Raw genomic sequence first — 555,271 nt, forward strand, 5'->3', positions numbered from 1 at the left:
TTGTATACAAAAAAAAACTGTGAGCTGCACAGATAGTGAATCAGGGAGAGAAAATCAGAGGAAAGTGAAAAGCACATAGAGCTAGTCTACTAAACTATATTTGTCAAATACATGTGAGCTTAAATTTCTGTACTTATGTACAAGAGTTGTCTTTGGAGGAAACAAAACTGCAGACTTAGCTAGATGGATACACACAGCCCAGAATTAAACTGCACAGCGACATTTATTGTTCCAGCCTGGAAAAACATCCCTTTTTTAAATTTCACACAGCAAAGCATGTTAAAAACTTCACTCATCAAATAAATGATAATTTAAACAAGAACTTGCTAAAGAAACCTCATCACAACAACGTTTTAGGGCCTGATCACTTTAAGTCCATGGGGCCATTAATGAATATCAACCAAATGTCTCTTTATAATCTGCAAGCCGTTTTTCCTACAACAAGAAGGCGTAACATGTTTCCTTGACTCAGGTGATACATTAGAAAAGAAATCATGATTTGTTTCTTTTGCTGTAACAGGCAGACACTGCATTTCTTGTTGTGATCAGGAAAGATGGAACGACTGCTGCCCTTCTCTTGCTGCTATCAACAGTTTTTCACGCATTATCTCAATGCTTGAATAGTCCGGCAACTTAAGATAGTTCACACAAGTCATTACAGAGGGCAAGAAGTCATCTGGGTTTTCTGTTGATTCAAACGTCTTTCGGACAATTGTCAAAGGTGGATTCAAACTCCGGAATCCTGATTAAGAGAAAGACAAGGAACTTAAGTTTTTAAAAAACATCAACTATCAGAAAACATTCCACTGCTTTGCCGTACAATATTACACACAAGATATTCTTTCTTGCTTGCCAATTGCACATTCAATATACATTAAGTGCAAGGAACCTGCTTTATTTATCATTTAAAAACTCGCTGTATAACATGGAGGCAACAGTTCTTTACGTCTTCTGATTTTTAAAATGGATACCCACAGTGGTTCACGCCCGTAATCCCAGCACTTTGGGAGGCCGAGGTGAGCCAATCGCTTGAGAGTTTCAGACCAGCCTGGGCAACATGGAGAAACCCTATCTCTACAAAAATACAAAAATTAGCCAGACACGGTGCTGTGTTGTGCCTGTAGTCCCGGCTACACAGGAGGCTGAAGCAGGAGGATCTCGCTTGAGCCCGGGAGGCAGAGGTTGCAGTGAGCCAAGATCACGCCACTGCACTTCAGCCTGGGCGACAAGAGTGAGATCCTGTCTCAAAAAACAAAACAAAAACAACAGAATACCAATTTAACTTATATTAGGATTCAATCTGAAAAACCAGATTTTAGAATGCATTCTCATCTAAGTCAACTAAGAGTTTAGAATGTACAAATGGCCTGGAATTTTATCTAACCAGCATTACATGTGCATTAGTAATCCTACTACAATATGTAAGACAATCCCCATGGATTTCCCTGCTAGTGGTCTCAATGTACTATAATGATACTGGAATAACTAAGAGGCACTGCAGGTGAGATAAAGAATCTCCTGCTGATGGTACTGAAGTTTCACACTCACAAACCCACCCATAGGTAGAATAAATGCTAAACATCAACATTGTACCCACCTCCAACAGGCAATCTTGGGCTACCAGTCACAAACTGGAGAAATAACCTCTGCTGCTCATTATCAAAACTACTGAGAATCTCAAACAAAAACTTCACAGCCCGACTATAACAGAAATAAATATACCAAAATTATTTCATCAGGTTAAAATAGAGTTTTAATCACACTGCATCACATCACATGACGTAAAAATTAGATTAGCACTTTTAAATTACACATATATCTCCATTACAATATACTTAAATCAAATTTGTTTCTGTTATGACTAGAATTCAAATGGAATGATTACAGTTGTAGTAAGTAAGACTTGATCTGGTACTGTACAGATATTTCTGCTTTACTATATGTAATAATGGGGAACAAGATTAAATCTGTCTTCCCCAACCCCTAGTATTTTCACAGAAATACTTGAGAAAGAAACCCTTGGGTCTTAATTTCCCATCTTGAGAGAAATAAGGCCAAAACAGAAGTAAGCATCCATTAACAGGTAGACACATTTTAAAATGAACCACTCCAACTTTTGTTGTTTACACATGTGCGCATGTGTGCATACACACACACCCCTCTCCACATTCTTCAGAATCAACAGAAAAACTGGCAGACCCCAGTACTTACCTGTCATGAGTATAACCGTGATCAGGCCTACAGCATTCCATCAGTGTCTTTGCATCCCAAGTGTCTGCTTTACTGCCACAAAGGAGCTGATCCAGCTGTGAGTTTAAATAAGGGTAAAAAGAATTACTAAAGAAACATTTGCTTACCTGAGTGAAAATAAAGGTCTACGTGTACCATACAAGAGTATCAGTCTCAGTACTAAAACCTTCTGCTTGGGACCTCTTTCCAAAAAAAAAAAAAAAAATTTAGAGATTACATCTCCTTTTTAGCTATACACTATTAAGTACCCTGCCCATCTGTAGGGACTTGGTTCCTGAGAAACCCTTCCTCTCAAACCAAAAACACCTGATGACCCTTGATTTCAGTTTTCCTTTCTTCTCATTACTTTAGGTGCCTTAAATGGATAATCTGCTTCTAATCAGGGAGATTTTATAAATCCTGGCTTTCAGAAACACGAAGGTATACAGTAACAGATGCCAAGGGAGAGAACATTGAGCTGGAGAAAGAAGTGGGAGAAGCAAGCTGAACTAGGACACAGTAAATGGGTAGGTCTTTACACTTTGTAGAGAGGCATGTCTACGCTACATGGTTGGTTGTATGGGGACCAACCTAGATATTATAGAATGAATACTAGAAAGCAATAAATGCTTTCATGTCCTTAGAAAATCTATCATCAGTTTCAAATTAAAACCATGCCTTTCTCTGGTTAACTGCTGATTTGTAGAAGACTGCATACTTTGAGAAAATCCAATTTGAGGCCAGTGAAATTTAATATCTATTATATAATGCTCACTGTCTGGTCCTATATATTTAAAGACAAAGCTTTGCTCTGTTGCCCAGGCTGGAGTGTAGTGGCCTAATCACAGCTCACTACCGTCATGATCTCCTGGGCTCAAGTGATCCTCCAACCTCAGCCTTCCAAGTAGCTGAGACTACAGGTGCATACCACCACGCCCAGCTAATTATTTTTTTTTTAATTATTTTAGACAAGGTCTCACTATGTTGCCCAGCCTAATCTCAAATTTCTGAGCTCAAGTGATCTTCCCACCTCCATCTCCCAAAGTGCTGGGATTATAGGATAAGTCACTGTGCCCAGCCTATTTAATTTCCATTACTCTGTGATAGGGGTTATTCCAATTTTACAGATGAAACAGTCCTATCAGATACAGTAACTTGGATAAGGTTATACAGCAAGTGGTGAGGACCATGATTCTATTCCAGGTGACAAGCAGTGCCTACAAGTATCAGGCACACTACATGCTTTAAAAAAGTAGTAAATCGAAGTAGACACAAACATAACTGAGATTAAGATGTTAAGATAATCAAAAATTTACAGATTCAGTCAGTAGTGAACATACACTCTAAAACTAGTATTCAAACAATAAATAAAAAGGTTTCAAAACTGAGGGAAAATGGGCACATTCTAGAGGCTTTCTGTATCTCACTACCAGTGAGTAGTTCTTTTGAGATTTGGCACTTGAAATAAAGATGGTAATAGGGTTTGGCTGTGCCTCTACGCCAAATCTCATCTTGAACTGTAACTCCCACAATTCCCACCTGCTGTGGGAATGACCTGGTGGGAGGTAACTGAATCATGGGGGCAGGTCTTTCCCAGGCTATTCTCCTAATAGTGAATATGTCTCATGAGATCTGATGGTTTTAAAAGGGGAGTTCCCCCGCACAAGCTCTCGTCTTGTCTGCTGCCATGTGAGATGTGCCTTTCACCTTCCACCATGATTGTGAGGCCTCCCCAGCCATGTGGAACTCTAATAAACCTCTTTCTTTTGTAAATTGCCCAATCTCAGGTATGTCTTTATCAGCAGCATGAAAACAGACTAATACAGGTAGCTAAAGAAAACCAAGCACATAAATCCATTTCTTCCATTCTCAGAAGTATTCTCTGCATTTGGCAATTAGATAATTTATAATACTTTCTTAAAACTTCAAGGACTAACTTTGATTGTGAAACAATGTCTCATCGAAATGAAGTTTAGTTAGGGAATAAAGTCAAGCCCCCTCCATGTCTCTCCTTTGCTTCCACAGCAGTACAGAAACATGCAGAACATGCCACACACAGCACAAATCCCCATTCTCCACTGAATGGCATCGAGGGTCTCAGCTGACAAAGATGCTATGCTTACTGTCACGCGTGGAACCCGCTCCCCCAATCTAAGAGGGGACACATATTTAACATTCTTCCTTGCTCAGGAAATTTCCTTGTCTTTCCCAAACATCCATTCCCTGCTATCTAACACCCATTTTTTTGTTTTTGTGCAACAATACGGTCTTTGACTAGGCAGCACAGAAACACTCCATTAAAATTACAGGTATGACCATTTCTTTTAGACATAAGCTACTCACTTCCTCCGGGTAGAAGTACTGAAGATGACTGAGTGGGAAGACTGATTCAAATCCATCTCTGAACGAATCAAACTGCCTAGAAACGCCTTCATTTAGTGCCCAGAATATAACCAGCTGCAAAAAGAAAGTTTTCAAAAAACTGTGACAAGATTTCAAATCTCTTTACTATGTAAGATGTGGCAAAGTACAGTGAAACACCCTTCTGGATCACTTTATAAAGAACAAACAAGGTATTAAGTCTTTAAAATAATCTGCTAGAAAACTACATGAGTAAAACGTCAGGTCGACATCTTATGTGGGGCCCCTACCAATAACAAAATGTAAAAAAAAAATGCCATGTGCATTTATATGTAGTGTTAAAAATCTATTCATGTAGAACCCATGGCATACAGTTTTATTACCTCACTAGATGGGAATCAAATGAGAATTTCCCAAGAGGATAAAATGTTATTGAGAATTAAAGGTAATGTTTGAAGAATCACAATTAGCCACTATTAAGGGTTTTTAATTTTTAATGTAAAATGTTTAGTTCTAAATCCTGTGAAGTTCTTAGAACCCAACCTGTCTGCAGTGTGTGCTTCCTATTAAAAGTAGGCAAAGCCTGGAAATGAAGTCACATGCAATTGAACGGTAAGAAAAAGAAACTCTTATTGGTCCAACATTATCTAGTCATCACTGACTTTGGGCAGCCCAATGGGTAGAGAAACAACATTTTCAGATAAAAATGAAAACATTAGGATTTTGTTGATAGAAAATTATAAGCATTAGTATAAATTATTTTGAGATGACCTTAATCTAAATGTTAACTCATTATTTGCTAGTAAGATGGAAGAATAGCTTTCACAAAGTCAGCAGAAGAAACAGGACGAGAAGACAGTCCTACTGAATATTAAAAGGAATTACTTATGAATCACAGAACTGTTAAGTAACAGGGGATTTTGGTTATTATTATTATTTTTGAGGCAGAGTCTCGCTCTTTCGCCTAGGCTGGAGTGCAGTGGCATGATCCTGACTCACTGCAACCTCCGCCTCCCGGGTTCAAGCTATTCTCCTGCCTCAGCCTCCTGAGTAGCTGGGATTACAGGCATGCGCTACCACGCCTGGCTAATTTTTGTATTTTTAGTAGAGACGGGGTTTCACGATGTTTGTCAGGCTGGTCTTGAACTCCTGACCTCATGATCCGCCCGCCTTGGCCTCCCAAAGTGTTGGGATTACAAGCGTGAGCCACCATGCCTGGCCAGTTATTATTTAACCTATATTCTCTCTCTCTCTCTCTCTCTTTTAAAGCTGATGAAGAAACTGGTGATGAAGTTTTTCAGAGGCTCCATCTAAAGTCACACAGCAAGTTAGTGGAAAGGTCAGTTCAAGGGGTAGATGGCCATTCTGACCTAAATCCAATGCCCTTTCCACCCAATGTCAGGAATAAACCAAAACAAATTTTTCAAACATTGGTAATAAGGATCTACATAGTAGTAATTTAAAATACAATTTGTGTTCAATATAAAATTACTTTTCCTGAATTTAGCAAATATAGTCAAGCATCACAAATTAATACATATATGCTTTTTTTTTTGAAACGAAGTCTCACTCTGTTGCCCAAGCTGGAGTGCAGTAGCACGATATCGGCTCACTGGAACCTCCACCTCCCTGGTTCAAGCGGTTCTCCTGCCTCAGCCTCCTCAGTAACTGGGACTACAGGTGTGTGCCACCACATCTGGCTAATTTTTGTATTTTTAGTAGAGATGGGGTTTCACTATGTTGGCCAGGCTGGTCTTGAACTCCTGACCTTGTGATCTGCCCACCACGGCCGCCCAAAGTGCTGGGATTACGGGAATGAGCCACTGCGTCCAGCCTAATATATATATATGTATGTATTTTTAAGAGAAAGGATCTTACTCTGTCGCCTAGGATGGAGTGCAGTGGTGCAACCTTGACTCACCGTAACTTTGAACTCCAGGGCTCAAGCGCCCTCCCACCCCAGTCTTCCAAGTGGCTGGGACTACAGGCTCATGACACCACACCCAGCTAATTTTTGCATTTTTTTGTAGAGACGAGGCCCCTACTTTGTTGTCCAGGCTGGTCTTGAACTCCTGGCCTCAAGTAATCCTCCTGTCTCTGCCTCGCAAAGTGCTGGGAGGATTACAGGCGTGAGCCACTGCACCTCGCCCGTAAGTTAGTTAATTTGAAAGGTGTCACCAAACATAAAAGTGTGCACTGCACGGTGCCTGAAGTAAATTCTGTCAAGCTAGCTGCCTTGATGGAAATGCAAAAATGCAATTTAGTGAGAACACAAATAATGTCTCTTTTCACTTTTTTTTTTTAAACTAAGAAAATGTGGTGTGATTAGATAGCATTCAAGCCTGAGGAGAAATAATTCAAGGTTATATAAGACAGGAAATATCTGATATGTGCACTCAAGAGCAAAGAGAAGCTAGCGCCTTGTAAAGCAGCCTTCATGCAGTGGTCCTGGGGATGTGGAAGGTCTCAAGCCATAGCGTGCGCAGCCAGAAGCAACATACAATCAGGCAAAGTCCTCCGTCTTCACAACTGGCCTACCCCCCAAAGACACAGTTACATACTCTTAGATACTCCTCTAAATTGTGGATAGTGACTGGTATATCCTTCCCTCCTTTCTTCAGTTCGATATTGGGAAACCCTGGCAGAGTGAAATCCAGTCCTAGATCTTCAACTGAGCAGCCATTCATAGTCAAGGTTTCTAACGCATACTGTAGACTCTCTTTGGTCTAAAAAACACAAATGGGGGAGAAATGGTGTCAAGCAAAATTAACTCATGGTTTTTTGTTTAAAAAAAATAAAAGATATCCTAATAAAATAAAAGATATCCTAATAAAGCTGATGGGTTCCTTTAACTCTTAGCTTTATTTTTTTCCTGGTCATAATCTACATATGAAAGAGTCACTGAGATCACAAAGGAAGTAAGTATAAGAAAAGAGAGCTGAAGTGCTTCTTCATTATGAGATGCTGCTGCTCAATTTAAGCACACGCAAATCAAATTTCACAGTAAGTGCATAATAGGTTGCATATTAGTTCATTTTAAGAATGTGGACCCTAGAACTAGACAAACTTTTCATAAATTCTAGGCTAATCTTGAATCCAATACTGTATAAGTATACAGCGAATACTGATAATACAGTTCGGAAATCGTAAATATAAAAAACGTACTATCTAGTGATAGTGATTAACTTTCTACCCCTGCAAAGCTCAAGTCTACAGAATGAAGCCTGGAGAGGCTTCACTCAACTACTTCAGGTCTCTGATGCATAAGAAGTTTGTATCTATGCAGCAACACTGTGATTAAAAAAAAAAAAAAAGTTCCAAGAAATCCCTAAGAAAAGGCAAGCAATACTTTATAAGACAAACGTTAAAAAGTCTTTATTACTCACATTTTTAAAAATGTCTAAGATTATGAAAGGCCTATGTAAATTTTTTTAAACTTAAGGATCAAAAACCAACATACAAAAATGCAAATTCCATCTAAAAATGAAGACATCAAGTTAGAAGAAAGAAGACAAATGGCTTTCCAAACTGGAAATGCCTCCATGTACGAAATTCCTACATGTACGAAATTCCATGTACGAAACGTAAATTCCATGTACGAAATGCCTCCATGTACAGAAAATTAGTCATTTAAACTAGAAATAGTTAGAACATTCTGATTAATTAATTAGTCATTTTTTAAAGAGCAAACTAAATGCTGTTTAGGATTCTAAATAATTCAGAATATCAAGGAGGTGGCAGATTATTGAAAGTAAATGGTCACAGAATTATGTCCATTTTTACTTCTCTGCAAAAACCCACTTTTAAGCCTTTCTCCATTTTAGGTGTCATTTGAAGACCTCCAAAGGGAGGCATTTTATTTTACATTTGAAGTACTCTTCAGCAGAAAGATTTAAAAAAAAAAAAAAAGAAAAAGAAAGTTCTCCGTTTTCATGTTCCCCCCACTGGTAAGCTCTCAAAACTATCCTCATACTCCCTTTCACAGATCAAGGTGATTACTATTACACTATTGGAAAGTCTTCTCTCATAGCTACCAAGGAAATATCTTATTTCTAAAGATGTGCATTACAAAGTGTTGTTATTAGATAGGAATCTAGAATTTACAATGTCCTAGAGATGTTTAAAAGGAATTTACATTAGTTTCTCTAGATTTTACATATTAAGTCGAGAAACTAATGTAAATTCCCTTTAAACATCTCTAGGACATTGTAAATTCTAGCACATTTTCCATATTTCTTTAGAGAATTTAAGCTACCAAGTAGAATCTGAGCCAGGACAACTTGCCCCATCTGTATATATACTTTATTAAAGAAACAGGATGTGGTTTTTCAGAATGTCACCATTTCTCATGTTCTTGTTCACAGTTGGTTATTATAATAAGTCAATTTCTGGAGTGTGGATTCTGTGCCATTCATTTTATATTTTTAAACTGACAGCATCAGGAATAATAAAGGATAGAACAAATCTCAAAAAAAACAAACAAAAAAACTACTGACAAGAGAACTGTGGCGGCATACTGTATTTGAGACAAGCATATATGATAGAGCTTGCATGGTGTGGAAGCATGCAGACAGCCTGGGTTTGAGTTCCTACTCTGTGTTCTCTAGGTGTGTGACTTTAGGCAGGTTGCTCAATCTGTCTGCCCTGGTTTGCTCACCAGTAAAATAGAGATAACAACAATACCCCAATCTCACATGGTAGTTGTTGGGATTAAATAAATTAACATATATATGGTATCTAAAACAGAGCCTCCTGTTTTACTTGCTTTTTTGTTCCTCCTTTTTTGTTTTGCCATTATTTACCTAAGAGATAATCCTAAACAACACTGTAATAGTTTAAAACTTACCAAGTTGTGAAGGGAAAATCAAAATGGTTCTAAAAATTCTAAAATGACAAATTCTATACAGAAAAGGTGGACCTAGCCTCTCTGAATACCAATTTCTCTTAATAGACTTACTTTTTCAAACAGCACCAAATAATTACAAATTAATATGGGAGATAAAGTGAATCTCCTTACAAATCTTCTAATAAAAAGACACTCTAAAATCCTATCCCTCTACCGTAAGATCCTCTCCAACTCATCAGGAGAGGTGACACTCTCCCTCACTACGGAATCTTAACTTGCTATTCTTACTTAATTTATAAAATGAGAGTTGATTTAATATTGGTCCATGTTACCAGCCCAAACAAGCTTTTTGGCTCTGTGCCACAAAAAAATAGAATCTTGTTTTCTTCTAATACCAGATACAGAACCATTATTAATCTCAGACTGAGTTAATTTATCTATTGTTAATTATACACATTAAAATTATACAGTAATGACATGAAGTTCAAGGTTATCTATAGATGTCACAGAGAAACCTCAAAATTATTACCAAGGAATAGCTGGTGGCACTCACAGTGACCTTTAAAAAAATATCTTCCTGAGATCTCTAGAAACAAGACTGTTCCTAAATTAAGCTACGTTTCTTGAAAATAAATCTGTTCTGAGAATAGTTTTACTGATTCAAATGCTAAAAGATGATATAATATCTGCCTAGATACATAACACTTCCATCTAAAATTTAATTGAAAGGAGTCCTTATTTATGGTTTGATTTAGAATTGTATTTGCTAATCAAGATGTTTATAGCCTGCTGTGAGTATAGGTCATGTGACCCACTGTGAAATCATGTTTTAGTATAATAAAAGAATTAAAATCTTCTAAAATAAAACATTAATATAAAAACTGAGTCAAATACAAACCATTTAACAAAAGCCTCATTTTTCTAAAATAAAGACTTGATCTACTCGACTGTTTCTTCTAAGCCTACCTGGGATTTATCTTGTTCAAGTCTCTTCTTCTGTCTGACAATGTCTTCTAGGTGATAAACTGATCTGGCTACAACTGGGTCGATGTCAAACAAATCGTGTGATGTCAGTGAAGTTTCTTGCCGTAGCATCCACTTATAAAACGGTAAGCCAAGGGGAAGGTCCACCTGAAACGGAATATGCATAATATTTTCACTGTCACACTGAGCTTCCAGCATTACCTCCATCTAAGGCACTTCAGGAGATCATTTAAATATTAATAGGTCAAGTAATCCCCGAGAAAGAGAATTCTGTAGTTAGGAACTATTTCTCCCACTACACAAAATTGATTCTCTTGATTTGGGGCTCTAAATGCAATTCCACTGTAGTCTGTATTATTGAATATCCCAAAGCAAAAAATGTTAAGGGAAAAAACTTACTATATTTAAAATAGAAAACTAAATGGAACTTCTAAAATAACTGATAAACTGCCCACTCTTCAGTTAAAGTGAAATTGTAAACTTGTCAATCTGGCCACAGGTGAAAATGTCTTAAACATACTGATAAAGTGCCTAAAACTTACTATATTTAAAATAGAAAACTAAATGGAACTTCTAAAATAACTGATAAACTGCCCACTCTTCAGTTAAAGTGAAACTGTAAACTTGTCAATCTGGCCACAGGTGAAAATGTCTTAAACATACTGATAAAGTGCCTCCGAAAACGTGAGAAGAGCACGGTGGCTCATGCCTGTAATTCCAGTGCTGTGGGAGGCCAATGTGAGAGGACTGCTTGAGGCGATAAGTTCAACAGAAAAAGAAATGAAGAAATGTCCAGAAACATTCCAACCTCTATGAATACTGATCACTTGGGTTATTTTCACAACAGCACTCTAATGTAAATTTAATGAAGTTTAGTTACATGCAGAAACTTTCCCACTGAATTAAAAAGGTAACGTCAGACTTTAAAAAATAAATAATTAATACCACCTTAACTTGCCTGATTATCTGAACCCTTGCTATCCAAGGAGGGGTCCACGACCTGGCAATTGGGCACGCCCTGGGAGCTGACAGGAAAATTTAGGATCTTGGACAGTAGGACAGTCTTACCCCTGCCCTACTGAATCAGAACTGGCATTTTTAACAAAATCCCCAAGTAATTCGTATGTGTATTAAAGTTTGAGAAGCACTGCTCTAAACTATAGCAGTAAACTACAGGGGACTGAGGTACTTGCACAGAACATTCTACACCAAAACTTCAAAAAGCAAACCATCCTAAACTTACCAATCTGAAATCCATGATAGCCTTGGCCATTAATTTTCCTAAGAAGCGAAACTTCATCTTAACCTTTGCGATATGAGCTGGCTTTGCTGTCCTACCAAAGGGAAGCGCAAACAGGCCCTGGAGGTTTTGAATATACTTGGTCCCTTCTTGGCTCCCTGAAAAACAAGCAATTCACCAAACTTTAGATGATGTTTCCAAAAACAAAACAAAACCTGGTAACTAAGAACATTTAAGAAATTAAGTATTCTCAAAATTGGAGCGCAGATCACTGAATGAAGTCCTCTAGAACTGAACAGGCCTTCCCTATTTGATAAATGAGAAAACAGAGGCTAAAAGAAAGCAAGCACAGCTGTCCATTAGAAATTAAGTATGTTTAATAAACTGTCAGAGTCCATTACCTGATCTGAGTAACACAAACCAACTAACTTACAGATAGGCATTACCTTTTGGATTGCTAAGAGTTACTTCTTCACCTCTCCAAAGACCCAAGTCAGCTCTCTGTAGTTCCTGAGATACAAGCGCATAAAACTCCAGTGTAGGCCCAAGACCTGTACCAACCTACAGAAGAACACAAGTAGAACGATTTCAAATTTTAGGAACTGTGCTTGTTTACTGCCAACCTCTTGGAAACGTGGACACTAACAGCAACTGTTTACCAGGATGCATTAGAGATTATTTTTCAAAATGTCCTGACTGGATTTATTCTTTCAGTCCTGGTCACCTGGAACAAAAACTAGCAACTCTTTATTATTTCCTACCCGCTAAGGCCCCAACATGTCAGTTGAACAATTTCAGGTTGTACTCACAGAAGTGCCACTGTGGCTACATATCTTCCCTTCAGGAACAATATGGCATTGTCTGCATATGGATGTCTTTCCCCTTTTTCTCTTTAGTGAACTGTTACCCCAAACCAGCTCAAATGTCACCCTCTCAAAGGGAAGGCTCCCCCTAACATCTGCTCCCAACAGTTGGTGTGTTCCTTTTTTCTTGGGGCTTATTTTTCAGCTACTTAAATACTTACTACATTACTTTACCACAATTTCAGTATATGCTTGCATATTTCACAGGATGATAACTGTTTTGGTCACCCTGTATCTCTGATAGTACCTGACACACAGTAGCCATTTAATAGAGTTACGTCGAATAAAATACAAATAATGGAAGGTCTGATTCCACACCAGCACAGAAAGGACTAACGGCCTCATACAAGACACCAGTGCTCAACTCCCAGGGTGCACTGGAATCCCCAGAGCTTTATCAACATGCACATACAGGGGTGCCACATCCTGAAGATTCTGATCTGGCAGGTACAGCTTAGAGTCTGGGCACTGGTTATTATTAAACAAGCTCTGAAGGCAACTGTGCAGCCTAAAGTGAAACTCCTCCTCCATGAGACACCTGATGTGGACATGCCTGAAGCAGTGTTCACAGCTTGCTCATTCCTTCATGTTCTGTCAAGGTCCCTCCAGATCAGACCATAAACAAAGATATGCAGGTGTGACAAGTTCATATCATAGGTTATATGCTAAATCTAACTGTAACCCTGTCAAGAAGGCAACATTTATAGATTACTTGTAAACAAAGGGTACTATTTTAGCATTATTACAGTTACTCTTAAAAATTACCCACACTAGCTTAAAAGTTTAGAGGTAGTCCACTAAACGTTTAACTCCTTCAAAACAGAGATCTGCTTGGGCCTAGTGGTGCTTTCCTGATTAACCCCTAATCCTATTAGAATTCCACACCAGTAAATGGTATCACCATTAAACCCAAAATGAATAATCCAACCAAATCCTTAGAGCCGTCCTTGGCCATTCTCTAAACCCGCACAATCCAATCCATCAGTAAATACAATAAGCGCTGCCTTCAAAATGCATTCTAAACTAATTACTGACTTTACCCAGCTGCCATTCTCTGTCATCTGGTCTACTGCTAAAGCCTCCTAGATGGTCTCTGCACTAGCATTCCCGACATCTTATATCCCATTCTCATAGGAGCAAGCATAATCCTTACAAAACACAAGTTCGCGGCATTCCTTTGCTACTTTCCAAAGGTTTTCCATCTCATTCCAAGCACAGCTCCAGTTCTTACCACAGCCCACATGACCCCTCTGCCCACCCTGCTCAGTCTCTTTGACTCCTACTACTCTGCCCTTGTTCTCTATGCTCGAGCCACACTCATCCTCCAACAGGCTAGGAACACTGCTTCTCTGTTCTTGTGCTAGAGATACTCTTCCCCCAGACCGCAATGACTTGCCTCCACTCAAATGTCCTCAGACCACCCTACACGTCCCCATAATGCTTCATCCTCTTATTTTTACTTTTCTTCCACATGGCCTAACACATATGTGTACATGAATGTGTGTGTATGTATTGGCCTCCCCAAACTAAAAGATAAGCTCCATCGTGGTGGTGGGAGTACTTTGTATATTCTGTTCTGCACTGAATCCCAGGCACTGAAGGACTGAGGAACAAGAGAAGCAAAGAAAAACCTGCAGTAACACATGGGATCCACTAGATGGTGCTAGTTAATTCTCCTTTTGGCATAACATTATCCCAGGTTCAACAGAAGTCACAGATCAAATTAGTCTATTTCCTTCATCCAATGCTGTTGTTTCTAAAAGGATTCTTAAAATGTTAAATCACTAAAAGCAATTCCTCTGTGAGCCTCTGCAGAAGGTGGAAGGCCCAGGTCATGTTTGCTTTGCTGATACAACCTGGGGGTGGCCAGCATCCCCACAGAGTAACCTGATCTCTTCAGGGATTATCATTCTACCCAACTACACCACTAAAACGTAGGTACTTGGTTGAGCTTCATTTTTCTTTTTAAAGGAAAGGAAAGCATAAAACCCTAGAAACAGAAAAACAAAGTTTGACAACTTGACTTAAAATGGAATCTTTTTCTCTCAAAACTAACACATACTGGCACTTATTATGTGACAACGTTCTGAGTGCTTCACACATTTCACCTCATTTTATCATTCTAACAACATGAGGAGACAGGTGCACTAATTATGTAAAGGGCTGAGAGGACACTGATGAGTTCATGTTAACTTGCCCAAAATCACACAGCCAGTAAGTGGGCAGGCCAGGCTCCACATTCCCTGCTCCTGATCTTTCACCTTCCCAAAAGGATACTGGGTCACTGGGTCATTTGTAACCCCAATCCTGGGGGTTTGGGTGGCTTGTGAGCCCAAAGACTGGTATAATCCTTCCCTGGCTTACCAATCATCCCAATTCAAATAGGAGCCCACACTGTGACCTGACATTTTCATTGGGATTCTTCTAGAGCTAGTCAGAAATTCTTCCTAAAGGCCGCTAGCTGACATGTACAGCTGAATCTGAATCATAACCTGAAGCCCTATGCATCTCACAAAGCCAGTGCTTGGGAGGTAGGGGTGGAGGTACTTCCCCCTTCCCCAGTGAAGCAGCTCCTGGAATCTTTTCCGAGATCAACAGGTAAGACCCACGAAGGAAGGGCATAAAATCTTGACCTCACATTAGCAATCCAATCCTGCTCCTTAGAACAATCTGTGTGAAGCCATTTTGAGCTTGTTTAGGTTTCATGCAAGATGAAATTTTAACAGAACCATGAGGGATGAGAGAGGAAAAGATATTTCCTGGCAAGAGAAAAATATGCTGAAGAAAGTAGAATGTACGTTTAAAGAGAATAAAAACATACCAAATGGTTAGAGCAAAAGTCCTGCAGTCTTACGAGTAACACATTTGGATGCAACAACATATAAGAATCATGTCCTCTGAGCAACAGCCATGATCAAGCTAGATTCAAAAAATCCGTATCTCTTATGCCAGCAGTCCAGGGCCTCCACTCCATCTGGCCTCCTCCTTTCTATCCCCCTTCTCCCAACACTTCTACAGCGGTACTAACTTCTGCCACTCACCACCAAGCCTGACCCTTTGCTCAGGCCCCATCTCCTACTAGAAAATGGTCTCTCAATCTTCCTGTTCTCTTTCACTAACGTCTAACTCAAGACATCTTGAGGACAGCACTCCTTGTCTGAATGCGTCATTCAGTTGGTACCTGTACCACTACCTTGCCACACTCTTTGGCACCTTTGTCCTGTGTCTCCCTAACTACCCTGTAATCTTTTGAGTGCAGAGACTCTGCCATAACCTGGAACCCTAGCATGCAGTATACTTTCCAGTACACAACAACTTACAATTTTACCTTTGGTGACTGAATACTCTTAGCTTTTTAAAAGTCATCAAGAAGGAGAAAATGCTTAATAAAATGAATGAAAAATCAAAGTCATGATTAAAATTACTTAAATAGGCACAGTTAGTATCACACACTAAACTGCTAAATCTATGATACTTACCATGAGCCAGTTCATGTACCTGAACTCAGTCACAACTTTGAGGTTAAACTATTATTACCTACATTTTACAGATAAGAAAGCTGAGGGGCAGAACCTCCATAAGAGGTTCAGGGAAGCCCCAAAACTCTAAGTTTTGTCTTAAAACAAAAAAAATTAGGTGAAAGAAGAGGGGGGAAGTATCCCAAGAGACTTAAATATACATAAAATACACAGAAAATCATTACTTGAATCTTTTGGTATATGGGCTTGTTTAAAAGTAACTGAAAAGAAAGAAAAGACAAAGACTAGAAGAGAAGTTTTATTTTATTCACAGATGATATAAATGTCTATGACACAAGGCAGCAAGCTATACAACTGGCAGGCCAAACTACAGCTCCAGCCCCAGGGTCTGTTTTTGTACTTTCTGCAAGCTAGGAATAACTTGTATTAATTTTAAGCGATTAAAAATAATTTGAATAGTATTTCACAACATGTGAAAATCACATGAACTTTACATTTCTGTGACTATAAAGGTTCACTGGAACACAGCCATGCTCATTCAGTGTCTATTGCCACTTTCACACTACAAAGGTAGAAGTGAGTAGTTGTGATGGAGACCATGTGACCCACAAAACCTGAAATATTTACTATCTGGTCCTTCACAGAAAGTTTTCCCAAGCCATGGGTCTACAATAATCCTAAGTGATTTATTAAAAAGTTTTAAGTTTATGAAGGTCACAGAAAAGGTTATGATACAAAAATGAACTGTATTTCTAGAAACCAACAAACAACTGAAAATGAAAGAACAGTATCATTTTCAGCTTCATCAAAAAACCACAAAATATTTGGAGGGAAACAAAATATGTGCAAGAAAGACCTCTAGATGTAAATAATGAAAAATTAAAGATTCAGATAAGTGGACACCACGTTCATGGATCAGAAGACACAATGCTGTAAACATGTCAATTCTTTCCAAACTGATCTAAATTGAAAGAAATCCGAATCAAAATCCTGTCAAACTTTTTGTAGACACTGGCAGGCTGATTCTAAAATTCACATGAAATAAAAGTTGAAAATAACCAAACCATCTTTAAAACAACAACAAAAAAACAACAACAACAAAAAAAGAAGGCCAGGCATGGTGGCTCATGCTTGTAATCCCAGCACTTTGGGGAGGCCAAGGTGGGTGGATCACCTGAGGTCGGGAGTTCGAGACCAGCCTGACCAACATGCAGAAACTCTGTCTCTACTAAAAATACAAAATTAGCTGGGCGTGGTGGCACATGCCTGTAATCCCAGCTACTCGGGAGGCTGAGGCAGGAGAATCACTTGAACCCAGGAGGCACAGGTTGCGGTGAGCCGAGATCGTGCCATTGCACTCCAGCCTGGGCAACAAGAGCAAAACTCCGTCTCAAAAAAAAAGAGAGAGAGAAAAGAAAAAAAAAGGAGGACTTATACTACCTGATTATGACTTACTATAAAGCTATGGTGATCAACACAGTATAGAATAATAAAAACAGAACAGAGAATCTAGAAAGAGATCCAGACATCACAATCAACCGGTTTCCCACAAAGGGGTCAAGGTAATTAAACAGGAAAAAGAATGGTCTTTTCAGCAAATAGTGCAAAAAAAATCTGAATAGCTTATGTCTTAAAGAACTTCAAAATGTAATTAATATATATATATATATAAATTAACTTAAAATGAATCACAGATGAAAAGCCAAAACTATAAAAATTCTAGAAAAAAACATATAAGAAAAATCTGAGACCATGGTTTAGAGAAAGATTTCTTAGGATGCAAAAAGCACAAACAAGAAAAAAAAAAAAGATAAACTGGATTTCATCAAAACTGAAAATTTCTGCTCTTCCAAAGACATTTTATAAATAAATGAAAAGATAAGCCACAAACTGTAAGAAAATAACGGCCAAAATTCTTGAATACTTCTCCAAAGAAAATACATGAATGACCAATAAGCAATGAAAAGGTCACATTATCAATCATGAGGGAAATAAAAATTAAAACCACCATAATATGCCACTATACATCCACTAGAATAACTAAAACAGTACCAAGTGTTGTGAGTATGAGAAGCAATTGGAACTCGCATATATACATTACTGGTAGGAATGTAAAATGTGACAGACACTTTGGAAAAGTTTTGTATCTCTTATAAAATAAAAACATATCTCTATCTTACCAAATGACTTAGCAATTTAGTTCTGAGGCATTTACCCAAGAGAAGTAAAAACATGTGTCTCCACAAGGAAATGAATACAAATGTTCATAGCAATGTTACTCAAAATAGTCAAAAACTGGAAACAACCCAAATGTGAATCAACTGGTGATTGTTGAACATATTTTGGTGCACCCATATAATGGAATACTCAATATATAGTTCATATAATGGAACTACTCCATAATAGGAAACAAATTGACACATGCAACATGGATGAATCTCAAAAGCATTATGCTAAGTGAAAGAAGAATGACAAATGGCTACATACTGCATGATTCCATTTATGATATTGTAAAAAAGACAAAATTACAGGGACAGAAAACACATCAATGGTTATCAAGGGCTGAGGATGCGGCAGGGGATAGAATGACTGATTCTGCAAAGTGAAATGGGGGCACTTTTTGTGGTGATCGGAGTATTCTTTATCTTGACGTGAAAGTGGTAACAAACTGCATCTGTCAACCCTTAAAACTACATTTTTGAAGTATGCAGTTATTATTTATATCTCAGTAAACCTGATTGTTTTAGAAAGGCAATTCAAACATTTTGAAAGTTATCAGCTGTTTAAAATATCCTTTCAATTTATCAACTTAAAGACTAACAACACAAATGTGTTCTTACGCCAGGGAAAAAACTGCCTTTTATTTAGTTGCACCTTTGAAAAATGGAGAACTTAGAACAAATCATTCAAGAGAAAAGAGAGCAAAGTCTCCCAACTGTCTTTCAGAATATCATAGTACCAAGAAACTCAAATAACATTTAATCAAGAGCACAAGTCAAGCTAAATAACCATCACCGGACTCCAAGCTCACCTCATTTTCATACTGGATTTCTAACATGGCCCGTGAGCTGCCGAGGTCCTGCATCACAGACTCCGCCTGTTTCAGCAGCTCCTCTCGGTTCACAGTACGCTACAAAGAAAGTACAACTGTCAGGAAACTATGCTCTACCAATATTACACTTTAATAAACAGGTGGCATTTCTTGAAATGCAAAAGAACAAGATCAACTCAATTGTTAACACTTATTTCCTTAAACAGATAACTCAGAAAAGGTTAAGAGGTAGCTGTATTGCTACAAACATCAACAGCACCCTGGCATACACATTAAGGAAATCAGATGCAAGAGTAATTACTAATTTATCTTGTGGCCATGGCAAGTTCAGAAAATTCAAGTTGGGGAAGAAAAAAATCATCTTTGCCAAATATCAGTGCAATTCTCAGGGCTGCAGTTTCATGAAATCTCCCTGGGTACATTTATATTTAGATAGAGAAATAGATATGGAGGTGACAGGTCAAACAGGTGAGCTGGAAACCTATTGGCTCTGATCTGCCAAGATCCTACAAGCATTACTACAAACACCTGCAAATGAGATTTTAAAAGGTCCTGCTAGATTTCTAATTTATGCCAGTATCAGTACTTATGGAATCCTAATAAAGATACGAATAGGATGACTTTTTTTTTTTTAGACGGAGTCTCACTCTGTTGCCAGGCTGGAATGCAGTGGCACAATCTCAGCTCACCGCAACCTCCAACTCCCTGGTTTAAGTGATTCTTTTGCCTCAGCCTCCCGAGTAGCTGGGATTAGAGGCATGTGCCACCACGCCCAGCTAATTTTTTTTTTTGTATTTTTAGTAGAGATGGGGTTTCACCATGTTGGCCAGGATGGTCTCGATCTCCTGACCTCATGATCCGCCCGCCTCGGCCTCCCAAAGTGCTGGGATTACAGGCATGAGCCACCACACCGGGCCCAAGAAGATTTTTTTTAACTACAATGTTTGCTTTATGTTTTGTTTTGCTTTTCAGTATACACTTCACTCCCTGCCATCCATCTAACTCCTTTATTTTATTACTAATGTCTCTTATGAAACTTTTGGAAATAAAGCTTTAGGAAAAGAAACTTGAATTCCTAGCAGAAAAAAACAGGTAAATGAACAGAAAAGACCTAAGTAAAAACAGTGCTGGTGAGAACCGTAGAATCGGTCTCCACTGGAAATGGCTCAGGGCCCCGTGGTTCAGAGCCACAAATGTGGAGCCAAGATTAGAAACACAGATTAAGCTAGCAACACTGGAGCTAACTGGTATAAGAGACTCAAAACATATAAAGGATTTTGTTTCAGGCTCTTCTAATTGGAGTGACTTGTTAAGGGAATGAAATGGATCTGATTAATTCCAACTATTACATAAGGGATCAATTTTTAAAGGCAGGAGATAGTCTGAACTCCTAATTTAGAATGAAAAAAGTTTCAGTGAGAGAAAACAAGATTCTTTCTTGGTCTAAGAGTTACGGCAACTAAAAGAGAAAAGAGAATTGTAGAAATTATTTCAGAAACTGGGGGGTGGGGAGGAGAGAAACTCTTAAATGAAGGATAAGGAAGAATCACAGCCCAGTTCCAAGAGACTGAAAGGAAAATAGGGCTAGCTGACTATGACCAAGGCCTCCAAGACCAACATGCATATTTAGATACACTACATTTCTAGTTTTCCCATTATTTTGAAAAGCTCAGATTATTTAAAGATTTTGGGGAGAAACTTACTTTTTTTCTATCCAATCTAGGTGCAACTCTGCTATCTTGAGAATCAGACTGGTTGATTTCTGGGTTGGTATCAAGTAATCTTTGCATTGCTCGGTCCCGATCAAATGCAGTTACATAAAAAAGCATTTGCCGGGTATCAAAAGGAAAGAAAAATGGGCTGTAAAAAGATGCAATGTAAGTTTATTATCTGGATGAGAATCAGAGACTACTAAAAAAAAAATCCAAACTTATATTAGAAACAACTTTTGATATGATATAGAAAATTGTAAATAAAATCAGTAAAAATTGTTTAGGTCAATTTATTTATTTATTTATTTATTTATTTTGAGATGGAGTCTTGCTCCTGTCGCCCAGGCTGGAGTGCAGTGGTGTGATCTAGGCTCACTGCAACCTCTGCCTCCCGGGCTCTTGCAATTCTCCTGCCTCAGCCTCCCAAGTAGCTGGGATTACAGGCTCCTGACACCACAACCGGCTAATTTTTGTATTTTTAGTAGAGATGGGGGTTTCACCATGATGGCCAGGCTGGTCTTGAACTCCTGACCTCAGGTGATCCATTTGTCTTGGCCTCCCAACGTGCTGGGATTATAGATGTGAGCCACCACGTCCAGCCAGGTCAATTAATTTTTAAGAATTTTCATACTTCTTATATGAAATTTCTAAGTGATCAAGTAATAGTGCATTAAGTAGCCTTTCAATGCAGAATCCGATATTTAATTTTTAAAATCCTACACTTAAGTCGATAGATCATCTTTAATCTACCTGAAGGAAGTATAACATGACTAATGAGAGCTCATCTTTAAAATATGACCACCACCTTCATGAGGCACTTGAATCATCCTGAAACCAGCCCTATCTCCCAGTCCATGTCTGTGGAAAAATTGTCTTCCATGAAACTGGTCCCTGGTGCCAAAAAGAGTTGGGGACTGCCGATTTAAATGTATATGGCCAGTGGCTTACATTTATCACTGCAGTTCTAGAGTCCCTGACCCAAGCAGGCTCAGAGAATCAAGCAACTACACCTTTGAAATCCAATTTTATGATAGCAGATAATTTTGACTATCCTCAGCCAAACTGCTATGTATACTTTCCTATTTCATACATAGACACATACTACCAAGAAGATCCAGCCCCCAAACTTGCCTAGTCTGTTTACATGCTAAAGCCACACAATTAAGCAAGTTGTGATCAACAGTATTAATAAACATTTGACTAGGTCCAGTAAAGACAATGTTTCTGTAACAAAATACATCAAGACCAACCCAGTAACATTTCCAAGGCCACCATTACAGAAGTGATTGTCTTACCAGGTTTTTCCTAGCTCAGTAAGCCATGTTGGGATGTTTCCTGTCATGATTACTAAAGGATCTTGAAGTTGCCTATTTGCTTTTGCTGTTAACTTACTGTTAATAAATTCACTAGTTGGAATAATTTCCTTGCACATTGCATTCTGTAAAATGTTTTAAAAAAAAAAAAAAGTCTACATGTAGTAAAACATTAGGATTATATTCACAATCTCTTCCATTATCCCCAAATCCATGCAAAGTACCCTGAATTCACGTGCTGGTTTCCAACAAACAACACACAGCCTCTCATTACTGTGTCCCAACTAAAACAACAATTCCCACAATAGACTGTTAAGCCCTCAAACGTATGCCTTGCCACTGCTGCACACCCCCGCCCAGCCACTGCTGCTGGCTTAATCATTCAGTGATGTTGCAGCTAATGTTTCATGCAGGGTCAATTCCTTTACTCTTCTCTATGCTATATAAATATCAAAGGCAGCATGCAACTTTCACCCAACTTTTACTTGATATATAAACTTCTGGTTACATGTACCTGAAGAATTTTAACCACAATAAATCCATGTTCAAGTTTCATTTTGTAGCTTAATTTCATAAATTTATTGCTAGAGAAAATTTTACAAATCTGCCAAGGGAATTAATCTAAGACTGTGGCCCAGGAGAAAAAAAAGTGGGGGAGAAGTTTCCACCGATGAGTACATTGTACTTTACTGGGCTAGGATCCCTGCATTGAGCTGAATCACTGTTTCCATTTCTAGTGCAACAGGAAATTTACCAATCACAGACCATGAAAACTTCATAAGTAGGCAACATTACTCACATCATACAAGTAATACCAGTATCGACTGATAGCATGTAAAACTCTTAAAAGAAGGATCACATCTAATGACGGGTCTTCAAATGTTATATTTTCAGGTGGTGTGGGAATGAGGTAAACTTCTAAAGGATTTGATACTGATGGGCACACTCCATCTAAAGGACAAAAGATTAAATAAGTTTTGATCAAAGTTAGAAAGGCTAAGCCAGTGCAGCCAAGGTCCTATCATCGCTAAAAGAGTAACAGAAGTTGTTATAGTCAACGCTTGGAATCCTATTAGTAGGGTATTGATAAGTTTGACAATCTTCCCATTTTATCTTACATATAAAGTGCCTTGGCTTATAAAAATTTCACTTTCCCCTCCCATACACAAATAAACATTATAATGGAGGAAAGCTGACTCCTCCACATTTCTCCTTTATACCAGAAACAATGGCAAACAGTAAAATGGCTGGAGGAATAAAAACAAACTGTTTAAATTTAAGTTCACTGTTATAGAAATTTCCCAGATCTTTCATATCCAGTTTATAACTAGACGAATACCTCAAAATTAAAAATCTGGTAAAAGAGACTTGGTTATTTAATGCAAGGCTTAGGACTGAACAGATTGTGAGGGTTTTCAAGTAGGGTCTGCAAATCCTTTGTTATTACACTGCATTAAGTAAAGGCATCAAAAAAATAAATCTGAGAGATTGAAACAGTTGCCATTTACTTATAGCAAGCAAAATAATAAAAAATCATACCACCATTTCATAAAAGAAAACAGCATGTTTAACACCGAAAACATAACAATCTCAAAACTAAGAGCCTTTTATATTGAACAAACTTAATTTTGTGAAAAAAAAAGTGCTACAGGGCCCTTTTCTGTGGACCAGGGAAACCAACGTGAGAAAATTACTGTGGTGGCGGCAGGGAGAGGGGTGAGGGGGGTCCTCCATGGAACAATAATATTGTCTAACTCTAAGGCATTGTTAGTATCGTATTTTTAAAGGAAGAGGTGGGGGAAGAGAGGAAAACTATAGACAGGAAGGAAGTATTACAGAGGAAAATAAGTCTATTAGAAAGTGACGGTTATATCCGATGGTCATTACATTACCTGGCGTCACTTTTTATAATTACTATAATTGTACTACTGTCATGGGTGACAATAAAAAATTAGGGGCCAAGTGGCCAATTATCACTACCTTCAGTCTCTTGTTTAGTGAACGTGTTCTACCAATGAAATTTGTTTCAACCTTCATAAAAACCTGAACTCTTAATGAACTGGGAATAATTTTTTTCCCAATTTTCCCTCCCAATTTAATTTTGTAGGTACTTAATTTTTCATTTTCTAGATATTAAAGTTGAGGATTAAATGTGATCGAACTGTTTGTAATTTCATTTATTTCTCAATGATATTCAAAGATTTTACTACTAAATCCAAATCACTCTTTGAAAATCATGAAAATGGGAAGATTGCCCAGTTGGTAATCCATTTTCCCCTTTATCTACCATCTTACCATGCCATAACTCATCATGCTTTTTTGCATTTCTAGGGGAAGTTTTCGTTGGAGCTGTTTGGGCTCTTCCTCTTTTACCACCAACACAATCTTTATTACTTTCTTCATCCTCTCTCACAGGTTTATACCTAAAATGACAAGACAGTATATAAACCAAATGTAGATTTTGAAACTGATACAAAGCCGAAATCTAAGCCACAGACACCACAGTTACCAGAAGACCGTTCTGAGATCTATTCTCCTCTCTCTCCCTAGTGTGAATTTGGAGAACTTCTTAGAAGAGATCACCTAGAGACCACCTTCTCAGGAGGGGCTGCCTGAGAAACTCCAAGGGTGGTTCTGGGAAGAATGGCTCTCTTCAAGCATATGCAGCAGACACTCACAGACAATGCAGGAAGCTGCATCTAAATGCCTCTTAAGGACTCAGAGATGCCCAACTTCAGATTAACTAATGGAACATCATCTTATGGCAACATTTTTGTCTTAATTAAAGATCTGAAATAAATCTAGAAAAGCAGATGTAAACCATGATTACTGTCCATGGATATATGTTTTCCGGTAGAATGAATGAGGAGGCTACATATACATATGCACCTTATCAAATATTTGAAATCGTCTTTCAGAACTAAAATGTGTGATTCAGGGCCCCCTATCCTTATGAAAGCCAGCCATTAAGTTAATGTGAATTCTAAAACACAAGAACAGTTTCAAAGTTTATGAAAAACCAAAAGAAAGAATTTTCAGACTTGCCATATTGTATGAGTCTTTGTCCAAATACCAGCTCTGCCTAGAGGATTGCTCTCATCATCTGTGGATTCTCTTTCATCTTCAGCCTGTATACTAAACTGCCGTACTGCCTGATACACGGTCATGTTATATGGCAGCAAATGTTCTCCAATATAAAACTGCAGCCTGTGTCTTACATTTCCTGAATTTAGGAACTGAGCAGCCTGAATAAAGCAAAGCAAAAGCCATTTAAGCCAAAGGCCCTGAACTTTATGTAGTACATTATGACATGGTGGGAATATAGTACCTTACCAGAGACTCATCTATTTCCTCATCTGATCCATCGTCATCACTGTCTTCATCATCTTCTCTTACTCTTCCATACCCTGAAGACCCAAGTAGACTTTTAAACTCATAGCGATTTTAGGTGTAAAAAAAAAAAATCCTGTATACACTGGTCAAACATATTCTTAGAAAACACATATAGGTTGAGTATCCCTTATCTGAAATGCTTGAGCCCAGAAGTGTTTCAGATTTCAAATTTTTTCAGATTTGGAATATTTGCATGTACATAATGAGATACCTTGGGGATGGGATACAAATCTAAACAGGAAACTCATTTATATCTCATATACATGGCATGAAGGTGATTATATACAGTATTTTCAATAATTTTGTGCATGAAACAAAGTGTATGTACATTGAACCATCAGAAAGCAAAGTTGTCAGGTGTGGCGTCTTCCACTTGCGGTGTCACGACAGCAATCAAAGTTTTCAGATTCTGGAGCATTTTGCATTTTAGATTTTCAGGTTAGGGATGTTCAACCTGTATATATTACACTCTGATCTATGAAGCAGAAAGGTCTAAGAAAACTGCCAAACACAAAATGTCATTTCTACTACATTTCACCAAGATAAATTAACTCATCATTCAAGTAAGCAGTCAACCCCTAGTAAGTTCAATGTATGACTATATACTAAGTAGAAAATAAAAGACAGGAATATAAGTTCCTGCTATCTAGGTTTTAACAGAAACAACATTAAACAGAGAAATAATGTATGTATCTCTTAATGTAAATTTCTCCCAAATATACATATAGAACACCCAAAACAAATATATGGAAAGTACCTCTAACTACAAGGTATCTCTCGATGGCTTGTACCAAAGCCAGAGGGTCGATCTTGACAGGTCCACCCTTCCACTGCTTCACATTTGCACAGTCTGGATGTCTTTGTAACTGGCATTTTAATTGATGTGTGTTGAAAAATTTTAAAGCCTGTGATCCTCTGTTGAGAGAAAAGCTCAAGATAATTTGTGAAAAAAAAGTTAGTCTATTATTTTCACATTTAATATACATTAATTCAAATAAAGGCAAGTTAATACAAACTGCATTTTCATAAGACATACTAGTACTAAGCAGTTACTTACCAGTTCTGTAAATGGTAAAGCCAATAATTCAAGTTATTTAGAAAAAATTTTTATACATAAGAAATAAAAGATGGACGTGTATGCATGCATATGAAAACCTTAAGTCAATATTTGATCTCTGTCCCATCATAAATCCATGGGAGCAGAAATACTTCACCCATGAATATTTAATTATTTTTCTGGAACAAAAATTCCTGAACTATTTAAGCACACTCACTTCTGCAATATTTTGCCCATTCCTACTGAATTATATTTTTAAAAAAGCAAAAAAAAAAAAAAAAACCTCTTCATTTCAAAGATTTCAGCTACAAAATTACATTAAAAACTAACCTTTATAATTTACTTTGCTATAATAGTTTTGAACGAAGCGGTTTAATAGCTACTACAGTTGAAACCTGGTCATGATGTTTAATTGCTCATTTCAGAAAAGCTCTGGCAGGAGTCAGATACAAACTTAAACTGTGATTATCTGTATGATTCCACAAAGCAAGCTTGTCCAACCTGCGGCCCACAGGCCACATGCAGCCCAGACGGCTTTGTATATAGGCCAACATAAATTCGTAAACTTTCTTAAAATACAATGAGTGTTTTTTTTTTTTTTAAGCTCATCAACTAACTTTAGTGTTGGTGTATTTTATGTGGCCCAAGACAATTCGTCTTCCAATATGGCCCAGGGAAGCCAAAAGATTGGACCCTCCTGCACATAAAGCATACAAATAGGGAGGTGGAGAAAAATATTCCATTTTATGAATATATACATATGCAAACATATTTTATATAAATCTGGACACAAATAAAAAGCTTCATGATTTTCTCAAGCACAGGTGAAAATGCCCCCTTATTTCATGAACTCCTCCAGGAAATCATAACAATCAAAACTGAATACCACACACTACATTAAATTTCGAAGCAGAAAAGAAATCCTAGTCCATGATGTGATTGCTTTATCACTCAACAATGCATATTGTTTTTAATTCAAACAAAGTTTTTTAAATGTTTTTAAAACATCAAAATGTGGATTTAAAAACCAAACTAGGCTGAGTGTGGTGGCTCAGTAATCCTAGCACTTTGGGAGGTCAAGGAAGGAGGATCACTTGGGCCCAAGAGTTGGAGACCAGCCTGGGCAACAAAGTGAGACCCCGTCTCTACAAAAAATAAAAAAAATGAGTGGAACATGGTGGCACATGCCTGTGGCCCCCAGCTACGTGGCAGGCTGAGGCAGAAAGATCTCTTCAGCCCAGGAGGCCAAGGCTGCAGTGGGCCATGTTCACACTAGTGTAATCTGGCTTGGGCAACAAGGTAAGACTCTGTCCCAAAATCAATCAATCAATAAATAAAAACCAAACAAATTTATTTTCTAGGCTTCCAGTCAAAGTATTCCATGAAACTTGTAACATTCCACAACATAGAACAATTCTTTCCTGTAGCACCTCAAGAGTCCTTAAAACTACATTAAAAATATATACATTTATTAAACTAGTAAAACTTCAAACATTTGACCCCATCAAAATACAAAGTTATAACCACTAATATTACATATAAATCATATTGCTCAAAATGTAAACGTTATTCACAGCTGCAAAAAATTCATCCCTACTGAAGTTAAACACAAAGTTCTTAAGGAAGTTTTGTATGCTGAAGTGTATCAATTTAAGGAAAACTAAGCCTATTACAAGTTACAAATATAATCACTGGATTATATATTTATAAAGCATCCTGTTTAAGGCACATGGTATAATTTTAAAGATAAGAAAGCATTTGATTCATTCTTTAGAGTGCTTAATTTCTTTCATCATTACAGCTGAATGTTTTCTGGGCCTTAAAGACTTTACCAGACATCTTGCCATCTTACCTCAGTGAAATTAAGTACCAAATTCCAGTGGCAAGGGTATAGCCAGGCAATGGTCCTTACCTGCCTCCTGTCCCATTTCCACTAGGGAAATCATGTACTTTGACTGGAAATTGTTCCATCTGGCTGAGGCAGTTGTTCATCTTGTGAACTAATGCCAACAAAGGTGCATTACCCACTGGTTCCACTCTTCCAATGGGCTCTTCTCCAGGAAGCTAAAGTTACAAATAAACAAACAGGTTAAACAAGGCCTTTTCAAAACAAAACTCTCCTCAAAGAGAAGATTTAATAAACAGCTTTATAAAAGAGAATAATTCGTCTATTCATCTTTATCTTTTATGGCAGATTTGGTTTGAACGTTACCACGTCAATTATTTCAATAAAGACAATTGTTTTGTACAGCCCACAATCCTGTATTCACAATCTCTACATCCAAAGGCTCTGAAAACACAAGTAACTTGGTGGCAAAATCTGATTCAAACAGACATAAGGCTATTTACAGTCTTTATCTGATTTTAGTAAGAATATTCATGTTATGCTACAAAAATATTTAATGCATATAATATAGAGTGCTATTCAGAAACTGCTGGGAATTTTAATGTACTACATACTGTAGGACCTTTGAAACCCACCAAACTCCAGGGGTTTCAGAAAATAGATTGCATATAATCTTAAGTATGTTGTAAAACTATACATAATACTGTCACGCTTCTAATGAATCTCCAATAAATACTAACTTTGCTTTAGGTTGACCCACAAGTTAAAATACAAGCAATGCTCAAATGCCTCTGAGCACAGCAAGCGCATGGTGAAATAGTGTTAATACATAGGAGAGCTATGCTAAGCCCTATTACACAGATAATCCAGAGGGAAATGTTCCAAGTGATGCCTTCTCTTTAAGCCACTGTAAAACAAGGAGAATGCTGTCAACAGCATCCACGGACTACCCTCTTGCTCTGGCCCACTTAAGAGTGAAGGAAAGGGAGCCACTCTGTGGCTTTGTAATCCACATTATAAACGGTGACATAAATGGTCATTAAGCGCCCTTGATTGGAACTGTTACAGTTGTATTTTATGTACAAAACAAGAAAATATATCTCCTCTATCCTATTATAGACATCTGTTTCCCTAAAAGGAACTAATACAAACTTCAATACATTTAAAAACAAATATTGCAAGTAAAATACATTCACAGGTGAGAGACTACTATTAATGGCTCATCTTGCAAGCAAAAAAGACTCAAGATACTTCAACCACAGAAATAGTGACATGGGCTTTGTTAAATCCCCATTTCATTGTTTTACTATTTACTTTGATATACAGAAGTTGAAGGATTCCAACTGTGTGAAAACCTAGAAGTTTTCCCTCAATGTCTTGACCAAGACCTGCTGGAAATTATTACTGAGATGAAAATATATGCATTAGTGAACACTGATTCTTAAAAGATACACAGGCATTATTAGATAACTTACTGGAGAAGAAAAAAATACATGAAGAAATCTCTTTAATCTGATCTCTCTGCTCACAGCATCCTTTTCACTTTTAGATGTCAAATAAAGCAACAGCTGCTTCACAAATCCACTATGTTGGATTTCAAATGATGAAACATCTGACTCTGAGACTATGCTACGGATTTCTACAAGGCACTCAGCTCCACCATCCACCTGAAAGAGTTAGGAAAAGTATTTCTATATTGATTTAAGCAGCACTTAAAAAATACACAACTCACATATCCTCAAAAGGAACTGAATATATTCTCAATGCCCTTAAAAAAGAGGGCAGGGGAGTGGTACAGTCTTAGTAAATCCTTGGAAATTATGATTTTAAACAGACACACACACACACACTAAATATTTCATGAGGAAAACCAGGAACCCATAATAACATAAGAAGAAAATCCTCACATTCAACCAATGTAGTTTTCTTTAAAAAAGAGTATTTTTAAAGGATGAGAACAGAAAACTGAAGAATGCGGGGCTATAACACCAGAATGAAAAGATGAATCAAGAATACAAGGTGTGGTTTTAAATTAATATGTTTAAGGTCTCAGCAAAATGAACAATTTCTTGGAAAACATACTACCAAAACTGCTCAAGGTACATCAAAAACATCAAAAATAAATAAATAAAAAAATAAAAATAAAAATAAAAACAAAAACTGAGAACCAGATGAAACATAAAACACTTATTAGTAAACCTCTAGCCTCTCCTGCCACTCTGAGACCCCATGTGGAGAGAGGGGCTAAGGAAGGCCTATCATCTACACCTATAGTTGAGGATGACTTAGAAAACAGATGTGCTTGTGAGGACATTTCTGAAGTTTCTTCATTTGTCAAGAATGATGAGATGTGAAGGAAAGAAAGTCAAAGATGAGGTTTCTAGTACATTTAATACAGACTGATGAATCCTGATAGTCAAGGGGTAAGTAAAAGAAATGCCAGCACCAAGGGTGTATGTAAGGTAAAAGTCGATGTAGGAAGCTAGAGAGTCATGAAGGAAGAGTCGCAGGAGATGCTGGGAAGAGACTGAAAAAGACCAGCAAAATGCACTGGACACAGCACCTGGAGGTTGAGTTGTTCAGTTGCAGCACAAAGTCTCTGAAGGACATTCAATGCAGGGTTGCTTCCATCCATATTCTCAGAACTGAAATAACGTTCTACAAATTTATGTGCCTGCTCCTTAATCCAACCTTTAATTTTTTCTCTACAAGAAACAAAAAGGAGATATTAAAGTCCCAGTGTATGTAGAAAGGATATAACTTCTGATCAAGGCAAATAGCTGCTACATTTAAAATTCGTCCTGGTCTATGCTTACAGATTAAAAAATCCAGATTCCATAACCAAATTAACTTTCACTTTGAAAATGGGCTACGATATACCACCTGGAGAACTGTTTAAAAACTTAAAATACACTACAGGTCATTACATGAATTGTAAACAAAGTGTACTAATTTTTTGGAACCCTGCAATATAACACTTTCCTAAGTGTTCCCTTTACTTCCTAAAGTACATACATATCTGCATTATCCTTAACTTGTGTTTCCTGGAGAGGCGAAGTAAAGATTTACAGACCAGAAACATGCACCTATTAAGGATGTAATAAGCTATGGCAAACAAGACCTGGCTGCTTAAATTACAAATGCTGATGGCTTCAGAAATTCATTCACTTAATTATTTTTATACACTGAAATTAAGAAAAACAACCAACAAAACCAAAGAGAACATGTTTATTTTCTCAATGACATTTGGTCTTTTAAAATTTCTTATCTGCAGAGGGAAGTAATCATGTTGGTATGCTACATGCAGAACCCAAAAATAAAACAAGTCCCAAGGACTTTAAAAAAAAAAAAAAAAAAAAAGGCTCTCCTCTAAAATCCTGAAGTTCCATTGTAATGGGTAGAGAAATTTTATCATAAAAGATGTGAAGAATGTGGACAGAAAATGTCAGCTTTTCCTTGTCTGGAACAAAACTGAGGAAGAGGTTCCCCAAGGAACACAACTTGGTTTCGAACGTATGAGACTTTCAGCTAGGTGTGCTGGAAGGAGTTTCAAAGCACATGACTGGAACTTAGGACAAAGCCAGATGCAGGGTTCATAAACTGAGAAGCTACCTAATTCTTGAACTATGCTTCTAAGAACAAATTAAAGTGCTGTGTCTATGTATCATCTCCACATAATGAATGTACTGGCTGAAATAATGTTAAGTTTTTCTGAAATGGAAATAGAAGCAACATAAAATTGCCCCCACTTCACCTGTTATTGGAGATGGTATCCTTTGAGGCAGCCCTGGCAAGGCCACTACCTCCCGCAGTCCGTGCTGGCTCAATGTTGTTGCTGTTGGACTGTGTACTTAACCTTCCCCATGTTTTTGGATTCAAGCTTGCCAGGAAAGAAGATTTAGGTGACTGAGTAGTGGTGGGGCTTTTAGCTATGAAAAGAAAAAAGAACTACAGTTAAGTCATTTTAGTTTAAGTGATGAAAAACAACTAATTTTTAAGATTCACAGTCTTAACAGATTAATTAACTCAAAGAACTAAGAACACTTAGTCCTCAGGAAACAGGCATACTTCAAGAGCTACTGGCAGTTTTAATAAAGTACATTTCTGCACCTGCTACCACCCTCCCCTTTACCTCCCCATAGTTTCATCAAAGGGGTTACCTTGATTGTCTACTTTGTCATCATCTCTTGGAGGTGAGTACTTTGGCCTTCTTGGCCCTCGTTTTGGCAGTCGTTTTCTCTTTAGAACATCACTTAATCGACTGTCCATGGGAAAATATGAGATAAGTTTAGCAATTACCACTGTTTTATATCTTCACTCACTGAAAAAGCAAACTAAAATGGCAGAAACAGTGAGTAATAAAATACTGTCAGGCCGGGTGCGGTGGCTCAGGCCTGTAATCCCAGCACTTTGGGAGGCCGAGGCGGGCAGATCACGAGGTCAGGAGATTGAGACCATCCTGGCTAACATGGTGAAACCCTGTCTCTACTAAAAATACAAAAATTAGCCGGGCGTGGTAGCGGGCGCCTGTAGTCTCAGCTTCTGAGGAGGCTGAGGCAGGAGAATGGCGTGAATCCGGGAGGCGGAGCTTGCAGTCAGCCGAGATCGCGCCACTGCACTCCAGCCTGGGAGATAGCAAGACTCCATCTCAAAAAAAAAAAAAATACGGTCATAACTAGGTATGCTCTTGTTTAGTGATTATTTAATGCCAATTCTGTGCCAGTCACATTCTAGAGGTGTGCAGACACAGCAAATGATTATTCAGAAAATAACCAGTTGTTTAACTATACTGAACTATGAAACATAAAGCCAAATAAGATGACTGATCAATTTTCTATGTGTTCAACTTTAAATAGTAGTATGTAAGTACATAAAATAAATATGCAATACAAAGAAGCAAAATAAAAATAAATGGGTAATCACCAACCTGAAAAAGAATGTTAAATCCACATACCACACCTTTTCCCTAACCAAAATGGCCATGAGTAAAATATACATGACACATAAGTGTTCACGTTGTCAAAATACTCATCTGCCTCTAATATACTATCCAAAGTAATTTCATAGTGTGACAATGGCAATAACATACTAAATAAATGCATTTAGAAACATTTTAGTGGGTTTTTTAAAACCTATATACAAATCTAGTGAGTAGTGTGAGTACTTTATTCTGAATAAGAATCGTTTGCAAAATTAAACACCTGTAGCCTGTTCTAATGACAATAGAAATAGTTTGTAACAGCAATAAATTTTTAGAATAACAAAGCTAAATAAGATGAAAAGGCTGAAAAATGTTGTGGTTTAGTTGGTCTGTGGCCCAAATAAAACTGGAAAAATCTGAAAAGAAATTGGAAAGTTTCCAACACTTGACATTTCTATGGAATATACTTAATAATGTGCTCAAATGTGCTTGACAATCAGGAAAAATGAACTTTCAAAGGATGAAAAATGTAATTAAACAATTTCCATTTAAAAAAATTAACATGAATTTTTCATTTGCAACCATGCTGTACTATGGAACCACTTAAAACTATTTAAAACCATGTAAAAGTATTTTAGGAAAAAATTTATTTTCTCTTTCTTTGGCATAATCAACTGTTAGACTCTATAATCAATTCCAACTCCTTAAATTAAAATGGCTCAGAAATACTGCATTTGAGCTGGGCATGCTAGCACATGCCTGTAGTCCCAGCTACTTCGGAGGCCAAGGTAGGGAGGGTCACTTGAGCCCGGGAGTTCGAGGTTAGCCTGAGAAACAGAGGAAGACCCCATGCTGTGTCTCTTTAAAGGAAAAAAAAGAAAAGAAAAAGAAAAAAAGGAGAAAGGAAAACATTTTTAAAGGGAAAGAAATACTGCAATTGTCTGAACTGTATGACCCTCTGTAATTTACTGAGTATCTATGATGTCTCAGGCACCACGCCTACATTACAGTAAAACCCTGCAATAACTTATGTTACTGCAGCAGCTAGTGGGTAGGAATGGGGCTGGGAAGGAAGTAAAGGAGAGAGCAAGGCTGGAAAGGAAAATGGCAGACAAAAGCAACTGCAGAATCAGGGAAGTGGAAGAGTCTCCAGAACTCTCCAAGCCCAATCTCCTCAGACTGGTCAAATAACATGGCTACCAGTTAAACTCAGCAGTTTCCTAAAATAATACCCACTGTGCCAGAAGTTCAGTCTGCCACAAGTCTTGAAACTGCCAAAATTCATATTTATGCTAGACTAGAAAACTGCCACCAGGTGGCACCAATTCCCCTCATCCCCTCTCCTACCTGAGTTGGCTGCCTGCACAAGACAATGCTACCCTGCAGATTCTAAGATTAAATTTTTGGATCCCACTTATTATTACTATATTTTAGCACAATCTACTTTTCAGTTTAAAAGGAGCCAAAAGGAGTACTGCAGTGAATACATTCTGAATTTCAGAACTGAATTTGGTTCATCATGTACCACTCATCTAGTAATATTAAGCTTCTAACAGCAAGGAAATAAAAACACTTTTAGAGTGTGATTTGTTTCTAACACAACAAAATGGAAACCAATGGAAGGTTTGGAAACATTCTTAGTAGCATGGTATAACAAAGATTAAAAGCTGATAAATAAATGGGAGTAGAAAATTTAAGAACTCTCATTTTCCCTTATTAAAAGCAAAGTATTTAACTCCCAGTTGCCAACTAAAGATAAATGGGGAATCAGTATTTTTTGGCCTTTATTCTAAGACTTCTAATTTTCAGTATTTTTAACTGTATTAATATCTGGATGTCTCTAAGGTCATATGTATGCAGCAGCACAAAAAACAGTCACAAGATTATGAAATCAGAAACCAGAATTCAAATCCCACAACGTTAGATAAGTAACATAAGTGTGTGACACTGTGCAAGTCACAAATGTCTCTGCACTTTAGTTTCCTTGTATGTCAGTGGGAATAAAACTAATCTCTTATAGTTCCTAAACACAGCCCAATACAGTAGGTTTCCAATAAATGTTTTCTTCCCATTCTCATTAACAAAATACGAATGGAAAAATATAATATATATATGCTAATATGTTACCATTTTACTCCCTATATGATTCTTAGGTACCAAAGCAGCGCTAACAGCAAAGAAATAAAAATCACAACACAATTCTTACTTACCCTTGAGGGCTGAGATCTAAAGAATCATCCCTGCTGTGCTGCAAGCTGGGTGATCCCAAGTCAGCTGCAGCATGAGTGGCAGCTGTGGCTGTCCCACTGCTGACTGAAGTTGTGGATCCCAAGGATCCTGACCCATTCGTACACGCCTTTGGTGGGCTTGTCAACAAAGACTCTGATTCTGCTAAGTGTTTTACTTGATGCATTACACCTTTACAATAACAGAGATAAAAGGGAGTCAGTTTTAATCAGGAATAGAACCTTCTCCCCACCATTACAAAATCCCTAAATACCAACACTGAGATAATACACAAAAAGGCTTAAACATAACTGGCAAACAGGTAAAAGAAATTAGGAGCCAGAGTTTTCAACTTGACTTCAATCAGAAAAAAGTATAAAAACTAAAGGTTAAAGAAAAATACTGATATTGAATGTCTTCTAATCTTCAAAACCAAATTATATAAAACTTAATAGGGTCACAAAGTCCTATTCAGAGTTCAAAATACTCATTATAAAAACAATAATCAATTACAGAAATACAGTGCACACCCTGTGGTGTGACAGCCAGAAGGGATGGAAAAGACCGAGAATCATCAGTTAACTTCAAGTGCTACAAAAAGACAAGATCACATTAACACTGCCACCAAAAAAAAAAAAAAAAAAAAAAACCAGCTACTGAAGGGTGGGAACTATCACATCCTTGAAGGTGTGTAAAGAGAGCTAAACATTAACTTGTGAGGCAGGGGTTCCTATCTGTCCTAGAATCATAGGAGAGTATGTATGAAGGAGTGTGACTAAGAACTATCAAATTGTATACCAATATGTATGTCTGATTATCAGCTAGTATAAACTATATGCAAATATGTGGATATATTTAACGTGAGTGAATGAGCACACGTTCACACTTTTCTGGGGAAGAGTCCACGGCTTCTATCATTCTATCAGACTCTTATTAAAAGACAAGCTGTAATCCCATGCTGAGGCAGTAGGATTGCTTGAGGCAGGGAGTTTGACATCAGCCCAGGCGTGCACCACCACACCCCGCTAATTTTTGTATTTTTAGTAAAGACGGGGTTTCACCATGTTGGCCAGGCTGGTCTCCAACTCTTGACCTCAAGTGATCCACCTGCCTCAGCCTCCCAAAGTGCTAGGATTACAGGCGTGAGCCACCGCGCCCAGCCTAAAAGACACATTCTATGTACACCGAGCTATAAGCTAACAGAGCTATAAATGTCATTTTTAAATTGAAAAGCTATCAGTTTTTGCTCGACAGATTAAAACTTTATTTCTATTGAAGCACTATCTAGACTAAACGACTATTAATTTATACGACATTACCTTCTCTTCTGAAGTAAACACTAAAAATATCAGGTAACTTCTGCATTAAGATTTCTGCCATCTGAAGCGCTCCCACTACTATCTTCAGGTCTTGGCTTGACAGCATGGAAGCAATGTGACTAAAAAAAGAAAGCATTTGTGTATAAAACTCTGCCTGAATCTGATGATTGTTTTTGGCCATACTACTTTAAATTGAGAGCAAAGCATTTTCATTGTGAAACCATTCTATTAATATAAACATTTTTCTTAAATGCTCAAGTTTTATATTTTATAAAAGCTATATGTGAATATAAAGAGACAAAAAAGAGCTCAAGATACTCCAAACAAACTTTTGTGCATGTTTTTTCTATTATTACTTTAGAGGTTTCTGAAATTACTTGCAGAGATTTGAATTTGTAAAATGTTTCTACTATTTTCATTAACACACCTTGAAACAGCATGATTTTTCAGAACATCCTTCAGAAGTTCGGCATCCGCAAAATAAATTATCCTAAGAATTGCTCTAAGGCACTTATGTCTGACCGCAGGTCCTGCTGAGGAACTATACACTTCATAAAGAACACCAAATAATGTCTTAATAAAAGACTTAGCCAGTTCCGGATCCTCTTTCATAAGCTGTGCTCGAGCATCATCCTTCTTTGACTCTGAATATCCACCTATTACATTAAAAAAAAAAAAAAAAAATTATGCAATCCTGAAGTGACAGACTTCAGAAACACAATAAACAATATAAAATACTCAAGCCAATGTAATTCTTGAAATGCTATGAAAACTTTTTCATTATAAAACACATGAACTTCTATGATATGATCAACTAGGATTTACAAAGATGCTAAAGGCAACATGAAGACAGACAAAATTCAGCTGTCTAGAAAACTAGTGACCCATTTGGGCCAGCTGAAAGTAACAATTCATCACCACACTGTACCTCTTTATTTTACTGATATACATTCAATGAAACAAAAGGGAAATCCAATCCTAACCAACTAAACCAGTGGTAAGAAACTGAGTTCTGGAAATGCACGATATTTCACTAAAAGCTGTGTAAAATGGATAAAGAAGGTAATTCTACCACTTTGCTTAGTGACATAAAGTGTAAGGAAAAGATAACTGACAAGCAGTAAATTATATACAAGGGGTTGACAAAGTACGGTCTATAAGCCGAATCCAGTCCACCACCTGTTTTTGTAAGTATAATTTTATTAGAATGCAGCCATGTACATTTGTTTAAATATTGTATATGGCTAATTGAGGGCTACAATGGCAATGGTGATGAGTATAGACTATATATAACCTACAACACTTATATTATTTACTATCTGGCCCTTTATTTTATTTAATTAATTAATTTATTTATTGAGACAGAGTCTCACTCTGTTGCCCAGGCTGGAGTGTGGTGGCAGGATCTCGGCTCACTGCAAGCTCCGCCTCCCGGGTTAACGCCATTCCTCTGCCTCAGCCTCCTGAGTAGCTCCAACTACAGGTGCCTGCCACCACGCTCGGCTAGTTTTTTGTATTTTTAGTAGAGATGGGGTTTCCCTGTGTTAGCCAGGATGGTCTCCATCTCCTGACCTCGTGATCTGCCTGCCTCAGCCTCCCAAAGTGCTGGGATTACAGGCGTGAGCCACCGCGCCCAGCACTATCTGGCCCTTTTCAAAAAAAAAAATTTGCAGACCACTGTTCTTTAAACTAGGGCTGCAAAAGCAATGAACTAAATCCCTGAGGGGACAGATAAATGTCAGAAACCTGGTTTGTTTTTTGTTTTTTTTTTTAATCACGATTATCTGTCCTTAATTAGTTCAGATAATTTTGGCAGGAAGGTATAAAATACAAGGTTGGAAAGAACTCGTCAATGGATCTAAAGGTATAATAGTAGTAACAGGATCAGATAAAAATCTGTATGAGTGAATTCTAACTCAAGTCTCAGGACATCAGGTAAGCAGACAAATTGTGGAAAAGATACCAGTTAATACTGGCTCACTCATCCATTAATGGACATGATTTAAAAAATCAAAAACCAAATTATTGTTATGCAATTGTCTTAAGCTTAAAAAGATACTTAATGAACCAATTATTTATTATGCAAACACGAAATATTGCACAATAGTATAGTGCTATTTTAACTCAGAATGTACTTACTAGTGTTACTATTGGCTAAGGGGTTAGGTTTTCTCTGAATGGCACGTGCTGTTCCCGTGTCCTCATTGATTTGCTGCATAGAATTAAAATCAATAGTATAAACTCGTCCCAGAGTGGACAAGCTTATCTCATCCTCACCGACCTGATGGGCTGCCTGAGAGCAAAGAGAGAGAAACTTTGAATATAAACATTGAGAAATCTATTACCTTAAGACACAGTGGGGACCCTCCAAATATGCTATCTTACATATTTATTTCAACAGGTTTTAGATGGTGAAGTTAACAGAAGATGGAATAATAGTGTAGATATGACAAAACTCATTCATTCAACAAATCATTTTTAATTAGACATAGGTTACATGCCTCAAGCCTTATCAGGGACCCTTAGACATAAATGCAGGTAAAATCTTGATGAAAGATCCCCCTATGTAGCATCACTGACACAAAGAAGACACCATTTGTATTGAGAATGCTTTTAAGACATTGCTTATAAAAAATCAGTTATACATAAATCTTAGTATTCTTAGATTAAAAATGTTATTTACACAATGAATTCTTAGCGACCTACCAAAATCCTCCCTTAAACAAAATGATCCTATAAAATTGTCCTCATTAAACAAAAATAACTTTAAGACTAAAAGGGACACAACTGAAACAGATTAATCGCCAAGGTTGTGTGTGGTATACATATTTAAATTGAGACAGTTCAATCAGCACAGTTTGATTTTGAACAGACTACAGAAGTGACACAATATTCTCATTACAGAATCCAATCTATGGACTCCTAGGCTGAATGGAAGACAAGACTCGCAGCACATATGAGAGAGTAAGCTAATAGTGAAGGTGCAATGATCAGGAAAATGCTAAAAAGAAGACGACTTAGAGTTAGAGACCAGGACCACTATTAGCAGAATTGGCCTGCTTATATACTGCTTATATATAATGCTGCACAGAAGACCAGTCAAAGTCAATTTTCTCATAAAAGCTGGCTCTGAAACTGGATTTATTTTTAAAACTTGATTTTATGATGTAAGTCATTGGTTTAAAATTTTTTCTAAAATTCATTTTTAGAAACGAACTAGAAGGCACCTTTAAAGACTGTCTATTCAAAATGTGTGATGTTCTAAAAAGAATTCAAACATCAAAGGTTGAAATTAGAAAATACATAAATTCTTACAGGTGTCTCATGTATTGAAAATGGTAAATTATGCATGGCATCACAAATAACACAGTGATCAACACCTCTTAAGCTAGAGCAAATATTATGCTCATTTAGTTTTAAAAATATTTCAGCGCAAACAATATATAAGGAAGTAAAAATAAAAATCACATAAAACTGTCACAGAAAATCACTGTCAACATTTTGGTACATTCCTCCCCTTTGTATTATTCACATGTTCACTTATTTTGCTGAATTCCAAAAAGATTCACTTAACATTGTATATTGTGTTTTTCATTCATATTTGATTTTATATCATTAAAATTTGTCCCAATAATATCTGGATAACATACAAGCCTATGTGTATCACAATTTACTTAACTATCTACCCAGAACTAGCTATTTCATTTGTTTCCACGTTTTTGCTCTTAAAAAATATTGAGAGGAAACTATTTGTATGTAAATCTTTGCTCATGGGACATCGCTTTCTGATAGAAGATAGATAAATTTTAGAAACCTACAGCCTAAGTCTTCCAACGTTTCCTTTCAGAAATGAGGAAACTATGGAACAACAAACTTAAATTACTTGCTCCAAGTCAATCAGGTAGTTAGCAGCAGAAGCAGGACTAGAACATGAAGTTTTCTGACCTGAACAGAAATGAGGACCTTGTTCTCAGGAGACAAAATGAGAGAATCTTGAGTTAATTCAAAATCAAGCACATTCAAGTCCACATATCCACCTCCCCACTCCATCCCTACACCCACTCTCCAACAAAATAGACATATTTAAACGGTACGATGAAACTACTACCTCAATGATCCGGCTGTCAATCCTGTTATATGGATGCCAGAGGCCCCGATCATCACGCCACTGCCATATCGCACCATCTGTGTTCTGTGCATTTCCCTTCTTCAACATGGTATCAACTGCAAAAATGCCTTCTTTTGGTAAACATGGCATAAGTTCACTGAAAACAAAAAGTACAATAATTTTAGTAACTTTATGAAATATTAGTAAACGTTAGGTCTCTAAAGAAAAATAATCTCACACAAACCAAAAGTTATATTTAGCCCATTTTTTTTATTTTTTTTTTTATTTTTTGGAGACAGAGTCTCACTCTGTCGCCCAGGCTGGATGGCAGTGGCACAATCTCGGCTCACTGCAACCTCCGCCTCCCGGGTTCAAGCAATTTCTCCTGTCTTGGCCTCCCAAGCAGCTGGGATTACAGGCGCCCGCCACTACGCCCAGGTAATTTTTTGTATTTTTAGTAGAGACGGGTTTTCATCATGTTGGCCAGGCTGGTCTCGAACTCCTGACCTCGTGATTCACCCGCCTCGGCCTCCCAAAGTGATATTTAGCCCAATCTTTACCAAATCAGAGATGTCAGTTCATACAGTTCTTGAGGGCTTCGTGGAACAAGATCAATCTGTTCCTGACAACTTCCATTGGAGGCACCACACAGGAGAAAGTGAAGTGTTTCTGCAATGTCTGTAAAAACCAACAACAAAAAACAAAAGGCTATTAAACTAGTTATACTACCTCATTCAAAGGCAAACATTGCCCAAGGGGGGAAAATAATCAGAATCATTTTCTTATAAAGCAACATAATGCAGAAATTAATGTAAAAAATGTGAAAGTGCTGTAATAAAGGCCTAAAAAAATTTTGTGTAGATTTTAACAATCTCTTTCTGGAGACTTCATTCTTTAGTCCAAACCTAGCTGGGTGCCTAATCACAATTCCTTCTCACCCCTGAGACTTCAGGAACCCTTTATTTCTTTCCTTGAGAAGCATCGTACTTTGCACAAAAATGCATTCAACATACCACAAATCAAATATATTCATGTATTTGTCTTCAATTCAAATATACTGAAAATATGTGGCCCATAGTATAAAACGTTAACAATTAAATGTATCTGAATCTTATTGTATTGTGATCAGGAAAACCACTACCTAAGCAACACTGATTACATGCAAACTTGATACAAGGATCAGGCAAGCATTCTCTACTGTAGGTTTCCATTCCCAGAAGACATCATTTTCTGGAGGACTCTGCATGATAACCACGCAGATGTGCTGACACTGTGAGTGGAGGGAACTCTCAGTCTCTACCATTTAGTCAGTCTAAACCTAAGGAAAGCTGAAACCTAAAGACACGGCTGGGTCTTTGCTGATTGTGCGTGTGTTCCTGTAAATATTATACATATGCAAAATATACATAAACATTTTATTAGAATGTTTTGCCAATAATCAGTAAGTTCTGTTATCAAGAAAAATATTCATTAATGATTTGGGCAGAGAGATGCGGATAGTGAACTGCCTGCCACACAGAATTTCACAATTAGTGATTAAGATTTTTTTTTAATTAGTTTTGCAACTTTATAGAGAAGTTTGAATACATGGTATGCTGCATTATAAGGATTTTATTTTTTTTAGAAGTCAAGGGATGACAACAAAATAGAGACAAATAGAAGAGGTCTACATTTCCTTTTATAGGGTTATTACAGTAAACAACTATGGTGACCTCTATATGATAAACATGTGGTAAACTGCCTGGAGCATGCAAAAGAGGTGAAAATATACTAAAAGAAAAAAAATGTTAAAACAAACAAAAGGCAGGCAGCAATTTCCCAAACTAGTATTTAGGGATGTGCTGTAACAAAACATACATTAACAAGAAATAATCTCTCTTAATGATTCAGGAAATGTTGGGATAAGCAATGTTCAAAGAACTCCTAGAGACTTTAGTAAGTAAAATGAATTGCGGATACTCAAGGAGTTGAGCCTTTCCCAATCTTATTTAGGGAAAGAGCACTTTCTTCAGGACCACTCAAAATAGGGTTGTCTGGAATACCAAGTCTGGAAAAGACTCAATGCTTTACGGAGAATCTTTCCAAGTAGCCACCTCGACATTATTTTTCTACAAAGTTCTGTGCCAATGTGTTAATTCATAAGAAAAGCAACTAAATATAAAACTGAGTTCCCCTAAAACGAAAATATTATACTGCTAAATATACTGTCTCAGACAGTACGAGACCACTCAGACAGAGTGGGACCAAAGACCATTTTATCAGTTAATATCATCACTGACTCCCAAGGTAACATCCATAGAGATTAGAATTATGGCTATGATTAATCCATAGAGATTAGAATTATGGCTATGAAATTACACACAATTAAAGGTATTCTATACAAAAGTGATCAATACTCTACTAGAACTAATCATAACAGCCAGGTGTGATGGCTCACGCCTATAATCCTAGTACTATGGGAGGCCAAGGCAGGAGAAAGGCCTGAGGCCAGGACTTCAAGAACAGCCTAGGCAATACAGTGAGACCTTGCCTCTACAAAAAGTTAAAAAGAAGAAAAACATTATAACGTATAGATGTTGTCTGATGCCCCACCATTCTCTGACATCAACTTAAGTCTAAGGATTGAGAGAGGAATGGTCAACTGCAAGAGCAGTGCAATAAAATTTTATTTCCCACACACCATGTAAAGGTTTAGAAATACCTTTCTAAATTTGAAAGGTTTAATTTGAAAGGTCTAAATTTGAAAAGGTTTAGAAATACCAAATTAGCAAACATCAGAGACATTCATCAGTATAAATACCTTCCTACTTTTTGAGGGAAGACAGCATTCTGGAATCAGAAAAATTGCTAGAAAATCTAACATGGGCAGAAAAAGCAAACTATATAAGCTGAAGACAGCTGGTTATTGGTTAACATAAAACTCAGAATTCTCCTAATCAAGGATGGTTACATGACTAACATTGCATAGATATTAATGACTTTGTATTGTTAGCCCTAGAAACACCAAGGGCAAACATTTAATTTATACTTTAAAAGGAGTATGTTAGAAACATTAACATACTGTCCCAACATACATTTATTACATATTAACACTTTTCTTTACTATCCAGTGCCTGCGGTATTAGTAATCTCTTCCATTTGCTCAGCTTATGTTGACTTTACATATTAATGAAGAACCAACTTTTCCTGCTTAAAGTAGAACAGTAAATTTGCACTTACTTTGTTTCATAAGTTGAACAGCTAAAGTTGGACAGTTGGAACACATCAGAGAAAACATGCGAACCACCATTATAAACATCCCAGAACTTAAAATGGGTGGAGTCACTACCAACAGCTGTTGAACATTTGTAAGCAGATCTTTGGAAGCAACCTGCTGGAGTAAATTCTTCACAAACACAAGAATAAAGGAATTATTACATCAAGATTCAGCAATTCAACAACCTCATAAAAATACTACCAAAGACTAAACACTTACCTCCTCATGCTGGAAGTTGTCCACTAGGCGTGCAAAACAAAGGCAAGTGCTTTCTACTGACTTTTTATCCTAATTTTTTAATAAAGGAAAATAAAATTTATTAGCATAAAGCATTTTCACTGTCATGTATCACTACTTTATCTTCTTCCTAACCCCAGATTCTTCAAGGCAAGCTCAATTAGTAAATGACAGCTTTGAAAATGCAAATGGGCCTAAGCAAGGTACAGTCAGTAACATCACAATTTCAAAACAAACAGGAAACAAACCAACCTCTCTCTTGTATAAAGGCCCCTACTAGATAAAAGCAAATACACAGAAAAGGAAGAACTATTATGCTTATGCAATCTCAATACCTAAACAAATGTTATACTAAAGAAATATATAAATATCCTACTTTCCTTTAAAACCATTACAAGTAGAAATGTTTAAGTGGGTACACACTAAAAAGTTAGAAAAAGGAAAGTTGCAGGAACCAGAGGTTTTTTGACAATGTTAAAAATAGGGCATAGACTTGCAATATTCACTATAAAAACAAATAATTCACTATGAAAAAGTTCCACTATAAAAACAATTTGCCATATTTGTCATAAAAACAGAATGGCATCACTGACAAAACATTTGAAATAAGTGTCATAAAAAGAAGGGAAAGAATGTTTTACTGGCTAGACTAATGTTTTGATAGATCTTGATTTTTCCTAACTTATAAGTGGACTTTTCATATGTAAAAATTAGACTTGTTTCTACAAAAATGAGAATAATTCAGATACTATAAAAGCCTATAGCCTAAACCTTCCCTGACACTACATAAATCTAGAAAGAGTGCTACAAATAGTAACTATTTAACTTCTCTAATTCTTTTATCTTATTTCTAAAGAATATCATATGGAACTGATTATCACATAACAGAGAACACACTTTTAGACTACAGAAAAGATTATCTCAACTATGTTTTTATTTATTTATTATTATTATTATTTTTGAGGCAGAGTTTCGCTCTTGTTACCCAGGCTGGAGTGCAATGGCACGATCTCAGCTCACTGCAAACCTCTGCCTCCCGAGATCAAGCAATCCTCCTGCCTCAGCCTCCTGAGTAGCTGGGATGCGCCACGACGCCCGGCTGATTTTTTATTTTTAGTAGAGATGGGGTTTCACCATGTTGGTCAGGCTGGTCTCTAACTCTCGACCTCAGGTGATCCACCTGCCTTGGCCTCCCAAAGTGCTGGGATTACAGGTGCGAGTCACTGTGCCCCCAGCCAACTATGTTTTTTAAAAATAAACACATAAACAGATTTTTTAAAAATGAATAGGGCTACCTTGTCTTGATCATTTTAGAAGCAAAAGACTCTAGGGTGATTCAATGATCACTACTATTTTACCTTACATAAATCCCTTATTTGGTCAGGTGCCATGGCTTATGCCTGTAATCCCAGCACTTTGGGAGGCTGAGACAGGTGGATCACTTGAGTGCAGGAGTTTGAGACCAGCCTGGCCAACATGGCGAAACTCTGTCTCTACTAAAAACACAAAAATTAGCTGGGCATGGTGGCACGCAACTGTAATCCCAGCTATTCAGGAGGCTGAGGCAGAAGAATCACTTGAACCAGGGAGGCAGAGGCTGCTGTGAGATCACGCCACTGCACTCCAGCCTGGGCAAGAGAGTAAGACTCAGTCTCAAAAACAAAAACAAAACAGAACAAAAAAAAAATTCCTAAATTGTTTAAAAATATTTTTATGAATCTATTTTCCCTGGGGTCTTAGCCACACTTTGTAATGGCAATTTTAAAGCCAGGTTTCTAGAAATATCTTTAGCAATAACAAACAACGCTTTAAAATATGTCTCTGTAGCTAAAAAAAAAATTCAATTTCTCCATAGCCTTGAAGCTGTACTCACAATTTGTCCTCACCATCCCCGGCTCATAAACCCTGCTTTTCACACTGTATCATCAGGTCCATTGATTCTGCCACCTAGATAATCACTTTTGCTCTTCTCCAACCCCAGATAGCCACAAGCTACCTTTTTCATTTCTGTTTGGGACATAGTCTAGTCTCTCTTCTGGTCTTAACCCATATCCTCCTGCTCCCATCTGCCTCCTCCAACGCCTCCCAAGAAAGAGTAATCTTTTCAGAAGGAACTTCTGATCATATCACAGAGTAAACACTCAATGTTTGCTGAAATAACAAAGCCATCCCTTAAAGTCAAAATTGTTAAAGTCATCAAACATATGAATTACTATTCATTTGAATAAATCCACCAAAATTTTATAAAATAACCTAATATGGCACATAACTGGATAAAAATAAAAAATATTAATCAGAACATTTTCGATTATATATGCAGCTAAAGATTTAAAATACTAATTGAAATTGTCATTTAAAAAAAGTGGCTGGGCGCGGTAGCTCACACCTGTAATCCCAGCACTATGTGGGGCTGAGGCGGGTGGATCACCTGAGGTCAGGAGTTCAAGACCAGCCTGGCCAACATAGCAAAACCCCATCTCTACTAAAAATACAAAAATTAGCTGGGCGTGGTGGCACACACCTGTAATCCCAGCTACTCGGGAAGCTGAGGCAGGAGAATCGTTCGAACCCAGTGCGGAGGTGGCAGTGAGCTGAGATCACGCCACTGCACTCTAGCCTGGGTAACAGAGCGAGACTCCCATCTCAAAAAAATAAAATAAAATAAAATATAAAATTAAAAAAATAAGTAATAAGACACTTTATGGCACATAAAATAGACGCATATTTTACCTGATGTGTTAGCCTTTGGGTTAGCAATGGGAGGGAATCTGCCACAAAATGAAATTCATCTGGCGTGATACTCTGGCAGCAATTGGCTGCAATTGCTAATGCATTTCTTTGGGCATTTATGCTGAAGAATTCTAGGTACAGCAAGCAGTCTGCCAAACCACCCTAAAATATAGAAAACTGTTAAGGTAAAGAAAAATCCTTTATCAGCAATAAAAAATAATTTAACTCATAAAAAGTCTAGCACATTACTTTGGAAACAACATTTGTATCTTATAAAAACTGCAATCAAGTAGCTTGTACAAATGTGGATTTTAAAAATTCTACATAAAGTGAAATGTAGTCCTTCAGTAACAATACTTACCGCCTGTAGAATGGCTTTACTGTGTCTCCGTGACAACATCTCCAAGGCAGTCAAGGCCTGTTCTGCCACATCAATACACTGAATAACTTGCAGCTGGGAACACATATATAGTTACCATAAGGTTATCATTTAAGTTCTTTTCCGATAACTTATCTTCTACATACTTTCTCTAATTTACATCCATGTATACTATCTCTAACATGTAACCCACCATAGGATGCAAGTCACTTAGCAGCTTAAGCTACAAAGTATAGCCAAAACAGTTTCCTTCTAACCAGTATGCAGTTCTAAGATAGTGAAAAATATGTTTTACATAATAAACCAAACCCAATTACATAACTTTTAAATCTTCAGATTTAAAATAGATGAGTTGTTTTACACAACAAAATTTTAAAATCAGATTTTAACTTTACACCATACTGCAAGTTTATCAGATAAAGCAAATTTTGTTGTGTGTTAAACAAACAAAAAGGTCCGTAAGACAGACCAAAAACACAATTTACTACAAACCATATGAAAATTTCTATTCCCCACGGATTCAACTTTCTCAGCTACATAATGAGGGTATAAATAGCTATCAACCTCACTGGGATGTCTTCTAGAAATTAGATTATTTTTAATCAAGTACTTTAAAGTTCTTCTCTGAAAGTTATTATATTAATGCGCTAATTATTACTAAAAATTACAAAACTAGAATGATTCTATAAATGATTTATCATCACCTTCAAACTATTGATCTGCTGGACATAAAACATTTCTCGGGAATCTTGGCTAAAAATATACTTTATTTAGAAAATGAAAGCTAAAATTCAAGAGTTTGAAACTTGACTCCCTATGCCTGCTTTTGAACAAACGGGGTAAAAATAGGATCACCTTTTCTAAAAAGACAGGAATAGCATCTACTACAACAGCAGAAGATCGAGGAAGTGCTTCCATCATGTATGTTAAGGCTCGACAAGCATGGTTCATCTAGAAAAGAAGATATTTTAATGAGTAAAAACTCAAAACTTAAATATACACCATTTAAAAAAATACAATACATACTTACAATATCAAAATTGTGCTCCATCTGAAGTAACGTAATCTGTTAAAAAGATAACAAAATATTAGAAGCTATATTCCTTGGGAAAATCCTAGAGGTATTTCTTCCTCTTCTATTTGAACTTCAACTGAAATGGAAGTATTATTCGTAACTTTTACCACACAAAAATAACTTTAAGATAAAACCTAGTAGGCGTACACAGAAATGATTACACTCAGGATGGTTCATCACACACGGTGACTCCGACTTGAGTGTGCTGCTAGATAACCATAACCTCGTGATACAGGTCACAAACAAAGCCTTCTTGTTACTTGCAACCTATCCTTTTGGTAGCTCTAACCCCTTTCAGAAGCCTATTAATATATCCCTGAGGACTTACCAGTGTTAATAAATACTAGATACATAAATAACAGGATCAGCAATGCACTGACATTTGTGGAGTTAACAAATGTCAGCACAGATTCAGGACCATAACTTAAACTCTTGTGAACAAGCTTCTCTAAAACAGATAAGCACCATTTGACTCAGCTTTAAAATGCACAGTAATATAGGATTTAAACACAAGATCACATCAGAAACTAATTATGCACTAATTAAAGCCAAATTAATATAATTACTCCATATATGCATGAATAAGTTTAAATATCTGACTTCATTTTAGTTTTTCTTGTGGAAAAGATCTTAAGCAGATTTCAGCTATGTTTTTCTAATGAAGGAATGCAAAACTGCTGAGGATACACACTCTATCCTCTCGAAGCAGCTGAATCACCAAAGAAATTTCCTCCTTGGGGGTAAGACAGCCATTCACCGTCTTCTGGTTCAATGGAAATTTTTAAATGCACTGAATTTAAGCTTGTTAAGTACCCTTCAATTAAATTTATAACGACAACAACAAACATCAGATATTCTAACACCATACTCACTCAGTACGAATGTCTTCTCAGCTCTGAATTGTGCTGGGTAAAGTATACCTACATACCAGAAGTCCTAAGAACTATTTTTGTTTAAAAGCACACACACAAACACCATAACACATACACACACTCCATTTCAGGACTTAAAAAAAAAACTATCAAATCACTTAATATCAGTCACTTAGAACACTTAGTCTAATTTGAAAGGGGCTGTCATGTTAAAAGAAAACGTACTAAGTTCCCCAATTATTAAATAACCTTGTTATACTGTGTTTGGGAATGACTGATATAAACAGATACCCTTTCACCAAAAATGGCTATTTATGTCACATGACTGTACTGTAATGAAGAGATATACATAAATAATATTGAACTGTGATAAAAGATATATCTGGAGAAGTCATTAATAACAGCCATTATTAATAGTGAGAGCATACTTGTGCAAGTCAATTAGGTACTTAAATCTAATTAACAACCAGCACATTAAGTAAAGTGAATTATGTGTCAACATTTCTGCCTAGACTTAATGGCTTCTTTAACTAATAAAAACTAAATTTTAACTGTAGATAGTATAAGGTAAGCCTAGTTATTTGTTGCTATTTCTTAGTGAACAAACAACAATAACAATGAAACAAATGAAAGTTTGATTCAGGACACAGAAGCCAGCTATTGAACAAATCAGCAATCTGAGAATGGACATTAACATAGGCGCAATCTGAGAATGGACATTAACATAGGCAAAATCTGAAAGTTGAAAGGTTAATAATATTGCTATTATGAAACACTCAGAAAGCAACATGTACAACTTTTACTAGAATGGAAATGATAAAATTTGATAACTGGCTTTCATTATCTGCATCTGGGTGGCAGGTGAAGAAACTGTTCTATCCTTTATCAAACTCTGCCAGAGCTGAGCCATCCAAATAAGAACAAGCAGAATAAGGATTGTCACCTTGTATTTCACAGACTTTTCTTTACTCAGCTCTCTCACCAAAACTCAAGCTATCTCCATAATTTGATAATCTCATCAAATGGGACAATATGATGTACAAACCATAACTTCATTTTCTGTCAGCTTTACTGGATATACAAAAAAGATTTACATAGCATTTAATTGTAATTTCCAAAATAAAACATACCACAAATGTAACATGTTTATGTTTGTCTTTTGGTAGTGTTTGATTTAGACTCAAATTTTAATCTTAAATTATAGCCAATTTCTTTAATTTTGGACAAAGAAAATTATCAATCCACTATTTAAATGCTGTATTGTGCTAAGGTGCCCACATTTGATAATGGCAATTTTTCTTCCTATTGTTTTCATATTTAAAAATTTAAGGAATCAAGCTGTTAATCTATCAATCATATCAAAATATCAACTCACAACTGTGTTGAAAAGGCATTAAAAGATTTTTTAAAGTCATTTATTTCTTTTTCTGAGACAGAGTTTTGCTCCTGTTGCCCAGGCTGGAATGCAGTGGCGCGATCTTGGCTCACTGCAAGAGATGAGAGCGATTCTCTGCCTTCCAGGTTCAAGTGACTGTCCTGCCTCAGCCTCCCGAGTAGCTGGGATCCACAGGCACCTGCCACCATGCCCGGATAATTTTTGTATTTTTAGTAGAGACGGGGTTTCACCATGTTGGCCAGCCTGGTCTCGAACTCCTGACCTCAGATGATCCACCTACCTCGGTCTCCCAAAGTACTGGGATTACAGGCGTGAGACATTGCCTCTGGCCAATATAAAAGCTTTTAAACTGAAAGGATCCACATATATACCATATGGCTTGAGTAGTATTCCCATGTAGACACGTACCAAATATGAAACCTTTCTAGCCCCCTGAAACAACCCAAAGTGAGCTTCCCTGGCCTATTGCTCCGTGGATCACCAGGTTAAAAGAATAAGCATGTGCATTTTACATGGCAGGAGTCAAGGTTACTGATGAGGTGAACAACTTAAAACCAGTCATTTAAGTATCAAGAATTGGGTGACTATTCAACAAAAAAAAGATTTAGAAAATTTGCCAACTCATTAGCAATTGCTCATCATATCTGTAAGCATGAAATAAAAGCACCAAGTCATATACTCCTTTCTTAACTCTATCATGTTTTAGAAATTAATAATGACAATAATCATACATTCAGTACAAAATCAGCAGATTTCAGAGGACAAATGAGGGAAAAACATTACACTTACCAAAGCTGGAACAACACTCTTGACAGGAAACCCTCCCAGTGTCTCCTCATTTCCCATGACCAGTAACTGACACATCTCAATAACTGCCTGAAGCTGTTGACTTTCATCACTGGCTTGCAATCCTTGTAGTAGCTGCTGGGCCTTAGAACCTTTAGAGAAAAAAGTAATTATTATCTTTAAACATTTAAGAAAATTGTTACTAGGTATAAGGTGTGACTTGAAATGTAATTGGTTGCTTATTTTCTTTGCATCCTAATGAAAGACTAGGTCTATACCAGGGTTAAGGCACACTGCTAATACATTGAAGGAAGAATTAAATTAGTTGGATCTACTCTGCCTTAACATGCTTTCACAGTTATGTATTTCTGTCTTCTTAATTGAAAAGTTGACTGGTTTTACAGCAAAAACAAAAAATAATATCCATAAGACCAGTATGAACTAATAGCTTTAACATTATCTGTTTAAGGAAATATAAATTGTGAGCAAAGGCTTGCTGCAATAATAAAAACCTGTTAAACAATGATGCCCATACTTCAAAGGAAACGTTATACACCTCTAAATATCTGTACCAGAATAAATAGAATCCAATTAACAGTGAAAGGGCAAGGAAATAAAAAACAAACACAACAACGTATCTAACAAGAGAATGGAAAGAATATTCTGTAAAAATAAAAACAACACACACACACACACAAATTATAAACCCTTGCATCCTCTTTCATTTCCTGCACAGATGATGGCTATCAGAATGTTTCTACTTTTAAGACTTAATTCCACTACTCCAACAATTGAAAAATGTGAATACTCAACAACCACAGAGAAGTAAGTTGTCATTAAGCTAAACAATACACTCCAAAATAAAGTCTACAGAGGCTGGGTGCAGTGGCTTATGCCTGTAATCCAAGCACTCTGGGAGGTCAAGGCAAGTGGATCACTTGAGGTCAGGAGTTCGAGACCAACCTGGCCAACATGGCGAAACCCCATCTCTGCTAAAAATACAAAAATTAGCCGAGCGCAGTGGTGTGCACCTGTAGTCCCAGATACGCAGGAGGCTGAGGCAGGAGAACTGCTTGAACCTGAGAGGCAGAGGTTGCAGTGAGCCGAGATCATGTCACTGCACTCCAGACTGGGCCACAGACTGAGACTTCATCTCAAAATTAATTAATTAATTTTAAAAAATAAAGTCTACGAATGTGTTTCATTTTTCATGGACACTTTCCTACTTAAAACCACAATTAATTAAATTAACAATTAACCAATCTTATATGATGTTACTTTTAAAGCCCCTTCACTTCTTACGCCTTTTTCAAGTTATTCTTCGCAAATTGGACTTTTCCAGTCCTATATCATTAAGTATTGAAATGTGTAGAAATGGGATATATGTCTGGAAACTGTCAATGAATGCGAAATTCTCAAAAAACTAAACTAACAATTTCAACTGAGCTTCAGTGATATTCCTGGGGGCATACACCTCTCACAGGGGCACATGGCAATCAATGGAAGTTGTTTTATGGTTTAGGATTGTGGCTACTGCATTCCATAGCTATCGCTGCCTACCTACCTTTACCATAATTAAAAATCCATCCAAAAATACACCAGAAGAAGAGTTGGGGGAAATACGATTTAACAATTTTAAACTAAATAATACCAATTCTAGTGAGAACAGGTTTATCACTTCTGTGTTGACATAATGTGGAAGGAAAAACAAAATGATGGAAAAATAGTGAAAACAAATGAATCCTCCACTGATTCCAACTTGACTTTAAAAGGATTAAACAGTTCATATCAAGTATGGCCTAAGAGCACAACCCCCTAAAAGAAAGAACCGACATGTATGTGACTAGATGGAGGTCTTATAACCATTGGGGTTGGCAACTGTAAGGACATGGATCTTATACAGCATAATCAAAATTATCATCAATACCAATAAAACAGGTGGGATGTTCCTAAAAATAACTTACACTAAACTGAAGATGACAACAAAAAGCCAAAACCATAACCAAAACCTGATTTATCCTCTGATCTATGAGGAGAAACCAACTCCTAGAGCAGTGGATTTTGAATTTAGAATCATTTCATACTCTTAAAAACTACTGAGGTACCACAAAGCACTTTTGTTTATGTGGGTTATATTTATTGATAATTTTAAAATATGTTAATTGAAATACAAAAATTTTGAATATTTGCCAGTTAACTCATTATATATTAATAGAAACAATTTTGATTTTAAAAGACCTTATTTTCCAAAACAAGTGGCGTGGTCTCAGCTCACTGCAACCTCTGCCTCCTGGGTTCCAGCAATTCTCCTGCCTCAGCCTCCCAAGTAGCTGGGATTACAGGCAAGGCCAACACACATGGCTAATTTTTCTGTATTTTTAGTAGAGATGGGGTTTCACCATGTTGGCCAGGCTGGTAGTGAACTCCTGACCTCAGGTGATCTGCCCACCTTGGCCTCCCAAACTGCTGGGATTACAAACATGAGCCACCGCGCCCGGCCCAAACAGTGTATTTTCAATCTGAATTTGGTTGCTAATGTAGAACCCATAGATACAGAAAGCTAACTATATTTATTTTTAAAATCCATGAATAAGTGGACCCAGCACAGTTCAAACTCATGTTGTTCAAGAGTCAACTGTATATAGAAAAGATTGGCCTTATTTTGTTCCGAAGAGTATTAAAAAGACATGTCTTGGGAGTAAAGACCTAATTAAATTAACTTTCATTTAGTAAGGGCATCTTAGATAAAAACTGAATTATATTTATTAGGAGTATGTGGCAGTGAAAAACACAATGACTGCTAGTACTGTTTAGTGCCACCGCTTTGATGCTTAAGATCCCACCAGCTTTACCCATTACAGCTTTTGCACCATCAGTTCAAACATCAATGAAGTAGAAAAGGAAAAATCTTGGTAACTATCATTAGTTTTGATCTTATAGAACTCATTTAAGGGTCTCTCTCAGGAACCAAGAGTCCACAGATCACACTTTGAGAACCGTTATCACAGATCCGGGTTTGGCAGGAAAACGTTTTCTCTCAAGGGCGAGATAGTAATTATTTTGGGCTTTACAGGCATATGGTCTCTACTGCAACTACTCAACTCTAGCACTGTAGCTGGAAAGTATCCATAGCAAGTAAGACTAATACAAACAAATGAACATGACTGTATACCAATAAAACATTATGGACACTGAAATTTGATCTGCATTAAATTTTCACATCACAAAATATTCTCTTTTAAAATGTTTTCAGCCACGTAAAATATAAAACCCATTCTTAAGAGCACACAGGTAGTATAAAAACAAGCAGGAGCGTAGTAGTTTGCTAATTTCTGATAGGAATGGAAAGATAAGCCTATAGTGCTTTAGGGAGTCACAGGAGGCTAATGTGTTGAAATCAACTGGCCCACCAGACAGGTATTGAGTTCTGGAACTGTGAAAACTGATAGAGGGGCCAGACACCCTGGCTCACACCTGTAATCCCAGCACTTTGGGAGGCCGAGATGGGCGGATCACCTGAGGTCAGGAGTTTGAGAACAGCCTGGCCAGTATGGTGAAACGCTGTTTCTGCTAAAACTACAAAAATTAGCCGGGCGCGGTGGTGTGCACCTGCAGTCCCAGATACGTGGGAGGCTGAAGCACAAGAATCACTTGAACCTGGGAGGCAGAGGTTGCAGTGAACCAAGTTCACGTCACTGCACTCCAGCATGAGCGACAAGAGCGAGACTCTGTCTCAAAAACAAACAAACAAACAAAACTGATAGAGGGGAGAGTAAGAAGTTTTGATAAGATAGAAGAAAATCTTCTGCAGTCTCATGGTGCTTAGAAGCCGACATCTCAACAGAGAGAGTAGGCGTCAAAGACACACGGCTGGTACCTGAACTCCCAAGATAATCTGCCACATTTTGAGACTGCTCAACTATTCAAATCTGAACTCCGAAGGTATTTGCCACATTTTGAGACTGCTCAACTATTCAAATCTGAGGAGACACAGATTTGCAAAGTTGTCAATCAAAATTCTAGGAGGGCCACGACAAAGAAAACAGGGACTAGCAAGAGGTGAAATGAGTCATACCAAAATTACCAGAGGTGAAATTAGTCATACCAAAATTACAACTCTGGTTAAAACAAGCTCAAGTCCTGATTAAAGTTAGAGTGATAAGCTCTGGACCCTTTATTTTTGGTAGAGAAAAAAGAAAGCTAGCACTAGCAGAAAATATCATTTTGGGCCACTTTAGTTCTTTTATATAAAACGTCTGTCACACAACCAAACAATTACTAGACTTATAAAGAGGCAGGAATATGGGACTGAGAATTAAGTGGGGGAAAAAAAGACAATAAAAGCAGACCAATACTTCTAGAATGAAAAGACAAATATTTTATCAATATAAAGTATTAAAAACACAAGCAAAGATGGACAAAATTAAGAATATACAGATTTTCAACAGATGATTGGCATCTATAAAAAGAGAATCAAAAAACTAGTCAGAACTGAAAAACGTATCTGAAATTAAGAACTCATTGACGGGTTTAACAAAAGATTGAAGACAGCAGAAAAAAGAACTAGTGAATTTAAAAACTGATCAATAGGAAGTTTTCCAACTAGGCAAAGAGAAAAAATTCTGAAAACAAAACCAAAAATAAAACAGAGCCAGAGAGACATGCTGGATGCAGTGCAAAGTTTAAATGTGTATGATCCTGACACTCTCCAAAAGGAAAGGAAGGAGAAAATCTGACGATGAGACAAGAGAAACAATACTAGAAGAAAGAATGACCAAGAATTTTCTAAAACTGAAGATATCAGCTCACATATTCAAAAGTTCAGTAAAGGGAAAGCACATTAAGGGTCAAGGAAACATCACTTAAACCCTATATAGTAAAGCTATTAAAAAATAAGTGGTTTTTACATTTTTTTTGAGACAGGGTCCCATGCTGGATTGCAGTAGCCCAATCTCGGCTAACTGCAACCTCTGCTTCCTAGGCTTGGCCGGGCACGGTGGCTCACGCCTGTGGTCCCAGCATTTTGGGAGGCCGAGGTGGGGTGGATCAGGAGGTCAGGAGATCGAGACCATCCTGGCTAACACCGTGAAACCCCATCTCTACCAAAAATAAAAAAAATTAGCCAGGTGTGGTGGCGGGCACCTGTAGTCCCAGCTACTCGGGAGGTTGACGCAGGAGGACGGGTGAACCCGGGAGGCGGAGCTTGCAGGGAGCTGAGATCGTGCCACTGCACTCCAACCTGGGCGACAGAGGAGACTCTTGTCTCAAAAAAAAAAAAAAGGATCAATAAAAAATAAGTGCAAATAAAGCACATGCCTGTAACCCCAGCAACTTAGAAACTGAAGCGGGAGGATCACTTGAGGCCAAGGGTCTGCGACTAGCCTGGGCAACATGGTGGGATGGCATCTCATTAATTCACTCATAAATTAATAAAGACACATCAAGGATTTCTCAAACACAGAAAGAAATCATTATTAATAGTCTGACACTATGTTAAAAAAAAAAGTTCTTTAGGCTAGAAGGAAACAATCCTTTAAAGAAAAAAGAAACTGCAAGAAACTAAGAGCACTGCAAAGGTTAAGTATGTTGGCAAACATAAAAGAAAATAGATATTCTAAATAACGTTTTATCAAGTTTATAACACATGCATATATAGGTAAAACAAATTAAATACAACAAACATAAAGGAGGGCAGAAGGTAAAAAGTGTTAATAAACTGTTGTAAGGTTCTTGTACTGTTTGAGATATGATAAAGTATTAATTTAAGGTATGCTATAATAAACCAATGAATTTGCATTATACTCTCTAGGGTACCACTAAAAGAAATATACGAAGATATATATAACTAAAAAAAGTTAATATTAGAGAAACAATGAATTTTGGTAAAAATCCAAAAGCTTGATACCATAGTACTGTCATTCACACATGACTGGTGGAAACGCAAAATGGTACAACTCCAAATGGCGGGAGTTTGCAACACCTACAAAAACATCGTATGCATTTACACCCATTTAAGCACCAAACCTGCTTCTAGAAATCTGTCCAAAAGATAACGCTTGAAAAAATACGAAAGCTACATTTCATTGAAGCCTTGCCAATAGAAAAAAAAAAAAACTGAAAATAACTCAAATGTCCAACAGGGGACTATATAAATAAACTATGTATACCCACACAATGGAGTAACGTGGCAGCTTTACAAAGGCCTATCAGTTGAACATGCAACATGCATGTGGCAGCAATGAAGATTGAACACCAAAACATAGTGTCAAAAGCAAGTAAAGTGTATAAAGTTTGCTACTCTTAACTGAGAAAGGCAGTCCCATGGACAATATAGATATTTATGGATTTTTTAAAGTACATAACAAAAGGACAAGCCATAAAATTTAAAAGATTATGTGAGAGGAAGAAGCAGGGAAAATGGAAAGCAAAAGAAGATAAGATTTTTCTAAATATATGTTGTTTGAAGATTTGACTTTTAGAACTATGTAAATATTACATAATTATAAAAGCAAAACATAAATTTTAAAAAGCAGTCCCTAAAAATCAGAAGCAAAATGAAGTAAATGAACCGATCCAACTTGGTGGCATAAACAAAGAGATGGATTTCAAATGACTTTAAAACACATTAATTTTAACACAAAGTAAAAAATATCCCAGGAACAGAAAGAACTATAAAAACACTTTTTAACTTTTTTAATAATAATACTTGCAGCAGCAACTTGAAATCTTGTACTGTGGGATAAAGCAAATGAGTCACTATGTTATAATTATTGGGAATTAGGACACTCACCATTGGAGAAAGGAGACATAACATTAATGAAGTTAAATAAAAACCCTGTAGACCTAAATATGAATTGGTGGTATCAGTGTCAACTTTTAAAAGTCTAGAAATAATGGTCAACCCAGTAGAAATGAATATGCCAGACTGTGGTCTCTAAATATAAATTAAACCAAGGATCTATGGGGAAATGAACAATTTCAGGTATGGGGAGTGTATTAGTCCATTCTCACACTTCTATGAAGAAATATCCAAGACTGGATAATTTATAAAGAAAATAGGTTTAATTGACTCACAGTTTGGCGTGGCTGGGGAGGCCTCAGGAAACTTACCATCAGTGGAAGGCACTTCCTCACAGGGCAGCAGAAAAAAGAATGAGTGCCAACAGGGGAAATGCCAAATGCTTATAAAACCATCAGATCTAGTGAGAACTCACTATCAGGAGAACAGCATGGGGGAAAACACCCCCATGATTCAATTACCTCCCACTGGGTCCCTCCCAGTGGGGATTATGGGGATTGCAATTCAAGATGAGATTCGGGTGGGTACATAGCCAAATCATAGCAGGGAGAAAAAATAAGTCAACTGAGTTTGGCACATCTTGTCATACCAGAAAATAAGAGGCTATCAAAAATTACTAAGGTTATGGCCAAAAGATTCAGAAGCCAAACTCAAAAAGGTCCCATCATCCAATGCTGGGACAATTCAAGTATCAGTGAAAATCACTGAGATGTTTAATACACGTCTCAACCCACTGCTTACAATTACACTTAAAAACAAACATGTTAAAAAGCAAAACAAAAATATAACAATGGCACCTTTGGAGGATATAAAAATCACTCCTTTTATTAACCAGTAAAGAGTGAAAAATAATTTTTCCTATATCAACTATTGTCCTAGGCAATCAAATAGAAGGTGAGAAGAAGACATCCTTTATATATTTCTACTAAATTATTAATACTTTCTTTACTTCTCATAAATGAAAAGTGATTATTAGGTCTAAAATACTACCATTTTGTAACCCCTATTACATAGGTACTTAGTTTCAACAGCTTGTTAAAATACAGACACTATGTACTTCCTAAGAACACACTATGACTTTTCAATAGGCTTTCCTTACCAAGAAAAGAAGATAAAGGCTCAAAACTCAATCTGAAGAGGTCTCTAGATCCAACAACCAGTTTGCAAGGAATACATTTATGATATTGAGACAATGAAGCTTTGACATCTATTGGGTATCTATTATTAAGAAATTACTGTTTTATTTTTTAAGTGTGATAATGTGACTGTGTGTTTTGAGGAGCATTATCTTGAACTACACGATGAAATTTTATAGATTAAAATTAGGTGTCACTTAACAAATGGGATATGTTCTGAGAAATGCTTTCTTGGCCTATTGTGTCGTGTAAATATCATAGAGTATACCTAAACCAAGATGGTACAGCCTACTACACACCTAGGCTGTCTAGTTCAGCCTATTGCTCCTAGGCTAGAAACCTGTACAGCATGTTACTTTACTGAATACTATAGGCAGTTGTAATGAGTATTTGTATATGTTAATATATCTACACATAGAAGAAGTACAGTAAAAATATGATATAAAAGATTAAAAAATGGTACGTCTGTATAGGGCACTTACCATGAATGGAGCTTACCAGGAATGGAAGTTTCTCCAGGTGAGTGAGTGAGTGGTGAGTGAGTGTGAAAGCCTAGACTATATACTACTATCATTTTGTAAACTATATTTACGTATACTAAATTTTTAAGAAATATCTTTCTTAAAGAAATTAACTGGCCGGGCACAGTGGCTCATGCCTGTAATCCTAGCACTTTGGGAGGCTGAGGCGGGCAGATCACAAGGCAGGAGATCGAGAACATCCTGGCTAACACAGTGAAACCCTGTCTCAAATAAAAATACAAAAAATTAGCCAGACGTGGTGGCATGCGCCTGTAGTCCCAGCTACTCGGGAGGCTGAGGCAGGAGAATCGCTCGAACCTGGGAGGAGGAGGTTGCAGTGAGCTGAGACTGCGCCACTGCACTCCAGCCTGGGCGACACAGCAAAACTCCGTCTCAAAAAAATAAAGAAAAAGAAAAAAGAAATTAACTTTAGTTTCCTGTAACTTTTTTACTTCATAAACTTTTGTTAACTTTGACTATTTTGTAGTATTAACTAGCTTAAAACACAAACACGATGAACAGCTGTACAAAAACATTTTCTTTCTTTATATCTGTAGAGTATAAGCTTTTTCCTATTTTGAAAACTTTTTTTTTTTTTTTTTTGGTTATTAAACTGTCTTTAAAACACTCAGACACAAACACAAACATTACCCTAGGCCTGCACGGGGTGAAGATGATCAGTATCATTATGTTCTACCTCCACATCTTATGTCCCCCTGGAAGGTCTTCAGGGGTGATGACAGGCATGAAGCTGTCATCTCCTACGACAACAATGCATTCTTCTGGAATACCTACTACTGAGGTTTACAGTTAACGTTCTTCTTTAGTATGTAGAAGGAGTACATTCTAAATCAAGCTTGTTCAATGCATGGCCCAGGATGGCTTTGAATGCAGCCCAACAAAAATTCGTAAAGTTTCTTAAAATATTGTAAGATTTTTTTTTAAGCTCATCAGCTATCATTAGTGTTATTATAGTTACGGTTACTGTATTTTATGTGTGGCCCAAGACAATTCTTCTTCTTCCAATGTGGCCCAGGGAAGCAAAAAGACTGGACATCCCTGGCTCTAAATGATAAAAGTATGGTTTAAAAATCTGTACTGTATATTAGCTAGACGACAGGCATTTTTCAGCTCCATTATAATCTTGTGGGACTAATGTAGTGTGTGTGATCTGTTGTTGAATGAAACATCATCATGCAGCACATGACTGTATATAATGCCTGGGATTCATTTCAAACTCTTATGGGACGAAGGATGAGAATGAGGCTAGAGATAAAGATTAAATATGAAGTAGGCACTGTTGAAGCTGGGTCATGGGCACAAAGAGGTGTGGCATTGTTTTTGACTCTAGTTCTAGTCTACGGTTTATATTAAGTTCATGTGTAAAGGTTGACGGTAAATACAGGTTTCAGATACTTTAAAATCAATACCCTTAGGGACCCACTCCAACAGTGTTTTTTTTTTTTTTCCTTTCCAGGCTTCTCCCCAGTGATAAATAAAATCAAATTTCTCTTAAAAACAAACAAACAAACAAAAATCTTATCTGATTGTAATGTATAGATCATATTTTGATCCCAATTCAAGGAAACAGGCCAGGTACAGTGGCTCATGCCTGTAATCCCAGCACTTTAGGAGGCCAAGGTGGGCGGATCACCTGAGGTCAGGAGTTCGAGATCAGCCATCCAACACAGTGAAACCCCATCTCTACTAAAAATACAAAAATTAGCCGGGCTTGGTGGCACACACCTGTAATCCCAGCTACTCAGGAGGCTGAGGTGGGAGGATTGGACCCGACAGGCAGAGGTTGCAGTAAGCTGAGATCACGCCACTGCACTCCAGCCTGGATGACAGAGCAAGACTCCATCTCAAAAAATATATATATTAAAAAAAAGTACACATGAGAACCAACATCCTTATATCCAAATATTTAAAGCTATGAAAAATTCAGCTAGCAAACTGTTTAATGTTTTATCCTCTCACCTTGACAAATACATCATTATGACAAACTCAAGTTTCAAATCTATGCAAAACATGCCATCACGTGCCATAATTACCAATGTAATTGTTTGAGATTCTTTATTCTTATTTTGTTCAAACAGAATCAATCTCGCTACAAAATCTGGATAATTCAGCAATGAAAGCTGTATTTAAGGCGTGATTGTGCACAAGCCTTATTTTAAAAAATGGGTTAAAGTTGATGAAAAACTTCTTAATACTTACATCAATAGGTTACAAGTAACAATAGCAGTTGGCTAATTATTGAGGGATTTCAGGGAAGGAACATTTTTACTTACTAGCTCCACTTCCAATTGTTCTATGGAAAAGCTGTGACATCCGAGGACCAAGAGGACCAAATAGGTGAGGGGGAAGACCCCTTGCCTCTAACAAAGCTAGAGAAAAAAGAAGGGCAGAGTGAACAACTAAGATGACTTCATGCAACTGATCTATCTAAAAATTTCAAGTAACTGATTCATCTCGCTTAACTGATTCAGTCAATGTTACTTTGCTTTCTGGACTTTTAAGAGAAGCTACAAACTTTCAAGATCACCCTAATATGTTAAATCAGTGCCAGCAGGAATGTGTAAGTATTTCAAGAAAAATCTAAGGTAAATATTTTGATATTCTGAAGAGCTAATATGTTAAGCACCCTTGCTCTGTTTTCTGTATGACATTATTTCCCAATCAGATATTGGTCATCAGATCCTATAAAACCATATGAAAACAGTATATGATTTTTATTAGTTCCAAAAAGTGAAAACAAAACAAAACAGGCCAGGAATAGTGGCTCACACCTGTAATTCCAGCACTTCGGGAGGCCGAGACGAGAGGATCACCTGAGGTCAGGAGCTTAAGACCAGCCTGGCCAACACGATGAAAGCCCGCCTCTACTAAAAATACAAAAATTAGCCAGGTGCAGTGGCAGGCCCCTGTAATCCTAGCTACTCAGGAGGCTGAAGCAGGAGAATCATTTGAATGCGAGAGGTGGAGTTTGCAGTGAGCTGAGATCGTGCCATTGCACTCCAGCCTGGGCAACCAAGTGAGACTCCGTCTCAAAACAATCAAACAAACAAAAACTATGTGTTCCTGAGAGTCTGAGTCCTAGAGATACTTGTATGTTCCCTCAGGAACTTAAAAGCAATCAAAAATGATTTATAAATAATACATTTATTGTAAGCCTCACACTGAGATCTGTTTAAATCAAATGAGATAAAAATACATACCCAACCATACATAATATTAGGCTGCTTTTGTAAAAGCATTTGTAACATTTAAAAAAACCTACAATTTGTGTATACACTATACATTCATTTTGAAACATGATCAAGAAGATAAAAAACCATGGCCGGACGCCTTATTAAAACCCATTTATGCTGCAGGTTGCAATTTTTTGAATTTTTGCATGAGTGAAAAATCAGACCTTGGCGATGGCCTTGAGCAGTAGGATATAAATAACTCCCACATCCTTCGTGTTCCAATAATGGAACACTAGGCCTAAGTGGGTTAAATGCATTCATAATGCTACTGGATACCAGACAAAAATATATTAAGGTATCCGTTTTTCAAGATTTTTAACTTATTTATTACTGAAACCAGCTACCCATGCAACCACAATTAAAAAATTTTAAACAAAAATAAATACATAAGGCTTCACCTAGTTAAACAGTAAACATGAAGAGGCGGACAGCTCATCTTCCAATTCCAAATCATGAAATTGCTACTAAAAAGTTTTTTTTTTTTTCTTGGAGGTGCAGGTACTGCTAGATTATGGTCAAATGAATTTAACTAAATTAATTTCAACAAAGAATGGTATTAACAGGTAGCTCATGGTAATGGTTTCTTATAGGCTCAATAACTGTTTTTACCTTGCAAACGTCCCATCTCAGAATCATCTGATTCACTCTCCCCAGAGGTGGTCATGCCAACAGCCCCTGCAACAGAACTAGAGGCTTGGGGTGGAGGGGAAAGATGAGGGTTAGGAGGAGCACTTAAACACATTATGTCTGGCTTATCTTAGAAAAACCAAAGTTTTGTGGACTACAATTGAATAAAGGCAATTAAACTTGTCTTGCTACTGTACACTCAGCTGTTCTTCTAGACTTTATCCTGTAGCTTTTAGGAATGAAAGGAGAGCTCAACTATTTTAGTATTAAAAAGGCTGTATTTTTATGCTTGTTTTTCATTTATATGTGGCTTTTGACAAATTTCTTGTGCCTTTGAAACTGTTCTTTAATTAAGATGTCCTGAATCCCTCTTCTGAAAGTCAATAAAGAACATACTGCTATAACAATTGTGATTATTTAACAGATGGCCAATTAGTAACAAAAATAATAAAAAGGCAAAATAGACATTTGGGGGAAATGTTGTATGTAGACGTCTGCCTTCTAAGTCTGCTTTATTCCCGGACTACAGTCTTGATACAATCATTTATCTGTTTTCATTAACTTCAGGGGTGCAAAAAGATATTACAACTAACAGATGACTGCTATGAAGCATGAAAGAGGCTGGGCATGGTGGTTCACTCCTGTGATACCAACACTTTGCGGACCATGGCAGAAGGATCATTTAAGCTCAGGGATTCAAGACCAACCCGGGCAATATAGTGAGACTTGTAGTCCCAGCTACTGAGTTGGGCATGCCTGAGTTGAGAGCACTGCTTGGGCCCAGGAGGTAGAGGCTGCAGTGTGCCATGATTGTGCCACTGCACTCCAGCCTGAGTGGCAGGGCCAGACTCTGTCTCAAAACAAAAACAAAAAGTATGAAAGACAGGGCAACTAAAGTGTCAAAACTAGTGTGAAATGAAGAGTTAAGACTCAGGATACTATTAATCGAAATACTGACCTGACCAACAATGACGAAAAACCAGTCTAAGCTAATGGAGGTAGAGTCTATTATAAATCTGAACAGGAAGTAAAACCATATTCCTGCAAAACTAGCAGTTAATTGTGCCGCTGTGTTGTCTGCTGAGGTCAAAGGTTTTTTTTTGTTTGTTTGTTTGTTTGTTTGTTTTAACACAGATGACTGATCTACATAAGCTCTTCCACAATACCTTAAGCCCTATATACTGCACAGATTGTGACAGAATGCAAGCCAGGAAGAATATTTTTGTCATAATTGTTAAAGAGGCATGTGTGAATAACATATGTGAATTTAAAGAGCTTGTCTGAAGAAAAAGATGCCAAAATACCAGCCACTGACTGTATTTTCATATTACCATTCTCTTCACACACCATTAAGTATTTTCTATGTAACTTCGTTATTGGGATTAAAAAAAAAAATTCTTAGAAAAACTTATGGTTTAGAACAGGGTCAGCAAAATATGGCCCAAAGGCCAAATCCAGTCCACCACATGGTTTTGTAAATAAAAATTTTATTAGAACATAGCTGTACTCATTCATTTACAAGTCTGTGGCTGCTTTCACGCTATAATTACAGAATTGAGTACTTGCAACAGAGACTACATAAAGCATAAAACATTTACTACCTGGCCTTTTACAAAAATGTTGGAAACTCCCCCACCACTCCGAAAGGTTTAGAGCCATAGAGAGACAGATTTATCAGAAATAATGAAGTTGTATAAAGGTTGGGCAAAATCCACACTTCTGGTAAAGAAAAAGGAAATTAACCAATAACTACGCACTATAATGCTACTTACAGGTAGGCAGCATTTATGAAATGCTTACCATACAACACAGGCATTGTCTAAGTTTCCTCATAACTGTACAAAAGGTATTATAATCATCATGCACATAAGGAAACTAAGGTTTTGTGACTTTGAGCATACTTGGCCAAGGTCAGATAGCTAGTTATGGACGAGAGATCTGAACTCAGGAAGTCTGACTTCACAGGTTGTATGACTCAAATATATTCTTTAGCAGTGATTTTTAATTCAAATACAGTTGCTTCTTCACATTATACAGAAATGCTGTTAACGAACACTGTTACTAGGTACAATAATAACTGAAATGGCTCTTAAACTTATCTTAACACTATTCCATCTATGTAGGAAGCAAATACCAAGTTTTAACAAATGAAATGGTGGGTATTTTTAAAACACACTCTGGAGCCCACACATTAAAAAACAAACACACAGAAATCTAACCTGTTAAAGTACTGCTGGGTTTTTAAGTTTATTAATCAGAGAATCTATTTGATTTTACTTTAAAATGTTCTCCAGACCTACAACCATTAAAGGTTTCTACCTAACATTACTTCTTAAACATTTTATTCTAATGATTTTCATAATGAATATTTCAAACTGCACTGCCACAAAGACATCAATTAATCAAAACATAAAACCTATAGAAGAACATAATTAAAAGAGATGCTGAGGTTCTACTCAACCTTTGGGGAGCCACAGAATCTTTTTTATTTTTTGAGACAGGGTCTTGCTGTCTTGCCCAAGCTGAAGTGCAATGGTGCAATTCACAGCTCACTGCAACTTCCGCCTCCAGGGCTCAAGCAATCCTCCCGCCTCCGCCTCCTGAGTAGCTGGTACCACAGGCACATGCCACCAAGCCTGGCTAAGTTTTGTATTTTTTTGTAGAGACACGGTTTCACCATGTTGCCCAGGCTGATCTCAGACTCCTGAACTCAAGTGATCCACCTGCCTCGGCCTCCGAATGTTGGAGTTACAGGTGTGAGCTACTGCCAGAAGTCTGATTATCAGTAGAGGGTAGGGTGCTGGTTTTGACAGAAATTGGAAACTAACTGTGAAGAAAAGGATTCTTTCGCCATACCTCTGATAGCAAGTATTAAGCTTTTGTTCCCTTTTATGAAGTAGTTTAGGTTATCTAAAGTGGGAGTTTAGATATGAGTTATGAGTTATCTAATTTTGTAAAACATATATAAAAACTATTTTTGTATGTTTTACAAAATTAGTTTGCTTTTACCAAAACAAAACAAACAAAACAAAAAAACTACTAGTTTTGTATGTTTTACAAAATTAGAAGACCTAAACCAGCCAAGCCTCTGGCTAATTTAAGTAGCAGTATAGAGATAGCTGTTCTGTAAGGTCACGCAGACACGAAAATGTAATTAATCAACAGGAGTCAGCTACAGTTCTTTCATCAAGGCTTCAAACCTCCTTAAGACATAGGCCAGATTTGTTCCCAGAGTCAAATATAAAAATGTGACTATCAGTAGATAAAATCCAATGCCACATTTTCAACAGATATTTCCCGTTTAGTCTCAGCCTGTCTTCACAGTACCGTGTAAGACAGTTTCCAATACACACAAGTGAAAACACTGGAGAGATACTGTCTAAATCAGAATACAAACATTCTATTATGGAGTGACAAGTTTTTATACTTTAACCAATTGATGCAAAGTTAACAAAATTGGACCACTTTCTTTATGTGATCTAACCCTGATCATTTCTTCTGAAACTATAAACCTACCCAATGCAAAATGAAGCTGACATTATTTTACAAGCATAAAGAAAAATAGTTCATTCCTTACTTTAGTACCCCTAGCATTTGCAAGACTTTATCAACACTATAAAGGTCTGTACAGTTCCGATTATGTCCAAATCTAAGAATGCATAGGAGACCAGGTGCGGAGGCTCACGCCTGTAATCCTAACACTTTGGGAGGCCAAGGTGGGCAGATTACTTGAGGTCAGGAGTTGGACAGCAGCCTGGCCAACATGGTGAAATCCCTTCTGCACTAAAAATACAAAAATTAGCCGGCTGTGGTGGCAGGCGCCTGTAGTCCCAACTACTTAGGAGGCTGAGGCAAGAGAATCACTTGAACCCAGGAGGCAGAGGCTGCAGTGAGCTGAGATTGCAACACAGCACTCCAACCTGGGCAACAGAGAGAAACTTTTCCTCAAAGAAGAAAAAAAAAACGCACAGGAGTCTGCCTCTGACTCGTGGGAAAGTGTGGCAAACACTACACTTTCAACTTCAAAAGCTAGCATTTCTTACATGAAGAGCTAATGTGGTTGGGCTTTTTAAAATAACAACAACATTATTTCCAAATAAATGTTTCCAATGGAGTCTTATATCGACTATACAAGCACTATCCGAAAAGGTTTACTTGTCAAAAGGAGCTCTAAGTCCACAAACCTATACACCATACTAATTTAGGTTTGTATTTTCTTTTACATTCCCATTTTACACATGCAGAAGCTAAAGCACATTATCATGAAGAACTTAACGTAAAGCTGTTAAATAATTAGCTTATTTCCCCATAAATACTTTCATGAGTCAGCAGAGAAATTCCTATAATTCATAAGAGATCTATCCTCCAAAATGTAATGAAGTCAGTCTTCCAATACAAGTGCACAAGCCACATGTATTTTTTATCACCAGCTACAATACACAGCTTGGGAAACAACTGTATCACACTGTAATTTCAAACATAAATGACAATGGAATGCCTGGAAGTGTTTAGAAAGGCAGTCGGATGAGCCTGATTCCTGTATGCTTTTATCCTCTTAGGTAAATAAATAGGGGAACAAAATTTTACACCCCGTTCCCATTCCAGCCTTCAATTATATATTCGTATAAATTATATAAACTCTTGTAACTGCATTAGACAACAATGCTGTTACAAATATGCCTGGCTTTGGGAAGTCACACATCACAGCTTGTAACCCTGAGCAAGCATAAGCAATGTTTGTCTCCGTTTTTCCTCACTTAAAAAATGGTAATAACAGCACTCATACCTCAGCAGGTTGTTTGGAATATTAAATGAGAATATATGTAAAGTGCTTAATACTATGGCTGGACTGCAATGTAGTGTACACTGTATATTAGTTATAATAATTACTGTAGTGAGTCTACATTAATAGCCTGCAGCTCCTTTTCTGTCACCCATTTGGGAATTGCCCCATTTCCACATTCAGGCTTCAAATAAACATTAAAAGACTGGGAAGGAGCATACAACACTGGGACAGACTGTGAGTCACAACCAGTTTTAATGAGTTGCAATGAAATGGACTTTCCAAATATCTACCATTTGAACCTTCAAAAAAACTATTCTAGGAAAACAAATATGGGAAAAAAAAACTCCTCTCCCACCATATAATTTATCATATAAAACTAAGAAAGTGTAGTGCTTAAAAGAAAAAAATGCTAAGCTAGACAAAACAAGAAGACATCAATAGCGGGTAAATCACAACCTTCCTGGCAAACTATGACATATGATCAACCACAGACATTAAAGAAAATGACAACGTATCCTAATAGTAAACAATAGTATCTGAAATATCTTTGTCCAAAAGGAAGTATATGCCTGTATCTAAACCTGTGTGTATCATCTGATTTAAGGGACTCATACATATAAGCCTATAGTGATTGACTTTAACATTTTTTTATCTGTTGTTCATGTCATTGAGAAATGTCAATAGAAACTACATTTTGATATCCATCAGCCAGAATGAATAGTTGAAGTATTAGCCTTGTTTTGGTACAGGTAATGGGTACATATTTAAAGCTGAGAGAAAAGCCTTAATTTTGTGCTTCTAATATATCAAGAATAAAAATGAGAAGCCCATTAACAATATAAATGCTATTCTTAACAGCTAAGGTTCAAACTGAATACTTGTATTTTAGGGCTTACAAAAATTCTAAATAAAAATTTATATATGTGTGAAGCAATTTAAACTACATCCTTACATTTTTACTATGAATTTAAATTCTTTCAATCAATGGGCAGTTATACATACTAGTCAATATATAAAAAGCTTAAACAGAGTTTACTTCTTCCTAAAAGCCTTTTGAATGTAATTAGTGCAAATTTGGATGAGAATTTTAAAATGGCAACCAAATCCAACTAATCAAAATATCAAACTGGTAAAGTAAAACAAAACAGAACAAGAAGTTTATACGATAGTAACACCTAGCATACTTCCCTCCCTCCGCCCATCAAATCTGTAAAAGACAGAAACGCATTTTAAAGCTAAGAAGTACCAATCTACCTGCAGCTCCTTGGGGAGCTTCATCTGTCCGAGCAGCTGAAGAATTTACTGCCTCCTGGTTGCTTTCAGGGTCTGCCATTTTCTCCTGTCGACGAGCTTCAGCTGCTCCTCTTTTGCCCAGGCCAGAGCCTCGCCGACTACAACAGAAAAATGTCATCATGGGCAGCATTACCAGTGAACCAGGAGCAATGTATACACAACACAAAGCTCAAATTCATGGAGCACAAAGCCAGTTTCTTCTTCGTCCTCTTTTTAAATAAAAGTAAGTGCAGAAAATCACCATGTATAACAACCAAGACTTTGTATATTTAAAATTCTTCCAAGTTATATTGCATTTACAATACAAGCTTTTGTGTTACTGTGAGCTGTTGTCATCCTCAGAAACAGAAATGATTTTTAAAACACTTCCAGCTAAACAGAAAAGTGACTCTTCCTGCAGAGAAAATTCAATTCATTTAAAATACAGCATCATTTCCAGGGTAAATAGTGGATTAATATATTAATACTGGCTGGGTGCGGTAGCTCACGCCTGTAATCCCAGCACTTTGGGAGGCTGAGGCAGGTGGATCACCTGAGCTCAGGAGTTCAAGACCAGCCTGACCAATATAATGAAACCCTGTCTCTACTAAAAATACAAAAATTAGCCAGGTGTGGTGGCGGGCGCCTGTAATCCCAGCTACTTGGGAGGCCAAGACAAGAGAATTGCTCGAACCTGGGAGGCAGAGGTTGCAGTGAGCCGAGATCATGCCACTGCACTCCATCTTGGCAGCAACAACAACAAAAAAATTATACAAAAGAACTGCAGATTAACACTGAGAATGCGAGGAAGAGAGGAGGAGGAGATGGGAAAAAAATTCCTAGCCCCTGTGTTCCAGATTACCTAAATCATACAAAAATCACTATCCTAATAATGAATAACTCCATTCTTTAAGTTATGGATTTAATATTATTAATAAATACAGATAACATTTGGGAAAGACATTCATCTAGGACAGAGACACAGAATAAATTATGGAAAAAGAATGACCACTTATTTCTCCTATAGAAAATTACATTTTATTGATGATAAACCTTTTTTTCTCCTTCAATAGCGAAATCAGTAAGCAAACCGGGGAGAAGCAAAAATACTTCCCCCAAAATTATTCAAACTTGATAGCATTTAAACAAAAGCTTCCCAAATTATCTCAAGAAAGGCAGAAACCTGTTACTAAAGACATGTTTTAGACTAAAGTCACACTACAGTAAAGTGAGAGAAGCAGGCACAACTGACCTACAAAGGAAGGCTCTGGCTTACCTGAGAGCACTGGAAGAGTTTATTCTCATTACAGAAAAAGCTTCCCTACATAGAAATCTGCTTAACTAATCTTTCCTTCACAAGGAAACAGCTCATTCCCAACCCATTTTACAAAGCTACAAATTAGTGGGATTCAAATTCACTCATTTAAGATTTAATCTCCACCAGCACACTGGGCTGACCACTTCGGATACATAGGGCTGCTGCCCTCGAGGAGTGCTACTCTAAAGAGAAACAAGGACACCCTTAGTAGGTGACCAAGGCACCTGCTAAGCAGAATCTCAACTAATTCAGAAAAGATTTGCCATGAAGAGCACTTCAAGCAGGTGGCTAGATTAGACGGCCTGCGCACAGCATGATCATGCCTCAGTGGGTAATTTCGCACGCGCAAATTATCATGAGTAGAAGGAGAGAGGGTTGCAGAGAACAGCAGAGCAAGCAAGACAATTACAACACTAGATTACCTGACTTCGCATACGGCTTAAAATTAATTTTCAGACACAATAAATTCAGTTTGCATCTCAGACTAAACCTTGAGTAATTAAGATGCAAAATTTGGCCCAAAATAGGACAAAAACTCTGGAAAACTAAGAAGTTTCTTCAGAAATCCTCAGAAAAGTTGCTATGCAACCTCAAAAGCAAACAGGTGTACTAAATCCAGAAATTTTAAACAATCTAAAAAATTTAAAAGCAGGTGGAAAAGATTTAAGGTGGCAAGGCTATGTTTCTTATTACTTATAGGCACCAACTTCTACTGTTTACTTACGTCACTATTGTAACACTGCCAAGAGTAGATATAAGAACCAAAAGAAGTGGAAAGACCTTTCTGCTAACCTGAGTGGGAAAAAGTAAACTAAAATCATTCCCGCCCCCCCCCACCCCCCCCCATTACTAGTGTTGATGCATTTACTAGAGGGAACAAGCTACAGTCGTGTGCTGCATAATGTTGTTTCTGTCAAGGACGAACCATGTATATGACCGTGGTCCTGCAAGATTATTAATACCCTATTTTTACTGTACCTTTTCTATGTTTAGATATGTTTAGATGCATAAATGCTTGCCATTGTGTTACAACTGTCTACAGTATTCTGTAAGGTAACATGTTTTACAGGTTTGTGGCTAGGAGCAACAGGCTACCACACGGCCTAGATGTGTAGTAAGCTATACTATCTAGGTTTGTTTTAAGTGTTCTCCATGATGTTTGCATGGCAAAATCACCTAATGACACATATCTCAGAACATGTCCTCCTCATTAAAAGTGGCATGACTGGCTGGGCACGGTGGCTCACACCTGTAATCCCAGCACTTTGGGAGGCCGAGGCAGGCGGATCACGAGGTCAGGAGACCGAGACCATCCCGGTTAACATGGTGAAACCCCGTCTCTACTAAAAATACAAAAAAAATTAGCTGGGCGTGGTGGCGGACGCCTGTAGTCCCAGCTACTCAGGAGGCTGAGGCAGGAGAATGGCGTGAACCCGGGAGGCAGAGTTTGCAGTGAGCCGAGATTGTGCCACTGCACTTCAGCCTCGGCGACAGAGTGAGACTCTGTCTCAAAAAAAAAAAAAAAGAAAAGAAAAAAGTGGCATGACTATACAAAGACGGAGAACTCATATATAGCTACTGAATAATTAGCAGCAGAATGGCACCTGACTAACCGACCAAGCCTGAAAAGCTGAGAGGAAGTTGCAGATTTTTACCTTTAGGCTAAGATTCTCAATCAGTTAATAAAGGTATATGAGATATTAACTGTATCACATCAAAGTTGTTTTGAAAATGAGATCTACAGCAACTAGAATCTAGAATTGGAGATGCGAGAGGACACACATAATAACTACGCTTTTTCTTGAGAGAAAGGTGTTATAACATAAAAATTAAGTAAATTTCCCCCTCCATTCATTAAACTTAGCAATTGGTTCTAACACTTTTAGAAACCAATTGGGCAACAGTACAGCCATTAAAACAGGTATCCTTTTTGATTCATTAATCACACTATTGGGAAATTTAACTACCTTTTAAAAACAACCCAAATCTGCACAAAGATGCGCATTAGAAGTGTATTTGGCAGACCAGAACTCTGTAAACAGCCAAAGGTCCTGCTACTGTCAATGGTATTGTGAAAACAGTGTAACAACAAAGGAAAAGTAGAAGATAAAAGTATCGTCAAGAAATAGAATGATTAAAACTTAGTAAAAACATGTAAATAAATATTGCGGAGAAATTCACAAAGATAATACCAGTTATGTTAGAATATGTCTTTACTCAAGTAAAAAAAAATTTAAATAATTTTTTAAAAATCATCGGGCACGGTGGCTCATGCCTGTAATCCCAGCACTGTGAGAGGCTGAGGAGGGTGGATCACTTGAGGTTGGGAGTTGGAGACTAGCCTGGCCAACATGGTGAAACCGCATCTCTACTAAAAATAAAAAAATTAGCTGGGTGGGGTGGCAGGCACCTGTAATCCCAGCTACTAGGGAGGCTAAGGCAGAACCACCTGAGCCCGGGGGGCGCAGCAGGTTGCAGTGAGCCAAGATCGCGCCACTGCACTCCAGCCTGGGTGACAAGAGCAAGACTCCGTCAAAAAACAAAACAAAACAAAACAAAACAAAAAACAACCTATGGAGTTAAGTATTTTGATGAAAGTTGAAACTGAGCAACAGAATACAAATGGACTCACTATAAACGAAAAAAAAAAAAAACAAATTACCTGGTACTAGCACAGGAGCCCGTGGTCTTTTGGCGTGTGCTCCGCCTCAAACTGGGGAGCTCAGCAGGTGGAGACTCACTGCGTTTCTTCGTAGATTTTCTTAAACCTATCCACAGAAAATGGAAAAGTGTAATTTTATAATGAGAAATTATCACTAATTAAAAATTATAAAATTCTTCAGGTCATCGTGTTCAAAACTTGACAAAATATTTTTATAACCTCTCCAGCAGTATTGCTAGCTTTATTTCCACAGCCTATTCATAATGAAAAAGCTAATGGTACTTGGCACTCCAGTTCAGGATCGGTCTTCTCACTTGGGCCCAACCTTGACCCAAGCTATCCCCACAGTGCTGCCTATCTCTCCTCTTTCAAAGTTCTTTTCTCTCCTGCTCCTCTTCTCCACTAACAAAGGTGAGTTTTTTTGTATATACCATTTATTTCAAGAACTTACTAAACGTCATTGAGTTTATCAACTTTGTTATACTGCTCTTATATTGTCTCATTTCAGTTAGTTTATATAAGGCTCATCAATAAGGTATGAGAGAACAAAATGAGTTATACCACCCATCAGAAAGGTACATGCACTAGGACTGAAGGTTATTAGGAAGTCTAATTTATAAAATACTGTATAATTAGGGGGGAGAGTCAATTAAGCACAGTTTACATGTTATTCTGGAAACTAACTAACGCCTTTACAGGTCAATAGGCTCGAAAACGGTGTATCAATTAAGTAAAGTTTATTACTATTTTATGAACAATAAGAAAGCCAAGACAGCATCCACCGTTGCCCAACCCTCCCAGTGTTACCACAAATGACATACTAGGCAGTACAGTCAATCTAAACAAAGACCTCCAGCAATGAAAGGTCTCCAAAGTTACCAATCACATTTCCATGAGAACTCAGTACCATCTTAAACAGCTGTTAACTTTTTCAGAGACTAATTAATTATACCATTGGTCCTGGTCACTTGCTTCTTTTCAGGAAGTTTTAATTTTGCTGATTTCATTGCTTTAAAGGGGAAAAACAATTCTTTACTCCTTTGGGAAAAAGCAGCAGTAAAAGAACTGGGAGAGAAACAGTAAAAAGGATTCTAGACATTTTCTTGATCTTTTAGACTCAAATTAAAACTTCAGTTCATTCAACTTGGGATGGTCTTTACAACAGACTTAAAAGGAGAGTTGCTAAGTGAAAAATCAACTTATTCAAGAATCTGCAAACATGAAACAGAAGCTATGAAGATAAAAATCTATGTTTAGACAGGCATTACCTTTTAGACATCTAAACTATATCTTTTGGGCCTTTTTCAAAATAACTTTCGTGAAAGATTATCTAAACAGGTGAAGCTGACATAAAAGAATCAAAGAATGAAACTTTAATTGGGAAAAGATGATTGGCTTAAGAGTTTCTTAAATTTCAATCTTATTTTTAGGTTGGTTTTCTACATAGCATACTGCCAGAATTACTTGATATAATCATATGCCTGATCTCCTATGCTGTCTTTGTCAGGGCGCACAGTCTGGTCACCTAAGAGACAGGGCATGGAAATAGATCTAGGGAGCTAGTTTGGTAATACGTTCGGCTAATTAGCATCACATTTAATATTTTAAAAATTCATAAATTATTTTAAAATAGTATTTCAGAAAGTATTCAATTTTACACTTGCTTTTCTATCGGATTTGTGTGACTAAGCTAAAGTAGACTTACAAATGTACAGTTTAGAGAGAAAAAAACGCAAATGTACATTATATTAAAACACACCAAAAAATAGTGTTTTTGCTTATAACAAAGCACTTAAAAAACCCCTGTATTCTTGTCATTAGTATTACATAGTACTTCATTCATGAATACTAAAATATCTTTATACATACCATGATACAGTAACAGTAGCACACAATTTTGCATCTATTTAGTGACATTAAAAATAAATTATTCAACTTAATGTACTGTGGGCTACACTGCTGATTTGAAGTGATGACATATTTTTTAATCAAACTTTATTTTACTCTTTCACTATTCATGTCCTAAAATAGACTTCACTGTTTAACTTTCTTTTACACTGTCTTCAACTATAACTTAAATGTGATAATAATATACTTATTGTGAGTGGTTCAAAGAGTTTGACAAATGTATTTACCCATATAACCAGCATCACCATTAAGACACAAACATTTCCATTACTCTAAAAAGGTCCTTCCTGATCCCTTGTAGGTAATTCTCTCTTATTCTTTCTCTTTCTCTCTCTCTCTCTCTCTCTCCCCCCCACCCCTTCCCTCCCTCCCTCCTTCCCTCTCTCCCCACCCCTTTCCCAGGCTCTGTAATGCAGCAAAACTACATTTATCGTTTACCTTTATGACGCCACTCAACAAGAATGTCACTGGTCAGATTAATATACTCTTACCCCAAAGGTTTTGTGTAATGAAGTTAGGTATAAATGTAGATGTACTCTTTTCCTCAAAATTCTTGACATTATTATATTGGTATAAGTATATATGCCCTTGTTCCTATAATCTTTAAACCTCTGGATAAAGACGAAACTGGCAGTTAGTATTCTCTGCCTAAAAATCCTAATTGTTCTGTTCTCCAATACAGACGTGTCTATAAAACAAACAAACAAACAAAAACAGGCTGAGCATGGTGGCTCATGCCTGTAATCCCAGCACTTTGGGAGGCCAAGGCCTGAGGATCATTTGAGTCCTAAGAGTTTGAGACCAGCCTGGGCAACGCAGATCTTGCCCTCACAAGAAAACCAAACCAAAACAACAAACAAAAAACACAGGCTGGATATAGTGGCTCATGCCTGACATCCCAGCAATTTGGGAGGCTGAGGCTGGAGGAATGGGTGAGCCCAGGAGTTTGAGACCAGCATCAACAACACTGTAAGACCCTGTGTCTCCACAAAAAATAAATAAATAAAAATAAATTAGCTGGGCATGGTGATGCATGTCTATAGTCCCAGCTACTTAGGAAGCTGACGCAGGAGGATCCCTTATGCCCAGGAGTCCAAGGCCACAGATCACACTACTGCACTCCAGCCTGGATGACAGAGCGAGACCTTGCGAAAAGAAAAGGAAGAAAAGGAAGGGAAGGGAGAAGAAAGGGAGGAAAATAAAGAAAGAAAAAAAAGAACATGTATTCCTAATTTAAAAAAAAAAACTGATTTATTCAAAGTTCAAGGTTTCAGTCTTTCAAAACAGCGGCAATTTGCAAGGTTTGGCTTTCGAAATGTGATATAATTAAAACTGTATGTATCCAGTTGCAAGCTTTGAATTTTTAAAACAACATTGTAAGAGAATCAGATTGAGGAGTGACAATGACCTTAGATATTTTACTTACTCTTATGTAAGAATAGTTAAGATGCCCTGGGGTACTTCCTACTTACATGATTTACTTTCCTTGTCTACTTGAAATTTTATAAATTTTAAAATGTACTTCTCATTACATTAGACTATTATTTAATGATTCCAACCTCATCATTTTGCAGGAGAAATGAGCTCACGTAATATGTCTGCCTACTTAAAAGGAGTCACCAAAGGTAGGTCACTACCAATACTGGAATGGCTTTTACTCTTAGTTATGTTACGTTACTTAAAAATTAGAAATAGACAACCGAGTAACAAATCTTTGCTGTCCTGTTTTCACGCTATCTTCCATTCTTACATGATCTATGTGAAGGCATGTTAATCTTTCATATGGTAATCTGAGATACACATATCAGACCTATTACACAGTCCCACAATCAAAATATAGTCTCCCCCACCGTGATAAAGTATTTTAGCAATGAAATCAGTAAACTTTCCAGCTTCTTCAAGATTCCTTCTGTTATATAAGTCAAAGCAAACATCAATGTCAATGTATTTGATAAGGCTCTATAAAAATCGGGCAGGGACGAAGAGGTGAGGGAAGCTGATTTAAGATCTTCATTCCATAAGTAATTATTCCATTCAAATAATTACTGTTATCTTCCAACTTACACATGCATTTTAAAGTGACTTTAGATGATCAAGTACACACACCTATTTTTAATGCACAGAAACTCTTTCTCTGAGCGCACTGCTTATTTATTTTTAAAGTTCTCTGGAGAGCTATCTCCTACCTCTTCTCCATGTGGTACCATTGGAAATGTCTTTTCCAACACATTCCTACAATTACACAAGAGGGTCAAACACCAATCCTCACCATCATCACCCTTTTTTCTCCTCCACCAAACTGATTCATTCAAGGACAGATATATAACCCAAGGAAATCAGGGACTTCCTTAAATGTTGATATATAAATGAGTAGATATGATCCTCTTTTATTGTAAAGGGAGAGTCTGAGGGAGGTCACAAGATGTGAGATTGCAAGTGCTGTCTTCATTTGACCTCTGGATCCAGCCAAGCCTGAAGCTAGGCATTCTCTTGGCTTTACCCATCATGTGAACTGATTTGTATTTCCATTTAATTTTGGTTGAATATCCACCATTAATCCCAAAATTTAGACCATAAGTCATTATTAGAATTTTTAGTCTAGAGCAGGTGTTGACAAACAGCAGCCTGTGGAACAAATTTGACTGGCAAACTGAGCCTCTCAAGCTATGAATGGTTTATACATTCCAGAGAGTCATAATAAATGAAGAATATGTGGCAAAGATCGTATGTGGTCAGCAAGGCCTAAAATATTTACTATACGGCCATTTGCAGAAAATGGTTACTGACCCAGACTTTGGGGGGGGGGCGGAACACATAAGAATTCATCCAAATGTCAAAAACTAGTTAAAACTCTCCAAAACAAAAGAAATAAAACCTCTTTATATTTTAAAAGAATATAGTATACAAATCAATATCTTAAGGGTAGATATCAAAAAAATTGCTACAAGTCATTTACATTTATAGGCATATCAGGGGATGACTATGATGATCTTTAAAACACAAATGCCTGGCCGGGTGTAGTGGCTCACATCTGTAAGCCCAGCAGTTCAGAATGCAGAGGCAGGAGGATTCCTGGAGGCCAGGAGTTTGAGACCAGCCTGGGCAACATAGTTTCTACAAAAAATTACGAAGAAAAAAAAAATTAGCTGGGTGCGGTGACACAAGCCTGTAGTCCCAGCTGCTCAGAAAGCTGAGGAAGGAGGATTACTTAAGCAGTGAGCTATGATCACACCACTGCGTTCCAGCCTGGGTGACAGATCGAGACCCTGTCTCTTTTTTTCAAAAAAAAAAAAAAAGGTGGGGGGTAGTTTTTGTCTTGAGATGGAATTTATTCATGGAAAGATGCTGTGGACATCACTGAAATGATAAGAAAGGATTTAAAATATACATAAACTTAGTGATAAAGCAGCAGCAGCAGGGTTGGAAAAAATTGACTCCAATTCTCAAAGAAGTTCTACTATAGATAAAACGCTATCAAACAGCATTGCATGCTATACTGAAATCTTTCGTGGAAGCAAAAGTCAATCAACGCTGCAAACTTTATCGTTTTGAAACTGCCACAATCACACCAACCTTCAGCAACCACCACCCTGATCAGTCAGCGTCTATCAACACTAAGGCAAGATCATCCACCAGCAAAAAGATTATGACTCGCTAAGGCTCAGACGATCATCAGCAATTTTTAGCAATAAAATATTTTTAACTAAGCCATGTACATTGTTTTTTTAGACACAATGCTATTTATTGCATGCTTACTAGATTACAGTATAGTGTAAGTACAACTTTTATGTGCACTGGGAAACAAAAAAATTCATGGAACTCACTTTACTGCCATTTTAATTTTATTGTGGTGGCTGGGAACTGAATGCATTAACATCTCCAAGGTATGCCTGTGTAACTATATTAATGGTTACTTTGGTAAAAATAAATTCAAAAAAAATGAAAAGTAATCTATGAGGTTATAAAAAGGAATCACAGACTTTTATTTTAAAATAACTCAGTAATAATAAGACAGATTTTGCAGATAATGAGCTAAATCCCAAATGCAATTTTTAAAGCAAATTTTTATTTCCTAGTCAATGCACAGCCATTTCATGCACTGATTTGTCAATATGAATTACAAATATTGGAAATGTCCGAAGGTATTCATCTAAGCAGTATTTATAATAAAGAGAAACTAGAAAGGAGCTAGATGCCCAATAATAGGGAATAGTTAAATAAAACAGTATGGTAATTAAAGTTGCAAGAAAACAGTTATTATTTAATGAGGATGTGCGTTGGCACTTCTACACAGCTGGTGGGAATTAAATTCATATATTTCTAAGTGCAGTTTCAAAATATATGTCAATACCTAAAAAGAATATAACCAGTGACTTAACAAGGAAAGAGTGGTGTAAATTACAAAGCTATACTTAATTAGGGTACATCCATATCTAGCCATTACGAATGATGTAATTTATAGTTATTTGGAAGGAAACCAGTCTATTACAAAGTGTTTAGACAAATAATGCACTTTTGTTTCTCCACAACTATTACCTTGCTCTGTCATTCTGAAGATGAAATTTAACGGACATCAAATGTCTATTTCAGAGCCTGGCACATAACAGGCACTCAAAAAGTAATGCCTACTGTCATGTACAGCAAGATCATACTTTTGCATATGCCTAGCGAAGTGTCTCCCTTCTGGGTAAAGACAGAAGATTTAACACATGTGCACTCACTTGTCTCCACATGAAATGCCACTAATATAGCATTAAAACAATCTGAGACATAAATCTACAAGGATGAGAAGAATGGAAGACACTATCATTACAATACAATTTTAGGAGATGAAAACCAGAAATGCCAGGGCTAAACGCACTGGGAAGTCCAGAAAGCTGAAAGTAGAAAGCTGAGATTACCAATTAAACTGACACCAGAGAAACCAAAAAAGGCTCAGGATCTGATGATGCCAGATACCTCTAGGGCAGTGTTGGGATTAAAACTGAAGATTGGCTGATAGGCTGTTTACAAGGCATCAGATCCTCAGATCCTCTCCCACACTTGTACAGCTGGGTAACCAATCCTCTCCTGGTTCCAGCAAAAAACAAGACCTTTATTCTTCAGGAAGTATAGAATATAGAAATTCCTGACTAAAGTACACAGTACAAATAGGTTCACTACACCAAAAATAAGAGGGAGAGAAGGGAATCGAGTACAGACATACTGTCTGACAATATACATTATCCTGCCTCCGTCTGTGGCCTCTTCTCCCACTTGGGCCCCAGAACTCAGGCACTTAGGGCTTCACCTTGAGGCAGAAGTTTGAAATAATCTCTGTGGAATTTTACCAGCTAAAGAAAAAAGATCTAAAAATAATGATAAGAGGAAGTTCACAACAAAATGACCCAACCAGATCACTAAACAATGAATCTCGGTCAAACCTCCCTTATGTACTCAGAGCTTACAAATTAGACTTTTGGTCTCGAGTTACACTTGAGTATGAGAAGACAACCAGGAATTACCAGAATTACCAGAATATGAGGAAAGTTCCTAACATGTAAGACAAAACCAATCCAAAATGCAGGCCCCCCCCCCGCCCCAACACACACACAAATACTTGAGATTACACAGGCAAAGAAAACTCACCATTAATGTCACCAAAAAAGAAATGCAACCATAAACCAAACACAGGATTCTATAAACAAGGAAATGAAAACAAAATCACCTCTTGGAAATAAAACATGGCAAACATGCGGAAAAAAAAGCATTTCAAGAGAAAAGTTGGAAGATGAAGTAGAAATCTACCAGAAATAGAACGAAAAAGGAAAGCAATGTCAAACAGTAAGATCAAGACCATTTAAGAGGACAAGCACTCAAAAGAAAATCAAGAAAGAGAAAAGAAACAAGTACACGGTGACCAACAGTCCCAGTATGCCTAGGACTATCCTGGTTTTAGAGCTGTAAGTCCTGAGTCTTCAGAATGCCCCAGATCCAGAGAAAGCAAAACCAGTTGGTCACCCTATCAAGGAATAAATCGGAACTAGGAATGGTGCCAGTATTGAAAGACAGAATACACTATATAATTCTTGAAAATTCTGAAGGAAAGTAATTCCCAACCCAGAACTCTATATTCACCAATCTGGCAAATAAGTATCAGGGTGGTATAACATTTTCAGACATCTAAATTTTGAAAAAATAAATTGTAAATTATTAAAATCTCATAAATACTTTTCCTTAGAATCAAGAAGAAATATTCCACCAAAACAAGAAACCAAGAAAGATGACACAAAATCTAGAAAAAGGGAAACTAAGAAGACTGAAGAAAATCCCAAGGCTGAAGCAGTATAACCAGGCATAATGAACAACCATCCAGAGGCCTCATTTCTTCAAGAAGATGAAACAAATGCATGCAGACAGCTTGAGAAAAGAGTGTGACAATTAGTAAGGAATGTGGAGTTTGAGTAAGTTCATGGGAAAGTAAGGAAAACAACAACAAAAAGGAATTTAAAATTCAGGATAAGCAAATTTGTGTGAGAAAGGAAATGTTCCTACATGGCTCAGTATAAATAACATTTAGATGTTCATGATACAATAAACCCTACATGCTGATCATCACTGGGAAGACAGGAAGTATGTAACAGTATGTGTTTGGTAGGTGAATGGGGTGGGGTAAGGTTAGAATGCAAAATCTTCATTTTCCATAAGGGGAACACAACAGGGATCAAACACTTGGGGGTGGGGAAGAAGAACCAACAAAGGGACATATAAAAGCACATAATCTAGACACTGAAACATCAAAATAATCAGCTATAGAAAAGGGCAAAGTGGCAGAAAGACTGCTTTAAAAAAAAAAAATAATAGATCTGGCCAGGCATAGTGGCTCATGCCTATAATCCAAGCACTTTGGGAGGCCTAGATAGGAGGATCACTTGAGTCCAGGAGTTTGAGATGAGCCTAGGCAACATAGTGAGACCTCATCTCTACAAAAAAAATCTTTCTAAAAAAATTAGCTGGGTATGGTGGCATGTGCCTGTGGTCCCAGCTACCCGGGGTGCTGAGGTGGGAACACTGAATCTTTTGAGATGAAGGCTGCAGTAAGCTATGATTATCTTCTTGAAGAAGAAGAAAAAAAAGATCTTATATAACTCTTTCACTTTACACTGCACTTAAGTGTTGATAAATATAAAGTGAAAATTTTTGGCATGATACACACCAAAAAAAAAAAAAGAAAAAAAAAAAGAGGTAGCCCTTGGTTAATGAAATTAAAAGTGATTTTGTATTTTTCTTCTTTGTATATTTTGGTACTTTCTGGATTATTTTTAACAAACATATATCAGAATCAGAAGTGTCAAAACCATTCCAGAATACACGTAAGAATATAAAGGGCAATTACTAATGTAAGTTGAGTAAAACATAATTTGGCTAATTTAATCCTTATTTTGACCTTGTATACAAAAAAATATATATGGTCATTTATAATTTCCAAACAATGTAATACAAAGCAAAGCCTTGTTAACAAGAAGTCAATGCTGTATTTACAATTAAATGATCTCTTTTTTAAATTTGGCCACTTCTGTCTAAAGTTTTTTTAAAGCCTCAAAAACACTAGGATTATTTGTTAGTAATTTTTCAAAGCGGTCACATATGGGAACTTCTAAACTTTTAAGTTGCTAAATTACTTTAATAGCTGCCTTGTAATTTAAAAAACTGACACTCAACCCGTTTCCTTTTAAGCTCCCTGCCCAACTCTTCACAGGGCTCACAGATAATCTACCTTTTTCACACAAGTAAAGATGATCCTGAAAGATGCAAGTTGGTGAAACTGAGAGGTGACAGCGTGCTGGCAGTCCTCACAGCCCTCGCTCGCTCTCGGCGCCTCCTCTGCCTGGGCTCCGACTTTGGCGGCACTTGAGGAGCCCTTCAGCCCACCGCTGCACTGTGGGAGCCCCTTTCTGGGCTGGCCAAGGCCAGAGCCCACTCCCTCAGCTTGCAGGGAGGTGTGGAGGGAGAGGCGCGAGTGGGAACCGGGGCTGCACCCGGCGCTTGAGGGCCAGCTGGAGTTCCAGGTGGGCATGGGCTTGGCGGGCCCCACACTCAGAGCAGCCAGCTGGCCCTGCCGGCCCCGGGCAATGAGGGGCTTAGCACCCGGGCCAGCGGCTGCGGAGGGTGTACTGGGTCCCCCAGCAGTGCCAGCCCACCGGCGCTGCGCTCGATTTCTCGCTGGGCCTTAGCTGCCTTCCCGCGGGGCAGGCCTCGGGACTGCAGCCCAACATGCCTGAGCCTTCCCCCGCCTCCTTGGGCTCCTGTGCAGCCCGAGCCTCCCCGATGAGCGCCGCCCCCTGCTCCACTGCGCCCAGTCCCATCGATCACCCAAGGGCTGAGGAGTGCGAGCGCATGGCGCGGGACTGGCAGGCAGCTCCACCTGCAGCTCCGGTGCGGGATCCACTGGGTGAAGCCAGCTAGGCTCCTGAGTCTGGTGGGGATGTGGAGAACCTTTATGTCTAGCTCAGGGATTGTAAATACACCAACTGGCACTCTGTATCTAGCTCAAGGTTTGTAAACACACCAATCAGCACACTGTGTCTAGCTCAGGGTTTGTGAATGCACCAATCGACACTCTGTATCTAGCTACTCTGGTGGGGCCTTGGAGTACCTCTGTGTGGACACTCTGTATCTAGCTAATCTGGTGGGGACATGGAGAACCTTTGTGTCCAGCTCAGGGATTGTAAACGCACCAATCAGCACCCTGTGTCTAGCTCAGGGTTTGTGAATGCACCAGTCGACACTCTGTATCTAACTACTCTGGTGGGGCCTTGGAGAACCTTTATGTCTAGCTCGGGGATTGTAAATACACCAACTGGCACTCTGTATCTAGCTCAAGGTTTGTAAACACACCAATCAGCACCCTGTGTCTAGCTCAGGGTTTGTGAATGCACCAATCGACACTCTGTATCTAGCTACTCTGGTGGGGCCTTGGAGAACCTTTGTGTGGACACTCTGTATCTAGCTAATCTGGTGGGGACCTGGAGAACCTTTGTGTCTAGCTCAGGGATTGTAAACGCACCAATCAGCGCCCTGTCAAAACAGACCACTGGGCTCTATCAATCAGCAGGATGTGGGTGGGGCCAGATAAGAGAATAAAAGCAGGCTGCCCGAGCCAGCAGTGGCAACCCGCTCGGGTCCCCTTCCACACTGTGGAAGCTTTGTTTTTTCGCTCTTTGCAATAAATCTTGCTACTGCTCACTCTTTGGGTCCACACTGCTTTTATGAGCTGTAACACTCACCGCAAAGATCTGCAGCTTCATTCCTGAAGCCAGCGAGCCCACGAGCCCACCGGGAGGAACGAACAACTCCAGATGTGCTGCCTTAAGAGCTGTAACACTCACCGCGAAGGTGTGCAGCTTCACTCCTGAGCCAGCGAGACCACGAACCCACCAGAAGGAAGAAACTCCAAACACATCCGAACATCAGAAGGAACAAACTCCAGACGCGCCACCTTAAGAGCTGTAACACTCACCGCGAGGGTCCGCGGCTTCATTCTTGAAGTCAGTAAGACCAAGAACCCACCAATTCTGGACACAAAACCATGTATCTAACTTAAATTCATCTCTCCGCCTCAACTCATACTTATTTCCTCCCTCTGTGCTAGGGGCGCAAAGCACTATGTCTTCCTAATCTAATCAGAATCTCCTTTCTAGAATTTGGCTTTTGCCTGGTTCTTGTCTAGGTCTGATAAAAACCACAGGCTATATGCAAAGTCACCAGGAGAATATGAAACTCAAGACAAAAGTAAGCTGTTAACCACTGCTATGTTACTAATAACGTGCACATGATGTCCACTTTAAATAATAGAGAGTAAAGTAGATCTTCAATAGAACATCAGCCTGGAAATATAACTTAAGTTTTTCTATAAACAGGTTCCACAATTACTCAGATTTTGATCACCAATTGTTTCTTAGAATTCTATACCATCATCATCTACTCACTTTGAAATTATTGCAGAAATTTTTTTTAATTAGCTTTTATAAGAAGGTGGATTAGCAAAATATATTTTGAAGCCAAACTATTATAAAATTATTTAAAGTATATTAAAAAAAGATTTTTTAAGCCATCTATATCATTACATTACCCTACTGGTTTTATATTTATGCTGTATAAAATTTGCAAAAATGTCTACTTACTTAGGCTAAACAACAGAGACAGCTATAACTTCCTAATGTACATTAAAAATTGTTACATAACACTTTTCTTTCTGGGGTACTCAGGAGACTTTTACCAAGTAACACAGAATGACCTTTGTCTCAGAGCTGTTTTGATGAGATACAGCTGGCAAGCAGCAATGCTTCAGGAAGTCTATCACTAAAGTAGCGGTTTCACTAGATCTTCTGCCAGCCCTAGTGCCTCGCCGGGAACTTGTTCATTGGCCTATCAACAATTGACTAAGCAGCACAATAACAAGGTCTTCCTGTTTAAGCTTCCTCACTAAATGTATTATATCATTTCCTGAGTGTATTCCATGAACCACTACTGGTTCCCATATAATAGCTGGTCAAATTAATTTGCAAATTATTGGGTTAAGAAGTTACTACTGCAAGTCTTCCCACAGCTTTCAATATATTCCTGCTTATCTAGAATCTCCTTGAATAATACTTGAACATGGGCAATGGTTTTTCACAAAGCATCTTAAAAATACTGTTGTTCCTACAATTTTTAAAACATTTCCTTTACTATGAAGCTCTCCTACTGACCAATTATGTCATAGAATAACTCTTTACCTAATGAAACACATCACATTCAAATAGGTTCAATTCTTAAAAACTGGAAGAAAACAAAGGATATCCAAAATAAAATAAAATAACCTACCCAATGTGAAATTTCTCACAATGGCCTACTCTATTTTTAATATAATTTTTAGATTTTTATTCTACTAAGATTTGTATTAATCAGAAGCCCATCTCTCAACTTCCATCCACCCACTGAATCTAATTCTGGCCTCTGGATTAACCTTAAAACAAAAAACCCTGATGCATACAAAAGCCCTTTAAATACATGACCCGGCTGGGCGAGGCGGGTAGATCACCTGAGGTCAGGAGTTCAAGACCAGCCTGGCCAACATGGCAAAACCCCATCTCTACTAAAAATACAAAAATTAGCCAGGTGTGGTGGCACCTGTGAATCCCAGCTACTTGGGAGGCTGAGACACGAGAATCACTTGAACCCAGGAGGGGGAGGATGCAGGGAGCAGAGATCACACCACTGCACTCCAGACTGGGCGACAAGAATAAGACTCCAACTCCAAAAAAATAAATAAATAAAATACATACATAGATACATGACCATAACTCTTAATTCAACATTACATGGTGCATTACAATATGTTGCTGCAGTCTATGGCACTTCATATGTGAAAACAACTTTGAAAATCTTTCATTTATGCTTCACGCTTCACAAGGAGGAATCTTATTATTTTGCAAATAAGATTAGGAATAGGGTTGGTATCATAACTACAGCTGAATGATTTGCCCAACCTCGCCAAACTATGAGGAGATAACAATATTTTTTAAAGCAATGTACATGTATCAATATTGACATTTTTGTTTTCATTTATGTTGATGTATCCATTTATATAGGTTACATGTTTCTTTACATATAAAATTATGCGATTTTATTTGTATATATATTCCTAGTTTTGACTTTCTTGTGTTAATTTAAGGGGTACAAGTGCAGTTTTGTTATATGGATATATTGCTTAGTGGCAAAGTCTGGGCTTTCGGTATTAGCCATCATCCAAATAATGTATATTACAGCCATGAGGTAATTTATCATCCTTCATCTCCTTCCCAGTCTCCAATGATTATTACTCCATACTCTATGTCCACGTGTATACATTATTTAGTTCCAACTTACAAATGACAACATGTAGTATTTGATTTTTAGGAAATAAAAAAACTTTAAATCTGGTGTTCCAAATCTAATGGCTACCTTAAAATTGACCAATGGCCAGGACTTACTGATCCCCCATTCTGAAAATGCTGCTTTGAATATGTTTTCTGCCTTAAGATATTCACTTTCAGTTGTACACCCTAAATTTTGTGATGCCTCCTGTGTACTAAGCACTATGCTAAGTCTTCTAATGTTTTCATTTATTCCTCAAATAGGTATTATGCCCATTTTACAGAGAAAAAGTTACAAACATTCCCCACAGTTACCAACTGAAAAAATGGCAGAACTAAGATTTGAATCCGACATTTTTGGCTCCACTCAAAATATCATTACCTGAAACCCAGAGACAATCATAAAATACCACATTTTGCCCCTATATCCTTAAGAAACATTACCTGCCAATTAATTCTATTGCAAACTATTTTCTGAAATGACACATTTAATCATGCCTAAAATGCACAATGCCTTGTTTTGACTTCAAGAAACCTACCAGACTGAGCTTGCCCTATCTGTTCACCCCTATGCATTCTGTCCTCAAGGCCAATTTCTGGGATCAAATGGCCTGGGGTTTAACTCGGCTTTGTCACTTCTTAGTTCTGTGACCTTAGACAGGTAACTTGACTAATGATCCAAAGGTTCCTAACCTGTAAACTGGGAATAAAAATACTTGCCACACAAACGCTAGGCACAGTGGCTTATGCCTGTAATCTCAGCATTCTGGGAGGCCACCGGGGGGTGGATCAGTTGAGGTCAGGCATTCAAGACCAGCCTGGCCAACATGGTGAAACCCCGTCTCCATACTAAAATCACAAAAAATTAGCCAGGTGTGGTGGCGCGTGCCTATAATCCCAGTTACTTGGGAGGCTGAGATAGGAGAATCACTTGAACCCAGCAGGCAGAGACTGCAGTAAGCTGAGATCCTGCCACTGCATTCCAGCCTGTGCAACACAGGAAGACTCCATCTTAAAACAAACAAAAACAAAAAACAACAACTTGCTACACAAGACCAATGAGGAACAAATAAGATGACTCACGTAAGGTATTCAGAACAACTGTCAGGCACTTAAAAGCACAGTAAATATATGCTACTTTGTTTTGAAATGTTTTCATTTATTTGAAAAACAGCAAATATATAGTGAATGATATGGTATGAATCCTTGGGTCCACATAGTATTCATCTCTAAATTTAATCAATACTATCAATGAAGGACCAAATAACATTTCATTTCCTCTAGAGTCTTAGTATCTCAAAATGGCCCAATTATGTTACAACAGTAAAACACAGAAACTAACATGGGTTTAAAAAAAAAGAAAAGAAAATGCTTCATTCAAGGTCACACGTACTACCCCCATCTTCAAATCCTAACTCTGCCAAGTATGAGGTATATTACTCAGAGAAGTTATTTCATCTCCTTGGAATACATTTTCTTGATAACTATCCTAGGCTGGGCATGGTGGCTCAGGCCTGTAATCCCAGCACTCTGGAAGGCTGAGGTGGGCAGATCACGTGAAGTCGGGAGTTCGAGACCAGCCTGGTCAATATGGCGAAACCCTGTCTCTACTAAAAATACAAAAATTAGCCAAGCATGATGGCATGCGCCTGTAATCCCAGCTACTCGGGAGGCTGAGGCACGAGAATCACCTGAACCTGGGAGGCAGAGGTTGCAGTGAGCCAACTGCGCCACTGCACTCCAGCCTGGGTAATAGAGCAAGACTCTGTCTCAGAGAAAAAAAAAAAAATGTATCCTAAAGCACCATTTTTTTAAAAAGAAAATGTAACTGCATATGTAAAATACCTGGCACTTATTTTATGCTACACAAATGCTGGTTCCATTCTCTTGTTTCAACAGCTTAGGCTACGATGAGAAATCAGAACTGGGATAGTGGCAGTGAAAATGGAAAAGTGATTTAATAGTGACAATAGAACACAGATACTGTGAAAGTGAATGAAATAATGGTGAAATGAGTTTTAAAATACTAAATTAGTTTGTGACTATGTGCTGAGCAGGCTTAATGGAATTATCTGGATTGGTTTTATCAAACCAGCAGCATAATGACACTGCCAAAACTCTTGATGTTTCCTGATTGAAACACCAAGGAAACCCCACTGATTAGCCACTGGTAGAGTTGGGTTTTCTTTTAAAAATCAAGTTAACAGACTATATAAAGAAAAGAAAGCTGATCTCTACAAAGGACCAAGGCCATGATGCTCAAGTACAATCTGCTATTGCCTGGCCCTAGAACCCTCCTACATATAAGAGATGAGTTCTTCAAGTGAGGCAGACTGGAAGGCAGAAGGGGAAGTGAATCCTAAGCAGCTTGCTGTAAACTCAACCTGGCTCACTGGCTGTGACTATTACATAGCAGGACTGACAGACACAAAACACAGGGAGGAAAGGCAGTATAAAAGCTGACATATATAACTCCAATTATCAATAAAGCCTTGGAAGGACAAATAGTTGGTTGTCCTTTTAACTTGGACTTTTCCTTCTCACTTCAAGATACTGATCTAGCCTATCTTAATCCTTTAAACTTAAAATATTTTATACAGATGTTCTGCATATTTAAAATACCAAAACAGAACAAAGTTCAATCTAAAAGTAAAACATGTTACTTCACAATAACCTATCATACAGGTTAAACATAAAATTTTTTATATAGTACCTACTATTAATAGTATTGTCATTTCAGGTAATACGTGTATCAACCAAAAGTAGTTTTAGACTGCAGTGTTAAATTAAACAGAGCTAATAGTTCTGATTCAATTTTAAGTTAGGCTGATTCAATATGAGCTATACTTTGACAAGAATGCTAGTAGACACTATATACAATCTTTTTAAACCAAGAAAACATTATAGCCCTACCCAAATGTAGATCTAAAATCCATCAGAGAAGAAAAGATGCTTAAAAGCAAGCTTCCTAATTAGGTATTATAGAATTAAAATGCTTTTAAAAATTGTAGAGATAAGTGCTTTATTATCCTATTTGTCCTTTATAGGTTTCTGAAATAGAAACAAGGAAAGAAGCCTGGGCACAGTGGCTCACACTTATAATTCCAACACTTTGGGAGGCTGGGACAGGTGGATCACTTGTGGGGTTCAAGACCAGCCTGACCAACATGGAGTTCAAGACCAGCCTGACCAACATGGTAAAACTCCCTCTACTAAAAATATAAAAATTAGCTGGGTGTGGTGGCGTACACTTGTAATCCCAGCTACTCAGGAGGCTGAGACAGGAGAATTGCTTGAACCCAGGAGGTGGAGGTTGCAGTGAGCCAAGATCATACCACTCGCACCACTACTCCATCCTGGGCGACAGAGTGAGACTCTGTCTCAAAAAAAAAAAGAAGGAAGGAAGGAAAGAAAAGAAAGACACTAGCATTCCCCAGATGAGCAGATGGTTCCCTGAAGAAGTCTTTTGGTAAAGAGAGAGGGAGAAGAGTTCCTAGATATCTCCAAAACTGACTCATGAAGGAATGCACATAACGCTATGTTTCTTCCATCTACTTTCTGTTTCTTTGCTTGAATGTATTCTCCAAACACAAATTCTTTCTACTCCACTGTAAACTTTTAGAGAGCAATATTCTTTCTCATTCACTTAGGACACAGAGTAATGTATATAAGAGTAGTGAAACATAAGTAGTATTCATCTTTAGACAAAACTCCTTGAAGACCGTGAGATATTACATATGAATAAGGTTTAATTTATATTGAGGTATATTTATAGTAATAACTTAATTCATTGTATCTACACATCAAGAATATCTCATATAAAAAAAAATATTTGGCCAGGCGTGGTAGCTCACACCTGTAATCCCAACACTTTGGGAGGCCGAGGTGAGCAGATCACTTGAGGTCAAAAGTTTGAGACCAACGTGGCCAACATAGTGAAACCCCATCTCTACTAAAAACACAAAAATTACCCAGGCATGGTGTACACACTTGTAATCCCAGTTACTCTGGAGGCCAAGGCAGGAGGATTGCTTAAGACCAGGAGGCGGAGGTTGCAGTGAGCTGAGACTGCGCCACTGCACTCCAGCCTAGGCAACAGAGTGAGACTCCATCTAAAAAAACATATATATATTTGATCTCGATCATGGCAACTCGTAACTAAAAAGAACTCTTAACTAAATGATAATTTTGTATGTGGTATAGAAGAAAATCCAACTTTATGTCCCATCCTGATATTAGGAAATCAGTGAAGTAGGAGATGCCGCGAGGACCAATAAAGTCACAGACACTAAAATGTGATGGTTTCGTAATAATAGGAAGGCAGTATTCCTTACCTATCTCAACAAAACTAAATGTAGTAGCAGCTACTACATGCTGTTATGTACTTAATTATACAGACAGTAATACATCTAAGATTATCTAAGACTGGGGGAAAAAATCCCTTAATTTTAAAGCATAATTGCTTTTGACAAACCAAGAGAAACTTTAGTTAAAGAAAAAGACCCTTTTGTAAACTTACTTGCTAATTTGGCCTGTAATCCAGAAGGTCCAGGTTTTGATGTCTCTGACTTAGAAGACCCTGGAAGAGACAGTTTTGTTTTAGGAAGGCTAACTTTAGGGCTGAAACGAGCAGCCCAATCAAATTTTGAAGAGCCACCAGTTTTACTCTGTTCCTTTTCCCTGCTGCTTCTTCTGGGGCTGGGACTGGATGCTGAACGGGAACGCCTGGCCTTGTTCTGATCTTTTCCTTGTTTCACTCTGGCACCTGGTGGTACAGTGGAGGAGGCCGAGGCTACAGCAGAAGACGAGGAGGAAGTAGAGGCAGCAGAAGAAGAATCAGTGATGGTGCTACACCCAGCTTTGGCTGAGGTGGCTGATTTTGAAGCCAGCTTGGTAGGTTTTGCAGATCTCTCTTCTGCACCAGTTGATTCAGACCCGGAGCCACTCTTTACACAAGAACTCTCTGTCCTTTTTCTTTTCTGACTCCGTGAACCGCCAGTGGCCCCACTCTTTCTGGTATGAGCCTTGCTTGTTGATGGTGATTGTGCAGATTTCAGTTGTTGCTCCTGGTCTAAATGTCTCTTCTTTGACTTACTATGTGGCTTATTTGTTTCTGAGGGAGATTCAGTATGCTGAAGTGCTTTTGGTTTTTTTGCAGAGCTAGGAGAATTGGTCCTGTTGTAGTCTGGACTAGCACTGCGCTTCACTCCTCGAGAATTGTCTTTCTTAGGCACCTGCCCCGTTTTTTGTCTTTCTGAAGTATTGGCTCTGTCTGGATCCTCTGGTTGTGGAACTATCACAGCAGATGATGAACTGCAGCTTCTAAGAGGTTAGATAAGAAAACAGTTAATATCAGCCTGTCATAATTACAACTGTCATATATAATGCTCTCAAAAAATAAAGTACGAATATGTTCCTACTAAGTCCAGTATTAAATATAGGTTTTCAGAAGGTTCAAATCTGTAAAACGAAATAAAAGAACAAAACAAAAGCAGATTTGACTTTGGATAGTAAAATACCTGATTAAAAGATACGGGTGTTCTTTAGCCCAAAGATTACTGACACTAACACTCCTAATCCTAAAACAAGAATTAAGATTACAAGAAAAACAACACTTAATTGTTCAGAACCAGAGGAAGCCAGAGTATTGATGCCGTATTCACAAGCACAACGGCTTTGTCAAAGCTTAGAAGAAATAAGCATTAACATACGCACTTTCAAAATGAAGGTTAGAGATTTTTATACTGTAGTACTATCAAATCTTCACAGTTAACATTGCCTTCCAAAGTCTCTTACCAATTAGATCTTAAGAATCACTGACCTAAACCTAAACTATGGCTCTGACAATAAAAACTAAAAAAAAGATTAAAAAATAAAAAGAAATAAAAAATGGCCATAATCATTTGTTAAGCAAAGGGGGAATCTTACAGCTCTCCAAACAAAAATATCATTTAATCATTGACAAACTCATTGTCTAGGGTATACTGCACTAATCACTGCAAAGGTGATAAACTGTCAATCCTAAAAGTTACTTAGAGAATAATGAAAATATGTATCATAACGTTTTGGAATAACCTCAAGTTTTAACATTACGCAATGATTTGAATGCAAATAATTCTGCCTTGAAAATGTATAAGCAACATGAAGATTTACCTTTTAGAAAGGTGTCCCCTTGACAGTTCAGAAGTAGTATTAGACTGCACTTTGGGTGCCTTAGAATTAGATTTTCTACTCTCAGGAGGGCTATATCCCTTATGTTTTGCCTGCCCTAAATGTGACCTGTCAGCAGAAAATCAAAACAGAAATCTATCAGGAAACTGAGATGCAAATACAATCCTGAAAGTGAAATATTTTTATATATTTCTTAAAGCTTCCCACAATTCATTGTTGACCCTACCCTTTTTCCAAATATTTATAAATTTTAATTATTATCCTACTAAATCTGGCAAAAAGAAATTGCCTCTTAGAACCACCACCCCCCGCAATACCAAAGAGTTTATTATCACCAGTAGTCATAACTGCACAGCATTGTTATGGTTGCTTAAGCAGTAACACATTTTTCAGCAATTTTAGTGCAGATATTCAAATATGCTACATTTGAACAAAAAGCAAATTTAGACTTTAGATCTAAACACTACTTTTAATACATAATGTGCCTGTAATGGCTTTAAAGGTTTACGGAAAAGACAATTGATGATTCCCACACTGATACTGATTTCCAATTTGTACGTTAAAATTCAGGTAAACACAGCAAATGCAGAGACAGACGAACCAATTCTCAAACTGATTTTACACAGAAAATCATTTCAAGCACTAAACAATAAATAAACCTACATGAAATCAATATAGTGATACTTGCTAAAACTTTAAAGTACTTGTCAACAGAAAGAACACAAAAAAGTCCTGGAGAAATATGGAATTTACCACAAAAGTTCCAAAAAACATTCAAATAATTCCATGATTGATATGGTGCATCATATTTACAATAAATCAAATCCTTATGCCAGCACTGTTCTAAAAGCAAGTTTGAGGAACATGAAAAAACTGTTTTCAGTTAGATTATTTTTTAGACCTTGTGGAACGGTTACATGAGATTTACATTAGCAATAAAAAACAAACATACGTTAACAGATATCCAGAAAACTGCTGCCATTCGGGTGAGATATTAATGTTAACAAATGCAATTTATGTAATTCATAGCTGATATCCACCTTCCACATAAGAGCATATGCTAATGAAAATTTAGAAAAAAGTTTCATTGATACCAAATTTACTTGTTAAAAAAAAAGTTTAAGGCTTTTATTCCAAACACCATCTCAAAAGAACTTACAAATGAGTCACTGAAAATCTCACAAAATAATTCTAACTCAATCTGTAAGGATGCCATAAATTTCTTAAGATATCATACAAGTACAACCATCTGTTCCAAAAGAGGACCTAAGGTTTCTCTTTTCTGTATCACTTCTTCTTCCATCTTTCCAGAATTCATGAAGAGTCTTAAAAGAAGATAAGAAATTAGCTTCTTAAGAAAGGAAATAGTTCCTGGATCCCTCATATCATTTTTATTTTTAAGGTTCTAATCTGAAAGTAATAATATTTTCTAAAGACTTATTAGAATAGATGAATTTCTTTAAAAAAAAAAAAAAACAAAACTCTAGGTGAGCCTTTCAAGTGTTATTAGTCTTCACTTTTAGTAATGAAAGGACACATATACTTCAAGAAGCATATTTTCTAAAGTTGTAGCTAAGCTGAATCTTGTAAGATTTTTTATACATTGTGTTTTTGTTGTTGTTGTTATTTTTTATTTTTTGGTGTTTCAGACAGGGTTTTGCTCTATGACCCAGGCTGGAGTGCAGCGACACTATCTCGGCTCACTGCAACCTCTGCCTCCCAGGATCATGTGATTTTCCTGCCTTGTATATACTGTGATTTAATTTTAATTTTTCCTAGATATTCTCCCATTGCAGACTAAAATTTTGCTTTCACCAATGAGTTTCTTATTAGAGATTTAATTTCTAAGAGTTGCTTTTGTTTTTGTTATATTTCTACTAACAGATCTCAGAGTTCAACTCTTTTTTCTTCAGAAATGAGACTATTTTTCAAATCATTCCATAGTTATTCTAAAAAAGAGGTGTAACGTTCTGTTTTTGGGGTATGGAATTTAACAGCTACAGGAAATATAAATTATGTCATTTAGGTCCTCTACATTCTTATTTTCTTAAAGATTGTTGCAGACTGATGTTTTAATTAAATCACGTTTTCTACTTTATTTCATTTTAAAATTTAAAATATAGCTTGTTGCATTCCTTGATAATTAAACAACTCATTTTGAAAGAAAACTACATACATTCAAAGCTAGACAACTTTGTGAAAAATGAATGCCCAAAACAATTAAAAATTATGATTCATTCCATTTGTCATCAGAAACTGGCCCGTATGAAACTAAAGGTGAGGGCTGGGGCAGCAGCCCTCCTTTTTTTAACTCAAATAAATTGTTCTGTTGACTTTTACACAGCTTACGTTAGATCCACCTAATTCTACTCCTGTGTTATTTCTCATGCCCTTACTAACACCTTCAATGAACTTAAGAACTTAGCAGGTAAACTCTCTATATTATACCACAAAAAAGTAAACAGTATCCAAATCATTTAGAAAACCAAGGCTCACAAAACTGGCTTAAATTCAACAATGCCCAGCAGGGCACGGTGGCTCATGCCTGTAATCCCAGCACTTTGGGAGACAGAGGCAGATGTATCATGAGGTCAGGAGTTCAAGACCAGCCTGGCCAAGATGGTGAAACCCCGTCTCTAATGAAAACTACAAAAATGAGCCGGGCATGGTGGCGCACACCTGTAGTCTCAGCTACTTGGGAGGCTGAGGCAGAAGAATTGCTTGAACCCAGGAGGCAGAGGTTGCAGTGAGCCGCGATCGTGTCACTGTACTCCAGCCTGGGCAACAGGGCAAGACTCCATCTCAACAAAAAAAGAAAGAAAGAAAGAAAAAAAAAATCAACAATGCCCACACTGATCTTACCTAAAAGTATTTTAAAGTGTGATATTCTAAGGACTGTTTTAAAAATATATCTTAAAAATATAAAATATTGATACTTAACTGCCCCTTCTGCCTATCTGTTTAGCCCATGGGACTTAATACATTTTCCATAAAGGAGAGTAAATATTTTCAGCTTCCTGGGCAATACTGTATGTCAAAAAAACAGGTACAGAAAATTCTCAAACAAACGAGCATGGTGGCTATACTTCAATCAAAATTTTATTTACAAAAACAGGCAGTGAGCCAGATTCAGCCCATGCGCTATAGTTTTCAACCCTGGCTAACAAGGAATAGACAACCAGATGGTACCATGAAGTGACAATATGGGGCCTCCCAAAATGGAGCTCTATTTTATTATGTCCACTTATAAATTATTAATGCTCAAAAATGCTGCAAATAAGGATGTCCAATCTGGAATAGCCAATTAGAACATCGCAGTGTTCAGAGGTAAAGGAGCCTTGGACGCCTCCTTTTAGCTCATTTTACCACCTCTCTAATTTAGCAAGCCTTAATGCTTAACTTTAGTTTTTATTAAAAAGCATAATCTTTTTAAAACCTAGTAAAATTTATATCCACTATAAATAAAATTTGTAGAACAGTATAGTAAAATGCATGACAAACTCTTTTAAATAGCACTAGAATGAGGCCATTTAGTAAATTATAGCCCAAAGATTTGGGTGAAAGAGAGAGAGAGTGTGTGTGTCTGTGTGTGTGTGTGTGCACCGTGCACGCATGCGTTCAGGAGCTTCTATAACAACATATGGGTATTCCTGAAAAAAAAAACTCATGTCTCTGCAAAATTACCCCTAAAAATAACCAGGCTGATATGTTAAAAATAAGATAGGGCCCAGAGCACACAAACCTATGTTATTTTGTAATGAGCATCCCAGCAAAATCACATCAATTTTAATAAAAAATTAAATCTCCCAATAAAACTTGCACCAATAAATCCACTTGAGACTTATTTTTGTATTTTCTCCTTTTAAGTGTAACTTTTTAAAGGCATTTTTTAAAAAGCTTCAAAAAATTAAAAATATAATTATTCTTGGGTAGACTTTCCTATTTGTTATCTTCTTTCTTTAGAAACAAAAGAGTAAATGGTTTTGAACTTGCTGAGACTGCTTTTGACAGTACAAAGTATGGTGGTTTTAGAAACCACTGGAATAGCTATTTCTTTCACTAAATTATTTCTGCCAGATTTTCAACTTTTTTTTTTTTGGTGTAATGTCTTCAAATATTACCAAACCTTCCTCTTTAATTGAAAGGTCTTTCCCCATTTTCAGTTTATATATTAACACTGTGGGAAAAACTGCTTATGAACCAACACTACTTCCACGTTATATTGACATCATTTCTCTATTTACCAAGTCTGTATGGGCCAATTCACATTAAAGAAACCAACATTGCAACAGAACAGACTATAATCAACTCTGGGTTATGTACTTTCAAGATCATCGTGAAGCCTCAAACGCCTCTGAGTGTTAACTTTTAGGCACATAGTATTGACTGTACCCTTCCACCTACATTTGTACTGCTATTTAGTCAAATCCTTTACAGTAGTCCACAGAATTAAAAACCATCTCTAGTCCAGAGGAGATCTAAAAGAGACCTAAACTTTGTATCAAGAGCACAATATTGGGCCAGGTGTGGTGGCTCATGCCTGTAATCCCAGCACTTTGGAAAGTTGAAAGCAGGTGGATTGCTTGAGCTCAGGAGTTCAAACAGACCAGCCTGGGCAACATGGTGAAACCCTGTCTCCACAAAAAATACAAAAATTAGCAGGGTGTAGTGGTACACACCTGCATTCCTAGCTACTTGGAAGGCTGGGGTGGGGAAGATCACTTGAGCCTGGCAGGTCAAAGCTGCAGTGAGCTATGGTTGCACCACTGCACTCCAGCCTGGGCAATAGAGTGAGATCCTCTATTAAAAAAAAAAAAAAAGAAAGAAAGAAAAAGAGCAAAATGCTGTCTTAATGTTAGGAAAAATGAGGAAAGTGGCTAGTTACAAGTAGCTAGTTAATTCCTATTATAGGTATTAAACTGCCTGAATGTAATTTTTATGCTAGACATATTCATAGCTTATATGATATTTGACATATTCACAGCTTATATGATATGCATATATATAATATACAGGCACATATTACCACTTATATTTGGTAATATATGCACGTATTACATAATATACATGCATATATTACCAAATATAAATGGATCGTGGGTTTAATTACAACTCTAAATTTGTGTATATGTGTATACAGACACATTTTTATGCTTTTCTACTTTAAATACACAATTATAACATTATAGTCTTGTCTTCCAAAAATTAGATATTTTATTTCAAATGCTGGAAAATCCATGTTTTAAAAGAGCCATTGATTTTCAATAATTAATGGTGGAAAGTTCACTTTAAACCACTTTAAATAAATAACTCACTAATGTTCCCTGTAAAACGCACTGTTTTTCTATTTCTATTACAAAAAGAAACTTGATTCATCTGATCAATGTTCCTATCTTCAGTTACAGTCAAACACTAGCCCAAATGATTCTACAATTTAGAGTAAAGCAGTATTTCTAAACAGCAAAAATACTGCCCCTAGGAAGCATTCTGGAAACACACACTGGGAAGCAGCGGTGCTATTCCCATTTAGCAGGTGTGGATTAGAGGTGAAGATGGGCAACATACAGAACAAAAAGACCCAACGAAGAACTGTCCCATGCCCCATATATTTCAAACAGTCTTGGTAATATACGAAAACCTTATGAAAAGCCCTGACAATGTGGCAGTGACACAGGTGAAAAACGTGCTTGCAATTTCTCAGATTTGTTTTGCACAGTTCTTACATATTAAATTTTCCAGGAATGCAACAACAAGCGATTATACTATTTTTTTGGCAGCTTTACCAAGAGTCAGGCACCGTTTTTAGTGCCTATGATGAAAATGCTGCTTATGGCATTTAAGTCCATTGTTGTAGCTGTCACATTCAGTGACTCCAAATACAGATGCATTGTAATTTTGTGTCACTGTGTCCAAGCATTTACCTATTGAGATGTTATTTTTGTTATCAACTATTTTCCTTTTGTTTATCTTTGTAAAATGCTAAGACATATATCAACATTTCTAAACTGTGTGTAGGCAGGTATTTTATTTCTTCATTTATTTGAAGATATTAAAAGAGCATAATAAAGATATTTATATGATATACATTATAGACAGGGAGCACTGCCTCTGATAGAGTTGAGAACCACTGTACTAAGCTACTCATTTCAAAAGATGTTAGGTTTGCCACCAACAAATACATTATGCAAGTCACAACGGGGCATATAAATATAGGTAACAAATAGTCTAGTCCCTGTCCTCAAAGATGTCAGTCTCATAAAACAAAGTAATCTACCAGGTACTCTTTATAGATGTTTCCAACGAATACCTTTAGCAGGAGAATAAGCTTTATAGGCCACACCATTTAAACCTGGCCCTGAAGGATGAAAAGCTGAGGAAAAAAAGCTTTCCAGTCAAAAGCAGAATACAGGCAAAGGCAGAGGCAGGAAATTTTAAAATCCATACAGTAACTGGCAAATGATATAAATTGCCCTGAACATGGAGATACATCAGAAAATATGGATGAAAGGATGTTCACCACTATGCAATTCATTCATGTAACCAAAAACTACTTGTACCCTGAAAGCTACTGAAATAAAAAAAGTATATATATATATATATATACACACACATAGAGTTTTTTTTTTTTTTTTTTTTTTTTTAAGTATAGGCTATGGTCAGATAAGGAAGGTTTTTTTTCTTTTTCTTTTTTTTTTTTTGAGACAGAGTCTCACTGTGTCACCCAGGCTGAAGTGTAGTGGCATGATCTCAGCTCACTGCAACCTCTGCCTCTTGGGTTCAAGAGATTCTCCTGCCTCAGCCACCTGAGTAGCTAGGACTACAGGTGCCTGCCACCATGCCTGGCTAATTTTTATATTTTTAGTAAAGATGGGATTTCACTATGTTGGCCAGGCTGGTCTCGAACTTCTGACCTCAAATGATCCTCCTGCCTCAGCTTCCCAAGTTGTGGGATTACAGGTATGAGCCACTGTGCCCAGCCAAAATAAATGTCTGAAGACTTTAGAGATAGTATATGAGAAAAAGGGAGGAAAACACCGCTATTAATCTTCTAAAAATGAGCCCTCTGCTTTCTTTTGCTCTCTGTATTACAAGAAAACAGCCTTCCAAATGTGATAAAAAAGCTTGCAGTTAGTATAAGAACCATTTGTATATATATTTTTAAGTGACACTGAACCCTTTTAAGAAGGCATTCCATGACTGGGAAAGCTTTTTAAAAGTGGTTTGGAATATCAGAAGAATGAAAGCAAATCCTCAGTGAGGGATATGAGACAATCTATGGCAGCTGACAATTTCTTTTAGGTTTTCCAGTATGCTTATGATGCGACTTTGACTCAATTCCAAACTTGATTAAAATAAAGCATAGTGCAAAGGAAATTACTAATACAAAATATGTAAGCTATTACTTTGTAGGCCCCACAAAAAATTTAACACGGGTACTATTAAGAATCAAATGTTTCTAACTTCCAACTACAGAAAAGTAGCCTCTGCTTCTCCTTAGACCAAGACAACCATGCCATTGTTGAATACAGCACCATATTATCTTGCCTCCTGATCCCAAGGCCTGATGGGACAGGCTAGTTTCAGCATGACCAATGCAGCAGGCACACATGTCTCCACAGCCAGAACTCCAGGCTGCCTAATTAGAGCAGTAAGATTTACTATTACTGAAAAGAGCAAGTTACAAATTACCCAGCCAATTCTAGTATACTTAATTTCATTCATTCATTCATTTATTTTTTGAGACAGGGTCTCTAGTCCAGGCTGGAGTGCAGTGGTGTAATCTTGGCTTATCTTGGCTTACGGCAGCCTCAACTTCCTGAGCTCAGGTGATCCTCCCACTTCACCCTCCCAAGTAGCTGGGACTACAGACACTTACCACACCTGGCTAATTTACTGTATTTTTAGTAGAGACAGGGTTTTGCCATTTTGCCCAGGCTGGTCTTGAACTCCTGGGCTCAAATGATCTGCCTGCTTCAGCCTCTCAAAGTACTGAGATTACAGGCATGAGACACTGTGCCCAACCAATTCTAGTATAAATACTTTGAAAAAGTGGCTCAAATTCAGTCATAAGAGGCATTATTTTTGCATCACATCATGTCTCCCCATAACATTCTCCTCCTCCCAAACAAGAAGCAGTTTGAACTTGCTTCTGACTGAACAAATGAGAGGACAAAAAAAGAGACAGGAAAGAAAAAAGAATTAAAGAATATAAAACGAAGGCACTCACACTGGTTAAACAGACAAATGAAGAAAACACACAGGACCAGTGGCTAAGTTTCACTAAGTAGGCTTTAGGGAAACAAACTATCATAGAGATGCAACTAAGAATGCAAAATAACATATAAACATCCTATGACAGCTACATCTCAAGAATATTCTGTTTTTCCTTTTTCCAGATGCAAGGTAGGATGGTACTTGTCCAACCACTTGGAAGCACGTACTGCCACGTGACTTGCTTCAGCCAAGGGAATGTGAACAGAAGTGAATCACTGCTGGGGGAAGTTTTGGAGATTCAAGAGTACAGTTCACCATATTCTCTTACTTGACAATACATCAAGGTATCTGAATATCTGAATGTGCAGACATGGAGCAGAGCTTACCGCTGACCTGGACAGACAACTTTTTTAGTGGTTAGATTATAACTACTAATATCTAGGAGATGTTTTTTCCTGTAGTATTATCTAGCCCACCTTGCTACACAGCCCATTTTAACTATGCCCTATTTCAACCCATCCTTACTCCAATCATGTTTTCATCATTTCAGTAAAAAAGAAAGTCACATTTCTGTGCCCAGAAATTCCAAGGAAACAAATATCCTTTTCTAACCCATACTAGTAATTGTTGAACACCTACCACTTACCAGCAAATTAACACAATACACAAAAACATCGAAATAAAACCCAGACTGTGAAAGGAATTAATGAGTCCACATGTCAAAGACAAATATAGTTGACATATACCACACCTGCTTTGCAACTGTTGCTTCAGCCTCAGAGCCCAGATCAATGAGGTCATCTCTAGAAATGTTTCTCATCTGACTCTAATAACAACCTGTATCCCCATTTCCCCTACAGAGCTGGGTTGCTTTCTGGGTTCTTTCCCTGGTAGGAAAAGAAAAACCCTACCCTACCCTCATTTCTATAACTATTATAGAACACGGTGCTTACTAACATGGTGTTCAACAGATGAATGAATACAATCTTATACTGATGTTGTATTAAGGCAGAACTCTAAAATGCCAAAAGAGGCATTATTAAAATAACACATGCATTATCTCCAGAATCAGAACAACAGTGGAATAATCAATCCTAGAAAAGGCTTAAGAGTCAACACAACTTTAAAGAACTACTAAGGAATTTAAACTTGCCAAAACGTTAGCACACACATACTCTTTGCTCTTCTCCGCCTGTCCATCTTCCTCCATAAGGCACATACACAACAGTTGGCAACTTCAGATTCACATCTTCCCATCTTTGCCACCAGAAAGAAAAAAGCTAAATCTTCCAACTTTTCTCATCTTGATCATGTGATCACACCAGGCTTATCACTGTGCTCAGAAAGAGGAAGTACTGTTGATTCCACTAGCTTTCACCAAAGGTTAAGGAATAGCTAACAGGATCAGAGTAAAACTGTATTAGAACAGAGTAACTACCCATCAAAATGCATGGGAAGCCATTCCACAAGACTACTGTTCTAAGGAGAGGTGCCGTGCAGAACAAAAACCATGAAGAACATTATTTATTGCCACCTCCATGAAAATGGTATAATCTTTTTAATAATTCAAAATGAAAGAGGGCTTGATCTAGCTTAAGAAGATGAGAGGCCTAAAAGTTAAGCCTTAAGGCACAGGGAAAGAAATAAACATGGTGTACAAAGAGATGGTGAGATCCGCCTGGATGGACATGACATGGTAGCAAGAAGCAGTAACATAAGGACAGAGGAACAGAGAGGAAGCAGCCAGACAGATACTGAGTCTGTAGTTCCCGGGGATCTCCAAAATGTTACAATGCTTTGGAATCTGTATAAGATTTCTAAGACTGGAAAAGAGTATAAACTACATTGATGTGGAAATTTTTGAATGGATCTTGAAAGACTGGCAGAATTTCAGTAAGATAAGGTCGAGGATACAGAAGGCAAGCCTTTTAAAAGGAAAATGGCACGATCAAAATTACTAAAGAAGGAAATTGCAAGGTATTTTAAGTAGTTAAGCATAGAGTAAAAACTATCAAGTTTTAGTCTCTGAAACCAGTAGATAGGAATTAAGTTTGGCATTTTATTTATTTATTTATTTTTTTGCGGTATACGTCTTTCAAAAATCAAGAAAAGGAAAGTTAAGTTGATTGGTACACTGACAGCTTGTCCTGAGTCCTTCTTGAGTGTGGCTTCATTATTTCACTAGAAAACATCCTAATCCGGCTAGGCACGGTGGCTCACACCTGTAATCCTAGCACTATGGGAGGCTGAGGGGGAGGATCACTTGAGCTCAGCCTGGCCAAGTGGTGGAACCCTGTGTCTACTAAAAATACAAAATTAGGCAGGCATGGTGGTGCACACCTGCAGTCCCAGCTACTCGGGAGGCTGAGGCAGGAGGATCACCTAAGCCTGAGAGACGGAGGTTGCAGTGAGTCAAGGTCACACCACTGCACTTCAGCCTGGGCAACAGAGCAAGACACTGTCAAGAAAAGAAAAGGGAGGGGAGGGCAGGGGAGGGGAGGGGAAAGAAAAGAAGAGAAAAGAAAAGAAAGAAAAGAGAAGAGATCCTAATCCAAACATAAGTATGGTTTCTTCCCAATTTTCTTTGCAATATTAGAAAATTAAAAGACATTAGTAATATGGTTTATATGTTTGTCCCATCCAAATCTCATGTTGAAACATTGGAGATGGGGCCTGGTGGGAGGTGTTTGAATCACCGGGGTGGATGGATCCCTCATGAATGGCTTAATGCCAATGCCCTTGGGGTGAATGAATTCTTGCTCTGAGTTCACTTGAGATCTGGTTGTCTAAAAGTGTGTGCCTGCCCCCACTCCCCACCCCTTGCTCCCACTCTTGTCATGTGATATGCTGGCTTTGCTTTCTGCCGTGATTCTAAGCTCCCTGAGGCCCTCACCAGAAGCAGATGCCAGCGCAACACTTTCTGTACAGCCCGCAGAACCATGAGCCAATTAAACCTCTTTTCTTTATAAATTACCCAGTCTCAGGTATTCCTTTACAGCAATGCTAAAGCCTAATATACCTTGAAATTAGAAAATGTAAAAACAAAATATTAACAAAATCAATAATCCTAGTATAATCAACTAGTAATTATATGCAAATGAAAGTAGTCTTATAGAAGACAATTTTCTAGAAGAGTAAATATTTGAAAACATACTGAACCCAGCAATTCCACTTGCAATAACCTAGCTAGTACTAACTAGTACTAGAGAAGTACTAGTACAAGTTCACAATGACAGTGAGAATGTCCAGGTGTGGCATCATTTGCTATGGCAAAAACCTGAAACCAAATGATGAAAGGAGTGATTACATATATGCATAATTGATATATCCACATAATGGAAAATTATAGAGACATTAAAACTGATAATATAGTTTTAATGGCAGATACTGTAAAAAAAAAAAAAAAAAAAAAAAAAAAAAGAAGCCTATATTAAGGCCAGGTGCAGTGGCTCATGCCTGTAATCCCAGCACTTTGGCAGACCAAGGCAGGAGGACTGCTTCAGGCCAGGAGCTTGAGACCAGTCTGGGCAACATAGCGAGACCCCCAACTCTCTTTTAAAAAAAGAAGAGTCTGGGTGTGGTGGCTCATGTCTGTAATCCCAGCACTTTGGGAGGCCGAGAGGGGCAGATCACTTGAGCTCAGGAATTTGAGACCAGCCTGGCCAACAAAGTGAAACCCTGTCTCTACTAAAAATACAAAAATTAGCCAGCTGTGGTGGCGGGCACCTGTAGTCCCAGCTGCTCAGCAGGCTGAAGCAGGAGAACTGCTTGAACTCGGGAGGCAGAGGTTGCAGTGAGCCGAGATCCCACCACTGCACTCCAGCCTGTGCGACAGAGCAAGACTCTGTCTCCAAAAAAAAAAATAAAAGAAAAAAATGCCTATGATACAGTTAATGAAGATAGCAAGTCACATTACAGTATGTAAAAATAATTCTATCCTTAAAAAGAAAGAAATGAACAAAAATACAAATACAAAGCTGTCAAAAATGTCCTCTTACTCAAAAATCTTCCTGTCTTTTAAGAGTCTGTTAAACTCTACACCTTCTACAAACTCTTAAGTATCCCTATAAACTTACAGGACTTACAAGACTCAAGTCTACTTTCCTAACCAGCGTATGTCATTTATCTTCTAATGGGTAACTCCTGTCTTGCCAACTGTTTTAAAGTTTCTTTGAGACTGACTTATACTTCTCCAAGCCAGCCTTTAAGGACTAGGACTGTAGTTTTTACACAATAAACTGGTAAGTATCAGCTAAACCAAATAAAAAGTCAGTTCTCCTGTACAGTGGTACAAAGGGAGATAAATAACAAATACAAAGAAAAAAATAATAGGAGACTGCATCAAAAATTATTCTCAGCCAGACTCATTCTTTAAACCTACTTTTTCAATGTGACCTCATTACTAGAGAAACAGCAATAAAACAAGAATAAGGGTTTTCTTCTTTATCAAATTAGCAGAAAAATGCAAAATGGAGATAACGTGACTAGAACAATGAGAAAAAGCACTCTTTCCCCTGATGGTGATAATGTGAACAGGAAGTAAAAAATTAATGCACAACAAAGTTATTCATAAAAAAGTCCCTTGGACCAAGCAGTTTCACTTCAGGGAACCTATCCTGAAGAGATACCTGAAATGTGAACATTTCGAGCATAAGCAAAAAAATTTTCCCCTAAACCTACCTAACAATCCAAAAACTGAAAAAAGTTGCCATGGAAAATACTGTATACTCATTCAGTGAATTATGTGGCCACCATTTGTAAATGATTACCAAAAGATCATAATGACATGGGCAATGTTAATGTTAAGGTATTGAGAGAAAAGAGCAGGATACCAAACTGTACACACAGTGTGATCAGCTACATGCCAAAGTGTACAGATAAAAAAAAGTTAACACAGACTTTTCTCTGAATAGTTCTTATTTTCTTTTTGTACTTTTCTGTATCCCAATCCTTTGAAATAGTTTTTTTAAGTGAAAACACAACTCTATTTCTTTCTATATAATTAATGGGGGTTTAAAAAAATCTCTGCTCTAAAAATGTAAAGAAAAATAATAAATAGAAGGCTATATCCTATATTTCTCACAATTGAGTTTTTACTGAGTAATACATAATTATTAAAACTTTGCAGGCAAATTTTTTGATGGGGGTGAGAAGTAGGCAACTGTATACAAGTATTTCCTCTCATCATTCAAAAATTTCAGACAGATTCTAGTCAGATGAAAAAATGGGTCCATAACAAAGCAGAGGAAAAATTTATTCTTAGCATGGAGAAGGCAAAGGAAGAAAAACAGAGTTGGCAGACTTAATTATCTGATTTTAAAATGTTGTAGAAATTAAACCATAAAAAAAAAACAGAAAAAAAATTTGTCCATGTTAGTGAATCAACACCTTTCACATAAAGGGCCCTAATAAAAGAGTAAGTATCTCCAAAATTAGACAAAAGACGCTAACAAACAGCTCAGAAAATAAATGAAAATGTCCATGGAGCAAATTTTTCCACTCTATAGTAAACGAAGAAATGCTAACTTTAAACCAAGGAATTCTTTTTCCCCACAAACTTTTCTTTTTAAAAAGGGTATGCTGTATTGACTAGGATTTGGCAAAATGAGCACTCTCACGAAGTATTAGAAGTATTAAATTGGCCCAAGATTTCTGAAAGACAAAAGTCTTCAAAATATTCATACCCTTAGATTCTGTAAACCCATTTTCAAGAATTCGACTTGATAAAACCAGCTCACATTCAAATATAATAGGCATAAGCAATATTTTTTACAGCAAAAATCTGAGGAAAAAACCTAGAGGCCCAAATTTAAATCATGGGCTTAATATTAAAGAAAATCATGGAGCCACTTTAAATTACCTCATGGAAGAATGTTACAGAATTCCAGAAAATACATCTAGTGATAACATCATCCCTATTATTTGTATGTTGCAAGTATACATATATTGATCTCTGAATGTGGAATTTTGAAAAAAACAAAAACAAGCTACACATATAGAAAAGACTGTAAGAACACAGAATAGAAATATTAACCATGGTTATCTCTGAGTGGTAGGATTAAAATTATTTTCTTTAATTTTCCTGAAGCATCCCAATTTTCTATTCTCAATATGCACTGTTTATATAGTTAAATCAACGTTGAAGACACTACCACTAAAGCAATCTTAAAGTTGCTATAAAATTAAATTCAATCCTACCACTGCCACTTGAGAAAAACAAGAAAAAGCACATGGTATAATAAAAATGCTACTGCATTGCCAAGAGGGAGGTGGTAGCCTACAAATACCTGTGCTAGAACTGGAAAAGGCTAGGTAGTATCCCTGAGAGCAAGTCAACAGAGAAGCAGTGGAAGGGAGTGATTTCCTATAGAAGAAAAACAGAACAGAAAAGAGAGGAACAGGTCAGCTACAATCCAAAAAATTAGAGAGGAAAGGGGCTAAGAAAAATAATAGGAGAGGAATAAGATGTCTAGTTCAACCGTGGACAGTGATGAAGGATGGGTGAAAAGGAGAGCAGAGGTAAAATTAAGAGGGATTAAATATATCCTCAGACTCTACTTTCATTTATCTTAAGAATGAATTTAAACTATTTTTTAAAAGAAACTATCTTGATTTGGGAGAAAGGCACAAGAGGTCACTGGAAGGAGGTTACACAAAGAAGACAGCTTAATGCAGAGGTTTAGAAAAAAACAGAGTGGATCAAAAATGAATCCTAGCACAAATCCTAGGAGAGAAAACTGCTACTTAAATTCAAAACTAAAGTTTATACCCCCTCTTCTAAACACTCCTTCATCATAGGGATCCAGTGGGCTGCAATGAAACACTCTGGCATAATGAAAAGGTTCACTGACTTTACAGTCAAGAGGTCTGGAATCAAGTCCTGACTACACACTAGCTATACAAAGTGGAGCAAGCTTCCACATTTGTAAGAGAGATTACATATTTAATTGCTGAGTTTCAATTGAAAGAATGTGTAATAATTTTTTAAACTTAAAACACTCCATTAATGCTGTTGTGTAACTGCTATTATTATCATTAGTTGAATCACTTTATCACTGTGAATACCTTTATGGGACAAGTCCACCATTTTCAGGGAATGAAGGCTACAATGACAGCATTTTACTTAGGAAAGCTAAACGAGTCACATGAAGAGAATAAATATATAGTTGTAATTGTTCTCTCCCAATTAATCCCAATCCTCTCACTCCCAAAACTCCCTGGAAAGGTTTCTGAGAGTTTAGATAATTGCTAGAATAGTACACTCTATCTATAGGGGTTTCAAAAGTCAATCTGGGTCAGGTGCGGTGGCTCATGCCTGTAATCTCAGCACTTTGGGAGGCTGAAGTAGGTGGATCACCTGAGGTCAGGAGTTCAAGACCAGCCTGGCCGACATAGTGAAACCTCGTCTTTACTAAAAATACAAAAATTAGCCAGGTGTGGTGGCCCGTGCCTGTAATCCCAGCTACTCAGGAGGCTGAGAGGCAGGAGAATTGCTAGAACGCAGGGGGCGGAGGTTGCAGTGAGCCCGGATCATGCCACTGCACTCCAGCCTGTGTGACAAGAGCAAAACTCCATCTCAACAAAACAAAACAAAAATATATCAACCTGGGGGTTGATAAGAAGGCCTTCAAAGTTCCTCCCAGTCTTGACATTTTATTATGAGCAAAAGAATCAAGCCAAGATGGCAAAATGATATTTAGAAGAGCCAGCATCTTCTCATCTCATTTGCATTCTTAAAACTGACAAGATGTTTTGGCTAAAGCTCTAAATTTCTAAGTCCTTATCACACTCTTCACAATTGAGCATATTATTGACTGGCTTAAACTACATGAACTACAACAAGATTTGTCATTCTACAAATCTAATCGAGTTCCATCTCTGTTACAACTCTGAGCTACTTAAACCAACACATCTTAATCGCTAGTATTAACCACTTCCATTTATGTCCCACTACTTTGTTTGTTACTTATATATTTTTTGAGACAGGGTCTTGCTCTGTTGCCCAGGCTGGAATGCAGTGGTGTGCCCAGTCATAGTTCACTGAAACCTTGAACTCCTAGGCTCAAGCAATCCTCTCACCTCAGCCTCCTATGTAGCTAGAAATATCGGTGTGTTCCACTGTGCGCAGCTAATTTATTTTTTGTAGAAACAGAAAATGTCTACATGTGTCTTGTGATGACACATGATGTGTATTGCTATGTTGCCCAGGCTGGTCTCGAACTCCTGGCCACAAGTGATCATTCCACCTCAGCCACCTCAAGTACTGAGATTATAGTCATGAGCCACCATGCTCAGCCTTACTCATTTTTTAAAAATACATGATACTAGGTTGGTGCAAAAGTAATTGTGATGTTTGCCATTTAAAAAAACTGCAAAAATCACAATTACTTTTGCATCAACTTAAATACACAGCTGGGCATACTGGCAGGTGCCTGTCATCTCAACTACTTACAATGCAGTGAGCTATGATTCCATCACTTCACTACTGCCAGGACAACAGACTGAGACTCTGTCTCTAAAAATAAAATAAAAACATAATACAATTTAAAAAATTTTTTAGGCTGGGCACGGTGGCTCATGCCTGTAATCCCAGCACTTTGGGAGGCCAAGGCGGTTGTATCAGGAGTTCAAGACCGGCCTGGCCAAGATGGTGAAACCTTGTCTCTACTAAAAATACAAAAATTAGCCAGGCAAGGTGGCAGGCGTCTGTAATCCCAGCTACTACTTGGGAGGCTGAGGCACGAGAATCACTTGAACCCGGAGGGCAGTGGCTGCATTAAGCAGAGATCACAGCACTGCACTCCGGCCTGAGTGACAGAGTAAGACTCCATCTCAAAAAATAAATTTAAAAAATTTTTTTAATTTACATAACACTGATATATAGAAAAAATGACCATGCTGAAACACTGTGGATTTTAGAAGCAATGCACTGTTGATAGCCCACAATGATTGTCAGTTCACATGCAAGAGTCCCAATGCAACCTGAGGATTAATATGCATAAAACCGCAGTTGTTCTAAAGGTACAAGTTACTTATATGCATATACATATATATATGTACATCTACATGCAGTTTTTTAAAAGACAGAAGAAATGTCAATAGTAACCAATGTCAACAGCACACATTATAAGTGTGGAATTATGTTTTTTTTAGTTTTCTATATATTCAAAATAATCTAAAAGGAACATATAACACTTTTATTACAGGAGGAATAATATTTTAAAATCAGTCACTGAAGTTGAGTGTGGCTGCTCCAAAGAGTAACCTGAATGTAAAAGAGCAAACATTTTCAGAACAGAGCTCTATATACTAAGTATAAGTGATAAGAGCTTAACATGCTAAAATACTGAAATTTACCAATAATCCTATGAAATAGCTATCCCCATTCTGTGGACTAAGAAACTGAGGTTTCCTGAAACTCTTAACAAAAGACACATAGCTATTTAATGGCAGAGGCAGAAATCACACACAAAGGCTGGGCGTGGTGGCTAACACCCATAATCTGAGCACTCTGAGGCCAAGGCCGGTGGATAACTTGAGGTCAGGAGTTCGAGATTAGCCTGACCAACATGGTGAAACACCATCTCTACTAAAAATACAGAAAGTAGCCAGGTGTGATGGTGCGCGCCTGAAATCCCAGCTACTTGGGAGGCTGAGGCAGGAGAATCGCTTGAACCTGGGAGGTGGAGGTTGCAGTGAGCCAAGATCATGCCACTGCACTCCAGCCTGGGCGACAGCAACTGTTTAAAAAAAAAAAAAGAAAAAATAGAAAAAGAAAAACAAATCACACACAAAGCTGCCCTAGTCCAAAGTCCCTATGCTTAACCACTAAATAGTCTGACATCACCGTGATGTGCTTTTATTCTTTACATTTCACATTTAAAAAAAAATTTTTTTTTTTGAGACGGAGTCTCGCTCTGTCTGTCGTCCAGGCTGGAGTGTAGTGGCCTGATCTCAGCTCACTGCAAGCTCCGCCTCCCGGGTTCACGCCATTCTCCTGCCTCAGCCTCCCAAGTAGCTGGTACAGGCGCCCGCCACCACGCCCAGCTAATTTTTTTTGTATTTTTAGTAGAGATGGGGTTTCACCGTGTTAGCCAGGATGGTCTCGATCTCCTGACCTCGTGATCCGCCCACCTTGGCCTCCCAAAGTGCTGGGATTTCAGGCGTCAGCCACAGCGCCCGGCTAAAAAATTTTTACATACTTTACTAGATAATATGCATTCACGGTTATGGCCGCAAACTGCTGTATGAGATAATCCTATTAGAATTCAGCGGCTGAGCGCAGTGACTCACACCTATAATCCCAGCACTTTGGGAGGCCGAGGCGGGTGAATCGCTTGAGGTCAGGAGTTTGAGACCAGCCTTGCCACCATGGCAAAATCTTGTCTCTGTGTCTCAAAAAACATTAGCTGGGCGCGGTGGTGCACACCTGTAATCCCAGCTACTGGGGGGCTGGAGGTGGAAGGATTTTTAAGCCTCAGAAGCAGAGGTTGCAGTGAGCTGAAATAGTGCCACTGTACTCCAGCATGGGTAACAGAGCGATGAGACTCTCAAAAACAAAAAAATTTAACCATTATCTATTACAAGCTAAACATAATCAATGTTAGTCCCAAAATTAGAGAACTAGGCCTTGCAAGAAGAGTTCTGAGTATTTTTTACATGAAGTGACAGTCCTTGGCTAAATCTGACTTGGAGTATTACATTCAAGAAAACGCATCTGATCTGATTTTTCACACTACTTCATATGTAACTACTCCAACTAAAAAGAAACACCAGACCACTAAAAACATAAGACAACTTGTTCACTAACAAAGTCAGAGTGCCTCACTACCCTGTTAATATCTATGTTGTCAAAAGGCATGATGAGGACAAAAGCTCAAAAGCTGAGTACCAAACTCAAGTTCTTAAAACAAATGAGGCTTCTTTTCAATAAAGTATCATTAAGTCAACACATAAGGAAAAAGACCATGAATGGTGAAAGACGTGTTGTAACATTCATTTAACAAAGTGAAGAGAAAGGGCAAACCAAACATGACACACCACATGCTAAATGAGGTATCTGATCATGTCAGTGGCTATGAACTACTTCTTTGAGTCTAGCATATCTGGGGAAAAATTTAGGAACTGCTTTGGATTCCAGTTTGCTTTTAAGTACTTGGCTCACAAATCAGGAAAAATTACCCATATGCAATGAACCATTCCAGTTTTGGACCTCACAAGGAGGCTTAAAAATATTTTTTCTTTTATTCCCAATTCCTTTTCAAATTACCATGAAATACATACCTTCCTCCTATTGAGTCGTCTTGTGGTTGGGCCCCGGCAGTGTTCCTCTGTGAACGTCGCAGTGACCCCCCTGGATTGTTATTAGGCCGGTTGGACATTGGCACCTCTCTCTTGAAGGGACATACCCTTTCTAGACACTACCATTCACTAAAAGAAAAAAAAAAAACAAAATTTATCAGATGTACAAAATACAATATGGAAAAGAAATGAGGGGAACTTATGGTGACGTGGAAATTTTCTGCAAACTATCTGATTTTACAGCCTTCACCCATGCTGCAACGTCTCACTGAACTGTGAAGTCTGACTGATCAATGTGTTAACAAAATGTCAGAGGTATAACATATTCAAGCCATGTGGTCCAGGACTTGATATATAAAATTAACTTAGATTTCGAGGAATAGCCAGAAAATTCTCAAATCAAAGAAAACAGAGAACAGGTAGAAATATGTCTTCGTTTCCACATTCTAGTATTGTGCCGAAACAGGCACTACACCTCAAGTCAAAAGATGATGGCTCAAGTCTTGTGACAGAATAGGTGTTAAAGAAGTTTGCCTTTGTACAAATCATAGCCTCTAAGCCTAGGATTCCTTAGACACAGAATTAACAACGTATGTCATGTCTTCTTCATAGTATTGTTGTGAATAACAAATGAAAAAATAAATACAAACAAAATTGTGGCCGGGTGGAGTGGCTCACACCTGTAATCCCAGCATTTTGGGAGGTTGAGGTGGGTGGATCATCTGAGGTCAGGAGTTCGACAACAGCCTGGTCAATATGGTGAAACCCCGTCTCTATTAAAAATACAAAAATTAGCCAGGTGTGGTGGCGCACACTTGTAAACCTAGTAACTCGGGAGGCTGAGGCAGGAGAATCGCTCAAACCCGGGAGGCAGGGGTTGCAGTCAGCCTAGATCATGCCACTGGATTCCAGCCTGGGCAACAGAGTAAGACTCCACCTCAAAACAAAACAAAATAAACGAAATTGTAAAACTATAGTATCTTAATGAAAAGATGAGGAGAAAACAGCTCAAATAGAGTAAATTGAGCAATGGTCCCAGATATTCTGGATTTTCAACAGCAGCTCTGCTGGCCGTGACCTTCGACAAAATAATCTCTACATTTAATTTACTATTCTTTAAAACCAGTACGTTACCTACCTCAACAGAGTTGTCAGCAACAAGAAACTGCGAAAGTATTTTTATAAGTTTAACAATTTAGCTCAAAACAGTTCTTAACCAAATTGAGCTTTCTATAAGAAATGATTGTGCAGATAAAATATCGACACTCAGAAAATTAGTTTAACTGATAAAACAAGCCAACATAACAATCATAGAATTACGACATGTACAAATAAAATCTTGCACTATTTTCTGTAAGCCTGCAGTCAAATTCGAAGTGGAGTTCTTTCATTACTTCTGTTTACTGGGAAAGAAAATGAACATATGACATTATAGAAACTGGTGCCAAAGAGAATGCAAATTAATCATAATTAAATCTATTACTGTACTGGATTTTGTTTTAGAGATTCCTTATACTGTAACAAGAAAGTAGGTTTTCTTTTGGGTTATATTGTTGATACAATTCAGTAGAAAAAGACTGTTTCTATCACATATGTCCAAATTAATATAATAAACTTTAATTAGAAAGTTCAAATTACTAATTTAAGGATAGTCAGTTTTAGAAAGAAAAAAATAAATACAATTAAACATTAAAAGAGGCAGGCAGAGAGAGAAGAAAAGGTTAAACTTACACGTACTGATATGGAAAGATATGAAACTCTCATTTGTGTGTATGTATACAAAGAAGACTTCTATATAAATTTCTGTATACTGTCCACATGTGAAAAATTCATGGAAAGATGCATGAAACATACTTCGTTAATAATGACTGCCTTTGAGAAAGGACTGGGGGATCCAGAGTTTAGAATGAAAAAAATCATTTTTGTTGTAATTGAGACTGATTGTTTGTCAATTTATAAGGAATTAAACAGGCTGCTCTAGCGTAACAGCTTTAAGCACACAGCTCTCAAGTCAAACTGTCTCTGCCCAAGTTCAATTCCGGACTCTAACACTAACAAGTTGTACATAATCTTGCATATATGAGTGTGTGCACACATACTTCCCTGTGCTTCAATCTATCAAATGAGGATAAAGAACTCACATGGTAGTTGTGAAGATCAAATGATAAATCCAATGTAAACTACTCAATACAGTGCCAATCATATAGCAAGTGCTCAGTACATGTTAAGTATTATTATTACTATAAACATTTATTCAAAAGAATAAAAATACTTGTGGTAAAATAAAATCTAATATATTGGGAGAGGCTTCACCATAAAAATCACTGTCTATATGAGTCTTAATTTTTGGCAAAATACTTTCAAAAGTGAAATGTTTTTAATTAAGGGTAAACATCACAATCACCTGGGAAGCTTTGTCAAAATATGAATGCCTGTCTGCTAACCTCAGATCCTCATTCTTTGGGCACAAAAGTTGGAGACATAGTTTAAAAGAGCTTTCTTGGGTATACTGCAATACACCAAGAAGTTCAGCATATTAAAGAATAAAAGGCCAGTCTTTTTCAAAATTCATCTTAGAAATTTCTCTACTTCAATCATCTCAATGCCATTTCACCTAGACCCAAACAGCAAGGACAGATACAAGAGAATAGGATGATACTGCTGCTCTCACTTTAAAAGGCAAAGAACAGTATTATAAACAAGGTTAGTAGTTGTCACCTGCCCACCTTCTGCTATTAAACGCCTACTGTATGTCATGGAGTGTTAAGTCATTCAAATGAAACTAAGTCACACTAGTTGTTTTGACCTAGAGTCACCTAGGTAACCTTAACAATGCTCCCCAACATCTTCAGTGCTGGTCAACCAGCACCATTATCAGCCAATAGCCTATTTGTGGATAATTCTTGAGATATAAGAGGAAGAATAGCAGGTAAGAACAAAGCTGTTTATCAAATTACTACCTGCTGTTAAACAATAAATTCATCTTTTTTAAAAAGAGGCCAGGCTCTGTAAAACACTGGAACTTTAATTTCCTGAAAGTAAATAAAAGATTAACATATGATGGATACAGGATCTCTCCCTCTGCCAGGTATCAATAAAACCAGGGGGCTGGAAGGGACCCTCGGAGATGATCAAGTTCAACCCCTTACACCTTGAAGACAAATCCAAATGAAGAAAGTTCCAAGTAATCTGTTGAAGAACCAGTCTTCTGAATCCTGGTACTGAGCAGTTCTACACCCTTCATAGGCATCACCACCTCAACTTCAAAAAAAGTTTAATGCCTCTTTGGCTTCAGCTAAGAACCCAGAGGCCAAAAGTTTTCTCTACGCAATGAATTCCAGAATGTTTTCCTTATAGAATATTCTGTACTGACTTGACCAATTACTTAGGTCTACCATATGCTATTACTTAATTTTTAAAACACAAGTGGGAATTACACTATTATACTGCTAAAAGTTATGTTTTCATAGCCGGTAGTGAATATGAACTCGAAGATTCCATCTTAACAGGTTAACTCCTAGTGTGAAACTGGAATTATAAACCCAATTTAATATCCCTATCAAATCCTGAAATACACTAGTCTTTTCTAACCATAGCCATACCTTCATTTCTGTAAAACTAATCAAGATTTTTCACATAAAACCTTTGATATTCAGTCCTAAGGCACTGAAATAAAATAGAGAACATGTATGACTTTAACAGGAAAAACAAAAAGGCTAATTGATGTCTTCAAGGTTGAAAACAAATTCACGACAACTTTGAAAACAAATTCACAACCAACTTATTCACTGTTTAAGTTAAATGACTTTTCAATTTTATGTGAAAAAGTATTTAACTCTACATGCAAATACCACATAGAAAAAAAAGCAACAAAAACAACTGGCTGGGCGCGGTGGCTCACGTGAGGTCATGAGTTCGAGACCAGCCTGGCCAACATGGTGAAACCCCATTTGTACCAAAAATACAAAAATTAGCCAGGTGTGGTAGTGCACACCTGTAATCCCAGCTACTTGGGAGGCTGAGGCAGGAGAATCGCTGGAACTCAGGAGGCAGAGGTTGCAGTGAGCCAAGATTGCACCACTGCACTCCAGCCCGGCTAATAGTGAGTCCATTTCAAAAAAAAAAAAAAAACCCAAAAGCCTATATGTTGTTGTTTTATATTTACATTTAAAAATTCATTCCTAAAATATGTATCAAGAATAGTCCTTAAAGGAAAACTTAAACTAAAAACATTTTGCAATTTTTCCTTTTTTTTTTTTTTTTTTTTTTTTTTGAGACAGAGCCTTGCTCTGTTGCCCTGGCTGGAGTGCAGTGGCACGATCTCGGCTCACTGCAACCTCCGCCTCCTGGGCTCAAGCGATTCTCCTGCCTTGGCCTCCAGAGTAACTGGGATTACAGGTGCCTGCCACCACATCCAGCTAATTTTTGTATTTTTAGTAGAGACGGAGTTTCATCTTGTTGGCCAGGCTGGTCTTGAACTCATGACCTCAAGTGATCCACCAACCTCGGCCTCCCAAAGTGCTGCGATTACAGGCGTGGGCCACTGCCTGCGCCTGGCCGGAAATTAATTTTTCTTCTAAATTCTTAATATCATACACACACAAAGAAAGGCTAAAAAAAAAAACCCAAAACATTTTTTAAAAATTCAATCCTTCCTCTGGTACAGAACTTTTAGAACACCGAAAGAAATCAACTGCAAAAAAAATAAAGCCAGGCACGGTGGTGGATGCCTGTAGTCTCTGCTACTGGGAGGCTAAGGCAAAAGAATCACTTGATCCCAGAAGTTTGAGGCCAGCCCAGGCAACACAGGTACAGAAACCTTGTCTCTGTAAGAAACCTAAAAATTAGCCAGGCAGGATGGTGCACACCTGTGGTCCCAGCAACTCAGAAGGCTGAGGTGGAAGATTACTTAAGCCTGGGAGGACGAGGCTGTGGCAGGCCGTGATAACACTACTGCACTCCAGTCTGGGTAACACAGGGAGACCCTGTGTCAAAAACACAAACAAACAAAAAATACAGCCACATATTGCACTAGTGACATTTTGTTCAACAACTGACCAGAAATACAAAGGTGGTGCCATAAGATTATATAATACCACATATTTACTGTGATTTTTCTATGCTTGGATACGTTTAGACACACAAATATTTACCATTTTGTTACAACTACCTACAGTACTTGGTAGAGGAACAGGTATGTTAGAAACATGTTGCTACGTTTGCAGCAGGTTTGCAGTGTAGGAGCAACAGGCTATACCAGACAGCCTAGGTGTGTAGTAGGCTATACTATCTAGGTTTGTGTAAGTACATTCTACAATCTTCACGCAAAGACAAAACTGCCTAACAATAAATTTCTCAGAAAGTATGCCTATCTTTAAGCAAAGCAATGTCTGCATAGTAAGCTTTTAGAAGTAAATCTCATTTGTACAGTATGTACCCCCTAATTTCTTATGGACTTATTTAGATTTGGTCCTCCAAAAAGGCTTGGTTTAGCTTCAGATCATTAACTTGGAGGTAAATTACAATAATAAACACAATCTGCAAGGTACTTTACTCATTTTGTAAAATTTAAATGTGACAAGTAGTCTCATAAACCACTGCCCATTAGTCCTATTTTACAAATAAAGAAACTGAAACGTTACAAAATTAGTACCCTGAATGAAACAAGTAATGGCATCCAGACCTGCAGACTGCAAGCAAGAACTGACATCTGGAGCTCCAGTTCTGAACTACACACACCAGATAAAGAAGGAAATGACTAGGTCCCAGAACCAAGTGTGGTAAGAGGCAGTATATATTAAACCACTACAATAAAACAAAATAGAAATCACCCTTGTGTATAACAGAAGTCATTCTTGCCTACCTAAAAACAGCAAGGACTTCAAATAAGCCTATCTTTAAAGTGGGAATGAATAACCTTTAAGATTCCCCAAAAGCACTGAGAGGTGCTGAGATTGAGAGGTGCTGAGAAACAATGACAAGACAATCCCTCCTCACAAGGAGCTTACTGCTCTGTATCGCCCACCTAGGCTCAAATTCTGCCTCTGCTGCTTGGTAAGACCTATAAGTACTTACCTTCATCTCAGTTTGTTTCTCCATTTAATTAGAGACAATATTATACTTTGGGATTTAAGTATTAGAGAACTGCATATAAGGCTCTCAGAACCTTACCCGAACATGATAGCTGCCATTTAATGAGTGCTTATTAAGTACAATCTTAAAGAAAAACGGGGGAAATCATCAGGTCCATCATGTGCCAGAAAGGAATTGAAGGGGAAAAAGAACAAAAACTATCTACAAAACCACTGGGACAGTTTATTATTTCACTTTGATTTAGGAAGGAGGCAATACAAAATCAGCAGTTTTGTATGGTATATTCATAAGTCAAATGTCAAACTCTTAAGTAGCCATATGTCAAACCTGAAATAGCTGTATCTGATATAGAACAACACAATGCAGTTTATTAGTTCACGTTTGAATTAAGGGCAACAGAAATTTACTGCCTTTTTTTCCAGTTAATCAGAAAGTTTTATAGAGAAATTAGGAGAGTAAGGGCCATTGAGCGCAAGAGAAAGGGCTACGTTCGGGTCTGTTAGGCATTGAATGCAATTTATGGGCATCAAAACCATTTGAATGTGATAACGAGATATTATACAACATGTAAAAATAGCTTTTTTTTTTTTTTTTTTTTTTGAGACGGGACCTCACTGGACACCCAGGCTGGAGTGCAATGATGCGATCTTGGCTTACTGCAACCTCCGCCTTCCAGGTTCAAGCGATTCTCCTGCCTCACCTCAGCCTCCCGGGTAGCTGGGACTACAGTCGTGCAACACCATGCACGGCTAATTTTTTTATTTTTAGTAGAGATAGGGTTTCACCACATTGTCCAGGCTGGTCTCAAACTCCTGACCTCAAGTGATCCACCCTCCTTGGCCTCCCAAAGTGCTGGGATTACAGGCATGAGCCACCGTGCCCGGCCAAACTAGTATTTTCAAATTGTATTTTTATATAACACTAGAAAACAATATTTAATGGAAAAAATACAAGATTTAAGTTGAATAGTAAAGTATGGGTTATGTGTATTCTGTGCTTAGCATGTACCAGGCAATGTGCTTTAAATCATTTAATTTTCACACCAACTTTACAAAACTGGTAGTGAAAATAACCTTCTTAAAAAGAAACCGTGACACACAGTAAGTTAAAATAACCCTAAGGCTACAAAGCTAATAGGGGACAGGGTCAGCACTCAAATACAAGTTTGACTGAGCAAATAAGGAAAAATAATTATGTATTTACCTTAAAAAAAATCAAAATACTAGAAAGCCATGACATCCCAAGCTTAAAGGATTATGGGGGATAGAAAGAAAATTCTGATCCTTTGTCATTTGGTAAATCAGCTTAGCTGGCCAATCATTAAGTGAATAATTATAAAATATGCTAAATTGATTTGAGAAGCAAGATCAAGTGTACTACTCTAAACAAAGAAGAAAAAGGTGGCTAACTTTGCCTTCACAGGTTGAGGATGACCGGTCACTTCTGCTGATGTTCCTTGAAATGCGAGAGCAGTGAGGAAAGACATGGAGGGATGTGGAGTGGTTCCTTGAGCCTGAAAATAAGCCTAAACTCCATCATGAAGGGCCAGAAACAAAAAGTTTTACATTTAAGACCTACAGATAAGGAGGCAGATCAAGTAGAAAGCTACCAAATAGATCTAAGGATAGATGAGGATCTGTTAACAATGGAAGAAGGCAAAATGAAGACAGGGTCAAGAAACATTTTGATGACAGGATCTAGACAGTGAGAAAGAATAGTCTAAGACTGTGGTTCTCAGACTTCAGACAAATACCCTAAAATGACTCAAATTTCTTACACTGGTGACAAAGGTTAAGAAAAGTTATCTAAAACATATAAAGATGATGACTGTACATCCTTTCAATGTCCTAGGAAATGCTATGTCAGAGGCTTACCTAGGAATTATTTAATTTTCTGCAAGAGCATCATTATTTTAATTTTGCTGTTATTAATCAGGGGTTCAGACATTAAAGTTACATGTTAACCTGTAGATTTAAGTCTGGAGAAATACAGTTTATGTACAGAAGAAAAGACAACCCCAAAGATTGCAATTTGTTGCCTGTAGGTTATCAGTAATCTCATTCTAAAATTCTTTATTAAATTGCCTATAAATATCCAGTTCCCCAAATGCTCTTTAAACTAGCTTTACCACAACAGCTTCCTGTCCTTATTAACTAGTCAAACAGTATCTCTGCTATTTACATTCTATAGTTCTAAAAGTCATCCTTTTAACTTTAGAAAATTATACAAAATCATTGTAGCATCATTATCAAATGATACACATGAGCAGAAAGATTACATTTAGTGTTAATCATATAAAACCTGACTCATCATGTAGGTATCCAGGTAAAGAGTTTCAATAAGCAAATGGAAGTAAAGATTGAGAATTATGTAGGCAACTGGGTATACAGATGAGAGAAATTACACTGACATGCAGGAGGTAGGAGAAACCAAGGTAATCAATAAGATTCTATTTTCTCTATGAAAAACAGACAGCATAAAGAGAGGAACACGCCCAGGATGAAATATTGGGAAATGCTAAAATCTAAGGAAAACATTAAAAAAAAAAAAAAAAAAAAAAAAAAAAAGAATCCAGTCAAGGAAAATCAAGAACTTACCACAAGTATTGGGAAAATAAATCAGGATAGTGGTGTTGGCAGATACCAAGAGGAAGATAGACAGGCAGAGTTTAAAAAACTCAACAATGTCCATCAGATTTAGAAAATGGCGAGAGCAGCCTGGGCAACATGGCTAAACCCCATCTCTACACAAAATACAAAAATTAGCGAGGGCGTGGTAGCGCACCTGTAGTCCCAGCTGCTCAGGAGGCTGAGGGGGAAGGACTGCTTGAGCCCAGGAGGCAGAGGCTGCAGCGAGCCAAGATTGCGCCACTGCTCTCCAGCCTGGGGGACAGAGCTAGACTCTACCTCCAAAAAAAAAAAAAAAGAAAGAAAATGTTGAGAGTTATTTCTAGAAATGGTGGGGAAGGAGAGGGTATAAGGTAAGATAATAAATACCAACTCTCTTCTGGAAGTGCTAGACTTTATAAAGAGACAATAGCCAGGAGGGAAGGGAAGGCAGAGAGACAAAGGCTGTGTTTGCATGGATATATGTAATTTCCCTGTTTGTCATTTTTAAGAAAATAAATTTTGAGCATATGTATTTAGGTAAAGAAAAGAATTACTGAAAGAAAGGGTTGGGAATAAAGGACAGTCTACTAACAGGATCCCACAGGGGGAAAAAAATTAAGAGCATAAGCTGTGGATCAGAAGAGCATATCAATCTCTGAGGCATGAGAGGATGACAACTCCAAGTAAGGAAGTACGTGCCTAACTTGTTGAATCTGTGATTAATAGGTATGAGAAAAGCAAAGAAGAAAGGAGGTAACCCTTCACAAGGAGGTCCAAAATAGACCAAAAGTCTATTTTGTAGAACACTGTAAGATGATCAATTATCCTGAATAGCTATCGCTAAGCTATTTCTAAAATACAGAGCCACTCATTCCCTAATATAAATCCTGTCTTAGCTCAGATGGCTTGTATAATCCTTTAGAATACTAACTGCATTTATGTAACAAAGGATATTCTTCAGGTCTCAAAAGCACATAGACAGCAACTTTTAGTCCACATGCCAAAAATGGTGCACAGACCCAATTTTAACAGGTCTACAATCCTGCTGGCTACCATCATCAGCCAGTGACTGGGGATAGTAGGTCAGCTTATCAATAGCCTTTTTACTTACTTCCTCTTAAAGGTATCAGACTAGATAGTCTCTAAAATCAGATTCAGTTCCAAATTTTTTTAAGACTCCAACCTAATGTTTATTTCAGTTTTTCTTCAATGGGGTACTTTAAAAGTTCTTCCTTATAAAGATATAATAATACCATTTATTAGGGACTCATTAGGTGATTATGAAAAATGAGGAGCTGCTGAGGGAGCAGAGAGAGAATGATTTGTAAATGCTTCTCTCCCTTAAGTGACAGACAGAAACCTCCTGGCTAAGAATCAAAGTTATTCACAGTACAATACAAGGTACCCTGTAGATTACAGCAAAGTGCTCCCTATGGACAAAAACAATTTTATATTTGGTAAATGACCTTTCCAGCATTCAGACACACATAATAAGGCAATACTTTCAAAAATATTCTCTTCAATATATATTCTATTCACTATTGTGAATCTATTCTGCAACCTCCGTCTCCCAGGTTCAAGCAATTCTCCTGCCTCAGCCTCCTCAGCAGCTGGGACTACAGGCACACACCACCATGCCCAGCTAATTTTTGTATTTTTAGTAGAGATGGGGCTTCACCATGTTGGCCAGGCTGGTCTCGAACTCCTGACCTCAGGTGATCTGCCTGCCTCGGCCTCCCAAAGTGCTCGGATTACAGGCGTGAGCCACCACACCCAGCCTACAGAGGTTAACTCTTTAACATAGTTCAGATTAGGACGTCTATTCCTGACTTGCAAGAAAAAATATTTCAACATTGTGATAATCATGGATTTGTGTTACAATCTTTTCCAAACAAGTATGTAGCCTGTCATCAATAGAGCTACAACCTGGGGAACTGTCAAAAACAAAAATTATTAAGATTATAGTTAAGGTAGGGGGAAAGGAAGCATTAAAATGTAACTCAAAGTCGGGGAGAAAATACAGACTGTAACTTTAACACCTGGTGAATAATAGTGTCAAATTTTTGTTTAAGATCACGCATTTCAGAGTAATTATACCTAAATTCATTCAGAATGTCTCGAATATTTTTCAAGTTAAAAAAAATTTTAAATGCCATACTCTATAGTCTAATGCCCCACATTTCTACATTTAGCATTTTTACCAAAAATTAGATGCCAAAGACTGCCTCTATATTGAGCCAGAATATGTACAAAACAGGAGCCAAGAAAAAATTCAGAGCTTTATTTCCCAAACATAAATTTCTGTAATACAGATTCCTGGACCCTATCAGAATGGGGGTATGAGAAAATCAAACCATTCTTAAAATCAGAATAATAGGCTGGGTGCAATGTCTCATACCTGTAATCGCAGCACTATAGGAGGCCAAGGCACAAGAAGGTGGCTTGAGCCCAGGAGTTCAAGACCAGTCTGGGCAATATAAGGAGACCCCATCTCTACAAAATATTTAAAAATTAGCTGGGGCTGCGCGCAGTGGCTGACACCTGTAATGCCAGCACTTTCGGAGGCTGAAACGGTAGGATCACTTGATCTCAGGAGTTTGAGACCAGCCTAGGCAACATGGTGAAACCCCCTCTCTACCAAAAAAAAAAATTTAGCCCGGCGTGGTGGTGCACATCTGTGGCCCCAGCTACTCAGCAAGCTGAGGTGGGAGGACTGCTTGAGTCTGGGAAGTGAAGTCTGCAGTAAGCTGAGATCATGCCACTGTACTCTAACCTGGGCGACAGAGTGAAACCCTGTCTCAAAAATAAAAAATAAAATTAAAATAGCCAGGTGTGGTGACATGCACACGTAGGCCCAGCTACTCCGGACGCTAAGGTGGTGAGGTGGGAGGACTGCTTGAGCCCAGGAAGTCAAGGCTGCAGCAAGCCATGATTGTGCCACTGTGCTTCAACCTGGGTGACAGAGGGAGACCCTGCATCAAAACAAAACAAAACAAAAACACCAAAAGAAATTAAAAAGGAAAAAAAGCAAAATAACAATTTATTTTTCTAGTATCAGCTAGGTTTGACAACTGTGACACAGATTTACATTATTGTTTTGGTATCATTATGTATCATCTTCTATTCCTTTGTAATTTTTACATGACTCTCCCACCTCCCACAATTAAAAATTGCCACTGATATCCTTAGAAACTTCTAGGAATCTAACCTAAAGAAATACTTGCACAAGTAAGCAAGGATGTAATCACGATGCTCACTGCAGTATGTCACTGTGGAAAAATGGAGATGATCCGAATGTTCTCAGCAAAGGAATAGTTAATAAGTATACTGTATCAATACTATGGCATATTTAGAGGTCCTCAAAAGCAAAGGGGTAAATCTGTATATACTGCACTGACATTCATGGACAGAACCTTGTTAATTCATTCCTTCAGCAAATATTTGAAGGCCTATTTGACAGGTGTCAATACTGTTTGCTACAATGGAGCTTACCTCAACTGGAAAGAGAAAATAAACAAACTATATGCACATTGTGGTAAGTCCCACGAAAAGTGAAATAGGAGAAAAATAGGAAGGAGTAGAGGATAATGGGGAGGAGGAAGGAAAAAGCTACTTTGAGTTGAATCATCAGGTAACAGCTCTCTGAAGAGACATTTTAAGCCCAGACTCAAAGCGTAAGAAAGCAGGGGGAAGGAAAGGTATGCATTTGTTTATATATGTGTAGGAAAAAAGTCTGGAAAAATACACCTAAATGTCAACAGTGGAGCAGAGAGAAAAGTAGTAAAAAGTACCTATGTCTTGAGTCTATTCAAACCCTGGCTCTACATTTTAAGTCATGTTATCTTGGAAAAATTTCATAACTAAGCCTGAGTTTTCTCATCTGTCAAAGAAATCATCATGCCTTTCAGAGGTAAAGACACTGTCACTCACCCATTTGAGAATAATGTGACTAAATACAAAAAAAATTAGATCAGGCATGGTGGCTCACACTTGTAATCCCAGCACTTTGGGAGGCCAAAGTGGGCAAACTGCTTGAGCCGAGTTTGAGACCAGCCTGGGCAGCATGGCGAAACCCCTTCTCCACAAAAAATACAAAAATTAGCCGGGCATGGTAGTGCGCATCTCTAGTCCCAGCGACTTTCGGGGCTGAGGTGGGAGGATCGCTTGAGCCCAGGAGATGGAGACTGCAGTGGGCTGAGATCGCACCACTGCACTCCAGCCTGGGTGACAGAGTGAGACCCTGCCTCAAAAAAAAAAAAAAAAAAAAATTAAAAGCCATATTCACATTCAAATCAATAAGACTACAGCTACCACTCGTCTTCAAATGGGCATAAACATAAATTGAACAACATTTGTAAAACAGGCTAGTTACACAAATTGAATTATCTTCCTGAACTTTCCATTTTGATTCTTCTTCTACTTCTCACTACCTTTCCCCTGCATGTAGATTATAAAATTTCTCAAAATACAAAAAAGTTGAGAATTGCTCAATACCTGTAAGTTTCATCTAGCTTCTACAATGAAAAGTTTTACATATGCTTTATTACATATGTATCCATATCCTCATTTACATTCCCCTGTGTCTGCCATCTATCCATCCTTTCTTTCTGATGTATTTCAAAGTAAGCTGCAGGCACCATTATACTTTGTGTATCATAAAACAGTTTTCAAATTTTGCTTCACGTTTTCAGTTAAATTTTCAACAACGAAATGCCCAAGTGTTAAGTGTAAAATTCAATGAGTTGTGACAAACACACACACCTGTGTAACCCAAATCCTTACCAGGATACACAGTCTATCACCCAAGAAACTTTACTCACGCTCCTCCCCAATCAGTCCCTGCACTTCACCTCTCAACTCTGCAACAACTACTATTCTAATTTTTTTTTTTTTTTTTTTACCATTGTCTTGCCTATTCTAGAATTTTATATAAGTGGAAACATATAGTATGTACTCTTTTGTGTAAGGCTTCTTTGACTCAGCATAATAATATCCTGAGATTCATCTATGTTGCTGAGTCTTATCAATATTTTTACCTTCTTATTGCTGAATATTCTACTGTATGAATACGAACATTTTGATTACCCATTTTTCTGTTGATGGACTAAGTTTTGCCTGTTAAGTTTAAAGCTGCTAGATTTTTCTACAAGTCTTTCCATGGATATATGCTTTCATCTCTTTTGAGCAGAATTAACTAAGAGTAGAATCACTAGATCATCATAAGAAAGATTATGATTAACTTCTTTTTTTTTTTTTTTTGGTAGAGAGAGTCTCACTCTGTTACCCAGGCTGGAGTACAGTGGTGCAATCACAGTTCACTGCAACCTTTAATTTCTGGGCTCAAGCAATCCTCCTGCTTCAGCCTCCTGAGTAGCTGTGAGTATAGGTGTGTGCCACCATGCCTGGCTTTTCTTGTGGGGAGATGGAGGTGAGTAGAGACAGGATCTTGCTATGTTACCTGGGCTGGTCCCAAACTCCTGGACTCAAGCAATCCGCCCACCTCAGCCTCTCCAAGTATTGGGATTATAGGAGTGAGCCACCTCACCTGGCCTATAATTAACTTTTAAAGGAACCTCCAGATCTTTTTTTCCAAAGTAACTACTATTTTACACACTTACTAACAAGTATAGAAGTCCCAGTTGCTCCATATCCTCACCAACAGTTGGTGTTGCCAGTCTTTTAAATTTTGGTTATTCTAGGCCAGGTGCGGTGGCTCATGCCTGTAATCCCAGCACTTTGGGAGGCCAAGGCGGGCAGATCACTTGAGGTCAGGAGTTGGAGACCCGCCTGGCCAACATAGGGAAACCCCAAGTCTACTAAAAATACAAGAAGTGACCAGATTGGTGATGCATAACCATAATCCCAGCCACTTCCGGAGGCTGAGGCAAGAGAAGCACTTGAACCCGAGGGGTGGAGACTGCAGTGAGCTGAGATGGCACCACTGCACTCCAGCCTGGGTGACAGAGTGAGACTCCGGCTCAAAGAAATAATTTTTTTTTTTCGTTATTCTGCTGGGTGTGTAGTAGTATCTTATTATTGTTCTAATACGTATTTCCCTAATAACTAATGATGCTGCTTATTTGTGTTTGAAGCTAACCGCATCTCCCGCCGACTTTCCAAGCCCAAAATACTCAAGAATCTAATCTTATCTCAACCTTTTTTTAAAAAGTCTTTATTGTGATCACTTTGGCAGCACATACACTGAAAATGGAACTATACGGAGAAGAATAGCATGGCCCCTGTGTAAGGATTACACAATTTAATATTGTTTTTAAAGGCCTTTATCAACTCTCAACTCATGAAATAAGGGAAAAAAAACTATGGGATACACTTTCATGATGAAGATGACCAGAAATATTCCTGAACCCCATCCCAAACCGACTGCTGGGAAAGTTGCCTTGTTGCTAAAAAAGCAAGCAAGACAGAGGAGACATCAGGAGAGAAGAGAAGGAAGGGGAAAAGAAAATCTATACCTGAGAATTTATACATGCCTGGCCAAGATTTGTAGGCATATTTCGAATCAGGTGAATGATCCAAGAAACTTTAAGCCAAGGAACTTCAAATCTTACTGATCACTTTAACGCAGCGATGCTCAATATTTAGCGTGCCTAAGAATTACCTATGGATCTTGTTAAAATTCACATTCTTGTTAAAATACAGGGATAGAACTTGAGGTGCCATGTTTCCTAAAAGAAACTTCTCTGCCAGTCTGAGAACCATACTTTGGGTAGCAAGCTCTTAGTGCATCTAAATACTTGACAAGAGCAAAGTAAACCTTCAGAGAAAGGCACCTTTAGGCCTCGGAAAATGCTACACACAATCTAAGGACAATGAACAGAATATACATAACACTCAAGTAAACAAGGCACTATGAATAAAAACCTGCAAAAAGACACAAAACATTTCAGATAGGAGAATTATCAGATCGTAAAATGCTCACAATGTGTAGACGCATAAAGGACAAACATGAAAAAGATAAATGAAACAGAAAAACTATTAAATGTTACATAGATTTGGAAAACAACCAAACAGAATTTCTAACATGAAAAATAAAATAATAAAGCTCAGACAGGTCTGGCGGCCTATTAGACAAAGACAGCAAAGTGGAAGACAGAAGGAATTATATAAAATATATCACAGAAAGAACAAAAGATTAAAAATAAGATATGCAGAGAATAAAGTGAGAAATTCACATATAAGTTTAATGAAAATTCCAGAAGTAGAAGGGTGAAGAAATGTGAGAGACGTATCTAAACATCTAGTGGCTGAGAATTTTCTAGAACCAGTAAATGATATGAATCCACAGATGCAAGGGACCTAACTGAGCTCAAACAGGATAAATAAAAGACATCTAAACCCAGACATGTCATAATTCAAAAACAAAATAAACTAGCCACATGTAGAGGTGTGCAGGAGGATCACTTGAGCCCAGAATTTTGAGACTACAGTGACCATGATAGCACCACTTCATACCAGCCTGGGCAACAGAGTGAGACACCATCTCTAAAAAAATAATAATAAAATAATAAAATAAAACAGTCTACACCAAGTGAAATTATCTCCTATGAATGAAGTTTTGGTCAGATTAAAACAGTTTTTCCACCAGCAGAAAGAAAGTGGCAAAAAGTAAAGGTGACAAACAGCTAAATGTAAATGAATATTAACTCTTTATTACACTATAGAGTAAGACTCAAAAACATTTATTCAAATGACAGTATCTTAAAGCCAACAGGAACTTGGTAAATGGAGTTATCATTTTAAGGTCGTTGTATTTTCCACAAGAAGACCTCGTTAAATATACTGTTTTACTTTGTAAAACAGGCAGGCAGAGACTAGAATCATCTCTCTATTAAAAATAATAAACTCAGTCGGGTGTGGTGGCTTACACCTGTAATACCAGCACTTTGGGAGGCTGAGGCAGGTGGATCACCTGAGGTCAGGAGTTCGAGACCAGCCTGGTCAACATGGTGAAACCCCGTTTCTACTAAAAATACAAAAATTAGCCAGGCATGGTCGGGAGGCTGAGGCAGGAGAATCGCTTGAACCTGGGAAGTGAAGGTTGCAGTGAGCTGAGATGGCGCCACTGCACTCCACCCTGGGTGACAGAGCAAGACTCCATCTCAAAAATAATAAAATAATAATAATAAACTATTATGATGGCAACAAATCAGAAAATAAAATGAAGTAAAACTCCATCTCTGTATGTCATTACAAATTTGATAGAAGATGCAAAAAGAATAAATCCTAATGTAAACCAGGGACTCTGGGTAATAACATGTCAATGTAGGTTTACTGACTGTAACAAATGTACCATTTCGGTGGGGGATGTTGATCACAGGAAAAGGCTACGCATGTTGCGGGGTAGAGGAGTGTACAGGAAATCTCTGTACCTTCAGCTGATTTTTGCTATGTGAGCCTAAAACTACTCTTAAAAAGTCTTTTAAGGCATTAAAAGGCATTACTAGAGATAAAAAGAGTACCTCCATAGTGAAAAAGGGTTTTAATCCAGTGACACTGCAATTCTCAATTTATATACACTTCATTTATATACAAGGCCTAATATTACATATTAAAAAACTAAAAAATACCCAAATCCAAAGTGGATTTTGAAACACTTCTCTCAGCAACCAATATAACAAGACAACCAAAAAATAAAAAAGGGGCCAGGTGCAGTGGCTCACGCCTGTAATCCCAGCACTTTGGGAGGCCAAGGCGGGAGGATTATTTGAGGTCAGGAGTTGGAGACCAGTCTGGCCAATGTGGTGAAACCTTATCTCTACTAAAAATACAAAAATTAGCCAGGTGTGGTGGCATGCACCTGTAATCCCAGTTACACCGGAGGCTGAGGCAGGAGAATTGCTTGAACCAGGAGGCAGAGGTTGCAGTGAGTTGAGATCGCGCCACTGCACTCCAGCCTGGGCGACAGAATGAGACTCCGTCTCTAAATAAATAAAGATAATTATCTATTCAAGTTTTAAAAAATCTTCTTGCCTTAAAGTTCTCTATACTTCTGCATAATTACAACTCTAAAGAGCCCCATGGCACTCTGCAAACTTAGACATTTTGTTAGATGCCTCTACAAGTGGGTACTTACATTAGACAACCATGTTTGCCTCCTCTCTCTCCCCACTACATTCCCACAGACTCCTATGAATGCTGCAACATAATACCTAATACCCTTCCAGATAGTCACAACACCTGCCACAAGTTAACTAGGATTCAAGACTCAACAAACAACCTATGATGGACCAATGAGAGTCTCCTCCCAAGACTCTTTGGGTACCTAGATTGTAAAACCTAAGTTTGGCATTATAATGGCTGTATTTAATACTGTCAAATTAGAAAGCAGTCTTTGGAGAGAAAGAGAGAGACAGCAGACACAAAGACAGTAGAGACAATAGGTGATAGTTTCTGAAATACTCGTTTCCCTAAGGCCCAGCTGCCTAATTCCATTCTTAAAGATTTCATTAGACACACATTGATAAGTCAATGTCAAGTAATAGTCTTAGGTAAGCAGGCATTCAATTAATGTTTGAATTTTTTTTAAGTCCCACTTTATTTTTTACACCTCCAAATTGACATTAGTGTAAACTTGACTCATTCAGAGATTTCCCCCAATAACAAAGACAAAATTAAGCCACAGCACACGAAGTAACAGTGTACAAAGACTTCTGACATGTGTCTCTCTCTTTAACCCTAATAACCCCAGAATTATAGCAAGAGAAAGCACTACTCACATTTAACACAAAGAGTAAGACGCAAAGGAAATTCACCTATGCTCAAGCGTCTAAGGATTAGAATTAGAACCCCAGTCGCCTGACTCTCAGGCCAATTTACTTATACACTGACCTTTAAAAGGGTAAATTCATATCAAAACTTTCTATTTGTATTATACTATATACAGGAATTAAAAAATCAACTTTTTAAGTGATAATACACAGTGTAAAGATTCTTCTCTAAAATTTGTATCAGATAGCATTTTAAAAAAATTTTTTTTTAAAGGCAGTGTCCCACTGTCCACCAAGGCTGGAATGCAGTAGCACAATCAAAGCTCACTATAACCTCCAGCTCCTGGGCTCAAGTGGTCATCCCACCTCAGCCTCCCCAGTAGCTAGAATTATAAGTGTGCACCACCACATCCACCTAATTTATTTTTATTTTTTGTAGAGACAGAGGTTGGGAGGTGTCCCACTGTTGCCCAGGCTGGTCTTAAACTCCTGGCTTCAAACACTCCTCCAACCTTGGCCTCCCAAAGCATGAGCCACTGTGCTCAGTATTGCTGAATACACTAAAAGTCACCATCAAGAAATAATACAATGGTATATTTCTTTTCCCGTTCCTTATTGAAGTAAACGAGAAAAACATTAAGAGACCAGTAAAGCAAGAAAAAGAGGGCTAAACAAAACCACAGCCATCAAATTTCTTTCTTTTTTTAATACAGATGAGATTTCCAGGCCTGTCTCGAACTCCCGAGCTCAAGCAATCCACCCACCTTGGCCATGAGCCACGGCACACGGTCTAGCCACCAAATTTCTATATGCAATCACTTTTTCAGCCACAGGGAATAGTAAAATAGTTAAAACTGTAAAAAGAAGTAGAAACAAGAGGTACTGCCACACCTCCAAAGTGTTAGAACAGTTAAGGTTTTCCTCAGGTGGAAAAAAAATGAGGAAAACCAGCAAGAATGAGCTAGAATAAACTAGACCAAGATTCTACCCTGTGCTATCAGCTGGGAAAGACGAGCTAGCCCAGGCCCTCTTCTAAAGACAACTTGAAGTGAGGTGTGCAGATAGCCAGCGGTGATATTCGAATCTTTGGTAGGATGCATGCAAGGTTTAAAAGAATGCTGGGAAGCTCAGACCAACGGAAAGACCAAAATGGAAACAAGTAACTGGAGTAAAAGGTGACAAACTACAACTCTAAGTACTATTAGAGAAGAGCAACCCGAGCCCTAGGGGTGGCAATACACATTCCAAGAAGGGCTGGTACATAAGAACTCACGAAAATGAGGTATTTCCCCAAGAGAGAAGTGGAATGGTCTAGAATGGGAGGCAAAAAGGGAGTTCTAGCGAGACAACTTCAGAAAGGTCTAGGGGCATGAATGAATGAGCAATATATAACTGTGGATAGGTTTCAAAGGAAAGCCTGAAAACATGCAAACAACTGAAACTACGAAACAACCCAAATATACAATTCACACCTATAATCTTCCAAACAAACTGCATACCAAATATATAGGAGGCGCTAACAGGTCTTTTAAAACAAGTTGTTACATATAAAAAGAAAGCGTATGGAAGTTCTGTTGTTTTGTTTGTTTTTAACTGACATGGCTTTATTCAAAACACAGTTGCACAAAATAACTTCAAAGTTTTTAAGGAGAGATTCTTGAGAACTTAACACACTATGTACAGACTGTCATACAAAGGAAGCTCTTAAAAGTCCATCACACATTTCATGTTTGCTTTAGTTGAACTTCTACAACTTAGGAATTAAAAAACAAACAGAAACCTGGTAAATTGTTTCGCAAAAAGTAGAGTCATCACTATACTTGAATTTGGTTCTGAAATGAATCTGGCATCTTCCAGTAACTGTTTCCTATCTAACCTGCTTGAAGTGACACTATCATAACCAACAAACGTATTTTCTAGTTAACGAGATGTTTAAATTCAAATAATTTAATAAGAAATAGTAAATTGAAATTGCCAATGGGGTATTTCTTCCTAAAGAGAAATCCAAATAAGTTTCCATTTGCAGTCCCATACTACAGATGATTAAGATATTTTTCAGTTGGTAAGATTTTTAACTAAGAAGACAGCACATCACAACATTAATTCTAAAATTTACCCTAAAAGTTAATAGAATTTGGCCAGGCGCAGTAGCTCACGCCCGTAATCGCAGCAATTGGGAGGCCAACACGGGTGGATCACTTGAGGTCAGGAGTTGGAGATCACCCAGGCCAATATGGTGAAACCCTGTCTCTACTAAAAATACAAAAATTAGGTGGGCATGGTGACACATACTGTAGTCCCAGCTGCTTTGGAGGCTGCGGCAGGGGAATCGCTTGAACCCCGGAGGCAGAAGTTGCAGTGAGCTGAGATCGCGCCACTGCACTCCAGCCTGGGCGACAGAGCGAGACTCTGTCTTTAAAAAACAAAAAAAAGTACTGCCTACTGTAAATAGGTGAATTGTATGGCATGTGAATTATATCTCAATAAAGCTGCTTGGTTTTTTTTTTTTTTTTTTTGAGACAGAGTCTTGCTCTGTTGGCCATGCTGGAGTGCAGCGATGCAATCTTGGCTCACTGCAACCTCCGTCTCCCGGGCTCAAGCAACTCTCCTGCCTCATCCTCACCAGTAGCTGGGATTACAGGCACGTGCCACAACGCCTGGCTAATTTTTGTATTTTTAGTAGAGATAGGGTTTCACTATGTTGGCCAGGCTGGTCTTGAACTCCTGACCTCAGGTAATCTGCCCGCCTCAGCCTCCCAAAGTGCTGGGATTACAGGCATGAGCCACCACACCCGGCTCAATAAAGCTGTTTTTAAAAATTCTATTTTGTTCAGAAAATGCTTTCTACCTTCAAAAGTATTACATAATAAGGAAAACTTTGGCCAAGCACAGTGGCTCACTTTGGCCAGGCGAGGTGGCTTACGCTTGTAATCCCAGTACTTTGGGAGGCTAAGGTGGGTGGATCACCTGAGGTCAAGAGCTCAAGACCAGCCTGGCCAATATGGTGAAACCCCCTTCTTCTACTAAAAACACAAAAATTAGCCGGGTGTGGTGGTGCACACTTGTAAATCCAGCAACTTGGGAGGCTGAGGCAGGAGAACTGCTTGAACCTGGGAGGCAGAGGTTGCAGTGAGCCTAGATTGCGCCACTGCACTCCAGCCTGGGTGACAGAATGAGACTGTCCGAAAAGAAAAAAAAAAAATGAGAATTGAATTTTATTTTTACTGTTACCCTACTTCAGAACAGCTTTTTAGGAACTGGAAGGTAATAAGACAGTCTTTTCCCTCGAGGAACATATACTCTACCAGGGTCAGCAGACGAATAGCAATTATCAGACAGTTCTGTGAGGAAAACTAAGCAGTGGGAAGAGAAGAAGAAGATAATAAGAAGTAGAGACTACAGACAGAAGATGGTAGCAGACAGGGTTCCCTACCCAAATTCCAACTACCCCACCGTTCTTCCCTGCTAAAAGAATCCAGCTACAACCGCCTTTACCTCCCAGGAAGCAGGCTATTCCCTCGCCCTCAGGGATGAGTCATGATTGGGCTAAAGCCAATTATTTCTTTCAAACTTCAAGATTAGAGGCATGAAATCAATTGAGACCATTGGTTCATAATGAGGATTCTTATACTTGGAAGAAATAATTTCACTAACCTCTAACTGAAATTAAAGCCAGGCATGGTGACTCATGCCTGTAATTCTAGCACTCTGGGGGGCCAAGGCAGGTGGATCACTTGAAGTCAGGAGTTCAAGACCAGCCTGGCCAACATAGTGAAACCCCGCCTCTGCTAAAAATACAAAAAATTAGCTGGGCATAGTGGTCGTGCCTACAGTCCCAGCTACTCGGGAGGCTGAGGCAGAATCACTTAAACCCAGGAGGTGGAGGTAGCAGTGAGCCGAGATCGCGTCACTGCCACTCTACTCCAGTCTGGGCAATGCAGCGAGACTTCGTGCCCGCCCCCCAACAAAAAAAAAAAAAAAAAAAGAATTTTAACATTTCTTTCTCATATGAATAGGCAACAAACCACAGCATTATTGGCGGTACCTTTAAGTTTCTACCAAGAGAAATCACAGATATTATATCACATTACAATTGCTGCAGATACCTCAAACTATCCTTTACACTCAACTACTTTGAGAAGCTGCTAGATCATTACTGACAGTGCTAATAAACACATTACTGATTACATACCAGCTTTCACAGTTTGAGAGCTAGACTTCAACATTTTGAGATCTTTGGTTTTTTGAATCTTATGGGTATTAATTTTGTGAATTTAACAATATTATTCTGAGGTATCCACGAGCTTCAGACTGCTAAAGAATCTATGCTTCAAAAAAGGTTCAGGGCATCTGGACTTAAAAGGTCCTAACCAAAACTTTCAAATGAAACAGAGAAAAGAAAATAGAGCATGCAAAATCATTAAGCACAGCTCGTGCAACTTACTTCAGTTACACAGATATGCCTTCACATACAGTGGTGACACACAGTAGGTCATTCATATTAGACTGCATATCAGAAGAATTTAAAAGCCAATGGTCTAAACCTGGCTGTGTACAAAATACCATTACTGTGTGCGGGTTTTTTTTTTTTCTTCTTTTTTTTTTTTGCCAGAAGTATGATCCAGTTGTCAGTAATAAGATATACAGGGAGACAGGCTAGGTATCCTCTAGGAATACTTTTGCTTTCTAGATAAACAACAATAGGAACACAACAGTATCTTTTCTTCTTCCTGACTCAAATGCAGTGGACACAATGACTCCAAGCCTTGACAGCCATTCAGTAACCGTGAGAACCACTTGCTGCTTAGAATGGCAGAGCAGAAACACACAGAGCCTGGCCCTTGCTGGAACCACTGTGCAAATGAACCATGTCGTGCAAGGAAAAACAAACCGCAATCTGTTTAAGGCCTTGTTGGTCAAGTTTTCTATTTACTTGCAGGTGAAAATGTTCCTATCAGAAAAAGGAATTATTATGGGTAGGGTGACCAAGTAAGGCCATCTGAGCTAAAACCTTACGCATGAAGAAACAGCCATTAAGATCTAGAAGATGACGTTCCACGGAGCAAGAGGAGCAAGTAGAAGGCAAGAAAAGCAGGAGATGATGTCAGAGAGGTGGCCATGTAGGAGCCTGCGAGCCACAACAAGGAGTCTTCTTACTCTTCCCATTGGGTTGCCACAAGCAAAGAGCTGCATCCTGCACAAGGGTAATACAAATGATATTACAAGTATCCCAAGTTAATGCAAGATACTCCAAGGTAATACAAAAGATAAGGGAGGAAAATCTCATTTAAAAACATGGCTTTGGCCAGGCGCGGTGGCTCACACCTGTAATCCCAGCACTTTGGGAGGCCAAAGCAGACAGATCATTTGAGCTCAGGAGTTCAAGACCAGCAACATGGTGAAACCCCATGTTGTCTCTACCAAAAATACAAAACAAAAAAAATTAGCCAGGCATCGTGATGCACGCCTGTAGTCTGAGCTACTCAGGAGGGCTGAGGCAGGAGGATAGTTTGGGCCCAGGAAGTGAAGGCTGCAGTGAACTAAGACGGAGCCACTGCACTCCAGCCTGGGCAACTAGCAAGACCCTGTATCAAAAAAAAAAAAAAATTTAAAAAATTTAACTTTTTAAAAAAGCATGGCTTCACAGATATGAGTACAAAGCTAGCATTTTTAAAAAGGATTATTAACAATAGTTTTTGGCCAGGTGTGGTGGATTACACCTGTAATCCCAGCATGGGTGGCCAAGGAGGATGGATCACCTGAGGTCAGAAGTTCGAAACCAACCCGGTCAACATAGTGAAACCCTGTCTCTACTAAAACTACAAAAATTAGCCAGCTGTCATGGCGTGAGCCTGTAGTCCCAGCTACTTGAAAGGCTGAGGCAGGAGAATCGCTTGAACTCAGGAGGTACAGGCTGCAGTGACCCAAGATTATGCCACTGCACTCCAGCCTGGGCAAGAGTGAGACTCCATCTCCAAAAAAAAAAATTTCAATCTGACAAAGAGGAAAAGATTTTAACAATTATGGTTAAGTAAATATAAAGCACATTAATGAAGAACTAATAATGCAACAGGAAAATGTTCATCATATAATAGCATAAGGAAAAACAACATGATCTGCTATTATTAAAACAGAGGCTAGAAGGAAAGACTACATACAAAAATGTTTATAGTGGTTATATGAGGTGGTAAAATTGGGGGTGGTTCTTAGTTTTCTTTATTCAAATTTTAACAATTGCTCTATACTTTACAATCAGAAATAAATGCCTCAAAAAGCGTAAGTTTTAAAAGGTCATTCACTACATGTTACGTGACACCCTGGATAGGATCCTGGAACAGAAAGACATTAGGTGAAAATTAAGAAAATTCAAATAAAGTATAGGTAATAATAATGTATCAATACTGGGTCATTAGTTGTGTCAAATGTGCCATACTAATGTTAAGATCTTCACAAAGAGAAATTGGATGTGGAGTATAGGAGAACTCTATCTCTGAAGCTTTTTTGTGAATCTGAAACGGACCTAAAATAAAAAGTGTGTTTAGGCCGGGCGCGGTGGCTCATGCCTGTAATCCCAGCACTTCAGGAAGCTGAGGCAGGCAGATCACCTGAGGTCGGGAGTTCGAGACCAGCCTGACCAACATGGAGAAACCCCGTTTCTACTAAAAATACAAAATTAGCTGAGCGTGGTGGCACATGACTATAATCCCAGCTACTAGGGAGGGTGAGGCAGAAGAATCACTTGAACCTGGGAGGCAGAGGTTGCGGTGAGCCAAAATTGCGCCATTGCACTCCAGCCTGGGCAACAAGAGCAAAACTCCGTCTCAAAAAATAAAAAAAGTGTATTTCAAAAGACTCTTCAAGTGGGCAAGTGCAGATAATAGGAGTCATTACTAAGTTATAGCAGGCAAAAAGACAAAGTCGTTTAGGAAGAGAGAAGATATATTTTGAAAGAGTCAAGGGCAAAACGTTATACACAATAATGTATGCCCAGCACACCACAGACCCTCACTTGTAGAATAAGGCCCTCAGTTATTATACTGTCTTCTCTGCAGTCTCTTAAAACAGTTTTCAGACACAAAAGGTTTAAACCATCTTCAAAAACAACAAAAGCGTTATTGATCCCTTCAGGTAACAAAGTGCTGAGAATAACGAATATACTTTTAAAAATACCTTTGAGCTACCAAATTATCACTGTCTTAAAGCCACACTCTGAACTGAAGATACACAAGTCTAGAAAGTAGTTTTGCAACTCAATGCATATTAAAAGCTGGGGGAGGAGGGTGTAGCTCACAGTGCCTAAACACCGAGACGCCCACCAATCAGAGCAAGGAGAGGGACACATGCACTGCACAAAGCAATTAAGTTCTACAAAAGGCAGGCCATTTAGGAGTATCCAATAGCCAGTGAGGGCCTTAAGGCTAAGTATAATAAACCAATGTTCACTAATGATGGCCACAACTCAGGAACAAAACATTACAGTGCATTCAGAACATTCTGAAAAATCAACACCTATATAGTAACTGTTGAAGAACCACATAAAAAACATGTTCATGGCCAGGCACAGTGGCTCACGCCTGTAATCCCAACACTTTGGGAGGCCGAGGTGGGCGGATTACCTGAGGTCAGGAGTTCGAAACCAACCTGGCCAACATGGTGAAACCCTGTCTCTACTAAAAATACAAAAATTAGCTGGGCATGGTGGCACACGCCTGTGATCCCAGCTACTCTGGAGGCTGAGGCAGGAGAAATGCTTGAGCCCCGGAGGTGTAGGTTGCAGCGAGCTGAGATGGTGCCACTGCACTCCAACCTGGCTGACAGAGTGAGACTGTCTCAAAAAAAAAAAAAAAAACATGTTTACGTTTACTGCATCAATCTTTGTTCATCAGGTTTTACATCTATTTCTTAAAAAAAAAAAAAAAAAAAAAAAAAAAGACTTCCATTAATTAAAAAAAAAGAAATTAGGCCGGGCTCAGTGGCTCACACCTGTAATCCCAGCACTTCGAGAGGCCGAGGCAGGTGGATCACGAGGTCAAGAGATCGAGACCAACCTGGCCAACATGGTGAAACCCTGTCTCTACCAAAAATACAAAAATTAGCTGGGCTTGGTGGCAGGCACCTGTAGTCCCAGCTACTCAGGAGGCTGAGGCAGAAGAATTGCTTGAACCTGGGAGGCGGAGGTTGCAGTGAGCTGAGATCACACCACTGCACTCCAACCTGGGCAACACAGTAAGACACCATCTCAAAACAAAAAAAAAAAAGAAAAAAAATAAGAAATTTATCCTCTAGCAATTAAAAAAAGACCTCGAAACTAGGTAAAGAGGAATATGGGATGTTCCTTATACTATTTTTGCAAGATTTTTATAAATCTGAGACTATATCAAAATAAAGACATCAAAAAATGTATGCCATATCACACTGCTAACACTGACCTTATTTATTTGAAACTGTAAGTAGTCAAAGCGACTATAATTAGCAGTGATAAAACACTTGAACCTAAATCAAATTTAGAAACAGCCCCCTATAAAACTTTTCTAAGTGTGTAATCTGGGTCAAGGTTATTTTTCCTTTCAATTTTTAGGTTCCACTTTAATTGTCCATTAAATTTACTCAAAACCTAAATTATAACATCTTAAAAATAAATACACACTGTTGACTGTAACTTTATACATTGCCACCAACTGTGAAAATAAGGCACCATTTAGGAGAACTATTAACATTTACAATAAAACAAATACTATTTGATCAGTTAACTGGGAACCAGGCTCTGTGCTAAGTAAGTTCTTCATTTACTCATTAAAAACTGAAAAGAATCCTAAAAAGTATGTATTTTCTATATTTTACACAGTAACATGCTCAAGGTCAAACAAGGAAAAACTAGAATCCAAGTTCATCTTGCTGCAGAGTCCGTAACACTTGCAATGATCTCATTTCAACTCTAAAATTCTACCACTCAAATAATTCCAAGATAGTATCAGAAAAATCCATCTTCTCAAAACTGTCTTTTCAGATGCAAAGGAAAGGAAAATAAAAACACTGTCTCTCAAAAGGCATGGTTACTGAAAATAGTATTCTTACAATGCTGAGGAAGCTGAGGCAAGAAGATTGCTTGAGGCCAAGAGTTCAAGACCAGCCTGGGCAACGTAGCAAGATTTCATCTCTACAATAAATAAAAAATTAACCAGGCATGGCAGCGCATGTCTGTAGTCTTAGCTACTCCGCAGCTAAGGCGAGAAGACCACTTGAGACCACAAGTTCGAAGCTGCAGTGAGATATGATCACACAATTGCACTCCAAACAACAGAGAGAGACCTTATCTCTAGAAAAAAATAACAAATTAATAATAATAATAGCTTACAAATGCAAGCACTTATCCTATACCAGGCATTGTTTTAAATGTTTTACATATATTAACTAATTTAATCCTCATAACAATCAGGATACAAATGCTATTTTTACTCCCATTTTACAGATGGGAGAACTAGTGTCAAAAAAAAAAAAAAGGTTATTCAACTAGTAATGTTGGAGCCTAGATTTAAACTGAATCTCAGTGTTCGCTCTTACCCACTTCACTAAACTTATTATTTATACATTATCACATTATCCTCCACCAGCAGAGACTGTGCTAACCTATATAAAGTACCATGGGCCCAGCCCTGAGCCAAAGGAAAGATTCAACACAGGTTAGTTGCTAATATTATTCAAGATACCTTTTCTTAATATTCTTATCCCATTCATTTTCCACACCAGTGGACTGACCTAGATCATTAGACTATATTATATACCTTTTAAAGTGATACATCAAAAAGGGAACCAGGAATTTAAATCTGAATTCAAGGTGGGCAAATATATACAGATGCAAATAATGCAACTATTCTGAGAAATATCTTGGTAGTATTTTTACCATATTCTTTATCCCAAACAGTTGGTCATCTTATGAAGCATTTGCGTAACGTCTCACAATTCAGTTTAAGAGATTTTAGGCCGGGTGCAGTGGCTCACGCTTGTAATCCCAGCACTTTGGGAGGCCGAGGCGGGCGGATCACGAGGTCAGGAGATCAAGACCATGGTGAAACCCTGTCTCTACTAAAAACACAAAAAATTAGCCGGGCATGGTGGCAGGCGCCTGTAGTCCCAGCTACTCGGAGAGGCTGAGGCAGGAGAATGGCGTGAACCCGGGAGGCGGAGCTTCCAGTGAGCCGAGATTGCGCCACTGCACTCCAGCCTAGGTGACAGAGGGAGACTCCGTCTCAAAAAAAAAAAGATTTTATGCTGCTGGACATGGTGGCTTACGCCTGTAATCCCAGCACTTTGGAAGGCTATGCGGCCAGACATGATGGCTCATGCCTGTAATCCCAGCACTCTGGGAGGCCGAGGCGGGCAGATCACTTGAGGCCAGGAGTTCAAGACCAACCTGGGCAATATAGTGAGACCCCTCTACAAAAAATTTAAAAAATTAGCCAGTCACAGTGGCACATACCTGTGGTCCCAGCTACTGAGGAGGCTGAGGCAGGAGAATCACCTGAACCTGGGAGGCAGAGGTTGGTTGCACTGAGCTGAGATCACGCCACTGCACTCCAGCCTGGGCGACAGAGTGACACTCTGTCTCAAAAAAAAAAAAAAGAGAGAGATTTTATGTTAGTTTTGTCCAAGTTTACCACTCTCTCTTTAAGACTGTAAACTCCAGGCCAAGGACTACATTTTATATATCTTTATAATCCTAAGTCTTGGCCTAGGGCCTGAAATAAGAAGTGTTCAAAAATACTTATTATACCCTGATAAGGGCCAGGAGTGGTGACTCATGCCTGTAATCTCGGCATTTTGGGAGGCCACAGTGGAAGGATCACTTGAGCCTAGGAGTTTGAGACCAGCCTGGGCAACACAGGGAGACCCTGGCTCCACAAAAAAAAAAAAAAAAAATTAAAATATTAGCTGGATGTGGTGGTGAACACCTGTAGTCCCAGCTAGTCAAGAGGTTAGGGTGAGAAGATCGCTTGAGCCCAGGAGGTTAAGGCTGCAGTGAGCAGTGATTGTGCCACTGGACTTCAGCCTAGGTGACAGCGTTGAGACCTTGTCTTAAAAAAAAAAAAAAAAAAAAAAGCCTAGTACAGTGGCTCATGCCTATAATTCCAGCATTTTAGAAGGCTGAGGCAGGAGGATTGCATGAGGCCAGGAGTTCAGGACCAGCCTGGGCAACCAAGATTCTGTCTTTACCAAAAAAAAAACAAAATAGCCAGGTATGGTGGCGTGAGCCTGTAGTCTCAGCTACTCAGGAGGTGAAGGCAGGAGGATCACAAGATCCAAGGGCTTTCAAGGCTATAGTGAGCCATGATTGTACCATTATGCTCCAGCCTGGGTGACAGAGTGAGACACCCAACTCTAAAAACAAAAAAAAAAATATATACCATTTGCTCATAATTTACATGTATTAATTCTATATCCACTGCTAGAGTAACTTCACTGAGATGCCTTAAATGATTGCTTTTCTAGGTTTGAGAGTATTGCTACATACAATTCAAGCAACACCTTTAAGAGCTAAATGCAGCAGTTGCTGAAACCAAGATAACTTCTTTCCTTGAGCCATGATTCTAATACTAGCCCTTAAAATAGAAACAATTCCAGAATTTTTTTAGAACTGTTGTTAGTCCTTGATTTTACACTCCTTAAAATAACTATAGATAGATTAAGCCATTCCTAACTTTACAACTGTCTGAAGAAATATGGAAAACTTCCCAAATCCTTTACTATTGCATTAAAAATTTAAATAAACTCAGCAGGAATCATGAAAAAGTTCTAAGTTTCTTGAGATACAGTAAACTCTCAGAAGTTAACTCTGTAATTATGAATCACCTTCATTTTCTTTTTTAGTAGTAAGAAACAAAACCGTAACACTATGGCTGAATATCAGTAAACACGTGAGTTAGGTAGTAGACCCATTTTATAGAAGAGAAAGAAATTCTGGTATTCCAGCAAACCTAAGTTTACCAATTCCTTAACTGATTCAAGAAATAAACTGAGTATCAATTAAAACATGTACCACAATGAAGATATAAAATGATGGTGTATTATCTCTTCAGTAATTCCTTTCAGAAGTCCTTAGTTTCTGTAATGACAAGATACCTGGAAAAAATGTCATGGCCTAATATACAGGCAGCTGAAAAGTAATACTAGATAGTTAGAAAAGGCAGCAGCAGATTATCTTACAGCACCACACCAAAGGCTGAAATACCCCAAGTCTTAGTTCATAGCAGCAACTGGAAAGGCAACTTTTCAAAAGGCAGGATGAAGAGTAGAGTAAAAAAGACGAACTCTGCAATTAACAGTCTAGTTTTCTGAAAGGATTTTGAGGCCAGAATGTGAAAATCAACACTAACATTACTAATGACAGTTGAGAAATAATTAGCAGATAGGTCTGATCAAGAAGTTAAGACTACTGAATCTTCTTAAACATCAGCCTACTTGTTGCCATCTACTGGGGGAAGGGCACAAATGCATTCGGACCTGGGGTGGAAGGGTAGAGAGCAGGGTCAAATTCCCTTGAGACTAAGCTTCTTTCCCTAGGTGAGAAGAAATGAAAATACATGCTTCATAAAGGAAAAAATATATGAAGCTGGGTGGCTGTTTTGCAGAAAAATAGGCACTCTTGTGCTACAGCAGTAAAACATATAGACTTCACGAATATTTTTATTCTAAAGTAAGTCCACAAAATGTTGGACAATACAGCCTTCCTTACTCCACAAACAGGTACAATTCTGAGTCATAAATCTGCATAGCTAGCATCTCTGCTTTCTACATAAGAATCAAATTAATCCAAACTGCAATTAGGAAAGTCTGTAAGAACACACTAGAAATAAAAGCTGCTAAAGAAAGCTAAATATCATAGCTATCAGAACACTGAAAAAAAATTTTTTTAGTTTCTCTTCAGCCACCATATAACCTAACTTCTCATTTTTAAAATCCTGTGTACATACTTGTATAAAAGTAATGGTATTTGTTAAAGGATATACAACTATGCTAGATAGGAAGAATATGTTCTCCTGTTCTATTCCACTGCAGGGTGACTATAGTTTAATACATAGTTTCAAATAGCTAGAAGGAAGATATTGAATGTCCCAACACAAAGAAATGATAAATGTCTGTGATGATAGTATGCTAATTACCCTGGTCTGACTACTATACATTGTATGTATTGACAAATTACTAAGTGCCCCATAAATACATACATATTATGTGTCAAAATAAAATTTTAAAAACAAGGGGTAACAACTCTACTATGCAGAGTGCAAAGCAAATATTTTATTAGAATATTTAATTTGATTAAACTACGTAATATTAATTTGTACTTTTTAAAAGTATTTACATATTTATCCCAGAGTCAGTAATGGCTAGGAAAAAAAAAAAAAGAAGTATTTAAATATTTAAGCCACAATTCACTTTTGTTTTAAACATAATTTCACTGTATTGAATGCTAAGCAAAAGTTTCCCTATATAAGACTTACAAATTACTGAGGACAACTCACAAAAAATCATGCATTAGGTATCAAAAAGCATTTTGAATTACAAAAAATCTGAACAAACAACAGTTGAATGTGCTGAGACAAAATGATTGATAGCTTCCACTAAAGGAAGACTTCTGTGTCCAACAGAGGACTGGTGTGAGTCATTTAGACAATAAACCAGCTCCCGCTTATTTAACATTTTAAACAACAGGAAAAAACAAGAAGTTTTACCTTCACTACTTCTATCTCCTCCAAAACTTAACACAAAAACTTTTATATGTAGTACCAGAAAGGGGAAGCACTGTCATAAAAAATAACATCTAAAAGCACTTTTATTTTTTTTTAGTTCATTCATAAATATTTTTGTACACCTTTTTCACATCACCTATTCAGGGATCAACAATCATTCAACATAATCTGTTAAATCTAATTCCGTGATCTCCCATTTAAGAACTTCAATTATCTCAGCCCAATTTCCTGTTATTTCATATATATGGACCCTCTACTCCAGAGAGCCCATTTACCTTAATATTAGATCCTCACCACAATTACACCTTTAAGCTCCCCATTCTTCTATACCTTCCTACAAACAATCAGGGCCAGTTTAAGCCCCTCTCTCTTCATAGTCTTCCTAAGTAACTTCAACCCAGAACTGAACCTCCCCAAACTTCCAAGTACCCACTGCATAAAACTCAATCTTGTACTTAATAACAAATATGCACAATGTTAGATGTTGTGTGCTGTTGTCTAAGTTTGAACTCATCTACAACAAAGTACACTTCAAGATAAGGAATCTCCTTTTATAAATCTCTTCTTTTTCAGCACCCTCTAAGAGGGCAGATCTTGTATGGAACCAGATATGCACTCACATTAGCTGCTGATGAATATTTGTTTTTGTTTTTTGAGACAGGGTCTCACTCTGTGGCCTAGACTGGAGTGCAGTGGCATGATCTTGACCCATTGCAGCCTCAACTTCCTGGGTTCAAGCGATCTCCTGCCTCAGCCTCCCGAGTAGCTGGGGCTACAGGCATGCACCACCACATCAGGCTAATTTTTTTTTTATTTTTAGTAGAGATGATGTCTTGCTGTGTTGCCTAGGTTGGTCCTTAACTCCTGGGCTCAAATCATCCTCCTGCCTCAGCCTCCCTAGGGGTTGGAATTACAGATATGAGCCACAGCACCTGGCTGAATATTTGTAAATGAAGATGCTTCAACAATTTATTTAGTATAGCCACAAATCATGCCCTAATTCATGTTTCTTAATTTACATTCTAATATCAGATTTTCTAAATGCAGAAAATCTACATTTAGAATAGTTACAGAATATTTCTCTATGCTAAATACTATACTCCTATATACAGTTTTAGACAAATAAGCTGTGATGGAGTAAGTTAAATATCAACAATATGAAACATAACAGAACTTGGAAGACAAGGAATAAGTTTCAGGTCCCTTTCATATTCTGCCAAGCACAATTGTGGCACACAGTAAGCACTTGATAAATATGTATTGATAAATAAATCATCATCTACTAATAAACATAATCTCCAAATGCTAAATTTGGGGTAACCAACTAACTAAAATATTCTAGGGCCTTAACAATTCCTTAAGCAGCTGATTTTAATGAGCCTAATTTTGAAAAATTTATATTCTACACTCAGCTGCCAACCCCTGAAAACTGAAAACAAGCAAGTAAATTATGGCAAACGATGCTAATATTATTTCACAACATCGTTTCTTAATGTGTCACACCAAAACACACTACCACATACACCTACCATGTACAATGCATTATGTTGGAAGCCTTGTGCCAGACACTGTGAAGATTAAAGAATGAGATCTCTACCTTGAAGAGGCCAAAAACGCAGTTAAGAAGTTAAAATGTAAACAACTAATTACGTAAGACAGAATGTGAAAGCCATCCTGAAATATGTTACAGAAGGAGAATAGGAGAGTAAGGAGTAAAAATTTTAAAGGAGTCACTAGAAGAAAGTTAAGTGTGTGTATATATAGTTGTAAGAGATACAGGCCAGGCGCAGTGGCTCACACCTGTAATCCCAGCACTTTGGGAGGCCGAGGCGGATGGATTGCCTGAGGTCAGGAGTTCGAGACCAGTCTATAATCCCAGCTACTCAGGAGGCTGAGGCAGGGAATCGCTTGAACCAAGGAGGTGGAGGTGGAGGTGGAGGCTGCAGCAAGCCGAGATCGCACCACTACACTCCAGCCTGGGCGACAAAGCAAAACTCTGCCCCAAAAAATAAAAAAAATAATAAAAATAATAGATACAAGATGTGAGAGGGGTATCAATTCAAGTAGACAAAAAACCAAAGCAAAAATGCTAAAAAGTTGCTGGGTGTGTTCAGAGAGGAAGAAACAGTTCAATCTGATTGCAGCCAAGGATGCAAAACAAACAGAATTACGAAACACTGGGGTCCTAGAAGTTGATAGCATTTGCATGTATTTCCTATTTACAAGGCTACTAGAAGCACTTGGTTTTTGAGAATCAAAAAAAGTAGGGGACCTTCATATGATCTCTATGAACCTGCTCTCTAAGGACACAAAGTAGCTTAAATTACAACTGAAGAGAGAATTTCAAGAGATGGGCTACTGTGAAAACTCACTTTAGGTTTCCAGGGCATCACACATGTTTACCACTATAAAATCTTTAAATTAAGTTCATCTGACCTTAAGAACACAGCACAAGGTACATCTATTTATTCAGAGCACTGCCCACGGGTAGAGTGAGTAGGAGTTTTGAAGTCAGGGTAAAACTCATTGGTTATGACAGCCAACAAGTTGATTAAAATACACACTGAAATGCTGTAACTTCAAGTCTTGAAAGCTTGTTGATGGACACTTAGGCTTATAAATAGCCTTCAAAAATCCATGTATGGGTAGTAACACCATATTTATAGAAATATGTACATGCTCTCTAAAAAGAAACAAACAGAATACACTAGAATGATGTATACTATTATAAACTGGAAACACTAATCATTTAGCACTGCATTAAAACATATTGGCCAGGCACAGTGGTTCATTCTTGTAATACCAGCACTTTGGGAGGCCAAGGCGGGTGTAGCATGTGAGGTCAGGAGTTCAAGACCAGCCTGGCCGACATGGTGAAACCTGTCTCTACCAAAAATACAAAAAATTAGCTGGGTGTGGTGGCAGGCACCTGTATCCCAGCTACTCGGGAGGCTGAGGCAGGAGGATTGCTTGAACCCGGGAGGCGGAGGTTACAAGTGAGCCAAGATTGCGCCATTGCACTCCAACCTGGACAACACAGCGAAACTCAATCTCAAAAAAAAACTTATTTCGGTCCTCAATGTACTTTATCAACTATTATATACACATAATGGTCAATTAAAGAATAACAAAATGGCTTGCCCTAATTCTTTTTAAAATGTATGATTGAAAGTAACTTGCAGTCTCCAAAATACATACTGACTAAAAGTCTCAAAATCATTTTAGCATTAACGATGCAAAATAAGAATCAAAATTTTAAAAATAGGACATTAAGCCATTACAAAATATTTCCACTTACAATATCTTATTTTATTTTCACAAGACTTATTGTATCAACAAACACTTAATTCCTATTATGGGCCAGGTACTGTGCTAGATGCAGAGACAAAAAGGGACACTACTTGGGATTAGTGTCTTTATAAAAGTTAAAAAAAGAAGGGTGGGGGCTAAGGACTTTAAACAATTCATAATCAACTAAGGAATACTATTGTATACTAAAAAAAAAAAAATTTTTTTTGAGACAGGGTCTCACTGTCACCCAGGCTGGAGTGCAGTGGCACAATTATAGCTCACCACAGCTTCCATCTCCCAGGCTCAAGCAATCCTCTCACCTCAGCCTCCCAGGTAGCTGAGACTACAGGCATCTGCCACCATGCCCAGCTCATTTTTTATTTTTAGTAGCGACAAGGTCTCTACTAAGTTGCTCAGGCTAGTCTCAAACTCCTGGGCTCAAGTGATCCTCCTGCCTCAGCCTCCCAAAGTTCTGGAATTACACGCATGAGCCACTGGGTCAAATGTTTCAAGTAGGATACCTATGCATATAACAGAGGTATGTTTGAGTTAAAAGAGTTTTAACGAATGAGGCAATGGTCGACAGTACTGTAAACAAGTGGAGAAAGGGCCTTGTGTTCCAATTCATCTGTGGAGCCTAATCTAAATACAGAATGTCTAGCATATAAATGACAATTGACTATGTTAGGTGGTAATAATCAAATTTTTCAGATTAGGCACTTGAAGCTCACAAAGTACTAAGTTAAATTATTTGCCCAAGATTACAAAGATGGGAAGTGCATAGCCAGGATTGGAACCTAAGTCTTGCCTTCAAATCAGATAATCACTTGAACAGTGCTATTAAGGAAAACACAGAGTAGCAGGTATTTTTCACTCTAGACCATTTGAATGACTTTTTAAATCAAGCATAACCATGATAGCTGGGTGTGGTGGCGACCGTCTGTGATCCCAGTACTTGGGAGGCTGAGGCAGGAGAATCACTTGAACCCGGAAGGTGGAGGTTGCAGTGAGTGGAGATCACGCCACTGCACTCCAGCCTGGGCGACAAGAGTGAGACTCCATCTCAACAAACGAACAAGCGTAACCATGAAACTGACTACTGCCAATAGCTTGTGCACTCTCAAGACAAAGCATGTAAGCCTGAATAATGAGTAAGTTCCTTTTTCTTCTATCCAATCCAGTTTAATGAAATCACTGAAATCACAAGAAACAACCAAAATCTAAAAGGCCTCAGAGAAAAATGACTGAACAGACTTATTTCAGTCTAGGAAACCTGTTTTTGCCAATAACCTAAAACTATCAGTAAGTTAGGATATTAAAGAACTACATTTTTTAAAAACCAAAGACATTAGCGGAGTTAAATTTTACTTAAAAAAAAAAAAAAAGAAAAACCAAGGGACAGGTCTACCATCAGTATACTTATCTATTTATTACAAATAACAGCAAGCATCCATTATGCACAGAGAAACCCAGCAGAGAGGTAGACAACAACTGCTTTGAGGTTATGTCTTCAAGTCTGTAACACAGCTGCTGAAATGATACATAAGTACCAAAAGAAAATACACAAGTAAAGCTTACATTACACTACACGTTAAGAATTACCAAGCACTGGCCGGGCACGGTGGCTCATGCCTGTAATCCCAGCACTTTGGGAGTCCAAGGCGGGTGGATCACGAGGTCAGGAGATCAAGACCATCCTGGCTAACAAGGTGAAATCCCGTCTCTACTAAAAATACAAAAAAAATAGCTGGGCGTGGTGGCAGGCACCTGTAGTCCCAGCTACTCGGGAAGCTGAGGCAAGAGAACGGCATGAATCCGGGAGGCGGAGCCTGCAGTGAGCTGAGATCGCACCACTGCACTCCAGCCTGGGTAACAGAGCGAGACTCTGTCTCAAAAAAAAAAAAAAAAAAATTACCAAGCACTAAAATTATATACAACAATCTAAAAATTATATTTATTCTGTAATATCCACCAGATTTTTACTCTTCTACCCTATCTGGCCTGGACTCCCCTCAGGCTTGGCCTTATTAACTAAAGCTTGGCCTATGAAAAAAGTGGCACAGAATAATCCACTGGCTTAACACTAAAACATGGCAGTGACCATTGATATCCATCCAGGCACTCTAATGGCACATTAGTTAGGGGAGATGTGAAGAGGCCATGATCACTGAACCAACCAAGAGAAAGCATTCTGAAGAATCTGCTGGGGTCAAAGAACCCTTCCAAGCAGGTTGGAGTGCAGTGGCATGATCATAACTATTAACTTCAAATCTCTGGGTTCAAGCAATCCTTCCGCTTCAGCCTCCAAAGTTGCCTAGAACTACTGATGCATGCCACCATGCCCAGCTAATTTTTTTTTTCTTTTTTGTGGAGACAGTCTCACTATGTTGCCTGGGCTACAACTCCCAGCCTCAAGCGATCCTCCCACCTCCCCACCTCCAATGCCACATCACCCAGACCAATCAGGTTTATTAGTATACCTTCACACATACCACATTGATATGAAATAATCCTTGCCCTCAGGAAGCCTACAATCCAATCAGGAAACAAAAGCAACACATGTCAACAAATGCAATACTGTAATGCAGAAACGAAGCAAGTACAGTTAATCAGAAATACAAAGATCACAGGTAGAAACTTGTTTGAGGAAGTGATCTGAAGGGATGAGCTGTAAGTTGTTCTTTACATCTTTTATCTTCTATGTTTTTCTGTACATAGTGGGTGCTTGCTTGATTTAAATGAGGGAAAAGTCCATGTCAAACAGGCAATTGCAAGGAATGATTTCAGTGAAGATAAAAAAACCAAGTAGGTTGCTGTTTTGACTTGAGTCCATCAAATAGCAAACAAAAAAATAAAGGAGCAACTGGTATCACATTTGCTCAAAAAGATCCCTACCTATCCATTTAAAGGGGGGAAAGTTCCCTAGGTTCTGTAAAGAAAACAGTGACCAAGATTCAGAAGCATTATTCCCTAATTGTAATCTCTTACATTAAGTCAATTTCATTAGTCACAAACTCTAATGTTTTAGAACAGGTACTTTGTCAATAAAAAACGTAAACGAATTTGAAGTTTCTTTAAACAGATTAACAAGATTTTTGGTAGAATGTACAGCAAACAAGTATCTGGCATGCTGATACCAAAAAAAGAAGGTAACTTTAAAAAGACAAAAATAAGACCCAAATTCTACTACCAATTAAGCAGCAATTCAAATTATGATGTTCTATAACTTTGTACCTTCAACCTACTTTACCAATTCTCCCCTGCCCCATGGACCACCACCACTAATGAGAAGCTGTATCTTTTAAAAATGACCTCAAAACAGCTAATGTAATTTTCTAAAATTAATTTATTTAGCATGTTGTTTTTTTTCAGTCATTACATCTGTTGGGTCTCACAACCACCCAGTGAGGTAAAATAGAGATTACCCACTCCCATTTGACAGATAAAATAAATGAAGATCAGATAGGTTAAGTGACTAGCTCAAGATCACAAAGCTACTAACTGGTAGTGTGTGAATTTCCAAGCCAGTGATGTTTTCTTTGCCAAGAAGACAACCTTAAAATAAAGCAGGATATTAAAACCTTGTCTAGATAACATAAATACAATAATCTTAAAAGTTACACTGGGGCCGGCGTGGTGGCTCTCCCCTGTAATCCCAGCACTTTGGGTGACCAAAGCGGGCGGATCACCTGAGAGGTCGGGAGTTCGAGACCAGCCTGGCCAACATGGTGAAACTCTGTCTCTACTAAAAACGCAAAAATTAGCCGGGCGTGGTGGCGCGTGCCTGTAATCCCAGCTACTCAGGAGGCTGAGGCAGAAGAATCGCTTGAACCAGGAGGCAGAGGTTGCAGTGAGCCTAGACTGCACCACTGCACTCCAGCCTGGGCAACAAAGCAAGACTCTGCTTTAAAGAAAAAAAAAAAAAGTTACAATGGGAAAGGAATCATACATGGAATCATACATTACTACAAATTTACTTTGCCAGGTGAAAGTACTGATTTTACCGTGATCTACCTAGCATCCCATTTGTTTTTCAAATGTAACTACTTTAGTTTAGCACCTTCTGGAACCTAACTGCCAAAATTGTTCTCAAACTTTTTGAAAGTAAATGGAAAAAAAAAAGAAAAAAAAAGCCTGTTCATAGACACAAACTAAGTAGTATAAATGTCAGCTGAACAGACTTAAAAACCGCTCACACCCCAGAAAAACTGGGGATTGAATGGAAACAATGATAATCTTAATTACAGTTTTCCAATTCTTATGGATATTGGCACATTCATAGAAAGGCAGACATGTACAAAACCCACAAACCCCAATCATATTATGTACTCTTAAGCTTAAAATAAATGAAATAAAAACTCCCTCAATCTCACAAAGATAGTCACAGCAGTTCAACATTTCTGGGGCTGAACACACAGCAAAAGTGTCAAAAGAAAGAATTAGAAATTCTTTATACTTTAAAACTTACACTTAATGTTGATCACTTTGCATGCGGTAAACATGAAAATCAGCCTCAGTAAAATCCTCTACAATTTGTCTCTAAACCTCTGCTAATTCCATTCCTCAACCCCCCCCCGGGGTGTAAATGCGACACACAGGCCTCATATACAGGCCTCTTGCCTTTTTTTCTAACACAACTAGGACCTTTGTTCTGAGCGTCGTTTTACCCCACTCAATAGCTCTTTCAACTTTCTACCCCGTATTTTTTGTTTTGTTTTTAAAGAGGAGACTCTGAGCCTCAACTTGCTAGGTCTTTAAAAAATGAAATGCCAAAAATATCTAATGAGACTCTCGAGAGGAATAGAAAGTTAAACACATCACTAAAGGGCCTACAAAACGGAGTAAAGCCCGGAGATCGGGTGATCTGGCAGCCCAGGCAAGATCGAGGACCGCGACTAGGAAGGGAGACAGCAGGAGAGCAGTTAGACGTCCACTTAGAACGGATTCACTGCGCTATTAACCGTACCCGCTCCCCCCAACCTGCCCAACCTTTACACACAGACACATTCCCTCCTCCAATTAACTGAAGAAGCAATTAAACTATGCCCACCACCAGACTCGATGCTTAGGCTAAACCTCCCCCAAAGTAAAACAGCATTATCAAAAAAACAAACAGATCTGTCTTAAGGGTTTGGAAGCTGCCCCTTCCGTTCTCTCCTCACCACGTAAGGTAACCAATTCCCTTCTGTCCCCCACCAGCAGTTCAAACGTGTGATTTCCCCCCGATTTACATGTGTTTTTATGTTTTTCCGCTTTTTTCCGTCTTGGAAATGAAGGATTTCTTATTCTGAGGAAGGGAGAGACGCCGAGGAAGACAGGATTTGAGGTTTTACTACCTTCGTTATTCGAGCTCCCCTCTAACTTGTTCCTGTACTAGAAACCCACTCACTATGGAGAAGGAAGGAGAGGGGCTGAACTGATGGACAAACGTTGTAATAGGTTTTATGTAATCCACATATAAATAAATTAATCGCCTGACTCGCTCTGAATGCTAATACGATTGGGGTGACAACTGGCCCACGTCCCTCCCCCAAGTCCTAGTTAAACCCACCTACCACCAATTTCCATTCTGATCTATTTAAAAGGATACTCTATTCCTCTCAGTCAAGTTTCTCGGCTTCTTTAGGCCTCCCTGCATGCCCCCCTCGTCATCATCCTCCCTCAGCCTCAACTTCCCACGGCTTAAAAAACTGCCCCGCGCAGACCCCGTCTCCGGGCTCGCCCTCCCTCAACCGTCCCTCGCCGTCTCCCTGGGCAGGAAACCCCTTACTGCGGTCTAAAGTCACTCCGGCCTCTCCCTCCTCTGACCCTCGCTTCCCGCAACTGTTGTCACTGGAGCTGCTCCCTAGTTTCCATTTCCGGGCCGTCCACGGCCCCGGAGCCTCCCCTTTCCCGATTTCCGGGCCCCTAGTCCCATTTCCGGGGAACCCTTGCCGTCTTCACACCCCCCACCTGCACTTCCGGCCCCCCACTTTCTCTCTTCCCAGACACCCTCCAAGCTCCAAAGCCCACTTCCGGCCCCCCTTGGCCCCCGCCGAGCTCCCCAACACCCGCGAGCCTTACCCCGGTTCTGTGAAGGGCCCTCCTCATTGCGGGGAGCTGGAGGAGGGACCCAGCGACCCCTACCTCCCGCCGGGCCCCGGTCCCTCCGGCCGCGGCCGCCCTCGAGCGTCTCTCCCGTCCACCCCCGGCCCGGTCCTTCCGCGGCCCCGCCGCCGCCGGCGCCGGGAGCAGGCCAAGCGGGGGCCGAATCGCGGCGATGACACAACCGGGCTTCCTGGGACTTTCTGTTCCAGCTCCTCCCCCCGCCCCCCCAACCCCTCAGCTGGCCCCCTCCCCCAAGGCTTGCCCCCGCCGCCCGGAGCTGCGCCCCAATTACCTAGTTAGGCCCCAAAGTCTCCGGTCCGGACTCGGTGGCGCGGCAGTAACTTCCACTAGCTCCCCCCACCCCCCCCAGCGGCGGCAGCGGCTGCGGCTCCGGGTTCCTTCAATTATCAGCTGAGCCGCAGCACCGCGCCCGGCGTGCGCCTCCGCCCGTGCTGCCTCCCTCCCCGCCCGCTCTGACACCCTCGGGGAACTACTTTGCCCTCGGGCTGCGGTGACGGGCTCGTCCGCGGGACCGGCCCCGCTGCCTACTGGCGGCCCATCACATCGCCCCTCCCTCCCACGCCGCCCGGCTCGACTCTCTCAGCAGCCTCCGATCTCCGCCCGATCCCTTCGAGGGACCAGGAAGGGGACTGTGGAGATCTGCTTGGTATCCCTCCGCCGGGGTCACCCCCTCCCCTCCGTGGTAGCAGGAACTAATTCCCCTTCGGGTCACCCGGGACCTGGAGCTGGAAATTTCACGGATCAGGGTTCCCTGAGACCCTTGGAAGAGGGGACGATCGCCCCAAGTTAGAAATCCTTCTGCCAGCTCATAAGCGTGGTTCAATTTAAACTAGGGTTTTGGCCCCTTGACCCCAACCAAGCCCCGCCCCTTCCTGGTTGTCTTAGCGACGGCAGTGGCGTCCCAAGATGGCGTCGTGGCTGCCGGAGACTCTCTTTGAAACTGTAGGACAAGGCCCGCCGCCGAGCAAAGACTATTACCAGTTACTGGTCACCCGGTCTCAGGCAAGTGCGAGCCGCGGTTTACCCTCTCTCCTAACTCCCTACCTGGCCCGGTTGGGGCCCGGGACGCAGGCTGTGCTAGGCCGAGAGCAACCGTAGCCCGCCGGAAGCGCCCAGTCCCGGCTCCGCGCCGGGAGATTTCCCTCGTCACCTCGGCCTCCTCGGTCCGGCGGCCCGCGTGTCCCTGCTCTCCCCGAGCCCGGCTAGTCCCTGGCAAGCCTTCTCTGCCTCCCCGCGGTGCCGCGTGCTCCTTTCCCGCCACCCCGGCTTCTTACCCGTAGAGTTTCCTCCGCGCGAAGAGGAAAACGGGCGTCTCCGGCTTGCGTGCGGCCTCACCTCAGCGTGAGAAGGAGGGAAAGAAAGACTCAGCCAAGTGTCCCAAGGAGGAGCCGGCTAGGGAGGGGAAAAGGAGATTGCCTCTTTTCCAGGATAGGAATTAATCATGGAGAATTTTATAAATCTCTTTGTGGCCTTTACGCGTGCCACGGCCACATCAAAACTTAGTTATTTCTAGTAGCAACTGACGATTGGGAGCTCTTACCTTTTGGAGTCCCTTCTATCCCATTGAAAGTGTGCGGGTGGTGGTATAAAAATGTTTCAGCTGCTCTGCGCTTCAGCCCCACCCATAATGACATCTGCTCCACAACAATAAGACCGAGGATTATATTATCTCCAAAGTAACCATCGGCCTATTTTTATGCCTACTTTGGTTATTGAAGGTGGGCTTTTGGATGATTTACTGTGTCCATGAAATTCTTAACTTAAGCGGGGCCTCCATTGGGAAGACGTTTCTAATCCTGGCTGAGCTTACGCCTGTCACTGAGTTATTCATGCACCCTGCCGTTTCAATAGATACTATTGCTATAAAATGAAATTTAGAAGTTTGTATATATTTGTTTTGGTGTGCATATTGATCATTCCCTCAGTTTTTCCAGGAGCCCTTAAACAAAATAGGTAATGAGTTAATTTTTTTATATTTTTAAAAGCATCTTTTAAAATATAAATGTTAATATATATCTTTTAATTTAAGATTTAGAAGTATTACAAATGTAATATCAGCCTGTCCAAAAAAAAATTTTTTAAAAAACAGTACTGCTCCTTGCGGAGCAGGGCTAATTCATAGGCAGTGGGCCCAGAGTCAGCCTCAAATTTTTAATTAAACTGTTTTTAGGGGTTTTTGCACATTTAGTGATGTATGAAATACTGAAAGGCATCCTTTTCTGTACTTTTTTTTTTTTTTTTGAGACGGAGTCTCGCTGTGTCGCCAGGCTGGAGTGCAGTGGCGCGATCTCGGCTCACTGCGACCTCGTTTCACCATGTTGGCCAGGATGGTCTCGATTTCTTGACCTCGTGATCCGCCTGCCTTGGCCTCCCAAAGTGCTGGGATTACAGGCGTGAGCCACCGCGCCTGGCCTTGTACATTTTTTAAACGGATTATTGATTTTTCCATTGGTTTTAAGATTTATTTGTTTGTTTGTTTATTTATCGAGAGGGAGTCTCCCTCTGTTGCCCAGGCTGGAGTGCAGTGGCGCAATCTTAGCTCACTGCAACCACCGCATCTCCTGGGTTCAAGCGATTCTCCTGCCTCAGCCCCCCGAGTAGCTGGGATTACAGGCGTGCGCCACCACGCCCAGCTAATTTTTGTATTTTTAGTAGAGACGGGGTTCGCCATGTCGGCCAGAGTGGTCTCCAACTCCTGACCTCAGGTGATCCAGCTGCCTCGGCCTCCCAAAGTGCTGGGATTATAGACTTCAGCCACCGCGCCTGGCTGGCTTTAAGATTTATGATCCTAACATTTCTTCACCTCCTAACATGAGTGGTCAAAAATATAATCTGTTCTAATCTTACATGATTTTCTATTTTTATCTACCTCAAATAAGTTAGAATGTTTTAATTTTTACAGCCTTTAAAAATTTGTCTTTTTTAGCGTTTTCTTTCCCTTGAAGGTCTGGTATTTTACAAGTATGCTTCATTTCTCTCATTTGTAAGCCTCACTAGGCTGAATATCTTGTTACCTTTTTATTTTAGTAAATTATCCTTAGGAGTGCTCCTGGCATTCGGCTCCTAAAGAATAATTCTGTTGTTGGTATTCTTAAGACTTTGCCCTCAAGTCTAACTTAGGCGCATGCCTTCCTCTAACTACTCTTTTTTTTTTCTTTGAGGCAGAGTCTCGCACTGTCGCCCGGGCTGGAGTGCAGTGGCTCAATCTCGGCTCACTGCAAGCTCCGCCTCCTGGGTTCACACCATTCTCCTACCTCAGCCTCCCAGTAGCTGGGACTACAGGCGCCCGCCACCACGCCCAGCTAATTTTTTGTATTTTTAGTTGAGATGGGGTTTCACCGTGTTAGCCAGGATGGTCTCGATCTCCTGGGATTACAGGCGTGAGCCACCGCGCCTGGCTCTAACTACTCTTTTTTAAGAAATCTTTCCCACCATCCCTTCAGTGTTCTTAATTTTTCTTTTTCTTTCTTTATTTTTATTTTTTATCTTTTTTTTTTTTTGCAAGTGAAAAACTCTCCTTTATCTCAGGTTCTGTCAGTTATATATATATAAAATCCTAAATTCTGATCCATTTTCTTTTTTAAGCATGCTGAATAAATCCACTACACTTCTACCAGTGAGAGTTAATCTCCAAGCTAATTAATTCACCCTCTTTTTAAAGTAAAATTTGTTGTAAAAAATGGCATGCCAAAAAAATATACTTTTCAGTCAACTGCCTTGAGAATATGCTATTTTCTAACCACAAGACAATTTTTCTGAGTCTCAGCACAGGAAACCAAACATCCAGTAAGAGGTGGCCTGACATAAATAAGTACTAAAAGACTAGCATTAAAATGTGTTTTATAAGATAGATTTTTTTCTGGAATGACTTTCTAAAATTATTTCTTGTACATTTCCTCCCCTTTCTCCTGTCTTTATTTTTTTAATGTTGTATATTATCCAAACTATGCCCCAGATTTAGATGAATCCTTCTTTCATGCTGATTCTGTTTTTTAGTCTCTTTTTCACTGCATCTTTTTCGTTGGCCTTAAATCCAAATAACTGCACATTTGACATGGATTTGAGGGCAGATATTTCTCTCATTAGTGTCATACCACCACTGACATAGTCCAGAATGTAAGTGTTATACATAAATATTTCCTTTGTTTATATAGTAACATTTGAAATATTGTATGCTTATACAGGCACTTCTCTTTTACTACTTGATACCATGTTGTTTTGGGTTTTGGGGGGGGGTTTATTCAAATAAATAACTTTCGGATTACAGCTTGGGTTCAGTTTAGTTTCTCAAAGCTGATCTTTATAATGATGATCTCCAGCTTTAGAAAAAATAGTGCGCTGCTTTCTACATCAAAGATTCACTCAAGGGTTGGGCACAGTGGCTCAAACCTATAATCCCAGAATTTTGGGAGGCTCAGGTGGGAGGATTGCTTGAGCTAAGGAGTTTCAGACGAGCCTGGGCAACATAGCAAGACTCCTCTTAAAAAAAAAAAAAAAAAAAAAAAAAGGGGGCGGGGGGCTGAGCGCAGCTCATGCCTGTAATCTCAGCACTTTGGGAGGCCGACACGGGCGGATCACTTGAGGCCACGAGCTCGAGACCAGCCTGGCCAGCATGACAAAACCCCATCTCTACTAAAAATACAAAAAATTAGCTGGGCATGGTGATGCATGCCTGTAGTCCTAGCTACTCGGGAGGCTGAGGCGGGAGAATCGCTTGAACCCTGGAAGCAAAGGTTGCAGTGAGCTGAGATCACACCACTGCCCTCCAGCCTGGGCAACAAAGCAAGACTCAGTCTAAAATAAATACATAAATAAGATTTACTTGGCCAGGTGTGGTGGCTCACACCTGTAATTCCAGCACTTTGGGAGCCTGAGGGGTGGATCACTTGAGGTCAGGAATTCAACACTAGCCTGGCCAACATGGTAAAACCCTGTCTCTACTAAAAATACAAAAATTAGCTGGGCATGGTAGCATGAGCCTGTAATCCCAGCCACTGGGGCAGGAGAATCACTTGAACCCAGGAGACAAAGGTTGCAGTGAGCTGAGATCTCACCACTGGGCAACAGAGTGAGACTCCATCTCAAAAAAAAAAAAAAAAATACTGTTATTCTTACTCTAGTCCTAGTAGTTTACATATATTTTCTTATATTGGATTCTAATTCTTTGAAAACCAGTAGATTAATAAAGTGTTAGGGGTGGAAAGGATCTTCGTTTTTTTTTGTTTTTGCAACAAGAGTCTCACTCTGTCACCCAAGCTGGAGTGCAGTGGGGCGATGTTGGCTCACTGCAACCTCTGCCTTCTGGGTTGAAGTGATTCTCCTGCCTCAGCCTCCCGAGTACCTGGGATTACAGGCACCCGCCACCATGCCCAGCTAATTTTTGTATTTTTAGTAGAGATGGGGTTTCACTGTGTTGGCCAGGCTGATCTTGAACTCCTGGCCTCAAGTGATCTGCCTACCTCGGCCTCCCAAAGTTCTGGGATTACAGGGGTGAGACACCAAACCTGGCCAGGGCTAGAAAGAATCTTGAATATTATTTAGTTCCTACTTTCATGACACATATATATTCTTATTTATAGTGGGGAGAATGTAGCTAGTATTTGATTTGTAAAAACACTTTAATGACTAATCTTTTATATGTTGTATTTTTTTTTAACTCCAAAGGAAGTTCATGACCAATTGGCAAGTTAATGAATGCAGGTGTTTTAAAATCAATGAGTCTAGAAGAAGCAAAAAATCACTTTATACTAAGTGGTCCAGGAGGGTACTGTTACCAGTATTGTACTCTTGAAATGTTGTCTTGTTTGTCCTCTCAAAATGGAAGTGTTGCTTAGGTGGCCAGAACAGTTAACTTAGGTTTAATGTGACAAGTACTGGAAAAGTGTTAGAGAGTAATGGTAGGCTAAGTAGATGGGAACTGGCAGATATGGCCTCTTGCAGCCAATAACCCAGGTGGTTGTCCAAAGAGCACCAATATGTTATAGTTAACTCCAGCAGATGAAAGAAGGAGGAATTGGGCGATAGATTAGTCTTGTTTTATCTCTTTTACTAAATCCTATCCAAAGCTCCAAAAAGATATATGAAGCTAGTGTCATTTGAAAAAAAAAAGAAAAATGAAAAAGCTCACCCCCCTTAAAAAAATGACAGTTATTTTTGAAGTGCATTAGAGTTGTAGCACTAACAGACTGAAAGCACCTGAGGTTGCATGCCAGCCTGTGACAGGAAGCTGTCATCTCAATGACTTCTGACAAAAGAATTAAAACTAGACTTGGTGACGGCTGGGCGAGAGACAACAAAAAATTGAGCTAGTGCCATTTCAAACTGCAGACCAATTTTGAAGATTTAAAATGTAAGTGCAGTCTAATAAAAATGTTAATGCACACACCCTTTCACCCAGCAAATCCATTTCTAGGATTTGGATATCCAAAAATGCTATCACATGTGCACAAGGATATGTGAGCAAGATTATTCACCAAAGTCAATAATTGTAAAAACATTTTTCCATGAGAGGAAATGTGGTTAAACTGTGATTCATTCATGCCATAGAATACTATCCAACTTTTCAAAAACAATGCGGTGGATCTCTGTTTACTCAGTAGACCAAATAAAATCTTTAGCAAGAAAAGCAAGTTGCTGGATTAAACATAGCATATCCTACTTTTTTAAAAAAGTGTTTTAAATAAATGTTAGTGAGGTTTTAAATAATTCTTAAAAGAAAAAGCTGGAATGATGCACTCTTAGAGTTACAGATTTTTACTTTCTGCATTCATATTTCTGGAAGATCTGAATTTTCTACCATGAGCATTTATTTTTATAATCAGAGAAAAGCAATAAAGATTTAAAATGAAAGTGTAAATGGATAACTGTTACTTTGAGGTGGTGTCCTGCCTGTATTCCCCCTATTTGGCCAGCACCACCTTTCACCCACCTCCGTCATTGAATATTGAGGCTGAATATTGAATATTGAATATTGAATAGCTTTGATGGCTGTGTCCCAAACTCCTGCTGTTTTTGTGGAGAGAAAATAATTCTAATTCTACAGTTTTAGAGTGCAGATTAATGATTAATTTTGCAATTTTCCTTGCAAAATTTTAAGGAGGATTTTTGGTGTTTTTGTTTGTTTTAGAGGCAGAATCTCATTCTGTCCCCCAGGCTGGTATGCAGTGGTGCAGTCAGCTCACTGCAGCCTCAAACTCCTGGGCTCAAGCAATCCTTGTGCCTCTGTGTCCCAAAGTGCTGGGATTACAAGCATGAATTTCTGTACCCATCCTTGAGGATTTAGTGTCTAGAAACTTCTGACCTTTTTTTCTTTTCATTTCTTTTTCTTTTCTGAGACAGAGTCTCACTCTGTCACCCAGGCTGGAGTGCAGTGGCATGATCTTGGCTCACTGCCTCCCAAGTAGCTGGGACTAAAGGCATGTACCACCCTGCCCGGCTATTTTTTGTATTTTTATTAGAGATGGGGTTTCACCATGTTTGCCAGACTGGTCTCAAACTCCTGGCCTCAAGTAATCCGCCCGCCTCGACCTCCCAAAGTGCTGGGGTTACAGGCGTGAGCCACTGCACCCGGCCTCTTTTTCTTTTTAATATAAGTAATAATTACTTTTGAGAAACTAAAGGAGCCAGGTATGGTAGCTCACGCCTGTAATCCCAGAACTTTGGGAGCCTGAGGCAGGCGGATCACAAGGTCAGGAGATCAAGACCATCCTGGCCAACATGGTGAAACCCCGTCTCTACTAAAAAAAAAATAGAAAAATTAGCCAAGCGTGGGGGCGGGCGCCTATAGTCCCAGCTACTTGGGAGGCTGAGGCAGGAGAATGGCTTGAACCTGGGAGGCGAAGCTTGCAGTGAGCTGAGATCAGGCCACTGCACTCCAGCCTGGGCAACAGAGCAAGACTCTGTTTCAAAAAAAACAGAAAAAGAAAGACACAGCTGGGCACAGTGGCTCATGCCTGTAATCCCAGCACTTTGAGAGGATGAAGCAGGTGGATCACGAGGTCAGGAGTTCAAGACCAGCCTGGCCAACATTCTACTAAAAATACAAAAAAATTAGCTGGGAATGGTGGCGCACGCCTGTAGTCCCAGCTACACGGGAGGCTGAGGCAGGAGAATTGCTTGAACCTGGGAGGTGGAGGTTGCAGTGAGCAGAGATCACGCCACTGCCCTCCAGCTTGTGCAACAGAGTGAGACTTTGTCTCAAAAAAAGAAAGAATGTTTTTTGCAGACTTCTAAGCTATCATGCCCATTCTGCCCACTGACCACCATCCACAGCCAAAATGTTTCCACACAGAAAGAACTACTGCTGCTCCTTTTAAATTCCAAAAGTCAGTATCATACTTGTGCTTATTTATTTCCACAGCCTGGTCATCATAGCGAGATCCCATCTCTACAAAAAAATCTAAAAATTATCCAGGCGTGGTGGCTCACACAGGTAATCCTAGCACGTTGGGAGACCTAGGCAGAAAGATCACTCGAGGCCAGGAATTCAAGACCAACCTGGCCAACATAGCAAGACCCCTTCTCTATTTTTAAAAATAAATAATTAGCTGGGCATGGTGACATGAGCCTGTAGTCCCAGCTACTCAGGAGGCTGAGGCGGGAGGATCACTTGAACCTAGGTGTTTGAGGCTGCAGTGAGCCATGATCGTGCCAGTGCACTCCACTGAACAGAATGAGACCCTGTATCTTAAAGAAAAACAATTACTTTCCTCATCTCTGTTGTTTGTGTTGATTTACACTCCTCTTTTCAGCTGTCTTTTTGTTTTTCTTTCAAAGTCCTTTATTCTTCCCTCTTCCCTTAAGAGAGATGCTTCAGGCTGGGCACGGTGACTCACGCCTGTAATCCCAGCACTTTGAGAGGTCAAGGCGGGCAGATCACCTGAGGTCAGGAGGTCGAGACCAGCCTGGCCAACATGGTGAAACCCCGTCTCTACTAAAAATACAAAAATTATCTGGGTGTGGTGATGGGTGCCTGTAATCCCAGCTACCGCGGAGGCTGAGGCAGGAGAATCACTTGAACTTGGGAGGCAACAGTTGCAGTGAACCACGATTGCGCCACTGCACTCCAGCCTGGGCGACAGTGAGATGCCATCTCAAAACAAAAACAAAAGAGAGATGCTTTACCCCTTCGCCACTGCACCTGAGAACCCCAGCCCAGCTCAGCTGTGCTGGAGCCCTCCTCAAGTTGTGCTGTGGTTTTCCCTCCTGCTGTCATTTACCCCCTCACTGCTCCTCCTGATGGTAGCAAGTGCAGCAAACATTCCCTTCCCTGCCCTACAGGTTAGGCCAGGTGTTTATAATAATAAACTGCATTATTCTTCTGTTCCTCATGTCTGACACACTTCAGAAAAATGATTCTCAATCATTGTGTCTTGTGACACTCCAGGATGTGCCCAATTTAAGTTGTGAAATCCCTTTTAGTCAGAAATTTTTAATTTCTTTTAATTTTTTTAAGTGGCATATGGCACTTTTCTGAGGAGAGGGATGGCATGATCCAAGTAAGGTGATTAAACTCTTAAAAATAACAGGATTCACTGTTTAGTTAGTCTAGTCAAGTGTCTCCTAAATCCTCATTTCAAAATCACATGACAGCTGGGGATAGTTCCAGTATCACCTTTTCCCAGGTAAATTGTTCACTTGGTACCTGTGAGTGCCTGCTCAATCTGGGCAGTTAATTTGGTCTCACCCTACATTGACACAGATTTGCTTCATAATTATATGGGGCAGTAGAGCACTTAATTGGAAGTCACTGAGTCACGGATCCTTTCGTTCCTCCTGCAGTCTGCAAGCTCTTGACCTGGGGCAAGGCACTTAATTTGTCTGAGCCCTATTTGCCTCATCAGCATAATAAGGTTACTAGTCTAAGAGATCACTAAGCTTTATCCCAGCTCTAAAATGATGTTTCACGACCGGCATGTTGGCTCACACCTGTAATCCCAGCATTTTAGGAGGCCAAGGCAGGCGGATCAAGAGATCAGGGGTTCGAGACCAGCCTGGCCAGCATGGTGAAACCCCGTCTCTACTAAAAATACAAAAATGAGCTGGGTGTGGTAGCGCATGCCTGTAATCCCAGCTACTCTGGAGACTGAGGCAGGAGAATCGCTTGAACCTGGGAGGTGGAAGTCGCAGTGAGCCAAGATCGTGCCATTGCACTCTGGCCTGGGCAACAGAGTGAGACTTCGGTCTCAAAAAAATAAAATAAAATGCTGTTTCACATGAAAGTAGTGTTTTGTTTTGTTTTTGTTTTTTGCTTGTATATATGTATATAATTTTTTTTTTTTTTTTAGACAGGGTCTTGATCTGTCACCTAAGCTGGAGTGCAGTGGTGCAATCATAGCTCACTGCAGCCTCCAACTCCCATGCTCAAGCGATCCACCCACTTTAGCCCCCTGAAAATAGCAGAGACTACAGGCCCGTTCCACCATGCCCAGCTAAGAAAGTAGTGTTTTAGGCTGGGCGCAGTGGTCACACCTGTAATCCCAGCACTTTAGGAGGACAAGGTGGGCGGATCACGAGGTCAGGATTTCGAGACCAGCCTGACCAAAAGGGTGAAACCCCATCTCCACTAAAAATACAAAAATTAGCCAGGGCCCAGCACAGTGGCTTACGCCTGTTATCCTAGCACTTTAGGAGGCTGATGCGGGTGGATCACCTAAGGTCAGGAGTTCGAGACCAGCCTGACCAACATGGAGAAACCCCGTCTCTCCTAAAAGTACAAAATTAGCCTGGTGTAGTGGTGGGTGCCTGTAATCCCAGCTACTCAGAAGGCTGAGGCAGGAGAATCACTTGAACCCCGGAGTTGGAGGTTGCAGTGAGCCAAGGTCACACCATTGCACTCCAGCCTAGGCAACAAGAGTGAAACTTTGTCTCAAAAAAAAAAATTAGCTGGACATGGTGGCGCACCTGTAATCCCAGCTACTCAGGAGGCTGAAGCAGGAGAATCGCTTGAAACTGAGAGATGGAGGTTGCAGTGAGCCGAGATCACACCACTGCACTCCAGCCTGGGCAACACAGCAAGACTCCGTCTCAAAAAAAAAAAAAGAAAAGAAAAGAAAGTGGTGTTTTATACTGGAAAAGCACTGGAGTTTTTTTTTTTTTCTTTTCTTTTCTTACAGAAAAATTGAGTTTGCATAGCTGGGCACGGTGGCTTACGCCTATAATCCCAGCACTTTGGGAGGCCTAGCCGGGTGGATCACGAGGTCTGGAGTTCGAGACCAGCCTGACCAACATGGTGAAACCCCGTCTCTACTAAAAATTAAAAATTAGCCGGGCGTGGTGGCACACGCCTGTAATCCCAGGCGTGTGGTGGCACGCCTGGTGGGCGTGGTGGCACACGCCTGTAATCCCAGCTACTCAGGAGGCTGAGGTAGAAGAATCGCTTGAAACCAAGAGTCGGAGGTTGCAGTGAGCTGAGATTGCGCCATTGCACTCCAGCCTGGGTGGGCGACAGAGCGAGATTCCATCTCAAGAAAAGAAAAAAATTGAGTTTGCATCGAAGATTGTGTATTAGAGGCTGGGCGCGGTGGCTGACGCCTGTAATCCATTTGGGAGGACGAGGCGGGTGGATCACCTGAGGTCAGGAGTTCGAGAGCAGCCTTGCCAACATGGTGAAACCTCTACTAAAAATACAAAAATTAGCCGGGCGTGGCGGTAGAGTCCTATAATTCTAGCTACTCGGGAGACTGAGGCAGGAGAAACACTTGAACCCAGGTGATGGGGCAGAGGTTGCAGTGAGCCGACATCACACCACTTCACTCCAGCCTGAACAAAAGAGCAAAACTCTCTCACATACACACACACCCACACATACAAAGATTGTGTATAAGTAGCTGTGTGACCTGGCATAACCTGCCTGATGTTTCATTCCGTTCTTCTGTAAAGTTAAGTTGTGGCTACTTCACAAATATAGTGAGAACCAGATGTATGTAAAAAGCACTCCAGGCCAGTATTTCTCAGAGAAGCATCATGAGCCGGATGCAGGGGTGCGAGCCTATGGTCCCAGCTATTGAGAAGGCTGAGGCAGAAAGCTTGCGCCCAAGAGTTGAGTACAGCCTATGGAAAATACTGAGACCCCCTCTATGTTGTTATTTTTTTGAGATGGAGTCTTGCTCTGTCGCCCAGGCTGGAATGCAATAGCACCATCTCAGCCCACTGCAACCCACACTTTCTGGGTTCAAACAATTCTCCTGCCTCAGCCTCCATAGTAGCTGGGATTACAGGCGCGCACCACCATGCCCAGCTAATTGTTGTATTTTTAGTAAAGATGGGATTTTGCCATGTTGGCCAGGCTGGTCTCGAACTCCTGAACTCAGGTGATCTGCCCCCTTTGGCCTCCCAAAGTTCTGGGATTACAGGTGTAAGTCACCGTGCCTAGCCCCCCTTTAAAAAAAAAAAAAAAACACAAACATTAAAAAAAGTTTTGTGATTAGAAAAGATCGGAAAATTCTAAGTAAAACAAAATTATGTTTCCTTCTTTTCTCTGAAATTTCTCAGAGCCTTTAAAAAATCCCATTTTGCAGCCAGGTGCGGTGGCTCACGCCTGTAATCCCAGCACTTTGGGAGGCCGAGGCGGGTGGATCACGAGGTCAGATCGAGACCATCCTGGCTAACACGGTGAAACCCCGTCTCTACTAAAAATACAAAAAATTAGCTGGGCATGGTGGTGGGCGCCTGTAGTCCCAGCTACTTGGGAGGCTGAGGCAGGAGAATGACGTGAACCCGGGAGGCGGAGCTTGCAGTGAGCCGAGATCGCACCACTGCACTCCAGCCTGGGCAACAGAGCGAGACTCCGTCTCAAAAAATAAATAATAAATAAAATAAAATCCTATTTTGCATCATGAATCTCCAAGAGACTACTGCAGAGTGGAGCTTTTCCTACGACCACAGAACCCTCTTTTCCCTGAGCATCTTTAGGGACTGTGACTGGAATGCTGTTTGGAAAACCACTCAGCAGTCTGCCTGGTACACAGCAGAAAATGCTGAAGAAATGTTAAATACCGGCACCAAATCAGTCAAATTTTACCCTTTACATGACTGTTTCATTTTCCTTATTTATTTTTACTTTTATTTTGAGACGGAGCTCTGTTGCCCAGGCTGGAGTGCAATGGCGTGATCTTGGCTCGCTGCAACCTCTGCCTCCTGAGTTCAAATGATTCTCATGCCTCAGCCTCCCAAGTAGCTGGGATTACAGGCACATGCAACCATGCCCGGCTAATTTTCGTATTTTTCATAGAGTTGGGGTTTCGCCACATTGGCCAGGCTGGTCTTGAACTCCTGACCACAGCCTCTCAAAGTGCTGGGATTGTAGACATGAGCCACTGCGCTCAGCCTTTCCTTTGGTTTTACAAATAAATGTGCTGCTGAGTTTCTGCAACCATTTTATTCTAACCTCCTCTTTAGAAATATTTTAAACTAATAATCCAAAAGAAAATACCTGCACCCTCAAATGTGTTATATGCCACATTTTAACACCTTAACTTGTGCTTCCAAAATCTGGATGAACATGTTTTGATGCACACCACAGAGGAAAGCATCTGTCATCACTGTGAATATGGTAGAATTTCTTACAAATGTTTTATTGTTTGGGAAAGCTCAGCTCTGACCAACCCCCTGGATTTGTGCCTATACAAAGCAGGTACAATTGGAGCAGAGAGTAAGCCTGAAAATCGTTAAGAGTCTGAGACCTACCAGCTCAGCACAAAATCTTGGAACGTTGACAGTTCACAAAAACACACTGACCACCGTGTGATAATAATATCGAACATTAGCCAGATGTGGTGGTGCATGCCTGTAATCCCAGCTACTTGGGAGGTTGAGGCAGGAGACTCTCTTGAACCTGGGAGGTGGAGGTTGCAGCGAGCCGAGATCGCACCATCACACTCCAGCCTGGGCAACAAGAGCGAAACTCCATCTCAAGTAAATAAATAAAAATAATAATAATAATATCAAGCTAGGGAGAGTGTTAACACAGTAATTTTCAATACTTTTTTCTGAATTTGGTATTTGATAAGGAGATAAGAATTTGGTAGCTATTGTTAATGATTCAACTGAAACAAGTCTGCCTGTCCTTACATTAGTGGATCTTTTGGATCCCTGGAATTGAAGGGTATCCTAAAATCAGCAGCATGAATCATTTTTTAAAAAATGGACTTCAGCTCATTCCGTTACCAAATGTTCAAGTATCATCTGTGTATCAAGTGCTACCATGTGCTGTGCCAAGCACTGAGGATACAGTTGGGAGCAAAAGTATGTAGTCTGCCCTCATGGAGCTTACAGCCTAGTGGGAGATAGAGATACTGATCAGACGGCCAGGTGCAGTGGCTCACCCCTGTAATCCCAGCACTTTGGGAGGCCAAGGCAGGTGGATTATTTGAGGTTAGTGGTTCAAGATCAGCCTGGCCAACATGGCAAAACCCCATCTCTACTAAAAATACAAAAATTAGCTGGGTGTGGTGGCGGACTCTTGTAATCCCAGCTACTTGGGAGGCTGAGGCAGAATGCTTGAACCCGGGAGGCGGAGGTTGCAGTGAACCGAGGTCACGCGCCATTGCACTCCAGCCTGGGCAACAAGAGTGAAACTCCGTCTCAAAAAAAAAAAAACAAAAAAACTAACCCATTCCCTCTCTTCCATTCTCACAGCACCTTCGTATCTCTCCCCATCATGCTTCTATATTGCTGTGGCCAGAGTCACAGTTCTATCCTACAACTTCAATCATTTTATTCTCCTGTGCAAAAATCCTTGGCTAATGAATCCCTATTACCTAGACCAGCAGTTTCCAAACTTTTTAAAACAGAACACTTTTATGAAGAAAAATTCTTTACAGATTTTATCTGTATCTGTTTACAAATATCTATGTAAATTTATGCTTATCTATTAAAGGGGCATTTTATAAAGATAGATTGTTTTATAAGTTCAGATTAATAGTATTTACTTATTATGAAGTTAATGAGAACAAAGGAACTACTGTAATAAAAAGAAAACTTCAAGCTGGGCACGGTGGCTCACACCTGTAATCTCAACACTTTGTGAGGCTGAGGTGGGAGAATTGCTTGAGCCCAGGAGTTCAAGACTAACCTGGGCAACAAAGTGAGACCTTGTCTCTAAAAAAAAAATTTTAAATGAGCCAAGCATGGTGGCTTGCAACTGTGGTCCCAGCTACCTGGAAGGCTGAGGCAAAAGGACTACTTCAGCCCAGAAGGATGAGGCTACAGTGAGTCATGATTGTGCCACTGCACTCCAGCCTGGGTGACAGATCAAGACCTTGTCTCAAAAATAAAAAAGATTTGAAATGAAAACATTAGTGTTACTCAGCATCAATAGTAAATTTCTGCCTTTTATTATAAAATTAAGCCTGATCCATGTAGCTGATCATAAATCTATTCTCCATATTACATCTAACATGAACTTCTAAAATTGCAAATGTAATCTCCATATCTCACCAACTCTAAAATGCCCCTGACTATAGGTCACATCATTATTTTATATATAGCCCAGAAAGAAAACAATGCTAATTAAACTTTGATTTCAGCGATTTTGTAAGAAAAAAAGTGTCTCACAATCATTGGAATATAGTATGCCAACCACCTCACCTCCTTAAAAACCAATAATTTGGCTGGGCGCGATGGCTCATGCTTGTAATCCCAGCACTTTAGGAGGCCGAGGCGGGTGGATCACTTGAGGTCAGGAGTTTGAGACCAGCCTGGCCAGCATGATGAAACCCCATCTCTACTAAGAATATAAAAATTAGCCGGGTGTGGTGGCGGGCACCTGTAATCCCAGCTACTCGGGAAGCTGAGGCAGGAGAATCACTTGAACCCAGGAGGCAGAGGTTGCAGTGAGCAGAGATTGCACCATTGCACTTCAGCCTAGGTGACGAGCAAAACTCCATTTCAAAAAAAATAATAATAATTTTAAAAATAATAAAAACCAATAACTTTTCATCTTCTCAGTATCAGGACAAAGCTCCTGACCGTGTTCTACAAAGCCACCATAGCCTGGCCTCTGCCTGGCCACCCTGGCTCTCCCTGCTTCAGCAGTGTTGGCTTTTTTTCCACTCAGCCAATCTTCCTGATCTCAAGTCAAGCTTCACATCCTCTGAGGAGCCTTTCCTGAGCTTCTTACCAAGGCCACATCCTACCATAACACACTGTAGAACACATGGGTTTCTCTTTTTTTTTAAGCAGGCTCAGAAGGGAAAGGGTGTCTCTTCTTGCTCAGGGGCCATGCTAATCTCTGTATCGCTTCAATTTTTATTATATGTGCTGGTGAAGCGAGCACAGGTCTCTTCTTGATAGCACTTACCATGGCGGACATCTTAGTTTTGCTTATATGTTTATCTGATCAGTATCTTTTGGTTTGTTTGTTTGTTTGTTTTTTAGACAGTCTCACTCTGCCGCCCCAGGCTGGAGTGCAGTGGAGCGATCTTGGCTTGCTGCAACTTCCGCCTTCTAGGTTCATGTGATTCTCCTTCCTCAGCCTCCCGCATAGCTGAGATTACAGGCACCTGCCATCATGCCCGGCTAATTTTTGTATTTTTTGTAGAGATGGGGTTGTAGAGATGGCGTGAGCCACCGTGCCCAACCGGATTGGTTAGATACAACTTTCTTTTTTTTTTTTGAGTTAGGGTTTCACTCTTGTCGCCCAGGCTGGAGTGCAATGGCGCCATCTCGGCTCACCGCACCCTCCGCCTCCTGGGTTCAAGCTATTCTCCTGCCTCAGCCTCCCGAGTAGCTGGGACTACAGGCACCCGCCATCATGTCCGGCTAATTTTTGTGTTTTTTGTATAGATAGGCTTGTAGAGATGGCGTGAGCCACCGCGCCAGACCGGATTGGTTAGATACAACTTTGTTTTTTTTTGTTTTTTTTTTTTTAGGCGGAGTTTCACTCTTGTCGCCCAGGCTGGTGTGCAATGGCGCCATCTCGGCTCACCGCAACCTCCGCCTCCCGAGTAGCTGGGATTACAGGCACCCGCCATCATTCCCCACCATCATGCCGGGCTAATTTTTGTATTTTTTGTATAGATGGGGTTGTAGAGATGGCTGGAGCCACCGCGCCCGGCCAGATGGGTTAGTTTTCTTACCCACGAAAACACCTTTTTTTTTTTTTTTTTCCCGAGGCGGAGTTTCGCTCTTGTCGCCCAGGCTGGAGTGCAATGGCGCCATCTCAGCTCACCGCAACCTCTGCCTCCTGGGTTCAAGCGATTCTCCTGCCTCAGCCTCCCGAGTAGCTGGGATTACAGGCTCCCCGCCATCATGCACCGCCGTCATGCCCGGCTAATTTTTGTATTTTTTGTAGGATAGGGTTGTAGAGATCGCTCGAGCCACCGCGCCCTGCTGGACGGGTTAGTTTTCTTACCCCAAAAAACAAATACACCTTTTTTTTGGTTTGTTTGTTTGTTTGTTTGTTTTTGAGGAGTTTCGCTCTTGTTGCCTAGGCTGGAGTGCAATGGCGCCATCTCGGCTCACCGCAACCTCCGGTTCCCGGGTTCAAGCGATTCTCCTGCCTCAGCCTCCCCAGTATTTGGGATTATAGGCATGAGCCACCGCGCCTGGCCCAACAGATACAACTTTCTACCTCGTAATAATGTTTCAAGGATTATATGAGGTAAGATATACAAATTTTTTGCACATTTTCTTGCCCTATTTTACATTTTTATTATGGTAAGGTCCTTTCGTCCCAAGATGAGTCTTCCTCCTGTCTAAAACTGTATTAAAGTATCTCTTCAGCATTTTTTGAAAAGAACAACCTGGCCAGCATGGTGAAACCCCATTTCTACTAAAAATACACACACACACACACACACACACAAAATTAGCCGGACATGGTGGTGTGCACCTGTAATCCCAGCTATTCGGGAGGCTGAGGCAGGAGAATCGCTTGAGCCCGGGAGGTGGAGATTGGAGTGAGCTGAGATCGCGCCACTGCACTCCAGCCTGGGTGACAGAGCGCAGTTCTGCCTCAAAAAAAGAGAGAAGGAGAAATAAATTGGCATTTGGCTGGAAAAGTCGTTTCCACATTCATACCCTTTAAAGCCTCCGCTCCCCGATTACTGTCTTTCACACGCTGGTTCCCCAAGGCTCCCTCTTCTGAAGATGGCGGCCACCTTGGCCTTTACAGAAGCTCCTCGAGACCGTAAAGGAGCTAAGAACTGCCGGGCGCGGTGGCTCACGCCTGTAATCCCAGCACTTTGGGAGGCCAGGGTGGGCGGATCACCAGAGGTCAGAAGTTTGAGACCAGCCTGATCAACATGGTGAAACCACATCTCTACAAAAACATAACAAAAATCAGCCAGGCGTGGTGACGCAGGCCCGTAGTCCCAGCTACTTGGAGGAGAGGTGGGAGGTTTGCTTAAGCCCAGGAGTCCAGGGTACGGGGTACCGGGATTGCGCCACTGCATTGCAGCCTGCTCCGCTGGAGTGACCCTGTCTCAAAAAATATATATAAAAAAGGGCTAAGAAGCTGTTGGCAACATTTTTAATGCTTTTACATTCTGCCTACTGTGTCAAACTAATTGTTCCCAATTAGTGGAGCTTGTTTAAGCTGTGACTAAAGGATGTTTTTATATAAGTGAAATACTTATTCCTAAATATTACTTTTAAACACGGATTTTGTTTAACCTTGTTTCTTTTTTTAGAGGGTGGCTAGTAACACCAAGACTACTTTATTGAAAGCGTAACTAAGAGCGATTGATGGATACGTAAAGACATAGTAGGCACATCCATGTAATAGTACCGCAGTGAGGAGCATTGAGGAGTAATTATGCCGTAACGCTTAGGTGTGTATCTGATTTATGGAAGATAGGCTGTAGGCCGTATAACCCATGTACATACATGTTAGGGGCTGAGTTATGTCTCCTCCCAAAAAGATACTTGGAAGTCCTAACGCTGAGAACCACAGACTGTGACCTTATTTAGAAACAAGGTCATTGCAGATGAAATTAGTTAAAATGAGATCCTGCTAGAGTAGCATGGGCCCCTAATCCAATACTACTGGTGTCCTTATGTGAAGACAGAGACACAGAAAGCCATGTGATGATGAAGGCAGAGATTGGAGGGATGCAGCAGAAATTACCAAAGATTTTCAGCAAACTAGCAGAAGCTAAGAAGAGACTTCCCCTTCAGAAGGAAGGAGCATGGCCTTAGTAACACGGTGATTTTGGACTTCTGTCCCCAGAATCGTGAGAAATAAATTTGTGTTGTTTTAAGCCACCCCATTTGTGGTCCTTTGTTATGACAGTCCTGAGTGTGTAAAGCTATTTGTGACCCACCTACTCGATTCACCTAAATATGTTAGTGGGAAAATAGAGTTGCCTGGGTGTGTTGGTCGTTTCACACCTGTCCAGGCCTCCACCTGAGATAAATCACCATCTGTTTGGCACAATCCCCCTGGCCTACCGCTTGCCACTGGACCAAAGATAGACACCTGACTCTAGTGCAGTGAATCTACCGACTGACCAGCAGCCACAGGACTTGGGTGGCCTGGTGTGGAAAGAGGAGCCCCTTCTTGAAAATGGGGACTAAGCCGGGCACGGTGGCTCACGCCTGTAATCCCAGCACTTTTGGAGGCCGAGGCGGGCAGATCACGAGGTCAGGAGATCGAGACCATCCTGGCTAACACGGTGAAACCCTGTCTCTACTAAAAATACAAAAAATTAGCCGGGTGTGGTGGCACACGCCTGTAGTCCCAGGTACTCGGGAGGCTGAGGCAGGAGAATTGCTTGAACCCGGGAGGTGGAAGCTGCATTGAGCCAAGATAGTGCCATTGCACTCCAGCCTGGGCAACAGAGCGAGACTCCGTCTCAAAAAAAACAACAACAAAAAAAAGAAAATGGGGACTAAGACACAGAAGAATATAGCTGCAGGGAGTAGCTTCAGGGAACTGAAATAGGTCCAGAGGAAGCTCGAAGTGGCCATTCTGAAGTTTATGCAAACTGCTGGCCAGGAGAGGAGAAAAAAAAAAAAAAACTCAGAGAAGGGACGTGACAGTGGGAAAGGGGAGATAGGAGGGGATTTGTTACTCTCACTCGAGGCTGCAAGTTGCCTCTCCACAGTTAATCTCACCTTTTAGTAGAGAACCCAACTTTTCAGGCCTGGCGTGGTAGCTCACACCTGCAATCCCAGCACTTTGGGAGGCCGAGGCAGGTGGATCACTTGAGGTCATGAGCTCAAGACCAGCTTGGCCAACATGGCGAAACCCTGTCTCTACTAAAATACAAAAATTGGCCTGGCGTGGTGGCGCATGCCTATAATCCCAGCTACTCAGGAGGCCAAAGCAGGAGAATTGCTTGAACCCAGGAGGCGGAGGTTGCAGTGAGCTGAGATTATGCCACTGCACTCCAGCCTGGGTGACAGAGCAAGACTCGGTCTCGAAAGAAAAAAAAAAGAAAAATTTAGGTGGGCTTAATGCTTCCCAGTAAGACTGTGTGTCCTAACCTCCCTGGCAGCTAAGTGTGACCTTGAAGCTAAGTATTAACTAAGGACTTTTAGGAGATTTCTTTAAAGGGAGGTGGAATAAGGCTGGGCCCCTTCATCTGGCTACTTAGAAATAAAATCAAGGGTGAGAGGTAAAGTGGATAATAGGAAGCAGCGTCCTTCCCCCACGCACCACAACCCTGTGCCGGAGCTCCCAAGAGCATATGGCATAGCAGTGCATTCTGCCATTCCGCTGTGTACCACCCTCTGTCCTGTCTTGCCTTTCCCTTTCTCTTCAGTTCTTCTTTCTGTTTCCTTTTATTCTTTTCCTTCTTGTCTTTACCTGCCCTGAATAAAAATGCTGGTTAGGACCTTTGGGTTCCTCATTCCGGTTACCTGTTGGAGTGAGTCTGTATCCTGAGAAATTCATGGAGATCGCCATGATTAGAAGTCGTGGCTGCTGAGCCAAGTGTCATAGACTTGAGGGCTAGCAGCTTCCTGGGGCTCCAGGACCATCAGGTGGGAAGGCCCTGGGGGGTCCAGGGCAGCTCCAGCCTAGCTCCACAGGGGCAGAAGTGTACCAGGGCCTACTTGCAGCTCCGCCCGGGCTAGGCCACTTGTCTCCCACCACGCCTCTGGGTTTACGTGTCCCTTGACTTTTGCTGCCCATACCAAAGGCTCAGTTCAGAGCCTCAAGTTCCATTTCCTCCCACGAGAGGATGTGACGCTCTCATTCAGCCACTCTGCCCTGTTCGGGAGCTTTTTCCCACAGTCAAGCCGGTCTATTGCCCATCTTTGGATCATGTGGTAGGAGCTGATGTTTTTACCACCCGCCTCTGTCCATATTCTTGTGGTTACAGTGCCCCGGTTTTCCACAGGAAAGTCATGCCTCCCTCACCCTCATTTTGTACGGTCCAAATAGTCTCATATGGACCCACCATCCTCAGTGTCCATAATGATGCAGAGATGGGTCCACTCCCCAATCCAAGTCAATGAGATGCTTGAGAAAGGCGCACTTCCTTTATCTCTGAACTTGTGGTTGTAGTGATGTTAACCAGGGTCTAGCAGTCATGATGTCACCACCAGGGACAACCTACCTACAGATGCAGCCAATGTGGAGGGAGAGGAGCCAATAGGTGAAAGAGAGGTGGGGTCTCTGTGGTACTGTTTGAGCCTCCACAGCCAGCTAGGCATTACCGTTAGGTAAGTCAATAGGCCTCTCTTCTTTGCTCAAATCAGGTTGAGAGGGTTTTCCATCACCTGTAACTGAAAATGTCCTAACTGGTCCAGGTCAGATGGCCACCCTGGTCCAATCAGCAGTGGCTGGAGTAGCAGGCCAGATGTCACCTGCAGAACAAAGTGTGCTCAAGTCAGCCCTTGAAATGGGGCTGTGGGACGGGCAGTGTGAAGCTGAGTCTTTCCACTATAAATAAGTGCAAGGCCAAGTTAATAGATGTTTGGAGTTCATAAATCATGGTGGCTGTGGTTATCAAATTAAAAAAAAAAAAATCAAACCAAAACCACCAGTAGCCTCAAAAAGCACATGATTGGAAATGTAAGAGGCTGTCAGGAGCCCTGACCCGTGGGCAACCTTGGTGGAAGTGCTGTGACCGTGTGTGTGTTTGAACCTGGACAAACTGCTGATGTAGACATCTCCCCAGATCCATTCCTCAAAACTCCATGAAGTGATTATGTATTGAATTGCATGCCTAAGACAGAGTAGTGTCTGTTTGCTGAATGAGATTCTTCCCCCCAATATGGTTTGGATTTGTGTCCTTGCCCCCATCTCAGTTCAAATTGTAATCCCAGTGTTGGAGGAGGGGCTTGGTGGGAGGTGATTAGATCTTTGGGGCGGACTTCCCTTTTGCTGTTGTTGTGATAGTGAGTTCTCATGAGATCTGGTTGTTTAAAAGTGTGCAGCACCTCCCCCTTCTCTCTGTCTTCCTCCTCTGGCCACGTAGGACATAGGACGGGGCCAGCTTCCCCTTCACCTTCCATCATGATTGTAAGTTTCCAGAGGCCTCCCCAGCCATTCTTCCTGTACAGCCTGTGGAACTGTGAATCAATTAAAGCCTCTTTTCTTTATAAATTACCCAGTTTCAGGTAGTTCTTTATAGCAATGCAAGAGCAGACTAATAATACACCACCTTTCTCAAAGACTGCCACTTCTATATTCTGTATTTTAGGAGTCAGCACTATTTGAGGAATTGAAATGAAATGAAACCTAAGGTAAAATAAAGCTAGCAAACAAAGGAGAGATTTGTGTAGACAGCCTAGACAAGTTTATAGTCCGCATTAAACACTTGCATTTATTTTATTTTCATTTTATTTATTTATTTATTTATTTATTTCATTTATTTTATTTTCATTTATTTTATTTTCATTTATGACTTTACAGTTATTTAATAAATATTATGGCATTCCACCTAGGAAGATCGTATCACCCCTTTAAACATGAGAAAATCAAATGAATGGCTTAAGGCAAAAAATTCTTTTATTAGTACCCCAAAGTGTAGACTTTGTTATTATTTTAAATTTAGAAAAGTAAATTTTCAATAGTTAGTGGCTAGGAAAACTGTTTTTTTTTTTTTTTTTTTTTTTTAAGACAGAGTCACACTCTGTCTCCCAGGCTGGAGTGCAGTGGTGCGATCTCGGCTCACTGCAAGCTCCGCCTCCCGGGTTCACGCCGTTCTCCTGCCTCAGCCTCCCAAGTAGCTGTGACTACAGGCGCCCGCCACCACGCCCGGCTAATTTTTTTGTATTTTTAGTAGAGACGGGGTTTCACCGTGTTAGCCAGGATGGTCTCAATCTCCTGACCTCGTGATCCACCCACCTCGGACTCCCAAAGTGCTGGGATTACAGGCGTGAGCCACCGCACCCGGCCCCAAAACTGGTATTTTTGTGTGAACTAATAAATAATTTAGTTAGGTTTATTCAGAAAATAAACTTTAAGGATTTAGGGATTTGCAAGCTTCAGTTTGAAATAGGTTTAGACAGCTAAAGATCTTTGGATTTTGTAAAGAGAAAATTAATTGAAGAAAGAATTTAAGGTAGATATGATTTATGACTATTGTGTGTTAGATGTGAAGTGGTAAACAATATGGGCCACAGATTGGGAGCAGAGTGGGGGAAGGAAGACAGCAGTGAGGTAAAGGAGAGTTTGTAAGTCATTCATAGCCAACACTACCCATATAGCATGATAGTTATGAATATACCAAGGCCTTCTAGACCACTCTGAAATGCACTTTGACCCTCTCTTTTAAATCATGAATTTCTGTTTTTTGTTTAAGCTGGAATCTTCCTCTGTCACCCAGGCTGGAGTGCAGTGGCGCAATCAGCTCACTGCAACCTCCATCTCCCAGGTTCAAGCAGTTCTCCTGCCTTTGCCTCCCGAGTAGCTGGGACTACAGGTGCCCGCTACCACGCCTGGCCAATTTTTGTATTTTTGATAGAGACGCATTTCACTATGTTGGCCAGGCTGGTCTCAAACTTCTGACCTCAGGTGATCCACCCATCTTGGCTTCCCACAGTGCTGGGATTATAGGCATGACCCACCACACCTGACCTAAATCATGAATTTCTCTCTCAATTTGTGCAAAATTTAGTGTACCTGGATTTCCTTCTGTGTTCTTCTCTATCCTTAAGATTTTTCAGTTCAGAAATATTCTTGTTTGGGATAGACATTAAAAGATGAAACTGGAAGCCGGGCGTGGTGGCTCATGCCTGTAATCCTAGCACTTTGGGAGGCTGAGGCGAGCAGATCATCTGAGTTCAGGAGTTTGAGACCAGCCTGGCCAACATGGGGAAACCCTGTCTCTATGAAAAATACAAAATTAGCCAGGTATGTTGGCGCATGCCTGTAATCCCAGCTACTTTGGAGGCTGAGGCAGGAGAGTCCCTTGAACCCGGGAGGCAGAGGTTGCGATGAGCTGAGATTGCGCCATTGTACTCCAGCCTGGGTAACGAGAGCGAAACTCCATCTCAAAAAAAAAAAAAGACAAAACTGGTAATTGGGAGGATGAAAAGGAAGTAAAACAGGAGTAAGAACTTTGCATTGCAGCCCTAGGGGTTTGTGGTGGAGGGAAGGAAGCAGAGGCAGGTACCTGAGACCATAGGACTGCACTTCCATGGGACATGTATGATCCAGGTGGATACAAGCCAAGTCTTGATGCACTGCTGTGTTTAAGGTGTGCTGTGAGCTAAGCCTCTGCAGCATAGTTTATGCTCGTCCTACCCCTTTGTGAAAATTATCTTTTGAACTCGCCCATTGTCACCTCTATCATTCATTCAGCCTTTGCTTATGCTACTCCTCCACTTGGAACACGCTTTCCCTAATCTTTGCCTAGTCATTCGTCCTGTTAGATCTGCCTGCATCTCTGCCAAGAATCCCCTTAACTTGGCCTTTTTCAGGGGTGAGTTTGAGGAGAAAGCTTAGGAAATAATAAGCCAAATTTTTGTGTCTTAAACATCCAGGTAACTCTGGATAGTGACAGCCAACAACATGGAGTCATAAAAGCAAAAATGAAAACTTGAATAAGCAACAAGACATTGAAGAAAATATCTCTTGACATGATCAGCAACAGGCAACATCGGTTTCTTAGCATCTCTTAAAGACTGATAGAGGAGAGACAATTTCTTTTCTAGCAAACGAGATGGTGAATGGAAATTAGCCTCTTCTAATGTAAGCTGTATAGACTAAACACTGTAAGAGCCTAATGTTCAGCTTGCACATGGTCATGAATCCAGCTTTTAGTACAATGCCAAGCACAGTGTGAACTCAGTACATATTTGTTGCATTAATAAATATTAGTCGTATTTGCTGTTGGATTAAAAGCAAGTATAGAGGTCAGGCGCTGTGGCTCATGCCTATAATCCTAGCACTTTGGGAGGCTGAGGCTAGTGGATCACCTAAGGTCAGGAGTTCCAGACCAGCTTGGCCAACATGGTGAAACCCCGTCTCTACTAAAAATACAAAAAATTAGCTGGGCGTGGTGGCAGGTGCCTGTAATCTCAGCTACTTGGGAGGCTGAGGCAGGAGAATCACTTGAACCCGGGAGGCGGAGGTTGCAGTGAGCTGAGATCACACCATTGCACTCCAGCCTGGACAACAAGAGCAAAACTCTATCTCAAAAGTAAATAAATAAAAATAAAAAGCAAGTATAGAGTACAAAAATGGCACAAAGCAAGGAAGTAAGGCAGGAAGGGTTTTATGCAGGTTGTGACTGTATGATATGAATCTCAAAAAAATGTTATATTTTACAGAGTAAAGAAGTAGGGAGCTGGAATAATTCTAGGCAGGAAGGATTCATTTTAGCAGTCAGTGAATTGTGATACTATAGTTGGGAAGTACAGTGATGTGCTGAAATGTAGGGCATAGTCAGTGGCTAGTATGAGATGATGCTGAAGAAGAGATGGAGAGGGGTCACTCCTTGGCCTTCTATGCCACCCCAAGGATTTGGGCCATGGGGAAGAAAAAAAAGATCACATCGACACCAGCATCTTAGTAAGCAAACTTTGGCTGCTGTGTAGAAGATTGCTTGGATCAGTTCAAGCTCATGGAGGCAGAGAGCTTTCTTGTTAGATTTTGTCATGATCCTCTAGAGTACCTCGGAGTTGAATGTCAAGTTATATTAAGGAAGTGAAATCAATAGAATTTAGTCATGGAGTTGATGTTTTGTGATGATAGAGGCTAAGAGAGTCTAGAATGACTCAACTAGTGCCACCAAAATAAGGAATACAGGAAGTGGACTAGGTAGGTTTCAAAGGGAAGATGATGAGATCAGTTTTTTATAGCTGAGTATAAACTACCCCTGTGGATTACAGGTGGGTGTGCACAGTAAGCAGCTGCATAATTTAGTAGGATTCAACATCAAGAGTGAAGATACAGATTTTGACTCAGCAGCACTGAAAACCATTTGGATTAGATTACCTAGACAGAGGAGGGATGTCACTAAGGACAGAGCTTCAACATTTAGAAGTCAGGCTGGGTGTGGTGGCTCACACCTTTAATCCCAGCACTTTGGAAGGCCAAGACAGAAGGTTCATTGAGACCAGGAGTTGAAGAGCCGCCTAAGTAACATAACAGACCCTTCTCTACAAAAAATAAAATAAATTATGTTTTTAAAAATAAACATTTAAGAAGTTAAGGCAGAGGAACACTTGTGTCCCCACATTTACATGTTCTTTTTACTTTTGGGGGGAAATGTACATCATTGATATTGGTGTTCTAATCTACACAAGTTATTTGAGGTTGGGTTATTTTTATTTTTCATTGTAAGTAACGAATTGCGTTTAGAGCAGGAACAGTCTGAAAAAACAGTGTTGGTAAAGGCATGGGAAAAGGCCTCCTCTGTGTGATGTCCCAAGGAGTGTAAATTAGTACATCCTTCCTGTGGCAGAAACCATTAGTTGCCCCCAATGTCCATTTTCCCTTTTCCTTAGTAAACAATTATCTGACTTTTAGCCGCACACACGGGCTTTAGAGGAAAAAAAAAAAAAAAGAAGACTTCATTTCTCATCCTCTCTTGCAGCTACAGTTAGCCACATGACTAAATTCTGGCCAAGGGGATGGCAGTGGAAGGGGTGACTATGACTACACAGAAGAGTCTGTGAGAGTTGGACCCTTTTCATCTCTTCCTCCTTCCTGCTTTCTAGAATGCAGATTCTGTGGCTATGACTAAAGCAGCTATCTGGTACCACGCAAAAGCAGCCAAATTCTGAAAGTGACGGAAAACCCAAATGGAAAGGGGCCTGGTTCCCTGGGTTATGGACTGCCTACTGCCTCTTTTTTTTTTTTTTTAAATTTTATTTATTTTTTTGAGACGGAGTCTCGCTCTGTCGCCCAGGCTGGAGTGCAGTGGCTTGATCTCAGCTCACTGCAGCCTTCGCCTCCCGGGTTCAAGCGATTATCCTGCCTCAGCCTCCCGAGTAGCTGGGACTACATGCACCCGCCACCACGCCCAGCTAATTTTTGTATTTTTTAGTAGAGACGGGGTTTCACCATATTGGCCAGGCTGGTCTCAAACTCCTGACTTCGTGATCCGCCCGCCTCAGCCTCCCAAAGTGCTGGGATTACAGGCATGAGCCACTGCGCCCGGCCTCAGGATGCCTCTTTTTTTTATATAAATGCCTGTCTGTATAAGCCACCCTTTTGGACGTTGTCTCATTCAACTGGACCTAGTTCTGTCTGATGTGCTTCCCAAAGACAGCTTAGCAATGTTTTGTCAAGTGTAACATGTGCACATCCTTTATTCTGGCATCCTACCTCAGGGAATTTACCCTAGGGAAGTAATTACACAAATAGGGAGTGGGGAAGAGTAAAATAAAAGTCCTTCAAAGAAAATTGGTTAAGTAAATTAAAATTATGTGAAAAGGAACACTGTGAAGCCGCTAAAAATAATGATGCTATATTTAGACATCACATGAATAAGATGTCTGTGACATAAAGTATAAGAAGAGATTATAGACAAGCATGTTTAGAATTATCCCATTCATGTAAAATGTATACACACACACACACACACACAGATTAATCTATATATGTATATAGATGCTGAGAAATACTTGGTGGATGTCTGTAAGTATAAAAATATTCCAATATTCTTTGCCAGGCGTGGTGGCTCACACCTGTAATCCCAGCACTTTGGGAGGCCGAGGCGAGCGGATCACGAGGTCAGGAGATCGAGACCATCCTGGCTAACACAGTAAAATCCTGACTCTACTAAAAATACCAAAAATTAGCTGGGTGTGGTGGCGGGCGCCTGTAGTCCCAGCTACTCGGGAGGCTGAGGCAGAAGAATGGCATGACCCCAGGAGGCGGAGGTTGCAGTGAGCCGAAATCACGCCATTGCACTCCAGCCTGGGCGACAGAGCAAGACTCTGTCTCAAAAAAAAAAATAAATAAATAAAAATAAAAATAAAAATACAAAAGTTAGCCAGGCGTGGTGGTGTGTGCCTGTAATCCCAGCTACTCAGGAGGCTGAGGCAGGAGAATCACTTGAACCCAGGAGGCAGATGTTGCAGTGAGCTGAGATCACGCCATTGCATTCCAACCTGGGCGACAGAGTGAGACTCCGTCTCAAAAAAAAAAAAAAAAATTCCAATATTTTTCAGTACCTGGAAATGGAATTTTTTTTTTTTATAGTTTCTTCCTGTGCTTTTTTTTTTTTACTATTATTTAAACTATTTATGATCAGCTTTATTATTATAAAAACTATAACATCTTTTTAATTTTTTTAAGTGGTCTCTTTAAAAAACTAGTATCATTAAGAAAATAGGCCAGGCACAGTGGCTCATGCTTGTAATCCCAGCACTTTGGGAGGCCAAGGTGGGAGGATCGCTTGAGCTCAGGAGCTTAAGATCAGCCTGGGAAACATAGCGAGATCTCATTTCTTTCTTTTTTTTTTTTTTTTTTGTGAGATGGAGTTTCACTCTTGTTGCCCAGGCTGGAGTGCAATGGCGCAATCTTGGCTCACCGCAACCTCCGCTCCTGGCTTCAAACGATTCTCCTGCCTCAGCCTCTTGAGTAGCTGGGATTACAGGCATGTGCCACCATGCCCGACTAACTTTATATTTTTAGTAGAGACAGAGTTTCTCCATATTGTTCAGGCTGGTCTTGAACTCCCGACATCAGGTGATCTGCCAACCTCAGCCTCCCAAAGTGCTGGGATTACAGGAGTGAGCCACCGCGCCCAGCCTACTTTTTCTTTAGAAATATACTCACAGGCAGTGGGAAGTCCTTGAAGGAATATGTAATGGGAGACATGCAGTGGCACGATCTTGGCTCACTGCAATCTTCGCTTCCCGGGTTCAAGTGATTCTCCTGCCTCAGCCTCCTGAATAGCTGGTATTACAGGCACACACCACCTTACCCAGCTAATTTTTTTTTTTTTTTTTGTATTTTTAGTAGAGACAGGGTTTCACCATGTTGGCCAGGCTGGTCTCGAACTCCTGAGCTCAAGTAATCCACCCGCCTCGGCCTACCAAAGTGCTGGGATTACAGGCCTGAGCCACCACACCCAGCCCTGTGGTATAGGTTTTCATAGCCAATCTAAGGCAAGTAGTGTGGGACTATAGGGAAGGAGTGGATTAGAGGGAGATTTAGGAGTTGAATTGAGGTTTGGTGACAGATTGAATGAGGGATGAAGACGTACAGGGTCTTCCAGATTTCTGTCTTGGGTGATTGGAATTGGGATATCATTAAAATAAGAACAATAAAGAAATAAGGAAATCTAGCTGAGTGTGGGGTCATGTGCCTGTAGTCTCAGTTACTTGAAGCAGGAGGATCCCTTTAGTATAAAAGAGTTCAAGCCAAGCCTGGGCAACATAGTGAAACCCCATCTCAAAAAAAAAAAAAAGAAAAAAAGAACACTGCTCTGCCTACAGAGTAGCCATTCTTTCTTCTTTTACTTTCTTAATAAACTTACTTTTACTTTACAAACAATAAAAATTAAAAATTAGGAAAACAGAAGAAGAAAAAAAAAGCAAATCTAAATGGTCTTTCTCCTCCTACTAAAATACAAGCTCCATTGGAACAGGGACTTTTAATCATTTTATATACAGCTGTATCCCTAGCACCTAGTAAGAGTGCATGGCACATAGTTGACACTCAATAAATATTTGTTGAATCATTATTTCCCGGTTAAGCCACTAAAAAGATCATTGCTGACTTAAGCAGTAGCAGTGTCCATGAAGCCATGTGGAGCTAGGCTATACTAGGTTGAAAAGTGATTGGAGGTGAGGAATTTGAGACAATACAAAGACAACACTTGAAAAGAACTTGTCTCTGGAGGCTGGGTGCGGTGGCTCACGCCTGTAATCCCAGCACTTTGGGAGGCTGAGGTGGGCGGATCACGAGGTCAGGAGATCGAGACCATCCTGGCTAACACGGTGAAACCCCGTCTCTACTAAAAATACAAAAAAATTAGCTGGGCGTGGTGGCGGGCGCCTGTAGTCCCAGCTACTCAGGAGGCTGAGGCAGGAGAATGACGTGAACCCGGGAGGCGGAGCTTACAGTGAGCCGAGTTCGCGCCCGGGCACTCCAGCCTGGGTGACAGAGCGAGACTCCGTCTCAAAAAAAAACAAAAAAAACAAAAAAACAAAACAAAAAAACTTGTCTCTGGAGAACAAGAGACACATTAGATGGCAGCCAACTGGAAGAAATTTTACATTAACTTGTCTCAGGAAAAATTAATCATAGCATGTAGCTTCAGTGCCTCCAGCAGCCACCCTGAGCTCTAGGACAGGGAGCAGTGAGACCAGGAGCTTGCTTTAAAATCACAGTCCAGGCCGGGCACAGTGGCTCACGCCTGTAATCCCAGCACTTTGGGAGCCCCAGGTGGGTGGATCACGAGGTCAGGGGTTCGAGACCAGCCTGGCCAGCATGGTGAAACCGCGTCTCTACTAAAAATACAAAAATTAGCTGGGCATGGTGGCACATGCCTGTAATCCCAGCTACTCAGGAAGCTGAGGCAGGAGAATCGCTTGAACCCAGGAGGCGGAGGTTGCAGTGAGCTGAGATCACTCCACGGCACTCCAGACTGGGCAACAGAGCAAGACTCCATCTCAAAAATAAATAAATAAATAAAATCACAGCCCAAAGGGAAAAGAGAGAGCTGAGTGCAGGAGAGTGAGGGAGGAACGTGAGGTATGGAGGTAAAGTAAATTCTGTCTAAGGTCAGAAATGTCAAAAGACAACATTACGACAAATTTTATCAGAGATCTAATTAGCTATTATTCGCAATTCATGAGTCAGGGCAGCCTCCTTTCCACAGAACAGAATGAGAGCTCCCACTGAGCAATGGCCGAACAGTGGGTTTTGTAAGATGGAAAACAAGGAAACAGAACAATAGGGAAAAAAATCATATTGGTTAACACAGGTTACTTCAGGCTAATTTTTTTTTTTTTTTTTTGAGGCGGAGTCTTGCTCAGCCGCCCAGGCTGGAGTGCAGTGGGGCAATCTTGGCTCACTGCAACCACTGTCTTCTGGGTTCAAGCGATTCTCCTGTCTCAGCCTTCCAAGTATCTGGGATTACAGGCATGCGCCATTATGTCCCACTAATTATTTTATTTTATTTTATTTTGTTTTTGAGATGGAGTCTCGCTCTGTTGCCCACACTGGAGTGCAGTGTTGTGATCTTGGCTCACTGCAACCTCTGCTTCCCGGGTTCAAGCGATTCTCCTGCCTCAGCCTCCCGAGTAGCTGAGACTACAGGTGTGTGCCACCACACCCGGCTAATTTTTTGTATTTTTAGTAGAGACGGGGTTTCACCGTGTTAGCTAGGATGGTCTCGATTTCCTGACCTCGTTATCCACCCACCTCAGCCTCCCAAAGTGCTAGGATGACAGGCGTGAGCCACCGCGCCCGGCCCAGGCAACTTTTTTTTTTATTCTTTTTTTTCAGACAGAGTTTCGCTTTTGTCGCCCAGGCTGGATTTCAATGTATGATCTCAGCTCACTACAACCTCCGTCTCCTGGGTTCAAGCGATTCTCCTGTCTCAGCCTCCCAAGTAGCTGGGACTACAGGCACGTGCCACCATGCCCGGCTAAGTTTTGTATTTTTAGTAGAGATGGGGTTTCATTGTGTTGGTCAGGCTGGTCTTGAACTCCTGATCTCAGGTGATCTGCCTGCCTTGACCTCCCAAAGAGCTGGGATTACAGGCATGAGCCACCGCGCCCAGCCCAGGCTACTTTTTTGTAAAGCATTAAAGCAGAAAGGACTTCCTTATGATGCTTACTCAGGTAGACTGGAATCTCCTGATTTCAGGGAAAATTGATCTGCTTTGGGATCTGTTTTCTCCCTTAAAGTTTCAGTTGGATGGTGTGGCATTTAGAAGAAGTGATTCCATTTTGGTTGGTCTGCTCTCCTGGGGCCCTAGTGCAGGAGCACAGGCCAAAACAATGGTCTCCCATAATTTTGTTTAACTGAAGTCAGCAAGTGGAAACAAGGAAAGATCTAGATTATATGACTAGTCAAGTGATTGCAAGTGATTTTGCTCAATTCCAATTTAGCTTAAACACAAAGGACCCTGGAATGCTTTGGCCATTTGAGCCTGAGAATGCAACCTCATAAATATTGACACGAAAGCTCTCGCCAAGTTTTGCACTGTGGTCATGGCTATAACTTGGTGAAAACAAATTTTTGCATGAAATGTTTTATTTAAACTTTTTTTCAAGAAAATGTTTTTTTCTCCCTAAGAACATTTCATAAGTTATTTTAATTACTGTATCTAATTTTTTTTAGGCATTGCTTTATTTTAAATTGTATGTTTGAAAGTTTATAACTATCATAACCAGACTGCAGGCCAAACAACTTCAGGTTCGGTGGAGAAGGACATTCCCTTGAATTTTCTCATCTTCTTTTCCCTCTAGTTTCTGCTTGCCTCCCTTAAATCCTCTTCATTCCTTGCCTTAGGGGAGTTTCCCAAGACAACACCTTGAGATGCAAGAGTTTAGGAGTTTTAAATTTCAAAAGCCCAAACATTGGGTAGAGGCTTAAAGTTTAAGACACAGATAATAGAATGGTTAGAATATGCAGAGTCCATCTCTGTATTCTGTAATCAAGCAAACGTCTCAGATTGCAAGAGGGAGAAGATATTCTCAGAGAATGAGGTTAGATACTGCTGTTTCCCATGAGGCATCCTCAGCTTTCAATCAAGTTAGGGAGTGAAGGTCAGTAAACCAGTGGCTGAGCAAACCTCCACCCCGACCTTTCTCACAGGGCTGCAGATGAATGGGAGAGCCAGCCGAGAAATCTGAAGTGCCTCGCATCCCCAGCAGTTTGCTAAAGGAGGTGGTGGCTGGACAGGTTAAGACACCCTCCTAGCCCCCCAGCCTCCTGCAGTACTCAGGGAACCATTAGGCACCTTCTTCTGCAGCCACCAGTGGGGCAGTGTTGCCAAGAGGGTACCAGGAGGAGAATCCTGCAGCCTTGAGTTGTGCAGCTGATAACGAACTACAGATGGGATGGACGGCATCTTACCTGATGCTGGCCAGTAGATCATGACATGGAGAACTCACCACTATTCCTGAGAAACTTGGACTTTGACTCAGCAGAGAGGTGAGGGAGGTGCCAACGTGACCAATATTTGGTTTTAGGAGACATTTTCTCGGGTTGGGATGGAGAGAGATGTTTTTCCCTGTTTACTGTGTTCATTTTGCCATGTGCACGTATTGCCTATTTGAAAAGAAAAAGGCCGGGTGCGGTGGCTCACGCCTGTAATCCCAGCACTTTGGGAGGCTGAGGCGAGTGGATCACCTGAGGTCAGGAGTTCGAGACCAGCCTGGCCAACACGACAAAACCCTACCTCTACTAAAAACACAAAAAATTAGCTGGACCTGGTGGCAGGCGCCCGTAATCCCAGCTACTTGGAAGGCTGAAGCAGGAGAATTGCTTGAACCCGGGAGGCGGAGGTTGCAGTGAGCGGAGATTGCGCCATTGCACTCCAGCCTGGGCGACAGAGCGAGACTCTGTCAAAAAATTAAAAAAAGAAAAGAAAAATAAAATAACATTCAGTTAGAAAAAAAAATTTCTTGGCAGGTGTGGTGGTTCTTTCCTGTAATCTCAGCACCTTGGGAGGCCAAGGTGGGAAGATCGCTTGAGCTCAGGAGTTTGAGACCAGCCTGGGCAATATGGCAAAACCTCATCTCTACCAAAAATTAAAAAAAAAAAAATTGGCCAAGCATAGTGGTACATGCCTGTAGTCCCAGCTACTCAGAGGCTGAGTTGGGAGGATCACTTGAGCCCTGGCTGCAGTAAGCTGAGATCATGCCACTGCACTCCAGCCTGGATGACAGAATGAAATCTTGTCTCAGATAAAAATAAAATAAAAAAAGATTTTTTTTTCAAGAGGGGAAAGAGAGAGGAGGGAAAAAGAGAACAAGAAAAATTTATATCTTGCACATCTTTGTTAGTGAAATGAGAATCCTGTACTACCTTAGTATAACAGTAAAAATTTAAAGTATTGAAAGCCATTTATTCATCTTTTACAAGTCAACATAATTATTTCTTTTTTTTTAAATTTTAAAGATAGAGTCCATTCTGTTGCTTAGGTTGGAGTGCAGTGGCGTGATCACAGCCCACTGCAGCCTTGAACTGCCACCTCAAGGGATACATGTGCCTCAGCCTTCCAAGTAGCTGGGACCATAGGTGCCATCACGCCAGCTAATTTATTATTTTTGTAGAGACGGGGTCTTGCTTTACTGCCCAGGCTGCTCTCGAGCTCCTGGCATCAAGCTCTTTTCCCACATTGGCCTCTCAAAGTACTGGGATTATAGGTGTGAGCTACCACACTCAACCTTATTTAATTGATAACTTTGTTGACTCAATAGGTAAATGAATGATGCAACTATCATTACAAACCCTTTGAATTTTTTTTTTTTTCTTTTGAGATGGAGTCTCACTCTGTCTCCCAGGCTGGAATGCAATAGCCGGATCTCAGCTCACTGCAACCTCCGCCCCCTGGGTTCAAGCAATTCTCCTGCCTCAGCCTCCCTAGTATCTGGGATTACAGGCATGCGCCACCACACCCGGCTAATTTTTGTATTTTTAGTAGAGACGGAGTTTTGCCATGTTGGCTAGGCTGTTCTCAAACTCCTGACCTCAAGTGATCTGCCCGCTTCGGCCTTCCAAACTGCTGGGATTACAGGCATGAGCCACTGCACCCGGCCTATTTTTTTTTTTTTTTTATTTGAGACGGGAGTCTCGCTCTGTCACCCAGGCTGGAGTGCAGTGGCGCAATCTCGGCTCACTGCAAGCTCCCCCTCCCGGATTCACGCCATTCTCCTGCCTCAGCCTCCCAAGTAGCTGGGACTACAGGCACCCGCCATCATGCCTGGCTAATTTTTTGTATTTTTAGTGGAGACGGGGTTTCACTGTGTTAGCCAGGATGGTCTCGATCTCCTGACCTCGTGATCCGCCCGCCTCGGCCTCCCAAAGTGCTGGGATTACAGGCGTGAGCCACCATGCCCAGCCTTTTTTTTTTTTTTTTTTTGAGAGAGTCTCGCTCTATCACCCAGGCTGGAGTACAGTGGCGCCATCTCGGCTCACTGCAACCTCTCTCTCCCGGGTTCAAGCAATTCTCCTGCCTCAGCCTCCCAAGTAGCTGGGACTACAGACATGCACCACCACGCCCGGCAATATTTTTGTATTTTTAGTAGAGACGGGGTTTCACCCTGTTGGTCAGGCTGGTCTTGAACTCCTGACCTCAAATGATCTGCCTTCCTTGGCCTCCCAAAGTGTTGGGATTACAGGTGTGAGCCACTGCGCCCAGCCCGATCACCGTATTTAAAATTGAACCCTCATCCCCTGCCCAGCACTTTTTATCTTTTCCTTGTTTATTTTTCTTCACAGCATTTTTTAGTAACACACTATGAAATATGTTGGCCAGGCATGGTGGCTTATACTTGTAATCCCAGCACTTTGGGAGACTAAGGTAGGCAGATTGTTTGAGCCTGGGCAATATGGCAAAACCCTATCTCTATAAAAAATTAGCTGGGCATGCTGGCACATGCCCGTAGTCCCAGCTACGTGGGAGGCTGAGGTGGTAGGATCACTTGAATCCAGGAGGTCAAGGCTGGCATGAGCCCTGCTTGTGCCACTGCACTCCATCCTGGGCAACAGAGTAAGACCCCGTCTCAGAAAAAAAAAAAAAAGAGAGAGAAATATGTTTACTTGTTTTATGTATTGTCTACCTCCCTTTTCTCTCCCTCGTCAAAGAATGGAATCCCCATGGGAGTCGGGGGTTTTGTCTGTTTTGCCTAAAACAATGCCCTGTGTGTTTGTGGAATGAATGAAATACTATGATTGCTCAAGCATACCATTGGAACTCCTATCAAATTTAAGTACAAACCCATTTAATTCCAAGCATAAATAATTTGTGGATTGGCATCATATGGATTATGAACACCACTCCTTCTCTACATTATCATGGCCAATGAAAAGTTAAGGCTTTCTGTCATTCCTGTAAGGTCACATGTTTAACAGGTTTAACAGGTTTATAGACTGTGGGACAAAATAGACCTGGATTCAGGTCCCACTGAGCAGTGAATGGTTGAGGGCAAGTTCTCCTAAACTTCCTTGCATCTTGCTTTGTTCATCTTTATTCATCCCAGCACCACAATCCTAATTAACCTCTTAGGGTTGTTGTAAAGATTAAATGGGATTTAGTCCAAAGCACTCTGTACATGTCACATGGTAGCCACTCAGTAAAATCTATTCTTACAATGATCATTTTGGGAGCTGTATTAGTTTTCTCAGGCTGCCATAACAAACTGCCACAGACTCGATGACTTAAACAACAGAAATGTATTTTCTCAGAGTTCTGGAAACCAGAAGTCCAAGATTAAGGTGTTGGCAGGTTTGGCTTCTGCCGAGGCCTCTCTCCTTGGCTTTCAGATGGCTGACTTCTTGCTGTGTTCTGCCATGGTCTTTTCTCTGGGCATACACATTGTCGGGGCAGAGGAAACTTTCCCATCACCCTCTGAAGGTTCCGTAATTTGAGTCTATGAAATGAACTGACTGTAAACAGATTAACAATAGAAAAGGGGCATCACAAGAAAGAAAATATCCGCAAAGCAGTGAGATTTAGAAGCTTATATGCTCTCATCACAGGGGAGAGGGAAGGAAGGATGCAGACAGCTTAGGGGAGCATAAATGATTTGAGGGAGAGAAAGAATGGGCCAGAAGAACAGGTGATAACTCGTGACAAAGTCTGTCTGGATATTTGATGTTAACCTTTGGTCTTCTTTCCTGTGGTAAGTCAGTCTCCCTACATGATGGGATTCTTGTGGAGGGGGATGCAGGACAATTGAGTTCTTTCTGAAGGATCTCAAGGCAGATAAGGGAAATTCAGAGAATGCCTCTCACTGCACTTTGGGAGAGAAAAAGGGACAAGAGACAGAAGGGCAGGAAAAGGTCAGAGAGACTCTAGTTCTCCTTTAGTTCAAAGCACTCAGCGCCAAACCTCATAAGGTGGGGTATTGTTTTCTAAGCCCCAACAACACCCCTGGGGTCTCTTCCCCTTATTCTAAGAACCCCAGTCCTATTGAATTAGGATTCTACCCATATGACTTTTTTAATCTCAATATCCTTCTTACAAGTCTTATCTCCAAATACCATCACACTGGGGGTTAGGACTTCAAAGTATGTATTTGGGAGGGACACAGTTCAGTTCCTAACAGGAGCAGAGGAAGATTTCATGAAACTATATCCAATTTTGTTATGTTTAATAATTTTAGAATATTTAATTCCCAGAAACACAAGTGCTTTAGTGAATATTCTTTTCACTGGCAGATAGGCACTGAAAAGGGCATAGATGCAGGCATCCCGCAGCAGGAAGAAAGGAAGCCACACAGTAAAGAGGGAAACGTTACATATGCAGAGAGACTGAAGGAGGCACAGAAATCAAACTATGAAGTAGGCCAGGCACGGTGGCTCATGCCTGTAATCCCAGCACTCTGGGAGGCCAAGGCGGGCAAATAGCCTGAGGTCGGTAGTTTGAGACTAGCCTGGCCAACATGATGAAACCCCATCTCTACTAAAAATACAAAAATTAGCTTGGCGTGGTGGCAGGCGCCTGTAATCCCAGCTACTCAGGAAGCTGAGGCAGGAGAATTGCTTGAACTGGGGATACGGAGGTTGCAGTGAGCCGAGATCGCACCGTTGCACTCCAGCCTGGGCGATAGAGTGTGACTGTCTCCAAAACAATACAAAACAATGAGGTGACCCTTTCTGAGTGATAGGACTCTACCTGAGGATGCATTTGAAGCAAGCAGTAATAGGGAATGAGTCAATAACAAGAAGAAATTAAGAAGCTCTCACTGTTGAGAGAAAGGGACGAGAGAGAGAAAAATTGTGTTTCTGATAGCAAATGTTTGTCTGATGCAAAGTTAACTGTCAGCTTCTCAACCAGCTGGACCTGGCATTTCCCTCATTCCCCACCAGGGGATTAGACACTAAGAGAGTTCCTTCCAGCTGTGCCCTCAAGAAACTTGGGCAAAATTTTTAAAATAAATTTTTTACTACTAGATTACAATTTTGTACCAGAAGTAAAAGTATAGACGCCTTCAAGTTGTAAATAGTAACTTTTTGAAGAAGCAGCTTGTAGGCTTAGAGTCAGGTATATCCCAAGATGAATTTGGTACAGTGGAGCCACAGACACCTGGGGGCTTTGTACCTTCTTAGTCACTTTGCCTGCCCATATCTGGGAAGGTTTTGGAAACAGGATTCCAGGTTGTATTATTTTTTCAGAGGCTTGTTCTGGAAGATAATATTGTACTAATGCAAATTAAAAAAAAATTTTTTTTAAAAAAACCTTCACTTCCATCTGTTTGACCTTTACAATTTTTTTTTTGTTCTTATTGTTTATAGAGGGCCCTTTTTTTTTTTTTTTTTTTTTTTTTGAGTCAGAGTCTCACTCACTCTGTCATCCGGGTTGGAGTGCAGTGGCACAATCTCAGCTCACTGCAACCTCCGCCTCCTGGGTTCAAGCAATTTTCCTGTGTCAGCCTCTTGAGTAGCTGGGACTACAGGCGCCCGCCACCACGCCCAGCTAATTTTTGTATTTTTAGTAGAGACGGGGTTTCACCATATTGGCCAGGCTGATCTCGAACTCCTGACCTTGTGGTCTGCCCACCTTGGCCTCCCAAAGTGCTGGGATTACAGGCGTGAGCCACCACACCCGGCCGAGGGCTCTGAATTTCTTTGAAATTTTTAGCACGCTTATCTGCAGACATCTTGAGTGTTTTGGGGTCAGGCCTCTATAAAGCATGTGTTAGAATTGTTGGTGTGGCATTGACTCACCCCGTCCCTCTGCACTTGGGAGTAGATGTCTCACGGTGTCCCACTGCAAGAGTGGATCTGAGCTTCTTCCCATAAACCTTAGGGAACTATGACTACATTCTCGCCCTGTAGGTAAACAAATTCCAGTAATAAGTTAATGGGAGAGGAAACTAAAAATGTTCCTGGTACTGTGCTAGGCATGTTTACATGTATCATTTCATTTCCATCCTCCCAAAACATTGTGACCAAGGCATTATCATCTCTTTGACACTGAAGAAACAGATGATGAGACTCACCCAAGGTCACCCAGTTAGTAAGTCCTTGAGCCGGAATGTCCCTCTAAGTCCAAAACTGCTTGGATGTTCTCAAAGTGTCCTTCATTCCTTCACACTGTAGAACACAGTGACATTCCATTCACTTAGGTTATCCATCTTGTAGCCTCTTATTGCTTATATGACTTTTTTTTCTGAATCGTAAGTACCCATGTTAGATTTTGCCCTCGTTTTCTTTTTTAAAATAATTTTTAATTTTTAATAAAAAGAGGTGGAATCTTGCTATTTTGCCCAGGCTGGTCTTGAACACCTGGCCTCAAGTGATCCTCCCATGTTGGTCTCCCAAAGTGCTGGGATTACAGGTGTGAGCCACTGAGCACGGCCTCCCTCATTTTCTTTTGGAAAGATTTTGACCATTGGTATTTATACTTTACTTACGTATCCTCCTTCCCTTGTGCAAAATCTTGTGCAAGTTTTGCTTTCAGAAAATCTGCCTAATGTGAGATTGTGTCTGAGGTGTAAACATCCAAGTCTTTATGCATGGTGAGGAGAAAATGACAGCAATCATGAATTCTCCAGTTTGCTTTATTGTAATAGAACATTTTTCTGTAAAGAATATTGATTGCTAAAGTAGGCCGGGCACGGTGGCTCATGCCTGTAATTCCAGCACTTTGGGAGGCCGAGGCGGGTGGATCATGAGGTCAGGAGATGGAGGCCATCCTGGCTAACACGGTGAAACCCCGTCTCTACTAAAAATACAAAAAAATTAGCTGGGCGTGGTGGCGGGCGCCTGTAGTCCCAGCTACTCAGGAGGCTGAGGCTGGAGAATGGCGTGAACCCAGGAGGTGGAGCTTGCAGTGAGCCGAGATCGTCCCACTGCACTCCAGCCTAGGCAACAGAGCTAGGCTCCGTCTCAAAAAAAAAAAAAAAAAAAAAAAGAATACTGCCAAAGTTACATTTCTGGATCTGAAGACCTAGGAGAGGAAGCAAAATGAATAACTACCATCTCTAGTGAATTGTACAGTTAAAATAACAACTTCTAATCAGTCAAGTCTAAAGTTCTAATTTCAAGGTTTCAGCCTGATAATAAGGATGGTGTTAAAAGCATGCATAATGATTCTTAGTGTGGGGGTGCTATCCCTGTTTCCTGTACCCTTTTCTGAAATGAAAGTGATATTATAATTATTATTATTAAAATATTATAGTATTACTTTGGCATTTCTCATATCCATCTAGAATTTATTTATTTATTTTTATTTATTTATTTTTGAGATGGGGTCTCACTCTGTCATCCAGGCTGGAGTGCAGTGGTAAGATCATAGCTCACTGCAGCCTCAACCTCCTGGGCTCAAGTGATCCTTCTACCTCGGCCTCCTGAGGAGCTGGGACTGCATACAGGGACACGCCACCACACCTGGGTAATTTTTTATTTTTGTAGAGGTGGGGTGAGTTGTGTTACCCTGGCTGGTATCAGACTCGTAGGCTCAAACCATCCTGCCACCTTGGCTTCCCAAAGTGCTGGGATTACAGGTGTGAGGCACCATGCCTGGTCTTTTTTTTTTGGGCGGGGGGGTGGTGTTAGGATAGGGTGTCACTGTCGCCCACATAGCAGTGCACTGGTGCTGTCATAGCTCACTGCAGCCTCGAACACCTGAGCTCAAGCAATCCTCTTGACTCAGCCTCATTAGTAGCTGAGACTATAGGCATGTGCCGCCATGCCTGGCTAATTTTTATTTTTACTTTTTAGTTTTTTGTAGAGATGAGGTTGCGCTGCATTGCCCAGGCTGGTCTCAAACTTCTAGCCTCAAGCCACCCCAAAATGTTGAGCCATGACACCCAGCCTAGAATTTATTTTTGAGTGTCGTTGAAGGTAGCAGTTTAAATGTATTCCTTTTAGGCTGGGCACAGTGGCTCATGCCTGTAATCCTAGCACTTTGGGAGGCCAAGGCGGGTGGATCACCTGAGGTCAGGAGTTCAAGACCAGCCTGGCCAACATGATGAAACCCCATCTCTACTAAAAATACAAAAATTAGCTGGGCATGGTGGCAGGCACCTGTAATCCCAGCTACTCAGGAGGCTGAGACAGGATAATTGCTGGAACCTGGGAGGCAGAGGTTGCAGTGAGCCGAGATCACCACCATTGCCCTCCAGCCTGGGATTCAGAGCGAGACTCCATCTCAAAAGTAAATAAATCAATTTATTCCTTTTAGATGGGTGGCTTATCACATTAATACTGTTATTAAGTCAATCATCCTTTCTTCCCAAATTAAAATACTACCTTTTCCATATATACCTGAAGATACTGGTGAACTCTTCCACCAATATATTTGTTTATTATATACAAATACCATGCTATTTATAATAGCCTGAAATTACTTTCTAATATATTGAAAGACACAATTTTTTTCCCAAGATTTTCTTGGCAATTTTCACACAACTATTTTATTTTATTTTATTTATTTTTGAGACGGCATCTCGCTCTGTCGCCAGGCTGGAGTGCAGTGGTGCGATCTCGGCTCACTGCAACCTCCGCCTCCCAGGTTCAGGCGATTCTCCTGCCTCAGTTTCCTGAGTAGCTGGAACTACGGGCGCACGCCACCACGCCCAGCTAATTTTTGTATTTTTAGTAGAGACGGGGTTTCACCATGTCGGCCAGGATGGTCTCGATCTCCTGACCTCGTGATCCTCCCGCCTCGGCCTCCCAAAGTGCTGAGGTTACAGGCATGAGCCACTGTGCCCAGCCACATTTATTTTACTGCATGAATTTAAAATAATTTTGTCCTCTTTCCCCGAAAAAGGTGAATTTTGATTGGCTTTGCATTAGGTTTACATATTCATTTGGGAAGGGGTAGTTTTTTTAAAAAGGAAATTAAAATTTTAATCTTAGACTGACTATAAAATGCCTCTCAATTTGTTCAGGTATTGGCTTTAGGGTCATCAATAAAATTGAATAGTTTTAAAATTAGGTTTTTGGCCAGATATGGTGGCTCACGCCTGTAAACCCAGCACTTTGGGAGGCAGAGCTGGGCCAATCACATGAGGCCAGGAGTTTGAGACCAGCCTGACCAACATGGCGAAACCTCATCTCTACAAAAAACACACAAAAATTAGCTGGGCACAGTGGCATGCGCCTGTAATCCCAGCTACCAGGGAGGCTGAGGCATGAGAATCACTTGAACCTGGGAGGCAGAGGTTGCAGTGAGGCGAGATTGTGCCACTGCACTCCAGCCTGGGTGACAGAGTATCTCAAAAAAAAAAAAAAATTAGGTTTTATACTCCTTATGTTATTTATTTTTAGGTATTTTATTGTTTTGAACTGTTGCATGTAGGGTATATTTCTTCCCATATTCATTTTCTAACTACTTATAAATAATTAGGTAATGAATAAAGTTAATTTTGGTATCTTTTTTTCTTTTTTTTGAGACCAGGATCTTGCTCTGTCATTAAGGCTGGAGTGCAGTGGTGTATTCATAGCTCACTGCAGCCTCAAACTCTTGGACTAAGGCAATCCTCCTACTTCTGCCTCCTAAATAGCTGGCGCTACAGGCATGCACCACCACACCTAGTTAATTGTTATTTTATTTTATTTTATTTTTTATTTTATTTTAGAGATGGAGTTGCACTGTGTTATCCATGCTAGTCTCAAGCTCCTGGCCCCAACTAGTCTTCCTGCCTCAGCCTCCCAAAGTACTGGGATTACAAGCATGAGCCACTTCACTCAGCAGCCTTGGCATTTATTTATTTATTTATGAGACGGAGTTTCACTCTGTTGTCCAGGCTGGAGTGCAGTGGTGCGATCTTGGCTCACTGCAACCTCCGCCTCCTGGGTTCAAGTGATTCTCCTGCCTCAGACTTCCGAGTAGCTGGGATTACAGGCATGCACCACCACATCTGGCTAATTTTGTATTTTTAGTAGAGACAGGGTTTCACCATGTTAGCCAGGCTGGTCTCGAACTCCTGACCTCAGGTGATCCACCCACCTTGGCCTCCCAAAGTGCTGGGTTTACAGGCGTGAGCCACCACGCCCGGCTTCATCATTCTTTTTTAGGGTAGCACATAATTAACAGAGTACTCCTTTGTGATGTTATGTCAAAGTTCATTCATCCTGTCCCCTATTGCTGGATCCAGGTTGCTTTTTTATTTATTTATTTATTTATTTATTTTATTTTTTTTTTTTGAGACGAAGTCTCACCCTATCGCCCTGGCTGGAATGCTGTGGCGTGATCTCGGCTTGCTGCAACCTCCGCCTCCCAGGTTAAAGCGATTCTTCTGCCTCAGCCTCCTGAGTAACTGGGATTACAGGCGCCTGCCACCACACCCAGCTAATTTTTGTATTTTTAGTAGAGGTGGGGTTTCACCATATTGGCCAGGATGATTTAGATTTCCTGACCTCGTGATCCGCCCACCTCGGCCTCCCAAAGTGCTGGGATTACAGGCGTGAGCGACCGTGCCCGGCCCCCCAGGTTGTTTTTTTTAGCTTTTGCCAGTAATACTTCAATGAAGAAACTTATACATGTATCCTTTGTATTTCTTTTTTCTTTTTTTTTTTTCCGAGGCGGAGTCTCGCTCTGTCGCCCAGGCTGGAGTGCAGTGGCGCGATCTCAGCTCACTGGAAGCTCCGCCTCCCGGGTTCACGCCATTCTCCTGCCTCAGCCTCTGGAGTAGCTGGGACTACAGGCGCCCGCCACCACGCCCGGCTAATTTTTTGTATTTTTAGTAGAGACGGGGTTTCACCGTGTTAGCCAGGATGGTCTCGATTTCCTGACCTCATGATCCACCCGCCTCGGCCTCCCAAAGTGCTGGGATTCCAGGCGTGAGCCACCGCGCCCGGCCTATCCTTTGTGTTTCTTCTGTGTGGCACTATTGTCTGTAGTATGTAATCCCGTGAATGGAATTGCTGAGTCACAGGATGAAAGCGTCCATAATTTTATTAGATTATGCCAAATTTCCCTCCATACATTTTGTACCACAGTGGTGAGTTCCTGTTTCCCCAGATCCTTGCAAATGGAGTGTGTTTTTATTCTTTTGGATTTTGCTAGTCTGGATGGATGAGAAATAATATTTCAGTATGATTTTAATATGCTTTACTATTATGAGTGAAATTGAGAATCTTTTTATATGTCTATGAGGCTTGTGAATTTTATTTTCCCTGTGAACTATTTGTTGATATTTTCTCTCTTTGTACAAACTCTTTAGGGAGATTGCCTGTTTGTCTGTAATATTAATTGCAAATGTTTTTCACAGTTTATCATTATTTTATTTTTTACTTTGTTTTGATGATCTTTGTTTTCAAATCACATTTGAGATATGCTTTTAATACAGTAAAAACCACTCTTTTCAGGTTGCATGAATTTAAAAAACGTATAACCACCATCATTATCAAGATATAGACTATTTCCATCAACCTGAAATTGTCCTCATATCTCTTTGTGGTCAGTTTCCTCTTCCATCCCTAATTCTTGGTATCATTGATCTGATTTCTGTTTTTTCTTTGTTAACACGCCGTAAATGGAATGTTATGTATGGAACATAGTGTTTTCTGTCTGGCTTCTTTCACTTATCTTAATGCTTTGAGATTCAACTGTTATTGCATGTATCAGTATTTCTTTTTTTTTTTTTTTTCTGAAACGGAGTCTCGCTCTGTCACCCAGGCTGAGGTGCAGTGGTGCGATCTCGGCTCACCACAACCTCCACCTCCTGGGTTCAAGCGATTCTCCTGCCTCAGCCTCCTGAGTAGCTGGGACTACAGGTGCCTGCCACCACGCTCGGTTATTTTTTGTATTTTTAGTAGAGACACGGTTTCACTGTGTTGGACAGGCTGGTCTTGAACTCCTGACCTCATGATCCTTCCGCCTCGGCCTCCCAAAGTGCCGGGATTACAGGTGTGAGCCACCGCGCCCGGCGCATGTATCAGTATTTCTTTTTATTGTTGAGTAACATTTTGTCATATGGATGTACTTACCTGTTTACCAGTTGATTGTTTTGTTTATTTCCAGTTTGGAGCTATGATGAACTAAGCTGCTTTAAACATTTCTATAAAGGTCTTTGGAGATTTTTCTGTGCAATAAGTTTTTATGTTTATTTAGTAGAATTTATCAGTCTTTCTTTGATTGTTTCTGGATTTTGACACATAGTTTGAAACATGTTAAAGGAATTCACCATTTTTTTCCTTCTAGGACTTATATGGTCTGATTTTTTAATACGCAGACCCTTTCTTTCTTCCTTCCTTTTTTTTTTTTTTTTTTTTTTTTTTTTTTTTTTTTTTTTTTTGTAGAGATGATGGTCTCACTATGTTGCCCAGGCTGGTCTCAAACACCTGGGCCCAAGTTCCCACCTCAGCCTCCCAAAGTGTTGGGGTTACAGGCTGAGCCACTGCACCTCGCCTATATGCTGATCTTTGATCTACTTGTACTTTTTCCTGGCCTGAGGCATGAATGAATTTTCCTTTTTTTTTTTCTTTTTTATTTATTTATTTATTTTTTATATTTATATTCTTTTATTATACTTTAAGTTCTAGGGTGCATGTGCACAAAGTGCAGGTTTGTTACATATGTATACATGTGCCATGTTGGTGTGCTGTACCCATTAACTCATCATTTACATTAGGTATATCTCCTAATGCTATCCCTCCCCCCTCCCCCCACCGCACAACAGGCCCCAGTGTGTGATGTTCCCCTTCCTGTGTCCAAGTGTTCTCACTGTTCAATTCCCACTTATGAGTGAGAACATGCAGTGTTTGGTTTTTTGTCCTTGTGATAGTTTGCTGAGAATGATGGTTTCCAGCTTCATCCATGTCCCTACAAAGGACATGAACTCATCATTTTTTATGGCTGCATAGTATTCCATGGTGTACATGTGCCACATTTTCTTAATCCAGTCTATCATTGTTGGACATTTGGGTTGGTTCCAAGTCTTTGCTATTGTGAATAGTGCTGCAATAAACATACATGTGCATGTGTCTTCATAGCAGGATGACTTATAATCCTTTGGGTATATACCCAGTGATGGGATGGCTGGGTCAAATGGTATATCTAGTTCTAGATCCCTGAGGAATCACCACACTGTCTTCCACAATTGTTGAACTAGTTTACAGTCCCACCAACAGTGTAAAAGTGTTCCTATTTCTCCACATCCTCTCCAGCACCTGTTGTTTCCTGACTTTTTAATGATTGCCATTCTAACTGGTGTAAGATGGTATCTCATTGTGGTTTTGATTTGCATTTCTCTGATGGCCAGTGATGATGAGCATTTTTTCATGTGTCTTTTGGCTGCATAAATGCCTTCTTTTGAGAAGTGTCTCTTCATATCCTTTGCCCACTTGTTGATGGGATTGTTTGTTTTTTTCTTTTAAATTTGTTTGAGTTCTTTGTAGATTCTGGATATTAGCCCTTTGTCAGATGAGCAGATTGCAAAAATTTTCTCCCATTCTGTAGGTTGCCTGTTCACTCTGATGATGGTTTATTTTGCTGTGCAGAAGCTCTTTAGTTTAATTAGATCCCATTTGTCAATTTTGGCTTTTGTTGCCATTGCTTTTGGTGTTTTAGACATGAAGTCCTTGCCCATGCCTAGGTTTTCTTCTAGGGTTTTTATGGTTTTAGGTCTAACATTTAAGTCTTTAATCCATCTTGAATTAATTTTTGTATAAGGTGTAAGGAAGAGATCCAGTTTCAGCTTTCTACATATGGCTAGCCAGTTTTCCCAGCACCATTTGTTAAATAGGGAATCCTGTCCCCATTTCTTGTTTTTGTCAGGTTTGTCAAAGACCAGATGGTTGTAGATGTGTGATATTATTTCTGAGGGCTTTGTTCTGTTCCATTGGTCTATATCTCTGTTTTGGTACCAGTACCATGCTGTTTTGGTTACTGTAGCCTTGTAGTATAGTTTGAAGTCAGGTAGCGTGATGCCTCCAGCTTTGTTCTTTTGGCTTAGGATTGACTTGGCGATGCAGGCTCTTTTTTGGTTCCATATGAACTTTAAAGTAGTTTTTTCCAATTCTGTGAAGAAAGTCATTGGTAGCTTGATGGGGATGGCCTTGAATCTATAAATTACCTTGGGCAGTATGGCCATTTTCACAATATTGATTCTTTCTATCCATGAGCATGGAATGTTCTTCCATTTGTTTGTATCCTCTTTTATTTCCTTGAGCAGTGGTTTGTAGTTCTCCTTGAAGAGGTCCTTCACATTGCTTGTAAGTTGGATTCCTAGGTATTTTATTCTCTTTGAAGCAATTGTGAATGGGAGTTCACTCAGGATTTGGCTCTCTGTTTGTCTGTTATTGGTGTGTAAGAATGCTTGTGATTTTTGCACATTGATTTTGTATCCTGAGACTGCTGAAGTTGCTTATCAGCTTAAGGAGATTTTGGGCTGAGACAGTGGAGTTTTCTAGATATACAATCATGTCATCTGCAAACAGGGACAATTTGACTTCCTCTTTTCCTAATTGAATACCCTTTATTTCTTTCTCCTGCCTAATTGCCCTGGCCAGAACTTCCAACACCATGTTGAATAGGAGTGGTAAGAGAGGGCATCCCTGTCTTGTGCCAGTTTTCAGAGGGAATGCTTCCAGTTTTTGCCCATTCAGTATGATATTGGCTGTGGGTTTGTCATAAATAGCTCTTATTATTTTGAGATACGTCCCATCAATACCTAATTTATTGGGAGTTTTTAGCATGAAGGAGTTGTTGAATTTTGTCAAAGGCCTTTTCTGCATCTATTGAGATAATCATGTGGTTTTTGTCTTTGTTTCTGTTTATATGCTGGATTACATTTATTGATTTGCATATGTTGAACCAGCCTTGCATTCCAGGGATGAAGCCCACTTGATCTTGGTGGATAAGCTTTTTGATGTGCTGCTGGATTTGGTTTGCCAGTATTTTATTGAGGATTTTCACATCGATGTTCATCAAGGATATTGGTCTAAAATTCTCTTTTTTTGTTGTGTCTCTGCCAGGCTTTGGTATCAGGATGATGCTGGCCTTATAAAATGAGTTAGGGAGGATTCCCTCTTTTTCTATTGATTGGAATAGTTTCAGAAGGAATGGTACCAGCTCCTCCGTGTACCTCTGATAGAATTCGGCTGTGAATCCATCTGTTCCTGGACTTTTTTTGGCTGATAAGGTATTAATTATTGCCTCAATTTCAGAGCCTGTTACTGGTCTATTCAGAGATTCAACTTCTTTTTTCAAGTGGCCACCCAGTGGTTCCTAAATCATTTATTCCTAAATCAATATTTTTAATCTGATTTGAGAAGTTCTATTTTATAATTATTTATATTTAATTAATATTAAATATTATAATATTCAATTAAAGTTATGAATTAAAAACATATTTTCCCTTAAACTTTCAACACACAACTTACAAGCCTAGTAAATTCAATTACAAATCAAATAATTTTGTGTTAAAACTCTTATTTTCATTGTACTTTGATTAATGTTTAATTATACATTTGACAAATTAAAATCTCAAACATTTATGCACTGTTCACAAATTTAAACTGTCTTAAACATATAAATTAAAGACATAAAACTTATACATCTAGCAAATTTAATTCTCTTAAATTTTTGTTTTGTTTTGTTTTGTTGAGACAGGATCTTTCTTTGTCACCCAGGCTAGAGTGCTGTTGCAGGAACACCACTCACTGCTGCCTTGACCTTCGGGGTTCAAGCAATCCCCTTGCCTCAGCCCCACTACAGGCTGGGACTACAGGCATGTGCTACCATGCCTCGCTAATTTTTGTATTTTTTGTGGAGATGGTATTTCGCCATGTTGCCCAGGCTGGTCTCAAACTCCTGATCTCAAGCAATCTACCCACCACAGCCTCCCAAAGTGCTGGAATTACAAGCATGAGCCACTATGCCCGGCCAAATTATTATTATTATTATTTTTTGAAATGGAGTCTCACTCTGTTGCCCAGGTTGGAGTGCAGTTGTGCAGTCTCCACTGACTGCAACCTCTGACTCCCAGGTTCAAGTGATTCTTATGCCTCAGCCTCCCGAGTAGTTGGGATTACAGGCATGCACCACCACATCTGACTAATTTTTGTATTTTTAGTAGAGATGGGGCTTCACCATGTTGGCCAGGCTGGTCTCGAACCCCAGACCTCAAGTGGGATCCCGCCACCTCGGCCTCTTAAAGGCATGAGCCACCACACCAGGCCCAAATTATCTTAAATTTATATACCCCTTATAAACTTGAGTAAATTTCTGTTAAGCATTTCAGTCTGTAATCACGAATTGAATATATTTAATTTTCTCAAGCATTACCAAAGCTAAAGATGCATAATTAGAATTCTACCAAGATCAAACAAAGTTTGTTTTTTTTTTTTGAGACAGCGTCACACTCTGTTGCCCAGGCTGGAGTGCAGTGGCACAATCAACAGCTCACTGTAACCTTGACTTCCCAGGCTCAAGCAATCCTCCCACCTCAGCCTCCCTAGTAGCTGGGACTATAGCTGGAGGCCACCACACTCACAAATCAAAAAAAAAAAAAAATTTTCAGACCAGGCACGGTGACTCACACCTGTAATCCCAGCACTTTAGGAGGCTGAAGCGGGTGGATCATGAGGCCAAGAGATTGAGACCATCCTGGCTAACGCAGTGAAACCCCATCTCTACTAAAAATACAAAAAATTAGCCGGGCATGATGGCACATGCCTGTAGTCCCAGCTACTCAGTAGGCTCAGACAGGAGAATCGCTTGAACCCAGGAGGTGGAGGTTGCAGTGAGCCAAGATCAGTCCACCACACTCCAGCCTGGGTGACAGAGACTCTGTCTCAGAAAAATAAAAAATAAAAATAAAATAAAATTGATAAATTGGACTTTGTCAAAATTAAAAACTTTTGCTCTGTGAAGACCCTGCTAAGAGATGGAACAGAATAGGAGAGAATATTTGTAAACCACCTATCTGACAGAGGATTAGTATTTACAATATATAAACAAACAATCTTGTTAGAAAATGGACAAAAGACATTAAGAGGTATTTCACCGAAGAGGATATATGAATGGCAGATAAATGCATGAAAAGATGTTCAACAATTAAAATCACAGTGAGACAGCACTACTCACCTATCAAAATGGCTAAAATAAAAAAGTGACACTACCAAATGCTGATGAGGACCCAGAGAAGCTGGATCATTCATATACTGCTGATAGGAATGTAAAATGCCCATTACCATTTTAAGTGCCAACATTTTGACAGTGGCAAAAAAAACTACATATTCAGCTACCATATGGCCCAGCAGTTGCACTCCTGGGCATTTATCCCAGAGAAATGCAGACTTATATTCATATGAAAACCTACACACAAGTGTTTATAAAAACTTTATTTGGGGCCGGGCACGGTGGCTCGCACCTGTAATATCAACCCTTTGGAATGCTGAGGTGGGAGGACTGTTTGAGCCCAGGAGCTCAAGACCAGCCTGGGCAACATAGTGAGATGCTATCTCTATTTAAAGAAAAAATATATATATTTGTAATAGGCAGAAACTGGAAACAACTCAGAAACCTGAGCATCAAAGTAGCGGTTTGGAGGAAAATCCAGAAGCTAGAGAAGAGTGCACTTTTAACCTAGGCTGTAAGTAGTTATGGAAGGGCATAGCGTGAGCCTGACATGTTTACAGCATTCTCAGAGTCGAAATCAAAAGGAAGCCATCTCTATGTAATTGCAGCGCCAGCTTAAGAGCCCAGCACCTCATTCATTACTGTTACCACCAATGCTCTTGACATCACAGAGGACAATATTCCGTGTGAAACACTGCAGACACTCATTTAGGACATGATTCAGAACACTCAGATCCTGAAGATAGATAACTTTTAGGAGAACTTTTGTGTATTTATTCCACTTGTATTTTCCTTTTTTAGATATATTCACGGGTAATATAGATTTGTCATATTAAAATTAATATAATGTTACTATAACTTGTAAAATGAATGAATTAGTATAATTACTAACAATAATGTTCTAAAATACATGCCTAATGAAGAGTTAAAGAGCTCTTTCAGTAACTCTGAAATAACTGATGAAAAACCATTGTCTTAACTTCCTGGCTCCCCTCATAGTCCAAAATGGCTGCAGCAATTCCAGCAATCACATCAACACACAAAAATTGTCAGTGCCCCAAAAGGAGCTGTGTTTTATTGTGTCTCTTTTTACAAGTGGTAAAATCATGGCCGGGTGAGGTGGCTCATGCCTCTAATCTCAGCACTTTGGTAGGCCGAGGCAGGCAGATCACCTGAGGTCAGGAGTTTGAGACCAGCCTGGCCAACATGGTAAAACCCCGTCTGTACTAAAAATGTAAAAAATTAGCCAGGCGTGGTAGTGTGTGCCTGTGATCCCAGCTACTCGGGAGGCTGAGGCAAGAGAATTGCTTGAACCCGGGAGGTGGAGGTTGCAGTGAGCAGAGATCGCACCACTGAACTCCAGCCTGAGTGACAGAGCAAGACTCCATCTCAAAAAAAAAAAAAAAAAAGAACAAACAAACAAACAAACAAAAGTGATAAAATCTTTCTCAGAGTCCCAGCAGACCTCTGGTATCTCATTGGCTAAAACTTTATCACATGCCTATGCCCATACCAATTGCTGGCAGAGGGAAAAAAAAAATCTACCCAGAAATGACTTAGACCAATCAGGGCTTGCCTCCTAGAGCTACTGATGAGGCCTATACTCTGAGCACAAGCTATGTGCAAAAGAGGATACTGGAGAAAAGGAAGGGCAGGTGGGCAAATGAATGCTGTGTGGCAAACAGCATCTGCCACAGATACCCAATCACATCCACTGTGTTTGAAGATGATTAATTTGACTTTTTTTTTTCTTGAGATAAGGTCTCATTTTTTCACCCATGCTAGAGTGCAGTGGTACAATCATGGCTCACCACGGCCTCAACCTCCTGGGCTCAAGTGATCCTCCCACCTCGGCACAGACACGCACCACCATGCCCAACTAATTTTTTTTGTTTTTAATTTTTTGTAGAGACAGGGCCTCACTGTGTTGACTAGGCTTGTTTTGAACTCCTGGGCCCAAGTGATCCTCCTGCCTTGGCCTTCCAAAGTGCTGGGATTTCAGACATGAGCCACTGCACCTGGCCCAAGTATCCAATTCTTTTTTTTTTTTTTTTTGAGATGAAGTCTGGCTCTTGTCCCCCAGGCTGGAGTGCAATGACGCGATCTTGGCTCACTGCAACCTCTGCCTCCTGGGTTCAAGTGATTCTCCTACCTCAGCCTCCCAAGTAGCTGGGATTATAGGCTCCTGCCACCACGCCCAGCTAATTTTTGTATTTTTAGTAGAGAATGGGTTTCACCATGTTGGACAGGCCTGTCTCAATTGAACTCCTGACCTCAGGTGATCTGCCTGCCTCGGCCTCCCAAAGTGCTGGGATTACAGGCATGAGCCACCGTGCCTGGCCTACCAAGTACCCAATTTTTAACAATTCCTAGTAATTAGGAAAATCAAATACCAGGTACAACTGAAAGCTGAAATAATTATCTTTGAAGATTATGATTAGGAAAATAGATCTCAATGAAGTATATGTATGATTGAATACTATTAGACAGTTGATGAAAAAAATATGGTTCTGACCTCCTGGCTTTTGGGGCTGAATTTATTACTATAAATATGAAGGACTGACCAGTAAGTGACCAGCAAGTGAACAAAGAGAGAGAAGGAGGGAAGACCTGCCCCTATGGAGCATACTCTGTGTCTGGCATCGTGCGGGGCACTTTGGATATTCTCTCATGTCATCCCACCAAAATTCAGTGGGGTGAGTATCATCCCACTGCCTCAGCCTCCCAAAGTGGTTAAAGGTGTGATCCACCACACCCGGCTGGATTCTGATTTTTTATTATCATAATTCAGCTATGACAACCATCCTTATTAAAAAATATTGTGGCCAGGCGTGGTAGCTCACGCCTGTAATTCCAGCACTTTGGGAGGCTGAGGCAGGAGGATCACGAGGTCAGCAGTTCGAGACCAGCCTGGCCAACATGGTGAAACCCTGTCTCTACTAAAAATACAAAAATTAGCCAGGCGTGGTAGCGTGCGCCTGTAATCCCAGCTACTCGAGAGGTTGAGGTAGGAGAACAGCTTGAACCTGGGAGGCGGAGGTTGCAGTGAGCCGAGATCCTGCCACTGCACTCCAGCCTGGAACAGAGCAAGACTCTGTCTCAAAAAAAAAAAAAAAAAAAAAATTGTGTACCTTGTCAATAAATTCCTTAGGAAAAACTCTTGCAAGTTGGATGTCTGGGTCAAAGGGCATGGATACCTGAAAGGCTTATGATAGCTATTGCCAAACCAGTTGACACTCCTCTCAACGATTTTTTTAAAGGGCTTCCATTTTTCCCTGTCCTCACCAATATAAGGTTTTATCACTTAAAAAAATTACCAATTTGAGAAAAAATAAGTGTTAGAAAATATCTTATTATTGTGTTTGCTTTGGCAGCACACATACTAAAACTAGAACTATACAGGGAAGATTAGAATGGCCCCCGCGCAAGGATGACATGGAAATTCATGGAGTGTTCCATATTTTTAAAAAATGTCTTTAAAATTGTAGGCCAGGTGCGGTGGCTCATGCCTGTAATATCACCACTTTGGGAGGCCGAAGCGGGTGGATCATGAGGTCAGGAGTTCAAGACCAACCTTGCCAACATGGTGAAACCCCGTCTCTACTAAAAATACAAAAATTAGCTAGGTGCAGTGGCAGGCGCCCGTAATCCCAGCTACTCAGGAGGCTGAGACAGGAGAATTGCTTGAACCCGGGAGGCAGAGGATGCAGAGAGCCGAGATCGCGCCACTGCACTCCAGCCTAGGGACAGAGCAAGACTCCATCTCAAAAAAAAAGAAAAAGTCTTTAAAATTTTAAATGTGTCTATTAGGCTGGGCACAGTGGCTCATGACTATAATCCCAGCACATTGGGAGGCTGAGGTGGGCAGATCACTTGAGCCCAGGAGTTTGAGACCAGCTTGGGCAACTTGATGAAACCCCATCACTACCAAAAAAAATACAAAAATTGCCGGGTGCGGTGGCTCACGCCTGTAATCCCTGCACTTTGGGAGGCCGAGGCGGGCGGATCACGAGGTCAGGAGATCGAGACCATCCTGGCTAACACGGTGAAACCCTGTCTCTACTAAAAATACAAAATTAGCCGGGTGTGGTGGTGGGCACCTGTAGTCCCAGCTACTTGGGAGGCTGAGGCAGGAGAATGGCGCGAACCCAGGAGGCGGAGCTTGCAGTGAGCCGAGATCGCACCACTGCACTCCAACTGCACTCCAGCCTGGGCGACAGAGCAAGACTCCGTCTCAAAAATAAAAAAATTAGCTTTGGGGTGGTGGCACGCGCCTGTGGTCCCAGCTACTCAGGAGGCTGAGATGAGAGAATCACTTGAGTCCAGGAAGTCGAGGCTGCAGTGAGCTGGGGTCCTACCACTGCACTCCAGCCTGGGTGACAGAACAAGACCCTGTTTCAAAAAAAAAAGGGAGAAGAAAATAGCTATTAATTCTGTTTTAATAAGTACAACACATGGAACATAATTGAATCTTGCAGTTAAGTTGTGATTGTGAACATTAGTTTTCTGTGTACTGCTCTGTAGAGTGGTCTGATGGGTTGTAGTGTGAAGGTTATACATTAAAAAAAAGCGTCAGGCCTCCAAAGGAACTCTGTGTTTATGAGTTAGCAGTGAGGAGACTTGGATTCTGGTCCTAGCTAGCCGTGTTTCCTTAAGTAAGTGTTATATTCTTGGTAATTTACTTTAAATACCTCGGAGGGGCCAGTGGGAAGCTTATCTGTGTGTGCGACTTAACTTGAATGTGTGCCATGGACAGCGTCCCTCCAGTGGCCATTGTGGCAAGCACTGCAAATGTTGCTTTCTAAATCAGTGTCAGAGAGTTCATTAGTTAGTATAAGGAATGTCGAAATAATTTTTCCTTGATGAAATTAATGGTATGCAAGATATGAGGCCAACAGATTGTACAGGCATCTCTCTGCCTTTTTATGAACAAGTTAAGAGACAAGCCCAGCAATGTAACATTTCTGGAGCAGTGCCCTGGGCTCGATCTCCATTTGTTCCGGAATCCCCCACTCAACCAAGGAGTTTGTTGCTTGATCTGGCTGGAAGGATCACTGACTGTCATTATAACATAGGGGCCTTGCCTATTAATATTAAATAATGTTTAATGGAAAAGAAACTTGCAGTGCAGAGAGATTGTCCAGGCCTGTGTTGCTGTAAAATGCATGCCATTTCTACAGCAGTGCTTGATACCCCTCTGTTGTTAATTGAATTGTGTCCCTGCCAAATTCTAATGTTGAAGCTGTATCCCCCAATGTGACTGTATTTCCCATCTTTCTCCTCCTAGCCTTCCTTGAAATGCAGGCATAATTTGGTCTGTTTCTCAAATTGGTGGAAGTTTTGTCATCTTAATTACCTACCCAGCTCTATTACAGGTTTAAAAACATAATATAAGATATGTTTCAAGGGGCTTCTCATCAGGCCCATTAGTTGACACTGCCATGAAATCAACACAGCCTTTAAGTGCAGTCCATAACCATGGAAATGAAGTTTGCTTCAGATAAACCAAAATTCTCAGAGAAGACAAATCTGCTATCAGCAGATCCATTACCAAGAAGTGTCCTGTGTAATGACACTTTTTCATGCATCAAACTAAGCATAATGATGCTTTCCCTATCTCTGGCCATGTAACTGTTGCTCTCTGTGGGAAAATTATCCACTCATCTTGTCTGTCCCTGTAGACGGTGAAGGAAGGAGGAGAGCTGAGCAATTTGTTTGGAATTAGCTCCCCAAATTATGGAGTGTTTATTCTCAGACATCTTCCGGAAACAGATAACCATTTGGCTCCGGGTGATTTTAACATCAGTTGACCTGATGGATTTTTTTTTTTTTTTTTTTGAGACAGGGTCTCTGTCACCCAGGCTGTAGTACAGTGGTGTGATCTCAGCTCACTGCAGCCTCAACCTCACGGGCTCAGGGGATCCTCCCACCTCAGCCTCACAAGTAGTGGGGACTACAGAGCACACCACAATGCCCAGCTCATTTAAAAAAATTTTTTGTAGAGACGGGGTCTCACTATGTTGCCCACGCTGATCTAGAACTCTCAGGCTCAAGCAATCCTCCCACCTCAACCTCCCAAAGTGTTGGGATTACAGACGTGAGCCACTATGCCCAGCCTTTGACCTGATCTATTTTATTTTATTTTTTTTTTTGGTGGGGGGGCAGGCGGAGGATGGAGTTCCACTCTTGTTACCCAGGCTGGAGTGCAGTGGTGCGATCTCGGCTCACTGCAACCTCCGTCTCTAGGGTTGAAGCAATTCTCCTGCCTCGGCCTCCCGAGTAGCTCAAGTGATCCACCCACCTCGGCCTCCCAAAGTGCTGGGATTGCGAGTGTGAGCCACTGCACCTGGCCGACCGGATCGATTTTAAAGGTTCCTTCTAGCACTATGGTTTTGTGATTTTAATCTCTAAGGAAAATGTTCTTTGATGCCCAGAGGTTAATTCTAATTTGATGTGATGCCAGACTGCAAAGTTATAGCTAATGTTGGACACATAGCCTTACGCGAATTTTCAAAACCCCAAACGTAATGTAACTGTTAGTATTGAAATCAATTTAAATTCATATCACTTTGTATTTAATTATAGGTAATCTATAGATGGTGGAAGATCTCTCTAAGGAGTGAGTATCGATCAACAAAACCTGGAGAAGCAAAAGAAACCCATGAAGACTTCCTAGAGAATTCACATCTTCAAGGTAAGGAAGGGAACATATTATATACCCCTGTTAAGTTCTCATTAATTAGTGGTAGATTTTGTTAAAGAAGTTTCAAATATATTTTCACTTGAAATATTGATATGCAGTTATGTACTTACATATACAATGTTAGATTCTTAAAAACCAGAAAACTGTTATTTTTTTCTCTTGGAAAACATATTAGCGTTTGGCCGGGCGTGGTGGCTCACACCTGTAATCCCAACACTTTGAGAGGCCGAGGCGGGTGGATCACAAGGTCAGGAGTTCGAGACCAGCCTGGCCAAGATGGTGAAACCCTGTCTCTACTAAAAATACAAAAATTAGCCGGGCATGTTGGCACACGCCTGTTATCCTAGCTACTCAGGAGGCTGAAGCAGGAGAATCACTTGAACCCAGGAGGCAGAGGTTGCAATGAGCTGAGATCAGACCATTGCACTCCAGCCTGGGCAACAAGAACAAAACTCTGTCTTAAAAAAAAAAAAGATCCTAGGTTAACATGTGGACTCCATTAATGAAGGTAAAATCAAGTAAATATAGTTTTATGCTATAATATTTATGAATTGGGCAGTGGCAAAAAACCAAGTGGTTTGGGCTTTACTGGGAAGGGTTTGAGGGGAAACTTTTATATGGTGTTTTCTGAAGGAAGACAAAATATTTGATTGGTTAGAGTGGAAATTCCCTGGTTAGAGGTTAGTTGGCAGTTTCTGACTGGTAAAGTCTCTAGTTAGAGGTTAGTTGGCGGTTTCTGACTGGGTAAGCAGAAATTTCCTTTTCCTATGCTACTGTATTTAAAAACTATATTTTAAAAACTCCTTTTTAATTAAAAAAAAATTTTGTAGAGCCAGGGTCTCATTATGTTGCTCAGGCTGTTCTTGAACTCCTGGCCTCGAGTGATCCTCCCACCTCAGCCTCCCAAAGTGCTGGATTACAGGCGTGAGCCACTGCCCCTGGCCCAACCATCTGTTCTGAGTTGGGTTTCAGTTTGCTTACATAAGAACTCAGGACACTGGAGACATCTAAGCCCAATTGTTTCCCAATTAATTATTTTAACACTTCTGAATATGAAAAATTCAAACATAAAAAGCAGACAGAATGGTTTTTGTTTTTTTTTTTTTTGAGGCAGAGTTTCACTCTTGTTGCCCATGCTGGAATGCAGTGGCGTGATTTCAGCTCACTGCAACCTCCGCCTCCCAGGTTCAAGTAATTCTTGTGCCTCAGCCTCCTGAGTAGCTGGGATTACAGGTGTACACCACCACGCCAGACTAATTTTGTATTTTCAGTAGAGATGGGGTTTCACCATGTTGGCCAGGCTGATCTCGAACTCCTGACCTCAGGTGATCCACCCGCCTCGGCCTCCCCAAGTGCTGGGATTACAGGCATGAGCTACCATGCCCAGCCAGAATGGTTTTTAACTAACTCCCATGTACTCATGACCCAGCTTCAGCAATACTCAAAATGTGACACAAACCTATAGATGAAACCCACTGTTCCCACTGGATTATTGTGAAGCAAATCCCAATTGTTATGTCATTTAATCTTAATCTACTTTAGAATGTGTCTCTCAAGGGACTCTCTTTGACTAAACTCTTCAATAATTACTCCTTAAAAATAAAAATTTGCCAGGTGCAGTTGTTCATACCTGTAATCCTTGCACTTTGGGAGGCCGTTGTGGAAGGATTAGTTGGGCCCAGGAGTTCAAGACCAGCCTTGGCAACAGAGTGAGACCTGGTCTCCACATAAACAAAATGAAAACAACAACAAAAAAAACATTTTAATTAGCTAGGTGTGATGACATGTGCCTGTAGTCCCAGCTAATCAGGAGGCTGAGGTGGGAGGATTGCTTGAGCCCAGGTGGTTGAGGCTCCAGTGAGCCCTGATCATGCCACTGCAGTCCAGCCTGTGCAACAGAGCAAGAATGTCTCAAAAATAATAATAGCTGGGCACGGTGGCTCACGCCTGTAATCCCAGCACTTTGGAAGGCCAAGGTGGGCAGATCACCTGAAGTCAGGAGTTCAAGACCAGCCTGGCCAAGACGATGAAACCCCGTCTCTACTAAAAATACAAAAAATTAGCTGGGCGTGGTGGTGGTGGGTGCCTGTAATCCTAGCTACTCAGGAGGCTGAGGCAGGATAATTGCTTGAACCCAGGAGGTGGAGGTTGCAGTGAGCCGAGATCACGCCATTGCACTCCAGCCTGGGCGACAAGAGCGAAACTCCATCTCAAAAAAAAAAAATAATAATAATAATAGTAATATTTTAAGACTAGAAGACACCTTAGAGATTCTTATTATAGTTAACAATGTTATTTCTATTAATATCAATAATACTTTCACTCTCATTTTATTGTTATAATATCCTTGTGAAATAAATATTATTGCCATGAGATTCAGAAAGGAGGATCTTACAGCTAAACACTGACATTGCCAGGACTAAGCATTGAAACTCAAAAAAATCAAGCATGATAATCTCATTTAGAAGGCAAACTCTGAGTAGATCTTTGATAATCAACACTCTTTAAAAAATTCCATTATTTAGGCCGAGCGCAGTGGCTCAAGCCTGTAATGCCAGCACTTTGGGAGGCCGAGGTGGGTGGATCACCTGAGGTCAGGAGTTTGAGACCAGCCTGGCCAACATGGTGAAACCCCGTCTCTACTAAAAATATAAAAATTAGCCAGGCGTGGGGGCGGGCACCTGTAATCCCTACTACTTGGGAGGCTGAGGATTGCTTGAACCTGGGAGGTGGAGGTTGAAGTGAGCAGAGATCATGCCACTGCATTCCAACCTGGGCAACAGAGTGAGACTCTGTCTCAAAAAAAAAAAAAAAAAAAAAAAAATCCATTATTTAACAATAATAGTATGCAATAGGCCAGGTGTGGTGGTTCACACTTGTCATTCTAGCACTTTGGGAGGCTGAAGTGGGAGGATTTCTTGAGCCCAGGAGTTTAAGACCAGCCTGGGCAACATGGCAAGACTCCATATAAATATATATAGTGTGTGTGTATATATATATGTATGTGGTAGTTTTGTTTTATGTATGTGTGTGTATATATATATATATATATAAAAATGTGATAGTTTGTTGTTGTTTTTTGTTTTGTTTAGAGAGGGAAGGTTTTGTTTTGTTTCGCTTTCTTAAATAGTTAAAAGTTGGTCTGGGTGCAGTGGCTCATACCTATAATCCCAGCACTTTGGGAGGCAGACGCAGGTGGATCACCAGAGGTCAGGTGTTTGAGACCAGCTTGGCCAACATGGTGAAACCCTGTCTGTACTAAAAGTACAAAAATTAGCCGGGTGTGGTTGTGCAAGCCTGTAATCCCAGCTACTCGGAAAGCTGAGGCAGGAGAGTCACTTGAACCCGGGAGGCGGAGTTAAAAAAAAAAAAAGTCTGCTGGATTGAGTGGTTCACTCTCTTACCATCAGTATGCAATATCATTAACTCCTTTATGGCAAATATTTATAAAATTCATCGTTGGCTTAAGAACAACCATGTTGTCAAATAATGAAAAAGAGAAGAAAATTTAACTGAGATTAGAAGAAAAAAAAAAGAACAATCATATTGGCGGAAGACTATTTACTTTTGATTGAATTTCAATCAGCCCAGGCATGCCTAACTTCTTTAATTGTGGACCACACATGTTTCTATGCAGCTCACTATAAAGTAAACTTCCATGAAACACATTTCATTTTCAAGTTAAGATTCGTTTTTTTTGTTTTTTGTTTTTTTGAGACAGAGTCTTGCTCTGTCGCCTAAGCTGGACGGCAGTGGCACGATCCCAGCTCACTGCAACCTCCACCTCCCAAGTTCAAGCAGTTCTCATGCTGCAGAGCCCCCACCCCCTGCCCCTGAATAGCTGGGACTACAGGCACACACCACCACACCTGGCTAATTTTTGTATTTTTAGTAGAGATGAGGTTTCACCATGTTGGCCAGACTGGTCTCGAACTCCTGGCCTCAAGTGATCTGGCTGCCTCGGCCTCCCAAAGTGCCGGGGATTATAGACATGAGCCACAGCGCCCTGCCTCCATTTTATTTTCTAACCACTGTAGGACCTTCCCCAGAGCTATATGTCTAGTGAATGCTGCATTGTTCCTTGAGACCATGTGGTTTTCTGATTGTCTTCCACAAAAACCTGGAGATGGGGATTTGGGCCAGAGGTTGGAGTCAAAAGCCTTCCACTGCCTTCTGAGTGCTGGCTTACTTGCAGACCTCACCAGTCTCTTGCCTGCTCCAGGCACCTTCCAAGCCCTGCCCTTGATAAGATATTAGGGGGAGGGGTCAAGCTCCTGATAAGATACTGGGGGAGGGGATTCACTTCAGGATAACTACTTGAGGGGTTCTGATACTGGAAGAGAAAGGCAATATAGCGAAGGTTTTATGAGTCTGACAGCAGGCCTGCCTCCCTGCTAGCTCTGTTCCTGCTGGACAGCAGGAGAGTTGAGGGATTCAGCCAAGGCATGTACTAACCAGGCTTTTTAAATGGTAGTTTACAGAGCTGCAGTCTCGGGGCTTGCCAGGTGGTTTCCTGCCAGCAGCAGCACTGTGATACCAAATTAAATCAGCCCGGCAAGTTCAAAGGCTCCTGTGTCTCTAAGGGGAAAACTCCAAACCATGGTGTTGGTAGTCTCTGTACACCCCCTTCTTAGAGAATCCTTCAGGAAGTCCTCTGTCTTTAGAGGAAGGAGGAGGGTTCATGGTAGCACAGACTCAGTAAGCTGGCGTTGAAATCTCTGTCCTGCCACCAGCCCTCTGTGTGATCACAGCTGATTGCTCCTCCCCTCTGTGAGTCAGTTTCCTCATCCTTAACTGGAGATAATGGTTACTCCATGTAGCCATGGTGCGCATTCAGTGGCCTGATACAAAGTCAGGCGCAGTGGCTCACGCCTGTAATCCCAACTACTTGGGAGGCTGAAGTGAGAGGATCACTAGAGGCCGGAAGTTTGAGACCGGCCTGGGTAACATAGTGAGACCCCCCCCCATCTCTAAAAAAAACTTTAACAAAATGAAAAGCAAGACAAAATACCTGATACATGAACAGATTTTTTTTTTTGAGACAGGGTCTCACTCTGCTGCCTAGGCTGGAGTGCAGTAGCACGATCACACTCACTGCAACTTTCACTTGCCAGGCTTAAGCAGATCACTTGAAGCCAGGAGTTCGAGACCAACCTGGCAAACATGGCAAAACCCTGTCTCTAAAAAAAATACAAAAATTGGCTGGGCGTGGTGGTGCCTGCCTGCCCAGTTACTCAGGAGGCTGAGGTGGAAGGATCACCGGAGCCTGGGAGGTCCAGGCTGTAGTGCGCTGTGATTGTGCCACTACACTCCAACCTGGGTGACAGAATGAGACCCTGTCTCAAAAAAAAAAACAAAGAAAAAGGAAAAGAAAAGAAAAAAAAATTCCCAGCATGTCCTTATGGTTTGCTGTTGTATTAGTCTGTTCTCACATTGCTATAAGGAAATACCTGAGAATGGATAATTTATAAAGAAAGGAGGTTTAATTGGTTCATGGTTTTGCAGGCTGTACAGAAAGCATAGCAGCTTGTTTTTGGGGAGGCCCCAAGAAGCTTCCAGTCATGGTGGAAGGCAGAGAGGGAGCAGGTGTCTTACATGGCAGGAGCAGGAGCAAGAGAGTGACAGGGTGAGGTGCCACACACTTGTGTTTGGTTTTTTTTTGTTTGTTTGTTTGTTTTTGAGAGACCTAGCCTCACTCTGTTTCCCAGGCTGGAGTGGAGTGGGGCCATCCTGGCTCACTGCAACGTCCACCTCGCAGGCTCAAGTGATCTTCCCACCTCAGCCTCCTAAGTAGCTGGGACTACAAGCATGTGCCACCATGCCTAGCTAATTTTTTTGTATTTTTTGTAGAGATGGGGTTTCACCCTGTTGTCCAGGCTGCTCTCAAACTCCTGAGCTCAAGCAATCTGCCTGCCTTGACATCCTGTAGTGCTGGGATTACATGCATGGGCCACTGTGCCCAGCCTCCTTCCTCTATCTGCAAAGCCAACAATGGCAGGTCTTGTCTTTCTCACGAGGCATCACTCTCACCTTGCCTCTGTGGTCATGTCTCCTTCTCTGACTATGACTCTTCTGCCTTCGTCTTTCCCTTATAAGGGACTTTGTGATGACATTAGGCTCACCAGATAATCCAGGATTATCTCCCATCTCAAGATCCTTAATTTGGATGGGCACAGTGGCTCACACCAGTAATCCTAGCACTTTGGGAGGCTGAGGTGGGTGGATCACTTGAGGTTAGGAGTTTGAGACCAGCCTGGCCAATATGGTGAAACCTCGTCTCTACTAAAAATACAAAATTTAGCCAGGCATGGTGGTGGGCACCTGTAATCCCAGCTACTTGGGAGGCTGAGGGAGGAGAATCGCTTGAACCTGGGAGGCAGAAGTTGCAGTGACCCGAGACAGAGCAAGAGCTTGTCTCAAAAAAAAAAAAAAAAAGGATCCTTAATTTAATCACATCTGCACAGTTACTTTAGCCATGTGAGGGCCCATATTCACAGGGTCTGGAGGACTTGGACATCTTTGGGGACGGGCATTATTATGTCTACCACGGTGATTTATATTACTAAATTGCAAAATCAAAAACGTTGCTGAATTTTTTTTCCAGATTTGCATTTTTATTTTATTTATTTTTGAGACAGGATCTCACTCTGTTGCCCAGGCTGGAGTGCAGTAGCGCAATCACAGCTCGCTGCAGCCTCCATCTCTTGGGCTCAAACAATCCTCCCACCGGGCGTGGTGGCTCATGCGTGTAATCCCAGCACTTTGGGAAGCCGAGGCAGGTGGATCACCTGTGGCCGGGAGTTCGAGACCAGCCTGACCAACATGGAGAGACCCTGTCACTACTAAAAATACAAAATTAGCCAAGCGTGTTGGCATATGCCTGTAATCTCAGCTACTCGGGAGGCTGAAGCAGGAGAATCGCTTGAACCCAGGAGGCAGAGGTTGCAGTGAGCCAAGATCGTACCATTGCACTCCAGCCTGGGCAACAAGAGCAAAACTCCATCTCAAAAAAAAACAAAAACAAAAACAAGCAAACAAAACAATCCTCCCACCTCAGCCTCCTGAGTAGCTGGGACTGCAGGTGCACACCACCATGCCCAGCCAATTTAAATTTTTTTTTATTTTGTAGTAGAGATGAGGTCTTGCTATGTTGCCCAGGCCGGTCCCAAACTCCTGAGCTCAAGCAATCCTCCCTGCCTTGGCATCCCAAAGTGCTGGGATTACAGGTATGAGCCACCCAGCCTGGCCCAGGTTTGTATTTTTAAGAGTCAAAACTGTCATGTTTGTTATTTTAAACATTACTCTTAACACTACCAAGTATAGAGAACTGTTAGCATGTGAATAAGAGTGTTGCTTAATACAGACTACCTCCATTCAAATCCTGGCCCTAAACCCACTAGGTATGTGACCTTAACCAAATTATTTAATCTTTCTAGGTCTCAGTTCCCTCAACTGCTGATCATGGGAATAATAATGGCATCTATCTCACAGGATCCTTATGAGGATTAATTGAATGAAGTGCTTAGAATTTGCCTGGCACATAATAAGTACTCAAAAAATTCTAGCTGTTGGATTTTTTAATATTTAAAAAGTGAAAATTATTTCTCTCCTCCAGGCTCCATTCCCCAGAGACAACCATTCCAAATAGTTTCATTTGTATTTGAATTCTTACTGTTTGAATTGTATATATGTTTATAAAAATAAAATCAGGCTGAGCGCGGTGGCTTACACCTGTAATCCCAGCACTTTGGGAGACTGAGGTGGGCGGATCATGAGGTCAAGAGATGGAGACCATCCTGGCCAACATGGTGAAACCCTGTCTCTACTAAAAATATAAAAATCAGCTGGGCATGGTGGCGTGCGCCTGTAGTCCCAGTTACTCAGGAGGCTGAAGCAGGAGAATCGCTTGAACCCGGGAGGTGGAGGTTGCAGTGAGCCGAGATCATGCCACTGCACTCCAGCCTGGCAACAGAGCGAGACTACATCTCAAAAAAAAAAAAAAAAAATCAATTTCATCTTTAGGTTTTTAACTTGTTTTTGCTCTTCATATATTATGATTATTTTTCTGTTTGTGTACATAAAGTCCCCTGTTCTTTTACAAGGATGTATGGTATTCTGTGGGTCCAAATACACAATCCTCAATTGATGGGCATTTTCGGTTGGTTTCCAGGTTTTGCTGTTCCCACTGAAGCCTTTAGGTACATGTTGGGACATCTATATCTTCACACTTAACATGAGAATGTCAGTGACATGGATTCCTACAGGTGGAATTGCTATATCCAAAGAGATACACCTTATAAACTTTGATAGATTTTATCTAAGGGGTGCGTTCTTGAAAATCTTGCAAAATTCAAGGTTAAGGTGACCAAGGATGGTCTTTCTGTGAACTGGCTCACATGGCACTGCCATAGGATGCAGCGCAAATGGCATGTGCAACACATTTGACCTTAATAATTATGCCAACTTTATAATTATGCTACTCTTGAAAGAATTTTAAGTTGTGTGATTTACATTATTTTAACATTTGCACCTAAAATGAGACTTCATTAATATTTTGATGTCACAATATTTCAATTTAGAGTAATTTAAAATTTGCGTAAAATACCAGTTACTTTCTTATCCTCACAAATTGCCCTCCAAAAAACTGCTGTGTTAATTGTACTCCATCCAATAGGAGGTAGGTGTTTTCTTACCCCTTTTGCCATCATGCCTTGTTCCATAATCCATTTTCTCTAGGTTTTTTTTTTAGGCTTATACGTCAGCCTTTAACTTGGGCCTTTATTTTCTCATTCCTAACTAACACCTCTTACAGCACTCCTCCCCACCTTGCTGCCCTCTCTGATCAGCTGCCCCTTGTCTTCAGCCTTGATTTCTAGCTTCTGCATACCTTGGGTTGGGTTCTGCAAGTGGAGGGTGAGGTGGGAGAGTGCAGGAGGTAGAAGCGTGGGAGGCTGGCTCTGGGCTGCAGAGCAGAGAAGGCAAATCCAAATAAAATCTTGCATTTTGTCATTTATTATTAACTGATGTTTTAAGATTAAAAATTGAATTACTGTACATAGTAAAACAAAAGTTAAATCAGTTTGAAAAGTTTTAGGTTAAGCACTGTGGCTCATGCCTGTAATCCCAGGACTTTGGGAGGCAAAGGTGGGAGGACAGCCTGAGCCCAGGAGTTCGAGACCAGCCTAGGCAACATAGTGAGACACTGTCTATACAAAAAATAAAAAAAATAGCTGGGCATGGTGGCATATGCCTGTAGTCCCAGCTACTTGGGAGTCTGAGGTGGGAGGATGGCTTGAGCTAGGTGGTCAAAGCTACAGCTAGCCATGATTGCGCCACTATACTCCAGGCTGGGGGACAGAATGAGACCCTGTCTCAAAATAAATAAATAAATACAATAAAAATAAAAGGTTTTAGCATGAAAATAAGTCTCCCTCTGACCCTGTGTTTCTAGTTCCAGTGACAACCATCATTAGGAGTTTCTGTTATATCCTTATAAAAATGGTTTATGCATACATACAAGAATATGTTATATATTAACACAAAAAGGACTGGGCACAGTAGCTCACACCTGTAATCTGAGGACTTTGGGAGGCTGAAGCTGAAGGATCACTTGAGCCCAAGCAGTTCACGACCAACCTGGGCAATGTGATGAAACCTTGTCTGTATAAAAAATGCAAAAATTAACTGGGTGTGGATTCACGTTCACCTGTGGTCCCATCTACTGGGGAGGCTGAAGTGGGAGGATCACTTGTATACAAGAGGTCACGGCTGCTGTGATTGTGCCACTACACTCCAGTATGGGCAACAGAGCGAGACCCTATCTTAAAATAAATAAATAAATAAAATAAAATAAGAATTATTTTTTTTTTTTTGGAGACAGAGTCTCCCGCTGTAGCCCAGGCTGGAGTGCAGTGGTGCCATCTCGGCTCACCACAGCCTCTGCCTCCTGGGTTCAAGCAATTCTCCTGCCTCAGCCTCCCAAGTAGCTGGGACTACAGGCACCCACCACCATGCCCAGCTAATTTTTGTATTTTTAGTAGAGACGAGGTTTCACTATGTTGGCCAGGCTGGTCTCGATCTCCTGACCTCAGGTGATCCACCCACCTCAGCCTCCCAAAATTCTGGGATTATAGGTGTGAGCCACCGCAGCTGGCCAAAAAGAAGAATCTTATGCATTGTATCCTGTAGCTTGCTCTTTAAAAGTTTTCAAATTCAGAAATATTTTAAACCTACAGAAAAGAACATTACAGAGACTCTGGCTAGGCACAGTGGCTCACACCTGTAATCCCAGCACTTTGGGAGGCCAAAGTGGGCAGATCATTTGAGGTCAGGAGTTCAAGACCAGCCTGGCCAACATGGTGAGACCCATCTCTACTAAAAATATAAAAAATTAGCCAGGCATGTTGGTGCACACCTGTAATCCCAGCTACTTGGGAGGCTGAGTCGTTTGAACCCAGGAGACAGAGGCTGCAGTGAGCCGAGATTGTGGCCATTGCACTCCAGCCTGGGCAACAGAGCAAGACTCCATCTCAAAAAAAAAAAAAAAAAAAAGAACATTACAGAGACTCAATACCACTAACAAAAGATGTTAACATTTGTCCTATTTACTTCATTTTATCTAAATTATCACTTTTTTTGTTGTAATCTGTTCATAATATCCTCTTCTTTTGATGTCTATAGGGTCTGTAGTGTGTTCTCTTTTTCATTCCATGATAATGGTGATTTACATTTTCTCTATTTTTTTTCTTAATTAATCTTGCCAGGGGTTTACTTCTTTCATTAATTTTTTCATAGAACTAACTTTTAGCTCTGTTGATTTTGTTTTTGTGAGTTTTTAAAAAGTGATTTCTGTTCTTACCCTTATTTCCTTTCTACTACTTTCCTTAAGTCTGGTTTGTTGTTCTTTTTTAGCTTCTTGAGATGGAAGTATAAATCATTGTTTATTTATTCATTTTATTTTATTTTTTATTTTTGAGATAGGGTTTTGCTCTGTCACCCAGGCTGGAGTGCAGTGGTGTGATCATGGCTCACTACAGCCTCAACCTCCTGGGCTTAAGCAATCCTCCTGCCTCAGCTTCTGGAGTAGCTGGGACTACAGGTGTGCACCACCACACCTGGATAATTTTGAAGAGACAGGGTCTCACTATGGTGCACAGGCTGGTCTTGGGACTTTTCTCTAACTCCTGGCCTCAAGCGATTCCTCCCGTCTTGGCCTCCCAAAGTGCTGGGATTATAGACATGAGCCACTGCACCTTGCCTAAATCATTGTTTAGAGCCATTTTTTCTCCTCTAAATTTTCTTTAACTGCTGCTTTACCTACATTAGACAAGTTTTGATAACTTGCGTCTTTATTCCCATTCATTTTCATTCAGTTAAAACATTTTCTAATTTCCATTTTGATTTCTTCTTTGACCCTTAGATTATTTAGAAATATATTGTTTAATTTATAGGTAGTTGGGGATTTCTTAGTTACTTTTTTTGTTCTTAATTTTTAGCTAAATTACATGTGGTGAGAGAATCTACTCAAAATTGTAACGTATTTTTTTAGATAACCATCTCAAAAGTATAGAAAATTATTTCATATAAATATTTGTAACATCTATTATAAATGAAAACTCCTAGAAAGCTAGTAATAGCTTTGTCCTGGATGTAAACACTTTTGATTTTATTTACTGTTCCAGTGTTTCTTTCTGCAGATATAAACAAATTCATAAATATGTTTATATTCTGCTACCCATTTCTTATACAAATAGCATTCTGCTCCTGCTGTTCAACACTTTACTTTTTCACCAGTATATCCAGGAAATCACTTCATGTCTTTGGAGATATTCTTTGTTTTGTTTTATTTTATTTTTGTTTGTTTGTTTTTTTGTTTTTGAGACTGAGTTTCACTCTAGTTGCCCAGGCTGGAGTGCAGTGGAGCAATCTTGGCTCACTACAAGCTCCGTCTCATGGGTTCAAGAGATTCTCCTGCCTCAGCCTCCTGAGTAGCTGGGATTACAGGCATGCGCCACCACGCCCAGCTAATTTTGTATTTTCTTAGTAGAGATGGGGTTTCTCCATGTTGCTCAGGCTGGTCTCGAACTCCTGACCTCAGGTGATCCACCTGCCTCAGCCTCCCAAAGTGCTGGGATTACAGGCGTGAGCCACTGCGCTGGCCTGTTTTTTCGTTTTTTTGTTTTTTTTTTACTGCATAGTATTTATGTTTTAATAGAGTATATATGCTTTATAGTAAAACATATAATATATACATATCATATATATGCTTTATCTGCATATAATATTTCTTTATATGTAGGCACCAAAATTCTAATGATAAAAATTGGGTTGTTTCCATTCTTGTCATATCACAGATAATGCCAAAATGAATAACTGTGTGCACAGATCATTTCAGTGTGAGATTGCTGAGCCAAAAGATAAATGCTTATTAAGTTATAATTTTGAGTTAATGGTTGCTGGTATATAAAGAAATGATACTGATCTTTTTTCAGTAGGATTTCTTGACTTTTGTATGTTGACATTCAGATCATTTTGTGGTAATGGCAGTTTTTCTTTCTGATCATGATGTATTTTTATTTTTATTTATTTATTTTTTTTGAGATGGAGTTTAGCTCTTGTTGCCTAGGCTAGAATGCAATGGCACGATTTTGGCTCACTGCAACCTCTCCCTGCCAGCTTCAAGTGATTCTCCTGCCTCAGCCTCCTGAGTAGCTGGGATTACAGGCATGTGCCACCGTGCCTGACTAATTTTGTATTTTTAGTACAGACAGGGTTTCTCCATGTTGGTCAGGCTGATCTTGAACTCCCAACCTCAGGTGATCTGCCCGCCTCAGCCTCCCAAAGTGCTGGGATTACAGGCATGAGCCACCACACCCGGCCATGATATATTGTGTTTGTTTGTTTGTTTGTTTGTTTCAGAGTCTTGCTTTGTAGCCTAGGCTGGAGTGCAGTGGTGTGATCTCAGCTCACTGCAACCTCTGTCTCCCAGGTTCAAGCAGTTCTCTGCCTCAGACTCCAGAGTAGCTGGGATTACAGGCACCCACCACCACGCCTGGCTAATTTTTTTTTTTTTTTTTTTTGTATTTTTAGTAGAGACAGGGTTTCACCATCTTGGCCAGGCTGGTCTTGAACTTCTGACCTCGTGAGCCACCCGCCTCAGCCTCCCAAAGTGCTGGGATTACAGGCGTGAGCCACCGCGCCCGGCTCATGATGTATTTTTATATTTTCCTTGTTTTGTTCTTTCTGTGACCTCTAGAACAATGCTGAATAGAGATGGTGATAGTGGGCATTCTGGTCTTATTTCTGACATTAGAGGTTATATACCATCATGATTGGAGGGTGCATTGTAAAGCAAACTCCCTGGGTTCAATCCTAGTTCTGCCACTTTCTCATTGTGTGATCTTGAACAAGCTACTTATCCTTTCTGTTCCTCATTTCCTAATTTCTCTCTCTCTCTTAAGTTCTCTCCATATTCCAGAACTCTTTTTTTCCTCTGTAAGAGGGGAATAATAATAGTACCCATCCAATAGGGTCATTGTGAGGGTTAAATGACTATATATATTATATAATATATATAAGATACATCTTATATAACATATATAATATATATAACACACACACCTTATATATATATACATATTAGAGCAGTACCTGGCAAATATTGAAGATGATACCAACCCATATTTGTACCATTCACTATTATTGTTACTGTTATTGGGTTTTGGTAACTTCTGTATATCAGGTTATCAGGTTAAGGATGTTCCCTTTTATTACTAACTTTCTAGGAGTTTTCATTTATAATAGATGTTAGAAATATTTATATGAAATAATTTTCTATACTTTTGAGATGGTTATCTAAAAAAATATGTTAATGTGGTGAATTCTATAAGATATTTACCAAAGTTATAACATCCTTGGATCATTCCAGGATTAATCCTACTGGTCAAAATTTGCTTACTTTTTTAATATGTTGGTGAACTCAATTTCCTAATGTTTTGTTTAGAATTTTTACCACATATGTTCTTAAGTAAAGTTTAGCATACAGTTTTCCTTTTGCCTACCATCATTGCTGGTTTGCACAACTTCCTAATTTGAGCTGGGGAGTTCTTCTATTTCTATTCTTTGGAACAAATTATATACCATATGGATTGGTATACAATTCTTTGAGAGTTTATAAAGCTAATCTATAAAGCAGTAAATACCTGAAACTTTAGTTAAGGTTTCCTTTTCTTAATTAATCAGTGAATTTGTTTTATTTACTTGGTTTTCTTTCTTTTTGTTCCCCTCCCCCGCCCTGAGATGGGAGTCTCACTCTGTCACCCAGGCTGGAGTGCAGTGGTGCGATCTTGGCTCACTGCAACTTCCACCTCCAAGCAATTCTTCCACCTCAGCCTCCCTAACAGCTGGAACTACAGGCGAGCACCACCATGCCTAGCTAATTTTTGCATTTTTAGTAGAGATGGGATTTCACCATCTTGGCCAGGCTGGTCTAGAACTCATGACCTTAAGTAAATCGGCCCACCTTGGCCTCCCAAAGTGCTGGGATTACAGGCGTGAGCTACTGTGCCTGGCCTAATATCTTTTTTGACTCTTTAATTATTCAGAAATGTGTTTAAAATTTCCAAATGTTTTCCAGGATTATGAACTGAATGTACCCCCCCTCAAATTCATATGTTGAACCCCTGACTCCCAGTATACTATATTTGGACATGGAGGCCTCTAAGGAAGTAATTAAGGTTAAATAAGGTCTTTAAGTTGGGGCCCTAATCTAATAGAATTGGTGTTCTTGTTAGAAGTCGGACCAGAGGCTCACTCCCTGTCTCCTTAAGCTCACAAAGAAGAAGTCATGTGAGCACACAGTGAAATGGCAGCCCTGCACAAGCCAAGAGAAGAAGCTTTAGAATGAAAGCTGCCTTGCTGGTTGAGGGTCCAAAGTCTTCTTTTGTACTGCGTGTGACCCTTTCAGTTCAGGCTGGATGGCAGTGTTTTTACCAATATAATTCTCTTAAAAACATCATGCATTTTCCATAATTCTTATTGAGGTCTACTGCATTAGAGAAAACCACACTTATATATTTCTTTGAGATAAGAGCTTCTCTACCTTGGGTTTCTGCTCTTGACTCTTGAGTGACAACACCATTAAACTTCATGAAAACCCTAAGGTTTGACTGAATGGTTTTTGACAGAGCATCTTGTAGCCACATTTCCCCACCTCCAATTTCTTCTTTATACCATGTTTTTCTTACATTGTCCTAGATTTGATCTTTGCCTGAGAGTCACTTCTTAATTTTAGCATTGTTTGACAGCTGAAGAGGCAGAGAATGTTCAAAAGCAGTAAATCCTGTGTCCTTTTTAAGAGACCCTCCTTTAGCTTGTCTCTTTTCTCTCATCTTTTACTTTAAGCATCAAGAAGAAATCAGGCAGTATGTTCCTGCTCTGCTTGGACATTTCCTTAGCTAAATGGCACAACCCATAAGGTGCATTTTTTTTCTCACTTAATCTTTTTATTTTTTTTTATTTTTTTTGAGATGGAATCTTACTCTGTTGCCCAGGCTGGAGTGAGTGGTGCAATCTTGGCTCACTGCACCCTCTGCCTCCCGGGTTCAAGCAATTATCATGCCTCAGCCTTGTAAGTAACTGGGATTACAGGTGCCCACCTCCATGCCCAGCTGATTTTTGTATTTTCAGTAGAGATGGGGTTTCACCATGTTGACCAGGCTGGTCTTGAACTCCTGACCCCAAGTGATCTGCCTGCCTTGGCCTCCCAAAGTGCTGGGATTACAGGCATGAGTGACCGCACCTGGCCCTCACTTAATCTTTTGTCTTCAAAAATCTCAGAGTCCATTAGGCTTCTACTAATGGTTTCTTCTTGGCTCTTCAGGCTTTCACCAACCCTCTCCTCACACTCATTCACATTTTTATGGACTTTTCAATATCAAAGCCACTCCCACATTTTAGGTTCCGTTGGGGCAGCACATCTCTTGCAGGTACCCAAGTCTTTATCATCTATTGCTGTGTAACCGATTATCCCAAAACATAATGACTTAAAACTATAGTAAATGTTTATTATCTCAAACAGTTCCAGTGGACCAGAAATTTGGGAGCAACTTAACTGAGTGGTTCTGATTAGGAGACTTGCATGGGGTTGGATGTCACCTCAGTCATCTGAAGGCTTGACTGGGGCTGGAGGATCCCATTCAAGATGGCTTATACGCATGGCTGACAAATCACTGGCGGTTGTTGGCAGGAGGTTTCAATTTCTTGTCTCATGGACCTCTCCATAGTGCTGCTAAGTGAGGACTAAACTCTGATTTTTTATCTTGCCCAAATTCCTATCTAAGGGGTCTGGGGAGTCATGCCCTACAAATCATAAAGTCTCATCAGATGAGTTTTATTTAACCCTATATATCATAATTTACTTTCCAACCTGACTCTGGCATAACATTATGAGACAAAGAAGAAAATCAGCATATTTTACCCCAGAACATGTTGATTTGCCATATTTTGAAGTGGCCCTGCAAAGCTGTTCTTTGTGGGGGAAAATTTGTATCTGTAAAGAATCTCTATTAACATAGCTAGATCTTTTTCTTCCAGACCCTCCCAATCCTAACGAGATTAACTAAGATCTGAATAGGGAAACACTGGTCATTTATTGTCTCTAAGGGCAGCCACTATAAAACTTCAAAAGAACTTGTCAGGACATGGCCGTTGGCTTCTCGCAGAGTGAGTGATCCAAGAGCAAAGCAGAAGCCTTTATGATGACCTACCCTTTGAAATCATTTCTGCAATATCCTCTTTGTTAATAGGGCAGCCCTATTCAGGGTGGGATGGAAATATGCAGGGGCATGAGTTTAGGAAAAGAGAGTCACTGAAACTGTCTTGGAGACTGTCTGCCACATAATCCAACAGGCAGGTAGTGATTTTATGTTTCAAAATGGAGTTTGTTTTAATATGCATTTTTTTATTTCAAAAGAAATATATGTTAGTTACATTTAAAAATACCAAAAAAGCAAGAGTATTTTTTCAAAATACTCTAACCACCTTACACTTTCAAACCATCACATTTCATACCTAGCTGTACATGTCCTAAAACTTTTATACTTTATTTATTTATTTATTTATTTTTGGGGGGACGGAGTCTGGCTCTGTCGCTCAGGCTGGAGTGCAGTGGCACGATCTCGGCTCACTGCAACCTCCACCTCCCGGGTTCACGCCATTCTCCCGCCTCAGCCTCCTGAGTAGCTGGGACTACAGGCGCCCACCACCACGCCTGGCTAATTTTTTTGTGTGTGTTTTTAGTAGGGACAGGGATTCACTGTGTTAGCCAGGATGGTCTCGATCTCCTGACCTTGTGATCTGCCCTCCTCGGCCTCCCAAAGTGCTGGGATTACAGGCGTGAGCCACTGCGCCCGGCCAACTTTTACACTTATATACTTTATCAGTGGAGACTTTCTAAAGTATATTTGAGCATGCTTTGAACACGTTTTCTTGTCATTTTAAAGTATTCAAAAATTATCTTCAATTATGTCAAGGGCTTTAAATAAGCACTGCTTTTTCTTCTTATTCTGCTGGTGGGCAGAGGATCTTCACAATACCTACTCTTTAATGCTGAGTTTTTGAAAGGGCTATTCCTCACCCCCCAAGAAGGCCCTTGTACTTTAGAGGGGCTTTGAATGGGAAGCACTTGGAATTTCAGAAGCAACTTAAATTCTTAATGCCTCTATTTTCTATTTCTATATTAATGCCTTAATGTAGGCTACCTGTTTGGGAGAGAAATCTTATATAGCTACTCTTCTAAGCTGGCACAATTGGGCTTTTACATAAACACAGCCCACACCTTACATCCATTCTGAAATCAGAGAGCCCAACTTCTAGGATCACAGTTCTGCCTGCTTCTGCAGGGAGCCTAGTGCCCTTGATAGCTCTGTTCTACTTGCTCCAGAAGGAATGGTTCAGGTTGAATAGGGAAGGTGGTCGCCAAATATTGGATGTTGAATCTAAGAGAGTGCACTCTTTCTCTTCTAAGAGCCGTTTCTGGAAAGACTCGATAGTGGAGCTTTCAGTCAGAAGGAGAGAAGAGAAACTGACAAAGCCCCCAGTTTTGGGGCCCCTGTGATCTACATGCATACCCCACCATCACCCTGTTTTCCTCTCTCTTAAAAGGAGGTAGTCTTGGCTGGGCATGGTGGCTAATGCCTGTAATCCCAGCACTTTGGGAGGCTGAGGCGGGCGGATCACCAAGTCAGGAGTTCCAGACCAGCCTGACCAACATGGTGAAACCCCATCTCTACTAAAAATACAAAAATTAGCCAGGCGTGGTGGTGTGTGACTATAATCTCAGCTACTCAGGAGGCTGAGGCAGGAGAAGTGCTTGAACTTGGGAGGTGGAGGTTGCAGTGAGCCGAAATCGTGCCACTGCACTCTAGCCTGGGCGACAGAGCGAGACTCCGTCTCAAAAAAAATAAAAAATAAATTAAAAAAAAGAGGTAGTCTTTTTTTCCAATATTTAAAAAAATTACACTGGTAATATGGGTTTATTGTACAAAGATCAGAAAATACAGATAGGCAAAAGGAAGAAAATAAAAGTCACCACATTTAACCACTGTTTACATTTAAACATCTGTCCTTCCAAACAAGTTTTCATTTCTTGTTTATTCAGACAACTGGGGGGAAATCCTTTTTTCCTACATCAAACATAGTTAGATAGACCATTGATTGGTTGATTCTTTATGAACTATTTCCTAATTTGGAAATAAGTGAACAAGTACAAAAAATATTAAGCAAAAGTTAAAATACTATGAAGCATCCAGCCTAAGCAACATAGTGAGACCCTGTCTCTACAAAAAATAATTATCATAATTTTTATGAAATATTCATGTTTTTCTCTTTGTCTCTTTATACTTTTTCTCTTCCTTCCTTCCTTCCTTTCTCTCTCTCTCTGTCTTTCTTTCTTTTGTTTTTTTTTTTTTTGACAGAATTTCGCTCTTGTTGCCCAGGCTGGAGTGCAATGGCATGATCTCAGCTTACCGCAACCTCCGCCTCCCGGGTTCAAGCGATTGTCCTGCCTCGGCCTCCCAAGTAGCTGGGATTACAGGCATGTGCCACCACGCCTGGCTAATTTTGTATTTTTATTAGAGACAGGGTTTCTCCATGTTGGTCAGGCTGGTCTCGAACTCCCGACCTCAGGTGATCCGCCTGCCTTGGCCACCCAAAGTGCTGGGATTATAGTGGTGAGCCTCCCCGCCCAGCCCTCTTTCTATTTTTTTTTTTTTTTCCTATCAAATGAAGATAGGGATGAAAGGAGATGGTAAAGAAGGAAGAAAGTTTGGTGTAGATACAATGTATAAAAATAACAGGCTGGGTGTGGTGTCTCATGCCTGGAATCCCAGCACTTTGGGAGGCCGAGGTGGGAGGATTGCTTGAGCCCAGGAGTTCTAGACCAGCCTGGGCAACATAATAAGACTCCATCTCTAAAAAAAAAATTTTAAAAAATAGCCAGGCATGGTGGCACACACCAGTAGTTCCAGCTACTCGGGAGGCTGAAGTGGGAGGATTGCTTGAGCCTGGGAGGTCGAGGCTGCAGTGAGCCATGATTGCACGACTGCACTCCAGCCTGGGCGACCCCATCTAAAAAAATAAAAAATTAAATAAGAGATCAAAAGTCGACTAAAATTAGGAGACAATATGTTTTAGACCAATGGAGAGTAGCAGGGCTGGCAGAAAAGCCACGTGGACCAGCATTTTTTTCCTCCACATAGCTGCCTGCTTAGAGGGGCTGTGAGTACAATGGTAATGCCAAGACCAGTTAAGTTAGTGGTATAGACTGGAGTTTGGTGCTGATGAGATCAAGGGGATGCAGAAATCACTGTGTTAAACAGTGAGTGTCCCTAAAAGATTCTCATCTCAGGGCAGGGACAGAAATTGGAAACAGATGCCTCAAAAATGCATTCGGTTAGTCCCAAAGGCAGCTCGGTGAAAGTAGGAATGACTTAGCATCATCTAACATCACTCCCAGGGGAAAAATGCCCTGAAGCTTGTATTTCACTGATTGTTATTATAATTTTTGTGTGACTGTACATGATAACCATGTTGGTTTGTTGGCTTCTTTGAATTACAGGTCAAACTGCCTTAATATTTGGTGCAAGAATATTAGACTATGTCATCAATTTGTGCAAAGGTAAATTTGACTTCCTTGAACGGCTCTCAGACGATTTGCTCCTGAATATCATTTCTTATCTGGATCTTGAAGATATTGCCAGGCTTTGTCAAACATCACACAGATTTGCAAAGGTAATGGTCAATTATTTTATGTCTATATAGAATTTTCCATGTGCTTTCTAAAAAAATTTTTTAACATAGCAATCATTTGTTGAGTACTAACTTTGTGATGGACACTGTCTTAGGTGCACAAGCAGCAGAGATGAAATGACATTCCTCCTCTCAAAGAACTTACAGTCTTACAGTGGAGATTCATGTAAATGCAAATAATTACAATACAGCGTGATCAGTTCAACAAGGGATGTGTATGCAAGGTACAAAGATAGTGCAAAGTGATTTTCTCTGCCTAGCTTCACAGAGGCAGGTCACTTTATCTGGCTTTTGAGGGTGAAGTTGGTGAAGACAGGTGATCTGGGTTAGGGGGCATTCCAAGTCAAGGAACAACCGAACAGAAGCATGGTGGCATAAGAGAATAGGGCACTTTGGGAGGCCGAGTGGGCAGATCATCTGAAGTCGGGAGTTTGAGACCATCCTGGCCAATATGGGGAAACCCCGTCTCTACTAAAAATACAAAAATTAGCTGGGCATGGTGGCAGGCGCCTGTAGTCTCAGCTATTCAGGAGGCTGAGGCAGGAGAATCACTTGAACTCGGGAGGCAGAGGTTGCAGTGATCCAAGATCACACCACTGCACTCCAGCCTGGGAGACAGAGTGAGATTCTGTCTTCAAAAAAAAAAAAAGAGAGAGAGAATAGGAGAAGGAGGACTACCTGACATCCGTTTCCATATCTTCTAGTAATAGCCTTTGCTGCATTGCCTGTCTCCCAATATGTGTGTTTCGGTGGGCTGTCCATTGCAGTGCCCCATTTTCTTCCTTGCCCAAAGCTGACAAGATGCACTGTCTCACTGCTTCAAATCCTCAGCAGAATGACCGAAGAGCAGGAAGCACAGTTAGTGCTGATTTCAGCCAGTGTCAAGGCTTCAGTGTGACCTTTGTCAGTTGTACTCCCTGGATCCTGGAAGATACCTTGGTCCCTACCCCTTCCGTTGTTCCTTCAATTCTAGAACCCCCAACCCTACCCCACAATCACACACATACTAATTTTCCATTAAATCTCTTTTTGGCTTAAGTTAATCAGAATGGGAATCTGTTGCTTGCAACTGAGGAACCCTGACTAGCTCGGTATTTAGCTGTAATGTATTGGGGCAATGTCCATTTATAAAAGAACATACAACATTTTCCAAGATGATTCAAATCATAATCTTATTATCTAAAAAGCCAACATTTTTCCCAATAATGCAATAAAATGTCTTGATTTTAAAAAATTAATTTTAGTTCAGGCACAGTGGCTCATGCCTGTAATTCCAGCACTTTGGGAGGCTGAGGAGGGAGGATTGGTTGAGCCTAGGAATTTGAGATCAACTTGGGCAAAATAGGGAGATTCCATCTCTACAATACATTTTTAAAAAATTAGCTGAGTGTTATGGCCGGGCGCGGTGGCTCATGCCTGTAATCCCAGCACTTTGGGAGGCCGAGGCGGGCGGATCACCTGAGGTCGGGAGTTTGAGACCAGCCTGACCAGCATGGAGAAACCCCGTCTCTACTAAAAATACAAAATTAGCTGGGCGTGGTGGCACATGCCTGTAATCCCAGCTACTAGGGAGGCTGAGGCAGGAGAATCGCTTGAACCCGGGAGGCGGAGGTTGTGGTGAGCTGAGATCGTGCCTTTGCACTCCAGCCTGGGCAACAAGAGTGAAACTCCGTCTCAGAAAAAAAAAAAATTAGCTGAGTATCATGGCATGCCTCTGTAGTCCCAGTTACTCTGGAGGCTGAATAGGAGGATCACTTGAGCCCAGGAGGTTGAGGTTACAGTGAGTTGTGTTCACACCACTGCACCCCAGCCTGGGCAACAGAGCAAAACCCTGTCTCAAAAAAAATAATTTTAAGTAATATAATTTTTTTTTTTTTTTTTTTTGAGACAGAGTCTTGCTCTGTCGCCCAGGCCAGAGTGCAATGGCATGATCTCAGCTCACTGCAACCTCCACCTCTTGAGCTCAAGTGATTTCTTGTGCCTTAGCTTCCAAGTAACTGGGATTACAGGTGCCCACCATCATGCCCAGCTAATTTTTATATTTTTAGTAGAGACGGGGTTTCCCCACGTTGGCCAGGCTGATCTCAAACTCCTGACCTCAAGTGATCCACCCGCCTTGGCCTCCCAAAGTGCTGAGATTACAGGTGTGAACCACCTTCCTGTCCAAATATATAAATATATATATATATATACACATTTTTTTTAACTTATATTTTGGGTTTGGGCGTACATGTGAAGGTTTGTTATACAGGTAAACTCATGTCGCAGGGTTTTTTTGTACAGATTATTTAATCACCCAGGTTAATTATTAAACCCAGTACCCAATAGTTATGTTTTCTGCTCCTCTCCTTCCTCCCACCCTCCACCTCAAGTAGACACCAGTATCTATTGTTTCCTTCTTTGTATTCGTAAGTTCTCATCATTTAGCTCCCCAAAATATATTTTTTACTTGATTTTCCTCCCTAAAAATGGAAAGCCGAAAACAAGTACTATTGTATATATTTTTGCCATTAAATAAGTATCCTAAAGTTAAAATCTTGTGCTTGGTGCTGATAGGAAGCTGATTTATTAGGGCTGGGCACAGTGGCTCACGCCTGTAATCCCAGCACTTTGGGAGGCCGAGGCGGGTGGATCACCTGAGATCAGGAGTTTGAGACCAGCCTGGCCAACATGGGGAAACCACATCTCAACTAAAAATACAAAAATTAGCTGGGCCTGGTGGCACAGGCCTGTAATCCCAGGTAGTTGGGAGGCTGAGGCAGGATTGCTGCTTGAACTCAGGATGCGGAGATTGCAGTGAGCCAAGATCACACCACTGCACTGCAGCCTGGACAACAGAGTGAGACTGTCTCAAAAAAAAAAAAAAAAAAGAAGAAGAAGAAGCTGATTATTCATACTTTAAATGAAAAGAGAATTCTGCGTAAATAAAATATACTAGTGGGGATCTAGTAAAAGTTTCTGCGCGGTTGCAGGGCCTGGATTTGATAGGAAACAGCAGCAAGTGAGTGGCTTCTGGTAGTTATTTCTCACGCTGAGCGGCTGCCTTCTCTCCAAGTTTTACTCACTTCCACCATTACTTTCACTCTCAGTGTCCTGCTATTATTTCAGTGCAGTCTTGAAAACATTCTCCATAATTTAGCCAGTGCTCTGAAGTAGGGCTTCTCTAGGTTGCTGATTTCAGCCCTGAGCATCTTTACAGAGCAGAATTATTAGAAGATGGAACATGACTCAGGGCTGCTGGTTTTATTCTCCCCACATAACATTAATCACTTTTTTTTTTTTTTTTTTTTTTTTTTTTTTTTGAGTCAGAGTCTCGCTCTGTCACCCAGGCTGGAGTTCAGTGGCGAGATCTCAGCTCACTGCAACCTCCGCCTCCTGGGTTCAAGGGATTCTCCTGCCTCAGCCTCCTGAGTAGCTGGGTGGGACTACAGGTGCTTGCCACCATGCCTGGCTAATTTTTGCTTTTCAGTAGAGACTGGGTTTCACCATGTTGGCCAGGCTGGTCTTGAACTCCTGGCCTCAAGTGATCCACCTACCTCAGCCTCCCAAAGTGTTGGGATTATAGGCGTGAGCCACTGTACCCAGCCAACCACTTTTTTTTCTTATTTGCACACAGGGAAAGAAGGAAAACCACTTATTTCTGTTGTAAATCTAAGTTTTATCTGTTCCATTTACTTGTTACACACTTCATTTATAAGTTATTTTCTTTTTCTTTTTTCTCTTTTTTTCTTTTGAGACAGAGTCTCGCTCTGTTGCCCAGGCTGGAGCACAATGACACCATCTCGGCTCACTGCAACCTCTGCCTCCTGGGTTCAAGCAATTCTCCTGCCTCAGCCTCCCGAGTAGCTGGGATTACAGGCACCCACCACTGCGCCTGGCTAATTTTTGTATTTTTAGTAGACACGGGGTTTTGCCATGTTGGCCAGGCTGGTTTTGGACTCCTGACCTCAGGTGATCCACCTGCCTTGGCCTCCCAAAGTGCTGGGATTACAGGCATGAGCAACCATGCCCAGCCTTATAAGTTATTTTCATTTAACTACTTTATTAATGAAAAAAAAGGCTTCCTTTTCAATTTCCGGGGGACAAGTTTATTACCAAATTATTTGTGTCCAGTCCAGCTCCTTCCTCTTACCTCAGGGAGGGAGCTGCTCCTCTCCTGCTCAAGATCAGTGCTACCTGACACCTGGTTCAGGGCCTACTCCTGGGAATTTCACTTATTTCCTTTCTCTTCTGTTTGTTGTTGTTATTATTATTGTTTTTTTAAGAGACAAAGTCTCACTCCATCACCCAGGCTGGAGTGCAGTGGCATGATCTCTGCCAACTGCGATCTCCACCTCCCAGGTTCAAGCGATTCTCATGCGTCAGCCTCCTGAGTAGCTGGAGTTACAAGTGCAAGCCACCACACCTGGCTAATTTTATTTTATTTTATTTTATTTATTTTTATTTCTGTATTTTTGGTAGAGACAGGGTTTCACCACGTTGGCCAGGCTGGCCTCGAACTCCTGACCTCAAGTGATCAGCCTGCCTCAGCTTCTCAAAGTGCTGGGATTACAGGCATGAGCCACTGCTCGGGCCTATTGTTTGTTTTTTTTTTAACTTTTAATTACCCAGCTTCCCCCATATTGATGTCTTACATAACCATGGTACATTTATAAAAACTGGCAATTAATATTGGTACAACACTATTAACTAAAATACAGATATTATTTGAATTTCATTAGTTTTTTCAATAATGTCCTTTTGCTGTTTTATGTCCAATCTAGCTTACTACACTGCATTTAGTAATTAAATCTTTCTCTGTTTTTTTCCCCCAGTACATTAATTTTTTTTTCCTTTTTGAGACAGGGTCTTACTTTGTTACACAGGCTGGAGTGCAATGGCATGATTTCAGCTCACTGCAACCTCCACCCCCTGGGCTCAAGTGATCCTTCCACCTCAGCCTCCTGGGTAGCTGGGACTACAGGCCTGTGCCACCATACCCGGCTAATTTTTGTATTTTTTGTAGAGATGTGGTTTCGCCATGTTGCGCAGGTTGGTCTTGAATTTTGGGGCTCAAGCAATCCTCCTGCTTCCGCCTCCCAAAGTGTGGGGATTGCAGGCATGCGCCACCATGCCCGGCATTAATTTTTTTCTCAAATCAGTTTCATCCTTCAAAAAACAAAAACTCTTTATCCTTATCCAATCTCTCTTCTTCAAAAATGGTTTGCATAGCAGTTAATGCTCAGCAAACCAGCAGCATCAGTGACTTTATAATCCATGACGAAATGAGAATAATAAGGATGATATAAAGTTTTTGATAAAGCTAAACTTGTTTCATTTAAATGACCGTCTTTCAGTGGATGTTAGGTCTTTCCTATTTTGGGGAGGGTTAAAATGTTCCTTCTTGGCTGGGCACAGTGGCTTATGCCTTTGGGAGGCCCAGGCGGGTGGATCACGAGGTCAGGAGATCAGAACCATCCTGGCCAACATGATGAAACCCCATGTCTACTAAAAATACAAAAAATTAGACAGGTGTGGTGACGTGTGCCTGTAATCCCAGCTACTCAGGAGGTTGAGGCAGGAGAATCGCTTGAACCCGGGAGGCGGAGCTTGCAGTGACCCAAGATTGGGCCACTGCACTTTACCCTGGGCTACAGAGCAAGACTCCGTCTTAAAAAAAAAAAAAAGTTCCTTTTTTTAATGAAGTGGTGGCAATAATACATGATCATTTTAAAAATTGTTCTTTGACAAAATGTGAAAGTCAGCAGCACCCTTATTTTGGTTCTGGTTTACTATCATTTTATTTTGTTCTGCTTTTTAAAAAATTTACTGGTCTTAGGATAACCCAAAATTCTGAGAGGCATTGGTCTAATGTCAGCCTACAGCTCCTCTCTCATTTTCCCCTCTGTCCGTGCCTGCAAAATATCCCTGGCTTGTTCACAGCAACCTTGTGTTTGTTGTATCAGAAGGGCCTGTTTCAGGTGTTCTGCTTCTTTTTTTTTTGACACGGAGTCTTGCTGTGTTGCCCAGGCTGGAGTACAGTGGCTTGATCTCGGCTCACTGCAACCTGCACTTGCCGGGTTCAAGTGATTCTCCTGCCTCAGCCTCCCAAGTAGCTGGGACTACAAGCGTGTGCCACCGCACCCGGCTAATTTTTAGTATTTTTAGTAGAGACAGGGTTTCACCTTGTTGGCCAGGCTAGTCTTGAACTCTTGACCTCATGTAATCGCCTGCCTTGGCTTCCCAAAGTGCTGAGATTACAGGCATGAGCCACTCATACCCAACCAAGTCTTCTGCTTCTTGACTCATCTCTGCTTCCAGGACTCTGGTGGGTTTTCTCCTGGGAACCCCTTCGTTGCTTCATTGGTTGCTTGTCCATGTGAGCTCAGGGTGGCCATTTTACATTGTACTCTGGTCATGCCATTGTCCTGCTCACTGGCCCTTAATGGCTTCCTGTCATTTTCAGAATGAGGTCCACGGTCGTAGCCAGCACAGCCACGGGGCCCTTGCCCTGCCTCCTGCCACCCTCTGCCCAGCCAGGTCAGCTCCTTGCAGCTCTCTGTGTGCTGTGCTCTACTGTGCCTTTTGCCTTTGCTTACTCTGCTCTCTTTTCCAGGAATATTCTCCTCCTGACTCATCCACCACCGGGACCTCCCAAATGCCCCTTGATTGGCTTTTGTACTTGCTTGCCCCACCCCCTTCACTTGTCTCCCTGCCAAGCTCAAGGGCAAGGATTGTGTCACCTAATTTCATATACCCACCTTACCAGAGCATCTAGCCCAGAGTTACCTCTCCGAAAACGGTGGTTGAATGCTTCCGTATCAATTTTGTTTATATTTTTGTAGAAGAAAGTTGACGTCCATTGCAATGGTCAGATTGGAAATGTTTAAAAATTATGTATCCTTGTATATAAACTAAAAAGTTATTGCCCCTCCCAGTCCTGACCCTCATTCCTCTGATTCTCATCTCTTGTGGCAACCATATTAACTGTGTTTTGTATGTCCTTCCAGAGATATTCTACACGTGTAGAGCCATATGTGTGTGGGATGTGCAAGTACATATACCGGTACATACACCCTTCTAAAAAGCATGTGGTAACATATTATATATTGTTCTTCATCTGTTTTTTTCCTACTTCACAACATATTTTAGACACTTTTAAAATATCAGTACCGGCCAGGCATGGTGGCTCACGCCTGTAATCCCATCACTTTGGGAGGCTGAGGCAGGTGGATCACTTGAGGTGAGGAGTTTGAGACCAGTCTGACCAACATGGTGAAACCTCATCTCTACTAAAAATACAAAATTAGCTGGGCATGGTGGCACACACCTGTAATCCCAGCTACTTGGGAGGCTGAGGCAGGAGAATCGCTTGAACCCGGGAGGCAGAGTTTGCAGAGCCGAGATTAAGCCATTGCACTCCAGTCTTGGCAATAAGAGTGGAACTCCATCTCAAAAATAAAATAAAACATCAGTACCCATCAATCTTCCTCCATTTAAAAAATTGCCATAGGATATCAACGCATAGACAGATTATTTATTTATTTATTTATTTATTTTCCTGAGACAGGGTCATCTTGCTGTGTCACTCCGGCAGGAGTGTGGTGGCACAAACACGGCTCACTGCAGCCTTCACCTCCTGGGCTCAAGCAGTCCTCCCACCTCGGCCTCTCAAATGGCTGGGACTACAGGTGCACACCACCACACCTGGCTAATTTTTGTGTTTTTTGTAGAGACTGGGTCTTGCTATCTTGCCTTAGCTGGTCTCAAACTCTTGGGCTCCAGCAATCCTCCTGCCTTGGCCTTCCAAAGTGCTGGGATTACAGGTGTGAGCCGCCACACACAGCGTAGATAATTTATTTAACCAGATTTTTTGTTTCCCCTCTTATTTATAAATGATGCTCTATACTTTATATATAATTTGCATTTCATGTTTATCTGTAGAAAAAAATTGTATAAGTGTAACTGTTTAAAATAATCAAAGAAATGTATTGAAATATGCATGATATAGGTAGTGTACTGGGACTATAATATGCGCCTCCATGCATATGGAAAAAAGGAAATAAGTGTGCACCTTGGGTCACAGACTGTAACATTCCTTCCTTCCTTCCTTCGTTTATTCATTCATTCATTTATTTGAGATGGAGTCTCACTCTGTTACTCAGGTCGGAGTGCAGTGGCACGATCTTCATTCATTGCAGCCTCCGCCTCCCAGATTCCAGTGATTCTCCTGCCTCAGCCTCCTGAGTAGCTGGGATTACGGGTGCCCTCCTCCATACCTGGCTAATTTTTGTATTTTTAGTAGAAATGGGTTTCACCATTTTGGCCAGGCTGATCTTGAACTCCTGACCTCAAGTGATCTGCCTACCTCAGCCTCCCAAAGTACTGAGATTACAGACGTGAGCCACCACGCCCAGCCCATAAGAATATTTATTGAGCACTTATTGTATGTCTAGCATTCCACTAAGTTTTCTAATTACATTTTTTATTTAGTTCTCATAGAAATCTTTAGATGTAGATACTATTATTATCCTTATTCTATTTTATTTTATTTTAGTTTTGTTTTTTGAGACAGAGTCTTGCTCTGTTGCCTAGGCTGGCGCAATCTTGGCTTACTGTAACCTCCGCCTCCTGGGTTCAAGCAATTCTCCTGCCTCAGCCTCCCAAGTAGCTGAGACTCTAGGTACATGCCACCACGCCCAGCTAATTTTCGTATTTTTAGTAGAGGCGGGGTTTCGCCATGTTGGTCAGGCTGGTCTCTTAACTTCTTACCTCAGGTGATCCGCCCACCTCCGCCTCCCAAAGTGCTGGAATTACAGGTGTGAGCCACTGTGCCCGGCCATCCTATTCATAAGGAAGCTAAAAATCAACAAGTCTAACTGATGTGCCCGAGGTCATATGGCCAGGGAGTTTCCCTCAGGCACCTGACTGCTGGACCGACTGATATATGGATACACTTCAGGTCTGTGTGCAGTCAGTACATAATTACTGAGCCCCTGCTGTGGGCCGGACACAGTGGTAGGTTCTGGGGACTTCAAGGTGAAAAGATGCACGTGTCCCTGCCTTTAAGGAGCTTACATTCTTGAGCAGAGCAAAGGAAGAATATGGCTGGAAATGAAGTGGGAGGGGCTGGGGAGTAGCAGGCAGATCTGCAGGCACATGGTCAAGGTGTTGTTTTCATGGAGACTGTTAAAGAGTGCGGTGTGCAGGGTCACCTCTACGAGACAGAAAGGCTCCCACGGCCAGACCTGACTCCGTAGTATCGCTTCTGCCTTAGAAGCATAAAGACACATGCCAAGAACCAGACTGTGTGGGGACACTCTGTGAAAGGGGCCCCAGCCTGGGGAGTCCATGGTGCTATTCCACAGTTGAGGATGGAAGTATCCAGTTATACTTAATGCCACCAGCAATCAGGATCATCCAGCTGTCTGCCTTTGCTCTGATTCTATGTTGACCAAGGCCTGGAGCCTGCAGCTTGGAGCTGTGGATGAGCAACCAGTATACTGGAAAGTAGAGCTCCACACCTGTCAGGGTGGGGCCAGTCTCGGACTGAGGCAAGTTCACCAAGGTGTGCTGCCATTTGGGCACCTGCCTGGGGGCCTAGTGGCTTGCCCCTGATAGCACCAGCCTTGATGCTATCCATTTTCTCCGAAATGCAGCAGAGCAAGTGTGGAGAAACCGCCAATGCAGCTAGATGAGAAGGCTGAGGCCCAGGTCGGGAAAGAGTCGGTCATGACAGGCATATAAAACACATTCATCCTGGTTGTGACTCAGGAATCACCAGGAGAACCACTCAGGAAGAAAAGCACTCCTCTGTCCCTTGTTGGCTGTGGAGAGACAGATTTTTCCCTCATGTCTACAAACCCCCTATGATCATAATTCCCATGTCTGGCCAAGCAGGTGAAGCCTCTGGGGCACAGGTGGAAACACAGATGCCAGGCCCATCCCCTGAGCATCTGGCTTGGTAGATCTGAGGTGGAACCAGCACTTGTGCTCTTGATGTGTTTTCTTGTGTTTACAGCAACCTGATTCTAAGGGTTGGGTCCAACAATTTTCTTTTTTTTTTGGAGAGAGAGTCTCACTCTGTTGCCCAGGCTGGAGTGCAGTGAAGCAATCTTGGCTCACTGCAGTCTCCACCTCCCAGGTTCAAGCGATTCTCCCTCAGCCTCCCAAGTAGCTGGGACTACAGGCGCATGCCACCATACCTGGCTAATTTTTGTATTTTTGGTAGAGACAGAGTTTCACCATGTTGGCCAGGCTGGTCTCGAATTCCTGACGTCAAATAATCCACCCGCTTCAGCCTCCCAAAGTGCTGGGATTACAGGAGCCTGCCACCACCCCTGGCTAATTTTTGTATTTTTAGTAGAAACAGGGTTTCACCATGTCGGCTCTGGCTGGTCTCAAACTCCTGACCTCCGGTGATCTACCCGCCTCGGCCTTGCAAAGTGCTGGGATTACAGGCATGAGCCACTGTGCTCGTCCTGGCCCAAGAATTTGACCAATCGATATTAAGGTTGTACAGATCGAATGTCTCAGGGGACTCTAGAAGGCTGGAAGCTTGCGGGAGGGGATCTCCTAGCATCACTGTGCGCAGGCAGTGTGGTGTGTTTAAATAAGCAGGAGCCTGGAGAGCTGGGTTCTGTTCTGTTCTTAGCTCAGCCGCTCCTCAGCATGAACCTGGAACAGCATCCTTCTCCCTTCTCTTCTCTCAGCCCTGGTTTTCCTATTTGCAAAGGGAGACGTTTTAAATAGATAAGCCCTAAGATTCTCTTCAACTTGACAATTTATGGATGCAAAATTCATGCACCACCACCAGGGGAAGCTAAATCCATGGTTAGCTGGGCTTTGGATCAGAGTAGACAGAACTATAGAACCTTTTGTTTTGCAACCTGGCAACTACTAAGCAAAAGATTATCAGGGTTTGGGAGTCATAGATGGGGTTATTTTGTACACCAACTTATAATATAAAACAAAACTGTAAATATTTTCAGTATAAAATTTGATGAGTCATAAATGTAGTTATACTAGTGGAAATTTTAGCTGTTTTGAGAATTATTTCCTTTCCCCCCAAATCTTGTAGTTTTCTCCCATAATCTCTATTACAAGACACACTGATATCCTGAAATGTACTGTGCTAGTAATGGGATAGTAATCCACATTGGTGCTGGAGTTCAGATCTTTTAAAGGAGGGTCAAATGATCTGCTTTTCATATTAAGACATTTTAAAAGTTTGCCTTTGTTTATGTGTAGAATAGGTTGTAATCTGGGTAGAGGAACTAAACCTTGAAGGACTGTGGAAGGAGAGATAAGATAATGAGTGACCCTTCTAACATCAAAATGTTTTGGGGTCTGTAGATATATGATTCAGTGTTGCTGTTTAGCAATAACCGTTATGTGAATATAACAGCTGTTGCTTTGATGTTTATGCAGAAAGGATCTTAAGCAATGATGCCTTATTGTACTATTCATTTCTATTTGTAATTCATTCTTTTCCCTTATTGGAGTACTCTTAGAAGAGCATGAAGTATGGAAGGAAGGAGTGGTGACTGCTTTCTGTTCAGAAGTGAACGTAGTGGTGTCAGGAGGTAGAGATCACACTTACACATTTCTTCCTCCCCAGGAGGAAGTCAGGACACAGGGGGGCACAGCACAACAGGGCTGGCCAGGGCTGGTGCTGTTTGGGATAGGAGATAGAATGGGCAGGGGGAAGCTGGGTATGGGCCAGGGAGGCTGCCCTGGTGCTCCATTATGAGGGGACAGCAATCATGCCTATGTTTGTGGGAACCCAAGATTTAGCTCCCACTTACAAGTAAGAACATGCGCTGTTTGGTTTCCCATTTCTGTGTTACTTTGCATAGGGTAACAGCCTTCAGCAGCATCCACATTGCTGCAAGGACATGGTTTCATTCTTTTTTTATGGTGTACAATGGCAAAAGTTAACAGAAGAATAGAACATCTTCTACATTCAAAAGTTAAGAGAAGAATAGAACATCTTCTACATTCAAGACCAAGAAGTGCTCACACCTTGCAGGAATTGGAGAAGGTTTGGATCACATCACCGGGGGTAGCATCTTGATGAGTTGAAGTGCTGGCTAAAGACAGAGAGAAGATGGTGTGATGGTAGAGGGAGAAAGTTATAAATACAACTTCTGGCCGGGCACGGTGGCTCACACCTGTAATCCCAGCACTCTGGGAGGCTGAGGCGGGCAGATTACAAGGTCAGGAGTTCAAGACCAGCCTGATCAACATGGTGAAACCCTGTCTCTATAAAAAAAATACAAAAATTAGCCAGGCATGGTGGTGTGCACCTGTAGTACCAGCTACTTGGGAGGCTGAAGCAGCAGAATCACTTGAACCCAGTAGGCGGAGGTTGCAGTGAGCCGAGATTGCACCCCTGCACTCCAGCCTGGGCAACAGAGTGAGACTCCATCTAAAAAATATAAATAGATAGATAAAAAAATTAAATAGATAAGGCCAGGCGCAGTGGCTCACACCTGTAATCCCAGCACTTTGGGAGGCCGAGGCGGGCAGATCACCTGAGGTCGGGAGCTCAAGACCAGCCTGACCAACATGGAGAAATCCCGTCTCTACTAAAAATACAAAATTAGCTCAGTGTGGTGGCGCATGCCTATAATCCCAGCTACTTGGGAGGCTGAGGCAGGAGAATCACTTGAACCCGGGAGGCGGAGATTGCAATGAGCCGAGATTGCGCCATTGCACTCCAGCCTGGGCAACAAGAGCAAAACTCCATCTCAAAAATAAAAATAATAATAATAATAAATAAAAACATACATAGATAAATAGAGATGAATTGGAATTAACTAGAGGCAACAAACTTCACCCAGATGTTGACAGTGACTGGTGGGACTTGGCCGCGTGGGGTGGGGGTGAAGGTGGAGAATAAACACATTTTCCCTTGCATGAGAGAGCGTTGCCTGGTGTTGGTAGGAGCATGTTCTTTCTACTGCCGTCACTGAGAAGTTTAAGTGTGTGCGGAAAGGTATGTCAGTTAGATATATGTGCACTTAGATATTTGTGTCTGGCTCTTTTCCTCAAAGAGGAGCTTTCTCAAGGCAGGACCTGTGTCTGGCACAGGTAGTGTCCCACAGGCAGCAAGAGTTTGATGATGAGTTTGAGTGAGTAAATGGCTTTTACTTAACACGTGTGCTGTAACCCACCTCTGACTTTTCCCACCCACAGCTGTGCATGTCTGATAAACTGTGGGAACAGATAGTCCAGTCGACCTGCGACACCATCACTCCTGACGTGAGGGCCCTGGCGGAGGACACGGGCTGGAGACAGCTGTTCTTCACCAACAAGCTCCAGCTCCAGCGTCAGCTCCGCAAGAGGAAACAAAAATATGGAAACCTGAGAGAAAAGCAACCTTAGGCACACATTTTCCTACCAGCAGGGAGCTGAGGCATGGCTGCATTTCTCTTCAGTGTCCAAATCTCTTCCGTCTCCTTAAGAACTAAGAGGTTTTGTTGATGCATGGAGCCATTTGAAACTCATAGAGGATTTGCACACAAATGCAGCAGAATCTGGCTCCCCAGTGCCTTGCTAGAGGCACCGTCATTCTGAGGTCAAATCATGGCCCGAGGATAAGGGCTGTAAGACAGGGAGCCCCACAGGCCATCATCATCCTTATCCCACACCCATTAGAAAAGAGGCTTCTATTGTATATAAACAAACAATAAATGATTATTAGCAGGTTTTTATTAGACATCTATTTTATCTAGGCATTAGAAAGGGTAATGGGGCTTTTGAATTTTTTCCTGGCATTGTGTCATCTGAGTCCAGCCATGAAGCTGGTGGCTGAGTGTCCCCACCAGAAACCATGAAGGGCGGGTACCACAGGAGGCACTCGGGGTGGGTGCAGTTGCCTTCCCAACTTTGTTCTGCTAAGTCCACATTCAGGGTCCTGTCCTTGTGGGCCCAGGATGCCAGGCTCCATCCCCACATGTAGACAGCTTCCGACCTGGTGCTGGAGCATGACTGGAGAAGTGCAGGCATCCTGCTTGCGGACCTTGCTCAAAGTACAACTTCCCAGGACTACTTCACATTGTTAAATAAACCTATAAACATTTCTTTTTTTTTTTTTTATATTTTTTTTTATTTTCTTTTAGTAGAGGTGGAGTTTTGCCATGTAGGCCAGGCTGGTCTTGAACTCCTGACCTCAAGTGATCTACCCGCTCCGGCTTCCAAAGTGCTGGGATTACAGGCATGAGCCACTACGTCTGGCTAAAACCTATAAACATTTCTTAGAGAAATGCCGTTCCCCAAAGGAATGTGAACAGCTACCACTTTTAACAAGGATATTTAAGAAAACAGACTATGAGTTAACTAAGTAAAAATGTAAATATGGTTTGCATGCTGTTAACATGGCAGAGGGGTAAAAAGAATACAGTCCTAGGGGAGAAAGGTCACTTCACTGAGAAGGCTTACTTAAAAATGTTTTTCTCCCTGCACTTTGATGATTATTAATTACCCCTAGAAAATGAACTCATAGCAGCAAATAATCTAATGACTCCTTTTAGGTTACAGAGCAAAGTAGCTTTCTACTTCCACATCACGTTATAATATAGCCTTATAATTTCTTCTTTCCTGCAACCTTCACTTTCCTACCTAGGAAAACTCACATACCTCCGGTGCCAGAGAAACTGCCCAGGATGCACCAGGGCCCCGTGAACAATACAGAAGTTGTGGACTCTGGCTCTTTGTCCCACCTAAGTCCTTCCAGAAGGGCTCTACAGCATGGCTTAGTGACATTAAAAAAAAAACTGAACCCATGTTAATATCAAACAAGATTTTAATCTTCATTCACACACCCTTAAAACCCAGTCACGGGGCTCCCCAGTGCCAGTTTGAGACCCTCAACCTAGCCCTCTCCTTCTCATTGCTGGAAGTACACACAGTCAGAAGTTTTCTGTGACGGCGAAATCCAGTGCAATCTGCTTCCCGGCAGATGAGGAGCCTGACGTGGTTATGTCTGGATTTAGTCCAAGAACAGAGCAAAGCTTTAATTGTCAAGAGACCCAGGCCTCATTCTCCAACTCAAGAGAGTCTGCTAGGGCAGGTACAGGTGACCAGCAGGCAGCTGAGAGCAAGAAGGCACGTGCTCTGCAGAGCTCTGGCTGTCTTGGCTCTCCCTGAGCTCCCAGACTTCACTCATGACCTAATTTTCAATGACAGAACATAGGTTTTATCGTGAGGATGCAGACACAATCACAATTATGTATGTCAACATAACTTCATAAATATGTAACTGTAGCTTATTTGTAACATCAGTGCAAGATGATTAAAGCTTTATGTGTAGTATTTTATCAACAAACAGATTCTGAAAGGTTATGGACATGCGCAATAGTCGATTCAACGTCAATCAATAAGAACACAAATATGGCAATTTGAAAACACTATGTATATACCTACTCACATATATATTATACTTACAATATATACTTATATGTAGTATATAATAATATTACATATAAAAATGTTATAAAAATAAATGCTAAAGTAAATAAAAAAGTCATTAATATGTTGACTATTGTTAATAGCTAAAATAATACAGATTATTAAATTATTTTAATACTTGCCCTAATAATCTGAGTGCCTTATTACTTGATTACAATTGTTTTCACCAAAATAGAAACAATATCATCAAGTGAACATCCTGTGTGTCCCCAGCATCCTTAGTGGTTGAAACACTTTGTCCCTCCCTCCCCCATCTCATTTTCCATGTGAGGTTCCATGTGACGATCCCATAACACGGTAATAGGCAGCGATGGTCTTGACTTTCTGCTTCTATTAACAGCTTTCACGTGGATGGATAAATCTGCTTTATGTCTTAACATTTCAGAGTGAAATGCCACACAATTTTTTTTTTTTTTTTTTTTTTTGAGGCAGAGTTTCACTCTTTTCACCCAGGCTGGAATGCAATGGTGCAATCTCAGTTCATGGAACCCTCCACCTCCTGGGTTCAAGCAATTCTTCTGCCTCAGTTTCCCGAGTAGCTGGGATTACAGGCATCCACCACCATGCCCCGCTAATTTTTGTATTTTTAGTAAAAACAAGGTTTCACCATGTTGGCCAGGCTGGTCTCGAACTCTTGACCTCAGGTGACCTGCCTGCCTCAGCCTCCCAAAGTGCTGGAATTACAGGCGTGAGCCACGGTGCCCGGCCTTACAGCATTTTATAATCTTGCCGTTTCTCATCTTTTCAATCAAATGTGTTTGTACTCTGTTCTCATTTACCATTGTAATTATACAATACTGAAAATTTCTGATGGTTTATATATTTAGTGTTATAAGAACAACCTATTAACAATAAAAATATGTATTTTTAATTTATAACGAAATAATAAACATTTTACTTAATGTCAAGTTCTACTACTACTTTTTTCCCAAACAGGTTGGCATATATATGCATTAAGCCTCAGCAATAGAGAATCCAAAATGTTTTCATTCTCTTTTTTTTTTTGAGAATCTTGCTCTTGTCACCCAGGCTGGAGTGCAATGCTGCAATCTCGGCTCACTGCAACCTCTGCCTCCTGGGTTCAAGTGATTCTCCTGCCTCAGCCTCCCAAGTAGCTGGGATTACAGACACGTGCCACCATACCGGACTAATTTTTGTATTTTTAATAGAGACAGAGTTTCACCATGTTGGCCAAGCTGGTCTCAAACTCCTGACCTCGTGATCCACCCACCTTGGCCTCCCAAAGTGCTGGGATTACAGGCGTGAGCCACCATGCCCAGCCTAAAATGTTTTCTTTTACTGAGTGGGCACCAGAACTGAGGCTGAGATGATCATGTGGGGAGGGACTGCAAGAAGGGGTAAGGACAATGTACCAGGTACCACTTGTCATTGTTCTGTAAGCTGCTTGTATACATAATGGTTATCAGTCATTATTTATTACCCCAAACTGGCTCCTGAAATATATAATATATAATAATATAATATAAAACAACCTTATAATATAATATAAAACAATATAATATAAAACAACCTTACTAAAAACATAAAACAAGTGCATCACAGTTTTTTGCTCTGAGTTTTAGTATAAATGACCTCTATCTTCAGTTTGTATTAATATACTGTGAGAGCGTATCCAAGCTTTTCAATTGTGAGTAGTTGGTTTCAACTTGAAATGGATGTCTTTGATGTCATGTTAAAAACATCAAGTGATAAAAAATATCTTGAGACAAATGACAATGGAAACATAATATCAAAACCTATGGGATGCAGCAAAATCAATCTAAGAGGGAAGTTTATAGCAATAAATGCCTATATTAAAAAAGAAGAAAGACCCCAGGCCAGGTGCAGTGGCTCATTCCTCTAATCATAGCACTTTGGGGAGGTGAAACGGGAGGATCCTTTGAGCCCAGGAGTTCAAGACCAGCCTGGGCAATATAAGGAGACCCTGTCTCTACAAAAAATAAAAAGATTAGCCCAGCATGGTGGCACATGCCTGTGGTCCCAGCTACTTGGGAGGCTGAGGTAAGAGGATCGCTTGAACCCAGAAGGTCGAAGCTCTAGTGAGCTGTGATCATACCCCTGTGCTCCAGGCTGGGCAACAGAGTAAGACTGTTTAAAAAAAAAAAAAAAAAAAAGGAAAAAGAAATACCCTAAATAAATAGCCTAACGTTACATCTCACAGAGCTAGTAGAAGAACAAACTAAATCCAAAGTTAGCAGAAGGAAGGAAATAAAGATTCAAACAGAAAAAATGAAATAGAGAACAGAAAAACCATAGGAAAAACTCACTAAAACCAAGAGTTAGTTCTTTGAAAAGATAAACAAAATCAGCAAATCCGTAGCTAAACTAAGGAGAAAAGAAGACTCAAATAAAATCAGAGATGAAAGTGGAGCCATTCCAACAGATGCCTCAGAAATAAAAGGAATCATAAGGGACTATTATGAATAATTATATGCCAACAAATTGTACAACCTAGAAGAAATGGATAAGTTCCTAGAAAAGTATACCCCACGAAGACTGAATTGATGAGAAATAGAAAGCTTGAACAGAATAACAAGTGAAGAGATTGAAGAAGTAATTAAAAACCTTCCAGTGAAGAAAATCTCAGGACCAGATGGCTTTCGTGGTTGATTTCTACAAACATACAAAGAAGAATTGTCACCAATACTTCTTAAACACTTCCAAACAATAGAGCTAGAGGGAATACTTCCAAACATATTTTATGAGACCAGCATCATCTTGATACCAAAGCCGGACAAAAATACAAGACAAGAAAAGAAAACTTCAGGCCAGCATCTCTGATGAACATTGATGTGAAAATCCTTCATAAAATATTAGAAAACTGAATTCAACAACACAGAAAGATTGTACATCAAGACAAAGTGAGATTTATTTCTGGCATGCAAAGCAGGTTTGACATACACAAATCAATCAATGTGATACATTATCTTAACAGACTGAAAGAGAAAAGACATAATTATCTTAATTGACAAAGAAAAAGCATTTGACAAAGTTCAGTAACCTTTCCTAATGAAAACTTAATTTATGTGTAGAAGGAAAGTTCCTCAACATAATAAAGGCAGTTTATAAAGACCTCACAGCTAACAACATAACCAATAGGGAAAAACTGAAAACTTTTTCCACTAAGATCCAGTACAAGGCAGGGATGCCCACATTCACCACTTCTATTCACTTCTATTCAACATGGTACTGGAAGTGCTTGCTGGCAAGAGCAATCAGACATGAAAAAGAAATAGCATCCAAGTTGAAAAGGAAAAAGTAAAATTATCTCTATTTGCAGATGGCATGATTCTATAGGTAGAAAACCCCAAAGATTTGACAAAAAACTGTAACTAATAAATGAAGTCAGTAAAGTTGCAGGATACAAAATCAACATACAAAAAAATCAGTAGCATGTCTATACACAAATAGGGACCTAGCTGAAAAAGAAATCAAGAAACCAGTCACATTTATGACAGCATCACAAACTTAAAATATCTGGCTGGGTGCGGTGGCTCACGCCTGTAATCCCAGCACTTTGGGAGGCCAAGGTGGGTGGATCACCTGAGGTCAGGAGTTCAAGACCAGCCTGGCCAACATGGTGAAACCCCATCTCTGCTAAAAATACAAAAAATTAGCCAGGTGTGGTGGCGGGCGCCTGTAATCCCAGCTACTCGGGAGGCTGAGGCAGGAGAATTGCTTGAACCCAGGAAGCGGAGGTTGCAGTGAGTCGAGATTGTACCATTGCACACCAGCCTGGGTGACAGAGCGAGACTGTCTAAAAAAAAAAAAAAGAAAAAGAAAACAAACTTAAAATCTTAAAATATCTGGGAACAAATTTAGTCAAGGACATGAAGGATTGATACACTGAAAGCTATAAAACAATGATGAAAGAAATCAAAGAAGACAGAAATAAATACATATATTCATGGATGGGAAAATTTAATATTGTTCAAATGTCTGTATTACCTAAAGAAATATGCAGATTTAATACAGTCCCTATCAAAATTCCCAAGGACGTTCTTCACAGAAATAGAAAAAAAAAAAAAAAAAAAGCCTGGGTAGTATAGCAAGAAACTCTCTCTACATTTAAAAAAAAAAAAAATTAAAAATTAGCCGGGTGTGGTGGTGCATGCCTGTGGTCCCATCTACCAGGGAAGCTGAGGCAGGAGGATTGCTTGAGCCTAAGAGTTCAAGGTTGCAGTGAGCTATGATCATGCCACTGCACTCCAGCCTGGGAAACAGAGCAAGGTCTTGTCTCTAAATAAAATAATAAAGAAAAAAAGTCCTGAAATTCATATAGAACCACAAAATACTTAGAATAGCCAAAGCAATACTGAGAGAAAATGTTTGAGGCCTCACACTTCCTGATTTAAAATTATATTACAAAGCTATAGTAATCAAAACACTATAGTACTGGCAGAAAAATGGAAACATAGACCAATGGAATAAAATTGAAAGCCCAGAAATAAGTCCAAACACATACGGTCAATTAATTCTCAACAAGGGCACCAAGAGGACAAAATGGGGATAGGATAATGTCTTCAATAAATGGTGCTGGGAAAACTAGATTGCCACTGCAAAAGAATGAAATTTGACCCTTACCTTACACCATACATAAAACTCAACTCAAAATGGATGAAAGACCTAAATGTAAGACCTGAAACCATAAAACTTCTAGGGGAAAACTCCTCCTCCTGGGCTCAGTCCTTGACATAGTCCTTGGCAATGATTTTTTGGATATCATACCAAAAGCCCAGGCTAAAAAAGCAAAAATAAATAAATGGGATGATACCAAACTAAAAAACCTTTGCAGAGCAAAGGAAACAGTCAACAAAATGAAAAGGCAACTTACATACTAGAAAACAATATTTGCAAACCACATATCTAATAAGGAGTTAATATCCAAAGTGTATAAAGAACTCTTACAGCTCAATAACAGAAAAACAAATAACCCTATTAATAAATGGGCAAAAGATCTAAACAGACATTTCTCTAAAGAAGACGTAAAAATGCCCAACAGTGGCTGGGCATAGTGGCTTATGCCTATAATCCCAGCACTTTGGGAGACCAAGGCAGGAGGATCATGTAAAGGCAGGAGTTTGAGACCAGCCTGGGCAATATGGCAAGACCCTGTCTCAACTTTAAATATTTTTTTAAAAAATGGCCAGCAGGTATATAAAAAGGTGCTCAACATCACTAATCATCAGAGAAATGCAAATTAAAACCAGGTCGAGATACCACCTCACACCCATAAAGGTGGCTCTTGTTGAAAAAACAAGTGATAAATAACAAATGTTGGCAGGGGTATGGAGAAAAGGAAACCCTAGTACACTGTTGGTGAGAATGTAGATTGGTACAGCTATTATGGAAAACAGAATGGAGGTTCCTAAAGAAATTTAAAATAGAGCTACCATGTGACCAGCAGTCCGTCTTCTGGGTGTATATCCAAAGGAGATGAATCACCACCTCGCAATGATGTCTGCAATCCCATGTTCATTGCAACATTACTTACAATAAGCACTGTGGAAACAATCTAAATATCCATTGATGAACAAATGGATAAAGTAAATGTGGTAGATGTATACAATGGAATATTATTTGGCCTTAGAAAAGAAAGTGATCCTAGCATTTGCAGCAATACAGATGGACCTGGAGGTTATTATACTAAGTGAAATAAGCCAGAAACAAAGAGAAAAACATTGTCTGATCTCACTTATATGTGAAATATATATCGTTTTTAATTATATATATATAAATATATATTCACATATATCTGTGTGTGTATATATATGTATGTGTGTGTGTATATGTGTGTGTGTGTGTGTGTATATATATAATTTTTTTTCGAGGCAAAGTCTCGCTCTGTCACCCAGGCTGGAGTGCAGTGGCACAATCTCGGTTTACTGCAACCTTTGCCTGCCAAGCTCAAGTGATCCTCCCACCTCAGCCTCCTGTCCTGAGTAGTTGAGACTAGGGCGCCACCATGCTCAGTTAACTTTTTAGTTTTTTGTGGAGATAGGGTCTCACTATATTGCCCAGGCTGGTCTCAAACTCCTGGGCTCAAGTGATCCTCCTACCTCAGCCTCTTAAAGTGCTAGGATTATAGGCATGAGCCACAATGCCTGGCCCTGGAATATATATAAATATAAAAGCACTCATATACACTGAGATAAGAGAATGAAACAGTGGTTACTACAGGCAAAGGCTAGGGAGAGAGGAAATGAGGAAATATAGGTCAAAGCATGTAAAATAGGAAATATATAGGATTAAAAGTTGAGAGATCTGATGTACAACATGAGGACTAATGTTAATAAAATTGCATTGTATTGGGGATTTTTGTGAAATAAGTAGATTTTAGCTGCACTTGTCACCAATAAAAAGGAATTATGTGAGATGATATTGTTAATCAGTTTCACTATAGTAACCATTTTACTGTCTATATGTATCCCATAACATCATGCTATAACTCTCAGATATACACAATAAAATTTATATTTTAAAAAACCAAAAACATCAAGTGAACAAAGTGCCACCACATTGAAGAAAAATGGCACCTGCAGTTAAAATCCTAACAATATGCATTGTCATTTTACAAAATAAAATTAATAGCTTCACGTTTACTTCATTTTAAAATAAGATCATCTGCACTCTGAGGCAGCATTCGTCTGCCCTTGCAACGTGTAACTGTCAGGGTGGGACGCTACAGAGGACTACCTGCATTATATTCCCTCAAAAATGGTTTTCCACTGAGGAAAGTTATTTTCAATTGGGAAGTCCGTTCTGCCCATTCAAAAAGTCTTACAGCCACTGATCCATGGCCACAGACTACATTGGAATAACCTCAGAAATAATAATAATGTTAGCAGATATATAATAATAATAATAATATAAACAGATAGTAAACAATTGAATTCTTAACAGCAATCCTTAAAGGTAAGTGATATTATTTCTGTCATTTCTCTCAGGGGTCCACAAATTATGGCGTGGACCTAATCTGACCAGCCTCCTGATTTTATAAATAAAGCTTTATTGGAACAGTATTTATGTGTTATCTATGGTCGCTTCCATACTACAATGGCAGCATTAGGTAGTAGTCGTGACACAGACTGCATTGCCTGCAAAATCTAATTATTCTGAGAGGACAAGTTAATTTCTTCAAAGTTTCATAAAACTGAGACTCAAATCTCTACCTACTAAGTCTGTGTTCATAATCACAAATGCCACAGCACCTCTCCTTTCAGAGCCAACACCACATCTCACCAATAGAACTTGAAAAGGTGATGGGATTTGTACAGGTCACATTTGAAATTATAAGGAGAAGGCCTTGAGCATACTATGAGACCATTCAAGATTGGTTGCCCAGAGAATATGCCAAACTTTTGATGAACTAAATTATTGCCTGTTTTTAATAAAGTATCTTTTTGTTGTTGTTGTTTTTGAGACAGGATCTCACTCTGTCAGCAGGCTGAAGTGCTCTGGCACAAACACAGCTCACTGCAGCCTCAACCTCAAGGGACCCTCTCACCTCAGCCTCCAGAGAAGCTGGGACCACAGGCACACATCAGTACACCCAAATAACTTTTGCATTTTGTGTAGAGATGAGGTCTTGCCATGTTGCCCAGGCTGGTCTCAAACTCCTGGGCTCAAGTGATCCTCCCACCTCAGCCTCCCAAAGTGTTGGGATTACAGGCATGAGCTACAGCACCTAGCCTAAAGTGTCTTAAGGCATTTAAATAATGAGTAAGGGGTAAGTTCTTCTTTGAGCCCCTCATACACTCTTGTGGAAAACTACCAGGATGAGTAAAGGGGTAAGTAAATACAGCTTACTGGTTCTTTCCCAAACTCAGTCCTCTCTTCCTACCACTTTCCTCTACTTGACCACTTGGACGTCTGCCTCTGTCAAGAAACCCTTACCTCTTTCTATTTCACCTGGCAATTCAAGAGGAGGTGAGATTGGCTCTCACCTTGCTCGCCAGTGCCAAGTGGAGACCCTCAACCCAACTCTCTCCTCACAGTCCAACTGTAGCACCTTCCCTGCATTGCAGTGGTCTCCGCTCTCCACCACAGCTCAATTCCCTTTTCATAGATGACAACTGCTTCCCCTTTCCAGTCTTTGCAATTCAACATCAGCGTTCCCTCCCCTCCTCACTGTTCTCCGAACATTTTGACGCTGGAGACCTTCCCCCATCCACACATACCACGCTCCAGCCTGGCCAACCTGGAATGCTTATCCTTCCACGGCCTGCACATCTGAGCTTTCTAGTGTGGAGCCATGGCTTCTGGAGGGAAGCCTCCTTACCTTCTTGAGGAGTTGCCTCATTTCCAAAACTCACTTCTTCTAAGCTTCCGTGAATCTGTAGATGTGACCGGTTTGCTCTCTGCCCTAACCTGGGCCCCTTACCACCTGTTCATCCAGCAGCTCCTCCTCCCTGACTGTACTTGATTGCCTGCCCTCTCTGAATTCCAGGATTAGTGAAATGCTCAACGCGTGAAACGCTCTTGCCCTGTAACCTGCAGGATGTCCACCCGACGGGCGATTTATGTCCTCTTCCCTATGGTCAGACAGCAGAGCATCGCTGGAGCACATCAGATGTGCTGCCTTGGCCCCCGACTGACCTAGCCTGGCTTCCTTTGGCTTCCACCCATTGCCTTAACAGGCCTTGTATTATCTATTTCCTGGGCTTCTCACAGTGGATCTTCAAGCCTTATCTCCCACTTCGCAGAGATTAAGCTTTTCAGTGTGAATGTCACAGCTTCTCTTCTCTCCTGCGTGAAACCTCCCTGTCCTGGGTCCACCTTATCTTTCCTCTACCTCCAGAGGGAGGAGTTGACTTATTTACAGTGCTCACCTCTCCATTGTTAGGGATTCTGGTCTTTCTCATCTCCTTGTTCTCTATATCTTCCATCTCTCCTCTTCACAGATTCTCTTTCCTTTTCTTTTTTGAATATTTATGTAAATAGAGACAGGGTCTTGCTATGTTGCCCAGGCTGGTCTCGAACTCCTGGTTTCAAGTGATCCTCCTGCCTTGGCCTCCCACACTGGGATTACAGGAATGAGCTACTACTGCACCTGGCACCCTTTTCTTTTCTTAAGAACATAGGAATCGGACAGGCTGTAATCTCAGCACTTTGGGAGGCCGAGGTGGGTGGATCCCTTAAGCCCAGGAGTTTGAGATGAGCCTGAAAAATATAGTGAAAAGTGAGACCTTGTCTCTACACAAAAAAGAATATAGGTCTCTCCTTGAAAGAAGCTTCATTCTAATGACCTTCTCAGTGCCCTGTTATTTCTCTCCTTCTGAGCCACCAAACAGCTATACCAATTACTCTCCCCTCGCTGTTTCCCCCTGTCCTCTACTATTCCCGCAATTCCTTAGCCTCTCTTGGTCATCTTCTGAAGCTACTCTCTTAGCTACTACTGAGAGTTTCTAATCTAGTATCCCTTTCTCAGCTCCCGTTGTTAATTCATTTAAAAATACTGTTTTAGGCAGGGTGCAGTGGCTCACACCTGTAATCCCAGCACTTTGGGAGGCTGAGGTGGGTGGATCATCTGAGGTCAGGAATTCGAGACCAGCCTGACCAATCTGGTGAAACCCTGTCTCTACTAAAAATACAAAAATTAGCCGGGCCTGGTGGCGTGCACCTGTAGTCCCAGCTGCTCCTGACTTCAAGTGATCCGCCCACCTCGGCCTCCCAAAGTGCGGGATTACAGGCATGAGCCACTGCACCTGGCTTAGCTCTACTCTCTTTTATATTGAACACCTTGATCTTTTCAGCTTTCAGATGCATATACGTGTATGTGTATTAGTTATACGTTGTGTCCACATATATGTATATGTCTGTACTTGTGTTTGGATATTGTCTACGTGGTACCAAGTTAACATAACAATAAACGAATAATCAAAAATTAATTAAATAAGCTCAAATATTTTTCAAGTTCATGTGACGAGTAAATCTTTTGGTAAATATGAGTAATTTAATATTGTTGGTTTAATAAAAACAAATGTCTTCTGACTTATCAGCAAAATATGCATGTATTTAATGTTAAGGTGATTGCTTTATGATACGTAGATAACATATGATAATATTAATAGCAAAATGGTTAACAGAAAATTTAAGTTGAGATGATGGCTACAGGCTGAGACAGGAGAATTGCTTGAACCTGGGAGGCGGAGGTTGCAGGGAGCTGAGATCGCGCCACTGCACTCCAGCCTGGGCAACAGAGTGAGATGCCGTCTCGAAAATAAATAAAAACTAATAAATAAACAAATAAAAATACTGTTTATTTATTAGTTACTCTGTGCCAGGCACTGAGCTAAACCCTGGAGACACTTGTGTAACTAGAACACAGCCCTGCCCACAAGCAAGTTCAGTCAGTAAACGTTCCCCATTTTTCCTAATATCCAAGGTTCTTCGCTAGCCAGCTTTACTTCCTACCTCTTTACTCTTTTTCTTCCACCTTTGAAGGATTCTTCTCCTGTTTTCACCTCTGAAAGTCCTGCAGCTGTTCCTTTACTGACCAGCAGAGTAGGTCCTAAAGGGCTGCTGGTGAATCCAAGGCCATCCAAGGAATGCTGCCCTGGAGAGAGCTCGGTGACTCTTCCTCCTTTCACGCACCCTTGGGAAATGCGGCACATTTCCAGAGGACTTTCTCCAGGTGGTGTTTCAGTGTCTGCCTTGTGCCTGGAGGCACTGCGCTCCACGCTTGGGAGTGCTATGGAAGCAGACAAACCAAGTCCTGTTCTCATGGGGCTTCCTTGGTTGGGGGTAGTAGGGGAGGGGGTAAAAGGAATAGGAAGGTGATCGAGTTTGAAACCTCTTCCTTGGAGATTCTGATATGCTCCTCTGAGTAGAGTTTATTCTCAGCACCATCCTGTTGGGTTTTTTTTTTTTTTTTTTTTTTTTTTTTTTGAGATGGAGTCTCACTCTGTCGCCCAGGCTGGAGTACAGTGGTGCGGTCTTGGCTCACTGAAATCTCTGCCACCCAGGTTCAAGCGATTCTCCTGCCTCAGCTTCCCCAGTAGCTGGGACTACAGGCGTCTGCCACTGCGCCTGGCTAATTTTTGTAGTTTTAGTAGAGATGGGGTTTCACTATCTTGGCCAGGCTGGTCTCGAACTCCTTACTTCATGATCCACCCGCCTCAGCCTCCCAAAGTGCTGGGATTACAGGCGTGACAGCCACTGTGCCCGGCCTTTTTTTTTGAGACAGAGTCTCACTCTGTGGCCCAGGCTGAAATGTGGTGGTTCTATTTCAGCTCTCTGCAACCTCCGCCTCCCAGGTTCAAGCGATTCTCTTCCCTCAGCCTCCTGAGTAGCTGGGATTACAGGCACGTGCCACCACTCCCAGCTAATTTTTGTATTTTTAGTAGAGACAGGGTTTCGCCATGTTGGCCAGGCTGGTCTCGAACTCCTGACCTCAGGTGATCCGCCCACCTCGGCCTCCCAAAGTACTAGGATTATAGGCATGAGCCACCATGCCTGGCCACCATCCTGTTCTTTTGATTAATACTTATGAGACTCATGACTTGACGATCAATCCGACCTCCCACTTCGCAGAGATTAAGCTTATCAGCGTGAACTTCTCTTGGCTTATCTGTCAAGGTTTTGTATAAACAACCTTCCCCTACCTGTGCAGCCTGGCCTCATCCCTATTCTTGCTTACTTCAGGCTATTCTTCGAACCTGAGCTCCTCCTGTGCTTTCCGGGTCTGTGTTTTCACCCACGTTGTTCTCCCCTTGCCCCGTCATCATGCCAGCCCCCTAACCAAGTCATGCCCAGCCTCCAGGGCCACTTCACACTGCAGCCATCTCTCCTTCTGATTCTTCTAGCACAAAGTGTGCTGCTGGGATCTTGGGAGTCCTCAAAACCCCTTCAGTGGTCTGTGAGGTCAGAACTATTTTCATAATAATACTAGGACATTATTTACCTTTTTCATTCATTCATTCTTTCTTTTTCTTTTTTTTTTTTTTGAGACAGGATCTCACTCTGTCACCCAGGCTGGAGTGCAGTGGCGCAATCTTGGCGCACTACAACCTCTACCACCCAGGCTCAAGCAATCCTCCCACCTCACCCTCCTAAGTAGCTGGGACCACAGGTACGTGCCACCATGCCTGGCTAATTTTTGTGTTTTAGTAGAGACGGGGTTTCACCATGTTGCCCAGGCTGGTCTCAAGCTCCTGGGCTCAAGCAATCCTCCCGCCTTAGCCTCCCAAAGGGTTGGGATTATAGGGAAGAGCCACCACGCCTGGCCCCTTTTGTATTCATTCTTTCGCAAGTAAGCAGTGGAATTTTCCAGAGGCTATGTGAACTGTGATGTTGTTACTCTGATGACTAGTGGAACATACGCTTGTCTATTTTTGTGTTTTCTAGACTTTTCTAAGGTAGTAGGTTTAGGGTATGAATATTTTGAATTTTCAGAGGCTAACCTAGTTTGTTTTCAGTACTTCTACTGTGCTCTTGCTAGTTATCTTTGTTATACCTGCTATCTTTTTTTTTTTTTTGAGACTGAGTCTCACTGTGTTGCCCAGGCTGGAGTGCAGTGGCACGATCTCAGCTCACTGCAACCTCCACCTCCCGATTTCCAATGATTCTCCTGCCTCAGGCTCCCAAGTAGCTGGAATTACAGGCACGCACCACCACGCCCAGCTAATTTTTGTATTTTTAGTAGAGATGGGGTTTCACCATGTTGGCCAAGCTGGTCTTGAACTTCTGACCTCGTGATCTGCCCGCCTCAGCCTCTCAAAGTGCTGGGATTACAGGCGTGAGCCACCGCGCCCAGCCTATACCTGCTATCTTTTATGCAACCTCATTCTCATCCAGTAAATTGGTATCCTGAGGTTTATCTTTTTTAAAAATGTTACTTATATTAACATGGTAGTTTCAATATTATTATTTTAAAATGAAGAAATATGTAAATGTTTTTTAATTTCTCAGTTTTGATTTTTCTGTTTTTTTGAGACAGAGTCTCACTGTGTCACCCAGGCTGGAGTGCAGTGGTATGATCACAGCTCACTGCAGCCTCAATCTCTCAGCTAAAGTGATCCTTCTACCTCAACCTCCCGAGTAACTAGGACTATAGGTGTGCCCCCACCATGCCTGGCTAATTTTTGTACCTTTTTGTAGAGACATGGTCTCACTCTGTTGCCCTGCCTGATCTCAAATTCCTGGGCTCAAGTGATCCTCCTGCTTCAGCCTCCCAGAGGGCTGGAATTACAGGTGTCATCCACTGAGCCCAGCCCTCAGTTTCAATTTCTAATATGGTGAATATTGGTAGATACAGCCAGCAAAAGCCAAATATCTTTGGCTCCTCATTGGTTTTTAAGAGTATAGAGGAAGGAATAGTAACTGTCAATCACATCCCAACAATTTATGAATACACATTTTACAGTTTTTAAAAACGTAAGTTTTTTTCTTTTCTTTTCTTTTTTAAAGCCTATGGGAAACATGGGCTTTCTAATGGAACTATTTTCCTTTTTCTTCTTCTTCTTCTTTTTTTTTTTTTTGAGATGGAGTTTTGCTCTTGTTGCCCAGGCTGGAGTGCAATGGCACGATCTCGACTCACTGCAACCTCCTTCTCACAGGTTCAAGATATTCTCCTGCCTCAGCCTCCCGAGTAGCTGGGATTACAGGCATGCGCCACCATGCCTGGCTAATTTTGTATTTTTAGTAGAAATGGAGTTTCTCCATGTTGGTTAGGCTGGTCTTGAACTCCCGACCTCAGGCCCGCCTCAGCCTTTCAAAGTGCTGGGATTATAGGCATGAGCCACCACGCCTGGCCATGGAAGCATTTTTCAATGTAGAATAGGACATATTTACTAACATCCAGATATATTTTGTTTCTCTGAAATAAGAAGCCAAAAGCATGTAAGATTAAACTGATATTTAGTACTGAATGTCATAGCATTATATCTTATTCGGAAATGACCTACATATTTAATGAATATTTATCATGTAATTTGCCTTAGCAAAACTCTAAGGATATAGAAACCTTTTATTTTATTTTATTTTTTGAGAAGGAGTCTCACTCTGTCACCCAGGCTGGAGTGCCGTGGTATGATCTCAGCTTACCGCAACCTCTGCTTCCCCAGTTCAAGCAACTCTCCTGCTTCAGCCTCCCAAGTAAGCTGGGATTATAGGCATGTACCACTACACCCGGCCAATTTTTGTATTTTTACTAGAGACGGGTTTTGCCATGTTGGCCAGGCTGGTCTCGAACTCCTGACCTTAAGTGATCTGCCTGCCTTGGCATCCCAAAGTGCTGGGATTACAGCATGAGCCACTGGGCCCAGCCTAGAAACCTCTTAAAGTAAATATATTACAAAACATAATTATTATAAGTCAATTTATAAACTTTTGTCCTATTTACATTTATTTTAATTATTCTTTTTTTTTTTTGAGACGGAGTCACGCTCTGTCACCCAGGCTGGAGTCAGTGGTGCGATCTCGGCTCACTGCAACCTCAGCCTCCTGGGTTCAAGCAATTCTCCTGCCTCAGCCTCCCGAGTAGCTGGGACTACAGGTGCGCACTACCATGCCTGGCTAATTTTTGTAATTTTAGTAGAGATGGGGTTTCACCATATTGGCCAGGCTGGTCTCGAACTCCTGACCTCATGATCTGCCCACCTCAGCCTCCCAAAGTGCTGGGATTACAGGCATGAGCCACCGTGCCCAGCCTTATTCATTCTTAACAACTATGTTTGGAAAAATTTCATGAGCCATTAGACAAATCTAGCCATCATCTCAACTTAAATTTTCTATTAACCATTTTGCTATTAATATTATCATATGTTATCTAAGTGTCATAAAAGCAATCACCTTAACATTAAATACATGCATATTTTGCTGATAAGTCAAAAGACATTTGTTTTTATTAAACCAGCAATATTAAACTACTCATATTTACCAAAAGATTTACTCAAGTCACAAGAACTTGAAAAATATTTGGGCTTATTTATTTAATTTTTGATTACTCATTTATTGTTATGGCAATTTGATACCATGTAGACAATATCCAAACACAAGTATAGACATATGTGTATATGTAGACACAACATATAACTAAAACACATAAACATGTATGCATCTGAAAGTTGAAAAGATCAAGGAGTTCAATATAAAAGAAAGTAGAGCTAGGTCGGGCATGGTAGCTCATGCCTGTAATCCCAGCATTTTGGGAGGCGGAAGCAGGAGGGTCACTTGAGGTCAGGAGTTTGAGACCAGCCTGGCCAACAGGGTGAAACCCCATCTCTACTAAAAATACAAAAATTAGCCTGGCGTGGTGGCATGTGCCTGTAGTACCAGTTACCCAGGAGGCTGAGGCAGGAGAATTGATTGAACCCAGGAGGCAGAGGTTGCACTGAGCCAAGATCATGCCACTGCACTCCAGCCTGGGTGACAGAGTGAGACTGTCTCAAAAAAAAAAAACAACAAAAAAAGAGTAGCGCTTTAGACTGAGAGGAGCCTGTCCACTCACAATTCTTGGGGCTCCGTGAGGAAAAACAGAGGTACCCTACCCAAAAAGGAGGAGTCTGTGATGTCCTTTCTGTGTTCCTGAAGGGTCCTTGGGCTGCTAGAAGTTGTCTTGGTGTCAAAAGTGGCAAGAGGAAGAAGACACAGTAGTAAATGGAAGAACAAGTCCTAGAGTAGCCACTTTCAGAAGATCTTGTTTTCCAAATGGCCAGTAAGGTTTTACATTATCCTTGGCAAAAATCATGTCAATGAGAGGAGAAACAGACGGAGCACATATAGTTAGCAGGAGTTTCAGAAGAGAGAAATTCAGTTGACTGAGAAGCTGTTACAGAGAGAACAGAGGACTCAAATAAATGTATGTATACATATATAGCCTAAATATTGGTTTTAATTAAGTGTACTTTCGACTATACAGCTCTTAAAATATTTTTATCAGGTTTTAGCTGGGTTGATAGCAAACATTCCTGTTTCCTGGTTTTTTCCTTCTGAAATTTACACCAATGGTGGGGCGTATTTGTTTATTAGAGGTCTAGAGGAATCACTATTTAAAGCTGTTTGTGTTTGAAACCCAAGTTTCAAACTGTAACACTAGCACTTGTAGTCTGTGTGTTTCATTTGACAAGTGGTCATTCCTAGTGATAGTTCTTTAATTGTTTCACTGAACTTTTCTACTTCTTATTTTTTTTGAGACAGAGTCTCACTCTGTCGCTCAGGCAGGAGTGCAGTGATGTGATCCCGGCTCCTGAACTGCAACTTTGAACTCCTGGGCTCAGGTAGTTCTCCCACCTCAGTCTCCAAAGTAGCTGGGACTACAGGTGCACACCACAACACCCAGCTAACTTTTTAAACTTTTTTGTAGAGACAGGGTCTTACTATGTTACCTAGGCTGGTCTCAAACTCCTGGGCTCAAGCCTCAGCCTCCCAAAGTGCTGACATTACAGGCGTGAGTCACCACACCCAGCCCTACTTCTTTCATATTATTAATTACACCTTTTTTTGTTTGTTTTTGATATGGAGTCTCACTCTGTCGCCCAGGCTGGAGTGCAGTGGCATGATCTCGGCTCACTGCAGCCTCTGCCTCCTGGGTTCCAGCGATTCCCCTGCCTCAGCCTCCCAGGTAGCTGGGATTACAGGCACATGCCACCACGCCTGGCTAATGGTTGTATTTTTAGTAGACATGGGGTTTCACCATGTTGACCAAGCTGGTCTCGAACTCCTGACTTCAGGTGATCCAGCCGCCTTGGCCTCCCAAAGTGCTGGGATTACAGGCGTGAGCCACCATGCCAGGCTCTAGTTTCATTTAAACACGTCAGGAGTCATTTCCCTTGGCTTTGTTATCACTCTTCCTGCACTGGAGTAGTAGGTTACTTATGCATGCAGGCTGCTTGAGGGCAGGGGTTTTGCATTATCCTGCTTTGCTCCTATAGAAGCCCAGTCCACATTTGTTGATTGGAAAAGGACCGAGTAAAAGATTATACACTGTGAAGTCTTCATAGATAGTAATTGACCAGAATGTTGTATAAAAGGAAATAACGAGAGAGGTTCAGGACAAATATTTGAAATTCATTGGAATATTTTGCCCTTAAATATGTTGAGACCAGGTGTGTGATTTTAATATGCGTAAGAATCTACTGAGAAGCTTATCTAAAAGGAAGATTTACTGGTCCCATTCTCAATTCTCTAGGTTTTAAGTAGACCCAAAAATCTGCATTCAAAATAATTTTGGATACAAGTTTTAAATCGAAAAAGCATTATGTACATAAGGAAAAAAAAAAATCAGACCTACCTTAGTCCCCAGATTTTCTTCCCTGGAGACAACAACTATTAATGTTTTCTTATGTTTCCTTATGTTTCTTCCCAGCAATTTTCAATTCATGTCTAAGCCTATTACATATACGAATGACTTTTTTTTTGTAATGAAAACATATAATTGGGGGCATATTAAACATATTGCTTTATCTTGCCTTTTTTTTTCTTTTTTTCTTGAGACAGAGTCTTGCTCTGTCGCCCAGGCTGGAGTGAAATGGCATGACCCACCTCCTGGGTTCAAACGATTCTTCTGCCTCAGCCTCCTGAGTAGCTGGGATTACAGGTGCCCACCACCATGGCCAGCTAATTTTTGTATTTTTAGTTGAGACGGGGTTTCACCATGTTGCCCAGGCTGGTCTCGAACGCCTCAGCTCAAAGTGATCCATCCGTCTTGGCCTCCCAAAGTGCTGGGACTACAGGCGTGAGCCACCATGCCCAGCCTATCTTGCTTTTTTTTTTTGCACTATAGCTTCAGGCTGTTTCCGAATTCTACATATAGGTCTGCCTTTTTTGTTTAATAATTCTGTAAATTCCGCTGTATTATTATTGAGTCTATACTTTAAAATACTTTATACTGTACTTTAACAGTTATACTCTAATGGTTATCTATTGGTAGACATTTAAATTGTTTCCTGTCTTTTATTTTTTTATTTTTTTATTTTTCTTATTTGAGACGGAGTCTTGCTGTGTCACCAGGCTGGAGGGCAGTGGCGCGATCTCAGCTCACTGCAACCTCCACCTCCCGGATTCAAGCGATTCCCTTGTCTCAGCCTCTCGCGTAGCTGGGACTACAGGCGCATGCCACCATGCCTGGCTAATTTTTTGTATTTTAGTAGAGACAGGGTTTCACCATGTTGGCCAGGATGGTCTCGATCTCCTGACCTTGTGAACCGCCTGCACCCAGCCCAGTCTTTTACATAACAAACCATAAACAAAAAATCCTTTCATATTAGTCTGTGTTCATGTGTAGAAAATGATGTTAGAAATGCAATTGCTGGATTCAAAGATGTGTGCATTTTAAATTTAATACTTAGACTCAGCACTTTTCATAATCATTCTAGGTGATTCTGTCCACGTGGTTTGTAAATATACCTAGAGAAATAGTTTTTCAGGGGAAAGAATGAAACAAATAATTACCACCTGCATTTTAGGAGTATTCTCTTCGAGGCCAACAAAACAGAAATTTTATACAAAAACTCACTGACCATCTTCAAAGAGGACAACATTTATTTAGTTGTATGTAAATAAAAATTACTTGGATACATGAGGGGAAGACGATAAAGCACATGATATAAATATACAATTAACCGTTTATAATATCTTCAAAGAATGGCAAATAACATAAACAGGAAATATTTGCAGTAATTCTTTACAGTATTCTCTTTTACTCTGTTGTCAACATGAATACTGCAAGCAGGTCTTTATTTTTTTTGACAATGGGAACTTCCACTCATTTGGTAGAAGTCACCACTTTCAAAACATAGTGAGTCAACACACAACTGTACAAACTGAACGTGAGCAAGTCTAACTTAGATGTAATTAGAGTCGAGTCATTGGATAAAAAGTTCATATTGATGATACACAACCAGCAGTGCAAGCATCCAAATACATTGGCTATAGCACCATTTAAAATATTTAACACTGCCTCTTGTTAATTTGATGTTGTCAGAAAATGAAAGTAATGAAGCAATTTTTTAAAACATACAACATGTGTTTCAATCTAATCATCCTAATTCTATGGTAAATTACGTAGAGAGAGATAGAGGAGGGAGCATTGCCTCAGCTTTAAGATTATCTTTATCAAAATAGAGAGCTGGATTCTTTTAACAGCAGCCAAAGCTGTAATGATAACACATAGGGTTGTTGTGTTGAACCAAATGGAGTATGACATGCAATCTATTGTCTATAATAATTTACAGGCAATTCCCGAGTCATTGGAGGTAATATCGAGTGTATATATTAACCATGCTTTTGTCTCTCCTTTCCATTAGCTGCCTTTTATTATTTTGGTGGTCCTTTCATTATACAACCCCCCCCCACTAGACATTAGAGCAGGAAATAATGGGAGACGGAACAAAAAGAGAACTTGTCCATTGAATCACTTGTTAACAGCTCAGAAGGGCATGGTTGAGTATAACTGAAACTGCTGGCTAAAATTACGCTTGGGGTGGCATTGTTTGATTCCAATTCCTAGTAGCATTCCTGCGTCTAATTGTCAAGGATCATTGAGAATGGGCTGTATTCACTTTAGGTAAATTTGACCTAAGACACTGGCAATGATATTCAAGGATTTGTGTGTGTGTGATGATCAAATTGTGAGTAGAAATTTAAGTAGTCTTAAACTATCTGTAAACAAGTAAGGCAGCCAGAAATTTCAAATGATCTGGGAAGAATATTCTGCAGTCTGAAAAATGTTTGGCTTAGAAAAATAGACATCTCAGATAAAGAAAGGGCATTATTAGATGTCATGGATCACGGTCATCTTCTATATGAAATCAATCAAGAGAACTATTTTTAAAACTGTGCCACGCTCAGGCAAATGAATGGTCTATATAACAACACGAGAGTCTAGAGATGGGCTATTTGTTATCACTACTCCAATGCCAGGTGTGGCACAGACATCTACACTAAGGGCATTCCATTTATTATCCTCACAAATTGATAGTGTTATATTTTGGATTAGCAACATTCCTTGGAGATGATTTAACTATTAACTTTGTCAGTTAGCAATTAGTTCTATATTATATTTTTTGGGCAGAAGAAACTCAGAAAAAAATATTACAGGCCCCAGATCATGCTTATCATCTAAGAGGCCAATGATATGAATAAAAGTGCTTGAATTGTAGCCCTTGATTTAATGTTGTGCGTACAAATACGGCTTCTGCTAAGGAAATCATTACTGTTATTTCTTTGTTAAGGTTTTGTCTCAAGATTCCATTTATAACTGGATAACACTGAATTAGGATTAATGGCAAATGCCTTCTTTTAGAGGAGGATTTATGAGTCACAATCTCTAGCTCCAGAATTCACTCATAAAAATACAAGCTGTGTTTCTTTAATTGCACTAAATTGTATTACCTGTGGAATTAGAGCTCGCCTTTGTTTGATGCTAGTAGATCAATAGCTCCCGTAATAATTAATTTCTGAAATCTAATCATATTCTTGTGCTTGAAACCCATTTATCTGTAAGCTTTCTGGAAGCACACAGATACTTCAGTTTTGTCTTACAAAGAAGTGGTTGAGTTGAAAAGCTTTTATTCCCTGTTTTTGTTTTTAAAAGCTGTATTTAAAACCCTAGTCCCAGTAGATGACAAGAGAATGGTTTTTATAAGGGCATTTCTACCAATTATTTACTAGGCTGTCTTTGAACAACACTGTCATCTCTAGAATGTATGTAGTCCTTAAGATCTTCCAGCATTACATCTTCCCAGAGAGGCAGTGCTGCTTACAAACGAGGCTGTGACAATGGCATTTACAAATGACAGTGCCAGTTACCGTACAAAATGCTTTCCCACATCCTGTCATAGGTGCCTCACAGCAACCATGCGAGGTAGGCATGAGTATTACAATGAAACCTACACAGAACATTACATGATACTAAACATGTGCACCATCCATGTATTTTCTTCTGGATTGTTCTATCATTCGAATGCACGGCTGAATAAGTAAAAAGAGTATTCCTATCATGTAAAGCAAACCACATATGTAGAAGGAAAAATCATATTTTTGCGTGATGTCATAGATCCACCCTACAAAACAAAAAAGAATATATTCAGTGTCATGGAGTTGATACAACAAAAGTCAAGAACATAAAGCAGGCATTTACTGCTGCTATAAATGTTTCTGAAAGAATTTATATGTCATTTCATACCAATAAAATGTTTCATTTATCCATTTCTTTTCCTTTTTTGTTTTGTTTTTTATATTTTTTGGTTCTCATTTAGCCATTTTTAAGGGTGTGCTGTACACCAGTGTTCCCCGTGCCTAGGGAGGGCTGCATTCGTTAAACCCACTTGGTTGCTTTGGAAGGCATTTGAAGCAATTCCCAGCTGACTCATGGGGAGAACCTTCTGGTTCACTCAAAGGCCCACACAAGGCAGTGAAAAGCAGTGAAAAGCGAATCCGATGATTTTCTTTTTTCACAAGTGCAAACACGAATTTTTCTAAAACCTACAAAAACGATTCTGAAGTTTTTAGTGTGTATCAAAGGAGGCTGGGCAGAAGACATTTGAACTTTCATTTATTCTGAAATATTTGGGGGTACACATCTGTTCTAGAAAGAATCAAAATCTTCAGATGTTATAAAATTCACATTTACAGCCACAAAACTTTAATATTTACATTTATAAAACTCTAAGTTGCCAAAGATACTGCCAAAGATGCTGACTAAATTATGTTATTTTCAAATAATAATTTAATATTATAATCTAACAGCTTAATATAATAATCTTATTAGACATTCTGTAAAATACCACTATATTTCATGAATTCTAAGACAATGATGTGCCATTATTTTATGTATCAGTAAGAAATAAATATCCTTGTCAATTCAAATATGACTCAGTATTTCCTCAGGACTTTGTGAAAGGCATTCTAATTTGAGACATTAAAATATGAGAAAAATGTGTCTTAGAATCTATGAAATATGTTTCCTATATTTCAGTGATTAATTCTAAGAATGGGTCACAAGTCATGGTTTCCACATAGTCAACTACGCAAACTGAGAGGATTGAGCTACACACAAGAGTTTTATTTATGGTAAAAATGTAAATTTTAAACATTCATTTTTTTCCCTTTTAGTAAGTACATTAATTAGCAAAGACTTAAAATATAAATGATTTAGTGGCCGGGCTCAGTGGCTCACACCTGTAATCCCAGCACTTTGGGAGACCAAGGCGGGCAGATCACATGAAGCCAGGAGTTCGAGACCAGCCCGGCCAACATGGCAAAACCCGCGTCTCTACTAAAAAATACAAAAATTGGCTGGGTGTGGTGGTGCATGTCTGTAATCCCAGCTACCCAGGAGGCTGAGGCATGAGAATTGCTTGAACCCAGGAGGCAGAGGTTGCAGTGAGCTGAGATCGTGCCACTGCACTTCAGCCTGGGCAACAGAGCAAGACTCCATCTCAAAAAATAAAATGAAATAAAAAAATAAGATTTTATGATCAAACATAGTATTCCGTGGCCACTTTTCAGAAACATCTTTAAAAAAATCTAATTGGCAAATGAATGCATAAATGCACTTAAACTTCTCCCATCAAGAAACAGCCACACAAAAGCAACCAGGAAAGGTGTAAACCAGTCCCTCCAACTTCCTGGTTGTTATCTGTATCTCTTTGTTTATTGTATCTAGTGTGTGATGAATATGCCTGGATTATCTGTTTACAGCGATCAGTCAAGGCATTCATAAAGAAAAACAAACAATAGCATACAAATTTATAATCTTTTCTTTAAAAAAACAACACGTTAAAAGGTATGAATTCTGGATCTACTTTAAAAGTAAACCAAGTTTTTGAATTTGTTATTTGATGTAAAAAATAGAAAAGAAAAAAAAATCTGACTCTTAGAAGTGGCTCAGTAAAAAGTTCTGTCATCTTTTCTTAATCTATAATTGGAGACAAGGGGGACAAAAAAAGATTAAACGTAATCCAAAAATAATGCTTCAGCTTCAGAATTGAATTGGAAAGGCACATTGACACTGACCTATGAACAAAAATACACCCAACTTCTACTCAGTGTTATCAGTTGGCAACTGTGGACCATTGTGAATTAGGACAAAATGAACAATTCACTTGCGGATAATGCAGAGTGATCTGTATCTACAAAATACATGATGGGAATAACTGTTGTCTACACTTTAAAAAAAATCAGTAAATACAAATGAGGTTCTCATAGTCCACTCATCTCCATATGAAAGCTGACCAGGTCATTTTAATGGCTAAATCCCTGCTTTCCACATGATCAAGTGATTGACAGCAGAAAAGATGGCTGTAAGTAACAAACACCTGAACGGCTTGTTTCAAATGGCTGAAACAAGTCGAACTATTATTGCTGCTTAACGTGAACCTTGGAAATAGGACAAAATCCTACCTGGCTGGAAAATTAAGCTGTATTTCGTTCAGACTATTTATTTACGTTTTGGTGGAAGTGGTTGATTATAAGCTCCAGGCTCTGTGATGTGGCCCCTGCCTACATCTCTCCCCTGCTCATCAGCACAAGCCATGCTGAATTTGTTAGCATCTCAAATACATTTCTCTTGGCTCCTTATCTGAACATGTCCTGTTCCCCCTTCTGGGTGGGACAGTAATAAATACCATCACCCTCAGAGCACCCTAGGATTCCCTTTTCCCCATCCCATCCTTCATCTTTACTCTGCAGAATATAAAAAATGTCTGTTAAGTATATTACATATTGCTACAGTTTTAAATTGAATTCATTATTATTATTATTATTATTGTTATTATTATTTGGGACGGAGTCTCACTCTGTCACCCAGGCTGGAGTGCAGTGGCACAATCTCGGCTCACTGCAGCCTCCACCCTGCCGGGTTGAAGCAATTCTCCTGCCTCAGCCTCCTGAGTAGCTGGGATTACAGGCAGCATGCACCACCACGCCTGGCTAATTTTTGTATTTTTAGTAGAGACAGGGTTTCCCCATGTTGGCAAGGCTGGTCTCAAACTCCTGACTTCAGGTAATCCACCCGCCTCAGCCTCCCAAAGTGCTCGGATTACAGGCGTGAGCCACTGTGCCCGGCCAAATTCATTATTATTATTATTTTTTTTAAAAATGGTCCTCTTTCCTCTAAAAATATAAGCATTTGTAAAAGCACCTCCACATGCCCAAGCTTCAAATGTAACTCATGTCAGTTTTTTTTTAAAAAAGCACACCCAACTTCACTGAACAATTTAACATCGTACAAATTTAGGAGTAGTCCTAAATTTCATGTTAAGTTAATCCCATAGGTTTTCCCCAATCTACCTTTAGGATTTATTTATAAATAACTCTGGATCCTGCCATCTCCCTTTGGTGCCTGTTTTAATATTTCTGCTAGTTTGAATTCAAACCCAGTCGGATGTAAAGCAGGTCAAGAGAGACAGGACTCTACCAGGAGCTTTGACTCTCAGCACAAGTTGACACAACTTTTTCAGAGAGAAGAGAGTTCCTACAAGCTGCCCTCCTCATGCATCCTTCACCACCCCTCCTGGAGGTCTGACCTCAGTTCTTGGATTTGGAATCTGGGATTCTTGGCAACCCTGGATTCTTGGCAACCCTCATCCAAGCACCAAGTCAAACCTACAGCTTCAAAGTAAAATCTGGTTCCCTATTAAAGTGCATTTTCTTTTCATTTGAGTCTGTCAAATAAGTAATAGCTGTTTTTCATATTAATTAAATAAGGGCCCCCAGCTTTTGGTGGAAAACATTGCAAATTATTGTTAAGGTGTTAGATTTTATGTGAATGGAAGAGATGTGTGTGGAAATTGGTCGGTCAAATCTGATGGCTGAGGTTTTGCCATATTATACACTGAAACATCTAGGAAAGTATGTACTACTATTACATAATTTTGTTTTATTTTATTTTATTTTATTTTAATTTTGAGACAGATTCTTGCTCTTGTTGCCCAGGCTAGAGTGCAGTGGCGTGATCTTGGCTCACTGTAACCTCTGTCTCCCGGGTTCAAGCAATTCTACTGCCTCAGCCTCTCAAGTAGCTGGGATTACAGGTGCCTAATTTTTGTATTTTTGTAGAGGTGAGGTTTCACCATGTTGGCCAGGCTGTCTCCAACTCCTGACCTCAGGTGATCCGCCCACCTCGGCCTCTCAAAGTGCTGGGATTACAGGCATGAGCCACTGCACCCAGCCTATGTTACATCTTTAAAGGGATTGAACAAAACGCCCAACAATATTATAAATAAATTAGAACAAAAAGTCCATGCTGCTGAATGACATGGTTGAAGTGTCTGTTCAATATGTCTGATTCTACATTCTTGAAACTGTTTTTTTTTTAAAAGAAGGTAATGTGAACAGTAATTTTCCTTGCAGCAAACCCAGCTAAGTAATAATTTCTAGCGCACCTTGAATTTCTAGCAAGAGTGCAATGTGGTCATTTAGTCACTCATGTTGCCAGTCACTCTGTGCCTACAGTGCACATAAATGGTGGCTTGCATCTTATTGCAATCTTGGCTCCTTGGCCTGGAAAGTCAATAAATGAAACATCATGCAGGTAGCCAATGAATGTTGTTCATCATTCCTTAGTGCATGAATTCAATGGAAGATGAAGAAACCAACAAATGCAAATAAAGAAATTCCCCTTTAGCTTGCTGGCCTAGACAGGCACATCTGAATGTTGATTTTGGGGTTTCCAAGGCAGCATATGATATGCATCATAGAAGGCTCCCAACCATTAATACAACGATTTCTACCATCCATGGTGGATTCCATTCCACTACGGAATCCACCTGTAGGGAGGAACCTTGAAGCAGTCAAGAGATAAGACCTGATGACTGAGGGTTGGATATAACTCCCTGTCCTCTATTTATCATTCCTTTCTCTTCCACTTAAGAAAGCTCACTAGAATGCAGATGAGTGGACAGCACATGACCACAGGGATGGGATAAGGAAACTATCCTGGCAAACTCTGGTGCTTTGACTACCAATGATCGCGAGAATTACTCATGCCATACCTCACAGTTGTGTTGTGATGCTGCCATTGAAATCTGACGGATCAAGACAAAACGACCCGAGCCTGCCCATTAGAAGAAAGTACCCCTAGATCATGCAAAGAACCATCAGTGACAGAGTCCATTTCTGCATACAATGTATCTGAAGGACCTCCAACAAGAGGGTGGAGGAGCCACTACTATGTCCCCATATCTCCAATGGATATTTAACATCTCTAGCAGGCACCATTGGCTGACTAATTCAACTGCCAATCCCAATTCTTTTCTCCTTTTCTTCCTCTAGTACAGAGGCTGGAAAGCAAAATACTCCATTCACAGCTCCCCTTGAAGCTTGAACTAGCTGTGTGATATAGTTCTGGCCAATCAGATGTAAGTGGAATTTTGCTGGGACTGAGCCTTTCCCCACTTCCTTCTCCCTGCTATAAATGATGTAGTGGCTGGAGATACAGCAACCATTGTGTCACCATGAGGCAGTTAGCATGAGGAAAGGGCCAAGAAGATCTCTGAGACATTGCCCCAATATCCTCCAGTCCCTGAACTCTATATTTCTTGTTATGTGACAGAAATCTGGGTAAACTATCATTGTCAGGATGTTGTAATCAAATGCATTCTGACCTGACAGAGAATTTTACATAATGAGATCAGTGAGCAATTTTAGACCTTTCAACTGCCAGTATAGTTTGCTCCATTGCTATAGTCATTTTCACCTAAAAATGCTGCATCTGCATTTCTGTGCACAGGCAGACAACAGGAGCAGCTTGCTCCAGGAGGAGCCCTATATGTAGCCCTGGGGATTCCTAAAGTGACTCTTGGACTTTAAACCTTTAGTCAGCCAACTGCTGGTGTTGTCTGCTGTACAGGCAAAAATCTATGATTTCTTGTACTTCAAATTTCAAGAGGATTTAAAAGCATGTTTGTTGGCGCAAGCTCTCTGCCATTGGGGGTCTTAAGGGAGAGGGTGACTTCATGACTTACAGAAAGACTGGGAAAAAAGGGGGCAGGGAGGGCTTTGTCCTGTACCCATGGGATTCCTTCACCCACTGGGGAGAGCTATTCCTGCCAGAAGATATTAGAATAAAGGGCCTGGAGGGCCCAGACAGGAGGGTGCTTGGGGGTGGCTGGGGAGAGGGGACATCTGAACAGGTGAGGCTCCACTGGGTTAGCTTGAGGCTCTGCACAAAACCTCTAGCAGCTCTGACAATCACCACCAGCCCTGGCTGTCTGTCTGAGGGCCACCACCAGAGAGCACCTTTGTGTTGGCATTCTGCCCCAGCCTCTGCCATGCTATGCAGACTCCTGTCTCCAGTTCTTGGGCAGAAGATAGACCTCGTTATCTTCACACAGTACCTGGTGTCTTGGGGCATGAGTCTATCTGCTCAAACCTGACTTGCCTTTCCACGAAGGCACTGGCCTAGACACAAGATTCCTTGGTACTTACGGCTTCTGGTATGCCCGAATACCAAGTTCTCTGGTTAATTTGCTTCTTGCAAATGAAGGGAATACATGACAGAGAATGTATCCTAGATGTTGCCAACTAGTGGCCTCCGGGCCTGTGGTAGGCAGAATGCTCCTACCCCCCAAAACACCAAAGTCCTAATTTCTGGACCCCGTGAATATGTGACCTAACAGGGCAAAAGGGACATTGCAGGTGTGATTAATTTAGGACCTGGGCTGGGGAGATGATCCTGGATTTCCCAGGTGAGCCCAGTGTAATCATAGGCACCCTTGTAAGTGAAAGGAGGTGGCTGGGCATGGTGGCTCACGCCTGTAATCCCAGCACTTTGAGAGGCTGAGGCAGGAGGGATCACAAGGTCAGGAGTTCGAGACCAGCCTGGCCAATATGGTGAAACCCCGTCTCTACTAAAAATACAAAAAAAAAAAAATTAACCGGGCATGGTGGTGCATGCCTGTAATCCCAGCTACTCAGGAGGCTGAGGCAGGATAATTGCTTGATCCTGGGAGGCGGAGGTTGTGGTGAGCTGAGATCATGCCACTGCACTCCAGCTTGTGTGACAGAGGGAGACTCTGTCTCAAAAAAAAAAAAGCGAAAGGAGGTGGCAGGGAGTCCGAATCACAGAGAAGTGGGAAGGCGTTACACTGCTGGCTTAGAAGATGGAGCAAGAGGGCATGCGCCAAAGAATGAAAGTGGCCTCCAGATGCTGGAAAAGACAAGGAAACAAATTCCCCCCTAAAGCCTCAAGAAGGAATTCAGCTCTGCTGACCTCCAGAACAGTAAGATAATAAGTGTGTGTGTGTGTGTGTGTGTGTGTGTGTGTGTGTGTGTGTGTGTGTGTAGATGGGGTCTCGCTGTATTGCCCAGGCTGGTCTTGAACTCCTGAGCTCAAGTGATCCTCCTGCTTCGGCCTCCCAAAGTACTGGAATTACAGGTATGAGCTACCACTCCTGGCCAATCTGTATTGTTTTAAGCCACCATAAGTTTCTGGCAACTTATTATAGCAACAATAGGAAGCGAATGTAGGGCTGGATCGAGTCCATGGATGTGTTCTGTTACACCTGCCACATGGTGTTTTGGAAATCTGTTAGTGCTACCTAACAGTACAGATTCTTAGCTTCCCTTAGGGGGAAACAACAACAGAAGATCTGGCAACAATTCTCAGTATTTCTTGGTGACAAAAATCAGCTGGAACTGCCCAGAGGCCACCTTCAAATGGGTAAGGAACCTGTCAGTATTCCATCACCCCATCCGCTTTATTTCCTCACTCTACCAGCCTGGCTGCTTTATCATGTGGATAAGATCAAAAGTTCATCTACATTTCATCTATATTCTACATAAAAGAATGGCCTTGGCCAGGTGCGGTGGCTCACGCCTGTAATCCCACCATTTTGGGAGGCTGAGGCGGGTGGATCACTCGAGGTCAGAAGTTCGAGGCCATCCTGGCCAACATGGTGAAACCCCCATCTCTACCAAAAACATTAAAAATTAGCCGGGCATGGTGGTGCACACCTGTAATTCCAGCTAGTTGGGAGGCTAAGGCAGGAGAATCACTTGAACCTGGGAGGCAGAGGTTGCAGTGAACTGAGATCGCACCACTGCACTCCAGCTGGGGCGACAGAGCAAGACTCCGTCTTGAAAAAAAAAAGAAAGAATAGGCTTTAACTTGATAAAATGTATAAATGAGAAAGTAGGGGGCAGGAATGGGAAGATAAAAGGAACATGTACACAAATGGAAACCTCCTTCTTCTTTATCTGGGACTTTATAACATAACACACCATATCTACATGCACTCTGAGCTCTTAAAACCTCAGAGAGTTTACCTGCAAAAGGTGGTCCCAGCAACGCAGAGATGCCGTTAGCACAGATGATGATGCCGTAGGCATTGGCCAGGTGTTCAATGCCAACCAAATCTTCAGTCACTACGGGCATTAGGGAGAAATAACCACTGGAAAACCCTATCAGTGCACAGATGACCGCCAGGCCAGCGTATGTGTGCATCAACGGCAGAATAAAAATACTGAGGACAAGGGTGAAGTTGGCCAACAGGAAGACATTCCAAACACTAATGCAAGGCAAGTCGGCTATGACGCCCAGGATCACTTTTCCAAAGATGTGAACTATTGCTATAATTGACGTCAGAGGGAAAACGTCGTTTTGCTCCGATAAGTTATACAAATTGACGATTTCTGGGAGGTGAATGAAGGGGATGACAAAGCTGCTGTATGCAAACAAAGCCCAGAAAATAAAGGCTACAAACATTCGATTGGTAAATAGAGAGGCTGTCCCAAAGTAGCCCGAATACCAGTCCTCGAAGCCCTTCCTGACTCTCATGGTGAGCCAGCTGACAGTCTTCAGAATCCGGAGGGCACACATGTTCTTCCTGTGCCCGGCCTGATCGGAGCACTCCTGGGCTTGCAGGTCGCAGAGGGTCTCCTCGTTCCCGGGCCCACCATCCTTCTCTTCTGTTCTTCCCTGCTGTCCAGTTGACTTCACAGATTGCGTGGAGTGCGCTGGCAGGACGCTCAGATCTCTCTCTCCTGGGTCGTTTGGGTTTTTACCAGGAGAGAGGGGCCTCATGAGGGCCCCACAAACACACAGGTTTAAGGAAACGGCACCTTGGATCAACATGGCATTCCTCCAGCCGTACTCCGCGCACAGGTACTTCAGCAGCACAGTCATTAGGAACGTACCGAATCCGGTCCCCGTGGTGCTGAGGCCCTGGGCGAGGGCGCGTCTCTTCTGGAAATACCTGCCCACCATGACTACTGCTGGCAGGTAGGCCATCCCGCTGCCCAGGCCTGCGCAGGCCGACAGGGGAAGAAAAGACACAGTGCAACATCAGTGGCCATATCCAGAATTCGCAGCAAAGATCACCTGCATTTCCTTAATTAGCATCTATTTATGCTTTTTATTTCTAACAAAGCAATAACAGTGATTATTTAAAAAGCAGCTCCCAGAGATAAGCCCCAGAAAGACCATCCACCCGAGCAGGTTTTTAGCCCGCCATTTTCCCCAACAGGCTTTGCGGCACAAGTTCCTCCAATAACAAAATGGAGAAGCATTCTCACATCAGAAAAATAGAAGCTCCAGGCAGGCAGGACCATGTATTTTCGCCACTGGTATGCCCAGGACTGCCCAGAACACACAGCATGTGCTTAGCAAGTTGCTGGGAGAATGAATGTCTTCTCTGAGGGCCTCTGCTGTCTTAAGCCTCCCTTGATTGCACTATGTGTCCAGAGACCCCAACCTGGCTCCTTAGTCTCAGCAAAAGGAGTGTTTATTCCCCCACCATAACACAAAAATCCCACTGCTAGCCCTATTCACCGGACTATTACAGGGAAGAGTTTCTAATGTACTCAGGGAAAATATCTGACTTTTTTTTTTTTTTGAGACAGGGACTCACTCTGTTCCCCAGGCTGGAATGCAGTAGTGCAATCACAGCTCATTGCGTCCTCGAACTCCCCAGGCTCAGATGATCCTCCCACCTCTGTCTCCCAAGTAGCTGGGACTATCACCGTGTGTGGCTAATTTTTGTATTTTTTTTGTAGACACGTGGTTTCACCATGTTGCCCAAGCTGGTCTCAAACTCCTGGGCTCACGCGATTCACCTGCTTTGGCCTCTCAAAGTGCTGGGATTACAGGTGTGAGCCACTGCTCCTGGCCAACATCTGACATTTTTAAAGAACCGTTTTCACCAGAGGAATATGTTCTAGTGATCTATTGTACAATATGGTGACTGTACTTAGTAATAATGTATTCTGTATTTTTCAAATTGCTAAATGTAGATTTTAAATGTTCTCATCACAAGTATGTGAGGTGATGGATATGTCAATTAGCCTTCTTCAATCATTCTACAATATATACATGTATCAGAACATTACATTTGACTCCACAAATATTTACCATTGTCAATTACGACTAAAATAGAAATATTAAAAATGTATTACGTATAATGAGGGAAAAAAAGAACTGTTATCAGGTCCTTCAATCAATGGTTTTTAAACTATGCTTCAAAGGTTACAGAAGTGCTTTATGTGTGTATGCGTATAGATATATATTACAAGAAGCAACTTGCGGATTTATATGGACAATAGGTTATTATGTTCACCTTCTCCTCCTATCAAAAGATACATACTTAAGCTTATATGTTTTACATATGTATATATATATAACCATATTTACCTATTAGCTAACATTTACTGAGCACTTTGCTAAGTGCTTTATACAAATTATGTCCTTTAATGGTTTCAACAACCATGTAAACTAAGCTCTCTTCATTATACCCATTTTGCAGATAAGGAAACTGAGGTATAAGTAGGTTAAATAACTTGCCCAAAGTCACACAGATAATAACAATGAAAAAAGAAAAGCCAGAATTCCAAGCTAACTTTTAACTCTTATGCTAATGCATTCATTGTAGCTCTGTACTCAAAAAGAATGTCAAATTGGATTCAGTTTATTTAAAATGCAATTGTACAAGTAATTACTCATCTGTGTGAATCACGCTACCTGTTGATAAAGGAAATTGTGGCTGGGAATATATTTTGCATAATGGATATGCAGATTGTGGTGCCTGGCAGCCAATATTAACCTCTTCACTGGGGAATGACAACTTAACTGTACTCTAGATTTGCTTCTTCGTCTCTACATATATGTGTGGTTTATGCTATTTTATGAATTTGAACAGGGCTGAAAGAGTAAATGATTATAAGGCCAGGCGCTGTGGCTCACACCTGTAATCCCAGCACTTAGGGAGGCCAAGGCAGGAGGATCACCTGAGGTCGGGAGTTCAAGACCAGCCTGACCAACATGGAGAAACCCTGTCTCTACTAAAAATGAGTAATTAGCTGGGCATGGTGGTGCATGCCTGTAATCCCAGCTATTTGGGAGACTGAGGCGGGAGAATTGCTTGAACCCAGGAGGCAGAGGTGGCAGTGAGTCGATATCGTGCCATTACACTCCAGCCTGGGCAACAAGAGCGAAACTCCGTCTCAAAAAAAAAAAAAAAAAGAGCAAATGATTATTAAAGAGTAAATGAACTTTATTGGTTTCCTTAATCTTTGTTTTTTTAATGTTTACTTATCTATTTATGTTTTTTCTTTTCTATTTTCACACAGGAGGCTTTATTATTATTATTATTATTGAGACAGAGTCTTACTCTGTCAACCAGACTGGAGTGCCGTGGCGCAATCTTGGCTCACAGCAACCTCTGCCTCCTGGGTTAAAACTATTCTCATATCTTAGCCTGCTGAGGAGCTGGGATTACAGGCATGTGCCACCGCACTTGGCTATTTTTTTTTTGTATTTTCAGTAGAGACGGGGTTTCACCATGTTGGCCAGGCTGGTCTTGAACTCCTGGCCTCAAGTGATCTGCCCACCTTGGCCTTCCAAAGTGTTGGGATTACAGGCATGAGCTACTGCCCCTGGCCTATTATTTAGCTTATTTCCCACACCACACCGATGTAATTTCCTTAATCTTTGGTCCATTCACCTAAGTCAACGTTACTGCCTTCCTTTTCCTGTTCCTCACTGGAGATAGCATTGGCGTTTAGAACCAGGCATACGGAAATATAATTTGATTCTATTAGGCAGACCAAGTATTGTTGTTAGGCCCACTTAAGGCATATTAAAATGTAATGTTAAAATGTATTTCCAGGAGTGTAGGGAGGGGTTGGGGTAAAGTGGGGTGGAGGAAACAGAACAGAATGTTTTAATGTGTCTCTTTTCTCCACAATTAAATCCACTGCCAAGATGTCTTATAAAACATTTAAAATTGAGCTTAAAAAAAGCCACATGCTTACCAGCTGCGACTCCAAAAGTAATGAAGAGATAATGCACGTTTGCAGCATAGGCACTCAACACCCAGCCCAGGGAGTTGACGAGCCCTCCAATGATCGCAGTCTGGCGGCACCCACAGGTGTTAATGAACAAGCCGATGAAAGGGCCTGCCACAGAGCATTGGAAAAGGAATTGACTAAAGGCGCTTCAGTTTTATTCTTTCTCATAAATCTTCATGTGAAGACAAAGAATAAAATGTTACTAGAGCTGTTAAATGACACAAAAAGCCCCCATTGCTTTATATGCCAAACATTTTTAGCACGCAAGGATGATTTTAAGTAATTTCATCAGCGAGCACAAGGTTCTAGATGTTCAAGAAAGGCAGACCTGAAATAAATAGACATTCATTCTTTCATCTACAAGAAAACCAGTGGTCTAGGAGCTATCTCTAGCCTGTGAATGCATTTTGTCGATCCCATACAAAGTCTAAAAAATGTCTGGAATTAGTTGCCAATGTTTAAAAATTAAAAGGATTCACAAAAAGTCCAGTGGCAACACAGACTACCTTCCCACAGGACCAAAGTTAGTTGGAGCTGTGCAGTGGCTGAGCCCGTTTGACTGGGACCCACTCTTTCCAGTTTGCTGCAGTCTCTATCCTTGCCTCTGGTCTTAAACCTGGCCTCAATTACATTATTTCTTTGGCTTCTTTCCAAATAGAAAAACATTTCAGTTTTTGACTAAAATAGAAATATTAAAAATGTATTACGTATAATGAGGGAAAAAAAGAACTGTTATCAGGTCCTTCAATCAATGGTTTTTAAACTATGCTTCAAGGATACAGAAGTACTTTGTGTGTGTGTGTTTATAGATATATATTACAAGAAGCAACTTGGGGATTTATATGGACAGTAGGTTATTATGTTCACCTTCTCCTCCTATCAAAAGATACACACTTAAGCTTATATGTTATATATATATATATAACCATATTTACCTATTAGCTAACATTTACTGAGCACTTTGCTAAGTGCTTTATACAAATTATGTCATTTAATCATTTCAACAACCATGTAAACTAAGCTCTCTTCATTATACCCATTTTGCAGATAAGGAAACTGAGACCAAAAGGGAGTACAGGAAGGGAGTCTTCAGAACTCCTGGGCTTCAGGCAGAAAACTAATAGCCTGCTTTCATGAGGATACCCCGATTGAAACCAAGCTGAAAAGAACTAGTTGTCATCACTTCATACAGATTCCCATCCCGGCTGGTGTGCACGGTCTCTGACCAGACCTATCAGGCTATGGAGATTTGGGAATCCATTTCCATTGTGTAAGATGTGACAACACTCACAGTGGCACGGTATTTTATGAGATGCATTCTGATTGTTTCCTTTACACTGACTTTCTAGTTTTGTTTTGTTTTCTTGTTTTTGTTTTGATACAGGGTCTCACCCTGTCACCCAAGCTAGTGTTCAGTGGTGTGATCACGGCTCACTGCAGCCTTGACCTCCCTGGGATCAAGCGATCCTCCCATCTCAGCCTCCTGAGTAGCTGGGCCTACAGGCTTGTGCTATCATGTCCTGCTAATTCTGTATTTTTTTATAGAGATAGGGTTTCGCCATGTTGTTCAGGCTGGTCTAGAATTTCTAGGCTCAAAGGATCTGTCTGCCTTGGCCTCCCAAAGTGCTGGGATGACAGGCTTGAGCCACAGCCCCTGGCTGACTTTCTAGTTCTTAATTGTCAACCTTCTTTATTCTACTCCTGATTTTGTGGTAATTTCTGATGTCACTGAAGCTGAATGCTTATCTTGTGATCAATGATTCCTTGTTTAAATAGGAATCCAGATTTATATGAGCTAGTACTCAATATTCAGTAAGATGGCATATTTTAATCATCTTATTTTTGATCATTACAAAGTTATGAAACCTTATATGCAGATGAACTATGATAAAAACTTGTTTAAAGAGCTTCCCTTTTGGCTTAAACTGAAATAAAGTTTCCTTTAAAGTTCTAACTATATTCATGTGCATATCTGGGTACAGTCAGCTAATGAGTTTATTTTGTCTAGTGGTTTTGTGGGTGCCTAATCCTAAAAACTATGAAGGCAAAGACTTATTAATTTAATTAACTCTGTTGCATTACAGGAAATAATTCAGTAAATTAACTCCTTAGAATAGACTTAATATCTTAAACATACTTTATATAAATGTTATTTGTTATTAAATATGCACATTATAGAAATAATATATAAAATAAATGCACTGATAAAAAATCTGATGGAATTACTGGGGTTAACTGAAATTCACATACCATAAGTTAGAGATACTCGTTTGATTTCTTTACACATTTTTATTTTTGTTTTTCTAAACCCATGGTTACTTGACTGCGCCTAGCTTGGATGAGTGGGTAAAAAAGAGAAAAATGCATGACTTGTCAGTTTGCTGTTTGTAGCCCTTTGAAAGGTCAACAGATCACAGTTCAGTAGCACAGTCATATTTTCCACTTCACAGAAAGGGCCCAGAAGCAAATTTTTCTGAGGTGCTTTATGAAACATTACATTAAAAAGGCGTTTGAGAAAAAAAAAAAAGGAGAAAATTCCAAACTCAGTGCAAATATTCATGTCTGGAGGAATTTTATAAATTAAAAAAAAGTATAACTATTTTACTGCTAAAAACATTAACTGAACAGCCAGGCACTGCTATCAACTTAATCAACTCTCGCATGCTGGGGCTTCAGTCATTTATGATTTGCAGATGAGCAAAGCGAGACCCAGAAATGCTGTGACTTCTCCATGTTTATAAAATATATGTACATTGAAAAAAAAAAAAAAACCCAAGCTTTTTGACTCTCAGTTTCCTCCCTCCCTCCCTCCCTTCCTTCCATCTCTTTCTTTCTCTCTCTCTCTCTTTCTTTCTTTTTTGAGACAGTTTCACTCTTGTTGCCCAGGCTGGAGTGCAGTGGTGCCATCTCAGCTCACTGCAACCTCTGCCTCCTGGGTTCAAGCGATTCTCCAGCCTCAGCTTCCTGAGTAACTGGGATTACAGGTGCTCGTCACCATGCCCAGCTAGTTTTTTGTATTTTTAGTAGAGACAAGGTTTCACCACGTTGGCTAGGCTGGTCTCGAACTGCTGACTTCAGGCGATCCACCCGCCTCAGTCTCCAAAAGTGCTGGGATTATGTGAGCCACTGTGCCAGCTCAGTTTCATTTTCTACCCGCTGTTTACTGATGGTCCACTAGCATTGCCAAAATCAAACCACCATTTCAAGAAAATAAAAGAAGTCCCCTCACAATCTAAGGAGAAGGGGGAATCATACAATTGAGATACAATCCTTTTACCATGACTCACACTTTTATAGAGTAATTCAGTGTTTTAGGATGAGATTATTCACATTATCTGACTTTTTCATTTTCAGAAGGAATCTGAATCTTGGACCATTTCCCACTGTAATAAAGTGTCCTGGCCAGGTGTGGTGGTTCACACCTGTAATCTCAGCACTTTGGGAGGCCGAGGTGGGTGGATCATGAGGTCAGGAGTTCAAGACCAGCCTGGACAAGATGGTGAAACCCTGTTTCTACTACAACTACAAAAATTAGCCAGGTGTGGTGGCAGATGCCTGTAATGCCAGCTACTTGGGAGGCTGAGGTAGGAGAATCGCTTGAACCTGGGCAGCAGAGGTTGCAGTGAGCTGAGATCGCGCCACTGCACTCTAGCCTGGGTGACAGAGTGAGACTTCATCTCAAAAAAAAGTGTCCCATTGCTGTGGGGAACACCCTCAGGAAGTTATATTTTATTGACCCATCCTGGCAGCTGACAGGTTGGAAAAAGCGCCGTTGAAGAGAGGAGCAATCACAGGTGAGCCTTGGCCGTGCTCAGGGATGGTTACAGGTGCTTTGAACTCCAGGTCTCTTAGGGTAACCCCTCACCACAGTAAAGAGTTAAGAGCCTCTAAATCAATGAACTGTCTGCCTTAGCTGAACAGTGGTGTTGCTTAGGAGCTTAAAAAAAAATCCTGATATTTGGAGCCCATCCCAGGTGCAGCCTGAGGGGGAAGTTAAAGCTCTCCAGGTGGATCTGATGTGCAATCAAGATGACAATCACTGCTGTAAAGTGATTTAGCAAGTAATTTATCTTGTGTAGCCTGTGGATTCCCCCAACAATAGGGCATCCACCAAGAATGATTCAGAGAGCTAGCATCACAAAGGCTGCTGTAGATACTGTGAAAGGAAAATACAAACTTGGCACCCCAATTCACTCTGCCAAAAGAAAAAAATTAAGCTGAAAGCTGAGTGACGCAAGCAACTGCCTTTCCTTTTATTCCTAAGCAGATAGTCCCAGAGAAAGGGTTATATAGCTCCACAGGTAGCTACTCTATGTTCACCTTATTTTATGTAAAAGTGCTGATTTACTAAGTGTGAGATGAATACAAAATTGATGATTCCCCTATCTGCACCTTTTCTCTTGCAACACATGGATTACTGTACCCTCCCTTTCCCCGCCAGCCCACTTTTCCCCTTTAAATATTGAAGTCTTCAAAATCATCTTTGGAGAAAGGCACAGGTAACAGACTGTTTCTGTGATTCTGTGTTTATTTCTTTCGGGCATGTCCCTACCCTTGGCAAAATTAACTTCCGGATTGATTGAGACCAGTCTCAGATATTTTTTGGTTTACAATACAAATGAGGTGATTACGTTTTATTAAAAGTTGGGACCTTCTGCAGGACAGTGACGAATTCATGCTACTCATGGGGCTGAGGCAGGAGAATCGCTTGAACCCAGGAGGCAGAGGTTGCAGTGAGCCGAGATCGTGCCACTGCACTCCAGCCTGGGTGACAGAGGAAGACTCCGTCTCAAAAAAAAAAAAAAAAAAAAGAAGAAGGAAACGATGCATATTTATTGAATTTGCCATATGCAAACCACTGCCTGAGAGAGGACTTTCAACTACTGTCATATAAATCATGGATTTTTTGGCTGGGCCCAGTGGCTCATGCCTGTAATCCCAGAACTTTGGGAGGCCGAGGCGGGTGGCTCATGAGGTCAGGAGATCGAGACCATCCTGGCTAATACGGTGAAACCCCATCTCTACTAAAAATACAAACAATTAGCCGGGTGTGGTGGTGGGCGCCTATAGTCCCAGCTACTCGGGAGGCTGAGGCAGGAGAATGGCGTGAACCCGGGAGGTGGAGATTGCAGAGAGTTGAGATAACGCCACTGCACTCCAGCCTGGGCGACAGAGCGAGACTCCGTCTCAGAAAAAAAAAGAAGAAAAAAAAACCATGGACCTTTTTAAATTTAAGAGGTAGCCCAAATGATTAGAACGTAAAAACCATTTGTATTATTCATTTCAAGTATGTTTTCAGTTCTCATTTGATGTAAAGGCAGGCAGTGTCACAGGAGACACAATTTTGGAGTCCCATGGACCAGGTTTAAAGCCAGTCCTACACTTACTGGCTGTTCAACTTTCAGTAAGTTACTTAATGTCTCTGAGTGTTGCATATTCTTCCTCTGTAAGATACAGACAATGGTCTGGCCTCCAGTGTTGTAGGATCAAATGAGATCATGTACATTAACATGCATTTGGCATGCAGTACGTGCTAAATAAAGGAGAGCTGTTACTGCGCGTTTCTGGCTTGGAAAGTTTCCCCGAGGTTGCTCAACAAATCTGCAGCCACCCTGTACCAGGAAGCTTGGGATAATGAACAGTAATTTAAGGTAAATAGATAGAATAAAAGACCTTTCATTTATATAACTATGAGACCTGCTGTGTTATGATTTCTGAAACTCAGAGCAAAAAATGTTTATCTGGCAGGCAGCTTTCCCTGTAGAAAGATTAGTCTAAAATATGAAATTCCACAGTGTGGAATTCAGGGACTCTCAAAAAAAATTCTGAACACACAGTTACTTGTCAGTTAAATTAAGTATGACCATCACATTTCACCATGAGTTAGGGGTCCTTATTTTGGGGATCATCTTTAAAACCATATCCAATAATTTCAGAACTAGTTTCTGTGGCTTATTTTCATAGGACTTATGAAACATAATATCTAAGACCAACTTACTGGATGGTTTGGAAAATATTGGGACATTTCATATCCTGGCCTTCTTCTGAGTCTTTTTTTGATGTTACTGCGTGTGTACACTTCCAAGATTAAATCTACTTGTGTTTTGTTTTACCCCTAACAAATATATTTTTAAAAAGGAAAGCTGGATTTTAAGTGTTCTAGAAACACAGTTTTCCTTTACTAACTTATTGACAAAAGTAGAATTACAACTGATGTAAAACTTGAACATGCCCGACACTGAAATAAACCTACCTGCGTGTTTCCTATGACAAACAGTCCTAGTTTAACAAAACAGTGCAGATTTGAAGAAGTCAGTTCAATAATGTTACAGACAAAAATGATTTATCAGTAATTTTCTGACATACATAATGGTGCCTTTATTTAATTTTAAAACTATCCGTATTAATTCCCTTCTGGTAAACATACACACATGCACACACACACATATGCCACACAACTTGAGAAACAACACTTTGTCCTTGTTGTCTATCATTAGGACTACTGTTGTTACTAATATTGGTTTTTGGTTTTTTTTTTTTTTTTTTTTGAGACGGAGTCTCACTCTGTTGCCCAGGTTGGAGTGCAGTGGCACCATCTCGGTTCACTGCAACCTCTGCCTCCCGGGTTCAAGCAGTTCTCCTGCCTCAGCCTCCCGAGTAGCTGGAACTACAGGCATTTGCCACCATGCTTGGCTAATTTTTTGTATTTTTAGTAGAGAAAGGGTTTCACCATGTTGGCCAGGCTGGTCTCAAATTCCTGACTTCAGGTGATCTGCCCGCCTCAGCTTCCCAAAGTGCTGGGATTATAGATGTGAACCACTGTGGCTGGCCTTAATATTGTTTGTATTATCAAAAATAACATTGCTGGTGGAGTGGCTCACACCTGTAATCCCAGCACTTTGAGAGGCTGAGGCAGGAGGATCTCTTAAAGCCAGGAGTTTGAGATCAACCTGGGCAATACAGCAAGGCCCCATCTCTACAAAAAAGTTTTAAAAATTAGCAGGGCGTGGTAGCATATGCCTGTAGTTTTAGCTGCTCAGGAAGCTGAGGTGGGAGGATCGCTTGAGCCCAGGTGTTCAAGGCTGCAGTGAGTTATGATTGTGCTACTGCACTCCACCCTGGGCAAAAGAGTGACACCCTGTTTCTACAAAAAGTAAAAAAAAAAAAAAAAGAGTTGAATGCCAGCCAAGATCAACAAGTCTCTGAATTGCATTCAAGCAATTAATGACTAATTGGGAATCACTGAAAAAGCACAGATTCCAATCAGACACACATTGGCCTGGCATACGCATACTTGCACAAAACCGAAAAAGATTAGAGGCCGTTTATGTTTCCAGTATAAAATATATTATAAATATTTTAAATTCAAACAATTAGATATAAATATATGGCTTTCACCTTTAAGTGAAACAACTGAAAAACATCATAGTGGTGGTTACCTCAGCGCATTGTTAAGGGAGGGAAATAAAATTAAATGAGATAATGTAAGGGAAAGCCCCTAGTATATCATAGATGCTTATTAAATATTAATTGACAGTAAGAGTTATTTCATTTTCAAACTGAAACACATTAGCCATCATAGCATTATATTTATAATAACTTCCCAGGTTTAGTATCTCCAGCTGTATAAGACTTGACTTCATAGATTGCTATGTGGTTAGGTTTAACTAGAAAATACAAGAATAGGGAGTGTATATTCAGGAAAACTTGAATCTATGTTCCCATGTTAAACAATTTTTTAAAAAAAGAAAATGCAGCGATATGCAGTGGCTCAGGCCTGTAATTCCAGGACTTTGGGAGGCTGAGGTGGGCAGATCTCTTGAGGCCAGGAGTTCGAGACCAGCCTGGGCAACAAGGAGAAACCCCGTTTCAAAAGAAAATACAAGAAAATATTGTTATTCCTTTCTGTTAGCTATATATCAGTAAGCTTTCTAGAAACAGTTTAGAAGATTTTTCAATAATGAATAATCAATAATATTTCAAATTGAAAACATCAGAACTCAGGCTGGGCATGGTGGCTCATGCCTGTAATCCCAGCAATTTGGGAGGCCAAGGCAGGTGGATCACTTGAGGTCAGGAGCAGCCTGGCCAACATGGTGAAACCTCATCTTTGCTAAAAATACAAAAAAATTAGCCGGGCGTGGTAGTGGGTGCCTGTAGTCCCAGCTACTAGGGAGGCTGAGGCAGGAAAATAGCTTGAACCTGGATGGCCGAGGTTGCAGTGAGCCCAGATTGTGCCACTGTGCTCCAGCCTGGGAGACAGAGCCAGACGCTGTCTCAAAAAAAAAAAAAAAAAAAAAAAAAAAAAAATCAGAACTCTGAAATGAGATTGTTACTGGACTTTTATAGTGTTTTATCTAAAATTTTTACCTTTAAAAGTATTCATAAATGTTAAATAAGCAGAGATTTATAATGGTAGATAATGAATTATAATGGTTAGGCAAACAGAGTTTGGGGCTAAATGAAGTTTTTTAAATGACAGTTTTTTTGTTTTTTTGTTTTTAAAGCCAGTTAAATTTAGCAGTCAGTGGTTGTATACCAACTTTAGTGACACTAATGTTAATAAGTTCTGATAATCCACTACCACTGGACCAGCCAAAATGATCAATTTTTAAAATACTCCAAATGTTTAAAATATTTAAATTGTTATATCACACAAGAGACAAGAGGACAAATATTGTATAATTTCACTTACATGAGGTACCTAGAATAGTCAAATTCATAGAGACAGAAAGTAGAGTGGTGGTGGCCAGGGGTGAGGGACGATGGGAATGGGGAATTCATGTTTATTGAATACAGTTTCCGTTTGGGAAGATGAAAAAAAGTTCTAAAGATGGATGGTGGTGATGGTTGTGCAAAAATATGAGCTTACTTAATGGGACTCAAAATGCTTAAAATTGTAAAATTATTTGTTTTTTGAAAGGGAGTCTCACTTTGTCTCTCAGGCTGGTGTGCAATGGCACAATCTCAGCTCACTGCAACCTCCACCTCCCAGGTTCAAGCAATTCTCCTGCTTCAGCTTGCCAAGTAGCTGGGATTACAGGCACATGCCACCACAACTGGCTAATTTTTATATTTTTAGTAGAGACACGGTTTTGCCATGTTGGCCAGGCTGATCTCGAACATCCGACCTCAACTGATCCACCCGATTTGGCCTCCCAAAGTGCCGGGGATTACAGGTGTGAGCCACCGTGCCCAGCCTAAAATGGTAAATTTTATGTTCTGCATATTTTATCACAATTGAAAAATAGTAGCTAGTAACATCCAATATTGAATGTTACAACAATATAAAACATCACTTACAGTGGGGAATTGTCATTCGATAACGATTCAGTTTTACAACAGGTCACACATGAACATACCCACTATCAAGGTGATACCCATGCTGAGGGAGCTGACCCACGCAGTCAGGCCACGGCTCTGGTGGAATTCTTCCAGCCATTCCACGTTGAGGACACCCAGGGCCATCTGGGAGCCCATGATGAGGATGTGCACAAAGAAAGAGGAGAGCACCATCATCCAAGCCCATCCGCCATCAATGTTTGGGTGGGGCTTCAGTGTCTTTTTGTCTTTGGGGCCATCTTCAAAATCATACCCAATATCTTCATGACTGGTATACATTTTCCAAGATTTTTCTGAAATACATATAACAAATAATTTCATGGAACATCAAAAGGAAAAATATCTTCATCTTCTTTGTACAGCTCTACCTCCCCATCAGGGTCAAAGTGGCTCCAGTATCACATCTGATCTTCAGGTTAATCTTTGTCACCATAGAGATTTGACTCCTTACTGTTTCCCAGGATCAAGTGCTTTTATGAAACCTGTTTCATCTTATAGCCATCACATATATAGGTATTACAATCTTGGGAATAGACTCAGAGAAGTAAGGTGATTTTCTAAGGCCTATATTTAGTGTGGTCAATTGGGAAACTAGGATTTGACCCCAGTTAGTCCTGACTCCAAAGCCCATACCCTGTCTCCCTTATAGAGATGGATACTGACAGGTGACAAGAAAGATGTTGGAGAAGGAAGATCTGGCTTCAGGCAGCCTTTCAGGGTAGGTTCACCTTGGTGGGGCCCCTAGCAAAGGATCCGGTTCTCAGTTTTTGTGGGTGCAAGTGTTAATTTGTTCAGTGCAGCCAGAGTGGATCAGCCTCAGGGGGTCTGGCTCATACTAACCCAATTCAGGAGAGACTGATAAGGCCAATTGATTACAATGAAAGACATAGCTTTCTAATAATGGTGGTACTTATGTCTCATTATACAAGACACAGACTTTACTCCCCTCCACCCAACCCCATTCCTAGTATTTACATGGGGAACTTAATTAGTTACTAGAAAATTACTTCAAAAATAGGGTATCAGACTAAAGGAGTTTGAATAGATACTGTGGTGACATACAGGTCACCAGGTGAGGTTACCAGGCAGGCAGGGGCTAGATCATGCAGGGCCCTTGTGAGCCACATAAGGAGTTTGTAGTTTATCTTGTACATAATGAACAGCCATTGGCTGAATTTACATCAGGAGGAGACATAATGAGATGGGTTCTTTGCATAGATCTATCTCTCAAGATGTTTGAATGAGAGGAGGGAGGCTAGATGGAGCTAGAGGATGCTAGCTCCTCTTTTGATTGTTTGTTTTCTTGAGACAGGGTCTTGCTCTGTCACCCAGGCTGGAGTGCAGTGGTGTGATCATAGCTCACTGCAGTCTTGAACTCCTGGGCTCAAAGGATCTCCCACTTCAGCCTCCTGAATAACTGGGACTATAGGTACATGCCACCATGCCTGGCTAATTTTCCTATGTATGTATGTATGTATGTATGTATGTATATATGTATGTAGAGACAGGATCTCACTATGTTGCCCAGGCTGGTCTTGAACTCCTGGCTTCAAGCGATCCTCCTGCCTCAGCCTCCTAAAATGCTGGTATTACAGGTGTAAGCCACTGTGCCTGACCTGTTTCATTTTTCATGGTTTTTTTTTTTTGGATGAGAATTAAGTGTGTGTATAAAGACTGAGGATAAGGAGCAGGAGTTAGGGGTAGAGAGAGAGCGATGTTATGATGATAATGACTAATCCTGGAGATGGTGAAACAGATTGGTCTTTATTAGGAAGAGAGACCCATCCTCTGAGTCTGGAGGAAGGAGGGGGTGGATGGACCTATAATGGTAAGTAGTGGGATGAAAAGCCACACCTGATGGTTTAATTTCTTTGGTGAAGCAGGAAGTTAGGTTATCGGCTGAGAATGAGGAGGGCGGAGGTTGTGTAGGAGCCTTAATTCTCGGAATAATGGAAAAGACTGTTGCCTACAACAATTGGAAATGATTGCTGGGCAGTTCCAAAGGTCAAATTGAGCCCTGCAGGGTCCCACTGCCCAGCTATGGCCATGGACCACCAAGGACAGAGCCAGGGAGCACTCTGCCCCGGAGCTTGCAATAAGCTGGAGGACTTCAAAACAACAAACAACTAAGAGTTGGTTTGCTTTCTAAATCATCACTACATGCCAGCAATTCTAGACAATTACACTGAAAAAACGTTTAGTTGGTCTAAGTTCCAATTATGTTGAATTTTACTTATGTATACGTATGCTTCAAATTAGCCGGTTTTAATTTCTCATCCTTTTGTAAACATTGTATTCCACATGGAAGTTATTTCAAGAACTCCTGGTTTTACAGTTGACCCTGGCACCTGTGTAGCCCCAGCTACACACATTAGTTGGGAGAGGAAGCTCCTAAGAGTTCAGAATTGTTGGCAAAACAATACCCACTTGGCAAAATCCATACCCACAACCCCTGTGGCGTTATGTGTCGCCGCCTTTCTCAGAGCACTCTAGGTGAACTGTGCCAGCACAACTATTGTCCAGAAAAAGAACCAGATCTCGAGTCACTTCACTTCTGTCACTCTATGAACTCACTTGGAGATTCTAGTTTACAATTTAAAATAGTGAAACAGTGAAGACTGCAAAGTACAAAACCTTGGTTTGGAAAGTGACATTTTAAATTAATACTTGAAATGTTTTACTCAATTTGAACAATATCTTTTTTTTTTTTTTTTTTTTTTTTGAGACAGAGTGTTGTTCTGTCACCCAGGCTGGAGGGCAGTGGCGTAATTTTGACTCACTGCAACCTCTGCATCCTGGGTTCAAGCAATTCTCATGCTTCAGCCTCCTGAGTAGCTGGGACTACAGGCGTGTGCCACCACACCTGGCTAATTTTTGTATTTTTATTAGAGACAGGGTTTTGCCATGATGGCCAGGCTGGTCTTGAATTCCTGACCTCAAGTGATCCTCCTGCCTTGGCTTTCAAAGTGCTGGGATTACAGGCATGAAGCACTCTGCCCGGCTCAATATCTTTAAAATGGAAATATATTCTTCTTTTAATTATTTTAACACAGAAGAACAATAACATAATGAGTATTACTGACCATTACATGATTATTACTGAAAATCATTTTGTTGCCATGGCAGAGGGTGATGTAAAAAAACTATCCATTCTGGGTGTCAAAGGCACTAAGAAGTCTCGAATCGTAGGGCTTTTCTCAGGAGTGTTCTGATGTGGACGGGTAGGAGAGAGGAGCAGATTGTGGCAAATTGCACAGTGCCTGCAGCTTGTTTCTATCCACATCTGAGTTAAGAATTTTTTGTTTGTTTTTACCTTTTTTTTTTTTTTTTTTTTGAAACAGGGTCTTGCTCTGTCACCCGGGCTGGAGTGCAGTGGCGTAATCATAGCTCACTGCAGCCTTGAACTAGCAGGCTCCAGTGATCCTTCTGCCTCAGCCTCCTGAGTAGCAGGTACTACAGGCATGCGCCACCACAACTGGCTAATTTAAAAATTTCTTGTAGAGATGGACTTTCACCATGCTGCCAGCCTAGTCTCAAGCAATCCTCCTGCTTTGCAATCCCAAAGTGCTGGGATTACTTTATCTTTCTAAAGGCTATGTTTCCCCAAAGCCCTAAAATACTCTGACCACTTAGAGGAAAAGTTTGCTGACCCCTGGACTAGAGCATTGGTTCTGGCTAAGGGTTTACTGGGGGAAAAAATGAGTGTAGGGGAACCAAGGGTACCAGTGGAGGAGCAACTTAGTGGATCTGTCTGGAGCTCATCTTCTTTCTTTCTGTCACACCTTGTTCTCATTATTATTTTTACGTTTTAAATTATTCCATCTCCTCAACAGCTGTCCAGTCCTCAGCCACTACAGCACCTATGTGCAGTGCTGCTCTTGGCCTGGGTCCTTCCTCCTTCACACATCTGGCTACCTCCCATTATCCAGATTGCTGGGAGTGATAAAATGTTTATCTCAGAAGCCAATTTGCAGGCCGGGTGCAGTGGTTCAAGCCTGTAATCCCAGCACTTTGGGAGGCTGAGGTGCGTGGATCACCTGAGGTCAGGAGTTCGAGACCAGCCTAGCCAACATGGTAAACCCTGTCTCTACTAAAAATAGAAAAATTAGTTGGGCATAGTGGTGGGTGCCTAAAATCCCAGCTACTTGGGAGGCTGAGGTAGGAGAATTGCTTGAAGCTGTGGGGGCAAAGGTTGCAGTAGTGAGGTGAGATCACATCACTGCATTCCAGCCTGGGTTAAAGAGTGAAACTCTGTCTCAAAAAAAAAAGCCAATTTCTTCATCCCTTTGAATTATCATTAGGATGGAGTCCCTTCAGCACCTTCTCCCAGCTATTGTGTGTGATTTTCTCTCCTTCCCCTCCTCTCTCCTTCCAGCCTCCTCACCTCTTCGGCTGATCCTTCAAGATTCAGTTAATTTATAATAGTGAAACCCAGAAACAGTGAAAAAAGACCCTGAAAACATCTTTACTATCTAACATCAGAATACTTGTTAAATCAATTGATTGTAGCATAGCTAGACAATGTAGGTCTCTCATCAATAATAAAGTTCACACTTTAGTGTGACCCTGTACATTTTCAAAGAGCCCTAGACAGCTTTATTTTTGACATATGTAATAATCTCTTTGTTATTTCTACAAAGACATGTATCCATAGGAAAAAAGACTGGAGCAAAACAAAGAAAAATGTTGATGGAGATTATTCTTCGAATGATGGTCTTACCAGTAATTTCCCCCTTCTTTCTACTTATCTTAGTGGTGAGAAATTTTCTCAATATGCCAGGTGTGGTGTCTCATGCCTGTAATCCCAGCAGTCTGGGAGGCTGAGGCAGGGGGATTACTTGAGCTCAGGAGTTTAAGACCAGCCTGGACAACAGTGAGACCTCGCCTCCGTAAATAAAAATTAGCCAGGCACATGTGGTGGCGCATACTTGTAGTCCCAGCTACCTGGAGGCAGAGGTGGGAGAACTGCTTGAGCCTGGGAGGTTGAGGCTGCAGTGAGTTGTGATCATGCCACTGCACTCCAGCCTGGGAGACAAAGTGAGACCCTGTCTCAAAAAAAAAAAAGTTCCTTAATAGATACATATTACCTGTATTATAAGAAAACAAAAGCTACCTTTTAAATATTGTCTGGATCAGCCTCTTACCTCCAGGTAAATTAGTGGCTGACTTGTAAAAGAGAAAACAAAGCAAGATGACCTCTACTGGGAAGTCTTCCAGTCTGTCTTGGGTTTCAGGCTTGTGTGTGTGTGTGTGTGTGTGTGTGTCTGTGTATGTGTGTATCTGTCCCCGTCCCAATGTCTGAGCCTGCTTGGGGCTAGAAAGGGATGGGGCAGCCCTTGCTCTCCAAAGCTCACAGCGCAGAGCAGAGCTGCATTGTCAAAGGGCCAGTGGATAAGCCCAGAGAGGGTTCAGAAGGGATGGTTGGTGATTGTCTTCCCTCTGCCTCTGTTGTGTGCAGAATCCTGAGGAGCCAGAAACAGGAGAACCAGGCAGCTTGACACAAGGTGTGAATAGCTCATAAAAATGTCATTTTGCTATCCATGGGAAAATGCTCAGCTATGTTTAATATGATGAAACAACAATACATGGCATTTTCCTGAAGTTCATTTACAACCAAGGAAGGCTTTGAAGTAATACAAATTTAAAAGTTAGAGTTTTTTAGGCCGGGCGTGGTGGCTTATGCCTGTAATCCCAGCACTTTGGGAGGCCAAGGTAGGCGGATCACCTGAGGTAGAGAGTGTGAGACCAGCCTGACCAACATGGAGAAACCCTGTCTCTACTAAAACTACAAAATTAGCCGGGTGTGGTAGCACATGCCTGTAATCCCAGCTACTCAGGAGGCTGAGGCAGGAGAATCGCTTGTACCCGGGAGGCAGAGGTTGCAGTGAGCCAAGATCGCACCATTGCATTCTAGCCTGGGCAACAAGAGTGAAACTCCGTCTCAAAACAAACAAACAACAACAACAACAACAAAAACAAAAGTTATAGTTTTTCAGCCCATGGGTTGAAATATTAAGCACTTTTCTAAATCAATGATAAGAACTTTATATTCTTACTGAATTATTTATGGGTGAAGAGATGTAGGTGCCATCAAACTGCTCTTGATATTTCCAGTTTGTTCATAAATAAGTGACACCGAATAGCATTTAATGGACAAATTTTATTCAAGAGGCACAAGGGTGCATGTAGAATATAGTATCAAATGCAGAGCACTGGTGGCAGGCAGGGATGGGGCAAAAAGTTCTTTTTTTTTGAGATGGAGTCTCACTCCATTGCCCAGGCTGGAGTGCAGTAGCATGATCTCGGCTCATTGCAACCTCTACCTTCCAGGTTTAAGCAATTCTCCTGCCTCAGCCTCCCGAGTAGCTGGGACTTCAGGTGTGCACCACCATGCCAGATAATTTTTGTATTTTTGTAGAGACGGAGTTTCACCATGTTGGTCAGGCTAGTCTTGAACTCCTAACCTCAAGTGATCCACCTGCTTTGGCCTCTCAAAGTGCTGGGATTACAAGCGTGAGCCAGCATGCCTGGCCCAAAAAGTTCTTTTGGATCCTCAGGAGGCCCCTGTAGATCTGCTGAGAAATGGAGTCATTTGTATTTCACACTTAAATCTCTCCAAAAGTAATTACTGTTTTGACTATTCATGGTTAACTTCTAGACCAACTAGTTAATGAAAACAAAAGACAACAGAAAAACAAATGTTTATCCCTCCAACTCCAAGATTGCTTGTAGCATTCATATAATTCTATACATGTATAATTATATATGTATTTATATAAGATATAAGAATAATTTTAGTATTATAATCCTACTCCACACCTGGAGAGAGGGAGAACTTAGAGGGTGTATCTGTACCCCCAGGCTCCATATCTTTGTCCACCATAGGGCCTTCGAGCTCCCTTACATTTTCTACATCCTGACATACATGTAAAATGACGATATGTATGTGGCACACTGAGGCAGTGAATGTGGGGCTTCTGCTAAGGATTAATATGTAAAATGTGGCAGAACACGGTGGCTCATGCCTGTAATCCCAGCACTTTGGGAGGCTGAGGGGGATGGATCACTTGAGGTCAGAAGTCTGAGACCAGCCTGGCCAACATGGTGAAACCTCTTCTCTGCTAAAAATACAAAAATTAGCCAGTGTGGTGGTGCGCACCTATACTCCCAGCTACGCAGGAGGCTGAGGCAGCAGAATTGCTTGAACCTGGGAGACAGAGGTTACAGTGAGCTGAGATGGTGCCACTGCACTCTAGCCTGGATGATAGAACGAGACTACCTCAAGAAAAAAAAAAGTAAAAGGTAACTCACTCTAAGCAAGCTCGCTACTAGAAGCTTGACAAAAAATATTAGGGCTTCGTTATGAAGAGGGTGAAATAAGAAAATGGGAAGATTACGGGAGCAATAGTCAGCCTTCCATTCTCCCCAAATGAGTTCATAGACGATGAAAAAGAAATTGTAAGTGGGGGGTAACATATATAGGCTATGAAACTGGGTCAGCTACATATTTACGTGATAATAGGCAGAAATGAAAATAACAGATCCTTCTAAGGTGTTTCAGATATTAGAACAAAATTAAATTTTCTACAGTAGTGTAGAAAGTTTTATAGGCAAGTCATTTTTTTTTTTTTTGACTATGGCTTTGTCGCCCAGGCTGGAGTGCACTGGTGAGATCTCGGCTCACTGCAACTTCCGCCTCCCGAGTTCAAGCGATTCTCCTGCCTCAGCCTCCCGAGTAGCTGGGACTACAGGTGTGTGCCACTGCATCTTTAGTATCTTTAGTAGAGAAGGGGTTTCGCCATGTTAGCCAGGCTGGTCTCGAACTTCTGACCTCAGATGATCCACCCGCCTCGGCCTCCCAAAATGCTGGGATTACAGGCATGAGCCACTGCGCTGGGCCAAGTCATTCATTTTTAATTTGGCTATTGTTATTATATTGCATGTGGTGAGCTCATCACACATAAGGAAAGCGGGAAGCACGAAGCTAAAATTAAAATTACAGTCTTCCCCAAAGCTACGCAGAGCGTGGTGGTAGCGGCTCTGCATCCCATGCAGGTGAGTGCGGGGTTCACCTTTAACTTCTGCTCTGCAGGCGCTTCCGCGCTCTTCACCTGGTGTGTACAGGGCATTTGGGGCCTTTAGAGGGCGCACTTGCGGCCAGCAGGCTGAAGAAGCTGCCGCGGAGAAGGCTGGGGAGCTGAGCTGAGCTGGTGCAGACAGCACAGGAGAAAAACAGAATCGAAAAATTCACACCGAATTAGGAGGACTCAACACACACATGCTTCGCTCTGGGTCAGGGACTGTGCTTGGTGGCTTCTCCAACGCGATCCAGTCCAATTGGCGTGAATGTCCCCATTTTACAGATGAAGAATCTGAGCCATCAGATTCTCGGGAGCAATGAAGCTTAGAGAGGTTAAACTAGCAGGCTGTGGAAACCAAATCGGAACCCAGGCCTGCAGGATCCCAAGCCTGTTTTACCTCCTCCCACCCCCAACACTCCCTCTCTCCCCTCTCTTCTCTCTCTCTCTCTCTCTCTCTCTCTCACACACACACACACACACACAGCCGCACACGCACGCACACGCAAACAAAGAAGCCAGACAAGGCAAAGGGGAATCTCCCTAATCCCCAATAATGGCCCTCAGTCATCCTTGTTAATGAGCCCGAATCAATTTTTCCTCAGGAAGAAAATGGCTTAATTGGAAAGCAGAGTTCAGCTCCTAAAACATCGTTATGGCCTTGGAAGCGTTTAGCCCCGAAATGGCCGTCCCCGGTCTCTCACCCCATTTCAGCCTCTCGAGGAGTCTCGATCGGAAGCGCTAAAGGGGCCCAGCCTCTGCGCGCACTGGGTGCGGGATCGTGCCCGCGGGGTCCGGCCTCCCGCCCCACCCTTCGAGCTCCCGCCCCGACCCGCGCTTGGTGCTCCCGCTCCCTCGGCACCCCAAGACCACATCCCCACTTCGGGCACCCCGCATCCCTCGGCGCGTTCGGAAGCCAGCAGCCCCGCGGGGAAGCTGGGCCGGCTGCAGCACCACAGCCTGTGCAGAGAGGCATCCGCACCCCCCGAAGTCCCTAGGCGCAGCCTCGGGTTCCCCGCTCTGCGCCTCATCACTGTCCAGTTCGAGTCCCAAACGGGCCTAGAGAGCAGCCGGGCAGCGAGGCTGTGCTCCGGGCAGAGCGCGCTTCTCCAGCCGGACGGGGGTGCCCCGGATGACGCTCGCGGGGGCCCGGCCAGCTTGAGCAGCAAGGCGCGCGTCCCCAAGCTCCGCCTGGCGATCTGCCCTGAACCGCCGGTTACCCTGCCCTCCCGCAGCTCCCAAGCCCCCGCGGCGGCCTTGGCACTACCACCTGCCCCGGCACAGCCTCGCCCTCCACCGCCCGGGCAGCCTTTCCCGAGCCTGCCTTGGGCTGGGGCTGCCCCTTCTCGGGGGTCCCTGGGGTGCAGCGGCCATCGGAAACCTAGGCTCCGATGCCCCCGGCGCTGCTCCATTCCCCAGGCCCGCGGCGCGCGCGGCCTCGGATACTCACCGCCCGAGGCCCGCTGGGCTGCGGCCTCACTCGGCTCCACGCCCGGATCCTCGAACTTGCTGCTCTGCTTGGAGCCCCCTGAGCTGCTGGATGTAGAGATTTGTTGCAATGTCGCCTATCATCCTGGAGATGCGGGTGCCTGCGGCTCAGCTCTCCTCCCGGCTCGGTGCGCTCTGTGAGGGGCTCCCGGGCTCTTCCGCCGCTCGCTGCCAGGCCAGGTGAGCGTTTGGTGGAACTGAAAGCTCGACGCCTCAGTCCAGGTGGCTTTAAAAAGGGTGCGTTTGGAGGTGCCCAAACCTAACCCGGGCTTCCTTCCAATCGGAGCAATTTCAAATCTTCATGCTCGTTCATTCCTATACCGGCTAATTCTGGTTTGGCAGGGGGAAAAAAAAATGCAGTCACCTCACATGCACACTCTTGTGGCCGGTTGAAGTTTATAGCTTTGGTTGAGGTTCCGCTAAGGCGCTGCACATTTATCACTGGAGGAAAGGTCCTGAAACCTAATCCAGGATGCAAGTGAGACTAGCAGTAGCCTCCATTTCTCTGAGATGGGAGAGAAGGGATGAAACAGACCCTCACTGCAATATTTTTGGCCAAAGAGGACTCAAAGTCCCTTATTCTCTCTCTTTTAGAGACACGGGTTTCACTATATTGCCAGGCTGGTCTCGAACACTTGGACTCAAGGGATCCTCTGGCCTTGGCCTCCAAAGTGCTGGGATCACAGGCTGAGCCACCGTGACTGGCCGCCCTCATTCTTGGTTCCACCCTGGGTCCCACCTCTCCCTGCTCTTTCTGCACGTCCATTATCTACCTAGTGGGCACCGGGCACAACTTTCATCTCAATGCCTCCCTACCCCATTCCCAGCAGGGCACACAACACAGTGCTTTGCCTTGGACAGTTTTCTGTATTATTGAAGTGAATGTGTGAGTCGATGAAGCCTGTGCTGTTTTTTCCCACCTGAAGGTTTTGCAGTAATTCTCTACTGCTGTTGTGATAAACTGCCACAGTAATAGCAGAGGAAAACCACACAAATTCACTATTTTTCAGTTCTGGACGTCGGAAGTTTGAAATGGGTCATACTGGGCTAAGATCATGGTGTTGGCACCTTCAAGGCTGTGTTCCTTCTCGTGGCTGTAGGGGAGAGCCACCAGTTTCTGCAGGCCGCCCACATTCCTTGGCTGGTGGCTCTTCCTCCATCTTCAAAGCCAGCACCGCTGCGTCATTTTGTCTTCTTTCCATACTCACATTGCCTTGTCTCCTCTTTTCTGCCCCCACCCCTCTCCACTTTTAAGGACCCTGGGGATTACACTGAGTCTAATGAGATAATCCAGATAATCTCTCTATTTTAAGGTCAGCTGATCAGCAACCTTAATTCCATCTGCAACCTTAATTCCCCTTTTGCCATGTAAGGTAACAAATTCACAGGTTCCAGGGATTAGGATGTGGACATCTTTGGGAGACCATTATTCTGCCTACCACAGATTTCCTTCTTTCTTCCTTTCCTTTTTCTTTTCTTCCTTCTTTTTCGTTTCTTTGAAAAAAAATTCACATGTATTTCACATTGCCTTACTTGGTCACCCAAGCTGGAGTGCGCTGCATGATCATAGCTCACTGCAGCCTCAACCTCCGGGGCTCAGGCGATCCTCCCACCTCAGCCTCCTGAGTAGCTGGGACTACAGGCGCACGCCACCATGCCTGGCTAATTTTTTTGACTTTTTATAGAGACAGAGTCTCATTATGTTGCCCAGGCTGGTCTTGACCTTTTGGACTCAAGTGATCTGGCTGCCTCAGCCTCCCAAAGTGCTGGGATTACAGGCATGAGCCACTGCACCCGGCCTATATTGCTATCTCTTATATCAGCTCTCTCTCTCTCTCTTTTTTTGAAACAGAATCTCACTCTGTCACCCAGGCTAGAGTGCAGTGGCAATCTTGGCTCACTACAACCTCTGCCTCCCAGGTTCAAGCGATTCTCCTTCCTCAGCATCCCGAGTAGCTGGGGTTATAGGAGCGTGCCACCATGCCCAGCTAATCTTATATCAACTCATAATTGAGGCTGGGCACAGTGGCTCATGCCTGTAATCCCAGCACTTTGGGAGGCTAAGGTGGGTGGACCACTTGAGGCTAGGAGTTAAAGACCAGCTTGGCCAGCATGGTGAAACCCCGTCTCTACTAAAAATACAAAAATTAGCTGGGTGTGGTGGCACCTGCCTGTAATTCCAGCTGCTTGGGAGGCTGAGGCACGATATTGCTTGAATCTGGGAGGCAAGAATTGCTTGAACCTGGGAGGTGAGCTGACATCGCGCCACTGCATTCCAGCCTGGGTGACAGAGTGAGACTCTGTCTCAAAAAAAAAAGAAAAAAAATTTTGAGAAAATTGTGAGAAATTGTGGCCAAGTGAGGGCATTTTGATGAGGTGCTAGGCTTCAGTGGTTTACATATCTTACTTTTGCTGATAAGAACACGGGTAACTGGATGGTTAGTGTTCCCTTGGGCGGTGCCTCTCATATCCACTCATTTCAAGCAGGCTTTTGACAGCAAGATTAGGGTTCCTGACAAGCACTTCAATTCCCAATGATCCATTTTGTTTGAAAAGAAGTCTGTAAGATTTTTAAGTCTGTTTTGTTTTTTCTCTGAAAACTTGCCCAGTTATGGAGGTATGATGGATCTCATATGAACTGTGCATATTTAGTGTCCAATTGGATGAGTTTCGGCATATGGAGGTAGGATGGATCTCGTATGCACTATGCATATTTAGTGTACAATTTGATGAGTTACAGCATGTCTATGGAACTACCACCTCAATCAAATGACTCCAAAATTTTCCTTGTGCTGCTTTGTAATCCTCAGCCCACCTCCACACACCCAGGCAGTCTTTAATTGGCTGTCTGAGAAGCTTCTACTCTGGACCATGAAGCCTTTTCTGATCAATTATTTTGTCTTCATAAGTTTCATTGCTCTTACCTGTCTGTTGGTCTCTCAGTGACACAGGTGGATTGAGGACAGGCCCAAAGCAAAGAGGACTGTGACTCATAAGTTGGTATGTCTGGGTTAAATAAATAGAAATCCACTATCAGGCCAGGCGCAGTGGCTCACGCCAGTAATCCCAACACTTAGGGAGGCCGAGGTGGGTGGATCGCCCGAGGTCGGGAGCTTGAAACCAGCCTGGCCAACACGGTGAAACCCCGTCTCTACTAAAAATACAAAAATCAGCAGGGCATAGTGGTGGGTGCCTGTAATCCCAGCTACTCAGGAGGCTGAGGCAGGAGAATTGCTTGAACCCAGGAGACGGAGGTTGCCGTGAGAAAAGATTGCGCCATTGCACTCCAGCCTGGGTGACACAGCGAGACTCTGTCTCAAAAAAAAAAAAAAAAAATCCACCTTCAATTAGAATGTAAAATATAAGCGCTAAACTCTTTTCATGTATCTGAAGTAGAGAAACCTGACATTCTCTCTTGATTTTTAGGCAAATTATATATTTTCTCTCAATAGCAGCCTTTTTTTTTTTTTAAGAATTTTTTTTTTTTTTTTTGAGACAGAGTTTCGTTCTTGTTGCCCAGGCTGGAGTACAATGGCGTGATCTCGGCTCACCACAACCTCCGCCTCCTGGGTTTAATCGATTCTCCTGCCTGAGCCTCCTGAGCAGCTGGATTTACAGGCAAGCGTCGCCACGCCTGGCTAATTTTTTGTATTTTTAGTAGAGATGGGGTTTCTCCGTGTTGGTCAGGTTGGTCTCAAACTCCTGACCTCAGGTGATCCGCCCGCCTCGGCCTCCCAAAGTGCTGGGATTACAGGCGTGAGCCACTACACCCGGCCAGCAATCTTACCTTTAATTGAATTGCATTAGCTAACAACCTTGCCTCTTAAGAATGTAAACTAATTCACATGCTGCCTGTAAAAGCCTCCTCTCTTAGTTCTAATCATGTACTCAATTGATTTCATAATCCCACCTTGGAGTTGGGGTGAAACTAAGAATTTGGACAATCTGTGCCTTAATTTTGGTGGTTTAATGGTGTAGAATAGGCACAGAGTGGGATAGAATTAGCTTTTGTGGAAGTTGCTAGCACAGAACATTGAAGGGGTTAGAGAAATGCCTTAAAGTGTCACCATGACTGCCTCATTGTTGTAGCCAGCCCAGATGTAAAGATGACCCACAACCCACATGGTCACCAAGAATATCCTCTGTCTCTCAGTATGGCCCTCTTCCCCACTCCTCTGAGTTTAATGTGGGAGATCAAACACTAGAATCCAGAACACATGTGCCTGAAATGCAAGTGTGCTCAGAAATCACAGGGCAAGCCACACGCTGCACAGCCAGGCAAAGTTTTATGTAGGAGGAAGGAAATGATTTCTCTTACACATGGCCAGAAATCCAGTGCTGTACCCAAATCTGTGCCACCTCTTGGCTTGGTGGGTCAGTCTGTGCCCACCCAGCATTCTCCCTGTGACTGGATTTATCTTTCCTTAAGTGCAGATGCTTTTACCAAGTGGGGACCTTGGTTACATCTGGTCTTGGCAGGTATCTCCAGTCTTTGCCTGCTGCCAAACCAGCCTCCAGGGATTTCGGACTTCAGCATGGCTTGTGGGGACAGAAGGAGGTTGCAGGGCTGATAGCAGCCTTCAGCAGCCTGGAGTCTCATGAGAACCACCACACTGAGATGACATTGGTCGTGGCTTCTGAGTGCCTCATAAATTTACTTTCAGATTTCAGCAAGGCCTCATTTTTATGCTTTATCCATGAACCATAAACCATATGTGCTAGTAGTTACTTTTCAGCTATTCATTTATTTTTTCATTCAACAAATATTTGCTGAACGTGTATGATGTGATTTTATGAAGTGCTGGGGATACAGCAATGAACAAAACCAACACAAATGCTTTTCTGCACTAAGTATATGTTTCAGTGAGCAAGACAAACAAGTTATATATATGTAATGCATATATGCGTATGTGTATTTATTTCTCTCTCTATATATGTATATATATACATACATATATATACAATTAGTAATAAGCACTAAGAAAAAAATTAGGCAAGGACAGGGAAATTGAAGGGTTATTGCGATGGGAAACTTTAGAAGGGAGAGAAAGCGTCAATAAGACCACGAGAATGACAGGAGGAAGCTCATCCTAGCAGGGAGAGTAGCAGGTGCAAAGGCCACAAGGCAGAGGGAAGTGTCTGTAGATCACCCTAAGGCCTTGAAAATCATAAGAAAAAAAATGGCTTTTATTCAGAGACAGGAAGCCACTGGAGAGTTGAGCAGAGGGGGCCGGGCATGGTGCCTCACGCTTGTAATCCGAGCACTTTGGGAGGCTGAGGTAGGTGGATCACTTGAAGCCAGGAGTTTGAGACCAGCCTGGCCCACATGATGAAACCCCATCTCTACTAAAAATACAAAAATTAGCTGGGCGTGGCCATGCACGCCTGTAATCCCAGCTACTTGGGAGGCTGAGGCATGAGAATCGCTTGAACACAGGAGGTGGAGGTTGTAGTGAACACAAGAGGTGGAGTACAGAGGTGGCACCACTGTACTCCAGCCTGGGCAACAGAGAGAGACTCTATCCATAAAAAAAAAAAAAAGAGTTGAGCAGAGGGGTGACGTGACATGACACTTACCAAGATATATCTGGCTACTAGATTGGAAAGAGGATGCAGGACAACAGAACAGAACAGAAGCAGAAAAATCAGTTAGGAGATGACTACAATAATCCAAGCGAGAGACAATGGCTACTGGGACCATAGAAATGGCAATGAAGGTCGTAAAACGAAATTGGATCTGAATATACTTTGGAGACAGAGTTGTAGGATTTGCTTTCAGATTGAATGTGTGAGAGAAAGAGGAGTCAAGGATGACTCCAAGGTTTTGGCCTAAGTGATTGGAAGAATGGAGCTGACTTTAACAAAGATGGGAAGTCTGCAGGAGGAGCTTGTTTGGGGGAGATATTAGGAGTTCAGATTTGGACCTGTTATTATTTTAATATGGCATACATAGTTACTCTTTTAATAGTTACTATTTTTAATAGTTACATGGGATACATAGTTATGGCTTACATAATTACTATTTTAATGTGGCATACATAGTAGTCACACAATGGAATATTATACAGCAATCAAAAGGATCAACTCCATTAATACACCACATGTTTGAATCTTAGAAATTACATATTAAGTAGAAAAAAGCATAATACTCTTTATGCAAAATTACAAAACTTAAACCAAATATTTTTGGAATGCATCTAGGTACAGTGCAACTATCCAAAAAGGGAAGCAAGGAAAGATGAACATGGGATTTAGGTCAGGGATGACAGGGAGAAGGCATGGGTATGATTAGATGTGCCTTATTATCATGCTGGTTTCGTGGACACTTATTTAATTATTAAAAACAGTTAACTTAGCCAGTCGTGGTGGCTCACCCCTGTAATCCCAGTACTGTGGGAGGCTAAGGCAGGGTGACTGCTTGAGGCCAGGAGTTCAAGACCAGCCTGGGCAACCTCAATAGTGAGGCCCCATCTCTACAAAATAAAAATTCAAAATAACAGCTGGGTGTGGTGGCATGCACCTGTAGTCCCAGCTACTCAGGAGGCCGAGGTGGGAGGATTGCTTAAGCACAGGAGTTTGAGGTTACAGTGAACTATGATGGTGCCACTGCACTCCAGCCTTGGTAACCACGCAAGACCTTCTCTCTAAAATAAATAAATAAATAAATAAAAATAATGAGCTCACTATGACCAACTGGGACTTATCCCAGGAATGCAAGGTTGGTATGTATTTGAAAATCAATTAATGTAATAGATAGTATCAATAGAATAATGGATGAGGTGTGGGCCTATAGTCCTAGCGACTCAGGAGGATGGGGTGGGAGGATTGCTTGAGGCTACAGTGAGCTTTGATCCCACCACTGCACTCTAACCTATGCAAAAGAGCAAGATCTGAAACAACAACAACAACAACAACAAAACAACAAAAAGAAAAACGGCCTGGTGCAGTGGCTCACGCCTGTAATCCCAGCACTTTGGGAGGCCAAGGCAGGTGGATCACTTGAGGTCAGGAGTTCAAGGCCAGCCTGGCCAACATGGTGAAACCTTGTCTCTACTAAAAATACAAAAATTATCCGGGCAGGCGTGGTGGCACGTGCCTGCAGTGCCAGCTACTCAAGAGGCTGAGGCAGGAGAATCACTTCATCCAGGAAGCAGAGGTTGCAGTGAACTGAGATCACACCACTGCACTCCAGCCTGGGCGATAGAGCAAGACTCTTTCTCAAAAATAAATAAATAAATAAATAAAAATTTTAAAAAAGGAAAAAATGAAAATAACATGATCATCTTAATAGATACAGAATAAGTATTTGACAAAATACAACACCCGTTCATGATTAAAAAAACACACACCAGACTAGCAATTGAAGGGTACTTCCTCAATCTGATAAAAGGCATCTACAAAAACTCACAGCTAACATCACACTTGATGGTGAAAGATTGAATGCTTTCCCCTAAAGATCAGGAACAAGATAAGGATATCCACTTTTGCCACTCCTATTCAATGTTGTACCAGAGGTTCTAACCAGGAGAATTAGGCAATAAATAAATAAAAGATTAAAAATTAAAAAAAGAAATAAAGGGCATCCAGAATAGAAAGAAGAAAATAAAATTATCTCTATTTTCAGATATATGATTTATATACAGAAAACATAAGGAATCCACTAACAAAAATAGGACTTAAGAAGTGCATTCAGCAAAGTTGCAGCATACAAGATCGGTGTATGCAAATTAATGATATTTCTATACACTAACAACTCCATTTACAATAACATCCAAAATAATTTTAAAAATCGGGAATATGCTTAAAGGAAGTGCCAAGCTTGTACTCTGAAAATTACAAAGCATTACTGAATGAAAATAAAGACCTAAATACATGAAAAGACATCTCCCTGAACACCAGTGGGCCTTACAGCCCAGGCAGATTCTGTAATCCTGGTTCACCAGGCCAGTCCCCAGCTGGGCCTACTTTGTCTCCTCTGCAAGAAAGGATCAGGAGATATCAATGTATTGCCAAGACCAAATACCAGCATTAGAGAACTTTTAGGACTGTGTAATCAGTGATTATGAAAATAAAGAGCTCTCCTCTTCCTTGTTGCAAAGTAGCAGAGCATTTATGGTGAAAGCCAAGAACGCAGAGTTGAGCTGTTTCCGAGGTCAGCCAGACTGAAAGCCCAGCTCCTCCATCTGTATGTACTTGGCCTGGCATCAGTGCTGGAGTGGGTGTAATACCAGCACCTACATCAAAGGGTTGTTGTGAGGATTAAATAAGACAACACACGGACAGCACTGTGCCTGGCACATCATTAGGGGACTTATTTCTAAAGTAGTGATAAGAGTGTCATCCAAGCCTATTCCACCTCAGAGAGAGAATTGCCTGACACGAGAGCCCTCTTGAGAGGCAGCATATATTAGTCATTAAGAGTATAAAGCCTGGAGCCTCACTGCTGAACTGCAATCCCAGCTTTCACCACTCACCTCTTTATCTGTTAATGAGGTTGCTTAGCATCTCTACATCTCACTGTCATCTTCCGTAAGATGAAAATGTCTCAGCCCATTTGGACTGCTATAACAAAATACCATAAACTGGGTGGCTTATGCACAACAGACATTTATTTCTCGCAGTTCTGGAGGCTGGGAAGTCCATGATCGGAGTGCTGCAGATTTTAGTGTCTGGTGAGGGCCCATTTCCCGGGTCATAGACAAAACCTTCTCACTGTGTCCTCACGTGATAGAAGGGGCAAGGGCACTCTCTGGGGTCTCTTTTATGAGGACACTGATCTCATTCATAAGAGCTATGCCCTCATGACCTAATTACATCCCAAAGGTCCTACCTCCCTAATACCATCACCTTGGGGGTTAAGTTTCAATGTATGAATTTGGGGGGGATACAAACTTTCAGACTGTAGCAGGTTAATAATAATAATGCAATAATAAAATATATAAATATTTTAACAATATTTTATTTTATAAATAAAAAATGTAAATTTTATTATTTTATAAATAATAAATATAAATCTTATTTTATAAATAATAAATATAAATCTTATTATTTTATAATAAATATAAATCTTATTTTATAATAAATATAAATCTTATTATTTTATAAATAATAAATATAAATCTTATTTTATAATAAATATAAATCTTATTAGTTTATAAATAATAAATATAAATCTTATTAGTTTATAAATAATAAATATAAATCTTATTAGTTTATAAATAATAAATATAAATCTTATTAGTTTATAAATAATAAATATAAATCTTATTAGTTTATAAATAATAAATATAAATCTTATTAGTTTATAAATAATAAATATAAATCTTATTAGTTTATAAATAATAAATATAAATCTTATTAGTTTATAAATAATAAATATAAATCTTAGTTTATAAATAATAAATATAAATCTTATTAGTTTATAAATAATAAATATAAATCTTAGTTTATAAATAATAAATATAAATCTTATTAGTTTATAAATAATAAATATAAACCTTATTAGTTTATAAATAATAAATATAAACCTTATTAGTTTATAAATAATAAATATAAACCTTATTAGTTTATAAATAATAAATATAAATCTTATTAGTTTATAAATAATAAATATAAATCTTATTAGTTTATAAATAATAAATATAAATCTTATTAGTTTATAAATAATAAATATAAATCTTATTAGTTTATAAATAATAAATATAAATCTTAGTTTATAAATAATAAATATAAATCTTATTAGTTTATAAATAATAAATATAAATCTTAGTTTATAAATAATAAATATAAATTTTATTTATATTTTATTTTGTAAAATATAAATATATTTTAATAATAATAATAATACCTACCTCTTGAGTTGTTGTGAGGTGTAAATGATTTAAAGTATGTGAAGGCTGGGTACAGTGGCTCACACCTGGAATCCCAGCACTTTGGGAGGCCAAGGCAGGAGGATTGCTTTAGTCCAGAAGTTCGAGACCAGCCTGGGCAACAAAGTGAGATTCCCCGTCTCTATAAAAAAATGAAAAAATTAGCTGGGCATGGTAGCATGTGTCTGTGGGTCTAGCTACAAGGGAGGCTGAGGCAGGAGGATTACCAGAGTCCAGGAGGTTGAGGCTGCAGTGAGCCACTGCATTCCAGCCTGGACAACAGAGTGAGACCCTGTCTCAAAAAAGAGAGTATATGAAGTCCATTGACCTGTACCTCCTGATGAGATATACTGAGAGGAACACAGCAGCCCTTCTGTGAGATTGTTGACAAAAAATACATAAGTCTAATCATGGGGAAACATCAGACAAAGCTGAATTAAGGGACATTCTACAAAATAACTAGCCTATCTTTCCCAAGAAGGTTGGCATCACCAAAGGTAAGCAAAGATTCATGAAGAGTCCAGCTTCAAGGAGACATGAGAGAAATGACAAATAAATTTAACACGTGATCCAGGGTTGCTTTTACCAGTTGTGGTGGGACCACGGGCTAAATCTGATTAAGGTCTTGAGATTAGGTAATAACACTATAAGCCTATTAGTTTTTTAAAATTTTAACAATGACAGTACTGTGGTTATGTAAGAGAATGTCTTTTTTTAAAAAAGGAAATGCTCGCTGAAGTATTTAGGAGTGAAAAACGATTTCTTAAAAGTATGTAAAGTTCTTAGAATGATCCTTGGCACATAGCACCCATGGGTGTTAGCTATTATTTTCTAGCTGAATTTTTGCAGTGCCAAATTCCATTTAGTATCCAACAGTGCTATTGTGACCTTCATCAACAGTGCTGCAGGAAACTGGCTAATCTAACTGCTTTTTCCTTTCCTGTTTCCCAGCGTTTGGTTTCCGATCTTATGCAGTCCCAGAAAATATGTACCCCATAAATATACACATCCACTAAGTACGCACAATTTTTTTAATTAAAAAAGTAAGAAAAAAAAGAAAACATAAAAGAAAATATAGAAAAGCTACAAGGACTTTCCTTTTCTCACACTTAACACCTCTCTATTCCTCTTGGTTCCTTCTGCCCTCCCTACCTTTCTCCACTCCCCTTTTATGGGTCTTAGTTTATTGGTGGAAGCTGAGCCCACCTGTGGCTCCCGGGGCAGGACTGGGTGGATCAGGCTCCTCTGCCTCAGCAGGGAAACCTGCTGCTGAGCATGGAGAGGGCTGCTCAGCAGAGGAGTGGGGCATTTGCAGAGAAGTGGATCTCCCAAAGAAGGCTTTTAAATAGTTTTCTATGGTCTCCTGTCCCTTGTGGGATTGGATAATCAGGTGACACATGGGGGAGGGGTGGTGTCACAAATAAATGCCTACCTAAGCCGTGTGCTGCTTCCCAATTTATTTTGTGACTAACTCCCTAGGGACCAGGATGGCCAGACAAAGGCAAGAGAACTTCGGGTTAGTTAGTTAGGGTTAGTTTTCTCAAAACTCTTGTCATGCATGGATGGCTAAATCTTGAACCCAGTCCTCAGTGACTTTTACCTTGGGATGAAAGGACCAAATTATTGTGTTTGTTGGTGACTTGACAGCTCCTAATAAAACACAGTCATCTGGATTCATTGTAAGGAAGGCCAGCATTGATATGGATGTGTAACTAGCCTGGAGTCTCACACACTTGAGCCACAGTGGGGCCTTCAGGATACTTGCGGTAAAACAAAAATCATAATCAAATGCGGTTCATGGGGTTTTAAACCTCCATGGAAAGAGGTCTGCCAATGGGAAGGATGAAAAAAATGGTTTGATTTGGCCAGGCGCAGTGGCTCACGCCTGTAATCCCAGCACTTTGGGAGGCCGAGGCAGGCGGATCACGAGGTCAGGAGATCAAGGCCATCCTGGCTAACATGGTGAAACCCTGTCTCTACTAAAAAAAAAAAAAAAAAAAAATTAGCTGAGTGTGGTCGCGGGTGCCTGTAGTCCCAGCTACTCGGGAGGCTGAGGCAGGAGAATGGCATGAACCCAGGAGGCGGAGCTTGCAGTGAGCCGAGGTGAGGCCACTGCACTCCAGCCTGGGCGACAAAGCGAGACTCCATCTCAAAAACAAACAAACAAACAAAAAAATGGTTTGATCCTCTCAATACATATAGAGGTGAGAAGACGGAGAAGGACATTGTTCATAGAGGTTATACTGGCTGCAAAAATAGGAGGGTGCGCTTCTTGGGTATCAGGACTGTCAGAATGATTTGAGGCAGTATCTTCTGGAGGGTGAACTGGTAGCACTGGTGATTTTAGACCCACACTGACTAGCAGTAACTAACACTAGGTCTCCTTCAGGCATTTTAAAAGAGTATTGAGCTCCTACAAGGTGCCAGACACCAGGTGTCTAGGTGCTGACACATCAGTAATAAACACGTGCATGTGCAATTCTTTTTCAGTTAATTGAATACTCAAGGAGAAAGTCAGGGTGGAGTCTTTAACACCTCTAATTTATTAAGGGAGAAAGCAGTCTCCAGATTCAGAATCATCAACAAGTAGCCCTACCTAGTTGGAATTTAATAACCATATGTTGTTTTTATGTACTTATTTGTGGTTTCTCTTATTAATTTATTTAACAATAGTTATTGAGGGCCAGGTGAGTCTTGGGTGATGGAGAATACTATATTGGACAAGCTGACAGGAGCTCCTGTTCTCATGGAGTATGCATTCTAAGGGAGAGTGAAACAGGCAATATTTCAGGTGCTAAGTGTTATAAAATAAAACAAAGCAGGGTGAGGGGAGTGAGAAGGAGGTTTCTTTGCTCTTTTACATATTTACAAGTGGTAGACTTGCTTTCTATTTACATAAATGATATGACACTTCTTATCAAAATAAAATTTAAGTTAAACCTGATTTCATTTAACGAAAGTGATAAGTAAGTAATTGTTCCGCAAGATGGTAGGCAAATAACTGACATGTGGCAAGCATTGCTTTAAGGCAATGGTTCCCTGCCTTGGCTACACATTAGAACACCTGGGAGCTTTTGAAAAAATCCAGACGGTCAGGCCAAACTCCAGACCAATTGCATCAGAAGAATTAGCCAAGAAATCCTCATCCCCTAGCCTCACAGGGTGTTTATTTTCTGGAGAAATTAAACCAGAGAGGGTCCAGATTCAGGTATCAGGCAGGGCAGAAGGTGGAGCTGAGGATCCAGAGATCTATGGGGTTGGGTGACATCTGCATACTAAGTGGTGGGACACCGCCACTAAACTTTCACCTCTCTTGTTCCCAGGAGGGCAGCCTGGCTTATTTTCCCAAAAAGGAGACTAGAAGAGTCTTCCCTGGAGAAACTGAATAAGTTCAAAAAGGCTGAATTGAAAATAATGATGTTTGGGGGTACCCAGTGACAAAGTAGGCTTTCCACCTAATAAAAACCAGTAAAATATAAGCATTGGTATACCCTTCCCTGCTCAAGAACACAGAGCTTCTAATTAGCTATAAGATGGAGGTCTAAATCTATGCCCGCTAAGCTAATTGGGTTTTTAAAAGTTGGTTACGGTGGTGGCATTGGAGGGACGGCCCGTGCTTAGAGTGTGGGCACTGACCGATCCCAACCTGAGCAAAGTAGGTTACATAGAGGTGCCAGCCGGCTGGAGGTGCCTCTCCACTGGCCCACCGTTGGTGTGTGCTCACTAAGAAGAGTAACTGACCACGCTTACAATGAGCCTGGCTTGATTCTCACATCTTTATGAATTATTCTCACATCTTTATTGAATTATTTTATTCAACTGTCACAATACCTCCATGAAGGAGAGGCTATTATTTTCTTATTTACAGGTGAGGAAACAGGGGCACAGACGGGTTAAGGAACTTGTCCCACTTCATGAAGCTAGTAAGTGGCTGAGCTGGATTTGAATCAGGCAGTCCAGCTCTGCAGTCCCTGTGTCAACCATGAAATCACGCTGCCTTTAGTTGAGTACACATTTTAAGTGGGGGAAAAATCTCAAGAGACATGTCCCTGGTTCCTGCAGGCTACAGTTGGTTTGAGGAACAGGTGTCCCTGTCTCCCTAACCAGGTGCTTAAAGGCTTCCTTGACCTGACCCAGCTCATGTTTCAAGTGTCCTTTTCTGCTACACCTGTGTTGTCACTGTTCCAGGCTGAGTGGATTGCCCTCAATTTCCAGAAGACATTTATGCTTTGTGTTTCCACGTGCTTTTTCCTTGGCTTGGGATCTCCTTCTACTGTACTTTTTTATTTATCATAATCCTTTTCTTTCTTCTTTCTTTCTTTTTTTTTTTTTTTTTGGTCATGACTCAACTCAAGCTAGCTCCTTCATGGCCACATCTCTTAGATCAATTTTTTTTTTTTTTTTTGAGACAGAGTGTTGCTCTGTTGTCCAGGCTGGAGTGCAGTGGTGTGATCTCGGCTCACTGCAACCTCTACCTCCCAGGTTCAAGTGATTCTCCTGCCTCAGCCTCCTGAGTAGCTGGGATTACAGGTGCCTGCCACCACACCTGGCTAATTTTTCTGTATTTTTAGTAGAGATGGGTTTTTGCGATGTTGGCCAAGCTGATCTTGAACTCCTGTCCTCATGTGATCCACCTGTCTTGTCCTCCCAGTGTTGAGTTTACAGACGTGAGCCACTGTGTCCAGCTCAGGTAAAAATGAACAGGACCTCTTTTATGAACCCATGGGATTTGTCTGGTACTCCGTGGAGCACTTCTGCTGTTTTTGTCTGTCTGTCCAGAGCACATCTTCTTTTCTTCTGCTAACAGCAACCTGGTTTTCCCCATGGTGAGCCATCTCTGGTAAGAGTTGAGCTGCTTTTTTTTTTTTTTTTTTTTTATTGAGACAGAGTCTGGCTCTATCACCCAGGCTGGAGTGCAGTGGAACGATCTTTGCTTACTGCAACCTCTGCCTCCCCAGTTCAAGCAATTCTTCTGTCTCAGCCTCCCGAGTAGTGGGGATTACAGGCATGTGCCACCAAATTCGGCTAATTTTTGTATTTTTAATAGAGATGGGGTTTCACCATGTTGGCCATACTTGTGTCGAACTCCTGACCTCAGGTGATCCACCTGCCTCGGCCTCCCAAGGTGCTAGGATTACAGGCCTGAGCCACTGTGCCCGGCTGGGTTGAGCTGCTTTTACAGGATCCCAGGCCCATCCTGTCAGGGCATTCTTTTTTTCTGACTATAGAAATTGGCTTGGGAATAGACCTATGACCCAAACCAAGCCAATTATACCTCAAATCTCAGCTCTTTGACTGTAACTGTTAGGGAAGAGGCATTGTCTTCTGGGCTTGCCAACCTGATAGAAACTAAGCCTCAAACTGCTGGAGGAAACTTTTACTGATTTATGGGAGCACAGCCCTATCTAAAACTAAAGTCAGTCAAAACAGAACAGAGCCAGAAATTGGAGAGACGAAGAAATCATGGCCTCATTTAAGCTGCTGGGTCCAGTCTTGCTTTCCAGAATCTCTGTCTGTGTTTTTCTGTTACTTGAACCGATATGTGCTCTTCAGCCAGTGTGAGTTGCAGTTCATCCTATGCAAGTGCAAGAATCCTGACTCACACACGGCCCATGTGCCTTGTATTAGGATGATTCGTGGTTCTGAGTTCTAGGGGGAAAGGATACACATGTGATTCTCTTCGCAGCACAGGGCATAGAGTAGGTATCCCGTCATACATGCGGACTTATTGGGCCACTCACACTCACTGCTGTTGGGTGTGTTTGAAGATCCTATGGTGTTCCTAGGAGCCTTGGAGAGCGTTCTCTTGTTTGCTGATCTTGTTCTCTACTTCCTTCTCTGGAAATCAAACTTTCCCTAGTTGCCGATGGCAAAACCAAATTGCTGTGGGAAAACATCTTTTTACTTGTTCAGTCCAGAACCACCGCTCCTCTGTTCCCTAGAAACGCCACGTTGGCAATGAGAAGGGTGTGTTCTTCTCTCGAAGTTTCTCTCAGGGCATTTGAGATTATTGGTAGATAATCTCTATGTTTTGTTTAAATTTAACAGGAAACCCAAAGGTTTGTGAGAGGATGGGATTTGGAGGGAGCCACTTCCTGATCAGGAAAGGAGAAGAAAGGAGAAGTCTTAACATAAAGGACTGAAGTTCAGAACCTCAGGACCGTCTTACACAAGGACAGTCCACAGCAACGTTGTAAAGTAAGTTAAGTGTCTTTGGAGCCCAGTCAGTTCCCAAAGCAGTGGCCCATCTTCTCCCTCCTGAAGTTCCTCTCCAGGTGGTTTCTTGCCCATCAAGCCTCTGAGGTCAGTTGGTCCCCTACTCCCGTCCAGCTGGCTCTCCCACACCCTTTACCTTAGATGACTGAAAATTACATTCCTCATTCTCCATTCAATTTGCCCATCTCCCGAGTCCCCAGTGTCTTAGTGGTGACATTACTGTTGGTCACCCAGCTAGAACAGATGGGCATTTCAGAAGTAAGGGTCAGATAACGTCACACCCCTGTGGCCCACACTGTTGAATCAAGCCCTCCCATTTGAAGCACTCTTTACCCCCACTTCACCCTCCTCCCCCAGCCTCAGCTCCCATCAGTTAGGCCTTGGGCCTCTGCACATCCTGGGCTCCAGTTCTGGGCTCTTCATACATTGGGAAAATAATAGTTAAGGACAATATTCTCAATCCCCTGTGATCTGTCCCAAACTGTCTTCTAGTCTATCTGAGGACAGCAGGACTGATGCCCAGCTGGTATTTCCATTATGGCCATACAGGGTATGAAAATGTTGACACATCACTATCATGACTGGTCAGTAGGTAAATAGCTGCTTCCTGGTTCCTTGCTGCACCTTACCTGCCTCCTGCCAAGGCTGGGTTCATTCTGATTGGTGGGTGATCTTGCCTTACCAGATATGAAATATTTTGAATATCACTCCTGGGATACCTAAAATTGCTGTACAAAATAGCTATAATTCTATGTTGTACATTTATATTTTATTATCTTTTCAGACATTTTTTTTTTGAAGAAAATATAGAGATGGAGTCTCACTATGTTGATCAGGCTGGTCTAAAACTCCTAGGTTCAAGCAATCCTCTTGCCTTGCCTTCCCAAAGTGCTGAGATTACAGGTGTGAGCCACCATGCCTGGTGTATCAGACATTTAGACATTTAAATGTATTGAGTTAAATCATTTGCTGCAATGCTGGGTGTGGTGGCTTACACCTGTAATCCCAGCACTTTGGGAGGCTGAGGTGGGCATATCACCTGAAGTCAGGAGTTCAAGACCAGCTTGGCCAACATGGCGAAACCCTGCCTCTACTAAAAATACCAAAATTAGCCAGGCATGGTGGTGCGTACCTGTGGTCCCAGCTACTCGGGAGGCTGAGGCAGGAGAATCACTTGAACTGGGGAGGTGGAGGTTGCAGTGAGCTGAGATCGAGCCACTGCACTTCAGCCTAGGTGACAGAGCGAGACTCCATCTCAAAAAAAAAAAAAAAAAATTCATTTGGTGCAAATACATAGTTTTTGAGTGTCTGCTATGTGTAAGCCTTCCAGGGTCTACTTGCTAGGCCTAACGAAATGCAGGAGAGAGCTATGCATCCCCACAGGGATGTACTGTACCCCACATGGACGCACTACGCCCCACGAAAGCCCAGATGCTTGCATGCCCCCAGTCTCTCATTTCGTGTGGTGCAGAGAAACAGGAACAGAGAAGACAAAAGGTGAATACCATGATAGAGAGGGCGCCGGACAGATTTCTCGGAGTCTGGTGGATGACTGGAGGCTACGGGAGCTGGACAGCTGCGTGGCAGAGTCTGCCAGGTGACGTCGCAGGGAAGAGGCTGCACAACTTGGGAAGAGCCTCCTAACATCCATGGAATTTGGGAACAAAAATCTCAGGTTTCTGACCAGGGATAATATCTTTGAGGTGAAGGCTCTCTCCTGCCCCCAATTTTTAATTTTCCTTGAAATGCACGTTATCCTTAGATGATTCCTATGCCACTGACTCAGTTTGGTATGGCATAAAATAAAGCTAGTAGATGGAAAGGATTCTTAAAAAGCCAAAGGGAAAAAAATGCTGATGTGCTCAGTTTTTCCTCCTTGTTATTAACCCTTTGAGAGCTGGTTTATTCCTCTGCGGGTCCCCAGGCCCCATCTCAGTGGCCCTTAGAGTGCAGGCTCTCCTCGTTGAATGCACACCCAAGTAAATCTACACAGCGTAAAGATTCCTGCTCTAGGGGTTAGCAGGTTTTGGCTTTCAACTTGCCTTACTACTGGGATGATGAAATTGGTCTTTCCTCTGCTCTTGCTGTGAACATGCATCTGCGTCGTTCATTTCAACACACAGGGTGGCGGAAGCAAATAGCACTCTTCTTGTTTCTGAACTGCAACTGGGGGTGGGGGTGGGGTGGCAGTGGGCAGTGGGGAGATTGGCTGGAATAGAAGCTGGGCAGATAGAGACCATCTCTGTTTTTAAGACATGTACAGCCTGTTAGTCAAGCAGGACCAGAGTTTCCAGCAACTCTTTCTCTTCCTCTGCACACTGACTCTCCCCAGTGGGGGCCCACCTGTGTCCATTCTCATGGGCCTGGATTGCAAACTAATTCCAGGCTAGTGTTCAAATTGTTAAGGGACCATCACTGGGGAGTGTTGGCATTCTAAAAGTTAATTTACCAGTATCCAAGGGTTGAAAGAGATGTTGGAGATTAACTAAACCAGGAGTCACCAAATTGGGCCAAATCCAGCTTGATACCCATTTGGGGGAAATGCAGTTTTAGTAGAATACAGTGTCCACTTATGTATTGTCTAGGGCTGCTTTTGTGCTATAATGGCACGAAGTAGTTGCAATAGAGACCACATGGTGTGCTAAGCTGAAAATAGTTATTATTTTCTCCTTTTCAGACAAACTTTGCCAACACCTCATCCAACCTAACCCTGTTTACCTCCCCATACAAGTGATTGTTCAATTATGGAACACCTGTGATAGCTCATTTCCTAATACTCACCAGTTCTTTAATTCTAGAAGATTCCTTCTCACGTTAAGCTGTATTTGCTTTCTTTTTTTTCCCTACTACTTTATTGGAAAACTAGAGTCAGATAATCCCAAAGAGCTAGCCGGCTAGTCTGTCTTTCTTTCTTTCTTTCTTTTTCTTTCTTTCTTTCTTTCTTTCCTTCTTCTTTTTTCTTTCTCTCTCTCTCTCTCTCTCTGTCTCTCTCTCTCTCCCTCTCTCTCTCTTTCTTTTTTTTGAGATGGGGTCTCACTCTGTTACCCAGGCTGGAGTATAGTGATGTGATCATGTCTCACTGCAGCCTGGACCTCCTCCTAGCTCAAGTCATCTTCCCACCTCAGCCTCCTTAGTAGCTGGGACCACAAACTCATGCCACCATGTCTGGCTAATGTTTGTATTTTTTTTTTTTTTTTTTTGTAGAGACGGGGTATTACCTGTTGCCCAGGATGGTCTCAGACTCCTGGATTCAAGCGATATGCCTGCCTCTGCTTCCCAAAACACTGGGATTACAAGCATGAGCCACCGTACCTGGCCCAAAGATTAGTTATTTCATTTTCTTCTCACCAATGATCTCTTCCACCAATCTGTGAAGATGTTTGTAATTCCACCATTAGATCATTGGCAAGAAGGAAATGAAATAACTACCTTTCAGACCACCTGACATAGGTAGTTGCCTCTTTTCTTCACACTTCAAGGTTTACCCTTGTGTTGAAAATTTGGAGATTCAGCTTTGTTCTAAGCAGAGCCAAATCAACCTTTGAAAGTGGGGTTAACCACACACCAGCATTCTCTTTTTAGCTCTTTGAAAGTGGTCAGCTTATAATATTATCATGATTCACACATACACGGAGTATGGATTTCAGATCTTTCTCCCAGAAAAGGAAAAATACTAAAATAGAAATAATTATGCAAGGGAAGAAAACAGTCTGAGATTTTGTAATTTCAGGGTTTCAGTTAGATACTATTCCATTACTAGTGCTATGTGACAAATCACACCAAAACTTAGCAGCTTAAAATAACCATTTAATTTTGGGCAGTCCCGGTGGCTCATGCCTGTAATTTCAGCAGTTTGAGAGGCCAAGGCAGGAGGATCTCTTGAACCCAAGAGATTGGGACCAGTCTGGGCAACATAGTGAGATCTTGTCTTTACAAAAACAAAAACAAAGTAAGACAGATGTGATGGTGTGCACCTGTAGTCCCAGCTACACAGGAGGCTGAGCTACAGGGATCACTTGAGCCTGAATGTCCAGGCTGCAGTGAGCTGTGAATGAGCCACTGCACTCCAGCCTGGGTGACAGAGTGAAACCCTGCATCAGAAAACAAAACAAACAAACATTTAATTTTGCTTACAGTTTAGTGGATCAGGAACTTGGGAAGGGCTCAGTTGGGCCATTCTGATTCCAGGCTTCTCATGTGGACAGTCAGATGTCAGCTGGGCTCGACCTGCAAGATGGCACACTCTGATGGCTGGCAGCAGATGCTTTTTGTCAGCTGGGTGCTCAGCTGTGATGTTGGCTGGAGTGCCTACACGCGGCCTTTCCAGCATGGCAGCCTCAGTGTCATTGGACTACTTACATGGCAACTCAGGGCTCCAAGTGCGAGTGGTCTGGAGCATGGCAGGTGCATTCCTGATTGGTTGAAGCAGTCACTGGCCCATTCAGATGCAAGGGGAAGGGGACTAGAATCTCACCTTTCAATGTTAGGAATGGCAAAGTCACACTAGAGAAGAGCAGGTGGGGTGGAGATATTGTTGTGACCATCTTTGGAAAATGGGATTTATCACAGGTACTGTCCTGAAATTGTATTTTCTATTTCTTCAGGAGCCATGGCACACCCAAAATATGACCCAACTGAGAGGAACTTTAAAATAAATTTTCTCCACTTTCTATTCATTAGTCCTTCTCTTCTCAATTGCTTCCCACCCTCCATCCATAACAATGGTACAAATGAACTATCCTCATACGCTGGATTGCCTATAATATTAATTTTAGACATCAATGGCAGTGTCATTCAGTCACACTCTACTTTGATACTAAATTTATGACTTTGCACAATCATTTTATCTATTGCAAGCTGCTCAACAGTTTTGTTTTCCTGATGTTTATGTCAGGATTGGTGGACAATAGAGGGTAATTGATCATTTTCTGGAAGGGGTTTTGGAAAATTTCCAGAAGAGTGAGAGGACCCATTCCCCACCTGCCGCAAGAAAGCCACCTGACTCTGGTACTCTACATAGCGTATCTTATGCAGTCTTGCCCCTGAAACATTGCCATAAGCCACACATCTGCCCTTCTTCCCTCTCTCCCTTTTCCTTAGGACTCACAGCTATTCTACTGGTTCTTAGAATTTTTGAATATTAGTTTTCGAGAAAAATTTTTATGCAAAATATATAAACACATGAATCACATTTAAATATTTCCTGTACCAGCAATTCTAGTGCTTGCCAATTTACTTAGGAGAAACAGGTAAGAACCTGTGGGGAAAGAGTGGATTAATTCTTTATAAGTATTGTATTCATCATTTGTATATGACTGTCTTAGTCTGTTTTCTGCTGCTATAACAGAATACCACAGACTGGGTAGTTTATAAAGAAAAGAGATTCAGTTGGCTCATGATTCTTGAGGCTGACTGGGAAGTCCAAGGGTGTGATACTCAGCCATCTGGTGAGAGCCTTCTTGTTGCATCTTCCCATGGTGGAATGTGGAAAGTTACGTAAGTGCTCAGGACAGAGAAAGAGAGGGCCAAACTTATCCTTTTTGTCAGGAGCCCACTTCCATGATAACTAACCCACTCCTGAGACAAAGACATTAATCCATTCATGACAGCAGACCCTCACTCATGACATAATCACCTCTTAAGGACCCCATCTCTTAACACCATCACAATGACAATTAAATTCCAACATGAGTTTTGAAGCAAACATTCAAACCACGGCAATGACTAAGCTGTTTTGTAACTTGATATAATTCAGCTCTGTATAAAAATTAAAGGGAGAGGTTCCCTGCAAAAAATAAAGTTTGCATTTTTTTTTCTTTAGACAGGGTCTCACTTTATCATTCAGGCTGGAGTGCAGTGGCACAGTCACAGCTCACTGCAGCCTTGACCTCCTGGGCTCAAGTTATTCTCCCACTTCAGCCCCCTGAGTAGCTGGGGCTACAAATATGTGTCACCACGCCTGGCTAATTTTTTATTTGAAGACACGGTGTCTCACTATGTTGTCCAGGCTGGTCTTGAACTCCTGGGCTCAAGAGATCCTCCCACTTTGGCCTCCCAAAATGCTGGGATTACAGGCATGAACCACTGTGTCTGGCAGTTTGCAATATTTTATGAAGGCATTAGGAAAATGTGTGTGTGTGTATACTTTATGTACACCTATTCTATGAAGTCACATGACTTAGGAATAATTTCAATCCCCTCACTTTTGGGAACTAACTGTGTATTAGTATATATGCTTGCTCTATTGTCAGCTACTCACCTCTACTTGGTTTTCATCCAGCAGCGCATCTTCCCTTAAAGCCATGTACTAGTACTTGCTGGTGTTCAGACAAACTAGGCAGCAGGTAGAAGATACAGTTTGGGAGTCTGTCATGCCCAATATCTAATTTTTCCATCCTAGAGTTGAAGAGCCATTTTCTTATGCTATAAATGCACCCAAACTTTATTTGCATGAAAATCACTGCAGGTGTTTGTTCAATCACAGATTCCTGAGCCCCGTCTCTGAAGATTCTAATTTAGTAGTCTGAGGTGTGTCCAAGGGATCATTTACCATAAATGATTCTGCTGATCCAAGCTCTCCCAACTTAATGCTGCACTGACTCTCATGTAATCCTTCTCCTCTTATACCAAGCTTCTATTTTCTGCTATGTTATGCCCTAGTTGTATTAAACCATCAGAGAATGAGAGAGAGAGAGAAAAAGAGAGAGAGAAAGGAAAAAAACCAAAGAGAGAGAGAGAAACCAAGATCTGAGGGGCAAAGACATAAACATTCTTCTCTATGGCGTTCATTTAGTTGAGCATAAACCTGATTTCTTAGCCTGAAGGGCATCTGGCCAGGGGTGGAACTGGACCAAAATAAGCAGTTATCAAATGATATGGTTTGGATATTTGTGTCCTCCAAATCTCATGTTGAAATGTAATCCCCAGTGTTCGTTGGAGCTAGAGCCTGGTGGGACGTATTGGATCATGGGGGCAGAGCCTTCATAAATGGCTTAGCATCATCCTCTTGGTGACAGGTGGGTTCTCACTCTAAGTTTTTGTGAGATCTAGTTGTTTAAAAGTGTGTGGCTCCTCCCCACGCTTGCCTCCTCTCTCACCATGTGACATGTTGTCTCCCCATCACCCTCTACCATGATTGGAAGCTCCCTGAGGCTCTCGCCAGAAGCGGATGCTGACACTATGCCTCCTGTACAGCTGAAAGAACCATGAGCCAATTAAACCTCTTTTCTTTATAAATTATCCAGCCTCAGGTATTTCTTTATAGCAATACAAGAACAGCCTAATACGTCAAATGAGCCTTTCTCTTCATTCTCCCTCCAGCCTCTTGTTGAACAGACTTGGAGGTATCTGTGAAATGACCTGGCAGTGAAAACAGCCATTTCAGGGGCACATCCAAAAGGTGGGAGGAGGTAGAGCTCTCTTCCCCCAAGCTCGGGAGGTGAGAAGTTTTTTTCTACTCTTCTGAATTCAAGGGGGAATTAGGTTAATCCTAACAAAAATCTCAGTCGTCTCCAGAGCTATGCTATTCAGACTTCAATGTGTCTATAAATCATCTGGATCTTGTTAAAATGCAGAACATGACTCTGCAGGTCTGGGGTGGGGCTGGAGATTCTGATGTTCTCATAAGCCCCCAGGTGATTTCCATGCTTCTGTTCTTGGACCACACTTTGAAGCAGGAATAAATGCCAGAATCTCATTGGAAGAAAGCACCATGATCACTTCAGGAAGCCATGTCACCAATAGACTGTTTATGGGGTGGAGTGGGTAATTAAATAAGTTATGGAACTGAGATATCTTAAGAAATAAGGCAGGTGAGGGTTGTCAGAGGGCCCAAGATAAGGAGAACAGGCAAAGAGAAGCAGGATGAAATGGAGGAAATAATCTGGGATAGGAGAGGGCTAGCTTGTAAAGAGAGATTTTTACCAGCTCCATTTGAAGGGCTCATGATGGAATGCAGGCACCACTCTCCTGTGGACCCTTCTCCTAGGGGTGGAGATGAAAGATTTAGCAAATAAAAAATAGAGTACCCAGAAATAATAATAACTGTCATAAACTATTATGAACGCCTCTGCACACATACACTAGAAAACAGATGGACAAATTCCTGGACACATACACCCACCAAAACTGAACCAGGAAGGAATTAGTTACCTGAACAGGCCAATAACAAGCTCCAAAATTGAATCCATAATAAATAGCCTACCAACAAAAAAAAACCCAGGACCAGATGGATTTACAACCAAATTCTACCAAGTGTACAGAAAAGAGCTGGTACTATTCCTACAGAAACTATTCAAAAACACTGAGGAGGAGGGACTCCTCCCCAACTCATTCTATGAGGCCAGCATCATCCTGATACCAAATCCTGGCAGATACACAACAACAACAAAAAATAAAACTTCAGGCCAGTATCTTTGATGAACATTGATGCAAAAATCCTCAACAAAATACTTGCAAATTGAATTCAGCAGCACATAAAAAAGCTAATCCACCACAATCAAGTAGGCTTCATCCCTGGGATGCAAGTTTGGTTCAACATACACAAATCAATAAATGTGATACATCACATAAACAGAACTAGAGAGAAAAACCATGATTATCTCAATAGATGCAGAAAAGTTTTTCAATAAAATTAAACATCTCTTTATACTAAAAACTCTCAATAAACTAAGTATTGAAGGGGCATACCTCAGAATAATAAGAGCCATCTATGACAGCCATAGCCAACATCATATGAAATGAAGAAAAGCTGGAAGCGTTCTCCTTGAAAACTGGTACAAGACAAGGATGCCCTTTCTCACCACTCCTCTTCAACAAAGCTTTGGAAGACTTAGAGCAATCAGGCAAGAGAAAGAAATAAAGGGTATTCAGATAGAGAGTTCCCCTTCCTTACATCACATACAAAAATCAACTCAAGATGAATTAAAGACTTAAATGTAAAACTCGAAACTATAAAGTCAAGCTATCTCTGTTTGCAGATTACATGATTCTGTATCTAGAAAATGCCTTAAAATCTCCTGCAGCTGATAAAAAACTTCAGCAAAGTTCAGGATAGAAAATCAGTGTACAAAAATTACTAATGTTCTTATAAGTCAACAACAGCCAAGCCGAGAGTCAAATCAGGAAGGCAATCCCATTCACAATTGCCACAGAAAGAATAAAACACTTAGGAACAGCTAACCAGGGAGGTGAAAGATCTCTACAATGAGAATTACAAAACACTGCTGAAAGAAATCAGAGATGACACAAACAAATGGAAAAACACACCATGCTCATGGAATAGGAAGAATCAATATCATTAAAATGGCCATACTGCCCAAAGCAATGTATAGATTCAATGCTATTCCTATCAAACTACAAATGTCATTCTTTACAGAACTAGAAAAAACTATTTTAAAATTCATATGGAATCCAAAAAGAGCCCAAATAGCCAAGGCAATCTTAAGCAAAAGCAACAAAGCTGGAGGCATCACACTACCTGACTTCAAACTATACTACAGGGCTACATAACCACAACAGCATGATATTGGTACAAAAACAGATACATAGAACAATGGAACAGAATAGAGAAACCAGAAATAAGGCCACACACCTATGACCGTCTGATCTTTGACAAAGCTGACAAGAATAAGCAATGGGGAAAAGAATCCCTATTCAGTAAATGGTTCCAGAGTAACTGGCTAGCCATATGCAGAAGATTGAAACTGGAACCCTTCCTTATACTATATACAAAAATCAAATCAAGATGGATTTAAATGTAAAATCCAAAACTATAAAAACCCTGGATGACAACTTAGGCAATACCATCCTGGATATAGGAACAGGCAAAGATTTCATGATGGAGATGCTCAAAGTAATCAGTATAAAAGCAAAAATTGATGAATGGGAGCTAATTAAACAAGAGATTCTGCACAGCAAAAGAAACTATCAACAGAGTAAACAGACAACCTACAGAATGGGAGAAAATATTTGCAAACTATGCATTTGACAAAGGTCTAATATCCAGCATTTATGAGGAACTTAAATTTACAAGGAAAAAACAAACAACCCCATTAAAAAGTGGGCAAAGGACATAAACAGACACTTTGCAAAAAAAGACATACATGCAGCCAAAAAGCATATGAAATTATTTCATCACTGATCATTAGAGAAATGCAAATCAAAACCACAATGAGATACCATCTCACACCAGTCAGAATGGCTATTATAAAAATCTAAAAAAATAACAGATGCTGGTGAGGTTGTGGAGAAAAGGGAACACTTACTGTTGGTGGGAGTGTAAATTAGTTGTTCAACCACTGTGGAAAGTAGTATGGTGATTCCTCAAAGAACTGAAAGCAGAACTACCATTTGACCCAGCAACCCCATTGCGGGGTATATACCCAGAGGAATATAAATCATTCTACCGTGAAGACACATACACATGAATGTACATTGCAGCACTGTTCACAATAGCAAAGGCCTGGATTCAACCTAAATGCCCATCAATGACAGATTGAACAAAATGTGGTACACATACACCATGGAATACTATGCAGCCATAAAAAAGAGACCATGGCTTTTGTGAGAACATGGATGTAGCTGGAGATCATTATCCTTAGCAAACTAACACAGGAACAGAAAACCAAATACCGCATGTTCTCATTTATATGTGGGAGCTAAATAATGAGAACTTACAGACATGAAGAAGGAAACAACAGACACTAGGGTCTACTTGAGGGTGGAGGGTGGGAGGAGAAATAGGAGCAGAAAAAATAACTATTGGATACTAGGCTTAATACCTGGGTGATGAAATAATCTGTACAACAAATCCCTGTGACATGAGTTTACCTATGTAACAAACCTGCACATGTACCCTTGAACCTAAAATAAAACTTTAAAAAAGAGTGCCCAGTTAAATTTGAGTCTCAGATAAACAGTGAATACTTTTTAGTATAAGTATGCCCCAAATAGTGTACCTTCCTCCCACCTTTTCCCCTGAGTCCCCAAAGTCCAATATATCATTCTTATACCTTTGCGTCCTCATAGTTTAGCTCCCACTTATAAGTGAGAACATATGATATTTGGTTTTCAATTCCTGAGCTACTTCACTTAGAGTAATAATCTCCAATCCATCCAAGTTGCTGCAAATGCCACTATTTTTTTTTATGGCTAAGTAGTATTCCACAGTGCACATATACAACGTTTTCTTTATCCACTCATTGGTTGCTGGGCATTTACTTTGGTTCCATATTTTTGCAATTGCAAATTGTGCTGCTATAAACATGTGTATGCAAGTGTCTTTGCATCTGACAGAGGACTAACATCCAGAATCTACAAGGAACTCAATCAAATCAGCAAGAAAAAAACAAATAACCCATCAAAAAGTGGGCAAAGGACATGAATAGACAATTCTCAAAAGAAGGTATACAAATGGCCAACAAACATATGAAAAAATGCTCAACATCACTAGCTATCAGAGAAATGCAAATTAAAACTATAATGAGATACCACCTTACCCTGCAAGAATGGCCATAATTAAAAAATCAAAAAATAATAGATGCTGGCCTGGATGTGGTAAAAAGGGAACACTTTCACACTGCTGGGGGGAATGTAAACTAGTACACCCACCATGGAAGCAGTTTAGAGGTTCCTTAAAGAACTGAAAGTAGGACTACCATTTGATCTAACAATTCCACCATGGAGTATCTATCCAAAATTTTTAAAAATAAATTTTAGTGTATTTTTTTGTGGGAGGAGATGTATTAGAATAACCTAGTTCATTTTTTAAGAATCAAATTTGTTGAGATATAATTTACATACGGGAAAAAAATCACCTTTTTTTTTCCCTTTTCCAACCTGTATTTTAGATCCGGGGGGGTACATGCACAGGTTTGCTACCTGGGTATATTGCATGTTGCTGAGGTTTGGGTATGAATTATCCTGTCACCCAGGTACTCAGCATAATACCTAACAGTTGTTCAAAACTTGTCCCCTTTCCTCCCTCCCCTGTCTAGTAGTTCCCAGTGTCTATTGTTGTCATCTTTATGTCCTTGAGTGCCCGATGTTTAGCTCCCACTTACAAGTGAGAACGGCCACTTATTTGGTTTTCTGTTCCTGTGTTAATTCACTTGGGATAATGGCCTCCAGCTGTATTCATGTTGCTGCAAAGGACATGATTTCATTTTTTATGGCTGTGTAGTATTCCATGGTGTATGTGTGCCACATTTTCTTTATCCAGTACACTGCTGATGGGCACCTAGGTTGATTCCATAACTTTGCTATTGTGAATAGTGCTGCATGAATTGCAAGTGCGTGTGTCTTTTTGGTAGAATGATTTGTTTTCTTTTGGATACATACCCAGTAATGAGATTGCTTGGGTTGAATGGTAGCTCTACTTTTGGTTCTTTGAGAAGTCTCCAAACTGCTTTCCACAGTGGCTGAACTAATTTACATTCCCTTTAACAATGTAGAAGCATTCCTTTTTCTCTGCGGCCTCAACAATATTTGTTGTTTTTTGATTTTGTAATAATAGCCATTCTGACAGGTGTCAGATGGTATTTCATCGTGGTTTTGATTTGCATTTCTCCAATGATTAGTGATGATCGGCATTTTTCCATGTGTTTGTTGTCCACTTGTTGCCATTTTTTGAGAAGTGTCTGTTCATGTCTTGTGCCCATTTTTTAATGGAATTATTTGTTTTTTGCTTGTTCAATTGTTTAAGTTCCTGTAGATTCGGGATTTGAGACTTTTGTTGGATGCATAGTTTGCAAATATTTTCTCCCAGTCTGTAGGTTGTCTGTTTACTCTGTTGACTATTTCTTTTGGTGTGCAGAAGCTTTTTAGTTTAATTAGATACCACTTGTCAATTTTTGTTTTTTTTTTTTGCAATTGCTTTTGAGGACTTAGTCATAAATTCTTTCCTAAGGCCCATGTCCAGAATGGTGCTCGTAAATATTCTTCTAGGATTCTTATAGTTTGAAGTCTTACATTTAAATCTTTAATCCATCTTGAGTTAGTTATTATAAATGGTGAAAGGTAGGGGTCCAACTTAATTCTTCTGCATATGGCTAGCCCGTATCCCACCACCATTTATTGAATAGGGACTTCTTTTCCCATTGCTTATTTTTGTTGATTTTGTCAAAGATTAGATGGCTGTAGGTGTGTGGCTTTATTTCTGAGTTCTCTTTTCTGTTCCATTGGCCTATCTGTTTATTTGTGTACCAGTACCATATTGTTTTGGTTACTGTAGCCTTATAGTATAGTTTGAAGTGGATTAATGTGATGCTTCTGGCTTTGTACATTTTGCTTAGAATTGCTTTGGTTATATAGGCTATTTTTTTGGTTCCATATGAATTTTAGAATAGTTTTTTCCAATTCTGTGAAAAATAACCTTGGTAGTTTGATAGCATTGAATTTGTAAATTGCTTTGGGCAATAATAAGGCCATTTTAATGATACTGATTCTTGCAATCCATGAGCATGGAATATTTTCCATTTGTTTGTCTCATTTGTGATTTCTTTTAGCAGTGTTTTGTAGCTCTCCTTGTAAAGACCTTTCACTTCCTTGGTTAGATGTATTCCTAGGTATTCTATTTTTTTGTGTGGCTATTGTAATGGGATTGCTTTTTTTTTTTTTTTTTTTTTGGACAGTCTTACTCTGTCACCCAGACTGAAGTACAGTGGCATGATCTCCGCTCATTGCAACCTCTGCCTCTAGGGTTCAAGTGATTCCCATGCCTTGGCCTCCTGAGTAGCTGGAATTACAGGCACACACCACCACACCAGCTAATTTTCATATTTTTAGTAGAGACAGGCTTGTCTCAAACTCCTGACCTCAGGTGATCTGCCCTCCTTGGCCTCGCAAAGTGCTGGGATTACGAGCATGAGCCACTGCGCCCAGCTGGGATTGCATTCTTGATTTGGCTTTTAGCTCAAGCTAATAACGTTCAAACGTTATTGTTGGAAAGAAATGCTACAGATTTTGTACATTGATTTTATATCCTGAAACTCTACTGAAGTCATTTATCAGTTCCAGGAGCTTTTTGGCAGAGTCTTTAGGCTTTTCAATGAATAGAATCCTATCATCTGCAAAGAAAGATAGTTTGAATTCTTCTTTTCATATTTAGATGCTTTTTATTTTTTTCTCATGACTGATGGCTCTAGCAAGGACTTTCAGTGCTGTGTTGAATAGGAGTGGTAAGACTCACCTTTTGAAGCACACAGTTCTCTGAAATTTAACAAATGTTTACAGTTGTGTAACCACTACCGCAGTGAAGATGTAGAACAATTTCCATCCATCCAAAAGAGTTCCCTTGTGCCCTTTTGTACTCAACTATTGCCGTCGCTACTAACACCTGGCAACCACTCATCTGAGTTCTGTCTAGAGTTTTGTTTTTCCAGAATGTCATGTAAATGAAATTATACACTTGATATTCTTTTGTGTCTGGCTTCTTACAGTTGGTATAATGCCTTTGAGATTTACCCATGTTGCATGTGCTGGTGTGGATTACTATAGCATAACTGTTCCTTCTTACTACTGAGTAGTATTCCATTGTATGAATATATCACAAAGATTTGCTTATCCATTCATGGATTAATGGACATTTGGCTTGTTTCTAGTTTTTGACTTTTAGTGAATAATACTGCTGTAAACATTTGTGTACAGGTTTGTGTGTGGACATATATTTTCATTTCTCTTGTGTCAACACCTAGGAATGCAGTGTCCGGGTCATCTGCGGTAAGTGTATATTTAACTTTTTAAGAAGCTGTCAAACTGTTTTCCAAACTAGTTATGTCATATTACATTGCCACCAGAAGTCTATGAACATTCGAGTTGATTCACACTTTGGCTAACATTTTATATTGCCGTTGTCCCTCACAGTTTTAAACATTCTAATAGGCGTGTAGTGAGTGTACTACACGCCTATTATTGTAGTTTGAACTCTTATTGTAGTTTAATTTATATTTAAAAATTAAACTCTTATTGTAGTTTAATTTATATTTTCTTAATGATGTTGAGTGTTTTTTCATGTGCTGATAGCATTTTTTCTAAACTTTTTTTGGTAAAATATTCAAATTTTCTATGCTTTTGAAAATTGGATTGTTTTCTGATCATTGAGTTTTGAGAATTTACTTACATTCTGGTTACCTTTCTTTGATCAGGTCTATGATTTGAAAACATTTCCTCCCACTCTCTGGCTTATTTTTTCATTTTTCTTAATATATTTCAAAGACCAGACAATTTAAAAGATCTGCTTTTTTTTTTTAAAAAAAAAGGAGACATAATTCCCAGAACATAAAATTCATCCCTTCAAAGTGTACTATTTAGTGTTTTTATCTATACACAAAGCAATGCAATCACCATTATCTAATTCCAGAACATTTTTGTCACTCCAAAAATAAATGTCATACCTATGAGCATTTATTATACTCTCATATAATAAATGTCATACTCTCCCCTCTCTCTAGATCCTGGCAACCACTAATTTTCCTTGTATTTCTATAGATTTGCCTGTTCTGGACATCTCATGTAAATAAAATCATATAATATGTGGTCTTTGCTTCTGGTTTCTGTTATAATGTGTTCAATGTTCGTCCTATTGTAGCAGGTATCAGAACCTTATTCCTTTTTATAGCTCAGTAATATTCTATTGCATGGATATATTACATTTTGTTTATTCATTGTTCATTTGAACATTTAGATCATGGCTATTATACATAATGCTGCTATGAACATTTGTGAATAAGTTTGTGTGTTTATTTGTTTTTGAGACCGATTCTTGCTCTGTTGCCCAGGCTGGAATGCAGTGGTGTGATTTCGGCTCACGGCAACCTCTGCCTCCTGGGTTCAAGTGATTCTCCTGCCTCAGCCTCCTGAGTAGCTGGGATTACAGGCATGTGCCACCATGCCTGGCTAATTTTTGTATTTTTAGTAGAGATGGGGTTTCACCATGTTGGCCAGGCTGGTCTCAAACTCCTGACCTCAAGTGATCTGTCCACCTCAGCCTCCCAAAGTGCTGGGATTCCGGGTGTGATCCATGCGCCCAGCTTATGTGCAAGTTTTTATGTGGATATATGTTTTTATTTCTTTTGGCTATATACCTTGGAATAGAGTTGCTGGGTCACATAGTAATTCTTTGCTTAACTTTCTGAGGAACTTCCAGTGCTATTTATTCTCTGTCCTTTTCATACTACCTATCCTAGTGGATGTGAAGTGGTATCTCATTGTGGTTTTAATTTGCATTTCCCTAGTGCTAGTGATTATGAACATCTTTTCATGTCTTCTTAGCCAAATGCATATGTATGTTTTCTTCGGAGAAATGTCTATTCAAATCCTTTGTCCTTTTACAAAGCTGTGTTCTTTATATATATATATATATTTGTTAAGAGATGAGTTCTTGCTGTATTGCCCAGGCTGGAGTGCAGTTTCACAATTTTAGCTCAATGCAGCCTCAAACTCTTGGGTTTAAGTGAATCGTCTGCCTGAGCTTCCAGAGTAGCTGGGACTACAGGTGTGTGCCATCACGCCCAGCTCTTTTTATTGTTAGGTTGTAAGAGTTCAAAAAGCTGAAGTTTTAAATTTTGAAAGAAAGTATACATTTTTTATTCTATGGTTTGAGCTTTTTGTTTGCTATATAAGCAACATTTGCCTAACCCAAGGTTGCAAAGATTTTTCTTTTTTTTTTTTTTGAGAGACAGAGTCTTGCTCTGTCACCCAGGCAGGAGTACAGTGGTGCGATCTCAGCTCACTGCAACCTCTGCCTCCCAGGTTCAAGCCATTCTCCTGCCTCAGCTTCCCAAGTAGCTGGGACTGCAGGTATGCACCACCACACCCAGCTAATTTTTGTATTTTTTAGTAGAGGTGGGGTTTCACTATACGTTGGCTAGGCTGGTCTCGAACTCCTGACCTCAGGTGATCTGCCTGCCTTGGCCTCCCAAAGTGCTGGGATTACAATCATGAGCCACCACACCAGGCCTGTTTTCTTCTAGAAGTGGTTTAGTTGTTGGTTTTACATTTAGGTCTATGATCCATTTAAGTTGAATTTTGTATATGATTCAAGGTACAGGTCAAGATTTATTCTTTTTTTAAAATCAATTTTTTATTTTTTATTTTTGTGGGTACATAGGTGTATATATTTATGGGGGACATGACATCTTTTGATACAAGCATTCAATGTTAATAATCACATCATGGAAAATGGGATTATCCATCTCTTCAAGCATTTATTCTTTGTGCTACAAACAACCCAAGTATACTCTTTTAGTTATTTTAAAACGTACCATTAAATTATTTTGACTATAGTCACCATGTTGTGCTATCAAATATTAGGTATTATTCATGCTTTCTAACTATTTTTTTTGGTGACCATTAACCATCTCCACTTCCCCACCACTCCCCACTCCCCTTCCCAGCCTCTGGTAACCATCTTTCTACTGTCTGTTACCATGAGTTCAATTTTTTTGGATTTTTAGATCCCACAAATAAGTGAGAGTATGCAACGTTTGTCTTTCCTTGCCTGGCTTATTTCACTTAATATAATGACCTGAAGTTCCATCCATGTTGTTGCAATTGACAGAATCTTATTCTTTTTTATGGCCGAGTAGTATTCCATTGTGTGTAAGTACCACATTTTCTGTATCCATTCATCTGTTGATGGACACTTAGGTTGCTTCCAAATCTTGGCTATTGTGAACAGTGCTGCAATAAACATGGGAGTGCAGATACCTCTTCAATATACTGATTTCCTTTCTTTTGGGTATATACCCAGCAGTGGAATTGCTGGATCATATGGTAGCTATATTTTTAGTTTTTTGAGGAACCTCCAAATTGTTCATAGTGGTTGTACTAATTTACATTCCCACCAACAGTGTATGAGGATTTCCTTTTCTCCATATCCTTTCCAGAATTTATTATTGCCTTTTTTGGATATAAGCCTTTTTAAAAAAAAAGTTAATTTAATTTTAGGTTCCGGGATATGTGTGCTGAACATGCAGGTTTGTTACATAGGTAAACAAATGTGTGCCATGGTGGTTTGCTGCACCTATCAACCCATCACCTAGGTATTAAGCTCTGCATGCATTAGGTATTAGTCCTGATGCTCTTCCTCCCTCTGGCCCCTTGACATGCCCCACTGTATGTTGTTCTCCTCCCTGTGTCCATGTGTCCTCATTGTTCAACTCCCACTTATGAGTGAGAATATGTGGTGTTTTGTTTTCTATTCCTGTCTTAGTTTGCTGATAATGATGGCTTCCAGCTTCACCCATATCCCTGCAAAGGATATGATCCCATTCCTTTTTATGGCTGCATAATCTTCCATGGTGTATGTGTACCACATTTTCTTTATCCAGTCTATCATTGATGGGCATTTGCGTTGGTTCCAAGTCTTTGCTATTGTGAATAGTGCTGCAATAAACATATGTGTGCATGTATCTTTATAATAGAATGATTTGTATTCCTTTTGGTATATACCCAGTAATGAGATTGCTGGGTCAAATGGTATTTCTGGTTCTAGATCCTTGAGGAATCGCCACACTGTCTTCCACAGTGGTTGAACTAATTTACAGTCTCACCAACAATGAAAACATTTCTATTTCTCCACAGCGTTGTCAGCATCTGTTGTTTCTTGACTTTTTAACAATCACCATTCTGACTGGCGTGAGATGGCATCTCATTGTGGTTTTTATTTGCATTACTCTAATGATCAGTGATGTCCAGCTTTTCTTCATGTTTGTTGGCCACATGAATGTTTTCTTTTGAGAAGTGTCTGTTCATGTCCTTTGACCATTTTTTGATGGGGTTGTCTTTTTCTTGTAAATTTTTTTAAGTTCCTTGTACATTCTGGATATTAGACCATTGTCAGATGGGTAGATTGTAAAAATGTTCTCCCATTCTGTAGGTTGCCTGTTTGCTCTGATGATAGTTTCTTTCGCTGTGCAGAAGCTCTTTAGTTTAATTAGATCCCATTTGTCAATTTTAGCTTTTGTTGCAATTGCTTTTGGTGATTTCATCACAAAATCTTTGCCCATGCCTATTCACTGAGTAGTATTGCCTAGATTTTTTTCTTGGGTTTTTATGGTTTTGGGTTTTACATTTAAGTCTTTAGTCCATCTTGAGTTAATTTTTGTATAAGGTGTAAGGAAGAGGTCCAGTTTCAGTTTTTTGCATATGGCTAGCCAGTTTTCCCAGCACCATTTATTAAATGAAGAACCTTTTGCCATTGCTTGTTTTTGTCAGGTTTGTCGAAGATCAGATGGTTATTTCTGAGATCTCTGTTTTGTTTCATTGGTCTATGTGTCTGTTTTGGTACCAAGATATAAGCCATTTTAATTGGGGTGAGATGATTCTCATTGTAGTTTTGATTTGCTTTTCTCTAATGATCAGTGATGTTGAGCATTGATTGTCATGTATGTCTTCTTTTGAGAAATGTCTATTCAAATATTTCACCCATTTTCAAATCAGGTTATTAGATTTTTTCCAATAGAGTTGTTTGAGCTCTTTATATATTCTGGTTATTTATCCAAATATTTTCTCCCATTTTGTAGGTTTGTCTTTTCACTTTACAAATATTTTCCCTCATTTTGTGGGCTGTCTTTTCACTTTGTTGATTGTTTTATTTGCTTTGCAGAAGTTTTTAAACTTGATGTGAGCCCATCTGTCCGTTTTTACTTTGGTTGCCTGTGCTTGTGAGGTATTGTTCAAAAATTTTTTCCAAGGCCAATATCCTAGAGATTTTTCCCAAAGTTTTCTTGCAGTAATTTTGTAGTTTGAGGTCTTAGATTTAAGTTCTTAATCCATTTTGATTTGGTTTTTGTACGTGGTGAGAGGTAGGGGTCTAGTTTTATTCTTCTGCATATGGATATCCATTTTTCCCAGCATCATTTATTGAAGAGACTGTTTTTTCTCCAGTGTATGTTCTTGGTGCCTTTGTCAAAAATGAGTTCACTATAGGCATGTGGATTTGTTTCTGGGTTCTCTATTCTGTTCCATTGGTCTATGTGTCTATTTTTATGACAGTATCATGCTGTTCTGGTTACTATAGCTCTGTAGCATAATTTGAAGTCAGGTAATGTTATTCCTCTAATTTTGTTCTTTTTTTAAAAAAAATTTTCTATTTAACACCTCAGTTCTGCAGAGCCTAAGGTGATTTTTTTTATTATTATACTTTAAGTTCTGGGATACATGTGCAGAACGTGCAGGTTTGTTACCTAGGTATACATGTGCCATGGTGGTTTGCTGTACCTATCAACCTATCATCTACATTAGGTATTTCTCCTAATGTTATCTCTCCCCTTACCCTCCACCCGCTGACAGGCCGTGGTGTGTGATGTTCCCCTCCCTGTGTCCATGTGTTCTCATTGTTCAACTCCCACTTATGAGTGAGAACATGTGATGTTCAGTTTTCTGTTCCTGTGGTAGTTTGCTGAGAATGATGGCTTCCAGCTGCATCCATGTCCCTGCAGAGGACATGAACTCACTCTTTTTTATGGCTGCATAGTATTCCATGTTGTATATGTGCCACATTTTCTTTATCCAGTCTATCATTGATGGACATTTGGGTTGGTACCAAGTCTTTGCTATTGTAAATAGTGATTCAATAAACATACATGTGCATGTGTCTTTATAGTAGAATGATTTATAATCCTTTGGCTATATACCCAGTAATGGGACTGCTGGATCAAATGGTATTTCTGGTTCTAGATCCTTGAGAAATTGCCACACTGTCTTCCACAATGGTTGAACTAATTTACACTCCCAACAACAGTGTAAAAGCATTCCTATTTCTCCACATCCTCTCCAGCATCTATTGTTTCCTGACTTTTTAATGATCACCCTTCTAATTGGCGTGAGATGATATCTCATTGTGGTTTTGATTTGCATTTCTCTAATGACCAGTGATGATGAGCTTTCTTTCATATGTTTGTTGTCTGCATAAATGTCTTCTTTTGAGAAGTGTCTGTTCATATCCTTCACCCACTTTTTGGTGGGGTTGTTTGTTTGTTTCTTGTAAATTTGTTTAAGTTCCTTGTAGATTCTGGATATTAGCCCTTTGTCAGATGGACAGATTGCAAAAATTTTCTCCCATTCTCTAGGTTGCCTGTTCACTCTGATGATAGTTTCTTTTGCTGTGCAGAAGCTCTTTAGTTTAATTAGATCCCATTTGTCTATTTTGGCTTTTGTTGCCATTGCTTTTGGTGTTTTAGTCATGAAGTCTTTGCCCATGCCTATGTCCTGAATAGTATGCCTAGATTTTCTTCTAGGTTTTTTTATGGTTTTAGGTCTTACTTTTAAGTCTTTAATGCATCTTGAGTTAATTTTTGGATGAAGTGTAAGGAAGGGGTCCAGTTTCAGTTTTCTGCATATGGCTAGCCAGTTTCCCCAACACCATTTATTAAATAAGGAATCCTTTCCCCATGAAGGTGAAAGGAGTATTATTAAGAGTATTGACTCACATGATCACAGGTGAATTCCCACAATAGGCCATCTACAAGCTGAGGAGCAGGGAAGCCAGTCCAAGTCCCAAAACCTCAAAAGTAGGGAAGCCAACAGTTCAGCCTTTAGTCTGTGGCCAAAGGCCTGAGAGACCCTGGCAAACCACTGATGTTAGTCCAAGAGTCCAAAAGCTGAAGAACTTGGAGTCTGATGTTTGAGGACAGGAAGCATCCAGCATGGGGGAAAGATGAAGGCTTGAAGACTCAGCAAGTCAAGTCTTTCCACACTCTTCTGCCTGGTTTATTCTAGCCACTCTGGCAGCTGATTACACGGTGACCACCCAGACTGAGGGTGGGTGTGCCTCTTCTAGTCCACTGATTCAAATGTTAATCTCCTTTGGCAACATCTTCACAGACACACCTACGAGCAATACTTTGCATCCTTCAATCCAATCAAATTGACACTCAATATTAACTTGTCACATAGGCACTTATAGCTATACATTTCCCTCTTAGTACTGCTTTCATTGTAGCCCATAGGTTTTGGTATGTTGTGCTGCCATTATACTTCATTTAGAAAATTTTTCAATTTTCTTGTTAATTTTATTGACTCACTGGTCATTCAGGAACATATTGCTTAATTTCCATGTGTTTATATGGTTTCAAAAATTCCTCTTGTTGTTCACTTCTTGTTTTATGAGATATTCTTTATCAAGATAAGATGCTTGATATTATTTCCATTTTTTGAATGTTTTAAGACTTGTTTTGTGCCCTAACATCTGTTCTATCCTTGAGAATGATCCATGTACTAAAGAGAAGAATGTGTATTCTGCAGCTGTTGGATAAAATGTTCTGTAAATATCTATTAGGTCCATTTGGTCTACAGTGCAGATTATGTCCAATGTTTCTTTGTTGAGTTTCTGTGTGAAAGATCTGTCCAAAGCTGAAAGTGGGGTGTTGAAGTCTCCAGCTATTACTATATTAAGATCTGTCTGTCTCTTTAGCTCTATATGCTAAAGAGAGCATACAGAGTTCTGTTCATATATTTGCTTTATATAAAGCAATATGTAAATATTTGCTTTATATAAAGCAATATGTAAATATTTGCTTTATATAAAGCAATATGTAAATATTTGCTTTATATGTCTGAGTGCCTCAGTGTTGGGTGCATATATGTTTACAATTGTTATATCCTGTAGCTAGATTGACCCCTTTATCATTACATAATGACCTTTTTTTGTCTCTTCTTACAGTTTTTGTCTTGAAATCTATTTTGTCTGATATAGAGATAGCTGCCCCTGCTCTTTTTTGGTTTCCATTGGCATGGAATATCTTTTTACATACCTTTATTTTCAGTCTATATGTATCTTTATAGGTGAAATGTGTTTCTTGTAGGCAACAGATCAATGGGTCTTGTTTTTTAAATCCATCCACCCACTTATGTCTTTTGATTAGAGAGTTTAGTCCATTTACATTCAATGTTATTATTGATAACTAGGGGCTTACTCCTGCCATTTTGTGATTTGTTTTCTGATTGTTTTGTGGTCTCCTTTTTCTTCTTTCCTTCCTTCCTGTCTTCTTTTTAGTGAAGGTGATTTTCTCTGGTAGTATGATTTAGTTTCTTGTGTTTTGTTTTTTGTGCATCCCTTGCTTGTATACTTTTTCATTTAAGGTTACCATGAGGCTTGCAAATATCATTTTATAACCCATTATTTTAAACAGATGGCAACTTAATACTGATTACATAAAAAACCAACCAAACAAACACACAGAAAGAAAACTAATACAAACTCTACACTTTAATTTCATTTTCCTGCTTTTTAACGTTTTGTTGTTTTTTATGTCTTATTTTACTGTCTATGTCTTGAAAAGTTACTGTAATTATTATTCTTGATTGGGTCATCATTTAGTCTTTCTACTTAAGACAAGAGTAGTTTACACACCACAACTACAATGTTATAATATTCTGTGTTTTTCTATGTCCTTACAATTACCAGTGAGTTTTGTTCCTTCAGATGATTTCTTTTCACTCATTAACATCCTTTTCTGATTGAAGAACTTCCTTTAGCCTTTCTTGTAGGACAGGTTTGGTGGTGATGAAATTCCTCAGCTTTTGTTTGTCTGGGAAGGTCTTTATTTCTCCTTCATGCTTGAAGGATATTTTCATCAGATATAATATTCTAAAATAAAAGTTTTTTTCCCTTCAGCACTTTGAATATGTCATGTCACTCTCTCCTGGCCTGTAAGGTTTCCATTGAAAAGTCTGCTGCCAGATGTATTGGAACTCCATTACATGTTATTTGTTTCTTTTCTTTTGCTGCTTTTAGAATCCTTCCTTTATTCTTGACCTTTGAGAGTTTCATTATTAAATGCCTTGAGGTAATCTTCTTTGAGTTACATCAGCTTGGTGTTGTATAACTTTGTTGTACTTGAATGTTGATTTCTTTCTCTAGGTTTGGGAAATTCTCTGATATCCTTTTGAATAAACTTCCTATCCCTTTCTTCCTCCTCTTTTAAGGCCAAAAACTCTTTTTTTTTTTTTTTGAGGTGGAGTCTTGCTCTGTCACCCAGGCTGGAGTGGAGTGGCACAATCTCAGCTCACTGCAACCTCTGCCTCTCAGGTTCAAGCTATTCTCCTGCCTCAGCCTCCTAAGTAGCTGGGATTATAGGTGTGTGCCACAACACCTGGCTAATTTTTGTATTTTTAGTAGAGATGGGGTTTCACCACATTGGCCAGGCTGGTCTTCAACTCCTGACCTCAAGTGATCCACCTGCTTCGGCCTCTCAAAGTGCTGGGATTGCAGGTGTGAGCCACTATGCCTGGCAGGCAAAAAACTCTTAGATTTGCCCTTTTGAGGCTATTTCCTAGATCTTTTAGGGTGCTTTATTCTTTTTTCTTTTGTCTCCTCTGACTGTGTATTTTCCAATAGTCTGTCTTCAAGTTCAGTAATTCTTCTGCTTGATCACCTCTGCTATAAAAGTCTCTGATGCATTCTTCTATATGCCAATAGCATTTTTCAATTCCAGAATTTCTGCTTGATTCTTTTTAATTATTTTAATCTCTGTTAAATTTATCTGATGGAATTCTGAATCCCTTCTCTTTGTTATCTTCAATTTTTTTTGAGTTTCCTCTAAATAGCTATTTTAAATTCTCTGTCTGAAAGGTCTCATATCTCTTGTTACTCCAGGATTGGTCCCTGGAGCTCTGTTTAGTTCATTTGGTGAGGTCATGTTTTCCTGGATGGTGTTGATGCTGTCAGATGTTCTTTGGTGTCCAGGCATTGAAGATTTAGATACTTATTGTAGCCTTTGCAGTCTGGGCTTGTTTGGGCCCATCCTGCTTAAGGAAGCTTTTCAGGTATTTGAAGGGACTTGGACCCAAAGCCCAATATTGCTGTAGTTTTTACAGACTCATTGAGGTACCACCTTGGTGGTCTTGGATAATTCAGAGAAGAAAGAGAGTCTCTCTCCCTCTTTGCTGAGCAGCCTGGAACTGGGGATGTGGTGATATAAGCACTCCTGTGGCCACCGCCACTGCAACTGTGCTGGGTCAAGCCTGAAGCCAGCCCAGCACTGGATCTTGCCCAAGGCCTGCTGGAACCACTACCTGGCTACCACCTATGTTCATGCAAGGCCATAGGGCTCTATGATCAGCAGGTGGCAAAACCAGCCAGATTTATGTCTTTCCCTTCAGGGCAGTGAGTCCCCCCAGGCCCTAGGCAGGTCCAGAGATATTGTCTGGGAGCCAGGGATTAGAGTCAAAAACCTTAGAAATTTGCTAATATTCTATTTTACTGCAACTAAGCTGGCACTCAAACCACAATACAAAGTCCTTCTCACTCTTTCCTTCCCTTTCCACAGGCAAAGGAGCCGCTCTCTGTGGCCACCACCACCACTGGCCTATGGGAGGTTTTTCCAGGCCATCACCGATGTTCACTTAAAGCACAAGGGCTCTTGAGTCAGCTTATGGTGAGTACTGGCAGGCCTGGGGCTCACCCCTCAGGGCAGTGGGCTCCCCTTTGGCTCAGGGCAGGTCCAGAAATGCTGTCCAAGAGCCTAGGCCTGGACTCAGGGACCCCAAGAGGCTTCTTGTTGCTTGACCCCATTGTGGCCAAGCTGGTACCTAAGGTGCAACACAAACTCCCCTTTACTTTTCCCCCTGCTTTTCTCAAACAGGAGGAAACTTTTGCTGTAGTCACCACAGCTGGGAATGTGCTGGGTCACACACTTGTAGTCAGCACGTCTCAGAGGCCAAGGCCCACAGTGTTACTGGTGATTATCCAGGGCCCAAGGGTTCTTTATTCAGCAGGTAATGAACCCTACCAGGACTGGGTCCTTCTCTTCAAGATAGTGGGCTCCCTTTTGGCAAAATGTGTGTCTAGAAATGTTGTCTGAGAGCTACGGCCTGGAATGGGGAACTCATGACTCTGCCCAGTGCCCTACCATATTGTGGCTGAGCTGGTATCTGAGATGCAAGACAAAGTCACTGTTACGCTTCACAGTGAAAGACTTTTGTTGCTGTGAGCTACACCGCCTGTGGTTGGGAAAGGGGAGGTGCAAGTACTCCTGTGGCTACCCTGGCTAGTATCTTCCTAGGTCACCTGCCACCTTAGTCCTCTCTGGCTCTAAGCCCAGCCCGACACTGGAAGTTACCTAGGAATTGCAGACCTTGTGTTCTAGGCTGCCTTTCAAGTTTACCTAGGACTCCAGAGGACTTTGGCTTGAAGTGGCGAGGCTTGCTGAGAGACTCAGGTGCTGACTGCTGGGATGGGTGATTCCCCTCTGGCTAGGTCTGGTCCAAATGCTCCCTCTGTGCAGACACCGCCTGAGCCCAGCATGGCTTTGTTCTTTGCTGTAACAGGGAAACACTGAGTTCATTGTAAAGTCCCCCAGTTGCCCCACCCTCCCTCCCCAAAGTGCACAGATTGCTGCGGGGATGGGTGAGGGATGGCATTGGCAATTCAAGACTGTCTCTCCAGGCTGGGCACGATGGCCCACGCCTGTAATCCCAGCACTTTGGGAGGCTGAGGTGAGCTCATCACTTGAGGCCATGAGTTAGAGACTAGCCTGGCCAACATGGTGAAACCTCGTCTCTACTAAAAATACAAAAATTAGACGGGCATGGTGGCACATGCCTGTAATCCCAGCTACTCAGGGGGCTGAGGAACAAGAATCCCTTGAACCAGGGAGGCAGAGATTGCAGTGAGCCAAGATTGTGCCACTCACTGTACCTCCAGCCTGGGTGACAGAGTGAGACTTGGTTTCCAAAACAAACAAATGAAAAACCCTGTTTCTTCTGTTCTTTCCAATGACCCTTTCAGCAATATGAAGTTACAACCAAGTACTGTGAGTGCTCACCTAATTTTTGGTTCTTGTGACGGTGTTATTCTATGTGCAGGTATTTGTTAAAGTTAGATGTTCCTTGGGGGGTGGCAAATGGTGTAGGCTTCTATTCTGTTATCTTGCTTGCTCTACTCCCTCAAGGTTCATTCTTTTTGAATATATATATATATATACACACACACATACACACACACACACACATATATATATATATACTTTTGGGATATATAGTCATAGTCAATGGAACCAATAATAGTATGGAGTAAATACATATATATGACTATATACGTATAATACAATTGTTGCCTCACTATTTGTTGAAAAGATTTTCCATTTACTTGACTTTTACTTGACTTTCTATGAATCAAGGAGTATTTTGACTTTCAAGTTTTGTGATTTAAGAATTACATTTAGTAAGGCTATAGGTGCCATACATAGTGAGTCCTCTGATGGATCTGGACAAAATAAATGGAAAATGTTTTGGAAAGGATTCACCATTCTAGTTGCCATTGAGAACATTCGTGATTTATGGGAGGAGGTCAAAATATCAAAATTAATAGGGATTTGGAAAAAGTTGATTCCAACCCTCATGGATGACTTTGAGGGGTTCAGGACTTCAGTGGAGAAAGTAACTGCAGATGTGGTGGAAGTATTGAGAGAAGGAGAATTAGAAGGGGAGCCTGAAGATGTGATGGAATTGCTGCAATCCTGTGATAAAGCTTGAACAGATGAGGAGTTGCAGATAAGCAACTTACAGGTAAGTAAGCAAAGAATATGGTTTCTTAAGCTGGAATCTCCTCCTGGAAAAGATGCTGTGAACACTATTTAAATGACAACAAAGAAGTTCTCACTCATTTGTGGGAGCTAAAAAAATTGAACACATGGAGTTAAAGAGTGGAAAAATAGACAACAGAGATGGGGAAGGGTGAGTGGGGAGGATGGGGAGGATGAAGAGAAGTGGGTTAAAGGGTACAAATAAATGCAGTAAGACAGAAGAAATAAATTCAGTGTTTGATAGCAGAGTAGGATGACTATAGCTAACGAAAATTTATTGTACTCAGGTAATGGACACCTTAAATATCCTGACTTGATAACTATGCATTGTTTACATGTAACAAAATTTCTCATGTACCCCATACATTTAACAAATTAAAAAAAATAAAAAGGCTCTCAAAGAAAAAAAAGAATGTAGAATGTCACATAAACTATATTACACAAATCAGCAAGGTTTGAGACAATTGACTCAAATTTTGAAAGAAGTTTTACTGTGGATAAAATGCAATCAAACGTCATTGCATGTTACTGATAAATATTTTGTGAAAGGAAGAGTGAATCAATATGGCAAACTATATTGTCTTATTTTAAGAAATTGCTACAGCCATTCCAACCTTCAGCAGCCGCCGTCTTGATCAGTCAGCAGCCATCAACATCAAGGCAAGACCCTCCTTCAGCAAAAAAGATTATGACTCACTGAAGGCTCAGATTATCATTAGCATTTTTTAGCAAAGTATTTTTAAATTAAGGTGTGAACATTTTAAAAGACATAATGCTATTGCACACTTAATAGATTATAGCATAGTACAAACATACCTTTTTTTATCAACTGGGGAACCATACAATTAGTGTGACTCACTTTATTATGATATTTGCTTTATTGCTGGGTGGTTTGGAATGAAGCCTGTAATGTCTCTGAGGTATGCCGGTGTACATATATATATGCGTATGTGTATATGTGTGTGTATATGTGTATGTGTGTGTGTACATATATATGTGTGTGTGTATATATATATTATATTTTAAGTTCTAGGATACATGTGCACAACTCGCAGGTTTGTTACATAGGTATACATGTGCCATGTTGGTTTGCTGCACACATCAACTCGTCATTTACATTAGGTATATCTCCTAATGCTATCCCTCCCCTTACCCTCCACTCCCTGACAGGTCCCGTTGTGTGATGTCCCCCACCCTGTGTCCATGTGTTCTCCTTGTTCAACTCCCACCTATGAGTGAGAACATGTGGTGTTTGGTTTTGTGTCCTTGTGATAGTTTGCTTAGAATGATGGTTTCCAGCTTCATCCACGTTCCTGCAAAGGACATGAAGTCACTCTTTCTTATGGCTGCATAGTATTCCATGGTGTATATGTGCCACATCTTCTTAATCCAGTCTATCATTGATGGACATTTGGGTTGGTTCCAAGTCTTTGCTATTGTGAATAGTGCTGCAATAAACATATGTGTGCATGTGTCTTTATAGTAGAATGATTTATCGTCCTTTGGCTATATACCCAGTAATGGGATCACTGGGTCAAATGGTATTTCTAGTTCTAGATCCTTGAGGAATCGCCACACTGTCTTCCACAATGGTTGAACTAATTTACACTCCCAACAATAGTGTAAAAGCATTCCTATTTCTCCACATCCTCTCCAGCATCTGTTGTTTCCTGACTTTTTAATGATTGCCATTCTAAGTGGCATGAGATGGTATCACATCGTGGTTTTGATTCACATTTCTCTAATGACCAGTGATGATGAGCTTTTTTTCACATGTCTATTGGCTGCATAAATGTCTTCTTTTGAGAAGTGTCTGTTCATGTCTTTTGCCCGCTTTTGAAGGGGTTGTTTGTTTTTTTTCTGTAAATTTGTTTAAGTTCTTTGTAGATTCTGGAAATTAGCTCTTTGTCAGATGGATAGATTATAAAAATTTTCTCAGATTCTGTAGGTTGCCTGTTCATTCTAATGATAGTTTCTTTTGCTATGCAGAAGCTCTTTAGTTTAATTAGATCCCATTTGTTTATTTTGGCTTTTGTTGCCATTGCTTTTGGTGTTTTAGTCATGAAGTCATTGCCCATGCCTATGTCCTGAATGGTAGTGCCTAGGTTTTCTTCTAGGGTTTTTATGGTGTTAGGTCTTATATTTAAGTCTTTAATCCATCTTGAGTTAATTTTTGTATAAGGTGTAAGGAAGGGATCCAGTTTCAGCTTTCTGCATATGGCTAGCCAGTTTTCCCGGCACCATTTATTAAATAGGAAATCCTTTCCCCATTTCCTGTTTTTGTCACATTTGTCAAAGATCAGATGGTTGTAGATGTGTAGTGTTATTTCTGAGGCCTCTGTTCTGTTCCATTGGTCTATATATCTTATTTTGTTACCAGTACCATGCTGTTTTGGTTACTGTAGCCTTGTAGTATAGTTTGAAGTCAGGTAACATGATGCCTCCAGCTTTGTTCTGTTTGCTTAGGATTGTCTTGGCTATGCAGGCTATTTTTGGTTCTATATGAACTTTAAAGTAGTTTTTTCCAATTCTGTGAAGAAAGTCAGTGGTAGCTTGATGGGGATAGTATTGAATCTATAAATTACCTTGGGCAGTATGGCCATTTTCACGATATTGATTCTTCCTATCCATAAGCAACGAATGTGCTTCCATTTGCTTGTGTCCTCTTTTATTTTGTTGAGCAGTGGTTTGTAGTTCTCCTTGAAGAGGTCCTTCACATCCCTTGTAAGTTGGATTCCTAGGTATTTTACTCTCTTTGTAGTAATTGTGAATGGGAGTTCATTCATGATTTGGCTCTCTGTTTGTCTATTATTGGTGTATAGGAATGCTTGTGATTTTTGCACATTGATTTTGTATCCTGAGACTTTGCTGAAGTTGCCTATCAGCTTAAGGAGATTTTGGGCTGAGACAATGGGGTTTTCTAAATATACAATCATGTCGTCTGCAAACAGGCACAATTTGACTTCCTCTTTTCCTAATTGAATACTCTTTATTTCTTTCTCTTGCCTGATTGCCCTAGCAGAACTTCCAACACTATGTTGAATAGGAGTGGTGAGAGATGGCATCCTTGTCTTGTGCCAGTTTTCAAAAGGAATGCTTCCAGTGTTTGACTATTCAGCATGATATTGGCTGTGGGTTTGTCATAAACAGATCTTATTATTTTGAGATATGTCCCATCAACACCTAGTTTATTGAGAGTTTTTAGCATGAAGGGCGGTTGAATTTTGATGAAGACCTTTTCTGCATCTATTGAGATAATCATGTGGTTTTTGTCATTGGTTCTATTTATGTGATGGATTACGTTTACTGATTTGCATATGTTGAATGAGCCTTGCATCCCGGGGATGAAACCAACTTGATCATGGTGGATAAGCTTTTTGATGTGCTGCTGGATTCAGTTTGCCAGTATTTTATTGAAGATTTTTGCATTGATGTTCATCAGGGATATTGGCCTAAAATTATCTTTTTTGTTGTTGTTGTTTCTCTGCCAGGCTTTGTTATCAGGATGATGCTGGCCTCATAAAATGAGTTAGGGAGGATTCCCTCTTTTTCTATTGATTGGAATAGTTTCAGAAGGAATGGTACCAGCTCCTCTTTGTACCTCTGGTAGAATTCGGCTGTGAATCCATCTGGTCCTGGACTTTTTTTGGTTAGTAGGCTATTAATTATTGCCTCCATTTCAATTAATTTCTATAATTAATTATTGCCTCAGTTGTTATTGGTCTATTCAGAGATTCAACTTTTTCCTGGTTTAGACTTGGGAGGGTGTATTTTTCCAGGAATTTATGCATTTCTTCTAGATTTTCCAGTTTGTTTGTGTAGAGGTGTTTATAGTACTCTCTGATGGTAGTTTGTATTTCTGTGGGATCGGTGGTGATATCACCTTTATCATTTTTTATTGCATCTATTTGATTCTTCTCTCTTTTCTTCTTTTTTTTTTTTTTCTGAGACGGAGTCTCGCTCTGTCACCCAGGCTGGAGTGCAGTGGCGCAATCTCGGCTCACTGCAAGCTCCGCCTCCCAGGTTCATGCCATTCTCCTGCCTCAGCCTCTGGAGTAGCTGGGACTACAGGCGCCCGCCACCATGCCCGGCTAATTTTTTGTATTTTTAGTAGAGGTGGGGTTTCTCTGTGTTGGCCAGGATGGTCTCGATCTCCTCCTGACTTCATGATCGGCCCACCTCGGCCTCCCAAAGTGCTGGGATTACAGGCATGAGCCACCGCGCCCGGCCACTTTTCTTCTTTATTAGTCTTGCTAGCGTTCTATCAATTTTGTTGATCTTTTCGAAAAACCAGCTCCTGGATTCATTGATATTTTGAAGGGTTTTTTGTGTCTGTATCTCCTTCAGTTCTGCTCTGATCTTAGTTATTTTTTGACTCCTGCTAGCTTTTGAATTTGTTTGCTCTTGCTTCTCTAGTTCTTTTAATTGTGATGTTAGGGTGTCAATTTTAGATCTTTCCTGCTTTCTCTTGTGGGCATTTAGTGCTATAAATTTCCCGCTACACACTGCTTTAAACATGTCCCAGAGATTCTGGTATGTTGTGTCTTTGTTCTCATTGGTTTCAAAGAACATGTTTATTCTGCCTTCATTTCATTATTTACCCAGTAGTCATTCAGGAGCAGGTTGTTCAGTTTCCATGTAGTTGTGCGGTTTTGAGTGAGTTTCTTAATCCTGAGTTCTAATTTGATTGCACTGTGGTCTGAGAGACAGTTTGTTGTGATTTCTGTTCTTTTACATTTGCTGAGGAGTGTTTTACTTCCAATTGTGTGGTCAATTTTAGAATAAGTGCGATGTGGTGCTGAGAAGAATGTATATTCTGTTGATGTGGGGTGTCGGGTTCCATAGATGTGTATTAGGTCTGCTTGATCCAGAGCTGAGTTCAAGTCCTGGATATCCTTGTCAACCTTCTGTCTTGTTGATCTGTCTAATATTGACAGTGGGGTGTTAACTTCTCCCATTATGATTGTGTGGGAGTCTAAGTCTGTTTGTAGGTCTCTAAGACTTGCTTTATGAATCTGGGTGCTCCTCTATTGGGTGCATATATATTTAGTATAGTTAGCTCTTGTTGGATTGATCTCTTTACCATTATGTAGTGGCCTTCTTTGTCTCTTTTGATCTTTGTTGGTTTAAAGAGTCTGTTTTGTCACAGACTAGGATTGCAACCCCTGCTTTTTTTTTTTTTTTTTGCTTTCCATTTGCTTGGTAGATCTTCCTCCATCCCTTTATTTTGAGCCTATGTGCATCTCTGCATGTGAAATGGGTCTCCTGAATACAGCACACTGATGGGTCTTGACTCTTTATCCAATTTGCCAGTTGGTGTCTTTTAATTGGTGTATTTAACCCATTTACATTTAAGGTTAATATTGTTATGTTTGAATTTGATCCTGTCATTATGATATTAGCTAGTTATTTTGCCTGTTAATCGATGCAGTTTCTTCATAGCGTCCATGGTCTTTACAATTTGGCATGTTTTTGCAGTGACTGGTACCGGTTGTTCCTTTCCATGTTTAGTGCTTCCTTCAGGAGCTCTTGTAAGGCAGGCCTGGTGGTGACAAAGTCTCTCAGCATTTGCTTGTCTGTAAAGGATTTTATCTCTCCTTCACTAATGAAGCTTATTATGGCTGGGTATGAGATTCTGGGTTGAAAATTATTTTCTTTAAGAATGTTGAATATTGGCCCCCACTCTCTTCTGGCTTGTAGGGTTTCTGCCGAGAGATCGGCTGTTAGTCTGATGGGCTTCCCTTTGTGGGTAACCCGACCTTTCTCTCTGGCTGCTCTTAACATTTTTTCCTTCATTTCAACCTTGGTGAATCTGACAATTATGTGTCTTGGGGTTTCTCTTCTTGAGGAGTATCTTTGTGGTGTTCTCTGTATTTCTTGAATTTGAATGTTGGCCTGCTTTTCTAGGTTAGGGAAGTTCTCCTGGATAATATCCTGAAGTGTGTTTTCTAACTTGGTTCCATTCTCACTGTCACTTTCTGGTACACCAATCAAACATATATTTGGTCTTTTCACATAGCCCCATATTTCTTGGAGGCTTTGTTCATTTATTTTCACTCTTTTTTCTCTAATCTTGTCTTCTCACTTTGTCTCATTAATTTGATCTTCAATCACTGATATTCTTTCTTCTGCTTGATCAAATCGGCTATTGAAGCTTCTGCATGCATCACGAAGTTCTTGTACTGTATTTTTCATCTCCATCAGGTCATTTAAGGTCTTCTCTACACTGTTTATTCTAGTTAGCCATTCGTCTAACCTTTTTTCAATGTTTTTAGCTTTTTTGCGATGGGTTAAAACGTGCTCCTTTAGCTCAGAGAAGTTTGTTATTACTGACCTTCTGAAGCCTACTTCTGTCAACTCATCAAACTCATTCTCCTTCCAGTTTTGTTCCCTTGCTGGCAAGGAGCTGCAATCCTTTGGAGGAGAAGAAGAGCTCTGGTTTTTGGAATTTTCAGCTTTTCTGCTCTGGTTTCTCCCCATTTTTGTGGTTTTGTCTACTTTTGGTCTTTGATGATGGTGACCCACAGATGGGGTCACCATCTGTGGTGGTGTCCCTTTTGTTGATGTTGATGCTATTTCTTTCTATTTGTTAGTTTTCCTTCTAACAGTTAGGACCCTCAGCTGCAGGTCTGTTGGAGTTTGCTGGAGGTCCACTCCAGACCCTGTTTGCCTGGGTATCACCAGCGGAGGCTGAAGAACAGCAAATATTGCTGCCTGATCCTTCCTCTGGAAGCTTTGTCCCAGACAGGCACCCTCCTGTCTGAGGTGTCTGTTGGCCCCTACTGGGAGGTGTCTCCCAGTCAGGCTACATGGGGTTCAGGGACCCACTTGAGGAGACAGTCTGTCCGTTCTCAGAGCTTGAACGCTGTGCTGAAACAACCATTGCTCTCTTCAGAACTGTCAGACAGGGACATTTAAGTCTGCAGAAGCTGTCTGCTGCCTTTTGTTTTGCTATGCCTTGCCCTCAGGGGTGGAATCTAGAGAGGCAGTAGTCCTTGCTGAGCTATGGTTGGCTCTGCCCAGTTCAAGCTTCCCAGATGTTTTGTTTACACTGTGAGATACTCAAGCCTCAGCAATGGCAGATGCCCCTCACCTCGTCAAGCTGCAGCATCGCAGGTTGATCTCAGACTGCTGCGCTAGCAGTGAGCAAGGCTCTGTGGGTGTGGGACCCACCGAGCCAGGCACAGGAGAGTATCTCCTGGTCTGCCAGTTGCTAAGACCATGGGAAAAGCACATTATTTGGTCAGGAGTGTACCAGTTCTCCAGGTACAGTCTGTCACGGCTTCCCTTAGCTATGAAAGGGAAATCCCCTGAACCTTTGCACTTCCTGGGTGAGGTGATGCCCCGTCCCACTTCAGCTCACTCTCCATGGGCTGCACCCACTGTCCACCCAGTCCCAATGAGATGAATCAGGTACCTCAGTTGGAAATGCAGAAATCATTCGTCTTCTGTGTCATTCTCGCTGGGAGCTGCAGACTGGAGCGGTTCCTATTCGGCCATCTTGGAAGTGACCTCGTACATACATTTCAAAAATATAACTTACTTGCAGCCGGGGATGGTGGCTCACACCTATAATTCCAGCACTTTGGGAGGCTGAGGCAGGTGGATCATGAGGTCAAGAGATCAAGACCATGGTGGCCAACATGGTGAAACCCCATCTCTACTAAAAATACAAAAATTAGCTGGGCGTGATGGTGCCCCCCTGTAGTCCCAGCTACTTGGGAGGCTGAGGCAGGAGAATTGCTTGAACCTGGGAGGCAAAGGTTGCAATGAGCCCAGATTGAGCCACTGCACTCCATCCTGGCGACAGAGTGAGACTCCATCTCAAAAAAATATATATATATGTATATTTTAATAAGTTATATATATAACTATATATATGTATTTCCACCAAAGCCCAGTAATAAGCCCAGAGCTGTCTCTCAAAAGGAGAGTAGTTATCTGTAGAAGATGGCAGGGCCTTGCTCCAAAATCCTAGAGGCCTCCGCTCTAGGCCTCACCTATGGGGGCCTACGAAAGGCTCCAAACAGCATCCCTGTCTGCCACTGACACCTCAAGCACCACTGGATTTGCTGGGTCATATGGCCTAAGTGGCAGAGCAGCTTGCACAGCTCTGTACATATAACTATATATATATAACTCTCTCTCTATATATAACTATATATATAACTATATATAACTATATATAAAACTATATATAACTATATATAACTATATATATAACTATATATAACTATATATAACTGTATATAAAACTATATATATAACTATATATAACTATATATAACTATATATAACTATATATAACTATATATATAACTATATATAACTATATATAACTATATATAACTATATATAACTATATATAACTATATATATAACTATATATGACTATATATATAACTATATGTGACTATATATAACTATATATAACTATATATATAACTATATATATAACTATATATAACTATATATATAACTATATATAACTATATATAACTATATGTATATAACTTAATAAGTTATACATATATAACTTATTTGCATGTTTATAGGTACAGGTCAATAAATACTTAAAATTTGTAAGAACTTTTAAAATATAAGAATTTTTTTGTTACATATGTATTGAAATTGTTTTAAAGATTTTTTCCTTTTATGGGAAAAGCACTATATTGAGATACATATTATATGTTATATCTTAGAACCCAGTAGATACTTCTGCAGCAACTTTCTAGTAACCTTTTAAAAAGAGATAAAATGCACATCTGGAAAGAAACCTATAGATGCTGTGATGGTTAATACTGAGTGTCAACTTGATTGGATTGAAGGATACAAAGTATTGATCCTGGGTGTGTCTGTGAGGGTGTTGCCAAAGGAGACTAACATTTGAGTCAGTGGGCTGGGGAAGGCAGATCCACCCTTCATCTGGTGGGCACAATCTAATCAGCTGCCAGGCAATATAAAGCAGGCAGAAAAACATGAAAAGGAGAGACTGGCCTATCCTCCCAGCCTACATTTATCTCTTGTGCTGGACGCCTCCTGCCCTTGAGCATCGGACTCCAAGTTCTTCAGTTTTGGGACTCGGACAGGCTCTCCTTGTTCCTCAGCTTGCAGACAGCCTATTGTGGAAGCTTGTGATCTTGTAAGTTAATACTTCATAAACTCTTATATATATCCTATCATTTCTTTCCCTCTACAGAACGCTGACTAATACAGATTTTGGTACCAGGAGTGGGGTCATGAACAGGAGAAGGCTCTGCAGCAGGTCCAGGCTGCTGTGCAAGCTGCTCTGCCACTTAGGCCATATGACCCAGCAAATCCAGTGGTGCTTGAGGTGTCAGTGGCAGACAGGGATGCTGTTTGGAGCCTTTGGTAGGCCCCCATAGGTGAGGTCTAGAGCGGAGGCCTCTAGGATTTTGGAGCAAGGCCCTGCCATCTTCTACAGATAACTACTCTCCTTTTGAGAGACAGCTCCAGGCCTATTACTGGGCTTTGGTGGAAACTGAACGTTTGACGATGGATCATCAAGTCACCATGTGACCTGAACTGCCTATCATGAACTGGGTGCTTTCTGACCCATCTAGCCATAAAGTGGGTCATGCACAGCAGCATTTCATCATCAAATGGAAGTGGTATATATGTGATTGGGCTCGAGCAGATCCTGAAGGCAGAAGTAAGTTGCATGAGGAAGTGGCTCAAATGTCCATGGTCTCCACTCCTGCCACCCTGCCTTCTCTCCCCCAGCCTGCACTGATGACCTCATGGAGCGTTCCCTGTGATGGTCAGAGGAAGTGAAGACTAGGGCATGGTTCACAGGTGGCTCTGCACGATATGCAGACACCACCTGAAAGTGGAAAGCTGCAGCACTACAGCTCCTTTCTAGGACATCCATGAAGGACAGGGGTGAAGGGAAATCTTCCCAGTTGGCAGAACTTTGAGCAGTGCACCTGGTTGTGCCCTTTGCATGGAATGAGAAATGGCCAGATGTGCGATTATATACTGATTTGTGCACTGTAGTCAATAGTTTGGCTGGATGGTCAGGGACTTGGAAGAAGCATGATTGGAAAATTGGTGACAGAAATTTTGGGAAGAGGGATGTGGATGGACCTCTTGGAATGGTCAAAACTGTGAAGATATCCCATGCGAGTGCTCTGTGAGTGCTCACCAACGGTGACCTCAGCAGAGGAGGATTTTAATAATCAAGTGGACAGGATGACCTGTTCTGTGGACACCACTCAGCCTCTTTACCCAGCCACCCCTGTCATTGCCCAATGGGCCCATGAACAAAGTGGCCATGGTGGCAGGGATGGAGGTTACGCATGGGCTTAGCAACATGGACTTCCACTCACCAATGCTGACCTGGCTACGGCCACTGCTGTGTGTCCAGTTTGCCAGAAGAAGAGATCAACATTGAGCCCTTGATATGGCACCATTCCTCGGGGGCATCAGCCAGCTACCTGGTGGCAGGTTGATTATATTGGACCTCCTCCATCATGGAAAGGGTAGAGGTTTGTCCTTACTGGAATAGACACTTACTTTGGATATGGGTTTGCCTATCCTGCACACAATGCTTCTGCCAAGACTACTATCCATGGACTCATGGACTGTCTTATCCACCGTCATGGTATTCCACACTGCATTGCCTCTGACCAAGGCACTCACTTTATGGCTAAAGAAGGGCGGCAGTGGGCTCATGCTCATGGAATTCACCTGTCTTACCATGTTCCCCATAATCCTGAAGCAGCTGGGTTGATAGAACGGTGGTATGGCCTTTTGAAGTCACAATTAAAATGCCAACTAGGTGACAATACTTTGCAGGGCTGGGGCAAGGTTCTCCAGAAGGCCGTGTAGGCTCTGAATCAGTGTCCAATATATGGTACTCTTTCTCCCATAGCCAGGATTCATGGGTCCAGGAATCAAGGGGTGGAAGTGGAAGTGACACCACTCACCATCACCCATAGTGATCCACTAGCAAAATTATACTTCCTGTTCTTGTGACATTACGTTCTACTGGCCTAGAGGTCTTAGTTCCAGAGAGAGGAATGCTGCCAGCAGGAGACACAACAACAATTCCATTAAACTGGAAGTTAAGATGGCTACCTGGACACTTTGGGCTCCTCCTACCTTTAAGTCAATAGGCTAAGAAGGGAGTTACAGTGTTAGCTGGGGTGATTGACCTGGACTATCAAGATGAAATCAGTCTACTACTCCACAACAGAGGTAAGGAAGAATATGCATGGAATACAGGAGATCCATTAGGGCATCTCTTAGTATTACTATGCCCTGTGATTAAGGTCAATGGGAAACTACAACAGCCCAATCCAGGAAGGACTACAATTGGCCCAAACCCCTCAGGAATGAAGGTTTGGGTCACTCCACCAGGATAAAAACCACAACCCACTGAGGTGCTTGTTGAAGGTAAAGGGAATACAGAATGGGTAGTAGAAGAATGTAGTCATCAATACCAGCTACGACCACATGACCAGTTGCAGAAATGGGGACTGTAATTGTCATGAGTATTTCCTCCTCCTTTTGTTAAAAACATGTTTGTGCGTGTATACACTTGTACTAAGAAAATTATTTTATTTCCTTTTTTTATCATGTGACAGAAGATTTATTGACATCATATCAGCATTTGTGTGTTGTTAACTGTGTGTAATAGTATTTGGGTTGGGGATTGGTGCATTTCTGGTTGTACAAAGGATAGTTGTATTATGTTAGATGTAATTATGACCTGACCTTATTATTGTCATTATTTGAAGATTATGTATGATCTCAGGAGATGTGTATGGGTTCAAGTTGACAAAGGGTGGACTTGTGATGGTTAATACTGAGTGTCAACTTTATTGGATTAAAGGATACTACATATTGATCCTGGGTGTGTCTGTGAGGGTGTTGCCAAAAGAGATTAACATTTGAGTCAGTGGGCTGGGGAAAGCAGATCCACCCTTCTTCTGGTGGGCACAATCTAATCAGCTGCCAGGGAATATAAAGCAGGCAGAAAAACGTGAAAAGGAGAGACTGGCCTATCCTCCCAGCCTACATCTTTCTCCCATGTTGGATGCCTCCTGCCGTCGAACATTGGACTCCAAGTTCTTCAGTTTTGGGACTTGGATTAGCTCTCCTTGTTCCTCAGCATGCAGACAGCCTATTGTAGGACCTTGTGATTACGGTAATACTTAATAAACTCCCCTTTATATATATATAAACATATATATAAAGGAGAGTTTTATATATATGGAAGTTTTGTATATATACATAAAAATATATATAATATAAATATAAATATAATATATAATATAAATAATATATTTATATAATATAATAAAACATAATTTATATATATTTATATAATATAATAAAATAAATATATGATATAAATATGAAATAAATATGAATTTATATTATATATAAACATATACATTACATATAAATATATAATATAAATAAATATATGTATATATCCTATTAGTTCTGTCCCTCTAGAGAACCCTGACTAATACAGATGCCATTGAATATTGGTCCATAGTAATAAAACACATATTTGCTGTTAATTATATAGTCCCAAGTTCAGCCAGTCCTGTTAGAATTGGAGACTATTCCACTTGTAATTTTTTATACCCTTTTCTCAGTTACACTTTCCTTCCACCTATAGAGACTAGGGCTGTGAAATTTAAGTAAAAGGGGCTATTTTAAAAAATATGGTGTTTAGCCATCTGGGGTAATGTGAGTTATTGAATCGGGGCTACCCCAATTTTTTTTTAAAAAACCTTATTAAAAATGTTAAACAAATCAATGTTCCAATGTTAAAAAGAAAAGTTTATAAATTTCCCCCACACTCCTACAATTCCAGTCCCTGAATTAATTGATATTAACACTTCAATACATAATTTATCTTCTCTTATGCTAGTCTCTCTCTCTGTCTGTGTATGTGTGTAAAATGGGACCGTGTGTTTTTTTTTTGTTTTTTTGTTTTTTTGTTTGTTTGTTTTTTATTTTTTTGAGACGGAGTCTCGCTCTGTCATCCAGGCTGGAGTGCCGTGGCGTGATCTCGGCTCACTGCAAGCTCCACCTCCCGGGTTCATGCAATTCTCCTGCCTCAACCTCCCAAGTAGCTGGGACTACCGGCACCCGTCACCACGCCGGGCTAATTTTTTTTTGTATTTTTAGTAGAGACGGGGTTTCACCGTGTTCGCCAGGATGGTCTCGATCTCCTGACCTCGTGATCCACCCACCTCGGCCTCCCAAACTGCTGGGATTACAGGTGTGAGCCACTGCGCCCGGCTGGGGCCATGTGTTTTTATAAAAATATCTACATGAGTCACTTAGGATGCATTCAGTTACAGGGAATAGAAAACTCAATTTAATTGTCTTCAACAAGCAAATGTATTGGTTCATATAGCTAGAAACTTCAAAAGTTAAGACAAGCTTTGTTGTTAGTTTAATTTGGCAGATCAGAAATTTCTTCAGGCACTGAATTTCTTCTTATATATCTTTTCTGGGATATCTGCTTCATCCCAAAGCTGGTTCCTCAAGTGATGGGAACATGGCTACCAACAGCCTCCAGAAACACCTCTTCTAACCCGAGAAGTGAGTGTCTCCTCCCCAGCCACTGGGCAGAGTCGTAGGCTTCCCTCTGATTGGACCATGTTGATCATGTGCCTTTCCTGGGGCTGTCGACTGTCCTACGTTGATTGGCTTAGATCTGGCTTATGCGCTGGTTCCTGAAATAAACAGTGTGTCAAGAGCAGGATATACTTGCAGTTTAATTTAGCCAAATCTGGACCTATGCTGGAGCTGAGGATGGAGCGAATACCAGCAAAACTGCCTGGATGTTCTCCAATGCTTTGGCGGTGGAACGGACGCTGAGAAGCTCACCCTAATATCCAATTCACCATAGAAAAAAGACAGGAAGGATATACAGCAAAGTGCCCACGACAGTTATTTTCAAGTGGTGATATTATGGGGAATTTTTATTTTCTTTTTTACGCTTATCTGTATTTTACATTTTTGACAACAAGCATATATTACTTGAATAACTTCAAAGAGAAATGAAAGCTATAAATATGAGGAAAAGCTGGTATATAACACTGGCAAGTAATTAGCAGCTTGAGGGATTTAAAGTAGACGTGTTGGCAAACAGGAAACGTGAATTTTCAGAATGGTACCAACGGTGCCTTGCAGAAGCTTCCAACTGCCTTTCTCTTGCTCCTGTTAGGCAATTCCGTCATTTCTACAGACTTAATCTGAGATCTCCGAAGGCTAGTCTGGCTTAAAACTACCAGTTTCAGCGGCTTGCATTTTTCTCTTATATTTGGATGGGGAAGATTTTTCAGTTTTCCCTTAGAGACACTTTCCCTTGTGCGGCATGATAGTGTGTGCCTCTTTGCAGAAGGACCCCTGTATGCAGAAGTAGAGGCGCTGGCCTCAGGCTCCTCCACTTCCTCTTGGACAGAAGACACTGAGCATTTTTTCAGGAAGTGGTCACCCCAGTGGTCCCCGGCTTTCTCAGGCTTCCTGCAGCTCTCTACACAGTGAATCACAGTGAGACACTGGCAGCAGGCACCACGGAAGGGACCCTCAAATCTGAAGGCTCAAGGTCGTGGGAAAACATGAAGTGGAGCATGCCTCTTGTTTCCTCCGATTAGATGCTGAGTGTTGGAAGTTCTTCCTAGGATTCACAAAGAAACTCCTGGTCTTCTTCTACATACTTTTTCCTGGTAAAGACAACTTGTTTCACTGGCAGAAAAGATCCCCACTGTTAAAGTGAGGTAAGGATATCTCATGTCAGGGTAGGCATCTGCATTCTCCCTTTGATTTCTGCTTGAAGCTGATTCTCAGCTCTGCACTTTCAGAAATTTGATTTTATTTGACCCACGCCCTTCTGGAATTTATCATGTTGTGATGGTAAGCAGTAAACTGGCATTTTAGTGTCATGATGAGAGCTATACTTACCGAAAGGATGGATATGCTTTAGGTTGAGCAGTCATGCTCTTTTTCTCTTCTTAGTAGGAAAACACAGTGTGGGGGAGGAAATGAGGCCAGAAGATGGATATTGGATGGTCTTAAGGAAGCATTTTGTTTCTCCTGGTTATGTCTCCACCCTACCAGAATGTAAATTTCACAAGAGTAAGAACCTTGACTGTCTCATTCAGTGTTGTATCCACAGCATCTAGAACAGGCAGAGATACTCAGTGCGTATGTAACGAATGAATGAATCAAAGGCTGCCTAGCTGGATGGATGAATCCTTATTTTTCAAGGGTCAGTGTCCTCTGGGAAGTCTTCTCTAATCTTTTTTATGGAAATTAGATGCCCTCCTCTGAGTGTCTACAAGTGCTGCGATTCTGCAGCTTTTTTTTTTCATTTAATTATAGGCATTTTGGCATTTTGCACAGAGCCTGGCACATAGTATATAGATGTTAAATAAAATAATAATACTGTGGAAGCCTCATAAATATCTCTCAGCATGTGAAAATACTTTAAAGTAGATTAGGATCTTACATTAACAAGAGCTCCTTTGCTTCTTCAGTGTTGGTGATGCATTAGCAAGTTCTTGCTCCTTGATTTTCATGGCTTCTAAGGGAATAACCACTCTTCTATTTTCAGCTGTTATTACAATACCATCTATATTTGTTGAACCCACAAAATGTGCTGAATGATTTTAGCGAATTACATTTCTGGGATCAAATTGGTTGTCTCCCGTTGTTGCATAAAGAGGCACCTTCATCTCATCAGCAAACCATCTGCAAGTCTTAGGGTAGGACATCTGATTTCTAGTGGGACCTCCTTGAAACAGTACATGCCTCTGGGGTTATGTGGCTTCTTACAGCTTTGGTCACACAAACAGAAGCTCCCAATCTGGTCCCTACTCAGTTTTGGCCCCTCTCTTCTATTGTCTATGGTCCTCTGTCCACAGACCACACTCCCTCTGACAGGTATGCTTGCCTGACCAGACCACATTTCCTTGAGGTCCAGGTGGGGATTTGCATGGCACCACTCTGAACACCCTGAAAGAGCAAATAGTTTCACGTGACCCACAGGCTTGGATCATCCAGAAGTAATATTCAATGTTTTAAGACCAGTGATCCAAAGATCAAGACATAGACCAAGTGGCAAACAGATTTAAGATGAGGGCAGCCTAAAGTCTGAAAAAAAGCTAGATACTCAAGTTACATAAAATTGGCAATAACCAGAGAATGGTCATGTGGGCCTGATTCTTTGGCAGAATTTGCCACAGCCAAGGATTTAATATTCTCTGTTAATTTATGTGGGCCTGAGCCCATGGATGTGGATGGCTTAAGTGGCCAAGGAAGTGGTGAAAAAGAAAATAGGAACGTCATAGTTCTATCGGAAAAGTCTTTGATAGAATAGTACTGAAGCAACTCTCACTAGACCAGAGTGACACAGTCTTGGATTTATTGAGCGCACATTATGAGCTTTAGGCATCCCAGTCATTGTTCCCTTATCTAAAGGCCATCCTCCTTTCCCAGGACAGGGAAGGTGCATCTTATACCCATGTTGTCACTTAGACCTGTCCAGTTGTGTGGTTCACTGAGAATCCCTGTAATGACTGGTTATTCATGCTGTGATTGGGTCCTTCTTAACCTGCATCCTGATGGCTTTAAAACCCCAAATGACAAGTCACTGAGCCAAACCCCAAAGTTGGCTAGAATCTAAATTTAGTTAACTGTGCCCTTCAAACACTTGTGTTTCCTTAAATTAGGTTCTTTGTTGGCTGACTCCCTTCTACAGGCATCACTTACAAGTTTGCTTTTGTCAGATTTGCTGTCATTTCCCATCCACAGTGCCAGCCTCTTTGCACAGTTCTGGGTTTCTGGAGAGCCTCTTTACCTGCTTCTGTCTTCCTCAAAATAGCCTTATTAACCTTGTGGTGCCCTTGCTTTTTCCAGGAGGCTTTTCTTGCTAGCATGTGTCTGTACTGACTAGGATTCATCCCAATATTCCTGCTCTGGCTTTTCATGCAAGAGAAGGAAGACTACTTTCCCCAAATCTTCTTGGTAAAAGGAAAAAGGAACTTGATTTTCACTAATCCAAGGTTTGTAGTTTTCATGCATTCCCTCCAATTCAAAAAATAGGAAATTGATATGTTTTTGCCACCTCTCTCATAAGCCATACCAGTGTTCACTCCTGATCCATCCCCAAATCAATGAAATAAATTTTTTGAGGACAGAGGTCCTATCCCATTCATCTCTGCAGGTCCAGTGCTTAGTGTAGTTCCTGACACATGGCAGGTGCAAAATACATGTTTATTGAGTGGAGGAATGGATAAATGAATGAGTGAATGTATAAATGGAGAAATTGAGATGGGGCCATATATTGAAAAATTATAATTGATTATAAGTTATTTGCTCATTCAAAAGTGGTTTAGTGATAATATAGCTGGGGTTTTCAAAGTTAGTAATTTTCTTTGTCACTAATACTTAGAATGTAAGTTCTTTTGAAAAATACAAAATATAGTTACAAATGATGTTTTCAAAAATAGCCCTAATAACAGTAATATAATTTCTACTTGAAAATAAGTTTATTAAATTAAAAGAGAAATATAATGATCATTTAAAAAAAATCACAAGGGTAAGTACTGAGTTAGCTATTTTCCCCCTACATATGATTCAAATTTGTATGCTGATTCTAAAAGGCAAATATAAATGCTAATGAAAGTAACCAGAAACATTAATAACTTGACTTACGTGGACTTTGCTATGGAAAAGTGCAAGTCCATTCAAATAGTAATAGAATTCGCTGTGATAGGTCGGCTTATAACTCTGCCAAAAAAACTTTATAAATATATCAGCTTCCAGTAAGTGAGATAAATCAATTAAACAGCAATTAAGTAAAAGTTCAAGTTAATAATCAATTATATGCTAAGTAAAAGTTCTCAGAGCAGGCAAAATTTAAGTTATTCCATGGATTTTCAGTTTCAGATATTTAAAATCATATAGCTTTCAGATCTGGGGAGGCAACTCTGCATGGTGTGAACAAACACAATATGCATTATGCAAAGACATCTAATAAAAATAGAAGTATCTAGCCAAGCAATGCATATTACAAGCAGATTTCGAAATTGAGGGATTTCTTTTTCATCAGTGAAACAAATCACAGCATGTATAAAAGGTTAGTAAAAATAGCTATGTTTAAATTGTGCTTTGATTTAGGAAAATAGAATTAAGCCTGGAAGAAAGTTCACACTAGTCTCCAATGCTAAGTCAGAGAGAAAATGAAAGAGCTTTGTGGAATCTGCCAAGACTCTTTGTGGATTTCAACTTTGCCAAGATCGTTCCGATAAAGCATCTGGTTTATGGCTAAGGAGAGGCGTGGCCTGCTGAGACAGAAAGGTTGTGTCTTGTTGTGTTAGGATGAGGCTGCTATCTCAACTATGCTGTGAGGGAAAAGCCATTTGACTATGGAGGATAGCCTACCAGCACAACACAAAACTCACCATCTTGGCTGCTCTGTGTTGTGTTACAAGCTCTAATAATCTAAAGGTCCTACATAGGCAAATTAACTTGTAACTAGCTTAATAATTGCAGTAAGGCAACATTAAAATAGCTTCAGCATATTTTAGAAGTAAATGTTAGAAGATGAACTCAATAGAGACAAGCCAATTGACCAAAGACAAAATCCTTTCAGATGTTGGGAAATATTATTGTCAATGAATCATATGCTCAGCCACATATGGCTTGCTGTTTGCTCTTTGTAGTTTATTGACATCAATTGACCTTTGACATCTGGAGAGACAAGGAGAAAAGGAGGAAGACCTTATGTTTACTGTATGCCAGGAAACTGTCACAGGTTTTGGATTGTATAAACTCCATGACATCAGAGACTTGGTGTGTGTTGGTCAACCCCAGCACTTAAATCCATGCTGGGGACACACAGGTAATTGGAATTCACCACTTGATTGAATAAATGTTCATCTGTTGAGCTTGCTACTTTTGTTCCCTGGTTAGTTCTGTGGTTAGTTCCTTGGTTATTTCTGTGCCTGCAGGGAACTCCATCCATCCAAGTAGAATTGACTGACTTTTATTTTAGCCAGTATATTATGATTTCTTATAAGTGCATTATTTAAATTTCTATTAGAATTCATGAAATATGTTATTTTTTACATATGACACCATTATAGTTAATATTGAACAATCTTTTTCTGAAATCTTGGAATGACCCCTATGCTTATTTCTCTTATGTCTGTCTCTCTCTCTCTCTCTCTCTCTCTCTATATATATATATATATATATATAAGTATATGTATATATTCTCTCTATATATATTTTTTGGGAGACAATTTAGTCTGTATATATAGAGAGAATATATCTATATATAGAGTATATATAGTAAATGCTTGAGCATATATATTATATATAATAGCCTATATATACTATATATATAGTAAATGCTTGAGCACATATATGTATATATAAAGGATAGTAAAATATGTCATTAAATTGTATCCTCTGTTCATATAGGTGTTATTATTACTGTAATAAGTTAGAATCACACATACTCATCATTATCAAAATTGTAAAATGAGAAGAGCTTCTCTGCCACTACTTCTTTCCAATACTCCCCTCTTGAATATTTATTTATATTCAAGGTTTGGGAATTTGTTTCACCCTGCCCTGTCCATGAGTAGTGTTCAGTAAAGATGCATGTGCATATTGTTTTTGAAAATATGTTTTTAAACATATTTTAGAAAAGGACGATGTTCTATTAAAGCAAGGTAGTGAGTCTCTAGATGAACGAATCTTATGAGTACTTAAAGAATGCCTGTAGACCAAAATTTTGGTCAGAAAAAAAATGGGAAAGAAAGCTGGAGAATTCGCTTTATGTGAAAAGAGGCAGGTTAAGACTATAAAAGCCACTGCCTGGGAAACCACTGATTAGAAAAATGTGCCATTCTCTGTCTTCAGAAGTCACAGCATATACCTAAAGAGGCTTTGTGATTTCACCCAGTTCTCCGTGTCACACCTCTGAAGTGTCTCCAGAGGATTAACAATCACAGTGAATATTTAGTAAATGCTTGACCTTGATGTTGAGTTCCTGGTGCTCAGTAAACACTGGTTCCCTCCCTTCCTTCCTGCCTGCTTTGAGGAGGAGAAACCCAAAGCCTCATGGACTGAAGTGATTTTTAAAATACCAAATAAGTAAGTCTACAATTAGATCAGAGGAAAAGACGAGTTTGAAGAGAAGGGAGCATATTTACTGTGGGCAAGGAGGAAGTCTGATCATTAGGGTAGATTGTAACAGCCATTTTGGAATGGCCTTCGGCCAGCAGCTGCTGAGCATTTGAACTCATTTCTGCAGTTCTTTCTCAGCTGATGTGTTCTTCCCATCAGTGGTGAGTCAGATCCCGGCCCTGACCTTAGTGGCAGACACTGGCCGACTGACCGTAAGCACCGCCCCTGCCCCAAAGGCCCTCCTCCCTCTCAGAGATCAGAGATCTTTCCTCATTTAGAAATTCCACATGTAGGTTCTGGGGGAGTCTAGCTGGACCCATGGGAAGCCATTCTCAGCCTCCTGGCAATACGATAGTAACTGGTAGATGCTTTTCCCTATATTCGTGTGCTCAGGCTGCCATAACAAAATACGACAGATTGGATGGGCTAAACAACAGAAGTTTATTTTCTCAAAGTTCAAGAGGCCAGAAATCCAAGATCAAGGCTCTGGCAGGGTTGGTTTCCCCTGAGGCTCCTCTACTTGGCTTGCAGACGGCTATCCCCTTGCTCCCTCTCTGCATGGTGTTCTCTCTCAGTGTGTGCATTCCTGGTGTATTTCTCTGTCCTAATCTCCTCTTGTTCTTCTTGTAAGGACACAAGGACACCAGTCATATTGGATTAGGGCCACCCTAATAGCCTCATTTCATCTTAAAGGCCCTATCTCTAAATACAGTCACATTCTGAGGTACTAGAGGTTAGGACCTCCACATTTGAAATTTGGGAGACATGATTTAGTCTATAACAACCACTCAGTTGCTCAGTCTTTTTTCTGTGTTTAAATTCACACACACCAATACGACACTTGGAAAAAAAGCTAAACAAACAACAATAGCAAAAGCAATGGTCTCAGAAATCAGAAGAGCTGGCTTTGAGGCCAGGCTTCGCCATTAACCAACCGCCCTTCACCTCCGTATTCCTGGTCACCTCCTCTCATGAAGCAGGGATGAGACTACCACTCATTTTTCTAGCCTCTGCAGTCTGTTGGGAGGACCGAGTGAGAAGATGTGTGGGGAGCCCTTCACGGCTGTTCAATGTTGACCATCACATATGTGGGGGCTCCTGGTCCAGTGGCTTAGAGAGTGGGCTCTGGAGTTGAACTGCCTGATCCAAATTCCAGAGTCACTGTCATGAGCTGGTTAACCTTGGCTCTGTGATTTCCTTCCTCTGTCCCTCAGTTTTCTTTTCTGAAAAATGGGAATGATGATAGCTGATATGGTTTGGCTGTGTCCCCATCCAAATCTCACCTTGAATGGTAATAATCTCCACCTGTCAAGGGTGACAGGTGTAGATAATTGAATCATGGGAGTGGTTCCCCCATACTGTTCTCGTGGTAGTGAGTAAGTCTTGTGAGATCTGATGGTTTTATAAATGGGAGTTCCCCAGCACAAGCTATCTTGACTGCCACTGTGTAAGACGTGCCTTTCTCCTCCTTTGCCTTCTGCCATGATTGTGAGGCCTCTCCAGCCATGTGGAACTGTGAGTCTGTTAAATCTCTTTTTCTTTATAAATTACCCAGTCTTGGGTATACCTTTATTAGCAATGTGAGAACTGACTAATACAGTAGCGCTGACTTTATAGGCTTGTTGTACAGATTAAAGAAGTCAGCACTCACTAAAGCTGTGTCACAGTAAACAACCCAGCACATATTTTCTATGATTATGTTTGGTATGGGTCATCAACCTCTTGTGCTCCCTTCTAGTCTAGCCCCATCTCTCACATTCAGGGCCCCCTTGGTTTTCTTCTGAAGGGGGGTGTCTTTAGCAATGGTGGTGGCCTTATGGTCCCTCAGAGATGAGAGAAGTGGGAAATTTCCCCAGCCTGGTGCCCCAGCACCTGTGATGAGGCCAAGTGTATTAGTCCATTTTCACAGTGCTGGTAAAGACATACCTGAGACTGGGAAGAAAAAGAGGTTTAATGGACTTACAGACTCACAGTTCCACATGGCTGGGGAGGCCTCACAATCATGGCAGAAGGCAAAAAGGAGCAAGTCACGTCTTACCTGGATGGCAGCAGGCAAAGAGAGAGCTTGTTTAGAGAAACTCCAATTTTTAAAACCGTCAGATCTCATGAGGCTCATTCACTATCACAAGAACAGCGCAGGAAAAACCCATCTCCCATAATTCAATCACCTCCCACCAGGTTCCTCCCATGACATGAGGGAATTGTGGGAGTTACAATTCAAGATGAGATTTGGGTGGGGACACAGCCAAACTATATCATTCTGCCCCTGATCCCTCCCAAATCTCATGTCCTCACATTTCAAAACCAATTATGCTTTCCCAACAGTCCCCAAATTCTTAACTCATTTCAGCATTAACTCAAAAGTCCACAGTCCAACATCTCATCTGAGACAAGGCAAGTCTCTTCTGCTTATGAGCCTGTAAAATCAAAAGCAAGTTATTTACTTCCTAGATACAATGGAGGTACAGGCATTGGGTAAATACAGCTGTTCTAAATGGAAGAAATTGGCCAAAACAAAGGGGCTACAATCCCTATTCAAGTCCGAAATCCAGCAAGTCAGTCAAATCTTAAAGCTCCAAAATGAGCTCCTTTGACTTCATGTCTCACATCCGGGTTATACTGATGCAAGAGTTGGGTTCCCATGGTCTTGGGCAGCTCTGCCCCTGTGGCTTTGTAGGGTACATCCTCCCTCCTGGCTGCTTTCACAGGCTAGTATTAAGTGTCTGTTGCTTTTTCAGGCACACGATGCAAGCTGTTGGTGGATCTACCAATCTGTGGTCTGGAGGACGGTGGCCCTCTTCTCACAGATCCATTAGGCAGTGCCCCAGTAGGGCTCCCCCACCCACATTTCCCTTCTGCACTGCCCTGGCAGAAGTTCTCCATGACACCAAGGTGGCAATTGCCCTCCATGGAAGGAAGCTGTCTCACTCTGCCCAAACTCCCTGACACATCTCTGCTGCTGGCCTGGAGGGGCACAGGACAGAGAGGAAGTCTCTTTCAGAGACATCATGATAGTGGCTCTAGAATTTGGACCAGACAGTTCAACTAGAGAGCCCACTCTCTAAGGCACCAGGCCAGGAGTCCCCACATAAGTGATAGTCGACATCCAATGGCTATGAAGGGCTCCGCACACAGATTCATCAGCCTCCTGGAGAAATGACTCAAGGTGCATGTACTGTTGCAGAGCCACCAGAGCCATCTTTTCATACTGATGTAGAAATAAAGACCAACCAGATGAGAACAAGCAAAGGCTATGTATTCAGAGCTTGGATTTTGGCAGAGACTCAAAGGCAGGCGAGTAAGGAAGCTTCATGATGGAAAAAAGGGAAGGCTTCAGGTGTGCCTTGATTGGAGGCTGTTAACATGGGGAAGCTGAGGGGAGTTAAGTAGAAACAAGACATCCTATGTGATTGGTTAGGGGAGCATATTTAGCTCTCTCTGGCTGGTCCTAAGTTGGAAATTTGGATTTAGGAAAGCTGTCAGTTATTAATCAAGTCCTGGCCCTTGGGGGTGGGTTATTACAGGGGCTATTGTTTGCTTCCTGGATTGTTACTAGAGATAGCAGTCTGACTCCTGCAAGTCTAACTTACATCAGGCTGGCTTCCTAGGTGGTTACTGGAGATAAGGGTTGGTTTCCTGGGCTGGGTGCTGCAGTTGTGATTCAAAGTTCTATTTTTATATGTGGTCTGGTCATATTTGTTTGTATATTCAGTATCTCTTGGAGGGCGGCATGTTGCCTACAGGGCTCTTACAAGGAGATCTCACAGGCTTCATTGTTCGTGTATAAATCTGGGCCAGTCCTTAACACCCATCTGCTTCCTGCAGGACTTTTGCAGAGAATGGCAGTGGCTGCCTTTTATTTTGTCAGGGTACTTGTGGATATAATGTAATTTTTTGCTGAAGTCTCTTGGCTCCAGGTCTTATTTCAAAGCTGAAACCAAAGTAACATTTTGGGCCAGAAGGAAGCAGGTGTTTCCCATTTTAGAATTTCAGAAGAAGAAGGCTCTAAGAATGTGGCTAAGTGGAGTAAACATGTATAGGTGGGAGCTAATTACATAAGTTTGGTTGCCACAAGCTCTTGATCTATGCAAATATGCTTCTGAGAAGAAACGTTAATTTGGAGACTGGGAGATTCTTTCTGCATGTATGATACTGAATAAATTACTAATCTTCCTGAGGTCTTATACATAAATTAAAGGCAATAAAACCTGGCCTCAATGATTTTGCAGATATCCAACCCTCCTGGAGATACCATGTGTACAAAAAGTATTCTGAGCCACTTTCCCTAGTAGTATTGTCTTCACTGTGCAAATTTCTTCTTTGCTGGGCTGCCTGCTCTGCAGACAGAGCTCATTTCAAATGCCACTATGCACAGGTGGGCATCTCATGCTGGCTCTTAACCCGTGGCATGTGCTGCTCCTAATTTTAATTGTGCAAGTCTCTTTACTGCTTACAAAATGGATTTTAACCCTTGGAATAGTATCAAGGTCCTCCAGATCTGGTCCTGGCCTTAGTCTGTCCCTAGTGCTCTAAACAAGTCCGTACTCTCACAAAACCCAGATATATACTCATTGTCTCCTGAACATACCAAGTACGGTTTCACTTTGGCTCTCACAGTTTTCCTTTGCCTGGAATCTGCACGGCTCCTTTCCCCTCCCCAACTCACCCCTGACCCTGCTTTGCTCTGGTTTTTATCCACGAAAGGTCTGATTCAAGCCTCACCTCCTCCAGGATGTCTTCTCTGACTGTATCAGACCACGGTGATCTGATTCCTTTTATTTCCGAACAACTCTCCCATAGCACACCTGGCTTTTTTATTCTTTTGGTAAGTGGGTGAAACTATACATGATGTTTCTGGTTATCTAACTATATCATATTCTGCATCTTCCACTGGACAATAAGCTTCTGTAGGTCAGCAACTTTTTCTTTTTTCCACACAGGGTCTCACTCTGTTGCCCAGGCTGGGGTGCAGTGGTGCAATCATGGTTCACCGTAGCCTCAACTTCCCTATGCTCAGGTGATCCTCCTGCCTCAGCCTTCTCAGTAGCTGGGACCACACGTGTGCACCACTATAGCTGGCTAATTTTTCTATTTTTTGTAGATACAGGGCTTTGCAATTTTTCTCAGACTGGTCTCAAACTCCTGGGCTCAAGTAATCTGCCTGCTTTGGCCTCCCAAAGTGCTGGGATTACAGGTGTGAGCCACTGCGCCCGGGCTCAGTGACTGTTTTACTACCTTATAACCTCACTGCTTAGGATTATGCATTGTATGTTTCAATGCTCAATAAAGGTTCGTTGAGTACAATGATGAAACAATGTGCCATGTTGATTAATGTGTTAAGCATATTAGAAAACTAAAGGAACCAGTCCCTGCTGGTCCCAGCAATAAATAGTTGCCTGAAACCATTTCAGATCCAGAGGGAGGGGGTTTTGGAGACTTAGCCTTTATTATAGTTGCATTTGCGGTAATTCAAGGGGAAAAAAGAATAGCTTTAAAAATTTTATTGTAACAGAAACACAATGACAGCCACTGCATGCCCTATGGAGGGTTTTGGGTCTTGGAACACAGCTAGGCAAAGCCCAACCCATGGCCCTGAGGGTTCTGACAAATGGAATGGGGCAGGTGGTGAGCCCCCATGCAGGTGCAGGGAGTCTTTTTGAGCAGAAATGAAAAATCCAGCAGGGATGCTTCAAAAGATGACTGGGATTCTGGGCAGAATGGGGGTGAGGAGCAAGACCAAATAATGGGGACTATCACCCATCAGCTGGGCCAACCTTGGCAACAGTGAGCCCAGGATTATGTGTTAAGAGGCCCAAGCAGACAGGGAGACCAGCACTATTGTGGACTCTGCCGGCAGCCACCTCCCTGTGTCTGGGGGTCGGCTGGATTTCAGGTCCGGGGAGGGGACATTGCAGGACAAGGCAGGCTCTGTCCTAGAGAGCCAGGGCTTCTATTCAGATCAGCAAGAAAAGGCTCAGGCATGGAGAAATATCATGAGGGTGTTCTGGGGTTGGGGCAGGGGTGATCTTGTTCTCAGGAATAAAGTAAAAGTGCAGATGCTCTGGGCCCAAGTTCAGAGTTGGCTTTGAGGATGTGAGTGAGGATGACTGTAGAAATAGAACGGATGTGGAGCCTGGTGATGCTGCACAGCTCCAAGGACCACAGAAGCAAAGTGACTTCAATATCCAAAGTCACAGTCCTTGTTAGCAGCAAATCTAGGCTTCGAGCCACATTCGTGTGATCCGCCTAGTCCAGGGGCAGAGCATTAGTTCTAACTTACCAGGATTTTCCTACAGTCTTCATTAGGGCTCTCAGTTTCTATGGTGGTGCCAAGATAGTTTCAGGGTGTGCTCTGAGAGTGAGCGATTAAGGGAAAAGGATTTAATGGAAGCAGATTAAGCCTTCTCCTGCTTAATATTGAGAAGTTTTTGTGTTAGATCTTGATCAAAAAGTCTGACCTTAAAAGACATCTGCAGTTCACAGATGATGACTTTGACAATGACAATGACCATTACAATTTCAGTTCCTCTCTGAAGAGCCGGAGAGAAGAGAAAATAAATGCCTGGAGTTCAAAAACAAGACAATGGCACCAAAAATCCATCAGAAAAAAGAAAGTTTTCCTCAAAAAGAGGATAACACAATACCCGGGGGGAAAATTATGCCTTCAATGAGGGATTTCATAAAGAGTTATGACATTTCAGATTCTCGGGAAGTTATAATAGTTGTATCTCCATTGTGATATGCCCCTTAGGAAATCAATATAATTTATTGTGCCTCTTCAGGGCCCGTTTTTTATACTTTGAGGTCTACAGGACAGAGTGAAGGAATAGAAACTCTTTTAAGATAGCTCAAATAATAGATGGGTGTATTATAATTTCAGAATCCAAGGACAGAAATTGCAGGGCATCTCAGTGGAGCTGGAAATTCAGGAGCGAGGCTTGTTTTGTCTTCTTGCAAGGGCCTTTGTGGACACTCAGGGGCCTCATACTCTCACTTCTCTCTGCTTCTCTCCTACCTCCCTCTGTGTCTTTCTTCTGCTCACAACATGACTGGCAGGCTAATTGCATGACATTACTCTCAGACTACATTCTTTGTGTACCTTGGGTTGGGTTTTTGAGAGACATACTCTGACTCAGTGCAGTCTAGTGAATGACTTGCTATGAGTCAGATGCCAATCAACTTTGCTGGGGGAGAAGGTGATGCTGTAGTTGAGGAAGAAGGAGCAAGGCAGCAAAGGCTTACAGGGTGCATCACTTTGGATGGGGTACAGGTGGGAAGGGGGAGGCAACAGTCAGTATCTGCATCATAGACTATCATGGCAACAACAATGATGCTATAATTTGGGTGTTCTCCCAGGCTGCCACACAGTGGCATTGCCGTGCACACTTGAGAAGACTTTATGAAGTTACCATGCACAGCTTGCCATTTTGGTGGTCCCATTCCCTCAGCAACCCTGAGATCCCAGTATCTTCCTAGACATGCAGTCTTCTAGCTTCTTAAGCACAAAAATGATATTCCTACAAATGGAGTCCAGTTGCCTGGTCAAAAGACACTGGCCATGGGAGAACTCAGATAATGCATTTATTTGGCCTTGCATTTGACATTAGCTTCCTTGCAGTGGCTAAGGGTATAGGTGCTGGAGCTGTACTACCAAATCCAAATCCTGGCCCCACTATGCAATAACCATATGGCCTTGAGCAAGTGATTTAGCCTCTCTAAGTCTTCATTTCTCCACTTGTGAAAAGCGCATAATAAAACCACTTGGTGAGAAATAAAACACCCAGGAATAGTGAGAAATATGCTCTGAAAACAGTTTTTGATTCCTAGAAAGTACTCAGTAAATGTCACCCATGATTACTATCATCATTGTGAATCTCTCTTTCATATCCTATGGACCTAAATGAATTGAAAGCTCTAAGTCAATGACTTCCCCACATTCCTCACAGCTCTTGACTTAACTCCCTCCCTAGACCTTTGCATGTACTTAATGTTAACAAGTGCTTGGTGACTAATCAATTGGTTTGATAATGTTGCACTTTGTGCTCTGAATTGGAAAGTCTCTCATAATCAAAGATAGAAAAGGATGCATAAGCAGTAAAACCTTGACCTGAATTTGAGCAATTTTCCAAGTACAAAGAGTATATCTTTCAAACCTTTGTGTGTGTGTGGATGATTTGTGTATATGTCCCTCCCCTGAAATATTAATATAAATAACACCCAGAATGATTTCTCCTGTTTCTTTGATCCGTAACAATACTATCAAAAATTGTCATCTTCTGTACTGAAGAATGTTCAGTCTGTTCCTTGAGACTGAACACAAGACCAGAAAGCTGGAAAACCCACAAGAAGCTTTAACACAGATTCACTCTTTCTTGTTCGTTTCTCCTCGAGGAGCCAAGCTGTTTCCAAAGATCATGAACCTGTCTTCTGAGCACTGCAACATATCAGATTGGCTGAGGCTAGAAGCAACAGTGAAGGCCTCTATGTGGTCACCTTCTCCTTTGCCACAGTCATCACTGTCATCATTATGGCAATAGTATCACAGAATTCAAACCTGCGGGGAGAGGCCTGATACGTCCTCCTTTGCCTGCATCTGCTGTGCATCTCTTCCTACTGTGGCCTGGGGATCGTTTTCCAAGGAATGTGGGCGCTCCTGGCCAACAGCCCCCTGCTGATATGCTGGGTGGTGTTTGGAGCCAAGCTGAGCATTGGAGATGGGATTCTCTTCACATTGGCCTTGATGACTCTCAACACTTAGGTGGCGATTTGCTGGCCACTGATATATCTGTCCTTTGTAGATTCAGTTAAATATAGGATTCTGGCTGGGACCTGAACGACCATTGTACTCAAGAATGTTTGCTTGTTTGTCATAGAGGGCACTAAACCCACTGTGGGTGCAGTTTTAAAATCGGAACCCCTTTGCCCTGTGATCTTGAATAGCACTCCTGCCAGGGCCACTGGCATGGTTTGTATTTTCCTTCTGTCTGTCATTCTTATAAGCTACTCTCTGAAATACCACAAAGGAAAATGGGCTGGCCATTTTAATAGGTCAACTATCAAATCAAGGAAAACAGTCCTTATTCATTTAGTGCAGAGAAGCTTACATATCATACCAACCCTGATATTCATAGGTTTGGGGAAGGTGTGTGGGGTATTTTTCTTTGCTTTAAATCTGGTGGTTTTTGGTGTTTTTGCATTTGCCCAGTGTTTTAATCCTCTGATCTATGGGCTCTGGAATAAAGAGCTGCAAAGCAGATTACACCATTGGATGTGTTGTCAGCTATGGTGTGGTCACACTGTGAACAGCAGAGGGCTAGTTTAGAAAAAAACTCAGCCATTTGAATCAATAACTCTAGTCCTAATGGTCTCATCAGCTAAGGCTGAGGACCTGTCTTTCACTCAACCTAAAACTGGTGCCTTCATTTGATTTTGAAAGCAATATGAGTAAGTCAAAGTTATTTGTTTGGCTTACAAACTTGACTACTATGTACGCTGAATTGGCCTCAGTGAAATCCTTTTAATGTCTTCAACTTTAAACTCAGGCCAGTGTTTTTAGCAGTGTGCGCTACTGTGTTTGAGCAGTTAGGCAGATCTTGGGAATATACTTGTTTTTAGAAACTGAGAAATAGTCCATGGTTAATGTGAAGGGAAGAAGTTTGGCTTTTCCCATTATACTAATTAATGCAGATTATACTAATTAATGCAGATTATAATCCCATTATACTAATTAATGCAGATTCAGCTGCATATAATAAAAATACAGCAACAAAATAACAGTGGCTTCCAAAAGTTAGAGATAGATTTTTTTTTCTTTTTCTTTAAGACAGGGTCTGGTTCTGTCACCTAGACCTGAGTGCAGTGGTGCAATCACAGCTCACTGCAGCCTTGACCTCCCAGCCTCAAGTGATCCTCCAGACTCAGCCCCCCAAGTAGCTGGGCTTACAGGCACATGCCACCACACCTACCTAATTAAAAATAAATTTTTTTTTGTAGGAACAGGGTCTCACTATGATGTCCAGGCTGGTCTCAAACTCTTGGGCTAAAGTGATCCTCCCACCTCAGCCTCCTAAAATGTTGGGATTACAGATATGAGCCACAGTGCCCAGCCATTTTTTTTTCTTATGTAAAACAAACCTGGAGGTACATAATCCAGGCCTATGTGGCAGCTCTGCAGTCAACAAGCTAATTCTCTTCTGTTGTGCCATGATTACTGTGCCACCTCATGACTCAAGATGGCTGTTAGTGTGCCTATCATCACATCCACACTCCAACAGAAAGCAGGAAGGAGCAAAGAAGGGTCTGCACCTTTCTTTTGTAGACACTTCCTAGAAGTTACACAAAATACTTACTTTTTCTTATATCAAACTGGTCAACATTTAGTCACATGGGTATGCCTAGTGGTATGGTTTGGCTCTGTGTCCCCACCCAAATCTCATGTTGAATCATAATTCCCAATGTTTGGGGAGGGACCTGGTGGGAGGTGATTGGATCATGGCGGTGGATTTCCCCCTTGCTGTTTTTGTGATAGTGAACGACTTCTATTGAGATCCGGTTGTTTGAAGGTGTATGGCACTTCCCCCTTCACATTCTCTCTCTCCCGCCACCAGGTAAAGAAGATTCTTGCTTCCTCTTCACGTGTCTGCCATGACTGTAAGTTTCCTGAGGCTTCTGGAACCAGCCATGCTGAACCGTGAGTCAATTAAACCTCTTTACTAATTACCCAATCTCAGGCAGTTCTTTATAGCAGTGTGAGAATGGACTAATACAGAAAGTTGGTGCCAGGAAAGTAGGGCATTGCTATAAAGATACTGGAAAATGTGGAAGCAACTTTAGAACTAGGTAACAGGCAGAGATTGGAACAGTTTGGAGGGCTCAGAAGACAGGAAGATGAGGGAAAGTTTGGAACTTCCTAGAGACTTGTTGAGTGGTTGTGACCAAAATGCTGATAGTGATATGGGCAGTGAAATCCAGGCTGAGTGGTCTCAGATGGAGATGAAGAACTTATTGGGAACTGGAGTAAAGGTCATTCTGGCTGTCCTTTAGCAAAGAGACTCATGGCATTGTGCCCCTGCTCTGAAGATCTGTGGAACTTTGAACTTGAGAGAGATGATTTAGGGCATCTGGCACAAGAAATTTCTAAGCAGCAAAGTGTTCGAGATGCGACCTGGCTATTTCTAAAAGTGTACCCTCATATTTGTGAAGAAGGACATGGTCTGAAATTGGAACTTATATTTAAAAGGGAAGCACAGCATAAAAGTTTGGAAAATTTGCAGCCCGACCATGTGGTAGAAAAGAAAAACTCTTTTTCTGTGGAGGAATTCAAGGCTGCAGAAATTTGCATAAGTAAAGAAGAGCCAAACGTTAATAGCCAAGACAATGGGAAAAATGCCTCCAGGACATTTCTGAGACCTTTGTGGCAGCCCCTCCCATTGCAGTCCTGGAGGCCTATGAGGGAAAAATGGTTTCGTGGGCCAGGCTCAGGGCCATGCTACTCTGTGCAGCCTTGGGACATGATGCCCTGTATCCCAGCTGCTTCAGCTCCAGCCATGGCTAAAGGGGGCCAAAGTATAGCTTGGGCCATGGCTTCAGAGGGTGCAATCTCTAGGTCCTGGTGGCTTCCACGTGGTGTTGGGCCTGCAGGTGTGCCAAAGTCAAGAGGTGAAGTTTGGGAACCTCCACCTAGATTTCAGATGATGTATGGAAATGCCTGAATGTCCAGACATAAGTCTGCTGCAGGGGCAGAGCCCTCACAGAGAACCTCTACTAGGGCAGTGCAGAGGGGAAATGTGGGGTTGGAACCCCCCCACAGAGTCCCCACTGGGGCACTGCCTAGTGGAGCTGTGAAAAGAGAGCCACCATCCTTCAGACCTCAGAATGGCAGATCCACCGACAGCTTGCACTGTGCACCTGGTAAAGCCATAGGCACTCAATGCCACTCTGTGAAAGCAGCTAAGGGGCTGCAGAGCCACAGGGCTAGAAGTTCCTAAGGCCTTGGGAGCCCACCCCTTGCATCATTGTGGCCTGGATGTGAGACATTAAGTTAAAGGAGATTATTTTGGAGCTTTAAGATTGAATGACTGCCCTGCTGGGTTTTGGACTTGCATGGGACCTGTAGCCCCTTTGTTTTGCCCAACTTCTCCTTTTTGGAATGGAAGCATTTACCCAATGCCTGTACCCCCATTGTGTCTTGGAAGTAACTAACTTATTTTTGATTTTACAGGCTCATATGTGGAAGGGACTTGCCTTATCTCAGATAAAACTTTGGAATTGGACTTTTGAGTTAATGCTGGAATTAGTTAAGACTTTGGAGGACTATTAGGAAGGCATGACGGTGTTTTGAAATGTGAGGAGGACATGAGATTTGGGAGGAGCCAGGGGTAGAATTATATGGTTTGGCTCTGTGTCCTCACCCAAATCTCATATGTTGCATTGCAGTCCCCAATGATGGGGGAAGAACCTGGTGGGAGGTGATTGGACCATTGGAGGCAGATTTGCCCCTTGCTGTTCTCATGATAGTGAGTGGATTCTCATGAGATCTGGTTGTTTGAAGGTCTGTGGCACTTCCCCCTTTGCTCTCTCTGTCTTCTGCCAGCATGTGCAGAAGGTGCTTGCTTCCCGTTCGCCCTTCCACCATGAGTGTAAGTTTCCTGAGGCCTCCCAGCCATGCTTCATGTACAGCCTATGGAACTGGGAGTCAATTAAACCTCTTTTCTTCATAAATTACCCAGTCTCAAGTAGTTCTTTATAGCAGTGTGAGAACAGACAATACATCTAACTTACATGGAGAACAGAAATAAATTTTAGCTGGTTAGCTGTGTCCTCAGCCAAAAATTGGGACTCTTAATACTAAGGAAGGAAGAATGGATATCAGGAGGCAAAATTATTTCAAGGATCAGTTTGCTTTCAACCAAGTAAAGTATAAAGAAAGACAGTGGATGGGTTATGATCACCACAAACATATACTCTGCTTTTCAACATGACATACAAATACAGAGTTAACTGTTCAGGATGCCAGAGAACTTTAGTTGTGTTATATTCACAGTTTTCAAAGAGAGTGGCATCAATAAGAACACTGACCTGGTTTGAACACGGAAATCAACTAATAACTTTAAGCAAGTTTGAGGCAGCAGCATGAAATATATTCTTTCACAGAAGTTTATGTGTGGCATTTCTTTAGAGAATGCATCCATTTCTGAATCAGTCAGGATTCAGTTCTAGCAATAAGAATCATCACTCTAGGTATTTTAAGCAGAAAGGACCTAATACAGGAATCAGATGCTAACAAAGTCCCTGGAAAGCCGAAGGAGTGAAATTGGGACCCCACCCCACTTGCCTGATTGATGTCAAGAGCAAACCACTGCAACCAGCATGATCTGGAGGTTAAGCAGCTGCCGCCACCACAGCTCCTCCTGCCCCTTGACACTCATGCCTTTGTGACTTTGCTTGCCAGAAGAAATAGTGAGAGGGAGACGGCCTCCACTCCCTTCCATCTTCCAAATCTTACGTCATTGCTTCTAACTGGTAGAACTTAAGTGGCATCCAGAACTCTAAAAGTAAAGAAGTCTTGGAAATGTAGTTCTGAGTTTCATAGATTTGGCAGTGCTGGAAGTTACCACAAAAGGAGGGTAAAATGAAGATTGAATGAGCCAATCTATAGGATCTGCCTTTACTGCATTTAATTTTACCTACAGGCAACAACAGCAGCAAAAACAACAGATAGCATTTACTGAGCAACAACTGCACCCCCTGACATGATGCAAGCTATTTTATAAACAATATGTCACATCCTTACAACAATTTTATATATAGGTATAATTATTACTGATTCTAAAATGAGAAAAAGCTGAGGCTTAACAGTGGCCTTACATAAACCTAGGAGGTCGGGGCCTTCCCTTTAACATTTGTCTTATACACTACTTGGCCCAAGGTGATAATTTCCTCACTGTTTAGAGTTGGGCCAATTGTGTAGGAGATTCAGGTCTCAATTCTCCACTGTGCTTTGGGTGTGGACACCTGGATCATGGAAGAAAGCCTTTTTCACCCATTGTTTTGATTACATTCTCCTGTCCTCAGGCCTTCCTTGTCTTCAGGCTCTATTGGTTTCTACTACATTTTGACTTCAAGTTTTCTTGCTTCTCTCTAGGTGTTCTAAATCTTGCCCCTCTCCAACCCCAACTTTGAGAAGAAAAAGCATCACTTTTTCTTTTCCAGCGCTCAAGTATCTTTCCAGGGAAGGCATCAGGTCTTAGTACCTTTGTCCCCCAGGGGACCCAACACAGGGCCTGGTGGACTGCAGGTCCTCAGATTAAGAAATGGATTCATCAACCAATAAAACATACCTTTCTACAAACCCCTTCCCCACAAAAGCCAAGCTCTCTATTTTTGTTAACATTTTTTTTTTCCTGAGTCTGCTTGCTAGGGAACTGTTGAAATATTAAGCCATCTAAGAGCAAAGGATATCTTTGTTCCCCAGAAAGTAAAAGAAAAAGTAAAAAAATTTACCAAGCTTAACTTATATATAAGTCCTAGATCTACTATAAGTCATTTAATTTATCCTTAAAACATAGAAAACTATTAAAACTCTATTTTCTGATCTCAAAGGTGACTTCTGCTTGTAACATTAAGTGCTAAGTGGTAGTTTCATACTTTCAAATACAAATTATCATTTTTAAAATTAAAAACATTTTGAATTGGGAATCTAAACAGTGCAAAATTCAAAGGGTTCAAAATGATATTTAGTAAAAAAAAAAAACTTTCCCTCCCCATTTTCCCAGGTCTCCCACTCTTCTCTAAGAGTCAACCAATGTTAACAGTTTTTTTGTGTTTTCCTTAAGAGATGATCTACAAAAGGCAAAGTATTGAGAATTTATCATTTGTAAGATAATTTTGGTTTTGACATCATAGATTTAGATTGGAAAGTTGTTTAAACTGGTATTTAGAGTTATAATTTATGTCACAAATGAGAGTTCATGATATCAGCAGTAATTAATTTCATGATGTGAAAATCCTTTGCACCCCTGGGAACCTTAAACTTGGGCAAGATACAAAAGGGAAGGGAAGAGAGGAAGTGGTAGGTAAAGTTACTTGCAATTGTTGAGAGCTCTTGTAAAATGTTCTTTGCTCATATTGAAATGGTGCAATGATAGTGAGTTTAAAGTCAGATAGTGTGGGAGGTTTGGGCAAATGTTCAGAGAAGATATAGCTTTCATAAAGCTCTAAGAATAAATTGCTTTAAGGATAAAATGTGAATTATCTCAAAATTTCCAAGTTCTTATGAATATTTTATTTACCATAACTGCAACCACATTATTTCTGCATGAAACTATTTCTGGCTTCTATGTAGATATGCTATATAAATACATATTGACTAATTTAAGAATAAACTTGGGCAAAATCTTAAAAGCAAGAATAGAAAAGTAGTAGTTCATAACACTCATCATAAGAAAATGTGGAATGAATTCAGGCCATTGTTTAGAAGAAGTTCAAGACTGTAAAATCTGCCATGCTTAAGGACTTTAAGCTTTTTTTCTCCTCTGAGAAGGTCAAAGTCTGTTTCTGGAACTACCTGCCTGATGGCCATACATAGACATATATATGCAGTGGAGAGAAAACTGCACATTGGTGGAGGTGGGGAGAGGATACCAGAGTGTTCTTGTGAGCCAAGAGGACTTACAGGTAGGGTCTGGCTTTGGGTTGTTGGAAACGACCTGTCCAAAGGGCTTCATGCCAAAGGCGAGGGGCCTCAGCAGAAAGAGGCTGGAGGTTACTATTGGTAGCAGAGGATGAAAATAGAGTGAGAAGCACCTGGCTAAAGACAAGGATTTTCCAAGAGTCCAGAGGAGATAACTTAAACTGAGGATCCCACAATGTGGTATAGAAAAGAAAGAATCACTACTGGGAATCTGCCCTACACAGAAGATGCAAATATCATATTACATCTGCCTTTGTTAAGGGTGGCCTTTCCTGCACCTTTCATCATCTTCCAAGCTCTGTTCCAACCCTGGAGGAGTCACAGGCAACCTGGGAGTAGGGGAAGCTGATAAGAAACCTTAATTCCACCTGCAACTCTAATTCCTTCTTGTAATGCAGCACAACATAGCCATATAACACAGCCATAAGCTTTGTGGGAGTGGGAGATGTTATTCTGCCTATTATATTTACTAAAATGAGATTGTTCTTTGGAGCTGATAATGACCAAAGGACTTTTTATTATTTAGAATAACTAGGCAAAATGCAATTCAAAACCATAATAAGTTATCTCCTCATATCCATTATGACAGCTACCATTAAAACAAAACACAGAAAATAACAAGTGCTGCTGAGGATATGGAGAAATTGAAACACTTGTGGATTGCTGGTGCAGTTGTAAAATAGTGTGACCACTATAGAAAACAGTATGAAGGTTCCTCAAAAAATCAAAAATAAAATTACCATATGATCCAGCAGTCCCACTTCTAGGTATTTATCCAGAAAGAATTGAAAGCAGAGCTTGAAGAGATATTTGCATGTCCATACTCATTGTAGCATCATTCGCAATAGTCAAGAGGTGGAAGCAACCCAAATGTCCATCAACAATAAGGTGTATGTGTGTGTGTGTGGATATATATATATATATAATCTGTGTGTGTATATATATCTATATATCTATAATCTATATATATATCTGTATATATAGATATATATCTGTATATATCTATATATATCTGTGTATATATATATCCTATATATACACCAAATTATGACATAAATTCCTTCCTTTTTAAGGTTAAACAGTATTCCATTGTGTATATATATATGGTGTGTATATATATATATATATATATATGGTGTGTGTATATATATATATGGTGTATATATATATGGTGTATATATATATATGGTGTATATATATATGGTGTATATATATATGGTGTATATATATATATGGTGTGTATATATATATGGTGTATATATATATGGTGTATATATATATAATTTCTCAATGCCTTAAAGAAGAAAGGAATGAATTATTGGTAAATGTCTTGATCTTATTACATATTATAAGATATAGTATAAACAAATTATGAGTTGTATATATATATATACACAATGAAATATTTGTATACACACAGTGGAATGTTGATATATATACACAATAGAATATTGATTATATATCTTATATGTAATACATATAACATAATTGATATATATCTTATATAATATATGTAATTATATATGTATATAATATGTGTAATCTTATATATAAGATATATATCAATATTATAATATGTAATATAGTATGTAATAAGATATGATATGTAACATTATAGTATGTAATATCCATATACACACAATGGAATATTTTTTGACTTTAAAAAAATCCAGAATATTGTTTAACCTTAAAAAGGAAGGAAATTATGTCATAAGCTACAAGATGGATGAGCTTTGAGGACAATAATGCTAAGTGAAATAAGCCAGTCACTAAAAGATGAATACTATATGATTCCATTTATCAGAGGTGTTTAAAGTAGTCAAATTCATAGAAATGGAACATAAAATGGCAACTGCCAGGGCTGAAGAGAGCAGGGAGAATGAATAGTTCTTTAATGGGCACAGAGCTTCAGTTCTCAAGATGGAAAAGTTCTGGAGATTTGTTTCATAGCCATGTAAACGCACTTAACACTACTGAGCTATACACCTAAAAATGGTTAAGATGGTACATTTTATGCTGTGTTTTTTTTCCCACAGTCTTTTAAAAAAGTGACTAGACAAAACTATGGGATCTCATCTAAGATTTCATCCTAGGGAGGTAAAGGTTGGATTCGAAAATGGGGTTTGAATGGGCCCCAGGAAAAAGAATCAAGCTGTTTCTTGCTTGCATTCTAGTATGTCTTGCTATTTCAGTAGAAAGGTTACCAGTTAACTACTAACAAGATCACTATTCATTATTAAGAATCTGTTAATGGCTAATTTGAAAGGAAATTTTATTTCTAGTTGTGATATACAGGTATACATGTTACCTAAAGCTAAGTATAGTATAGATACTATGTGTATATGCATATGTATGTGTATAGAGAAATTTATATTCCTGTCCATATATACAATTATAGGACCATTCTGGGCCAGTTGAATCTAGAATATTTCCATGAGTTAAGGTCAGATGAACCTTAGTTGTAATTATTATACTTACAGTTTATGTAGCACTAACAATTTTTTAAAATTCAGAAACATCAGTCAATCATTTGCCTTGCTTTGGATATGAGGACTTTTTCTGCCCATGTTCTCGCATTATCTCCATATTTACCACCATAGATCTCCTAGTTAAAGGCAAATAACCACAACACAGGCAAAAATAAGAGAGCATGTGACTGAGAGACAGTGATATATTATTTCCGTGGATCCCCAGGTGCTCATTCTTTTTACATTTTAATGTAAAACGTAAAATCTAGATGTGTTTTTCAACAAGACTAAAAAGTGCTGTCCAGCTTCTGTGCCATGGCCTGCACATCTATGACCTCAGACATTATTCCGGGGAGTATCTTAGGGCAAGAGCAATCCCCTGATGTTTCAGTCAACAGCCATTTACAAACCATTAGAGGAAGGAACGTGAGTCCAGGTTTTTGTTTGAAAATTCCTCATTGACACCTTGTTGGAATAAGATCAAGACATTTACCAATAATTAGTCCCTTCTTTAAGCCAATGGGAAACTCGAACTTCCCCCATCTTTTTGAGATTAGGTGAAGCCATGCGTACTACTCATTGTCTATTCCCGTGTAATAAATCACCCCCCAAACCTAGAGGCCTATTATCTCACTGTTTCTGTGGAGCGAGAATTCAGACAGGACACAGACATATGGGAGGTGCCTCATCTGGAAGACTTGAAGGCTGAGGGGCTGGGATCACCTGGAGGCTTGATGGAGGCTGGAGGATGCACTCTGAGGGACTCACTCACACAGCCAGTGGGTTGGTACTGGCCAACTGGTTCCTCTCCACACAGGCTTCTCTTCGTATGGTGCTCTCAAAGGGCTGCTCAAGTGTCCTTGTGACATGATGGCTGGCCTTCACCAGAATGCACCGTCTGAAAGTGGGCCCACACCAGCTGAAGGCATCCTTTTTGCATTCGGCCTCTCGGGTCACATATTTCAATGTCTGCTGTAGTCGTAGTGAGGCACTAGGTCTGGCTCACATGCAAGGGAAGGGGAATTAGTCTCTACCTTTTGAAGATGGGTAGATACATTTTTAAACTACTGGTCCATGTGACTGTTTTGCAAATAGAAAGTGACACCTGCCACTTTTGAAGGAAAGCCTGTAAGAGGTGGTGTGTGATTTTCCACGTTCTTGTCCCCTGTCAATATTGAGGGTGCACGTGTTCACATGGAGGACTAAAGCTGAACTGTTACACGGGGTGGCTGCCCTAGAAAGTAGCCCTGACCCACCAGGGATCTTGTATGAGTGAGAAATAAACCTTTGTTTTAAGCCACTGAGATTTGGGGGTAGTTACTGCAGCATAACTAACTCTATCCTGATGAGTATTCTCCTGAAACCAAATGTGAGAAACAGCTGTCAGTGGCCCAGAGAGAATCCTGGAGACTGCAGTATATCTTTTTAAAAGATACACTTGGCCGGGCGCAGTGGCTCACACCTGTAATCCCAGCACTTTGGGAGGCCGAGGCGGGCGGATCACGTGATGTCAGGAGTTCGAGACCAGCCTGGCCAACATGGCGAAACCCCATCTCTACTAAAAGTACAAAAATTAGCTGGGCGTGGTGGCTCGCAGCTGTAATCCCAGCTACTCAGGAGGCTGAGGCAGGAGAATCGCTTGAACCCAGGAGGCAGAGGTTGCAGTGAGCCGAGATTGCGCTACTGCACTCCAGCCTGGGCAATAAGAACGAGACTCCGTCTCAAAATAAATAAGTAAGTAAGTAAATAAATAAATAAAAGATACACTGCATTACCAATTCTCCCAGTGGCATACTGTCGGGGCTGGCAAACCATGGTCCACAGGTTAAATCCAGCCTACCATTTGTTTTGTATAACCTGCGAGTAAGAATGGTTTTTACATTTTTAAATAGCTGAAAATAGTCAAAAGAAGAATAATAGTTCATGACGTGAAAATTATATAAAATTCAAATTTCTGTGACCATAAAGATTGTTTTTGGAACACACCCACGCCCATTCATTTCAGTATTGTGTATGGCCGGCTTTGCCTCACAGCGGCAGAGTTGAGTGGCTGTCACAGACAGCACATGGCCCGGCAAAGCCTGAATTGTTTACTATCCATCCCTTTGCAGAAAAAGTTTGCCAACTCTTGACCGTAGAAGACAAGAAAGTCTGATAAAATATGAAATTTGATGACTTTGAGTTGAAATGTGATTCAGAAAAGTTGGACGAAACAAATTTAAGGAACACCCTAACCAACTCATTTTCTTTGCATCTCTATTTTAATGTGACCGAAGGTGATATAGGATGAAAATCTGTCTGAATAAGCTTCAATAAATATACAGTGCAACTCCTAAGAAATAAAAAAGCATGGTGGCATAGTTTACTTTGCAACTTACTTTCCTGCCTTACACAATCTATGGTGTCCTAGATGCAATGATATATGGTAGCATAGAAGATAAAAAGTGAAAAAACAGTCCTCTGGAAAAGCCTTTGAAAGCTCATTGTGATTATCAGCCTTTCTGAGTCAGTAGCTCTTTTTCTTTTGACACAGAGTCTCACTCTATTGCCCAGCCTGGAGGGAAGAGATAAGATCACAGCTACTGTAACTTCGAAGTCCTGAGCTCAAGGGATCCTCCTGCTTCAGCTTCCAGATTAGCTGGGACTACAGTTGCAGGTCACCATGCCCAGCTAAGTTTTTCCTTTAGACATGGGGTTGCGGGGAGGAGGAGTGGTCTCATTATTTTGCCCAGGCTGATCTTGAACTCCTGGCCTCAAGTGATCCTCCCGCCTTGGCTTCCCAAAGTGCTGGGATTACAGGTGAGCCAACGCACCTGGCCAGTAGGTCTTTGTTTCATTTATTCTACCCCTAGCAGTCGGCAGAATAAACAACATGGTGAGCTCTGATTTTGTGCACCTGGTCTGATAGCTAATTAGAGCATCAGCATCCTGAAGTCCTCAATCTAGAGTGGTCCTGGATTTTATTCAGCTGTTTAGAGTACCTGGGTGGGGGTTGGGTGCCTGTAATCCCAGCATTTTGGGAGCTGAGGTGGGCGGATCACTTGAGGTCAGGGGTTTGAGACCAGCCTGGCCAACATGGAGAAACCCCGTCTACTAAAAATACAAAAATTAGCCAGGCGTGGTGGCGGGCACTACTCGGGAGGCTGAGGCAGGAGAATCGCTTGAACCTGAAAGGTGGAGGTTGCAGTGAGCTGAAATGGCACCACCACACTCCAGCCTGGGCGACAGAATGAGACTCCATCTGAAATAAATAAATAAAATAAAAATTAAAAATAGAGAACCTGGACGGGATCTGCAGCAGCACTGCCCAGCAGGTGCTTTTCCTGCTTTTTCTGAGAAGGGCTCCTCTCCACCAAGTCAAGAGTGACTGCAGCCAAAAAAGGTCTGGGCTGAGCATGAATTTGTTTTCTGTGGTCTCTGCTGTCAGTACTTCCAAGGATGATAGCCAGAGTGTCCTCACTTCAGAGAATCCAACCATGGCTTTCCAGTAAAATAAACAGAAACAAATGCCCTGAGTCAAGATAGGCTGTGCTCTCCCTTTAAAAACAATTCTCATTTACTTTGGCAATAAAATATTAACCACAGATGAGAGAAAGAAAAGTAGGCAATTAATTCTAAATCATTACACTGGGTTAAAGTGGGGAAGAGCTCATAATGATACACTGATCTCTCCTGGGAACTTCTCCTTTCAAGGGGTCCTCCTCTACAAGATAATTGCGGGAAAAGCCTAGAAAACACATCTGTTACTTTGAAAACTGTGAATAATAATGATCAATTTAGGGGATCATGTGGGCCAGGTGGGACCAAATAGGGGGTTTTATTTTTAGTGGAAGTGGGGATCATCATGTAGTTTTTATAGAAGTCAGATGTATTCAGGTATAATTGACATACGGTAAAATCCACTCTTTTTTTTTTTTTTTTTTTTGAGATGGGGTCTTGCTCTGTGGCCAGGCTGGAGTGCAGTGGCATGATCTCAGCTCACTGCAACTTCCGCTTCCCGGGTTCAAGTGATTCTCCTGCCTCAGCCTCCCAAGTAGCTGGGATTACAAGTGCACACCACCACGCCCGGCTAATTTTTGTATTTTTAGTAGAGATGGGGTTTCACCACGTTGGCCAGGATGGTCTTGATCTCCTGACCTCATGATCCACCTGCCTCGGCCTCCCAAAGTGCTGGGGTTACAGACATAAGCCACCACACCAGGCCAATCCACTCTTTTAAAATGTAGGTTTGTTTTGTTTTGACAAATGTAAAACCACATGACACCAATACAGTCAAGACCCAGGGCAGTCCCATCGTGCCAGAGGTTCCCTCAGTCCCTTTGGCAGTCACTCCTCTTTTGCCATGCCATCCCTGGCAACCACCAATCCATGTTTTGTCCCTGTAGTTTTGCCTCCCTAGAATGTCATATAATGGACATCATATAAATGAAATTATATCATTACCGGCCTGTTGAGTCTGGCTTTTTTCAGTTAGCCTAATGCTCTTGGAGTTCATCCCTGTTGCCGCATGTATCAGTAGCTTGTTATTCTTTATTACTGAGTAATGTTCCATTATATGGATGTGCTACAATTTACTTACCAATTTACTTGCTGATGGGCATGTGAGTTATTTCCAGTTTTTGGCCATTACAAATAAAGCTGCAATGATCATCCATGTACAGGTCTTTGCGTTAAAAAACCTATGTTTTTATCTCAGTGCCTGGGAAGGGGTTGCTGGGCCAAATGATAAACATTAGTGTAATTCTGTAAGAAACTACCAAACTGTTTTCCAATGTGATTGTTCCATTTTGCATGCATGAGATTTCCAGTTGCTCTGCCTCGTTGTCTGCTCTTAGTATTGCCGGTCTTTCTAATTTTAGCCATGCTAATAGATGTGTAACAGTATCTCCTCAGGGGTTTCATTTGCATTTCCCTGATGACTAGTGATGTTGAGCATCTTTTTATGTGTTTAATTTTCCATTTGTATATCTTCTTTGATGAAGTATCTGTTCAAATCATCTTCCCTTCCCACTAAAAAAAAATTGAATATTTTGTCTCTATTGAGTTCTAAGGTTTGTTTTTCTTTCTTTCTTTTTCTTTTTCTTTCTTTTTTTTTTTTTTGAGATGGAGTCTTGCTCTGTTGCCCAGGCTGGAGTACGGTGGCTTGATCTTGGCTCACTGCAACCTCTGCCTTCTGGGTTCAAGTGATTCTCCTGCCTAAGCCTTCTGAGTAGCTGGGATTACAGGTGCCCACCACCATGTCTAGCTACTTTTTGTATTTTTAGTTGAGACAGGGTGTCATCATGTTGGCCAGACTGGTCTTGAACTCCTGACCTCAGGTGATCTGCCCACCTGTGCCTCCCAAAGTGCTGAGATTACAGGCATGAGTCGCCGCACCTGGCTGAGGATTTCTTTATATATTCTGGATTCCAGTCCTTCATGAGATATGTGTTTTTAAATATTGTCCTCATCTTTTCTTGTTTCTTTTTTAACTTTCTTAAAAGTACCTTCCAAAAATCAGAGGTTTTAATTTGATGTTCAGCTTACGCTTTTTTTTTTTTCCTCTTACGGTTTATGTGTTTTATGTTCTATCTAAGAAATCTTTGCCTAACCCAGGGTCTCTATTATTTTTCTACTGCTGCTGTGAAAAACTACCACAAACTTAGTGGCATAAAACAACACAAATTTATGATCTTACAGTTTTGTAGGTCAGAAGTCTGAGCTCCTTGACTGGTTTCTGTACTCTGGGTCTCACCAGGCCAAAGTCAAAGTGTCGGCTGTCTGGGCTCTTACCAAGAGGCTTGGGAAAAATCCACTACAGTGTTCACTCAGGGTGTGGGCAGAACCCAGTTCCTCAAGGTTGTAGGGCTCAGCTGCCAGCTTCATTGCTGGGGTCAACTGGGGTCGCCCTTGGAGTTCTCTCTAATCCTCTCTCTGGGCCTCTCTCTGATCCTTGAAAATGAGGCCCTCACTCTGCTAGCTGGCAATCCTGACTCATAGACTCCTAAAGAACTTCTCATGACTGGAATATCTAATTTTCCCTTCTGCTGCAGCTAGAGAAAGTTCTCTGCTATTAAGGGGTCATGTGATTAGATGGGGCCCACCTGGATAGCCCAGGATACCCTCCCTATTTTAAGATCTGTATCTTTCCTTGCATCTGCAAAGTCTCTTTTGCCAGGTAACATAACATGTTCATAGGTTCCAGGAACTAGGAGGTAGGCATTTTTGGGAAAGCATCCAGCCTACCACCTCCTCAAATATTTTCTCTCCTGTTTCTTCTAGAAGCTTTATAGTTTTACATTTAGGTCTATGATCCATTTTAAATAATTTTTGCATATGGTATCAGATTCTTGGATTATGGTTGAGATTTTTTCTTTCTCCTCTTTTTTTTTTGTGTGTTTGGATATCCAATTTGAGAAACATATGTTGAACAAGTTAGGTTTTCAATTTCTATCATGATGAAGAATTTGTGATTTGTATAGCTTCAGAACCCACAGAACCATGGCTCATGTTTCATCATGATCACAGCTGACTTCACGGACTGATTTCATGAACAGTCCCATCATGTTTTGACACTCACAGAAAATATTTTTCTCTGGGAATTTTTAGGAGTGGGAACGTATGCTTCCCTGTTCTCTGCCTCACCTCTTGCACATACACAGCATTGCAGATGGCACGGAACCCCTGGTTCAGCGGGTTGCGGGTGCTCTGCAACACTGAAGGTGAAAGTAGAAGGAAGCAGCAAAAAAAACCCCTGGTCCCTGATCCTGTTTTGGGGGTTGGGGTAGGCATTTCCTTGGGAGCATTTAAACGACAGCACATCAAGGAGGGACAAAACTCCTTGGCCAGACAGGTAAAGGTCAGAATTTGAAGGCAGGAATGGAAGTAGCAGGTGAATTCTAGGCTGAGGTAATTCAGGTATAGGGGGTTGGATTGGGCACAGACAGGACTGGGATCAGATTGGCAGACAGGGAAGGGCAAAGCTGCAAAGGTGGAACTGCAGACCAGCCACGGCTTGTGCTGCTAGCTGTGCCCACACCCACACCCTGCAGAGAGGGTCTTGGTGACATGGGGCAGAGCCGTCCCCAGCCCTGGAGAGCCAGAGTGCCCCAAAAGTTTCCTTGGAGGAGGACAATGGGACAGGCTCAAGTGACCCACAAGGCACTCAATCCCCAGGGAACTTGCTGGCTCTTGGCACCTGCAGGGGAAACCCAAGGGGCTGTCTCAGGTCCCCAGCCCCTGTTGCTGCCCCCAGCTCTGACCCTGGCTTAGGGGCAGATGCCTCAGGCTGCTGTGCCTGCAGATTTTGCAGAAGGAACAAGACGCTTTAAACTCAGTACACTTAGCCAGTGCAACTCTCTTTCACTAAGGAAAGAAATAGTTAAGAATTCAAGACTCCTCACCTTATCCATTGATCTGTGCCTGCTCTTTGGTTCCAAAGATGGGACAGTCTATGAGCCAAGCCAGAAAATTTCACACTGGCTCCTAGACTCTTAATGGATCCCTTCAGGCACCAATACTGCTGAGAGAGACAAGAGGCGACAGGGCCTGGCCTAGATGTGGGCAAATTCCTATTTGAAGCGGCATGAGCTGTGTTCTGTCTGACTTCCACCTTTTTAGCTTTTTCTTTCGAGGCCATTCTCAGGAACCCCATCCACAGGAGTTTCCCCCAGTCCCCAGCCATAGGCCTCCCTGTGCTGGGACTGAAGTCACCGTTCTCTTTGAGATCACCGTGCCAACCTTATCTGGGGTCACTGATTCTGGCTGGCATGACAGAAGCTGCCACCTGTGCTGTGGCACCTGAAGCCTGGTGGGACCTCAGTTCCAGGGACTCCTGATGAGAAGGGTGGGGAGGGAGAAACCCAGGACACTGCATGTGAAGGGAAGGGTACCCTCCCTGATCCCAACCACAGCCGTGACTCAGCTTTACCGAGTGGCTACTGTGTGCTAGGCACTTTGCCTATGTGGTTGGATCAAATGGCATTTTTTCTTCCCTTCTGAGAAATTAAAATGATTAATTTGGGCACTTCCACTATCTATCTGCAAAAGAAAACTTTACATAATCTGATTCTGGAGGCAGGCATTTCTTTAGCATAATAAAGCCCAAGCCAGGCTTAGTGGTTGTGAAGAAATAGTATTTGTTGAAATAGACCAGGTTAGATAGTTCAACAGAAGAAAGTCAAGTAGAAGGATGATGAATCTCTCCTGGGGATCAGGATGAGGTGTTAGAAGGAAATTAAATTTTCAGGGTAAGGTTTTTTTTTTTTTTGGAGATAGGGTCTCCCTTTTGCCACCCAGGCTGGAGTGCAGTGGGGTGATCTTGGTCCACTGTAGCCTTGACCTCCTGGGCTCAAACAATCCTCCTACCTCAGCCTCCTGAGTAGCTGAGACTACAGGCGTGTGCCACCACACCCAGCAAATTTTTATTTTTATTTTTTTGTAGAAGAGATGGGGGGTCGGGGGGGGGTCTCACTATCTTGCCCAGTCTGGTCTTGAACTCCTGAGCTCAAGCAATCCTCCCTCCTTGGCCTCCCAAAGTGCTGGGATTAGAGGTGTGAGCCACCACGCCTGGCTGGGTATATTTTGATTTTAGGTATTTTAGGACAGAAGCTGAAGCCGAGTGTTCACTCCAACACCCCCTTCCTGAATCCCGAAAAGTCTGGGTGGTGAAAACTTGATCCTTTGAAAGCCCCAGCCCCCCACACCATCTCCCCTCCTCACCTGGACCCTTGACAGTGGCGGTCCCAGGGCTTCTTTCAGGAAGTTCTGTCCCAGGGCGTCCTCCAGCCTCTGGTTCTCAGCTCCAATCCCTGCTGTCTTCCCCGCCTTCCCCATGAAGCACAGAGTCAGGCATTTCTTCCCCGGGCCTGTCCACACTCCTCACTGCTTCCTTGAGAGAACAACGACCCCAGCTCCAGTCCAGGAGGGACTGTGGGCCTAGAGGGGCCGCTGGCTAGGGGCTGAGAGGAGCTCCCGGAGGTGTGGTTGCCGAGACTGGTCTTCTCATGTTCTGTTTTCCTGGGTGTCATTTTCACGGCAGTAAACCTCTTTAGAAAGGGAGGGGGGCATATTTTTCTCAGGGACATTTACAGCAAGGCATCATCCTGCCCACGTCCCACAGCCGCAGGATTTTCTGGCCTGGTCCTGTTCTGGATCTGCCTGATTCTCAAGGCACAGCAGCAGGGGAGGGCGGGCTCCGTACCCTGGTCAAGCTAGGGCAGGCGCTTGCCTTGCCAGCAAAATGTCCCGCTTCCCAGGACAAAGACTCGCTCTGAGGCCGCACTTGAGTCAGGCTCCTCGAAGCTCTCTTCCAACGAGGCCTCGACCCTGGGCTTCTGTGCCTGTCCTCGTTGGGCCTGCATCAGCCAGTTTTAGCAAGTCCCTCCTAAGTCAGTGTGGAGAGAAGCCCCCACCCTTGGCATCTGACCACGCTGGCCTGCCTTCAGCAAGAATCCTAAGCCTGTTTAACCAGAAGCTTTCCTTCCCCCTGGCGCTTTCTCTTAGTAATTTCCTCCATCCCGACCGCCAACCTGCTCCATGGCTATAAATCCCCACTCGTTCTGGTTGAATTAACCACTGAGCCCGTTCTATACGCACTGAGGCCTCTTTCCCCCTTTGCAATAGTTCCTGAACAAAATGTGCCTTTCCTACTTTACCTACTGTCAGGTCCTGGGTTTCTTTAACAGGAGGGCAACCTTCAGTCTGGGTCCGGGTCAGTGGTATAGAAGGGGAAGTGGCACGGTGTGTCTACAGGGGGCAGAGCCCAGTGACGGGAGCCCACAGCAAAGACACCCAGGCTGCATTCGGGAGGACGGTGGCACCGATGAGAGGGGCATAGGCAAGGACACCACGGGGCAGGATGCAGAAGGGAGTCCTGGGGCAGAACCAAAGCGGGAGCCCAGCCTGTCAAACCTCAAGACGTGGCCTGGTGCATGGGGAGTGAGATTCCAACAACCCAATGGGGACCAGGAGGGGAGATGCTGCTCGGAGAAGCTCCGGACCTGCAAGCCAGCCTGCTCCGACTGACTGGGAGCCTACAGGCATTCATTCATTCAGCCATTCATTCTACAGATATGTATTAAGTGCTGATGAGTTTGATAGTAGGGATATACCAACAAACAAAAGAGACAAAAAATTTTGTCCCTGTGGAGCTTACATGATAGTGACAAGAGACAGACACCAAACACAATAAACAAATCATGCTGCATGTTAGAACATGATAAATGGGATATTTTGGGGGAAGAAAGGACACACGTGAGAGGGAGCAGGAGAGCCAGGTGTGGGAGGTTGCAGCATTATGGGTGATTGGAGCAGGCTCCCCCAGGAGCATTATAAAACATTATTTTTAATGAGCAAAAACATTAAAGATGTGAGGGTGAACTGTGGGGACTTCCAGGGGGAGGAAGCTCCAGACCCAGGGGATTGCTGGTGTAAAGGCCTTGAGGCAGGAGTGGCCTGGGTTCCAGGGAGGCCAGTGGGTGCAGCAGACCTACGAGGGAGGGGAGAAGCCCCTCATACAGGCCTCGGAGGGCTCTCACCCTGAAGGCGGAGTAGGCACGATTGGACTGATCTTAACAGGCTGAGTCTGGCTGCCATATTAAGAATAGGCTTTGGGGGTAGGGATCGGGGTTGTGACGTGTGTTGGGTGGGGTAGGAGCAGGCCATGTACCACTGCCATTAAAGCATTTCAACTGGGGACCTGTTAATATTCTTAACCGCTCCCCTGCATTTCACAGCTGCCTGTATCCAAATACAATTGGGGCACCTGGCAGCACACCTCAGGGTGACTTCATGTTCAAATATAATATCAACTGAATATCCAATAAAAAGCTTCAAAAATCATGCCAATATCTTAAGTCTCTCAAGGCGGTGTCAAAGCAGCAGCCAATCCATGACCTACTGAGAGAGGAGAAAGGAAGAAGCCAGTCAGGCAGGCAGTTAGGGTGGGCCCTCAGTTAAATTCTTTCAAACAAAAGAACAGCCAACTTGCACAGAGGGGCTTGCCTAAGACACACCCACAGCCACATAGATAAGAAAAGCTACACAGGTGACTCACCCAGACATGCCTGCAGTGGAAAGTTCTGTCCCCTAACAGATGTACAATAAGAGGAACAAAGCAACGTGGAGTCACTAAGCTAAGGGCCCACATGCACACTTGGAGGATGGGGTGGAGCTAACAGAAATTTGTGTCTCATGCAAATGAGATGCCCAGCCCTCATCAGTTTCTTATAAAAGCCTTTGCATTCAACTGTAAAGATGGCAACCCTCTTCTGGGCCCCCTCTCCACGGCAGAAAGCTTTCTTCTTTTGCTTAGAAAACTTTTGCTCCAATCTCACCCTTTGTGTCCACGCTCCTTAATTCTCTGGGTCATGAGACAAAGAACTCCAGGTAATACCTCACAACGAGAGACTGCTATGTTGTGGTGCATTGGTGAGACTTTAACACTAAAACAGAATACCGTGTGGGTCACCTCCACTCATGCATCTCTCTCTGAAGTTCTCATGACCATGACTCAATATTAATCTCCTCCCTCCATCCACAGGCTTGCTCCTTGTACTCCCAAATCTCATCTGCCCGGCTACTTTTTTATTTAGTTCCCTTCTCAATTTAGTTTTTTCTTCTGCAGTTGGCTTCACGTTCTATTCTTATTACTGTTTCTGAAAGCTGTAATAAATAAACAAACTACAAAACATTACAATTAAACAAACCAAGCAATCAACCAAACAATAAACTCTCGGCTGTCACCTCACAGGACAAGGGAAGCTCTTGTGATTAAGTTGCAGGGTCTACTGCTGCCCACACCAGATACCTTAGTTAGATTTGCTCCTTTGTCAAATGTTTAAGTCAGATAAAGGACCAGTCGTAGGGCAGTGGATCTCAAACCTAATTGTGGCAAAACAAAACAAAACAAACAAACAAAAATCACCTAGAAAACGTGTTCCCCTTCCCCTAGTAGGCTGGCTTCTTCACCCCGTCCTCATCCTCTAGCATCCCTGAGAGGAGGTCACCTGGGACATTCTTGCAAATGGGAGGATCTAGAATCCAGGTCTCTGCCAGCTGCCGGGCATCCCCAGGCGGGCCTCCTGCCAGACTCCAATCTATGAAATGAAAAACTGGGAAGCCTTTTCCAGCCCACGTTACTGAGTGCATCTCAGTTGTTTCATTATGCTAGCTGTGAGGTTTTGCACTTGTGACAAACAACAGAAGGGACCTTTTGTCACAGTAAGGAAATCCTCGCAAGCATGTGCCTAAACGTGACTGTCTGCTGCTTCGTCTTTGCCAGTCTCATCTGGAGAGGACCTGGCGCATGCTCTTGGTTGGTTTTCCTCCATCTGCATGAAACAGGAGACACTGAGAGCATCTTCTTCCCCTTCAAAGCCTTCACTACTTCCTTCTCCTAGTTCCTTGTCCTTGCAGGAGCTTTAATATCTCAATTCCTTTCCGTCTCTGCAGAGGCCCACAGTGCCCTCTGGTGGTTGAATAGCACGCTACACTTTTTTTTGAGGGGTTGGGACGGGGTGGACAGAGTCTCCTGTAGCCCAGGCAGGAGTGCGTTGGTGCAATCTCGGCTCACTGCAAACTCCGTCTTCCGGGTTCAAGCGATTCTCCTGCCTCAGCCTCCTGAGTAGCTGGGACTACAGGTGCCCGCCACCACGCCTGGCTAATTTTTGTATTTTTAGTAGAGACGGGGTTTCACCATGTTGGTCAGGCTGGTCTCAATCACTTGACCTCGCAATCCACTCGCCTCAGCCTCCCAAAGTGCTGGGATTACAGGCCTGAGCCACCACGCCTGGCAGACCACCTATATTACTTTTAACCACAAATGAAATAGATGACTTCTCAGAAAAACATAAAAGCAGAGCTGTCTCAAAAACCCACAGAATATCTGCATATCCTGATAACCATAAAGCAAGCGGATAATGTGGTCAACACCATCTCCCCAGTGAACTCTGGGTCACACACTTTTGGTTAATTTAAAACACTATAAATTATTCCAGAACATATTAAAAGGTAGAAAATTTTGCAAGTTATTTTACCGAGGTAGGATAACCGTAAATCTGACTATGACAGTATGTAAAAACTATAGACCAATCTCATTTATAAATACAAATGTAAAATCCTCTGCAATGGTACATTAAATACCCTCTGCAATGGTATATTAAATCTATAACAAACAAAAATAAACTCCACAGAAATTTAGAAATCAACTTAGTTTGTTTTTCATGGTGGTCTGAGTGTTGAAATTCTGTTAACTTTTATTGTTGTACCTGGGGATTGAGCAAGTGAGAAAATAATACTGTTGGAGAACGGAGACACCAATATAGAACTGAGGAAGACAAGGAAGAAGCCTGTGGGATGGGATGGGAATTAGAGGTGTATAATACGTACAAATCATGTATCAAGGAAAATTTCCTGCCCTGAGATTAGGGGGAACTAGCAACATGTGCTTTACTGGATTTCAGAATTGCTATAAATGAGTGACTGCTGCTTCCTTTTTCCCCGTTTGAATGGAAGTGTCTATAGTGGTTGTTCAGTCCCTGTTTCATCACTGACGGTTGGCAGCAGGGAAGAAACCATTTTTCAGCTCACAGGCCTCTAGTTCAAGAGGAGGTGCACCCAAGGAGCTGCACCCAATGAACCATACCTGAGGAGCCTATTTCTTTTCTTTTCTTTCCTTTTTTTTTTTTTTTGAGGCAGGGTCTCTGTTGTCCAGGCTGGAGTGCAGTGGTGCATTCTTGGCTCACTGCAACCTCTGCCTCCCAGGCTCATCTTCCACCTCAGCCTCCTGAGTAGCTGGGACTACACGTGTGTGCCACCATGCCCAGCTAATTAAAAAGATTTTTTTTTTTTTTTTTGTAGAGATGAAGTTTTGCCATGTTACCCAGGCTGGTCTTGAACTCCTGGACTCAAGCGATCCACCTGCCTCGGCCTCCTAAAGTGCTGGGATTTCAGGTGTGAGCCACTGTGCCCAGCCCCAAGAAGCTTTATCTGATCTGAACCTGATTTAGATAAGGAGGTCCTGTGCTTTGTTCCAATGCTGCAGAGAGTAAGACTTCTGTGGGGAGAGGAGTGTCCTTTGCATATGGGAAAGATGTGCACTACTGTGGCCAGAGCGAGAACTATGGTAGATTGCTTCTAAAGATGGGAGCAGCAATGTTTCTTCCCAAGCAACATTCTCCTTTGAAATGTGACTTTGCCACTCATTGCATCAAGAGGTAGGGTCTATTCTCCCTCCTTCTGAATCTGGCCCTGTGACTTGCTTTCACCAATAGATTTTGGCAGAAGTGACAGTGTGCAAGTATGAATGGGGTCTGCCAGTACCATGTGGAGCAAAGGTAAGCATCCTCATGGATGATGCCTGAATTCTTGACCCACAGAATAGTGAGCAATAAAATGGTTTTTTTTCTTTTTAAGCAGCTAAGCTTTGAGGTCATTTGTTACACAGCAATAGATAGCTAATACACCATCAAAGAGTTCTGGGGTCATTTCAAAACAACTCAGGAAGCAAATTGAGGAGTTTCTCACTAAAAGTGGGGAACTTGCACATGCCTGTAATCCCAGCTACTCGGAGGCTGAGGCAGGAGAATCGCTTGCACCCAGGAGGAGGAGGTTGCGGTGAGCCAAGATGATGCTACTGCACTCCAGCCTGGGTGACAGAGTGAGACTCTGTCTCAAAAAAAAAAAAAAAAAAAAAAAATTGTGGGCAACTCAAGCATCAATAAAGGTATTAACTGCAATGGTTTGTAGCATACTAAGTATATTTAAATATGTGGGTTCAAGATAATTCAATAAAAAAAAATCCCTGGTTACCTTTAGAGGATTTTAGGAAATCAATTCATTATTTTGAACATTGCTAAATAAAAAAAGAAGCATTTATCCTATTTTTTGTACAACCTGTATTTCAAGGTAACCGAATATTGTTAAAGAGAAGCTATTTGCAGAATAATTCTGACCAATAATGATGTAAAAAAAATCTGAATCTCATCATTTTGCAACCCCTGATGTTATCATGGATTTAGGTAGTGCTGAAACCATCAGATGATAGATCCTCAGGCTGATAACACCTGGATCTGCTGCCAAGCTTAACATAAGAAATAATACTAAATTCCCCTGTGGAGCCTGCATGTGCCTAAACAACCCGAAATCAAAACAAACCCCTCGAAACCTGAGTTAAAAGCAAGCTTCTAGATCTAACTTCTAGCTTACAAAAAATGAGAGGAAGAGAGGACTATACCACTAAGAAAATGCAACCAGAAAATTCCAGATTGCAAAAAATGTAATAGGACCAAAACCCTGAGTTCTTCAATAAATACACGACAATTTATAGCTTAAAAGAGACATAGGGACAGGTGAGCCAAACGCAGTGTGTGGAACTTGTTTAGATCCTGATTTGAACAAATCAATTCTAAAAAGACTTATGAGACAGTGGGGAGGATGAGAACTGTGATGGGGTATCTGATGGTATTAAGGAAGTATTCATTTTTTTTTTTTAGTGTAGATATAGCCTTTTAAAGGTAAAAAGAAAGAATAAAGATGGTGGAGGGTGTGATTATCCTATGAAGTGTCTGGGTTTGGGTCCTGAGGGCAGCCAATTACATCCCAGACTCACTGGCAATCAACAGTCCAGGCCAGGGTCCCATCGGCTGAATCCTGAGGTTGGGATGCTTCAGTCTTTACAGAACAGGGTCAAGGAAAAGTCCAGAAACCGCCGCCATTGGCTTCATGAAAACCGAGCACGTCTTTGAGATCTTTTTCAAATTCTGCCTCTAAGTCAAGTCCTACCCGGCCAAAGTCAGAAGCCTGAAAGAGAAAAAAGCAAACAAACACGTTAAAGGATGAAGGATTACAGCCATCAAATCACTCATACATTTTTTTTGTTTTCTGTTTTTGAGTCAGGGTCTTTCCCTGTCACCCAGGCTGTGGTGCAGTGGCATCGTCATAGCTCACTGCAGCCTTGAATTCCTGGGCTCACGTGATACTCCCATCTCAGCCTCCTGAGAAGCTGAAACTACAGGCACATGCCACTATGCCCAGAGTTTTAAAACATTTTTTTCTCTTTCAGAGATCGGGGTGAGGAGGCCTTGCTGTGTTGCTCAGGCTGGTCTCAAACTCCTGGCCTCAGGTGATTCCCTCACCTCGGACTCCCAAAAAGCTGGGATTACAGACGTGAGTCACCATGCCCAGCCTCAGTCTTAATTTTTTAGGAGCCCAGCAGTGAGGCAGAATGGATGGGGAGATGCTGCTACTCAAATGTTGAAAAGCATGAGACTCCACCTGGTTGTTAATTTCTACCTGACAGGTGATTTGGACTGAAGGGTTAGTTTTGATCACGGCAAATCTGAGCATGATGCAAAATAGCTTTAAAAAAATTTTAAATGCATTTCTTGGAAGCCCACTCACTGAGGAAGGATGACCATCTGGTCTCCAGGACTACGGATACGCCAGGCACTGAGTGGCTCTCTGGTCAACCCTTTCTCCCTGCAGCTCCATGAGTGGGTACCAGTTTACAACTTGTGGTTTGTGAACATGCCAACTCCTGGCGTGGAAGAAGGGAAGGACGCTGGGTAGAGATGAAAATCTTCCTTAGGTACCTCCCAAGAAATATCTGTACAAGTGAGGATAAAAATCAGGACAAACCAAAGTTACAAATGTCTGGGATTGCAGGATAGCTCAACTAGCTGTCCCTCCCTAGCAGAGGAGGATGAAACCAACACTGTATCTGAAGGCAATTCCAGATGTTTGAGTCCAATGAGAAATTTGTGTGTAAAAATATGCAAGCATGATTATCCAGGAAGTTTAATTGATTTTATGTTGTTTACTTATTTATTTTCATATTTCTGAGGCAGGAAGAACAACGTAGGCATAAACTGCCTTTCCTTCTAGTTTGAACAAAGAGGCTGGATGCCATTTACTGCTCTCGTTGGGAGCGAGCTGCCGATCTGGGAATGGAGCATGGTTTTTTTCAGCTCCTGTTCCAGAGATCCCTCCCCTGTCCTGCTTGCTATTCTTTTTGCCACTCACTCCTTGCCTCCAGGAATGCCGAGGTGGTTTTTTTTCTGTAATCCTTGTCTCGTTTGAGCTCTCCCCAGGATGAAACTGAGTGTAATCCTTGCAAAATTGTGCTGTCCCGGAAATTAGGGGAAAGTAGAAAAGATGCAAAAAGGAAGCAGGAAATGCCCTTTACCTTGTAAAATGTTTTATGGTTGCGAAAGATCAGGCGCATGTCTCGCACAAACCATGCCACCGTGTACATTTCCGTAATCAGCCTTTCCTTAACCAGGTCCAACCACATTGCTTCCTGAAAGGGCTCACCGTAATCTCGAATCTTGGGGACAAAGCCACCAGAGAGGTGACGTTAGCACAGCTGTCATCACTGGAATGGATCCAGCTTAAATACAATCCAAGCCTTCATTTCCAGGGTCATAATGATAATACCATCTGACCTCTTTAAACCAGCTATTGTTCTAGGCACTAGATAAACTAAATTCTAAGCCAAGTATATGAATATGTAATCTCCACATTTATGGATACCATAAATAATGATGCCCATTTCATAGATGAGGAAACCGAGGGATGGAGAGGTCAAGGAAACCTACCCAAGATGTCTCAGCAAGAAAGTGGTAGAGCTGGGATGGGAACCCACACAGTTTGGCATCTATGACTTTTTTTTTCTTTTGAGATGGAGTCTTGCTTTGTCACCCAGGCTGGAGTGCAGTGGTGTGATCTTGGCTCACTGCAACCTCCACCTCCTGGGTTCAAGCGATTCTCCTGCCTCAGCCTCCTGAGTAGCTGGGATTACAGGTGCCCGCCACCATGCCTGGCTAATTTTGTATTTTTGGTAGAGATGGGGTTTTGCCATGTTGGCCAAGCTGGTCTCAAACTCCTGACTTCAAGTGATCTGCCCGCCTTGGCCTCCCAAAGTGCTGGGATTACAGGCATGAGCCGCTGTGCCCAGCTGGCATCTGTGACTCTTAATCTCTAGTAGGAAAGACATTCTTCCTAAAGAGAAGATGAAACAGATACACAGGAGGAGAAGCAACTTGACCGGTATCCCAGAGCCCATGAGCAGTGGGGTGGAGTTTGAACCAGGTAGTCCCTCTCCAGAGTGTGCAGCAAAATCCCTGCTGCCCTGCTCCACTGCTGCCACGCTGCCCTTCTCTCCTGTTCTCCAGCTTCCTGAGCAAACTGCAGCACCTGCCGGACTCAGCCCCCAAATTTCTCAAAATGCATTTTATGCAAGAGAACCGTAAAATGTGACTTACATTAAATGGGATGCCCGTAAAAAAGGAGCTTTGTGGATGACAGTAGACCTTCAAGAGGAGGAACTCACATTTCTGTAAAATGTGAAGAGGGCTTGAAAGTGAAATGCAGCTTAGAAACAGTGAAGCCAGGCGAGTGTCTAGACGTGCACACGGATGGGGCAGCCAAGCCCAGTCAGCATTCCAGCCGTGCTTACCAAGGCTCACAGGGTGTGTCGGATTTTGTTTAGACTCTGTGTTTGGACATTAAATCATCATCCTCTAAAGGGAGACATTGAAGGCTCCCTTTGGTACATTGCCCTGACCCTGTGCCTGTTTGTGCTTCTCGTGTGAGAAGGGAAAAGTGTAGGTTTGGGGTTCGCATCCAACTCACCAGCTGGTCCTGAGGCTGCATCTGTCTCTCCAGGATCTTAGATACATGATGGCACTGTTGGCTTCCTGAAGACCTCTTCATCCTGCAGAAGGTGCAACTCCACAGCGTCCTGAGAGGTTGGACATAAGGTGAGCAGAGGGCAAAGCCCCTGGAAGTGGCCACCATTCCTGTGGCTGCCACTGTCTTCCCTTAGGAAGGATGGGCTCAGCCATGAGGGTGGGACACCTCCCAGAGTGTCCAAGATCCCCACATGAGGTCTCCAGCATTGGCCCTTCCCTCACATCAGTGGTAGCGGCAGGCGGGCAGCCTAAGGAAGGTGGTGTCACTGTAAGCGTGGGCTCTCTTTTCCCTGTCTGAGCTGCTGGGAGCACAAAGGAACCCTGCCTGCCAGGCTTGAGTGTCAGAATCTGGGCTTTCACCTGCAGGGACCTCAGGCCTCCATCAGCCAGATGAGACTGTGGTGAACTGTGTGACAAGCCTTGCTTCCTGTCTTTCCTCAGCAGGCACAGAACATAAGCTGGCTTTTCCCGTCCCCTACTCCTCTTGGACAGGAGTCCCTGCTGTCCAAGGAATAGCATACTAGGAAAGGGCACCTCCAGGGGCAGAAGCAGTGTGGGGCCAAGAGTCTCACTTGGCAGTCTCAGAGACCCAGAGAGGCCCAGAGTCTCTGGCACCAGACTGCTCGGCGTCACACCCTTGTCCCTGATGCTCACAGGTCCTGCCCTTTCCATCTGGAGGTGAGTGCTGTGTGCCCGAGGCAGGGCTGCATCCCACTCACCTCTTGGCTTCCACAGGGGGGATGTGACAGTCCTCATGGAAGACTCGTGGACAAGTACCGCAGCGGAGAAGTTGTCCCCCTTGACAGCACACCTCACATTCATCCGAGTTTTTCCGCTGCAAGGGCAGATAACGTGGGCACCGCTAGGACCACGGAGACCCACAAATGCTGACCCTGTGGGGTTCTAGAACACATCATTTTTGTGTGTGCCAGAGTGGATATCCAAACCCAATTTTTGGTGGGGGGAGCTGATGCCACCTCCCTGGGGGAAACTGCAAGACAAACGGCACAACAAGCAGAGAGTCTGGGTGGTGACCACTGCCACCAGGACTTTTATTCTCTGGCCGTGGCTTGCTAACGGGTTCTGCTGCGTTTTGAGCTGTGCCGCTGCCTGCTGGCAAGCTTGTGCTTTGAGCTGGGCCACTCTGGGCAGCATTTGCTGAGCCCGCCAAGCCTCTATTAATAGATCTAACTGACCAAAGTAAGAAATGATGATAACTGGCATTTAGGTGCAGGAGTACGGGAACTGCTGTTCCTGGTGCCTTGCCTAACTGCCCCATGGTCGTAACGTAACATGGCCCTAAAATGTTCCACAGTGGACATGGATGCTGTGACCCAGTAAATAACACATTAAAATAATGAAAATTATCTTTGGCACTTACAATCGGCTTTACAAAATGGAACTCTATGGACCTTCTCTGTTAAAATATTTAATACTGATCAATATGAATTAAAACACGGCTTTCAAGGATTGAAACTCATTATGGAAGATCTATTTAGAGAAGGGATGATTATCCCCACTGTTTCTCCATTTAACAGCCCAATTTGGTCTGTTCTTAAGCTTGGAAAGAATGAATGGTGCCTCACGGTGAATTACTACAGCCTGAATCCTGTGACCCCACCTGTAATGGCCCAATGTTGTTGAAATTACTGACTCCATCCACTTAGCAAGTGGTAAATACTCTGCAGGCATAGATTTGACTAATGTGTTCTGTTCAGCACCTATTTCAACAGATCTCAGCTGCAGGTTGCTTTCACTCCCGAAGGGACGCAATAGACCGTTATCTGGCTACCATGGGGTACCTCGACAGTTCTGCCACCATACACAATCTTTGCAGGCAGGATTTGAACTGCATCTGACATTCTCTAGGAGCACAGGTGTAACATCACCCTGAAGACACACTTCTTTCAGCAAATTCATTTGACACACTCAGGACATTACTCACAAAGAACTCATAGAAAAGGATGGGGTTTGTGTTTCCACAGGGATGTGGGATTAAACTAAAACAAAAAAGTATGGGCCACTGCCCCAGGCATAGTACAGGGATCTGCCACCAATTTCTGGCCATTATCTGGTCAGTCGAGGGATGCTCCATCCCTGACACTGTCAAAAAATAATTATTGACCCTCTGAGTACTCACAGTGTTCTAATAAACCTCCCAGCATCCTTTAGGCCTCTTGAGTTTGAGGAAACACATCCCTCATTTATAGATTTTAGGTAAGCCCATTTATGCTGTTAATTGCAAAATAAGCCCGCTTTGAATGGGGCCCCTTCTAACAAAAGGTTCTAGAATCTGCCAAATTGCAATACAGCAGGCATTAGTGCCCTCCTGAGTCTCATTCACTGTGGAAGCTTTGGCAACCTTCTCTCATGCCTCCTGGCATCTCTGGACCACCCATGATGGCCATGGGCTTCTGATACAAAAAAAACAAAACCCCAAAAGCTGTTCTCCTCAGTCTCACACTATATGCTGATAGAGTGGCAACTGCTGGGTGCATCCAAGCCCTTCTGGAGACGGAGGCTCTCACAGGCCAAGCCTGTGGCTCTTTACACCAGCTGCCCATCATGTGTGGGTCATGGAGGCAGCACCCTGCAGGGCAGCCACAAAACACATTTTGGGAGTACCAGCATCGGTCTCTTTGCTGTACACATACATAAGTGAGACTGCAGTGGAGACAGACGGATGTGCTGCCGAGCAGCAGTGACACTGGATGATGGGGCTGAGGGCAAGGCCCGCAGTGGCTTATTCTCAGTCGGGTAAACCTTCATCTTATTCTCCCAACCTGGCCCTGGAAGGTGGGACTGAGAGGCTGGGTCAAGCATGCCTGCCCCTGGCTATTATGTGCTGACATGTGGCATTAGGAGAGTTAGAGGGTATTATCATGTTGGGGCTATTAATTAATGATCTGGATTTTAAAGAGTTTTTTTTTTTTTGGTTGCAAAAGTAACAAATGGTCAGTATAGTAATTCCAACTGTACATAAAGGTATAATACGGAAGGCATATGTCCCTGTGATCTCATCTCAAAATAAGTGCAGTTGATTCTTTTGGCTATTTTTTCACTCATAGACCTACCTACACATTCACATAAGCAACAATGGGCTCTTTCTCCACACGTCACAACTAGCATTAAGTGTCCTGAAGCTCTCCTGACCACAAAACCCTTTGGTGGCTTTCCACTGATTGAATGATAACTCCATACTTATGAATCCATGTATTTAAACATGGATTCTATCTATAGATAGAATCTATCTAAGATATCTATAGATCTTTGATATCTATATCAAAGATCTAATATTCTATAAGAAAAGTTTAAAAAAAACCATTCTGTAGCTGTATCAGTTTATTCTGCAATACTCATAGAACTTGTGTTTGTCCCTAATTTTTTGCTATTATGATGTTACACTGAGCACCCCTGATTCTCAGGGTATTTCAGATCAGCATGGGAAAGATGATTTATATAATAGATGGCATTGGGAGACCAGTGCCTTAAACTTTGAATGAATCCAGCATGGTCAGGCCAGCCTCCAGGGCAAGATGGGGGAGGCAGCATTTTCTCTGCTGGAAGTTCACAACTAACAGGAAGCTCATGAGTGGAACTGATGTCTGGAGAACACATCTAAGCAAGTAGAGGAGGTTGAGGAGGGGGAGTTAGTGCAGCCAATAGATGACTGCCATTTCCAGCTGTAGGGAGGCCATATAGAGACAAAGCTCAGTTCAAAGGTGTCATTCCATCCTGGTGCTACCAATAAGAAGCATGGAGGATTCAGCAATACTCGGCGTGCAATCATGGATGATCCTTTCATATACTGTTCCTGTCTATTTCAATGCCTTTTTTTGCCTTTCATGCTGCGGCATTCTTTTTTTTTTTTTTTTTTGAGACACGGTCTTGCTCTGTTGCCCCAGCTGGAGTGCAGTGGCATGATCTCGCTTCACTGCAACCTCTGCCTCCAGAGCTCAAGTGATCCTCCCACCTCAACCTCCTGAGTAGGTGGGACTACAGGTGCATGCCACCATGCCTGGCTAATTTTAGTATGTTTTGTAAAGAAGGGGTTTTGTCCTGTTGCCCAGGCTGGTCTCAAACTCCTGGGCTCAAGGGATCCACCCACCTTGGTCTCCCAAAGTGCTGGGATTACATCGCTCTGTATAGCAATACAGAGTCTCACTATATCACTCAGGCTGCTCTTGAACTCCTGGGCTCAAGCAATCCTCCTACCTCAGCCTTAGCTGGGACTATAGGTGCACACCACCATTCCTGGTTGATTAAAAAAAATTTGTTAGAGATGGGGTCTTGCTATGTTGCCTAGGCTTAGAGCATTTTATTTCTGACACCTTTGGTTTCTAGCCATCCAAATATCCAGATCTTTTTCTAAAACACATGAACATGATGAGCTTTTTCATTTAATTTTTATTTTAGAGTCATTTGCTTCCCCATCCCAAATTAACTATGAAAATTAATTGTTTTGAAGATGCCATGCCCAAATGTGGAGGTGACTCAGAGCTGGGAAACTCAGAAGCTCTAAGGTGAGCCTCCAGACAGGGAAAGTCTGCAACATGGTGACTGAGAAGGTAGGAGAAATTCACTTGCTATTTAACTCTCTCTTGAGATTTATTCTTGGAGGACAGAGCAAAAGTCCACTCTGAAAGACAGAAGGAGTCAATGAATGAGGTTATTCTGGAGGTTTTTCTTTTGTAGATACTGGCCTTCCCACTTCCTAGTGAATATCTGTACCCAGACATCACACTGGATCTCAAACCCAAGAAGTCAGAAAGAAAAATTAGCTCCCTCCCCCAGTCAGTTTTTCTTCTGGACCTCACTTAGTGATAAAATCACTTTTTCCCCTGTCACTCAAACCCATGACCCTAGTTCTTCTTTCTTACCCTTTCCCTTCCATTCCTTTCTCCTTCCATTTCTCCCTCTCTAGATTAAAATCTTTAGGATTTCATCCTAGTGATAATTTCTTGAGTGTTGCTGAGAGGGGCCTTGTGTTGGGTCGTGCGATCATAGATACTAGTTGTTCTCAGGACAGGAATAGTGTGCTGTGGACGTGCAGCGGAGAGACAGACCACGGACTGGGCGGCCTGGAAATGCTGCAGGGGGGCCAGATGAGCTGGGCCTTGAGTAGGTGTCAGGTAGAGGATGCAGGGGAGTGGTTGCAGGCATCTGTCTTCAGCTAGTTTCTTTTTAGCTTTTTACATCTCTCTTGACCTCAAAGCCCTTTGCCGGCATTTAAAGTTCCTGTACTCCTTTACTTGCATTTAAAGTTCTCCACCATCAGGAACAATCTGTGCTCCTAACTTTGTCACCCACAATTTTTTTTCTATAAACATTTAACTCCTTATAAATCATGCTGTTGAATCCTAACGGGAGCTCTTCACATTTCTGCTCTTAAAGCTCCACTTCTCCTTCAAGGATTTAAACCTGTCACCTATCTGTCCCTTGTCATTATAATACCTTCAGCAGCTCTCCTAGGGTCGTTCCTCCACAACGTATATTCCGTTTCCAGTTCTTTGCGTTTCTTCCTTTTCCTTCAATTTCAAATTCATTTGGTGTTAACCAAGTTCCATCCTCATTCTGAATGCACTTCACTGAGGATCCTGTAAGAAAACGACAGCCCATTCTTGGATCTACCCCCATGCTCTGTGAATTCACCCTGAACCTCTTCATCCTAATTGTGGCCTTCTACATTTCCAGGTCAAGAGAGACTTCCTCTGTGAGGTGGAAGCAGTAGCAGGGGAGTCTGCAGGCCTCTTCTCTTGGACTGAAGCCAGCCTTAAAGCCTGACTGAGTGGTGAGGGGGTGGGACAGAATTTGCATTTGTGTGGTGCCTACATGCAGCAAGGACATGGCTGTCAGTACAGCAGGGCCCATGGGTGACTTCCAGGTGGGAGTGGAGGGTCTGATTGCCAGAAACACCATGATGTGGAAGAGTTTGGAAATTCCTTCCTAAGAAGCGTTTCTTCTGCAGTCTAGCTAGCAGGGTCCATTTCCTGATCAATTACACACAGGGGTATTTTCCTCCCTTCTAGTGAGTTCTTCATCTAGGGATTCCAAAAAGCAGAAGACCAAGGAACTCACCATGTTTCATTTTCTTCTTATATAAAATCCCTTTCGCCTCACCACAGGTCACGGGGAGCTTAGAACAGTGAAAATCCACAGTGTCACTTTCGGGTTTTCCTTAAAGTAGAAGAGAACGGTTTTGTGTTATTCAGTTTTCATTCCATCTTCCTTTTGAATTCTCCCCTCCATGAATTCCAATAATGTACAGGGTATTGGGGAACGTTCTCTGGTTAATTTGCAGGAACTCTTTCATCTCGAGTGACAGATAAGCTATGCATACACAGTGGCCTGCAACAAACCACCACCACCGCCACCAACACTATATCAAAAAAAAACATTTTAGTAGAACATATAGGGCATCTTCAGTGAATGTGTCTTAATTTGCAAGTGAATTGGCTGTCACTGAATAGTCTTCTATTCTATAAGCATCCTGCTGATCTCTCTGTGCTGATGGAAGTTGCCTACCTAAAATGTTTCTTTGCATTCATGTTGCCAGAGGAAAAAAATCTTCATTTATAATCTTATTTCCTGACTCAAATGAAGACTTGGGTGAGTGAGGTGGCTGGCACTGAGGGGATGGTGTCAATCTTAATTATTTGCTGTTTCTTTTCATTTTATTGCTTCCCTGCTTCTTCCTCGATGAATAAAAGAAAACCCTGGAGAGCTTTGAACTGATTTCCCAGTTGCTCATGGAGCGGTCTGGCAACTCAGAACCCCTGGGTAGAAATCCAGAGTTTAGATTCAGGAGAAGCAGTTGCAAGAGGGTTTAAAATAAATCTCAGCAATTCCTGCTGCCTTCCCCTCCAACCTCACTATGGGTGAATTCATTAAAGAGAGACAGCAGGGGCTGTTTCTCTGGGGAGAAATGAAGGGGCTGTCCATGTCTTATGTTGAGTTACAGAGGATGTTACACCTAAAATGAATCTAGGAGAACATCTGGTCCAACTCTCTCCCTTGCCTCAAACAGTTATTGAAAGAGCTAAAGGAAAATAAATGGCAGAACAAGAACATTGATGGAAAGAGGAAGGAACAGTAGCAGTGGTGAAGAAGCCATTCATTTCTCTGGAAAGACACAAGGCAGATAGAGTGAGACTGAGAGAGGAGGGACCCTGAAAAGTGAGGATGTGATCCCTCCAGTAGAACCCTACAGGATGCCTGGCCTCACAGGAGCAGGGGCTGGCAGCAAGGCTAGGCATGGGGGTGGAGGGTGGGGGGTGGGTGGTGGGAATTTAGGGTGGGAAAAACTTTGTTTCAACAGCCAGCCCTCTTGCATGGAGTGGCCAGCTCCACCATGTGTCTCTAGACTCAACTCAGTAAATACGGAACAGCAGATGAGAGCGTGGCCTTGGGAGCCAGACTGGGGGGCGGGGAGGGGTGGGGGTGGGAGGGGCTTGTAATCCTGGCTCTGCAACTTACTAGAAGGATTACCTAAGCGTGCATTACTGTTATCAAATTTGAGTGGGAAATTTGCTGCTGCAGATTCCTAATGTGAGTGAAAGGCAGAGCTCCAGGTGACTCTGGACCACTGTTGCAAACCTTGAGGGAGATTAGCACAGCTCTGGGGACCTTCTACAGTTCTCTGTCTCCACAGAAATGTCTTCTCTAATTCCCTGTGGTGAATATAGCTTTAGGGAACACAAATGTCCCAAACACATTCACAAGCAGATGAGGGAGCAGGGGGTGGCTTTGGGGGCCACGGGTAGCAAGCTGACATGCAGAGTCATGAGGACAAACATCAGTCCCTTCCTTACCCAGTGGAGGCAGGCCATCAAGTGAGGTGGGGCCTTTAGACCCGAGGACTTCCAAAGCCAACTGTCTCATGCCTGAGGGCAGCCTGTTCCTAATAGTGCTGAGTCTGGCTCAGCCTCACCTACTCATCTTACCAACCAGGCCTTGAAGGATGGAACCCTGCAGCCCCAGGAACCCGGTGGGGGATGCTTGGGGCTCTCTAACATCAGCTGGCTTGTTTGTAAGGTGAGCTGCAGCAGCAGTGAATTTAGGTCCCCATTAGGAAGCATGAGCAAACAATGAGGAGCCTGCTGTGAAAAGCAAGCAATTAGAGAACAGAGAGCTCAGGGAAAGGAAAAGCAAGGTGGAGAAAACTAAGAAGAAAAGCTTAATCGAGATGAGGAATAGCGGCATGGTAAAAAACGAATTCATAATCCAGAAGACCAACTCCAGGAATTCCTACAGAACGTGGGGAAGAAGCACAAGGTGGAAATTATGCATGGAAAGACCACAGGCCTGGGGAATTATTTGGGAGCTCTATGATGTATACATGAGGGGTGTGGGGAGGGGATGATGCGGGGTGGAGATGGGGCGGTGGGAGGAAAAGTGATAGTCAAGGAAACAGTAAGAGCAGCAGATGCACTGTGTAATCTATCCACACAACAATATGTAAGAACGCGAAGGCAATGACTGTCCCCATTTTATAGATGAGGGACTTGGGCTCAGATGTGGAAAGAGAATTGCCAGTGGTCACCATATTACATGAGGTGAAGCTAGCACTGGAATTTACTCATGCCAGACCCAGTATCTAGCACTCTTTCCACATCATCAGAAATGCCACGAGACTGCACATCATACAAGCAACAACAGCACAGATACTCTGCATTTAATGAGAAGTTACAGACAGTGCAGAAGGGAGAAGAAACTGATGCTGAGGGACAACTGTCAATGTTTGCCGGGGCTCCTGCCTCCACCAGTGTTTGAGAGTAGGTGTTTTCTGGGTTCATTTACATTTTTAGTGTAAAGGAAAAAGGGCTTGAAATTGGAACACATAGGTTGATTTTAGCTCATTCAAATCTTTTGCCCTTTAATTGAATCTGTAAAATGGGCCGATAACACTCACTTATTATGGTAATTAAATGGCAAAATGTAGATCAAAGTGCTTTGCCAACTGTGAAGTAATGTACACATTTATATGGTTATCAGGACCTCTGCACAAAGTTGTATGGGTTGTGCCCTGAGCAAAGACTCCATCTTTAAGGGGTGCTCTAATTCATATTAGAAACAGAATCCGTTTACTTGCTTAGTACAACAATCTTCCAGCAGAAGGCAGAAAAGGGTTTGGTTTCAAGAATTGGCTCTGACAGATAAGGTAGTGAATTGAGGAAGGGGCACCTTTTTCTAACTCACACACATGCATCAGATAGGCCCAGATACTGGTATTCATACTGATGAAGAAGTACCAGCTGTGTGAGGCATGGGGAGCTGGACATACAGCAACGCACAAGACCCATCCACTTACTGACCTCACGTGACTTTCACGCGGTGAACAGGCTGTGCACAGATCACTCATCACAGTTAAGATAAGTGCCAAGAAGATAAAATGCAGGTCTCCACAAGGGCATGTCAGGGAGACCCACCCCTACCTGCTGGGAGAGAGAATGCTTCCCTGTGGAAGTAACATTTAAGGTGAGGTCTGAGGGCAAAGGTCTAATCTCCAGAATTTACAAGGAACTTAAACAAATTTACAAGAAAAAAACAAACAACATCTTTAAAAAGTAGGCAAAGGACATGAATAGACACTTCTCAAAAGAAGACATTTATGCGGCCAATAAACATATGAAAAAAAGCTCCACATCACTGAGCATTAGAGAACTGCAAATCAAAACCACAATGAGATACCATCTCATGCCAGTCAGAATGGCGATTATTAAAAAGTTAAGAAACAACAGATGGTGGCAAGGCTGTGGAGAAATAGGAACACTTTTATACTGTTGGTGGGAATGTAAATTAGTTTAACCATTGTGAAAGACCTCGTAGCAATTCCTCAAAGACCTAGAACCAGAAATACCATTTGACTCAGCAAGCAATCCCATTACTGGGTATACACCCAAAGGAATATAAATCATTCTATTATAAATATACATGCATGTGTATGTTCACCGCAGCACTATTCACAATAGCAAAGACATGGGCTCAACCTAAATATCCATCAATTATAGACTGGATAAAGAATATGTGGTACATATACACCATGGAATACTATGCAGCCATAAAAAGGAACAAGGTCATGTCCTTTGCAGGGGCATGATTAGAGCTGGAAGCCATTATCCTCAGCAAACTAATGCAGGAACAGAAAACTAAACACCGCATGTTCTCACTTATAAGTGGGAGTTAAACAAAGAGAACACATGGACACAGGGAGGAGAACAGCACACACTGGGGCCTGTCAGGGGAGCAGGAGGGAGAGCACCAGGATAAATAGCTAATGCATGTTGGGCTTAATACCTAGGGAATGGGTTGATAGGTGCAGCAAACCACCATGGCACACATTTACCTATGTAACAAACCTGCACATCCTGTACATGTATCCCGGAACTTAAAATAAATATTTTTTAAAAAGGTGAGGTCTGAGGGTGTATAGCAAAGAAAGGGAGGAGGATAGGGAGATTAGCTTTGGGGTTGGGTGGGTGAGCTGGGAGGCCCATGTGAGGAGGCCCTGAGCAGGAATGAGGTGGGAGCATTCAGTATCTGATGACCTGTGCTGTGAGGAATCAGGCTGGTGTGACCCTAGAGACACGGGTAGGGGTGGTTTATGGGTGTTGGTGACATCCTGTGTCTTGAGCTGCATGCTGGGTATGTGGGTGCTTTTTCTGTGTGTGTGAATCCATCAAGCTGTACTCTTAGGATACATGCCTTTTCTGCAAGCACATGCACCAGTGCTGCTCAGTGCTCCAGCCTATGATGCGACAGGGGCTTGATCAGAATCAATGCACTGCTGTCTCCACTGAGGAATCTTGCTATGAAAACAGTGTGCTTAGCGTCACAGTTGGTTTACAAGCTCCTTATTCTCGTAGACCTGCAACCAACATGCTTGTAGATGGCACCAGTCTGGGGACCCCACTTTGGGTAGCACCTGTTATACTTTGATAATGAATAAAAAGGGCCAGTGTGGCTGGAGCTTGAAAAAGGAAGAGAGGGTGACAAGAAATGATGCTGAAGAAGTGAGGTATAAAAGCAGAAGAAAAATAAATGCAAGAAGAGGAGTGGGAGGGAGAGGGCAGAGATGCAAAGAGGGCCGAGGGTGCAGAGAGGCTGAAGCAAGCCCAGGGTCCCAACCAACACAGGAAAAGGAACGAGAACACTGTCAGGCTGTGCTTGAATAAGGGTTTCCTTTAATTCCCTGAATGGAAGACATAGAAGTTTATTTTAGAATTTGACTTAAAGGTTTAGTGATCATCCTTAATCATTTTTGGGTCTTTGTATAGCTCTGTGTTAAAGAATCCTTCCAAGTATGGAAATGGCCACCATGCACAAGGGGGTGGGTTAGGCTGGCAGCACTCCTGATACACCCAATTCAGCTGGTACCCATGAGGGTGGAGAACAACTTTGGAGGAGAAGGACAAGGACAGTGGAAGAAGGGAGAGAGGAGAAGGAGAGGGCAGGTGGAGCCTTCAGCAGAGGCCAGGGCTCTGGGGAGCCCAATGGCGAGGCGCTGTGGCTTGCTTGCTTACCTCTTTGGTGAATATTTTTCTGAAATCTCCTTTTTGAGCTTGAACAGATATCTTTCTCCTTTCTCTTTTCTAAAAACAGATTTAATAATCACTTATAGCTACAAACATAGATTTATAAGCCTCATAGGTTAACAATCTTAAAGTATTTTTTCCTGTTTTTCTACCAGTTTGGAAAGACAAGTTACACGTGAGTCCTTATGAAAGCACTTCCTTGTAGCATTGACTAAGGAAATACAGCAAGCTCATGTTAATAGGCAGAAAAGCTAAAAATACTACAGAAGCCAAATTTCCACTAATTAATATATGTCAATACATTTACTACAAATACTAGAATAGAGGGATATACAGGAGTCCCCCCTTATCCACACGGCATATGTTTCAAGCCCTCCAGTGGATGCCTGAAACCATGGGTAGTGCCCACCCCTGCAGATACTATGTTTCTTCAATCTGATAACCAAGACAGCTACTAAGTGACTGATGGGTGGGCTGCGTATACAGCAGGACACACTGGTCCAAGGGATGATTCGCATCCCCGAGTGGGATACAGCAGGATGGAGCAAGACTCTTCACGCTACTCAGAACAGCGCATCATTTTTAACTTATAAATTGTTTATTTCTGGAACTTCCCATTTAATATTTTCAAACTGCAGTTGACTTCAGGTAACTGAAATCATGGAACAAAAAACTGCTTATAAAGGGGGGCTACTGAATGGCCTTATAAATATCACATAGGAAGGGCTTTTTAAGGAGGAAGTAATGGGCATAAAGCAGTGGTTAACTTTGGGTGATTTTGCTCTCAGGGGATATCTGGCAATGTTTGGAAATCTTTTTGTTTGTCAGAACTGGAAAGCAGGTGCTACTGGCATCTAATGGGTAGAGGCCGAGATGTTGCTAAACATCCCATGACACACAGGACAGCCTCCGAAGCAAAGAATTATTCAGTCCAAAATGTCAATAATGCCAAGATTGAGAAACTCTGGCATAAACCATACTGCTAAAGGTAAACTGATTTGTCTATCTAACGAAGCAAATGGCTGCACAAGCAAAAGCTTCTTAAGTTCAAAGACAGAAACCAAATCAGAAAAACTGTAATAATTATAACAAAGGGTTAATTTCCCTAATGGATTAAACAAAAAAAAATGGCCAGTCCTATAGAAAAATGGGCAAATTCAAACAGATGACCCTCAAAAAAAAAATTCCAATGTCGAATTTATTTAAAAAACAGGTAAATTGGTAAAGATAGGCTAGGTAATGCTGCGGTAATTCACGATCCTCCCAAATCTCAGTGTTTTATTACAGGTGTCAGCAAACTATGGTCTAAGGGACAAATTGGCCTACTGCCTGTTTATGTAAATAAAGTTTTATTGGAATACAGCCATGCCCATTTGTTTACGTATTTGCCTCTGGCTGCTGTCACGCTACAAAGGCAGAGTCAAGTAGCTGCATCTTCTGGTCCTTTTTGGAAAAAATTTGCCAAGCTCTGGTTTACAATGACAAAGGTTTACTTCTCTCTCATGCCGTTTGTTCATCATAAATTACGTGAGGCTCAGCCTTACATCACTGACACTCATGGCTCCTGCAGACAGAGCAGCCTCTGTCTAGAACATCCCTGGTCTTGGGCAGAGAGAAAGAGGACAAAGGGGCTCTTAAAGCCTTGGCCTGAAAGTGGCTCTCTAACTTGGGTCCACATTTCTTTTGCTAAGTTATCACATGGGCATTCCTGAGTCCACAGGCAGGGCTGTGGACTTCTGAGGAGGTAGGGCACTGGAACACTGGAGAACTGTAATACAAGCTACCACAGCATGTTTGATCTCCTGCCAAGTGAAAAGAAATTCAAAGGGAAACACCGGTGGAATATCACTCTTCACCTTTGGCAGTCATCATAGACACAGCTTCTTATTTCTAGTGTTGGTGAAAGTGGAGGGAAAGGGTGTCTATATGATGTAATGAGAGTATAAACAGACAATTTAGGCAATTTCACAACAAATATGTCCTAATTTAAAAATGCAGACTTGACCAAGCAACTTCACTTCTAGAAATGAAACATTAAAAAACAATCCTGCAAATGTGTCCACTTTGAGGATTGGTGCCACTTCCAAGACTGGGTTGGCCAGAACCAGAAAGGAGTCTCCCATACTCAAGAGAGTAGTGGCGACTCTAATAACAGAAATGAAAACAGCAGACACTGGGGAGTAGTCATGTAAATCCACATGGCAAAGCCAAGGTGAAGTGCACCCCGAGAACACTTCTTCCAAAAACCACTGTCACATCAACAGATCCGTGCTCTGTCTTCATGTCCCTCTTGTCTGTATGTCTCCCTCCTTCTACTGTTGACTTTACATATCTATCTGACCCTGTACTGCTTCAAGAGACCCTCCTACATTGAGCTCTTCAAATAGCAGATTCCATCTTTAGCCTTACCTTTCGATCTGGACTTTCGGGCACATTCAGTTCTTGCTTTTTGGACCCTCATCATGACCTTTGAGTTCCAGGTTGAGTCATCTTTCCTTTGAGTCACCTTATCCTCCATTTGGAGCTTCTCTTGGATGCCATGCCCAGGTGAGGTTGCCCCTGGACCAAATAGACTTGTGAATAGTTTAGTGAGCTCCCTTCTCATGTTCCCAGCCCCTACCCTTTCAGGAGTTATCTTGCCATTTCTCTATAATTCTCTCTTTTCTTGTGTGTATCTTTCTTCTCCCCAAGACTCATAATACTTCCTTCTGTTTCTCTTTTTCAAGTCCTCAATTTGTTTAGTAATTAGAGGTGTATCAATTAGAATGCAAGCTCCACTAGTGCAGGGATTTGTGTCTGTCTTGCTCACTGCTGAGTTCCCAGGACCTAGGACAGATACCTGGCCCACACCTTACACTCCATTGCTGAATGAATGTTAATAGGCACTTAAGTTTTGAATATATTAAATGTATTTTTCTTTTTAATTTGTTTTTATTTCAATAGCTTTTGGGGTACAAGTGGTTTTTGGTTACATGGATGAATTATATAATGGCAAAATCTGAGACTTCAGTGCACTCTTCGTCTGAGTAGTGTACATTGTACCCAATACATAGTTTTTTATTTCCCCTCCTCCCTCCATCCCCTTTCTGAGTCTCCATAATCCATTATATCACTCTGTATGCCTTTGAGTACTAATATCTTAGCTCCCACTTATAAGTGAGAACATACAGTATTTGGTTTTCCATTCCATTACCTCACTTAGAATAATGGCCTCCAGCTCCACTTAAGTTGCTGCAAAAGACATTATTTCATTCTTTTTTATGGCTGAGTAGTACACCATGGTGTATATATACTACATTTTCTTTACACATTCATTGGTCAGTGGGCACTCAAGTTGGTTCCTTATCTTTACAATTGTGAATTATATAGCAATAAACATGTGTGTAGGTATCTTCTTGATATAATGACTTATTTTCCTTTGGGTTGATACCTAGTTGTGGGGTTGCTGGATGGAATGGTAGATCTACTTTTAGTTATTTAAGAAATCTCCATACTGTTTTCCATAGAGGTTGTACTAATTTGCACTCCCACCAGCAGTGTATAAACATTCCCTTTTCACCACGTCCATGTTAACATCTATTTTTTTTTGGCTTCTTACTAATGGCCATTCTTGCAGGAGTAAGGTGGTATCTCATTGTGGTTTTAATCTTCATTTCCCTGATGATTAGTGATGTTGAGCATTTTTTCAGATGTTTCTTGGCCATTTGTATATCTTCTTTTGAAATATGTCTATTTATGTCATTTGCCCACTTTTTATGGGATTTTTTTCTATAATGTTTGAGTTTCTTGTAGATGCTGGACGTTAATTCTTCATTGGATGCATAATTTGCAAATATTTTCTCCCATTCTGTGGGTTGTCTGTTTACTCTGATGTTTATTTCCTTTGCTACGAAGAAGCTTTTCAGTTTAATTAAGTCCCATTTATTTATTTTTGTTTTTGTTGCATTTGCTTTTGGGGTCTCAGTCATGAATTCTTTGGCTAGGCCAATGTCCAGAAGAGTTTTTCCTAGGTTTTCTTATAGAATTTTTCTGGTTTCAGGTCTTAGGTTTAAATTTTTGATCCATCTTGAGTTAATTTTTGCATAAGGTGGAAAATAGGGATCCAGTTTCATTCTTTTACATGTGGCTAGCCAGTTTTCCCAGCACCATTTATTAAATAGGGTGTCATTTCCCCAATTTATGTTTTTGTATGCTTTGTCAAAGACCAGTTGGTTATAAATATTTGGCTTTATTTCTGAGTTCTCTATTCTGTTCCTTTGGTCTATGTATCTACTTTCATAACAGTATCATGCTGTTTTGGTAACTACAGCCTTGTAGTATAATTTTAAGTCTGGTAATGTGATGCCTCCAGATTTGTTCTTTTTGCTTAGGATTGCTTTGGCTTTGCAGGCTCTTTTTTGGTTCCATATGAATTTTAAGATTTTTTTTCTAGTTCTGTGAAAAATGATGTTGGTATTTTGATAAGAATTGCATTCAATCCGTAGATTGCCTTGGGCAGTGTGATCATTTTCATACTGATTCTTCCAATCCATGAGCATGGGATGTGTTTCCATATGTTTGTGTCATCTATGATTTCTTTCAGCAGTGTTTTGTAGTTCTCCCTGTAGAAATCTTTCATCTCCTTGGATAAGTATAGTCCTAGGTATTTCATTTTATTTTGTTGAAGTTGTTTTAAAAGGGATTGAGTTCTTGATTTGATTCTTAGCTTGGTCACTGTAGGTATATAGCAGTGCTAATTTGTGTACATTTGATTTTGTAACCTGAGACTTTACTGGATTCATTTATCAAATCTAGGAGTCTTCTGAAGGAGTCTTCAGGGTTTTCTAGGTGTATGATCACATAATCAGTGAACAGTGATACTTTGATTTCTTTTCCAATTTGGATGTCATTTCTTTCTTTCTCTTTTCTAATTGTTCTGGCTAGGACTTCTAGTACTTTGTTGAATAGAAGTGGTGAAAGCGGGCATCCTTGTCTTGTTCCAATTCTCAGGGGGAATGCATTAGACTTTTTCCCATTTAGTATCACATTGGCTGTGGGTTTGTCATATATGGCTTTTATAACTTTAAGGTAAACCCCTTCTATGCCTAGTTTGTTGAAGATCTTTATCTAAAGGGATGCTGGATTTTATCAGATGTTTTCTCTGCATCTATTGAAATGATCTATGGTTTTTAATTCTGATTTTGTGATGTATCACATTATTGACTTCCATGTGTTAAACTATCCCTAAATCCCTGGGATTAAATCCATTTGATTATGCTGTATTATATTTTTGATGGGCTGTTGGATTAAATCGCACTGTTTGTTATTGTTCTGTTCATGGTTTCTATTTTTTCCCAATTTAATCTAGGAGGGGTGTATGTTTCCAGGAATTTATTCATTTCCTCTAGATTTTTCTAGTTTCTGTGCATAGAGGTGTTCACAGTAGTCTTGTATGATCTTTTGTATTTCTGTGGTATCAGTCGTAATGTTTCCAGTTTCATTTCTAGTTGAGTTTATTTGAAACTTCTCTCTTCTTTTTTTGGTTCTCTGGCTAATGTTCTATCAATTTTGTTTATCTTTTCAAAGAACCAGCTTGTTTAATTGATATTTTTTATTTTTTGTTTGAATTTTATTTCATTCTGCTCTCTTTCTTTTTTTCTGCTAGCTTTGGGTTTCTCTAGTTCCTTGAGGCATGACATTAGGTTGTCAATTTGTGATCTTTCAGACTTTTTGATGTAGGCATTTAGTGCTATGAACTTTCCTCTTAAAAGCACTGCTTTTGCTGTATCCTAGAAGTTTTGATAATTTATGTCACTGTTACCATTCATTTCAAATAATTTTCTAATTTCCATCTTAATTTCAGTGTTAACCCATAAATCATTCAGGAGCAGATTATTTAATTTCCATTTATTTGTTATGGTTTTGAAAGTTCCTTTTGGAGTTGATTTCTAGTTTTATTCCACTGTGGTCTGAGGAGATACTTAATATAATTTCATTTTTTTTCTTCTAAAAAACCCCCCAAAATGGGATACATGTGCAGAACGTGCAGGTTTCTTACATAGGTATACATGTGCCATGGTGGTTTGCTGCACCTATTGACCGATGCTCTAAGTCCCCTCCCCTCACCACACATACCCCAACAGGCCCTGGTGTGTGTTGTTCCCCTCTCTGTGTCCATGTGTTCTCAATGATCAACTCCCACTTATGAGTGAGAACATGCAGTGTTTGGTTTTCTGTTCCTGTGTTACTTTGCTAAGGATGATGGGTTCCAGCTTCATCCGTGTACCTGCAAAGGACATGATCTCATTACTTTTTATGGCTGCATAGTATTCCATGGTGTATATGTACCACATATTCTTTATCCAGTCTATCATTGACGGGCATTTGAGTTGGTTCCACGTCTTTGCTATTGTAAATACTGCTGTGATAAACATACGTGTGCATGTGTCTTTTCAGTAGAATGATTTATATTCCTTTGGGTATATACCCAGTAATGGGATTGCTGTGTCAAATCGTATTTCTGGTTCTAGATCCTTGAGGAATCACCACACTGTCTTCCACAATGGTTGAACTAATTTACACTCCCACCAACAGTGTAAAAGTATTCCTATTTCTCCACAGCCTCACCAGCATCTATTGTTTTCTGACTTCTTAATAATTGTTATTCTGACTGGCATGAGACAGTCTCTCATTGCAGTTTTGATTTGCATTTCTCTGATGATCAGTGATGTTGAACGTTTTTCCATATGTTTGTTGGCCACATAAATTTTTTTTTTTTGAGAAGTGTCAGTTCATATCCTTTGCCCATTTTTTGATGGGGTTGTTTGTTTTTTTCTTGTAAATATGTTTAAGTTCCTTGTAAATTCTGGATATTAAACCTTTGTCAGATGGGTGGATTGCAAAATTTTTCTCCCATTCTGTAGGTTGCCTGTTCACTCTATTTCTAGTTTCTTTTGCTGTACAGTAGCTCTTTAGTTTAATTAATTCCCATTTGTCAATTTTGGCTTTTGTTGCAATAGCTTTTGGCTTTTTTATCATGAAGACTTTGCCCATGCCTATGTCTTGAATGATATTGCTTCCGTTTTCTTCTAGGGTTTTTATGGTTTTGGGTTTTACATTTAAGTCTTTAATCCACCTTGAGTTATTTTTTGTATAAGATGTGAGGAAGGGGTCCAGTTTCAGTTTTCTGCATATGGATAGCCAGTTTTCCTGGCACCATTTGTTAAATGGGTAATCCTTTTGCCATTGCTTGTTTTTGTCAGGTTTGTTGAAGATCAGATGGTTGTAGATGTGTCGTGTTATTTCTGAGGTCTCTGTTCTGCTCCATCGTCTATATGTCCATTTTGGTACTGGTACTGTGCTGTTTTGGTTACTGTAGCCTTGTCGTATTGTTCGAAGTCAGGTAGTGTGATGCATCCAGCTTTGTTCTTTTTACTTAGGATTGTCCTAGCTATATGGGATCCTCTTTGATTCCATATGAAATTTAAAATAGTTTTTTTTTCTAATTCTGTGAAGAATGCAGAGACAATATACCAGAATCTCTGGGACACAGCTGAAGCAGTGTTAAGAGGAAAACTTGTAGTACTAAATGCCCACATCAGGAAGCTAGAAAGATCTCAAATGGACACCCTAATATCACAATTGAAAGAGCTAGAGAGGCAAAAGCAAGCTAATCCAAAAGCTAGCAGAAGACAAGAAATAAGTAAGATCAGAGAAAAAGTGAAGGAGATAGAGACACGAAAAACCCTCCAAAAATCAACGAATCCAGGAGCTGGTTTTTTGAAAAAATTAACAAAATAGATCACTAGCCATATTAATAAAGAAGAGAGAGAAGCATCAAATAGACAGAATAAAAATGGTAAGGGGGAATATCATCACTGATCCCACAGAAATACAAACTACCATCAGAGAATACTATAAACACCTCTACATAAATGAACTAGAAAATCTACAAGAAATGGATAAATTCCTGGACACATACACCCTACCAAGACTAAACCAGGAAGAAGTTGAATCCCTGAATAGACCAATAACAAGCTCTGAAATTGAGGCAGTAATTAATAGCCTACCAACAACAAAATCCCAGGACCAGATGGATTCACAGCTGAATTCTACCAGAAATACAAAGAGGAGCTGGTACCATTACTTCTGAAACTATTCCAAACAATTGAAAAGGAGGGACTCCTCCTTAACTCATTTTATGAAGCCAGCATCATCCTGATACCAAAACTGGGAAGAGACACAACAAAAAAAAGAAAATTTCAGGCCAATATCCTTGTTGAACATCGATACGAAAATCCTCAATAAAATAATGGCAAGACGAATCCAGCAGTACATCAAAAAACTTATCCACCATGATCAAGTCGGTTTCATCTGTGAGATGCAAGGTTGGTTCAACATACACAAATCAATAAGTGTAATCCATCACATAAACAGAACCATGACAAAAACCACCTGATTACCTTGATAGATGCAGAAAAGGCCTTTGATAAAATTCAACATCCCTTCATGTTAAAAACTCTCAATAAACTAGGTATTGATGGAACATATCTCAAAATAATAAGAGCTATTTATGACAAACCCACAGCCAATATCATATAAAATGGGCAAAAGCTGGAAGCATTCCCTTTGAAAACCAGTACAAGACAATGATGCCCTCTCTCATCATTCCTATTCAGCATAGTATTAGAAGTTCTGGCCAGGGCAATCAGGCAAGAGAAAGAAATAAAGGGTATTCAAATAGGAAGAGAGGAAGTCAAGTTGTTTCTGTTTGCAGATGACATGATTTATACTTAGAAAATCCCATCATTTCAGCCCAAAAACTTCTTGAACTGATAAGCAACTTCAGCAAAATCTCAGGATACAAAATCAATGTGCAAAAATCACAAGCATTCCTTTACACCAATGATAGGCAAGCAGAGAGCCAAATCATGATGAACTCCCATTCACAATCACTACAAAGAGAATAAAATACCTAGGAATACAGCTAACAGAGGATGGGAAGGACCTCTTCAAGGAGAATTGCAAACCACTCCTCAAGGAAATAAGAGAGGACACAAATGGAAAAACATTCCATCTTCATGGATAAGAAGAATCAATATCTTGAAAATGGCCATACTGCCCAAAGTAATGTACAGATTCAATGTTATTCCCATCAAACTATAATTTCAATTTATAAAAATTTATTGAGACTTGTCTTGTGGCTATCATGTGATCGGTCTTGGAGAATGTTCCATGTGCTGATGAGAAGAATGTAATCTTCTGTAAATATCTATTAGGTCCATTTGTTCTAGACTGTAGTTTACATCTATTGTTTCTTTGTTGACTTTCTGTCTCAGTGATCTCTCTGGTGCTGATAGTGGAATACTGAAGTTCCCCACTATTATTGTGTTGTTGTCTATCTCTTTTCTTAGGTCTAGTAGTAAATGTCTTATGAATCTGGGAGCTCCAGTGTTAGCTACATATAAATTTAGGATTGTAATATCTTCCTGTTAGATTGATCCTTTTATCATTATATAATGACCGTCTTTGTCTTTTTTTACTGTTGTTGCTTTAAAGTCTGTTTTATCTGATATGAGAAAAGCTACTCCTGTTTGCTTTTGGTTTCCATTTGCATGGAATATCTTTTTCACCTTTATACCTTGAATTTATATGGGTCCTTGTGTGTTAAGTGAGTCTCTTGAAGATAGCAGATACTCAGTTTGTGATTTTGTATCCATTCTGCCAATCTGTATCTTTTAAGTGGAGCATTTAGGCCCATTTATGTTGAGCATTAATATCAAGATGTGAGGTACTGTTTCAGTCATCATGTTAATTGTTACCTACATACTTTGTTTTCTTCATTGTGTTATTGTTTTATAGACTTTGTGAGTTTTATGCTTTGAAGAGTTTGTATTCTGGCACATATCAATCTTTTGTTTCAAGATTTAGAACTCCTTTTGGCATTTCTTATAAAGCTGGTCTGGTAGTGACAAATTCCCTCAGCATTTGTTTGTCTAAAAATGACTTTATTTCTCCTTCATTCATAAAACTTAGTTTTACCAGATACAAAATTCTTGGCTGAGAGTTATTCTGTTTAAGGAGACTAAAGATAAGACTCCTATCCCTTCTAGCTTGTAAGGTTTCTGCTGAGGAAGCATGTATTTTTCATCCTTGCAAATAGTAAAGATTTCCCAGACTATTACATCAATAGGTTTCAGGGGGAGGGCAGATGCTTGCTAGAACTGAGAAGCCACTGCTCAACTGGGGCCATTTTGGCAAGCTTAGACAAAATCTTGAAGCACAGTATTTGCTGGGAGCAAAGAGGAATTTATAAATTCCAAAAATTACCTGTACCTATCAAAATAAAATTTTGGAGGTCCGAATGTCAAGTTTTCCTATAAGTCATTGGTAGTGAACACTCAGCAAATTACAGAGAGTATGTTTCCTCCAGCCTAGGGAGGCAGTGGGGTGGGGAACCAGGAAGAAGAGGCCAGGGAGGGGAAGTGCAAGCAGGCAGATATGACTTTCCTTCCAGGCCAAACCCCAAGATTGAGGGATGCTGGGAACAAGCAGAAAAATTAGAGGGATTTCCAAAGCAGTGAGCCTCGTGTCCTAATTCATGTTTGGGAGCTGGGACAAGATCCCTTCCCAGGCTGGCTCCCATAAAGGTACAGAATCCAAGAGAATCCCCACTAACTGGCATATCTTAGGCACTTTGTAAATAATTTTGAGTAAAAGAATAAAGAAAAAGGGGCCAGGTGCAGTGGCTCACACCTGTATCCCAGAACTTTGGGAGGCTAGGGCAAGAGGATCACTTGAGGCCAGGATTTCAAGACCAGCCTGGACAACATAGCAAGACCTGGTCTCTACAAAAAATTTACAAAATAAATTAAAAAAAGAAAAAGGGAAAAGAAAGGAACAGGGAAAGGGAAGAGGGAGAGAATACAGAGGAGAAAAAGAAAACTGGGATGAAGCAGAGGAACCAGAAAAATGCAGCTTTTTTGTTTCTTATTCTGCAAGTAACACAGTTTGTGCACTGAAGTAGACACATGCATGCAGGCATGAAGGCATGCAAGCAAGCATGGGTTGACTGAGGTAGTTCTGAACACTCTATGACTCCAAATCTATCCAGTTTGGAACTGAAAGTCTGAATCCTGCTTGGGGATTTAGGTTTCTTGTGTCTATTCTTCTGGGCTCTGATCCTAGACAGGAAACAATTCTAATCTCAAAATTGCCTCATGCCTCATGTCCACCTCAACCCCATTCCCTCCCTATAAGAGAAAAGAAGACTAGGTATAAACCAAGTTGGTGTTAGGTTCGCTCTTCCTTTGTGGGGGAGTCTACTGATGGGGTGGCCTAGGGGACAAGGTTGGGGCTGGCTGTGCTCCAGGCACATGTGGCTGAAGAGGAGGTCATGCCAGCTGGTCAGGTGAGGGGCCTGATAAACACCAAGGGAGTAACCACTTCACTTTTCTTTCTTACCTCTTGGTTTTTTTTTCTGTTTTCTTTTTGAACTTGACTGGCCATATTCTTTTCTCCTTTTTTCTAAAAAAGAAAAAAACCCACATCTTTTATGGCTACAAATATTGATCTACAAACCTGCAATGTCAATACTTTTTTAAGTAATTTTTTTCCTGTTTTCCCTGACTTTGAGAAGGCAAGAAAACCATGTGACCTATGTGAAAAAAGTGCTCCATTTTACTTGGAAATTGAATGTGGGGATTGAATAAAGATGGATCAGGAATATACTAGAGAACTAACATTTAATACATGTAATTTAAAAAATTTCTTTGGGACAGAGTCTTATTCTGTTATGCAGGCTGGAGTGCAGTGGCATAATCTCAGCTCACTGCAATCTCCACCTCCTGGGTTCAAGTGATTATCGCACCTCAGCCTCCTGAGTAGCCGGCATAACAGGTATGCACCCCCAGGCTAACTTTTGTATTTTTAGTAGAGACGGGGTTTCACCATGTTGGCCAGGCTGGTCTTGAACTCCTGGCCTCAAGTGATCCGCCTGCCTCAGCCTCCCAAGGTGCTGGGATTACAGGCATGAGCCAGCACGCCTTATTAATTTTAAAATTAATAAGCAGTTTTTCAAGACTAGAAAAAGATTGTTATAAACCATGGATATTAAAAGGTTTCCTAGCCAAAACTCAGGGCCAGAAATTATACAGTTAAGAGATAAACAGATTTGAATGTTTAAAAAATTAAAAATATACAGAAGGAGCAGGACTGAAAAAAAATGTTCACAGTTCAAAAAACACCCGGACACTATTAAAGCAAAAACAAAATTTAAATATACATAGCATATAGAAGGTTAATATCCTTATTAGATAAAGCAAAAGATGAATGGTAATCTAGGAAAATAAGCAAAAAAATAAGTTAAAAATGCTCAAGGAGGAAATGAAGATGACAAATTTATTTAGAAATCATCTCTATATTACTAATAATCAAAGAAACTCATTGTTTGGATGTTAAGGACACCTAAACATTTAAAAAGTTTTATTACATCCAGCATTGAGGATGTAGGAAATGAATACTCATATATTGTTAAAGGGAATATAAATCATTATGTTTTCTGGACAGCAAATTGGTAACACGTATAATTAAGATATAGATTCTAACCAAGTAAGCTTGTGTTTAAGAATCAATTCTAAGGAAATTATTGGACAAGTGTGCAAAGATACAAATACACACAAACCTGATTTCTATTTTCATATAAAAATAAGAAATAAACTGTCCACTAGTAGGTGATTATTTAAACAAATTGCGGTGAATCATACGTAACGTGCCATGTAGTTAAAAAAATAGATAACATTGACACAGAGATGATACACAATGAAAAAAGTGATTTATAGAATAGACTATATAGTATGAATTTATAGAATTTATAGAATAGACTATATATATAGAATAGACTATATATAAGCTATATAAAAAGAAAAATGTATGCATACTTATACAAAAATAAAGTGGGGGAAGCAGATTAAATTGATGTTTAACTTTATGATTTATAATTTTCTTTTTTTTTACATTTTATTATTATTATACTTTAACTTTTAGGGTACACGTGCACAATGTGCAGGTTTGTTACATATGTATACATGTGCCATGTTGGTATGCTGCACCCATTAACTCGTCATTTAGCATTAGGTATATCTCGTAATGCTATCCCTCCCCCCTCTCCCCACCCCACAACAGTCCCCGGAGTGTGATGTTCCCCTTCCTGTGTCCATGTGTTCTCATTGTTCAATTCCCACCTATGAGTGAGACCATGCAGTGTTTGGTTTTTTGTCCTTGTGATAGTTTGCTGAGAATGACGGTTTCCAGTTTCATCCATGTCCCTACAAAGGACATGAACTCATCATTTTTTATGGCTGCGTAGTATTCCATGGTGTCTATGTGCCACATTTTCTTAATCCAGTCTATCCTTGTTGGACATTTGGGTTGGTTCCAAGTCTTTGCTATTGTGAATAGTGCTGCAATAAACATACGTGTGCATGTGTCTTTATAGCAGCATGATTTATAATCCTTTGGGTATATACCCAGTAATGGGATGGCTTGGTCAAACGGTATTTCTAGTTCTAGATCCCTGAGGAATCGCCACACTGACTTCCACAATGGTTGAACTAGTTTACAGTCCCACCAACAGTGTAAAAGTGTTCCTATTTCTCCACATCCTCTCCAGCACCTGTTGTTTCCTGACTTTTCAATGACTGCCATTCTAACTGGTGTAAGATGGTATCTCATTGTGGTTTTGATTTGCATTTCTCTGATGGCCAGTGATGATGAGCATTTTTTCATGTGTTTTTTGGCTGCATAAATGTCTTCTTTTGAGAAGTGTCTGTTCATGTCCTTCGCCCACTTTTTGATGGGGTTGTTTGTTTTTTTCTTGTAAATTACTTTGAGTTCATTGTAGATTCTGGATATTAGCCCTTTGTCAGATGAGTAGATTGCAAACATTTTCTCCCATTCTGTAGGTTGCCTCTTCACTCCGATGGTAGTTTCTTTTGCTGTGCAGAAGCTCTTTAGTTTAATTAGATCCCATTTGTCAGTTTTGGCTTTTGTTGCCATTGCTTTTGGTGTTTTAGACATGAAGTCCTTGCCCATGCCTATGTCCTGAATGGTATTGCTTAGGTTTTCTTCTAGGGTTTTTATGGTTTTAGGTCTAACATGTAAGTCTTTAATCCATCTTGAATTAATTTTTGTATAAGGTGTAAGGAAGGGATCCAGTTTCAGCTTTCTACTTATGGCTAGCCAGTTTTCCCAGCACCATTTATTAAATAGGGAATCCTTTCCCCATATAATTTTCTTTTTCTTTGTTTTGAGACAGGGTCTTACTACATTGTCAAGCTGGTTTCAAACTCCTGGGCTCAGGCAATTCTCCCACGTTGGCCTCCCAAAGTGCTGGGATTACAGGTGTGAGCTACCATGCCTAGCTTGATTTACAATTTTCTACACTGAAGATTTTATCAGGAATATTGTATCACACAGGACAGGGTAGGCTGTGCCACAGTAACAAATGAAACCAAATTTTGGTGGCTTAACATTGAAAAGTGTATTTCTCTATCACATGAAGTTCTCTGTAGGACAATAGGACCCTCTGTAGGACTGGAAGTCCTCTGTAGGGCCCTCCAGGGCTGCTGTCCTCTACATGGTAGGTCATGCTGCTTTGGCCTTCTGGCACCTCCCTCTTCCACACACTTACACAGGCAGGAAAAGAATGTGGAGAGCTGCAACAGGCTCTCACATGCTGTGACCCAGAAGTGACACCCATCTCTCTGGCTTATTTGCCAGAGCTAGTATAGCGGAGCTGCCTCCTGCAAGGGGGATGATAATGGAGCTTTCCCAGTTCTGGGAAGGGGAGAAGAATTGGAACTAGAGGAGGGCAGTCATAATGCCCACCATAAACATGGGCAGGGTGAGCACTGCTAGTTGTTCCTCTTTCTCTGGTCTCCCTTTTTCTTTAGTAATAAAGTCCCTGATTCTGAGCCCCTTATTCTTATAGATTAAAGATTACATTTCCCAGCCTCCTTTGAAGTCAGGTGTGGCCATGCAACCAGTCCTGGCAATAAAATGATAGAAATTTTTTTTTCTTTTTTGAGATGGAGTCTCGCTCTGTTGCCCAGGCTGGAGTGCAGTGGCATGATCTTGGCTCACTGCAACCTCTGCCTCCCGGGTTCAAGCAATTCTCCTGTCTCAGCCTCCTGAGTAGCTGGGATTACAGGTGCACACCACCAGGCCCAGCTAATTTTTTTTGTATTTTTAGCAGAGATGGGGTTTCACCATGTTGGCCAGACTGGTCTTGAACTTCCAACCTGAAGTGATCTACCCACCTTGGCCTCCCAATAGCAAATTATTAATGATAGCAAATTACTATCTGTGACCGGAAGCATTTAGGGTCCTTCAGTGGAGGAGGTGTGCCCTTCTTTGACTTTGCCATTTTCTCTTTAGCTGGAACATAGACATGCTGGCTGGACCTCAATGAAGGGGATGCCACATGCTGAGGATGATGGAGCAACAAGCAAGAATAAGCCCAGGACCCTACAGTGTGTGACACCAGCTCTTGACCACCTACCTCTCTTGCTTTAGCTACTATTATTATTATTATTTTTTAGTGGGGTGAGGTTTGCTGTCACACACAGCAACATAATCCTCTTTTTTTTTTTTTTTTTTTTTGAGACAGAGTCTCACTCTGTCACCTAGGCTGGAGTGTAGTGGTATGATCTTGGCTCACTGCAACCTCTGCCTCCTGGGTTCAAGTGATTCTCCTTCCTCAGCCTCCCATGTAGCTGGGATTACAGGCGCCCACCAGCACGCCTGGCTAGTTTTTGTATTTTTAGTAGAGACAGGGTTTCATCATGCTGGCCAGGCTGGTCTCGAACTCCTGGCCTCAAGTGATCCACCTACCTCAGCCTCCCAAAGTGCTGGGATTATAGGCATGAGCCACTGTGCTGGGCCAGCAACATAATCTTAATGGTGACAGCACACTGCTTTTAGAAAAGTCCAGGAACTTTTCTGTGTTGAAAAAAAGTGAAATCATGATTTTGAAAAGCATAACACTTTTTCTGGCTTGGATGTCTTTTATGGCCTAAAATGGCATAATAACAGTAAGGTAACATCAATCCACACCACAGAGACCAAATAGTTTCTTCTTTATACTTATGCTCTGCCCTGGGAAATTTTTCCCAGAGAGAGTTTATTTCTGTTATCCACAGGATCTTGGAAGTAATGAGAAAGTAATTTTTGAATAAGCAGTTTTCTATTTTGGGCAACAGTGAATTGACAAAGGTTTGACAGTATTCTTTCTGCCCCTTCCTTTCCATGGAGAATAATGGCTCCTGAAAAGAGTTCCTGGGGACCAGGTTGTTAATCCTGTGGCAGCCAGCCCTTACCCAGGGGATCCTGAAAAAAATCCATTAATCCTTTCCATGTCTTAATTTCCTCATCTGCTAAATTGGAATAAGTCATTCAATCTTCTCCAAGGGTGGTTGTGAAAATAAAATAAAATTATCCATGAGAAAAGTTGAAATACTACTAGATAAGCCAGTGCAATATAGGAGAAACTGTTAAAATGATAATTTAGATTTTAAGGTGGTAAAATTTAATCCGTTTTTCCTGACAATAATTAGATATTTGTTGTTTGAAAATCACATTTGCCATGTGAGAGTTCTGGGATTTTTGTGACAATGACCATATCACCAGCAAACAGACGAATATCCAGCTGTTTTTTCCCCTCTAAGGATAGTGGTATCAACTTACTCCAGAAATGTGAATAATGGTAGCGATGGTGAGGGGTGAATTAACATGCACAATTTTAGCAGCACATGCCCACAACTCCACCAGTTGTACATGCTCAGTCATAGTGCTCCATGTGTGTGTTTGTAATGAGTTTTTCGCTTCTCAATTTTCTCAGAAAGGCCACATGAGAAACATGGAGATAGGAATTCTAGGAAAAAGCTTGATCCATGGGTTGGATCAAGCTGTACTTTGGACAAGCTGTACTTTCAGTACAGTACCATGAATATACTTAGGATACTCATTCTCAGTAACGGTGATATTGCTGCCAGTAGTGGAAAAACTCATTCTTGAGTGCTGAGAAAAATCTTATAAAGCGCAGATATACATACATACATATGGACACATTACATAAAATGGACATATATTTGTAGTAGTAAATATGGGAAGGGTCTTGATTAAGAAAAAAAATCCAGAAGGGCTCTCTAGCACAGTGATAATGAAAAAGAAAAGTTAAGAAATATTGCCTTAGTGTAAAACAGCTCTGAATTTAGATTCCTGGTGACTGTACTCTGAGACCAGCGATCTCCAAGTTTTACCTTGTGTGTCCCTTCGTGGTGTGCTAGGCGTCTTCTGGGACCTCTTTCCTTCATTCATTTCTGAAGTGCCATCAATGATCTCTGGAAAATGAAAGATCTTAGTAAATGCCCCTTGGGAAGCTCCATGGAGAATCTCCCAGAGACCCAGGAAGGCCCTTGCACACTCTGAAGTTGAGTCTTGGAGGCTCCAGGTCTTACCCTCCTAAGAATGCATCTACCAAGAGATTTGGTGCTGCTCATGACACTGTGCCTGTCTGCCACTCAGAGGAGGAGCAGACCACAGTTGGTTAGTGGTGGTTACTCTACCAATGGAGACATCCACAGTGGGGTGCAGCCATCTGAACCCCTTGGCCAGAGTCTCTCAAAGTAAGGTCTGTGAGCCCCTAGGGGGTCCGTCAAACCTTTTCAGAAAATTTGCAAGGTCAAAATTGTTTTCATAATATGATGTTATTTGCCTTTTTCACTATTTCAACCTTTGTACAGATTGAGCAAGAGCAATGGCAGATAAAACTGCTGGTGCCTTAAGACACATCAAAGCAGTGTCCCCAAACCTCAGCAGGAATCCCTGCATCCTTTATTGCCACCTACTCACTGTACCAAAAAAAATAAAAATAAAAGCAAGATTCACTTGAGAATGTTCTTGGTGAGCCAGTAAAAATTATTAATTTTATTATTCTACCCTTGAGTACATATCTGACATCTTAATATTCTATGTGAAAAATTGAAGAGCACATATAAAGCACTTCTATTGCATCCTGAAGTACCACAGTGGCCTCAAGAAAACACTTGTGTGATTGAGTTACAAGCTCACTGTATAATTCCAAATGTATATTTTCCAAACAGCTGTACTATTATAAAATCTTGCATTAGTAGAAGGTCCATTCAAAATGCAAGGTGGATTAATGTATTTTATAGTAACAGAGTATGAAGTTAATTGATATGGTTTCAAATTTTACATTACAACTAATATTTAAGAAACTATCACTTGTTGAGTGTTGGTGTAGTATTAAAGGTGAATATCCACAGATATCTCAAGACTGTTAAATTACCTCACCCTTTTAAACTAGATATCTGTGTGAGGCCAGATTTTCTTTCTATCCTTCAATCAAAGCAACATATCACAACTGAATGCAGAAATAGTTATAGGAATCCAGCTGTCTTTTTATAAAGCTCACTCACAATCAAAGAGATTTGCACAAACATAAAATGATGTCACTCTTTTCACTAATTTTTTTTTGTTTTAGAAAATATATTTACTTTTCATAAAATAATGTTATCTATGTTAACAGGCAATTGGTTTATTATTGTTACTTTTACATGAATTAATATTTTAAAATTATTAGTTTTAATTTCTAATCAGGTACATGTAGATAGACATAAACAACATAAACAGAAGCTCTTTAGGGTCCTCAATTATTTTTGAGAGCATAAAGGAGTCCTGAGACCAAAAAATTTGAGAGCTGCTGCCCCAGGCCACAGCTGTCCCTGTGAACATGTCTGTTTCTTCCACAAAACTTTTCAGATGCAACAGATGTTTGCTCTCTTTGTCCCTCTTGTTATCCCATCCTCATTCTCTGTACTTTTTCCTTTTACTATTGACTTTACATATCTACCTAACCCTGTACCTGCTTCAGGAGAGACCCTCCCACATTGAGCCATTCAAATGGCAGATTCCATCATCAGCCTTACCCTCTGATCTGGACTTTCGGACACATTCAGTTCTCGTCTTTTGGGCCCTTGTCACTACCGTGGAGTTCCAAGTTGAGTCATCTTTCTTTTGAGGAACCTGATCCACCCTTTTGAGCTTCTTTTGGATTCCATGTCTAGGTGAGGCTGTCCCTGGACCAAATAATGACTTGTTAATAGTTTAAATTGGGGTCTTCAGTGAGGCTCCTACACTCCCAATCAGTGACTTCCCTTCTCATACCCCTAACTCCCACCCTTTCAGATCTCTGTACCCCTGTACCTCACTTTTCTCCTGCTATTTCTCTATAATTATATCCTTCTTATGTGTACCTTTCTTCGCCTCCCCAAATTACCATCTGCTTTCACTCCTGGTATGACCTGTTGCAATTAACTAGATAAAGCTGGGGAAATCCTAGAGCTTATTTCCTGATTTTCGTTTGTGTCGGCCTGCACCATGAGGTGGCCACACAGTCTCGTCTAGGTGGAGAGGAGGTGTCTTATAAAGCACCTCTCCAGTTTCCCCCACGGCCCGTGTGTGGTACAAGAGATTTCCAATAGTTTCTAGGTGCCTTCAGTGGGCAAAGTGCAAGGTATTAAAAAAACTGAGAGGGAAGGACCCTGCCAAGAAGGCGGCCACCATGAGGGAGAGATGGAAGGTGAGGCTGCGACCCAGAGGAGGTGCAATGCCAGAGGGTGCAGAGGTGAGTTTGCTTCATTGTGGAAAGAGAACACAATTTTCACGGGCTGTTGACTTTAGAAGCTGATCCCACAGGATGACCACTGTCCTGTTGAACAAGAACGTTTCTCTGCAGGTTAGAAAGGACACAGAGTGTGCAGCTATGCCTCCCGCACGCAAGTGCGGTGATATCCGCAGGCCACTTCCGGAGGAAAAGGCATGCGTAAACCCTTAAGAGGCGGCGGAAGCAAAAGCCCGGTGGGACCCAGGGCTGACGGGAAGTTCGAACACGGAAGTTACTGAATATTTATCCAGAAAAGATGGGGCAGCCTGATAGAGCCTAAAACTTGCCTTTCATTGCCAAGTTTAGGGTTTTTTTCTGCATAACTAAAGAAGGGTTTCAGAGATGAGAACACTTACAGAAAATACGAGAGTGTGGTATGTATATTTTCAGCACTACTATATATATTTTTTCTCCTACAATTTTGAAACATCTTTTTATGTATTTTGTTTTTAAAAAAATAAAGCTGATTAATTAAATGTAAAATAATAGGACTCTTAAAAATATCTCTGTTGGGCTGCGGGCAGGGAGGAATGGAGAGTTGTTTAATGGGTACAGGGTTTTAGTTTTACAAGATAAAAGAGTCCTGGAGATGGATGGTGGTGATGGTTGCACAACATTGTGAATGTATTTTAATACCATTGAACTATGCACCTAAAAATGGTTGAGATGATAAATTTTATGTCATGTGTATTTTACCCCAATAAAAAATTGGAAAACTGGAAAAAAGAAAATTAAAAGCACATCATCTGTCACATTTAAAATAAAATGGTTCTTTTAAAAAACCTGAAAAATTTCATTTAAATACAATATGAAGAAAGGCAAATCTGGAAGGGACTGGAGTCTACTCCTTTTGGTAGCTTGGCAGAGAGATGTCAAAAGGTCAGAGTTACCTCAACAGAACTGACCATCTGACACTGACTCCAGAGGTTTCCCCTCTCTAACAAAGTCACTTCTCTGACCAGGGAGTGTTCATAATTGTATAGTTGCATAGACATTCCCTGTCTCCCTAATCCTATAATGTGTAGAGCATTGTGAGAGTGGGCATCTCAGTACCCGGCTGCTGGCCATGGGGTGTGCAGAGTACGTACGTCTCTGGTGCCCATAATGTCTATGACCCCTTTTTATAACACAATAATAAATTCATAAACTATCCTTTGTCAGATCATTATTCAAATTTTGAGTTACAGAAAATATGGTTTCTTTCCTTTGTTTTTCATTAAATATAATCAATAGCTCATTTGTGCCAGGACATTACCATCTAGCCTAGAAGAGACACATTATATAAGTAATTACAATAGAGTATTTGGAATCTTCCAAAAGAGCCAGTGCTGGGTGCTGTAGAAACTGTGGGACCAGCTTGGCTAATTTAGGGGTCAGAGTATGCATTCTTGAGATAGACATAAGCCAACACCACTGATAAAAAGGAGATAACTAAACATTTATGGGGAGTAGTGTAGGTTCAGAATACGAATCCAAAAAGAATAGCACATGCCAAGGATCAAAGGGGAGAGAAATGAAATGGGAAGAAATGAAAGTTCAGAGTAGTTGACTGGAGTTTTGAGTGGAAAGAGATATATTAATAGTTGGAGGGTAAGGCATGGGTTAGACTGGATAGAGCTTTAACAATCACATTAAGGACAGTGAACATTACCCTAAGGGCAATAGGAAGCCATGGACAAGATTTAAGCATGGAAATAAACTAATTAGATTTTAATGTAGAAAAGAAGGGGGTGAACCAATAGACCTTGTCAATATGCTAATAGAGTTCAGTTAGTCACGGATGACTATGGTTTTTGCTTGGCACCTGGGTAGATTAAGTTCCTCATTTCAAGTTAAACAAATTACAAAAGGCTCCCAAGGGCCTGTGAAACCCTACTTAATCTGATTCTTGTCTACTTTTTCACTTTCTACCACCTTCTTTCTTCATCATCGCCAACAACACTGGTCTTTCCTCTCTGCCTCAGGTTCTTTGCACTTCTGAGTCCCTCTGCCTGGACCATCCAATCCAAAGTGACTCCCACCCCAACCTGCAAGTCACTATTGTAATCCTACCCATTATTTTCTTTCATCGTGTCATCAGTACTTGAAATTATCTTGTTTATGTGCTTTCTAGTTTATATTCTTTCTTTCCCCCAGCCAGGATGTAAGCTCCATGAGCTTTCCCCTTTGTTTTTTGCTCACTTTCTTACTTTCTGTCTTTAAAAAAAACCTGTCTTCAGCTTTCAGAATGGGTATATACAGTTAGTGCTCACTGAATATTTGTTGGAATAAATGTCTGAATGGTACTTAGAAGACTAGGTTTTTGGTGAAGAAGGTGAATTTAATTTCAGGCATATTGAGACTGTAGTGTCAATGGGAGACTTGCAAACAAAGATGCCCAGTGTGCAGTTGGCTATGTGTTTCTTGAAGACAAACCTGAGTTGAAGATGTAGAGTTGGAAGCCATCAGTGTAAAGGTGGTAATTGAAGTTGTGAGAGTGATTGACAAAGCTCAGGAGTGTGAGTTGAATAACCTGACTAGTTTACAGTAAACCAAGGAGGCCCATAGAGAACACACACAACACTGTGAGAGGGCATTGACTAATAAGTAGAATGGGGGAGAAAGCAGCTTGTCTCTCCTTCCTGCCCAGGAAGGTCACTTACTTTTCATAGAAGGGAATCATTTCTCTTAAGTATCTTAAAAGGACACCAGCCCTGTGATTTTGGACATGGGATCATACTAAGGGTAAACTAAGTCAGGGAAGAGGAGCTTTAAGCCACTGTCTTAGGCTGCCATCTATTGCTCTGTTTCCCTTTACAGCTAGAGTTGTCTACATATGTTATCACCTCCCATTCATTATCCTCCCCACACAACTGGCTCCTGCCTTCATCACCAAAATTTTTCTTAAATTTTCCAGTGATTCTTTGCGACCAAACTCAAGGCCCTCTTCTCTGAATTTATCTTAGTCTCTCAGTATAGTCAACCATTCCCTCTTGGCTTGCTAACATGTTCTTTCTTGGTGCTCCTCTGTCTTTGCTTGTCTTCACTGTCTCGTTCCCTCAGTCTGCCTTGCTAGATTCCTCTTCCACTGGGATTTCTTAGAGCAGGGCTAGGTCTGTGGTTCTCGTTTCTTCTCCCATAGATCAGAATACCTTTATTTTATTGATAACTCATACATATACATATATCTGGTCCAGACATTATATATTATCTGGTCCAGATTTTTTATATATATATATATCTGATAACTCATATATATATATATATATATATGGACCACACTTTTTCAATGAGTGCCAAATTGCCATATTGTGGGGAATATAACTTCCTGATTTCTCAGTGTTCCTGTAAAAAGCCCTAGCCCCGGAGACACAGAAATATATACAGTATAAATATAGGAAATACTTGCTTTCACTTCCCCAGAAACATTTTCCTCTTCACATACCATGAGAGTTAGAGCTATAGCTATTTTTCTAGTTAATTACTCTGATCTAAAGGGATAATAAAACCTCTCTTATCTCCTGAGATGGCCAAATGGGTTCACCCAGGACTAGCTTCCTAGGTTAAATCCTAAAGTACCAGGAAAACTGGAGTGGTCTTTCCCTAGGTATTTATATATCACAAGGGATAAAGCCCAGAACTTGGAGACATCTTTAGGTTGTAAAAGCCAGCAACACCTGGAGTTTCTCTGGCCTTTGGAAAGATGCATTTAAATTCCAAAGATTAGAATGGGGACCTTTGGAATCAGGATCTTTTCCATTTTATCTCAAAGCAGCAAAGTTTTTTCTTTTCCTTTCAGGAGGAGAGGATGATGGCTATCCCTCTCATGTATCTAAACAGAAAAATCCATCATTCTACATCCCTTATACATGAGTTGTAGTCTATTTCGAATAGAAAGATTCCATTAGCTCTCTTAGCATTGCCTTTGGGTTTGTGTATGGGAGACAGATGCTGCAATGTTGCTCTGGCTGATAAGCTGGTTGTGAATATCAGTAAAGAATTATTTTCCCTGACCCAGATACCTTGTGTTCCTGCAGCACTCGTATATATAGGGAGATACCAATGCAAGTGGAGTAACATCTCAGACCCTTTACAGTTCTTGACAAAACACACATCTATACACAGCTGCATAGATGGCTAGCAGAAACCTCTAAAGGAACAGGTCAATAATTGAACTCTAAGAGTTATCCCCCAATATATTTGCATCTTCCCTCAGTAATGGGCATTAACACTTACTCATTCAAGCCAGAAATGGAAGAGTGGGCCTTGATTTTTCTCTCTTTCTCATCTGTAGCTAATAATATGTCAAATCCTGTCAACAATACCTGCAAAACTGATCTTGAATTGGCACTCTTCTCTGCATCTCCACTGTCAGATCTGAATCCAAGCCACCAAGAACTCTCCTGGCATCTGCCCCAAAATGGCTGCTCTGCCTCCATTCTTTCCCAGCTCCAACTCATTCTTTACACCGTAGCAAAATTGAGCTTACGTTGTGTCACTTCACTGACTAAATCTCTTCAATGGCTTCGCATTGCATTTAGAATAAAATTCAACCCTCCACAGCTTGACCTACAAGCCCTGCATGAGCTGTTTCCAGCCTCCAGCTTCCTCTTGTACTCTCATCTTACCTCTTGGGAGGCTTTTTTTCTTATGTCTCCTTTTTGGAGTTGACCAGATACATCTTTTTCTTTTCTTTCCTAAAAAGAAAGGATAATGTTTTATAGTTACAAACATTGATCTCCCAGTCTTGTATGTCAATGATATTCAGTTTTTACTTTTGGTCTTCAAACCACATTGCTAGAAGTTCATTGGTGACCTTAGGTGATGGTACTTCAGGGAGTAATAGGGGAAGAAGGACTCTAAAATGACAGAGGAAAAGGAGAAACAAAGAAATGGAGACAAGGAGTTTAGGTAGTTCATTTCTAGAAGTTTGGTTGTGAAATGAAGGAGAGAGCTATGGAAGTAGTTGAAGTGAGATGAGAATCAAGAAAAAGCATTTTTTAATGAGCTATGATACATGTAATGCAGATTCTTGTGTGAGAGATACTGCTGTAATGAATACTTGAGAGAGAAGGGATCATGGATACTATAAGATGAGGTGGAAGGATTGTCTTAGAAGAGAAGGAGGGAACTCGGAGAGGAGGGAGACAGATGTAGTTAGGGTTTGTAGGGCTAGCAGCACAAATAAGGGGATTCTCATCTGATATCTCCTTATGGTGCAGGAGGGAAAGTCACTGATTGAGCAAAAAGCAGGAGGTGAGGGGGTCAGAGGTTTGAAAAATAGGGCTTGAGGTTTGAAAGGATTATTGCAGGAAGTAGCATTGTCACACAGTAAGGAGAGATGATTTGTGCTGGAACCATGAATACCAGTGAGTGCACTTTGCCCCGCTGTGGAACTCTCTCCAGCACTGCTGGCTTTCAGATGCAGTGTACAGGAAGTAGGTAAGTAGGGTCTTCCAAGACTTGCCAGAGAGTTCTAGGAAAAGGCAGAGAGGAAAGGCAGGTTTAAGATAATGGCAATAGATTACTGAAATGATGAATCTTGGACTGTGAGTTAGTGTCAATGTTAAAAAGCTGGGAAGCAAAGAAAAGCAGATGATGGCTTGGAAGGAGGAAAGGCCAGTGGACTGGTGATCCAAATGAGGTTGAAGGACAGCTTCAGAGGAAACAACAAATAAATAAGAACAGAAAAATATAGTTTTGATTCTCTTTTTTTTTTTGTTAGAATTGGGCTGAGAAAGAGTGATCAGAGGTTGAATGATAGCTATAGAAGGAGAAAAGCTCAAGGATAGGTATCAAAAAAGGAATTCTGAAATTAACCATTGGGAAATCGAGCCAGGTTTGAATGACTATAGGGTCTATAGCTTGCCTTTGGGTATGGGAGGCCAAGAATTGGTGGAGGAAAAAGTCATGGAAAATGAGAAGATGAAGGATTTGAGGGGACAGAGTATTGGATAACAGAGTTGTCTGTTATCCATGTGTACCCTGAAGGCATCTAGGATGATGCTGGGACTTGAAACGGCAGAAAAACAGCCTTTGAAAGGAATATTGGGGAAATTATTGGATGATATTGACGATGAGTGAGTGAACATTTTAATTGAATGGTTAAGCCTCAAAGGAGAGGATCGGGGAGGAAGGGGCTGGATGGGGTCAGTAGGCAGCAAAGGATGGACATCTAACCTGTCTCTCACCATGAGGTGTGAGTGATGGATGGCAGAGAATGCCTAGCCATGTCTTAAGAGGAAGTGGGTTCCTCTCTGGGGAACCAACTTTCAGTTAAAGAGGGAAGTGCAGTTAACACTCTAAGAAGTTGTGAATATAGGAGATTCATTTTTTCAGAACAGGCAATTCCAATGGCATATTTCAATATCCCCAAATGCCTTCTGGTTTCCTGATAATTTTCATAAAGGCCTTTTTGGAAGATGCAGTGAATGGAAACTGCAGAAACAAACTGTGTGTGGCATCAGGACTGTGGTCACATAGTGGTGCTCTTGACAAGATACAGTCAGAAAAACAGAAAGCAACTCTGAATTCACCCTTCTGACCTCTACAGAAAAAAGGCTTTTCTTACCTTTCTTGTTTGAAGGTGTGCTGGGCACCTCCTGGGGCTCTTCTGGGTCATTTGGTTCTGGAGAATTATCTCTTATCTCTGACAAAAGAAATATAAGTCATTTCAGAGCTCAGATCCAGTGAAGAGAAAGTGCTGAGGGAAGTCAATGGAAGAACTAGAAAAGTAGAAAGTACATGCAGCCCAGGGCTGGGAATCTGCTCGCCCTAAGAATTCCCTGGCTCTGTCTTGATTTTTACCAACTTGTGGTTATTGTTACCTGTGTGACCATCATAGGGAACTAGGGCACAACTGCCCCACAGCAGAGGCTCCGTCTGATCCTTTTAGAGAGATTATCTCACGGATGGAAGAGAAGTGAGTGAAGAAGGTGCAATGAATGGAAATTGCAGGAATAAACTGCTGGGTATCATGATTATAGTCACATAGTTGCTGCTCCCAGCAGCCTTTGCTCAAGGAATGAAGCTGAGAGCGGAAAGTGGTGACATTGAAATCTGATGTCCATGATGAAGGGGAATGTCTTTGCTGTATGAAAAATACATCTTATTGCTTTGACGTCTATGTATAGATATTCTTTAACTGCTCTATCTGTGGTTATTTTACTTGGAGAAATGGTGAAGAAGGCTAAGTGCCTTATATATTTCTGTATACGAGGATTGTTTGAAGAAAGCAGGAGCTAGCCTGTGCTTGCTAGCACCTGTTAACAGCAAAGATATATAAAGCTCTGCTAGTTTTTGCTGCACAAAGAAAGACAGAGAACTTGAAGCCATAACAAATAAAGGCTCATCTCACATGAAGCTGTCACCTTTTTCTTTACACACTGCATTGAGATTGGTTTCAAATGCTGGCCTGCTTAGGAATAGGTGACTGAGGCAGGTGGCAAGCAGTCATTAGACCTTTGGAATAATTTATTACCTTTCAAATTATATTCATAATATCAACTCTTAAACTCCAAATGATATAGAAATGACCAGGGTTGAAAGTGAAAATTCCCCACAGTCAGGTGGGGGCTTGGAAGGAGGACCATCCATGTCTGCTGCACCAATTCACTATTAGGGCCACACAGTGTTTTTGTTCATTTGCTTTGCATTTTGACAGAGCAGTTTTGAGCACTACTTTATTGAAGTGGCCGCAGAAGAGTGGCTCTGTCAAACAGTCCAGGCTGACTCAGTTCCCTGTGCTTTCCCCTGGGGTTCCTGCCACAACCCCTTGTGGCAGGTGAATGTTTCAATTTCAGGCGCTTTGTGGCATTTGGAGTCCAAACCTACAGGTACTGGTGGGGCTCTGTCCATCATCATCCGTGGCCCTATCCAAGTCTACCTTTTCCAGACTTGCCTCCTTTGCCCTCCCCCAGGGACTCTGTATCCGTTCAGAGGTCAGGTCTCTTGCCTGTTCAAGCTCCCAAGTGCTGGGTGAACTGGAAGCTGGGCCAAGATTGCTGTTGAGAGGCAGGAGGAGAGCCCCCTCCCTAGAAGATCCGAATGGCTTTCCCTTTTAGTAAACACAGAAACAAAGGCAAGCTTTTAGGTTCACCAAACCAAGATTACCTGGCATAGAGCCCAAGGGAGAGTGGGGCATCTCTTGAGGGTCTTCTTTATCTTTTATTTGGGGGATCAGGTTGTCACTGGCCACTGAATGGAGGAAGAAAAAGTTTTAGATCTCAGGAACAGCAAGCAGGGACCAGAATGAAGAGGAAAGAGAATGCTCTATTCCAACAAGTAAAAATGACGGGGTAACAGCAACCAAGGCCTGGGGAAGGATGGCATACAGTGGGAAAGTAAGCAACCGTTCACTCTCAATTAGCCACTTGTTCTTCCATTGCTGTTAGCTTCCTGATTATGTTAACCTTATTAGAGGAGTGGATGCAATATTATTTGGATTGAAGAGGACCCCTCTTCTCAGTACTGGAGAGCTCAGAATCCATGATATCATTTTTGACAATGCCCAATATCATACCATTCTTATATTTAATATAATCAAACTCCATTATGATGATGGTTTGGGGAGGACAAGTGATACAATTTTAGAAGCTAAATATCAGGTCTAGCAGACCTTTAAACATTTTACCATCTTTTCTAGTAATTTTGATAACATTATTCTTAGAATCCAAACCATATAAAAATGAAGAATGTTGAAACTCAAAGGCCCCCATAATCAGATGGGGGTGAGGAATCAGCTCAGGGTCACTAGTGTGAGTGTTACGCAGGTTACTTGTCAATTCAGAATGGTGTTTTGGTTGTTGGTTTGTTTTGCATTGCTGCGTCGGTGAATTGGCCACTTCTGTTTCTTTTCCTTTGTCATGCCCAGTTCTTTTTCCCAGGGTTCCCACCATAGCCTCTTGGTTGGCAGATGCATGTTCTCCCTTCACAGCCACCTTGAGCTAAGCTGTACCAGCCCCAGTCAGTATTACCTTGCACAGTGCTAGCGAGGAGGCTGGGCATCTCTTCTGAGTCTTCTTCCTCATTCATTTTGGATGTTAACTTGTCATTGGTCACTGAAGGAGGAAAGGAAATTATTACAGATTACAGGGACTGGATGTCAGGGAGAAGAGTGAATGTTAAAAGTGCCTGGAGCAGATAGAGCATCAAGGCACAAGGGCAGAGGGTTAGAATGTCCCAGGAGTGGGAAGCAGGTGTTCTGGACTCTAGGTCTTACCCACCCCGCTGGCAGTGCTCATAATCCCTCTTGAAAACGGTTGTGTATGGGTAGGTGGGTGCAAGAGAAGAACTAGGACAATAAAAGTCAAGATGCTGGGATTGGAGGCAACATGGCACAGGCACCTTAGTCTGAGGATATACGGGTGTTGGATGGGATCCGTTTCTCACCTGAAGTGCTTCTTCCTTCCTGGATGAGTCCAGGGAGAGGCAGGACAGGGTCAGATGGGCTGGGCGACTCACTCAGGATCTCATCGCTTTGCTGCGAGGATGTTCCAGGCTCACTGACTCTTGGTGCACAGGGTGAACAGCTTGGTTGAGGGGGTTGTGGTGGGGGCAGCGCCAGTGGCGTATGGAGGGAGCTTCCTTCTGCTAGGCCAGTTGGGGCTTCAAGTAGGATTGGTGTGCCTCTGCTCTGCCGTTCATAGGAAGCACCAACTGGGATTGGTGAAGGGACACACATCAGTACCCTGGAGACTCAGAATTACTTGGGGAAGGGGATTTCTTAATACATGCCTTCCAATAGGATGGGGACATGGAGTTATTCATTGTCCCCCAGGTGCAGAGAACTGATTCATTGTCATCATTATCCATTTGTGGCCCCTTTCCATTTTATTTATCTGGTTTGGGCATTGAGTGCTACCATAAGTGCATCTAAGCCCTGATCTAATACCAAAATGGTTTCACACATAAAAGTTGAGTTTGGGTTTGTACCCAGGGATTTAATTTTCTTTAATCTTGCTGTCATATAATTTAGTCAATAATGAACATGCTATAGTTTTAAAAGAGGTCTCTGTTTTAATAAATAAACAGATCATACCTCCCCAAAGCAAATAAGAGAAAATAAAAATTCCTTAGCAGGGTGTATTAGGACATTTATATTCTGGTTTCTGCTCATTTCTGCAGAGTCAGCTTCTGTGCCTTCTATTGTACCCTGTGATCTGGTCACAACCAGCTTTCTCTCCCATCCACAATACCTCAGACCCTTGGCTTTCCGCATGCTATTCCCTTGCATGGCTAGTGCTGGGTTTCTCTTAAGATTCTTCTCCATCATTTATTTCAGAAGTAAATGGTCTCAACCAGTGAATGGAAAAAGGAAAGTCACGTCAAATTTTGGAAAGGGATCCAGAACAAAATCATCAAGTTGAAGATCCTGGAAGATGACTGAAGCTCAGCCAGGTCGGGGCACATCAGTGTGTGGGTCCCCATGGTTCTCAGATGTTCTTAGCATAGCCTTTAAGGCCATGCCTCTCCTAGTATTGCCCAGATGCTGCCAGGACAGTGGGCCCTCTGTAGCTGCCCCTACCTGGAGGTGGACTTGCCACTTTCACTGTCCATTTAGCTCAAGAAATCATCTCTCCCTTTAGGGGGAAGCCTTTTGATGGTGAAGTGTCAGAGAGCAAAGGAGGAACTGTCAACAATGGTGATTCCACTAATGAAAATATCCAATGTGAGCTGGTGGTCCTTTGCTTGTTGTTCTGAGGTAAGTGAACATGTGATTTGGCCACAGTGTTTTACTTCCAACCTAAAATGACTTTACTGCCTGCTCTCTTTCCCTGGCTGCTTTCTTCCCAACTCTGCCACTGTTCTTTTTCCTACTCCTTTATTTATCCAATCTCTTTTCTTTCTCTATGTACTTCATGATCCATTCTTTCTCAGACCCTCTCTTTCTGTGGCTATGTCTGCGATTCACTCCCTTTCTCTGTAGCTACCTTTTTTCCCTTCTCTGGCTTTACAATCTGCCTTCCAGCTGTCCTTGTCTGGACTAGTGGTTAAAATCTTGTGCTCTGGTATTGGGAGACCCAAGTAGGACTCTTGCTCTGCCTCTTAACCAACAAGTAATTTTGGGAAGATTACCTCTGGGCTTTAATTTCTCTGTCAGTCAAATGGGGTTAAAAATGACTTCAAAGGGTTGTTTTAAAGATGACATGAGATAATCAAATAAAGTGTTTGCTATAAGGCACCAAAAAAAGATACTTATTATTATCCATCTATATTCATTTTTCTTCCCCCCTGGCTGTCCTTGTCCTTCCATCAGACCTGATCTCTGTAACTTTGCATTTCTGTCACCTTATGCATTCCCTATAGATTGTCCAGTATGCCAAATTGTATGATTTTTTCCAAATTCATAGAACACGTAAGAAATGTTTATGTCCTCTAGAAATTCATCTTAGAGAGTTGGGATCAGCTTTAGCAAGGGGCTGCTCCTGCAGCTGTACCAATGAGAGAATATGGTCCATTCCTCCCTAGAGAGAAAGCGGGGGATTAACATGCGTATTCCACAGCGCTAGAAGTAAACCCAGACTTTTACCACAGCAACTTTTTAAATGCAAAAAGCATTTGAGAAATCTCGTTACCACGTTTGAAGCTTCTGTAAATCGTCACCAGATTGGGATATTCACGCAGGTTAATTTGACTGAACAATGTCACCAGAAGAGACAGGTTAAAAGTCCTCTCCAGTTGGGTGAGAATGTTGTGCACCACTCTGGATACAGGGATCAAATTTCTACAGGCTTCCAGAGATTCCTTTAAAAATGGAGTGAAGGTTTTTATAAGTGACTGTAAAATTGAATGGGAAGTTATACATTTATGGTTTTCTAAGTTTTAAGAAAGCTACCTTACTCTTTTAAGAAGAAATTTAACATAAAATATATAGTCACATTCTCTAAGGTAGAGCGGTCACAGTTTTACATGCTTATTTTTGAAACTTAACGCATATTTGGATGACTAGCAACAAATATAAATAATTTAGCTTTCTTAAAGTAAGTCTATATTCTGAATCCAACTTTCAGGCACATTTGAGACGAGAGAAATTTGAAGGAAGGAAAGTGGAGTTAAAGGATGCTACTGTGTAATTGATTCTTTAAGGCTCTGGGCAGGATACTTCAGCAATGGTTCTAGTGATGGTCAGAGAGGCAATTCTGCTGGTTGCTTGTTAGCCTCTGCTCAGTCTCTCTCTGTGTCTCTCAAACTTGAGATAGCCTGAATGGATTCCAGCCACAGAGAAGTCACCCTGAGAATTTTCCTTGCTGAGAGGATGGACAAAAGGAGAAATATGGCCAGAGAGAACTGATTGCAAATAATTATTGAACATCTACTAGGCTTGGTCAGCGAGTCTTTGGGTACACAGCACTGAATAAGACCAACACAGAGTTGCCTATATTTGGGGGTCGGGGTAAGCACTGTCAGGTGGAGAAGATGAGCATTAATAAACACAAATAAATACCCATTTACAATTGAGAGTAGTGTTATGGAGGGAAAGCATAGATTGCTATGGAACTGAATAACTAAGGGGTCTTAATGACATGAGTGGGCCAAGGAGATGTCTCTGAGGAGTGCTCTCTGGGCTGTGATCTGAAGAGGGAGTTGGGGCCAACCAGACTAAGACTAAGGGAAGATTATTGGCACTTCCTTGAGTCTAGGGCTCAATAAATGCTTTTAAAAACCAAAATTATATAAAAATAGGTCCACTTTTGTCCACATAGCATATCTCTCAGTGCCTGCCTGTCTCACATCGGAATGCACTGTGAGCAATATAAGCTGTTATAAATTGGGATGATGCCTGTAGTGAGTTGAATGGTGCCCCTCTCAGCCAAGATATATCCATCCAGAATCCGTGAATGTGAACTTATTTGGAAAAAGTGTCTTTGCAGTTGTAATTAAGTTAAGGATCTTGAGATAAAATCATCTTTGATTAGGGTGACCCTAAATCCAGGTGTCCTCAGAAGATTAGGTAGAAGACTCAAAAGAGAGGTGATGTAGAGATGAAAACATATTAGAGTGATGCATCTACAAGGCAAGGAACACCAAGGATTTCCAGCAGCCACCAGAAGCTAGGAGATAGGCAGGGATCAGATTCTCCTCAGGGCCTCTAGAAGGAACCAACCCTGTCAACACCTTGATTTTGGACTTCTGGCCTCCACACCTGAGATAATATATTTCTGTTGTTTTAAGCTACCTGGTTTGTAGTCATTGTTACAGCAGTCCTTATGACACCCTAGAAACCAATATAGCCCCTATGACACCCTCTCTCCTAACCACCCCCACCTTCTGTGATAATGAACATGCCTGGGCTGGGCCTTCCAAACTCTGGAAGCCCTGGTGGTTTGTGGTTTGAGACCTTAATAATCAGGCATACTTGGTGGGGGCTGGGCTGCCACAGAAGGGTTCAACATGACTCACCATGTACATTCTCTTAGTGATGATGGAGTTGTCTAGAAGGCCTTCAAAGAAGGGAAATGGCTTGTGTATGGCATAGGCGATCCCCAGTTTCTGGTGCATGAAGTGCTGAAAAAGAGCCTCTTCCATGGCTCTTGTCATGGTGAACATCCTATGGAAAGAGGCATGATAAAAAATAGAAGCAAAGGCTGGGCGCGGTGGCTCATGCCTGTAATCCCAGCAGTTTGGGAGGCCGAGGTGGGTGGATCACCTGAGGTCAAGATATTGAGACCATCCTTACCAACATGGTGAAACTCTGTCTCTACTAAAAATACAAAAATTAGCTGGGTGTGGTGGTGCACGCCTGTAGTCCAGCTACTTGGGAGGCTGAGGCAGGAGAATCGCTTGAACCCGGGAGGTGGAGGTTGCAGTGAGCCAAGATTGTGCCACTGCATTCCAGCCTGGGTGACAGAGTGAGACTCCATCTCAAAAAAAAAAAAAAAAAAAAAAAAAGGGAAGCAAAAACCTTGAGGAATGTGGGGAGCTTCTCTCTGCATTAAATGGGCAGATCTAAAGGTAAGCATTCTGGTCCCAAAGGCATCCTTAGCAGCCTGCAAAGCAATGTCTGCCTAAAAGGCTCATGAGTATAGGAAACAATGACAATTCCCAGCAACAATGGAGGCTGAGAGTGACTGAAAATATAATGACAGAATCCCAAGGCACTGCAGGTAAACATAAGGAAGGTATTAAAAGTAGCTAATATTTATAGAGTGTTTCCTGTGTGCCAGACTTTGTTCTAAGGGTTTCATATGCAGTAACTTATCTGATCTTCATAAAACCCTTGCGAGGTGGTTCCTATGACTGCACCTGTTTATACTGTTGAGGACACTGAGACATAGAAAGGTTTAATAACTTGCCCCAGGGTTGCACAACTCGAGAGTGGAAGAGCAGGGAGCAAATCCCGATTCCAGGCTTAGAGTCCTAACTATTTGTTCTATGGCCACACTGATCTGGGTTAAACAAGATGACCTGGGCTGCAGCTGAAGCCATTAACTAGCAATGCTCATGCAACAGGGACCACTCTCAAATGGGCAGAGTTCAGCTGGAAACCTGGTAATATTTAGAAACTTTAACGAACCACTCCCAATCTTCAACACAAATGGGCCAAGCATAAATAAAAGCATGAGGGCTGAGAAAGGCATACTTAGTAAAAATGACTTAACTGACTTGTTCACTGCAACCATTTCATATCTCAGACATGTGCCTTTTCCCATGCCCATGCAGCACGTATTAAAGATTGGCCACTTATGGACCATGAGGCGATATCAATAGGTTATAATGGGAAGAAAGTTTACAAATGACATTCTTGACAAATTGTCAAGAAAAGGAAAAGCACTAACAAAACATTCAATCAACTTGAGAGGTTTTGACAAACAGAACAAACATGGATTCCACTTTTCCAACTTCATTTTGTGTTGAACAGAAAACTAAATTGTAATTAACAACTGTTTCCAGGGATTTAATCCCGGTGGCAGATTAAGCACCCTAGTCTCTTTCTCCTCATTCCCCAATTTTTTTAACTTGGCAGAAAAAAATACTCATGAAAAGAATAATCCGCAATAGCATAGGAAAACAAGAAAAGATGCCATTGAGAGTCTGTGGTGGTGAAGAAGTCTTGGAAGATAGAGAACAGATAGGAGAGAAATCTACTATCCACAATATGCACAGGGGAAGGAGATAGTGCAAAGATCAGTGCAAAGTCAGAGAAAGTCAGAGTAAACATATACCAAGAAGAGGAAGGGGTCTTGGAGGCTCCTTTTAGAACAATTCATTATACAGCAGCACTCAGAACAGGAAGTCTGGAGCTTCCTCATTCTTCATCAGTCATGAGTCCCAAAGATGAAAGGGAGGCACAGAGAGGTTTAGTAACTCACCCAAGGTATTCAGTGGCAAAGCAGAGCTTGTCTGACTCTAAAGTCCTGTTTCTTTCTATGCAAGATACTACATCTCATATATGACTGTTCAGATTTTTATTATGTAAAGAGATTTTTCAAACGAAGAAGCAAAAGACAAACATCCAACTAGAAAATAAAAAAGCAAAATACATGAACAGAGAGTGATAAAAGAATAAGCCAAATGTGCAATGAATATACGATAAGCATGTTAACTAGCTAGTAGAAAGCATAAATGAAGGCCAGGCATGGTGGCTCATGCCTGTAATCCCAGCACTTTGGGAGGTCAAGGTGGGCGGATCAACTGAGGTCGGGAGTTCGAGACCAGCCTGGCCAACATGGTGAAACCCTGTCTCTACTGAAAATACAAAAATTAGCTGGGCGTGGTGGTGCACACCTGTAGTCCCAGCTACTCAGGAGGCTGAGGCAGGAGAATTGCTTGAACCTGGGAGGCAGAGGTTGCAGTGATCTGAGATGGTGCCACTGCACTCCAGCCTGGGCGACAGAGCGAGACTCTGTCTCAGAAAACAACAACAACAACAACAAAAACAAACAAAAAAACAAAATGTAAATGAAGACAATTTGATAACATATTTGTCTATCAAACTGGCCAAGATAGAAAATAATAGCAATAATCTCAGACACTGTGAGTGGGAAGGTCAACAGGTCCAAATGTTCTGGAGGCTGATTTAGTAATCAGTGTCAAATGCCCTAAAATATGTGCTCCTTTGAATTTCCACTTCTAATAATTTATTTCAAGGAAAAATCATGTGTTAATAATCATGTGTTTAGAGAATATATATAAAAAGTTCATGATACACTAGAGACGAAATTAAATGTACTCTCATTTTTTTCTTTTCCACCAGCTTCCCAAGTACCTCTAGTCATTTACACAATGGATAACAGATGAGCCGCCTATTGCGGGCAGTGGAGGATCAGAGCTTAGGTGAGGGTAGAGGGCAAATCTCGGCTCCATTCACAATAAAAGGCTGGACTCTGGCGAAAAAAAGAGGTGTCAGTGTTCCCTCCATGTGCCCCCTTTTAACAGTCTCCTAATAAGTACCACATGTCTGAGCTCTGAGAGAGCCTCAGAGTTTAAATAGTTGAACTCCACCGTGCAGCTGCTGCCAGGAAGTTAACTCTTAAGAGCTGCCGTCACCAAGAGCGAAGAATAAAGCAGCAAAGACAGAAACTCACCTGGACTTTGAGTTTGTCGTTCCTGCCCCTTTCCAGGGGCTGGGACAGGGATCACTCCTCGAAGACTGGAAGAGTTACAGGGAGATGCTAGCAGGCAAAACAGGAAGTCTGTGCTTTGACAAACGCAGTAAGGGGCCGGGCTTCGGAGAAAAGAAAAGTGAAAGTTTTCGGAGTTTGCCAAGCAGGAAGCTGAAGGCAGGTCGGTGCCTGCAGCCTCTCTCCACCTCCTCATGGGCCCTTGTGAGGCTCCCAGGACGTCCTGGCAGTTGGGGTTTGGGGGAGGGCGTGTTGCCAGTTGGGATCAGCCCAGAGAGAAGAGGTATGGGAGGAGGAGGCATAGGGGTCCAGCCCCAGCGGCAGTGGGAATTGGGAACTCAGCGTCCAAATGCTTCCCTACCCACATCTGTTTTCTCATGACTTGTCCTCATTCTGTACATTTTAGGTTGATGAAAATGTTCTCAAATTGGATTGTGGTGATGTTTACATAACTGAATAAATTCACTGGAATTTATCCAGTGTGTTATCAAACTCTAACAACACAAAAAAACACAGAGAATGTGCCAGAAATGCCTAGAATTTGTCAGGATAAGATTATTACACGAATAAATTGAAATGAAAGGGAACCTGCACATGAACTGGAATTGTGCAGAGGCAGGCAGACCTCCAGGCAGAAAAATGGCTGAGAGCTGGGCAGGTAGTTGGGAGCCAGGAGTCTGAGGCAGAACTGGGACCTGCTGATTCCAGAGCAGTAACTCAAGGGCTGGCAGGGACACCCCTTCTCATGCCCCTTTTAAAGATCCCTAATGTACATTGACATGTGGGGCCTATGAAAAATCCTAAACTATTGGCCAGGCACAGTGGCTCATGCCTATAATCCCGGCACTTTAGGAGGCCAAGATGGGAGGATTGCTTGAGCCTAGGAGTTTGAGACCAGCCTGGGCAACATTGTGAGACCATCTCTACAAAAAATAAAAAAATAAAAAATTAACTGAGTGTAGTGGCATGCATCTTGTAATCCTAGTTACTGAGGAGGCTGAGGCTGGAGACTTGCTTGAGCCCAGGAGTTCAAGGCTGCGGTGAGCTATGATTGCACCACTGCACTATAGAAATCTGTGTAACTTTGGGCCAGGCTCGGTGGCTCACGCCTGTAATCCCAGCACTTTGGGAGGCTGAGGCGGGCGGATCACGAGGTCAGGAGTTTGAGACCATCCTGGCCAACATGGTGAAACCCCATCTCTACTAAAAATACAAAAATTAGCCAGATGTGGTGGTGGGAACCTGTAATACCAGCTACTTGGGAGGCTGAGGCAGGAGAATTGCTTGAACCCAGGAGGTGGAGGTTGCAGTGAGCTGAGATCGCACCACTGCACTCCAGCCTGGTGACAGAGCAAGACTCCATCTCAAAAAAAAAGAGAACTCTATGTAACTTTGATTAAATCAATAAGTCTCAAATGTATTTGACCCACAAGTTCCCCTACCAGGACATGCACAAACTCCTCAGATAAAAGATGGGAGACATGGATCTAAAGTTTAAGAAGCTTTGAAACCAAGTCTAACCGCACAAGAGCGAGCCCTTCTATGCAGGCACAAACAGCATATCCCACCCTAGTATGTACAGAATAGCAGACCCGGCCTTGCAGGTAATGGCTGTGGGTGAAACAGATGCATGGAAGCCACAGCCAGGAAAAATGCAATGCTAGCAGCTGAGGAGAGGTGCATTGATGTCTCAGCACGCAGTAACATACAGTGCTGTGATGCAGGGGATGGCGGTGGTAAAGGAATTAAGGTTATTTTATGCAAATGTCACATGTCACTTACCTGAAGCCCCTCCCCATCACCTGGAAAGCCACTTCATGGGCATCTGAGGATCCTGGCAGCAAGAACTTCTTCCTTTAGATCTATTCAGAGATATACCAGGCAAATGCAAAACAAACAAACAAAAGTAAAGCAGGAGTGGGAAAATAAAGTCAATGTCAAATCAGGCAAAAATTGTTACATGAAAAAAAGACAGCTGCGAATGAGGATGAAAGATGTTTATTCTAAGCCATATATGCTTGGCTGGGCACAGTGGCTCAGGCCTTTAGCTTAGCTAGCACTTTGGAAGGCTGAGGCAGGCAGATCACTTGAGGCCAGGAATTCAAGACCAGCCTTGCCAACATGGCAAAATCCCGTCTCTACTAAAAACACAAAAAAATTAGCTGGGCGTGGTGGCACATGCCTGTAATCCGAGCTACTCGGGAGGCTGAGGCATGAGAATCGCTTGAATTCAGGAGCTGGAGGTTGCAGTGAGCTGAGACTGCGCCACAGCAGTCCAGCCTGAGCAACAGGGTGAGATGCTGCCTCAAAAAAAAAAAAAAAAAATGCATGCTTGAGAACATGGTAATAATGGGAAAACCTCACCTGTTAATTCACATGCTAGTGATTATGTACTGAGATAAATTATATATAATTCTTTTTAGCTCCATTTTATTGAGGTGTAAAATTTATTCATTGTAATGTACATTTTACCAAATATAATTACTACACCAGTCAAGATGTAGACCATTTCTAGGCTGGGAGAGTCACTTGTGCCAGCATTCTGGGAGGTCAAGGCAGGAGGATCGCTTGAGCCCAGGTGTTTGAGACCAGCCTGTACAGCAGAGCAAGACCTCATCTCTACAAAAACATTTTTTAAAATTAATTGGGCATGTTGGCATACACCTGTGGTCCCCGCTATCAGGGAGACAGAAATGGGAGAATTGCTTGAGCCTGGGAGGTCCAGTCTCTGGTGAGCAGTGACAGAGTGAGACCCTGTCTCAAAAAAAAAAAAAAAAAAAAAAAAAGACACAGACCATTTCTGTTACCCTAGAAAGTTCCCTGTGTCCTTTGCAAACAATCCCCTCCTTAAGGCCAGCACCAGGCAACCACTGATCTGCTTTCTATCACCAGATTAGTTTTGTGTGTATTAAAGTTTTTTTAATCAATGAAAGCACATGGAATGCACTTTTGGTGTATGGCTTTCTTTTCCTCATCATCATGCTTTTGAGATTCATCCCTGTTGTTGTGGGTCAGCAATTTATTCTTCTTTAGCAGGTATGCTAGCCATCAAGATCTTGCTCATCCTGTCTGATCAGCATGATGTCACCAATCAGTCTGACACTCTTTTTTTTTTTTTTTTTTTGAGACAGAGTCATGCTCTGTCGCCAGGCTAGAGTGCTGTGGCACAATCTTGGCTCACTGCAACCTCCGCCTCCCAGGTTCAAGTGATTCTCTTGCCTCAGCCTCCCAACTAGCTGGGACTACAGGCACGCACCACCATACCTGGCTAATTTTTGTATTTTTAGTAGAGATGGGGTTTCACCATGTTGGCCAGGATGGTCTTGATCTCCTGACCTCGTGATCTGCCTGCCTCAGCCTCCCAAAGTGCTGGGGTTACAGGCATGAGCCACCGTGCCCAGCCCAGTCTGACATTCTATGGGATGTCTAGGTGATCCAGATATCTTTCAACTATATTATGACAAAGGGCAAGTGAGTCAATATAACCTGCCTGGACTGCCTACTTTCTTAACCTAGTCCTCTGGCTTTCCCATACGTTCTGTGAGCTACCCAATATAGTTCTAAGAAATTGACTTTTTGCCTGAGTTAGCCAGAGTCGGTTTGGATTACTTTTACTCCCAAATCCTGACTGATAAAAATGTTGAGCACCAGAGGTTGAATTATAGGCAAGAGATATTCAAGGAAATATGATCAATCTGGGATTGGTTATCTGACATAATTGGACATAAAAACAGTGAACATCCCCATTAGCGTTCAGAGTCAGGAATTTGGGAGTCATGGGCAAATAGGGGTAAGTTGGCAAATTAAATTATAGCACTGGATTGTGATCAAGACTCTATACAATTCATTTCCCCAATTCCAGGTGTCAGAGTCTAGCATGCTTAGCAAAATGAAGAGAAATCTTCCAGGTAGAATGAAAGCATTGATTTACCTTTGGGGATTATGACCTACTTGGCCTAAATCTGGTTGGGGGAACAGAGCCAGGAGGCAGGCTGGAGCCTTCTGACTCCACTGGTCACGTGGCAGTAAAGGAAGACATTGGGAACCAGAGATGGTCTGATGGTCCTACATATGCCTGGCCCAGGAATCCCTTACCCAGGAGAGGTTCCGTAGTGAGCATAGGGAAAAACAAGACAGCGGGAAATAGAACTGAAATTCCAGGCTATCCTTACCTGGGCTAATGCATGGTGTTGCAAAGTAGGGCTTTCTAGTAGCAGCAGTACCCCTGAAGTACCAATCTTACCACCAGTCACCTGAGGAACACCAATGGCCTTGTGCTTATAAGCAAAAGAAGCTGGCATATTTTCAAAAATGTCCAGTTCATTGGTGTCCTGGGTCTGCCTGCTGCCTAAGGGCAGAGAGAAGAGAGAGAGGGGATGCTGGAGCAGGCGGTATAGTCTGTACCAGGCCTTGTTGGAACCCCATGGAGACTGGGAGCAGAGGACAGCTGTGTCTAACAGAAGCCCAACATACTATTCCTTCTTGTTTTAAAGAGGGAGGGAGAGGGAGGGAGAGAGAGGGAGACAGAGGAGAGAGAGGACAGAGAGAGAGAGAGAGATACTGGAAAAGGTGTCCTCATCACTGTTCTAGAGTTTGTCTCAACCAGATTGGTGTTTGTTCCTTTGGTAGAAAGAAAGCAGAAGTGTGGAAGGGGTAGAAATTTCTTGCACTCTATATTTTGCAAACTTATATATGCAAATTTCCTTGCATATGTGTAATGAACCAGAAAAAGTAGGATTCAGGAGCACATGTTTTGGAAAAATACTGCTTTGCCTCTGGCTTTTCAATCCTCACTACTGTTCTGTCACTGACCCTGGGTTCCACCCATACCCTGGCTCTCATCAGCCCCCTGTCTTTGACCCATTTTTCTGCCTCGATTTCTAGTCCTGTGGTTTTATTTTTTATATTTGCCCTTTGCTTCCATTTGTTTATCACTCAACTTTATGCTGATAGTGTGTTTTTGTAAATTGTTTCAAATCCTTTACAGAATGCGGGCTGGGTATAAATGAAAAATTGTGTGCAAACATAAATGTAATACAGCTATCCTCCTGTATCATATTGTCCTTGAAGGTCTAGATAATCTCAGCTCCAAACCCTTTCCCCGTCCAATGAGAAGGCTGTCACTCTCCTCAAGATTTCAGTGAAATGGTTGAAGCTCATTTTTTTTCCCAGTCACCCCTGGCTGCTGTTGTAAAGTGCCCACATATTTGAGAAAACTTAGAATGGCACCTCACTTCTCCAATAAAGTGCCCACATATTTGAGAAAACAAGAATTGCACTTGCCTTTGGCTGGAGGAGTTGGGAGAGTTGTCTTCTACCTCTGTCTGCTTTCATGGAGTGCTAAGAGCATCTCCCCCACTTTATAATGCATGCTATTTCAGTTCTCTCTGGCCCCATGTCCAAACACTGGGCCTAACCCATCCAGCCCAGGCTCACTAAGGTGCATGGCCAGCCCTGGAGCCTGACTGAAGATTTGAAATGTCTGGTCTTCACTTGTCCTTCTCAGCCACCTCAGCAAGGGGTAGGGACAAATACAGAGTTTACTTCCTCCTCATGATGCCACCTTACCTCAAAACAACTTTGATCTGCTTGAGTTGAATGACTTTTCCACCCTCTTTCCTTGGCAGGAACAAGTGACCCTGTCTTCCATGGCCTCGTGGGGCTGGCTCTGCTCCTCCTCCCTTGACTGAGAGACGTCATGGAGATTGGGTGGAGGGAGGACTGTAGAGTTGGTGCACCCACGTCAGCTGGTTAGGCAATTTCACTTTTCTTTTCCTCTTTGACTGAGCACCGAGAGGCAGTTGGCAGCTTCACCTCAGAGCTGCAGGAAGGAATGGGGCAGTGAAAATCGAATCGGGTGTGATCCTAGGCCAAGCTCATGGCCCAGCAGGGCCAGCAGGGGCAGATGGCAAGTGGAGACAGCAATCTCAACTTCAGGTGGGTCATCGTCTCCTTTCCCGTCTGTCCTTCATCTCTGGTAGGGTTCCCATTCATACCTGTTATTTAATGTCTACCCAGCTTCACTCTACAGGTATACAGTAGAATTAGGTTACAAATAAATAACGAGGCAATCAGATTTTTTAAATTGCAGGGATTGGCTGTTGGAGAAACTCAAGGATGCCGTGACTCACATCATCTTCCTATTCTCTTACATCTGCAAATGGCTGGACTGGAGCCGTTTGAACATCATGCCCCTTCTGAGGCTTTGCTGTAGGATTGGATGATTCCCCGTGACCTATGAACCCTCTCTTCTCCCCCAGGCCTCCTTTATCCTCACTCCAAAAGACAACTCTGTCTAAAAAAGATCTTTTTAGAAGAATTAAAATCCAAATGCGTGTCTGTTGTCACACTTTCCAGGCTGTGTAGTTGGGGACCGGTTCTGCTCTGAGCCCATCTATGTGGCTCTTAGCCCTAGAATCAATTCAGGATCTCTGAATACTTGGTAGGAGGAAGTGAAAGCAGATGAGACCCAACAAAAAAGGCAAGAAGGTAGAGAGTGAATGCTGCTTCTGCTTTTTTTTATTCTTCTGTTCTGGTATGTTTTACATATCTGGTCAGAGAAGCCTGGAAATCATCTTTAAAAAATATAAGACAATGAGACCAGCCTGACCAACATGGAGAAACCCTGTCTTTACTAAAAATACAAAATTAGCTGGGTGTGGTGGTGTATGCCTGTAATTCCAGCTACTCAGGAGGCTGAGGCAGGATAATCGCTTGAACCAGGGAGGCAGAGGTTTTGGTGAGCCAAGATCACACCATTGCACTCTAGCCTGGGCAACAAGAGTGAAACTCCATCTCAAAAAAAAAAAAAAAAAAAAAAAAAAAAGACAAGTACGTCAATACAGTCATTTCTTCTTATCTGTGGATTCTGTATCCATGGATCTAACCAACCATGAATGCAAAATATTTTCTAAAAATTAAAAACATAAATAACAACAATAAAAAGTAATATAAAAATTTAAAATACAGTATAACTATTTGTATAGCATTACATTGTATTAGGTATTATAAGTCTAGAGATGATTTAAAATATACAGGAGGATGTGCATAGGTTATATGTAAATACTACTCCTTTTATATCAGGGACTTGAGCATCCATGGATTTTGGTACCCGTGGAGGGTTCTGGAACCAATTCCCCCTGGATACCAAGCGATGACTGTACATTCTTGATAAAAATGAAAATGTATGGAATGTAAAAATGTATGGAAACTTGTCTAATTGGGACTCTGTGCCAAGGCTACTTCTGGCACTGGTACAGCCCCAAGAAAGCAAAAGCTGTTGCTATCATCAGCAGTAGTGGTGGCACCAGACTGGTTTTCAGTGCCCAGTGCCACCACTCCCAGATAGGCATCCCTGTCATCTGTCTTTCACTTGCTCTCTATTGAAGGGAAGATGAGCCAGCGGAGCTCAAAGTCCAGCTAGCCCTGGTCACCAAGCAGGAAGAAGACGGCACTGAGAGGTGACAATGGGATAATGCTAACCTCAAAGAATGAGTTAGGAAGTGTTGCCTCTGATCTTATTTTTGGAAGAAATTGGGGAGGATGATGTCATTTCTTCCTTAAATATCTGGTAGGATTAGCTAGTGATACCATCTGGGCCTAGTACTTTCCTTTCTGGAGGGCTGTTAATTATTGATTCAAATTTCTTTAATAGATGTAGGCCTATTCAGACAACCTATCTCTTGTGCAAGTTTTGGTTAGTTTACCTCTTAAAGAATTTGTTCATTTCATCTGTGACCAAATTTGTAGGTGTAGAGTCCATAGTTTTCCTTTATTACCTTTCCATCGTCCATGGAATTCATAGTGATGACCCTTCTTTCATCCTGATAATTTCTGTCTTCTCTATTTTTTTCTTTGTTAGCCTGGCTAGAGGTTTATTAATTAACTCTTTGAAAAGAAAATCAGCTTTTGGTTTCATTAAGTTTCTCGAATGTTTTCCTGTTTCAATTTTTTTAACTTCCACTTTAATTTTAATTTTTTTTCCTGCTTGCATCAGGCTTAAATTGCTCCTTTTTTCCTCTAGTTTCCTCAGATGAAAGCTTAGATTATTGACTTAGATCTTTCTTCTTTTCTATTGTATGCATGTAATACTATACATTTCCTTCTAAGTGCTGCTTTTGTTGCGTCCCATTCATTTTAATAAGTTCTTTTCCTTTTCATTTAGTTCAAAATATTTTTAAATTTCTTTTAGGACTTCTTATTGGACCCTAGAACTGTGTTGGTTAATCTGGAAATATTTTGGAATTTTCCAGCTATTTTTCTGTTACTGATTTCTAGTTTATGGTCTGAGAACAAACTTTTATGATTTCTATTCTTTTAAATTTGTTAAGGTATGTTTTATGGCCCAAAATGAAGTATATCTTGGCAAATATTCTATGTGAGCTTAAAAAGTACATGCATTCTGCTATTGTTAAATGGAGTATCATATAAGTGTTAGTTAGATCAAGTTGATTGCTATTGCTGTTCAGGTCAACTACACCCTTACTGATTTTTCTGCCTGTGTGATATGTCAATTAATAAAAAAGAAGTGTTGAAGCCTTCAACAATAGTAGTGAATTTGTCTATTTCTCTTTATAGTTCTATCAGTTTTTGCTTCATACATTTTGCCATTAGTTTGTTAGTTGCATACACATTAAGGATTGTGTACCTTCTTGGAGAACTGACCCTTTTATCATAATGTAATGTCCGTCTTTAATCCCTGACAATTTTCCTTGTTCTGAAGCTGCTTTGTCTGAAATTGATACAGCTACTATACCTTTTCTTTGATTAGTGTTGGCATGGTATATCTTGCTCCATCCCTTTATGTTTAACCTATCTGTATTTTTATATTTACAATGACTTTCTTTTTTTTTTTTCTTTCTATTATTATTATTATTATTATTATACTTTAGGCTCTATGGTACATGTGCGCAACGTGCAGGTAAGTTAGACAACATATAGTTGGGTGTTTTGTGTTTTTTATGTACTCTGTTGATCTCTTGTCTTTTAATTGGTGTTTCAGGCCATTGGCATTAAAGTGATTATTAATGTAGTTACATTAATACCTACCACATTTCTAAATGTTTCATTGTACCTATCATTTTTATCTTTTCTTCCTTTTTTCCTGCCTTTTCTGGTTTAATTGAGCATTTTATGATTGTATTTTCTCTCCCTTCTTAGCATATCAATTATACTTCCTTTAAAACATTTTTAGTGGTTCCCTGAAGTTTGTAATATATATTTACAGTGAATCATGTCCATTTTAAATTACACTATATCACTTCATGAGTAGAGAGTACACCATGCAACTGAATGTCCCAAATTCTGCCCTCCTGTTCTTTTTAACATTGTGAAATGACTCACAATGTTAAAAAGAACAGGAGGGCTTCCAGTCATTCCATTTATTTATGTCCCATAACCACTCAATATGTTGTTGATACTATTAATTTGAATAAACAGCTTCATTTTAGGTCAACTTGGAGTAGGAAAAATGAAAACATTTTATTATATCTGCATTTATTTCTTCTCTGGTGCTCTTTCTTTCTCTATGTAAATCTGAGTTTCTGGCCCATATCATTTTTCCCTTTGCATGAAGAAATTCTTTTTTTTTTTTTTGAGATGGAGTCTTGCTCTGTTGCCCAGGCTGGAGTGCAGTGGTGCAATCTCGGCTCACTGCACACTCCGCCTCCCGGGTTCACGCCGTTCTCCTGCCTCAGCCTCCTGAGTAGCTGGGACTACAGGCGCCCACCCCCACCCCCGGCTAATTTTTTGTATTTTTAGTAGAGTCTGGATTTCACCGTGTTAGCCAGGATGGTCAAGAAATTCTTTTAACATTTTCACACAGGGTAGGCTTTCTGGCAATGAATTTCCTCAGTTTTTGTTTGTTTGAGAAAATCTTTATTTCTACTTCACTTGGAAGGTTAATTTCACAGGATATAGAAACCTACATAGGCTTTTTTTTTCTTTCATCACTTTAAATAGTTCTTTCCACTTTCTTTGCTTGCATGGTTTTTAATGAGAAATCTGATGTAAAAAAAAATTCATGAAGAAGCATTAGAGGATTAGCAGGACAGAGAGGTCACTCATGGTTCTCTTGTCCCAATCAACTCCTCTTGTCCCTCTTCTCTTTAAGAGCTGAAGTTATTCCCTAGTTGTATTGTTTTATTATCATTATAAGATCTGCCTTCTATAAAACCACCGACCAGACTGATTTAATCTATTGTTGGTCTAGAACTTCACTGTGACCAAATCATATAATTCATAAGAAAAAGATAGATAAGGAAAATACAGGAAAATGACAATGCATCCTCAATACTGGCCATGGTCATAGCCTTCATTATTTTTAATTTCCCTATTGAATCAAATGTTTTACTTTCTTTAGTAGCTGTCTTTTTGCCCTACTTTTGTCCAGATCTCTTCTTCAAGTTTCTCACCCATCCACTTCTTTTCTCTGACCACAATTAATTATTTAAAGCTTATTCATCTTTGCAATAATTTTCATTCTCCTTCGGAGAATATTGTTTCATTTTTTCATGCAAAACATTCTAGTTCTTTCTTGATTTATTTTCGTATCATTATCCACCATTTGCTGCCAGTGAAACAAAAGATGTTTTTGGCAGCAACCATTCATGGGAAAGGGAATAGAAACAAAAGATGATTTGCAAAATGGAGAGAAGGACAATGGTGGTGGTAGTGGTGCTACAAGTTGTGGCAGTGGCCAGGAAATTATAATGATTATATAACTGTAAAACATGTCTAAAGAATTCAAATATAAAAAAAGTATTTAAAGTTGGTAGGTTTTGGGAGCAGCAATAAACAAAAATGTAAAAGACCTTGAGCCAATTGCTTATAATCTATGTAGATCTTATGTAAGATAGACATAGTACTGTAATAGAGGAAGTCTTGTATTAGGTCTGAGATAATTTGGTTTCTAAGCTCACTTACACCCCTCACAGGTTGTATACACTTGAACAAACCATGTTTATCTATGTGGACCTCTATTTCTCTATCTATAAATATGAATATGGAATTGTGTTGATAAATCTCAAATTGAGTTCCCTGAAGTCACAAGAAGTGCTTCAATAAAACAGGTCACTACTTTTTTCTGGGGTTGTGGGGAGGGGCATAGTTCTATGTAAAATTCCATAAACTGTACAACTCTTCAATAAAAGCAGCAATAATCTTTAAAAAAAAAAAAAGAAATCTGATGTAATTTTATCCTTGTTCTTTCACAGGTAAGGGTTTTTTGGTTTTTTTCCCTACCCCCTGGCTTTTTCAATATTTTCTCTGTCTTTCGTATTCTGCAGTTTGAATATAAAATTGTAATTGCCAAACTAGACTCTTCTTGTCCACTGCCCAGAAAAGCCACACATTGAGAATAGTAGGAGTTGCAGGAGAGAGAGAATTTAATAATTGCAGGGACAGCTAAGCGGGGGATGTTTCTCAAATCCATCTCCTCAAGAATTCAGAGACTAGGCTTTTTAAAGGATAGTTAGGCAGACAGGGGGCTGGGGAACAGGGAAATGCTGATTGCTTAAGTTGGGAATGAAATCACAGGGGGTTGAAGCTGTGTTCTTGTGCTGAGTCATTTCCTGGGTAGGGGTCACAGGACCTGGTTACCAATCCTGTGGTATTAGCTGGTCCATTAGAATGCAAGGTCTGAAAAATACCTCAAACCCCAGTCTTAGGTTTTACAATACTGAAGTTATCTATAGCAGCAATTGCGGTGGTTATGAATCATGTGACCTCCAGCTCCATGACTCCTGAACCATAATTCTAATCTTGTAGCCAATTTGTTAGTTTTACAAAAGTGGTTTTGGTCCCAGAGCAAGGAGGAGGTAAGTTTTGGGAAGGGATTGTTATAATCTTTGTTTTAAAGTTAAACTATAAACTAAATTCTTCTCATTGTTAGCTTGGTGTACACCCAGGAATGAGCAAGGACAGCTTGTGGGGTTAGAAGCAAGATGGAGTCGGTTAATTTAGATTTCTCTCACGGTCATAATTTTTGCAAAGGTGGTTTCAATATGTCTAAGTCTAGATCATTTGATATTTATGCAGCTTGGTGTTTGATGAGCTTCCTGAATCTGTGGTTTGTTGTCTGTCATTACTTTTGGAAAATTCTTGGCTATCACTACTTGAATATTTCTTCTGCTCTATTTTCTCTTTCTTCTCCTTCTCATGTTCCAGTTACATATTTGTCACACTTTCTGAAATTATTCCAGCATTGTTGGATATTGTGTTCTGTTTTGTTTTTTCCTTTTTTTTTTTTCCTCTTCGCATTTCTATTTGAGAAGTTTCTTTTGACATATCTTCAATTCACTGATTCTTTCTTTGGCCATGTCCAGGCTACTGATGAACTCATCAAAGGTATTCTTCATTTCTGTTACATTGTTTTTTATTTCTAGCATTTCATTTTTCATTATGTCTTTGAGTTGTCATCTTTCTGCTCACTTAACCATCTGTTCATGCGTATTGTCTGCTTTTTTCTTTAGAGCCCTTAACATATTAATTAACCATAGTTATTTGAAATTTCTGTCTAAAAACTTGAAAATCCATCATATCTGAGTCTGGTTTTGATGATTACTTTGTCTCTTCACACTGTGTTACTTCTTGCCTTTTGGCATGTCTTATAATTTTTTTTTAAGTCGGACATGATAAGTCAGGTAATAGGAACTGAGGCAAATAAGCCTTCAATGTGAGGATTTATATTAATCTGTGTAGGAAATGGGCCATATCTAATGTTTGTTCTAGCTGTAGGTGGCAGAGGTGTCAAATTCCTCTAGCGTTCTTGTTTTTCTTTCCCCTGCTTTCTCTGGGTTTCTCTGAGAACTCCTTTTTAAATAGTCTGTTTCTTGTAGTTCTTCCAGCTGTAATCTGCTCTTATTATACAGGAACCCTGTTGATGGAATGGTAACGTGTCAGAGGGGAAGTGGTCTATAATCTTATGATTACATCTCGATCTTTTAATGGAACTGCACCTTGGACTATTACTTTTATTTATTTATTTATTTATTTATTTTTATTTTTATTTTTTTCAAAGTAAATGTTTTTTTTTTATTATTATTATACTTTAGGTTTTATGGTACATGTGCGCAATGTGCAGGTTAGTTACATATGTATACATGTGCCATGCTGGTGCGCTGCACCCACTAATTCGTCATCTAGCATTAGGTATATCTCTCAATGCTATCCCTCCCCCCTCCCCCCACCCCACAACAGTCCCCGAAGTGTGATGTTCCCCTTCCTGTGTCCACGTGTTCTCATTGTTCAATTCCCACCTATGAGTGAGAATATGCGGTGTTTGGTTTTTTGTTCTTGCGATAGTTTACTGAGAATGATGATTTCCAATTTCATCCATGTCCCTACAAAGGACCTGAACTCATCATTTTTTATGGCTGCATAGTATTCCATGGTGTATATGTGCCACATTTTCTTAATCCAGTCTATCCTTGTTGGACATTTGGGTTGGTTCCAAGTCTTTGCTATTGTGAATAATGCCGCAATAAACATACGTGTGCATGTGTCTTTATAGCAGCATGATTTATAGTCCTTTGGGTATATACCCAGTAATGGGATGGCTGGGTCAAATGGAATTTCTAGTTCTAGATCCCTGAGGAATCGCCACACTGACTTCCACAAGGGTTGAACTAGTTTACAGTTCCACAAACAGTGTAAAAGTGTTCCTATTTCTCCACATCCTCTCCAACACCTGTTGTTTCCTGACTTTTTAATGATTGCCATTCTAACTGGTGTGAGATGGTATCTCATTGTGGTTTTGATTTGCATTTCTCTGATGGCCAGTGATGGTGAGCATTTTTTCATGTGCTATTACTTTTAAAAGAATTTCTCCCTCCACCCTTTTTTTTTAAATTTTTTGAGATGGAGTCTCGCTTTGTTGCCCAGGCTATAGTGCAGTGGCATGGTCTCGGCTCACTGCAACTTCTGCCTCCTAGGTTCAAGTGATTCTCCTTCCTCTGCCTCCTGAGTAGCAGAGATTACAGGTGCCTGCCACCATGCCCAGCTAATTTTCTTTTGTGTTTTTAGTAGAGACAGGGTTTCACTATGTTGGCCAGGCTGGTCTCAAACTCCTGGCTTTGTGATCCACCCGTCTCAGTCTCCCAAAATGCTGGGATTACAGGTGTGAGCCACCGTGCCCAGCCTCACCTCCACCCTTTTTAGAAGTGACAGGATGGCCAGAAGGGGCTAGATTTTGATAGTCACCCTTCCCCTAGAATGGTTAAAGCATTTTCCCTGGAGAGCAGGCCCTTGTCATGGAGAATACTTTGGCTTTTTAAAAACTTTTCTTTTCCCTCTTCTTGCCAGAAGGATAAAGAGATTTTTCTTGGGGTTTCTGGAGGTAAAATCCACAAAAGATTGGGGGCCTGCACTGAGATGATGACCCCCAGGAGTTTCTCATGCTCATGCTCCTCCACACTCAGCCTCCAGCAATTCATCAAACATACCATTGATGATGTGTTCCTCCCAGCCTATGACTTCAGTGCCTTCTGCCTCAGGTAGTTGATCTTGGCTAATTCTCTGGATTTGCCTGTATCGCCAGATTTTGGGGCAGTATGCCTTGTGACTTCAGTTATTTGAGAGATAGAAGAAAAGTTGTTAATTCATAGTTTGTTCAGCCGGGTTTTTGTTGTTGTTGTGAGGATGGGAGCGGTGACTTCCAATGTCTTTGCGTGTTGAAGCTGAAACCAGAGGTCTGGTGAACTTTTACATTTTTGAAGTTTAGACTTTTTTCTTAAGACAAATTTTCTTTCTGTTTTAAATTTTGGTTTTATTATAGTATTATCTTATAGCCAGCGCATGTAACCTGTTCAATTTCTCTTCATTATTATTTATTGAAATTACTTCAGGGCCAAATACATGGTATGATCTTGTGTGTTTAACACAGAGTTATTAAAAAATCAATTTTGCCAGTTTTTAAAACTTACATTTTGTGTATCTTTGTTCTTTTATTTTTATCTACTTGAGAAGCTAAGGATTGGAAGTAAGATGTTTTTTAACAGCCTTGAAAAATTTTCCCATTAGTAATCTTTAATCTTACTTTTTAAATGTGAGTGTTGAGAATTTTACCTTCTTTCTCATTTGTATTTGCTGAATGAAACTTATCCATCTTTTGACTGTTAACATTTTTAATGTTACTTTATCTCTGTTGTGTCTTTTGTAGTTAGATTCTATTTTGACCATTTATAATTTAAGATGGTAACTTAATCTGTTTTAAATATCTTGTTGCCTATGGATTTTTTATTTTTATATTTTATGCCTCTTTATTTTCTATAAGAAAAAGAGCGTGTTTTTCTTTCTCATTATTTTGTAGTTTGTAGCCTCATTTTGACTCTATTTGTTACACTTGAGTTTCTAATTAATTCTTTAATGTATATTTCTGTAACTGAGAGCATCAAATTTATAACTATATCATTTGAATTTTTATTTGAAATAAATTATTTAACTCAATTTTTTACTTGTACTCACTCAGTTTAAAAAACTTTACCAAGATATCGCACCACTGCACTCCAGCCTGGGTGACAGAGTGAGATTCCGTCTCAAAACAAAACAAAACAAAACAAAACAAAAAAACTTTAAAATAGAATCTAAAGTTTAAGATTGAAGTTACTATAATTTTATTATATGCAGTATATATCCTCTCTTTTTAGAACAGTGCTTCTCAGATATTTAGGTTCAGGGTATTTTTATATTTTTAAAAATTATCAAGAACCCCAAAGAATTGGCTTTTGTTTATTGGGTTATATCTGTTGCTAATTACCATATTAGAAATTAAAACTTTGAACACTTAAAATATGTATTTATTCGTTTAGAAATAATAGTAGTGAATTTATTACCCGTGAATATAAATGATGTGTTTTTATGAAAAATAATAAAACTTTTCAAAATAGAAATAAATTAGCCAGAGGATTAGCATTGCTTTACTTTTTTATACATCTTTTAAATATCAGTAGAAGGCAGCTAGGCTCTCCTATCTGCTTCTGCATTAAATCCATTGTGACATCACAGGCCATTTAGCCTCTGAAAAATTTCATTGTATATTCATGAGAGAATGAGAAAGAAAAAGGGAGAATAATATGTTATTATGAGAAGAGTTTTACTTGGTGACACCTGAAAGGGTCTTGCACAATCCTAGGGGGTCTCTAAACCCCACTTTGAGAATTACTGTTCTAAGATAATTTATACATTTGAGACATCAGTATTTTAACTGGTTTTAGTGATGCTTCCAGTTCCTTTACAATAAGGCTTTACTGATACTGATTTCTTGATTCTGTTATTGTAGTACATCATCAAATAATTCATTCCACACAGTGTCGGTAAAAATGGAGTAGGGTGCTCTAGAAGAACAAACAATTCCCAAATCTCAACGGGTCACCAGGCCTCTGCACAGAGGACTCTCATCCTGGACTCTGTCTCTGGCCGAGGAGCAGGCACCCCATCTGAAATGACAGTCACTGTGGTAGAGGAACAGAGAGCATGCCTAACCAGGTGCTGCCTCTGAGCTCTTCTGCCAGAGTGATACCCATTGCTCCAAGGGAGGTACAATCTTACCTTGCCCCAGAAGAAAAGAACATTGAAAAATGTGTGACCAACACAGAAGGTGCATGAGCAAAATATTTTTTGAGTCCTTGTCTATCTAAGTATTGATTCTGCCCTCATAAGTGAATCATTGAATAAGGTATACATTTTTCCATTTTAATTTTTTTGGACCCATTCTCAAGAATTGGATGGGTATACACTTTTTTTTAGTAGTTTCCTCTTACCTCTAGGTTTATAGGCTTGCATCATTGCTTTAGACATTTAGGGTTTCAAATTTACTTATTTTTCCCTTTAGGGCTTTTCCCCATATGTTCTGGGAAATTCTCCCTCCTTTATCTTATAACAATTTTTGTTCACTTTTTAAAAATTTCACAATCATTTTGAATTTCCAAGGTCTGTTTTATTTTCTGGTTGTTTCTTTTCTGCATGGAATTTTTGGTACAATATATTCTCTTTCTGTATGATAATATTTCTTGTTTAGAAATTCTTTTTTGTCCCCTGAAACATCTCTATTTCTGCTAGGGTAATTTTTTGCCTTTTGCTTATCTTGGTTTTACTCCTTAATGTTGTAGGTTTCCACAAATGCTGTGGTCTGTTGTAGTCTGTTCATGTTTACCAGCAAGATGCTGAAAAGTAAACTTGAAACTCCATTTAATGAGATGGGCTTGCAGACTTGTGGGCTTCACTGAGCAAATACCAAATCCCTGAAGGTAAAGGCCTTTTCTCTGAGTCATTTATATTTTTCTTAAGAGGAAACCTCCAGTCTTCTGCCGATTGTGGGTGTTCTGTGTCATAGAGCAAACTGTTTTTAATTTTGCCTTTGGAACAATCTCTCGATTTTCATCTCTGCATCTCCTTCTCAACCACCACTGCATCTCTGGGAGGCTGCAGGACATGCTGGATCCTTTTCTGACCTCAGGAAGCATCATCCACCTTCAATAGCAATGAGTACCCCTCTGACCACTTTTTCTCTTTCATACTTATGTTAAAATTTCTCATCTAATTCCTTTCTCTTCATCATTGTGACTTTAATTCCTTGACTATCATTTTAGGAGATATTCTAGTGAGAGAGGAGAAAAACAGTTGTCATTAATCAACGATTTTAAACCAGAAGCCTTTTTCTTTTTTAAAATAATTCAATGGATAAATGGTGCATGTTTGGAGAATGGGAAATCTTAGTGATCCTCTTTTCTATCCTGATGCATGTTTAAGGAATGGAAAGTCCCAATGACCACTTCCTGGTGGGATAAAACAAATCCTGGAAGTCTTCCTACCGTTTAGAAACACAGATAAATTTGTTAAGGCCTATTAGCAAGGGGAACAATTTAGCAAGTAAGAATCAGAACTACAAACTTTTGTGATTAAAAATTAGTTTCCCAGGCACAGCCTTAATGTCTGAAATCCAAAGGTCTCTAAGTTTAGACAGATCAATGTGTCCTAGTTTTGCATATTCACACAAATCTCCATGTTGGACCAGAGAAAGAGTGATTTTCTTGTGACTATTCTTTTTTCTTTCTTTCTTTCTTTTTTTTTTTTTTTTGAGAGGGAGTCTCGCTCTGTCACCCAGGCTGGAGTGCAGTGGCGCGATCTCGGCTCACTGCAAGCTCCGCCTCCTGGGTTCACGCCATTCTCCTGTCTCAGCCTCTTGAGTAGCTGGGACTACAGGCGCCCGCCACCATGCCCGGCTAATTTTTTGTATTTTTAGTAGAGACAGGGTTTCACCATGTTAGCCAGGATGGTCTCGATCTCCTGACCTTGTGATCCACCTGCCTCGGCTTCCCAAAGTGCTGGGATTACAGGCGTGAGCCACCGCGCCCGGCCTTCTTGTGACTATTCTTAATCAAACCTTACCAGATGAGAGTCTTTGAACCAATTTTATGATGCAGAATGCCACCCTCCCTCTGCAGTTACAGATGGAGGAGGTACATCTCCTTTACATCTCCTGAGATTTCCTCTCTTTGTTGTTAACTAAGAAGACTTGCAGTTCAGTGTTAGGTTCTATAATATCTCAGCCAGATTTTTATTTCTTTCTCTGTAAGTTAAAGTTCTCCAGAGAAACAGAACCAATAGGATGTGTATGTACAGAGAAAGAGATTTGTTATAAGGAATTGGATCTTGCAATTATGAAGGCTGGCAAGTCCAAAATCTGTAGTGTGGGCCTGCTGTTTGGAGACCCAGGAGAGCTGATGGTGCAGCTCCAGTCTGAATGCAGTCTACTAGAGGATTCTTTCTTTCTTGGGGACACTAGTCTTTTGGTTCTATTCAGGCTTTCAATTGGTTGGGCAAGCCCCACCCACATTATGGAAGGCAACCTGCCCTGCTCCAAATTCACCAATTTAAATGTTAATCTTATCCAAAAACACCCTCCAAGTTGGCATATAAAATTAATTACCACAGTATCATGTCAATTCCTATAAAGATTTTGACATCTTTTAATTGCATTTTTTCCCTAAAGAGTTCAGGTGAAGGTCTCTTTATAATAGTTTGATTGGAACAGGGTGAGCCTTTTTACTTCTATGTACAGGTCTTTCTTAAGTTCACTGTTTTCATCTTTTCTACCTTGATTTTTCCCAAAATAAATAAATTCCATTCATTCTTGTCTCCCCGTAAGAATGCCTATTTTATACATGTTGGCTCTCCATTGGCCATGCTTCATGTCTAAAATCTAGCCACCACAAACCTCTTGGAAACTCTGTGTCTACTTCCACATTGTATCTTTGTTTCTTAGGATGGTCGCAGAGGTCCAGAACGTAGAGGGTCAGAACCTGCAGGAGCAGGTTTGCCCTGAGCCCATTTTCAGGTTCTTCAGAGAAAACAAGGTGGAGATTGCAAGTGCAATAACAAGGCCATTTCCTTTCCTTATGGGCCTCCGAGACCGCTCCTTCATCTCTGAGCAGATGTATGAAGTAAGTAAGAATTTCCAAATGATGATAAACCAGGTCCATACTCAATTATGCCAGACTTCAAGATGCAATGAACAGGCTAAAGGGCCTCCTGTGAGTGGGGACCTTCACCATTCTGTAGGTTAGGAGGTGACAGGAGAAGCAGGCATCACAGAAAACCTCCCTTCTTCTGTCGTAAATGTTGGGGGAGGGCCACAGTGAGGGAAGTGAGGCAGGAGAGGGAATGGGAATGCTGTGTGGGTGCAGATCATCCTAGGTACATGTAAACAATCTACTAATGGTAGCCATAATTAAAATAAATAAGTGAGGTAGGCAGCATTTTATTCCAAAGCCTACTTATCTGAAACACCTGAAACTGAGATTTTTTGAAACTCACAGTGAAGTTGTGTCATGTTAGGTTACATTTGGAAGTGGATGCTTGCTACTGTCTCTCCAAATCATTGTTTGATCTTTGGACATTTCTAGAGTCCTAGAATGCAAGTTAATGTTAGCAGTGGATGCCCTTAGGGATACTGAGGACAAGCCTTCTTCTTGTCTTTGTGAATTTTCTGTGCCCTTTGGCCAGGAGTCACAGTATGGGGCTGGTTGATTGGTTTCCTGGAGCGCGTCAGGCCAGGCCAATCCTAGTAGTGGTTATTGTCCACACAACAGAACAGCCTTGTTAAGGCCACTCCTGAAATAACCTGGCCAGGCTCTAAAGCCATACACAACATTCAACTTTGAACCCCCATTTATGATTTAAAATTACTCTCTGCCCTTAAGTGTACAACAATGTCAGAGAGTCAGGTTCAAAAAATTAGAGTGTATTTTTATGGTGGAGGACATTTAAGAAGTCATCCAAATATATGCAAAATTCTAACATTTCACAAGAGAACAGATGTTCTATCTACAACTTAAGAGTCTTTTGTAACCCATAAATCTCTAGCTACATAATTCTCCATTTAATATTTTTAAGCATTTTCAAGAAGCTTTTAGAAACCTGGTCCCAGTGGCAAGAGTGATGTATTGTGTACTCAGTGAACTGGAGAAGACATTTGGCTGGTCACATCTGGAAGCATTGTTCAGCAGGATTAACCTGATGGCCTATCCTGATTTAAACGAGATTTACAGAAGCTTCCAAAATGGTAACTATAGCTCTCAACAGCTTTGGGGGATTCAAGCCCATTTCATTCATTGATTCATTCATTCACTCTTCGTTCATATTTGACAAATGTTTGACGGAGTGACTATTACATGCCAAGCCCAGGGGGAATATAATGATGAAAAAACACACATGTCCCATGTCCTTATGAAGTTTACATATAGTGGGAGTGACAGACGTTAACCAAGTAATCCTGCAAATGGTTGCTCAGCCAGGACTTGATTTTGATGCTGTAAAACATAGGGTTGAAGTCTCCATTTTTTTGAAGGAAGACATGAGTGATGTCTTTTCATAGGAAAGGAGGAAGCCTTCTCTGGTATTTGCAGATATGTTCAAAGATAAAACAATTTTCTTTGTATTAGAAAATTTATCATTCAGTGCAGTCCTGTGTCAACTTGTTTCTCCAAACAAAGACTGGAGAAGTCATGAAGAGAGCCTAACACATACTGGTACACTGAGGAGGAGCTGCATGTGAAAGCTATGAAGACAGAAAAGGGGGTTGGTGGAGGCCTTTCCGAACCATGTGGTTGAATCACAGACTGTGGGAGGGAGGGTGTGAGAGCTGACTCTGGAGAAAGAAGTTGAAGTGGATTCTGGAGGGCTTGACACCCTGTGCTAAGGAATCTGGAGTTTAGTTTTTGGAAAATAAGCAATAAAAGACATTTAAACAGGGGAAAAGTAAAAGAAGTCAGTATGAAGAATGGGATGTGTTGATTTGTGAATACTATATCTTGATTCAAAAAAGAGGTATCTCGTTTTCATATTATAATACATCCAAGTCAGAGAAAGGTCTAGAGGAAGTCAAATACTGTACATGCCTCCTTTGGTATCCACGAGGGATTAGTTTCAGGAATACCCACCACTCTCAGTCCTGGATGCTTAAGTCACTTATATAAAATGGCATAGTATTTGTGTATAACCTATGCACATGCACCGGTATACTTTAAATCATCTCTAGATTACAATGCCTAATACAATGTAAATAGTTGTTAAATTGTATTTTTCATTAGATTATTTTTAATTTTTGTATTGTTATTTTATTTATTTATTTATTGAGACAGAGTTCACTCTGTCGCCCAGGCTGGAGTGCAGTGGTGTGATCTTGGCTACTGCAACCTCCACCTCCTGGGTTCAAGTGATTTTCCTGCTTCAGCCTCCTGAGTATCTGGGATTACAGTCACCCACCACCACACCCGGCTAATTCTTTTGTATTTTTGGTAGGGACGGGGTTTCGCCATGTTGGCAAGGCTGGTCTTGAACCCCCGACCTCAGGTGATCTGCCTGCCTTGGCTTCCCCAAATGCTGGGATTATAGACATGAGCCACCATGTCTGGCCTGTTATTATTTTTAAATTTTGTCCCATATTTTAAATCTGAGGTTGGGTGAATCCACAGATCCCAAGCCAACTATACCTAGGCACAAATTTTGAGTCAATATTTGTATTTTAACCAGGGTGTTCCAGGCTGTGGCAATTAAGGGAATGATGTTACTTCTACTGCCCACATCTCAGGGGCTCTGATTCTGTCTGTGGACTGTGGGGATCCTCCTGGCCCCAGCATCCACATCTCATATGTTAGTATCTGGCACTTCCTGTGTTTGGGTGACAGGTACCTGAGGCTCACGACTGCCCACTGCCTCAGACTATGAGTAGAAATGTGAGAAATGGGCAGAAGTAGAATGAATTGTAAAAAGATTGAAAAAAGAAAAAATAAATCTCTACTTATACTACACAACATCCACAAAAAATAATTCAAGTTGGATCACAAATCTAGAAGTTAAGACCACAAGTATAAAGCTGCTAAAAGAAAACATAAGACAGTGTGTTTGCAAACTGAGAGTAGGCAGTAATTTGCTATACAGGACACAAAAAAACATGGATCATAAAAGAAAAACTTGGTAAGTTAGATGTCACCAAATTAAAAACTATGCATCCAAAGTCACCATTAAGAAAAGGAAAAAACAAGCCATAGACTGGGAGAAAATATTTGCAATACACATATCTAACAAAGGATTGTACTCACAAAATATGAAGAACTCCTATAAATGAATAACAAAAGGACATATCACCAATTCAAAAAATGGACAAACGATTTGAACAGACATTTCAAGACAGGAGATATAAAATGTCCAGCAAGAATATAAAGTGTATGACATTATTAATCATGAGGGAAATGCAAATTAAAGTTATAGTGAGATATCATTCACTCACTAGAATTGCTAAAATTAAAAAGACTGACAATACCAAGTGCTGATGAGAATATGGAACAATTGGACCTCCCATCCCTTGCTGGTAGGAATGTAAAATGATAACGACCACTTTGGGAAAGTGCCTGGCAATTTCCTATAAAGTTAAATCTAACCTATGATCTTCGCAGTTTCACTCCTAGGTATTTACATGAGATAAATGAAAATATGTTCATCCAAAGATTTGTATAAGAATGTTTATGGCAGCCTTATTCATGATAACTAAAATCTGGAACCAACCCAAACGCTCATCAACAGGAGGGTAGATAAACTATGACTAATTTATAGAATATAATACTATTCAGCAATAAAAAGAATGAACTGTTATCACATAGAGCAACATAGATAAATCTCAAAAACATTATGTTGAGCAAAATAAGCAAGTTGTAAGAGTACGTACTGCATGATCCTATTTATATAAGTACAAGTACAGACAATACAGACAAGTACAGTGCCAGAAAGGAAGGAGCCATTGCTGGTGATAGGAACCAGAACGGTGGTGTCTTAAGCACAAAGCAATTTTCTGGGATGGTGGAAATGTTCTGAATCTTGACTGGGATGTTGGTTTCACAATGATTTACACTTAAGATATGTGCATCTCAATGAAAAAAAGGGGAACAAGGCTCTGTTGGACCTCGGGGGTGGGAGATCCTGGGGCTTGGACATCAAGTTCATCTTGAGCACACTGAGGTCTCTCCTCTGGTCACTGTCTGAGTTTGGTAATTTTCACATTGTTTTCCTCAGTATGCTATGAACACTCACCTCTCCAAATGAATAATGTAAACGAGTTAGAAGATAGACCCAGATTACTACCATATGGTAAACAAGGTAACTATCATTTAGCTGATCAATGCCCTTATTAAAGTTTTGCTTCCTTGCCTTCATGGAGGCTAATCTTGTATTTTCTCTCCTATCTTAGCCCTCTGTTATCTCCCAGTCCTCCTCCCCTCACACAGCCATGTACCTGCCCTTATCTGCCAACAGGTGTGAGAGAACCAATGAAAAAGGAGATCTGATCTCTTGAATAGATGGAGTCTCCATTGGTGGAGAATATAAAAAGAGAAAATGGGAAAGGTAGACAGAGAATAATACAGGACAAATTACATAAATGGATTCCATCTTCTAAAGGAACATAAAAATCCTACCCTCCCAGGTTGAGATAAGGGGATTATTTTTAATTAATTTCATAGAACTGTTAAGAGAAACTCAGAAATAACCTAAGCCATATCAGATTCAGGTGAGAGATGTTCTTTACGGAGTTGACCAGTTAGGGGTCCCTAGTACTGTGGTCACAGTCCAAGAGGGGAGTTTTGGATATGGAGAGAGAGGGGAGCCTGAAAGATAGAATTGCGCAGGGAGACAAAACTGAAATAGTGTTGGCAGATAGAAGATCAAAGTGAAATGGGAGAAACAGAAATGGAAAGAGAGGAAGTATAAGACACAGCAGAGAAAAGGTAAACCGAAACATCTGCCAAGGATCAGAGGTAAAAATGGAGAGAGAAGTATATGGAAAAAGAAAGATGAGAGGAAAATAAATATCAAGAAATGGGGAAAGTGGAGAGGTACAGAGGCAACTATGTAGATAAAGAGTTAAGAAAAAAAGGGTGTAAAATCACTTGAGAGTGAAAAGTGGATAAAAGGGAGAGAGAAACAGACTGGGACAGTGTAGGTTTGAGGTAAGAGCACTGGATATCCGTAACTTTACAAGAGTTGTTTCCATTAACCGTAAGTTTTCAAAATGAACTGTTCCCACATCAAAGTGGCACTTGCATCATACTCAGATTTCAATAGGTCTCTCCCAGAATAGTCCAATGATTCCCAAGCACAAATCTCCACTCTAAATTATTTTTAGAGTACATTTATTCATGGACCTGAGGACCTTTACTCAAGGGTCAGATAGACATCTACACTTGAATTTTTTCAAGAACCTTAAACTTGGTACTTTGAGAACTGAAAGCAACATCTTCCTTGCTCAAGTTAGATCTAACTCCTCTGCAGCACTCTTTCTCTCAGAGACAGATCACTATTATCCCATGGTTTTTCAAGTTGGAAACCTAGTCAAGTTATCATGGATGACTCCTCCCTTGCCCTCAAATACATGCCAGTTATGCAGCCAATGTAATCATTTCATCTTCAGGTTGCCCCTGGACTGTCCATCGTTGCATCCCCAAGACCAGGTCTCTGGTCCAGATCTCCATCACTCTCATGATTCTCAGGGCAACATCCTTTGCTCATCTCCTCCCTCTAATCTTGCTTCCATCAAATGTGTTATTTGCACTTCAACTAGATGGGATATTTTAAAATGCACATCAGATTGTATCATTTTCCTGCTTACCTCCTTAATACACTAAGGATTAAATAAATGGGTTTTTAAGTAGCATCCAAAGGCATCCACAATGAGCCACCTGCTTACTTCTCCAGCTTAATCACCTGCCTCCTGAAATATTACTTCAAGGTAGAGTAAAATTTCCCCCAATAATTTCAATTGTTAAATCTCTCTTTCAAACTGAGGCTTTCCCTATGTTTTCTCTATGCTGCCTTATTTAGAATTGTTTTCCTGTCCCACTATCCTCCATTTACCCTTCTCCAATCCAGCTAAATCCTATTTAGAATATACGATCAAAGGGAGGTCTTTCTTTAGAGAAAGCTAGAAAGGCACAATTGGGAGACCAAGGATGGGAGAGAAAGAGCAGTATTAGAGAAAGCAAGAGAAAAATTGGCAGGAGCAGAGAAGAGAGAAATGCATCTAGGAAAGAGAGGCTCCAAGAAACATCCACAGAAAAAAACAGAGGCAGAGGTTGAGGAAATGTACAGAAACAGATGGAAAGACATGAGTGAGAAAATGGGAAAGAGAACAAGGTATAAGGAAAGGAAGACTCCCCCATAGTGGATGAATTATTCTCAGCCTCTGGTGAAGGTTACTGAAAGACTTAATCCTCAGGTCAGGTTATCTGGGGAGAGGAGACCTTTCAGTTTATCAGGTTTTCTTAGTTTTCTCATTATTTATTTTCTTGTTTTGATGCCTTCTTGACCATAAATCAAGACATCTGAGGGATTTCATTCCTTTCTGCAGAGAACAGCAATGCCTGTCATGAAACGGGTGATGTAGCAGTGCCTCAAGAAGCCTTGAGCTCCTCGCCAAGGTGTGAGCCAGGTAAGGAAGGAGTGACTTGCCCTCCCTGACCTGCAGGGTGTCAGGAGGTAGAATTCAGAGCTGGTGTTTCCTGATGCATTTTACTCTGAGTACATGCCACAGGCAAAAGATCCATTTTGTCCTTGGATCCTATAATTCTGCTAAATGTTCCTAAGTGTATGTTATAGTAGAAATACGCTAGAGAAGGATGATGTCTTTCATGTCTACTAATAATAAAAACTTGATTATACTTACCCACCATTTATTTTCTCTAGAGAATAAAAACTATTATTGTTTGTTACTATTATTATTTTGTCCCTTACTATAGAAAGCCTTCAAAAGAGACATGTTCCATCAGACCAACTACTCGAAAAACTAAATGATAATTTTTGCCAAATATTTTCCATTGTGTTACTATCTTACATAGTTGTTGTTCAAAGAATTTTGGCAAACAAGATGTCATTTTATCTCCACAGCTTATGAATTTAGATGGATAAACTTTTGCTTATTTCTATTTTATAGCTAAATAAAGTAGAAGTAGAAGCATAGAAATGTGTAAGGTCTTTTACCAGGTCAAATGAGTCAAGCAAGAACATGACCCACATCCCTGCTGACTCACTGCAGTGATGGTTGTGTGAGTTTGGCAGAAATCAGGGTAGCCAGGGTCATGGATTGGAGTTCACACAGGAGACCCAAGGAGGCCTGCAGGTTCTTAGGGGAGTGGGCCAGGGCCTGGTGCAAGGAGACTCTTATTCAACAAAAGCATATCCGTGGCCAGAGCAGGGAAAAGCAGAGAGAAACAGTAAGATTGGAATCTGCCATGCAGGATGCAAGAAATCCAGAAGAAGAGAACCAGAAAGAAAAATGGAGACATAAGCAGGAAAATGTGATGGAGGGCATTGAAGAGCAACAGAAAAGAAAAAGAGAGGGAATCCCAGGGAGTCAAGGAGATGGACAGTGCTTCATGGCGTAGAAGCAAGAGCGTGTGGTAACCAAAAAATGAGAAGGAGAAAGGAGGTAGCAGAGAGATGACCAGAAGGAAAACAGGCAGAGCAAGGCTGTGGTGGGGCTCAGGCGAGGTCCTTGGAGCAATGGTGTGTTTTTGCAAGGAGAAGCTCACTTAAGTGCTGAACACCAGGATTCAGCAGGAACGTCCTGAGGTCTGTGCTGTCATCACTGTGCCTTGTTTATTTCCAGGTTTCTCTTCAGAGTCTTGTGAGCAATTAGCTCTCCCAAAGGCTGATGGAGGAGACACAGAAGATGCACCCAGCCTACTACCAAGTGGGGGAGGTAATTATGATTTAAATAACCAATAATCTCATTAAATTAGTTGGCCTATCTCTATGCAAGCAACACTTCCTTCTCTCTCCACCACCACCCCTGTAGCACACTTTTGTTCAGCCTGTGGTTGTTTTCCCAGGTGTGTGGGAGGCAAGGGGTAAAGGACGTCTAAGTCCTTTAGTGGAGGGGCTCCTGGGCAGAGAGCTTAAGGGTACAGAGTAATAAAAATTACTCTGATTGGAGGCATCAAATGGTGTTGCCTAAGTGGGCCCAATTTTATCTACATGAGTATTGAATCTAAATCCTACCAGGATGGGGTTTGAGAAAAGAGAGAGAATTTTAAACTTACTTGCCAGGGATTATTTAGGAATAATGAAATACTGTATATAGAAGAGACAAAGTGGAAGTGACAAAGTTAGAAGAATGAATAGGGATATTATGGGGCAAAGAGGTAACAAATATCATGAAGGAAGAGACAGAAATGCGAAGAAATGGTAGAAGTCAGGGAGAGGAAGTCAAGTCAAAGAGATCCTGGAGTTGGTTTATGGTGCAGATGCAGCAATGTGTAAAGACAGGGTTAGAGGGAGAAAAAAGGAGAGAGAGGGAGAGAGGGGGAAAGGGGCCTGACAAGGTGCTAGAAGAAGTGGAGCCACTTTTATTTGGTGCAAAGATACCTTTATTCCAAGGGAGCAGTTCTACACCTGAACATTAGAGCTCAGTATGGATCCAGGTAGGTGTCCAGGTCACTGCCAATTGTCTGTCATGTTCCTCTTTCGCTCTGCAGTGTCCTGTAAACTTGCTATACAAATAGATGAAGAAGAATCAGAAGAAATGCCCAAGTTACTGCCTTATGATACAGAAGGTAATTAGGATTGAAATTAAAGCTTTATTTTTCTGTCAACATACAAAAACACCTACTCTTTCATCTCCCTTCCCATTCCCCCATCTATTCATGTATTCATCCATATATCTATCTATCCATCCATCCATCCATCCATCCATATATTCATCTGTCCATCCATCCATCCAGCCATCCATCAATCCATGCATCCCTCCCCACATACAGACAGAGACAGTCTATGCCCAACTTCTTCCTGCTTTCCTTAAGAGACACAAGTAGCAGAAGAAGGATGAGCTCAGACTGGTTGGGGCTTTCCTGCATATAGGACATAGGGAAAGAGAGAGAGAAAGGAAAATATAGTTTGAATCGTTAAATAAAGAGAGATCTGAGTGATTGCCAGTTTTACCTAAATAGTTGTGGGATCCAAATATTACCATGTTGAGTAACATTTGGGTAATATTACCACATTGGGTTATAAGGAAGGGTAGATAATTTTCAACTTATTTTCTCGAGGTTATGCCAACAGCATGGATATAATGAGTATATTGCAATATAGAAAACTCAGTGAAAGACTGTTGAAATGAACTTCACAAAGGGAAGGGTCCCTGCCCCTTTGTTAATGGCAAAAGATGAGACCTTTGATAGTATGGGAGAAAAATAAGACAGGATATACAGAAAGACTGAAATTTAAATTTTTAGATTTAAATTTTGGATTGAAAAATTAGGAACAGAAAGCTAATTAGAGAGAACAGATAGAGGCATGGAAATGAGCACCATGGAAGAAAGGAGATAAGCTTGATTATTAAATATGGCACAGGACTTAAAAGGTGGAGAAAATACTGTGAGAGGAACAGAGAGAAAAAAAATGCTTGAAGCCAGAGACAGTGGAGGAGAGGCACAAAAGTTATACACAGAGAAAAAAAGAAAGGAGAATAAGTGAAAAGTTAGCAGAGAGTGAAAACTGCTTGCAAGAGATGGGGAACAATATGGGACATTGTAGGGATGGAGGGAAGATTCACTAGACAGAAATAACTTCTGGCCCAAGAATGAGACATGTTAGCAGCGAGTTTTCACATTATGGTGTCCCCCAGCTATCAAAATGACACCTGTAATGTTCTCAGAGGCAGTTGACCTCCCCCTGAGGCTTTCATGTCTCTCCCATCCATAACTTAATGATTTCAAAACACATATGTCCAGATTTATCTTCTAAGTTCATTCATCTGAGTACCTGAATACGTTCATGAAGATATTTGAAAGACCTCTCCATTTGGATGTTTTTCAGGAACCTCAATACAAGACACCTCCAAGAGTACATACCATCTTTCCTGACACAGATCTGACTCCTCTCCCAGTGTTCCCTCTCTCAGGATGAAACACTATTACTCCATTCTTCAAGCAGAAACCTAGGAGCCACCCATGACTCTCCCCACCTTCCTCAACTTAAACACCCCATCAACCATCCAGTAGACTTTTAGTGAGTTCTACATATCTCACCTGTCCATTTCCTTCCACCCCAACACAAAAATTCTGGTAAGATCTCTCTCTTGGACTGGAGCAACAGCCTCTAGACTCACATCTTTCCTCTGATCTTGTACCTCTCACATCCATTCTTTCCAACTCAAACAACTCTTTCAAAAATGGAAGTTGGCTTATCTTACGTTTCTACTTTAAATCAATAACTACTTGAGGTCATAAGAATTAAATCTATTTTTTCCCCCAGGGCTCCAGCTTCATGTCTGCCTCTCCTGCAATTACTTCAAGGTTTATATACAAATTTTCTAGTCATTGTCATTTTCTGATGACTCTTTCTCATCTGAGCTTTCCTAAAGGCTTAGCCCTGTGCTTGGAAAAGTCATCTTGTTTCACTACAATCTCCATCATGCTCACTAATCTTGTGAAATCATATGGAAATTACATACACTCTCAGAGATGCCTTTTTTGATCCCTAGTTCTAGAAAGCAACGGGATGATAGATGCAGCAAGGACATACAGCACAGCACCAGGGAAGAAAGAGGGAGACAAGGAAGGCAGGAATAGTCCTGGAAAAAGAAACCAAGACAAGGAGAAGTACCAAGACAGTCCAGCGGGGAAAGACAGAGGTAGGAACAGAAGAAGCAGAGACATGTGTCAAGCGTGAAAATGAGAGTGCCAACATGGGGTGGGAGACCAGGTGGGCAAGGTTTCTGACAGTCTCTATCAAATTACTGGATTGTACAAGAGCTCCTTTTACCCTCACAAAACCTTTAACATCGATATGCAAACAGCTATATGTCTATCTTACAGACTGGGAAATAAAGCACAGAAATGCAAGCAGGATATTATCACAAAGGCAAAGTAGAAAAGGAAGAGTGGGCACCAGTGTCCTGGATGTGTCACTGGGTGATGGTTGTGCAAAGTCAGCTGGGGGTTCAGGGCTGGGTTACAGGGTCAGAATAGAAAGAAGCCCAAGGAGTTCTGCAGGTTCCTGGAGGATGGACCAGGGATCAATGTAAGGCTTTAAGGAAAAAAAAAATGCTAATGGGAGGGAAGGGGAATCATGGAAACACAGCATGGAAATGGAGCCTGCCTTTTGGAATAGGAGAGGGATCTCGAATAAGAACTAAAGAAATAATAGAAAAGGGATATGGTATGACTGAAAAAGAAAAAAGAAACAGGAGACAAGAGAAGCCAGTTGGAGAGAAGACCAGACAATCCAAGTGCTGCCCAGCTAGGAGGGAACTATGTGGAGGCAGAACTGTGAGGAGGACGCTGAGAATTAGAGAGAAGGAGAAAGAGGAGCTACAACAAGATGGAGAAAAGGCGGAACAAGACAGGGGTGGCTCTCAGCGTTTGCCCATCTTGGATAGCATGAACACACTGAGGTCTGTGTCCAAGTCACCCTCTGTGGTCTGTCAATTTCTTGTTTATCTGCAGAGATCTTTGATCTAAAAACTCCCCAAGTCACTAATGAAGGAGAACCAGAGAAGGGGCTCAGTCTACTACCAGGTGAAGGAGAAGGTAATTATGATTTAAGTTTTTAAATATTTGAGTACATCTTTGTTTTCTAGTTGACATGAAAAAAAGTTTCCCTTTCTCCCATCCTACCCTTCCCTTCTTCACACTTGCATACATACACATGGAATTATGCCAATTTTCTGTTGTGCCTTTTTGAAAACTGTGAGAGAGACAAAGGATCAAGGTGAGCTGAGCCCCTGAGTGGGGACCATATTTCTGCATGGGGAACGTAGGGAGAACGAATATACCAGAGGTAGGCTGGGGTGCCAGAGAAGTGTGCCTGGGTGATGTTATTAAACACACATTAAATCTAAATAACAGCAGATTATGGCAACTGACGCAGAGGAGAATGTTTTCAGCCTACTTCCAGAAGGATCTGGAGCACAGACATGTTTTGTGAAAGACCAAAGGCTTGCAATTGAGGAAAGTCATGCGGGAGACCCTTGGGATGGCGCTGACAAGGGAAGGACCTGTGGTGCTATAGCCCCTGCGTGAACAGAAGGTCTTTTCCAACCTGGAAGAAGATAACTTTGAGAATGAGGAAAATATATAAAATAAGGGACATTTTACCAGCATCTAGGAGCATAAGATAAAACCCAAAGAAACAGAAAAGGAGAAAGTAGAAGACACATAGAAAGGTGATAACCTCAAGGAGAAAAATTAGAGAAAATTGTAAAAACGGTAGCCAATACAATAACAACAGCAATATGGGAAGGAAGCACAGAAGAAATTATGCAGAGAAAGAGACAGATCAAAATAATTAAATAACCCATAAAGAGTGAAAACTGTTGTCCAAGGAAAGGGGCAGGTCGAGGGCCTATGGAGCTGAAGTCAGAGTCACTAGATAGAAGCAGCTCCCAGCAAAGCGCACCTCTATCAATAGTGAGTTTTCCAATCCAGGTCCCCCTAGGTAGAGAGTGGCACGGAAGCATACTCAGAGAGTAAGAGTACTCTTTCCCCTGTCTCATCTGCTCAGGTAGTGGAGTGATTCTCATGTACATGTCTGCGATGCAGACCTGCTTTCCAAGCTCTTCCATCCATGTGCCTGAAGATATTTATCCCAGGACTCTGCCCATTGCAATGTCTTTCAGGAACTAAACACATCCAAAAAGGAAACCAACACCTCCTCCGAACCTAGAAACTCCCCCTTCTCCAGAGTTTGCTCTGTCAGTAAAGGGATGAATGTCCTGTTTGCTCTTCTACTCATCAGACTCTTTTTCTCTGCTTTAGCACAATTGTTATTTGCAAGATGTCAATCAGATCATTTTCTTTTCCCCTTAGACGTGGTGATCTTTGTTGCACAGGATTAGATGAGTTATCCTTCCTGTGGATTTCTGTGGCTTCGACCCTTCATGGGGCCCCAGCCCATATCATCTGTCTCATCTCTATTAATGGCATCAATTGTTTCAGGAGCTGCAATGATCTGATCTTTCTTTTATGTGTGGGCCCTTGAGCCACATTTCCCCTGTACTATGTGTTGTTGCCTTGGCCCACTCTGCTCCTGATCCCTTTCCTTATCTGGTTCATTTCCACCATCCCAGGGATGCCTTTCCTGATGCCCAGTATGAGAAAGGGGGTGACAAAGAAATAAATGAGATGGGGAAAGCCAATAAAGAGCAGAGTCAGGGGTGCAAGAGAAAAAGACAGGAGCAGAGAATGGAGCAGAAACGCATGGAAACAAAGAGAAGCACCTGGAGCCACTGGCAGCAGGAAAGCAGGGCAAAGGCAGAAGAAATGTGCAGAGGAAAGGGGGAGGGGGAGAAGGAGAGAGAATTAGGAGTCCAGGCAGGAAGTGAGCTGATGGATGGTTCTCAGCCTTGGTGACAGCAACTGGAGTGCGTCCACTTACAGGCCAGGTGAACCCACCTACAGAACCCACCTACAGGCCAGAAGGGCCTGGGTGATGGACAGCCCCACCTAGGAGATACTTCGGCTTCCCACATCTTCACTAAGTTTTCTCTTCATAATTTCTTGAGGGATTTCTTTTCTTTCTGCAGAGGGCAGTGATGACTGTTCAGAAATGGGTGATGGAGAAGAGCCCCAGGAAGCCTCTAGCTCCCTAGCAAGACGTGGATCAGGTAAAGAAGGGGAAGATTTCCGGCCCTGGGCTGCAGAGTGTCAGGAGGTTGAATTTGGAGCTTGTGTTTCCTGATTGTCTTTCCTCCAAGTATACTTCACGGTGAAAGAATGCAATTAAATCTGAGATTTTTCACATTTTCTATACATGGATCTTTTGGGAAATGCAGGGAGGAATCTTGATATAGAAGTCTGTGTTTAATGGAATGGGTTTTATTGTTTGAACATATGTGTTTAGATAATCACGTGGTAGTTGGATTATGTCAAGGCAAGGCGATGTGTTCTCTCCTTCATATTCTCATGCCTATTAATACTGAAGCATTAAAATATTTTATTGAATAAGATCTCCTGATACCCTCACAAAACCTTAAGATGGGGGCAGACAAACTGGGTAATCCTATTTTACAGATGAAGAAATAAAGGTCAGAATATGCTAGGAGGAAAAAATGCTCTTTGCCTTTATTTTTCTTCACTATCAATAGCATTACTTGAATTTAAAATTCTATTCTCACTCACTTTTCCTATGGGAATGAAAAAGCTTATCATCCCTCTGCTGGTAGATACTTTTTATCATTTTATTACAAACTTGACAAAGCCTTCAAAGAAATGGTATCCTACCCTCTAATTGACAGAATTCAGATGAACTCTTTATGAGACTAAATGCTATTTTTGACCAATACTCTTCATTATGTTATTGGATCATGCAGTATGTTTTTAGAGGACTCTGATAAGTGTTACATTTTTACCCTCAGAAACCTCAAGATTTAGGCAGGGAAAGTGCTGTTATTGTTGTTTTGAGGAGCCAGAAACACAGAAGTACATGTGACACCAGTGTTTGTTAAGACCCAAGAAGGAGGGAAATGCGGAGACCAGTGTCCTGGATGACTCCTTACAGGCTTTCAGTTCTGTGAGGCGGGCATGGGTTGGGGTGGGGTCCCATAGACTGAGTCCAGTGTGGATGCCCAAAGGGTTTTTAGGAATCCGAGAGACTACCTGGGTTTAATGGAAAGAGACTTTTATTAACAAATAAAGCAAGCTTAAGGAGAGGAGTGGAAAAATTACTGAGAGTTCGAAAGTATGTAAATATAATCTATGATATGAGACAGGAGATATCCAGAAAAATAGAGCCAGAAAAGATAAACAGAAGTAGAATGTGCATAGTGGATGTAGCATATCACTGAAGGAGAAAGAGACAGATAGTCAGGGAGAGATGTTTGGAAGAGAAAGTCCAGAGAGCCAAAGAGAAGGACAGTTGCCTTCATAGAGTAGCATTCTATGAAGGTGTATGAAGATATAAGTGTATACCTTCATGTGCCTTAATAGGCATAGAGTGAGTGGGGCAAGGACATAAAGCACAGGACCAGGGATGCAAGAGGGAAATGAGGGAGGCAGGAGCAGTCCCAGAAAAAGAAACCAAGACAAGGAGAAGTACCAAGAGAGTCCAGCAGCAAGAGACAGAGGTAGAAACAGAAGAAGCAGAGACATGTGTCAAGCGTGAAAATGAGAGTGCCAACATGGGGTGTGAGACCAGGTGGGCAAGGTTTCTGACAGTCTCTATCAGATTACTGGATTGTACAAGAGCTCCTTTTACCCTCACAAAATCTTAAACATCGGTATGCAAACAGCTAAACGTCTATTTTACAGACTGGGAAATAAAGCACAGAAATGCAAGCAGGATATTATTGCTAAGGCAAAGTAGAAAAGGAAGAGTGGGCACCAAGTGTCCTGGATGTGTCACTGGGTGATGGTTGTGCAAAGTCAGCTAGGGGTTCAAGGCCGGGTCACAGGGTCAGAATAGAAAGAAGCCCAATGAGTTCTGCAGGTTCCTGGAGGAGTGGACCAGGGATCAATGTAAGGCATTAAGGAAAAGAAAAATGCTACTGGGAGGGAAGGGGAATCATGGAAACACAGCATGGAAATAGAGCCCTCCCTATGGGTTAGGATGGATCTAGAATAAGAGCTAAATAAATAATAAAAAAGAGATACCATATCACTAAAAAAGAAAAAAGACATAGAAAAGGAGGCAGGAGAGGCCAGTTGGAGAGAAGACCAGACAATCCAAGTGCTGCCCAGCTAGGAAGGAACTGTGTGGAGGCAGAACTGTGAGGAGGACACTGAGAATTAGAGAGAAGGAGAAAGAGGAGCTGCAACAAGATGGAGAAAAGGCAGAACAAGACGGGGGTGGCTCTCAGCATTTGCCCATCTTGGATGGCGTGAATGCATTGAGGTCTGGGTCCAAGTCACCCTCTGCAGTCCGTCAGTTTCTTGTTTCTCTGCAGAGACCTTTCATCTAAAGACTCCCCAAGTCACTAATGAAGGAGAACCAGAGAAGGGGCTCGGTCTACTACCAGATGAAGAAGAAGGTAATTATGATTTAAATTTTTAGATATTTGAGTACATCTTTGTTTTCTAGTTGGCATGGGAAAAAAAGCTTCCCTTTCTCCCATCCTACCCTTCTCTTCTTCACGTTCGCATACACACAGATGGAATTGTGTCAATTTTCTGTTGGGCTTTTTTGTAAATTGTGAGAGACAAAGGATCAAGCTAAGGTGAGCCCCTGAGTGGAGACCATATCCCTGCATGGAGAATGTAGGGAGACATTCTCCCTATGCCAGAGGTAGGCTGGGGGCACCAGAGAAGAAGTGCCTGGGCGATGTTATTAAACACACATGAAACCTAAATATCAGGAGGTTATGGTAATTGAGGCAGGGAGATTGTTTTCAGCCTACTTTCAGAAGTATTAGGAACACAGACATAAGTTTTGTGAATGATTGAATGCTTGCAATTGAGAAAAGTCACGTGGAAGACTCTTGGGATGGAGCTGACAAGCAAAGCGTATGCGGTTTTACAGCCCCTGTGTAAACGGAAGAACTTTTCCAACCTGGGAGAAGAGAACTTTGAGAGTGAGGAAAATATATAACATGGACATTTTACAGGCATCTAAGAGGGTAAGGTAAAACCCAAAGAAACAGAGACAGAAAAGGAGAAAGTGAAAGACAAAGTAGAAAGAGGATAATCTCAATAAGTTAAAGAGGCAGAGAGAAAAGTTAGAGAAAATTATACAAATGGAGGCAAATACAAATGACAACAATGTTGGAAGGAAGCACAGATTAAACGATGCAGAGAAAGACATCAAAATAATTAAAGTACCCATAAAGAGTGCAAACTATGTCAGAGGAAAGGAGCGGGTTGAGGGCCTGTAGAGCTGAAGTCAGAGTTACTAGATAGCAGCAGCATCCAGCAAACGGCACCTCTGTCAATAGTGAGTTTTCTGATTAAGGTCCTTCTAGGTAGAGAGTGGCACAGAAGCATACTCAGAGGGTAAGAATTCTCTCCCCTCAGTCTCATCTGCTCAGATAGTGGAATTATTGTCAAGTATTTAATATCTGTCTGTTAGGCAAGCCTCCCTTCCAAGCTCTTTCATCTGTGTGCCTGAAGACTTTTATCTTGGGACCTTCTTTATTGCAATGTCTTTCAGGAACTGAACACTTCACAGTGGAAACCAGCACCTCCCCTGAACTTAGAAACTCCTCTTTCTCCAGGGTTTGCTGTCTCAGTAAAGGGATGAATGTCCTGTTTGGTCTTCTACTCATCAGACTCATTTTTTCTGCTTTAGCACAATTGTTATTTGCAAGATATCAATCAGATCATCTTCCTTTCCCTTTAGACGTGGTGATCTTTGTTGCACAGGGTTAGATGAGTTATCCTTCCTGTGGATTTCTGTGGCTTCCATCCTTCGTGGGGCCCCAGCCCATATCATCTATTTCATCTCTACTAATGGCATCAATCATTTCAGGAGCTGCAATGATCTGATCTTTCTTTTATGTGTGGGCCCTTGAGCCACATTTCCCCTGTACTATGTGTTGTTGCCTTGGCCCACTCTGCTCCTGTTCCCCTTCCTTATCTGGTTCATTTCCACTATCCCAGGAATGCCTTTCCTGATACCCAGCATGAAAAAGGGGGTGATAAGGAAATAAACAAGATGGGGAAAGCCAGTAAAGAGCAGAGTCAGGTGTGCGAGAGAAAAAGAGGAGCAGAGAAGGGGGGCAGAAACACATGGAAACAAAGAGAAACACCTGGAGCCACTGGCAGCAGGAAAGCAGGGCAGAGGCCTGAGTCTAATGTGGAAAGGGGGAGGGGGAGAAGGAGAGAGAATTAGGAGTCCAGGCAGCAAGTGAGCTGATGGATGGTTCTCAGCCTTGGTGGCAGCAACTGGAGTGTGTACACCTACAGGCAAGGTGAACTCACAGGGCAGACCAGGAGGACCTGGGTGGCAGACAGCCCTACCTGGGAGATACTTCAGCTTTCCACATCTTCACTAAGTTTCCTCTTCATGATTTTTTGTTGGTTGTATACTGACACCTCTGAGGGATTTCCTTCCTTTCTGCAGAGGGCAGTGATGACTGTTCGGAAATGTGTGATGGAGAAGAGCCCCAGGAAGCCTCTAGCTCCCTGGCAAGACGTGGGTCAGGTAAGGAAGGGGGGGATTTCTGGCCCTGGGCTGCAGAGTGTCAGGAGGTTGAATCTGGAGCTCATGTTTCCTGATTGACTTTCCTCTGTGTATACCTCACAGTGAAAGGATCCAATTAATCCTGAGATTTTTCACATTTTCTATACATGGATCTTTTGGGAAATGCAGGGAGGAATCTTTATACGGAAGTCCATGTTTAACAGAATGGGATTTATTGTTTGAACATATGTGTTCAGACAGTCTAGTGGTAGTCGAAATATGCCAAGGCAAGGCAATGTGTTCCCTCTTTCATATTCTCATGCCTTTCAATACTACAGTATTAAAATATTTTACCAGATAAGATCTCCCGACACCCTCACAAAACCTTAAGATGGGGGGCAGGCAAACTGAGTAATCCTATTTTGTAGGTGAGGAAATAAAGGTCAGAAATATGGTAGGAAGAAGCGATGCTCTTTTGCCCTTGTTTTTTCTAGCTATGAATACTATTATTTGAATTCACATAAAATTTCTATTCTCAGGAACACTTTTACACTGTTGGTGGGACTGTAAACTAGTTCAACCATTGTGGAAGTCAGTGTGGCGATTCCTCAGGGATCTAGAACTAGAAATACCATTTGGCCCAGCCATCCCATTACTGGGTATATACCCAAAGGATTATAAATCATGCTGCTATAAAGACACATGCACACGTATGTTTATTGCAGCACTATTCACAACAGCAAAGACTTAGAACCCACCCAAATGTCCAACAACGACAGACTGAATTAAGAAAATGTGGCACATATACACCATGGAATACTATGCAGCCATAAAAAATGATGAGTTCATGTCCTTTGTAGGGACATGGATGAAGCTGGAAACCATCATTCTCAGCAAACTATCGCAAGGACAAAAAACCAAACACTGCATGTTCTCACTCATAGGTGAGAATTGAACAATGAGAACACTTGGACACAGGAAGGGGAACATCACACACCAGGGCCTGTTGTGGGGGTGGGGGAGGGGGGAGGGATAGCATTACGAGGTATACCTAATGTAAATGACGAGTTAATGGGTGCAGCACACCAACACAGCACATGTATACATATGTAGCAAACCTGCACGTTGTGCACATGTACCCTAAAACTTAAAGTATAATAAAAAAAAATTTCTATTCTTACTCCCTCTATGGAAATAAAAAAGGGTATTATTCCTTTACGGTAGATACTTTTTTATGATTTTTTCACAAACTTGACAAAGCCTTCAGTGCAACGGTATTCTACCATCTAATTGGCAGAACTTAGATCAACTATTTATGAGACTAAATGGTATTTTTGACCAGTACTTTCCATTATGTCGTTGGATCATGCAGTGGTTTTTCAGAATACTCTGATAAGTGTTACAATTTTACCCACAAAAACTTCAAGACTTAGATAGGGAAGGTGCTGCTATTGCTGTTTTAAGGAGCCAGAAACACAGAAGTGCATGTGACATGGGTGTTTGATAAGATCCAAGAAAAAAGAAAGAGCAGAGACCAGTGTCCTGGATGACTCCTTACAGGCTTTCAGTTCTATGAGGTGGGCATGGGTTGGAGTGGGGTCCCGTAGTCTGAGTCCAATGTGGATGCCCAAAGGGTTTTTAGGAATCCAAGAGACTCTACCAGGGTTCAATGGAAAGATACTTTTATTTAACAAAGTAAGAAAGATTAGGGAGAGATAAGGAAACATTATCAAGAGTTGGAAAATACTTGAATGTAATCTACGATACGAGATAGGAGATATCCAGAAAAATAGAGCCAGAAAAGAGAAACAGAGAGGCAATATGAAAAGTATATGTAGCACATCACTGAAGGAGGAAGAGACAGTAAGGGAGAGAAGATGTTAAGAAGAGAAAGTCCAGAAAGCCGAAAAGAACCACAGATGCCTTCATAGAGTAATAAAAAGATATCACTAGTAGAAGGGGCTATCACTAAGGCTGGGTGCGGTGGGTCACCCCTGTAATCCCAGCACTTTGGGAGGCCAAGGCAGGTGGATCACTTGAGGTCAGGAGTTCAAGGCCAGCCAGGCCAACATGGCAAAACCCCATCTCCACTAAAAATACAAAAATTAGCTGGTTGTGGTCGAGCACACCTGTAGTCCCAGCTACTCGGGAGGCTGAAACAAGAGAGTTGCTTGAACCCGGGATGTGGAGGTTGCAGTCAGCTGAGATCACATCACTGCACTCCAGCCTTGTGACAGAGCAAGATTCCATCTCAGAAGAAAAAAAGAAAAAACAAGGGGCCACCACTTAATATCAAACAAAAGGCTGAATTTATTGTTCAATTAAGGGACAGTTGCGCTTGTGGGTCAGTTTCTCTGAACAGAGAACGTTTGTGGAAGTGTGTTTGTGGAAGTTGGTGATTGGTGGCCTTCAGAAGTGAGATTTGTTAGTGGTTAGCTGACCTTTAGTGAAAGCAGAGTCACTGGAGTGTGGCTGTTACTGACTGTCTGACTTTCAGAAGCATGGAGAAGTCAATGGTTGGATGGCTTTCAGAGGCCTGTGTACTGGCCAGAAGCTATTGTTGATTAATTGGGATGATTCTGATTGTTATTGACCATATGGCCAGACAATAATGAGTTTTCCTAGAAGTGTAGGAACTTTCAATTATCAGTTTCCCCTTTAGGAAATCTCTCATCTAAAGCTGCAGGAGGCATCATCAAGTATTTTCCCCATCCAAGATGTCTTTTCTGGAAAAGACATCTTGGATGGGAAACAAAATCCTAGGATTCCCCTTCATTGAGTAGGAGTTACAGAGTTGCTAGATTGAGAGTGTTATCCTTGCAAAGGATGACATAAGAAAAAGTAATGATGTTTTACAATAAGTTAATGGAATGGCAGACAACTGTTGAATGTTTTTAATTAGCAACAGAATTGTGCTGCTTGCAATACTATATTTATTCCCTTTTGCCCCAAGAATACTCACCAGCCACCGTTGTGGCTGCAGCATTTATCCCAAGTAAATTTTGCCATGAAATATCTTGCTTTTATTATTATTTTCACATCACTCTAATATATTGACTTTGGAAACAAAAGACATTCTTCTAATTATAGCATTCTGGTTTTAGTAGTGCTATTTCCATTTACAAAATACAGTAATTGTTGATCACTGAAAATGTCAAATCCTGGAAAACGTGGCTTTCCCACATGTGCTGTTAACATTGTTATTGAACAATTGTTGGCCAAAGATTCATTTGATGAATCATATATTTTTAAAATAGATGATTCTGATATTGGTTCTGTTTAGAAATAACTCCAAGAACAGTTTATATATTTTATTTTCACATTGAAAATCAATCATGTTTACTTCAGCCTCAAAGAATGTGTTTATGTAAAATTAAATGAGGGCAGCAAGCTGCACTTTTTTTTTTCTAAACGGGAACAGAGTTAAAGTTGATCCAAGCACAAAATCTCCAGAACCATGGACTAATGCAGTCACCTGCAATTGCTTTGAGGCAACTAGGATGAGATGTGGCTACTAGCAATGGCTCTTTGATGTCTGTCACGTTTTGAAGTGATACCCCTAGAGCATGGCCTGTTTGTTTATTTATTTATTTATTTTTATTTTTCCGTAAGTTATTGGGGTACGGGTGGTATCTGGTTACATGGGTAAGTTCTTTAGTGGTGATTTGTGAGATTTTGGTGCACGCATCACCTAAGCAGTATACGCTGCACTGTATTTGTAGTCTTCTATCCCTCGTACCCCTCCCACTCTTCCCTCCAAGTCCCCAAAGTCCATTGCATCATTCTTACACCTTTGCATCCTCATAGCTTAGCTCCCACATATCAGTGAGAACATACAATGTTTGGTTTTCCTTTCCTGAGTTACTTCACTTAGGATGATAGTCTCCAAGCCGGGCACGGTGGCTCACGCCTGTAATCCCAGCACTTTGTGAGGCTGAGATGGATGGATCACCTGAGGTCAGGAGTTTGAGACCAACCTGGCCAACATGGCAAAACCCTGCCTCCGCTAAAAAAAAAAAAAAAAATACAAAAATTAGCCAGGCATGGTAGTGTGTGCCTGTGATCCCAGCTACTAGCAGGGGCTGAGGCAGGAGAATTGCTTGAACTGGGGAGGCGGAGGTTGTAACGAGCTAAGATCACACCACTGCACTCCAGCTTGGGTGACAGAACGAGACTCCATCTCAAAAAAAAATAGTCTCCAATCACATCCAGGTCACTGCAAATGCTGTTAATTCATTCCTTTTTATGGCTGCGTAGTATTCCATCATATATATATGTGGTATATATATATATATATATATACCACATGCATACATATATATCACAGTTTCTTTAGCCACTCGTTAATTGGTGGGCATTTGGGTTGGTTCCACAATTTTGCAATTGTGAATTGTACTGCTATAAACATGCGTGTGCAAGTATCTTTTTCGAATAATGACTTCTTTTCCTCTGGATAGATACCCAGTAGTGGGATTGCTGGATCAAATGGTAGTTCTATTTTTAGTTCTTTAAGGAATCTCCACACTGTTTTCCATAGCAGCTGTACTAGTTTACATTCCCATCAGCAGTGTAGAAGTGTTCCCTATTCACTGCATCCATGCCAGCGTCTACCGTATTTTGATTTTTTGATTATGGCCCTTCTTACAGGAGTGAGGTGGTATCGCATTGTGGTTTTGATTTGCATTTCCCTGATCATTGGTGATGTTGAGCAATTTTTTCATGTGTTCATTGGCTGTTTGTACATCTTAAGAATTGTCTATTCACGTCCTTAGCCCACTTTTTGATGGGATTGTTTGTTTTTTTCTTACTGATTTGTTTAAGTTCATTGTAGATTCTGGATATTAGCCTTTTGTCAGATGTATAGATTGTGAAGATTTTCTCCCACTCTGTGGGTTGTCTGTTTACTCCGCTGACTGTTCCTTTTGCCATGCAAAAGCTCTTAGGTTTAATTAAGTCCCAGCTATCTTTGTTTTTCTTGCATTTGCTTTTGGGTTCTTGGTCATGAAAGCCTTGCCTAAGCCAATGTTTAGAAGGGTTTTTCTGATGTTATCTTCCAGAATTTTTATAGTTTCAGGCCTTAGATTTAAGTCCTTGATCCATCTTGAGTTGATTTTTGTATAAGGTGAGAGATGAGGATCCAGTTTCATTCTCCTACATGTGGCTTGCCAATTTTCCCAGCACCATTTGTTGAATAGGGTGTCCTTTCCCCACTTTATGGTTTGTTTGCTTTGTCAAAGATCAGTTGGCTGTAAGTATTTGGGCTTACTTCTGGGTTCTCTATTCTGTTTCATTGGTCTATGTCTATTTTTGTACCAGTACCACACTGTTTTGGTGACTATGGCCTTATAGTATAGTTTGAAATCATGTCGTGTGATGCCTCCAGATTTGTTCTTTTTGCTTAGTCTTCCTTTGGTTTTGTGGGATCCTTTTTGTTCCATATGAATTTTAGAGTTTTTTTTCTAATTCTATGAAGAAGATGGTGGTATTTTGATGGGGATTGCATTGAATTTGTGATTGCTTTTGGCAGTATGATCATTTTCACAATATTGATTCTACCCATCCATGAAGCATGGGATGTATTTTCATTTGTTCAGGTTGTCTATGATTTCTTTCAGCAATGTTTTGTAGTTTTCCTTGTAGAGGTCTTTCGACTCCCTGGTTAGGTATATTCCTAAGTTTTTGTTTGTTTGTTTGTTTATTTGCAGCTATTGTAAAAGGGGTTGAGTTCTTGATTTGATTCTCTGCTTAGTCACTATTGGTATATAGAAAAGCTACTGATTTGTGTACGTTAATCTTGTATCCAGAAACTTTGCTGAATTCTTTTATCAGTTCTAGGAGCTTTCTGGGGGAGTCCTTAGGGTTTTCAAGGTAAACAGTCATATCGTCAGCAAACAGTGACAGTTTGACTTCCTGTTTACCAATTTGGATGCTCTTTATTTCTTTCTCTCGTCTGATTGCTCTGGCTAGGACTTCCAGTACTATGTTGAAGAGGAGTGGTGAGAGTGGGCAACCTTGTCTTGTTTCAGTTCTCAGAGGGAAAGCTTTCAACATTTCCCCATTCAGTATTATGTTGGCTATGGGTTTGTCATAGGTGGCTTTTATTACATTAAGGTATGTCTCTTGTATGCTGATTTTGCTGAGCGTTTTAATCATAAAGAGATGCTGGATTTTGTTGAATGCTTTTTCTGCATCTATTGAAATGATCATGTGATTTTTGTTTTTAATTCTGTTTATGTGGTGTATCATATTTATTGACTTGCATATGTTAAGCCATCCCTGCATCCCTGGTATGAAACCTACTTGATCATGGTGGATTATCTTTTTGATATGTTATTGGATTCAGTTGGGAAGTATTTTGTTAAGGATTTTAGCATCTATGTTCATCAAGGATATCAGTCTGTAGTTTACTTTTTTGGTTATGTCCTTTCCTTGTGTTGGTATTAGGGTGATGCTGGCTTCACAGAATGAATTAGAGAGGGTTCCTTCTTTCTCTATCTTGTGGAATAGTGTCAAAAGGATTGGTACCAATTCTTTGACTGTCTGGTAGAATTCTGCTGTGAATCTGTCTGATCCTGAACTTTTTTTTGTTGGTAATGTTTAAATTACCATTTCAGTCTTGCTGCTTGTTATTGGTCTGTTCAAGGTATCTAATTCTTCCTGATTTACACTAGGAGGGTTGTATTTTTCCAGGAATTTATCCATCTTTTCTATGTTTTCTACTTTATGTACATAAAGATATTCATAGTAGCCTTGAATGTTCTTTAGTATTTTACTGGTGTCAGTTGTAGTATTTCCTGTTTCATTTCTTAGTGACGTTATTCAGGTTTTCTCCCCTCTTGCCAATGGTCTATCAATTTTATTTACCTTTTCAAAGAATCAGCTTTTGTTTTGTTTATCTTTTGTATTTTTTTATTTCAATTTCATTTAGTTCTGCTCTGATCTTTGTTATTTCCTTTCTTCTGCTGGGTTTGGGTTTGGTTTTGGTTTGTTCTTTTTTCTCTAGTTCCTTCAGATGTGACCTTAGAGTGTCAGTTTGTGCTCTTTCAGTCTTTTTGATGTAGGTGTTTTGGGCTATGAACTTTACTCTTAGCACCACCTTTGCTGTATCCCAGAGGTTTTAATTGTCATTCAGTTTGAAGAATTATTGTCATTCAGCTTGAATAATTTTTTAATTTCCATCTTGATTTTGTTTTTGACCCAATGCTCATTCAGGAGCAGGTTATTTAATTTTCATGTATTTGCATGGTTTTGGAGGTTCCTTTTGCGGTTGATTTCCAGTTTTATTCTACTGTGGTCTGAGAGAGTGCTTGATAGAATTCCGATTTTCTTAAATTTATTGAGGCTTGTTTTATGGCCTATCATATGGTCTATCTTGGAGAAAGTTCCATGCACTGTTAAATAGAATGTATATTCTGTGGTTATTGGATGAAATGTTCTGTATATATCTGTTAAATCCATTTGTTCCAAGGTATAGTTTAAATCCATTGTTTCATTGTTGACTTTCTTTCTTGATGACCTGTCTAGTGCTGTCAGTGGAGTATTGAAGTTCTCCACTATTACTGTGTTGCTGTCTATCTCATTTCTTAGGTCTATTAGTAATTGTTTTATAAATTTGGGAGCTCCAATGTTAGGTGCATATATGTTTAGAATTGTCGTATTTTCCTGTTGGACAAGGCTTTTTACCGTTATATAATATCCCTCTGTGTCTCTTTTAACTGCTGTTGCCTTAAAGTTTGTTTTGTCTGATATAAGAATAGCTACCCCTGCTTGCTTTTGGTGTCTTTTTGCATGAAATGCCTTTTTCCACCCCTTTACTTTAAGTTTATGCGAGTCCTTATGTGCTAGGTGAGTCTCCTGAAGGCAGCAGATAGTTGGTGAGTTCTTATCAGTTCTGTGGTTCTGTATCTTTTAAGTGGAGCATTTAGGCCATTTACATTCAATGTTAGTATTAAAATGTGAGGTACCATTGCATTCATTGTGCTTTTTGTTGCCTGTGTACTTTGTTTTTGTTTTTACTTTTTAACTTGTATTTTATTTTTGTTTTATAGGTCCTGTGTGATTTATGCTTTAAAGAGGTTCTGTTTTGATGTGTTTCTAGGATTTGTTTCAATATTGAGAGCTCCTTTTAGCAGTTCTTGTAGTGGTGGCTTGGTAATGGCGAATTCTCTCAGCATTTGTTTGTCTGAAAAAGGCTGTATCTTTCTTTCATATACGATGCTTAGTTTTGCTGGATACAAAAGTCTTGTCTGATAATTGTTTTGTTTGAAGAGACTGAAGATAGGGCCCCAGTCCCTTCTAGCTTGTAGGGTTTCTGCCGAGAAATCTGCTGTTAATCTGATAGGTTCTCCTTTGGAGGTTAGCTGGTGCTTCTGTCTCACAGCTCTAAAGATTCTTTCGTTTGTCTTAAATTTGGTTAACCTGATGACAGTGTGCCTAGGCGAAGATCTTTTTATGATGAATTTCCCTGGTGTTCTTTGTGCTTCTTGTATTCGGATGTCTAGGTCTCTAGCAAGGCCAGGGAAGTTTTCTTCGATTATTCCCCCAAATATGTTTTCCAAGTTTTAGAATTCTCTTCTTCCTCAGGAACACCGATTATTCTTAGATTTGGTCATTTAACATAATCCCAGACTTCTTGGAGGCTTTGTTCATATTTTCTTATTATTTTTACTTTATCTTTGTTGGATTGGGTTAATTCAAAGACCTTGTCTTTGAGCTCTGAATTTCTTTCTTCTACTTGTTCAATTCTATTGCTGAGGTTTTCCAGAGCATTTCACATTTCTAAAAGTGTGTCCAAAGTTTCCTGAATTTTTTATTGATTTTCTTTAAGCTATCTATTTCCTTGAATATTTCTTCTTTCACTTCTTGTATCATATTTTGGATTTCCCTGCATTGGGCTTTGCCTTTCTCTGGTCCCTCCCTGATTAGCTTAATAACTAACCTCCTGAATTCTTTTTTGGGTAAATCAGGGATTTCTTCTTGATTCGGATCCATTGCTGGTGAACTAGTGTGATTTTTGGGGTGTGTTAAAGAGCCTTGTTTTGTCATATTACCAGGGTTGGTTTTCTGGTTCCTTCTCATTTGGGTAGCCTCTGTCAGAGGGAAGGTCTAGGGCTGAAGGTTGTTGTTCAGATTCTTTTGTCCCACAGGATGTTCCCTTGATGTACTACTCTCCTCCTTTTTCTATGGATGTGGCTTCCTGTGAGCCAAACTGCAGTGATTGTTGTCTCTCTTCTGGGTCTAGTGACCCAGTGAGCCTTCTAGGCTCCAGGCTGGTACTCGGGGTTGTCTGCACAGAGTCCTGTGATGTGAACCATCTATGGGTCTCTCAGCTGTGGATACCAGTGCCTGTTCTGCTGGAGGTGAAGGGGGTACAATGGACTCCATGGGGTTCCCTAGCTTTAGTGGTTTAATGCTCTATTTTTTTGCTGGTTGGCCTCTTGCCAGGAGGTGGTGCTTTCCAGAGAGCATCAGCTGTGGTATTATGGGGAGGAACCGGTGATGGGTGGGCTCTAGAATTCCTAAGGTTATATGCCCTTTGTCTTCAGCTGCCAGGGTGGATAAGGAAGAGTCATCAGGTGGGGGAGGGGCTAGGCATGTCTGAGCTAAGACTCTCCTTGGACATGTCTTGCTGCAGCTGCTGTGGGGGATGGGGGTGAGATTCCCATGTCACTGGAGTTGTGTACCTAGGAGGATTATGGCTGCCTCTGCTGAGTCATGCAGGTTGTCAGGGAAATGGGGGAAAGCTGGCAGTCACAGGCCTCACCCAGCTCCCATGCAAACCAACGGGCCAGACTCACTCCCACCATGCCCAGCCCCAACAGCCGCCAGACCTTTTCCAGGCTTGAAAACCTGCCCCAGGCTATCTGCCTCCCAGCTGCAAAAGAAAAAGGCTTGTTTCTTCCCCACCTGTGGAGTCTGCACACCGGATTTGCGCCCTCACAAGAGTTCTGTCCAGGAGGGTTCTCACCCTGTTCAAATTGTTATAAAGTTCAGCTAGAGATTTTCTTCTCCCTGTGTAGTTTTACCCCCTGCTCCTCTCCCATTGGGTCCCTGTGGTGCCAGGCAGGAATGGCCTGCTACGGGACCCAGCCAGCTCCCAGGCCCTTTCTGCTGCTTCCCTTACACCTGTATTTCCCTCATCTCTTCAGATTGACTCAGCTCCAGGTAAAGTCGGAAACTTCTCCCACAAACAGACCTTCAGCTTCTCCAGTGGGGGTGTGTGTTCGGGAGAGGAGGGTCTCCTTTTCCCACTTCTGCAGTTGGGGCACTCACAGTTTTAGGGGGGGTCTCCTGGGTCCTGCAGGTGCAGTCTGCTTCCTTCAGAGGGTCATGTTGCCTAGGCTGGTCACGAACCATGGCCTATTTTTTATGTACGTATGAAAGAAAAGGATTATGATAAAGGAGAAAGGGAGACAGGAGACCTGTCTCCTGATAATGTGATAATAGAGGATTCAGTGTAGGTGACTGATGAAGGAGTATTTTAAAATCATAAAGATCTGTTCCATTTCTGTGTTCCATAAGAATGGCCCCAAGATATTTGGGTCAAATGTAGGGAGGCCTCGTATTTCAGAAAAGATTGACCCCCATTGTCTTCAAGACTCAGTTAATCCTAGAAATCCTCTTATATTTCCTTTAGTCATTGGTCTTGGGAAACTTTGGAGACATTGTAACATTTCTTATATAATATTATTTCCTCAGCCAGTAGATTATGGCTGAGAAAATAGCCTAGTTTTTGTTTTGTTTCATTTTGTTTGTTTTACAAACTTGGAGTTTTTCCTTAGAAGTTTTGTGTCCATTTTTGCCCAGCTCAATGAATAGATTAAGAAATGTCTAGCTCTATAGAGTATAATAGAGATGACCTATGCATCAGATCAGAGAAGATGCAGCTACGAGCTTTGTATCCCTTAGGTCATATTTAAAACTTGGGAGAAGATGGTTGTGTTCGTTTTTCATTGCTGCATGACAAATAACCACAAACGTAGTGGCTTACTACAATACCCACTTGTTATCTCACAGTCCTGCCAGCAGAAGTGTGGGTGGGCTCAACTTAGTTCTCTGCTTAGAGTCTCCTTAGGCTGAAATTAAGATGTCAGCCCAGCTGAAGTCTTGTCTGAAGGCTCTGAGAATCTTGCAATCAAGCTCACCCAGGTTGTTGACATAATCCAGTTCCTCGTGGTTGTTGAACCGAGGTCACAGCTTTGTTGCTGGTTGTTGGTCACGGACCGCTCTCAGCTCCTGGAAGCCAATCATATTCCTTAATACGTTGCACATCCATCCTGAAGCCAGCAATCTTGTGTGGAATCCTTCTCACACTTTGAATTTCTGACTTCTTCTGCTGCTGCTGGCTAGAGAAAACTCCCTAATCTTAAAAGGCTCATAAGGTTAAATCAGATCCACTCTTATTAGTCTCTCTTAAGGGCAGCTCTGCCATATCACATAAGGTAATTATGGAAGTAATATCTCATTATGTTCACAGTCCTCAGGATTAGGGAAAGAAATATTTGGGGGCCATCTTAGAATTCTGCCTATCGTCAAGGAAATTCCTAGAAAATAACTGTCCAGATGAGCCACTGATATTCCCAAGCAAATAATATTTATCTTTATCAAATGAGACATTAAACAAAGCTGAACATAAATATATTTAAAACTTTGGCTTTAGGTGAGACTGAAGAGATTATAGTAATCTGGTTAGGAGGTACAGGGAAGTGAGGTATACCTATTTTGTTTATTGCTTGTAGATCTCAAATCATCCGTAGTGTAGGCATACTAATGTTCAGGTCAACTATACATAGATCATGTGTCAGAGAATTTTCCAGGACTTCTAAAATTAGTCCTTCTTCTGAACCTTTAATCTGATAGTTCTATTTGCAGAATAGATCCCTATCTATTACATTTATAGAGGTTTTGTTGAAAACAGTGTTCCTCAGGTAATGGTCTGAAAGTAATAGTTTACTGGTTGAGACGTGGAAACATTCAGTGATTTTTTTATCTTCTTTTATAGACCTACTTGTCAAATGTGTTACTTACTTTGGACATGACAAAACTTCCCCATTGTAAGCCAGAGTCATTTTAGGGAAAATTTTACCAGTTATTAAGAAAAGTACAAGAGTTAGAATCATGATGAAAGTATACAGAGGAAGTGAACATTTTGTTGGGGAGATTAAGGCTTTGGCAAAGACAATCCCGTGACAAACAGCAAAGTGGCCACTATATTTCAGTGTAAGTGAATGGTGTGTTCCACATGAATGAAGCAGAAACTGAAAAGGGGACGTATGATTAATTACATGATTGTAGTTGACTCCAGCTTACATACTAAACAAAATGATTTTCTTTCACAAATTGACAAGACACTAGGTGCCCTCGTGAAGGTTTTGTTGAGGGACCCAAGATAAAATGTGACCAAACATCTTTGCACAGTTTGGCTACTGTCTAATGGACCCACATCCATTAGTTTTAGGGGCTGGCTTGAATTAAGGACTTATCAGACCTTGGCCACAAGCTGTTTGCTTTGGATCACTATTTTCTAACATTCAGAAAGCACAGGAAAATCAGGAACAAACACGCATGAAATAAGACTTTTTTTTTTTTTTTTGATGGGGTTTTGCTATGTTGCCCAGGATAGTCTAGAATTCCTGAGCTCAAGCCATCTGCCTGTGATATGACCTATTACAGGCATGAGCCACCATGCCTGGCAGAGATAAGACTTTTTAAAAATAGACAGAAGAGGCCAGGCGCGGCGGCTCATGCCTATAATCCCAGCACTTTGGGAGGCCGAGATGAGTGGATCACCTGAGGTCAGGAGTTCAAGACCAGCCTGGCCAACATGGAGAAACCCCCTCTCTACTAAAATTATAAAAATTAGCCAGGCATGGTGGCAGGCACCTGTAATCCCAGCTACTTTGGGAGGCTGAGACAGGAGAATCACTTGAATCCGGGAGGCGGAGGTTGCAGTGAGCTGAGATTACACCATTGCACTCCAGCCTGGGCGACAAGAGCAAAACTCTGTCTAAAAAAAAAAAAAAAGACAAAAGAAAGGTAACAGTAGATGAAGTAGTGAATAAATAAGCACATTAATTGAGAAAATGTTTGCTAAGTGGTGTACTTCCAACTGAAAATATCTAATTCTGTCTAATTGTATACCCGTCTTTAAATAAGATAAATTCAGAACTAGGAGCTCAGTGAAACTAGTCAGAGTTCGAGTTGTTGAGAAAGATTCACTTGGCAGTAGGTCAGAAAAATGACCTGAGCTGGACTCAGTGGCCTGAGATTCATGCTTGTGGATCCAAGGGTCCCACAGGACACTCCCCAGCAAGAATCTTCAAGATAATCTTGGCAGGAACTCCAATTTTTGAAGGGCTAGGCTACTACTCATAATCTGAAACTAAAAGCTGATTTATTCCTTGCTAAGCAAGGCACCTGGTGGGAGGAGGCCCTGTGCTTGTAAGACACAGTCTCTATAGAAAAGGAAACTGCAGTTTTATATAGAGTTTTAGGAAGCATATTATGTAGGGACTCCAGACCTTCAGAAACAGGAGTGTTTATGAGTAATTTAGCATTTGGCCATCAATGCAGGCTTTGTGGAGGGGGTGTTGCTGACTGGCTGGGCTTCAGATATGTAGAACTGCCACTAATGGGCTTCCTTTCGGAAATGTGACTAGTGATATAAGTAGTCAATGGCCAACTGGGATGAGTTTAAATAGTTGCTTTTCACTATTGTCAAAGAACAGTAGTATTTTCTGGAATGATAAGAGTTTTCTTGCTTTATTCTCAGGACTACAAGTACAAAAATAAAAGTAGAGAAAAAGAGGATGAGGTGCATAACATGGGGAGAGCATGGCTCTGTTATGTGTCAAATGTGATTATTGGAGCAGGTATGTTTTTTTCCAGAGAACAGTTCATCTTAACTCAGAATATCAGTGTGCAGTATGACAGCACTGGAAACTCTTCTGTGGTCATTGTCTCAGAATCCTTGGACAATCATTTTCTTGTTTCTCATTAGTGTCTAGTGAACTAGAAGATCACCCGATGAATGAAGAAGGAGAATCAGAAGAGCTTGCTTCTAGCCTGCTACATGATGATGTACCAGGTAATTATGACTTAAAAATAGTGAAAACAGAAACAGAGTTCTGATAAAGAGAAAAAGGAGGAGAAAAAAATAGACTTAAAGGAAGAGTCAAATATAAGAAGGAGCAATGAAAGGAGAAGATTTCAGAGGAAAAAGTAAAGAAGGGGGAGCAACAAGGTTGCAGAAAATAGAGTCACTGGGTCAAACTGAAAGTCTTCATGAATCACAATTTTGGCCCAGGAGCAGAGCAATCAGCATATGAAAATGAGAAGTGTTCCTGTGTCATGTGTTTCTCAGAAGAGGTGCCAGGAAGCCCAGAAGCAAGGATGGGAAGTGATCAAGCGTGTGGCACAATGGGTAAGGCTGTCTGAGGGCTGTGGGATGGGGGTGGCTCAGTGGGCCCCACAGACCCCCAGTAGGGTGGAGGTAGGTGCTCCAGTCTGTCCAGAATTCTGTTCTCCGCATTTGCTTGACCTGAGCCTTTGGGGAACTCCAGGGAGGCAAGAGATCATTATAAAGTACTATTTAAGAGGATGGACTCTGTTGATTAGACATAGATGATGTCATAGAAGTATACTCTTTGCAATGGCACTTATCTTGTGTATTGCATTAGTATATTAAGTTATACCCAATCTTCCATGAAGCCCAGGATACCCAAGTGAACTTCTGCTGGTAGATAATAGTGTCACTTTGCTACAACTTAGAAAGGCCACACTCAAAAGACAACTAATCCTGGTACTTAATTGTCAGGAGGAAAGACTGCAGGTCTACTCTTCTTAGCCCAACACGTATTTTTGATAGAAGACCCAGGGCCCATCCTAGACTCCTAGTTCTCAGTTCAGTGGGTTTTTGGTTCCCCTAGAAGAAAGAGAGGAATGATTATCCAAACATCTTTATAAACTCAAGCCTTCTGTAGTATACATTGTCCTAAAATCTATAACTTTTATTTATTAATTTCTGTTTCCTCACCACCACTTGTTATTTTCCAGATACTGTGGATATTGGAAACAACTCCACTTTGGGAAAACCCAAGAGGCAAAGAAGTAAGAATAAATAAGAATTTACTTGCTTTTGGTATTACAAATACGTTTTTAATGCCAGAGTTTTAATTTTGTCATTGTTACTATTTCTGTTATTATTTGTAATACTGTGGTAGACAGAAGGATGACCTCCCTAAGATGTCTACCTCCTAATCCCTGGACCTGTAATCTTCTATCTTACATGACAAAAGGGACTTTACATATACAATTAAGCTAGAGACCTTGAAATGGGGAGATGATCCTGGGTTATGGGGTGGGTGCAGTCTAATCTTGTAGGCCTTAAAGAGTGGAAAACTTTTCCTGGCTGTGGAGAAAGGAAAATGTGACTATGGAAGAATCATCAGAAATATGTAATGTTGCAGGCTTTGAAGATGGAAGAAGGGACCAAGGAATATGGGTGACCTCTAGGAGCTGAAAAGACAAGGAAATAGCTTGTCCTTTCCAGCCCCCAGAAAGGAATTACTTTAGCCAGTGAGACCCATGTCACACTTCTCACTGACATAACTGGAAGAAAATACATTTGTGTTGTTTTAAACCATTAAATTGGTGGTAATTTGTTATGGCAGCAATTAAGAGTAATACAGATTTTGGTACTTAGAAGTAGGGTGTGGCTATTAACATATTCCTGAAAGTGTTGGCATGCCTTTGGGATTGGGCAATGGACAGAGGCTGGAAGAATTTTAGATTATGATAGGAAAAGCCTATATTGCCTTGAGTAGTTCTTAGTATAAACATGGATGCTAAAGACTGTGCTAGTGAGGACTGAGAAGGAAGTGAAGAACATGGGAGAGAAAGCCTATATTGCGTTAGAGAAAACCTGGATCATCATGAGCAGACTGTTAGTAAAAATATGGAGGTTAACTGTGTTACTGGTGAGGGCTCAGAAGGACATAAGAAAGATGTGGAAAGGGCCTCCTTATTATATAGTGGTCTTTCCTGTACTCATGTGAAAAGCAGAACTTTCTGGATCTATAGCTAAGGAGATTTACAAACACAGTGATCATGGTGTGTTGTGGTGTCTTTTGCTAATTATAGTAAAATGCAAGAGGGAACAGGTATATTGAAGGAAGAGCTGCTAAACGAAAAAGAATCAAGTCTTGATGATTTAGAAAATTCTCAGCCTATCCAGGTCAAAAAACATGGTAAAATTAGGAGATTCACTGTCAGGGACGTGGGCTTGGTGGAAACAACCAAGACTTTTTGCCAGTTCCCTGGGAAGTAGTGAAAGGTCAGATTATTCATTCACAAAAAAAGTTATTTGAAGAGATGAAGCATGTGACTCATAAGTCCCTCAACCATCTCAGCAGAAGTCAAGAATAGATGTGTGTCGCTACAAAAAGAATAAAATACCTAGGAATACAGCTAATTAGGGAGGTGAAAGATCTCTACAAGGAGAACTAAAAACCACTGTTCAAAGAAATGACAGATGACACAAACAAATGGAAAAACATTCCATGTTCATGGATAGGAAGAATCAGTATCATTTTAAAATGGTCATACTGCCCAAAGCAATTTATAAATTCGATGCTATTGCCATTAAGCTACCATTGACATTCCTCACATAACTAGAAAATACGATTTTAGAATTCACATGGAACCAAAAAAAAAAAGCCTGAGCAGCAAAGGCAATCCTAAGCAAAAAGAACAAAGCTGGAGACATCATGCTACCCAATTTCAAGCCATACTACAGGGCTACGTTAACTGATATGGTTTGGCTGTGTCCGCACCCAAATCTCATCTTGAATTGTATCTCCCACAATTCCCAAGTATTGTGGGAGGGACCCAGTGGCAGGTAGTTGAATCATGGGGGCCGGTTTTTCCTGTGCTATTCTCATAATAGTGAATATGTCTTCATGAGATCTAATAGTTTTATAAGGGGAGTTTCCCTGCACAAGCTCTCTCTCTTTGCCTGCCATCATCCAAGTAAGACGTGACTTGCTCCTCCTTGTCTTCCACCATGATTGTGAGGCTTCCCCAGCCACATGGAACTGTAAGTCCATTAAACTCTTTTTCCTGTATAAATTACCCAGTCTTGGGTGTGTCTTTATCAACAGTGTGAAATCGGACTAATACAGTAACCAAATCAAGATGGTACTGGTACAAGAACAGACACATAGCCCAGTGGAACAGAAGAGAGAACCCAGAAATAAGACCAAACACCTACAACTAACTGATCTTTGACAAACCTGACAAAAACAAGCAATGGGAAAAGGATTCCTTATTCAGTAAATTGTACTGGGGTAATCAGCTAGCCATATACAGAAAATTGAAACTGGACCTCTTCCTTACACCATATACAAAAATTATCTCAAGACAGATTAAAGAATTAAATGTAAACCCCAAAACTATAAAAACCCTGGAAGATGACCTGGGCAATACCATTCAGGACATAGGCATGGGCAAAGAGTTCATGACAAAGATGCCAAAAGCAATTGCAATAAAGGCAAAAATTGAAAAATGGGATCTAATTAAACTAAAGAGTTTCTGCACAGCAAAAGAAGCTATCATCAGAGTAAACAGACAACTTACAGAATGGGAGAAAATTTTTGCAAACTATGCATCTGACAAAGATCTAACATCCAGCATCGTAAAGTACTTAAACAAATTCACAAGAAAAACAAACAGCCCCGTTAAAAAGTGGGCAAAGGATATCAACAGATAACTGTTCAAGAGAAGACATACATGCAGCCGGCAATCATATGAAAAAAAGCTCAACATCACTGATCATTAGAGAAATGCAAATCAAAACCAAAATGAGATACCATCTCACACCAGTCAGAATGACTATTATTAAAAAGTCTAAAAACAGCAGATACTGACGAGGTTGTGGAGAAAAAGGAATGCTTATACACACTGTTGCTGGGAGTGTAAACTAGTTCAGCTATTGTGGAAGACAGTGTGGCAATTCCTCAAAGACCTAAAGACAGAAATACCATTTGACCCAGCAATCCTATTACTGAGTATATACCCAAAGGAATATAAATCATTCTATTATAAAGACTATGCACATGTATGCTTATCTCAGCACTGTTCACAATAGCAAAGACATGGAATCAACCTAAATGTCCAGCAATGATAGACTGGATAAAGAAAATGTGGTTCATGTACACCATGGAATACTGTGCAGCCATAAAAAAAGAATAAGATCATGTGCTTTGCAGGGACATGGATGGAGTTGGAGACCATTATCCTTAGCAAACTAATGCAGGAACAGAAAACCGAACACCACATGTTCTCACTTATAAGTGGTAACGAAATGATGAGAACACATGAACACATAGAGGAGAACAACACACACTGAAGCCTATCAGAAGGTGAAGGGTTGGAGGAGGGAGAGGATCAGGAAAAGTAACTAATGAGTGTTAGGCTTAATACCTGGTTGATGAAATAATCTGTATAATAAACCCCCATGACACACGTTTACCTTTGTAACAAACCTGCACATATATCCTTGAACTTAAAGTATAAAAAAAAAAATGGATGTGTGAATTCCTAGGAAAGGTCTGTAGGGAAGCTTCATGTCTAATGGAGGAAATGAGAAATCCCCATGATATACGCAGGAGATCCATAAGATTCTTGAGGGTTTTGTACCAAGAGAAACAAAGATGTCCATGTCCTGTCTCCTAGAACCTATAATCTGTTACTTTACATGGCAGAAGGGACTTTGAAGATGTGATTAATTTAAGAATCTTGAGGTAAGATGACATGGGCCCCTAAAGTCAGAGAACATATCCTCCTGTCGAGAGAGGGATGTGTGACTATGGAAGAATGGTCAGAGAGAATAGAGCTGGATGTGGAGATGGATGCAGGGGTCCATCAACTAAAGAATGTGGGCAGCCTTCCAAAGCTGGAAAAGGCTCCTCTGTGGCCTCCAGAAAGGAGCAAAGCCCTGCAGACACCTTGATTGATTTTAGCCCTGTGAGGTGCATGTCAGATTTCCAACCCACAAAATTATGAGACCACAAATTTGTGATATTTTGGTCACTAAATTTATGGTAATTTATTACAGCAGCAATACCTTTTGTAAGACAAAAAAAAAAAAATCACCCTATATGGTTATATTCGATCTTCTAAACTAACAATTTATATTTTTTCAAATTACTTCCACCTTTATGCTGTTTTTTTTCTGATTTTAAAATACATGTTCCCTGTAAACTTTGCTGTACATATTTCTATATTTTTTTCTATGCTTTGTTAGCACATTTAGAATTATGTACCATATCTAAATGAATACATTTAAACTGTTACATTTCTTTTTAAATCAATATAACATGCACTAGATATTATAAACATTTAGTATCTTGCCAACTTAACTGTAAAAAAAAGTTTTATTTCATTCCTGTTTTAACTTGCATTGCTTTCATTTTTGGTGCAGTTGAGCATTCTTCATTTGTTATTGGCCATTTTTCTTTCTTCTTCTACGAGTGCCTGGAACTTATATTTTGCCAGTGTGTTGTCTTTTTTTCCCCATGCTTTAGGACAACGGAATACTTATATATGACATATACTAAGTGTTGCCTATGTGTGTTGTCATATTTGATGTTATTCTTTTACGTTTCTTTGTGGTATAGGCACATCTCGTTTGATTGCACTTCACTTTATTGTACTTTGAGGATATTGTGAGTTTTACAAATTAAATGTTTGTGACAACCCTGTGTCAAAAAAAGTCTGTTGGTGCCCTTTTTCCAACAGCATGTGCTCACTTTGTGTCTCTGTCACATTTTGGTAATTCTCGCAATATTTCAAATTTTATTATTATTATTATTCCTGTTATGGTAGTATGAACAGTGGTAACAATGATCTTTGATGTTACTATTCTGTCTATGGCACCACACACTGTGTTCGTATAAGATGGCAAACCTAATAAATGTTGTGTGTGTTTCAGTTGCTTCACTGACCAGCTATTCCCCTGTCTCTCTCCCTCTCCTTGACTTTCCTCTTTCCTGAGACAAAAAAAATATGGAAATTAAGTCAATTAATAATCCTACAATGGCCTCTAAATCTCAAGTTAAAGGAAGCGTCACATGTGTCTCACTTTAAATAAAAAGCTAGAAATGGTGAGGCTTAGTTAGGAAGCCATGTCAAAAGCCGAGATAGGCTGAAAACTAGGCCTGTTGCAGCAAACAATCAGCCAAGTTATGAAGTGCTACTCCAGTGAACACATGAATAATAAGAAAGTGGAACAGTCTTATTGCTGATATGGAGAAAGTATGAGTGGTCTGGATAGAAGATCCAACCAGCCACAACATTCCCTTAAGCCAAACCTTAATCCAGAGTGAGGCCTAAACTCTCCTGAATTCTATGAAAGCTGAAAGATGTGGGAAGCTTTATAAGAAAAGTCTGTGGCTAGCTGATGTTGATTCCTGAGGTTGAAGGAAAGAAGCTGTCTCATAATATTAAAGTGCAAGGCGAAGCTGCAAATGCTGATGTAAAAGCTGCAGAAGGTTGTCCAGAAGATCTAGCCAAGATCATAGATGAAGATGGCTACACTAAACAACAGTTTTACAGTGTAGACTAAACAGCCTTTTATTGGAAGAAGATGCCATCTAGAACTGTCGTAGCTAGAGAGGAGAAGTCAATGCCTGGTTTCAAAGCTCCACAGGACAGGCTGCGTCTCTTGTTAGAGGCTAATGCAGCAGGTGACTTTCCCTTGAAGCCAATACTCATTTACCATTCTGAAAATCCTAGGGCCCTTAAGAATTATTCTAAGTCTACTCTGCCTATGCTGTATAAGTAAAATAAAGCCCAGATCATAGAACATCTGTTTACAACATGGTTTACTGAATATTTTAAACCCACTGTTGAGACATACTACTCAGAAAAAAAGATTCCTTTCAAAATATTACTGCTCATTGACAGTGCACCTAGTCATCCAGGAGCTCTGATGGAGATGTACAAGGTGATTAGTATTATTTCCATGCCTGCTAACACAACATCCATTCTGCAGCCCGTGGATCAAAAAGTAATTTCAACTTGCAAATCTTAATATTTAAGAAAAACATGTTGTAATGCTATAGCTGTCTCTATACATAGTGATTCTTCTGATGAATCTTGGCAAAGTCAATTGGAAAACTTCTGGAAAGGATTCACCATTTTATATGCCATAAGAACATTCACAATATATGAGAGGAGGTCAAAATATCAACATTAACAGGAATTTGGAAGAAGTTGATTACGATCCTCATGGATGACTTTGAAGGGTTCAAGACATCAGTGAAGAAGTAATTGCAAATGTGGCAGAAATAGCCAAGAGAACCAGAATTAGAAGTGGAGCCTGAAGATGTGACTGAATTGCTGCAATCTCATGATAAACCTTGAGTGGATGAGGAGTTGCTTCTTATGAATGAGCAAAGAAAGCAGTTTCTTGAGATGGAATTTATGCCTGGTGAAGATGCTGTGAACATTGGTGAAATGACAACAAAGGATTTAGAATATATTAGTTGATAAAGCAGCAGCAAGATTTGAGAGGATCTACTGTGATAAAATGCTACTCAGTAGCATTGCATGCTACAGAGAAATCTTTCAGGAAGAGCCAATCAATTTAGCAAACTTCATTACTGTCTTATTTTAAGAAATTTCCACAGACACCTCAGCCTTCATCAGTCACCACCCTAGTCAGTCAGCAGCCACCAACATCCAGGCAGGACTTTCCGCCAGCAAAGAGATTATGACTTACTGAAGGCTCAAGTGATCATGAGCATTACATTTAGCAATAAAGTATGTTTAAGATATGTTCATTTTATTTTAGGCACAATGCTATTACACACTTAATGTACTACAGTATAGTGTAAACATAACTTTCATATGCACTGGGAAACCAAAAAATTTTTGTGATTTGCCTTATTGCAATATTCACTTTATTGCAGTGGTCTGAAACCAAGTATTTCTAAGATATGCCTATATCTTTTATCCCAAAGAAGCTTGAAATTTTTATCTGATCAAATCTGTCAGCCTTTTCATTTATGGTTTCCAGGTTTTATGTAAAATTTACAAATATGTTGTCCACCTCATAATTTAGAAACATGTTTACTTACTTCTAGAATATTTGAAATACTTTTTAATGTTTAAATCTATAACACACATGGAATTCATTTATTGGTGTATGATGTGAGATGGTAATTAAGAGATATAACATCGGTAGTTTTTTTCTTCATGATTCAAAATACTATTTTATGTATGTTTTCCAGTATACACAGAACTGTGTCTTATCACATTTCTTTATCCATTCATCTGTTGATGGAGACTTAGGTTGTTTCTATGTCTTAACTACTGTGAATTATGCTGCAATGAACATGTGGATGCAGATATCTCTTTAAGATATTGGTCTCATTTCCTTTAAATTCATACCCCAAAGTGAGATTTCTGGATTGTATGTATTTCTGTTTTTAACTTTTTGAGGAACCTCCATACTGTTTTCCATAATGGCTGTACCAATTTACATTCCCACTTAGAGCATACAAGGGTTCCTTTTCCCCACAACCTCACCAACACTTGTTATCTCTTGCCTTTTTGCTAATAGCTATTCTAATAGGTGTGAGGTGATGTTTCATTATGGTTTTGAGTTACAATTCTCTCATGATTAGTAATGTTGATTGCTTTTTTTTATAACCCATTGGCCATTATATGTCTTCTTTGGGAAAACATTTATTAAGATCCTTTGCCCATTTTTAAATCAGGTGATGACATGCTTTTGTTTTGTTTTGTTTTTTTGCTATTGAGTCATGTGAGTTCCTTATATATATTTAGGTAGTAACCCTTATCAAATACATGGTTTGCAAATGTTTTCTCCTATTCCATAGGTTGCCTTTTCATTTTTAAAATAATTTCATTTGCTGTACAAAATCTTTTTAGAGTGATGTAGTTCCACTTGTTTATTTTTGCTTTTGTTGCCTGTGCTTCTGGTGTCTTATCTAAAGAATAATTGCCCAGACTAAGATCAAGGAGCTTTTCCTCTGTTTTCTTCTAGGAATTTTATGGTTTCATATTTGACATTTAAGCCTTTAATCTATTTTGAGTTAATTTTTGTATATGGTGTAAGCCAAGCATCTAATTTCATTCTTTTGCTTGTGGATATTCAGTTTTCTTAGGACCATTTATTGAAGAGACTATCTTTTCTCCATTATTTATTCTTGGCACCTTTGTCAAGATTAAATGCCCCTTCTTGACATCTGTATTCAGCATAGTGATGTAAGTCCTAGTCAGAGCAAGTAAGCAAGAAAAAAAAGGCATCCAAATTGGAAAGAAGTTAAATTGTCTCTGTTTGCAGGTGACATGATCTTCTATGTAGAAAACCCTATAGACTCCATCAAAAAACTGTTGGAACTAACAAATGAATTCAGTAAAGTTGCCAGATTCAAAGATCAGTTGTGTTTCTATGCACTAACAATGAACTATCCAAAAAATAAATTAAGATACAATCCCATTTACAATAGCAACAAAAAGAATAAAATAGGAACCAAGTTAACAAGAGGTGAAATATTTGCACACTGAAAACTATGACATTGATGAAAGAAATTGAAAAATATACAAATAAATGGAAAGATATCTCATGTTCATGAACTGGAAGAATATTGTTAAAATGTCCATATTACCCAAAGTGATCTGGAGAGTCAATGAAATCTCTATCAAAATTTAAATGACATTTTTCACAGAAATAGGTAAAAGGAATCCTAAAATTTGTATTGAATCATAAAAGACTCCAAATAGTCAAAGTAATTTTGAAAAAAAAAGAAATAAACTGGAGGCATCATACTGTCTGATTTTAAACTATGTTACAAAGCAAGAGTAATCAAAACAGTATGGTACTGGCATAAAAACACACATAAACCAATGCAATTGAATAGGGAACCCAGAAATAAACACTCATGCATGTATGTTCAAGTAATCTTTGATAAGGACAACACTAACAGAATTTTCTTTACGTAGATGTTCCACACGTCCACTTTTCTTAGCTGCTTTATTGAGCTGTAATTTACATAAAACAAATTCATCACCTTAAGGTATAACCTAATTTGTTTTAACAAATGTGTGCAGTTATATAAATACCTCCACAATCATGACATGTATCATTTTCATCACCCCAAAGTCCACTTGCATTCTTCTCTCCATTCTCTGGTTCTTGACAACAGCTGATCTGTTTTTTGCTAGTTTGTTTTTTAAAAGATGGGGCCTCACTATGTGTTCCAGGATGGCCATAAACTCCTGGGCTCAAGTGATCCTCCTGCCTCAGACTCCCAAATAAGTAGGAATACAGGCATATACCACCCCTAAACCAAGGTGTTTTTTTTTTTAATTTGCAACCTAATGTGTGGTCAATATTTGTAAATGTTTTCTGCCCCTTGAGAATAATGTACATTTGAACTATTTGTTAGGCTCTGGCTTCACTCCATGTATATCTTTTTTATCAAGCACAACTTTCTTGTTTAAATTTGTGTCCATAGTAATTTAAGTTTTATTTGCTTCATCAGATTTGCATACAAATGTGTTAAATTCTCACACATGGTGGTATATTTGCCAATTCCTCTTTATTTTGTTGCTTTACTTTAAATATTTTGAGGCTATTTATGATTTATAACTTTTCAATGGATGTTTTTCTTTTATCATTATACAGCATTCTGCTTTATCCCTGTTAATGCTTTTGCCATAAAATCTCTTTTGCCAAGTACTAACATTGTTACACAAACTTTTATGATTTTTAAAAAATATTTTTCACTCACTTTATGTGATGCCCTCTTGTTCAGTTTTCTTTTATGTCTCTTGTAACTGCACTTAACTTTTGTAATTTTGTCTGATATTCCTAGATTCTTAATAGGTAAATTTCAATTTGTTTACATTTATTGAGATTCCAGATGTATATTGACCTATATCTTCTGTGGTATTGTTGACCATTCTTTATTTGTATCTTTCGTGTCTCCTTCTTGCTTTCTAATGGATTGGTATAAAACTATATATTCTCCCCTTTCTCCCTGCTGGTTTGGAAATTAAAGATAAAATTTCTGTAATCTTTTAAATTATGCCCCAATCCCAAAAGATGACAAGGATCTTATCATGGTTTCACTACAAACTGAACACTCCATCTCTACCATTTTGGCTATTGTTTAATATTTTATTTTTAACTATAAATTTTGAAACTATTATCATTTTTACAGTTGATATTTACTTAATTAAAAAAATTATTTTGTATACTCACCATTGTTCTTTTTCTTTGGTTTCACTTTTTGTCTAGCCGAAGTAAATTCTTTGTTTTTTCTAGTGAGTGATCTCTAAGTGGTAAACTCTGTAAGTGTTGGATGTACAACTTTGTCTTTACTTTGATAGAACTTTTTAGCTACATTAAAAATTCTAGGTCGATAATTTATTTCTTCTCAGTATAGTAAAGTGATTACTATATTATTTCCTGGAATCTATGGTGTGGCTAATAACAATTATTCTCTTATGTAACTAACTGTAACTTCTTGGTAAATATTCTGTCCTTTCTCTCTAAAAGCTTTTTTTCCCCAAAATTTATCACGAAAATTTTAAGCATACAGAAGACTTGGGAGAATTGTACACTAAACATCAATATACTTTCACATAGATTCACAATTAACATTGTATCATTCCTGCTTTATCACTTTTCTATTCATCTTTGCATTTCTCTATCCACTCACTAACTGGTGGTCAAGTTTGAAACATTTCAAGGCTGCACACGTTAGCACTCTTCCCCCTCAAATACGTCGGCATGTATATCATTAACTAGAGTTCAATATACATTTAGAGTTCTTTTGTTAAGATAAAATTTACAATGAAATGCACAAGTATTAAGTGTACCATTTGATGAGTTCTTATAACTGCATTTTTCTGCACCATCAAAATTCTTATCAAGATACAGAACATGACCATCACCCTGGAAAGGTTCCTTACGCCCTTTCTGGTGTATCTCCACCCACTACAACTATGATAATTTGGCTTTTAAAAAACTTTATATAAATAAGGTTTTATAGCATATTCTCTTTAGAGTGGGATTTATTTCACACAGCATGTTTTTGAGATTCATCCATATTGTTGGATGTCTCAGTAGTTTGTTCTTTTTCATTGGTAAGTAGTGTACATTATCTGGATATACCAGATTTTGTTTATAATTCTCCTATTGATGGACACCTCGAGTTTTTTAAGTTTTTGCTATTATGAAAACTCTGCTGAGCACATTCTTGTAGGAGTCTTCCTGTTTTTTCATATCTCTTGCGTAAATACCTAGGAACAAAATTGCTGGGATATAGAGTAGATGCATCAGTTCTTCCCCTCAGGACCCATGAAAAGGATGGTGCAGAGCAAGCCCAGGTGGATGCTGCACTCATAGGTGTGTGCAGCAGCAGAAGAATGCTTCACTGAGGACCTTATGGGATTATAAGGGGACCAATAGCAAACCTGCCCAAACCTTACCTCTGAGGGAGACATTATCTTTTTAGCTGGAATTTAAGCAACTCTCCTCTGGGGATATTAAGGAAATCTCCTCTGGGGATCTTAAGCAAATCTCTTCTGGAGGCATCTCCTTTGGAAAATTTCTAAGGAGGGAGATGTTCTCTACTTTATACTGGTCAGGGATACATTTGCCCTATAATCTGGAGGCTACATGATCTCTAGCTTCCAAGGCTGCTTTGCTATTCAAATATCCTTGAAGTGATACTCTGAGGCATGTAGAAATGCCATGGAGAATGGCCTCCCAGCAAATTCACCCCACATTTTTGCTTCTGGCAAATTTCCCCACGAAGACACCACCCCATCAGTCACTCTGATTAGTCGGACCCATGGGTCCACATGCATTCAATTTTTTTCCTGCAACATTTAACAAATCTTGACCCAGTGCAGTGGCTCACTCATGTTATCCCAGTACTTTGGGAGGCCAATACAGGAGGATCACTTGAGGTCAGGAGTTCAAAAACCAGCCTGGACAACATAGTGAGACCCTGTATCTACACACACACACGTACACACACACATTTCATAAACTGTAAACGATTTAGGTCCCTTATGACCACCTCTAAGGTACAAGTCCCTATGTGAGGGAGGCAAGTTAGTGCCTGGCTTTCATACAAGAAGCACAATCCCCAGGGCACACGTGGTGCTCCCAGAAGGGAAGTGTATACAATTGTTGGGCTTCCCTGAGTGGGATGTACATTAGTAAGGGAGAAGGTGAACAGTGCCTCCTACGTGGCTCCTGGCTGGCTGTAAGCCTTGGAGTTCCCAGTTCTGTTCATCCTTGATTTGTTTGTGTGTGGCTGGGGAGAGGGTGGACAAGTGGGGGACTGCTTGAGGACAGTCTGTCCAATCTGTCCTATTTGTCCATGTCACCAACCAGGTGGCAGTCCCCCTCTAACAAATGACTGAGAATAGTGGTGGAGACGATGTCTAGAGGGTTCTGTGTGGGACCTCAGAAGCTGGGCCCAGCCCCTGCCATCTCATGGCTGACTCAGCATTCTCAGAGGCGGGAGCACTGGAGTAGTGTGTTTTCCTTCTGGACAAAGGATCTTTGGGTTATTCTGAAAGACAGATATCACCAATGCTTCTGTTTCTCCCATACCTCTTTAGATGTCTGGATTTTTCTCTTGCTTCTCTGCTGCAAAATCTGCTATACCATTCCAGTGGCTGTACCTTCATCTTTTGCCCTAATTATCTCCTTTTCTCACTTAGACTTTCCATCTACAAAATTAGATAGAGGTAGAGGAAAAGCATTTTATAAAATGTGTCTGGAGTTAAATCTGAATCCCTAGGCACTTTGAAGGCCATACCCACCAGGCTGGTAGGTGAAAGAATGAGGCATCATCCCTAGGAATGACGGGTCACAACAGAATCCTGAATTTTCAAGATAGGTCTACAGAATACTCACAATCCCCACCACTTTTGTCCTGGTCACTATCCAGGAAGGAGATGATCCCTTTCTGGGGACTGCTTCCTTCAGTGAGCCTACTGCCCTCCCATAGTGTGTGCACAGGAGGAGATGAGGGACAGTCAGAAAATCAGTGCATTGTGGAGTCACTTTTCTGATAAAGGGCACATCAGACTGCAAATGGTCCAGACGGCCAGATTCAGGACACTGATGAGTTTCTGGGGTCACCATAGCGTTCCTGGAGTCACCATAGCATTCCTGGAGTCAGCTGCTCTGCAGCTTGAAGGAGGGCTGACAGTGTGGAGGCACTGCTGAGATTATTTAAGGAAATTATATAGGGATTCTATAATGATTATGTAATTACATAATGAAAACTCTCCATATCAAGTTCAGAATATCTCCCAATTTCCAATACCGAATATTATCCATAACACCATCAGCTTCAAGGAGGTTGCCCTCTCATTGCACATTTGAATTTACACAACAAACACTTGAAGAAGGAACGTGAAACAGCAGTTATCATTTACTCTAAGGTGCCAGCAAGAGTTAATTTTCCATTAAAAATTTTGTTCAAAGGAAGGTCATCTCCTATAGTCTCTCCCAAGCCCATGGCCCAAGGCTCATGCAGAGGTAAAATATACTCTGTACTCAACCTCCACGCTGCTACACTGATCATAAAGTATTTTGCCCCATTCCTGCGGACCAAAGTATGAAAAAAATCTTCAATACTATTGGCATATAAAACTCAGAGAATTATATTTATACCTCTGCATAATTAACTTTATTCTCTTTGGTTTGAAGGAAAAAAGAGGGGGCATGGCTGGAGCAGAATGAGAACGAGAAGGCAGAAAAACGGCCAACAAAATGGTAAGCAGGCAAAGTGAAGTAGTTACAGCTTTTGAGTTTATTAGGGCACTGTCCGTTGTATTCTGGAAGGCCTGCAGTTCCCCAGGGCCAGGAGAGTTCTGTACCTCCTGTATCCGTTAGGATGTAGACTAACAGGCTGTGACAAAGAGGCCTGAGAATGCAATGGCTTCAACAAAATGGTTTCTAATGCATGTAATAATAGTCCAGAGGCCCACAGTTAACAGGGAGGTGTTATCATCCTCAGTATGACTTTCTTTCCTAGCTCAAAGTATTTTTATTAATTTGGAAAGACATTCCTAAGAGGGTTAAATGAAGAAATCAGGGTGTATGTGTGTGTGTGCACAATTGTAAAAATATATATATGTATAACCATATTTTATGTGAAATTCATACTTGTGAAGTATATTTTATGTATCCTGATATATACATATGTAATTATTTATCTGTACATATAAAGAGACATAAATACAGAAAAATGGATGGCAGTTCATTCATAAAAATATATGCAGTGGTTACATTTGGTCAGTGTAATAGAGGTGATGTTTATATTTTTATCTGTGGTTTTTAAATGTATGTATATATTAAAATATTATAAATCTTCAACATTTTTAATGAAAAAGTGTTATTCAAAAAGTAACATATGCAAAAAGAAAAGCCTAGGAGAATATTTTTGCACAAATCATCATCTGGAGATAGCCATCCTCATCTGTGGCTATCTCCAATGGTGATGTTTCCTATCATTTTATTTTCTGAATTTCCTGTAAATATATATATTCTTTATAATCAGGCCCCTGAAATTTTGGAAATTTATTTTAGCCATGGTCTGAGGACTTCCTTTCTTCTAGATGATGAAGGCTATGTCTCATTTTCTAAATGATTGTCGATTTTGAATCAGTGGATCTAAATAGTAAGATTTTAGAGTCCTATTGAAAGTTATTAATTTTTACCAATCTTGCCAGTTGATGTGGCTGCCTGGTTGGTGGATGTGACAGCTTTGTTTGGAAAGAAAAAAAAAAGTGGCTGCATGCATTTTAAGAATGGCTGTTTTCAAATTGAAAATTTGTTTGGACTGAATTATTATAACATTTTCATTTAAGTCTGAATCATTATAACATTTTCATTTAAGTCTGTGTGTATGTAAACAAATTCTAAGAGACTTCAATGTACAATTAAATCCTGTGTGTAACTTAAAAGTCAACACTCCCAAAAGCAGAAAATGCTCTGGACACCTGCTCGAGGGGATCCAGAATGAGACCCAGGACTCCCTCACTTGCGTTTGTTCCTGCATGACAGCTGTTGTTCTGCCCAGTTCTATTAATACATTTTCCCCTGCCTATCCCCAGATAATAGCAAAGCCGACGGCCAGCTGGTCTCCAGTGAAAAGAAGGCGAACGTGAATCTGAAAGGCCTTTCCAAGATTAGGAGTAAGATAAAGTTTGTCCACTTTCCCTTTGCCCTACAGGTCAATACAAATTTTACTGAGGTATTGATGAGCCTAGATCCACCTTAATTGTTTACTCATCAAGCTTAGTCAATTGGAGAGCAGCGAAATCTAAAAAAGCAAACTCATTATAAGCAAGGGTTGTAAGTTGATTGTATTTATATCATAGATCTTATCTTCCCAGTTTCTAAAATAGTTTTCCTCTGTGTTTTGTCTCATTTTCCTGGAAATTGCTTTGCCTTAAATCATTGTTTTATTAAAATGGCTGGACCTGGTAAATTGTAAGCCGAATACAGGTTTATTTTCTCACTGCCCTTTCAAGTCCTCCTCCTAGATGAGTTCTTTCCTGTCTTGAGCAAGCTCTATCGCTTTCTTGTTCCCTTTTAAAAACAGTAAGAGTCTCATTTCAGTAGCTGGGACCTTTCTGACCTAGTATTAAAACTACAATGTCTTCCCCAGTTTAAAGCACCTTCCCTCCTTCGGCCTGGGCAAGCCTTAGTCTGGAACACATATAATTGGGGGTGACATGGTCAGTGTCTTCTCTTATTCTCTCTTGGCCCTAGCCCCACTCCATAGCTGTTGGCTTGGTCCCATCCAGGATTGGGGAGGTGAGAGAGATGGGTGAGATCAGAGTGTGGAAGTGTCTTGCCTGACAGGTGCAGCCGTGAAATGACATTGCAAGTGGTTGATGCACAATCACTAGCTCTTTCTTCCATGAGATGCTTTCATCAAGTCCACTGCAAGGGAAGGGGAGGGGTCAGGCATCACAACTTGACTTATTTTGAAAGAAATAGAGCTTTACTTCCACAACCTGGATGTGAGTGAAGGGCTGAACCTGGCATAATCAGTTCCACCAACTCTTTCTAAGGTTACATACGTGGCCTGGTGCATCGTCCTAGGATGCGGGTGCTCAACTCAACCTACTTGCTTGGGACTTTCTCAGTTTTGCCCATGAAACTCTCATTTCCAAGCCGTAGGTCCACTTTGGGTCTGATTGGTCCTTTTTACTTTGGTGGCCTAATATGCTCATGATATGCTTAGAATTTATAGTACTTAGGAATGCATAGGCTGGAAAATGTTTCCTCATGGGCATACATGACCCTGATCAGCACCCCCAGATGGTGGTCATTGGATGGTGGACATCCAACACAAGAAGGAAGGAACACTTTGCTTTCCCGCCTTGGGAAATAAAACACATTTGAACGATAGTAAACATTGAGATGCCCATCCACAGCCAATTAGCATGCGCATGGGAGAACATCGTCGGCTGCAGTGTCTGCCATGTCAGTCCTTAATTACTATTTGGAAGGAAGGCTGTGGAAGTCTCAATTCTACCCATTCCTCATGATTAACCTTCTTCTGATTAGTTTTTTAGATCCTAATATTTATTTTTTCCAAAGCCATGTGGACGAAGCCCTGGTCACATTTACGATTACTTTCAGCACAAGGGTACAAATATCTTCCCCCAATATGATATGTGCAGCATATATCTCACCTATGGAGCACCTAATAGGGTTTCCCTTAACTCACAGAACTGTCATTTATTTGTGTCTCTGCTGAGAGAAACCGAAACGCCTTCACTTAATTTTGTAGTTTTGTCTCAATTTTCTCTGAATATTTTAGTTTCTGTAATGACGGTAATCATCATTTTGATCTTGCAAAGATTAAATAAATTAATGGATGTGTAAGTGTTTAATGTGTATTATATGTCATATATATTTCAAATATATATGTTTGGAATGAAATATGAAATGAACCTCAAAATACGAAATGAACCTTCAAAATATGGAATGAAGCATTTATACTTTTGCTTGAGATATACGTGAAATGCTGATTTCAATTAGTTTTTTTCCTAACATAGGAATAGGAAAATGAAATATAAAGTGAACCTAACATTAGCTATCTAATTCTTCATACCTTAAAGGCTACGGTTTAAATCTTTTTATTTATACATTAAACAGGCTTTTAGAAAGTTACATTTAAATGGAATTTTTGAAAAGCTGTAATATGTGTAATACAGCTGCTCATAAATGACTGTGATTATATTATTCTACTTTCTCAGGGAGAAAGAGAGGCAAACCTGGAACCCGCTTCACTCAGAGTGACAGAGCTCCACAGAAAAGAGTCCGATCAAGAGGTAAAAAAGAAAAGAGGAATGCACTTTCAATAACTAAACATCTAATTTCCTGTGCGGTACACTGTACTTTCGGTAATAAACCCATTTCCTTAATTGTTTTATGAAGCCGTACTAACTAGTGAGAAATGTATCCTATTTAGTCATTTTCCAAAATGTATCAAGGAAAGAAGGAAGTAAGTTGGTGATGGATCTACAACCAGACCCCAGAGGCCCAGGGGCCACTAAAGTGCTACTTTCACTGAAATGATAAATTTCAAGGCTGGAGATAGTTCATTACCGTATAAAGGGTATAACCCATAAGTGATTTAGCTGACCTTCTTCTGACTACTCAGAAAGCCACAGGTTGCACGCTAAGGGTGAAGCAGAGTTGTGGTTAGAGATCTGTGTCCTAAGACTTTCTTTTTGTGTGGGCTTAGGCTGATCATTTGACTTTCTTTGTCTCAGTTTTCTCATCTGGAAAGCAAGAGCATGAATTAGGCCAACCATCTTTCTTTCTTTCTTTCTTTATTCTTTAAGTTCTGGCATACACGTGTAGAATGTGCAGGTTCTACAACCCATCATCTACATTAGGTATTTCTCCTAATGCTATCCTTCCCCTAGCCCCCAAATCCCAACAGGCTCCGGTGTGTGATGTTCCCGTCCCTGTGTCCATGTGTCCTCATTGTTCGACTTCCACTTATGAGTGAGAGCATGTGATGTTTGGTTTTCTGTTCCTGTGTTAGTTTGCCCAGAATGATGGTTTCCAGCTTCATCCATATCCCTGTAAAGGACATGAACTCATTCTTTTTTATGGCTACATAGTATTTCATGGTCTATATGTGCCACATTTTCTTTATCCAGTCTATCATTGATGGACATTTGGCTGGTTCCTAGTCTTTGCTGTTGTGAACACTGCTGCAATAAACACACATGTGTGTGTGTCTTTATAGTAAACTGATTTATAATCCTTTGGGTATATATCCAGTAATGTGACTGCTGGGTCAAATGGTATTTCTGGTTCTAGATCCTTGAGGAATCGCCACACTGTCTTCCCTAATGGTTGAACTAATTTACACTCCAACCAACAGTGTTAAAGCATACCTATTTCTCCACATCCTCTTCAGCATCTGTTGTTTCCTGACTTTTTAGTGATTGCCATTCTAACTGGTGTGAGATGGTATCTCATTGTGGTTTTGATTTGCATTTCTCTAATGACCAGTGATGATGAGCTTTTATTCATGTTTGTTGGCCAGATAAATGTCTTCTTTTAAGAAGTGTCTGTTCATATCCTTTGCCCACTTTTTGATGGGGTTGTTTTTTCTTGAAATTTGTTTTAAGTTTCTTGTAGATTCTGGATATTAGCCGTTAGTCAGATAGATAAACTGCAAAATTTTTCTTCCATTCTGTAGGTAGGCCAACCATCTTTCTTATTAGTCCATCCTGGTCCTAATAGTCTGCCTTTCTAAAAATTTGTCTGAGGACCAAGGACAGCTCCCCTGTTTATCATGACTTCTGTTGCCCAGGCTGGAGTGCAGTGGTGTGATCTCACTGCAGACTCCACCTTCCAGGGTCAAGCAATTATCCTGACTTAGCCTCCCAAGTAGCCGGAATTATAGTTGGGCACCACCATACCTGGCTAATTTTTGTATTTTTGGTAGAGATGGAGTTTCACCATGTTGGCCAGGCTGGTCTTGAACTCCTGATGTCAAGTGATCCACCTGCCTCGCCCTCCCAAAGTGCTGAGATTACAGGTGTGAGCCACCACGCCTGGCCCTACACCTTTGGTTGGAAGGGAAGGATTCACTGCTCACCCTCCTGGAGTTCCTTTGAAGACCTTTCACCCCCTTCTCTGTGAAATCAGGTCTCCAGTCCCCCACCTGCAAACCCATATAATTTTCAGATTATTCTGGAGCTCCCTGAGCTCTTCTCTTAGCTACAGGGAAAGCAGACAGGACGGAGAAATGAACTAAAGCAGAGAACAAAAATAGAAGGCAGACATCATCTCCATTAGGTTATCCCATCATTACCCTCTCCCTGCTTGCCCCGTCAGTGCTCAAATGGGGAGATTGAATATGATCTCTGGCTTCATCTAAGGCTACCTACCTGCAGCAAAACAGCATAGCTGGAGAGCTCCTGTCAGAACAGTGACAGTAACTGTGTTTCATTGTCATATAAGAATCAGTGGAGCTTACGAGATTAGGAGTTAAACCAGTTTTACTGAAGTCTAATTTCTCTGCTAAAGCATTCTATTTTGTATGAAATTTGAAAGGTGAAATTGGGGTAGACATTCTGTAATTATGTATCAAAAATGCCACTTGGAAGAAAGACTTTGAAACTCTAGAGGTTTTTGGAATAGAATTTCCTAAGTATCCCTCGTGTCTTTATAGGAATTACCTCAGTAGGGAGGGGGGATGTGCCTTTGCAAAGTGAGACAGAATGAAGAAATCCTCTCTTTCAGCTTCAAGAAAGCACAAAGATGAAACTATGGATTTTAAGGCTCCTTTGCTTCCAGTGACCTGTGGTGGGGTGAACGGAATTTTACATAAGAAGAAATTGAAGCAAGGTAGGTTTTATGGTCTTCTTTAATTTGCAGCTCCTATCTGAAGGCATCACAAGTAGTGGGGAATTATCATGTGAATTACACATCATTCAAGGAGTTTGGTCCCAGTTTGGCTTGAGGGAAGGAGGAAGGGATTTCTAAGATGACGTTTTCAGACTTTAAGAAATCACACCCATTAGATGCTCACTCGCACATGGAATGTCCAGAGGGTGCCCAAAGAACCAAAGAGAAGGCAGGAACATCAATTCACAGATGGAAAATGTCACGTATTTTACTTTGAATCAGACAGAAAAATGAAGAGGCCCTCAACCTCGACCTTCATATTCTCTCTGCCTTCTGGAGTGCCATCACCAGGGCAGGGTGCTTGGTATAGGGAGATGATCACAGAGTTTGGGATCAGGAAGCCTGAGATCCAGCCTTGGCTGTGCCAGGAGTGACTGTTCCATTCTGAGTAGAGAAGGGAACCTTTCTGAACCTGAAATCTCTCATCCAAGAGAGGGAACAATAATGAAAAACCTGCCTCATGATGTAGCTGTGAGAACTAATTTACATATTGATGTAAAATATGTAAATTTACATGTTTTTACTGTAAATTATAAAACTTTGCCAAAAAAAAGTCTATTAGAATGGCCATCATCTCAGACCAATCTTAATATGACTCTTTGGATGTCAATTAACAGAAATGTTTGCATTGTGACTATTTCTAAACAGCTTTACTGAGATATAGTTCACATATCATACAACTCACCACTTAGAGTGTACAAATCAACTATTTTTTTGTATATTCACAGAATTGTACAGCTATCATTATCCTCTAATTTTAGAACAATTTGTTCCCCACTGAAAAAAAAGCCCATGTCAATTAGCAGTCAGTGCCCATTCCCACCTAAGCAGCCACTAATCTATTTTCTGCTCTATAAGTTTGCCTGTTGTAGGCCTTTCTAGAAATGGAATCCTATAATACATGCCCTTTCCTGACTGCCTTCATTCACTGATCGTGATATTTTCAAAGTTCATCCATAGTGAATGTATTAGTATTTCATTTCTTTTATTGACAAATAATATATTTCATTGTATAGATATACCACACTTTGTTTATAAACTCATCATTTGGAACTATTTTCACTCTTTGGCTATTATAAATAATGCTGTTCTGAACATTTGTGTAACAAGTTTTGTGTGAACATATTTCAGTTCTTTTGGGTATATATTCAAGAGAGGAATTACTGCATCGTATGGTAATTCTATGTTTAACTTATTGAGGAATCACCAAAGTGTTTTCCACAGTGGCTGCACTATTCTGTATTCCTACCAGCAATGTATGAAGGCTCCAATTTCTCTACATGCTCACCAACTTTGTTATCATCTGTCTGTCTTTTTTTATTACAGTCATCATGTCATCCTAGTGGGTATGACATGGCATCTCATTTTGGTTTTGGTTTGTGTTTCCTTAATGGCTAATAGTATTGAGCATGTGACTATCTTTTACATATAAATTAAATTTTTTATCGGATAACATTTCACAATTAGTTTTTTAATATCAGCTACCCGTGATTGCAGGGATATGAAAATCTCTGTTCAATAATGCCACTAGACTGCATAAAACATGTTATAATTGAGAGTGCAGATGTTGCGGGAGTGACCCCCTGAGCCACAAGGCACCCATCTGAGACCATAGCCACAAGTTGAGGATTCTGCCTCCAACATTGCCCTCACAGGCATCTGGAGACTCAGGCCTGGCCTGTACTTCCAAATTTGAATAGCAAGTTGGAGTCCTCTCATCTTTCAGAATCACTTGCTTTTCCTTCTGTAAGTGCTTTTGAAACGCTTAAAAGGATGCTCTTGATGATAACCATCACTTTCTTCATGGATGAAGGTCAAAAAAATGTGCACCCCCACCAGGAAATATCCTTACAGGGGACTTTCAGGCTGGATTTGGGGCCTCTGTAGTCTGAGAGGGAAGGCCAGACCCTCGTGCTATTGATCTTCATCACAAATTGGGTGGCTCTAGATCCAGTGTGGTGATGGCCACAATCTGAGTGCTGGGAACAAAGAGGGCTCAGGATCAAGTTACCCTGGTCTTACAGGAATCTTGGTGAAGTGTATACAGACTGAGGATGGAAAATGGTTCACCCCCACGGAATTTGAAATCAAAGGAGGCCACGCAAGATCAAAGAACTGGAGGCTGAGTGTGCGCTGTGGCGGGTGGCCCCTACGATGGCTGATGGAGGTATTCCAATGACAAGGGGCCAGACCTGTGTCCCTTCTTGTTCCCTAATAGTGAGGAGACTGTTTATTCACCAAATATTTGTTAGGTTGTAGCTAAAGCCTTGATGCCAGTGGGTTTATCCTCTCACTCAGGAGAGAGGGACCCCACATTCATAACCACACTACAGTGCAACACATTGACATTGTACCAGGGGCTCCATCAGGATAGACTCAGCAGCTTGGAGGAGGAAAGGGTCATTCTGACTAGGGTGCATGCAGATAGCTTTGTGCACTGAAAGAAAGAAAGGAGTTGACAGTCAAGCAGTGGAATAAGACACTTCAGAGAAAGAATGGCATAAAAGCCAGAATGCCATGAAAACCAGAACCATGGCAAAAGTAGCTCTGTGGATTTGGGTAGCACAGGTTGTGTGCAATTAGGTATAATTTAACAATTGGGGCAGTTTGTGGAGGGCCTTAATGCCAGGCTAAGGAGTTTAAACCTGTAATTGAGATAACAAGGATTCAGTGAAATCTTCTAGGATTAGAAATGACATTTAAAACTATATTTTATCTTATTTATTTATTTTTAGGAGACAGTTTCACTCTGTTGCCCAAGCAGGAGTGCAGTGGCTCAATCTCGGCTCACTGCAACCTCCACCTCCCAGATTCAAGTGATTCTTGTGCCTCAGCCTCTCGAGTAGCTGGAACTACAGTTGTGTACCACCATGCCAGGCTAATTTTTGTATTTTTAGTAGAAATGGGGTTTTGCCACGTTGGCCAGGCTGATCTCGAATTCCTGGCATCAAGCGGGAGGCCTCCTCGGCTTCCCAAAATGCTGGAGTTACAGGCGACAGCCACCCCACCTGGCCATAAAACAGTATTTTAGACAGCCACAGGGCTTTCCCCCTAGCAAACCTATACTCAATCTAGAATGCTCAGTTCAAGTGTTACCCCTTCCTGAATGTTCATTGACCTGGCCATGGGTCATCACTTCCCGGGGCTCCTGAGCCCTCTACTAAGGCCTTTCATTCACAGTGTTATATTTATTCTTTTGTGAGTGCTTTTTGTCTGTAGACCCCTTTAGGTTTTCCCATCTTCATGTGCCCAAGATTGATCAGAATTACTGACACCCAGTAGCAGGCAATAAGTGTGTGCTGCTTGGATAGCTCTGATGTAGGGACTCCAGCTGGAGTGGCACTGGTGGGACTGGAAAAGAGCTGATAGATGGTATGAGATTGTGAAGGAAAACCTCTTAGGACTTAGGAAAGAAGCACAAGAGAAGGGAAAATGGTCCTGAAGATGCTTTTCTGGCTTCTATTGATTGAAGTCTAGAAGAAGCACAGGTGAAGACAGGGAGATGGTTTCTCATTCAGACACCTTGGATTTGAGCTGGCAGTGGAACACTCAAGTAGAAATATTTGGGAGGAGGTTGGAAATGCCAGACTCACAAAGCAGAAACACAGGCTGACCATATATACCTGAATCTTTTTGTCTTTCAGAATGGATTTCTGCATGATCCTCCAAGAATACATTACAGGAAAATAAAGGTGATTATTACATAGCTTTATACAGCTTCTTGTCACATAACTGATTTAACATGCACAAAATCTTATTTTATGGGGTCTGAAATTGGGTAAGAATAATTAAGCTTTCACTTTCTTCACTACCCACATTAAAATACTTTTTGCATGTATTCCTTCAGAGTCGCTAATTTGAACACTAAATGTATATAAAACTAGGTCCTCTTTGGATTCAGCCATTTCATATGAAGATAATAAGGAGCCATCAGAATATACCTCCTGGAAGTATTTTAGCAATAGATGCAGATGTTTTAAGAGTGTCAAAGTTGGAAAGTCAAGCATGGTCATGGGATACATAAAAATATTTCATAATAAGGTGAGAGGATCATCTTCAACTCAAAATTCAGATTTTTTTCATTGAAGTTACTATTTTCTAACTTTAGTGAAATAGGATGGAGCAGATGTTTGCTCACATCCATTTGAGACATACATGAAACCATATATCGTTTAATGAAATCGGCAACAAAAAGAATATTTCTTTTCTGGTCCTTCACATTCTCTTTCACTTTCCAAAGAAATGTACACACAGATCCACAGAATGTCTTCTCAAGGTGAAATTATTTCCTGTTACCACAATGGTGCCACTGAGGAGGAAGATCTCCAGAGGCAAACGTATTTTATAGGAGGGGCTGACCAGGAAAATATTTTATGTTGATGCCACCTCTTTGGCTCTACCAGAGGGACTGTGCAGACCTGCTTTTTATCTGCAAAAGTGATTTTTCCCTCTCTTGAAGAACGCAACAAACAAATAGGTTAAGTGCCGTGTATATTCAGGACAAGGTGATGGTTTTTCCAAGACTGGGTATGAATGAGAACCTGAGGAGGAGGAAGAGAAAAATGTCATCCTTATGCACTTCGGGTAGAAGTACGCATTCAAGACATTCACAGACTTCTAAAACAGCTCACACATAGCTAGCCACTAAGCTTCATATTCCACTGGGAACCTGAGATCCAGGCCTTTACATTATCTGATATACTGGCTGATTTGAATTCTCAGCCACTGAGACACTTCATCCACTGTGTTTCCCGAAGGAAAAGTATGATGTCACCTATTCAGTGACTACACTAAAGACCAGCATCTCTACCTTTCCCCAGGTGCCAAGAGTAACTGAGTCTGGATGACCCAAATGAGCTGGCAATTTCTGACTAACCGACTCTCCCTCTATTCTGGGGTGCAACACTTAGCAGCAACAAGCTGCAGTTGCCTCTGTATGTTGTGTCTCCACATGGGGGAGAACAGAAGGTCCCTTAAGTGGCAGATCCAGGATCCATTATGAACTGCATGGGTCCTCTGTGCCTCTCAGAGCTTCTCTTACTTGCAGAGCCATTTGGCTTTAGGAAATTTCGTGTCACTATGAGTGCCACATGATAGCATCTCTGCTCATGACAAGGGCCACATAGACCTTTTGGTGGCAGCTGAGATATTGTAAAACAATCTGATATACTCACCCAGAATAATTGTTGTATGCTAATGTTTGCTTAAGAGCCTCCAGTGATTTCTAAGTGAATCAACATTCATTTATTCACCCACTCAACATATAATTATCAAGCACATACTAAATGCCAATGGCCATTACAGAAGATTGACCTCAAAAATTATTTCAGGCCAAACGTGGTCACTTGAGCCTATAATGCCAGCATTTTGAGAGGCTGAGATGGGAGGATCATTTGAGCCCAGGAATTTGAGACCACCCTGAGCAACATAGTGAGATACCATCTCTACCAAAAAAAAAAAAAAAATTACCCAGACATTGTGGTGTACACCTGTAGTCCCACCTATTCAGGAGACTGAGGTGGGAAGATCACTTGAGCCTGAAAGGTCAAAGCTGTACTGAGCTGTAATTTTATCATAGCACTCCAGCCTAGGTGACTGAGTGAGACTCTGTCTCAAAAACTAAAAAAAGTTTTAAATTTGTTGTCAACATGGATGAATTACAAATGGGTTGGGGTGGGAGATTCTAGACTGGTTGGAGAGGCATTCAGTGACAAGGTCATCTCTCAGGTGCTTGTCCTTTGAATCACACTTGTTTATGGCCTCTGTGCCCTGGGCTACAGACAAAAGCTGAGGCTGCCTGTATCCCGGAAGGGAAGGATGCCAAGTCATGCCATGGATATCCAAAAGCAATCTAAATAAATGTACTGGGTTACCTCTTAAAAGTCAGTCAACTTGGCATCGTCTTGTGATTTGGATAGAAGGGAGAGGGGAAGACTTTCAGGAAAAAGAGCTGCAGCACAGAGGACCTTGGAGGCATTTTATCACCAGGGCCGTGTCCCTAGGGGAGCTGCAGAAAGCAGTGTTCTTCTTCTCTGGGACACTTGCATGGCCTCTAGGACTCTGAGCCCTGTGGTCCCAGGAGGCTGTGGGGGATAAGTCCTCAGCCTGATTATTATTGCGGCTCCTCTGGGTGGGATGACACAAAGGCCAAGTTTAGGAAATATGCCTGAGGGCCCCTTGGAGTAAGAGGACAAGTAGCGCTTCTCTGACTTGGCCTGTGCAAACTAGGTCCAGACTCCCTGCAGGGAGTGGGACTTGCATTGGGCTTAACGGTAGTACTTGCACACTTTTTATTCTTTCAGTAGATTTATAGGTCCAAAAAATCAGATATGAGGTAAAGGGAAGACTGTTTAAAAAATAAAACTTAGACAAAATAAAATTTATAGCATTTATTTGAGCAAAGAGCAATTCATGAATTGGGCAGCACTCAGAACAAGGAGAGGTTCAGAGAACTCTGCTGTAGCAGCCCAGACAGTGAGGCCAACATATGAGTAAGACAGAGAAACTATATTTAATGGGTTATCATAGAAAGATGATAATTAGAGGTTAGATGGCGGATTCTAGTTGGTAAAATCTCTAGTTTCATTTTACTGTTTACATCAGGTTTCAGTTTGCTTACTTAGAAACTTAAACCACTGGAGCCACCCCAGCCTACTGGCCTTCTTCTCTTCCCAATTATTTTTTAACAACTGGTTCCTGAATCCCTTCAAAGAATACTATTTAAATTTAAATAAGTGATAGATGGAAACATCGTATTCAATATTGTAAATCAATCTTTCTGTTTTTTCAACAGAGAATACTGAAGTCTCACAACAATAACTCAGTTGACCCTTGTGTAAGTACAAATTCTGAACTATGACCCCCAGAATATTCCACTCCTTTCTCCAGGCATATGTTCTGTGTCATGACTGCTGTTGCCTGAAGCATGTTCAGTCTCAGTTGGAGTATGTTGCTGTGTGTGATGACCAAAGAATGCCAGATGCATCACTCAAGCCAGGTAGATGTGCCTGGGCCTTGGATGTCTCATTATGAAAGCACCCTTTCCATTTGTTTCAGTAGAAACCTTCCAATGTCCTTATTTCCCCTGGAAAGTGAGTATGGGTGGCTGAGCTCTAGACCACTGAGGTCTCTTGAGACAGAGCCTGAAGTGGTAATGGGTAGGGCTGGCCTGGTGATTAAGGGGAAGGAGCAAATGTGAGAGGATAACAGCATTTTCAAGTAAGTGGTGTGGATGAAAGGGAAAGTCCCAAAAATGCACTCCAAGGTGCAGGTAGAGCTGAAGATGGTCATAAGCATCAGCCAGAAGGAACAGACCAGTCCAAGCTATTATGTTCAAGGTGTTGATCCTGTCATTAGCCCTGTAAAGGAGTACATACAGGGCAAGGGGTCCTTTACAGAGCTCGTTTGGATGGTCTCAGGGAAGCCATTAGGGTACTGATCTGGTTAGGACTGAAACCATCACGACCTAGCAAATCCTGAGGCATTTTAACTCAACTGCTTATCTGGTGCTCAGTACTATGCAAACTTTCTGATGCCATGGGCCCCATCCATTCTCTGCTTGCTATATGACTGCCTGCTTCGGGTTCCGCCAAAATCATGGATGAGTCCCTTCTCTAAATGAAATCGTGATTTGATTCTTTTCATTGCAGTGAGATGTCTGTTTTAGGCAGGGTCACCTTCTTGCACAACTCCGGGGGACAGCACTCACATAGAATATCATGCAATAGCACTGACACATGATACTTAACAGAAGAGGGATACTCAAATAGTTTTATACACACCTTACCTCCAAAGCAGTCCTCCAACAAGATTTAGGTCTTATCCACACTGATTTTGATGTCTGGCCAACTGAGGGACCTTTCAACAACTAAAACAGCCCTGGAAGTCAGTGTTTGTGTGCTGATTTTGGATGGACTAGGCATGGAGGTTGAGGTTTCACAGTCCACAGCCAGATATGTGTGGGGAGAAGAGGGAAACAGTTCCAGCAAAGGTATGGTCACCCCTGTTAATAATTTTTCCAAGGCCAGTAGCAACATTGACTTATAATATCCCCATGCCTCCATAACCAGACTTTGCTCAGGTGAATCTCAAATTGTCCTGCAGCCTGGAATCACTTGAAGAGCTTTAAAAATATATTGTTTCCTGGATCCCACTTCTGGGGAAATTCTAATTTAATCATTCTGGACTACATATGACTTGAACATTAGGATTTGTTTAAGATCCCCAGATGTACCAATTCTGATATATAGAATTGCCCATTCTGTCACCTAAAGAATACCAGTGCCTGTGCCTCAACCCTGACCCAGTGATTCAGAATCTCTGGTGTTGGGTTCAGGACATTAGTATTTTATTTATTTATTAGTATTTACTCTCCTGAGATGAGTCTAATGTACAGCCAGGCCAACAACCAAAGAACCAGAGAAATCAAATCTCTTCTTGAAAAGATACGGGTTTGGAGAACAAAATGGCAGATAGGAGGTGGGACTAACTTGCTCCTCCTACTCAGAAGAACAGAACAGCATGTTGAGACTCACATTGTGAACTTTTGCTCCAAGAACCACTGCAGGAGTATACCAGCAAAACTGAAGGAAGTCACACACCTTTTAAAAGAAGTGGCTTGCCGCTGCAAACTCTGTGAGACAGCCAAAAAACTGTGAGTTCTCAAAGTGTGAGAGGGAAAAAGTCCACCTCTGAACACGTATCCTCACTGGGGAACCTGAAAATCCAGATTACAGGAGAAGGATTTCACCTAACCTAGAGCTGAAATGAATTTAGACAGCCAGGTGAAATATAAAAGTAGAATAAGCAGCGGAAGAGGTGCCTTCCGCAAGGATCCCTATAGGCATTTCAGTCCCCAGGGAAGCCATTTCTGACTTTATCTCAAAGGAGTCCTTGGGGAGGGCAGCCAGTACAATTTGGGGAGAGCCATGGGGAGAAGGAGGCTTCCAGCTGAAGTTTGTAATAATTTTAACCAAGCACAGATTTTCCTGGTCAGAATCTGGGGGTGTGAACCTGAAGTACAGATATAAGCACAGAAGCCATGGCAGGCAGGGAGGGGTGAGACCTCAAAGCCATGCTTGCTTTCTCAGTGGGGGTGCTTGTTCCTGGGGCAAGATCTTAGCTCCAGGCAAAGGAGGCCTGGATATAAATTTGGCTCTGTTGGCTGTTGGGCACCACAGCAGGAGTGAGACTGGCCTTGCTGGCTGCCTGGGTGCTGGGTGAAGCCTGTCACTGCCGGCTTCCCTCACTTATCTGGTGAACTGTGTGAAGCAGCAGAGGCAGCCATAATCCCCTCTGGAACATAACTCCATTGGCCTGCGAGCCACCCCCTCATCCCCCACAGTGGCCGCAGCAAGCCCCGTCTGAGAATCTGAGCTCAGACACACCTAACCCTGCTCCCAGCTGATGGTCTTTCTCTACCTGCCCCTGTAGCTGAAGACAAAAGACAAAAGACATGGACTCATGGGAGCTCTATGACCTCACCCATCACCTGAGAAACCCGAACACTTATCCCGTGAACTTAGGTCAAGCTTGTATCCCCCTCATATTACTTGCAGCTGATGCTCTCTTGAAATTGCCACCTCCTGGCCGAAGGCCAGCCAACTAAGTCATTACAGCCACTCATAATAGAACCACCTTGCTCCAGGAAGGAGAAAACAACAGCTAATTATACTGCCTATAACCTCCTGGCTAAACAGAGGTCCTGAGTCTGTCTGTGTGACAACTTCACTGTAGCATAACCAGCATTTGAGAAAACCAGTGTACTAAACAAAACTACAACCAAGGACTCTCACAGAATCCACTTCACTCCCCTGCTACGTCCACTGGAGCCGGTGCTGGTATCCATGATTGGGAGAACTGAAGACAGATCATATCACAGGACCCTTTGCAGATACTCCCCAGTAGCAGCCCAGAACCCAGTAGCTCTGCTGGGTGGCTAGACCCAGAAGAGCAATAACAATCAGCAGTTTGGCTCTCAGGAAGCCCCATCCCTAGGGGAAGGGGGAGAGCACCACATCAAGGGATCACCCTCTGGGACAAGAGAATCTAAACAGCAGCCCTTGAGTTTCAGATCTTTCCTCTAACATAATCTACCCAAATGAGAAGGAACCAGAAAAACAATTCTGATAATGACAAAACAAGGTTCTATAACACCCCCAAAAGATCACATTAGCTCACCAGTAATGGATCCAAATCAAGAAGAAATCTCTGAATTGCCAGAAAAAGAATTCAGAAGTCAATTATTAAGCTACTCAAGGAGGCACCAGATAAAGGTGTAAGCCAACTTAAAGGAATTAAAATAATAATACAGGATATGGGTGAAAAAGTCTCCAGAGAAATAGATATCATAAATAAAAATCAATCACAACTTCTGGAAGTAAAAGACATACTTAGAGAAATACAAAATACACTGGAAACTTTCAACAATAGATTAGAACAAGTAGAATGAAGCACAGAACTCGAAGACAAGGCTCTCGAATTAACCCAATCCAACAAAGAAAAAAGAACTTTTTAAAAATAAACAAAGCCTCCATGAAGTTTAGTATTATGATAAATGACCAAATCTAAGAATAATTTGTGTTCCTCAGCAAGAAATCTAAAAGTTTGGAAAACATATTCAAGGGAATAATCAAAGAAAATGTTGCTGGCCTTTCTAGAGATTTAGACATCCAAATACAAGAAGCTCAAAGAACATCTGGAAAATTCATCACAAAAAGATAATCACTGAGGCAAAGAGTCATCAGGCAAAGGTTATCTAAAGTCAAGATGAAGGAAAGAATCTATGAAGCAAAAACATCAGCTAAACTACAAAGGAAAACTTATCTAATGATTAACAGCAGACTTCTCAGCAGAAACCCTACAAGCTAGAAGGGTTTGGGATCCTATCTTTAGCCTCCTTAAACGAAATAATTATCAGCCAAGAATTTTGTATCCAAGAAACTAAGCTTCATAAATGAAGGAAAGACAAAGTCTTTTTCAGACAAACAAATGCTGAGAGAATTCACCACTACCAAGCCAGTGCTACAAGAACTGCTAAAAGGAGTTCTAAATCTTAAAACAATACATCAAAATATACCAATATAGAACCCCCTAAAGCATAAATATCACAGTGCCTATTAAAAAATAACACAATGAAAAAAATAAGGTATTCAGGCAACAGCTAGCATGATGAATAGAATAGTACCTCACATCTCAATACTAATGTTGAATGTAAATGACCTAAATTCTTCACTTAAAAGATACAGAATGGCAGAATGGATAGGAATTTACCAGGAACCTGCTGTCTTCAAGAGACTCACCTAACACATAAGGAATCACATAAACTTAAGGTAAAGGGGTAGAAAAAGATACGCCATGCAAATGGACACCAAAAGCGAGCAGGAGTAGGTATTCTTACATCATACAAAACAGACTTTAAAGCAACAACAGTTAAAAAAGACAAAGAGCGACCTTATATAATGATAAAAGGACTAGTCCAACAGGAAACTAGCACAATCCTAAATATATATGCACCTAACAGTGGAGTTCCCAAATTTATAAAACAATTACTCACTTTGGGAGGCTGATGTGGGTGGATCACAAGGTCAGGAGATCAAGACCATCCTGGCTAATACAGTGAAACCCCATCTCTACTAAAAATACACACACAAAAAAAATTAGCTGGGCATGGTGGCAGGCACTTGTACTCCCAGCTACTCAGGAAGCTGAGGCCGGAGAATGGCGTGAACCCAGGAAGCCGTGCTTGCACTGAGCCAAGATTGCGCCACTGCACTCCATCCTGGGTGACAGAGCGAGACTCTATCTCAAAAACAAAAACAAAAACAATTACTACTAGACCTAAGAAATCAGATAGATGGCAACAGAATGATACTGGGGGACTTCAGTACTCTGCTGACAGCACTAGACAGGTCATCAAGACAGAAAGTCAACCAAGAAACAATGGACTTAAACTGTACACTAGAACAAATGGACTTAACAGATATTACAGAACATTCTACCCAACAACTGCAGAATATACATTCTTTTCATCAGTACCTGGAACATTCTCCAAGACAGACCATATCATAGGCCACATAACAAGTCTCAACAAATTTAAGAAAATTGAAATTATAGCAAGTACTCTCTCAGATCACAGTGGAATAAAATTGGAAATCAGCTCCAAAAGGAACCCTCAAAACCATGCACATACATGGAAATTAAATAATCTTCTCCTGAATGATCACTGGGTCCACAATGAAATCAAGATGGAAATGAAAAAATCCTTTGAACTGAACAATAATAGTGACATAACCTATCAAAACCTCTGGGATACAGGAAAAGCAACACTAAGAGGAAAGTTCATAGCATTGAATGCCTGCATCAAAAAGTCTGAAAGAGCACAGATAGACAATCTAAGTTCACACCTGAAGGAACTAGAGAAAGAAGAACAAACCCAAACCCAGCAAGAAGAAAAGAAATAACAAAGATCAGAGAAGAACTAAATGAAATTGAAACAAAAAAAAAATACAAAAGATATATGAAACAAAAAGCTGGTAATTTGAAAAGATAAACAAAATTGATACACTATTAGCAAGATTAACCAAGAAAAGACTAGAGAAGATCCAAATAAGCCCAATTAGAAACAAAATGGGAGATATTACAACCAACACCACAGAAATACAGAAGATCACTTAAGGCTACTATGAACACCTTTATGCACACAAACTAGAAAACCTAGAGGAGATGGATAAATTCCTGGAAATATACAACCCTCCTAGATTAAAGCAGGCAGAAATAAAAATTCTGAAGAGACCAGTAACAAGCAGTGAGATTGAAATGGTAATTAAAAAACAATTCTAAAATTCATATAGAACCAAAAAAGAGCTTGTGTAGCCAAAGCAAGACTAAGCACAAAGAACAAACCTGGAAGCATCACATTACCTGACTTCAAACTATACTACAAGGCTATAGTCAACAAAACAGCATAGTCTGGGTGTGAGAATATACCAGTACATATAGACCAATGGAAAGGAAGAAAGGACCCAGAAATAAAAGCCAAATATTTACAGCCAGCTAACCTTTGACAAAGCAAACAAAAAGCATAAAGAGGGGAAAGGACACCCCATTCAACCAATGGTGCTGGTATAATTGGCAAGCCACATTTAGAAGAATGAAATTGAATCCTCATCTCTCACCTTATACAAAAATCAACTAAAGATGGATCAAAGACTTAAATCTAGAAACCATACAAATTCTAGAAAATAACATTGGAAAAACTCTTCTAGACATTGGCTTAGGCAAAGAGTTCAGGACCAAAAACGCAAAAGCAAATGCAAGGAAAATAAAGATAAATAGATGGGACTTAATTAAACTAAAAAGCTTCTGTACAGCAAAAGAAATAATCAACAGAATAAACAGACAACCCACAGAGTGGGAGAAAATATTTGCAAACTACGCATCCGATGGAGGACTAATATCCAGAATCTACAAGGAACTCAAAGCAATCAGCAAGAAAAAAATCAAATAATCCCATCAAAAAGTGGGCTAAGGACATGAATAGACAATTCTCAAAAGAAGATATACAAATGGCCAACGAACATGAAAAAATTCTCAGCATCACTAATTATCAGGAAAATGCAAATCAAAACTGCGATGCGATACCACCTTACTCCTGCAAGAATGGCCATAATTTAAAAATCAAAAAATAATAGGTATTGGCATGGATGTGGTGTAAATGGAACACTTTTACACTTCTGGTGGGAATGTAAACTAGTACAGCCACTACGGAAAACAGTACAGAGGTTCCTTAAAGAAGTATAAGTAGATCTACCATTTCATCCAGCAATCCCACTACTGACGGCAGCGGCAGGCAGTCTGAAGTGGCTGCTGCCATGAAGCTGGCTGCAGTGAGGTGCAGGCGCTGGCCGTAGGTCCTACGGGGCAGACACAGAGGCAGGCGATCCCCAGAGCCAGTCGCCGTGGGAGCCTGCCTCTGGGAACCGCTGCAATGGGGCTAGGCCCAGCTGCCCGTAGGGCGTGGTCAGGCAGGGAGGGGTGAGCAGAGAGAGGCCCCAAGACGGAGCTAGGCCAGTGGCGGTTCGGCACTTGCACACGTAGCGTGGGGATCGGCCCGAACGCGGAGCAGTGGCCGCGCTTCAGGGGCCAGGGTGGGAAGTGGGAGTGGCGCCCACTTCCAGGACCCAACCAGCAATGCGGCCCCTGCACCCACCGTACCCACAGCGCCAGGTTCCTGTCCCTTGCAGGAGGCTAAACGAAGGGCCGCCAGAGGCTGTGTCCCTGGGATCTGCCCCGAGTTAGAGTGACTGCTGTGCCTGGTGCTTTCAGCAGCTGAGACTGGGGAGGCAATCCGCTCCTGGAGGTTTCTCCCTGGCAGGGTCACAAGCCAGGAGAGGGGGTGCCTCAAGCCGTCCCTGAGCCTTGGGGCCACAGGAGGAACTTGAGGCAACATCACCCCTGCCCCAGACACTGGCCTGGGCCTGGCAAGGGCTGGAGCCCCCAACCCAGGCTGCAAGGAGGCAGACAGGGCAGCAGGAACGGCCAGAGAAGCAGCAGTGGCAGCAGTGGGTCCCCTGTGCCCTGTGTACCTGAGGCAGCTGACTGTGTCACCCTCACCCTCACACAGCCGACAGGACCTGCTCTCAGGCCCAGAGCCTCTATCACAGCCTGGACCTCTTTCCCCACTGCGTCCTGGGAACCTGCAAGCACCTGGCCAAAGGTGTAGCCGAGATTCACAGAACTGGCCCCTAAGTGTCAGGTTCCTTTGTGTGAGGTTGGCTGGGGCAGTGTGCCACCTGCACCTCATCCACAACTGCTGCAGGAGACACAGAGAGGGGGCATGGCTGAGGCCGCCCCACTCTGCAGAGCCAGGGACAAGCAGGAGCCCTGTCTCTCCCGAATTGGCAGGGCAGGAGCTCGCCATGTGCAACTGCAGATGCCCAGGTCGCGGCTGTAGGCCTGGGCCTCCCAGTGCTCTTGGGGGCGCAGGAGGCCACCCTCCCTCTGCCAGAGCAGAAGCTTCTGCTGCCTGGCCTCTCCCTGCTCCCAGCACCCGCTGCAATCTTGGAGCGGGATTGGGGCTGAGCCCAGGTGCAGTTGCAGCCCTGTCGGGTGTGCACATGCTTGGGGCAGAGCTGACACACCAGGCCCCTGCCGCCTGCACCCCTCTGGACTTTGGGTGCTGACGATCATAGGAGAGAGGCCAAGAATGGGCTGGGGCCAGCTCAGCACTGACCTGCAGGTGCCCCTTTGGGCAAGGGGCCTGAGCACCATGGGTGGTGGGGAAAGGCAGTCAGGCTCCTGGGTGGGAAGGGGCAGGTCCCTGGTGAGGCACCACCTTCAGGCAAGGGAGGGCCTGAAGGCTGGGAACTGGGCTGCCAATCCTATGGACCAGAGTGGGAACTTGTAATGCCTTTCAAAGGCCTGCTCATGGTAACCCATGGACCAATCAACATACAGTTCCTCCCCTCTGAAGCCCATAAAAGCTCTGGACTCAGTCAGACTTGGAGAGAACATCCTGGACAACCAGCAGCAGAGAAGAGCTTCACACTCCAGGGACTACCTGCCAGCAGAGAGAAGCCACCCACCCCAGGACCTCCTCCTCTTTGCTGAGGGCTGAACACTCATCAGGTCATACTGGCTGCAGAAAGGAGCTACCCACAGTGGCTCTCTGAGCTGTTCTACTGCTCAGTAAAGCTCCTCTTCATCTTGCTCACCCTCCATTTGTCAGCGTCCCTCATTCTTCCTGGTCGCAGGACAAAAGAACTTGCGGTCTGCTGAATGGTGAGGCTAAAAGAGCTGTAACACAAACAGGGCTGAAACATGCCCCTTGGTCACTGCATTGTGGGTGAAGAGAAGGAGAGAAGAGCTGCAGCCCTTTGGGGAGCCCAGACCTGGAAGCTCCCTGAGCCAAGGCTGTGACTCCCTTTTGGAGGCTCTGAGGTTCCTGGCGTCTTCAAGCTTCCAGGTGCCACCACATCCCCTGTTGCCAGCCATGGAAGCTGCTTGCAGTGTGCCTGGTAGAGACACAGCCTTGCAGAGGGCCAGTGCTCATGCCAGAACCTGGAGTTACCTGCTCTTATGCAACAGCAGGCATGTCTGACTGTATGCAGTGGCTGGACCCCATACTTGCTCACACGTCCCTCCCCGCTCCATGCCTGACCTGCCCCATGGCAAGCCCTTGGTAGGTATGGGATCCATGCCAGTAGCCTGAGCCACGTGTAGCCTGCCAGGCCAAGTGGGTGGAAGGAGCCCAGTGGGCCCGAGCAAAACTCAGGCAAAGGCACCACTGGTTACAGAGGTTTCTGGCAAGAAAAAGCAATACCCCAGGGATTCCGTAACACTACTGGGTATCTACCTAGTGGAAAAAAAGTCATTATATGAAAAAGACACTTGGACATGCATGTTTATACACACACACACACACACACACACACACACACACACACGCACACACCATGGAATACTACTCAGGTATAAAAAGGAATGAAACAATGACATTCACAGCAACCTGGATGGAGTTGGAGACCATTATTCTAAGTGAAGTAACTCAGGAATGGAAAACCAAACAATGTATGTTCTCACTTATAAGTTGGAGCTAAGCTTTGAGGATGCAAAGGCATAAGAATGATACAATAGGCCTTGGGGACTGAGAGGGAAGGGTGGAGAAGGGTGAGGGATAAAAGACTACACATTGGGTACAGCCTACACTGCTCTTGTGATGAGTGCACCAAAATCTCAAAAGCCACCACTAAAAAAATTATCCCTGTAACCAAAAACCACCTGTTCCCCCAAAACTATTGAAATAATAATTTTTAAAAAAGATTAAGGATTCAACATACTTAAACATTTGGTACTTCATTCCCACCCTAGGGTTTTGGAGATGGTGGAACACACAACATCTGACACTGGACAGATGAGATTGACAGCAGTTTATTAGTCACATTTACTCAGTAGCCCGGCGGGGGTGGGCAGGCATCCCACACCACACAGGGCCACATGGGGGCTGTGCTCAGGAACAGAGGAAATAGTCAGTGGCTGTGGAGAGTGGGCTGTCCCCTGCTTCCAGAGGGAGAGTGTGATTGGTTTGTTTGAATAATTCCATGGCTGGCAGGGAAATGAAATCAGCTATTCAAAAATAAGCAGAAGGTGCAAGCAGTCCCCTTGATCAAAAGTGTTGGTAGGAAACCTTACCTGCAGGAGCAGAGCCAGGGGAGGACTTGTAGATAGACCATTCTAGGCCCTCCCGGTGTTACCAGATATCCAGGCTGCACAAAATATTGAACTCTAATTTTAGTCCTTATAGCACTTTTCCCTTGAACGACAAAGGGCTCATTCACAGACTGGCTCTTTGTCGTGAATACACATATATTTGTCTACAATACAGCATATATGTATTGATCTCTATATTTGCTCTATAAATTCTGTTGGCTTTTAATGACTGGGATTTGCTTCACAACATGTGGATGCAAATACTATCATATTTTAATTTCCCCAAATGAAATTAAATCTGGCTAAAGGTCTCACATATTGAGACTTGTGAGAAATGGAGAATTAGTTGATTTACCATTCTTCTTATAGAACAAAGCACCAGCTCTTTTATGGGCCCAGGAAATGAGGGGAGGGCCTCCATCTTCAAAACTGTATGATTGCTGTTACCACTGTCCTTGGTCATTAGAGATGGCACCTTCCCACCTTACAATCCAAATTAGCTAAGTCACAGGGGATGTATGCCAGGTTCCCAGAGCCGAAAAGCTCTGTGCTCCCTGGGGCCCACCTGGTCATCTCCACCCACGGTCCTTCTCCCTCAGAGGTTGGCATAGAGCCCTCCAGGCACAAAACCTACAGTCTAGGAACCCCTAACTAGGCCCTCTCTTCAACTCATGGGGAACTTATGGCCAAGAATATGGGATGTGATGATATCTCAGAAGCTTATTCCATCATATGTAATTATCTAGGTCTCCTTTTCACCAGTTGATTTGTAGTATAGGCAAATGGATTTAACACTTTATTTCAAAACCTGGTTTTATCTGCAGAATAATGAAATTATTCAGATTCCTATTAAAATCATCATCTTGCTTTGTTGCTAGTCTTTCTGCATTACGATCTCTGGTTTCATAAGGAAAACTTTTCAATTCTGACCCATAACCCTTCCTCCTGAACTTTACTGCAGACCAGGATTTGTTCTGAAATCTCCATGCCATGCTTTTCCTTCATATCCAGGGAGAAGCATTTGCCTGTCCATGCAGGTTCACACAAAGGCAGTGTTTTCTAGATGCCCAGAGGGGTGGCCTTCCTGAATCTTGTGGTTCCCAGTGACGTGGACACTGTTTTACCTTCTAGATGAGAAACTTGGATGAGTGTGAGGTGTGCCGGGATGGAGGGGAGCTGTTCTGTTGTGACAATTGTTCAAGAGTCTTCCATGAGGACTGTCACATCCCACCTGTGGAAGCTGAGAGGTAAGTGACGTGCAGGCGCCTCTCTTTTTGTCCTTTAAGGGACCTTCCACCTGCCATGAGCACTCTCCAGCAGAATGCCTGCTTGTGTCTAGATGGGGAAGGAGCAGGTTCATCGGGTACTGGGACCCAGCAGTGTGATCCAGAGAGCAGTGGGAGATGCTGGCAGCAGGAGGTTAATGTTCTCTGTGCTCTCAGGGACACTTCCTCTGATATGCTGAGGCCACTGTTGGGGACCCTTTGCCTACATACTGGCATTGTCCTTTCCTTGAAGTTTTGCAGCTGGGTGGGTTGGAGACAAGAAACACCAGTTGTTTATATTTTGTGCTTATTCATACAAGACAGGAAGCACGGTCTCATTGGGCTGATGGAGGCCTGAGGTCCCTGGGGCTGAAAACCCAGTTTCTGAAACTCAGGCCTGACAGACAGGGATCCTTGTGCTCCCAGCAGCTCAGCCAGAGAAAGGAGAGTCCACACTCACGGTGACACTACCTTCCTCAGACTTCCTGCCTGCTGCTACCACTGATGCGAGGGAAAGGCCAATGGCTGGAGACCCCATGTGCAAATCTTGCATGCTCTGGGAGGTGTTCCCCTCCCTCCCATGACTGAGCCCATCAGCCATTCCTGAAGGAAGACAGTGGCAGCCACAGGAACAGTGGCCATTTCCAGGGTCCCTGCCCTCTACTGACCCATGTCCAATCTCTCAGGACCCCGTGGAGTTGCATCTTCTGCAGGATGAACAAGTCTCCAGGAAGCCAACAGTGTTGTCAGGAATCTGAGGTCCTGGAGAGGCAGATGTGTCCTGAGGAACAGTTGGTAAATCAGATGCAAACCCCAAGCCTTCTCCTTTCCCCTCACACGTGAGAATCACGAATAAGCACAGGGGCAGGGGAATGTACCGAAAGGAGCCCGCTCTTCCGCGCCACACTTCAATGGCACTGATAGAACACCACAACTTGTTTGCACAAAAAATAACTCAGCCACGACATGTCTGTTTCCAAGAGCCACACATGTTAGAGAAACTTGTGGAAGAAGAGTGTGAGTCGTGTGCTCTGTCTCATGCATGTGGGCTCATTCTCTCCAAGCTGCTTTTCACTTATGGCCTCTTTCTTTTGCAGAAATGTGAGTTCCTCCTCTTGAAAGTCTATTGCTGTTCTGAGAGCTCCTTTTTTGCCAAGATTCCATACTATTATTATGTAAGTAACAACAGCAACCCATGATTACAGGCTGCCATGACATTACCTGACCCTGAAATGGGCCCTCGTGAGATTTGTGATCTTAATCCCACGGGGCAAGAGCACACGCTGTCGTTAGTTGCCTTCACCTTGTTGTATTTCTGCTGGATTTTATGGGAATCCACAGAAGGTAGACATTGAACTATGCTGGTAGCTTTTCCATTGATATTTTTGTCACCAGATTAGAGAGGCGTGTCAAGGCCTGAAGGAGCCCATGTGGTTGGATAAAATCAAGAAAAGGCTGAATGAGCACGGTTACCCCCAAGTGGAGGGGTTTGTACAAGACATGCGCCTCATCTTCCAGAACCACAGGGCCTCTTACAAGGTAGGTGGCTCTTCCTGCTTCCATTTCATTTCTTTCCATCCTTCCCCTCATTTTCTGGTGCCTAGAAAAATTTAGTTTCCCTCATCCTGTGATAAGCTTGCACGAGCAAGCGTTCTGGAAGTGATTGATGGGTTTCAGTTCAGAACTTCAGCTCTTCTTAGCAAAGAAACAGTGAATCAAAAGGTGTCCCTGCAACCAGAACCCCAGGTCCCTGAGAGCTCCTCCCCCACCTGCCCCAGAGGAGATAGGAGCTCAGAGACAGCAATTGAGTGCTGCCTGCTGCAGCATATAAAGGGCATAGAATTTCATCTTAAAGTGGTGGTGTGCTTCTTATCTGCCCCCAATCCCAGAAATCCCAAACTCCAGATTCCTTTGCATGTGAATAGACCATATCCCAAGAAGGATTGCCAGTAAGGAGTAGAAGTGACAGAGAAAGGAACAGATCAGTGATCTTACCTTACACCCTTCCACTATCTGAATTGTTGAAAGAACCTAGATTGCTTTTCTAACCCACTGAAATAAGCAATCAAAGGCAAAGAAGTAGTAATCCCAACTGTGGAAATGATTTCACTTTTCTGCCCTGTTAATAAGAAAGGATCATGCTGGTAAGAAACGGAAGTTACTCTTAGTTGCATGAATTTTCAAGTTTAACCTGGTTAATGTAACTTAGGGTGTTTAAGATAAGAGTTCTACTTAATAATAGTGTATTTCACACTTCAACATTGTTAAGAAAGTAAATTTCAAATGTACTCACCACAAAAAAATGATAACTATTTGAGGTGATGAATATGTTAATTAGTTCAATTTAATTATTCCACATAGCAGTCATAAATCACAACATTACTTTGTACTCCAAAATATATACCGTTATAAATTGTCGACTTACAGTACTTTTTTTTTTAAAGACAAGAGTCCTGATCATTCTCAGTTGAAAGGTGTCTCATGACACTAATGATGAGGAGCATTGTTTTTGTCTTTATTATTTTTTCAGTACAAGGATTTTGGCCAAATGGGACTTAGACTGGAGGCTGAGTTTGAGAAGAATTTCAAAGAAGTGTTTGCTATTCAGGAAACAAATGGGAACAATTGACTGGATTAGTGGATGCTGAAAGCATTCAGCAAATGGCACCCTAAAATATGCTGCTGGTTTGCCACTGACTTCAAAATGAGGTCACTTGGGCACAGCACGTGCAGGGAGGGGCTTTTCTCTGAGCCTCCCTCATCCGCCCAAAGACAAATCCTCAAAAGGAAATTCAATCATCATGAATCACAACCCCAAGTATCTCATCAGCCAGGGAAGAGTAAGTGGAATCACAGGGAAGGTTATTGGCAGTGACACCATCCCATACAGGCTCTTACCTCTTCTCCTGAGGGCTGCTCCAGACAACATTTATTACCCAGAAGACCTTTTGTCTGAAAACCAGCCAAGCTTTATTCAGGACACACTTCTTGCCTTCACTCTCCTACCTCCGTGGCCACCTCCATGCAGAAGCCCTAAGCCCACATTCTTTCCATAGCTCACGGTGGCGTGTGAGTGTCCATCATCTGACTCTTCTTGGAGTCTCATATTTCGTGGGACTCCTGTGCAAACATATGTTATTAAAATTTTTTTCCTCCTGTTAATCTGCTTTTGTCAATTTAATTCATTCTTAGCTCAACCAAAGAACCTAGCAGGGTAGAGGGAAGCCATTTTTCACTCCCCTGCAAAGCTGTTGGCATCCTGGTACCATTTCCTCTTCTGACCAGGTCTTTTCATCCCCAGCTGCTGAGTGGTGGCTGCTAATGCCAGCAGTCCCCAGAATATTACCCTGGGTCAAGTGGAACCAGCTTCACCTGGAAGTGACACCCCGTGGCCTGAGGCTGGCCCCCTTGCCTGAAAGCAGGACCAAGGGTGTGGTGTGCGGCTACCCTGTGCTCCCAGGTATCAGGCTGGAGCTAGTCTCCAGCTGTGGCCACACCCTGGCTTAGCTTTTGGCCACACGATGCTGCTTCCCCTACTCCCTTCTGAGTGAACCCTCACCATCAATCTCTTGCTTAAGGGACTTCATCCCAGAATGTGCTTCTGGGGAATGCAACCTAAGGTAATGGCCCCAGGAAGCGAGCTCTGAGGACAGGATTCTGGAGTTGGATCACTGTCTAGCCCAATGGTGCTAGGCAGAATATGGATAGCCCCAGAAGTGCTATCACTGAGCAGTTGCCCAAATTTTCACCTGTAGTAAATTGGAAGAGCTACAGGTCAAGAGGTAAAATAGCTGGTACAATTGTCTGGCATTTAAGAAGTGAGGAAAAGTAACTACAAGAAGTATGGGTTTTGGTGGCTATTGCTAAGTGCCATTAATATCTTGAAAAGAGTAAATGACAGGTTTAGATCTATTCATCACCAACCTAAAGAGAAGAGACCCTCATACACCTGCAGCTGGAAGGCAGACTGCAAGGAAGTCCTGTTACAGGCCCTTATTTTACAAAGAGTCGAACTTCAGAGAAGACTGAATTCTAAGCTCAGGGTGGTCTCTTATGCCAATGTCAAGGCCTTGAAACTCAGCATGGGGCTATCTAGATAGATGTACCTGAGAACTTTGACTCCAGATGCCTCCTGAACTCACTGAGCCTACAGAAAAGTCCTCTTGCCCCTTGTTGGAAGAATGAGCTACCACCCCCACCAACTCCCGATTTTTCTGGAATGAAGACTGTGTAGAGACTGCTCAGGACAATGCAAGTGAACAGTCATGGGCAGGGCGGCAAAGTGAAGAGAGGGTTTATCCTCCGAAGGAGCTGTAGGACTGGCCAGCGTGCATCAGCAGGAGCAAGGAGATTGTGTCTGGGAGTGGATCCTGGTCCAGGAAGGGTGAAATGTGAAACCAGATAAGTGAGAATTATTGACAAAAGGGCATGCTTCTCTACTGCAGAGTTTAACTAGCCTGGCATGGGCCAAAGGTGATGATTCTGATATACTCCTGGGTGGCTCCTAGAGACTTAGTATAAGACATGGTACACATTAAATCAAGTGGAAGCAGAGATGCCAGAACTACTGTGGCAGAGTCTGGAAAAGTGGGTCCCAAGGATAGAGAAGTTGGTGTGCTAGAAAGACTCTGCACTCTACAACTGGAGAATCCGTCCATCAGGCGACTGAGTTCCTCCTAAGGGGGACACGACTAATGTGTCTCAGACACTAACTAAGGGGAGAAGGAATGCACTGCTGAGGGGGCAGCACATCCTTGAGAAGCTCAATGGCAGCTGTCCCCTGCAGGCTGGAATAATGCTAGAGATGTTTTACAGAACTGGATCCCCCAGTAGTGAGTAAAATGATAGAATTCCAGAATAACAGAGGCCAAGTGGCAGCATTTAACCGTGAGGACAAGATAAAGTAATTTCCCTAATGGGCATGAATGTTAGAGTGACAGCTGGGAGGCCTGGCCTGTAGGTATCTATGAAGACAGACATGCATGGATATGCTGTTCCTATAGGCAAGACAGATGAGCAGCTGACAAGGATATTGCTTTAGACATATAATCAAAAAAGATTGGAAATCAATGAGCAGAATGCTGAGGTCAGCTCTCTAAAGGTAAAGTCTAGACCCCTTGCCCAGCTTCCAAACCTCAGCCAGTTCTCAATGGAATCCAGAACTCACTGATGGAAATGAGGGCAGTTTCTCATAAGAAAGAACCTCGTTAATGTGCACAGCACTGATTCCCTCAAGTTTTCACGGGAGGGCTCTATAGCCATTTATTCAAGTAACTCACATGCTGGGGAAAGGAAAATACACAGATCTTTCAAGGGATGTTCAGTACAGTGTCAGAGTTGATGCTAATCCCTGGGGACTCAAAGCCCTGTCATAGCCCCTGTTAGAGTAGAGTATGTGGAGATGAGGTGATGTCCATCTCACAATGGGCCCTCTGGATCCACAAAGCCACCCAGCAATCATTTCCCCATTTCCTGAATGTAAAATCAGGATATACATTCATACATACATCATAATACATAGCAATTGGCTGACCTGGTTCCTTAATCTGTGGTTTCCTAAACTATGAAATAACAATGACTGTCTTAGGGAAGGCCAAGCAGAAGCCTCTGAAACTGAAGTTTCATGACGACAAAAAGTAAGTTAAAAGCAATATCACATTCTTGGGGAATGAGAGAGATTAGTGCCACCTACAAAGACATGAAGGAGGCAGGGGTTGTTACCCCAGTTACGCCTCCATTTTAATTCAGCAGTCTGCCCTGTGGTATCTCCTGGTGGTTCATGCTGCTAAATGGCTCCTAAAACTTAACCAAGGAGTAGCCCCAATTATAGTTGCTGTGCCAGATGTGGTATCTTTATTATAATGGGTTAGCACAGCCTTAGCAAGTGATATGCAACTATTAATATGGAAATGCCACTTTTAAAGGATTCAGCAGGATGTAGGTTGAGAAGCAATTCACATTCTCAAGGATTGGACAACAGTATATCCTTATGGTCTTGCTCCAGAGCAATGTGAATCCTGCTCTGTGTTACAATATAGCCTTTCTGGAAACTAGAATACATTACATTGGTCTACTGGATTGATAACAGTATGTTCATGGGCCTGATAAGCGAGAAATGTTGACTATTCTGAATGACTTACTAAGTCACAAACACTGCAGGTGGTGGGAGAGAAACGTTACAAAGATTCAGAGATGTGCCATATAGGTAAGCTTTCAGGGGTTCAATGGTCTGGAGCATGTCAGTGTATCCCCTCCAAAGCTCCATGCTAGTGCAGCTCATACCTCCTACCACTAAGAAACTCAGAGCTTTGTGGGCCTCCTCTGGTTAGGAGAATCACCATGGTTGACATTCTGATGAATGTGATTCTAGGCTTTGTAACGTGTGTGTGTTTGGGAGACAGGGAGTAGGGAGGCAGTGGGTATACCATCTTAATAAATAAAAAATGCTTATCAACTTTTTTCACTTAATAACATACAATGGACATTGTCACATCGATAAATACAGCTCTACATCATCCTTGCCATACCTTTCCTTTTTTCATCCAAACTGAATTGTTATTGGCTAGTTAGTGATTTTTGGTCTTGTAAGCAATACTAACGTGTACTGAGAGGCAGCACAGGCTAGCATTTAAGAGCACAGACTCTGAATGTAGCCCATGTAGGTAGAAGCCCAGCTCCTGCACATGTCTACTTGCTGGCAATGTGTGCTTGGGCAAGCTATTCATCCTTCCCCTGCACTGCTTCATCTGTAAAATGGAGGTAACCCTCTGGATTATTGTGAGGATTAATAAGTTAATATTTATTATTCACTTAGAAAGTTTCTGGCCCTGCATGCAATACAAGTAATAAATAAACAAATCTAAGATTAACACAAACACCCTTGTATCAATTCAGGCTCTTTGCCATCAAGAGAGACCCAATTTATCTAGGTTAGGCAAAAAGGGACTTTGATGATGAAATACACAGTGCCTCACAGAAAGGGCTGGAAGGCAGGGGTACTGAGCTGGCAATTAGCCCTGGAAAAAGGCAGGAATCAGAGTGTTTTCAGGCATTGAGCACCAGGAATGATGCAGCCGTGTCCTTAAGGATGTTAATAATTTTACTAATTTTTTGGTAAAAAAACAAAAAAACAAAAAAACTCCTCACAATACTTCACTCAAGAGTCCAACTCCCACCAAACAGCATCTGGCTGGCCTGGCCTGCTCACGGGCCAGCATTGTGATGAATAGCCCCTCACTCCTGCACCCAGAAGGGAGGGCTCCTTCACCCAAAGGAACCGAGAACTGTTAGGAAAGGGGGATGGAGGAGGCTGGACAGCCAAGGAAATCACAGCTGACCAAGGGAACCCACCTGGGACACTCAAGGCCTGGACCACTGCTGTCTAATGGAGGAATAGGGGCAATTCCAGGCCAGCCAGAGAGGCCGCAGAGTTGGGGGGCTGCCGAGTTCCTTGGGTCCATGGGACCAGGTAACTGTTTCCCCATTGTCCTGTGCTGCGGAGGCAAAGGCTGAGTTGGTCACTGTTCTAGAGGGAAGGCGGTCTGCCTTATACCACTGGACAACCAAGAACAAGGATGGGAGCTATACCTGTCATGGTGTCAATCCAGGACACCTGCATTCAGAGATGCTGGATCCTGGGTGGGTTCCTACCCTCTGGGAGTGTGCCATGTCCCTGGGAGCTGCCAGGACCTGGTGCTCTAATTGTCCTGAGCTGAGAGGTCATGAGCTCTCGGTAATGACCTCTCAGCTGGAATCTATCATGGTGAGTCCTGGGCATCAGCACACACCCTGCTCTGCTGAGCTGGGAGAAGCACATTCCACCGGGAAGAAGGGTAGATGGCCCTGAGAGGCTTCACAAAGCTCTGGAATTGGAGCCCAGGAACTAAAGTTGTCATGACTGTTTCCTATGACACCAAACTCTCACATATGCCTAGTAGGGTGCCATGTATTCCCTAGTTAGATGCTCAGGGAAGTCAGAGCAGGAAGGAAGCAGAGGGAAGGCCGGGGCCTGAATCCCTTGGAAAGAGGTGGCTGCTTCAGTAAGTCCCTGAAACAAGTACGGGATTTGATACCATCACTCAATCTCCTTCTGTAACAAAGACAAAAAGTACACTTTGATTCCTCTGCAAGAGCTGGTATGTCTCATCTATATAGATGATTTATAATTAACTCCAATGAAATTCTAGAATACCCATGCCTTTTCCCCAGGGGTATTATTTGTTTTCTTGTTTTGTTTACTGAAATAAGTCAACTCCTGTGAGCACAGAAGTACAGAGTATGCGTAGTCCTGAGTTGTGTATCTCATAACGAAGGTGCGCTTCCTGTTTGATGCTATGTTTAGTGGTATCTCTTCTCTTGGGTGGGCAGTGGGCCCGAGGGAGTCTCTCTAGAACTTCTGGTGCCCCCAGGACCAGGCCTGAGTGTGGGAGGGGGGTAGGGCTGGGTCATTGCTTAGGAGTGAGGAGCAGGGAGTTCTGCTTCTGATATTTAGGAGGAAACTCCTGAGCATCAAGCCCTCTTGCAGATGACAGCTAGAAACTCCGGACAGTAGTCAAAAAACAATGGCTTGAGGCCTCTGCAAGGTAAATGAAACTCAAAGAGACACTTCCTGTTTTTTATTGCCTGTCCCTGAGAGCAGCAACAGTTTTGTGTGGCACAACCAAAGCTTTGATAGAAAGCCTACCTTCTTTGTGGTTAGCCGAGCCATGGGGAAGAGCCCAGAGCAACCAGGCTTTCTAAGGAATGAAGGGAAAATCCCAGAAGGCAAAAAGTCACAGAAAAGAACTCAAATAATGTGTATGAACCTTCCCAAGTCTCTGACTGATGCCTGGAGTGAAGTGAAATCAGTCTGAACATAGGGCGGAGCTTTGCCCACTGCAGACAAGAACTAGAGTGTAGCTTGAACCTAAACACAGAAATCACCTGCCAGAACAAAAGCTCTTCCTGTTCTGAACCAAGCTAGAGTTAGCAATTAGCTGCCAATGTAGTCACTCTAGGTGCAGACTGGACACCGGGTGCTGCGGATCAATGTAACTAACGAGGTGCCTTCCCACCTTCTGCTATCACTTCTGTTCAGATCCCCTGGGCTGGAATTTTTCATCTGACATAAAACCACCTCTTACTACATTACATCAACACCGAGATATTGCTCTCCTGAAATCTTCATTCACATTTTCCGCCGAACTCCATGTGTGTGTGACTGAAAGAGTCTACACCAGTTCACACAAGGACAGCACACTCTGGAGTTGTGTAGTGTGGCCCCACCAGCATTAAGCAGGAAACTAGGGTGTGGCCTGTTCAGGGAAGGGGGTTACTTCTCTACTGAGACATTTGGTTACATATTTAACTGCATCCTGCCAGAGCTGCCAGAAAGGTGGGTAGGACCACTTTCCATCTCCTGTTCACCTCACCCTCCAGAGGGTTCATCCACAGTTGCCTGAGTCTGGGTGGGGAGGAGGATGCAGGACCTCAGCCTTGAGATCTCAGGACCTCGAGTCTTGGCCATATAATGATGTAGCCACCACTTCTGGCTCTCTCTGGTGTCTGTTTTCACTCCTCTGGGTCTCAGAGAATGGGATTGTGCCCATGGTTGGTGCACTCTGCATGCCAGTGGACATGTCTGCTCTTAGATGGTTTTGTAACGTCTGTGTCAGTACATGTGGCCCAGAGTGCTGTACAGGAGCTGGCTGGTGCTTTTTGTTTTGTGCTTATTCAGAAAATACAAGAAATAACTCCTGGGTTCCTGCATTGTGCCATTGTCTGAATGATAAATGGTAAATCCCGGCCCCACTTCCTCATGCCCCCCAGTGGGGAAGGACCCAATTTCCAATTCCGAATTTTACAAGCACAGCTCAAGAATACCATTATTGTCATCACAGCTGAGCCTGGAATCCAGGCTCTGGGATAAATGCGAGCCCCTCAATTCCATGCCTCCACATTCAATGGGCTGAACATCCTCTAGAATTATTCATGAGAGAGGGTGTAATAGGCCATAGATGGTATGTGTTGGGAGTGCAGAGGGGTCTCCAATTCTTTCTGGAAAGGAGGGTGTCACCTACTAGACTGAGTCCACTGGCCATTCTCAACTGGCTAGTAGCTGCATAAGTGAATCTGTCAGGGAACTTACCCTTTATTCCCCTATACATCAAGAAAATGGATCAGTCGCAGATGAGATGGATGAGTTTTCTTTTTTTTTATTATTATACTTTAAGTTCTAGGGTACATGTGCACAACGTGCAGGTTTGTTACGTATGTATACATGTGCCATGTTGGTGTGCTGCACCCTTTAACTCATCATTTACATTAGGTATATCGTAATGCTATCCCTCCCCACTCCCCCCACCCCACGACAGGCCCCGCCCGGTGTGTGATGTTCCCCACCCTGTGTCCAAGTGTTCTCATTGTTCAATTCCCACCTATGAGTGAGAACATGTGGTGTTTGGTTTTCTGTCCTTGCGATAGTTTGCTCAGAATGATGGTTTCCAGCTTCATCCCTGTCCCTACAAAGGACGTGAACTCATCATTTTTTATGGCTGCATAGTATTCCATGGTGTATATGTGCCACATTTTCTTAATCCAGTCTACCATTGATGGACATTTGGGTTGGTTCCAAGTCTTTGCTATTGTGAATAGTGCCGCAGTAAACATACGTGTGCATGTGTCTTTATAGCAGCATGATTTATAATCCTGTGGGTGGAAAAAACTAAAGTTCATATGGAACCAAAAAAGAGCCCACATTGCCAAGACAATCCTAAGCCAAAAGAACAAAGCTGGAGGCATCACAGTACCTGACTTCAAACTATATTACAAGGCTACAGTAACCAAAACAGCATGATACTGGTACCAAAACAGAGATATAGACCAATGGAACAGAACAGAGCCCTCAGAAATAATACCACACATCTACAACCATCTGATCTTTGAGATGGATGAGTTTTCAACTTCAATGTCATTGTTGTGGGAACCAGCACAACTGTGTCAGTATGTTGTCCGGAAAGACGTTGGACCGGAAGGCCCTGGAGGCCACCTGCTTGTTCCACTTGACAGTTTTACAGCCCACCTGGCCCTGACAACTTCACCCCAAGGTGAGACACAAGATTCCCAGCAAAGCCTGGTTCCCAGGGCCATTTCATGGCCTGGCCAGACCAGGTGGTCCTGTGCTAGTGGGCTGGGGCCCTATAGGATGCCAACCTGTTCCCTGGGCACAGCATTTGTACCTATGAAAAACACGTGCACCAGTTATGAGAAGTGCACAGGGCTGTCCCACCAGCTCCAGAGACCCGCTTGGCCCTGGTGAGAGCTCATTAGACTTTATTTTGGATTTCTCCTAGACCAGATCTGTTATGACTGACAGGCTAAAAAGACCCACCTCATCCTCAAAACAGGGTTTTCTCAGCCCTTGCTAGGCACAGGTGCCCTGGGAGAACCCCCCTAGTGGTCGAGTCAGCTGTTTCCCACCCACATTTCCAGGAGGAGCACCTGTGGAGAGGCAGACTCCACCCCTTCCCTGCACATCTCCTCCAGACCATGGTTGGCAGATGGGCATTGGCCTTTGCTAGAACTGTACTTCCTGTCTCATAATCACTAAATCTTCATGAAGCTACACTTTCCACCCCACTCTTCCTTTGTTCAGCAACACTGAGGTCCTTGCCAGGTACTCTATTCTTCATAGGAGCACCCACTTTCCAGCCCAAAGAAATGAAAGTTGCTGCCCACGAGGTGCTGGTGGAGGCCATCTGGATGGGCCACCAGGTACTCTCCTTCTCTCACCACACATGCGTCACCTGGCAGTCCTAAGATCTAGGATAGTCCAGGGACCATTCCATTCCAGCTCACTGTGCTGAAACTAGTAGACACATGGAGGTTTGCAGAAATATTAGGAGTGAGGACTTATTAAAAGGCTGCACATTTCATTGAAGCCTTTGCTGCCTCCAGCCCCAGCCTCCAGGTTCTCTCCACTCCTGGTGGTGCCCAGCCCAGCATTGTTGGCACCCTGCAGCTCACAAGGAGACCTCAGTCCCACCACAGCTCAGAAGACATTCCTCCACCTTTCTGAGGGCAGGTTTGACCCCACAGCCTTAGTTCCACCCTTGTGGGGTGCATCCAACATGGAGCTGCCTGGTTCCAAATATCCGATGACAGCCGATATTTGTGCTAATGGGGACCCACTGGTGGACACAGGAAGATGCCATCAGGAATCTCCAGAATGTGAAACGTGGTGAACCTGTAGAGAGTCATTCTTTTTCAGTCCAGCAGTTGGGGCTCAAAGGGAAGCTGAGACTCAGAGGAGCCCCGTGACAGAGCAGGAGCACCACCATCTTGGACAAACACCACAATTTTAAGCTCACCTTAATTAAAAAGCTGCCTAAATCCAGCCCAAAAACATCAGCCTAATGGCTAATATCAGCATAACCAGAAACATTCCAACCCTAAGATAAGCCACCCTCCTCCAACCAGAAACATGCCAACCCTGAGACAACCTCCCCTCCAACCAGAGACATTCCAACCCCACAATAAACTTTCTCTCACATAGAAACATTCCGAGCCTGCTATAAGCTCCCCACTTCCTAAACCCTTAGATACCCTTAGTCTGTAAGAGAAAATGCTCCTGACCAAAACTGACCAGAATCCTCTCTCAGGTTTATTCTCCAAAATAAACCTGTCTTTAACTGTTGAGCCACTTTTCATGTTTCTTTCCCCTTTCTTTAACTCTTACACCCTGGGGGTAAACGAAGGTGAAGCTCTTTCCCCTCATTCAGGGAGACTGGGTTTGGGGTGGGGGACATTGCCACACTTGTCTGTATGAAACGCACTGCATGAAACCTCATGTCTTCTAATTCACTCTATGCCACCCACTTTTGCCATTTGCCCACTATTTTTTAATGTTTTCAACTGCTCAGCATCTAGTCACATCAGCGTGCCCTGCAAGGACTGCAGGAGTGTCCTGCAGGGCCTCAAGGTGCAGGGCAAGCTTGAGGGCTTCAGCCTTGGGGGAGGTGCAGAAGGCAGGGCCACCTTGGGGTTCCGGAAGGAATGAAGTTCTCAGGGAAGAGGACAGGGACCAGGAGGAGGGAAGGGCAGAGTCCCCCGCCCCTCACGGGCTGAACAGAGGGCAGGCGGTGCCCTGGTGATGCTCGTGAGCTGCTGGATGGCAAAATGATCTCAGAATCCAGTCCTTACATGGGTTCGACTTTATTTAGAAGGAACTATGGCACTTCTACCACACATTTCGAAGTGTTTGGTGAGCTAGAATCCCAAGAAGATGAGGATTTTCAGCTTTATTTCCACCCAGCCCTTAGGAGGCTGCAGTGCCCTGCGTCACCAGGAGAGGGGGCGCAGGCCCAGTGGTGGGCGGAGCCTGGAGGAGCACGGGGTGGCCGCTTGGATGGGAACACTGGAGGCTGACATGGGGAATGGTGGTCACTGGCCCCTTGCTCGCTGCTCATGGTCACAGTGTGTCTGTGTTAGGCCTCGCTGGCTGGGTGGCCTTGGGAAGGAGGCATGAGGTGGCTTCCATGGGCCACCAGGAGCCTGTGGTGCCTGTCAGTATCAAGGGACAGGGATTTGTGCATGTCCAGCTGCGGATACAACAGGGGCTCAGCTGAAGGACCCTGTGTGATGATACAGACTTAGGGGTGGCCCTGGGCCAGTCTGTTTCCTTCTGGTGCTGCACAAAGACTGAGGGCATCCTCGGGGTTTCTCATGAATGGTCCCCACCTTCAGAAGGTAGCCAGAGGGACTTCCTGTGTTGTTCAATGCTCCCCTTGTCTTTCTGACTCCCTACAAGCCTTCACCCATAGCCTCTTCCTCCGTGCCAGGGTACTTCTTCCCATTCCCCCATTTTCCAAGGATTCACCCCCTTCCAACAGCAATAATTACATTTCCACCTCCAACAATCCCACTGGCATCTTACAGTGTTGCAGGTTTGGGAGCCCAGTCACTGAGGCTCTGCTGAGCAGGGGACCCTGGTGAGTGGGCCAGGGAGGGTCAGACCAGCCTGGTCTCACTCAACTTCCTAAAAGCTGAAATATTGCCACCAAATGCCTGCTGAGCCCAGGGGATAATTGCATCACAATCATGCAATTGCAAGGAACTATGACCCCAGCCTCTACCCATCTGGGGCACAGATAGAAGAGAACCTGAGAGGAGAGATGTACACCCATGTGCTTGAAATCTTTAAGATATAGGCAAAACGAAGAAACAGATGGGGATCAAAATACCAGCTTTATTCCTGATAAGAACTGGATTAGGAATGTGGCTTAGACATGTGGCAGTAAAGGGAGCCCTAACACTAAACCCCAGAACTGGCTTATCCCCATGGCATCGAACCCTCCCTCATGCCATGTAGGCCCCCGTCCTTGTGCACTTGAGCTTGGAGGAGCCAACAGAGTCTTGGTCTCTGCAGGCAGCATGACTCCAGGGACACCCGGCAAGGAGCAGGCTCACTCCCACTCCCAGTCAGAGAAGAGTCCCCTAGAAGATGGGCAGGGACCGGGCCTTGATTGATTGATGTTCCACCTCCTAGAAGGAGACAGTTCGGCAGGACTGGCTGCTCCCACTAAAGATCCCAGACGCCTACTCTTCACTAGTCACTTCTACATCCCTTGGAGGGTGGGCAGGTTCTCTATTCTTATGCCCCAGTGGCACTGTTGCTGTAGCTGCCTCCTGCCCTGAAACTCTCTGGTCCATGATGCCAATGACCTCATCTCAGGGATAGACCTCTGGTTCCCACATGGGGGTCCCAGGTTCAAGAATCACAGCCCCTCCCCACCCCTTGTCACTAAAGTCTGAACTGAAGCTGCTCTTGGTGAAGCTCACGAAGGCCCATCACCTGGCTGGGTGCCCTGCCTGTGGTCCTTCCTCAATCACTGCCTCTCCTGCTTCTGAGTTTTCCAGGCTCCAGTAACTGGAACTACTTCTGTGACAGCAAAAACATTCCCTGTTGCCTGTACTCCTTGCAGCCATAGAAAATGCTCCAGGAGTTCCATTATTTCCTTCTAAACAATCCAGCAGGATTTTTAGAACTTCATACTACTTCTTAATTTGGTCCTGTCCATTTCCCAACCCAGGTGTGTCTGACGTATTCCGGATCAAAGAAACTTTGCTTTTTCCCACAGAGGCCTAGAGATTCTCCATTAACTGGCATTGCTTTTGCAGAGTATGGTGTGTGCTCAGCTTTCTCCAACCCTGTCTGACAAGAACATCTCCTTCCCTGCTGCCAGGAGATGCCCTAGCAAGGGCTTGTCCACCTGTGAAGGTCAACACTTGCAGATTTCCCAGCCAGCTCATTGGTCTGGAATTCCAGCCCCTAAGCACACCCAGAGAAAAGCTGGTACATTTATGTCAGTGCCACTCAGTGGCCTGGGCCTGCCTGCTGCCCAAGAGCAGTGAGAGGGGTGAGTGCGGACGCCAGAGCAGACTGGTGTGGTCCGCGCCAGGCCTTGTCAGGGCTGCTGTGCTCCATGGAGACTGGGATCAGAGGACAGCTGTGCCCAACAGATGCTCAGCTTACCAGCCA

At 41.1% G+C, this 555,271-nt stretch overlaps 5 protein-coding genes and 2 non-coding genes across 89 annotated transcripts; 4 read left to right on the forward strand and 3 right to left on the reverse strand.

Moving 5' to 3' along the window:
- Positions 1-204: 204 nt before the first annotated feature.
- On the reverse strand, positions 205-156,698 carry TRIP12 (thyroid hormone receptor interactor 12). Of its 50 annotated transcripts, none has more exons than XM_063648037.1 (44): positions 156,640-156,698; positions 156,374-156,491; positions 142,433-142,554; positions 113,508-113,654; positions 93,993-94,118; positions 92,359-93,161; positions 74,056-74,161; positions 70,058-70,194; positions 64,000-64,083; positions 62,431-62,526; positions 51,684-51,832; positions 48,582-48,617; positions 48,407-48,502; positions 47,534-47,626; positions 47,173-47,334; positions 44,425-44,493; positions 44,169-44,334; positions 41,510-41,627; positions 40,947-41,106; positions 38,981-39,134; positions 37,269-37,497; positions 36,842-36,960; positions 35,507-35,714; positions 32,536-32,636; positions 32,130-32,304; positions 30,939-31,080; positions 29,851-30,042; positions 28,442-28,593; positions 26,230-26,402; positions 25,413-25,486; positions 25,125-25,324; positions 24,375-24,502; positions 22,879-23,030; positions 22,062-22,204; positions 20,758-20,914; positions 19,034-19,132; positions 12,107-12,221; positions 11,664-11,818; positions 10,403-10,567; positions 7,152-7,316; positions 4,573-4,686; positions 2,212-2,306; positions 1,598-1,701; positions 205-742 (listed from the first exon to the last, which is right to left on the reverse strand). In XM_063648037.1, the coding sequence occupies exons 4-44, from the start codon at positions 113,603-113,605 to the stop codon at positions 546-548; spliced, it is 6,207 nt and encodes a 2,068-aa protein (XP_063504107.1). In that variant the 5' UTR covers positions 113,606-113,654; positions 142,433-142,554; positions 156,374-156,491; positions 156,640-156,698; the 3' UTR covers positions 205-545. The 50 variants fall into 50 exon arrangements, with proteins under 50 accessions (XP_063504107.1, XP_063504114.1, XP_063504106.1 ...); XM_063648044.1 differs by lacking the exon at positions 156,640-156,698 and having other exon boundaries at positions 40,950-41,106; positions 92,359-92,418; positions 92,506-93,161; positions 156,374-156,398; XM_063648036.1 differs by lacking the exon at positions 142,433-142,554 and having other exon boundaries at positions 156,640-156,673.
- Positions 128,405-128,512, forward strand: LOC129032209 (U6 spliceosomal RNA). Its single transcript, XR_008501234.1, has one exon. It is a non-coding gene; the product is annotated as a U6 spliceosomal RNA (small nuclear RNA).
- On the forward strand, positions 155,736-248,986 carry FBXO36 (F-box protein 36). 5 transcript variants are annotated; one of them, XM_063648063.1, is made up of 5 exons: positions 155,736-156,101; positions 212,201-212,309; positions 232,435-232,607; positions 239,071-239,144; positions 239,615-242,582. In XM_063648063.1, the coding sequence occupies exons 1-5, from the start codon at positions 156,006-156,008 to the stop codon at positions 239,631-239,633; spliced, it is 471 nt and encodes a 156-aa protein (XP_063504133.1). In that variant the 5' UTR covers positions 155,736-156,005; the 3' UTR covers positions 239,634-242,582. The 5 variants fall into 5 exon arrangements, with proteins under 5 accessions (XP_063504133.1, XP_054333678.1, XP_063504130.1 ...); XM_054477703.2 differs by lacking the exons at positions 239,071-239,144; positions 239,615-242,582 and adding an exon at positions 245,805-248,986; XM_063648060.1 differs by having other exon boundaries at positions 239,071-242,582.
- Positions 208,974-209,080, forward strand: LOC129032189 (U6 spliceosomal RNA). Its single transcript, XR_008501215.1, has one exon. It is a non-coding gene; the product is annotated as a U6 spliceosomal RNA (small nuclear RNA).
- Positions 248,987-266,562: 17,576 nt separating the features above from the next.
- Positions 266,563-300,599, reverse strand: SLC16A14 (solute carrier family 16 member 14). Of its 2 annotated transcripts, XM_054477704.2 has the most exons (5): positions 300,198-300,599; positions 290,690-290,962; positions 281,292-281,435; positions 277,311-278,288; positions 266,563-269,104 (listed from the first exon to the last, which is right to left on the reverse strand). In XM_054477704.2, exons 2-5 carry the CDS (start codon positions 290,946-290,948, stop codon positions 268,953-268,955), a joined length of 1,533 nt encoding a protein of 510 aa, XP_054333679.1. In that variant the 5' UTR covers positions 290,949-290,962; positions 300,198-300,599; the 3' UTR covers positions 266,563-268,952. The 2 variants fall into 2 exon arrangements, with proteins under 2 accessions (XP_054333679.1, XP_063504135.1); XM_063648065.1 differs by lacking the exon at positions 281,292-281,435.
- Positions 300,600-395,145: 94,546 nt separating this feature from the next.
- Positions 395,146-454,391, reverse strand: SP110 (SP110 nuclear body protein). 13 transcript variants are annotated; one of them, XM_063648071.1, is made up of 23 exons: positions 454,237-454,390; positions 452,841-453,016; positions 450,451-450,530; positions 448,633-448,772; positions 445,508-445,655; positions 443,683-443,851; positions 441,497-441,763; positions 441,082-441,165; positions 440,219-440,302; positions 438,678-438,755; positions 436,735-436,803; positions 431,391-431,540; positions 429,702-429,782; positions 423,847-423,909; positions 414,814-414,963; positions 412,393-412,461; positions 406,949-407,047; positions 406,325-406,467; positions 401,590-401,705; positions 400,812-400,920; positions 400,442-400,513; positions 399,364-399,504; positions 398,606-398,784 (listed from the first exon to the last, which is right to left on the reverse strand). In XM_063648071.1, exons 5-23 carry the CDS (start codon positions 445,652-445,654, stop codon positions 398,644-398,646), a joined length of 2,232 nt encoding a protein of 743 aa, XP_063504141.1. In that variant the 5' UTR covers position 445,655; positions 448,633-448,772; positions 450,451-450,530; positions 452,841-453,016; positions 454,237-454,390; the 3' UTR covers positions 398,606-398,643. The 13 variants fall into 13 exon arrangements, with proteins under 13 accessions (XP_054333699.1, XP_054333702.1, XP_063504144.1 ...); XM_054477724.2 differs by lacking the exons at positions 398,606-398,784; positions 423,847-423,909 and adding an exon at positions 395,146-397,979 and having other exon boundaries at positions 454,237-454,391; XM_063648072.1 differs by lacking the exon at positions 452,841-453,016.
- A 41-nt stretch (positions 454,392-454,432) lies between these two features.
- SP140 (SP140 nuclear body protein) lies at positions 454,433-542,916 on the forward strand. 17 transcript variants are annotated; one of them, XM_054477706.2, is made up of 27 exons: positions 454,435-454,605; positions 467,930-468,107; positions 469,060-469,228; positions 472,234-472,317; positions 474,563-474,643; positions 475,820-475,912; positions 476,688-476,765; positions 478,694-478,843; positions 479,658-479,741; positions 481,736-481,816; positions 484,094-484,177; positions 486,205-486,285; positions 500,264-500,350; positions 500,570-500,686; positions 501,319-501,372; positions 515,036-515,101; positions 516,445-516,525; positions 518,605-518,679; positions 521,117-521,221; positions 523,306-523,448; positions 524,926-524,973; positions 528,075-528,116; positions 539,621-539,736; positions 540,441-540,549; positions 540,852-540,929; positions 541,150-541,293; positions 542,285-542,916. In XM_054477706.2, the coding sequence occupies exons 1-27, from the start codon at positions 454,547-454,549 to the stop codon at positions 542,381-542,383; spliced, it is 2,586 nt and encodes an 861-aa protein (XP_054333681.1). In that variant the 5' UTR covers positions 454,435-454,546; the 3' UTR covers positions 542,384-542,916. The 17 variants fall into 17 exon arrangements, with proteins under 17 accessions (XP_054333694.1, XP_054333681.1, XP_054333686.1 ...); XM_054477708.2 differs by lacking the exon at positions 454,435-454,605 and adding an exon at positions 460,253-460,484; XM_054477707.2 differs by lacking the exon at positions 454,435-454,605 and adding an exon at positions 465,766-465,911.
- The last annotated feature ends 12,355 nt before the right edge of the window (positions 542,917-555,271 follow it).

The sequence above is a fragment of the Pongo pygmaeus genome, chromosome 11, assembly GCF_028885625.2.
Source record: "Pongo pygmaeus isolate AG05252 chromosome 11, NHGRI_mPonPyg2-v2.0_pri, whole genome shotgun sequence".
Classification (NCBI taxonomy): Eukaryota; Metazoa; Chordata; class Mammalia; order Primates; family Hominidae; genus Pongo; species Pongo pygmaeus.

Bases quoted from the DNA above. Each gene is read 5' to 3' on its own strand.
- TRIP12 (XM_063648037.1), bottom strand. From the start codon at position 113,605: ATGTCCAACCGGCCTAATAACAATCCAGGGGGGTCACTGCGACGTTCA. The intron at 28,594-29,850 runs GTAAGTTATCTA...TTGTAACTTTAG, and splicing joins ATGTATTTTTTTCTTCTCCA to CTTCCTGGAGAAGAGCCCAT. The intron at 7,317-10,402 runs GTAGGCTTAGAA...TGTGTTTTTTAG, and splicing joins TTGAACAAGATAAATCCCAG to ACCAAAGAGAGTCTACAGTA.
- FBXO36 (XM_063648060.1), top strand. From the start codon at position 156,006: ATGGCGTCGTGGCTGCCGGAGACTCTCTTTGAAACTGTAGGACAAGGC. The intron at 156,102-212,200 runs GCAAGTGCGAGC...ATTTAATTATAG, and splicing joins TACTGGTCACCCGGTCTCAG to GTAATCTATAGATGGTGGAA. The intron at 232,608-239,070 runs GTAATGGTCAAT...TGTCATTTTCAG, and splicing joins CATCACACAGATTTGCAAAG to AATGAGGTCCACGGTCGTAG.
- SP110 (XM_063648073.1), bottom strand. From the start codon at position 445,654: ATGTTCACCATGACAAGAGCCATGGAAGAGGCTCTTTTTCAGCACTTC. The intron at 423,910-429,701 runs GTAAAACTTGGA...TTTCTTTTTTAG, and splicing joins ACCACGAAGGGACACACAAG to AAAAAAGGAGAAAAGAATAT. The intron at 407,048-412,392 runs GTAAGCAAGCAA...TTCTACTTTAAG, and splicing joins GAAAAATATTCACCAAAGAG to GAAAACCCGAAAGTGACACT.
- SLC16A14 (XM_054477704.2), bottom strand. From the start codon at position 290,948: ATGTATACCAGTCATGAAGATATTGGGTATGATTTTGAAGATGGCCCC. The intron at 278,289-281,291 runs GTAAGCATGTGG...CGGCCTGCGCAG, and splicing joins TACTTTTGGAGTCGCAGCTG to GCCTGGGCAGCGGGATGGCC. The intron at 269,105-277,310 runs GTAAACTCTCTG...TTTGTTTTGTAG, and splicing joins GCTGGGACCACCTTTTGCAG to GGTGGATCTATGACATCACG.
- SP140 (XM_054477706.2), top strand. From the start codon at position 454,547: ATGGCCCAGCAGGGCCAGCAGGGGCAGATGGCAAGTGGAGACAGCAAT. The intron at 476,766-478,693 runs GTAATTAGGATT...TTTGATCCCTAG, and splicing joins ACTGCCTTATGATACAGAAG to TTCTAGAAAGCAACGGGATG. The intron at 516,526-518,604 runs GTAAGATAAAGT...CTACTTTCTCAG, and splicing joins AGGCCTTTCCAAGATTAGGA to GGAGAAAGAGAGGCAAACCT.